This window comes from Macaca fascicularis, chromosome 2 (assembly GCF_037993035.2).
Source record: "Macaca fascicularis isolate 582-1 chromosome 2, T2T-MFA8v1.1".
Lineage (NCBI taxonomy): Eukaryota > Metazoa > Chordata > Mammalia > Primates > Cercopithecidae > Macaca > Macaca fascicularis.
In genome coordinates, this window is record NC_088376.1 from 160,519,120 (window position 1) to 161,095,835 (window position 576,716).

The following is a 576,716-nucleotide window of genomic DNA, read 5'->3' on the forward strand; positions in this document are numbered from 1 at the left end:
TTAAATATTTGAATGAGTGAATAATAAAAATGAGACCTTATTGACAATACCTCATCAAGTACATTGGGACAGAGAATGTGGCCAAAGATAAGGTAGCTGTTATTTTTGGTATATTCCTATTGCAGAAATAGACATCATTTACTACAGATATTTTACTTTTTATGCTTGCTACTCCTTTGACCACTTTTTCAAACTGCAGATAGTGACCTATTATAAAATCGTTGTAGCAGGTGAGACCAGCGTTTTTTGTTTTTTTGTTCTGTTTTGGTTTTTTGTTTTGAGGTGGAGTGTCGCTCTGTCGCCCATGCAACAGTGCAGTGGCCCGATCTCCGCTCACTGCAACCTCTGCCACCCGGGTTCAAGCGATTCTCTCAGCCTCCTGAGTAGCTGGAATTACAGGTGCACACCACCATGCCCAGCTAATTTTTGTATTTTTTTTTTAGTAGAGACGGGGTTTCACCATATTGGCCATGCTGGTCTCGAACTCCTGACCACGTGATCTGCCTGCCTCAGCCTCCCAAAGTTCTGGGATTACAGAGACCAGCGTTTTTTGTTTTCTGTTTTTAAATGGAATAAATAATTTCACTGAATTGGAATACTCTATTATTTCAGGAAACCTTTCATGAAAAATATTTCAGGGTAAGTATATCTCATAAAACTTTTCAGTTACATCTGTGTATGTATTGGGCCTGATATAAAATGTATTTTTTAGTGTAGGTTGGGGTCAGGAAAGTTTACAAGGCATTTTGAGACAAAACATTTAATTCAATTAGAGTTAAATATTTGAGATGCTGAGACCTGGGAGAAGAGTTAACACATTGTTGTGCATGGATTTCTATGGTATGAAACAGATTATGGGGGATAATTTCCTGATTTCATAGAGACCGTAAGGCAGCAAGAGGTTCTGACTATCTGCAGAGAATGATGTGAGAAAAGAGAGTGAAAGGGGGGCTGTCAGCCACCATGGTAGCTGTGTCCCTTTTCATCCTGCATTTCACAGGTAAGCTGACTGAGCAAGTGAAATCATTGATTAAAGAGAACCTCAGCTGGGTGCCGTGGCTTACACATGTAATCCCAGCACTTTGGAAGGCCAAGGCGGGCAGATCACCTGAGGTCAGGAGTTTGAGACCAGCCTGGCCAACATGGTGAAACCCCGTCTCTACTAAAAATGCAAAATTAGCCAGGTGTGGTGGCACACGCCTGCAGTACCAGCTACTCGGGAGGCTGAGGCAGAAGAATCGCTTGAGGCATAGCTGGAATTACAGTTGCACACCACCATGCCCAGCTAATTTTTTTTTTTTTTTTTTTTTTTTTTTAGTAGAGACGGTGTTTCACCATATTGGCCATGCTGGTCTCAAACTCCTGACCACGTGATCTGCCTGCCTCAGCCTCCCCAGTAGGCGGAGGTTGCGCTGAGCCGAGATCACACCATTGAACTCCAGCCTGGGCGCCAAAGAATACAAACCCAGCCGAATGTGCCTGTAATCCCAGCTGAGCCAGGGAGATTGCTTGAGCCCAACTCATGCAACATAGTAAAACCTCTATCCTTAAAAGAATAAAAAATAAATAAAAGCTCAGCCTTCCCCCTAATGTCACAGAATCAAGGGAGCAGCAGCAGGCTGCCTTATCCATTAGGTGCAGTAGACAATGGCTAGGGCCCACGAATCTTTTAGGAGGCCACAAAGATTTTTAGTTTCTTTTAAAATCAGGAACAAAATATATAATCCAGGCTCGACTTCATTTGTGTTCATGTCAATGCAGTTACAAATTATATTTAATTTTTTTATGCAATAAAGGGCCCACAATGGCAAAAGTGCCTGAGGTCCATGAACATTTTATAGTGGCTCTGGGTGTCAGAGATACCAGAATTATTTGAGGTGCTTGCCCAAAATGCAGATTCCTGGGAACCACTCTAGTGCTAGAGAATCTGACTCCTTTGGGACGAGGCCAGAGCTTGGAGGTTCAGCAAACACCTCAGGTGATCCAAATACCAAAAAAGAGAATTTCTGACCCTAGAGTAAACAACCAAGACCTATCACAGGTGCAAAGTGGACTTGTTTCAGCCGGGGCTACTTGCTGGGGTCAATAAGCCCTTCAGATTCACTGAACTATGGCTGTATCATGCCCCTTCCTGTAATTTTCAGCCAAATATTAATACACTGAGCATCCCTTCATGCTGTCATACTTAATTGTGGTTTTAAATTATTATTATTATCAGCAGTGGTCTGTGTTTATCATTAAGCCCCCCCATATTTGCCCTTTAAGATAAAAATGTTTACCATTAAATGACAGTTTTCCAGTATTTTATTTGAAAAGGAGGAAAATGACAGTTAACATGTTTAGATTGAGGATAACTATAACATTACTGAATGGATTGTTATTCTTCGGTGCGATATACCCTGATACTCAGCCTTACCCTGAGTTAACCAAACCATTGGAGAACAAAAGCAAATAACAGCGGGTCTCTCTTTTTTATTCCAATTTCTTACATTTATTGTCAATGATGAATTCAGATGCCAGTGGCCTGCCTAGAAAGCCACTCTTAAGCAATAAGGAGTCTGCCAATCCACTTAAAAAACAAACCACAAGAGAAAAAAATCCAAAACCTCTATGTTAATGAAGCAGCAACTGTGGCCGCCTAACCTCCTCCACTTCAAGTACAGGTGTTCCTAGCAGATTAAATCCCTTAATCCTCCCAGTGACCCCTAGCATCTGATGTGCTATCTGCACTGGCTCCGTGTCGGTATCAGCTCTGGCCTTGGCCTACAGAGTTTCAAATAAAGAGACTATAATAGAAGAAGCCAGAAGGAAAAAAACAACAAGGGAAGATGGGGGTATTTCAAGACTGTTGGAGATGTTCCTGAATCAGTGGCATTAATCTAGAGGCCATGTTCTGCAGTGGGAAGAGCAGTGGACTTGACATCACAGGGACCAAGATTCAGTTGCTGGCTCTGAGGGTTCCTGCTTAGGTGATCTCAGGCAAGGAAGCTTCTTGCACTCTGAGCATGTTTCCTCAAGTTTCAAATGCAGAGAGAATTCTTACCTCACAGGATTGTTTGAGGAATTGAGACAATGTGTGTGAAAGCCCCTATTTTACTACCTGGCACACAATCTACGTGCTCAATAGATGGTGTTTGAATCTTAAACTTACCTGGGGAAACTTTTAAAACTTTATCATTCAATAGATATGAGTTAGCAGATTAGCAATATGACTGCTCACTTCCTTTGGTTTATTTATACATAAGACATCAAAAGTTAGGCTATCAAGGAAAATATACTATTTAATAATCTTAGAGTTTGTTTAATCTCAGCACAGGAGAAGGGTTTCACAGTGAAGTTGTGTAGCAGGCGTTATCCCATTGTTATCACTGGCAGAACAAAGACCAATGAGTAGACACTATAAGAAGGCACACTGGCCGGCCGCGGTGGCTCACACCTGTAATCCCAGCAGTTTGGGAGGCTGAGGCGGGCGGATTACCTGAGGTTGGGAGTTCAAGACCAGCCTGGCCAACATGGAGAAACCTCATCTCTACTAAAAATACAAAATTAGCCAGGTGTGTTGGCACATGCCTGTAATCCCAGCTACTTGGGAGGCTGAGACAGGAGAATCGCTTGAACCTGGGAGGCAGAGGCTGCAGTGAGCCGAGATCGCGCCATTGCACTCCAGCCTGGGCAACAAGAGTGAAACTCTGTCTCAAAAAAAAGAAGGCACATTTTGGTTCAACATTAAAAAGAGCCTTCTGGCAACTGGAGCCAGGGTTGTGCGGCGCAACTCCATGGGGCAGGATTCCCCTAGACCACAGCCACATCACAGCTCCTGGACCATGCAGGGAAAGTACACTGCAGTCCCAGAGCCCTGGCCAGAGCTGTCCCACATGTCACTGGCTAGTTTGGGGAGAATGAAGTTCCCATCATGGAATCTGTTCAATTTGAGGTAAAGTGACAGTAAGTCAAGAATGTTAGAATGTTAAAGAGATAGTTCCGACTTTGGATAGGAGCCTGACTAGGCTTTTTTTCGTTCTTCATTGGTTTATCAAACATTTATGGAGTATCCATTGTACATCAGGCACAGACCTCATCCCAAGGAAAACAATATGACTAAGATACCATCCCTGCTCCCAGAGAAGACAGAAGCCCTACCCACTTGGTAATACTGTGCTCCCCACAGCACTATGGCATCCTGACGTGGGGCCGGCTGTCTCCCGCAGTGGCAGCTGTGCTTAGCTGTGCCCTCTGTCTGTAAGATTGTTATTCTCTCCTTCCTGAAAATACAAACCTGTTCTTTTCCCACAGATTTGATGTCCATACTTGTGGACACACAGTTGCAACTGCATTATCTCATTTAAATTCTCCAAGTTATTAGGTCTCAAGATAAGTTCATTTCCATTACGAACGAGAAGCTGAAGAAAGACTGACTTCAGTGACAAAGAATGATCCTTGGATATTAGGAAAAATCTGTTAAGAGGAATAAAAAAACCTAAAACTTTTTTTACAACTAGATATGTACAAATGGATAATATTTTGTGAGAAGGATACCAAAACATTATCTTCTAAAAGTAATAAGGTACTCTGGGTATGCTTGGTAGTCATAAAATACCACAAATAAATTTGGATGTTGCACATTATCTGTGACAGTGTCATACAGGTCAGTAGGATTTTGAGGGTTCTTTGAAGGAGGCACAATTAATGATTGATTTCCGTGTGTATAGATTCCAGTAAGCACTCGCACATAATACATATGCTTTCTCCCATTTGCATCTGGTCTGGAGTACGTATCATTGGCAGAATAATTGGCATTGACAGCAAAATAGGTCCCCTTTCCATATGCCACAGCTGTGAAAAGAAAAACCATTTTTAAGGATTTCAATTTAATGTAAAATTTGATATGTTGGCCCAATCTGTTAAATAATGTTATTTCTAAAGCCTCTCTTAAAATTTTTTTTTCTGTGCTTTTCACTTTTAATCATCAATTTTTCTACCTAGAAGGGCCAGTCAGTCCCCTTTGGGATGAAATATAGTGAGTCCTACCCTGAAACTCGGGCTGCAACATGGCCATCAATGATGGGGGACCGCAATGAATCCACATGGTCCCAGCCAACTCAGGCTCTCATGGCTGATGCCTCATTCCAAGCAGCCAGATCACTCGCTTCCTTACCATTCTTTCCAGCATAGCTGCGATTAAAGCCATTTCGATTGACGTATGGCACGGAGCCGGCATCTGTCCCATGGAAGAGCTGCTTCTCGTTCATTGTCTGGCCGTTCTTGGCATCCATGGTTTTTTTCTTTGCCTGGTAGCTATTCCAGAGATCTGGATTCTGGATCCTCTCAATCTGCAAATTAATAAAGAAAAATATTCTGCCAGTTCCAAGAACACTTGCCAATATACAGCAAATGAAACATGATCACTATGTTTCATATATACAGCAAATGAAACATGATCACTATGTTTCATAAATAAAAGCACACTAAACAGAAAATCCAATGCCAGATGGCAGCTTTCTGCATTCCGAAATCTTTTTAGATCCAGTGTTTCATAAAACCAGGCAATGGGAAGAATGTTGGTTTAATTTTTAACATCTTCTATGTACCGCATGAGCGCAAACAAGATTTAGGATTTTAAGTACTCATGACATGAATTCTGCTGGCCCAACTTCTGCAACTCCTGCTTTTTACATGTACTCTAATGACTGCTCCTGTTGCCGTGTCCACCTTGCTTTGCACTCTGCCTCTCACCACCTTAGTCCTTCTGGGATACTGGTTGACCTAGCTGTGTACTTACAGTAAGAGAAGCAACAGAGTATCTAGGCAAGAATGAAATTAACTAATGAAAATCTCTGGTCCAGTTGGAAGAGTGGAGCCTGAATCTTGAATGTTGTAGACCAAAGTGGCCATGCTTTCACCATCTCTTTAGGCAGTGGCCTCCAGGGCGGTGCTGGAAACTGCTTGGGTCCTGGGTTGCAGTTCTACTTCTAAACTCCCCTAATCACCAAGTAGTAGCAGTTTCATAAAGCTGTCCTGGGAAGACTGAAGGGTGGATAAAGGTGGCCAAAGTCCCTCATGGAAAGGCACAAGGTAAAGGTTCCATATTGCCCATGTTGTCAGAATGTTTTCCATTTTGGAGAACTCTCAGGCTTAACACTATTACCTGCCATCATCTGGTTTTTTTGTTTGTTTGTTTGTTTGTTTTCCAGTTTTGGGTTTTCTCTTTTTAATTAAGATACAATTTTTGCACTCTAATTCAAAGTCTCAGCATTAGCATATATTTTGTTGATCTGGTTTATGATTTTAAAATTATTTTTCCTTTGTATTCTTTATCTACGGCTAAATTTCTAATCTTCAAAATGCCTACATTCATTTTATTTCATTTACCTTAAATTTTATCTCACTCATTTTTAAAGCCTTCAATATTTTTTGAGTTTTGAAATAATTCTCAATTTCTTAGTCTGTTAATCCTTAAATTTAAAAAGGTTGTTTCTTACCCTTTAAAAACTTTTAAAATAATTATGTCAAGTAATTTTTTTTACCTGATTCTATATTTTTTATGGGATAAATTCTAAGGTAAAAAAAAATTACAAATAAATCTTAAACTTTATTTAGTAAGTTTATTATTAGCAGCAGATGTCTAGCCAGGGTAGATTACTTTTATCAGACCAACCTCTCACCAACAACTACTAGAAGAGCTAGAGAAGGAGAAAAGTCTATCTGAAGGCATCAAAGATTTGATGAGCTAAGACTGTAGAGAGAAGGGAAGTACGATGAAACAGTAACATAGAAGACAATAATTTCTTCGAAGTGCTGAAAGAAAATAATTGCCATCTAAAATTCTATGCCCAGTAAAAATATCCTTCAAAGAATGAAAGAGAAATAAAGATATTTTCAGATAAATAAAAACTGAGAGAATTCATCACTACCAGATCTGCATTGGAAGAAATACTACATCTAGATGAAAAATTATCCCAGATGGAAGCGTGGAAATATAGGAAGAATTGAAGGACTCTGGAAATAAATGATAAATATGTTGGTACATGTAAATAAATATAGACAAAAATGTTTCATTGGGTTTCAAATATAAATAGAATTAAAATGCATGTTAAAAGCCATACAAAAAGCAAAAGAGAGATAAATAAGGTTTAAAGTATTCAAAGGTCTTTCCATTGTCTGGGAAATGATGGATGTACTAATTTACATTACAGTTCAGTAAGTCAAGGATGCATGTTATAGTCTCTAGGATAAGCAATGAAAGAATTAGAATGTATAACCAACAACATAATAGGGGTGAAAATGAAATAGAAATAATACAAAAGAAACCAGGAAAAGATAAAAAAGAACAAAGAATAGATATTACAAATAGAAAACAAAGATTAATATGGTACATTTAAACCCAAACATATCAGTAAGTACAGTAAGTAAGATTAAGTACTCCAGTTAAAGATAAAGATTGTCAGACTGGATGATGAAAAAGCAAAACTCAAGTATATGTTGCTACCAAGAGATACATCTTAAATATACAGTTATTAAAAGATTAAAAGAAAAAGAATGTGAAAAGATATACCATAACATGCTAACAATAACCAAAAGAAAGCTGGCATAGCTATTTTAATATTGATAATAATTTTGGTATGATAATTTTGAAACAATTTTATGTATTCTATAGGATGAAACAAGAATGTACTATTATTAAAAGCCAAAATTTCTATTATACACAAAATGACATAAAATATTAAGATATTAAGAAAAAATGTTTCAACATTAAATTTCAATTGAAAACATGAATATGGCTGGGTGCTGTGGCTCACACTTGTAATCCTGGCACTTTGAGAGACTGAGGTGGGTGAATCCCAGCACTTTTGAAGTCAAAAGTTTGAAACCAGCCTGGATAACACAGACTTCATCTCCACACACACACAAAAAAAGGTGTGGTGGCATGTGCCTGTAGCCCCAGCTACTCTAGAGTCTGGGTGGTGGGGATTGCTTGAGCCCAGGAGTTGGAAGCTGCAGTAAGCTGTGATCACGCCGATGCACTCTAGCTGGAATGACAGAGCACACCTTTGCCTCAAAAAAAAAAAAAAGAAAAGAAAACATAAACACGAGTTCACGATTTTCTTAGCTCTAGCCACAAAAGACCCTGGAAGCAACAACACCTCAATAGCAGTGAACACACACAACACACAACTCTTGGTTTCTCACTACCATTCCCCACTAAAAGGTAACAGGGCTTCTTAGAAAAATGTCTGATTCCAGGCACGAGACAAGGAAAGTACAGGGTGAGCAAGACAAATCTCATGGCAAAAAGTAAAGAAATGCTCAAAGATAAATGGGGTCATTAAAAGACATGGGAGTCAACTTCCTGCCAGCCAAATGTAGGATAATTTGTACATCTAACAGAATAATCACTGTAATTAAATATAACATACTGATTTTTTTTTAAAATCAGGAAAAAAAAGAACATTTATTCTTTAAAAAAAATGCCAAATAACCTATATAGAAGGAATGACAGAATTAGAAAATCACCATCCTGCAACCTCCAGTGTAATGATGGATTCAGGCAAGGATCATCAATGGAAGTGAAAATCAATCAGTACAAGGTTGTTGGGGAACAGGATACTCATATGCTGACGAAGTTTCATCCTACAGATAATCTACTGATTCCAGTGGAGAGATATGGTGGTCACCAACTTGACTAGCGATCAAACTTAGCATCATTAATAGTGGGATGGCCTTACCATCTGAGGTTCCTGATGTGATGTATCACCTATGAAGTATTCTTGCAAAAAATATTTATCTGAATTTATTCAAATCTTTCAACCTAACTCAGCTTACCAGAAATAAAGAGGATAGAGAAATAAATGATATTACCAAGAATCAGATAAGTCTAGAATCTATAAAACTGGCATGGATTCTTCCACAAAAATCAAGGCATGACAGATCCAGAATGTGATACATTCTACAACACAATTGGCTTAAACTCTAAAAAATTCAGTGTCATGAAAAATACTTTTTTAAATGCAAGAGTACTATTCTATATTAGAAGACACAAAGGAGACATAATGTCCAAACAGTGTGTGAACTCAGACTGGGGTGGGGGAGGGGGAGTTATAAGAGATTTTTTTGAACAATTGGAAAAATTAGAATATGGACTGGGGCCAGACGTGGTGGCTCACGCCGGTAATCCCAACACTTTGGGAGGCCGAGGCGGAGGGATCACTTGAGGTGAGGAGTTTGAGACCAGCCTGGCCAACATGGTGAAACCCTATCTCTACTAAAAACACACACAAAAAATTAGCCAGGTGTGGTGGTGGGCCCCTGTAATCTCAGCTACTCAGGAGGCTGAGGCAGGAGAATCGCTTGCGACCAGGAGGCAGAGGTTGCAGTGAGCCAAGATCACGTCACTGCACTCCAGCCTGGGCGAAAGAGCAAGACTCTGTCTCGGGTGGGGAGGGGGAAAGAATATGGACTGTATATTGGATATTACTGAATTAATGTTAAGTTTTTAATTGGGATAATGGCATTGTCATAATTTAGGAGAATGTCTTTAATTGGGAGATACTTGCTAAAATAGGAGTATCATGATGTCTGCAACTTACCTTCAAATGCTTCAGCAAAAACAGACAGGCAGAGAAAGCAAAAGTGGCAAAATTGTTGAATCTAAGTGGAAGGCTTATGGATATTAAAAACCTTAATCATAAGACTTAATAGTCATAGAGGATGAAAGACCACCCATTTTTCATGTTATTTTCACAATTCTAGGGACCTCCCTGGAGGTGCCTTAAGTACTACTGACACCCCTGCTTTTATCTGGTTCACACACTGGGATTTCACATAAGATTTTATTGAAAAAAAAAAAAAAGGTTTCACTGTAAAAAAGTGTTGAAATCAATTCTCTGGCCAAGGTCTGCCAATATGCAGCAGGCATCCATAGGGCCCACTATAGATATTGCTCGTCAACCAGAACATTCATTCTTGCTCAATCTAAACTTAGCATCTCATCACAATGTGCCAGTCAGCCACTACCAGTTAGCAGTAATTGATACTTGGAGTGAGACTTGCTTGTTATCTCAGAAATAGACCATGATAGAGCTGTGTACTTGAATCACATTGTCTTGGTGCCTCATAGAATTGTTTTCATTCAATCAGGCATCGATTTTGTTCAACCAGTTTTACATTATAAAAGACAGTGGTGTAAAAGCTGATGCTGAATTTATTGTGAGGATGATGTTGAGGATATTCTCTAGTACTTGATTCACAAGAGAAACCTCTCAGGAGTCAGTCTCAGTATTGTGAGGAGCTGTGAACCTCCTTATCAAATGGTTTTCTTTTTCATTTATGGACATTATGAGTCTTGTAGCTGAATGTTTACTTCTTGCTTAGTCTGCTAGGAAACTCAGAGACAAATTGGTAACCTCATGTTATGTATTTTTGAGAACTAGTAGTACCTCTGTATTATCTTATTTTCCCTGCCATTCTTTTCTCTTTATCCATTTTCTTTGTCTATTTACTTTATCTGAAGGTATAGTCTACATCTTTGCAGAGCACTTTAAATCTTTTTGAATTATTATGTGCTTAACTACATGAATAAACAGTGTTGGCAGTTCAAATAGAGAGTAAGAAAAATTTGCAAAGAAAGAAAATGCAGGTCTTCCTGGCAGACTTGTTATGGCGGATCAAAGATCTCTGGCTTTACTCAGAAAGTGGCAGAACCAAAAACAGAAAAGAGGAAGGAAAGGGAAAGAGAATTACATACCTATGATGCATTAGATTTTAGAGAAGTTGATTTTGCAGTTAGATATTCAAGTGGAGATTTTTTTTTTCTTTTTGAGATGGAGTCACTCTGTCGACCAGGCTAGAGTGCAGTGGCATGATTTCGGCTCACTGCGATCTCTACCACCCATGTTCAAGCGATTCTCCTGCCTCAGCCTCCCGAGTAGGTGGGATTACGGGCGCCTGCCAACGTGCCCAGCTAATTTTTGTAGTTTTAGTAGAGACGCAGTTTCACCATCTTCGCCAGGGTGGTCTTGAACCCCTGACCTCGTGATCCACCGGCCTCGGCCTCCCAAAGTGCTGGGATTACTGGCGTGAGCCACTGCACCCGGCCTCAAGTGGAGATTTTTTAGGCCACTGGGAGTATGTCCTAGAATTTGAGTCAAAGACCCAGGTTGGTAATGTTGATTTGGGAGCTATCGACATTGAACTAATAGTTGAATCCAAGAAGGGTAAAAATATTCCCTGGTGAGGTACAGAGACAAAAGACCCTTTAAGCATAAGTAGCATGAATAAAGCTAGAATTAGGGGTTTGGAAGAGAAACAGTACCTGCGATAATGAAAAGAAAATTGGTCAAGGAAAAGAAAACTCATAATAATATTGCTAGAGAAAGTCAAGGAAAAATATAATTTCAAAGAGCAGTATCAATAATGTTTAAAAATGGAAGAAGATGCCAAAATAATCGGTTGTTTTTATTTGAGAGCAGGATTGCGCTATGTTACCCAGACTGGCCTCAAACTCCTGGGCTTGTGCCATCCTTCCACCTCAGCCTCCCAACAGCTGGGACTACAGGCACGAATCATCACACTCACCTGCCCAAAACAATGATGATAAACAAGGAAAGGGCTGCTGGCTTTATCAAGGAAGCACTGTTGACCTGTGAATAGTGGGGCAGAGTAACATGGTCCTGATCTGAGGAGGAGCCTCTACATGGCTCTCTGTGGAATTTGCTAGTTATCAAATCCAATTTTAAAGCCATATCTTTGCATTTGTATTAGCTTGCTTCACAAAGTAAATCTATGTCTTTAGTGTTCTATCATATTACAACTGAATATTACACTGACACAAGAATCTTAATGCCTCAGTAATTATAGTCACATGAGTAGAATCTAGAATCTACTAATTACCATAAAAATTCTAATTCTGGGTTAAAAAATGTGATAGGAAGTGAATGAAAATACATTTTATATAGGACCATGACAGAACTTATTTCCACCATTCAGAAACCACATTTCAGCAGAAGGCTTACCTTCTCTATTCTGAAGTGTGCGCAAGTCTGATTAAACTTGCTTGCCACTGTGTTGTACTCAGGATCACGAGGCTGCAGCTCCACCACACAGAAATTCTGCTGCTTCATATCACTCCAGTGTGCAGGGATGTCAACTGCAAAGGAGACATTTGAGGATGCCCTCGTACATCCCCGGTACACTCTGGAAAATTTAGTATCTGTGTTCTTGTGTTACTATCTTCCAATCCTACGCATTCAAAAAGTTCCTTATCTTTCTAGGAGAACGCTTTTCAAAGCATGAACGACAGACAACCTACATGAGAACCAACTGGAATGCTTGTTAAACCAAAATAAAAGGAAAGCTACAGATCAACCGAATCAGCATCTCTGAGGAGCAGAGCCTGTGTGTCTGCCTCCTAAGTTTGGATCATACTACGATTTGAGAACTGTTGGTGCAGTATAACTCATCTGTGTTTTCGGTTCAATCTCTAATAGTCACAATCTAACAATAAATTATTTCCCTACAGTGTTCTAAGTAGTTGCCGTTTTGTTTATGCATGGATTTTTGCCAGAACGCCTCACCATCACCACCACAGGCACTCCACATCTATTTTTTCATTATTCTTCATAGCATCTTTAAGAGGCAGTTGGGTGGCAGATTTTGCTATGTGATAGGCTGTGGTGACAGCTCTGTCTCCTCCGCTGCTAAGCAGAATACTATATGTGATTTATTATTTTCCAAGGGTTGCTCAGAGTGTTAGGAATCTGTTCACACTGATCTCACAAGAGATAAATATGGTGTAATGGAAGCTAATTTACCTGTTTTCAAGGGGGACTTAATCTGGTTCGAAGGTGGGAATGGCTGCCTACACAAGACAGGCATTCCCTTCTTGGAGAGTAGATCTGTTCAGAGAATCTGAAGCCTGCTTCCTGTCATGTGCGTCAAGGAACCTTTTGCTCTCGGTAGAGGTGACTTCTGGGAGAAGTTCCTACAGGCTCCCGATCCTCCCTGGATTATCAGTCAGACACAGAGAGGGTCCACCCTCTGACCAGGCTTTCCTTTCTGTTTTTCCCTTTGCCCTTTTGTTCTAGAAAACCTTGGGCCATCACTTTTCCTTTAAGCCTATGGTTTTCCTTCCCCTAATTGATGCAGCTATTACCTCCTCAGCACAACTGGCTTTCGGAAGCTTATAAACTGTAAAGATGGGAACAAAGGTGAGATTTGACTATTGTTACCAAGAAGATAGTCATCTTCAGGCTTTTGGGTACATCCGTTCTGGGTTTTCCTGGCCATAACGTAAGCACTTCAAGCTCAGAGGCCATATTTTCTAGTTTATTTCATTAGTGTTACATGAATTTTTTCCTATTTGAAATTCTGATGTATGTACAAAATAGTGTTATGCCCAAAGTAGGTGTGAAATAGTAGATGACAAGTATGAATGTTTAACTCACCTTCGGATTTCACAAGGCGCTGAACAGATAAACTGAGGCCCTTTGCATCTGTGGCAGTGTATGTGTTCAAGTTCACTGTGTAGTGCTGATGATTAATTTTGACATCAATAGCTTTTTTCTTTTCTCTTCTTGCATCCTCTAATTTCAGATTGGTTATTTTGTCAAAACGATAAAAAGTGTTATTGTCATTATACCGCCATTCTATAAACTCACTGATACAGTCTGCCCGGGATTCCTGTTCTTTGGCCAGTCGAACTCTCTTGATCATTGCCTCAATTTCATCTCTAGCCTGCATCACATCTCTGCTAATTCCCAAAACCTTAATCAAAGGTCTCTTATTGTCCAGGAAAATGTTAATATTTAACTTCTCCTGCAGCTCTTTCAACTTCTGATACTCCTTTTCATCAAAGTATTTGATGTACTCATCTTCACTGGTATAAGGACACTGTTCTTTTTCAATCAGGTCTTGCAGCCAGGAGATAGTTTGTTCCACACACATGACATTTTCACCACACACCCGAAAAGTTGCTGATTCTGTTTTCTTTTCCAAAACCAAATGATTCTCTTTTTTGGGAGGTTGCTTTGAAATGCGCAAAAATGCTAAAAAGAAAAGGAAGATTATGTATTTCTCATGTGACATCAACGTTAGGAACATGCATTTCATAAAAGCAAACAACTCACATGCAAGTTTAGACATCATAGACTGTTGGGAAGAAACCTGAGTCCCTTCTCTTTTCTTCATGATGGCATAAAACACATCCAGTACTTGAGGCAGAAAGATAACAACTTTAACTTTTTTCACAGACTTGGCTGATCCTTTCTGGACAAAGTCTTCAATGGCATCAATTATGGCTTCAGCAACCTTTTCTGGGTCTTGTTTGGCATTTCCTGGAAGAGCAAATAATAAAATTGCTGAAGGACAAAAGGACCTAAGTGGAAGGCTAAGGAATACATTAGGGTTTCCAATGCTCAGAGAATAAATGCCCACTCCTCAATTCTTTCATCATTGTGGAATTTTCTAACAAAGCATCAGCAAACACTTTTGAAGTCCTAGATGCAATGAGGGTTTTGGTTCTAGGATGTCAGGAAGCCCACAGCCTGGCAATGAACAAAGGACCCAGAAGTCTGACTTTTGGTGTCTGACAATCATATCTACTCTATTCAGCTGATCCCAGCTCATTGTGTTCCTCATCTCCTATTACAGAGCACAAGCAGCTTTTCTTCTTAGCTCACTAGTGTCCTCAAAATTTCATGAAAAGCAGATGCTAATATATGTTGACATAAAATACTTTCTAAAGATGAAAACCTTTTTTTGGATCAGTCATCACTTGATTTTATGTATGTATCCTTATTCTCCCAGACATCTCTGGGAACCTAATTTAAGCTAAGCAAAATTTAGTAAGACACCCAGTGCTATAGGCTATTTGTTATAATCTATAATTTTTCAGACACAAGTTATCTATAAGCCTTCAAGAAGGCTTTCCCTCCACACTCAGTGAGATTTTAGCTGACCACCAGGATTCAAGGTAGCTACCTGGAGCAGAGTGTTCCCTATTTTCAGCATACACCATATCCTCCTTCTCAAGCCATGAAAGTGACAGCCTAGGTAAGATCATGAAAAGTCCCTTTCCAGCCGTGGGAACAGTCCCATGTGAATAACAGTTGGCAAAGTCACATGATGGGCAATGTAAAAGTTCCTTGGCCAAGCTGATGTGACAGACTAAGAGCCCACCTGGCTAATTGTTGTTGATGGTGCCCACACTATTGCAGAACAAGAGTAGGCTTCTTTGACTTGGTTATGCTGACAATTGTGGGAATGTAGACAAACCTCACATAAAATTAACCAAGGGGGGTTGTTCAAATCTTTTTAAATCAGATGATCAGAGAAAGAGGGAAATTCTCTTTTGCAAAGCTGTAATTTTCCCATGGTATTTGAAAGAGTTTATATGGACAAGTTCAGTTACATTCATTCACTTTCAAGAAACATGTGCCATATCCTATCACTGGCTAGGTACTCACTAGGCACTTACTAAAACACAGATGATGTGATATGTGGGGATGAGCAGGTGATCAGTAGGTGAAATATGGAAAATTGAGGGACAGGCTATGCCAGATAGAACTATGTAATGGGTGTATGTTCGACCTGGCATGTATGCAGAACAGACCTAGTTTTAAGGAAGATAAGTCTGGAGGGGTGTGGAGGAAGCATGGAGTGGGGAGTCTAGGTCTAGTTAGGAGGCTGTATTAAAAGCTTAGTCAAAAGACAAGAGCTGAACAAAAAGAGGAGGCCAGAATGAAGAGTAGGGATTGAGGAGCTATTTTGGAAGTAAAGTCAGGAGGACATAGGGACCAGCTGGGTTTGTCCTTAACCTTTCCCTCTCCCTCTTTTGCCATACACATACCTTCACTATATCATGGTTCATGTTGCATTGCAGTTGTTTGTTTGCATGCCTGTCTCTCACACTGGGCTCAGTGCTCTTTGTGAACTGGATCCTTTTCTTAGTTATCTTTCTATCTCCAGTGCCTAAACATGGTGCCTCGCAGATGCGGGCACTCGGTAAACATTCAATCAAATAATTCCTAAGCTAATGAAGATTACAGTGATGAAGAGGGTAGAGTCAAGGACTCTATATGGAAAGTGATGTTTTTCACATGATTGGAGATATAAGAGGAAGGGCAGGTTTGGGGAGATGACAAGGAATGGGAGTTTGGAGTCTGTGCTCAGCTTGAGGTGATCACAGGTGTTGCTGACCACCTAGTCTCTCCTCTTATGCAGGGGTCTCTAAGGAATAGGGAGGAGGCTCCTTTAACTGCCAGAGGCTGTCTTGATCACAGTCTTAACTGAACTCATATACACCACTAAAAGAGAAAGCTTCCACATCTATCAGTCTCAGGACCAGCTCAGGTGGTGAAAAAGACAGGTAAAGAGGACGTGCAAGGATAACCCACTAACCCTGATTTATTTGTGCAGACCAGCAATGCAACTAGGTCAGTGGAAGAAATGACAGGATTGCAGCAGCCCAGAAATGCTCAAATGTGTACATATTTATACAAAATGAAAACTACCTTCTGTCTTTGTTTCTTCTTTTGACTCTACCAGGGACTCCTTTGGGAAGGTCTGTGGCACCCCTAAGCTGCCTGCTTTCTCGGTCTAAATCACTTGAAGGTGGAAACCCAAGACTAGAGCTCAGAGAAAAAAGCAGATGGAGACAAGAGACTGAGGAGTCATTGGCGGGTGTCCTTAAAAGATAAGTAAGTAAGGCCGGGCGCGGTGGCTCACGCCTGTAATCCCAGCACTTTGGGAGGCCGAGGCGGGCGGATCACAAGGTCAGGAGATCGAGACCACGGTGAAACCCCGTCTCTACTAAAAATACAAAAAATTAGCCAGGCGCGGTTGCGGGCGCCTGTAGTCCCAGCTACTCGGGAGGCTGAGGCAGGAGAATGGCGTGAACCCGGGAGGCGGAGCTTGCAGTGAGCTGAGATCGCGCCACTGCACTCCAGCCTGGGTGACAGAGCGAGACTCCGTCTCAAAAAAAAAAAAAAAAAAAAAAAGATAAGTAAGTAGAGAAATGATAGATAGATAGATACATACATAGATAGATGGATAGATAGATAGATAGATAGATAGATAGATAGATAGATAGATAGATAGATAGATAGACAGATGACTGATAGAGAGAGATAGGAGAAATGTTGGCTAATCTGCTAGGAATAGATGATACTCTAAGGGGAATGAAAACAAAGGGATCAAAAATTATACTTTTAGAAATAGAAAAGTTGTAAAATAGATATAGAATTCCATCTCAGAACATTATAAGGAATGGTACAGAATTACAGATATGGGTCAGAGGGTTAGAAGAAGGCCCAGAAATTGACAAGGAAGATTAAGTTTCTTGAGGCTAACCTTCTGGAAAACCTAGAATGCCAGCATAAGAGATTCAAACTTAGATTCCTGAGCAATAGAATGACAGATCTGATGCTGACTATTCTCGCACTGGAACCAGGCAGCTCCGTTCACTTCAAGCCTAAAAAGGCATGCCTCCCCTGACCAGCTCTCTGAAGGAGACCAAGCAGGAATTCCTGAAGAGCTCAAAGAACACCTATGTAACAAAACTGCACATTCTGCACATGGACCCCAGAACTTAAAGTATAATAATAATAATAATAAAGCCCACCTAACTAATGATAAATCCAGAGTGCCATCCTTATATACGAAAAATCACGCTGTCATTACATAGTTTTAGGAAAAGAAGAAAATCAAAGAAGCACGTAGGCTGAAAAGAGGAAAGTGGGGAGTTGAGTTTCTGACCCACTAGGTTCTGGTGACTGAGAAGCTTCTACACAGAAATGCCCTGGGGCCAAGTGACACAGCTGACTGTTGAGCTGAAGCCTGGAAGTGTTCCTCTGGGAATCAGCTAGAGTGAGGTGGAAGTTGTTGTACTAAGATTGTCCATGGAGAGGGGAAAGAGGAGGAAGCTAAGGGCTGCATAATGGAGACTATGTAGGGAATGGAAAAAGGTGAAGTAACTGAGGAAAGAGAACGAGGGATGGCCTTTCCATTCTCTCCCTTCTCTTCCCCACCTTACTTCCCCTTCCCTTCTTTCTATCTCTCTAACATTCTAACACTCTCTTCAGTTTCCTGCGTTTTGTTCCTCTTTTACTCAAACTATCCACAGGCTTTGTCATTCCCTTGGGAGTTGCCTTATGGGGAGGAAGCTGTCCACTCCTAGCTTAATGGTTGCTGCCCTGGGTCAGACTCAGCACTGATCACATTCACACTCAGCTCCAAATGGAAGGGAAAGTAGACGCCTTGGGATTTAGCCTTGACAGCCAGAGGCCACAAACCTGTCCCAATGGCTGGGAGGCAAATTGATGAGTAGTTTTGTTTTTCACACTCCTGCAAAACAGAGGAAACCGAACTCTTGACATCATTTCCACCAATTACATGAATGATATTCTTGCACTTCAAAAATCCACCTCCGGTGATTATATAATCATTTTTGTGCTGCTGAGCTGGGAAACACAAACAAAAAGATGCAAAATTAGTAGATGTTGAACCCATCATTTGTTTAGAAAGCAAAATGTGTAACTTGGCAAATAAGCATTTTGTGAATAAAAAACTCCTGAAATACTATCTTTGATGGAATGGTATGACTTTACTTTTTAACTGTGAGATTACTTTTCACTTCTAAGTCTCTGTGATTGAAATTGTTTAGTAAAATGTATCATTTTAAAATTAGAGTGTTGTCTCCCCAACCCCAAGTCTTTCCTCAGCCTCTCCACAGCCTCCCATACAATTACAACTCCGGACCAAAAAATAGAAGGTGCCTTACCTTGCTGAGAACACTCCATTTCTACATTTTGTCCAGCACATTCTAAAATTGCTTTGGAGACCCCTACATGAGAAAATCAAGATGATTACAAACATGAGTAAAAAACCACTGTGGTATATTTGGATCAGAAAGATTATCTAAATGCATTCTCCATTATCTGAGGAATACTCTAATTGGGTATTGCTGATGACAAAGAAGAAAACTTCATAAAATAAACATTATTAATTATGGAAAACCCTGTCAACATAATTTAGAAGTTATTAATTAACAAGCAAAAGTTATAAAAACCAGTTTGGCTACAGAAACCCTCCTTCATGGCATCTACCATTAACTATTGAACTCATCAAAATTGTACAAGTACCTGCTTTGAGATTAAATGACTTTGATGTGGAATTTACAATGACATCTGCCTCTTCTTTAGTGATATCTCCAGAAGCCACCTGGAAGATGATGGAGCCAATCTTCATTTCATGCACACCTAAATCAGGGCTAGAAACAGTCCCATAAAAACCTGAAAAGAAAAGAAGTAAAGTCAATAACCAAGTCAGCCACAGCAAGAATGACTTGGGTATCCTGCTCACATGTGGCCGTCTTGTATGTCTTCCCTCTCTCTCTCTTTCTGTGACCTCTAGTCTTTAACCTGGCCCTGCCCCTCAGCCTCAGTGATGATCTGTTTAAGAAAAAAGAATTAGAAAATAGAATCCATATCAAACATGAACTCTGGTGCTGGCCAAGGTGAAGTTAGTCTGCTATAGCCTATCTCTCCCATTGATTACAACTAAAAACAGAACAAATACAAAAAGCCACTACCCAAGAGCTCTGAAAAGTTACAATAACAGCAGACAGATTGAAGAAAGGAGCCAAAACTCGCAGAAGCAATCTGCTAAGGGGGATAGTTTTCCATTTTGTTCTGTTTTAGCATTTTTCCTCTTTTCTCTCCCAGCTTTGACCCAAGGGTGGCCCTAGTCTCACAACATAATATTTAAAATGCCCAGTCTATATTCCAAAACTGCTTGTCATATAAAGAACCAGGAAAATTTGATCAACCCTTAAGAATGTCAATCCAGCCAGGCACGATGGCTCACGCCTGTAATCCCAGCACTTTGGGAGGCCAAGGTGGGTGGATCACTTGAGTCCAGGAGTTCAAGATCAGTCTGAACAACATGGTGAGACCCCATCTCCACAAATAATGCAAGTATTAGCTGGGCATGGTGTTGTGCACCACAACTGTAGTCCCAGCTGCTTGGGAGGCTGAGGTAGGAGGATCACTTGAGCCCCCAGAGTTTGAGGCTGCAGTGAGCTGAGATCATGCCACTACACTCCAGCCTAAGTGACAGAGTGAGACCCTGTCTCAAAAAAAAAAAAAAAAAAAAGATGTCAATCCCGGCCAAGCCTATAATCCCAGCACTTTGGGAAGCCAAGGCAGGTGGATCACTTGAGGTCAGGAGTTCAAGACCAGTCTGGCCAACATGGTAAAACCCTGCCTCTACTAAAAGAAAAATACAAAAATTAGCTAGGCATGGTGGCACATGCCTGTAATCCCAGCTACTTGGGAGGCTGAGGCAAGGGAATTGCTTGAACCCAGGAGGTAGAGGTTGCAGTGAGCCAAGATTGCACCACTGCACTCCAGCCTGGGCAACAGAGCAAGACTCCATTAAAAAAAAAAATGTCAATCCCAAAGTGACCCAGATGGTGGAATTATAGAAGACTTTAAAGCATCTACTATAACTATGATCCATGAGGTCAAAGTAAACACATTTGAATGGATGGAAATGATATGGAATGAATGGAAAAATAGGATGTCTCTGCAGAGAAATAGAAACTATTTTAAAAAGACCTCAAGGAACTGGAGAAACAAGAACAAACTAAACCCAAACTCAGTAGAAGAAATAACAAAGATCAGAGCAGAACTAAATGAAATTGAAACAAACAAACGAACACAAAAAGATAAAAAATGAAACAAAAAGCTGGCTCTTTGAAAAGATAAAGAAAATTGATAGACCGTTAGTGAGATTAACCAAGAAAAAGAAGAAAGAAGTTCCAAATAAGCTCAATTAGAAATGAAACTGGAGACATTACAACCAATACCACAGAAATACAAAAGATCATTCAAGGCTGCTATGAATACCTTTACGTGCACAAACTAGAAACTCTAGAAGAAATGGATAAATTCCGGAAATGTACAACCCTCCTAGGTTAAATCAGAAAGAAACAGAAACCCTGAACAGACCAATAACAAGCAGCAAGATTGAATTAGTAATTTAAAAAATTGCCAACAACAAAAAAGTCCCAGACCAGATGGATTCACAGCTGAATTCTACCAGACATTCAAAGAATTGGTACCAATCCTACTGAAACTATTCCAAAAGATAGAGAAAGAAGGAATCCTCCCTAAATCAGTCTAAAAGCCGGTATTAAACTAATAATAAACCCAAGAAAGGATACAACAAAAAAAGAAAACTATGGACCAATATCTCTGATGAACACAGATGCAAAAATCTTTGACAAAATATGTGCTAACGAAATCCAACAGCACATCAAAAAGATAATACATTATGAACAAGTGTATTTCATCCCAGGGATGCAGGGATGGTTTAACATATATAAGTCAGTAAATACGATACATCACATAAACTGAATTAAGAACAAAAACCATATAATCATCTCAATCGATGAGAAAAAGCATCTGATAAAATCAGGCACCGTTTTATTATAAGAACCCTCAACAAAATAGGCATAGAGGGGACATATCTTGAAGTAGTAAAAGCCATATATGACAAACCCACAGCCAACATCATATTGAATGGGGGAAAGTTGACAGCATTACCCCCGGGAACTGGAACAAGACAAGGATGCCCACTTTCACCACTTCTATTCAGCATAGTACTGGAAGTCCCTGCCAGAGCAATCAGACAAGACAAAGAAATAAAGGCCATCCAAACTGGAAAAGAGGAAGTCAAACTGTTGCTGTTTGCGGGTAATATGATTGTATACTAGAAAATCCTAACGACTCCTCCAAAAAACTCCTAGATCTGATAAACAATTTCAGTAAAGTCTCAGGTTAAAAAAACCGATGTACACAAATTAGTAGCCCAGCTACACACCAACAACGACCAAGCTGAGAATCAAATAAAAACTCAATCCCTTATACAATAGCTGCAAAAATAAATAAATAAATAAAATACCTAGGAATATACTTAACCAAGGAGGTGAAAGATCTCTCTACAAGGAAAACTACAAAACACTGGTCAAAGAAATGACACAAGCAAATGGAAACACATTCCATGCTCATGGATGGGAATAATCAATATTGTGGAAATGACCATTCTGCCCAAAGCAGTCTACAGATTCAATGAATTCTCATCCAAATACCGGTATCATTCTTCACAGAACTAGAAAAATAATTCCTAAAATTCATATGGAACCAAAAAAGAGCCCATATAATCAAACAAGTCTAAGCAAAAAGAACAAATCTGGAGGCATCATGCTACCCAACTTCAAATTATACTACAAGGCTATAGTTACCAAAACAGCATGGTACTGGTATAAAAATAAGCATGTAGACCAATGGAATAGAATAGAGGGCCCAGAAATAAAGTCAAATACTTAAAGCCAATTGATCTTCAACAAAGCATACAGAAACATACATTGGGGAAATGATACCCTATTCAACAAACGGTGCTGGGAAAACTGGTAAGCCACATGTAGAAGATGAAACTGGATCCCTATCTCTCACCTCATATAAAAATCAACTCAAAATGGATCAAAGACTTACATCTAAGACCTGAAACCATAAAAATTCTAAAAGATAACATTGGAAAAACTCTTCTGGACATTGACTTAGGCAAAGAATTCATGACTAAGACCCCAAAAGCAAATGCAACCAAACCAAAAATTAAAAATGGGACCTAATTAAACTAAAAAGCTTCTGCACAGCAAAGTAATCAGGAGAGTAAACAGACAATCCACAGAATGGGAGAAAATATTCGAAGATTATGCATCCGACAAAGGACCAGTATCCAGAATCTACAAGAAACTCAAACAAATCAGCAAGAAAAAACAAACAAACAAACAAACAAAAAACAAATAATCCCATCAAAAAGTCAGCAAAGGATATGAGCAGACATTTCTCAAAAGAAGGTATACAAACAGCCAACAAACATAAGAAAAAATGCTCAACATCACTAATCATCAGGAAAATGCAAATTAAAACCACAATGAGATGCTTAAAACCACAATGAGATGCCTCCTTACTCCTGCAAGAATGGCCATAACTTAAAAGTCAAAAAACAATAGCTGTTGGCATGGATGTGGTAAAAAGGGAACACTTTTACATTGCTGATGGGAATGCAAATTATTACAACCACTACAGAAAACAGTATGGAGATTCCTGAAAGAACTAAAAGTAAAACTACCATTCAATCCAGCAATCCCACTACTGGGTATCTACCCAAAGCAAAATAAGTCATTATATGAAAAGACATACACATACATGTTTATAGCAGCACAATTTGCAGTTGCAAAGATATGGAACCAACCTAAGTGCCCATCAGCCAGCAAGTGGATAAATAAAATGTGCTATATATACACCATGGAATACTCTTCAACCATAAAAAGGAATGAAATAATGTCTTTTGAAGCAACTTGGATGGAGCTGGAGGCTATTATTCTAAGTGAAGTAGCTTAGGAATGCAAAACCAAATATCCTATGTTCTCACTTATAAGTGAAAGCTAAGCTATGAGGATGCAAAAGCATAAGAGTGATATCATGGACATTGGGGACTCCAAGGGGTAGGTTGAGAGAGGGGTGAGGGATAAAAGACTACATAACGGGTACAGTATATGCTGCTCAGGTGACAGATGCACTAAAATCTCAGAAATCACTACTGAAGAATTTATCCATGTAATCAAAAACCACCTGTATCCCCAAAACTATTGAAATAATAATAATAATAAATTGCAAAGGAAAATAAAGTTCAAACTTTAAAGAATTTAAAAATTTTAAAAAGAACCAAATAGACATTTTAGAACTTACATATATATATATCTAAAATAAAACATTCACTGGATGGGCTCAATAGCATAGTGGGCAGAGAAAAGACTCAGTGAACTTGAAGGTAGGTCAAGATAAATTATCCAATCTGAAGAACAAGAGAGAAAAGAGACGTGCAGGGTTGCAGGGGGGTGGTAGGCATGGGGAGAACAGCTCTGCAGAGACCTTGGAACACTGTCAAAAGGCTTAGCACCACAGTATTGGAAAACAGAAGGAGATATGAAATAGATCAGTGCACAAAAAAGCACTTAAAGAGATAACTTAAAATTTTCCAAATTTGGTGAAAGACATACATTTTTCTATTAAAGAAGCCTCGGTGAAATTCAAACAGGATCAACTCAAATATGGCAACAACAAATTTGACAGAGGTGAAACATTTGGTTAGCGTTGTCTCTCTAATTTGTCTATTTTGGAAAATACATGTCACATTCTCCTCAGGAAATGGTAGTCTTGTCATTACTTAAAACCCATTGTACAGATTATATAACTTGGCCTGCCTTCCCTTCTGCTTCAGATGATGTAAACATGACCAGTGTCTTACACGCTCAGGCATATGAAACATAACTTAGTATCATTTGTCACTCATTGTTTTTTCTTTCATAAAAATTATCACTACAATCTTTTACCTGTCAATGAACAGTTACTTAGCAACTACAAATCACTTTTCAATTTAGAAGCTTTACTGAACCTTGTGTATCTTCAGCCTTGGAAATTTTGTCACTGATGAGATTTCCATTAGCCCTTCTGGCAAATTCATCTGAAAATGCCTGAAATATAAATATAGCGTTGATCATTACACTCCTCTGTAGACGAATAAATTGGAATCATCAGGGTGTTTGGTCCTGCATGCATACATACATATGTGGGAGATAACCATTATCAAACAGTATTATTTAATTTCATTGCAGATCTTGAAAGTTATGAAAACAACACATGATTCTGTTTCTATAAATGTGTCTAATGAAAATAAAGATGTGGACAAAGATATAAATACAAGGATATTCACTACAGTGCTATTCATAATAGAGAAAAAACAGTTAAAAATTCAACAGGGAAAAAGTTAAATAAACGTTGCTGTATCCATGTGTTGGATTATTTAGCAGCCATTAAAAATTGATTTTTGAAGAATTTTTTATTTTTTAATAAATGAGATCTCGCTGTGATACCCAGGTTGGAGTGTCACCCAGGCTGAAGTGCTAGAGGCATTCATTGCAGCCTCGACCTCCTGGGCTTAAGTAGTTCTCCCACCTCAGCCTCCCAAGTAGTTGGGACTATAAGCATATGGCACCACACCCAGCTAAGTTTTTTTTGGTTGTTTGTTTTGTTTTGTTTTGTTTTGTAGAAACAGGATCTCCCTATGTTGCTCAAGCTCATCTTGAACTTCTGGCCTCAAGTGATCCTCCTGCCTTGGCCTCCCAAAGTGCAGGGATTAAAGGTGTGAGCCACTGTGCCCAGCCTCAAAGATTTAATGAAACAGAAAATAAAAGTGAAGGATATTAAATAAAATAATATATAATCACAATCTTTTAATTATTTATTTAATTATTTATTTATTTATTTAAGATGGAGTCTCATTCTGTCACCCAGGCTGGAGTGTAGTGGCACAATCTTGGCTCATTGCAACCTCTGCCTCCCAGGTTCAAGTGATTCTCCTGCCTCAGCCTACTTGGGAGGCCACCACACCCAGCTAATTTTTGTATTTTTAGTAGAGACAGGGTTTCACCATGTTAGGCAGGCTGGTGTCCTGACCTCAGGTGATCTGCCTGCCTTGGCCTCCCAAGGTGCTAGGATTACAGGCATGAGCTACCGCTCCCAGCCAATCCCACTTTTAAAAGTACATATGTAAAAAAGCAGGCTGGAATAAAATCCAACTAAAGAATTTATGCATTTTTGCATTGTTCAAAGTTTCTACAATGAACATGAATTACCATAATAGTCAGTCAAAGCAAATAACTTGCCTATTGTAAGAACTACAATGTTAAGAGAATGACCATCACAAGGTCCCAAACACTTCCATTTTTAATTTCCTGTTTATACCAAAAGAGGAGGGGCTGGGGAGTCATGATTTTTGGAGCAAGTAGCTGGTGTATGTATTCTAGTGTTAATAAACCTGTGAATTTCTTTCTTTTTTTTTTTTTTTTTTTTTTGCCTGTTGGTGACCCTCCAAAATCATCATTTTCTTCCTCCTTGTAAACAAGCAACAGATAATTTTGTTGGAAAAAAAAATCAAGTAACATCTTGGCTAAAGACAGATGCAATAATGGGAGAAGGTCTCAGAGAGAGGGTAGAACAAAGATCTCAGACTCACAGGCCTCCAGGAGCCAGGTAGGTAAGGCACATGGGTAAAGGTAGACTGATTTGACTGTGGAGAACTAGAGAACACCTGCCACTCAGACATGGAAAACTTCCTGTTCCAAGCAGGAAGCCATGTTTAATGTGCCAGAAGTTTTTAAGTTTTAGGTCATAGTGGATATCTAGAGTTTTATGTGAAATTTTTGATTTTTAAATGTTAGCAACTGATTGAATTTTTTTAAATAATCTAAATAAAGCACATCTGAGGCCATGTTCAAATCACGGGACTGCGGCTTTCTCTGTGACAGTCTCCATCTATAAACATCTCAATAGGCTTTGCTGATTTTTTGTGTGTGTGTGTGCAAATGTAACCAAAGTTTAACTGTCTTTAAGAGTCTAAAGAGAAAAAGTGTAACAGACACACACAGAGAATTTCAGATGGTACTAAAGGTATCTATATAGACTAATTCTTTTTACAGAGTATTTGCAAAATACTCAGTCTTTAGGAAAGAAAATGAATGCTGAGGTTGTATGAAAAAGAGTGGTATTTGAAGGTTCAGGTCTGTGTCACAGGACTCATGCTGTATTCAATCACCTGTTCATTCAAAAACAGCACTTCATGCTTCTCATTTAGTTCATTTTGTGTATATAAATCTTAGCTCTAAAGTAATTGTGATTTATAGGAGGGAAAGTATGTGCCATTCCTACTCGTCTTGTTCCACGATCCACATCACCTTGCACAATGCAAGTCATAGGGAGATTATTTTAAAAGCTTCTGTTGCACAGAAGAGTAACTAATTATACAGGACAAGTAAATGGACCACATATTTTACTCAGGTGGTTGGTTGCCTGATTAGAATTTAGGTTAGATTTACTTGCTTCCAACGAACTTAAAGGTAGTATCTAGCGTCACAGAAAAATTAAGTGTTACCTAAAAATTCAGATGGTCCAATGATCCACAGATATCTCTTGGGTTGCTGATTTTAATCTATTTGATCAATTTTTGTAATATCATGGGAATTTTTCAAACATTGAATGTCATCTATTTTATTTGATTAAGTAAACACTTGGACTGCAGGGATAATGGCTTAAATGCCTGCTGTGCTGCCATAATGCTGAGTCCAATGGCTCTCCCACAGCTGATGCTCAGTAAATGTAGCTGAATGATGAACTCATGACTGATGATGGTTCTGGTGTTTCTGGTCCCAACTCTCCTATCCACATGGGAATGTGCTAATCCATTCTAACCACATCTTCTGACGTCTTCCTAGTGATAAGGCCACACTGTGCTTTTATGCTCTGCATTAAAATTTTTCTATGTCCATATGGAGGGAAATCCTATAGTCAACTCCATTGCAATATGTGGGCCTTATTTGGATTCTGCTTCAAACACAAAGCTGTAAAAACAAAACGCTTATGAGATAGTTGGAAATTTGAGAATTGATTTGATAATTGGTTAAATAAAGGAATTATTGTCCATTTATTTTAGATGTGATGCAGTATTGTGGTTATGTTACTTTTTTAAAAAGAAATGTTATTGTTTAAAATAAATATTGAATTGTTTATGGATAAAATGATATGTCTGGGATTTGCTTCAAAATAATATAGAAGGAAGGGAAATAAATGGAGATACAGATGAAACATACTGGCCATAGGTTGATAACTGTTGAAGTTCAGTGATAGGTACAACGGACTTCATTATACTATTATGTCTACATTTGGATATGTTTGAAATTTTCCTGAATAGGAAGTTAAACTTTTCCTACATCTGTAACTTGTCTTAAAATTTGTCATGCTACAACTACAAGTGTAAACTACTTCCTTACTTTCCTGTATGGGGAAATGAATGCAAAAAGCATCCTGTCAGAACAAAAAGACATTTGAAAAAACATTAGGTCTCAGTTACAAAATAATCAGAAATGAGTGGCACTGTACCTTAATATTTTCATGATCACTTGGGTGCAGCAGAAAGTGAACCTCTTGTAAAGTTTTCAGCTGATTCTTGCTACTAAATTTGAACACCTCTGAAATGATTAATTCAGCAAATATGGTTTTAGGAAATCCCAAGTTTCCTGTTCCTATTGCTGGAAATGCAATTGATTTTAAGGACAAGCTGTCAGTGATCTCCATACATTCTCTGATTATGTCTTCCATGATCTGAAACGCACAAAGCATATCCTTATACATCTTGTCTAGAAATGGGAGTTAGAATAAAAAGGACAAGAATTTAGCAACCTTGTGACCTCGAATACTCCTTTTTGCTTTCAACAGTGATTAAGGGCAATCAGAAGAGGAAAGAAAAATACAGGAGAAAGAAAGGAAAAGGAAAAGAGAATGCGAGAGACTTAAACACATTCACAATGAAGGAAAGAAGCAACGCAACTACTGTTCTTTTCCTTCATTCTCTTCCATTCTTCACACCCTTCTCTGGCTTTCTTCACTAAGCAAGTAATAATATTATGTTCAGTAACCCTTCCCTGAGCTCCAATAATTATTGAGCACAATAATTCATTTATATTATTAACTAGTCATCAGGAAAAGTCAGCTACAGCTGAAAGAAATGGCCACATGATGGAATCTGCCAAAAGCGTGATTATTGTGGAAGAGAAACAGACAAGGCCCAATCTATGTCCAATCAATATGCTACTAAAAGGAGAACCCAAAGGGCTACCCGACTTCCTGGAGAATTCAAAACCAGGGCCAACCTTGAGTGAAGATGTGCTACCATTTCTCCACTCCGGAGCTACCACGTGAAGCACATAGCGACAGTCCAGATTCCAGCTGTTGGTTTTGAGCACTGTGCCCACGCTGACAGTCATCCCTTGTCCAACTGTGTCCAATTCCTCCTGGAGCGCTGGTCCAGCTTTTTCCAAGAGGGCCTTAGAAAGAGGCCCCCTACTAAGCTCAAGATCAGAGGGAACGGAGTTGACAACAACATCCGTCTGAAAGACAAAACCAAAAATTTGTTTCCAATTTTAACAAAAAGCATTCATCAATGATTACTATATTTGAGCCACTGGGCTTGGCACAATGGGAGACAACTAAGATGATTAAGGTTTCAGTGATTTAAATATCAACACAAGACAAAGTGTTACTAAATACTTATTTAAGTGGCACTTAGGAACAAAAGAGAGCAGTCAAAAAGCAATCTATGAATGGTATGGCATCACTGGAGGAGTCCAGAGAAAGCTGTTTCAGTAACTAGTGAAGACACCATGAGCAATGTGGGCTTTGAGAAATGGGAAGAATTTCAGCAGGCAGAGCGAGACAGAGAGCAGCATGAACATAGGCATGGTGGGTTGTGAGCTGTGAACAAATTAATTTGATCTGAGAAAGCTTCTGCAGCAAAATGGTACACTCCAGGCTAGAAATGTTACACTGGGGGTAGACTGGGGGGCCCACCTCGAGTGCCAAGACATCTGGACTGCCTGACAGGCAGGGATCAGCCCTGGAAGCTTTTTCATCAGTGAATGTGAGCAGATTAGAGAGGTCAAGAGAACAGAAAGAGGGAATGTAGCCAAGTGATTTTCAAAGCTGGCCTGCCTGGGTCACTAAGGAGTAATGCAGAGCAGTTATTGCAGTCATGGAAGCTACGCATCTATGGGAGTGAAAGGAAAGCAAAGTATGACTTTTTTTAAGAGAGAAGGTCTTGCTCTGTCACCCAGGCTGGAGGGCAGTGGCATGATCATAGTTCACTGCAGCCTTAAACTCCTAGGGTTCAAGTGATCCTCCCACCTCAGCATTCCAAGTAGTTAGGACTACAGGTATGAGCCACCATGCCTAGTTGGGAAAGAATGTCGTGACATTTGGTGTCAAAAGGGACAAGGAATGAAATTCATTCCCATTACTGATGCTTGGTCAAAAGAGTTGATTTTTAAAAATGAGACACAAAATTATTTTTAACATTTTGAAATAGTGCAATGGTTAAGAGCCTGAACAAATTCCAATCCTGGCTCTACCATTTGCTAGTTGGGGGATGTGGGCAAATTACTTAACCCCTTTAAGCCTCACTCTCTCGTCTGTGAAGTGAGAAGAATAATAGTCCTAGAATCTGCCGCATGGCAGTGAATGAGAAAATGCATGTCAAAAACAGCACAGTGTTGGCTGGGCATGATAGCTTACGCCTCTAATCCCAGCACTTTGGGAGGCCGAGGCAGGCTGATCACCTGAGGTCAGGAGTTAGATATCAGCCTGGCCAACAAGGAGAAACCCCATCCCTACTAAAAATACAAAAATTAGCTGGGTGTGGTGGCGGGCGCCTGTAGTCCCAGCTACTTGGGAGGCTGAGGCAGGAGAGTCACTTGAACCCAGAAGGCAGATGTTGCAGTGAGTTGAGATTGCGCCACTGCACTCCAGCCTAGGTGACACGGCAAGATTCCGTCTCAAAATAAATAAATAAACAAATAAACAAGAACAACAAAAAAAACCATCACAAGGCTTGGCACATAGTAACAACCAATATTAGCTATGGTTTTTGTAGTTATTACTTAAGCTTACTACAAGTAAAAATCTGTTTTAAATCTTCCAGTTCAGCACTTTAAAACAAAAAATATTTTATACAAAGTAACAACTCAAAAAAGAAAGATGGCACATAGAAGAAAGTATTTGAAAATCATATATCTGATAAGGGACTTATATCCAAAATAGAGAAAAAATACTTAATAATAAAAAGACAAATAACCCAAATGAAAAAGAGAAAATATAAGCCAGGTACTTTGGCTCACACCTGTAATCCCAGCACTTCAGGAGGTCAAGGAGGGAGAATCACTTGAGGACAGAAGTTCAATGTTACAGCAAGACATGATCGTGCCACTGTCCTCTAGCTTGGGTGACGGAGCAAGACCCTGTCTCTAAAAATAATTAACTAACTAATTACAAGTGGGCAAAGGATCCACGTGGACATTTCTCTAAGGAAGATACACACATTGTCAAAAAGTACATGAAAAGATGCTCAACATCATTAGTCATTATGGAAATTCAAATCAAAACCATAGTGAGGGTCGGGCGCGGTGGCTCAAGCCTGTAATCCCAGCACTTTGGGAGGCCGAGACGGGCGGATCACAAGGTCAGAAGATCGAGACCATCCTGGCTAGTATGGTGAAACCCTGTCTCTACTAAAAAATGCAAAAAACTAGCCCGGCGAGGTGGCGGGCGCCTGTAGTCCCAGCTACTCGGGAGGCTGAGGCAGGAGAATGGCGTAAGCCCAGGAGGCAGAGCTTGCAGTGAGCTGAGATCTGGCCACTGCACTCCAGCCTGGGTGACAGAGCGAGACTCCGTCTCAAAAAAAAAAAAAAAAAAAAAACCATAGTGAGATGTGACTTCGCACTCACTAGGATGGCTATAATCAGAAAGAAGATACTAACAAGTGTCAACAAGGAGGTGGAGAAACTGGAACTGTCAATGTTGCTGACAGGAATGTAAAATGGTGCAGCTGCTTTGGGAAATGATGTAGCAGTTCCTCAGATGGTCAAACACAGAGTTACCACATGACCCAGCCATTCCACTCCTAGGTATATACCCAAGAGAACTGAAAACATATGTTCATACAAAAACTGGTATACAAATGTTCATAGCAGAATTATTCATGGAAGTCAAACAGTGGAAACAATCCAAATGTTCATCAACTGAAGAATGGATAAATAAAATGTGGTCTATCCATACAATGGAGTATTATTCAGCCATAAAAAGGAAGTAAGTTCTGATACATGGTACAACATCGATGAACCTTGAAAACATTCTGCTAAATGAAAGAAGTCAGTCAGACAACTACAAATTGTATGATTCCATTTATATTAAATTTCCAGAATAAGTGAATCTATAGAAACAGGAAGTAGATTAGCGGCTGCCTAGGGCTGGGGAGGTGGGTGGACGGAATGGGGAGTGACTGCTAATGGGCACAGGGTTTCTTTCTGGAATGATGAGAATGTTCTAAAATTAGGTTGTGGTAATGATTGCATACTTCAGTGAACATACTAAAAACCACTGAATTGCACATTGTAAACAGGTATGGTATGTGAATTATATCTCAACAAAGCTGTTTAAACAAAAAGGAAGGTGATTGAGTGTGACTGTTAATCAATTTTCAGCTTTTCTCAAGACAGTTGTGATGTAGAAATATGCTGAAACAGCAAATACATTCAGGTTAATATAGTTTCAATTGTGTCATCTTTTATCACATTACATTGGACACTGGATGTATGCTTAGATATACTTTTTCTTTTAAACAATTCAAAGCAAAACATTTGGCAAGTTTATTAAATTTTGTTCATTTCACTTAATATCATGTAAAGCACATATTCAACTGTATTTTGTTTAAAGATGATGAAGATAAGTAACACCCAGTGCTAGTAATTTAGGACTTTGGTCTTGGTCTTTGAATAAAACACTCAGACTTGATGAAACTTTCATTGTATTGTGATGTCTGTTTTCTTTTATGTATATTGTGCTAATTGATCTTCCTTTTAAAAAGTGGGGCAAAAAAGAGCCCAGCAGCATTCTTGGGTGGCAGGAAGGGCATTCACCCAGCTCTGGGTCCCAGGGTCCCTCTGGCAGCCCCGAGCACATTCACTCCACGCCAGCAGAGGAAGGTTGAGGCAAATATCCACTGGAAGACACAACTATGGCCATGCCAGTTAAGACAGTAAGGAAAAATGTTTCTGTTGGTTGGGAAATAAGTGCTGCCCGGCATCTGCCCTCACTGCTCCCACCATCTCCACCCTGACTCCCCTGCCAGGACTCCCCCAAATCTTCCAATTAAAGAAGTAGTGCCTGGCACAGTAGGAGGCTTCAGACCCTGGGCAGATGGCTGCTGTTCTGATTAGTTAGACCCTATGTTGCTAAATACGGTGGTTCATGCCTGTAATCCCAGCACTTTGGGAGGTTGAGGCGGGCGGATCACCTGAGGTCAGGAGTTGAAGACCAGCCTGGCCAACATGGTGAAACCCCATCTCTACTAAAAAAAAAAAAAAAAAAAAAAAAAAAATTAGCCGGACATGGTGGCACGTGCCTGTAGTCCCAGCTACTAGGGAGGCTGAGGTGGGAGAATCACTTAAACCCGGGAGGTGGAGGTTGCAGTGAGCCGAGATGGTGCCACTGCACTCCAGTCTGGGTGACAGAGCGAGATCCTGCCTGAAAAAAAATTAAAAATAAAAATAAACATTTTAGTCCCCCCGCCACCGCCATGCCCCTGCAGCCTACAAGAATTGTCCCTACATACTGCCTGGCACCTGTAACTTCCTCAGGTCCACTTTTCACTTCCTCACTGGTGTTGGGTGCTGATGGTCCCTCAGACTCTGGCCCTAAGCTCACTCTTGCTCAGCATCATTGACAAGATTCCTGTCTTCTGCATACCCTATGCTCTGATTGTTCTGTATCTGCTGTCAGTAAATTAGGAAATTAGTCTTAGATTTACCAAAACACGGCAGGCGTAAAGTATAGAGAACTGTCTAAATGTGTGATATTATGGATTTCTATATCTACTGGAAACCTAGAAATCTGACCTCTATACACTTTCAGTTCTCACAAATAATTGGCTGATCTCAATTAGTAAATGATTTGGTAAGGAGCCCAGTTATCTAAGGAAAATTGTTAAAAGGTGGGCGTGGAGGGCATGGGATTCTCTCCCTTGATTCTCCCCTTGGTCCTTATCTTTCTTCAGCCCTGCATGAGAGAGTCGCTGACTAAGTGGAGTCACAGTGCCCTGGTGGTGTTCTGTAAAGGCAACACTCACCTTAGCATTCTGCACGCCTTCTTTCACCAGCAGCATCTGCAGGCCTCCCGGGGACACCAGACTTCCTTGTTTCCATGATGTTTTCCCAGGCCCTGCTGCTGCTGGTAAACTGGGCGGGGCAGCTGTATCTGGCAGGGTGGCTTTAAATACAGTTTTCACAGCTTCTGCAAAGGCCTCAACGGTCTTCTCAGATACATCAACAAGGTAGATTTCTTTCAAGTAGTGTCCATCCTTCTTGCGTTGGAAGTTTTCCTTGATGGCAGAAACAATGGTCTCCACGCATCGGCCTAAGGGAAAGCCAAAGACTCCAGAACTAATAGCTGGGATGGCTATGGATCGGTACTTGTATTTTTCGGCTAGACAGAGACTTAGTTGCACAGCTCTCCTTAATAGGTATACACACCTCGGGGCCTCACATCCGTTCCAGCGGGGCCCCACTGCATGGATCACGTGGTGGTAGGGCAGCTTTCCTGCCTTGGAGATGGTGGCATTGCCCGGTAGAAGTCTGCCCTCTCTCTTCACTATCTGGTCACAGTCGGCCTGGAGCTCAGGGCCAGCTGCTTTTGAGAGCGCAGCAGCCAGGCCACCATAATGCTTAAGGTCCTCATTAGATGCATTTACCACCACATCGACAGGAAGCTGTGCCAAGTCACCCTGCTGCACAATGAGCACGACGCCGGGGGCCAAGGCCGTCCGAGAGAAGCACTTCTGCCCAGAGGGGCTGCCTCCTTCCTTCACTTCTTCATTCTCCTGTAGTTCGATGTAACAACCAAACAACCGTTTGATCTCACGTTGATAAAACCATGCTTTATCCCGGAAGAACATCTTGGCTCCTGGCTTATCAATATGGACACTTTTAACACAGACTGAATCCCGGGCTTGCTTGACGATGTCCATTGCCTTCAGTACTTCGGTCTTTGAGCCAGTTAGTAAAATGCCTTTTTGTTTGTTCTCAGGATTGAAACTTACCTGCACATTTGTCCTCTTTATCTTTGGCAAGTATAGCTTCTTTTCTGTCTTTAAATAGTCAATAACTAAGGAAGGCTTTACTTCAACCAGTCTCTCTATTTTCATGTTTTGTTCAATGAAGTTAAAAAGCAATGCATAGGTTTCATTTACTTTCTTTACACAGCCTGTAATGATGACTTCAGCTGTGGTTTCTGAAGATAACTCATTGATGATTACAGTGTTTGGGGAGAAATTTTGTGTCTTACGCAAATTATGAGTGAGCCCTTTCCAGTTCTTGCCATTAAGAACTTCTTTGTTCTCAACTTCAATGCGTTTATAATCTAAGGCACTGAGCATTTGCTTTTCAGCTTCTAACAGGGCTTCAGAAGAACAGCTGGTTAAGAGAACAGTTGTACCCTCTAGCTCATAAAGTGCAAGAATTTCCTGTGCTATGAAAAGACACTTAGAGAATTCTTTCCAGTTTACCTGTTGCAAAAACTGAAAAATCTCAGGAGAAACCTGAATGTTTTTCTGAGCCATGGTGTACACCTTTTCCTGGATTGCACACTTGACTTTATACACATCTACACTAGGTCCTTTCAAGCACAAGTGCTGAGTGACTCCATCATAACAAATCTCTATCTCTGGGCACTCTGTGTGTAAGTGGTCCAGTAGACTGCTGTGACACAAAAGAAAATACCTGCCTGGAGAAATGACCATTTTTTCCTTCAAACTTTGCTCTTCCCTTTTAATTTTTTGAGTAGTGCTTTCTATTAACTCCTTGACTTGTACCTCAATGCTTTGGACATCCTCTGATTTCCCTGCTAAGATTATCATTTCCTTAAGTGTATCAAACTCAATCAAAATCCTGTCATCTTTCACATCATTTTTTATGGTGTCCCACATTGTTGGATCCACTTTAATTGGGGTGACTTTATATTTAGACCTGATGCTAGAGAGTGCCGTGGAAGTATCTGCCTGCCAGGTCTTGATTCTCGGTCTTCCTTCATTGACTAAGGTGGCTGCTGGTCTGATGGTAACTTTACCACTGAGTTGGGACCACGTGAGCTCACAGTGACAACGCCTCATTTCATCGTTTATCTCCTCAATCAGGTGGTTCTTTTTCTGTAAGAACTTCCATAAGGGAAGATCTAGTGACTCTTCAAATGGTGCTGGAAGCTTGATCAGAGGCTTCTCCTTTCCATACAAGGCTGTGCCCAGTGAGGCATAGTACGGGAACACAGAAAGCGGCATTTTATTGAAGTCGAGTTTTGTGGCCATGATGGTGTCTAACACTTAAAAGGAAAGAAATAAAATAACGTAAGCCCAGGATGATATATGGCAACTAAAAACAAAACAAAATTTTCCTATTTTAGAGAAAAAAAAATCTAATGTTGGTAGAATTGTGATGTTACAGCATATTAAAAAGCAGCACTACTCTCAAAGTGCTCTAATATAAACTGATATGGGTTAGCAGTGCACAGGTGCACAGGTATCCCTTATTGAATGGAATAATTACTTTCTAGCCAAGATCCATCTATGCTGAAATCCTGTTAATTAAATTCCGTTTACTGTTTTCCTGATATTACTGATATATCACCATCATGTTAAGAAATACATGAGTTTGGTCACAAGCGTGAGAGTAATGTTTGCCCTAGTATAAAAAATATTTTGGTGCTCAAAGTGAAGCTCACCTTAGTATTATGCTATTTGGTCTTCCTGTACAGTCCTATAATTTTAGGCTTCAAAATTGAGTTAGATTTACATTAATACCTTGAAAAGGAGGAGCATAATAATAAATTATTATAGCTTAGCATGTGTCACACACTATTCTGAGTGCTTTACATATATTTAATTCATTTCATCCTCACAACAACCATTTGAGGTAGAGACATTATTATTATCATCCCTACTTACAAATGATAAAACTGAGGCTAGGAAAGGTTAGATAACTTGGATAGGGTTACATAGACTGCAGATAACTCAGCTAAGATTCAGTGTTTGTCCAACCCCAAAGCCCATCCTCTTGCCCCTCTACCAAACCCAAGTCATCATCACGGTCCTCTGAGAGCCCAGCCCCACAGACTATGATTCAGTAAGACCCACACCTCCTCCTGGCCCTGCTGCAATCTCCTTTTTCCACTTCACTGGAATACTCCCATGGATGTGTTTGCATGTGTGTGCATGCGCATGCTCTTCTCTTCCAAGCCCCTCCTCATTTTGTGTAAGTTATTAGGCAGAGCATCTACAGAAAGGGAATCAGAATGTGCTCCAATAACAACTTGGGTTAAAAGAGCAACCTTTGTGGAACGCTGTTAAAGTAACTTCACCTTGTGTGTGATGGGGTCCTAGAGCTGGTATCGAGCATGATGGAAAGACAGTGGCCTTCAGAGGCCCAAACATACAGCTTCAACTTCCCAACGTGGCCCTGTGGCAGCCCTAAGCCTAGGCAGTATTTATGATTACCAACATACTGAGCACTGTCAGGCACCAAGCACTTTGCTGGTATTATTTCATTTCAACCTCACAGCACTCCTCTAAGGTAAGCAGTAATGTGAGTCCCATTTTACAGATAAGAGCACAGAGGCTTAGGTGGGTTAAAGTAACTTGGCCAAGATTACAAAGCTAGTAAGCACCAAAGCCAGGAATCAAATTCAGGTCTGTTTGACCCAAGAACCATGGCAGATGTCATCTTAATATGCCTTCAAGTCTCCATCCTGTTTTGCCTGTAAGGACAAAGTTTATCTAACCGTGCAGATTATTAATGGGATTGTGAGATACTGTAGCAGAAAAAACAGCCAAAGATCTTACAGACATAGGTGTTCAATGAAAATTCTCTTCCTTAAAAATTAAATCAGATTTTGTGAAGTTGAACCAAATAATTTTAGAGTAAAATGCCTAATTTTTTCCTCTCAAGAAATCTACATAAAACACAATATTGTGCAACAAATTCTCTTTTAAACCAAGCTCTATCTACCATCTGCCTCATTATTGGCAACCCATTGTGAATGGTGAACTATCCTATAAGAAAAATTAACGTTATAGGTGAACAGGAGATTTGGAAAAAGGAGAGAAGTTAGGGTATATGTTATGGGATCAGAATACCCAAGTTCAAATCCTGACTGTGTCACTTATAGCTGCGTAATCTTGGGCAAGTTATTGGACCTTTCTGTGCTTCAGTTTCCTCATGTGTAAAACAGGGATTATAACAATCAAGATGCCCATAAGACAGACTGTCTGAGTGCACTTGGTAACACCCTGCGAAGCTATGCAAATGTAAGTTATAATTAAAAGAATGAGAAGCTAAGCTGGATGCAGTGACTCACGCCTATAATCTCAGCAATTTAGGAGGCAAAGGAGGGAGTATTGCTTGAGCCCAGGAGTTCAAGACCAGCCTGGGAAACATGGTGAAATCCAATCTCTGCTAAAAATACAATATATTAGCTGGATATGGTAGCATGCACCTGTAGTCCCAGCTACTCTGGAGGCTGAGGTGGAAGGATCACCTGAGCCTCGGGAGGTTGAGGCTGCAGTGAGCCATGATCATGCCACTGTACTCCAGCCTGAGCGACAGTGAGACCTTGTCTCAAAATAAATAAATAATAAAATGAAAATTAAAAAATAATAAGAAGGAGAAGCTAGAGAACAAAAAAGAAAGTCAGTATATCACAGATTGTGGAGGACAGAGAATGAGTGGGTTTGGAGGAGGAGGTGTGGTCAAAAAAGTTAGATGGTACAAAGGGATCAGGGAGGAAGGGAACCTTTGAGAGGGCCCCCTAGAGTTTACATGAATAGCTCTGGGAGAAAATAAACCTTCATTAAATAGTACTTAACATTAGTTGTGTATGTGCAGAATAGCCCTTCTGAGGACAAACCCAACAGCCCCATGCCCTCAAGATGTTTGAAAACCCTGAAACTGTCAACTCTCACCACAAACTGGGAAGTTAATTTCTAGGGCAGAGGATTTTATGTACCCCTCTCTCTCTCCGGGCCCAAGACCAGGCAGAGGGAGATTTGAATATGTGACAGAAGCTCCTCTTTGTCCCTTTGCCCAAGGAATAGTAGGTCTTTCATTCCATTTTAATTCAAACCATACTTTTACCCAGTTTTCCCAGCTCATAAAAATTGAGTTGGGAAAAGGGAGGTTCCTTCAAGTACCCTGTTGGAACAATTTCTCTCAAGTGAGTGGCATACCACATTATCCTATGTCATGCCCCACCCTTATTAATCCCAGGCACAATTTTCCTTCTTTTCCTAAGAAGCCTGGCCCCCTAACTCCTTCTGCTCAGCCTTGACCTCTGAACACAAGTAGAACCTCCAAGCTGACCTTGTATATGCCTCAGAGAACTGGCAGTCTTCGTCACAAAACACTCACAAGTGTTTCTCTAAGGTTCAGCTGGACATGGTTTTCACAGGGTCACTCCAAACAATATTCCAGCAGGCATCCACTGGTCATGTGAAACCACTCCTGTCCATTTTTGAATGACGGTACAATAGGTGAAAGTAGTAGTGGTACTGTACAGGAACTCTATGAGTTGCTGAGTATTTCTTTACCTAACCTTGTTGTAATTAATTTGAGAGTTTCTATCAAGTGTGTGGCTAAAACACAGATCATCTCCTTTTTAATATAGTATTTCAAAGATCCCAAGAATGTATTTTTCAGTCCATCATAGGTAGAGACTCATGAAAGAATCTCCTTAAATCTTTCAAAAACTTGATGTTCCTTCTCTAAAGTCTGAATCACTGGCCTTATTAAGCATCATATCCCAGATGAACAGGATTATTTATTCAATTCCCAAAGAAATGCATAAATAAACAAATAAAACACATCAGAACTAAATTGATAACTGTTAAGCTCAGCTAAAACTGGCCTAGATTATGCCATGTATGACAGGTTAACAAATATTACCTTTTCTGTCAAAAAATTCAATCAGAGCTGAACTCTCTTCAGGAAAATATTCAACGTTGGCAACTCTTCCCCCTCCACTATACGGATTTTCAAAGAAAAGTTTTAAACTGTAGTCATCAACACCAGGTGGCAGGTTTTCAACCCTGATTGTTTTTGTCACTTCCAGAAGTCTTGGAGAAAGCTGAAGTTGTTTAATTGAATGGTGCCTGGTACAATCATCAACAAATCTTACAGTATCTACAAACCAAAAAAAAAAAAAGAAAGAAAATCAGTAAATTTTGATTGTATCTTTATGTTGTATAGAAGAAAATGTCTGGCTACTAATTGAGTTAAAAGGGAGAGCTAAGCACTCCATTTTTAGACACAAGATCTTAACACCTACATGAGAATTTACATACCTAAAACTCCCAGTCTCTGAGCGACACACATGCGAATGTCTTACCTCGATTGCTGCCACTGAGCTATGTCCCCACTTCCTGCCCCAGCCGTCACCAACCCTCCTGAGGGCTTTCCCTACAAATCTCATTTCACCCCTTTCTCAAGCCCTTCAATGGCTCCCCATTACCTGCAGGTATGAGTGTTGACACTCCTCAGCCAGGTGTACAATGCCCTTAGCGATGTGACTCGAAACTAATTTCCAAGCATCACCTTTGGTTATTCCCTGCCATTCATTTTATTTTCCATGTTGCCACAAAGACTAGTCATTATTTTTGTAAACCCCCTTCTCCTTTAAAGGGTCTTTGGGTATACAATTTCCTGCATTTGGAATGCTCTTCTCCAATTTTTTATCTTGATCCTATTCATCTTTCAGGACTCAACTGTCTCTTTGATAATAAGTATTGGCCGGGCGTGGTGGCTCATGCCTGTAATCTAAGCACTCCGGGAAGCCAAGGCAGGCGGATCACCTGAGATCAGGAGTTCGAGAAAAGCCTGGTCAACATAGTGAAACTCCGTGTCTACTAAAAATAAGAAAATTAGCTGGGCATGGTTGTGCATGCCTGTAGTCCCAGCTACTCGGGAAGTTGAGGCAGGAGAATCACTTGAACCCGGGAGGCAGAGGCTGTAGTGAGCTGAGATCATGCTACTGCACTGCATTCCAGCATGGGCGACAGAGCGAGACTGTCTTAAAATAATAATAATAATAATAATAAGAAGAAGAAGAAGAAGAAGAAGTATCGATGGTGGGCCCACGATGTGCCAGGCACTGTGCTAGGATCTGAGGATACAAAAATAAACATAACAAGTCTCTGCCAGTGCATCATCCATGAGGGAGCAAGTCTTGAGAGCAAATAAATTGCCTATTGTGGGATCAAATGAGGTGGGAAGACTAATACTGGGAATCAGACAATGATTCCCAGAGTAAGTGGCTCTGATCTGGGTTTTGAACAATGAAGAGGGGTTTACCAGATGGATAGGGAAACAGCTATGTCAAGCAGATGGAATATATTCTGGACATTATCAAATGGTACTACTGGAGTATAAACTTCACAGAAGCAAGACCAGGCCACCTTGTTTGAAAGGGGGTCCCTTTCCTCCCATTTCCCACAGCTTTTTGTTCACAGCTTAGAGAGACAGCTTCTTCTCTTGGACCTTCCTTATTTGTTTACATATGGGCTTCCTCCCTGACCCCAGGCTGTGAGTTTCTCAAGGGCAGGAACCTGATTATTCATCTCTGCCCACAGCACCTAGACCAGTGCCTAGCACATATTAGGCATTCAAGATTCTGATCAATGTACAAAAGCAAGTCCATTTAGTTTTCCCTTTGTAAGAAATAGTAATAAATTTGAAATAAGAATAGCTCCCTTTGAGTCCTTACTACGTCTCAGGTACTACGTTAAGTTGTTAGGTACTTTTATTTTCTTTTTCTTTTTTTTTTTTTCTTTTTTTTCAGACGCGGGCTCTCACTCTGTCACCCAGGCTGGAGTGCAATGGCATGATCTTGGCTCACTGCAACCTCTGCCTCTCAGGCTCAAGTGATTCTCCCACCTCAGCCTCCTGAGTAGTTGGGAGTACAGGTGCGCACCACCATGCCTGGCTAATTTTTGTATTTTTGTAGAGATGGAGTTTCACCATGTTGCCCAGGCTGCTCTCAAACTCCTGGACTCAGGCTATCATCCACCTTGGCCCCCCAAAGTGTTGGAACTACAGGCCGTGAGCCACTACACCTGGCCCTATGTTAAGAACTTTTCAAACATTATCTCATTCAATCTTTACAAAAACTATATTAGGTAGGTATTATTGTGACATTTTATAAATGAGAAAAGTGAGGCACAGACAGGATAATAACTTGGTCAACCTCATATAACTAGTTAAATGGCAGAGCTGGACTCCATGACCTGTGCTCTTAACCACTCCACTGCCATGGCCATGGAAGAGTGAAGGCTTGGAATTGGAAAATGTACTTGTTTTGGGTGGTGACAGCTCTCTTCCCAATCTCAGAGATTGTCTACAGAATCCTGACAATTACTTTAAAGAGCACCCATTTTCTGCATTACATGCACTTACTCGTACCTACATATGTGAACGACCGTAAAAGTGCTAAGGAAATATCTGGTAAAGTGGTAAGAGGACAGGTGTAGAGGTAGGTTGCCTGGGTTCAAACCCAGTTCATCCATGCATTCGCACCTTTGTGTTTTGTCTCCCCAGCTGTAACATGGAGATCAATAATAATAATCTCATAAGGTTTTAGAAAGGATAAACAAATTAATACATGTAAAGAGGCTGGCATAGCACCTGGCTTATAGTCAGCACTCTATGAGTATGTGTTATCATTACCTTCCACGAAGTCCAGTTTGGTAATACAAATACTTACTTCACCCACTGAGATAACACATGTGAAAAAGCCGACTCCTTTACTTGGAATCACTTGGATTTTAGATGTCTATTTTGCTGTGTTCACACGCTCTCTTACTCTCTCTGCCTGTCTCTCTCTTTCTCAGTCACACATACACACTTGGGTACTCCTGCAATAAAGTTAATTCTACTAAAAACACCAGAATTTGGTTTCAATATGAATATGCTTCTTTTTCAAAATTAAAAAAAAAAAACTATATTAACTTGGAAACCTCTCTTAGTAGCTACTAGAAAGAGTCAAACTTTCAGAGATGTCCCACTAAGAGGTATCTCAAGTCCCATGATGTGGTGCAAAGAAGATAGACAGAGGAAGCGTCACTTCATCTTACCTATGTGCTTTTGAAAGGTAACAACAGCGACATCAAAATCTCTTATTACTTCCAGTTGAAAGTCATCACTGGACAGGCCACTGATGTTCTCCACTAACAAGGTAAGGATTATGTCAGTCACATTTGCCTTGAGGTTTTCAAATGCCACCAAAGAGGAAATATTTTCACATTCCTCTGGGATATCTTCAATGTTGTCTGATCCATCATCAAGAGGGAGTTTTGCTTCCAATTCTTCTGACACATCTGATTTTAGGAAGACAAAAGAGGTACAAGATGTTATAGTTATCTACTATGGTCTTAGCAAAGTAAGTTATCACAAGGCACTGCCCTCTTTCCTTGCCAATCTCTTGGCTAACTCACAGAAAAACAGACCTTGGATGGCTTTTTGCTTTATTTAAATAAAAGCAACATGTAACATGTAATTGCCTATTACTAAAGTTCATATTTTTAAATTTTCATGTCAAAAAATACATCTGCATTTTCAAGATTATAGGCATTATAGAGAATAAAAAGATTTTTATTTATTGCTGGTGGGTACACATATTAACCTCCGGAAATGAATTTTAAAAATTAGTATGCAATTATTAGTAATAAGAAAAAATATTCACACTACTTAGCTAAGTAAATAGTCATTTATAGAACAATTTACATTATAGGACTATTTTTATATGTGAATTTTATATTAAAATTATACATAATTGAGGTTTAATTTTATTATACCCTTTTCTGCCTGGCCTTTTTGAGGAAACTGCCTTATCCTTCCTAGCACTTAATATCTATTTCTAGCACAGCACCATACTAAAATTATTGAGCTAAGCTTCTCAAAAGCAAGATGCATGTTTATTCATCCTTGTATTGCTGGCATATGGTATATAACTGAGGCTCAGTAAATGTTTGCTGAATTGGAGATTTACTGCTTGGGTCACTGGAGGAAAGCAAGACTATCTGATGGTGCCCAAACATGGGTATCACCTAACACATTATACTCCGAAAAACAGTTAAGTTCCCATCACTGAAGAGAAAAAAGGATCCCTATAGCAAATGATTAAGGAATACACACAGAAGGTGAAATGGCCAAGGGCTGCTGCATACAAAGCCCGCTGAATGGCAATCACCTAGCTGACTCATTCCTCTCCACTGTTGACCATAAGAGTGAGTTACACATACACACAAGGTCAGTCTCACTGTATGCTTGTCCACTGAAGCATGGTGTGTACGATCTGATCTTTAGACATTCTGTGGACAATTATTCAATGGGGACTCTTATTGTGTTCAAGACCCTGGATATAAGGAGAGGAAAGAATATAAAAACATTGGATAAGACATTTACAGATTTTCTAATGGAGGTATACGAGAAAAATGACATGTGTAAACCTTCGCAGTGGCAGCATAAAATGCTCTGGGTGCACCAAATCCATTTTGCTTACTTCCTGGACAATATTTCTCAAGTTTCCTGCAGTTCAGTTTCAACAGTAGTGTCCCTGCAGTTAATGGAATATGGGTGGAAGTGAATTCCACCTTCAGGCCTGGCCAATATAAAGCTCCTTAATATGAAACCGCATTCTCCCTTGCAGTGACCTTGGACATCACATTTAGAGATAATGGTGTCAAAGGGTGGAAGGAGCCTGGGTCCCTGAATGACCACGTGAAGTGGTTGACACTCCCACCACCACCCCAGCTGCCAACTACACTGAACTCTGATGAGAAGAACAAATAAACTTGTGTTGTGGCCAGGCACAGTGGCTCATGCCTGTAATCCCAACACCTTGGGAGAATGAGGCAGGCGGACCACTTGAGGTCAGGAGTTCGAGACCAGCCTGGCCAACATGGTGAAACGCTGTCTCTACCAAAAATACAAAAATTAGCTGAGCATGGTGACACACGCCTCTAATCCCAGTTACTCGGGAGGCTGAGGCAGGAGAATCGCTTGAAGCTGGGAGGCGAAGCTTGCAGTAAGCCTAGATTGTACCACTGCACTCCAGCCTGGGCAATTCCATCTCAGAAAAATAAACAAACAAACAAACAAACAAACTTGTGTTGTGTTAGGTTACTGATTTGGGAGGTTGTTTGTTACAACAGTTAGACCACTCTGTTGTGTGCTGGCTATCATGCCATGAACACACTCATGCTAAGTTTAAAAAAAAAAATAGCTTAAGGATAGAGCAACTACATGAATTAGCACTAAGTGAGACAGGTATAACAAATCAGAATGACTGCTGGGCTAGGGAGGAGGCTGTATGTGTTTAATCCCTGCTGCCACTCTTTAGCCATGTGACCTTGGGCATGTCTCTTAATCGTAAAATGAGGGTATAGGACTAAGTGAATTGGATTGAAAGAATCTTTCCAGCAACATAGTTTTATAACCCCATCAATATTAGACGCTTCACCACAAGAAAGGCTTAATTGACCAAAAAAGAGCATTAACAATCAAGCCAAGAGTCCCAGAAAGAGATAAAAGGGCTGGGCTGGCATGGAAAGACTTGAGAGAAGAGGAGGAAGTTCAGCAGGTCTTGAAGGGTATGTGGAACTGGGTAGAGAAAAGTGGGATAGAGGTAATTGTGAGCAACAGAAGCACAGGGAGAGTGCTGCAATTGCATCAGACAATTTAGAAAACAGCGATTAGACTGATGTGGCTCAAAAGGAGCACATTTGTGCAGAATGAAGAAAATGAGGCCAGAAAAGCAGACTAGAACCAAAAGGTGGTCTGGACTTTATCTCCCAGTTTGTGGTGAGGGTGAGTCATGGAAGGCTTCCATGAAAAGGATGGCAGGCTATTTAGCAATAGTGCAAAGGGCTGGTCAGGTTTAAGGAGAAGGGTGGCAGACACAGATAGAGCAAGCAGGGAGCTCCTGCCATGCTGAACTTGTGAGGTAAAAAGGAAGGGCCTGTGGTGAGAGAAGGATGGAAAAGGAAAACTTTAAAAGAAAATGAGGCTGGGTGCAGTGGCTCATGCCTGTAATCTCAGCACTCTGGGAGGCCAAGGCGGGAGGGTCACTTGGGGCCAGGAGTTCAAGACCAGCCTGGGTAACATAGTGAGACCATGTCTCCACAAAAAATGTTAAAAATTGGCTGGGCATGGCAGTGCATGCTATGATAGCCCCAGCTACTTAGGAGGTTGTGGTAGGAGGATTGCTTGAGCCAGGGAGGTTGAGGCTGCAGTGAGCCAAGATAGCCTGAGCAACAGAGTGAAACCTTCTCTCCAAAAAAAAAAAAAAAGGTCTCTATAATCAGCAGATGTGAAAGGCGTGATGCGTGAAATGTCTAGTAGGTGACGAGCAGACTGATTGTGTACTTCAAGAGAAATGAGGCGGCCAGAAAGGCCCCTGCTTGGGGAGGAAGATGACACATGCGGCTTCGGGCATGTTGGCTCTAATATACTTCCCAAAAGAAGGTCAGACAGAAATTCTGGAATTGAGAGAGGAGTCCAGTCTGGGGATATGGATTTGAAAACATCAGAATTTCCGACCACAGGTAAGCAGTATTTCTCTGCTCTTGCCCTTTTCTCTTCTCCAAGACCTTCCAAGTGCTGGTTTCTACCTTTCAGATCCAGCCCAACTAAGCTTATCCTGGAACAGGACAGTAGCTCAGTGCTGACATCACCTGACATTGGTGTGTGTGCCTTTCCCTGCCCTGTCACCTCCTGCTGATGCCTCAGTTTCAAACTTTTCGCATGAGGTTTCGGGCATGCCTAGTGCATTCATGGTGCAGTGTCTTCTGCTATCCCCATCCCTGAGAAACAGAATCCAGTTAGTACCTACTCTCCACACACACTTTGCTCAGTTCTGAAACTGTCTACCCCGTTCCAATTAATTTCAAGAGTCCCAGCCTTAGGGCCATTGTCAGGGATCAGTGTGGAGTAACTATTCAGCAAAGAATCTCTGCTTCCCTTAAAGGAGTCAACTTAAGTATCTTGTGTAGACCACCCAAATTTCTAGCTGACTACTATCCTTAGAGTCCAGGTCAGGTAAAAACAGGTTAGAAAACGGGCCTAAAATCCCCAGGACAATGAAAAGTCTATTGGTGGAGGGGGACTGGGGCTTTCGCTGGGAACACATTTGGGAGTTTTAAGCAAATTTAAAACAGTGCTAACATGTCAGTTAAGACAGAGTTAAGGTAAAAATCTACGACGTCATAAGAACCACAGATGTGATTAAATTTTAGATCTAGGGCTATGGAGCAAGAATAAATATGCACATATAAAACCACTTCCTGGTCTGAAGTTGAGCTTGAGAGTATAGCACTTTGGCATCTTCCAAGAAAAAGATAAGGATTTAGGAGATCCCAACAACAAACACTGGGAGCTTGGGGAGCCAGTTCCACAAGTGAGGAATGGAAAGCAGGAATTACTCTAAAGAGACAAAAAATTCCTATTTCATGAAACTCCTGAGCTGCCTAAGAAAGCCATGCATGCTAAATTCTACAGTTTTAACAGGACATCCATATTAGATAAAAATAAGCCATATATCCCTATCCAATCTTTTTGCCAAATAAAGGCAGCTCTCACTCCAGTGCCATTTTCCAAAAGAGAAAGTTGCAGAAAACTACATGTTCTCAAGATAATTTCAATATTAGAGGACAATGATTATATATTGTTCCTTTTCCTTAAGGTTTAGATACATGTATCACTTTATCTCTCTGGTTCGGTTCATTCAGAGTGGTTCACTTCCTACCCTTTATAATAGCATGCTTAGCTATGAAAACTAGTTGCTTCTTTAGTAAATGTCAGGTGGCATGACAGCTCAATGCCCAGATGCTAGTTGAGCATTGGAGTCCACAACAGCTAATTGGTCGCTAGCTGTTTCCTACAGCAGACGAGATAAGAAGAACTGCTGTCTTTTAGAGGACTGCAATCCTCCAATCCAATCCTGCACCAGTGCTCAAAAGCCTGTGTTCACAGAGGAGTCACAACTTCCTGTTTTGGCTTCAGAGCACAGCACCCTCACACCCAGTGCTCAGGAAGCAGTGCTAAGCCACATGCGACTCCCTTGGACATATCATGTCCTTGCTTCTCAGCGGCTGGCTCAGCACAAGTGGAAAGTAAAGATCAGCTCATCACCACCTCTCTGGCACTTCTTTGCCCTCCCCTCTATTGCAACGTGTCTCCCAGGCCCCAGAGAGAGCAGTTCCAATCGTTATGACCTGAGCCCTAAAAGCCACCCTCTGCACAGCTGGCTCAGAATATGAAGAGGATGCAGTCCAAGGCAGCTCCCAGCGGAGCACATCCTGCATTGTGGAAGTCAAGAAGAGAGGGCTGACCCCCTCAAGTGCTGCCTTTAATAACTGCTTGGTGAATGTCAGAGTCATCTCAACTGAGATTTTACCTGGTTCTTTAACATCTTCTTTGGTCTTGGATTCCTGAAACGCAAACAATAAAGTAGCATTAATACATTATTAACAATTTCTTTACATAAGAAAATGTCCCTGGGACCAGCCTGGAGATGGAGGATAAACAGAAACAATAATGAAAAGGTCTGATAATGGTGCTCTTGAATACATCTGGGGCCATACATAGTGGCATATTCACTTTCAAGTCACAAAAAGTACCAATGAAGATGAGACACAAATAACAGAAACCCCAATTAACACCAAGTGTTTGGGAATATGAGGTACATCCTACATCAGAGAAACATCTTAGCTCATAATTTTTCCCTTGTTTAATATTTATTGAGGCTGAACTTGGTGACTCACACCTGTAATTTCAGCATTTGGGAGGCCAACGTGGGAGGATCGCTTGAGGCCAGGAGTTCAAAGCCAGCCTGGGCAACATGGTAAGACCCCATCTCTAAAAAAAAAAATTTAGGAAAAAAAAATTGGCCAGGCATGGCGATGCATGCCTGTAGTCCCAACTACTTGGGAGGCTGAGGCAGGAGGATCACTTGAGCCCAGGAGTTCAAGGTTACAGTGAGCTATGATGGTGCCACTGCACTCCAGCCTGGGAGACAGATCAAGGCACTGTCTCTAAAAAAGATAACAATTAAATTAAGGCCAGGTGCAGTGGCTCACACCTGTAATGCCAGCACTTTGGGAGGCCAAGGCAAGTGGATCACGTGAGCCCAGGAGTTCGAGACCAGCCTAGGCAACATGATAAAACCCTGACTCTACAAAAAATACAAAAAATTAGCCAGGTGTGGTGGCATGCGCCTGCAGTCCCAGTTACTGGGGAGGCTGAGGTGGGGGATCACCTAAGCCCAGGAGGTCAAGGAGGCAGTGAGCCATGATCATGCCACTGCACTTCAGCCTGGGCAACAGAGTGAGACCCTGTCTCTGAAAAAGAATACTAAAACAAATAAAAATAAAACATTTACTGAGTGTTTATTATATATAACAAGAACTGTGCCATGTGCTTTATACAGATCATCTTGTTTAACCCTCACAATAATCCTACAATCTGTTGTTGAATCATTATTGTTACTATTCCATTTTACAATTGGGGTGATACTTAATACATGTGGTATGGATTGCTGTCTCTTCAAAATGACACACAAAATAAAACAAATATAACAGGTTCCAGGTTATAAAGAACTCAGGAGACACAGACCCCAAATTTTACATCCCAAACCACCATTATTATAACCCCCAAGTCTTGACTTTTCCAAATGTGTTTAAAATCACAAAAAGTACCCCCAGCCAGGTGTGGTGGCTTACGCCTATAATCCCAGCACTTTGGGAGGCCTAGGTGTGTGGATCACGAGGTCAGGAGTTCGATACCAGCCTGGCCAATATGGTGAAACCCCGTCTCTACTAAAAATACAAAAATTATCTGGGCATAGTGGCGTATGCCTGTAGTCCCAGATACTCGGGAGGCTAAGGCAGAAGAATCGCCAGGAGGCGGAGGTTGCAGTGAGCCGAGATCACACCACTGCACTCCAGCCTGGGTGACAGAGCAAGACTGCATTAAAAAAAAAAAAAAAAAAAAAAGAAGTACCCCCTCTTACTTTATCCCATACTACCCTACCCTACCACTGCCCTCACTCCCCCTACATTTGTAATCTGCTTTCCTCACTGCAGTTTGCTTCATACATTTCTTTCCACTGTATTTTCCTCATTGTGATTCTCATTTCACACACCTTGGAAGACCTAAATCCCTTTTATTCATGCCTAAAGTTTACTTGCCTGTGTTAGAAGTTCCTCCTCAAAGACATGATGGATTTCATCTGCGGTTTCAGGTAACTGGACAGTTAATTTGAATGTTCCTTTTCCTTGCAATACTAACTCATGATTTTTTCTCTCCAGAACCTTCTGCCGAACTGAAATGTCCAAAAGGGGGAAAAACGGCCAAATGACAAGCAATCTTTATTTACAAAATTATTCTATGATTTCTATGGGCTGCGTTACCATCCATCAATGGCTTCGTCGGTTTCTCAAGAGAGGCTACGTGAAGTAAAAGAGGAAAAGTTTAGCAAGCAGACATGGATTTGAATTGCATCCTTAAACTGACTTTTAATATTGACCATGTTTCCTAATAAGCCGTACTTACAAAGCCTTAGTTTTCTTGTCTATTTGTAAGGTTAATGGAGATATGTTGGTAATGTATGATAAAATAGACACATCTGAAACAGGGTTTAAAATGTTATGTCAATTTACACCAACTTTTCAGAAATCCTGTGAACTGTATAAAAGTGAGATACAGCTTCCCATTCATTTCTATTTGCTATACACGAATAAATATAGACAAGTGCTGGTGGGCTCATTCTTATTATCTGCCTATTAGGTTTATATGAATCAAATCAGGTTATGCTATGGGCCCGTACCTGTTGAGGCCATTTCCTGGCATGGAGGGTGGAAAGTGGAGAATATCCTCTGCAGAAGAAGAATGCACTTCGGGGACTTCAAGGGTAGGTCATTCATTGTCAGCAAATTCCTGACCCTTGTTACTGAGAAAGTGGTTCCTCAAGTAGGAAACTGAAACTGACTAGGGATTTTCCACCCCCAAGAACTTTGACCATATTAGGTTTTGAGTTTGTTTTTGTTTTGTTTTGTTTTGTTTTTTGTTTTGCTTTGTTTTGTTTTGCTTTTTTTTTGAGATGGAGTCTTTCTCTGTCGCCATGCTGGAGTGCAGTGGTGCGATCTCTCCTCACTGCAACCTCCACCTCCCTGGTTCAAGAGATTCCCCTGCCTCAGCCTCCCAAGTAGCTGGGACTACAGGCGCACACCACCACGCTCGGCTAATTTTTTTGTGTGTTTTAGTAGGGATGGGGTTTCATCATGTTGGCCAGGATGGTCTTGATCTCCTGACCTTGTGATCCGCCCGTCTCGGCCTCCCAAAGTGCTGGGATTGCAGGCATGAGCCACCGCGCCTGGCCGGTTGTGAGTTTTAATAAGTTTTGGGTCATCTGTGCTGGGGAGTAAGACAAGAGGGGCCACTGGAGCAGCCTGGGGGTGGAGGAAGAGGAGTTGTGGGCTGGGGCTGGTCAAGGATGATAGCCCAGAAGTAAGACTAAAATCTTTTCTGCTTGGAGGGCTAGAATTGAGTTATTTTATCATCACAAAATTATATTTTGTGATATTTGTATTTTTATTCATTTGGGGTTGTCAGCAAACTACAGAAATTCTGAAACTTTAACACACCAAGGTCACCTGGGATGCCGGTGAAACACATACTTACCACCCACCCCACATTCACTGAACCTGAATCTCTAAAACAGAGCTGGGAAGGTGCCTGGTTAACCTGCTCTCCAGGTGATTCAGATGGGTAAGACCTACTTCTAAGGATAATGGAATCTAAAGAAGAAAGAAGCATCCTTAAGGGCCAGATCGATGGTGATGTTGACTTCTGAAGTCAAAGTGGGGAAAACTCTCAAGGGAAAGTGACACCCTAAAGGGAAAAGATCACATAGTTGCCCTTCTGAGCACTCCTTGGTGAAATTAATCCTAGGAAAACATGGTATTTTGTTTTCATAAGGGCCATGAGCCAATCATGTCTCCTGTCCCCCTCCTTCCTTCCTTCCTTCTGTGCACCTTTCTTTTTCTGTTTCATTTTTCCTTTTTAGATCCCTTCTGGGGCCCTCTAATTGCACGGCCTCAGCCTCAGCCTCCCTGCTTCTCCTCTGGCCCAAACGCTTCTCCAAATCCAGAGACAAGAAAGCGGAATTAGGGGTTGACTAGATCCCAGTGGGTCACCATCCATAAGATGCCAGTGGAAAAGGCGCCCATTCTGGGAGCTGCAGGTCACAGGCTTCCCATTGCAGACCAGGGAGGCCCTTGAGCCAGCAGATCATCGGTGGGCTCTTGACCCACCAAGTAGTGGGGAGTAGGGGAGTGGGGAGTAGTGGGGAAGAAGGGAAAAAGCCCCTTAATGGCCTGTAAGGAGGGAACTTTGCCGACTTTCCTCCTCCAAAGCTCAAATCTCCCAACCCACTGTCACTTCAGAATATCGTCCTTGCTCCCAATCTGAGCACTAGAGACTCAGGGAAGAGGCCCCGGCAGGCCGTCGACAATGTGGCTGCTGTGACGGCTCTACGTTGACATTCAGGCCGTGTGATTTTAGGCAGCGCCTCTGCCCCTCTCCCAAGTGACCCCAGGACCTCTGGAAATCTCCAAGCCCCACGAGGAATCTCTGTGACTTGTCACGTTTCTTAAAGAAAAGGAAAAGACAGAAAAGGATGACAAGAGGATAGACTCACTTCACAACAACAACAAACAATAACACCACCACAACAGGGAAAGACAGAAAATGATCGAGGGATAAAGAGTCACTTGCGCTGTTCCGCCGCCACCTCCGGGCCGCGCCGTTAAGCGCCTGGAAACGCAGGGCGCCGGGGAACCGCAGCGCCCCGGGAGCGCTCGGAGTCCATTCTGTCGCCCCCGCCCCCGCCCCCGGCTCGGCCACCTCCGCTACAGCACCCGCCGGAGCCGGGCGGGTCCCCCTCCGGTGTGCGCCCCGCCGCCATCTCCCTGGAGGGAGGGCAGAGGCGCCCCCTCCTCACCCCACCCCTCGCGCCCCTCACCGTCCTCCGGGTAGAAGAGCACCAGGAAGCGGGACGGGCTCCTGGGATCCTGGTGGACCTCACACTCGCCGCCTCCCGACTTCTTCCGGCTCTGGAAGTACATCTGCAATTTGGTGCTCAAGTTCTTCGGGGGGTCGGGGCCCCAAGAGCCCTCGACCAGCAGCGGGAAGGAGCCCGGCACAGCCATCCTCAGCACCGCTCTCCGCCGGACTGCAGGGGCCGCGCCAACTCCGGGCCGCTAACTTTGACTCTTTCGCTTTCGTTTCCTGGAAAACTCCCAGGCCTTGGTTTCCTTTTGCCTTCAGCCTAAGACAGCGGACCCAGGAATGGCCGAGTCATCCCCCGCCCACCTCCCCACCTTCGCATTCGGCCCACAGCCAAGGCCAAAGTAACCCTTTGGGGCTGGCCAGCGGCGCCCCGGGAAGGCGGCCTCCGTTCACCTGTGCTCCGCGGGCTCCCACACCCCCTCCTAACTCCGGCCCCACTGCCTGCCGCTCACCCCAACTGCAGATCAAGTCGGCAGCTTTGGGGCACCAGACCTTGGCCAAACACAAAGATCATTTAATTTTTGCCGCAGGCCGACCCTTTACAAAAGAATAAAATGACTCGCAAACTGTGGCCCTTTTAGAATGTTTGCTGCCTATTTGGGGGCTTTTTCAGCAATCAATGTGATTATCAGAATTTTACGTTGCTTTCCCTGTTTGGCTTTCTGTTCCTTAATCTGTTAGTATTACACGTCTAGAAATGTGGGAGAAACAATTACACTCACAGGTTTTTTTGTGGAATATTTACTAGGCGCCATGAACTCACTCACTGAGCTCTCACTGAGATCACGGAGCTATGGTGAACACAGCGGGGAATAGGTGCTCTGGGAAATAATGTACATGTGTTCCTGGAACAGATGAGGAGTGGCTCCTAGCCCAGCTATGGTGGCTCAGGGAGGGTTTATGGGGCCGTGACATGTAACCTGATAACCCCAAGGATATGGAGGGGGAGGGAGCTTGGAGGGTTAGGAAGCGGAGTTCCACGGTGTGATTCACGCGTACAGGATCACTCCGGCTGCTACGTGGTGGCTAGAGTGGAGGCAGAGAGGTCAGCCAAGTGGCTACCATAGTGTCCCAGGTGAGAGACAAGGGTGGCTGAGACTGGGATGCTGGCAGAGAAGAACTAAAAGGAGGATCTCAATTAATAGTGAAAGCAGGACTTGCTGAAGAATGTGAGCCTTGAGAGAAGGAAAAGCTCAAGGATGACTCCATGGTCAGCCATAGATAGCCCGTGCAAGTGGCTGGATAATAGTGGCATCTGCAAGAGGGGAGGCCAAGTGGTGGGAGAGAAGCTGGGGCTGTGTGTTTCCTTGACCCCAAATAAAGCAGTGTTGCAAGTCGAGTTGGGAGGGGATTATCATTCCAGTGCTACCGATACTTCAGGTCAGAGAAGTGTCTGCTGGACTGCTGGGGACCCGCACGCATCGTCTCCTGGAGAGGAGGGAGTAGAGGGAGATGGCAGCTTCTGAGGACTGAAAGGGAGGGAAGGAAGTGGAAGCAGCGAGCGTAACAGGCTCTTTGCAGAAATGTGACCGTGAAGGGGAAAAAGGAGCCAGGCAGCAAGTTGTGGGGTTACAGGATCGGGCTGAATTTCAGAATGAAGAGAACCAGAGATGGGCCAAATGGTTTACCTGGCTTTTATTTCGGCTCTATAATAATTCTAAACAGTATACAGGTATTTTTCTCCTGCCTCCAGCTTGCTACCTGCAGATGGCGCTCATCATCTGATCCAAACTGCTCTGGACCCCTGCATGCGGAGGAGGGGAGGACAAGCGCCCTCAGCCAAACTTGGTGACCGTTTCTCCCCAGGGCCTTTCCATCTGATCCCAAACCACAAGTAAAATCAGCATTCCTCCTCTCCCACTCTCCCCTGAGTTTGGGGTTCCAGAACTCAGCAAAAAGTTTCTCTTTTTCCTCACATAATTATTGTATAAGAAATAAAGTCAGAGGCATTTCTGGATTACTTTCGAGGGTTTATTTAATTATCAACAACGTGTCTTACCACCTGAGGTCTGCTTATCACGCCTGGGTGGACTGGGAAGGAGCTATCAGAGGATCAGGATGGCAGGTCTTCAAAGCCAAGGAAGGGAAGTTCTAGAAGGGGCAAATTGTTGAACAGCATTAGCTCCTGCAGTACTTTGTTTCCTGTAAGTTATTTTCTCCCTGTTCACTTGAAGAATGCTTATCCTCTCACAATTCTCTGTCTCCTGTGGGTATCTGCCTTCTGACCCCTTCTTCCTGGGAAGCACGTGTCTTCTCAGGGCCTGGGGCTGGGGTGGCCTTCTGCTGTAGAAGTGGCCGTGTTCATATCACTGTTCCTTGGTTCTCCTTCCACCTCACAGCCACAGCTCATCTTAACATAACAGCCCATGTCTGCATTTTTGGGCTGAACTTCCCTTTCCCTACTTCATCTAATTTCCCCTTTTTGGTTTCTCTACAAACTGCTGTAGCCTAGCATCGTGCTCCTTTGAACTTCTCTACCAACCAGCATCAGCCTCCCCATTTCTCCCATTGAGGCATAAAGGAGGGAAAGGGCTGCTTTCCCTTCTGTCCTGAATCAGTGAGTTGTAGGTACCTCACACTCACCACTCCACCTCATTTTGCTCCTGAAACTCCTGGCCCAGTCACCCCAAAATAAGACATGGTCATAAATCAAGGGAAAAGTACTCCAAGAAGTTCTGCCCTCAGAGGGAGCCCCCTGATGGACACATCACAGTCCTTGGCCTCACTCCCTATGCTCAGGTACCTTTTGGGAGCTTTTATCTTCAAACCTCCATAGGGACAGTCTCCATACCCCTCAATTGACCAGGACAGTAATTACTAATGATGCATTTTCCCAAACAGAAGTAATTTTGTTTCACCAATACTACGGTTGAGTGGGAGGTGGAGGTGGCATCTCCAAAAGAGTCCAGAGTAGACTTGATCTTTCCATGTTTGTGTAAAGACCTTTCCTCATCATGCAATTAGGTAACCATTGAATTGAACACACATGTGTATGTCTCAAGACAAACATTCATTCTCAGTATAATCTAGATCACATTTTTAAAAATAGAAACACACAGTATTTTATTACCATACTATATCATGCACGATACCTACCAGTAATGGCTGTTAAATATTGAGCAACCAGATTTTTGAAACAAAGTTTCCATGTGTGTTATGTTTATTATAAATTTTACTGACATAATGGTTGGATAACACATAATTTACAAATAATAACAGAATGTGTAATACTTCATTGTAATTTCTAAATAGCTGATTGATTCTCAAACAATGTTTCAAAGATTTTTCCCACACTTCTATCTATACTAATCATTCTGGATTTTGTTTCTTTGAATTATTGGGCAGGGAAGATACTTAAGTATGGAAGATTATTGCTCTAATTTGAGTGAAATAAAAGTTTATTAGTGCAAGACAAACATAACTCATTTAATGATAAAGTTTGTGTTGGAGATATATATCTATATCTATATCTATATTTTAAAAAGCCATAGCCAACCTATGGTTGCCATTGAGGAATGAGTATAGTTTTGACATAAATGTAAGTTGACACTTTTGTTTACATTAACAAGTGAAATGAAAGTGAAGCAATGCAGATATATGTCAGAACCCTTATTTGTCAATGACATAATTCCTTCTTTACTAAACTGGATAAAAATTTTCAAATACTGGAAGAATATTTCCTCAATTGTTTGTGCTTTTTACAATGTAATAGCTATAGATGTGACCCACTTTTAAATAATCTGCCCTGTTAGCATATTCTCCATCACTTTAAGTCCAGATAACCAACAAAGCAATAACTCAGGCCCTGATTTGTAGTGTTTGTCAATTCCACGATGTAAATATTCTCACTACAGCTGATGAAGTTCCTAGTGTGATTTCACTGAATGCTGAGTTGGAAAGAGATGAACAGTGGCACACCTTTACAAATATCACAGATATTTATTATCTAAAAGCTCCAAATCCTAGATCCATCAAAGCCTGAGGCAGGACGTTTTTATTGGATTATGGACTGCCTGGAAATGTAGCGACGGAGTCAATGTGGTAATCAAATTTAAAGAAAAACAACAAAAACTGTCAGAATTCAACTTGAAAATTAAAAGAACTCATTGAGTTCTGGGCTCACTTCCAGAACTGTCTGTGTCAGTCTGTGTCACCCAGACACATCTCCACTAAATTCTTGAATAATAAAGACAGAAAGATGTTTCCAGAAGTTTTACTCAAACATCTAATCTCACCTTTCTTCTTGGTTGCTACAATGACCTCAGATCATGCAGCTCAAGGAATAATTTGTTTATATTACTATTATACTAGAAGACAAAAGTATTTCCTTTGAAGCCTAAAAAAATGCTTTCACAAGGGAAAAATATAAAATGAAGACTGTGCAGAAATAAATAGTATAAGCCTAACTCTTCAGTTCAGTTTTGTGGACAGGTTAGGAAATAGCTTTAATTTCAGTCAGTCACCACAGGTTCTTTCTCTCCTACCATTTCATATTTGAATGATTCTTATGATCTTCTTCTCATATGATTCTCTTGTATGAACCTTATCTCAAAGTATGAACTTTGTTTCCCAAGAACATTAATATATTTACTTATTTTCTCAATCCTTCAGTACACACAACATAGTTTGGTATTGGAACTCTGTTACAAGCTGAATGCTTGTATCCCCCCAAATTCGTATGTTAAATCCTAACTCCTAATGTGATGGGTATTAGGAAGTGACACCTTTAGGAAGTGATTAGGTCATAAGGGTGGTGCCCTCATAAGTCAGATTAGTGCCCTTATAAAAGAGAACCCAGAGGGCTCCTCTCTGCCTTTTGCCATGGGAAGGCATGGCAAGAATATGACCATCTGTAAATCAGCAATTTGGGCCCTCTGTAGACATGAAATCTGCTGGCACCTTGATCTTAGACTTCCCAGACTCCAGAACTATGAGAAACACATTTCTGTTATTTATTAGCTAGCCAGTCTATGGTACTTTGTTATAGCAAAACTGAATAGACTAAGACAAACACCAATACAATTATCAACAACAAATCTACTAAATAAACTGTAAGATTTCTCTGTAGTTCTTTTTATCCACTGAATAGAAACTATCGAGGGTGTATAGTAAGATTACTAGGCTCAAAAGTTATTTGGAATACTTTTTTCCTGAGTATAGTTTTGTTATAAGACACATAATCAGGGTCATCATTTCTGTTTGGATTCAATTTTAGGGTTTTTCCTCATACTTGTTGACTTTCTTTTTGGAAATGATAAAATTTTGACACTCAGAAATCAAAACCATATAAAGATATTCAGAGAAGTCCCCTAATCCTCTCACTCCATCTCTACTATATCTGTAAGTAACCAGGTAAGCATATCATCAGTTTCTGGAATATAGTTTCCCTGTTTTCTTTTGGCAAAAATGTGTGTTTTGTGTATGACTTTTTCTTCTTTTCATACAATAGGTAACATGCTATAAATAAGTAATCTATATCTCTATCTATACACAGTTATACTTTGACTTTTACATTTAATATATGCTCTAAGTTATTCCATATCAGATCACAGAGATCTTCCTCATTATTTTTTACAGCTGCCCAGTTCACTGAAGTATGGATATATAGAGTTTATTTAACTCATCTCTTAGGCCTGACATTTAGGGCATCTCTAATATCTTGCAATTACAAATAATGTCACGTTGAGTAACCTTGGACATGTTTGTCTGGTTATTTGTTTGTTTTTTGGGGGAGTATATTTTCAGTGTAAATCCCTAGATGTGGGAATGACAGGTTAAAGAGTAAATGCACATACACTTTCCTTATATATTGCAAATTTCTTTCTATAGGTGTTTCAGTTATCTGGTTAGATAACAAACCATTCCAAAATATAATGGCTTAAAACACAACCATTTTATATTTACCACAACTCTGTGAGTTGGCTGGGCAGGAATCAGCCAAGATGGTTCATCTCTGCTATCTGAGGTGCCGGTTAAGCTTGCTTATATGGCTGCTATGTGGTCTAGAAGATCTAAGATGGCCTCACTCATACCTGGCCCCTCAGCTAGGATGGTTAGAATACAGGGCCTTCCTTTGATGTGGTCTCTCAGGCAGGGTAGCCTAGACTTTATATGGCCCTGGCTTCACAGTGAGCAAAAATTTAAACTGCAAGTCTTCTTAAGGCATGGGCTTTGAGGTCACATAACATTGCTTCCCCATTTGATGGGTAAAAGCAAGTCACAGGGCTAGTTCATATTCATTCACATGGAAGGAGACTGATATGGTTTGGATTTGTGTCCCTGCCCAAGTCTCAGGTCAAATTGTAATCTCCAGTATTGGAGGAGGGGCCTGGTGGGAGGTGACTGGATCATGGGGGCTGATTTCTCCTTTGCTGTTTTTGTGATAGTGAATGAGTTTTCATGAAATCTGATTGCTTAAAAGTGTGTAGCACCTTCCCCTTCTCTCTATTCCTCCTGCGCTGACCATGTGAAGGCATGTCTGCTTGCTTACCCTTTGCCTTCCACCATGATTGTAAGTTTCCTGAGACTTCTGCAGACATTCTTCCTGTACAGCTTGCAGAACTGTAAGCCAATTAAACCACTTTTCTTTGTAAATTACCCAGTCTCAGGGATTTCTTTATAGCAATGTGAGAATGGACTAATAGAGAGACTACACTGGGTATGAATACAGGAAAGTAGAAGTCATGGGGGCAGCATTTTGTAACAGTCTACCGCAATAGCAACTGTACCATTTTACACTGCCACCAGCAATGTATGAGAGTACCTGTTTCCCTATAGCTTGCCAATAGAAAATCTTATCATAAAAGTATTGATTATATTATATTTCATGAAAAAAACAGACTGAAATTCACAAATTGATTTTACAACCCATTATTACAGTAGGATCTACAGTTCACAAAACAGTATAGTAACTCATTTAATTCTCACAACAAACTTATAAGACAATTAATATTATTTCCACTTTACTATGAGGAAACTGGTTAACAAGAGACATGCCTAACCTAACTGGTTAACAAGAGACTTACCTAACTAAAGACATAGAAAATATCTTGGTTATCAAGAAAATATCAAGGTTAAATATCTTGCCCAAGGCCACACAGCTAGAGAATGGTCAAGCTAGGATACAAACCCAGGCTGTCTTGCTGTAGAGTTCAATATTATGCTATACTTTCATACTGCATACTGCAATGCTCTCTGCTTGGATCCCTTCTTCAGGGTTATAAACCCATTCCCCAGCTGCTGGAAATATTGGCTGCTGACAACTCATAGCAGCATCTCTCATTGATCTTGCCTTTGCCTTACCTCTCCCACCTTCAGCAGAGATTACTGTTGACTCTTATGTTTGAATCCAGGTCTACCTCAAGGCCAAGTTAACCATATCATATTTATATGGCCTGAATAACAAAGCTCTGGTAGTGATTGTATGGGAAAATAGAGACTTTCATACCTGGTAGATGATTTGTTAATTTTTCCTTGTGATATTGCCACTTTCTGCTTATCTTCTTTTGATTTTGCTTAATTTGAGGCTATAGTTTCAAGGTTTTTATCTTTTGTTTTAAGAGACAGGGTCTCACTATGTTGCCCAGGCATGTCTTGAACTTCTGGGCTCAAGTGATCCTCCCACCTCAGCCTCCTAAAGTGCTGAGATTACAGGCATGAGCCGCCACACCCAGCCTCCAGTTTCAAAATTTTTATATCTTCCCAGTGAATTGTTCCTTTTTGTCATTAGTGAGTGTCATTCTTTCTGCTGTATTCTCATTGCCCTAATGTCCATTTTGTCTTATATTAACATTTCTATGACCACTTGCCAAGTGCGGCAGATACTTCAAATAGATTGATTACTTACTCTAACATACTCTTTTTTTCCTTGCTAGGCGAATTTCAATTTTGTTTAGATACTAAGTAGCAAAGTGTTTAGGTAAAATAGATGTCCTTTAGACCCACACCTGATTGATGCTTGGACTAAGCCAGTTTTAGTAATCTAATTCCCTTCTAGTGGGATTGGTTTAGGGATGACCATGTGACCCAGTTCTAGGAAGAGATATAAAGGGAAGTCCATTGTCTGCTCCTGGGAAACACTTTCTTCCCCAATAAATACAGACATTTGAGAAGAAATCCTTTTTCTCCTTCTTTTTTTTTTTTTTTTTTTTTTTTTTTTTTTAATGTTATCAGGTAGGATGTGACCAGCCATTTTGTAACCTTGAAGGCTAATCTCTCAGAAATTTACAAAGTGCCTGGATATTTGATGGCACCATTGAGCTTTAGAGCTTTAGAACCAACCTTAGAACCACCTACCTCAAGATTTCTTGCAACATGAGTCAACATACGGCCTTGTTATTTAAGCCTGTTTTAGTTAGGTATTCCATTGCCTATTGCCAAAAGCATTCTATCTGATACACCTGAAAAACTTTCATCCCTTTTCTGTCAAATTTTCTATGTCTTTAGTTTAGGTAAGTCTCTTGCTAACAGAATATGGCTGGATTATTTTAAATCCAATCTGTCTTTTAATTGGCAAACATAAATTTCTGGATATTATAAATGACTGATATAGTTAGACTTATTCCCACCATTTTATTTGTGGGTTTTTAAATAAACTATCTTCTTCCTTGTTTATTTTTCTTCATTTCTTGTCACATATTAGATTGATAGTTTTTCTTTATTCCCTTTTTCGTTCTCTATTTTGATTGAATTTCTGTACCTATTCTTTTGCAGATTTTAGACTAAACAAAGTTTAAAGCTACTCAATACACCTTCTCAAATGACACAAAGACCTGAGAAAAACTTGCCCCCTATTTTGCTATCCTTTTGCTATTGTTAACTGTTTTTTAACACTCCAAAATTAGTCTTTTCAGAATTAGTCAATATTTATTTAGCAATATGTTTAACAATTAACAATTGTTCCAAAGCACTGTTTTTTCTTCCTCATTCAATCTTGTTTTTCCTAAAGTAGATACTTATTCTTTGCAGTTCTTTCTGTAAGAGCACATGAATGGTGAGCTTTCTTAATCTGTTGGTCTGAAAATGTCTTTAATTTTAATGATAATTTTTATTTTGAAATAATTTTGACCTCACAGAAAAGTTGCAAGACTAATATAGAGAGTTTTTTATTTCCTGAACAATTTGAAAGTCAATAGCTGACATAATACCCCATCACCCTGAGTATGTTAGAATAGGGCATGGCAAAATACGGCATGCTGCGTCAGAACGGCTATAAGAAGTAAAAAAAATAACAGATACTGGAGAGGTTACAGAGAAAAGGGAACACTTATACACTATTGGTGGGAGTGTAAATTAGTTCAACCATTGTGGAAAGCAGTGTGGTGATTCCTCAAAGAGTCAACAGAACTACCATTTAACCCAGCAATCCCATTATTGGGGTATATCCCCAAAGGAATAGAAATCATTCCACCATAAAGACATATGCACGTATATGTTCATTGCAGCACTATTCACAATAGCAAAGATATGGAATTAACCTAAACGTCCATCAATGACAGATTGGATAAGGAAAATGTGGTACATATACACTATGGAATACTATGCAGCCATAAAAAGAGCAAGATCATGTCCTTTGCAGGAACATGGATGGAGCTGGAGGCCATTATCCTTAGCAAACTAATGCAGGAACAGAAAAGCAAATGCCGCATGTTCTCACTTAAAAGTGGAAGCTAAATGATGAGAACACATGGACACAAAGAGGGGAACAACAGACACTTGGGGCCTACTTGAGGGTGGAGGGTGGGAGGAGGGAGAGGATCAGAAAAAATATCTACTGGGTACTAGGCTTAGTACCTGGGTGACAAAATAGTCTGTACAAAAAATCTCTGTGACACGAGTTTGCCTACATAACAAACCTACACATGTATCCCTGAACCTAAAATAAAAGCAAAAAATATATATATGTATGTATATATATGTGTGTGTGTGTATATATATGTATGTGTGTATATATGTGTATATATATATGGCATGCTGGCGAAATCCAGCATACTACTTGTTTGTGTAAATAAAGTTTCATTACTTCCCTGCCTTGAGCCTGGAATCACTCATTATTCCAAAGAGTGCTGTGTTCATCTATTTTAAAGTGTTACTGTCTCAGGCTTTCTCAGTGGACAGTGCTAGGGAATACATGTGTACACACACAACTGCATTTTTTATTTTTCTCTCTCTCTTTACATCAATATATCTATATACATATAAAAATGATGAGTTTATACTGATACCTCCAGTTCCAAGCCAACACCACAAAGTTCATTCTTTTTTTTTTTCCTTTGCATATTTGTAACTCCTTTCTCCAATAGCGAGAAATCTGCCTTCCATTATCCTCAATATATTTACTTATTGGGTCAATCTCTTCTATATAACTGTGTTAGATTCTATATAACTGTGCAATATCCTGTGTTGGCTACATACCAATCTCCTGTTGCTACCACCATATCCCCATGCAGCCACCCTCCTCACATTGCTCAGGCATTCCTGGAATTAACCCAACTTGATCATAATATTATATATAAATAATATTATATTATAGATAAATAATATATATTATATTATAGATAAATAATATATTGTATGTAATATATTAATATATATTATATATATAAATATGTAATAAACATCATGTTTATGAATAAACATACACAGGGAATAAATATTCCATGGGGAAGGCTGACATTTTAAAACATCTTTTAATGCCACTGAATGGAAGCCTGGTCCTTGGCTGGGAATAAGTGCCATCTGCTCAATCCATGTGTTTTCCACAGCCTAACCATTAGCACCTTGAAGAAAGCCGTAGCGTCCTTCCTCCTTGCAGTCTCAAATTCAGACTATTTGGATGTTCCATCTATCATCCGTCAAAAAGTACAATCTTGTGAGCCATTCCACATACAATCAGATAGTAGATATCTCAAAGCCCTTACATACAAAAAAAATTTGCTCTGAGGAAGAGATTTGGAAAATCTTTTCTGTTTCTAAAAGTCAGTCATAAGCCTGAATTAAAATAAACGAAATCCCTATCCTACGTATCAACTTCTTCCCTAAATCCCATAATTTGTTAGTCATTTAAAGGCATGAGCATGAAAGAAATTTCAGTATAAATGACTCCCTTTTTACAGTAGGCAATGTAGCTAACTTAAAACAATTTTTTTAAGTACAGCAGGAGGTAAGAACATTATTCCAGTTGTCTTTTCCTGCTTAATAATCCTCCCCCAAATTTAGTGGTATTATCCCTCAAGATTCTGGGGGTTTACTGGGCTAAACTAGGCAATTCTTTCTCAAGAAATGAGAAATTTGTAATCAGACTGTGGCTGAGGCTGGAGGCCTCTCAAAGGCTACTTACTCACACATCAGGTACCCAGCCTAGGATAACTCAAAAAACTGGGAGCTGGAACCTCTGGAGCTCCTCTGGTATCTCTTTCAATACGTGGGATCACCACATGGTTTCTCTAGCATGGTTTCTTCAGAGTAGGTGAACTTTCAACTTGGTGACTCAGCTCCTAAGACATGTTGAGAGAGAGCAAGAGAGAGACCAAAGCTTTATTACTTTTTATGACTTAGCCCTTAGAAATTATAGTTTCACTTCTCAAGCATTCTATTGATTAGAAGTGAGTCACAGCCTGAACAACATAGCTAGACACTGCCTAACAAAAATTATTTTTTAAATTAACTGAGCATGGTGGCATGCACCTGTAGTCCTAGCTACTCAAGAGGCTGAGGCAGGAGGATCACTTGAGCCCAGGAGTTCAAGGCTGCAGTGAGCTATGATCGTGCCATGGCACTCCAGAGAGAGACCTCTTCTCTTAAAAAAAGAAGTGAGTCACTAAGGCAAGTTCATAGTCAGGGAGAAGAGAAACAGATTCTATTTCCTCATTGGAGGGGTGTTTAAGAATTTGCATACATTTGTCTCTCGGTTCCAAGAAGATCAAATAGGAACAGCTCTGGTCTGCAGCTCCCAGCATGATCAACGCAGAAGATGGTGATTTCTGCATTTCCAACCCAGGTATCTGGTTCATCTCATTGGGACTGGTTGGACAGTGCGTGCAGCCCATGGAGGGTGAGCCAAAGCAGGGCAGGGCATTGTCTCACCCAGGAAGCACAAGGGGCCAGAGGATTTCCCTTTCCTAGGCAAGGGAAGCCATGACAGACTATACCTGAAAAATCAGGACACTTGCACCCAAATACTGTGCATTTCCAATGGTCTTAGCAAACGAAACACCAGGAGATTATATCCCACACCTGGCTCGGCGGGTCCCATGCCCATGGAGCCTTACTCACTACTAGTACAGCAGTCTGAGATCGATCCTCAAGGCAGCAGCCTGGCAGGGGGAGGGACGTCCACCATTGCTGAGGCTTGAGTTGGTAAACAAAGTGGCTGGGAAGCTCAAACTGGGCAGAGCCCATTGCAGCTCAACAAGGCCTGCTGCCTCTGTAGACCCCACCTCTGGGGCCAAGGCAAGGCTGAAAAAAGGCAGCAAAAACTTTTGCAGACTTAAACGTCCCTGTCTGACAGCTCTGAAGAGAGCAGTGGTTCTCTCAGCACACTGTTTGAGCTCTGAGAATGGACAGACTGCCTCCTCAAGTGGGCCCCTGACTCCCATGTAGCCTAACTGAGAGACATCTCCCAGTAGGGGCCGACTGACACCTCATATAGGTGGATGCCCCTCTGGGACAAAGCTTCCAGAGGAAGGATCAGGCAGCAATATTTGCTATTCTGCAGTATTTGCTATTGTGCAATATTTGCTGTTTTGCAGTCTCTGCTGGTGATACCCAGGCAAACAGGGTCTGGAGTGGACCTCCAGCAAACTCCCACAGACCTGCAGCTGAGGGACATGACTGTTAGAAGGAAACCTAGCAAACAAAAAGGAATACCATCAACATCAACAAAAAGGACATCTACACCAAAACCCCATCTGTAGGTCACCAACATCAAAGAACAAAGGTAGATAAAACCACAAAGATGGGGAGAAACCAGAGCAGAAAAGCTGAAAATTCTAAAAATCAGAGCACCTGTTCTCCTAAAAAGGATTGCAGCTCCTCACCAGTAATGGAATAAAGCTGGATGGAGAATGACTTTGATGATTTGATAGAAGTAGGCTACAGAAGTTCGTAATAAAAAAACTTTTCTGAGCTAAAGGAGCATGTTCTAATCCAGCGTAAGGAAGCTAAAAACCTTGAAAAAAGTTTAAATGGATGGCTAACTAGAAGATCTTAAATGACCTGATGGAGCTGAAAAATATGGCACAAGAACTTCATGACCCATGCACAAACTTTAATAGCTGATTCGATCAAGTGGAAGAAAGGGCATCAGTGATTGAAGATCAAATTAATGAAATAAAGTGAGAAGACAAGATTAGAGAAAAAACGAGTAAAAAGAAAGAAAGAAATCCTCCAAGAAATATGGGACTATGTGAAAAGACTAAATCTACATTTTATTGGTGTACTTGAAAGTGATGGGGAGAATGGAACTAAGTTGGAAAACACTCTGCAGGATATTATCCAGGAGAACTTCTCCAACCTCGCAAGACAGGCCAGCATTCAATTCAAGAAACACAGAGAACGCCACAAAGATGCTCCTTGAGAAGAGCAATCCCAAGACACATAATTGTCAGATTCACCAAGGTTGAAATGAAGGAAAAAATGTTAAGGGCAGCCAGAGACAAAGGTCGGGTTACCCACAAAGGGAAGCCCATCAGACTAACAGCGGATCTCTGCAGAAACTCTACAAGTCAGAAGAGAGTGGGGGCCAATATTCAACATTCTTAAAGAAGAGAATTTTCAACACAGAATTTCATATCCAGCCAAACTAAGCTTCATAAGTGAAGGAGAAATAAAATCCTTTACAGACAAGCAAATGCTGAGATTTTGTCACCACCAGACCTGCCTTACAAGAGCTCCTGAAGGAAGCACTAAACATGGAAAGAAACAACCAGTACCAGCCACTGCAAAAACATGCCAAATTGTAAAGACCATCGATGCTAGGAAGAAACTGCATCAATTAACGGGCAAAATAACCAGCTGACATTGTAATGACAGGATCAAATTCACACATAACCTTAATCGTAAATGGGCTAAATACCACAATTAAAAGACATAGACTGGCAAATCGGATAAAGAGTCAAGACCCATCAGTGTGCTGTATTCAGGAGACCCGACCCATCTCATGTGCAGAGACACACATAGGCTCAAAATAAAAGGATGGAGAAAGATTTACCAAGCAAAGGGAAAGCAAAAAAAGGCAGGAGTTGCAATCCTAGTCTCTGATAAAACAGACCTTAAACCAACAAAGATCAAAAGAGACAAAGAAGGTCATTACACAAAGCTAAAGGGATCAATTCAACAAGAAGAGCTAACTATCCTAAATATATATGCACCCAATACAGGAGCACCCAGATCCATAAAGCAAGTCCTTAGAGACCTACAAAGAGACTTAGACTCCCACACAATAATAATGGGAGAATTTAACACCCCACTGTCAATATTAGACAGATCAATGAGACAGAAGGTTAACAAGGATAGCCAAGACTTGAACTCAGCTCTGCACCAAGTGGACCTAATAGACATCTACAGAACTCTCCACCCCAAATCAACAGAATATACATTCTTCTCAGCACCACATCGCACTGATTCCAAAATTGACCACATAATTGGAAGTAAAGCACTCCTCAGCAAAGGTAAAACAACAGAAATCACAGCAAGCTGTCTCTCAGACCACAGTGCAATCAAATTAGAACTCAGGATTAAGAAACTCACTCAAAACTGCACAACTACATGGAAACTGAACAATCTGCTCCTGAATGACTACTGGGTAAATAATGAAATGAAGGCAGAAATAAAGATGTTCTTTGAAACCAATAAGAACAAAGACACAATGTACCAGAATCTTTGGGACACATTTAAAGTAGTGTGTAGTGGGAAATTTATAGCACTAAATGCCCACAAGAGAAAGCAAGAAAGATCTAAAATTGACACCCTAACATCACAATTAAAAGAACTAGAGAAGTAAGAGCAAACAAATTCAAAAGCTAGCAGAAGGCAAGAAGTAACTAAGATCAGAGCAGAACTAAAAGAGATAGAGACAAAAAAAAGCTTCAATACATCAATGAATTCAGGAGCTGGTTTTTTTAAATGATCAACAAAATTGATAGACCACTAGCAAGACTAATAAAGAAGAAAAGAGAGAAGAATCAAATACACACACTACAAAATGATAAATGGGATTATCACCACTGATCCCACAGAAATACAAGCTACCATCAAGGAACACTATAAACACCTCCACGCAGGCTGGGTACAGTGGCTCGTGCCTGTAATCCCAGCACTTTGGGAGTCCAAGGCGGGCAGATCACGAGGTCAGGAGATCAAGACCATCCTGGCTAACACGGTGAAACCATGTCTGTACTAAAACTACAAAAAATTAGCCGGGCTTGGTGGCATGAGCCTGTAGTGCCAGCTACTCGGGAGGCTGAGGGAGGAGAATTGCTTCAACCTGGGAGGCAGAGGTTGCAGTGAGCCGAGATTGTACCACTGCACTCCAGCCTGGGAGACAGAGCAAGATTCTGTCTCAAAAACAAACAAACAAACAAAACACCTCTACACAAATAAACTAGGAAATCTAGAAGAAATGGATAAATTCCTGGACACATACACCCTCCCAAGACTAAACCAGGAAGAAGTTGAATCTCTGAGTAGACCAATAACAGGCTCTGAAATTGAGGCAATAATCAATAGTCTAGCAACCAAAAAAAGTCCAGGACCAGATGGATTCACAGCCGAATTCTACCAGAGGTATAAAGAGGAGCTGGTACCATTCCTTCGGAAACTATTCCAATCAAAAGAAAAAGAGGGAATCTTCCCTATCTCATTTTATGAGGCCAGCATCATCCTGATACCAAAGCCTGGCAGAGACACAACAGAAAAAAAGGAATTTTAGACCAATATCCCTGATGAACATCGATGCGAAAATCCTCAATAAAATACTGGCAAATCGAATCCAGCAGCACATCAAACAGCGTACCTACCACGATCAAGTGGGCTTCATCCTAGGATGCAAGGCTGGTTCAACATATGCAAATCAACAAACATAATCCATCACGTAAATAGAACCAATGACAAAAACCACATGATTATCTCAATGGATGCAGAAAAGGCCTTGACAAAATTCAACAGTGCTTTCATTCTAAAACCTCTCAATAAACTAGGTATTGATGGACCATATCTAAATATTATAAGAGCTGTATATGAAAAACCCACAGCCAATATCATACTGAATGGGCAAAACTAGAAACATTCCCTTTGAAAACTGGCATAAGACAGGGATGCCCTCTCTCACCACTCTTATTCAATGTAGTTTGGAAGTTCTGGCCAGGGCAATCAGGCAAGAGAAAGAAATAAGGAGTATTGAATTAGGAAAAGAGGAAGTCAAATTGTCCCTGTTTGCAGATGACATGATTGTATATTTAGAAAACCCCATCGTCTCAGCCCAAAATCTCCTTAAGCTGGTAAGCAACTTCAGCCAAGTCTCAGGATACAAAATCAGTGTGCAAAAATCACAAGTATTCCTATACACCAATAACAGACAAACAGAGAGCCAAATCATGAGTGAACTCCCACTCTCAATTGCTACAAAGAGAATAAAATACCTCAGAATCCACTGTACAAGGAATGTGAAGGACCTCTTCAAGGAGAACTACAAACCACTGCTCAATGAAATAAAAGAGGACACAAAGAAATGGAAGAATATTCCATGCTCATGGATAGGAGGAATCAATATCATAAAAATGGCCATACTGTCCAAGGTAAATTGTAGATTCAATGCCATTCCCATTAAGCTACCAATGACTTTCTTCACAGAAATGGAAAAAACTACTTTAAAGTTCATATGGAACCAAAAAAGAGCCCACATTGCCAAGACAATCCTAATCAAAAAGAACAAAGCTGGAGGCATCATGCTACATGACTTCAAACTGTACTACAAGGCTACAGTAATCAAAACAGCATGGTGCTGGTACCAAAACAGATATATAGACCAATGGAAAAGAACAGAGGCCTCAGAAATAACAGCACACATCTACAACTATCTGATCTTTGACAAACCTGACAAAAACAAGAAATGGGGAAAGGATTCCCCATTTAATAAATGGTGCTGGGAAAACTGGCTAGCTGTATGTGGAAAGCTAAAACTGGATCCCTTCCTTACACTTTATACAAAAATTAATTCAAGATGGATTAAAGACTTAAATGTTAGACCTAAAACCATAAAAACTTTAGAAGAAAACCTAGACAATACCATTCAGGACATAGGCATGGGCAAGAACTTCATGACTAAAACACCAAAAGTAATGGCAACAAAAGCCAAAATAGATAAATGAGATCTAATTAAACTAAAGAGCTTCTGCACAGCAAGAGAAACTACCATCAGAGTGAACAGGCAACCTACAGAATGGGAGAAATTTTTGCAATCTACCCATCTGACAAAGGGCTAATATCCAGAATCTACAAAGAACTTAAACAAATTTACTAGAAAAAAAAATCAACTCCATCAAAAAGTGGGCAAAGGATATGAACAGACACTTCTCAAAAAATGACATTTATGCAGCCAACAGACACATGAAAAAATGCTCATTATCACTGGCCATCAGAGAAATACAAATCAAAACCACAATGATATACCATCTCACACCAGTTAGAATGGCAATCATTAAAAAGGCAAGAAACAACAGATGCTGGAGAGGATGTGGAGAAATAGGAATGCTTTTACACTGTTGGTGGGAGTGTAAATTAGTTCAACCACTGTGGAAGACAGTGTGGCAATTCCTCAAGGATCTAGGACTAGAAATACCATTTGATCCAGTGATCCCATTACTGGGCATATACACAAAGCATTAAAAATCATGCTAGTATAAAGATACATGCACACAGATGTTTGTTGTGGCACTATTCAGAATAGCAAAAACTTGGAACCAACCAAAATGTCCATCAATGACAGACTGGATTAAGAAAATGTGGCACATATATACCATGGAATACTATGTGGCCATAAAAAAGGATGAGTTCATGTCCTTTGCAGGGACATGGGTGAAGTTGGAAACTGGGCAGACTGTCACAAGGACAGAAAACGAAACACCGCATGTTCTCACTCATAGGTGGGAATTGAACAATGACAACACTTGGACACAAGGTGGGGAACATCACACATGGGGGCCTGTCGTGGGGTGGGGGGCAGGGGGAGGGATAGCATTAGGAGAAATACCTAATGTAAACGATGAGTTAATGGGTTCAGCAAACCAACATGGCACATGTATACATATGTAACAAACCTGCATGTTGTGCACATGTATCTTAGAACTTAAAGTATAATAATAATAATAATTTGTAGACATTTTTCTTTTCTTTTCATTTTTTATTTTTTTGAGACAGGGTCTCACTTTCTTACCCAGGCTGGAGTGCAGTGACTCAATCATGGCTCACTGCAGCCGCTACCTCCTGTGCCCAAGTAATCCTCCCATCTCAGCAACCTGAGTAGCTGAGACTATAGGCACATGCCAGCACACTTAGTTAATTTTTAAATTTTTTATAGAGATGGAGTCTTGCTGTGTTGCCAGGCTGGTCTTGAACTCCTGGGCTCAAGTGATCCTCCTGCTTCAGTGCAGACATATTTTAAACCACACATACTCCAATCTTTTCCTTTGGATTTGAAAAGTGATTGAGCTTCCTTTGTTTCTGGGCAGGTGTTGCATCCTGGCCAAGTGATCTGGGTTTCCATACATATTCTAGAAAACAGTAGTTAATTACAAGAGCTAACATTTACGGAGGGTTTGCTAAATGTCAATCATTATTCTAAGTCCCTAAGTTCTCTATCCTCTTTGAACTGTATTTCACTTGATATCTGAATAAAACGTCCGAAATCCCCATTCAGTGCACTGTGGAAAGGCCCAGAGCTCTCTGCAGTATCTGTTTTCAGGGGCCTCCATTTTTCCAGAGAAAGTCCACAACTAAATATTCTCTGTGACTCCTGCCTCTGTGGTCCTGTTTTCAAGCTGCTTCTACTCTAGAAATACTACCCCATTTCTTACCCCAAATCCTCACTAACATACTTAGTGAAGATTAATTACATCTCAATGTAGAAATCAACTCCCAGGTCAAAGTTCACACATAATTATTTCTAGGAATTAATTTATCAAGCAATTCCTGCCCAAACCATTTAACAGTTAACATGGAGAGGTCCTCCCTGACTCCCCAACTTGAGATCAGAAGTCACAAGTTGGTGACCACCAAACAAACCTGCCCTGAGACCTGCTTTTGAAAAATTCAAATTAGATGCTAACATTTTAAAAATGTGAGTCTTCATATAAAACCTCAGATTTACAGCTTATTTGCGGAAAAACAAACAAACAAAAAGTCAGATGATTTGCCATCAGCTGCAACCAAGGGTCTGGGCTCCATCCAGTTCACTAAAATTTCCATTTGGCTCACTTTGCTCATTGGCATCGCAGCCCCTCTAGACATTTGGGTTTGCAACCCCTTGCCCTAAGATCCACCTCTTCTGATCACCCCCTTCCCCATGTTCCCAGGCCCCTACTGCTTCTCTTTAAGCCACCTATACAAACTCAAAATCCCTCACTTTATTATACTAAATAATTTAACTTTCTTTAATTATCTTGCATACACATCTAGTTATCTAGCCCAGGTTTGACTGCAAACTTTTCCTTTAAAGAGCTAGAGAGTAAATAGTTTAGGTTATGTAGGCCATATGGTCTCTGTTGCAACTACTCAATTCCGCCATCCTAGACCAGAAGCAGCTGTTACGGAAATATAATTAAAAACTAAATCTCCTGCTGACCCGGAAAACCTCTCCACAAGGCAGAAGAGAAAAAAAAAATAGTTATCAAATAAGCATTAAACCAGAATGTGATGCTTATCACAGGCAGTCCACTAAAAAGATTTCAAAGATAGAAAGAAATCTCACCTTTTTACATAGTCCAGTAGATACACACATGTTCTCAATTGATAACTAGCTTCAAGTGAGAGGACTTGACAATACCATTTGTCACACATAGGTCATCCTAAACTACCCAGTAATTGAGATGGCCATCTGTGTTAGTTAATTGTCTTCATCTGAAGAAATAATAAAATTTCTCGTATTTCTATGACAAGTAGGTAGTTATGATTTGGAGCCAGATGCCAGCTGAAGTCAGGCTACTGCCCTCCTGTGGAAACTGGGAGATGGGGCACCATCTTCCTTGATGATTACATTTCAATGAGATGGCTCCCAGGTCTTTGAGAAAACATTCCTGGGTTGTAAAACTGGCAAGAGGCTAAAAAAAAAAAAAAAAAAAAAAAAAAGCCTTCAAAAGAGATTCTGATACATCTCAAAAGGGCAGAGAGAAAATTAACAATGACAAATTTTCAAAAATAAAAATGGGAGGAGAGTTTCCTTTCCTCTTGTGCACCTGAGAGAATTAGATTTTTAATTTTTGATTCATAGTCACCCATATGCAGCCATAGAATGTACATAAACAAGTGAGTATGGCTATATTTCAGTACAACTCTGTTATGGACACAGAAATTAAATTTCTTTTTCTTTTCTTTTCTTTTTCTTTTCTTTCCTTTTTTTTTTTTGAGACAGAGTCTCAGTCTGTCACCCAGGCTGGAGTGCAGTGGCACCATCTCTGCTCACTGCAACCTCCGCCTCCCGGGTTCAAGCAATTCTCCTGTCTCAGCCTCCCAAGTAGCTGGGATCACAAGCTCATGCTACCACAACCAGCTAATTTTTACATTTTAAATAGAGATGGGGTTTTTGCCATGTTGGCCAGGCTGGTCTCATACTCCTGAATTCAGGTGATTTGCCTGCCTCAGCCTCCCAAAGTGCTGGGATTACAGGCGTGAGCCACCACACCCGGCCTGGCCTTTTATCTTTCTATCAAAATATAGATTCAACGAAGTTCCTGTAACTAAATAGAAACACTGTCATCTGTCCATCTGTGCAGTTTAGGAAGGCAGCAAAAAACTGTTTTTATAAGCCAATTCAATGTCCTGCAAAGACAATCTCATCATAGCAATATTAAAGTTTTTTAAAAATCTAATTTTTTTTAAGATCAGATTTTTTTGGAGAAAACAAAAAACTCACAACCCAAAGGATGGGATTTTACATCTCTGGACATCTCCCATATAATAAGTCTAAGATTACAAATCATTTTCAAATTTTACATGTATTCAGGAGCGGGACATTAATCAATCCCCATTTCTATTTTAACAGGGGGGCAAGGTAGGGGAGAGGGAAAAACAGTTTGGTATCTATTTGGAGGGAGAGTAGACATGAAGGGGGCAAACCCTAGCTTCTCATTATCTACAATCAATGGGTTTTTTTTCTTAAAAAAAAAAAACTTCCAATCTTCAGTATCTCTTTAAAAGCTCACTTCGAAGCTACTAGCCAGTCCACCCTAATTATTTAAATTCATTTGGTACATACCTTTGTCCACCGAGTAAATTATATTCATTATGCCCGCTGCTGCAGCACGTATAAACCAACACCCCTGCATGGCTGAACAGGGCCTAATCTAGGACTGATAGGAGAAGTGCTTGCAAACCAAGATCAAGCTGTTATTTCTCTGTTAATATTGTCTACCAGGCTGATCCCTACAAAAATGCACATAAAAGCAGGCAAATTTAGCTACTGTGTTGCAAGAGAAACCAGGACCTTGTTAAATAGTTCTCTCCATTACCATTTATTCTCTCAAGGAGAGCTTAAAAAAAAAGGAAAAGAAAAAGAAAAAACAACCCATTGGTCTGGCCACCTCATAAATCCAACAAGCATGGGTGTGGCATTTGAGTGGAGAAGGAAACTTGGAGGAAAACAAAACCATCAAGGTTGTAAGAAAGGCTCCCAATTTAACTGTCCCTGTCCCAATTTATCCACCTTTATTCACCACCCAAGACCATCCATTACCCTAGAGCACTCTGATCTATGAAAGGGGTCAAAGCATCAGGAGCAGGCAAGGTGTGAGAACCAAAAGGCATCAAGAAACCGATTTGCTTGAGAAAAGCAGCAGTTCTTCCTTTCACAGCTCTCCATGGCTGAGAGAGAAAATGCCCAAGAGATCATCTGTGTGACTTAGAGACTGCTTTTTGGAGGTTAAGAGCAGCATGAAGAGCTTAAGATGACAAGAGTCTAAATTTTTAAAGTTTCAACGTTTCAACAGAATGTGGATATAGTCGAACTTTCAAAAAGGACAGTGTTTAGAAAGGGTAAAACCAGGACACACAAAACATTGGGAATTATCATGACCCCCAAGTGCTTCCGGCTCCAGGAAATAACCATTCTTTTGTTTGCTGGAGGTCACACAATTTTCCCCTATTACCTGATGCAAAATGACTCATTACCTTCCAAAAGCTTCTTTTCAAACCACGATTTTCCCATTTATTTTGGTCCAATGCAGTCCTATTCTTTATGGCCTATAGACTCACTCCCAACTACCCCCCTGGGAGGTAAAAAAAAATGAAAGCATTCCCCCTAGACTGGCCCCCAAAACTCAGAATTAAATAACAGGAGGGGTTGGCAGCCTCCTGAAGACTAAAACAACTTGAGGCTAAACCTACCTTTCCAAGAGTGAAAAATTTATTCAGATAATGTTTGAGAATTCATATATGCCACAATAGGATAAAACTAAAAAGCAGAAATCTCACACTTTTCCTTATACCTCCTTCCCCTACCAACCAGATTCCAGACCTTATATCACTGTCATTACCATTTCTGCTAAATGGAGGCCCCTAGGCACTAATCACACTAGCAACTGCATGGTGACATAACGCACCACAACTTTTCCACTAAAAAGCTGTAGTCTCTTTCTCTCTGGCTATATTGGCGATTCTCCAGTTACTTCAATACTTTAAAGGCTGCAGCAGCATGCAAAATAATTTCATTAAAAAAAAAAAAAGGTAAGAAAAGTCTCCAGGAGATGGTGAGTTTTATTTTATCTTGTTTGGATAGAGGTTTGATTTGCTCTCGAATGTTCCAGGGTGGAGAGAAACTAGGAGAAAGCACAGGATGTCAAGGTCTACTGGGCGTAATCTTCTCCTTTGTTTTCATCTTCACCAGAAACAGAGACAGCAGCATACTTGGCTGCAGAACTGAACTTGGAAGCTGGATTTTCCTCAGGTTTCTTTGGCTCAGGTGTAGATCTGGAGTCTTGATCCTTTTTGCCATCTTTCCCATCTGACTCCTTCCAGTGGTCTTTGTTCCCTCCATTTCCTGGACTACAGTTAGAGTTCCCAGTTTGGCCTTTTGGGACATTCATCCCATCCACTTTACTTTCATCTTTCCTTGCTGGTCCTTCCTCAGATTATTGAGCTGGAGCTACTTTCCCCCACCACTTGTAGGGGATTGCTGCCCTGTGTCTGAGCTCTGAAATGGAGCAGGAGGGTTAGAACTTTGCTTCACCGAAGCATTCTCCTTTGGTGGAGGGCTGGCATTACCTTTGGGTCAGGTAGGATCAGGTTTGGGAGGTTTAGAAGTTGGAGAGTGACAATCTTCCTTCTTATTGAGTGTTGCGTTTTCTAGAGACTTCTCACTCTCTCTCCTTCGTGCATTTCTGCTGGGTGTGGCGGAAGTCCCTGTCTGCGATGACTCACTTCCTGTCCGCGACCATTCCCGTTCCTGAGTTTCTTCACTTCACCAGCTTGGGTGTCTCTCCCGAGGCCATCGTTCTAGTTATGGCTCATCCAGTTGACGCTGCAACTTCTCTTGTTTCTTCTGTAGCAGTTCTTCTACTTCTTTCTCTAGCAGCTGTGTCAACGGGCTTTCCCCCTCCAAAGGTAGAAGCAGCTCGACTGGACTGGGAGGTACTAGCAGAGGAATCATCTTCCTTAGGAGTACTCCGAAGCTTTAGATTCAGTTTGGGTCTTTGGGAGGGACCTCTATCATCACTCATATAATCATCCTGAGAGTAATCATCTCTGGGGCTCCACAACCGATCATCGCATCTGTTGCATCGGTCTTCAGAGCGGTCCCTGCCTCCTCTGTAGTCGTTATCCCTGCGGTACCCACTGCCAAACGCTCTTCTGCCAGTGCCTATCTGGGAATCATAGCCTCTATCAAAGTCTCTGCTGCCTGGGTCATCATAGCGATCCTGGCCGCCATATCGATCTCATATCCCAGTGTGGGTCATCCTGATACCCGTCCCGATACCCATCGCGATACCGGTCTGAATCATACCGATCTCGATACTTGTCTCCAAAGCAATCATCACCTCTTCTGGGCGAGTAGTCATCAAAGCTGTCTGTAGCAAGACCAGCCCACCAGTCTCTATCTGTTTTGTCAAAATTCCGATTTCTCTCATGGCCAAAAGAAAGATCGTCCCTGTCTTTATTCTGTGCTTGATCAGCAACGTCCACTTGAAATCTCCTGTTACCTAGAGATTCTTTATTGAGACTCAGGGCACTGAACAGGGAATCCCGGTCCTCAAATTCAGCATAACCAAAACCTTTCAACCTCTCTGGATTGCTGGGTTCACGTGGTAAACGCACTGCACTGGTATTTAATCCTTTAAAGAATTCCTTAATTGACTCTTCTGTCACGTCATAGGGTAGGTTCCCTAGAAAAGCAGTGTAGGTTGGCGATTTGGGAAGACGGCTCCGGTCGATAATGGGTTCCCGAGCAGCCCATGGAGCAGTGGGAAGGATGGAACGGTCAGTTGGGGGCGCTCTATACACATCGTCATCATTACTGTGCCAAGTTGTTGAAACATTTCCTTCCAGGTCACCCGTTTCATTAGCCCAGCTGACTGGTTTGGAAACAGCTCCTTCCTCCACCAGTCCCCCATCCTCAGTCAGAAAGTCTGTTAGGGAGATAGTCTTCCCCTTCTTATTCTTCTTTTTTGCTGAGGCCGCCATGTTGGGAAAAGGAAAGAGAAGGCAAAGGGAAATCTAATGTTTTAACAACTTGACAGAAATAATTCACTACAATAGTCTGTTGATCTTAACCCAGCTAGAAACATTTCCTAGGTGTGTCATTTTCTCACTTTGCTCATGTATATTCATGGTTCTGTTATAGTCATAATGGGTGTATATGTTCAATTTGGTATTCTTCCTTTTATGTAACATGATTTATCCAAATATTTTCTATTTCCTATAGCATATTCATCGTTTTCAATATATTACTAGAGTATGTCATTTTGATATGCCATAGTGAGTTTCTTTCTATATATCTGTATTGTTGGGCTCTTAGCTTTAGTCCAATGTTTTATCATCATAAAATAAACATTATATATACATATACTTTTTATTAAACATTATTTCCTCAGGATAAATTCTATTACTTGGTCAGGGGTTAGGCATATTTATGATTCTTTCAATAAAGTACCATTTTGCCCTTCAGGAAGATTGAATCAATTTATACCGCTATCATTAATGCATGAGCATATCTGCTTCCCGAAGCTTTGCAGGCTTTGGCTTTTATAACTTTTTAAAAGTTTTTCTAAATTTTTTAAAGGCACAAAATGAAACTTCACAGTAGGTTTAATTTGCAGTTATTTTACCAACAAGGTTGAATAGTTTTGAAATTATGTTTTACCGACAGTGTTTCTTGTTGTATGAACTGTTTTTTAATCATTTGTTTCATAGACAGTTGGTATTTTACCTATTTATATGCACTCTTCATACTTTTTAGTTATTGAACTTTTGTCTTCATGTGCAAATCTTTTCTCCAGCCTTCTGAATTTTTAAATTTCAGCTTTATTGGTATTCATTCCATCAAAGATAAAGCTATCTAAGTAATGAACCTGTCCATCTTTTTTTTCATTCATATTCCATCAACAGTCAAAAAGTGATTTCCCCTAGTACTAGTCTTTTATATGTGTGTATTTGTTTTTATTTTAAAATTGTTTAACTCCCAATCTACTTGGATTTTTTTTTTTTTTTTTTTTTTTTTTTTTTTTTTTTTTTTTTTTTTTTTTGCAGAGTGTAGTGGAAAGTGTGGGTCTTTTAAATATTCTCATTATTGATATTCCTGTATACCAAGTGTTTCAAATTTGTTACCAGAACGTTAAATGTCTGCTAGGACAAATTCTTCTTATCACTCTTTTTGAATCTGAAATACTTTTTGATGTTCTTGCTCATTTATTTTTTTCCACATACAATAAAAATTATATTAATTTTATAAAGCATCTTGTTTCTAATTGGTGACTGGTCACCTGAATCCTCTATGCACTGTGGTGAGTTGAGGCTGAGTTGCATCCTTGGTAAGGTTCAGCCTGCATTAATTTTACTCCTGCTTCTTCAAGATTTTCAGCAGAAATCCTGGTGCATTCTCCATGCTCTTCCACCTGGTGGGTCCAGAATTCTAATCTTTGTCTTCACAAGACTGCTGAAGGCTCTGTTCTGCTTCAGAGGTTTTCTGTCTCTTTTTAGACTCCAGCCTCGTGCATCCCTGTAATTTCACAGATGTTCTGTGGAGACATTCTAAATCTCCTCCCATATCCCTCCTGGCCTCTGCCTCCCAGCAGTGGTCTTCCATGGGTGCAAGGCCTGGAGTTATCAGTCTCCTGACCAAGCGCAGAATCAGCAAATGACCCCTGGGCAGTGGCTGCAGAACTCAGCTCTCCCTAGCTGTGATTCTCCCTCTCTGGAGTTTTAGCTCCTTCAGTTCTTGCTAACTCAGAAGCCCTTTTCTGCCTTAAAATAGATGGCTCCTCTATTTTGTTCTAATTTTCTGCTTATTTTATATGGGAACACACTCTGTCGCTAGCTAATTCATCGCACTTGGAAACATAGGTTTATTTCACCTTAAACATTTTTCTCATACCTTCTTATATTTTAAAACAAAAAAATCTTATTTCTGTTTGACATATTCCTCAGGAAAGCCTATCCTGACTTCTCAGGCTCAGTTAAGTAGTACATTTTATAGCACTCTCTACTTCTTTTTAAACATTTATTGCAATTTTAATTACTTAATTCTGTAATTTATTTTTTAATTATTTTATTTTATTTTATTTCTTTTATTTTATTTGACGGAGTCTTGCTCTGTCACCCAGGCTGGAGTGTAGTGATGTGATCTCGGTTCATTGCAACCTCCGCCTCCCAGGTTCAAGCAATTCTCATGCCTCAGCCTCCTGAGTAGCTGAGATTACAGGCATCCACCACCACGCCTGGGAATTTTTTGTGTTTTTCATAGAGATGGGGTTTCACCATGTTGACCAGGCTGGTCTCGAACTCCTGACCTCAAGTGATCCGCCCACCTCAGCCTCTCAAAGTGTTGGGATTACAGGCATAAACCACTGCACCTGGCCTGTAATTTATTTATTTATTTTTAGAGACGTTGTCTCACTCTATTGCCCAGGCTGGAGTGCAGTGGTGCAATCGCGGCTCACTGCAGCCTTGCTCAACCTCCTGAGCTCAAGGAATCCTCCCACCTCAGCCTCCTAAGTAGCTGGGACTACAGGCATGTGCCACCAAGCCCAGGTAATTTTTGTATTTTTTGTAGAGACAGTGTTCCGCCACGTTGCCTAGGCTGGTCTCGAACTCCTGGGCTCAAGTGATCCACCTGCCTCACTCTTTCTAAAGTGCTGGGATTACAGGTGTGAACCCCTATGCCCAGCCTGTAATTTATTTATATAATATCAACACATCCTGTTGATTCTGTTTCTCTAGAGAACCCTGACCAATAACATTATTTAGTATCAGGCCAAGTTAAAGGGTTTTTTTGTTTTGTTTTAAATTTTATTATACTTTAAGTTCTAGGGTACATGTGCACAGCGTGCAGGTTTGATATATAGGTATACATGTTCCATGTTGGTTTGCTGCACCCATCAACTCATCATTTACATTAGGTATTTCTCCTAATGCTATCTCTTCCCCAGCCTCCCACCACCTGACAGGCCCTGGTGTGTGATGTTCCCCACCCTGTGTCCAAGTGTTCTCATTGTTCAATTGCCACCTATGAGTGGGAACATACTGTATTTGGTTTTCTGTCCTTGTGATAGTTTGCTCAGAATGATGGTTTCCAGTTTCATCCATGTCCCTGCAAAGAACATGAACTCATCCTTCTTATGGCTGCATAGTACTCCATGGTGTATATGTGCCACATTTTCTTAATCCAGTCTATCACTGAGGGACATTTCGGTTGGTTCCAAGTCTTTGCTATTGTGAATAGTGCCACAATAAACATACATGTGCATGTATCCTTAGAGTAGCATGATTTATAATCCTCTGGGTACATACCCAGTAAAGGGATCACTGGGTCAAATGGTATTTCTAGTTCTAGATCCTTGAGGAATCGCCATACTGTCTTCCACAAAGGTTGAACTAATTTACACTCCCACCAACAGTGTGAAAGCATTCCTGTTTCTCCACATCCTCTCCAGCATCTGTTGTTTCCTGCCTTTTTAATAACCACTATTCTAACTGGCATGAGATGGTATCTCGTTTTGGTTTTTATTTGTATTTCTCTGATGACCAGTGATGATCAGCATTATTTCATGTGTCTGTTGGCTGCATAAACGTCTTCTTTTGAGAAGTGTCTGTTCATATCCTTTGCCCACTTTTTGATGTTTTTTTATTTTTATTTTTCTGGTAAATTTGTTTGTAGATTTTGGATATTAGCCCTTTGTCAGATGGGTAGATTGCAAAAATTTTCTCCCATTCTGGAAGTTGCCTGTTCACTCTGATGTTAGTTTCTTTTGCTGTGCAGAAGCTCTTTAGTTTAATTAGACCCCATTTATCTATTTTGGCTTTTGTTGCCATTACTTTTGGTGTTTTAGACATGAAGTCCTTGCCCATGCCTATGACCTAAATGGTGTGCCTAGGTTTTCTTCTAGGGTTTTTATGGTTTTAGGTCTAACATTTAAGTATTTAAACCATCTCGAATTAATTTTTGTATAAGGTGTAAGGAAGGGATCCAGTTTCAGCTTTCTACATATGGCTAGACAGTTTTCCCAGCACCATTTATTAAGTAGGGAATCCTTTCCCCATTCCTTGTTTTTATCGGGTTTGTCAAAGATCAGATAGTTGTAGATGTGTGGTGTTATTTCTGAGGCCTCTGTTCTGTTCCATTGGTCTATATATCTGTTTTGATACCAGTACCATGCTGTTTTGGTTACTGTAGCCTTGTAGTATAGTTTGAAGTCAGGTAGTGTGATGCCTCCAGCTTTGTTCTTTTTGATTAGGATTGTCTTGGCAATGTGGGCTCTTTTTTGGGTCCATATGAACTTTAAAGTAGCTTTTTGAATTCTGTGAAGAAAGTCATTGGTAGCTTAATGGGGATGGCATTGAATCTATAACTTACCTTGGACAGTATGGTCATTTTTATGACATTGATTCCTCCTATCCATGAGCATGGAATATTCTTCCATTTCTTTGTGTCCTCTTTTATTTCGTTGAGCAGTGGTTTGTAGTTCTCCTTGAAGAGGTCCTTCACATTCCTTGTACAGTGGATTCTGAGGTATTTTATTCTCTTTGCAGCAATTGAGAGTGGGAGTTCACTCATGATTTGACTCTTTGTCTGTTATTGGTATATAGGAATGCTTGTGATTTTTGCACACTGATTTTGTATCCTGAGACTTAGCTCAAGTTGCTTACCAGCTTAAGAAGATTTTGGGCTGAGACGATGGGGTTCCCTAAATATACAATCATGTCATCTGCAAACAGGGACGATTTGACTTCCTCTTTTCCTAATTGAATACCCTTTATTTCTTTCTCTTGTCTGATTGCCCTGGCCAGAACTTCCAACACTATGTTGAATAGGAGTGGTGAGAGAGGGCATCCCTGTCTTATGCCAGTTTTCAAAGGGAATGTTTCCAGTTTTTGCCCATTCAGTATGATATTGGCTGTGGATTTTTCATATACAGGTCTTACAATATTTAGATATGTTCCATCATATCTAAACATAGTTTGTTCAGAGGTTATAGCATGAAGCGTGGTTGAATTTTGTCAAGGCCTTTTCTGCATCTATTGAGATAATCACGTGGTTTTTGTCATTGGTTCTGTTTATGTGATGGATTATGTTTATTGATTTGCATGTGTTGAACCAGCCTTGCATCCCAGGGATGAAGCCCACTTGATCGTGGTAGATATGCTGTTTGATGTGCTGCTGGATTCGGTTTGCCAGTATTTTATTGAGGATTTTCGCATCGATGTTCATCAGGGATATTGGTCTAAAATTCCTTTTTTTCTGTTGTGTCTCTGCCAGGCTTTGGTATCAGGATGATGCTGGCCTCATAAAATGAGTTAGGGAGGATTCCCTCTTTTTCTTTTGACTGGAATAGTTTCAGAAGGAATGGTACCAGCTCCTCTTTGTACCTCTGGTAGAATTGGGCTGTGAATCCATCTGGTCCTGTCTTTTTTGGTTGCTAGGCTATTGATTATTGCCTCAATTTCAGAGCCTGTTATTGGTCTACTCAGAGATTCAACTTCTTCCTGGTTTAGTCTTGGGAGGGTGTATGTGTCCAGGAATTTATCCATTTCTTCTAGATTTCCTAGTTTATTTGTGTAGAGGTGTTTTGTTTGTTTGTTTGTTTGTTTTTGAGACAGAGTCTTGCTCTGTCTCCCAGGCTGGAGTGCAGTGGTACAATCTCGGCTCACTGCAACCTCTGCCTCCCAGGTTGAAGCAATTCTCCTCCCTCAGCCTCCCGAGTAGCTGGCACTACAGGCTCATGCCACCAAACCCGGCTAATTTTTTGTATTTTTAGTACTGACCTGGCTTCACCATGTTAGCCAGGATGGTTTTGATCTCCTGACTTTGTGATCCGCCTGCCTCCGACTTCCAAAGTGCTGGGATTACAGGCATAAGCCACCATACCTGGCCTGCATAGAGGTGTTTATAGTGTTCTCTGATGGTGGTTTGTATTTCTGTGGGATCAGTGGTGATAATCCCCTTATCATTTTGTATTGTGTGTATTTGATTCTTCTCTCTTTTCTTCTTTATTAGTCTTGCTAGTGGTCTATCAATTTTGTTGATCATTTAAAAAACCAGCTCCTGGATTCATTGATGTGTTGAAGCGTTTTTTGTATCTCTATCTCTTTCAGTTCTGCTCTGATCTTAGTTATTTCTTGCCTTCTGCTAGCTTTTGAATTTGTTTGCTCTTGCTTCTCTAGTTCTTTTAATTGTGATGTTAGGGTGTCAATTTTAGATCTTTCTTGCTTTCTCTTGTGGGCATTTAGTGCTATAAATTTCCCACTACACACTACTTTAAATGTGTCCCAGAGATTCTGGTACATTGTGTCTTTGTTCTCATTGGTTTCAAAGAACATCTTTATTTCTGCCTTCATTTCATTATTTACCCAGTAGTCATTTAGGAGCAGATTGTTCAGTTTCCATGTAGTTGTGCAGTTTTGAGTGAGTTTCTTAATCCTGAGTTCTAATTTGATTGCACTGTGGTCTGAGAGACAGCTTGCTGTGATTTCTGTTGTTTTACCTTTGCTGAGGAGTGCTTTACTTCCAATTATGTGGTCAATTTTGGAATCAGTGCGATGTGGTGCTGAGAAGAATGTATATTCTATTGATTTGGGGTGGAGAGTTCTGTAGATGTCTATTAGGTCCACTTGGTGCAGAGCTGAGTTCAAGTCTTGGCTATCCTTGTTAACCTTCTGTCTCATTGATCTGTCTAATATTGACAATGGGGTGTTAATTCTCTCATTATTATTGTGTGGGAGTCTAAGTCTCTTTATAGGTCTCTAAGGTCTTGCTTTATGGATCTGGGTGCTCCTGTATTGGGTGCATATATATTTAGGATATTTAGGATAAATATTTAGGATATATATTTAGCTCTTCTTGTTGAATTGATCCCTTTAGCATTGTGTAATGACCTTCTTTGTCTCTTTTGATCTTTGTTGGTTTAAGGTCTGTTTTATCAGAGACTAGGATTGCAACCCTTGCCTTTTTTTGCTTTCCCTTTGCTTGGTAAATCTTTCTCCATCCTTTTATTTTGAGCCTATGTGTGTCTCTGCACATGAGATGGGTCTCCTGAATACAGCACACTGATGGGTCTTGACTCTTTATCCGATTTGCCAGTCTATTTCTTTTAATTGTGGTATTTAGCCCATTTACATTTAATATTGTTATGTGTGAATTTGATCCTGTCATTATGATGTTAGCTGATTATTTTGCCTGTTAATTGATGCAGTTTCTTCCTAGCATCAATGGTCTTTACAATTTGGCATGTTTTTGCAGTGGCTGGTACCAGTCGTTCCTTTCCATGTTTAATGCTTCCTTCAGGAGCTCTTGTAAGGCAGGTCTGGTGGTGACAAAATCTCAGCATTTGCTTGTCTGTAAAGGATTTTATTTCTCCTTCACTTATGAAGCTTAGTTTGGCTGGATATGAAATTCTGTGTTGAAAATTCTCTTCTTTAAGAATGTTGAATATTGGCCCCTGCTCTCTTCTGACTTGTAGAGGTTCTGCCGAGAGATCTGCTATTAGTCTGATGGGCTTCCCTTTGTGGGCAACCCGACCTTTGTCTCTGGCTGCCCTTAACATTTTTTCCTTCATTTCAACCTTGGTGAATCTGACAATTAGTGTCTTGGGGTTGCTCTTCTCAAGGAGCGTCTTTGTGGTGTTCTCTGTATTTCCTGAACTTGAATGTTGGCCTGTCTTGCTAGGTTGGAGAAGTTCTCCTGGATAATATCCTGCAGAGTGTTTTCCAACTTAGTTCCATTCTCCCCATCACTTTCAAGTACACCAATAAAATGTAGATTTAGTTTTTTCACATAGTCCCATATTTCTTGGAGGATTTGTTTGTTTCTTTTTACTCTTTTTTCTCAAATCTTGTCTTCTCGCTTTATTTCATTAATTTGATCTTCAATCACTGATGCCCTTTCTTCCACTTGATTGAATCAGCTATTGAAGCTTGTGCATGGGTCACAAAGTTCTTGTGCCATATTTTTCAGCTCCATCAGGTCATTTAAGGTCTTCCAGTTAGCCATCCGTCTAACCTTTTTTCAAGGTTTCTAGCTTCCTTGTGATGGGTTAGAACATGCTCCTTTAGCTCAGAGAAGTTTTTTATTATGACCTTCTGAAGCCTACTTCTGTCAACTCATCAAAGTCATTCTCCATCCAGCTTTATTCCATTACTGGTGAGGAGCTGTGATTCTTTTTAGGAGAAGAGGTGCTCTGGATTTTAGAATTTTCAGCTTTTCTGCTCTGGTTTCTCCCCATCTTTGTGGTTTTATCTACCTTTGGTGTTTGATGTTGGTGACCTACAGATGGGGTTTTGGTGTAGATGTCCTTTTTATTGATGTTGATGCTATTCCTTTCTGTTTGCTAGGCTTCCTTCTAATAGTCATGTCCCTCAGCTGCAGGTCTATTGGAGTTTGCTGCAGGTCCACTCCAGACCCTGTTTGCCTGGGTATCACCAGCAGAGCCTGCAAAACAGCAAATATTGCACAACAGCAAATACTGCAGAATAGCAAATATTGCTGCCTGATCCTTCCTCTGGAAGCTTTATCCCAGAGGGGCATCCACCTATATGAGGTGTCAGTTGGCCCCTACTGGGAGGTGTCTCCCAGTTAGGCTACATGGGAGTCAGGGACCCACTTGAGGAGGCAATCTGTCAGTTCTCAGAGTTCAAACACCATGCTGGGAGAACCACTGCTCTCTTTAAAGGTGCCAGACAGGGACATTTAAGTATTCAGAAGTTGTCTGCTGCCTTTTGTTCAGCTATGCCCTGCCCACAGAGGTAGAGTCTATAGAGGCAGTAGGCCTTGCTGAGCTGTGGTAGGTTCTGCCCAGTTTGAGCTTCCTGGCTGCTTTGTTTATCTACTCAAGCCTCAGCAATGGCAGACGCCCCTCCCCTAGCCAGGCTGCTCCCTTACAGTTTGATCTCAGGCTGCTGCCCTAGCAGTGAGCAAGGCTCCATTGGCATGGGACCCACTGAGCCAGGCACAAGAGAGAATCTCCTTGTCTGCTTGTTGCTAAGACCTTGGGAAAAGCACAGTATTTGGGCAGGAGTGTCCCATTTTCCCAGGTACAGTCTGTCACAGCTTCCCTTGACTAGGAAATGGAAATCCCCCAACCCCTCGCACTTCCCGGGTGAGGTGATACCCCGCCCTGCTTCTGCTCACCCTCCATTGGCTGCACCTACTGTCCAACCAGTTCCAATGAGATGAACCAGGTACCCCATTTGGAAATGCAGAAATCGCCTGCATCAATCACACTGGGAGCTGTAGACTGGAGCTGTTCCTATTCAGCCATCTTGGAACAGAGCTCAAGAGTGTAAAGGATTTTAAAAACATTCTTTGAAAGCTAGAAATGACCCAGAAGGGTTTTTTAAAGCAAAATATGTATTAAAATTATAGTAGATATGAAACTCATATATAATGAAAGATTAACATCTGGATTTTAAATTTTTATTGTTCTTTAAAAAATACATCAGAGAAATGGAAGGAAGGAAGGAAGGAAAGAAGAAAGGAAAGAAGGGAGAGAGCGAGGGAGGGAAGGTAGGTATTGTCTTCTATAGGACAAAAATACCTTCATGTTCTCTTCCTTTCCTCCATCTCCAGGATTCAGCCTCCAGGTCTTTCCATTCAGTAGCATGGAAGGACTGGGAAGTTAAGGCTATGACTTTCAACTGATACTGTAGGTTACAAAGATTTTGTAGATACTAGAGGAAACATGGGCCTTGCGGAGGAAAGGATTAATATGGTTTGGCTTCTGTCCTCACCCAAAATCTCATCTTGAATTGTAGTTCCTGTAATCCCCGTAATCCCCACATGTCAAGGGAGAGACCAGGAGGGGGTAATTGAATCATGGGGGCAATTTCCCTCATACTGTTCTCACGAGATCTGATGGTTTTATAAATATTTGGTAGTTCCTCCTTCATTCATTCTCCTTCCTGCTGCCTGGTAGAGAAGGTGCCTGCTTCTCCTTTGCCTTCTGCCATGATTATAAGTTTCCTGGGACTTCCCAGCCATGCTGAACTGTGAGTTAATTAAACCTCTTTCCATTATAAATTACCCAGTTTCGAGCAGTTCTTTATAGCATTGTGAAAATGGACTAATACCAAGGTTGTAGTCTGGAAAAGAAAGGAAGGCTCAAAGTTGGGAGAAGAAGTTAAAATAACATGGGAGAAAGGAGAACGCTGTAGCAGAAGGAAGGGAGGAGTGTTCTGTATCCCACTAGCTTCACCTGGTTAAGGCCTGGATGAGAAGACTGCCCATAGGGATGAGTTCCAGTAGAGACATGAGGTCTCCTTGTTCCCCCTTACATTATGGCTACTTCCTTGGGATACTCAGAGCAAAGAGCACATGGGGTGTCTGTTGCTGTTGCATGGTTGTGTGCTCACACCACAGAGAGAGGAGAATAAAACAAAGTCCCTCACCCCAGTCAGTGACAGACACCTGAGTCACCTTCAATGTGGATGAAAAACTGGACAGCCCCTCTTGGAGCTGACTGTCAGATAGAGAGTTAGGTTGAATTACCTAAACAGCCTCCATCTTTCTCCGTGGGTGGAATCCCAGTTGAGACTTTCTCTTCTTTTATTTGGGAATTAGTTTGCTTACAGTTATAAAATGTACAATCCATACCATCTTTCCTTTTACTTTTTGTTTGGTGTGTTTTAAATGATGCCTTATCTATAATGCATCTAAAAACCCTGACTTGCTCTCCAAAGTGATTAATTAGTACTTCCACCAGCTATACAAGAGCTCCTGTTCCACAGTCTCAACACTTGATATTGTCAGACATTTAAATTTTCCCAAGCTGATATATATGAAATAATATCTTATAGTTTTAATAAAGTTGAATAGTTAAGAAATCTATTTATTGATCATTCAATTTTCCTCTTTTGTGAATTGCATCTTCATGGTCTTGCCATATATTTGCGAGGAGTCTTGCTTTTTCTCTTGATTCATAGGAGTTCTTTAGTATTATTTAGATACTAGTCCTTTACTGGTTATATGCACTATAAATCCTTGTTTCAACATGTGACTTGTCTCTTTCACCTTATTTATTGCTTTTTAAAATTTTTTAAAGAAGTTGTAAAAATTTAAGGGATAGTGTTTGTTTTTTTGTTTTGTAAAATAGGTAAGACACTGATATCTTGAATTCCCACCTGTTGTGGGAGGGACTTGGTGGGAGGTAATTGAATCATGGGGGCAGGTATTTCCCATGGTATTCTTGTGATAGTGAGTAAGTCTCACGAGATCTGATGGCTTTATAAGGCGGAGTTTTCCTGAATATGCTCTCCCTCTCTTTGCCTGCTGCCATCCATGTAGACATGATTTGCTCTTCCTTGTCTTCCACCGTAATTGTGAGGCCTCCCCAGTCACGTGGAACTGTAAGTCCATTAAACCTTTTTTCCTGTATAAATTACCCAGTCTCAGGTATGCCTTTATCAGCAATATGAAAGTGGACTAATACAGACATTCATGAGATTCAAAATTCAAAGGTACAAAAGTACCCAGTGAAAAATCTCCCTCAGGCTGGTCATAATGACTCATGCCTGTAATCCCAGCACTTTGGGAGGCGGAGGCGGGTGGATCCATTGAGGTCAGGAGTTCGAGACCAGCCTGGCCAACATGGTGTAATCCTATCTCTAATAAAAATATAAATATTAACCAGGTGTGGTGGCAGGTGCTTGTAATCCCAGCTACTCAGGAGGCTGAGGCACAAGAATCACTTGAACCTGGGAGGAGGAGGTTGCAGTGAGCCGAGATTGTGCCACCACACTCCAGCCTGGGCAACAGAGTGAGACTCTGTCTCAAAAACAAACAAACAAAAACCTCCCTCCTATTCCATCTAGCCTTTTAGTTTCCTTTCTTGCAAGGAAAACAACGCAAAAAAAAAAAAAAAAAAAAAAAAAGCTATGATGCTACAATAAATAACCTTGTACAAATAATAATTCCTCACTTTTATCTGTATGACAAATTCCTAGCAATGGAATTGCTGGGTCAAGGATATGTGCACTTGTAATGTTGATAGTTATTGCCAAATTGCCCTCTATAGAAATTGAGCCCATTACCTCCCACCAAGTGAGCCCCACTTCCCTGCGCCTTCACTGGCACAGTGTGTTACAGAACTGATCTTTGCAAATCTAATAGGTTAAAAAGAGGGATATCTCAATGTAGCTCTTAAAATAAAATGTATTTTATTTTATTTATTTTTCAAATAGGTGATATATGCACATAGTATAAAATTTAAAGGAAACAAAAAGGTAAGCAGTAACAATTAAGTCTCCTTTACACCTTTTTTCCATAGCACCCAGTTCTGTCTAGAGGGAACACAGTTACTAGCTTCTAGTATATCCTTCTAGAGATATTCTATGCACATCCGAACACATATTTAAATATGGGAGGATTTCTCTTATTTGGACAGACTTGTGTTTTCTTTTGCATTGCAGTCTACAGTTATCAAAAGGCTCTTGCCATCGTTGTAGTTAGAAATATCTTCTTGTTGGATTTTTTTTTTAATTTTTGAGACAGGGTTTTACTCTGTTGCCCAGGCTGGAGTGCCGTGGCACCATCAATGCAGCCTTGACCTCCCAGGCTCAAGCGACCCCCAATCCTGCATCAGCCTTCCCAGTAGCGGGGACTACAGGCATGCACCACCACACCTGGCTAATTTTAAAAATCTTTGTAGACATAAGGTCTCACTCTGTTGCCCAGGCTGGTGTCAAACTCCTGGGCTGGAATCAAGTGATGCTCCTGCCTCAGCCTCCCAAAGTGCTGAGATTACAGCTGTGAGCCACAGTGCCTGGCCTCTGCTGGAATTTTGAAAGCATTGCTTTGTTGTCTTTAAGCTTCGTGTTGGTGCTAAGAAATCTGAAACCATTCTGATTATTGATCCTCTGTAGATAACCTGTTCTCTTTTCTTCGCTCTAGAAGTTTTTCCTTTGTGTTTCTGAAATTTCCCCACGGTATACTTTGGGGTTGGTCTGCATTTTTTTTTTTTTCCGTTGTGCTGAGCACTAGCTACAAACTTTTAATCTGAAAACTTGTGTTCTTTAGTTTGGAGGTGTTTTCTTGAATTATTTATTTAATTTTTGTTTTTCTCTCTGTTTTCTGATCTCTCTTTCTGATGTTGGACCACTTGGCCTGGTCCTCTAATTTTATATTTTGTTTTCTATTTTCCATTTCATTGCTTTTTCACTCTACTTTCTGAGAGTTCTGCAACTTTATCTTCCAATACTTTTTTTTTTTTTCATTTCTGTTATTATGTCTAAGGCCTCTTACTTGTTTCCTAAATGTTCCCTTTTTATGGCATTTTCTTTCTGATTATAGTTTTTGTTTTTTTTTAAAGTAGCTTTATATTCTGAGTTAGAGATTTTCCTGCAACGTCTGTTAAATCTTGGTTGTCTGTTTCACAAGAGTTGAAAAAAGTAGTGAGAATTCTGAGCTAGTGAGTGGGGCTCATCATCTTTGAGTTTCACTCTACAGGATTTGGTGGCCTGTGTGTTGATGAATTTCTAACATCAGTCTCTTTAGGTAAAATTTCCACGTGTATAGAAATTTTCAATCTCTTGCTTGGTGAGTAAACTTCCGGCTGCTGCTGTTCTGGGAGCCAAATGGTGGAAGGCAGTTTGGGGAGGGCCGTCATTTCAGGATTAAGTATTTAGTATGCTTTTGGCTTCTGATTCCCCTATTTTTGGTATAGTACCCAACACCTTGTCTGTGCCTGATATCCTGCTCAGAGACCCTTCATTTTACTTTTTATAGGGAATAGCCTCCAGATTTCTCCTGGAGTAGGAGAAGGGCAGTTATTCTGGGCAAGGAAGGGGCAGAGAGATCTAGGGATGTAACTATTTCTTCAATGGCTCTCATCCTGTCTTTCTTATTTTAGTACCTGCCTAGCTTTGCTGCTTTACTCTTAGCTCCAGAGAGACACTCTTGTTCTCAGTTCTGAGACTTTTAAAGGTAAATCGAGTGGTTTCTCAGCTTTCCCTCCACTTGCCAACTTAGGGTTGAGCTGTTGTAAGTCTGCAGTCATTATCACAGATCCATCTGCCTTTAGCTTCTAATATGTCATAGCTACATCTCCTCTTCTGTCTCCCTGTTCTGGAGGGTATATGTGTCCTTTAAAATCCCATTAATGTGGTTTTCCTAGGTTAGAGAAAGCAAAGTTAGATGCATCTTAATCCTGAACCTCAATTTTTAAAATATTAATGCAATCAAACGTATTTATGGTTGTCTCTATGATGTGTGCGATTCATGACTTCCCTTCCAAATTTTTAGTTTAAAATAATAATATGTTTTTTTCATTATCATTTTGGTGTAATCTTTAGCCCTGGAAGTTATTATTTGAATTTATTTATTTATTTATTTATTTTGAAACAGAGTCTTGCTCTGTTGCCCAGACTGGAGTGCAGTGGCGTGATCTTGGCTCAGTGCAACCTCTGTCTCCTGGGTTCAAGCGATTCTCCTGCCTTAGCCTCCCGAGTAGCTGGGACTACAGGCACGTGCCACCACACCCGGCTAATTTTTGTATTGTTAGTAGAGACGGAGTTTCACCATGTTGGCCAGGCTGGTCTTGAACTCTTGACCTCAAGTGATCCTCCTGCCTCGACCTCCGAAAGTGCTGGGATTGCAGGCATGAGCCAGCTCTCCTGGTCTATTATTTCAATTTAAATATGAGGAATTGAGGCTGAGTGTAAGTGGCTTGCCCAAGTTTACCCAGTTAGCACATTATATTAGTTCTAAGGTCAGGACTGACCCCTCCAAGTTTGCTAATGCTAAGCCAGGTCTACATGGTGCCAACTCTTGATATTCTGAAATGAATTTTCTTTCCTTCTCTTTTTTTAATTTCTAAATTTTGTCTGTACTTAATCTCTTGAATTTTTAATCTGTTAGGGACTGAATTGCGTTACCCCAAAATTCGTATATTGAAGACCTAACCTTCAATGTAACTGTATGTGGAGATAGAACCTTTGAAAAGGTACTTAAGGTTAAATGTGGGCACAAAGGTGGGGCCTAATTTGATAGAACAAGTATCCTTAGAAGGAAACGGAGAGACACCAGGAATGTGAGCACCGAGGAAAGGCCACATGAGGACACAGTAAGAAGGGTCATCTGCAAGCTAAGGAGAGAAGTCTCAGGAGAACCAAACCCTGATGACATTTTGATCTTGCACTTCCAGCCTTCAGAACTATGAGAAAAATAGATTTCCCTTGTTTAAGCCATGCAGTCTGAGATGTTTCACTATGGCAGCCCTAGCAGATTAATACACTGTCTCTTGATCTGCTTTGCACACCAACCTCTTTTGTTAGTTCATTGGATTAATATTTATTACCTATGGAAAGACAATGATGACCCCCAAATCCCTGGATTGTCTGGCAGCAAATAACAATCTCAGCAAATGGGTTGTCCTCCGTTCTGTTTCTTGGTTGTGTGGCTTCCTGAACCGCAGGCCCCTTGCGTGCCTAGTTTGTTCTCTAGGTCTTCATATGATGTAGGAAGGGTCAACATGGTGAAAAGATGAATCCAAAGAAGAGAGTGTTTTTCCCTGAAACCAAGAGCCCAAATGGCCAAGTCTCACACCCCAAGCCTCCTTTCCCCTGGATCTCACCCTGGCCCCATTAGCCAGCCTTCCTTCCTTCCTTCCTTCCTTCCTTCCTTCCTTCCTTCCTTCCTTCCTTCCTTCCTTCCTTCGACAGAGTCTTGCCCTGTCATCCATGCTGGAGTGCAGTGGTGCTGATCTTGGCTCACTGCAGCCTCCACCTCCCAGGTTCAAGCGATTCTCCTGCCTCAGCCTCCCAAGTAGCTGAGAGGCAGGGTTTCATCATGTTGGCCAGGTGGTCTCCAACTCCTGACCTCAAATGATCCACTGACCTCGGCCTCCCAAAGTGCTGGGATTACAGGTGTGAGCCACCACGGCCGGCCCCCATGAGCCTTTCAAAGTGAGAAGGCTTCTCCGGGGAAGAGCCAGCTCCATGCTCTTCCCATCTCCAGTTCCTTCTTACTGCCCCACTTCCCTTGTATGAGAGAGGGAGAAAAAAGAACTGGGAAAGGAGAGTAAAAAGGGTCAATCCAACAGAAACACATGCCTGAGTATCTTGTCTCAATTACTAAGAGATATCCCTGAGAAAAGCATTCTCCCTTGACTCACCCTGGAGTACTTTTCCTTTGCAGGTAGACACACAAGGAAACCATTTAGTTTGCAGCTAAAGCATACATCACTTAACTTTAGTTAAAAGCTTACTGGCAGGGCTCAGTGGCTCACGCCTGTAATCCCAGCACTTTAGGAGGCCGAGGCAGGCGGATCACTTGAGGTCAGGAGTTCAAGACCAGCCTGGCCAACATGGTGAAACCCTATTTCTACTAAAAATAAAAATAAAAAAATTTGCTGGGTGTGGTGGTTGGCCCATGTAATCCCAGCTAGGAGGAAGGAGAATCCCTTGAACCCAGGAGGCAAGGTTGCAGTGAGCAGAGATAGCACCTCTGCACTCCAGCCTGGGTGACAGAGTGAGACTCCGTCTCAAAAAACAAACCAACAAAGAAACAAACAAAACTTACTTTAGGCCAGGCACAGTGACTCATGCCTGTAATCCCAGCACTTTAGGAGGCCAAGGCAGGTGGATCACTTGCAGTCAGGAGTTTGAGACCAGCCTGGTCCCTGTCTCTACTGAAAATACAAAAATTAGCCAGTGCCTGTAATCCCAGCTACTCAGGAGGCTGAAACAGGAGAATTGCTTGAACCCAAGAGTTGGAGGTTGCAGTAAGCCGAGATTGTGATCATACCACTTGCACACCAGCCTGGGCAACAGATTGAGACCGTCTCAAAGAAAAAAAAAATTATTTTTAAGTATATTTTAAAACTTGGGGGCTCCTGGTGAATAATCTAAGGTAACAAGATGAAAGTTATTCTAATGCATGTGATTATTATGTAATCTCCCTTAATTGAATGAAGTGTCCTTTTTCCCCCAAAGCTATATTCTTTTTTCAATTCCAGGAAATTTTCTTTCATATTCTTGACTTGTGGTTTTTCAAGCTGCCTTTTGGTTGTGTTTACTCAGAAACCCCTTTGATTAGGACTTTGAATTTGCGTACCCTGTTTTCTGAGTTAATTAAGCCTTCTTGACTTCTTGTGATAGGACTATTTAGTGCTCTTTCATTTTTCAGTTTTTTGTTGTGATTTTTTTTTCTTTTTTTTTTGAGACGGAGTATTGCTCTGTCGCCCAGGCTGGAGTGCAGTGGCGCAATCTCAGCTCACTGCAGCCTCTGCTTCCCAGGTTCAAGTAATTCTCCTGCCTCAGACTCACGAGTAGCTGGGATTATAGGCACGCGCCACCATTCCTGGCTAGTTTTTGTACTTTTAGGAGAGACAGGGTTTTACCATGTTGGCCAGGCTGGTCTCAAACTCCTGACCTTGTGATCCACCAGCCTCAGCCTCCCAAAGTGCTGGCATTACAGGCGTGAGCCACTGTGCCCAGCCATTTTTCATTTTATTTGTTGGCTTACCATTTTTTAAGTCAGTATACTGTTTTCTGCTTTCATTCATGCAATGTGGAGTCTATCAACAACTCTGATCTTTCTCAGAGATTTGACACCCAGTCCCAGCACTGCCACTTACTAGCTGAATGAGAGAGGCATGTTCAGCTGATCCCTTTGAGGATCAGCATCCTCCATCAAAGGGGCCCTTCCTCGGAGGACTGCTACAGAGAGAAGTGAGATACTGTATATATTAAAATGCTCTGTTGGCTGGGTGCGGTGGCTCATGTCTGTAATCCCAGCACTTTGGGAGGCCAAGTGGAAGGATCACTGGAGCCAAGGAGTTTGACACTACTCTGGGCAACATAGCGAGATCTTTTCTCTACTGAAAAAAAAAAATTATTCCAGTGTGGTGGCACGTGCCTGTGATCCTAGCTACTTGGGAGGCTGAGATGGGAGGATTGCTTGAGGCTAAGATGGGAGGATCACTTGAGCCTGTGAAATCAAGGCTGCAGTGAGCCATGAGTGCACCACTGCACTCTGGTGTGGGTGACAAAGTGAGACCCTGTTTCAAAAGAAAAAAACAAGGCCTGGCACAGTGGCTCAAGCCTGTAATCCCAGCACTTTGGGAGGCCAAGGCAGGCAGATCACCTGAGATCAGGAGTTCGAGACCAGCCTGAAACATGTGGCAAAACCCCGTCTCTACTAATAATATAAAAATTAGCCAGGTGTGGTGGCACATGCCTGTAGTCCCAGCTAGTTGGAAGGCTGAGGCACAAAAATCACTTGAACTTGGGAGACAGAGGTTGCAGTGAGCCAAGATCATACCGCTATACTACAGCCTGGGCAACAGAGACTTTGTCTCAAAAAAAAAAAAAAAAAAAAGAGCAAACAAACTTCTGTTAACAATAGAACATTTGGCCAGATGTGGTGGCTCACACCTGCAATCCCAGCACTTTGGGAGGCTGAGGCGGGCAGATCACCTGAGGTCAGGAGTTCAAGACCAGACTGGCCACCATGGTGAAACCCTGAGTCTGCTAAAAATAAAAAAATTAGCCAGGCGTGGTGGTGAACACCTGTAATCCCAGCTACTTGGGAGGCTGAGGCAAGAGGATCACTAGAACCCGGGAGGTGGAGGTTGCAGTGAGCCAAGATGGCACCATTGCACTCCAGCTTGGGCAACAGAGTGAGACTCCATCTCAAAACAAAAAACAAAACAAAAAACAATAGAAGTGAGTTATTGCTCTATGATGTTTATCATTATATGTTCTAGATTCCAATACTCCTACTTTTACTTTCTGGGTTCTTGTTTTTATCCCCCCATCCCGTATTTACACTGAATTTGTTTTTGTTGTTGATCCCAGATTTGTTAATTTTATGTTGTTCTTTTTGTATTGGTACTTCCCTTATCTTGGGCACTTTAATTGGAATTTTAGTGGAGTTAATATGAAAAAAAGAGCTCCATCTAGCACCATAAACTACAAAGACCTAAAGAGAAGCATTTTCATTATTTTTTTTCTGTTTAGGTGGAGGGTTGATCTTGCATTGTACTAATTGAGTAAATTGAATGTGAAAAAGGTGTTGAGAGTTGAGCGGTCTAGGAGTGAAGAGACAAGAATACATTAAGCACATGAAAAGAAAGGCTCAGATTGAAGAGGTGGTTGGATTTTGTGGAAGCCACAATCACTCCTCTGATAGGTCTTAGTTATAGAGTGATAATTTTAGGAACAAGAAACTTAGGGGAATTAAATACTGTGTAGAAAATGCCCTTCTCAGTGAAATAAAGAAAAGAAGATTGAGAATATTTATATCCTAGTTACCACAAAAATAGTGTAAACAAAGAGAAATGGGCCAAAGGTCTTTTAAGTTATTCATACTCTGAATTTAGTTGTAAGATTCCCTTCCTATGTTTACTAATGTGGTGAAGACCAAAGCTAGGATATGGAATAATTTAATCAATTAAGCTTGTAAAACATATTTACTATAAAGCTTGTTTACTAAAAGAAACTGTATTTGTTCTAGTCAAGTACTCAGAAGAAATTGAATTTGATCATACTAGCTATGAAAGATCTCACCAGTCCTGTGATAACCCGCCACACTGTAAATGAATTTGTAAACCTTGTGTTCAATTAATACATTACCATATATACTATGTGGAATTTGAGTGGCTATCTAATATTGGTGCAGAAAAAAATGAAAATATTTCCTGATTCATCCAAGCAGAGTATGTGTCCTTTTTTTCCACAAGTGAGAGAAAGAATTAAAAAAAAAAAAAAGGAACAAGAAGGAGAAGAATGGTAAGAAAAGCAATGAGAAGCTATTTGAGACCATAAAGGCTTCTGTGAAAGAAGGCTGCCAGTCCGGAATTAGAGCTCATGGTCTCTGGTCTTGGATCGATCAGGTACCATTTACCTGAACTCTGAAGATACAGAGAACAGAGATGGATTTCTTCAGTAATTAGCAGTTTGACAAGACTTCTAATTTTGATACTAAGCTAGATAACAGTTAGTTCTTAGGATAGAAGTAGAGACCATTCTAGTCATATAGAGAGGAAAAATCAAGCCAAGTGGGAAGGAGATGGACTTAAAGGATGGAAAGATACAATTTAGCTTTAGACTGACGGAAGGTAGAATTTCTAAACAACTATAATTATTGATTAGTTCATTGTTCTTCAAGAAAGCATCACAACTTTAATAACATGGGTATACTGTACTCCAGACTTCTGTGTCTTACTCCTGACATAAGGGTACAGCAAAATAAACTGGGGAACAACATCCCTGAGTAACAATATTAGAGGAGGCAACAAGTCAGCAGTGGACATTGTAAATAAGAGTCCACCTAACCTAAGTAAAAGGGTTTTTTTGTTTTTTGTTTTTTGTTTTTTTGAGATAGGGTTTTGCTCTGTGACCCAGGCTGGAGTGCAGTGGCAGGATTATAGCTCACTGCAGCCTTGACCTCCTGGGTCCAAGCAATCCTCCCACCTCAGCCTCCTGAGTAGCTGGGACCACAGGCATGTGCCACCATGCTGGGCTAATTTTTTTTGTATTTTTGTAGAGATAGGGTCTCCCTATTTGCCCAGGCTAGGAGTCCTTTCTTGTTCTAACATGGCTCACGAGAATTCTGCAATGGTATTGAGAGACAAGTCCCAGGCAGTAATTGCATTACTTAACCTTACTTTGTTCTCTGGGACTATATTTCCTTCAGGTATGTTACAAATTGCAGCAACAGAGCATTTTGACTGTCTTGTTGAAGGTAGATTAGGATCTTTGCATCTCATATTCTAACCTCATATTTATCAAGAAATATAGGTACCTTATTTTGACACGACATGTAGGTAGAAACAGGCAATGAAATACTATGCAACCATTAAAAATAATATGTAAAATATTTAATGACATGAGGAAAACGATACACTGCAAAATAAAACTGATTATTAAACTATAAATGATGATTACATTTTTAAAAATTTTATAATTCTATATACATAAAAATAGGGAAAAGATATAAAGCAGAATAACTCTGCCATTAAAATTATGTGTACAGAAAAAATAACAACACAGGAAAACAACTTGTAATGTTAAATGAAAAATGGTAGAAACAATATCATATGATTCGTGACTGAACAAAATGTGATTTTGACTTTGTTGAATTTGGACTAGAGAAGAAACTGGAAGGGAGAACATGAGAAATTGGCAGTGGTTTTCCCTTAGTGCTGGAATTATGAATGAGTTTGGTGAGATATTTTTCTTTATACTCCTCTGTCCTCTTTAAATGCACATGTAATTTATTTATGATAATGTAAATACTTCTTAAATGTCTAACTTTTCAAAAGTGATGCTTCAGGATAAATAAACTGCTAGGCATTTTAAGAATTTACATCACTCTAATATACTGGAGGGAAGGGATGGATCTGAAAGGCTACCATCGGTAAGAGGAATAAAACTTGTCCTGTGTCCTCCAGAAGTCTGGACAGTGATCAGCAGGTAATAGACATAGAGGAACTGATTTCAACTTTTGAAAAAAAGAGTTTTCCACTAATTAACACTGTCCCACAGTGGAATAGGTTCCCTCAAGATGTTGAGTGCTGAAAGTGATCAAGCAGAGGCTAGAGGGCTTCTTGCCTGGGAGCAGGGGAGGGTTGGGGGAGAAAGACAAGAGGACAGTGGGGTAGGTGACCTCTAGCATCATTTTGGCTGCTAACGTTCTATCTGTACATTCATTTGCTCATTCACACAGCTTCCAAGCTGGCCCCCAGTGATCCTTGCCAATGTGTATTCATGTTCTTGTGCAATTCCCTCCCAGGTTGAACAAGATGATCCAAATAATCAATAGGATATTGCGGAAAAGATGGTGTATGACTTCAATCATAAAGACTTGGTAGCTTCTGCCTTGCTCTCTCTTGAGTTGCTCACTCTGGAGTAAGCCAGCTCTTGTGTCATGAGGACACTCAAGCAGCCTGTGGAGAGGCCCGTGAGGAGAGGAACTGAGGACTGCCAATACCTGTGATTCACCTTGGAAATAGACCTCCAGCCCAGACAAGACTTCAAACGACCACATCCCCTGACATCTTGTCTGTAACTTCAGAGAGACCCTAGCAGAATGACCAGGTAGGCCATACCTGAACTCCGCACCAACAAAGACTGTGTGGGATTAAGTCACTAAAATTGGGGATAATATTTTTACACATTTTTACCTGAAATGTAAACGGGTAAAATCTGTTATGATTTGTTCCATAACAGAGTTAATATTCTGTGATCCAGTCATTTCAGCTGAACTATCGACAGGTTTTTCTTAATAAGGTAAAATCCCCAGCTGTTACAGATGCATAACAGTAGCCTCTCCACTTAAGTAGTACAGTTTAACCCGCCACCATTCGATGTCTTAATATGTTCCAAGTAGAACAGTGTCATCTGGGCTTTAAGGTGATGTATCTTGTTTTTTTTTTTCTGATGGAAAAAGAATAATGTGCTTTTTATTCTCCTACAGATTTGGTGTCTGTGAATAGCTGTAGCTCTAACTGTGACATTTACCATACATTTCTTAGCTTCCACCCATCAATTTGCTGAGAAAAAAAGGTATGCTACAAATTGCAGCAATAGAGCATTTTAAAAAGGTAATTTTCAGCATTTTAGCACCTGAAAGGGAAACTTTTGTCTGCTTAAACAGGCCAAATGCAAAGACGAAGATTGCATGTTGTTCTCACAGATGATTTAAATAATCTCTTTGATGATAAAAATATTTTTAAAGCCTGAAAGTTATGAGATATTCTGGGTAAGCCTGATTATCAAAGAATATCACAAATAGCTTTGGAGATTGTGTATTGTCTGTCACCGAGTCAAAGAGATCTGTGGGATTGTGAGGATTCTTGGGTGGAGGGGTAACTAATCCTGCATGTCCCTTTGTGAAGATTCCAGTAAGTACTCGCACAATGTACATGTGCTTTCTCCCATTGCTGTCCGGCTTGGAGTAGGTGTCGTTGGCAGAATAACTGGCATCCACAGCAAAATAGGTTCCTTTTCCATAGAATACAGCTGGAAAGAGAAAGACAAAAACCTTCCTAAGAGTATAAAATTACACAATATGTAGAACCATGCCTAATCTGACAACAAATTGTTTTTTAAATGCAGTTCTAGCCAGGTGTGTTGGCTCATGCCTGTAATCCCAACACTTTAGGAGGCTGAGACAGGAGGATTGCTTAAGGCCAGGAGTTCGAGACCAGCCTGGCTAACATTATGAGATCCCTTCTCTACAAAAATAAAACAAAATTATTAGCCAGGCATAGTGGTGTATGCCTGTAATCCCAGCTACTCAGGGGACTGAGGTGGGGGCATCATTTGAGCTCAAGAGATCAAGGCTGCAGTGAGCCATGATCTTGCCACTGCACTCCAGTTTGGGTGACAGAATGAGACTGTCTAAAAAGAAAAAAAAGCCTCCCCCCAAAAAAAACCTGCACATTAAAGTTACTTTTCTTCATTTCTAAAATTTGCTCAAGCTTCCCTCAGAAGGTTGCCAGTCTCCTTTATAGTGAAACACAGCGAGCTCTATTCTGACAGTGATAATATGGCTGCCAACCATGGTTCCACACTGCTTGGGTATGAAAAGTCTGAAACTATCATTTGCCTCGTTCTGATCAGCCAGATTACTCGCTTCCTTACCATTCTTCCCAGCATAACTTCGATTAAAGCCATGCTGATTGACATATGTCACTGAGTCTGCATCTGTCCCATGGAAGAGGAGTCTCTCATTATTCGTATCGTCATTCTTGATATCCATTTGCCTTTTCTTTACCTGGTAGCTCTGCCAGAGAAATGCATTCTGTATCCTCTCAATCTGCAAGTGACAAAAGACAAAATATTTCAGAAATGACCTTGGGGCTCAGTGTATTGCACTTGTTGTGGATTTAAAACAAGCAATATGAAAAAGAAGGAAGAGAAAGAGGAGTTGGTGAAGGAAAAGGAGAAGAGAATACAAGTAGACAGCACATTCAGAGAGTAGGCAGTTTTCTGCCTTTAGAGAAAGATGGGCTAAAAGTATCTATTAGTATCTATGCTTTGTAATAGTGCTTGTTAGTATATATTTTAAATAACATAATTTATAGTTTATATCAAAATGATTACCAATATATATTCCCTGGAATTCCTGGAGATTCACTGACATTCAAACACCTACTCAAAAATGTGTAGTTATTCAATAGCCATGTCCTTAACTCCTTCTCATCTTCCAACTCATTCCATGTGGCTTCTCCTCATAACAGTTCTTTCTCTTAATGCTCCAATTATGGTCACAAATCACCTTATAATTGCCTAATCTTATGACTATTTTTTTCTAGACCTCTGAATAGCATTTCAAACCATGAACCATCCCCTCCTTAAAACTCTGTTCTTCTTTCACTTCTTTTCAAAATATCACTCTCTACTGGCTCTCCTTCCTCCTAGGAAACGGAGTTAACATCCATTCAGCCATCACCTACTGAACATCTCTATGAATCAAGCTTGTGTTGGATCTCTGCCTTCATGAAACAGTCAGTCTAATGGCACAGGGGCAGGGGCAAGGCAAGAAAACTAACCACTACCCCACAGAGTGATAAGGGATGGTCAGGAGAACACACCTGGAGCTATGAAGTTATAAGAACGGGCTCCAGATAACCTGTGTCTGGGAAAGGAGGAGGAAATCTGAAAGGATGATGTTCTGGAAACAGAGGAAGAAGAGAGGTTCAAGAAGAATGGAGTGGGTACCTGGGCAGCTGTTGAGGAGAATCCAAGCCATAAAAGGTAGGAAAGATGTTCTGCTGAAAGTAGCGGAGGCCTCCGGGAGAGAAATGAAGGTTTGCAATGGGGAATGTGTGAGGGGGTGACTGGAGGAAGCAATGAAGGATTCCAGGCAGCCCGGAGGGTCCAGCTGAGGCTGGGGATCATGAATTAGTAAGGATTTCATCTAGGAGCAGCAGGAGAGAAGGTAGGTTATGGAATTAATCCAAAGTTGGGGGTTTTCAAAAGAAGTATGAGCCAAGAAAGTTGCAGATACTGAGTAAACACAATTGAAATGAGTTTCTTGCACATCTTGTACAGTCATCCTTCAATCTCCATGAAGGATTGGTTCCAGGACCACTGCAGATACCAAAATCTGAGGATGCTCAAGTCCCTGATATAAAATGACATAGTACTGTATTTGTATTAATATATAATCTACACAATCCTTCCATATACTTTCAGTCATCTCTAGATTTCTTATATTGCTTCATACAATGTATTAACAAATGCTATGTAAATAGTTGTTACATTGTTTAGGGAATAATGACAAGAAGAAAAAGTCTGAAAAAAAAAAAAAGAAAAAGTCTGTACACATTCCGTACACTCAACCATCATAGGCCTCACCACACTTTCCATCCGAGGTTGGTTGAAATCATGGATGCAGAACCCATGGATTCAGAGGTCTAGGACTGTACTTCCAACAGCTTTTAACACGACGAGGCATCTCCTCCTTTAAATTCTGTCCTTTCTGTAGGATGTCTCTATCTCCTGGTTCCCCTTTCTCAGGAATTAAGCTCATTCATTCAATCAAGTTTACTCAATACATATTGTGTCCTACTATGTGCTAGACAGCTTCCTAGGTACTGAGAATGAAGAAATGAACAAGATGCAACTCCTACCTTAAGCAGCTCACTGTCTAGTCAGGGAGCCAGGCATGTGAAAGTTATCAAAGTACCTTATAAGTGCTGTAATGTAAGTGCATAGTTACAAAGTACCACTTTATAAGTGCTCCAAGAGGTAAGTACACAGTTCTATGGAAGCGCCAACAAGATTTTAAATTACTAGGATGCCCCACCCTGTTCTGATACACATGGTATGATAATGCCCTCCTATAGTTTACTGACTAATGTTTTTACGCAGCATAGTGGACATTGTGGTAATCTTCTAAACATACATTCTACCTCATCAGCAACTTCTGGTTTGAGTGGGATTGGCCCTACTTATAGTTCTAGGATGGCGTCTAATTGAGTTAAACTAATCAGGATTTCAATATGGATCACACATTGATGGCATCTGATAGCTCAGGCCCAAGCCAACCAGAACAGGGTATTCCCTAGACATGGAGAGAGTTGCAGTGGTTGGGATTCTTGTCCAGTAACTGCAGGAGAGGACAGGACGGAGTTGTCTTCTATGGGCTGTGAATGAGAAAGCAGAGATCCTCTAATTGCTGCCAGCAGCCACCCAACAACCACAAAGAGAGTCCAGCCTTAACACAAAGCTGACACTGAGGACAGCAAAGCTGGAGCAACTGGATCCAGGACACCATCAAGCCGCTGGATCAGACTTCTCCAAAGCCCATCCTACTTCGGGACTTTCCATTAATTTCCGACACAGTTCTCCTTGTTTAATCAGTTTGAGTGAGTTGGTTTGTGACTTGCAGCTGAAAGCATCCTAACATACACATGTGACTTGGAATCTCCTTCATTACTGCTAATGAGTAAACCGTGAGATTTGAACTCTGTGGAGCTTGAGTAAGTCTAATTCCAGTTAAAATAAACATAGTAAGGTACAAAGGAAGGAAAGGTGTCATTTAAAAAGAGATAGCTTTTATGTTAATTCATCAACATTTTTAAACCGTAAATTTTAACACAGTATTACCTTCTCTATTGTGTAGGAAGAACAAGTTTGGGTGAACTTGTCCTTTATGGTATTATATTCTGGTTGTCCTGGGTCTAGCTGGACCATGCGAAACAGCTGATGATTCATGTCAGTCCAGTGTTCAGGAAGATTATCTGGAAAGTCAGCATTTGGTCAAAATACAACATTCATTTCCAAAGACCTCTGAAAATCAGGGTACCTCCTATGCTCTTGTCTCTTGTCATCCAAACCTGGTCTTTAAACTAGAAGTTACACGTTTCACAGTTGCTTCTTCTATTATCCTCAGTTGAGTAAACCCAGATGAAGTGAATGGTCTGACATCAATATGACACACAATATATTCATTAATGCTCTAGCTAAAATATTTAGATAAACTTAGATCCACTGTAGCTTGAAATTGTAATTTTCCCAGAGAGTTCTATGGAATTAATTTTGTAAGAAACTAATATGTAAACATGAATGTTAATTTCTAGGTGCTTTTGCTTTTATCAGTATTATTTAATGCAGTTCTCTTCTATTGTTTTGAAAATGATTACCCTGCTAAAGATATTTAAAGTACATTGTTCTGTACCCCATCTTATACACCAAGCAGAGAAAGCAGCATGTAAAGAAAATAGCAGATGTGCTAAGAGAATGCTTTCCCATAAGGTGATCATGCCCGGGTTTCCTTTGCTTTTCAATGGCTTCCTGGAACTTCTAAAACACCAAGGCTAGACATCAACTTGCTAAGATAGCAGGACTAGTGTGAACATGGACACCCTGCATTAGAGACACACCACCATAGGTAAAAACCAAAGGATTTCTTCCTTACAAACAAAGCCACAATTTACTCCTTTTTAGTGAAAGATATACCCAGCCTGAGAGAGGGATCCAGGGCACTGTCTTCCTGTTGAGCAAGTCCATCTGGGGTAAGTTCTTGTGACACAGGGAGGCATCTAACCCTAATCAGTAAGCTCTTTTCAAACTCTATTTTTAAAGTCGTTCTGGCAGTTTCCCACCAATAAGGTGTGTGGTTTCTGAAAGCTACATTCCTTCCTTTCCCCCACTGTCCATCTCCTTCAGGATCTTTCTGCCTAATCATTTCTAACCCAAGGCCTTACAGTCCTTTTGGATCTGCTGCTTCCTTTCCCCCGAATACAGCAGGCAAACCTGGGAAGTAAGGAGGTGAAGGTTTTTTGGGGGCTCTCTATTCCTTTCATGCCCTGAGGTTGGAGAGCAGGAAGCTATCAGGACTTGGAATCAGAAGACCAGATCAGCCTCAGCCTGTGACCAGCCGTATGACATTGAACACATATAACACCACTTCTGGGTGAGTTTTTATTTTCTCATCTGTGTAATGGGAATTGTAAGATGGATCCCATGAGCTCTATCTACCACCTCACAGGATTGTTGCAAAGTTAAAATATAGTAAGGAGTCTGAAAGTGCTTTAGGGAATGCCAAGTCCTTTGTAAACATAGGGTTATTATTCTTAAAAACCAATTAAGCTTGATTTTTTTACATCCCAGAGGTATTTGCATATTATTATTAATTATTATTATTATTTTGAGATAGAGTCTCACTCTGTTATCCAGTCTTTTTTTTTTTTTTTTTTTTTTTTGAGACGGAGTCTCACGCTGTTGCCCAGGCTGGAGTGCAGTGGCGCGATCTCGGCTCACTGCAAGCTCCGCCTCCCGGGTTCCCGCCATTCTCCTGCCTCAGCCTCCTGAGTAGCTGGGACTACAGGCGCCCGCCACCGCGCCCGGCTAATTTTTTGTATTTTTAGTAGAGACGGGGTTTCACTGTGGTCTCGATCTCCTGACCTTGTGATCCGCCCGCCTCGGCCTCCCAAAGTGCTGGGATTACAGGCTTGAGCCACTGCGCCCGGCCTGTTATCCAGTCTTAAGTGCAGTGGCACAATCATGGATCACTGCAGCCTTGACCTCCTAGGCTCAGGCAATCCTCCTGCCTCAGCCTCTCTAGTAGGTGCGACTACAGGCACATGCCTCGCTATTTTTTTTTTTTTTTTTTTTTTTGTAGAGATGAGGTTCTGCCATGTTGCCCAGGCTGGTCCCACTCCTGGGCTGAAGCAATCCTCCTGCCTTGGCCTTCTGAAGTGTTGGGATTACAGGCATGAGCCACAGTGCCCAGCTGGTATTTGTATATTAACAGGGAATAAAGCATAAAGCCAAAGGTATTTTCTTGGAGGAAAAACATTTAAATCATACCCTTAAGCCACACCAACCTACTCTGTCTTCTATGTACAAAAGATGACTTTGGCTAGACAATTTAGAGGAGAGAAAACAGAGTCCCAGGAATACTCACCCAGCATCACATGGAAGGTCATTACCAAAGTAAGGAGCACTGTTGACTTGCAGCCCAGGGCTTCACAGAAATATCATGGTAACTACCCTTTTAAAAGTGTTTCCATGTGCTAGGATTTTCCTGAGCCCTCTTCCCATACAGCTCTTTGAAAAGATTAGTGTTTTTTAAAACAGGGGTCCCCAAATCCCAGGCCACAGATTAGCACTGGTCTGTAACCTGTTAGGAAGCAGGCTGCATGCAGGAGGTGAGCCGCAGGCAAGAGAGCAAAGTTTCATCTGTGTTTATAGCTGCTCCCTGTCATTCACATTACCGCCGTCTTCTGTCAGATCAGCGGCAGCATTAGATTCTCATAGGAGCTCAAACCCTGTTGTGAACTGTGCATGCAAGGGATCTAGATTGTGCACTCCTAGTGAGAATCTAATGCCTGATGATCTGTCACTGTCTCCCATCACCCCCAGATGGGACTGTCCAGTTGTAGGAAAACAAGCTCAGGGCTCCCACTGATTCTACATTGTGGTAAGTTTTATAATTATTTCATCATACATTACAATATAATAATAATAAAAATAAAGTGGACAATAAATGTAACGCACTTGGATCATCCTGAAACCATCCCCCTTCATAATCCAGTCCGTGGAAAACTTGTCTTACGTGAAACTGGTTCCTGGGGCCAAAAAGTTTGGGGACCACTGTTTTAAAAGATAAGCTCTACTTTCGAATTCCTGGTGGTTCAGGATAAATGCCCTCAGCTGTGGGGATGGGATTAAAAACCAAGATCCCAACCGAGCACGTTGGCTCATGCCTGTAATGTCAGCACATTGGGAGGCCGACAGGTGGATCACTTGAGATTGGTAGTTCGAGACCAGCCTGGCCAACATGGTGAAACCCCATCTCTACTAAAATGCCTGTAATCCTAGCTACTCAGGAGGCTGAGGCAAGAGAATTGCTTGAACCTGGGAGGCAGAGGTTGCAGTGAGCCAAGATTATACCACTGCACTCCAGCCTGGGCAACATAGTGAGATTCAGTCTCAAAAACAAACGAACAAACAAACCAGATCCCTGGCTCTGCCCCCAGTCTTCCTCTCCTCACTGTTTATTCTCATGGATAAGCCAAACACACTTAAGGGCTTCAATCCCACCTACTCACGTGACTTCCCAAATCTATATTTCTAATATCTGATATACAGTTGGTGCTCAATAAATAACCTCTGGACTCAATAAATAGCTTTAACATACATTTGAAAAGTAATTGTGTATCATCTGCACAAATGAATCTCAAAGCTATCCTCTTTAAGTTCTTTTTGAAAAAGGGCTATATGTTAAATCCTTACTAAAATTCCAGTTTATCTGAGCCAACAAACTTCCTTTTATCTGATATTTCATCTGTATTATTCCTTTTCTCTAACAACAAAGATGACGTAATGCAGTTTTATTGTGGTTTGTTTTTGCCTCGGGTGCCAGAAGTTCAGGTTGAAATCAGTCTTTCACTGCATTGACAACCCTGCTGTCTCAGAGGGTCAGTTGTCTGCTCATTTTAGTCAGTTTTTTGTTTGCTTCTCTCTTCAACTTCACTGTTTTGTTTTTTAAATTTGTAAGTCTGTTTAAAATCTTGATGAAAGCAAAGAGTGATGAACCAGTTAAACTTTATCTTTTACTTTACTGATAATGACTTATTTACTGTTCTTAAATTTAAATAAAAATTTTCATCTACAAGGACCAAAGGGAAGAAGTGTTAGTTTATATATCCCTAGATACTGTAGTAGGTACATACTATTTTTAAATGCCCAGTATCCTTTTCTCATCTTCTGGTAAAAGCTTTCTGAATTTCCTCTGGGGAACAGCTATTCCCCCATTGCTTCGAATGGTGACCCCATCTAGCTGAAGTGTGGAGTATGTGACTCTGGTTTGGCCAATCAGTGTAATTCTGGTTCCCTGCCTGCAACGATAACCTAAAATGGTCCAATCAGAAAGACTCTCAGCGCTTAAAAGACCTCTGTTCCCTGGCATCATGTTCCTGGATAAGTGTATATCTCCACTGGATATACTCTTTCCTCTTGAAACTGACTGTGAAAGGATGTGGACCTAAAGCTGCTAGCAGCCATCTTTCACCATATGAAGCCCAAGGAAAAAGACAACACAGCTGAGAAGAGAATGAGAGATGAAGAAATTCAGGGTCTAGATGATATTATTATATGAGCACCTGGACCAAACTGTACCTGAAGCCAGGAAGGTGTGGGTTTTATAATAACATGAGTTATTGAATTCTGCTTTTTGCTTAAGCCAGTGTAAGTTGGATTTTCTGTTATTTGCTACTGCAAGAACCTTTACAGATCCAACTATTATTTTCATGTTTTTATTGTGTGTGTCCTACATGTATTGTGTGTTGTAGCATGCTGAGGAGAATACTTGTCAGGAAATAAATGTAGAGAGAACTGACATTCCTCCTGACAGCAGCAGATAATAATTCTCAGTTTAGGGAGGCTGCTGATGGCACATGTGCCTTATCACTAGCAAAACCCACAGCGCTTTAAAGGTGAGTGCTCCAAATGGGTGAAAATAGTGATTTCAAGAGGAGGCTGCAGTCCTAGTTATTTTAATAGCAGTACAAATGCCACAAAATAGGGGAAAACGAAATCAGAGGAAGAGGTTGGTGCAAATACTTAAAAGTATAAACACACCTTACAGAGTAGCAACTGGGTATCTGGGAACTGTCTGGCTGCTTGTGATGTAGTACAACCAGCTGACCCTAGCCACTTCCTTCTTACATCTGATTTTATTCCAGGCTAACATGTCTATAGGTGGATGATTAGCAGACCAATATTAATCAGCTAGTTCACAGCTCCAAGAGGCAATGAGGGTCAATACCAACCAATCAATGAATATTGGCTAGACCATTGGCTAGAATTTGCAAAGCTTCCTCCCTCTTTCTGCTTCCTCACTTCCATTCTCTTCCTGTTTATTTGCCATTCCTATTTCCCAGGCATGATTTTGTCTCTCAGGAAAATAATCAGTTGACAGGAGGTTGCGTTCTCTAATTTTTGTACTTTTCCCATGGGTCATAAAAACTTATCTGAAAAGTCCTAAAACAAATAGAAAACTATAAACTCAGTGTACATTCACACCTAAACATTTTCTAAGTGATTATCAGAGCCAGCTAGGTGATTTTTAAAAAGTAAACATCTTACATGTAGTCATGGAGAATGTGGATTGAAAGTTCGGTGATGCGGAGAGGTCTCTTTTCATGCTGTCGTAGAATACATTTAGCAGCTTAGGTTGAAAGATGACAACTTTAACGGTTTTTAATGATGGGGTGGAACGCTGCAATGAGAAGTCTACAATAGCATCGATTATGTTATCAGCAACTGTGGTTGGATTTTTTCCGGCATTTCCTGAAAAAAATTTAATGACAAAGAAGAAATTTCAGCTGATGTTGGTAATATGATGAAATTTGGCACATGCAGTTCTCAGTGCTGAGAAACAGGAAAACCCTTGACAGCCAGGAACTGATCTGACACTCACAGCTAGTTGATGTTCTTTAGCTGAATACAAACAATTTCATAGTATATCATCCATGTAACCACTCTGACCATGATGAATTAACACAAAAACAAGACTACTCCATAATTATGTCTTATCATAGACAAAAACATGAACCCTGTCCAAATCACAGAGATGGCCAAACATCCCCCATCTTGACTAATAAGAGTGACAGCTGCTAGGCCAGCCGTGGTGGCTCACGTCTGTAATCCCAGCACTTTGGGAGGCTGAGGTGGGCGGATCACAAGGTCAGGAGATTGAAACCATCCTGGCTAACATGGTGAAACCCCGTCTCTACTAAAAATACAAAAAATTAGCCAGGTGTGGTGGCGGGCGCCTGTAGTCCCAACTACTGGGGAGGCTGAGGCAGGAGAATGGTGTAAACCCGGGAGGCGGAGCTTGCAGTGAGCCAAGATTGTGCCACTGCATTCCAGCCTGGGCGACAGAACAAGACTCCGTCTCAAAAATAAAAATAAAAAAAGAGTGACAGCTGCTGCATTACCAATCATACATTTAGCCAGAGTGCATCCTCCTTCCTTCTAGATAAGACAATCATAGAATTATGTCTGTTTCCTCAAAGTCTCTGATCCAGAGAAAAGCCCCACTTACTTGAGACTGCCACAAAATCACCTAAAACAAGCCCAAATCCATTACGTTTTCTAACACTCTCCTACTGAGATGCTGCAGAGCTCCCCATAGTGTGTGTTCCTGGTGATCTTTTGCTGATGGGCATTGGCAGTGCAGAAATAAGAACATGTGATCTGGATGCAGAAGAGCTGAGTTTATGTCCTGGCTCCACTACTTACTAGTTGTCTGATCTTCAGTAAGTCATTTGATCCCTCTTGAAGTTAGCTAGGGCTGCGGTATAAAAAGCCATGGACTGGTGGCTTAAGCAACAGAAACTGATGTTCTCATAATCCTGGAGGCTAGAAGACTGAGGCCAAGGTATCAGCAAGGTTGACCTGTAGATGGCTGTCTTCTCTCTGTGTCTTCACATGTTCTTCCTTCCATACCTGGCAGTATCCTAATGTCCTCTTCTTATAAGGACATTAGTCATATTGGTTTAGGGTCCACCTTAATGGCCTCATTTTAACTTAATTAGCTCTTTAAAGACCCTATCTCCAGACTAGGTGCTCACGCCTGTAATCCCAGCACTTTGGGAGGCCAAGGCCAGTAGATCAATTCAGGTCAGGAATTCGAGACCGGACTTGCCAATATGGTGAAATTCTGTCGCTACTAAAAATACAAAAATTAGCTGGGCATGGTGGCGGGCACCTGTAATCCCAGATACTCAGGAGGCTGAGGTAGGAGAATCACTTGAACTGGGGAGGTGGAGGTTGCAGTGAGCCAAGATAGTGCCCCTGAACTCCAGCCTGGGTGACAGAGCGAGACTCTGTCTCAAAAAACAATAATAAACAAACAAATAAAAAACAAAAAACAAACAAAAAAAACCCTACCTCTAAATCTGAGGTACCAGGGTTAGGACTTCAACATATGAATTTTGGAGAGACACACTCAACCTATAGCATCTGTATACTTCAGTTTGCTCAGCTAGAAATTGGGGGTAATAATAGAAGGTAATAGGTAACAGAGATAAGAATATGGTAGCTAAGAATACAGTAGGTAAGAATATAATGGTAAAAAAAAAAAAACATGTAATAGTAAAAAGCGAACAAGCAAGCAAACAAAAAACAAAACAAAAAAATGTAATGGTAAAAATTGTGCAGGATTTGGGACCAGGCGGCATGGCTTTGAACCTAGCTCTGTTGCTAGGTTGAACCTACCTCAAGTTCCTCATCTACAAAATGGGGACACAGAGTTTAGGATGGATCCAGGTTTTGAAATTTATATATCTCAGAAAAAGAATAAGTATGTAATTATGTATAACAGTGAATATTTAGAATCAGAAAAGAAATCACAACAAAGTATATCTTTTAAAATGCTGAAAATTGTATTCCTAAGGCAACTTTCCTTAGCTATATCGTGTAAATGTTTATAGCCACCCCAACATCACCCAGTGCAAGGGGAAGTATGAGACGTCAAAGTGGGGAGAAATAGTGGTCTTAATTCATGATGGTTAAAATATCCTACTTTTTAAATTTTACTAAGTCATATAACCAGGTGAAGACATTATTAGGGCTTCTCTCAGGGTCTGTTAAAAATCCTGTGCAAGTGAAGTCCAATAACTTAAGCTTCATTATCTTCACAATAAACTTGTCTTTGCTAATAGTTTCCATGTCATAGGTACCAAGACCAACCTTCCCAGTTTCCCCAGAGCAGAGAGGCTGCCTGCAACATGGGACTTTCAGTGTTAAAACCAGGAAAGTCCTGGAAAAACTCAAAAGAATTGATCACCCTATATAAGGTTACTGTAACGAATACATGAGCTTTGACATATAAAACACCTAGAACATGTAGTAAGGACTCAATAAATCTTAGCAATTATTAATATTACTACTAAAATTAATGTAGCTATTCCAGCTACTTCATGGGAGTTTAGTGGTACTCAAAATAGATTGCGCCTGGCAAACATTTCTTTTTTCTGTCCATCTTTTTGTTTTCGAGATGGAGTCTCACTTTGTTACCCATGCTGGAGTGCAGTGGTGCAATTTCAGCTCACTGCAACCTCTGCTTCCTAGTTCAAGCAATTCTCCTGCCTCAGCATCCTGAGTAGCTGGGACTACAGTTGCCTGCCACCACGCCTGGCTAATTTTTCTATTTTTAGTAGAGACAGGATTTCACCATGTTGGCCAGGCTGGTCTCAAACTCCTGACCTCAAGCAATCAAGTGATCCACCCTCCTCAGCCTCCCAAAGTGCTAGGATTACAGGTGTGAGCCCCTGCACCAGGCCTGAGAAACATTTCAAAAATGTTCGTTGAAATCAATGGGGAAGAGAAAATCCATGAGCACGTCTGGAGGCATCATCAAAATCACCTGTTATTCATTCCGCCATTCAACAAAATTTAAAGGGCAATGATTCTTCACTCAACAGGGCAGAGAAGAGATAAAGATCTGGTCCTTCCCTTTTGAGGATCTCACAATGTATTCACAGTCGAAGAGGCCTGGCACAAGCATTTCATGGCCTCCCACTTCCTCCTCTGGGGTTTTGCACTTATCCTCCTCCAACACTTAGGATTACTGGTTGGTTCTTTTGCTGATTTTTCTGCCCTTTCCCCACCACAATCTACCTGTGGGCATTTTCCACTGTTCTGGTTTCAGCCCTCTTCTCTTTCTGTATGCAGTCCCTTGACAGGTTCATTCCACCTGCCTAGTTGCAAACCTTCCCATTATGTGGCCGATCACACCATGTGATCTCTGCATTGGGTATCATTCTCGGTTACTATGTCCTGCATCTGTTCCAAAATCACGAACTCCTGGAGGGGCCAGAGCTTACTCCATTCTGTTTGCCCAGTGCCAAGTAGCAGAGTGCTTGCCCTGGGTGATGGCAACAAAACAATTTGGGTTTGTGAGAGCTGTAATTAGCCAGATGGTGTGGGAGAGGCTCCAGATGGGGAGAAATGAATGAACAAAAGGAACAAAAAGTGGTAACAAAATGCTTGCAGCACGTTCCCCCTGGCTTCCCTATTGCCCTCATTACCACTGATAACAAAAGGTTATAACTAGAGGTTATAGGTGTTAATAAGGGCAGTGGGGAAGCCAGGAAGAATGTACTGCAAACTTTGGAGGGTGTCCTGGGGGTTATACGAGAGGGGCCTGGAATACCTGCAGGAGCATTCTGTTTTAATCTGGGAAGAAGGAAGTCTACAGAGTTGAGCTAAAATGATGGTGGTGGCTCTAAGATCAAAAATTTAATTGCTGAAAAACTCTCTTAGATTAATGGTAATCTGTGGCTACATACTATTAATACTTCCCAAGGAAGAAGCCCTCATTTGCATGAGAGTGACAGGGGACATGGATGTGAATGAATCAGGAAGTGAGTGACCAGTAGCACTGTCAACTAAGAAGAGCAAATGACTGAATGATACGATAGAGATGAGGAAAGCATTCCTAGACACTGTGAGCAGGACAAACCTGAGCTTGTTGCTCCTGGGGAGTGACTGCATCTTACTCATGATTTTCTCCCCAGTGCCTTGCACAGAGCCTGGGTAACGGCATTTCAATTCAACGAACGCATGAATGAGGAGCCGACTGGGAGACATTGAAGTAAACCAGATGGGGGAGGTCTGAAGGGTTTGGAAACGAAAAGAAAGGCTGGAACTCAATAACTCTCTGGAAGAAGATTCAGCAGGACTTGCTGACTCTGGGGGTCTGGGGACACAACAAAGCAAGGATGGCAGGCCAGGGTAGCTGGGAGCATCATGGCACCACTGAAGAAGGAAACGAAAAAGCCTGAGAGCTCAAGAGGAGTGTCTGTTTTCAAGGGAGGATCATGAGTTTGGATTCTGATGTAATGAAGTTTTTAGTAACAGAAAACTTCCCCAGAGGAGATCCTGGAGAGAATGAGAAATGCTGATTTGAGAGTCAGTGCAGAAATGTTACCAGATATGAGAGCAAATGAATCCCCCAAGGGGAAAAAATGAAGAGTGAGAAAACTATGAAGTTAAGGACCAAACTTGGAAAGATACTTAGGGAACATAAACAAGAAAGGGGTGGGCTCAGCGGCCCATGCCTGTAATCTCAGCACTTAGGGAGGCTGAGGCAGGCGGATTGCTTGAGCCTAGGAGTTTGAGACCAGCCTGGGCAACATGGGGAAACCCTGTCTCTATAAAAAAATACAAATATTTGCCAGGTGTGGTGGTGCACACCTGTGGTCCTAGCTACTTGGGAGGCTGAAGTGGGAGGATTGCATGAGCCTGGGAGGAGGAGGTTGCAGTGAGCTGAGATCATGCCACTGCACTCCAGCCTGGGCAACAGAGTGAGACTCTGTCTTGAAAAAATAAAGAAAGAAAGAAGAAAGATGGAGGAAAGAGGCTTGGGCCCAGTAGCTGGTGGCGCCCTCCGGATCTAAAAGATGGCCCCCTCTCTGATTTACATCATTGTTGCCACCTTCAGATGGACTCAGCATTGATCTGCTTAAGAGTGAGACTAAATCTAAAGGAATTTGTATCATTCAAATTTTATTATAGAGTGATAAGCTGCAAACCTGTTCCGATGGCTGGAAGGGAAACTGATGTGTACTTCCTCTGTTCACACTCTTCTAGAACACTGGTGACTGTTTTCCTGACATCATTTTCCCCAACAACATGAATTATTATTTTGCACTTTAAGCATCCACCTTGTGTAATTATAAAATCTCCGTGTGGCTGTGCAGCTGAAAAAAAGGGAAGAAAAACAAACATGCAGCCCATTAGTTACTGGAGGCAACACTTTGGTTTTTGAGAAATGAACATAGCTGACATCAGTGAAGGCTGTGAAACCCAGCCTCCCTCAAGCCTGTTGGTTTCATTCACTGGACTGTGACAGCCACATTTTCTTTACAATCAGAATTCTCGAGCTCAACAAATACACTGTTGAGTATTTGGGGTGCTGTTCAAAAGCACTTTATCTGCATTAATCTGCTCAATCCTCAAAACAAGCCAGTGAAGCAGGTACTGTTTTCCCATTCACACATGAAACAGCCACAGAGAGAGGTAAGGTCAGTAGCCAAAGATTGCCTGGGACTTGAACCCAAGCAGCCAGTCTCCAGAGCTCTAAACCCCCACTCTGCTGTCCCAGAAGAGCAAAAAATAACGTGGCTCATTCAGCCACGTTAATTTTTGAAGGAGGTAAAAGCAACGAACTCTGTGGCACGGAGGTGTAAAAGGATGAAAACTTCTCCTTCGCTCAGGACTCTAGAGCTCTTGAGCACAAGGAAATGACCAGGGCCATTTTAAGGCATTGCTTCTTTGGTTCAGACTGCTCTGAGTAAGGCTGGGGCCGGCAAAAGGAAGGAGGAGAAGAGTGGATCCCTGCCCATCCCATCCTGCCCTCCTGAGGAGCACCCATGCCCAGGCACTCCCTAGGGCCCCTCGGGCGTCCTTCTCACCTCCCTCCCAGGCAGCCTCGTCAGGCTTTTCCAGGTTGTGCAGCCCACTTTCATCCTCTGCTCCTGCCTCCCAGGCACAGCGAGCTCTCCCAGTGCTCCAACTCCTGCTAACTCCTCATGTTAGTGATCAAATATTATCTTCCTCTGCTCTCACTCCAGAGCTTTATTCACTCCAGAGAAATTTCTTAATCAGAGGAGAGCTACTAAGATAGGAGTTTCAGGCACTGTAGCAGGTCAGTTGCGGGAATACATTGTCAAACATGGTGCACTATGACTTCTTGAAAGCACATTCACAGCTGACTGTCTACCCTACTCTGCAAGGGGTATTTTAAAGGACAAATAGTTTATAATCACTACCTTAGGTTCCCCACTCAAAGTCCACACTCATTCATAAAAGGATTAGAAGTTGGTTATATGCAGTTGTGTTGGAAGAAGTAGAACAAGGTTGGGGAAAGTTTGTACAGCACTTTACAGTTTACAGAACTTTTCACATTAATTGTTCCTTCTGATCCTCAAAACCACCTGTGGCACAGCTTTCCCACACTACTTATTAGTAGAACTTTCCTACTGATGAGAGAAGCAAAGCTCTTAGCAGTTAGATGACGCGCCTAGGATCGCTCAGTAAATGGCAGAGCCTGGATTATTAGGACCCAGGCCTGGGTTCTTTTTACTACTCAGGAAGTAAGAGGCAGATGAGATGGTGGGATAAAGAACCTCTCCCCCATAGCCTCCAAGTCCCACCACCTGTGCCTGCTCTTCCAGTGAACCAACCTTCTTTCAAAGTTTTGCTCGCTACTTACTCCACCCCCAGTCCTCCTGTACATCCTCTCATTGTAATCTCAGCCCTCTGATTTTCAAGTTTGTAGTCAAAAGTAACATGTGCCCATACCTAGTACAGCACATTCATTTTCCACAGCTTGTCCAGCACCTTCTAAAATAGCTTTTGACACACCTAAATAAGACATGTTAATGGTAAAAGGCATCAGTTAGAATTCAATAAGTGGTTATAGCTTTTGTACATTAGACTTCTGCTCAACTCACCCTTTTGTGCATAATCCACTGACCACCCCCATGCCCAACCAACTGCTGTTTCTATAGCAACCTCCATCCAGTGGCTGATGAACAGTCTGATCTCAGTGCCATGGAAGTGCCCAGGATCTGAAAGACTGGCATCTGCAACTTTACCTTCTCTATTTATACAGGACTCTTTTTGCAGTTATTTGAAATTTTTTGCATTCGACCCTTATTATGTTGTAAAAATGAATGAAAATATAAAAATAAAAGTTCTGATACTAATGAGAAGCATGGATCTCAAAACTGTAATAAAATCAAGCACTTTACTAAGTTATTTGATTCCCTGCCCCATTCAGTTAGACAGATGGTTTCAGTCCAGTGAATCTTCCAGTCAAGGTTGTAGCTTCACCACTTTGGTCAAGTCTAATGACAGCTGGGTTCAGTGGTTAAAAACATGGACTTTGCATTTTGATAAATTGGGTTGAAGTTGACTCCAGGATTTACTAGCTTGTATGTGACTAATAAGTTCCTCATCTGTTACACAGAGGCTAATATGGCACTTCCCTCACAGGGTTATTTGTACATTAAAAGAGGTAATGGATGAAAAATGCTTAGCACAGAACCTGGCGTGCAGAAAATATTGAATGAATGTTAGTTGTTTTATCATTATGAAGATATCTATATATCCTTGATTATGTGTGTGTGTTATAAAATGTGTCTTTTTAAAAAAATCTTTTTTCAACTTGTTTGTTCTGGTCTCTGTCTTTGCTGTGAAGACTTTTTTCAAATGTCAAGTGATTTTCGCCAGTCCATTCCTATTTAAGAGTGAGCTTAGAAGTTCTACTCAAGAAGGCGTGTTGACCAGTGGGCTTCAGTATAAGGCAAGCAGGCAGCACCTGCTGTCTGCTGCTCTGGGATCCACGCAGGGAGAGGGGCTGGGCACTCAATGTTTGGTACACAGATGTTCTCTTAAACAGTTTTCAGTCTAGCTCCTCATCTCACCTATGCCTGGTGCCCTAAGTCCAAAATCCCTCTGGTTCTGTTTCTCTAGAGAATAAACCTCCCATCTCTGGCCAGGGAAGAGCAAGGAAAGTTACTGCTGTATAGGATGGGGGATCCAATCAAGTAGTCTAATTGCTACTGATCTTGAATTTCATTCAACCTTGTTTTTATCTCTGTACTTGCCCCCTGCCTTCCCAGATACCAGCAGCCTCCAATTCCTGTATCTCTGGGGCTACTCTTCTCTCCTGCAGGTACTAAATTTTCTCTACTCCATGGCAGTTACCACTCTTGGCTAGCAGCTCCCCATCATCTAAAAATTTGTTATCTTCTGTTCATAGTTGTTTTCCTTCCAATGTTCTTTTTTCTTGTGTGTTTATATCCTTTTCATTCCTTTACAGTTGTATTAATGGAATCCAAAAGGGGACGGGGATAAATGCATAGGTTCAATTTAGCGTGTTTCAAATAACCAAATGTTATTTATGTCTACATTTTAAATGACTGAAAAATGGAATGACCAATGAATTAAATGGATATTCTACAGATTCACTTCTGCATGGTAAGTTCCATAATATTTTTCAACTTGGAAAATATTTAAATTCTATTTCTATTTATGTTTTATCTTACCCTTTTAACTTAAAAGTCAACGTTTTATAATATACAAAAATTTAAGAGGGCTAGGTACGGTGGCTCATGCCTGTAATCCCAGCACTTTGGGAGGCCAAGGCAGGCAGATCACCTGAGGTCAGGAGTTCGAGACCAGCCTGGCCAACATAGTGAAACCCCATCTCTAACAACAACAACAACAAAAATTAGGTGGTGGCGCATGCCTGTAGTCCCAGCTACTCAGGAGGCTAAGGCATGAGAATCACTTGAACTCCGGAGGCAGAGGTGGCAGTGAGCCAAGATCACACCACTTCATTCCAGCCTAGGCGACAGAATCAGACTCCACCTCAAAAAACCCAAAAAGGTTAAGAGTGTATGTGTATACGTTATAAATTAATAGACATATGAGGGGAGGGCATGCCTGAATGTGTTACTATGATGGGAGTGGTCAGACATTTCAGGGAAAATAAAGAAAAAGGTTTGCGTTTCATTTCTGGGTCAGTGTAATGTAGAGAAGAGAAGAACTATGGGAGGTGAGTTGTGAATGCCAACTGGGTTGCATAAAAAGGAAAATAAAAATAGAGGAACTTAGAGGTACTAAACTATAGATGTGGAAATTCAACAGTCCAGAGCTGACACTAAGTACCATGCGTCAGTTACACTCCACCTTTATATCAGTTGACACCCCATCTCATCCTCTCCTGGGAAATAGGCATTTGACAGGCAAAGAAACTGACACTCAGAGAGGTTAAGTGACTTGTCCACAGCTATACATTGGTAAGTGACGTAGCTGGGATTCAACCCACATCTTCCTGAGTTCAGGGACTACATATTTTCTACAACACTCTCTGTCTACTCAGGGCAAATATTTGCCACAATTTCCCTTCCAGAAATTAGTCATACTAATAATTACAATGTATTGCTTAAATAAAGTACCTGATTTCAGATTAAATGTCCTTGTTGTTGAGTTTACAATAACATCTACCTGTTCAGTGGTTATATCTCCAGTAGCAACCTGAAAAGTAATTGCACCAATTTTCATTTCATATGCTGTGAAATAAGGCTTAGAGACAGTCCCAACCACACCTGAAAAGAAAGGAAATAGGTAAAGAATGGGCTGGCTCAGCTTCCGGAGGAAGAGCACTCATCTTGGGGCCCTATTCTCTTCCCAGCCCGGCCCTCTTTCTTTTCCGCCAACATAAACCCAAATATTACCGTATCTCCTGGCCTCTTAAACAGCTAGGTTTTCTTTTTAAAGGAAATTAGAAAATAATGCTTTGTGACAGTAAGCATATCTACATTTTCTGAGTTACATAGGATGAGGCAGAAATATCTGATTGTGCCAGTCTGTCTACTGGCAAGAGCTGCTGTGGTGTCAAGAGAGAGGAGTGAGGAAAAAAAGGCAGTGTGAAAAGGGCACTGTCCTTTCTTGCAGACAACACTCCTAGGAGGGTCTTTTATTACCACAGGTGTAGCAATATAAAGGTTACTCTGAAATCCCAGCACTTTGGGAAGCTGAGGTGTGAGGATCACTTGAGGTCAGGAGTTCGAGACCAGCCTGGCCAATGTGGTGAAACTGTGTGTCTATTAAAAATACAGAAAAATTAACTGGGTGTGGTGGTGCACACCTGTCATCCCAGCTACTCGGGAGACTGAAGCAAGAGGATGGCTTGAACCGAGGAGGCAGAGGTTGTAGTGAGCAGAGATCGCGCCACTGCACTCCATCCTGGGTGACAGAGCAAGACTCCATCTCAAAAAAAAAAAAAAAAAAAAAGACTGCTCAGAGGAAGTTATGTTTAACCTGTTGACATATTACTCTCCACTCCACACTCTGAGGCTTACAACTTAGATATGCCACTTCAGCTCATCCCTTAAACCCTTTAGATCTACCTTTTGACATTTATAGAGTGGCAACAGAACCACCTGCCATGGGGCCATTGTACATGTTAAATAATATACTATATAAGACAGGAATCAGTAAAGTATAGTGTGCCAGGCACAGTTTCGTTATTTTTTATTACCATTTCTTAGAAACTGGTTTCATTACCATTGATTTGGTTCATGTTAATATGCGATTGTTTCTTTGTGTGCCCAGACAATGGGACATGCTGTAATACCTCCTCTATCACAGATTTGTTCTTCATGTGAATTAGCTTTGCCTCCTTCTATTGGACTTCAACTACCACTGAAGAGTTGCTCAGCAAAAGGAAATATTTCCTTAGCAGAATGACTTTACCAGACCTTGGGTATCTCCAGCTGTGGGAATCTTGGCCTTGTCGGGATTTATTCTTGACCATTTAGTGAATTCATCTAAAAATGCCTGGAAATAGAAATAGTTACCACAACAATGTTGTGTAAAAATATTAATCCAATTCTTTGGAGCATTGATCATCCAATATCAAAGAGTTGATGACAATAGTTCTCAAAAGATTTCCTCTTCCTTCAGAGACTTCTTAAAGGACTGCAGCTCAACCTAGGAATTTTCTCAGCAAATAGCAGTGCTGATTTACTTTACCCTGGGAGTAATCTAACACTGTCCAGGCAAGTATGTCAGCAGGGGTGCTGACTCTGGCTCTGCAGGAAGTCACATGCCTTTTTTGTGACCACTATCAGTTATCCCTCCTCTTTTGAAACTCCATAATTCTAATCTCCTACATCCAATGTGCTGAGGGCAGTGTAGAGCATTTGTAGGTGAGCAGGGTCAGGGCAACAACGTTCCTTGGCATCTCTGGCTGTTAGGTACATTCTGGGGGTGATTAACAACAAACACATACAGTATGCTTCATCTCTTATGTCCAGCCAAAGCCTTCTGAATGAAAACATGAAAATTCACAGTAGAAAACCTCAGACATTGAAGTTTTGTTTAGAAATGAAAAAACAAAAAGGCATTTGGGTCGTGTGAGTGATAAAACTGAGCAATGGGTGACGGAGTAGAGTTATAAAGTTTCACTGGGGTTGTATTCATCCATTTTCTTTCTTTTCAGGTATCTTTGGGACTCTTTCTACTTTTTTTCTCTTTCTTTCTCTTTTCTTTCTTTCTTTCTTTTCTTTTTCTTTCTCTCTCTCTGTCTCTCTCTCTCTCTCTTTCTTTCTTTCTCTTTTCTTTTTCTTTTTGGACAGGGTCTCATTCTGTTGCCCAGGCTGGACTACAGTGGCATGATCTTGGCTCACTGCAGCCTCAACTCCCTGGACTCAACTGATCCTCCCACCTCAGCCTCCCAAGTAGCTAGGACTACAGATGTGCACCACCATGCCTGGCTAATGTTTTGTATTTTTGGCAGAGATGAGGTTTTGCCATGTTGCCCAGGCTGGTTTTGAACTCCTGGGCTCAAGCAATCCCCCTGCCTCAGCCTCCCAAAGTGCTGGCACGGGACTACAGGCGTGAGCCTGTACCAGTCCATGTTTCTAATTCTTGGTTAACAATGAAATTTGGGGCAGTTACTTTCCAGATTGCTACTGGAGATGTCACCCCAGTAAAGGGCAGATGTTATTATGAACTCAACAAGGACACATATATCATGAATATTTTGCTAATAATAATTTACCCCAGTTTATCTTTGAGCAAGAAAATATGTCTCTGGATATTTTATATTTACTGGGGGAAAGAAAACTAAGAACCTTTGGGGCTAAATGTTATTTTTTAAACTGTTATTATTATTTCCGATGGATAAATTTACTTACAAACTACATCATGCAATACTTTGGAGTGTTTCTGGGGAATTTTGGGAAACATCTCTGGAAAGACCACACTTCCATCCAGAATGGGTAAGAATAACTAAGAACTTAAAAAACAAAATTATCTTTGATCCTGTTTAAGTGGTGATGTTAGTAAGTTGTAGCAATTTCCTGTCAGTCCTTAAAGTCAGGTAATGACTACAACCAGTTTTGGGGGTTTTCTATGTGCTAGATATCATGCAAAACACTTCAAATACACCCCTTTTAATAGTTAGAACAACTCCGAAAGGTGTTATTATCACACTCTCTTACACTTGATAAAACTGAGATTCAGGCTGGGCGCGGTGGCTCACGCCTGTAATCCCAGCACTTCAGGAGGCCAAGGTGGGTGGATCACCTGAGGTCAGGACCAGCGGCCAACATGGAGAAACTCCGTCTCTACTAATAATACAAAAATTAGCCAAGCGTGGTAGCACATGCCTGTAATCCCAGCTACGAGGGAGGCTGAGATGGGAGGATTGCTTGAGTCCAGGAGGCGGAGGCTGCAGTGAGCCGAGATGGTGCCACTGCACTCCAGCCTCGGTAACAGAGCAAGGCTCTGTCTGGAAAAAAAAAAAAAAAAAAAGCTGAGATTCAGAGAGGTATGTCACCCAACTTTTAAATGGCAAAACTGAGATTAAACCTAGGTATACCATTCTTCTAATGTCAGTGGGAACTACTTAGTGTGCTTTGACTGCTTCTCCACTGCTGAATATGGTGCTGCTATTTCTAGTTCGTAGACACTCACAGACTTGTATAGACTGGTCTATTCTATCCAAATAACTAAATCTTTGAGGCTTCTCTTATTCTGCCCTTTCCCCATAGATAAAGCCATGACTTAGCTTTCATATAGTCAGTGTTAAAATGTCAAGGCCGTTTTTATGCCAATAACTTTCCACTTCTTTCTAAGAATGTATTTATTATCGATTAGCTTGTCTGTTGATGAACTGTCTAGGAACATGAGTTATCAGTGTTGGCTCATAGTTAAGTCATATGGCAACCTCCCATTAGCAACTATCACTTATGGGCACAGGAGTAGAAAACACAGTTATTCCTAGATCTATAAAAACATCTGAATGCTCTTGGGTTCACTTGCCAGAATTAAGCAGATAGGATATGTAAACATACCTGACGGCCTTCATCGTCATTTGTATATACCAGAAAGTGGACTTCTTGTAAAGGTTTAGTTATCGGCCTTGCGCTGCTACTGTATTCGAACACTTCTGAAAGGATTAGTTTAGCAAAAACAGCTTTGGGAAACCGCAAATTTCCTGTTCCAATCATGGGAAATGTGATTGATGAGAAAGATAGCACTTCTACAGTTGTCAAACATTTCTTGACTATATTTGCCATGATCTGAAATGTGCAAAGTACATTTACATAAGTTAGGGCTTAAGTTGGTGGAAAACAAAGAGTTGTGGTCCCAGTAAGTCTGACAAGGACCTCTCTGCTATTGTTGGCTTAATCAGGGCCTGAGAAGTCAGAAAGAGGAAACAAAAACAGGGCAGAGTACTTTCCAGAGAGAGTCACACTCATTCAGGAGAGGCGGGTCCACAGTGTGGGAATGGCTGCATAAAAATGGTACCTCAATGCAACTAAAAGTGGTGTTTATGAAGAATCTTTAACAACATGCAGTATTTATGTTAAGTTTTTTAAAAAAAAAAAAAAACCAAAAACTGTATTGGCCGGGTGCGGTGGCGGGCGCAGTGACTCCCAGCACTTTGGGAGGCTGAGGCAGGCAGATCACGAGGTCAGGAGATCGAGACCATCCTCGCTAACATGGTGAAACCCCATCTCTACTAAAAATACAAAAACAAAATTAGCCAGGCTTGGTGGCATGTGCCTGTAGTCCCAGTTACTTGGGAGGCTGAGGCAGGAGAATGGCGTGAACCTGGCAGGCAGAGCTGGCAGTGAGCCAAGATCATGCCACTGTACTCCAGCTCCAGCCTGGGTGACAGAGCAAGACTCCGTCTCAAAAACAAAAACAAAAAACGGTATTTAAAAATGTTTAAAGAGAATATTGGGCCAAAAGAAGAAGAAGAAAAAAAAGATAATATTGGGCCTAACACGGTGGTTCACACCTATAATCCCAACACTTTGGGGGGCTGTGGTGGGCAGATAGCTTGAGCCCTTGAGTTCAAGACCAGCCTGGGCAACATGGTGAAACCCCATCTTTACAAAAACACAAAAATTAGCCAGGGATGGTGATGTGTGCCTGTTGTCCCAGCTACTGGGGAGGCTGAGGTAGGAGGATCACCTGAGCCCAGGAGGCAGAGGTTGCAGTGAGGTAAGATTGCGCCACTGCACTCCAGCCTGGGCGACAGAGTGAGACCCTGTTTCAATTAAAAAACAAAAAAAGAGAGAGAGAGAGAATCTCAACTAAGAAATAAATATGCTGTCCAGTTGCAGTGGCTCACGCCTGTAATCCCAACACTTTGGGAGGATGAAGCAGGCAGATCACCTGAGGTCAGGAGTTCAAGACCAGCCTGACCAACATGGAGAAACCCCATCTCTACTACAAATACAAAATTAGCCAGGTGTAGGGGCGCATGCCTATAATCCTAGCTACTTGGGAGGCTGAGGCAGGAGAATTGCAAGAACCCGGGAGGCAGAGGCTGCAGTGAACCAAGATCGTGCCATTGCACTCCAGCCTGGGCAACAAGAGCAAAACTCCATCTCAAAAAATAAATAAATAAATATGCATGAAGTCATAAAGTTGACTTGAAGGAAATATAGTAAAATGTTAACTAAAGTTACCTCTTAAGGCCAGGCACAGTAGAAGCTCATGCCTGTAATCCTGGCACTTTGGGAGGTCGAGGCGGGTGGATCACTTGAGGTCAGGAGTTTGAGACCAGCCTGGCTAACATGGTGAAACCCCGTCTCTACTAAAAATACAAAAATTAGCTAGGCCTGGTGGTGGGTGCCTGTAATCCCAGCTACTCAGGAGGCTGAAGCAGGAGAATCACTTGAACCCAGGAGGCAGAGCGGAAGTTGCAATGAGCTGAGATGGCGCCACTGCACTCCAGCCTGGGTGACAGAGCAAAACTCTGTCTCAAAAAGAAGAAGAAAACAGTTATCTCTTGATGGTTGGATTATTATTTTTATTGTCTTTTTGTACTTTTCTATATTTTCCACAATGTAATTGTATTACTTTTTTATATTCTGAAAAAAAGTTGGGAAATTAAAGTGGGAGTGGAGGTGGGAATGATGTTATCGAAAGGGCACTGACTCTTTTATTCTTCACCACAGTGCTGGGCACACCTCTTTGCTATACTGAAAGATTATTACATTACATCTTAGACACCCCTCCTGTAGAATCCCAGTGACTGTTGCTACTTCCAAGGGTCAATTACTCGGAAATAACTGGTAGTTGTGATGGATTCTCCATGGAATGTAATAAAGATTGCAATAGACAGACAGGGTTCAATCAATACAGGGTTTCACAGCCTAGGGCAGACACTTCATTGTTGTGGGGACTGGTGTGTGCATCATAGGATATTTGGCAGCATCCCTCGCTTCTACTCACTAGATGCCAGTAGCAGTTGTAACAACCCAACTGTCCTCTGTAGGGCAAAATTGCCTCCCTTCAGCACAGATCTACACCACACCAGAAGAAGATTCCCAAAGCTACCAAGTGAGGTGGAGAATTAAGAGCGTTCCCTACCTGCCAAGAAGTCCCCGCTCCATTATTCCAATCTGGAGCCACGGCATGGAGCACAGCTTTGCAGTCCAGATTGCAGCCACTTGTCATGAATACGTTACCCACTTTTTCCTCTGTTTCCCGCCTGCTGTCATCTAACTCTTTCTGGAGCATGGGACCAGCTTTCTGCAAAAATGCCCGAGATAGTGGTCCTCCTCCAAGCTGAAGATTCATGGGAACAGTGTTGACAATGACATCAGCCTTAACGAAAAAAGCAACAGTTAAGAGATTGAGTCAATAATACATAATGACTGAGCACCTGTAAATTTACTGAGTATTATGGGCTAATGCACGGATATGTTTTGCCTGTCATACTAACATGTCATCCCCACCCTCGAGGAGCTTACAGTCTATTGTTAGCACTGAAACACCATGATGAGGTCATTTCTAAAACTTAGACATTAAGGAAATATATTTACCACTGCTGTGAAATCAAACATAATGAGTCAGAGTAGAGCTATGAAAATGAGTCAGAGACCAGAGGCAGAGAGTCAAAGACTGAGAGAGAGAAATGGAGAAAGAAGAAAAGTGAAAGTGAAAAACAGAGACAGAGACAGAGAGAAACAAAAACACAGAAAGATTGAGACAGAGAGACGGGAAGGGAGAAAGAATTGCTCTTAGGCTGGCAGGAACTGAGAATATTTATTTTGAATTTAACAATATACCAAAAGAAAGACTAGGTCGATGTGAAGGAGGATATGGTCGACCCTGAAGGCCTTGGCAAAGGAAAATCACTAAGGTGAGGGTAGGCAGTATCCATTCTAGCCTGTCCAGGGATATCGAGTTCTCCAATGTCAATGCTAAGGCTGTTCATTTGGTGAAATGAGGGTCATAGCCTAATGCCATGAGATGTTACATATTCAGCCCGTAACTCCTATTAGTCAGATTTTGTGTTCACCAGAAACCTTCTGATTCCCTGGTAATTTGGGAGTAGGAGGAGACAAACACCCTCATGATGTGGCTTTTTTTTAATTTTAATTTTTATTTATTTATTTACTTTTTTGAGACACAGTTTCGATCTGTTCCCCAGGCTGGAGTGCAGTGGCATAATCTTGGCTCACTGCAGCCTCTACCTCCCAGGTTCAAGCAATTCTCGTGCCTCAGCCTCCCAAGTAGTGGGGATTACAGGCATGTGCCAGCATGCCTGGCTGATATTTGTATTATTAGTAGAGATGGGGTTTCGCCATGTTGGCCAGGCTGGTCTTGAACTCCTGACCTCAAGTGACCTGCCCACCTTGGCCTCCCAAAGCGTTGGGATTCCTGGAGTGAGCCCAGCCTGATCATGTGGATTTTGGTTGTCCTGGTTCTTTGGGGACTCTTCTTCATGGTAAATTAAAAGATGTCTATGTCTCTGCGACATATAATAGGTTATATTTCTCAACTTAATAATTAGCTTTCTTGGGTCCACTCATATAATGTTAGTTAGCATATGCGCTATTATATGAAGTTAGCATAAACCAATGTCAAGATCCGAGAAGCCCCCTGCAGAGACAAGAATGAGCAAGCCATCCAAGAAACACAACAAAACAAAACAAAATTGATCTAGCCCATGCTCTCCTCACTCCCACTTGCAGTTTCACTCTCTGTTTACTGATTCCTACACAGTTTGGGGAAGCAATATATTAACATGTAAAAAAATAGGCCAGGCGTAGTGGTTGACGCCTGTAATCCCAGCATTTTGGGAGGACGAGGCAGGAGGATTGCTTGAACCCAGGAGGTCAAGACCAGCCTGAGCAACACAGTGAGACCTTGTCTCTACAATTAAAAAAAGAGGAAAATTAGCTAGTGGCCTGTATTCCCAGCTACTTGGAAAACTGAGGTGGGAGGATTGCTTGAGCCTAGGACATTGAGACTGCAGTGAACCGTGACTGCGCCACTGCACTCCAGCCTAGGTGACAAGGCCAGACTCTATCTGGAAAAAACGAACAATGGAAAAAGTAACCTTGTCATAACGTTTAAATCAATTCAAAATAATCAAAAGACATGGTTAAATATACAAATATTAGTTGGTATAGAATTTCAAAAAAGATAGGAAAATATTTAGATTGGAATAGTGAGTGAAGACCTTTTAAAGGGGATAAGAATTTGAGATAGGCCTTGAAGAATGGCTGTAATTGGGTCAGGTAGAAAGAAGGCAGCAAGGCATTCAAGGTGTGTGGAATAGGATTGTGACCGGGTGTGGTGGCTCACACCTGTCATCCCAGCACTTTGGGAGGCCAAGGCAGGCAGATCACATGAAGTCAGGAGTTCGAGACCAGTCTGGCCAACATGGCAAAACCTGGTCTCCACTAAAAATACACAAATTAGCTGGGCGTGGTGGTGGGTGCCTGTAATCCCAGCTGCTTGGGAGGCTGAGGCAGGAGAATCACTTGAACCCAGGAGGCGGAGGTTTTAGTGAGCCGAGATCACACCACTGTACTCCAGCCTGGGCGACAGAGCGAGACTCAGTCTCAAAAAAAAAAAAAAAAAAAAAAAAAAGAACAGAAAAGAAAAGAAAAAGAAAAAAAGAAAGCATAGGATTGTGAAAGATCAGAAAGTAGTTCAAATTTAGCTGAAGCAGAGGTTCAATAGTGAGAAGAGGGGCTGGGAAGAGATTTAGGGCCAGACGATGGAATACTTGGAAAGTCACACTTTTTTGGACTTTGCCCTATAGGTAGAAGGAAGACACCAAAGATGTATGTGCAGAGAAGTACCTGCTAAAATCATGTTTTTAGAATATATATCAAACAGCAATGTGGAGGACAGATTAAAGAGTGACAAGGAGGTCAGGGTAGTACTGAGGCGTGATTGGGGGTTGGGAATGGTGTGTACTGAAATGTGTATTGTAGTCAATAGCAATGAAAAGGAAAGGCATGTACATGAGATATTTTGAAAGAGGGCTTATTAGGGTTTGGAAACTAACTGGATAGGAGAAAGAATTCAGAGAAGAAAGATAAAGTGAATTCCAAAGTTTATACAGCACCACCCAATGGTAAGAATGGTAAATCCCAATATGAGTTGACATGAAATTTATAATCAACTCGGAGGACTGCATAGTGAAAAGACCTTGGTTTCTTTATCTATAAAATGTGGGCAAGTCATATATATCTTAATTAGGTTGTAGTACTAATTGAGTAAGGTAAAGTATAAAGTGGACCATCATAAGGGGATAATGATAATAGCTATCATTTTTTTGAGTCCTTTCTATGTGCAAGGCAGGGGATAAGTGCTTTATATGAGTTATTTCATTTTAAGCCTCATAACAACCTCATATCATCATCATCCATATTTATAGATAAGAACTCTGAGACATAAGATGGATATTGACCAAAATCAGTGGCTGTTGAGTGGTGGAGCAGTATTTGAACCCTGCCAGAACGGACTTTAGAGTTCGTCTACTTACTCACCACACTATGCCTACGCCTAGAGTGAAAAATAAATTTACTGTACTTTTATATCATCCAGTTCTTCTGGTCATATTACTCACCAATCACTCTCATAATACTCAGTTGCACAGCTCACTATTACCAGTAGCCATGGCAATTATCTTTCTCATTGCAAACAAAATAATTACAATTCCAGTTTTATAAGTAAGTCTCTTGAGTTTGATTAGTGCGAGTCAGATCAATTCTGTGTAAAATGGTAAGATGCAACTTCTAAACGTGCTGATTTGAGGACAAAGTCCTGAACCCACGTGACAGAGGACTCCAAAAACTCTAGAGAACATGAAGAAAGCAGCTGGTTGCCTCCCCTCTGCCATCCCATTAACTACAGTAAATGCAAAGAATATTTCCAGTGGCTCCTAATCCAGAAGAGTCTCCCAGTTTCTCAGCAGAGTTCTCTTTCTGTTAGTCCTGCATGTCTGCCATCTGAGGTAAACATCAGGTGTCCAAATGGTGGGGCTATAGAATTCTAAGAAGCATCTGGACCAGTGATTCTCAGCCCTAGCTGCATAAGATAATCACTTGGAATGCTTTCAAAAACTATTGTCACCTACACCACATCCCTGACCAATTAAAGTCAGGATCTCTAGGGGTGAGGCCTGGGAGTCTGTATTTTTAAAAGGTCCCCCAGATGATTATGATCTGCAGCCAGGATTGAGCATGATGACTGTCAACTATAGGAGGATTATAGGGCCTGAATCTTCTGTTAATTGGTGATTCCAAGGAAGAGGAAGCAGTAGGAGAGGAGGGATAGGCAGCAGCCAGGGTGAGGATTTAGCACCTCTTCTGGTAACCTTTATCCCTCCTCGTTCTTCCTGTGCTTCTGCAAAGTGCTCAGGCAGAAGCAAAGGTGTGTTTGTGAAGGGTGATTCTATACTGTGGTGTACACATATCTTCCTCAATAATGCTGACTGGCGCAGGAGAGAAAAATAGAACTGGGTTGAGAGTAAGTCAAGATCAGTTACAGAGAAATAAGAGATGGATCTGCAAACTCTTGTTTGTGGTTGAACTTGAACCCCTCCACATGAGTACATGTGGAAGAATATAGGGGATGGTAAGTGTATTTCTGCATAAACTTTAAGTGGGTTTAACTTCTCAAATTTATCTTTGATATCTTTAATCTTTGATTAAGACAAAGAACAAGTTAAATCATGGAACAAGTCACAGAACAAGTTAATTAGATCCCATTGTTCCTTGGTAGATTTATTAAATGGCATCACCTACCCAGATATATAGAACATCTCCACTTATCAACTTGAGATTCAGACCTTCTTTGGTTTGGATTGAAGCTACAACATTCCTGATTGAAAGGCAATCTTTCTTGCTGAACTCGTCTCTGGACTGTGGAGAAAACAGTAAAGCATTACCAGCAATGCCAATTTCAAGACTTCCCTTAGGCCAGGTGCAGTGGCTCAGGTCTGTAATCCCAGCACTTTGGAAGACTAGGTGGGAGAATCACTTGAGCCCAGGGGTTCAAGAACAGCCTGGGCAACATATTGAGACCCTATCTCTACAAAAAATAAATTTAAAAAATTAGCCAGGCTCAGTGGCATGTGCCTGTAGTCCCCACTACTCAGGAGGCTGAGATAGGAGGATTGCTTGAGCCCAGGAGATCAAGGTGGCGGTAAGCCATTATGGCACCACTGCATTCCAGCCTGGGTAATAAAGTGAGGACCTGTCTCAAAAAAATGAAAAATAAATAAATAAACTTTCCTTATAGGTGTTCGTACGGAAAATAACTATTACATTTCACAGAATTCTCTAAACTCATAACTCGGCTCTGGGATTTAAAAGCAGATAGTTTATTATTATAATGTTTGAACATCAATTGTATTTAATATCCCAAATGCCAGTGAGCTTTTTTACTTATCCCCCTAAGAATCCTAGCATAGCCAACCCTGTCTGTATTCCCCAGCCTTTACTGTTTAAATGCACCCTGGATATATTTCCAACTGTATTTCTTGCCTGGGGACTTTCTTTAGTGACAGACCTCATTTGGCTTGCTGGTGTAGCAGAGAGGAAGTGCAGGTATATTGAACCCCCCTCCACAATCCCCCACCACCAGCCCTCATCCAGTGGTGGACAGGAGCTGGTATAAATATATAGCAGCAACCTTGCCTCCCAGAGAGATTCACTGTGAGTTTCCCTAGTGGGATTAAGTGGGAGCTGATTTGATGATGTGCCCCATCGGTTTCCTTTACTTTCTTTCTTTTTTTGTTCTGAGACGGAGTGTTGTTCTGTCACCCAGGCTGGAGTACAGTGGCGTGATCTAGGCTCACTGCAACCTCCGCCTCCCAGGTTCAAGTGATTCTCCTGCCTCAGCCTCCCAAGTAACTGGGATTACAGGCATGCACCACCACACCCTGCTAATTTCTGTATTTTTTTTTTTTCTTTTCTTTTTGAAACAGAGTCTTGCACTGTCACCCAGGCTGGAGTACAGTGGCACGATCTCAGCTCACTGCAACCTCCGCCTCCCGGGTTCAAGCGATTCTCCTGCCTCAGCCTTCCAAGTAACTGGGATTACAGGCATGCACCACTACACCCAGATAATTTCTGTATTTTTTTTTTCTTTTTGAAACAAGAGTCTCGCACTATCACCCAGGCTGGAGTGCAATGGCGCGATTTCGGCTCACTGCAACCTCTGCTCCCGGGTTCAAGCGATTCTCCTGCCTCAACCTCCCGAGTAGCTGGGATTACAGGCACCTGCCACCACACCCGGCTAATTTTTGTATCTTTGCAAAGATACAAAAAATTATCTTTTTAATTGTTGGCCAGGCTGGTCTTGAACTCCTGACCTCATGATCTGCCCTCCTCAGCCTCCCAAAGTACTGGGATTACAGGTGTGAGTCACCACACCCAGCCCTAATTTCTGTATGTTTGTATCTTTAGTAGAGACAGAGTTTCACCATGTTGACCAGGCTGGTCTCAAACTCCTGACCTCAAGTGATCCACCCACCTCCACCTCCCAAAGTGCTGGGATTACAGGCATGAGCCACTGCGTCCAGCCTATTTCCTTTACTTTCTTAGTCAAATAAGTTGCACTTGAATCCTGTCTTAGGGTCCTCTTCAGGAGGCACTCAAACTAAGACATATCCCTGAGTACTCCATAATAATGCATTTGGAGTTTGACTATTAATCGATCATAGAATTTTAAAATTTAAAGGGTCATGACAGACCATCGAGGATAGAAACTTCATTGGCCTGAAAAGGAAACCAGTGTGCAGATGGCTGAAATCATTTGATCAAAATCAAACTACTAGCTAATGGAGGACACAGTACTTGAATCTGGTCTCTTGACACCCAGTTCAGTTCTACTCTTCATGGAATCTGAGCTTATCCACCTCATGGTATTTCTCACAAAAATGGCAAAAATATAGTACATGTTACCCCTCTTGCACCTGTGACAGACATTACTAATCCATATCAGCATTCTTTTTCAATCAACCCAGATCTAGTCTCAATCTTCCTCAACAGAGCTCCAGGCAACAATTATCATTTGGTCAGAGGTAATCCATGAAACAAAACCTATTTTCCATGCCTGATCTCACTCAAAAAGGATATCAATTTTCTTTGTTTAAAATTGTTTTTGATTATTTTTCACTCTCTGCTTTGGCAGTGGGTTTCTGGGCAATACCTTCACTTGCTCAAGAATTTAATGATTTGTTACTCTTCTGCATGCATGCTGGCATGTTTGATGAAAGTTTTATCAGTGATCTCCCACCCTAAGAATTCTTTGGGTGAGAGTCTTTTAAAGCATCGATGTGAAGACTAGAAAATCTCCCAAAAGAACTAGCTACATTCTCAGTCACATTTTGGTTTTCCTTTTTGTTTTGGTTGGTGCTTTTTCTTATTGTCTTTAATTGTGTTACAACTCTTCACATCCTCCAGACAACCAATTATTATGACCATTTTCTTGAACATATCAAAATCAAAATCCTATCATCCTCTACACTGTTTTTTATGTCTTCCCGTACTGCTGGCTTCACATTGAATCTGATGACTTGATATTTAGACACAATGCAAGAGAATTTTTTAGAAACATGTTCTCTTCGGGTCTTGATGACATTGATTTTTTTCAGTCTTCCTTGAGTGAGCTGGGTGGTTGCAGACCTGTGTGTTACCTCCAACCCCTTGCGGCTGCCTTGGGGTCATGCTACCTCACAGTGACAACTTTTCATCTTGTGATTTGTCATTCTGATCAGGTGATGCATTTTAGGCAATAACTTCCATATGTGAGGATCCAGGGCCACCAGGAGTGCTGCTGGCAACTTTCTCAGAGACTTTTCCCCTTGATACAAGGCTGTGCCCAAAGACATAACACTGTGACACAGAAATGGGCCTTTCATTGAAGACCCAGGCTTTTTGCCCAAGTAGGTGTCCAGCACCAAAAATAAAAATAAAGGGTAGGCATCATTCAGACAAAACCAAATGGTAATTTTTAAAGAGTAAAAGGTACCTCTTGCACATAAATCCTGACACCATGAGACTGAAATAGAATGTCTTCCTAAAATGGCACGACTGTCAACAGCTCAGTGAGGGATGTGACATTTGTAAATGCAATGGAGGTAATCCTCATCTAATAGAACGGATCGATTCCATGCATGTTTACTTAGCCATAAAGTTTTATCATTTTGATCTGATTTTCCCATTGACATTTGTCATAATATTGAAAAGGTAATTCTTTTCCTGAAAAAGTGTTGCCCTTAGAGATTCAATAAATACAAGCAACAATGCATAAGCAATTCAAAATAACCTATTTGAAGTAGGGTCATTAGTACTTTTGAAAAGAATGGTTATAACAGTCAAAAATATTAGAAACAGTTGTGTGCTATAATCGAAAGAAGTCATAAAATTAGGTCAGATTCCCTAGCAACAGAGCCTGAGTTTGGGATTCATGTGCAAGTAATCTACAATTGCATAAGGTTGTGCCCTCAGGAGAAACCTGTAGGAAGTGAGAGATGAAGATAGAGAAGGGGAAGAAGCTAAGCTAGAATATGTTTTTAGGTGTACCCTGGTGTCTGCCTGATCTCCCAGGGAGCTCTGGAATATATAACTTCCATAACAGCATTTGTCCCTCCTAGGGGCAAGGGAGCTCAGTTCCTCTACCTCCATACCAGTCAGTTATTGTCTACAGACCATCTGATCAGGAGATGAATGTCAATTCCCAGGCACCTCCGGGAGAGGCACCCTTCAGTCTCCCAAAGGCAATCCCCTGGGGAAAGAATCTAAGTGTGAGTCCTTAACAGTAATACAGTCAATAAGCAGTTGGCTTATGAATGCACCTGATAAGTAAAAGAGACCAAGCCCAGGGCATCTGGAGAGGCACAAAAGAAAAGAAAGACCACTAAGGAAAGTCCAAAGAATAACTGCACAAGTTTGAGAGAAAGAGAACGTGACTCAGCAGCTAAGTCATATAAAAATGTCTAAGGGATCCTGATGGGCAGTAAACTCAGTACGAATTAACAGTAATGTAGCTCTGTTTAAGAAAGAAAAAAAACAGGCTGCCAAATGCTGGCAAGGATGTGGAGCAGTGGGAACGCTCATTCATTGCTGGTGGGAATGCAAAATGCTACAGCCACTTTGGAAGACAGGCAGTTTTTTACAAAACTAAACATACTCTTCCCATATGATTCAGCAATTGCATTACTTGGTATTTACCCAAATAAACTGAAAACTTTTGTTCACACAAAACCTGCACATGAATGTTTCTGGAAGCAATATAACTTTATTCATAACTACCAAAACCAAGATGTCCTTCTGTAAGTGAGTGGATAAATGAACTATGGTCCTTCCATATGATAGAATATTATTTAGCACTAAAAAGAAAAAGAACTGAGATATCAGGCCACAAAAAGACATGGAAGAAACTTAAATGCAGATTCCTAGGTGAAAGAAGTCAGTCTGAAAAGGCTACATACTGTATTGTTTAACTATATGACATTCTGGAAAAGGCAAAACTCTAGAGACAGTAAACAGATGAGTGGTTGCCAGAGATTTGGGAGAAGGAAGGAGAGATGAATTGGTGGAGCACATGGAATTTTCAAGGAAGTGAAACTATTCTGTATGATATTGTAATGGTGGACACATGACATTACGCATTTGTCAAAAACAATGGAACAGGCCAGGGCAGTGGCTCACACCTGTAATCCCAACACTTTGAGAGGCTGAGGCAAGTGGGTCACCTGAGGTCAGGAGTTCGAGACCAGCCTGGCCAATATAGTGAAACTCCATCTCTACTAAAAATATAAAAGTTACCTGGGCGTGGTGGCAAGCACCTGTAGTTACGGCCACTCGGGAGGCTTGACCCAGTAGGTGGAGGCTATAGTGAGCTGAGATCACACCACTGCACTCCAGCCTGGGTAACAGAGCAAGGCTCTGTCTCAAACAAAAAACAAAAAACAAAAAACAAAAAAAAACACACACACACACAAAAGACAAACAAAATCCAATGGAACTATACAACACAAAAAGTGAACTCTAAACTATGGATGTTAGTTAATAACAATGCATTGGTTCATCAATTGCAACAAATGTATCACACTAGTGCAAGATGTTAATAATAGGGAAAACTAGGGGAGAGGGAGTATTTGAGAATTTTCTGTTTTCTGTTAAATTTTTTTCTGTGTACCTAAAACTCTAAAAACAAAGTCCATTCATTAAAAAAAAAGGTAAAATGAATTTGGGAGCAATACTAATAGAAACACACTAATGAGAATGTGCACGAATAATAACTTTATTCTACTTTTCACTGTTAAAAACAGGCAACACCTGTGGCATGTGCTTACTTCAAAGTGCCAAATGTTGCAAAGGGATTATGAAAGCTAGATATGTTCAGAATAGAAAAACCGACACCCTGAAAGGATGCAAAACCATGTCACATGAGGATATGCAGAAGGGAATGAGAATCTTTGACTTGCAGGAGTAGAGTTAATGAGTGGGGTGGAATGCAAGAGCAGTGGTCTTTAGACATTCGAAGGGCTGCCTTATGAAGGAATGATTTCTACAACTCTACACTGGTATGTAGAGCTATAGTAAAACATATTTGGGCTTAACATAAAGCTACATTTTTAAATAATTAGAACTGCCCTAAGATGGAATGGGTCAACATGGGAAACAATAACCTCCCAGGCAAGCAGAAGATAGACCATCACTTAGTGGTCTGGTTTTACATCTAAGTGAACTCTTTTGCCTTTTTTCTCCCATATTTTTCTTAATTGGACTCCCTAGCCTATTTTAAATACATTTTCCTAGTAAAAACAGTTTTATTTAGTACTCATATCAGAGGTGATAGCAATGAAGGACAGTGAAAATGAAAGAGTGAAATATTTAAATAACATTTAATAATGGCATTTTGTGCTTATATCTGCTAAGAATTACAGCTATCCAAAACACAACTCATACCTGTTATTTCTCACCAAATTAGTAACTTGTGTTTCCCATTTGTTCTTAATTTGATAATTGTAACAGCTTTATTTATTGGGTACCTGTTATGTGTCAGATATTTTGTAAATATTGTCTCAATTTAATCTTCACAATGAACCTGTGAGACAGATTTTACCTATACTTTCTGAATGAGTAAACAGGCCTGGTGCAGTGGCTCACACCTGTAATCCCAGCACTTTGGGACACCAAGGTGGATGGATCACTTGAGGCCAGGAGTTTAAGACAAGCCTGGCCAACGTGGTGAAACCCCATCTCTATTAAAAATGCAAAAAAATTAGCCGGGCATGGTGGCAGGCTTCTGTAATCCTAGCTACTTGGGAGGCTGAAGCAGGACAATAGCTTGAACCTGGGAGGCAGGGGTTGCAGTGAGCTGAGATTACACCACTGCACTCCAGCCTAGGTGACAGAGGGAGACTCTGTCTCAAAAATATGGATGGATGGATAGATAGATAGATTTTTTTTTTTTTTTTTTTGAGACGGAGTCTTGCTCTGTCCCCCAGGCTGGAGTGCAATGGCGCAATCTCGGCTCACTGCAAGCTCCGCCTCCTGGGTTTACGCCATTCTCCTGCCTCAGCCTCCCGAGTAGCTGGGACTACAGGCGCCCACCACCTCGCCCGGTTAGTTTTTTGTGTTTTTAGTAGAGATGGGGTTTCACCGTGTTAGCCAGGATGGTCTCGATCTCCTGACCTTGTGATCCGCCCGCCTCGGCCTCCCAAAGTGCTGGGATTACAGGCTTGAGCCACCGCGCCCGGCCTGATAGATAGATTTTATCTTCTAGTCTATATATATATATATATATATATACACACACACACATATGTATGTTCAAGGTGACTAGAAGATAAAATGATTTACAAAAATGGAGTAGCAGAGCTCACTCCTGGTATAGCGGATAAGGGCACACACATTGGAGTCAGAGAGATTTGATTTTGAATTCTGGCTGTAACATTAAAAAGGCCATTTACTGTAAGGCTTAAAAACAAGGGTTGCCTGGGATTTGAATCCCAGCTGCACCATTACTGAATGTGTGACTTTGGGCAAGTCATTTATGTTCTCTATGCCTTAGTTTCCTCACCCAGAAAGTGAGGATAATGATACTACTTGCCTCACAAGGAGATTAAGAGAGTTAACATTAGTTTAATGGTTAGAACAGTGCTATGTGCATGCTTGACTTTCCTCTCTTTCTTTGCCTTGTCTGGTTTTCGTTTTTATTTTTATTTTTATTTTAAGTTCTGTGGTACATGTGCAGGATGTGCAGGTTTGTTACATAGGTAAATGTTTGTCATGGTGGTTTGCTGCACCTAAATACCCATCACCTTGGTATGAAGCCCAGCATGCATTAGCTTTTTTCTCTAATGTTCTCCTTTCCCCCACCTCACCCCTCAACAGGCCCCAGTGTGTGCTGTTCCCCTCCCTGTTTTCATGTGTTCTCACTGTTCAGCTCCTGCTTATAAGTGAGAACATGTAGTGTTCAGTTTTCTGTTCCTGTGTTAGTTTGCTGAGGATAATGGCTTCCAGCTCCATCCATGTCCCTGCAAAAGACATGATCTCATCCTTTTTATGACTGCATAGTATTCCATGGTATATATGTACCATATTTTCTTTATTCAGTCTATCATCAATGGGCATTGGGGTTGATTCCATGTCTTTGCTATTGTAAACAGTGCCATAATGAACATATGCATGCATGTATCTTTGTAACAGAATGAATTATGTTCCTTTGGCTATATACCCAGTAATGGGATTGCTGGGTCAAATGGTATTTCTGGTTCTAGATCTTTGAGGAATCACCACACCATCTTCCACAATGGTTGAACTAATTTACATTCCCACCAACAGTGTAAAAGCATTCTTCTTTCTCTGCAACCTCGCCAGCATCTATTGTTTCTTGATTTTTTAATAATCACCATTCTGATTGGCATGAGATGGTATCTCATTCTTTTAATGAAGGCCCATTGTGGGATGTCTGGAATCTCAAAGTAGTGTGCAACCATAGTTTGCAAATGAAATGTAAAAGCTGTCGTCTGTCTTACCAATTTTTTTTTTTTTTTTCTGAGACAGAGTCTTGCTCTGTCACCAGGCTGGAGTACAGTGGCGCGATCTTGGCTCGGCTCACTGCAATAACCGCCTCCCTGGTTCAAGCAATTCTCCTGCCTCAGCCTCCTGAGTAGCTGGGATTACAGGCATGCACCACCACGCCCAGATAATTTTTGTATTTTTAGTAAAGACGCAGTTTCACCATGTTGGCCAGGATGGTCTTGATCTCCTCATCCCATGATCTGCCTGCCTCGGCCTGCCAAAGTGCTGGGATTACAGGCATGAGCCACTGCGCCTGGCCCCAATATTTTTAAGAAAAGTGACAACTTTAATGTTGGGTGTTACTCCCACCCTGAAATCACCATTGGCTTCTGGCAGGTCACTAAAAGACTCCATGAGCAAGGTTAGCATGTTCTGAGTCATGATGTCTTGGACATTGTGAAGTGCAACCAAAAGAGAGACTTGTAAAGGATCTCTTTTGCAAATTCATCTATTTCATCCATTTCCACTTCTTCCATTTTCTCCACTCTTCTGGAAAGTATTACTTTTGTACCTGAATGTTCCAACTTACTGATTTTTAAGGAGACAGAAACACTCACGATATTTTTATGTCTGATTTGAGATTTGAAAGGATTTGGCTTTTATATTACTTTCTATTTTTAAATACTTTGGAAGAAAATAGATTTGATTCATTGCCTTATTCTTTTAATAACAAAGCAAATAGTAACTCATTGGCTAAAATATTGCACAAAGTTAAACATTATATTTTGTAAAGTCAGATTTACTTACCAAATCATGGGGGAAAAAAGTAAGAAACATGATAGTAAATGATGGCGATCATCCACTGATTTAAATTAATAGAACTACAACATTTTACCGCAAAGAAAGAAGTTTCTGTTACTGCATAACAAAAGGACAGTCTACAGATGTAACCAAGACACAGAAGTGTTGCATATTCAAAAAGAAGACTGGGTTTGAGTAGACCTTTATCACAAAGGAAGGGGACAATAGAGACTCTGACTTCCATTTTTCATTGTTTTTTATCTTTGAAAGAGAAATAAAGGAGCTTTCCCTTAGCATAATAGAGAGTCAAAGTCAACAGTATTCACAGTGAAGAAGAAAAGTCACTCTCCTTAGAAGTAGCAAAAATCAAAATAAAACAAAAATCAGATATGTGTTCTGTCACTACTTTGCTTCAATATATTATTTGGAACTCTTCTTGGTCATCAAAATAAGGTGAGGAAAAGAAAGAGGGTAAGTATAGAAATGAAAATGATAAAAAGTTATGCTTTACAGGCTGGGTGCGGTGGCCCACGCCTATAGTCCCAGCACTTTGGGAGGCCGAGGCAGGCGGATCATGAGGTCAGGAGATCGAGACCATCCTGGCTAACACAGTGAAACCCCGTCTCTACTAAAAATACAAAAAAAATTAGCCGGGCATGGTGGAGGGCACCTATAGTCCCAACTACTCAGGAGGCTGAGGCAGGAGAATGGTGTGAACCTGGGAGGCGGAGCTTGCAGTGAGCCGAGATCGTGCCACTGCACTCCAGTGACAGAGTGAGACTCCATCTCAAAAAAAAAAAAAAGTTATGCTTTACAAATAATACAACGTATTGTGAAAATAAAAAATAATAACATGATTGAGAAAGTGAAGACAACTCACAGAATGGGAGAAAATATTTTCAAATCATATAGCCGATAAGACTTGTACCTAGAATATATAAAGATCTCTCACAAGTCAACAATTTTAAAAAATCCAATTTAAAAAACGACAAAGGATTTGAATAGACATTTCTTAAAGGAAGATATACAAATAGCCAATAAAGACATTAAAAAGATGCACATCATTAGCCATTAAGAAAGTGGAAATCAAAATCACAATGAGATGCCACTTCACCCCACTAGGATGATTAAAATGAAAAAGACACATTGCTGGTGGGAATATAAAATAAGGCAACCATTTAGGAAAACAATGTATCAGTTCCTTAAAAAGTTAGTTCACTTCAAGGTATATACCCAACAGGCATGAAAACATACATCCACACAGTAACCTCTACAAAAATGCTATGGACTGAATGTTTGTGTTCCTCTCTAAATTCTTAAGTTGAAGTCCTAATTCCCACTGTGATTGTATTTGGAGCTGGGGCTCTTGGGAGACAATTACGTTTAGATGAGGTCATGAGGGTGGACCCCATGATGGGATTAATACAAGAAGATGAAGGGACAAGCCCATGTGAGGAAACAGCAAGTAGGGGCCATTGACAAACCAGGAGGAGGGCCCTTACTAAGAACTCTACCATGCTGGGACCCTGATCGCAAACCTCCAGCCTCCAACTTATGAGAAAAAAAGTTCATTTTTGAAGTCATCCAGTCTGTGATATTTGATACAGCAGCCCAAGCTGACTGAGACAACAAATGTTCACAGCAGCATTATTCACAATCGCCAAAAAGTAGAAACAGGCCAGGCGCAGTGGCTTACACCTGCAATCCCAGCACTTTGGGAGGCCGAGACGGGCAGATCACGAGGTCAGGAGATCGAGACCATCCTGGCTAACATAGTGAAAATCTCTCTACTAAAAATACAAAAAAATTAGCCAGGCGTGGTGGCAGGCACCTGTAGTCCCAGCTACTTGGGAGGTTGAGGCAGGAGAATGGCCTGAACCTGGGAGGTGGAGCTTGCAGTGAGTCAAGATGGTGCCACTGCACTCCAGCCTGGGCAACAGAGTGAGACTCCATCTCAAAAAAAAAAAAAAAAAAGTAGAAACAACCCAAACGTCCATCATTCGAATGGATAAATAAAAGGTAATATATTCGTACAATGGAATATTATTTGGTTAAAAGAAGAAAAAGTAATGAAGTTCCTATACATTCGACAACATACCTTGAAAACATGCTAAGTGAAAGAAGCCAGTCACAAAAGGCCACATATTGTATGATTCCATTTATATGAAATGTCCAGAATATATAAATCCATGAAGACAGAAAGTATAGTAGTGGTTACCAGGATTTGGGGGAGAGGGAGGAGGAAATAAGGGGTAACTGCTAATGCATACGGAGTTTCTTTTGTCGTGATGAAAATTTCTTTATTTATTTTTATTTTTTAGAGACAGTCTTGCTCTGTCACCCAGGCTTGAGTGCAACGGCACAATCATGGTTCACTGCAGCCTCAATCTCCCTGGCTCAAGTGATACTCCCACCTCAGCTTCTGAAGTAGCAGGGATTACAGGTATGAGCCACCACACCTTGCTGAAAATTTCTAAAAGCAGATAGCAGTGGACTCCGTAAACATACTAACAACCACTAAATTGCACACTTTTAAAGAGTGAATTTTATGGCATGTAAATTATATCTTAATAAAGCTGGCATCAAAAAACAAGAATCAATAAGCCAAAAAAAATCAATAAACCAATTCCTAGAAAATATATAGATATATGAGATCATATTAACAGAATAACTTAATTTTAATGGCAAAAATAAGCCTCAACAGATAGTCTCTGCTCATGTGTAAATATAGTACAAATAATAATAGTCTCCAAGCTAAATTATAGATAAAATAAAACTTTTAATTCAATCTCAAGATATTAACACGATAAACTATAAAATTTGATAAAATAAAAGCAAAATGTATATATTTTTAAAAAGATAATAAAGGAAATGATTAGGAACTTGGCTTGCTACACTTTAAAATGCATCTTTCCACAGACTGGGAGAAAATTTTTGCAGAAGACATATCTGATGAAGTGTTATCTCAAATATACAAAGAACTCTTAAAAGTCAACAATTTTTTTTAAAAAACACCAAATTTTAAAATGAGCAAAAGATGTGAACAGACACTTCACCAAGGAAGATATACAGACAGCAAATAAGCATATGAAAAGATGCACAACATCATGTTAGTGAGTTGCAAATTCAAACAACAATGAAGCCGGGTGAAGTGGCTAACACCAGCGTGTAATCCTAGTACTTTAGGAGACTGAGAAGGGAGGATTTCTTGAGTCCAGAACTTCAAGACCTGGACAATATAGTGAGACCTCATCTCTACAAAAAAATAAACAAAATAAGCCAGGTGTGGTGGCTTATAGTCCCAGCTACCAGAGAGGCTGAGGTGGAAGGATCACTTGAGCCCAGGAGGTTGTGGCTGCAGTGAGTGATTGCACCACTGCACTCTAGCCTGGGGGATAGAGTGAGACTCCAGCTCAAAAATAAGTAAATAAAAATTAAAAACAAAACAACAATGAGCTACTCTATACGCCTGTTAGAATGGTGAAAATCCAGAACACTGACACCACCAAATGCTGGCAAGGATGTGGAACAACAGGAACACTCATTTGTTGTTGATGGGAATGCAAAATGGTACAGCTACTTTGAAGACAGTCTTGCAGTTTCTTACAAATCTAAACTTACTCTTCTCATATAATTCAACAGTCGTGCTCATTGGTATTTATCCAACTGACTCGACAACTTTTCCCCATGCAAAAGTCTGCATATACATATTTATAGCAGCTTTAGTCATAATTGCCAAAGCTTGGAAGCAACCAAGATGTCCTGCAGTAGGTGAATGGATACATAATCTACAGTACATTCAGACAAGGGAATATTATTTAGTGCTAAAAAGAAATGAGTTATCAAGACACCACACACACACACACACACACAACCATAGAGCAAACTTAAGGCATATTACTAAGTAAAAAAAGTCCATCTGAAAAGGCAAAATACAGTATGATTCCAACTATATGACATTCTGGAAAAGGCAGAATTATGGAGGCAGTAAAAAGATCAGCTGTTGCCAAGAAGGAAGATGAATAGCAGAGCACAGAGAGTTTTTAGGGCAGTGAAATTATTCTGTATGATACTATAATGGTATATACATATTATTAAACATTGTCAAAATCCACAGAATGTACAGCACCAAGAGTGAACCCAAATATAAACTAAGGGCTTTGGGTGATAATGATGGGTCAATGTAGGTTTATAAATTGTGACAAATGTACCACTCTGGCGTTGGATGTTGATAGTTGGGGGGATTGTGTGGGGGTGGGGTGTGAGGGATATATAGGAACTCTGTACTTTCTGCTAAATTGTGCTGGGAACCTAAAACTACTCTAAAAATTGAAGGCTATTTTTAAAAAACGCATCCTTAAAGAACAATTATAAAACTAAATAGTTCTAAGTTAAGAATGGATAATATAAGAACCACAATAGCAATTCTAGAAATAAGCCTTAATCTCTCAAAAAGTTTAACATATGGGCATGTTGGGCATGTTGGCTCATGCCTGTAATCCCACTACTTTAGGAAGCTGAGGTGGGAGGATTACTTCAGGCCAGGAATCTGAGACCAGTCTAGGCAACACAGAAGTCCTCATCTATACAAAAACTTCAAAAAATTAGCTGGGCATGGTGGTGTGTTCCTGTAGTCCTAGCTACTTAGGAGGCTGAGGTGGGAGGATCACTTAAGCCCAGGAGTTCCAGGTTAGAGTGAGCCATGATTAGGCCACTGCCCTCCAACAGAGGTGATAGGAAAAAAAAAAAAAAAAAGTTTAATATATGAAATATTAAGGAGAGTGGAGAGATGAATCATAATTTAATAAATATTGTTGGAAAAGTTGGGTTTTATTATGAAGAAAATTAAACATCAATTCATACCTCACAATCAACACCTAATCACAGTAAAACTAACCCTTTTTTAGTAAAACTAAACCTTTTAGTTTTACAATTAGTAAAACTAATTGTAACTAACAGGGTTACAATTTTTAACTTTTAACACCCCAAAAGTAGTAGAATAAAAGTTCTGTATTTATTTAATTAATTGAAAATGTTTCAACTGATGAAGCAAATAGAAGATCTACCAATGGCAATTGAAATGGATTCATATAAAATACTAAAACATTAATTTTAAAGACATTTGCAAAACAACAGTTACTCAAGAAACGTAGGTTGATAAACTAACACAATGGAACACAAGGCTCTGTCCTCAACCAAGGTGGTAAACTGTCTAAAGTTCCAGAAATGGAATAGGGGATGGCAGTTTATGGAGTCCATGTGATAAATCAAAATCGTCTTCTATCAGATGATTCATGAGAGGGTGAATTCAGTATGCAAAAATGTAAATGCACCAGACCAATGGGGTTCAGCTTTTATGTAACGAAGTTGCAAGTTGTTTTTCAGTTGCCATAGACCCCCAGGTTGAAGGTCACGTAACTGAACACCCAAATGTGCAACCACGGGCAGAACCTAAGTGCTCAGCAGCAAGGAACAGGAACTGTATTAAGTGGTGGACACTACATGGCAGGATCCAGGATCCAATCAGATCAAACCCTGATGTCACTCCATAACAGGATCCAGTCATATCATGTCTCCTAGCATTACCTCATTGCAAGATCCAATCAGATCATACCCCATTTTTCTGTGGCTATAAAATCTGACCCAGTCTCCAGCTTGGAGAGACAGATTTAAACAAGGTCTCCCTCTGTCACCCAGGCCAGAGTACAGAAGTACAAACACTACTCTCTGCAGCTTTCACCTCCTGGGCTTAAGTGATCCTCCCACCTCAGCCTCCTGAGTAGCTGGGTAGATGTAAGCACTTCCTCCTGTCTTTGTGTCAGCTCACTCAGAATAAATCTTTCTCACTGCAAAAACCTGGTACTTTAGTATTTGGCTTTCCACTGCCCAAGCAAATAGACCCAGTTTAGTTCAGTGACAAAAGGGCACTTCATAGATATCAATGTGTAAAGCACTAGAATATGAGTTACATAAAAGTCAAGCAAATCAAGAATGGGTCAATTTTCAAAAATCTATTACTATAATTCACCATATTAATAGGTTTAAGGAAAAAAAAATATGATTATTTCCAAAAATACTGAAAAAGCTTAGACCAAATTTAACACCAATTCCTAACAAAATCTCTTGAAAACTGGAAATGGGCCCAGTATGGTAGCTCATGCCTGTAATCCCAGCACTTTGGGAAGCCAGGGTGGGTGGATCACCTGAGGTCAGGAGTTCAAGACCAGCCTGACCAACATGGTGAAACCCCGTCTCTACTAAAAACGCAAAAATTAGCCAGGCATGGTCACACACACCTGTAATCCCAGATACTCGGGAGTCTGAAGCAGGAGAATCGCCTGAATCCAGGATATGGAGGTTGTAGTGAGTCAAGATTGTGCCATTGTATTCCAGCTTGCACAACAAGAGTGAAACTCGATCTCGGAAAAAAAAAAAAAAGAAAGAAATGGATGAATATTTCCTTAACATAATAAAAACAGATGTACTTTAATCCTAAAGGAGCATTCTACTTAGGAAAACTCTGTAGGTATTTTTTCATTAACGTCAGGAACAAGGTAAGTATGGTAACTGATTTAACATTGCTCTGTAGCAACTAACTAATGCAATTATATTTGTCAAAATGTAAGATCATAGAATAGAAAAAGGTGAAATAAAACTGTTTTCACTTGAAGGTGACATGATTTATACCTGGAAGACCCTAAATTAAATGAAAAAATAAATAATAAAAAAAAAAACTCAGCTGGCAGCAAGATATAAAATGAGCATGCAAACATCAAAAGCTTCAGGACTTCTACTTAGGAAAATATGAATAACAGACTTCCCATCCCACTTTAAACAATTAGAAATTTGGTCAAAAGATATCTCAAATATTTTTTGAGATATTTGATAACAGGCAATATGGGACAGTGATTCCTTGGAGAGAAGAAACAGGGTGAACTCTACAATTGCTCCCTTCTAGGCTTACCACATGGAGAGCGGTGCAAGCCACAAAGCAGGAAAAAGAAACTCAGGAGAAGCCTGGAAGCCTCACTGAGTGAGGAGACAGACAAACTTGGGACTTAAAGGAGGCGAAAGTGACTAGAAATTACAGGTCAGAGTACTGGAGAGGAGAGAGTTGCACAAAGAGCTCCAGAAGTCTACAGAGTATCCCCCTTGAGTCTCAAATGACAAAAGGGCTAGGAATAGTGCCTGTTCTTAATAGCCACAGTAGAAAAATCTCATAATGCTTATGGTATAAGGTAGAGCATTCAGAAGGGTTTTGCCTCCATGGTGTAAAAATTAACTATAGATTAAAGGTCACTCTGCTCCTGCCTAACAAAGCTTAAAAACAAGCCTCAAAAGGGTGAAACAGTTCTCAAGTAACTTAACTGTAACCCAGATACAATCTCAAGAATATTTGTTAAAGTGCAAAAATATCCAGGACTCAACAAGGTGAAATTCATATAATGTCTGGCATCCAATCAAAAATTACTAGGCATGAAAAAAGTAGCAATATATAATGCATAATGAAGAGAAAAATAAATCAATTGAAATTAATTTAAAAATGATACAGGCTGGGCATGGTGACTCACACCTGTAATCCCAGCACTTTGGGAGGCCAAGGTGGGTGGATCACCTAAGGTCAGGAGTTTGAGACCAGCCTGACCAACACAGTGAAACCTTGTCTCTACTAAAAATTCAAAAAACAACTAGCCAGGCATGGTGGCAGGCACCTGTAATCCCAGCTATTTGGGAGGCTGAGGAAGGAGAATTGCTTGAACCTGGGAAACAGAGGTTGCAGTGAGCTGAGATCACGCCATTGCACTCCAGCTTGGGCAACAAGAGCAATAATCGATCTCAAAAAAAGAAAAAAAGATACAGATGATAGAATTAGTAGACAAAGATATTAAAACAATTATTATAATGATATTTCATACTTCCAAGAAGGTAGAGGAAAACACGGGCATACTTAGCAGACACTTACTATAAAGGAGAACCAAATCAAACTCCTAGAGAGAAAAAATACAATGTCTGAGGTAAACAAACAAACAAACAAAAAACATTGTATGGGATTAACAGCATAATTATATACAGCAGAAAGAAAAGACAAGTGAAATTTAAATCACAGCAATGGAAAACAAGCAAAATGAAAGACACAGAAGATAATGAATAAAGTATTAGTAAGGTATGGCAAAAGTTAAGTGGACTAATATGAAAGAGAGACAGGATGGTACAGAAGAAAATACTTGAAGAAATTATGCCCCCCAAAATTTAAAATTTGATGAAAACTATAAACCAAGAAACACAATAAACATGAAGAAGAACTACACCTAGACACATCATACTTGCTTAAAACCAGTGATAAGGAGAAAATCTGAAAAGCAGTCAAAGGAAAAAGAATTACACACAGAAGGATAAAAATAAGAATGACAGCAGACTTCTAGTTAGAAACAATGTAACCCAGAAAACAGTAGAGCAATATCTTTAACTGTCAACTTAGAAAATGTCATTAATGCTGGGTGCAGTGGCTCCTACATTTAATCTCAACACTTTGAGAGGCTGAGGTGAGAGAACTGCTTGAGCCTGGGGGTTGAAGACCAGCCTGGGCAATATAGTGAGACTCCATTTCTACAACAAATGTTTAAAAACCAGCTGAGTGCCAAGGTGGTGCATGCCTGTGGTCCCAGCTACTCAGGAGGTTGAGGTGAGAGGATCGCTTGAGCCCAGGAAGTCAAGGCTGCAGTGAGCAGTGTTTGCACCACTGCCCTCCAGCCTGGATGACAGAGGGAGACCTTGATTCAAAAAAAAAAAAAAAAAGGAAATATCAATCACAATAAATGTGAAATAAAAACCTTTCAGACATGCAAAAGCTGAAAGAACTCATCATCAGTGGACCAGTGCTATAAGAAATGTTGAAATGTTAAAAGAAGGTCTTCAGAGAGAACAAAAATAATGCTAGATGAAAAATGGTAAAATGTAAGTAAATATAAAAGACTGGTTCTCTTATTTTTTAAATCACTTTTAATCTCCAAATAACCAAAACTATCTGAAGAACGAACAACTAAGCTGGTGGTCTTTCACTTCCTGATTTCAAAACATATTACAAAGCTATGGTAATCAAAACAGTACAGTACAGGCATAAAGAAGACATATAGAACAACGGACCAAAAAAGAAAAGTTTCATGGCATTGAATTTGGCAATGATTTTTTGGATATGACACCAAAAATACAGGCAATAAAAGTAAGAATAAACAAATGGACTACGTGAAGCAAAAAACTGCATTGCAAAGGAAACAATCAACAGAATAAAAAGGTGACCTACAGAACAGGAGAAAATATTTGCAAATCATATATTTGTGAAGAGGTTAATATTCAGAACATACAAAGAACTCCTGCAACTTAACTTCAACAAAAACCTGATTTAAAAATGGGCCAAGGACTTGAATAGACATTTCTCCAAAGAAGATACACAAATGGACGACAAGAATATAAAAAGATGCTCAACACTGCTAATCATGAGGGAAACAAAAATCAAAACCACGGTGGAATATCACCTCACACCCATTAGAATGGGTGTTGTAAAAGAAAAGGAAAGCAAAGGAAGACAGGAAGGAAGAAAGAAAATAAATAATAAGTATTGTCAAGGATGTGAAGAAATTGGAATCCTTGTGTACTGTTGGTGGGAATGTAAAAGTGATTTGGTTGCTATGGAAAACAGCATGGCAGTCCTAAAAAAAATTAAAAATAGGATTACCATATGATCCAGCAATCCCAGTTCTGGATATAAATACAAAAGAATTGAAAACAGGATCTTGAAGAGATACAGTAATTTGTCACTTAATGATGGGGATACAGTCTGATAAATGTGTTATTAGGCAATTCTGTCATTGTGTGAACATCATAGAGTGTACTTACACAAACCTAGATGGTATAGCCTACTATACACCTAGGCTACATGGTATAGCTCCTAGGCTACAAATCTATACAGCATGTTACCGTACTGAATACTACAGGCAATTGTAACACAATGATATTTGTGTATGAAACATACCTAAATATAGAAAAGGTACAGTAAAAACACAGTATTATAATCTTCCAGGACCAGCATTGTTTACATGGTCGATCACTGACTGAAACTTCATTATGCAGAGCATGACTATATTTGTACACCCAAGTTCATTATTATTAGTCACAATAGCCAAAAGGTGGAAGCGACCCAAATCCATTAATAGGTGAATGTATAAACAAAATATGTTTATATATACATAATAAAATATTATTCAGCCTTAAATAGGAGGGAAATTCTAACACATGCTATCACATGGATGAACCCTGAAGACATTATGCTAAGTGAAATGTCAGTCCCCCCCAAAAAAAAAATACATACTGTTTCAGTTTTGCAAGATGAAAAAGTTCTGAAGATTGCCTATGCAACAGTGTAAACACACTTAACACTACTGAACTATATACTTAAAAATGGTTAAGATGGTAAATCTGATGTTATATGTATTTTATCATTATTTTTAAAAATAAAAGAAAAAGAAACTTGGTAGATTTCAGTGCAAATATTATCAAGGGTAAAAATGGCATTTCATAATGACAAATGAATCAATTCATCAGGAGGAAATAATCCTAAACATTTTATTCCTAATAACAGAGCTTCAAAATATATGAAACCAAAACTGATAGAACTCTGAGGAGAAAAGAAACAAATCCACAATTATAGTTGGAGATTTCATCATCCTCCCTTAATAATTGATAGAACAAGTAGACATAAAATCAGTAAGGACATGAGGACTTGAACAACAACCAACTCTACCTAATTCACATTTATAGAACACTCTACCCAGTGAGAGAATGTACTTTGTTTTCAAGTGTGCTTGGGAATTTACCAAGATAGATCATATTCTGTCCATAAGACAAACGTCTCTCTCTCTCCCTCTCTCTCTCCCTCTCTCTCTCTCCCTCTGTCTCTCTCTCTCTCTCTCTGTGTGTGTGTGTGTGTAGTTGTTGTTGAGTCAGAGTCTTGCTCTGTCACCCAGGCTGGAGTGCAATGGCACGATCTCAGCTCACTGCAACCTCTGCCTCCCAGGTTCGAGCAATTCTCCTGCCTCAGCCTCTCGAGTAGGTGGAACTACAGGCGTGTGCCACCAGGCCTGGATAACTTTTGTATTTTTAGTAGAGACGAGGTTTCACCATGTTCGCCAGGCTGATCTTGAACTCCTGACCTCAAGTGATCCACCCACCTCGGCCTCCCAAAGTGCTGGGATTACAAGTGTGAGCCACCGGCCCTCAACACATAGGTTTTAAAGAATTCAAATAATGAAAAATATGTTTTCTGATCACAATGGAATTTAACTATTAATAGAAAGCAGTAGCAAACTGGTGATACCTAAGGCTCCAAAGACTCTCTGCTGGATGATTTTATTTACATGACTTTCTGGAACTTTAGGGACCAAAATATGACCCCTAGTGATTGCCAGGAGCTCATCTTGAGTGAAGAGGTTGAAGACAAAGAAACTGGTAGAAAACTCTTTTTTATCTTCATTGTACTGGTAAACATTTGTCAAAACTCACAGAACTATACACTAAAAAGTATGAATTTTCTAAATATAGAAAAGCTGTCTGTAAATTACACCTTAATTTTTTAAAATGAAAGAAAACATCAAAGTATACATACACGTAAATAGACAATACAGTGAATGAGAAAACCTCATATATAATATTGAGAAAAAATTAAACAAGAAATGTTTTATGTGAAGATAACTATAAACCTTCTTTAACCATCCTGGCTAACACGGTGAAACCCCGTCTCTACTAAAAAAATACAAAAAACTAGCCGGGCAAGGTGGCGGGCGCCTGTAGTCCCAGCTACTCGGGAGGCTGAGGCAGGAGAATGGCGTGAACCCGGGAGGCGGAGCTTGCAGTGAGCTGAGATCCGGCCACTGCACTCCAGCCTGGGCGACAGAGCCTCAAAAACAAAACAAAACAAAACAAAAAGACACAAAAGTCAACTTAAACAATGAAAGTGCGTCCTTTGTTTTGTTTCCTTTTCTACGTGCTTCAAAACATTCTTTCATAATGGAGATTTCACTGGTTGTGTTCAGGATCAGTACACAGATATTTCAATTTGTACACAATTCTTAACATACACACACAAAAAAAATTTACAAAGTCATGTATTGTAATTCTTTTTAAAAGTTATTTTAGTGACTTTCCAGCTTAAAATTTGGAGGCAAATTTTCCTTAAGAGGATATGAAGTACCAGTATCTACAACTGTTGATAAGCTGTTACCTATGTCCCACCAATTCACAATTTAATATCATATACATTACATACTCAAATTCTCAGTCTTTCACAGCACATTAGGTTAGACCATGTCAACACCACCTAAAGATATCAGCTCTCTATAATTTATTAATTTAATGCAATCCCAATAAAAATTCCAAAGAGTTTTTCTTTTCTTCTTTTTTAACTGATCATACATCAGAAAAGTTCATAAGGAAAAATAAACAACAAGAATAGCTAGGAAAATAGTGACAAGGAAGCACTATCTAGGAAAAACATACAGCAAAGTCTCTCTAAAACAGATGAATGAACAGGTCAATGGACGAAAATAGAAGGTCCAGAAATACCCAAACTACATATGAAAGTCTAGTACATGATAAAGCTGGTATCTCAAGTTACTGGGACAGGGATAACCTTTATAATAAATGGTGTTGGGACAGCTTGACACCCATTTGAAAAAGAAGTAATTAGATTCACTCCTCAAATCACACACAATAACACACTCCAAATGTATTATAGATCTAAATGTAAAAAATAAATCAGTTCAAGTACTAGAAGTAAGCATAAGTGAATTCTTCTATAATTTGGGTGTAGGGAAGAGTATGACTAAAAGTCATATATTAAAATATGACTAAAAGTCTAGACGTCATAAAATAAAAGACTGGTAAGTCTGGCTACACAAAATTTAAAATATTTGCATGGCAAAGAAAAAAAAGCCACCATAAGCAAACTCAAAAAACAAAAAATAAATTGGGAAGACATACTCATAACACATATCACAAATAAAGGACTCATATCCCTTCAAACTTTATAAAGAACTTTTAAATTTTAAGCAGGGCACGGGGGGAGGGGTGGAGACCAGAAATCCTAAGGAAAAACAAGCAGCACGCTCCCCCCTCTTCCGGAACAGGGAAGTAACTCACTGTAGTCGGCGCCCCCTGGAAGAGAGGGTTCTGCGTGGCGTGGGGTCTCTGCGCCCGCCCGGGCTGCTGGGTCTCGCGGGCCCCGGGCTCAGCCCTGCTGTCCCCTTCCCGCACCCGTCCCCCGCGCTCCTCACCATCCTCCCGAAGAAAGAGCGCCGGAAGGCCTGACACGCCCCAGGGTTCCCGGCCAGCCGCACGCTCTCCGCCTCCGGATCTCGTCCGGCTCTGGAAGTACACGTGTAACTCGGTTCGCAAGTTCTTCGGAGGTCGGAGCCCCTGGACTCAGAGCAGCTGCAGGAAGGGGCCTGGGGCAACCATCCTCGGCTCGCCCAGACTGCAGGTGCGTCCCACCCAACAGACTTGTGCCTCGAACTTCTTTCGCTTTCTTTTCTCTGAAAACCGCTGCTGCCAAACATTGAGGCCTCGAGTCCACAAACAGCTGCCTCAGGATTTTGTCGCCCTTTGAGACATTGCTGCTAGACAAATCCTGGGTCAAAGTCCTGGGCTCTGCAGTTTTATTAGTTGTGTAGCCTTAGTCGATAGCATCTGTACAATGGGCACAGCCATAGCTATTTTATGTTATTGTCATGAAGATTAAATGAGATAAAGTCTGTAGAATGCCTGACACATTAAAACACAAAAATCGGTTTTCCTTTCCTTTTCTGCTGGGCATCCCATTCCTTGCCCCCCAAATCTCCCTACACACCCATCTTTAGAAAAATACACTGGGTTCTTTCCTGTGCTCCCTAAGCCAGAGCTGGAGTCAGGTTCCCCTCTGGCCCAACAAGGCATTATTTAACAATCAACGCGTATTGAAGGCCTTTGATATGCCTGGCACTGTGTTAAGATTATAAAGATGAATTAGACAGATCCCTTCTCTTTGGAGTGAGGGGGGAAGTAAGGAGATGGAGAAATAAAACATAGATTAATACAGTTACCTGGTGTATTACAAAAAGTCCTGGCAGTATACTGGTGGTATACTCAAAATTAATCATTGAGGATAATTTAATAAAGAAATTATTTACACAGGTGTGGGCAAAGGATTAAGGAAACCAGTGAGAGATGGTGAAGCAGCCTCCTCTCCTTACCATCTAGGCTGAAGGGGCAAGGGAGGGGGCATCTCCTGAACTTGGTAAGAGCTATACCCATAGGAAAGTGCCAGCAGGTAGGACCCATGACTGCTTTCGGGAGACAGCCAGGGGAGTATAAGCATCTCAAGTACTCTGTCCCTCTGCCTTCCAGTCTCGTGCTGGTATCTCCCACTGCAGAACCCAATGAGTAATCAGAGAATGGAGCTGATGTGGTACTCAGAGGTCAGCCCTGGGTACCACCTCCAAGGCAGAGAGCAAGGCAATGGATTTTGGTATCATATTTGCATTGAGACACATATAAAGTATTAGGATAACAGAAATCAGTGGTTTGTTGTAATTTAGAGACAAGATTGGAGAAAAGTTTCTATAGTAGTGGCATTTCAGTAAGACCTTGGATGATGAGTAGGGGATTTTCTAAGAGGAAAATGAGGTGAAGAATGAGAATGAGGCGTGTCTCTCTCTCCCTCTCTCTCTTCAGAGTTCCTTCTTTCATCATCTGTCATGCAGAGAGCAGGAGTAGGGGGTGGATTACACCGAACAAAGATCACACGCATGAAAGTATAGACTGTGCTTTGGAAAATCTTGTAGTCTGGTGTGACTGAACCCTAGGGACTTGGTGGTGAGGAAGGAACACAAAGTATGCAAAGTGGCATGAGAAATCTCTAATGGCCATGCTGCTGAGTTTAAACTCTATTTTCTAGGCCAGTGGATCTCTAAACGTAATTCCCAGACCAGCAGCATCAGGCTCATTGTGAAGCAGGAACCAGGGTGATAACTCCTAGCACTGCATTGCATTACATCTTACTTTGCCTCACTTCTCTTTTTGTTTCTCCTTGGGCTTGGACCTCCAAAATTATTAATATGTTAATCTTTGCATCGAGCTCTGTGTTTTAGATCTGATCAATAAAAATGACCCAATCGATAAAAAAGGAAATAGTACCTAACTTCTGTATGGAAATCAAACCAAAAACAGTACTAAACTTTTTTTTTTTTTTTTGAGACGGAGTCTCGCTGTGTTGCCCAGGCTGGAGTGCAGTGGCATAATCCCAGCCTACTGCAACCTCTGCCTCCTGGGTTCAAGCGATTCTCATGCCTCAGCTTCCCAAGTAGCTGGGATTACAGATGTGCACCACCATGCCTGACTAATTTTTGTAAACACTAAACTATTACAGTAAGTGTAAGGAAGTCCAATAAAGATCTTATTTTTCTCCTAATGACTACTTTGATGCTATTTTCAGGGAGGCATCAAATACGTCAGTATTATTCTTTTTTTTTTTTTTTTTTTTTTGAGACGGAGTCTCGCTCTGTAGCCCAGGCTAGAGTGCAGTGGCCGGATCTCAGCTCACTGCAAGCTCCGCCTCCCGGGTTCACGCCATTCTCCGGCCTCAGCCTCCCGAGTAGCTGGGACTACAGGCGCCCGCCACCTCGCCCGGCTAGTTTTTTGTATTTCTTAGTAGAGACGGGGTTTCACCGTGTTAGCCAGGATGGTCTCGATCTCCTGACCTCGTGATCCACCCGTCTCGGCCTCCCAAAGTGCTGGGATTACAGGCTTGAGCCACCGCGCCCGGCCAGTATTATTCTTTTATTTTTTCTTTGGAGAGAAGGGTGCCCCTGATCTAATAGTGCTCAGTGAGTTGTCTGGGTAATTCAGCACCAATGTTGGAGAGGTGAAACAGAAGCAAGGTATTGCATATGCTTTCTCTAGCAGAGAAGAGATGAAATCTGCAGCCTACTTTTATCTTTATAACCTATGTGTTATAAGGAAAAAATATTGAGAAATGTGATTTTTACAGCCAAAAGTAACAGCAGTGAAGTCAAGAGTAGTTAAGTTGTACTGTGATAATTTAGGAAGCAGCTACACACCAAATCAACTAAAGACCTCCATGCACATGTTTTACAACTGTATCCTGTGTGTGTTGTAGGAAACACCCAGAATCTCAACCGAAAGGGAAAAAAAAGAAGGGAGAGAACACAATTTGTTCTAAATCTTTAACTTTATTTAAAGCAGATACAGATAACACCTTCCAAAGAGTAAAAGCAGTAACCCAAATGCTCTCCAGTCACCCATACCATGAAACTTGCACATCACACACAGTGCAATCTCCCATCCAGAACTTAGTAGAAACCAAACTTTTCCTTCTTTGGAACAAATTTAGCTAAAAGATGAATAGCTAGAAAATAACTATAATGGTAAAGAATTTAATGAATCACCAAAAACTAAATTTATAATCTGATTTTTTAAAAAATCATGTATCATTTAGCTTAAGCTTCCTCAACTCTCTGGACAAAGAAAAAGATTCTGAGTTTTTAAGTTCTTCAAATAGGATTTCCTCTGGGGAAATTTGCTTTGAGTACTGTGTGGGAATCCATTTCTGAGAGAAGCCCAGAATAAAGGGTTCGCCTCAGCCTGCTCCATGGAGAAGTACCCTCATGGGAGACAGTACAGATCTCAGGGGCAGAACTATGGGGGCAGACTACCTGGTTCATGTCCCAGCATTTCCACTTATTAACTGTGTGACCTTTGGCAAGTTACTTATCCTCTCTGTGCACCAGTTTTCTCAGTTATAAAATGGGAAAATGAATTGTATCAATCACACGTATGTAAATCTGTTGAAAGGGGACAAAATAAGGTAAGTACTCATTAAATATTAGCTATTATTATCTGATAAAAAATTTGTACGTGTGTATGTGTATCTTTGGGAAAAGAAGAAGGCATCTTGTTTACCATTTTTTTGGAGAGGGGCTGGGAAATGGATAATCACATAATTTGCTATTATTAATCTGACTTGAAGAACTGTTTAAAAATAAAATTTGGCATGTCATATATTCCTTATAGTAGGCTTATTTCACCTTTCTTCTGTCCAGAGAGAGTATCAGCGAGAAGGAATTTAAAGGTGAAAACATGAATTGGTGGGAGTTAAGGGTTGAAAAACTACTACAATGTGGGCTACGGTTATTATAATGATGGAGATGGAAACTAGAGTAAGTTCGTCTGTTAAACCTGGAAGTGAGCTAGGCATGGTCGCTCACGCCTGTAATCCCAACACTTTGGGAGCCCAAGGCAGGAGTATACCTTGAGCCCAGGAGTTTGAGACCAGCCTGGGCAACACAGGGACACCCCATCTCTACAAAAAAAAAAAAAAAAAAAAAAAGCCAGGCATAGTGGTGCATGCCTGTGGTCCCAGCCACTTGAGAGGCTGAGGTGGGAGGATCACCTGGCCCCAGAAGGTTGACACTGCAGTGAGCCGTGATTGTGCCACTGCACTCCAGCCACTGCACTCCAGCCTGGGGGACACAGTGAGACCCTGTCTCAAAACAACAACAACAAAAACAAAACAAAACAAAAAAACACTTGGAAGTGGGGTATACTCAAAAGTACAAAATTATCTAGAGAAAAACAATGCTCAGAAATATGTAGCATTACTGTGGCAGGGCAAGTGCACCCAATATGGCAGTTTACAAGGAACAGAAAGCAAAGGCTCAAGTGGGGGGCCTGGTCAGAGTTCAGGCTGCAAGTGTTCTAGAATAAGAAACTTAAGTCAGGCACAGTGGCACGTGCCTATAATCCCATCTACTCGAGAGGCCAAGGTTGGGGGATGGCTTGAGCCCAGGAGTTCAAGTCCAGTCTTGATGTTTTCCCTTAAGAGACAGGGCAATATAGTAAGGCCTTGTCTCTTAAGGCAAAAAACAATGAAAGAAAGAAGCTCAGTTTTCCAAATTAGTAGCCAGGACTCTAGAAATGGCTTCCTTACTCCTGCCTGTGCCAAAGATTTTGGAGGCAAATATCCCTCTGCTGGCTTACTAGCAACCTAAGTCAGGCAACACAATTTTATGAAACACTGCTCTAGTTTGGTTTGTTTGACCTCCTCCAAATCTCATGTTGAAATTTGATCCTCAGTGTTGGAGGTGAAGCCTAATGGGAGGGGGCTGGGTCATGGGGGCAGATCCCCCATGAATGGCTTGGTGCTGTTCTCATGGGAGTGACTCACTATCAGTTCCTGAAGAACTGCTTGTTAAAAAGAGCTTGGCACCTCCCCCACACCTCTCTCTCACTTCCTGTCTGTCATATGATTTCTGGCTACACTTGGCTATGAATGGAAGCAGCCTGAGGCTTTCACCCGATGCCCTACCTTCTGGCCAGCAAAACTGTGAGCCAAACAAACCTTTTTTCTTTATAAATGACGCAGTCTCAGGTGTTCTTTTATAGCAACACAAACAGACTGACAGGCACCAACTATATACTAGGCTCTTGGCCATTAAAAATGATAGTCTTGGGTAGATGTGGTGGCTCATGCCTGTAATCCCAGCACTTTGGGAGGCCAAGGCAGGAGGATCATTTGAGCTCAGGAGTTTGAAACCAGCCTGGCCAACATGGCAAAACCCCATCTCTACTAAAAATACAAAAAATTAGCCGGGTGTGGGTGCACACACCTGTAACCCCAGCTACTGGGGAGGCTGAGGCAGGAGAATTGCTTGAACCCGGGAAGTGGAGGTTGCAGTGAGCCAATATCACACCGCTGCACTCCAGCCTGGGAGACAGAGCGAGACTCCATCTCTAATAATAATAATAATAATTAGTCTTATTCCATTTATTACCAATGCTTGCCCAATCTCTACTCATGGCCACTTTTCTTGCCATGAGTAAGAAAGCGGAATATGGGTCTTTAATTTTCCACAACCAACCCTTTTTCCTCCCATTTACAATAGAATTTCACTTTCACAGGTAGAGATTAAGGGGAAAACACACAAAAAAATGAAGAACCACCCCAGAGATGGCAATGAAAAGGATCAATTGGCAGCTGATAGTTCAACTGAAGGACATAGAAGATGATTTCAGACCCACCTCTAACCCCAGTGATGACACAAGAGGCATGACACCCTTGCAGCAGATTTTACACAGATTTGGGGGACTTTTGTCTTCCATAAAAAGTATCACTCCAGGGCCAGGTGCAGTGGCTCATGCCTATAATCCCAACACTTTGGAAGGCTGAGGCGGGCAGATCACGAGGTCAGGAGATCGAGACCATCCTGGCTAACACGGTGAAACCCCGTCTCTACTAAAAATACAAAAACAAAAATAAGCCGAGCGTGGTGGTGGGCACCTGTAGTCCCAGCTGCTCAGGAGACTGAGGCGGGGAGAATGGTGTCAACCTGGGAGGCGCAGCTTGCAGTGAGCTGAGATCGCACCACTGCACTCCAGCCTGGGCGACAGAGCGAGACTCCGTCTCAAAAAAAAATATCACTCCAGAAATGACAGACTAGCAGATTCTTATTCTTATACAAACCATTTCTTAAGAAGAAAAATTTCAAAGTCCTTTCTACGTAAGGATTTAGATTGGCATAAAATCAGCCTCCTAAAATATACTTTTTTGAAAGTTTGATTTAAGACATCTTCCAGCAGTTTTCTTACTCAATTCCTTTCGCTTTCAGCTCCTCTTTGACACGTTTCAGGTACGAAGGATCAGGGTAGCCATACCTGGAGAAAGAAAAATTCCTTTAGTGTCACCACAAATTTTTCCGATATGTGCAATAGATATCCAGCATTTAAGGATTTAATATCCAGTGTTGCAAACATTCACAAGTAATCCTGAAGGTGGATGATGTATCATGACTTTTACGTTTGCAGATGCAAGTCATTTAACTAGTGAGTGAGCCTAGCTGTCTGGCCAACATCTGCCTTTCAACCTGGCTTCTACCCTGCCAACTCCAAAGTATTAACATGATGTAGTTATTACATTTTGCATCAAAGGGCAGGGGGTTTGAGAATCCAAGATGAATGGTAAGTACGTTGATTTAATTTGAGGCTTCATGTCTATGTTAATTCTTAAAATTTTTCAGTTTATAGTAAGCAGTGACTCTCATAAAAATATAATAATATACTGTGTTTTACTGGGGCGTTGTAATCACATGCTAGTAGGATTTTCAAATTTCAGGTTTTGAAAATGTCTCAGGGTATATATTTTTTCTTTAGTACCAAGGGTCTGAGGAATCCTATTGGGGTTTCATAAAGAACAATTGGATTTCCTATAATGCAGTTTCCACCAATAGTCTCCTCACAACTTAGACTTTCTCTAGAATATTATTGGTCAAGTGATTTCAGGTTCTCTGTGGACTGGTGGGGGAAGAGGGGAAAAAGAAAGGTGACCTTAAAAGAAAGCAAAGTAAGTGACTTTCCTAGCATCTAGCCTTCAAATAGACACCAAGCCTCAAATTAAATCAGCTTATATAGTATTCATCCTGGATTCAAAACCCCCCTGCCCTTTGGTGCAAAATTGAAATAACTCCATAGTACTTTATAGCTGGCAGGGTAGAAGTTGATGGGGACCAATCTTGCTGTCTTTGAGATTATCATCCCTGACTAGTATCTCTCAAAATACTTGACTATACCCAATACCACTGCTATAGATTCTTCTTATATCCACATCCAGAAATTGCCGTAGTTCATAATCTCTATAATTTGTTGAGTAGCCATTACATCCCAAAAGGCTCTCACTTTTCTGGTCCTCCAAACTTGGATGTTTTGTGGTGAATATCATTCCAAGTGATGACATCTGAGGTTCCTGATACGCAAGAGTACCCCACTGTAAAAATCAGCTTTTGGTCAAAGGCCCTACGAAGCAGTTCCAAAACCTTCCTTCCTTCCTTATTATCAGGCAAGTATGCAGTTCGCTGTGTTCCAGAGTATCTCTTTCCTGGGTTTGGGTGTTCTCCCTGTGTGAGGACAAGAAAATGTCATGTGAAAACAGTGCCCTGTCAAAATTTTATTATAGGTATAGATGTGTTCATTTGTAGATAAAGCAAATCAAAAGCAAGAAAAGTATTGAAGTTATGCTGATATTCCCAATAACCCATATTTCTCCTCTTTCCTTGAATTCATGCTGGAAACACTGTCCACCTTCCTGATAACCCCCATCTCAAGATATAATCTCCACCTACCCTTTCTCTGTCTTAAGAAATAGACACAAAAGATATTTGAATTATCAGCAAACATTGTGACCTTTACCACTATTTCAATCCCTTGCACATGACCCTGGAGATAATTCCTTGGGAAATCTACTGTCTAATAGGCAATAGGACAGTCTCTTTTGCCCTGGTAATCATAGCATAGTGGCAAGAAACCCATGGACTTCAGAAATACTTACTGTTTGTATGCCTCCTTTCATAGAATAATTAATCACAATGGTGCCACAGGACTCATAACCTGGAAGTGAGTCTCTTGCAACAGTGACAATCATGCTTCCCTCTGGCTGATTTCCTTTGTAAACACCATAGGAAGTCTGGCATGTGGGACAGATTGGCTTATATGACAGGGCTTTGTTGATACAAGGGCCGCAGAATTCATGCTTGCACTTTGGCAGCACTTTTTTGTTACTAATGGTGTCCATACAGATGACACAGATGCCCTCTTCCTTCTTGTCCAGTTCTGAGGCCTCAGAGCTCACAGGGCCCTTGAGTGGCGGAGAGGCTGCTTTGGAATCATCACTATCAATGTCCATCGGTGTTTGATGATCCTCCTTCAGTTTCTCTCCAGCCAATGAAGACTTTCCTCCTCCTTTTAGAACATACTGCTTCGCCTTTGCAAGGTGATTTGGCAAACCAGTCAAAATCATTAACTCTTGATTTAGCACAAAGTGTACATTTGGATGTCTTTTTCTAAAGTCATCTGCAAACTTGGTCTGATATAAATGCTTTCTCTCCTTGCCCAAAGATTTCAGTAAAAGAACTTCTCTCATCAAGTGACAGGAGACATGTTGAAAGGCATCGATGAAACTTGCATAAGCATGCACAGATAGATCTACCTGCTTGTCCTTGGGTTCAAACAGAACGCAGGTTTTCTGACCTTTCTCAGAAACCTTGCTGCAAGTGTCATACCTTTTTTCAATCTCTGATATCTCCTGTAGTAATTCAGTTTCTAAAAGTGTATAGCGGGCACTATCAACCTCAATTCCATTCATCATGTAATTGCCAGTGAGTAGTTTCACGGGTGTCTTGACAAGAGCTTCAGAGATTTTTTGTTTAGCAGCTGAAATGTCATCTTGGGTTCCAAGGAGAGTTAATTCTCCTCCTTTCTCTTTTATAAGGAGTTTTGTAAACTGTTGATTCAATTCCTGTTTGAATTTATTTGCCTGCTTACTGTCTGCTAAAGAGACACATTCCTGCTTCAGAGGTTCCGTGTTCTTCTGAAATTCACTAGCAAAAGACTCACGAGCTGCTTCCAGGTCACCTGATTGACTTGAGGTGAAATCTAAACAGACCATATTTGGAGAACTGTCCTGGATTTCAATGTTTATACCAAATCTTTTCTCTATTGAGTCGATTTTATCAGGACAGATATATTTAAAGTATTCAAAGTAAGGCAAGGAAACTTCAAAACAGTTGCTTTTTTCTTCTGTCTTGGTTTCTGGTTCAGAAGGAGAAATGTAGCTGTCCCTCTCCTGCTGACTGAGTGGCTTCCTCTCTGTCATTGAAGGGGAAAATTCTTGTTTCCGCTCACTTTCCAGGAACTGCTCACTCAAAAATTGATGTATTTTTTCAATGTCTTGGAAGTCACCACACACCTTCTCAATTCCATCGTGACCTTCCATTTTTCTGATACTAGGGCACAGTGTGGTTATGTATGCCCTCTGCTCTTTGGAGAACAGGTTACAGTTCAGGTCAGCTGTTACAGTAAGAAAGATCTGAAATTTTAAAAGGAACAGGAACAAATAAAACCTCTCAGCATGCAGACCTACCATCTTCTCTTCAGGAGAATGCATAGAGACTAGAGAAACAACCACTACATCTACATCTTCCCCAAGCAGGGGGCAACTTCTTTCATATCCTATTTATTTATTTATTTATTTATTTATTTAGAGATGGAGTTTCGCTCTTGTTACCCAGGCTGAAGTGCAATGGCATGATCTCGGCTCACCGCAACCTCCGCCTCCTGGGTTCAAGAGATTCTCCTGCCTCAGCCTCCCGAGTAGCTGGGATTACAGGCATGCGCCGCCATGCCTGGCTAATTTTGTATTTTTAGAAGAGACAAGGTTTCTCCATGTTGGTCAGGCTGGCCTGGAACTCCCAACCTCAGGTGATCCGCCTGCCTCGGCCTCCCAAAGTGCTGGGATTACAGGCGAGAGCCACTGTGCCCGGCCTCAAATCCTTTTTAGAGGATACAGCATGCTACATCCCAGAGGTTCTCAACCCTGTCTGCATATAAGACTCACCTGGCAAGTTCAGGGAAAAATAAACCAGCCAAAGCCCAAGCACATCCCCAGAGATTCTAATGTTAACTAGTCTGCAGTGGAGCCTGGGCATGAGCATTTCTGAAAGCTCCATGGCCAAGAGATCTGTGTTCTACAACTGCCACTATCTGTTTGATCTTGGGAACAGCAGTCAAGGGAAGGCACTGTGCTCTCTGGGCGAGTTGTCATGGCCCTCACAAATGTCTGTGAACTTGGAAGGGAGCCATAAAGCTGAGGAAAATGGCTTTCCTATGACTGTTTTTTCTCTTCTTCACTCCTCCTCCTTTTTTCTTTTTAACACCTGACTGCATGCGAAGTTGTCGGTCCCTTCTAAACCCTGGCCTTTAGAAGCTCAAATATAAGACGTGCCAGGTTAAGATAAAAAGGACAGAGGCCAATTAAATGTAATATAAAAGCAAAATTTCTAATGTTTTGTTCCTTCTCAAGGACTTTGCATGTAAATCCTTCCTCCAGATCTTCAAAATGTTTCCTGAATCCAGCCATTTTTCACACCTCCATCAAGGCCACCCAAAGTCCATGCCATTCTCATCTTTCACCTGGCGCATTGCAACCCCTCCTAACTGGGTTCTAATTCTCCATTCTAGCCCCTTCCTATGTTCAGTTTTCCAACAGCAGCCAGAGTGACCGTTTAGAAATATAAACCAGATCGTCTCTCCCCTGGCTCAAAACTATCTGATGAATTCCCTAACATTTTAAGTTAAAAATCCAAAATCCTTATCTTCAGCCCCAAAGGCCTGTCTTCTGTGTACCTTCCCGAGTTCCTAGCACCTCTCTCCCTTGCTCACTGCCCTCCCACCACACTGGCTTCCTTCAAGCTTCTGGGCCTCAGAATGTCAGCTCTTGGGGCCTTTGTACCTATGCTTCCCTCTAGGACATTTTCCCCCCAGAAATCCACTTGGCTAGAGATGTCATCTCACTTGAGGTTTTTCCAGACATCCTATTTTAAATGGTGGTTCTGTCATTGTCTGTCACGTATTCTTCTTATTCTTCTTTCTAGCAGGTATGACTGGCAGACATTTTATTATATATCTATTTGTTTATTAATATTGTCTGTTTCTCTCACTAGAAGGTGCCATCCCCAGAAGCAGAGTCTGCCATGTTCCTGGCTGCCTCCCCAGCTCCTATAACAGTGCCTGGAACACATTAAGCAGTGGATATCTATTGTTGAATGAATCTTGTCATCATTCAAGTTGCAGGCCAAACGTCACCTCCTCAGTCAAGTTGTCTCTGATTTCTGGTTAGAAGTAGAACCAGGCTAGGCGCAGTAATTCATGACTGTAATCCCAGCACTTTGGGAGGCCAAGGCGGGCAGATCGCTTGAGCCCAGGAGTTTGAGAACAGCCTGGGCAACATAGTGAGACTCCGTTTCTACCAAAAAAAAAAAAAAAAATTGGCTGGGTGTAGTGGCGCCTGTAGTCCTAGCTACTCAGGAGGCTGAGGTGAGAGGATCGCTCGAGCCCAGGAGGTCAACGCTGCAGTGAGCCATGATTATGCCACTGTACTCCAGCCTAGGTGATAAAGTGAGACTCTGTCTTGTTGGGGGAAAAAAGAAATAACACCACCCCCATCTTCCCTTTGCTCGCCCTAGCCCTGTTTCTCTCCAAATAAATAAAATGGTTCTAATTATTTCACTTGCCTACTGTCTTTCTGTGCATGCCCTGGGCCCCAATATGAGCCGCCTGAGAGCAGGGACCTTGTCTGTTGTGTTCGTCTCTGTGTCCAGTGCCTAAAACAGTGCCTGGCTCCCATGTATGTGCCCAGCACATGGGTGTTGGATCAATAATACATGAGGCTGGTGACTGGAGAGGAGGCGCAGGTACAGCCAGCTCCTTCTTTCAATACTCACCTTTTCGAGACAGGAATCCACAGCATTAGGAATATGTCCTTCATGTTGATGCGTATCACTAGACGGTGTTTCTGCTTGTGACTGTGTCAGTGAAGAAATTTGAGGTCTCATGTTCTTCTTTATTGAATTTTCAGTGGGTACCAGGAAAATGGGCACAGGTTCGTTGTCAACAAGCATTTGGTGTTCTCCTTTTTTCAACACTCTCTCCTTAGCTTCAGCAGAAACATTAAACACACACATATACATACATAAAAATGGGAGAGATTTCAAGTAATCCTGTCATTCCTGTGTCTGTACCCTGCCCCAGCACCTCCCAGTAAGGCTGCTCACTGCACCCCGGAATGGTGGGTTGGCGATGGAGGAAATTGGGGAGCTATTAAGAGTTCTGAAGTGTGCGGATTAAGTTTTACTACAGAAGTGAAAGCTTAACGACAATGGAACATTGTCCACTCATTAAACGTCATGTTTCTGAAACTGTCTCCAGTCTCCCCTTTCTTCCTTCCTTCTTTATTTCCCTCCCTCCCTTTTTGTTTTTTTGTTTTGTTTTGTTTTTTGAGACGGAGTCTCACTCTGTCACCCAGGCTGGAGTGCAATGGTGCGACCTCGTCCCACTGCAACTCTCTGCCTCCCGAGTTCAAGCGATTCTCCTGCCTCAGCCTCCGGAGTAGCTTGGATTACAGGTGCGCACCACCACGCTCAGGTATTTTTGTATTCTTAGTAGAGACGGAATTTCGCCATGTTGGCCAGCCTGGTCTTGAACTCCTGGCCTCAAGTGATCCACCAACCTCGGCCTCCAAAGTGCTAGGATTATAGGCGTGAGCCACCACACCCATCCTGGTCTCCCATTTCAATACTCATTATACAGGTAAGTTACAGCAGCAAGTATCAAAAGTGCAGACTCCGAATTGTGTAAATACACGTGTGTTTGCTGGCATTCGTAAAAAAGGGCAGGAAGAAAATACACCAAATGGACACATTGTTTATCTCCAGGTTGTTTTCTTTTTTACTCTTTTCTCTTATTTCTATAGTGAGCATATATCACTTTTGTAATCCTCAAAAATACAAAATGGAACATCCTTTTGTTAATGGATGGAACAATGGAACCATTATTTAAAACATAAAAGTGGAATCCCTGAATGACAAGGACGGCAGCTGACAGGCATCTGGAGGATGGAAGATGACAGCTGAGAAATTAAGTTAGAATGAGGATATGGAAAACATCCACACTAAGGCGGGGTTAGCCGGATCCGCACCGGGCACATGTGAGGCCCTATCCTCCACCGAGTGTTCCCTGTCTCAGTGAGTCTCTTGGCAGCAGGGCCCCGTCCCTGTCCGCCACCGCACAGTGGCATACTTTCTTCCGCCCTCTCCCCTAGGTCAGCTGGAACTGGGTCCGCCTGGAAACCCGGGAGTCGGGGCCCCAGAGACGGCTTTCGGCTTTCGCAGCCCGACCGCCCGAAGCTCACCTGCCCTTTCACTGAACTCCACCCGGAAGGTGCCCGGGGCTTCGTGTTCCTGGGGCCTGACCGTGCACTCTCCGCCGCCCGAGGACTTAGAGCTCTGGAAGTAGCTCTCCAGCTTCCGTTGTACCCGGAGGCCGGACCCGGACACCCGCACGAGGAGCGGGGACGGCGGGCGCAGGTCGGAGGCCATGGCTCTGCGCGTCGGGAGGGCGCGGGGGCTCCGGGACGCCGCTGGGCCGGGACTGGGGTAAAGGCGCGGCCCGCCCCGCCGACTAGGCGCAAAGTTTCAGTTTCGCTTCCCCGGAGGTCCCTCCCTGTTCCCAGCAGAGCTGCTTCCCCCTCTTCCCTGTGCTGTCTGCACCGAGGCGAGTGGTCTGCCGGGTGGGTAGGTCCGGTGCCCCTGGGCCCTCGGGGTCCCCTTTCCTGCAGGCTCGGGGTACGGGGGGGGCGGAGAGTGGGGGCGGGCGCGGACCAGGATCCCAGGGCCAGGCCTCCCTTATGAGTAGACTATGCAAAGAAAGTAAGTTTCTCCTGTGTTTCTTATTCTTTGTAACTCTTACTGCTGTTATCACTATTATTTGATGCTAAAAAGTAATTCACATCTGAATCCATGTTAAACTTACCCATTTTTGAAAATTTGAATGTGTTCATCTGGTAATTGTGACCTGTTACCCCTTCCCTCCCTCCAACTCTACCCTTTAGACAGGCTCCTGGGGGCTTTTCTCCTCCATTGCTTGATTTAACCAACAGCACTGAATTGTTTCTTGCTGCCCAAAGAGCAGAGCAAGGCCCTGATGTCAAGGGCTGGTGAGGGGAGGCGGACCTGTGAACCAGGGAGCAAAACTTCTTCAAGGCCTCCAAGGAGAAGTTTCAAGCAGCATCTTAATAAACTGAGTGTGGCGACGAGATGGGGAGGACAGGGTTGGGGGGAAAAGCACCTAAGGCTTAGGGACCACTATGGTCTGAAGCACAGAGTGGGCCTGGGGCCTGGGAGGAGAGGAGATGGGTGAGGGGATGAGGGAGGGAGGGCCTACCTAGATGGGCACTGTCCAACAGAGATACAATGTGAGCCAGTATGTTCATTCTAAAATTTTTGCAGCCATATTTTTTAAAGGATAAAGAAACGGATGAAATTAATTGTAATGATGTTATTTAACTTGACATATCCAAAACTTAATCATTTCAGCACATAATGAGCTTTTTACATTCTTTTTATCATACTGCATCTTTGCAACCCAGTGTTTTTCTTACACTTACATCACATCTCGATTCAGACTGGCCACATGTAGCCTCAGTAGCTACGTGAGGCTGATAGTCCACCCTGGACAGCACATATTTAGATGGTGAAAAGCTTTGAAGAGCAGTAAATATGACTTGAAGGGTTGTAAGCAGGGAAAGCAAGAAAATGACTTGCCAGATATGCATTTTAGAAATATGGTGCTGACAATGGTGTGGAAGACACATTTACAAGCAGGGATGACTGGCGGCAGAGAGGACAGAGATAAGGTTTTTGCACATGGCTGGTAAGACTGGAAATGGGTCAGTCTTCACTGTGAGCAATTTGGCAGTACTGTCAGAATTACAACAGCATATGCTTTTTGATTCTGGAGTTCCATTTCTAGGGATTTGTCCCATTGCTATATTAGCCCCTGTGTGAAGTGACCTGTGTACAAAGATGTTCTTTACAGCCTTGTTTACAATGGCAAAAGATAGGTAACTCTTTAATGTCCATAAATAGGGGGACCAGCAGTTTAATAATAATAATATATCTATACAATGGAATACAATGGGCAGTGGGAAAAATGAAGAAGCTCTCTATGTGCTAATATGATAAGATCTCTAGGATACATTACGTGAGAAACATAAGATGCAGAAGGGTGTATATAAGCTACTACCTTTTGTGTAAAAAATGCCACTGGAAGAATACAGGAGAAGCACTCTGGACAGGGAATTTAGTAGGGGAGATAGGAGGAAACCTTTTACATTTTCTTATACATCGTAAATGTAATACCTATTCAAACAATAAAATGTCAAATCAGGTACATTTAAATCTTTGAAAAGAGTATATTGCTGGCTGGGCGTGGAGGCTCATGCCTGTAATCCCAGCACTTTGGGAGGCTGAGGCAGGTGGATCACGAGGTCAGGAGATCGAGACCATCCTGACTAACACAGTGAAACCCCAGCTCTACTAAAAAAATACAAAAAAAAAAAAAAAATTAGCTGGACGTGGTGGGGGGCACCTGTAGTCCCAGCTACTCAGGAGACTGAGGCAGGAGAATGGCATGAACCCGGGAGGTGGAGCTTGCAGTGAGCCAAGATCACGCCACAGCCTGGGCCACAAAGTGAGACTCTGTCTTAAAAAAAAAAAAAAAAAAAAAAAAGAAAAGAAAAGAAAAAGAAAGAAACAAAAAGAAAGGAAAGGAAAGGAAAGAAAAGAAAAGAAAAGAAAAGAGTATATTGCCACAGCTCAGGCAAAAGGTGCTGAGACCCTGAGGTGAAGCAGTGTCAGTGGGTGAGGAAGGTAGGGGCATATTTGAAAGTGATTTAGGTTGTCAGGTCCCAGATATGAGACAAAAAAGACTGAGGGAAAGTTGCTAGATTTCTGATTTGAGTGCATAAATGGTATTATCATTTACTGAGCTGCAGAATCCAGGAGATAAAGTATGGATTTGGTGGGGGTGGGATGGAGGATTGGAGACCAGGAGATATGCAGAGGCTTATTTGAGGGGACTGTGAGACCTCCAGGTGGAGTTGAAAAATGGGGCTCAGGAGAGCCATGGCCTAGAACTGCAGATATTAGAGTCATATTTGCAGTTGGTGAGTTGACGCCGCGGGAGTGGATGAGTTCACTCCTGCAGAGCATGTAGAATGAGATGAAAAATGCCTTAGACAGAATCCTGGAGCAAACAATTAAGAGGGGTATGGTGGAAGTGAACGCAGGGAAAAGGCCTGTAAAGGTAAAGTGAAGGGTAATAAAAGAACCAAGGGAAGATGGCATAGGAGAAGCCAAGAAAGCAGGATTTCAGGAATGAAAGAGTGAAATACTATAGAAAGTGGTCCAGTAAAGATGGATAGAAGATAATCCATTGGCATTAACCACATGGGGGATTCTGATGAGCAGTTTCTCTCCTTTTTTCTTTGAGACAGGGTCTCATTCCTGTTGCCCAGGTTGGAGTGCAGTGGCATGATCACAGCTCACTGCAGCCTTAGCTTCCCACCAAGTGATCCTCCCATCTCAGCCTCCCAAGTAGCTGGGACTATAGGCATGTGCCAACATGTGCAGCTAACTTTTTGTGTTTTTAGTAGAGATGAGGTCTTGCCATGTTGCCCAGGTTAGTCTTGAACTCCTGAGCTCAAGCAATCCGCCTGCCTCTGCCTCCCAAAGTGCTGGGATCACAAGTGTGAGCCGCCGTGCCTGGCCACTGGCAGTTTCTAAAGGGTGCTGGGAATGAGACAGGGAGCCAGGTTATAGTAGGCTGAGTGGGCAGGTGGACAGGAGAGTCCATTACTCATTCCAGAAGTTTAACTGCTTATGAAGAGAAGGAAACACAGTAGGAACCAGTGATGGAAAGTTAGGAAGGCTTTTGTGGTTATGCTGTTTTTAATATGGAAGAGGTGGAATGCTTAGAGCACTATGCTCCTTGTTTGGCTATCCATAGGCCTGTAAAACCTGGCCTGAAGACAGAAACAGGTGCAACATTTAAAGCAAAAGCTCATGGTCAAAGCAGATGAAGTCATCCTTCTTTTTTGAAAACAGCAGTGCCCTCTGGAGGCAAAAAAAATGCATCTTGTCTTTGCATTTTAGGATGCAAAGGATTGTACTAGACCTGCTACTTTCCCTTGATGAGTAAAGATCGGGATCTGATGCTGTAGATGGTTGTACAAAATTTTTCTATTGCAAAGACGTTAGAATTATTTAGCGGCCTAAATATAGCAACAAGTGTGGGCAACTGTATCTTTAAGCATTTTCATCATCACTCTTCTAAAAATTCATAATCTTTAATTCCTACCTATTAGATGGAAAATCATTACAAAGTATTTTTTTCTGAGATTTTCTGACTTTTAACCAGATATGCCCCTATCATTAGGTCAAGGATATGCATCACAAATTCAGTGATACACACCCCTCACAGGCAAAAATGGCATTTCCTCTTTCTTCAGACACTCTCCAGGGGGCTTCATTCACTCATAAGCTCGGTCTTCCTTACTGTTCTTTGAATGTTGTTCTCAGTCTCACCACTTTGTTATCATCCTCTTCTTCTAAATATGTAAAATCCTCCTGCATTCTTCATTGCCAGGCTGTAGTCTCACCTCCTCCATAAAGCTGTCCCTGTTCCAGGCCGTAGAGCATTTTCCCTTCTCTGAACTGGCATTATGATTTCCATTGGAACCCTTCTTGGAAAAGGTAGAAGGTAAACAGTAACAACAACAGCAAAACAATGTGTACATCGTTATCAAGGAAATTAAGAACTGTTCAAAATCAGAAATCATGTTTGGTCCTCCTACAGTATATTCTTACTGAGTTTCCTAAGATTCTGGCTAATGTTTATTGCATCTTTTCTAATTCATTCCTAGAAGTGGACCACTGTATCTGGAAACTACAGTCTATGCTTTGAAGCACAAAAGAGAATAAACATTTAAAGACTCCCCCGGGGACCTGGAGGATGGACTTTTCCATGGTAAAAAGCATAAATGTGTATATGACATGAACCTTGATCAGCACATGAATACTTCTTTCTATAACAGCAAGAAATCTGGGGTGTTCACTAATACCCGACATCCTCATCTGCTTTTAATAGCCCAGTAAAGTTTTCTCCTGTCTCCCTTCTTGGGAAATGGAGAATCAGTAATATGCTAATCTAATCAATAGTGTCAACTTGAAGCTGGATGATTTTTCAGAATATTTTTAATTCTCTTAGCTCATTTAGTGATTCTGCTTTTTCGGGTTGGGGTAAGGAGAGTAATAGAGGATGAATGAAAAGAAGGGAATAGAGAATAGAGAAAGATCAGATTAGAAGTCACTTACTAAACTTGAAAAGTTCACATTAAGGCTTGTGCCATGACAAAAGCAATTGAAAGTGGATCCTTGCTGGTGGATGAGAGACAGAGCTGATGAGGCTCACGTCCCCAGGTCTTCTGTCTAGAGAAACCCCATGAGCCTTTGGAGATTGGAGTCTATGTGAGAGTTTGGGGTCATTTTGGTCTGTGACTTTTGGGCCTTTTAAAGTGTTAATCTCTAACCCTCATCTCATTCTCAATTAGAATGAGATGCACTGAGATGCATTGGCAGTGGCTAGCGCCTATAATCCCAGTTACTATAGAGGCTGAGGCCAGGAGGATCACTTGAAGCCAGTAGTTCGAGACCAGCCTGGGCAACATAGCAAGACTCTGCTCATCTCTAAAAAACGTAAAAACAATTAGCTGGGCATGGTAGCGCATGCCTGTAGTCCCAGCTATTCAGGAGACTGAGATGGGAGGATTGCTTGAGCCCAGGAGTTCAAGGCTGCAGTGAACTGTGATTGCACCACTGCACTCCAGCCTGGGTGACAGAGTGAAACCTTGTCTCAAAAAACAATAAAACTAAATTTAAAAAAAGAAATGCATTGGCCCCTAGGGAAATGGCATAGGGCAATGTTTGCTGGCACATTTAGTATTTTAAGTGTTTCGGACATGCAGATTTTTAAAAACACATGCTCCCCTCCCTCCCAAACGCAGTGCTTTGAGCAGGATTTCCATTGCATTGTGTTCACTAGGGTGTATTTGTTATCAGTAAGCTGTAGTCATTGTACTTCCATTTTTTAAGAAAGCCATTCTCATTTTTCACAGGTTGCCGGAGCAGCAGCTTACAGTGAAAAATCAGGTAGGATTACCTCGCTCTCACACTTGTTTCAGAAAGTCTTTGCTCAGATCTTTCTTCAGTGGAGAAAGGGGAATACATAAGGACAGTGTTTCCCCTACAGGTGCTCAGGTGCGTGACTGCAGATCCTTGTGGGGACCCCCGCACATGCTTCAGAGTTGGTGTGGCATCAGCAGGCATGATCTCTTAGGGCCCCCACCATTCCTCTCCTTTGCCCATAAATGTGAGACTCTTTTAACGAGAGCCTACAGCTGAAATTGGCCAGATGGGGTGGCCAACTGATTGTCTCCTTGCTCAACGAGTGCTATACAAGCTAAATAGTTCTTGCCTAATTCCAGGGGTGCCCCATTAAAGATTTTCAACCAAAGCTCAGGCCAATAGGGCCTTACTACTCAATTCCGGCTTTGTTTGGGTAATTGAGTCCACAAGAGGTCTTCTAGGAGACTCAGATTAGAAATGGGAGTTGACGCAAAATAAAAGTAATTATCACATTTTATCTATTTTAGCCTGCACATTTTTTTTCACATTTTAACATTACTGAAATAAGGTAGTATACATTTTATCAATTGATGGTATGCCCCAGTTTAGTTGGCATTTTTTTTTCCCTTTCTCAGAGGCATTGTAACAACAATGTCTTAGACACCATGAAATACGGTGTCCCAAGCTGGGTCCTCTGGGAAGCAGAATTTGAGATGGAATTAGGAGTGCAAAAAATTCACTGTGAAAGGTAAAGAGAGGAAGCTGGACTGAGCAGACTAGCCATCAGACTGTAATAAGAACCTGACAGTTGGCCGGGCGCGGTGGCTCAAGCCTGTAATCCCAGCACTTTGGGAGGCCGAGACGGGCGGATCACGAGGTCAGGAGATCGAGACCATCCTGGCTAACACGGTGAAACCCCGTCTCTACTAAAAATACAAAAAAAAAAAAACTAGCCGGGCGAGGTGGCGGGCGCCTGTAGTCCCAGCTACTCCGGAGGCTGAGGCAGGAGAATGGCGCAAACCCGGGAGGCGGAGCTTGCAGTGAGCTGAGATCCGGCCACTGCACTCCAGCCCGGGCTACAGAGCAAGACTCCGTCTCAAAAAAAAAAAAAAAAAAAAAAAAAAAAAAGAACCTGACAGTCTCTGCAAGCCTGAGATTGACTGTTAGAGGTGTCCCACGTTGGGCATAAATGGCCTTGCTCAGCTACTGATGGAGGCTACCCTGAGAATAGCATGACCTTGGCTGAAAGCTGAGATGAACCCTGAGGGGCTAGCAGCTGGAGGCTGTCAGCTAACTGTATTTCCCACTTCCTAGCCAATTGCAGGGAGATCTGAGTAGCATATCTTCTTGTCTGCCACATACAGTAAATAATTTTTAGTCAATTAGTTTTGATTTCACCAAAATTGTGCCAGACTAGACTATCATAAAGAATTATTTACTGAACTGAAGCAGACATTATCAATGCTCCACTCATTGGTTGGTCCAATGTCTTCCCCTACTCCTACTCACCAGGGAACTGCCTCAATCAATGACCAGTAGAAGTCGGGTAGGCCAGGCATGGTTGCCTTTTTGGAGTCACCCAGGTGGGGTGGGCAGATTGCTTGAGTCTTTTGGAGCACTTTTGTAGGCCCAGGTGGGCAGATTGCTTGAAATCAGGAGTTTGAGACCAGCCTAGGCAATACGGCGAAACCCCCTCTCTACAAAAAAAAAAAATATGGAAATTAGCTGGACACGATGGTGTGGGATGCTGTGAGCCTGTAGTCCCAGCTATTCAGGAGGCTGAGGTGGGAGGATGGCTTGAGCATAGGAGGCAGAGGTTGCAGTGAGCCAAGATTGCATCACTACACTGCAGCCTGAGCAACACAGTGAGACCCTGTCTCAAAAAAAAAAAAAAAAAAAGAGGTTGAATAAATATCCCAGCTCCTGTGGTTACTACCCCACCAGTGATATAACCCTGAGGCACAAGATCTACACTATTTCCCAGTGGAGTTAAGTTCCATCTGCCTAGTTACACGTGCTTTGTTCATTTGTCTTACTTTCACACCCTGCCCTCCCCACCCCAAGGCCCTAGTATTTCCTAGGATCACCTCCCAAATAAACTACTTACATTCAAATCTTTGTCTCAGGGTCTGCTCTTAAGAAAACACAAACTTAGATGCTGACAAAAGCAAAAAAGTTATAAAACCTCCACCTATTTTGGCTCATAATTAAGTCCCTTCTAATACCTGTGCCCTAAGCATGGGTCTTTCTAAGCTCTCCACTTTTATATATATTTTTAAAAATTCATGGCCCCCATATACATAGTTTTCCTACCATCATCACTGCATCGTAGTAGCTACCACTTATGGAGTACTTAATCTATGTCAGACACAAGAGTATGCACTTTATGGGTGACCCATTGAAAACTCTTAGATGTCCTTGGTCTGATTATATGTCTAGTTGAGAAGAAGAATCACAAAGGACAATAGATGAAGTTCATCTCTCTTTTGCACATAGGAAACACAGTCTCCTGGTATGAAGTGGGATTACAACCTTTCAAACTGTGATTTTTTTTTCTTTCTTTCTTTTTTTTTTTTTTTTAATCTTCTCTTCTTTTCCAGGAACTGATGCTGTTGGAGACAAGTATAGTTGGCGAATTCCCATTAACCACAATGACTTCAAAATTTTTAAAAATAATGAGCGTCAGCTGTGTGAAGTTCTCCAGAATAAGTTTGGCTGTATCTCTACCGTGGTCTCTCCAGTTCAGGAAGGCAACAGCAAATCTCTGCAAGTGTTCAGAAAAATGCTGACTCCTAGGGTAGAGTTATCAGTCTGGAAAGATGACCTCACCACACATGCTGTTGATGCTGTGGTGAATGCAGCCAATGAAGATCTTCTACATGGAGGAGGCCTGGCCCTGGCCCTGGTGAAAGCTGGTGGATTTGAAATCCAAGAAGAAAGCAAACAGTGGGTTGCCAGATTTGGTAAAGTATTAGCTGGTGAGATAGCTGTCACGGGAGCTGGGAGGCTTCCCTGCAAACAGATCATCCATGCTGTTGGGCCTCGGTGGATGGAATGGGATACACAGGGATGTATTAGAAAGTTGGAGAAGGCCATTGTAAGTATTCTGGATTATGTCTTCTATATAAATACTCACATTAAGACAGTAGCAATTCCAGCCTTGAGCTCTGGGATTTTTCAGTTCCCTCTGATTTTGTGTACAGAGACTATTGTAAACACTATCCGGGTTCATTTGCAAAGGAAGCCAGTGATGAGTAATTTGAAAGAAATTCACCTGGTGAGCAATGAGGACCCTACTGTTGCTGCCTTTAAAGCTGCTTCAGAATTAATCCTAGGGAAGAGTGAGCTGAGACAAGAAACCACCCCTTCTTTCAATGCAATGGTCGTAAACAACCTGACTCTCCAGATTGTCCAGGGCCACATTGAACGACAGACAGTAAGTCTTTGTTTCTATTCTCTCAAACTGGCACAGGTGATCCTTGAAAGTTAAATAATTTTTAAGTGTACACTACGCAACACTACGGAGAAATCATCTTGTTTGGATTAAGAATATGAGCCAGATGCAGTGGTACATGCCTGTAACTCAGCCACTTGAGAGCCTGAGGTTGGAGGACCATTTGAGCCCAGGAGTTGGAGGCCAGCCTAGGAAACAGCCAGACCCCATCTCTTTAAAAATTTTTATTTTAAGTTTTTTTACAATAGGCTGGTCATGGTGACTCATGCCTGTAATCCCAGCACTTTGGGAGGTCGAGACGGGAGGATCACTTGAGCCCAGGTGTTCAAGACCAGCCTGAGGAACGTAGCAAGACCCTGTCTCTCAAAAAAAAAAAAAAAATTATCAGGGCATGTTGATGCACATCTATAGTCCCAACTACTTTGGGAGGCTAAGGCAGGAGGCTCACCTGAGCCCATGAGTTCAAGGCTATAGTGATTCCTGCCAGGGCAACAGAGCAGACTTTGACTTTGTCTCTAAAAATAATAATAATAATAATAATAATATAGCATTCAGGGCCAGGCCATCTGGATTTGAATACCAGCTTTGCTATTTTTTTAACTGGGTAACCCAAAGCAAGTTACTTTATCTTTAGTTCTTCAGTTTCCTCATTTGTACAATGAGGATAATAATAGCATTTGTATCTTAGAGCTGGGATCAATACACATAAAATGCTTAGAGTAGTGCTTGATATGTAAGAAGTATTTATCATTATTATTGCTGTTGCTATTATCTTAGGCACCCTGAGGAATTAGAATAACCTTTGATCCCAAGGAACCTAAAGTCAATTATATTCTTCACTGTAAAAATATTCTTTATTTGAAAAATCTCTCTGGGGAGAAAAACCATCTCAACATTTCTGAAGCAACCTATCAATAGTAAACAAAAATAATACTTAAGAGTATGTAAATTTGTGACAAGAGTGGAGTATAGTGGGCCAAGAAAGATTGCTTCAGAAGGTATGAGTTTTGAATCTGATCTCAAGTTTCAGTGGTTATGATTGGCAGGAGGGGAAGCTTTCTGGGTGGTCAGAGTGACTTGATCAGAGAGATGCAGAGGAATTGACAGAAAATAATGGGCTTGACTAGAGTCAGGAGACACGGGAGGAGCTCTAAGTCATAGTCTGTGTGTTTATACACAGAATGTAACTCTGCCAGGGGCTGTGGAGAATACAAGGTGCAACTAAGCATGTAGCTGGGAGTCACTGGGCACAAAGGCGAGGACGCTAACAGGGAGAGGGAAGGAGTCAAGGTAGTGGTGAACCTAGGTATTTCTGAGTTAGTGCAGCTCCCCTGCTAGACGGAGAGCACCTTAAAGATGGAGATCTTGGCCTCTTCATCCCTATAGCCCCAAGGCCTGGTCTGGGCATGCATCTAAGGGTTCAGCAAATTAATGATAAATAAGTGGAGGGAGTAGGAGGGAGAAGGCACCACAACAGAGGGTGAGAATGAATATAAGGCTGTATTCTTTTTTTACTTCTGAATCAGTGATGTCACACTTAAGACTCCCATGACCACAATCAAACAGACTTAGACATTGGTAAAACAAACAAAAAAACAAACAGACAAACAAAAAACACTTATTGCCTATAAGACAATTAGAGAGAAGACTAGGGGAGTTCATGAAATGAAATATTTGAGAAGTCATTAACACACAAATTTAAAATTAAAATGGAAGCATTCTAGTTGACTAACTTATCCCTTTAACTGAATTTTTTAATGTGTATTTATTGCCAGCAACATTAGGAACATTACAATTTTTAAAGGGTGTTGGTGCCCCCAAATTGCAAATTCTAATTGTGCTTTCAAAGTGATGCATTCATTAACATCAGTGAAGAAGTACCTGAGTTACCCTGAAAGGGAGCCAAAGTCAATAGAATGATTAGGGGAATTTGGGCATGGGGGAAGGAAGGACACTATCATTTTTAGCACAGCTCTGAGGGTTAACTAGGAGATGATATTGTCTAAAGTACAGCTCATGTATATGTACAGTCTATTTCTGAAGAGAGAGATGAAGAACTTGGTTACACGTAAGATGGGTGGGTGAGTAGGAGGTCTGGGGACCTGACCAAGAAGAGGGCCTACTTTTCATTGAATACCTTTTTGTCCCATTTGGAGTTTCTTCAACATGTTAAGTTCGTTATATTTTAAACCATAAAAACATTAGGAGATGGAAATTTCCCAAGAAATTTTATTTCCTATTTAAAATGAGACAAAACAAAAACCCATGATGAAATAGCAAAAAGTCATGGTGGTCAGGCAGAGATGAAACCATTTATTCACAGAGCTTAAAACAAATCACAGGGAATACTCGGAATCTAGCCATCTGGGAAGTGTAATCCAGCAAGGGGCAAACAGATGTTTGCAATGAAAATTACATCAGCCGGGCTGGGTGCGGTGACTCACACCTGTAATCCCAGCACTTTGGGAGGCCAAGGCGGGTGGATCACGAGGTCAGGAGATCGAGAACATCCTGGCTAATATAGTGAACCCCTGTCTCTACTAAAAACACAAAAAATTAGCCAGGCATGGTGGCGGGCGCCTGTAGTCCCAGCTACTCAGGGCTGAGGCAGGAGAATGGCGTGAACCCGGGGGAGGTGGAGCTTGCAGTGAGCCGAGACCGCGCCACTGCACTCCAGCCTGGGTGACAGAGCGAGACTCCATCTCAAAAAAAAAAATTAAAAATTAAAAAAAAGAAAAAAAGAAAATTATATCATCCATACATTTTCGTAATTTCTGAGTTACGTAATTCAGCTTCAATCATGGCAATCAAATGATCGCTCTTTGGAAATATGAGTTTCTATATATTAATAATGAAATTTTTTAGAAATTAGGGTCTTCAGCCTGGGCGACAAAGCGAGACTCCGTCTCAAAAAAAAAAAAAAAAAAGAAATTAGGGTCTTCAAAGAGTATTTTTCAAAGCTCTTCAGGGAAGTAAAGATTTAAATTATTCATTTAAGAAGAAGGAATTTAACAATGAATCCTACCCTTTCTTCCCTTTTCAGGCAGATGTAATTGTTAATTCTGTAGACCCACGTGATATTACAGTTGGACCTGTGGCAAAGTCAATTCTACAACAAGCAGGAGTTGAAATGCAATCGGAATTTCTTGCCACAAAGGCTAAACAGTTTCAACCGTCCCAGTTAGTACTGGTCACAAGAGGATTTAATTTGTCCTGCCAATATATATACCATGTACTGTGGCATTCAGAATTTCCTAAACCTCAGGTAAGTTTAAAATAAATGTGTCTTTATTTAGCTCCATAGTCTATATAGTCTTTTTTTTTTTTTTTTTAACAAATTTCCATCATTTCATTACATTCATGAAATATTTTGTCAAGTGGTATAGTCTTCATTTTTTAGCACACCTGTGAATACCAGAAATACTGAACAGGTACAGTTGCCGTAAGTTATCTTAAGAAGTTTGATTTAGGTCTGGTGCAGTGCCTTATGCCTGTGAATCCAGTGCTTTGGGAGACCAAAGTGGGAGGATCACTTGAGCCTAGGAGTTTGAGACCAGCCTGAGCAACATAGCAAGACCCCCATCTCTACCAAAAAAAAAAAAAAAAATCAGCCAGGTGTGGTGGTGCACACCTGTAGTCCCAGCTACTCAGGAGGCTGAGGTAGGAGGATCACTTGAGCCCAGGAGATTGAGGCTGCAGTGAGCTGTGATCACACTGCTGCACTCTAGCCTGGGTGACAGAGACTGTCTCAAAAAACAAACAAACTAAACAACAAAGAAGCTTAAAATGTTGCCTAACCCATGTCTAAATTTAATAGGCATACTGCAGATAGACACTGAAACTAGTACTCCCTCAGTCTGAACACTGGTTCACCCCAACATACCCAGTGACCTCGTCCGCCTTTTCCTAAGTAGGCAAGGGATTCAGTCTCTCATGTCCCTCCATGTGTTATATTCCTGGAGCAGCTGGGGTTCCCCCTCCAGCATCATTCCAGTCAAATCTATTACCTGAGGTCTCTTCCACCCGTGGCTGTCTAGCCCACTCTCCACTGAGGCACATAAAATACAAGCATTAATGAACTCAGGAGGCAGAGGTCGCAGTGAGCCGAGATCGCAGCACTGCACTCTAGCCTGGATGACAGAGTGAGACTCTGTCTCAAAAATAAAATAAAATAATAAAATAAAATAAAATAGTCATTAAAGAATAGGAGGAACCCACTCAGATGGTGAAAAGAGGGAAACTTAATCCCCTTCTCTGCCTTTGTCTATCTTTCTTCTTCACCATTTCTGGTTCCCTCTTGAGAGCTCTCTAATCCCAAATTGGTCCTCTAGTCTCCCTCTATCCCTCAGTTTTCCAAAGTCCTTCCATGGGCAACATTCCTGTATTATTTTGATGTTAACAGTTGGTAGAAGTTTAAATCTGCCAAAAATATTAGCATTTCTCCAAGAGGAATGACATAATAGATCTTAATGACATTGAGTAAGTGCTGCTTTCTTATTTTAATCTCGATATCCTTTATGAAAATTCAGTCCTCTTTACCTTGACCTGGAAGGGGTAGGTGAATGGGGTAAACTGATGGTTGGCTCTCTGACCTGGGGGGATGGGCAAGGCTACATAAACCGGGAGAAATTCTAGTGCCCACATGTCCTGAATAGCACAAGATGGCCACTCTATTGCTTCAGTTTCTCACCACCTAACCTTATAGCCATAGTGGGTTCCCTCTGGAGTGGGACCTTTCCTGTCATGTGAGGAGGCAGGGACACGAACCCTGAGGGAGAGTGGAGGTGGACATTGTAAAATAGGGGCAGGATCAAGGGGTAAGTGGAGTCTTGTTCTTGACTCAAATGCGCATCTTAAAATTGTGTTTTCCTACAGACATTAAAACATGCAGTGAAGGAGTGTTTGGAAAAATGCATTAAGCAAAATATAACTTCCATTTCCTTTCCTGCCCTTGGGACTGGAAACATGGATATAAAGAAGGAAACAGCAGCAGAGATTTTGTTTGATGAAGTTTTAACATTTGCCAAAGACCATGTAAAACACCAGTTAACTGTAAAGTTTGTGATCTTTCCCACAGATTTGGAGATACATAAGGTAAGTTAATATCTTAGATATGTCCTACAGTTCATTCATTTATTCATTCATTCAACAACATCTGTTTAGTATCTACAATGTAAGACGCAGGGCTAGGTGCTGTATAATGTAGTGGTGTTCTAACTTGGTGAAGTTTAATATTTACAGATTGTCTACCTCTGAACTAGTAAAACATGTCATTATAGACGGCTGGGCATGGTGGCTCACACCTGTAATCCCAGCACTCTGGGAGGCTGAGACGGGTGGATTACCTGAGGTCGGGAGTTCGAGACTAGCCTGACCAACATGGAGAAACACTGTCTGTACTAAAAATACAAAATTAGCTGGGTTTGGTGGTGCATGCCTGTAATCCCAGCTACTAGGGAGACTGAGGCAGGAGAATCACTTGAACCTAGGAGGCGGAGGCTGCGGTGAGCCGAGATCACACCATTACACTCCAACCTGGGCAACAAGAGTGAAACTATCTCAAAAAAAAAAAAAGAAAAGAAACATGTTTACCCCACTACCTAGCTTTGGTGTTTCCTTTTATTGGCACTTATTCTTCCCTCTGCTCCTTAAAGGTAAGCAACCCTCTAGTTTCAGTCTGGGGTCCTTGCTGCTCTCTCACCTCTTTCCCTTCAAGAACACAACTGTTCTTACAACTTCTGTGAAGTCCTATCTTCTTAGCCAATCCTCTCTCATTTCCACTTGGATCTCTGACCGTCATCTCAAATGCAGTGTATTTAAGGCAAATTCTTTGTCTTATCTCTCTCTGTCTCTTTTTTTTTTAAACAGATGAGGTCTTGCTCTGTTGCCCAGGCTGGAGTGCAGTGGCACAATCATAGCTCACTGTAGCCTTGAACTCCTGGGCTCATATGATCCTCCCACTCCAGCCTCTTGATTAGCAGGCACTACAGGCACGTGCTACCATGCCTGGCTAATTTTTAAATTTTTTGTAGAAAAGTGGTCTTACTATGTCACCCAATCTGGTCTTGAGCTCCTGGGCTCAAGTGATCTTCCCATCTCAGCCTCCCAAAGCTCTGGAATTATAGGTGTGAGCCACTATGCCTGGCCTGTCTTCTCCTCCTCAATCAGTTTTCCCTCTAAAATCCCCATCAGTCTCAGCTTTGTCTCTTACTGGCTATATAACCTTGGGCAAGTTAGTTTACCTATCTGTGCCTCAGTTTCCTCATCCTTAAAAGAGGGATACTAATTACCATCTTATGGAGCTGTTGTGAATATAAAATGCGTTAATACAGTCAGGTGAGGTGGCTCATGCCTGTAATCCCAGCACTTTGGGAGGCTGAGGCAGGCAGATCATCTGAGGTCAGGAGTTTGAGATCAGCCTAGCTAACACAATGAAACCCCATTTCTACTAAAAATATAAAAAATTAGCCAGGCGTGGTGGCACACACCTGTAATCCCAGCTACTCGGGAGGCTGAGGCAGGAGAATCGCTTGAACCCGAGAGGCGGAGGTTGCAGTGAGCCGAGATCACACCATTGAACCCCGGCTTGGACAACAAGAGTGAAACTCCATCTCAAAAAAAAAAAAAAAGAGTTAATATCTGTGAAACACGTAGAATAGTACCTAGCACAGAGTAGAAGGTAGCTGTTATTATATCAACTGTGATGAGCTGTAGTTCACTGAGTGCTGAATTGTTACTAAATTCAGTGAATTGTTTATCTTTTCTTTCCAGTTTCTTTAACAGCAGCGGTATGCCTGGCTAGTTTTGCCATGTCTCCAGTACTGCCCTCAAATTCAACCCATTCTTTTTTAGCTCATCTGTAGGTGACGTCAGAAGGAAATCAGCCATGGTCTAATATGTCTGGGGTCCCTGTGTTGGAGGGGAGCTTGTCTTATGGGTCTGAGTGCACTTCATCTCAGCTTTTTGTTTGGGTGGACAGATCAAGCTGAGTTCCTAACATGTGAATAAACCGTGTTATATTCAGCGTAATTACTACATATTGCAGTGCTGTTCTGCCTTTAAAGTACTGACCATCTCTGCTTTATTCTCACTTAGCTGGCATTTTCGAGAAAGACTTTAATGATGTTAGGGAAGAATAAAAAGGAGAGGAAATAAGATACAGCAACCTAAAATAGGTTTTCGAGATACAGGTTTCTGTTTCTGCCAACAGCAACATCTGAGTTTTAGTGAGACTTCTCAGCACGTGTCTGGATTTTGGATATAGAGGGCCTTGCCTGGCAGAAAGTGGCTGCAAACATTAGTTCTCTGACTGCTCATATTCCCACCTCTTGGCCTGCTCTATGTGCATGGTTGCCATTTTATCTCTGCCTATAAGGAAATGAATTTATACTTGTTCCAGCTTGGTCTTTCTTGGAACAAGTATAAAAGTCCTTATTCCTTCTGCTGCCCAATTAGACACAGAGAGATTTGTAGCATTTGCTGATTTCCGTGGCTGCTTTCAAGCTGTTGATATGACGTCACTGAAAGCAGAGCTGGAAGAGATGGTCACAGCAGGCTCTCTTGAGTCACTGTCTGCCAGCTCCAGTATCCCACTGCACCTCACCCACAGCTGACTGGTGAGATGGTGGTGCATGACCCGAGGAAGTAGCTCACCTTCTGATAAAATGAATAATCCTGTCCTTCAGATGAAGTTCATTAGTTTTCCCATGCAGAGGATTATCTCTAAGCCCAGATAGGTGCCCTGATCACATCCCTGAACTCCTGAACTATTTCTTTTTTTAATTTCCTTTTTTTTTTTTTTTTTTTTTTTTGAGACAGGATGTTGCTCTGTTGCCTGGGCTGGAGTGCAGTGGTGTGATCATAAATCCCTGCATCCTCAACCTCCCAGGCTCAAGCAATCCTCCCATCTCAGCCTCCTGAGTAGCTGGGACTATAGGCATGCATCACCATGCCTGGCTAATACTTTCATTTTTGTGGAAGTGGGATCTCACTATGTTGCCCAGGCCAATCTCAAACTCCTGGACTCAAGCAATCCTCCCACCTCAGCCTCCCAAAGTTCTGGGATTACAGACGTGAGCCACCATGCCCAGCCCCTGAACTGTTTATGAAGCACCATTTTCATACAAGAAGAATTAACCACATCTAGAAAAGAAGGTTCATTCTCTCCAACATACAAACAAAAATGTGCATGACAGTTTAAGAAAAATGGAAAGATCAACCACAGTCTGAGTGCTCCCCCAGGGACTAATAATAAAAATAGTGTCATAGGGGGCTGGGCTCGGTGGCTCATGCCTGTAATCCCAGCAATTTGGGAGGCTGAGCTGGGTGGATCACCTGAGGTCAGGAGTTGGAAACCAGCCTGGCCAACATGGTGAAACCCGAGCTCCACTGAAAATATAAAACTTAGCAGGGTGTGGTGGTACCTGCCTGTAATCCCAGCTACTCAGGAGGCTGAGGTAGGAAAATCACTTGAATCTGGGAGACAGAGGTTGCAGTGACCCGAGATTGCACCATTGCACTCCAGCCAGGGCCGTCTCAAAAAAAAAAAAAAAGTATATAGTGCCATGTATTGTGTCTGTCAGGCACTGCGCTAAGAAGGTGTCTCATTTCCTTCTCCCCTTAATATTTTGATGAAGCTACTGTTGTCGTCTCCATTTCACAAATCCAAAACATAACCCAGAGGTTAATATGCACACAGCTAGTCACATGGCCAAACCAAGATCAACCTTGGTGTCTGTCTGCGCTCAAAACTTTGTTCTGAACCATTAAACACAAACACAGAGAATTATACATCTTTCAGTTTTGTAACTCAAACAAGAGGATTATCTTACACAGCAATTTACATTAAAAGTGAATGTTGACCATTCCTTCAGGCTCTTTTCAGCATTAACACTACTTTATATCCACATGGAGGTATGATGTGTGTGCAGATATAATGTATACATCTTCTAATAAGCCTTCTAATAAGCACATATTTTCTTCCTAAATAAGTTGCGGTGAGATAAATGCATTTAATACACTTAACCTACCAAACATTATAGCTTAGCTTATCCTACCTTAAACATGTTCAGAACACTTACATTTGTCTATAGTTGGGCAAAATCATCTAACACAAGCCTATTTTGTAATAAAGTGTTGCATATCTCATGTAACTTACTGAATACAGTGTTTACTGTGGCTGACTGGGAGCTTGGCTTGTGCCCAGTATCACGAAAGAGCATCTTACTACATGTCACCAGCCTGGGAAAACCTCAAGATACAGTTTCCACTGAATGCATATCACTTTTGCACCATCAATAAAGCCAAAAAGTCCTTAATCAAACCATTGTAAGTCAGGACTATCTGTATTGCCAATTGTATCTACTTTGGACAAGGAAGACAGTGAATACCATGGCTCCAAAAGCTAAGTGAGATGTGTTATTTCTAATAGACATTATGTTAATGGATCTGTGTTGCAATATGCACAAATCTTTGTCTATAGACTTTCATATAATAACAATTACAATAGCTACCATGTACTGAATGTTTACTACACGCCAGGAGCAATTTCAAGCACTCTATAGGAATTAACTTACATAAAACAGATTATTTTATTATTCAATTTACAGACCAAGTTTGGTGTGTATACCATTTTTTAAATGATTTTGTGTTTTATTAGTTACCTATAGTTTTCTTCTTCAGTGACATATCCACAGCTTTGGTTTAGTGCAAGCAGGGCATTAAAATCTGTTGAATGAATGCATGGTTATATTTTGTCTTGGAATGCATAGTCTTCTTTATTTATACCAGATTTTGATTTCATCTTCATTTTTCCTATGCTTGTTCCTTCTGTGTTCTAATAGATGGTGGTCCTCTTCTCTGGGACTTTCCTAAAGGCTGCTTTAGATTTGTGGTAGTAGGAATGGGACTGACAGAGTGGATGAAGTCAAGTGCTGTGTGTGCAGAGAGGGAGACTTTGATGACAATGGCTATCAGCCCTGCTTATGACTCTCTGCTCTGTTTTGCTTCTTGTAGGTTTTCAGTGCTGAAATGGCAAAGAGGTCCAAGATGCTGGGTTTGAACAATTACAGTGGTGAGTAAGAAATTCACAGGCCAATAAGTAGTGTCGCCCACCATTGGCTCATTCTATTCTTGATCATCTGAACTAATGGAGGGGAGAAGAAGAATAAATAAGCCACATGTATTGCATTGTGGTCCTGCTTGGATACCTGCCTACTCTATGCCCTGATCATGAGTCTATTCTTGCTTGGTCCAGTTTCATGATATGAACAGAGGAGGTTTGAGTTGCAGTGGATAATCCAAGGTGTGGGTGGTTGATTCATAAATAGATATCTATAATTTTTTCCCAAGAAAAAGTTCTGGCTTCCATAAACTGGCATTCAGCCACTCTTTCTGCTCTGAACGTCTAAAGAGGGTTACTTATTGTAATTACAGAAAACACATCTCAATAATAACAGATAAATGGGTTAACTCAATGCTACTCAAACCCGAGTAATCACTGGGATCACGATGGAAACTTTAAAAAACAAACAAACAAAAAACTCCCAAAATATGTATTTGTCCCAGCTCTACAGATGCTGATTTAGGGACTCTGGGTCTGGGCCAACAATATCTATTGTGAATGCTCCCTAGTCAATTTTGATGCCGAGCATTTTTTTTTTCTTTTCTTTTTGAGACAAGGTCTGGCTCTGTCACTCTGGCTGGAGTGCAGTGGTGTGATGTCAACTCACTGCAACCTCTGCTTCACAGGCTCAAGCCATCCTCCCACATGAGTCTCCCAAGTAGCTTGGACTATAGGCACATGCCACCATGCCCAGTTAATTTATTTTATTATTTTTAAATTTTTTTTTTGTTTTTTGGTAGAGACAGGGTTTCACCATGTTGCCCAGGCTGGTCTGAAACTCCTAGGCTCAAGTGATCTGCCTGCCTCTGCCTCCCAAAATGCTGGGATTACAGGTATATAACGTCATTCTTTTAGTGAAGTTTGGGTGGACTGAGATGGAATGTTCAGTGGCCTGGCAGTGCTGGAAGTAAGGAAGGAGAGCATTAACATTTCTGGCCTGGAACTGTGCCTTTTATGATCCTCTTTATTTATCTGTATAGTGATGATAATAACAGACTGTTGTGAGGATAATACATTATGTATGCAAAAATGTTCTATAAATTGAAAGCATTAAACAAATGCCAGACAATAAATAATGACTGAGAAGATGGACAAACTCCCCAGGTAGGTAAGAGGAGAAAGAGATTCCTTTTGACTGGTAAAGATGAAGAATGGCTTCATGAATGAGATAGTTCTAAGCTGGGCTGTAAGCATGGCAAGATTTCCAATGTCCAGAGAGGGTAGGATGGGGCATCCAAGGTAGAGAAAACCCACAGGAGCAAAGAAATCCAGTGCATGTTTGGGGAACCACAGGGAATCCATTATGGGTACATAAGAGGAGTTTTAGGTGAGAAAAACATAGAAAAGGAACATCAAAAGGTCTGTATGTCATTAATCTGAATAATGGTGGCAAATGTCACCATTTAATTCAGTAATTCTTGCGGACAACTGTAAAGGAATTATATAGCACAGGACAATAATTGACATAAAAATGATTAATGATGGAACATGGTGGCTCAAGCCTGTAATCCCAGCACTTTGGGAGGCCAAGGCAGGCAATCACTTGAGGACAGGAATTCGAGACCAGCCTGGGCAACATGGTGAAACCCATCTCTACAAAAAATACAAAAATTAGCCAGGCATGGTGGTGCGTGCCTGTAGTCTCAGCTACTTGGGAGGATCACCTGAGCCCGGGGAGGTCAAGGCTGCAGTGAGCCATGATTGTGCCACTGCACTCCAGCCTGGGTGACAAATAAACAAAATGATTAATGATGATGATCTCAGATTATCAAGGAAAGGTTAAACTGTTTAGGAAGGGCCGGGCACGGTGGCTCATGCCTGTAATCCCAGTACTTTGGGAGGCTGATGTGGGCAGATCACCTAAGGTCGGGAGTTCAAGACCAGCCTAACATGGAGAAACCCCATCTCTACTAAAAATACAAAATTAGCCAGGTGTGGTGGTGCATGTCTGTAATCCCAGCTACTCAGAAGGCTGAGGCAGGAGAATCGCTTGAACGTGGGAGGTGGAGGTTGTGGTGAGTCAAGATCACGCCATTGCACTCTAGCCTGAGCAACAAGAGGGAAACTCCATCTCAAAAAAAACAAAAACAAAAACAAAAAAGCAAACAAACAAAAAAAACTATTTAAGAAGGCAGAGAGGTGGTATGTTATCATTAGAAATATTTAATTCAGCTGGGCACGGTGGCTCATGCCTGTAATCCCAGCACTTTGGGAGGCCGAGGCAAGCGGATCACCTGAGGTCAGGAGTTCGAGACCAGTTTGGTCAACAAGGCGAAACCTCGTCTCTACTAAAAATACAAAAGAGAATTAGCCAGGCATGGGGGCGTGTGCCTGTAATCCCAACTACTCGGGAAGCTGAGGCAGGAGAATCACTTGAACCCAGGTGGCGGAGGTTGCAGTGAGCCGAGATTGTGCCACTGCACTCCAGCTTGGGCAACAGAGGGAGACTTGGTCTCAAAAAAAAAAAATAAATAGATAACTCATAGTTAAAATTCAGTGCATTTTGGTGCCAGAAGAGTTATCCTTTAGTGATCCGAACAATTTACTTATCTAGAAGAATAGTGCTCACTTTGCCAACACATATACTAAAGTTAGAATAATAATTATTGGCCAGGTGCGGTGGCTCACGCCTGTAATCCCAGCACTTTGGGAGGCTGAGGTGAGCAGATCACGAGGTCAGGAGTTCGAGACCAGCCTGGCCAACATGGTGAAACCCCATCTCTACTAAAAGTACAAGAATTAGCTGGGCGTGGTGGCAGGCGCCTGTAATCCCAGCTACTCGGGAGGCTAAGGTTGCAGTGAGCAGAGATCGCGCCACTCTACTTCAGCCTGGGCGACAGGGTGAGACTCTATCTCAAAAATAAATAAATAAATTATTATTATTATTATTATTATTATTATTATTGGCCAGGCATGCTGACTCATGCTCATAGTCCCAGTGCTTTGGGAGGACAAGGTGGGTGTATTGCTTGAGGCCAGGAGGTCAAGACCAGCCTTGGCAGCATAGTGACACCCCATCTCTAAAAAAATAGGAGGAGGAGGAGGAGAAGTGGGGGAGGGGGAGAGAGAGGAGAGAGGTAGAAGAAGAGGAAGAGGAAAAAGGAGAAGAAGGAGAAGAATTTTCTCTTGATAATAATGGCTAAATGAAATATCACTATGCATTGTTTTTATTTTCTCCTAAAAAATAATATAATCTCCCAGACAGAACAAGGGTTTAAACAAAAGTATGCCTCCAATATAAAACCTGGGTTACTTCTTACTGCTGTCTAAAACCTTGACTTTTGTATTTTTTATCTTTACTCAGAGGAAGACTGTCCTCCCTGTGTTACTTCTGGGTCTGTCCTTATACTTCTTTTGTAGCTCCTGTACCACACAACTGAGATCTCAGGAGAAAGATGCTAATTTCCACTGCTGTTCAGATATTACTCACTGGAAGGCATATGCGGGAGCACTGGAGTCAGATGCCCATACCTACTAGCTTCATGGCCACCGCTAACTAGTCCTGTAGCCATGGGCAAGTTACTTAATGACTCTGTGAATCAATTTCCTTGTTGGTAAGATGGGACAACTACTAGTATCTGTCTCATAAGGTTGTGAGGAATCCTGAGTAGTGGAATTACAGGTATTTCTTCCTTCCATTATATGTTGATAATTTTCCAATTTTTAAATAATAAACATGTATTATTCTTAAAATCAGAGATTCATTTTTTAAAAAATAATTTTGACTCTTCAAGCTCTGTGTCTTTCAGAGATGTTTGATTTTAAAACTAGTAGCAAGAGGTTAAGGAAAATCCTATTCAGCAGGAAATAATACTTAACATCCAGGGTGAGATCTCAAGGTGAACTCATCTGTGAACTGATAAATGCAACATAGCAGAGGCAAGAGATGATAAAGCTAATCCATTACAAGCTAAACTCTGTGTTCCAAAGGAGGCTGTAAACAATACAGGTAGATTTCCTTCATACCCAATGCAGCTTTCAGAGATAGGTACTTAATTGAAGCTGCTACTGCTGACAGTGGTGACAATATCACAGGGGTAAAACGCTGGCCATGGTGTTTTGTTCTGTACTGTTTTATTTTTTTTTAATTTTTTTTATTATACTTTAAGTTCTAGGGTACATGTGCACAACGTGCAGGTTTGTTATATATGTATACATGTGCCATGTTGGTGTGCTGCACCCATTAACTTGTCATTTACATTAGGTATATCTCCTAATGCTATCCCTCCCCTCTACCCCCTCCCCACAATAAGACCCAGTGTGTGATGCTCCCCTTCCTGTGTCCAAGTGATCTCATTGTTCAATTCCCACCTATGAGTGAGAACATGCGGTATTTGGTTTTCTGTTCTTGCGACAGTTTGCTGCGAATGATGGTTTCCAGCTGCATCCGTGTCCCTACAAAGGACACAAACTCATCCTTTTTTATGGCTGCATAGTATTCCATGGTGTATATGTGCCACATTTTCTTAATCCAGTCTGTCACTGATGGACATTTGGGTTGATTCCAAGTCTTTTCTATTGTGAATAGTGCCACAGTAAACATATGTGTGCATGTGTCTTTATAGCAACATGACTTATAATCCTATCTAGAACTAGAAATACCATTTGACCCAGCCATCCCATTTCTGCACTGTTTTAAAACCCACTGGTCAGCCGGGCACATTGGCTCACGCCTGTAATCTTGGCACTTTGGGAGGCTGAGGCGGGCAGATCACGAGGTCAGGATATCGAGACCATCCTGGCTAACATGGTGATACCCCATCTCCACGAAAAATATAAAAAATTAGCTGGGTGTGCTGGCAGACGCCTGTAGTCCCAGCTACTCGGGAGACTGAGGCAGGAGAACGGCGTGAACCTGGGAGGCAGAGCTTGCAGTGAGCCAAGATCACACCACTGCACTCCAGGCTGGGCGACAGAGTGAGACTCCGTCTCAAAAAAAAAAAAAAAAAAAAAAAAAAAAACCGCTAGTCTTCCATGATTGCTTATTATAGTCATTTCAGTCCCCCAGTCAACCAGAGAGGAGAAAAGAGAAAATGGGCTTGAAGCTAGATTTCCTGCCATCAATCTGATGGGATTCAACATGGAAAAAATGTGGGAGGCCCATGCATGGATCCAAAGAATATTGAGTCTCCAGAACCATCACATCATTGAGAATAATCATATTCTGTACCTTGGGAGAAAGGAACATGACATTTTATCTCAGCTTCAGAAAACTTCAAGTGTCTCCATCACAGAAATTATCAAACCAGGAAGGACAGAGTTAGAGATTAAAGGAGCCCAGGCTGACCTCATTGAGGTGGTTATGAACATTGAAGATATGCTTTGTAAAGTACAGGAGGAAATGGCAAGGAAAAAGGAGCAAGGACTTTGGAGCTTGTTAGGTGAGTAACTTTCTATTAAGTTAGAAAGTAAATTCTCCCCATTGTTCCTTCTTTTGGGTGTGAGCATGTATGTATGGATGTGGGTGAGAGACAGAGAGAGGAGGGAGCAAACATTCTGATTCTTTGTTAGATCATAAACCTTCGTGAGTTATTTTTTGCTCTCTTTTGACAATCAGGATTATTTGTGAACACACACACAAACACAATTTTATTTACTTGTAATAACCCTGATTGTCTAAGAGGCAATTACATGGAATTTTGGCAGTGGTAAAACCCAAGCCATGGGGAAAAGTATACATTTCTAATTCTTCAGATGCAGCGCTCAAATGTAGACACATTCTATCAGATTATCTTATTTCTTTTATCAAGTTTTATTGTATTTATTTGTTACTGACAGCATTAGGAACCCTAAAATTACTTACCTTGAGCCCTCTCGCCAATGAAATTATACATTGGTACTGTGAGGTACACTCAAGTATCTCCCATTCAGTGGGGCTAAACTCATCAGGATACATGTGGGAATTTGGATCTGGAGAGATCCTTTCAACAGAGCCCTAGAGCTAACTAGGAAATTATACTATTGAAAATGCCATCTCAGGGCCGGGCGTGGTGGCTCACGCCTGTAATCCCAGGACTTTGGGCAGATCACCTGAGGTCGGGAGTTCAAGAGCAGCCTGACCAACATGGAGAAACCTTGTCTCTACTAAAAATACAAAAAAAAAAAAAAAAAAAAAAATTAGCCAGGCATGGTGGCCCATGCTTGTAATCCCAGCTACTCTGGAGGCTGAGGCAGGAGAATTGCTTGAACCCAGGAGGCAAAGGTTGCAGTGAACTGAGATCAAGCCATTGCACTCCAGCCTGGGCCACAAAAGTGAAACTCTGTCTCAAAAAAAAAAAAAAAAAAAAAAGAAAGAAAAAAAGAAATGCCATCTCGGGAGATAGAGATAGATATAGATTTCATTCAACTAATGCATATTGCACCCATGATGTGCCAAGCACTGTGCTAGGTGCAAGGACTACAGCAGTAAACAAGATGGACATTGTTCCTGCTCAAAGTCTAATGGGGAACCTTGATGAGCACACAGGTTAGTGATGATAGAGGAGAGCGAAAGCACTGCGGAGAGGCACCTAACCCAGACTTGGGAAGTCATGGGAGGGCTTATCACAGGTGTCATAAATGGAGAGCTGGATAATAGGTAGAAGTTAGTTAGGCAAAGAAAGAAAACATCAAGAAATAAGATTGTTGCAAGGCCTGGATTATGTAAGACCTTATAAATCACGTGAAAGAGTTCAGAGAATTTCTTGAAACAAATAGGGAACCTTAAAGAATTTTAAGCAAAGTTAAGATCAGACTTGTGTTTTTAGAAAGATCACTGGTTATAATGTGGAGAATGGATTTAGTAAGAGGTGCAAAAATTCAGACGCAAAATTTCAAAGGACACCTTATTTTTACCACGTGTTTGTAAAAATAATGCAGGAATAAATGGTTAAGTGAGTGAGAGTTCCCCATAAATGTTGTATCCACATTCCACAGAAAACACAGTGGCAAAAAAAAAAATGGATAAAAAGAATACACAAGCATAAGAACCAAGATTATGATTTTCACTTAGTTTTTGAAACATAGTGAATGTAGGTATTGAAACTGACACCAGTGTCAGCTTAGGGGAACAGGATACAAAGAAACATGAATCTCCTATAAAACTTGTGGCATTATTTTGTTTGTGTGTGTGTGTGTGTGTGTGTGTGTGTGTGTGTGTGGGTGTGTGTGTGTGTGGCATTGCTTTAAATTAACTGAAGTCATAAGGTGGGCTAATTCTCCCAGCTATTGACAATTTTGAGTCATGTAAGTCCCTTGTTCTGCCGCAAGATGGCACTTTTGGTAGTTGATGACTAAATATATTATTCCACAGAAGCCTTAGAGGTTCAGGAAAACCTACCCTGTCTTAATCAGATTAAGATGTTAATTAACAAAATGGATAATTTTGAGATGAGTTATCATTATAAGGAATATCAAATATCCATCAGAACACTAATTTTATTTTTTAAATCAAAGGCATCACCTCTCTTTTATGCCACTCTTTTAATCCTTCCTGGTAGGTGTTTCCAATGGCAGAAGTTTGTGATTTTTGGGTCCCCAGTGCCCAGTCCAGTGCCTGGCATATAGAAGGAGCTTGGCAAATGTTTGTTGAACTCAAGGAAACTGAACTCTAATATTACACCTTATAAATATGAGCTATTGCTCTCCAAAGTTAATTTACAGTCTTCTGTTGAAGTTTCTGGTCTTTGCAGTTCCTCTCCTATGGAGTTTTGTCCCTCCCACTTTCTCAGATTTACAACTTGGCTCTCTAGTGAGTTTCCCTCAATTCGTCACCTGCTTTTTGTGGTTAAATTGAGCCCATTCAATTAGATAATGAACCGGGGATTAGGTCATTTTAGTATACTTGGTCTTAAGTCAAACTAAAAATAAACCAAGAGAAAACAAGTCTTTTTTGGTTTTCATTTGTCCACCTGTATATTTAGTCCAGTAAGGAGCTCCTTTGGACAAAAACAGGTTGCCTCTTGAAAAAAAGGATGGGAGGAAAAAAAGGAAGGAGGAAGGAAGGAAGGAAGGAAGAGAGGGAGGGAGGGAGGGAGGGAGGGGAGGGAGGGAGGAAAATAGGAGGAGGAGAAAAGAGGAAGGGAGGAAAAACAAGACACCATAGACTCTTAATCTCCAAATTTTGCTCTTCTTCTTTGGGTGGTATATGAGTGATGCATGTTCCAAGTATTTTGCCTTGTCACTTACAAAAAGCATTGGTGAAAGCCAGGTTTGTAATCTTAGCTCTTTACTTACTAGGTGTGTGCTATGGGGCAAGTTACTTATTTGAACTTCAATTTCTTTATTTGTAAAATGGCGTTATTTCATGGTGGTGTTATAATGATCAAATAAGGAAGGAAACTGAAAATTTTGAAGTGTTTTACAAATGTCATGTCATTTCCTATCATTCCATATTTAATATTTTCTAATGCCTGTCTCTTTTTGCTGATAGGCATTGGGGCTAGAAATAAAAACATACCCTATGAGCAACACAATTATTTCTCATTATTACAGCATTGATTGTGGAGAAGCAAGTATACGTTATGCTCCTTTTACTCACATCCCCTTAGCCTCATGGTTCAAATCATCTAAAGACAAATTTATTACCCCTTTATTTTATCCTGACTGCTCATAATATTATAGCTCTCCTTGCATGTCCTAAATGCATGAGGCACACAATTTAAACTGGCTAATCCCTTCCTCTAAATTTCTAGAATTTGTTTCATTAAGTTTCCTTTTTCCTCTCTCAGAGCGTTGAAACAAAGTTTTTGTGTTACTCATTTTTAGGACAGTGGACTAATCAGCAACAAAAAACTCAAGACAAAATGAAAGAAAATATATTTCTGAAATGTCCTGTGCCTCTAACTCAAGAGCTTGAAGATCAAAAGAAACAGTTTGAAAAATGTGGTTTGCAGGTTATAAAGGTATACCTAACAAAGGGGAGGATTTGGCTCATTTTGTTGTTAATTAACTTGCTTCTGTAGCCCAAGGAAAAGCTCACCTACTGATGATTCTAAGCTGGCCGCTCATGGACTTGGAATCCTAGGTCAGTAAGACCGAGAAGAGAGCAAGGCAGGGCAGGCACGAGGGATATAGTTGGAATCGGAAGGTAAAAATGACGTCAGGACACACAGAAGCAGATTCCAGATCCAGGAAGCCCGTCTTTGAGCAAAATAAAAGAAGTGGAATAGCATTTATCACACTGTGTTATAATTGTTTACCTATTTTTCTATCTCACTAAACTATGAGCTTAAGAGGGCAGACATTATGTCTAAGTCAGTGAATTTTTGTTAAAGAAATTTATTAGAGAAGGGGCAGGGAATTTTGAAGAGACAGAATCAAAATAGGAGAGGATTAGAGGGAGGAGAGACTCTTTTGCAACTTTATATGAAAAGCAAATTGCATGCAAAGTAATATTATGCACATAAGCTCTTTTATTTTTGAAGCAATATAATAGGCAATTTAAAGAGCTTTGCAGCTCTTTTTCTAGCCTCTTTTTCAGTCTTTCTTTTCTATGATTCTAGGTGGAGAAGATAGAAAATAAGGTTCTTATGGCTGCCTTTCAAAGAAAGAAGGAAATGATGGAAGGAAAACTGCCCAGGCAATCAGTGAGCCACAGGCTGTTTCAGCAAGTCCCATACCAGTTCTGCAATGTGGTATGCAGAGTTGGCTTTCAAAGAATGTACTCGGTGCCTTGCGGTAGGTGTCAATGCCTCATCATTGGGGCTACTCTGTGGGATTTGGTGAGCTGACATCAGTAGATGCTTCCACTAATAGCATTTGTTGTGGGGAAGGGATCATTTGTGACTGCGATTTAGAGGTCACGAATAATGACCCAGGTCACGAAGTATTCTGGAAAGAGTGATACTTTTTACTTTTCCTTTGTATCTTTTGTTGCTGTTGCATTTTACATTGATGAAAAGTGTGAGCAGTAAGAACTACGGTTCACTGTTTTTCTCCATTATGTGTTTCTGTGTCCTATCTGCAGAGAGCACGTTGAGGCTTTTTTTTTTTTTTTTTGCCTTACTTATCTCAACAAAATTATTACCAACAGCACTGAACCATCCTCATCCCTTAATTAAAAGGGCATTTTCCTAAATTTAAGAAAGTTGGTCTTTTCTCTTTCATCCCTTTATTTCCTATAGCCTGCTGGTGGATGAATTAGGTATCATTTGGCAGGTGAAGTGCATAGCATCTTAAGATCCTCTTTAGTCATAGGAGTTCTATGTGTAACTCCCATGTCTGTTTTCAGATGTACAAAAACATTGCATATATAATTCCTATATTGCCCCCTCTACTCCTCAGTCAGTAATGAAGATTTCTGGCTTTAGGTCTCTCCAAAGGAGGAAAAGAAGTTTAGTAATAATTATGGAGAGGTACTTAGCAGGGTGGCTTGATTTTACTTGGTCCGTTAAATATACGGCTCTTGATCTTTAGCTTTCAAAATACGTGCACTCCATAGCATGATCCTTGCTGAGGAGTCAATTCCAATAGACTTGGTTTCTAGGATGCAAAGGCTCTAGAAATCATCTTTTCTTTGTTCTGGAGAGAACATAGGCAAAACCTGGGGTAAATATTGAACATAGACAATTACTGGGGATAAAAATAGAGAAATGAATCCCCACCAAGAAGCCTTTTGGGGCAACCAGGAAAGTGATGATCAGTATAGTCCCTTCATTAGCAAAGTCTCAAAAAATCTACAACTTCCATTTGCTCCTAAAGCTGGCTTCTCTGCAATCCCCACCCATTACTTCTGCTTAAATTACTTTCATTAAGATCATCGCTGTGCTCCTATTTTCCAAATCTAGTGAGTATTCTCTTTTCAGTCCTGTGGCAGACCCTGCTACTTGTCTGCTCAACATCTATACACATCTTTCTTACCAAAACAAATAAGACACCTACTATCTTCCCAAGGAATATGGTCCCAAGGTCTTAGCCAGACTCATCATCAGTTCAAGTTCAGGCAGTTCTCTCCTTATTTATTTTTCTGAGATAGAGTCTTGCTCTGTCGTTCAGGCTGGAGTGCAGTAGCATGATCTTGGCTCACTGCAGCCTCCGCCTCTGAGATTCAAACGGTTCTCCTGCCTCAGCCTCCCAGGTAGTGGGATTACGGGCGTGTGCCACCACATGCAGTTAATTTTTGTATTTTTTTTTTTAGTAGAGACGAGGTTTCATCATGTTGGCCAGGCTGATCTCGAGCTCCTGACCTCGTGATCCGCCCACCTCAGCCTCCCAAAGTGTTGGGATTACAGGTGTGAGCCACCGTGCCCGGTAGGCAGTTCTGTCTTAAAGCTTAAAGGCAAGATACTGCCCCCAACTGACCCATTATATAGTGATATGAAAAGGAGCAGGAAAACTGCAATGAAAACTCTCATGTTGAAAGGGGAGAAGCAAAACACACAACAGCCACTGGCGCATACCACTTATCTACATGCTGCTGATGAAGTATAGGGAGGACTCTCTATTCCATGTTGTAAAACCTTTATTTTGCACTCTGGGAAAATCTTCCTTATATATTGCAGCCCTTGGCTATTTCCAGGTTCATTGCCTATCAGGGAGCCATGGATTGTCTCACAGGCTGGAATGTGCTCAGACTGTTGTAACCAGGCTTGTGGTTTCTTCAGCAATATAGTTCCTTTAAAAATTAAGTGGGCATGAGGCCTAATTTCTTCTGGTTAAGTTTATGTCTTTATAACCTAACCACAGATCTTGTCTCCACATAGTCTTTCAACTCAAGATTTTGGTCTCTTACCTCAAGATTTGGTCTGTGTGCTCTTCCCTTCTCCCTAACCTTTAGTTTAACAGCCACTGCCTTGAGGCAATTCAGACATGACCCATAATGTGACCTGCACCAATTGACTCATCTCTGTAGGCTGCTGAGAACCCTTAACAGAAGGTGCCAGACAAGCCCAGGAGATACCAGTCTTGCTACCACTGAAGCTGTTATTATATGGAGTACAAAAGCTCTTAGCTTTTTCAGCCCTGCAATGTTCCAAATTATAGGACTCTCAGTCAATGTAGATGGCCACCCACAGGCAAAGGAGAGGGAACTTCTGTTAACAAAGCTTTATTTTCTTTTTTCTGTTTATGTTTGCACTCCAGCCAGTTCTGAATAAATCTCTTGCTTGTAGGACTTGGTTGAGTACAGCAAGAAGGCATCTACACATGCAGTTTCTTATTGGGTTGATTCATTTGTTCCACAGGTATTTATTAAGCACATTCTATGAATCAGGCCCCATGCTAGGGGTACTAGAAATAGTGCATAAATAAAAAACCATAGAGTTCTTGCCCTTACAATTTATAATCTCATGAGTTCATCTGTTGCCCCTTCTTTGTCTTCTCTCTTTTTCTTCTACAATGTCCCCCTTGGTGATGGCACCTATTCCCATGGCCTCAACTGCTACCTTAATGATGATGACTTAGGAATTTCTAACTCTTAACTCCCTACCTCTCTCCTGACCTGCAGGTTCATATATCTGATTCTCTTTTTGACATATTTACCCAGATGTCCCATAGGTATCTCAAATTGATCTCTTTTCTTGGCCATGATTTTCCCTAAGAAATATGCCCCTTGTTTGCTGATTCTCCCTAACCTGGTTAATATCATCACCATCTACCTACCAGGTTTCCTAAGCCTGAAACATTATTATCCTCTATTCCTCCTTTTCCTTCACCCTTATATCCAGGCATTCACCCAGTCCTAGTGATTCAATCTCATGAAGATCTGAGCTCAGTTTCACCTCTCTATTCCTACTGCCTTAGTTCATCTTCCTTTAGTCCTAGACTATTACGAGGTCCTCTCCTTGCCACAAAACACACCCCTGCCTAATCTATCCTTTACCACCAGAATTATCACACTAAAAATTACATTCTTGCTTAATATCTGCATTCCCAGTTGCCTATGAGATAAAAGCCTAAACTCCTTAGCAGAGAATATAAGGCCCTAGCTCCCACATCATTTCAGCAGTCATCACCCACTATGTTCCTCAAGATTCCAGCCATAACTTTTTAGAGTTCCCTAAACATGCTATGTACTTTCATGCCTCTCTCCTGTTGTCTGTGGAATGACTTCCCTCCTTGCCCTTTTCAGTACTACAAACCCCTATTCTTTCTTCAAGACATAGTACAAATGGCATCTCCTTGTTGGCATCTTTCCTGCAGGCCTGCAGGCCTAGTAAGTATCTTCCTCCTCTGTGCTCCTGCATACCTCCATTCCTTTGTTATGACATCTATAACTTTAATTAGTACTAAAATCTATTGTCCTATGAAACTCAGGCATAGAACTCATTTCCTTTATGGCTCTATAATGGAACTTTACCCAACTGTCCTGTTCCCCATGTCCACAGATGTGGAAAATTTGAATCTTGACAGTTCAATGTGAACTCAGTCATTTTCAGAGTTTTCATAGTCCCTTCAAGATTGAAACTCAGTTCCTGCAATGTTTGCCCCTTTTCTCCTCTTTTCTGTATGTGAGGAGGGTTGTCTGGCTTATGGCTCCCATTGTCCTCTGCTTGATAAACCACCTGAGCTTTGGTCATTAGCACTCTCCTGTGCCTTTTACACTCAGTGTCTGCACAGGCCACTCTATGTCTTTTCCATGCTGAAGAAATTCCTTTCCAGGCCATGTCTGTGTTCCTCCTGCCACACAGGAAATTTTTGAGCATGTTCATCCTCCAAGCTGAGTGCAGGGTCTTGGGTAGTGGTCCTCACCTGCTCCAGAGACTTCTCCAACCATTGCTATCTCCACTCAGGTGATGAGGCTGGATGAGGGACTGCACCCACTAGAGTCAGGCCAGGGTCTGTCTGCTCTGCGAGTCCCTCCAGTTGTTCTTATTCTGAGACTTCCATTGTTCGGCCCCCTCTTGACTCCCAGGGCTCTCAAGGGAGTGGGGGTAGTAAAGGGAGCCCTTTCCCAAGCTCCCCCAAGAGCTCTAGTCACGTCACTTCTGATACTTCTCTTCCCACCAGCTGGAAGAAAGAACTTTCATTTGTCTTGAAATGAGAAAAATGTTCTTAGAATATGTTATATTACTGTCTGCTCTATCATTTATGCTAAAAAATCCCATGCTGTGAATCCTTCTGGTTTGTAGCTTTTGGTTCAAAAAGCCCTCTTCCTCTCAGAAAAGCTAACTCTGAAAGCCAGAATTTCAAGACCATACTCTCTTCTGTGAATTAAATATAATTACATATAATATATAAAATATATTACATTATAATATATAATATATATTATAATATAATATATGCAATATATTATATAATATATTATAATATAATATATAATATTATATATTACATTATATATAATATATATTATAAATTATAATATATTATAATATATGTAATATATAATATATGTAATATATACATGTTATATATTATATATAATTTACATATATAAAATTATATATTATATAATTATATAGTACATATAATATTATATAATATATAATATAATATATATTGTATTATAATATTATGTTATAATTATATGGGGTTTCACCATGTTGGCCAGGCTGGTCTCGAACTCCTGACCTCGTGATCTGCCTGCCTCGGCCTCCTGAAGTGCTGGAATTACAGATGTGAGCCACTGCACCCAGCAGGCAGTTCTCAAAAAACTATACATATATTTATATATTGACTTTGTTTTCAACTTTATCTTTTTCATCCTTAATAAGAAGTAGCAAGGACTCAATAGGTGGAAGAACAAAGAGCAAGAAGAAACTCCTGGGAAAGAAAATCTTTGATTTTTATCTCAAAATATTACCTTGCCACATAAATTGTACTATATTTAATCTGTTTACATGCAGAGACTTCCCTTTGTGAAATACTGAGAATAGGGATCATGTCTTACTCACTTTTAAATTTCCAGAGCTGCACTGTTCAATACGGTAGCCACTAGCTACATGTGGCTATTGAGCACTTGAAATGTGTCTGATCTAAATTGAAAGATGCTGTAAGTATAAAATACACACCAGATTTCAAAGACCTACTACAAAAGAATGTAAAATATCTAATACTTTTTAAAATATAGATTACATGTTAAAATAATGTCTTGAATGGCTTAAATAAAAATGTGAATTTCACCCTTTTTTTTTTTACATTTTTAAAATGTGGCTACTAGAGTAGCTGGGACTCCAGGTGAGTGCCACAATACCTGACTAATTTTTTTTATTTTTGGTAGAGATTAGGTCTCACTGTGTTGCCCAGGCTGGTCTCAAACTCCTGACCTCCACCAGTCCTTCTGCCTTGGCCTCCCAAAGTGCTGGGATAACAGACATGAGCCACTCAGCCTGCAAGTTTTAAATGACATGCGTGACTCGTAGTACGTTTCTATTGTTCAGTGCTGCCCTTGAGCCTAAAAGTGTTTGGTTATGTCCCACTTAAAGAAAGAGAGGGAGGAAATGAAAGGAAAAAAGGAAAGGAAGGAAGGATAATACGGCATCAAAGAAGGTAACATTTATTTTCCCTCTAAGTGAGGTCAGAAAGGGCATTGAACAGGGATTCCTTTGAGGTCCAGAATTTGGCCCTCAGCCTCCCGAGTGTTTTTAATACTCCAAAGAAGGTAATACAGATCACAGGCAATGTGTCAGAATGAAGAGTACTCATTTCTAGTGGTCGGAATAGGGCATTTCTTCCTTAATATCACAGTCCCCAGAGTGCCTGATGGGTGGAAAGTTGCCTGGTGAGCATGGACCTAGATAACATGCACTTGGAGATTCTTCATGAGGTATTGTGCCAACCCATGGAGAATACACAGTACCCTCCTGGTGACTAGAATGCCTCTGTCCTTCCAAATTCAGGAGTGCTTTTCCTAAACAATGAAGTATGCACACTAATATTTTATATACTCCACATTCCCCTTGACATATTTTTCTTCTTTTTTTTTTTTTTTTTGACAGGGTCTTGCTTTGTCACCCAGGTTGGAGTGCAGTGGCACAGTCACAGCTCACTGCAGCCTCAACCTCCTAGAGTTCAATCAGTCCTCCCACCTCAGCCTCCTGAGTAGCTACAATTTTAGGTGTGCACCACCATGCCTGGTTACTTTTTGTATTTTTTGTAGAGATGGGGTTTTGCCATGTTGCCCATGCTGGGCTCATGCGATCCACCCACTTTGACCTCCCAAAGTGTTGGGATTACAGGTGTGTGCCACCAGTCCCAGGTGACATATTTTTCTTGTAATGCTGTTCATGAGGTTAGGAGGCACTCTGTCTTCTCTTATTAGATGCTATTTTCAAACCATCTTCTTGAGAGTTCTGCAAATATCCCTATTGTAGCATGTAGAAGTCAGACAATGTTCTAAGGGAAACAGAACCTTCCTTTTGTTATGCTCTGTCAGCTACTTAGTTGATAATACTGACTTGAATCTAAGTTCTTTGAATCTCAGATCTTTGTCTTTTACATGGAGTTACTACCCAAATCATAGATAATTTAATCTAATCAATGTGCAATACTTTGAAAACCATTAACTTCTCTATGAACACTAATGTTTGTTTGTTTGTTTTGTTTTTGTTTTTGAGACAGAGTTTCACTCTTATTGCCCAGGCTGGAGTGCAGTGGTGCGATCTTGGCTCACTGCAACCTCTGACTCCTGGGTTCAAGTGATTCTCCTGCCTCAGCCTCCTGAACAGCTGGGATTACAGGTGCCTGCCACCACACCCAGCTCAATTTTTGTGTTTTTATTAGGGACAGGGTAACATCATGTTGGCCAGGCTTCTGACCTCAGGTGATCCACCCGCCTCAGCCTCCCAAAGTACAGGGATTACAGGAGTGAGCCACCGCACCCGGCCCTAATGGCATATTTGGATGCAAGTTATTATTATGTTGATGGTGTCAGTGATAATTTGTTTCAAGGAACAATTTTTAGTGCCTTTGCTATAGACACAGGAACTCAGAACCAGGAGGAAGTGATTATTTGGAAGACTAGAGAGAGAATAGATATTAGTACCCAAATCGGCAATATCATTTACCAGATTATAATATCTTTTTATTATTATTTTTTCCTTTATCAGAGCCAAAATACGGAGCTGGCATATACTTCACCAAGAACCTCAAAAACCTGGCAGAGAAGGCCAAGAAAATCTCTGCTGCAGATAAGCTGATCTATGTGTTCGAGGCTGAAGTACTCACAGGCTCCTTTTGCCAGGGACATCCGTTAAATATTGTTCCCCCACCACTGAGTCCTGGAGCTGTATATGGTCATGACAGTGTGGTTGACAATGTCTCCAGCCCTGAAACCTTTGTTATTTTTAGTGGTATGCAGGCTATACCTCAGTATTTGTGGATATGCACCCAGGATTATGTACAGTCACAAGATGACTCATTAGGACCAATGAGACCCTTTGCACAGCATCCCTGGAGGGGATTAACAAGTGGCAGCCCCGTTGATTAATCTCTATATCGTTTTAACAGCTGGTATGCCCTTACCTTGGGTGAACTAACCAAATAATGACCATCGATGGCTCAGAGAGTGGCTTGAATATATCCCATGGATTATCTGTATGGACTGACTGGGTTATTGAAAGGCCTAGCCACATACTAGCATCTTAGTGCCTTTATCTGTCTTTATGTCTTGGGGTTGGGGTAGGTAGATACCAAATGAAAAACTTTCAGGACCTTCCTTCCTCTTGCAGTTTTTCTTTATTCTCCTTTACTAGAGGAGATAAATATTTTGCATACAATGAAGAAACTTTTCTAGTATATAACCCAGGCCTTTTATTTTCTAAAATGATGACAGTATAAAAATATTAGGAAAACAGCATGATTTTAGATTTTCCAGAGAATATTATAAAGTGTTTTAGATACGAAAATAAATCATCTTTGTCTGATTCACTGGCTCTGAAAAATTATGTGTAAAATGAAACAATTTGAAGTGGAAGGACATAAAAAAGCTGATATTCTGTTTGGATTCAGCTATATCAAGTAATGCCACTCAAACACCGTGAGGACATATTATCAATGCACCAAATATATATTGACCACCAGATGCATTTCAGCCACTTTGTGGGTCCTGGGATATGATGTCGGACAAGACAAATGTCTTCACAAACCTTTTAGCCTGAATAATCAAAAAGGCAACCATGGACAACTTAACAAGTGTGATTAGATATAACAAAAAGAGAAGTATAGACTCTGTGGAAAAATTTAAAAGGGAGAGGGATAGATTAATCAGGGACTTGGGGCAAGGCCTAAAGCAAGTGAAATTCAAGCTGAGAACATAAGGGATGTAGCAAATCAGGAGCAGTCAGAAGAGTTGTTTAAGTAGAGAGAATAGCCCTTATAAAGGCTGAATCTGCTGTAACTATGCCCAAAGTTGACTACAGAGTTCTACTTGCAATGTAGAGGCCAGCTAATTTCACCATGCATCTCTTGCCTACTTTTAAATCCACATTTCTGTGTACTTCCAAACTTTCCTGACCTCACATCCTCAACCCCTGGCACAGAACACTTCCTCCTCTTCCTTGCCTTACCTTACTAGCATTCTCCCTGTTGAAAGAAGTGTGCTTGTTGTCTCATATGGCATTGCCCTTGGATCTGAGTAACAGGGGATCTGCCTTTCCCCCTGGATTGAGAGGCCCCCTGCCTTAGGCTCCTTACTTAAGAGGGTCTCATTCTAGCCCTCCTCCGGTTGTGCCCATGCTCACAAGGTGAGGACTCCACAGGGCCAAGAGATTGGATTCATCTGGACCCTGCACTTTTCATTCCTAAATCACCCACTAGGAAAGCAGAGCCCCAAAATTTCCTGCCCTAACAGCTCTGAGTCTACTTCCAGGGCTTGATCGGGTCTCTTTCTTGCATCCCTCCTCCTGAGTGTGGGCTGTACCAGAGTCTGCATCAAGAATAGCCAATGGATGATCATTTGTATGTATGAGGCTTGGACATGGGTGCTGAAGTGTCCACACACGCTTGAGGCCTGTGGTGCACAGCTGAGCTGAGAGTGAGAGGATAGATATGAAAGACCTCGCTGGCCAGGTGCTGTGGCTCACTCCTGTAATCCCAACACTTTGGGAGGCCAAAGTGAGAGGATCACTTGAGGCCAGGAGTTTGAGACCAGCCTGGGCAACATAGTGAGACCCCCATCTACACACACACACACACACACACACACACACACACACACACAGACAGACACACACATAGACACACACACACACACAAATTACCTGAAGGATTGCTTGAGTCCAAGCATTTGAGGCTGCAGTGAGTCATGATGGAGCAACTGCACTACAGCCTGGGTGACAAAGCAAGACCCTGTTAAGAAAAGAAAGAGAGAAAGAGTGAAGAAAGATCTAGTTTGGGCTTAATAGGAATTTTAAAAGAGAATGGAAGAGAGTCAGTATTCACAAGGGTAAATAAGAAGAAATACATACAAAGAAACAGCCAGATCTTAAAAGCAGCTGAAGAGAACAGCCAAATCATCTACAAAGGAAAGACAGTTAGACTGACAGCCCATTTCTTTGTTTGGCAGAATAATGTCCTTCCCACACAGGTGGGCCCAATCTAATCACGAAAGTCTTTAAAAGTAGAGAATGCTTACTAGGTGGGTCAAAGAGATGGCAGCATGGGAAGAATTTGATCCTGAGATGTAGGAGGCTATGTGCAAGGATCAGAGAGGAGCTTCTAAGAGTAAAGGGTAGCTCCCAGTTGACAACCAGTGAGGAAACATACCTCAGTCCTTTACCTGCATGTAACTGAATTCTTCCAACACCTGCATGAGCAAGGAAACAAACTCAAGAACCTTCAGAAAGGAATAAAGCCAGCTGACCAACACCTTGATTTTAGCCCAGTGAGATCCATTCCTGACTTTTGACCTGCAGAACTTTGAAACAATGAATTTGTGCTCTTTCAATCCAGTAAAGTCATGGTAATTTGTGACAGCCATAAAAAAATGAATACACTTTTCAATAGCAACAATGAAAGTCTGAAGACGTTAGTATATTTCCAAAGGGCTGAGAGAAGTTAACTGTTAGACTAGAATTCTACAATTAGCTGAACTTTCATTTTGCCATAATTTTTGAATAAAGACACTAACAGATTGTGTTAGTCCATTCTCACACTGCTATAAATAATTACTACCTGAGACTAGGTAATTTATAAAGAAAAGAGGTTTAATTGACTCACAGTTCCACGGGCTATACAGGAGGCATGGCCAGGGAGGCCTCAGGCAACTTACAATCATGGTGGAAGGGTGAAGGGGAAGCAAGCACATCTTCACGTAGCAGCAGGAGAGAGAGAGGGAGAGAGTGAAGCGGCTGGTACTACACACCTTCCCTCCCCCAGCATTGGGGATTACAATTCAACATGAGATTTGGGTGCAAATACAGAGCCATACTGTATCACAGATCATCAAAAACCGAGTTTACCAACAATGGGCTCTCACTTATAGAACTTAAAATTTAAAGGATATATTAATACTTCAGGATGAGGGGAGAAATCAAAGAAAACTTTAAGCTGCAAGAAGGCATTTTGAGCAAAGAAATGGTAAATATGGACACATCATGATGACCATTGTCTTTATAAAGCAACATATAGAAATGTCTAATTTTGGCAATAAGACTGAAATAAAATACTGGAAAATGAACTATGTAATATGGTAGAGTGGTGACTACAGTTAAAATGTTTAATAGTCCTCACACTGGGCCAGGTGCTATGGTAGGCACTTGTAGTCCCAGCTACTCTGGAGGCTGTGGCAAGAGGATCCCCTGAGATCAGGAGTTCAAGACTGTAGTGTGCTGTAATTGCACCTGTGAATAGCCACTGCACTTCAGCCTGGACAACATGGCAAGACTTCATCTCTAAAGAAATAAGTAAGTCCTTGCAAGAGGAGATTGGAGATATTAAGTTTATTAAGCACATTGACAATTAACAGAGCCACTAAAAGAAGAGAAATAAAGCATGTAACTTCCAAATAGTAGGCAAAAAAAATTGAATTTAAAAAGTCAGGGCTGGGCGTGGTAGTGTGTGGCTGTAGTCCCAGCTACCCAGCAGATGAAGGCGGGAGGATTGCATGAACCCATGAGTTTGAGGCTGCAGTGAGCCATGATTGTACTACTTCACTCCAGCCTGGGTGACAGAGACCCCAACTCAGGAAACCAAAAAAAAAAAAAAAAAAAAGAAGAAGAAAGAAAATATCAGGGAAAGTAGGGAAGGAGGAAAAATAAAGCAAAAAGAAAGAAAGATTAAACAACATGAAATGGTAGAAATAATTCCAAATGTATATGTGATCACAATATGTGTAATTTGGATTAAACTTGCTAGGTAAATCACAGATTAAGAGATTGTATTTTTAAAAACTACATATTGTTTGTAGGAGACATAACAAAAATCATTAAACTACAGCAAGATCAAAAATTAAAAAATGGAAAAAATGTAATTAGCAAACACTAACCAAAAGAAAGCTGGTACAGCTATATTAAAATTGGACAAAATAGGCTGGGGTGCAGTGGCTCACGCCTGTAATCCTAGCACTTTGGGAGGCCAAGGAGGGCGGATCACTTGAGCCCAGGAGTTCAAGACCAGCCTGGGCAATATAGTGAGTCCTGCTCTCTACAAAAAATACAAAAATTAGCCAGGCATGGTGACACGTGCCTGTAGTCCCAGCCACTTGGGAGGCTGAGGCAGGAGGAATACTTGAGCCCAAGAGGTGGAGGCTGCAGTGAGCCGAAATCACACCACTTCAGCCTGGGCAACAAATTGAGGTCCTGTTTCCAAAAAATAAAATAAAATAAAATAAAATCAGGCAAAATAGATGTTAAGTTGAAAAGGATTATTAAGGATAAAAATAGCTACCTGATAATAACAAAAGGTTTAATTCATCAGAAATAGACATAAAACTAAGCCCATATGCATTTAATAGCATAGACTCAAACTATTTAAAGCAAAACCTGACAGAATTATAGGCAAAGTGGACAAATCCACTATCATAATGATTTAACAGCTCTCTCAGTAACTTGTAGATGACCCAGTAAAAAAAAAATTAGTGAGAATATAGAATTGAGTTACACAGTTTTTATTTAATTTATATGTATAGAAATCCTCACACAATGAGAGAATACATTAAATACGCTGAATACTCTTAAATACACTGAGCAGTTATGTATATTGACCATATTCCAAATTTAACCATTTTCTTTTTATTTATTTACTTTTTGCCAAAGACCCTAGACAAGAAATAACTAAATTCAACAGTTTTAAAGACATTCTCAGTGGGTCTATATTGTCTGGCCATCATCCATTATGCAATTAACATATAATTCAATTTTAAAAATAGCTTAAAATAAATCTGTTTGGAAATTAGATATAATCTTCAAAATAATATCCCGTGGGTCATGAAAACATAACAAAATAGAAAATATTTAGAACTGAATGATAATGAAAATAATACTACCACAGCTTGTGACATAAAGCTAAAATAGTGCTTAAATTCTTTCTAAGCTTAAAGGTTATATTAAGAAAAATAAAGGAATAATGAGCTAGGCAGACATCTAACTTAAGGTAAGAAAAGAAAATCAGAACAAACTTGAAGAAAGAAAATATAAACAGAAAATAGTGAAATAGAAACAATATCCAGTGCAGAGAACAATAAAATGAATAGCTGTTTTTTGGTAAAGATTAAAGACACAGACAAACCTTTGGTAAGACTGATCAAGAAAATATAAGAAAAGGTACAAATAAAGATTGTTAATAATGGAAGAATGTAACCAAGACACACTAGAGATCTAAAAGTAGTAACTAGAAACAGTTTTGTGCTAATAAATTCAAAATTTGGACAAAATATAGACTTTCTTAGAAAAATATAATTTACCGAAATTGATTGAAGAACTAGAAATCCTGAATTTTCTAATATCTATTAAATAAATTGAATTGGCATTTAAAAATTTACCTACCAAGCAAACAGGTAAATACAGCAGGCTAAGATGATTTTGACTTTATTAGTGAATTCTACAACATATTCAAAGAACAGATTATTCTAATCTTAAATAAAATCTTCTAGAGAATAGAAATAGAGGGAACACTCCCCGACAATTTTTTTAGGGCAAGTATAACCTTGACACCAAAAAATAGAAAACAGTATAAGATAAAAAAAATTATAGATGAATTAAATTATGTAAGTAGATGTACAAATTCTAAATAAAATATTAGCAATTATAATTTGGCTCTGTGTAAATAAGTAAATCATAGTCAACTTGGGTTTACCTCAGAAATGCAAGGATAATTTAACTTTCAAAAATCAATTAGTGTAACTCACCATATAAATATGTTAAAGGTTGTACTCATTTCAATATATAGAAAAAATCACCTGATAGACAATTCATTAAAGGATAGCTACCAAAACAAGTATTTCATGATTAAACATTAGAATGATTCCCCATGAAATAATGAGACGATAAATGCTTCCTGTTACTACTCATCAGCAATCAGAGTTCCTGTCCAACATAATAAGAAAGAAAAGAGGGCCGGGTGCGGTGGCTCATGCCTGTAATCCCAGCACTTTGGGAGGCCAAGGCGAACGAGTCTATCACTTGAGGCCAGGAGTTTGAGACCAGCCTGGCCAACATAGCAAAACCCTGTTCCTACTAAAAATACGAAAAAAATCAGCCAGTTGTGGTGGTACACACCTGTAGTCCCAGCTACTCGGGAGGCTGAGTCAGGAGAATCACTTGAATCTGGGAGGTGGAGGCGCAGTAAGCTGAGATCATGCCACTGCACTCCAGCCTCAGTGACAGAGCAAGACTCGGTCTCAAAAAAAAAAAAAAAAGAAAAAAAAAATGTGTTCCCTCTAGCTCTTAGGTGACTTGACTTGAAAACTGGAGTTTCAAATTGTCATCTTGATGTCTATTAAGATTTTCACAAAATCACAGAAACATAAAACGAAGAGTATCATATCTTGGCCAAACACAAACTAGACTTGGCTCATTTATCTGCTTTTGATGTAAATGATAATTTTGATGAATTCTATTCAGTCAAAATAACTTGGTAACTTCTTACCAAATAAAATGAAAGGATCTCATCTGCTAAACAATGCTAAAAGAGAGCTGTGATTTGCTTACCTGAGATATGGAGGCTTTGATAATGAAAGTTTTTGGTCATTTCAATTTCCTCAAAATGTACAGAAGCACTTAATAAAATTTTTGACTTTATAGAAATGGAAGGAGATAGATTGCTTAAACACGTGCCTATAAGGTGGCTATCACTGAAGCTGGCCACGGAAAAGATGTTAAAATGTTGGCTTGCCATAAAATATCTTTAAGTGTGGAACAAAACAGCATGGACTGTTTCAATTTGGAAATACATTGAAGATGAGAATGGAGAGAACGTTTATGATAAAACAGAAATAAACCTGCTGGTTCTCCGAAACTGTCTGATAATCCTCGAAGAGGCCATAGGTAATAACTGTTTCATTAGTTCTATTGTATACATTCTTTAAAAAATTCTTACACTTATTTTTCTCAAGAATATAATATAGCCTACAAAATTCAAATATGCAATAGAGCTAAATTGGTATACTAGAGGAAAGAAAGAAATCTTATGAATTTGTTGTATTTTTCTCACAGATATTATTTGCTCAGTTAGTCCCTCTATTTATTACTACTAGTTGCTTTTTTTTTTTTTTTTAAAGAGACAACGTCTTGTTCTGTCACCACACTGAAGTGCAGTGGTGTGCTCAAACTCCTGGTGTCAAGTGATCCTCCCACCTCAGCCTCCTGAATAGCTGGGACTACAGGTGCGACTTACCATGGCTGACTAATTTTTTTGTGTGTTGAGACGGGGTCTTGTTATGTTGCCCAGGCTGGTCTGGAACTCCTGGGTTCAAGTGATCCTCCTGCCTCAGCCTCCAAAAGTGCTGGGATTACAGGCATGAGCCACTGTTCCCAGCCTGCTATTTTATTTAATTGCATTTATGCAACAGAAAAGAAATACAACAGAATACACAATTCTAAGTAAATATCTATTTTTCATGTTTTTATGTTCAAGTAATTTATATGTTAGATTGGCAAAAATGTAAAAAGCCAGACATTTCTAACTGTTAGCAAGTGAAGAGTATCTTATATACCGTTTATAGAGTACAAATGGGTACAATTACTTTATGAAATAATCCAGCAATGTCTAGTGTATTAGTTTTCTATTGTATAATAAATTACCATAAATATAGTATGTGAAGACACATTTATTATCTCACAGTTTCTGTGGACCAGGAGTCCAGGCACAGTTTAGCTGTTTCCTTTGCTCGGGATCTCACAAAACTGCTATCAAGGTGTAAGTCAGGCTGTCTTCTCATCTGGAGGCTGACCTCTCTCAGGGTGTTGGCAGAATTCATTTCCTTGTAGTTGTATGACTGAGGGCCCTGGCTTCTTACTGGTTGTCAGCTCGAGGCTGCACTCAAGTTCTAGAAGCCATCTGCAGTTCCCTGGCATGTGGTCTTCTCCATAGGCAGTTCACAACATGACAGCTTGCTTCTTCAAGGCCAGCAGCAAATCTCTAGCTCCAGTTTGGAAAGACAGTCTTATATAATGAAAAGGAATCATGGAAGTGACATCCTATCATCTTTGCCATATTCTGTTGGCTAGAAGTAAGTCAAAGGTCCCACCTACACTCAAGGGGTGGAGATTATATAGGCAACACCAGGGACCAGAGATTATAGGGGCCATCTTAGATTTCTATCTAATATATACAGTAAGGTTAAAGATGCAATGTCCTAGGATCTAGCAGTTTCCCTATACACAGTAGAGATGTACAAGAATGTTCATAGCAGCATTGTTTGTGATAACAAAAAATACTGTTCTATAATTTCAAATTTCTCAAAATATAAAATGATATTGTCAGAGAGACATTAGCTTATAAAACATCATGTACTGTAAGATAACACTTTTGTAAAAGTAACATACATAGTACTTCAACTTCCAGCAATGGCCTACTGTTGTTTTCAATCAACCTTTCCACTACAGAGAACAACTGGACAAAATATAAAAACGTTAATGTACTGAAGAGCTACCAAGGAAGTGAGAATTTGTGAGTGCAAGATCTGGAAGAAAAAGGAAGCCACCAGAGGTGAGCCTGATATTTGTCATCATTTTTCCAAAGCTAAGGTGATTGCTGACTCTGAAAGCAGTGGCTGAAAAAGTGAGCAGAGCCTATGGTTGTCTCATGGGCCTTAGAAGGCCCATCAAAGAGAAGAGGCCCGAGTAAATAGCCCAGACTTTTGGATGGGACCATCAAGGACTAGCTAGGATTAAGGGTGAACTGGAAATAAATTAGCTTTCCCGAAGACTGAAGACCAGCTCTGAATAATCAATCTTACCTCCTTATTGGAATAAGGTGATCTGTCTTCAGTCTAGCTGGGGTCAGGCAAACTTGCCCTCAAGTCTCTCCTGGTGAACACACCTTCCCTTTCCCCAGCCACATTGCTCAAACTCAACTCTGATCTTAGTAAACACATCGCGGGAGAATGCTGATGCAGCAGAGTGAAGTCCAGGACAAATGAACATTGCATAACCTAGGATTCAGGTAGAGTGGTCCTCTGTCTTCTCCTCTTCCCTGGGACATTTATAAATGTACTAATCTACCTCATCTCTTTTACCTTGCTTCTTGGCATATGTTTTAAATCTATCTACTATTCTGTGACCCCTGCTAGGCTGGCTTCAGTTTTTCTTTTGAAGCCACTACTCCATTTGCTCCCCCAAAGAATTCCATCAAATTTAACATTAACAATCATTTGCTCCAAGTTTTCGTTTGAGAGCACTTGAGAGTAAAACGAGTATTTGTGTTTCATGTAGTTTCTTAATTATTATTATTATTATTATTATTATTGAGGCAGGGTCTCACTCCGGTTGCCCAGGCTGGAGTGTAGTGGTGCGATCTCGGCTCACTGCAGCCTCATCGTCAACTCCGGGCTCAGGTGATTCTCCCACCTCAGCCTCCCCAGTAGCTGGAACTTCAGGCGCCCGTCACCACCCCCGGCTAATTTTTGTATTTTTAGTAGAGACGGGGTTTCGCGATGTTGCCCAGGCTAGTCTCAAACTCCTGGTCTCAAGTATTCCACCGGCCTAGGCCTCCCAAGGTGCTGGGATTACAGGTGTGAGCCACTGCACCCGGCACTTAATTATTTTTGATACTACTCATACATTATCAAGCAAAGGGGATGGGACATAACTAAAAAAGGAATGTCCAGAAGCTTCTTGCATTCATGCTGCACGTGAGCCCTTTAGACACGAGGCGCTGACCTACTAATTTTGTAATACTCCCTCAGTCTTCAATCATTCCATCATTCATTCCATCAACGCGTATTAGTTACCTACTTTGTTAGAAGCTATACAGAGGTGAACATCGATCCGCCCTGGAAGAGCTTAGCAAAGACAGGTTTGCACATATAACTTTCTCCAACCTTTGTTATGGTCTGCAAACCTCCTTCTTAGCGAGACCCTCTCCTCTCCCCGATCCCCGACTCTTCGCAGGCTGGGCGAGAATCGCTAGGAACGTGCGGCGAGAGAGCGTTACAAGACTACGTCTCCCGGCAGCCTCTGCGGCAAGCGCCGGAGGGGCGCGCGTAGGCGCTCGGGCCGGCCCCCGCACGCAGGCGCACTGCGAACGCCGGCAGAGCTGAGTCTTGCTGCTAGGTGCGCGGCGGCGGAGAGCGAGGCCTGCTGAGCACCGCCGAGGCGCGGGCCAGCTCTTCGAGGTTGTGCGCGGGGAGCGGCACGGCGGGCGGGCGAGCGAGGGCTCACTTCAGCGGTGGCACCGGGATCGGTTGCCTTGAGCCTGGTGAGTGCGGGGGCTTTGCGGCCTCGGCCCCTCCCCCTCCCGCCGGCAGATCCGGGCAGTCCGGGAGGGACTCGGGGGAGGCCCTGGGGCGAGGGCGGGCGCCGGCCGGGCCTCGAGCCGCGGTGCCTGGGCCCGGACGCTCGGCCCGCGTCCGTGCGTCACGGGCCCTGCTGTCCTAACGGCCGCGCGGCCGGCGGAGGAGAGGGTGGGGGTGGGGAGCCCTGGTGTGATCGCCATCGGGAACGCCGGTCGAGGCGGGGCGGGGCGGCGTGGCGCGGCGGCAGGGCTGTAAGCGGCGCCGGGGACTGCGGAGTGCCGAGGCAGCGGGCGGAGAGGAGGCGAGCGCGGAGCCTGCGCCGTGGCTGGGCGGCGGGCGGGAGGCGGGGGTGGGCCGTGCAGAGCGCTCTGACAGAGGCAGGAAGGAGCAGGGGTGGCGTGTAAAATTTCTAACCCTGGCAAGAAGGGACCGTCTTGGGAATTCACAAGTTACAGCCCGGGTCGGAGCCGGCGGCCCGGAGGGAGGTAGGGGAAGCGGGGCGGGGGCGCGGGGAGGTGGAGACGACCGGCTGCAGTTTACAGATGTCATAACAACAGGGGCCTGTAGCGGCTGATTGGGGGTGTGGTAATTACAGGAATGACAGAACTTGGTCTGCACACCGCGTGTTAAAGTGGCGATGCGAGGGAAACAGCTAGGTATCAGATTAAGCTCACAACTGGAGGATAAAACTGAAGGATGACTGGAGTCAAGGGAGTCGTCATGAAGTAATGTTTTTGGGATTGGGTCATGTTCCACTTTTAAGTGAAAGCGTTCAAAATATTTCGTTTTTAAGGTTTCAACTCGGAACAAACGATTGCCGAATTTTTGTGTTTTAAAGAGATGGGGTCTCGCTATATTGCCCAGGCTGTACTCCCAACTCCTGAGCTCAAACTGGCCTCCTGCCTTGGCCTCCCAAGTAGCTGGGACTAGTCTCGGGCAACCACACCCAGCAATGCAGAGTATTTTTTTTTTCTGAAACGGGTACTCTCAAGTAATATTAACTTGAATTTCACCGTTTTTTCTTAAATAAACGGTTGCTTAAAAATCTCTATTAGTAGATAAGGTGATTTCCCCCCTCCTGTTTTTTTTTTCTTAAGAGATGGAGTCTAGCTTTGTTTCCCTGGCTGATCTGGAACTCCTGGCCTCAAGGCATCCCCCCCATTACCTGGAACTACAGGCGGGTGCCACCAACAAGGCTCATTCTCGACACTGTTTTTTTCTTAACTAGCTTTTGCATTTGTAATATTTTGAAAGCAGTCCACAAGTTATTTTTCCCTCCTTTTTAAAGATTAAAGAGATGAAAATTTAATTTTTCAAAGGAAAGTAAGAATGATTACTGTTGTATTTTTACTGAAATAATATATTCCTGGAAGGCACTGTTTTATGGATAGATGAGATGTAAGAGAAAGTAAAGGAATTAACATTTATTGAGTTCTTTTTCAGGTATTGTGTTAAATGCTTTATATATATATTAAAAACATTTAAATCTGAAATATCTGTTAATTTTTCTATTTTACAGATGAAAGCATTGACAATCAAATGTTAAGTAACTTACCTGAGGTCTTCTAGCTCTTATTGAGAACAACCTTAGAACCCAAAGTTACTGCCATTTAAATTATTTCTCTCCTTTCATACTTTTTCGTTGTGTTTTCTTTATTTAATCCGTTCAATCAGCGAATACTTATAGAGTGATCTTCTAGATTTGGAGGGATATAGTCGCGATCAAAACTCACTGTCACTGTTCTCATGGAATTTATAGTGTAGCGGGGAAAGCTAATATTACAAATATTGACTGCATAACATTTTATCAGTTATAGTTGAGTAGCAACTGTAAAGCACTCTACTAAATAGTAAAGGCAGTTGAAATGGAAGCAGACAACATAAGCCTTGAGGAATTTACAGTCCTGTAGGGCAACAAAACATACATTTATAAAAACCTAGAATAAACTAAATGGGAAAGGTATCACCTGAAATCACTGTTCTTGCATTATGTTATTTTTTATTTTATTATTTTTTGGGGGGGGGTGTGGAGGACTTGCTCTGTTGCCCAGGCTGGAGTGCAGTGATGAGATCTGGGCTCCCTGCAGGCTCCCTGCAATCTCCGCCTCCTTGGTTCAAGCAGTTCTCCTGCCTGAGACTGCTGGGACTACAGGCGCATACGGCCACACCCGGCTAATTTTTTGTATTTTAGTATAGATGGGGTTTCACCGTCTTGCCCAGGCTGGTCTCGAACGCCTGAGCTCACGCGGTCCGCCCTCCTCGGCCTTCTGAAGTGCTAGGATTACAGGCATGAGCCACTGCGCCCAGCTGCATTATGTTACTTTATAAAGTGGTTCTCATAGAAGTTTCTTCACAGAACTATGATTTAATATACATCTTATCTAGAACTGATACATACCAAAAGGGGCCATGAAAAACATTTTCTTCATTTATATCTAATGAAGAAATTTCTAATTTATTTATTGGTTCCTATAAAATACAGACCTTGGAGACAAATTCTTCCTAAGACCCCAGTATTAAGCTTTTTTTTTTTTAAACAGATGACTGGTTTTATTAGATTGTTTTGTAAGCCATCCTGTTTCTCCATACTTTTGACTGTCAGGAGGCTCAGAGCTGTGTTCAATTTTTATAATTTTCTTTAGTCTCAACTATGTTAAAAATTATTTTATACGTAATCTGGAATTGCTGTCAGTTGTTTCCTGGATTATTTTCTTTATTCTCTGTTGCTCTCGATGGTCCTTTTCCCTTTACATTTGAGAATAGGATTATATCCTATTGTTTTCATCTTCAGTGTTTTAGCAGTGTTTGTTGAATTAATGATAAAATAGAGTTTTAATGATTTATGAAGTCTGTGCTTTTAAGTCTGCCAGATTGTTTTTAGATGTATGAATACTGTGTATAAAATCAATTAAGACCTTTGATTGGTCTTGCAAGTAAAGATGACTGACCTAGTGATAAAAGATAACGCCTTGTTTTGTTTTAAGGTATCTTTGTACTTTGCATGGTGTTATGAATTTAGCCATAATACGGAAGAAAACATTGGAAGTGGTGAATAGTTAATTAGCTGATTTGGGCTGATTTCTCTCTTTTGCTGTGGTAAGCAGGAGATGGCCTCAGGCCAACTGGAGACCAGATAGGGCCAGCATTAGAAAATTTTGGAAATTTTGGAAACATTGGAAGAGTAGGGATGAAGACTATGGGAATGTATGTTTCTTTCTTTTTTTTTAAGATGTTACAAATCTACAAAACAGAACATGAAAAAATGGTTCTGTCCAAGTGCTGTAGACTAATTCGGACAGTTCTTGAAAGCAGGCAGTAATCCAGAATGTGGATAATGGGGATAATCTCCTTCATATAACAACAGTAATGCTGCCCTTCATATACAAAGATAAGTCTGCTTACTCATCATGATTGATTTTCTAGTGTGAGGAGGGATATGTGCTGAGTTGTCCATGAGTCCCTATATAGTCTGTGAGCAGCGAGGCAGCTTGGGGTCAGAATAGGCGTTTGCAGCTGAGGAACAGAAAGACCTGCCGAAAATACTATCTGTTGATGGGTCGGGTTCTGCATCAGTTGCTTTCACTTAATTGTTCTTGCAAAACCATTTTGAGGTGGTGATTACGTGTGCAAGGTGATTGGGTAACTTGCCTTACTTCACAAAGTAGTGAAGTTGGGATTCAAGTAGGGCTGTTTGTACTGTGTTCACATTGATCGTTAAAGATTGGTTTTAGCCGTTCAGTCTCTTTGGCAAAACAAACTAGATGTAGTTTGTTTAACACCATGAAATAATACTGAAAATATAACCATCGTGAGATTGTTCAAGTTCCTTGTTTTGTCAACATTAAAAAAATAAAAATTTAAAATTAGAATACCTGAAAAAGCAGCTGTTCCTTGTCTCAGCCTCTGCACTTGAGAAGCTACCATTTTCTTTCTCCTGTTTCTTATGTTTGCTTTCATATTTACAAATACAGTGACTTGCTTTTACTGCTATTTCATGATACAGCAATTATAGATATTATTGGCTTTCTTCTAAGTAAGATGATCCTTAGTGTTTCACATATATATTCACCTCACCTGTCACATGCACACACTGACTCTGCCATCCTCCAAATATAGTTACAGGTGTTTATTAAACCAATATTTAGTGTTTACAATATTACAACTATATAAATGTTCACAGCTGACCCATGTAGAGTACTATGATATCATTTCTTCTCTTGATAAATTTTTGTTTTTCTAGAAGTTAGTATTTTTTGTTGTTGTTTGCTTCATTTTGTGAGACAGCTAACCTAGAACCTCTTAATGCAATTAGGACTAGTTACTTTCTAGTCCTATTTCATAGTTGTTTTCCTGGGACTTCTCTTTTCATCATCCTTAAAATTATTTGCCCTCTCTAGTACTGGTTCCCGTTTACTGTTTCCTGTATTTTCTTTTTTGGTTTACTTACTTCCTTGGAGTACGTTTTTTAGTAGCTTTCTGAGAAAGGATACATGGAAAACAAAAACTTTTCTGACATCTTACATGACTGAAAAAAATTTTTATTCTGACTTCGCATTTGATCAATAATTTGGGTATAAAATTCTGAGCTGAAGGTAACTTTTACTTCAAGTTTGCAAGTCGTAGTTCTGTTGTTTTCTTTCTTCCAGGGTTACTGTTGAAATCCAAAGCCAATCTGATTCTTCATTTGTATGTGATCTTCCCTTACTGACCCCCAGTCTCTACAAGTTTTTAGGATATTTTTAACCCTTGAAATTCCGTGATGATATGTCTAGGTATGGGTCTTTTTTTGTTTAAGGGCATTCCATGGACCTTTATAAGCTGGGAGTTCTTGTCCTTTAGTTCTGGGAAGTTTTCATTATTATTTTGGACGTTAGGTAAAAACAATTTTAGAATGAATTATGCTTCTCAGTTCTTGTCACACATCAGGTCATACAGGTCCTTTAAATTTTTCTCTTAAACTTCTGAGCCTTACCTCTGAGTTACCTCTTCCTATGACATTGTGGTTGGTAGATTCCTTGATTGTATATGAAACTGATAGGTGACAAAGTGCTAACAACCCTCACTCTCAGCGCCTCCTCCGCCTCAGCGTCCACTTTGGCGGTGCTTGAGGGGCCCTTCAGCCTGCCGCGGCACCGTGGGAGCCCCTCTCTGGGCTGGCTGAGGCCGGAGCCTCCTCCCTCTGCTTGGGGATAGGTGTGGAGGGAGAGGCGCCGGCGGGAACCCGGGCTGCGCGGGCGGGAACCGGTCCTGCGCGCTGCGCTGGCGGGCCAGTGTGAGTTCCGGCGGGCGCGGGCTCGGCGGGCCCCGCACACGGAGCGGCCGGCCGGCATCGCCGGCCCAGGGCAGTAAGGGGCTTAGCACCCGGGCCAGCAGCTGCAGTGGTTGTGCCGGGTCCCCCAGCAGTGCCGGCCTGCCGGCGCTGCACTCAAATTCTCGCCAGGTTTGGCTGTTTCCCGGCGACGCAGGGCTCGGGAACTGCAGTCCCCCCGTGTCTGAGCTCCTCCCACTGCGGTGGGCTCCCGCGCGGGCTGAGCCTCCCGGACGTGTGCCGTCCCCTGCTCCGTGGCGCCGGGTCCCATCGACAGCCCAAGGGCTGAAGAGTGCAGGCGTGGCTGGGGACTGGCGGGCAGCTCCGCCTGCAGCCCTGATGCAGGATCCACTGGGTGAAGCCAGCTGGGCTCCTGAACTGGACGGGGACTTGGAGAACTTTTATATCTAGCCGGAGGATCGTATGTGCAGCAATCGGCACAGGGTTCTAGCTCAGGGTTCGTGAATACACCAATTGGTACTCTGTATCTAGCTAACCTAGTGGAGACTTGGAGGACTAGTGCTCTGTGACGCTGTCTAGCTCAAGGATTATAAATGCACCAATCAGCACTCTGTGTCTAGCTCAAGGTTTGTAAACGCACCAATTGGTACTCTGTATCTAGCTAACTAGCACTCTGTGACTCTGTGTCTAGCTCAAGGATTGTAAACGTACCAATCAGCACTCTGTCAAAACGGACCAATCAGCTCTCTGTAAAGTGGATCAATCAAGAGGAAGTGGGTGGGGCCAGATAAGGGAATAAAAGCAGGCTGCCCGAGGCAGGCAGTGGCAACCCCCTTGGGTCACCTTCCATTTTGTGGAAGTTTTGTTCTTTGGTTTTTTGTGGTAAGTTTTACTGCTGCTTACTATTTGGGTCCACGCTGCCGTTATGAGCTGTAACACTCGCTGCGAAGGTCTGCGGCTTCACTCCTGAAGCTAGCGAGACCACGAACCCACCGGGAAGAACCAACAACTCCAGACGCGCGCTGGCTTTGAGAGCTGTAACAGTTACCACGAAGGTCTGCAGCTGCGCTCGTGACAGGGAGACCAAGAACCCACCAGAAGGAAGAAGCTCCAGACATATCTGATCGTCTGAAGGAACAAACTCCGGACATACCATCTTTAAGAACTTTAACACTCACTGCGAGGGTCTGCGGCTTCATTTTTGAAGTCAGTGAGACCAAGAACCCACCAGTTCCGGACACAAAACATTGTGAAATATGTAGTCGAGGTTTGTGTGTTTAGGTATTGTGATATAGACTTGCAAAGGTCTTTTTCTTAGTGCTTGAGAGTTCTTTTTTGCCCACATCTTTGCCGTTATTTGGTTTTATCTTTCTTTCTTTTTTTTTTTGGATACAGAGTCTTGCTCAGTCGCCCAGGTGGGATGGTATGGTGTGATCTTGGCTCACCACAACCTTCTCCTGGGCTTAAGCCATTCTCCTGACTCAGCCTCACGAGTAGCTGGGATTACAGGGGCCCGCTACCTTGCCTGGCTAATTTTTGTATTTTTAGTAGAGATGGGGTTTCACCAGTTTGCCAGGCTGGTCTTGAACTCCTGACCTCAGGCGATTTGCCCGCCTTGGCTTCCCAAAGTGCTGGGATTCTAAGCATGAGCTACTGTGTCCCGCTGCTTTCTATTTTTTGTCAGTCTGATGGGTATAAAGTGGAATCTCAGCTGGGCACCATGGTGTGTGCCTGTAATCTCAGTTACTAAGACTGACATGGGAGGATCCCTTAAGTTGGAGGGGCAGGGGAAATAGTATCCTTTTGTTTCAGTTTACATTTTCTGATTACTGTTGAATTTGAGCATCTCTTGGATCCATTTTGATTGTTATTTTTGATAATTGTTTCGTTGTTTGTTTTTACTTTGCGTTTCCTTTTTGATTTGCAGAAGTTCCTTGTGGAGATTAGATTTGAATAGTCTGTTGATATCACACTTGGAAAATATCTTCTCTAAGTCTGTCCTCCTTCCTGTTAATTTTGTCCGTAGTGACTCTCATTGAACAGAGTCAAAATTTTGATGCTTTGTTTCTTTGATAGTCTTATCCTTATCAACTTTGTGTTCTTTTTTTGGAATTGGTGTTTTTTGAATATTGGAACTCTTAGGTTCTAATTTTCTCTCCCCTGCCCCCTATTTTCCATCCCTTAGTCTTTTTTGTTCTGTTTTTTTGAGAGATTTCCTCAGTATTATCTTCTAAGCCTTCTGTTGAATTTCAACTTCCATCCATATTTTAAATTTCATAGATCTCATTATAATTTTTTTTTTTTTGAGATGGAGTCTCATTTTGTCCCCCAGGCTGGAGTGCAGTGGCGTGATCTCGGCTCACTGCAACCTCTGCCTCCCCAGTTCAAGTGATCTCCTGCCTCAGCCTCCTGAGTAGCTGGGGTTACAGGTACCCACCAACACATCTGGCTAGTTTTTGTATTTTTAGTAGAGAGGGGGTTTCACCATGTTGACCTGGCTGGTCTTGAACTCCTGACCTCAAGTGATCCACCCTCCTCGGCCTCCCAAAGTGCGTCCAGCCTCTCATTCTTATTTTATAGTGTATTATGTGGTGTTTCATAGATGCTGTACTCTTTGGTGATATTAATGATAGTTTTAAAAATTTTGTTACCATTTTTGTCTTTTGCTACCAATTTTGAGACTTTCCCCAGATATCTGGTAGTCTTGTGGCTGTCCATTCATATTTAAGAATGAAGGGCCAAAAACTAAATTGGAAGCTCTAAAAGTATGGCTTCTTGAAGGATGGAGAGAGTAGGCCTTTTTTTGTGTATGTGTGGGGGGGGTGGAGGGCTTATATACTCATAGGTTTGTTTCTCTTGGGCTAGTCAGTTTCCCTGAGAGTCTCCAGTCTCTTGCCAGGAGAATGTGTATCTGGCTGCCATGTTTTGAGAAGTCATTTTAGAAAAGGAGCTTGGGTTTTTACTGTTGTGCTCATGTAATTCTGTTTTCAATAAGGCACCTCACCCCCACCCTCACCTCTCACCTGCATTGGAGCATCCATTTTAAGGGATTACTGAAGGATGGTTGTCTGGTTGTGAAGAGTGGAGGAGGAAATCTGGGCATGTGATGACTGTTTTGTAGACTTTCAATGAACCTTCTGATTTTGAGCCCAACTCCTCACTACCTTAAGGAGGAATAGTACCTGGGTGATCTGTTTGAAGCCTCCTGTTTGTGGGTAGATAGTGTGAATCAGCTTGTTTCTTATTGACTTCTTTGTCTGCAGGTTAGGCTTCAGAGTTTTCCACTTTGCTAGTGACCTATAATTTGTCTATTTTATGGCTTCTTTTAGGTTTTGACATCATCTCTGATTCTGTCCTTACGTATTCTCTGTATGCTGTGGTTCTGGTTTATTTATTTGAAAAATATGTTTCTTTATAATTTTAGTATTCTACCATGTCCACCATTTTATTTCTTTACATAAACTCTTTGCTTTCTGACCTGTTCATTCTTTCCATAGCATTTGAATGACCACCGTGTGCCCATCATTGATGATTCAAATTGAATTTCTGGCTTTCAGTTGTTAATATGATTTGGGAAGAAAAGCGCATTCTATATGTGCTAATTCCTAATTTGAAATTTGAAAGCCCTCATAAGTGTCCGCAAAATAGATACATTACAGTGGTTATTAAATTCAGTAATGGATATGAATTGAATGAAGGCAAGTTTTTGCAATTAAATTTTTTACAACTGAGAGAATGAGCCCTTTATTTCATCTTCTGGAAAGATTTGTCTTTTTTTTTTAACCCCCCCCCAAAAAAATCATTCAACTTTTAGATAAGAGATAATTTTTCTCCTTCATAAAGACCTTAAAAATCAGAACTTCTGATGAAATAACAGCATACTGAGTTGAGAAAATACTAGCGAAAAGTACAGAAATTGTGTTTTAGGTAGGTTGATGACCTTTATCATAGTAAAAATATGCTTTCAGCTCTACTTTTTGAAAGTTTATTGTATAATTAGTATATTGCTTAGCATAGAAAATTTAGAAGATAAAATATTTCCATATACAAATTTTATATGCTGATATCTTTTTTTCTTTTCTTTTCTTTTCTTTTTCTTTTTTTCTTTTTTGAGATGGAGTCTTGCTCTGTCACCCAGGCTGGAGTACAATGGGGCATGGGCCATCTCAGCTCATTGCAAACTCCACCTTCTGGGTTCAAGTGATTCTCCTGCCTCAACCTCCTGAGTAGCTGGAATTGCAAACGCCTGCCACCATGCCTGGCTAATTTTTGTATTTTTAGTAGAGATGGAGTTCTGCCATGTTGGCCAGGCTGGTCTTGAACTCCTGGACCTCATGTGATCTGCCTGTCTTGGCCTCCCAAAGTGCTGGGATTACAGGCATGAGCCACTGTGCCCAGCTATATTTTGATTTCTTAAGTCATGAAATACTTTTCGAAAGTATAGAGAATAATGTAGGTTGGGTTTTTGTTCCCAGCATTCAGATTTTTCATGTTAGTGTTCTGTTTTCTCAATGTATTGTGAACGTTTCCTTTAACCAGGCCCTCATACTGGAACTTTTAGGTTGTTTACAATCTTTCACTAGAATAATCACACTGCAGTGAACAGTCTTGCTCGTTTTATTTCCTTTATGTACATACCAGAAGTGGAATTACTGAATTCAGGGTTTGAGTTCTCCAAGTCCTTGACAAATATTTTCCTTTAAGTGTTTTGATATTGAGAATGTCTTTGGAGAACTTCCCAGCTTGGGAATCTATAGATTCTGGGAGTTGGGGGTTCAGAATTTGGGTCAAAGGTTATGATAAACCTCTCAAAGGAAAACATTTGAAACTGGGCTGTGAAAAAAAATACCTATTGCCGTTGGATTATTGGTTAGAGCTATAAGATGAGGCCAGAAATGAACACCTATGAATCATATGTCTGCCACATTGACTTCTCACAGGAAAGGCTTTATTGCAGGGTTTTTCAAACTTTCCTTTCATTGAACATTGAAATGCTATTAATAAAAATAAAGCTACTCCTTAATTATCTTGTAGGAAAAGAATGGGTAGGATATTTCAAATTTTAATTTTCTTCTCTAATTTCTATTGAAATCTTAAACAGAACTACTACCGTTTGACTAGAAGCTGTTAACGTGAATAATTTATATTTTCAAATGAACTGAACACTTTATACTTACACTCACACTTATTTAAATTCATAACTTTTTTGTAGTCATACTTTCTTGTAGTTTTGGTTTTTAATAATAAATGCATATCATATACTTTCTAGTAAAATTATGCCTGATTTATATGGTAGAATTAAGTGTATTAGCATTTCAAGTTGTTCCACAAGAGTATTAAGGATTTTAAATATTCAGAACATTTAGAATGTGTTTGAGATTTACTGATTAGGTGAGCTGACTCAGTGCACTGAATATATAACATCTTGAATATAATGAAAATATAAACTCACTGTTTTGGATTTAGATTGGTGGAGAATGGCATTGAATGAATCCAGACAAAAGGATCTTGCAGGACCAAGAAGTTTAGACTTCATTTAAGAAGTGGTTAAAAACACTGTAGTTCCTTATCCATTGAAGTAATACAGTGAAAAGGGTATTGAGATTAATCTGAGGGCTGGGCCGGGCGCGGTGGCTCAAGCCTGTAATCCCAGCACTTTGGGAGGCCGAGACGGGCGGATCACGAGGTCAGGAGATTGAGACCATCCTGGCTAACACGGTGAAACCCCGTCTCTACTAAAAAATACAAAAAAAAAAAACTAGCTGGGCGAAGTGGCGGGCGCCTGTAGTCCCAGCTACTTGGGAGGCTGAGGCAGGAGAATGGCGTGAACCCGGGAGGCGGAGCTTGCAGTGAGCCGAGATCCGGCCACTGCACTGCAGCCTGGGCGACAGAGCATGACTCCGTCTCAAAAAAAAAAAAAAAAAAAAAAAAAATCTGAGGGCTGTGTGAAGGATGAATTGAGAAGCAAAGAGTCTGAGGTTAAGAATGCTGGTTTAGAGCTGTTGTAGTTACCTAGGTGTCAGTTGACACAGACTTGAGCCAGGCTGGTGGCAGTGGGAATAGATAGGATCAGATAAAATCAAAGACTTTGGATAGAATAAGCAAAGTTTGATAATTGAGTAAGTGAACATGAAGGAGAAAGTGGGAGATCTCTTTTTGAAAGAATAGAGTGTGTTTCTATTTCACCACCAGTATTGCATCTTGTTTTTAAGTTTATTGCTTCTTTTGCTTTATTTCTCTAGAAAACAAGAGGAAGTTTAGGTGTAATGGCTTTAATTTTGAAGGCTTCTGATTCCTGAGAGGGTACTTTGAAAAGTAATTGACGGTAACTTACAGTTTTTAATTAGTAGCTTAGGTGATAACACCTAAAAATACTTGCTTAGGATAAACTAATTTTCTCAGACAATTACTTTGTTATTCCTCTTACCACAGACATAGAAATTTATTTCCTTTTTTTCCTGTCAAAGCTGTCTTCAGTCCAACTTCAGCCTTCATTTTCAACTGTGTTTTACATTGTTTTAAAAATAAAACTTGTGCTCTACTATAGTGATTTTCAACTGCTGATGCAAATCAGAATTCGCTGGTTTTTTTTTTTTTTTGCTGTTCTTTTTTTTTTTTTTTTTTGAGACATGCGGTGGTACAATCCTGGCTCACTGCAACTTCTGCCTCCCAGGTTCAAGGCATACTCGTGCCTCAGCCTCCCAAGTAGTTGGAATCACAGGTGCATACCACCACACTGGCTAATTTTTGTATTTTTCGTAGAGGCCGGGTTTCACCATGTTGGCCATGCTGGTCTCAAATCCTGACCTCAAGCCTGCCCCTTGGCCTCCCAAAGTGATGTTATTACTAGTGTGAGCCACTGTGCCCGGCCCACTTGGGGATCCTAAAAGGAAGAATAACCCAGAGGTGTCTGCTTCAGACACATTGATTAGACTCTTTAAGAGGGACATTTGAGGTGTGTGTTTAAAAAATTCTCGGCCGGGCACGGTGGCTTGTGCCTGTAATCCCAGAACTTTGGGAGGCCGAGGCGGGCGAATCACGAGGTCAGGAGATCGAGACCATCCTGGCTAACACGGTGAAACCCTGTCTCTACTAAAAATACAAAAAATTAGCCGGGCGTGGTGGCGGGCGCTTGTAGTCCCAGCTACTCAGGAGGCTGAGGCAGGAGAATGGCATGAACCCGGGAGGCAGAGCTTGCAGTGAGCTGAGATTGTGCCACTGCACTCCAGCCTGGGTGACAGAGTGAGACTCCATCTCAAAAAAAAAAAAAAAAAAAATTCTCTGCCAACAGAACAAATGTAATCCCCTCTCCATCCTAAGAGGGGACAACCAGTCTCATTTATGGATACTGGTGAGGAGATATTTATGTTTTAAAAATATCTCTCTCTCTCACCCAAAGTCTAAATACATCCATTGAAGTAATACAGTGAAAGGAGTGAAACTTAAAAATCTCCTCACCAGTATTCATAAATGAGATTGGTTGTCCCCCTTAGGGTGGGGAATCTAAATACACACATACAGGCGCACGCGCGTGTGCAAACACACACACAATTTCTTAGAGCGGTTTTGGGTTCATAGCAAAATTGAATGGAAAGTACAGGGTTTCTGTCAACCCCTTGCCCCACGTGAATGTAGACTCCCCCACCATCAGCATTGCACAAGCTCCAGAATGGCTCATTTGTTACAAGTAATGCTGTAGACTGAATGTTTATGTCCCCTCACAATTAATATGTTGAACCCAGTCTCCAGTATGGTAGTGTTTGAAGATGAGGCCTTTGGGTGATGATAATGGAGCCCTCATGAATGTAATTAGCGCCCTTTCACGAGGTCCCAGAGAGTTCCTTAGTCCCTTCTGCTATGTGAATACACAGTGGAAAAAATGGTCATCTATGAACCAAGAGGTGGGCCCTCACTGGATACTGAATCAGCCAGGATCTTGATTTGGACTTTCCAGCCTCCAGAACTATGAGGAATAAATTTCTATTGTTTATAAGACACCCAGTTGTTGGTGTTTTGTTAGCAACCTGAACAGGCTAAAACAATTGATGAACCAACATTGGCACATCATCCTCACCCTAAGTTCATGGTTTACATTATGGTTCATTCTTAATGTTGTACATTCTTTGGGTTTTGACAAATGTGTAATAGCCTGCATTAGCTACTATTGTATCCTATGGAATAGTTTTCCTGCCCTAAAATTCTTCTGTGTTCCACCTATTCATCCTGCCTTCCCCCAAACACCGGGCAGCCACTGGATTTTTTGTTTGTTTGTTTCTGGTTTTACCTCTTCCAGAATGTCATATAATTGGAATCATAGCCGTGTTTTTTTTCAAACAGCTCTCAATGTGGCAAATACAAAAAATAGAATTGGAAAAGGGTAATATACACCATCACCAAGTGTGTTTATCCAAAGAAACAGGATCATTTGGTATTAGGAGGTCTATTAATATAATTCACCATGTTTAATAGTTCAAAAGAGAAAAATAATGACCATTTTAATAACTCCCAAGTATAAACTATACAAGGGCTACACAGTGGGAAGTATGCTTTTACATGTTGTTCTTCACCTTATGAGGTATCATTATCTCCATTGTACTGATGAGGAAACAGGCTCACAGAAGTCTACTATCTTCTGTATGTCATTGTTCTGCGAAGCAAATTTGAACACGGGACTTGTGGAAGGCTAGGCTTCGTTCAACTTGCTGCCTATGACATTTTAATAAAAAAGCAGATGAATATTTAATTTTTGTGTAACATTTGTTTCCTTTTAGATTTTTGAAAAAGGTTGAAATCATTTCAAAGTACAAAAACGTTTTAGAAGTGCACGAGACTTTCTTACGCCTTCATTGACATTTCTCAGTTGTTCGTTTCATCTTTTGCCTTATTTATCATTTATTCTATATATATATATATATATGCATGCTTCCAACGCTGGCTTTAATTGCTTACCCTTACAGCTCCACATTGAATACAGACTTCTAAGTTACTTCCTTAAGACTAATTTTAGGTTTTTGGTCTTGTTAGACTTTTACTGTTGGCTTTTTCCTTTATTTGACCTGAAACTGAAACTTATGAATCTTTTTTTTTTTGTTTTGAGATGGGATTTTGCCCAGTGGTGTGATCTTGGCTCACTGCAGCCTTGGCCTCCCAGGCTCAAGTGATACTCCCACCTCAGCCTCCCAAGTAGCTGGGACCACAGGTGCCTGCCACCATGCTTAATTTTTTTGTATTTTTTGTGGAGACAGGGTCACTACAAAACTACTCCGCTCAAGTGATCCTCCCACCTTGGCCTCCCAAAGTGCTGGGAATACAGGTGGGAGCTACCATGTCCCACCCGAATTTTGAATTTGAGTCATCATTGCAACACTGCTATTATTGTGCCATATTGTGATATTTCATAGCTAAAATGCTGCGTGCTTCAGGAAACCAGCATTCTTTATATCATTTTTCAGCAGCTTTAAATATGATTCCCTTGGAATTATTCACAATTTCTCATTTGTATTACACCCACCTTTTAGTCTGATAAAGTTTCTGCCAAATTTCCATTGGGTAGATATATTAGTCTGTTCAGGCCACCATAACAAAATACTGCAGACTGGGTGGCTTAAGCAGAAATTTATTTTCTCACAGTTCTGAAGGCTAGAATTCAAGATCAAGGTGCCAAAAGAGTTGATTTCTGGGGACTCTCTTGCTTGTAGACAGCTGCATTCTTGTCTGCTTGTACAGTCTTTCTCTGTATCTCCCAGAGAAGTCTCTAGTGTCTCATTCTCTTATAACGATACCAGTCTTATCAGGGTAGGACTCTCATGACCTCCTTTAACTCTGCCTCCTAAAAAGTGCTATAACTAAATACAAGTCACACTGGTGGTTAGGGTGTCAACATAAGAGTTTTGGGGGGACGACACAATTCAGTCCATGTCAGTAGATCACTGGGTGTGTAATGAGACCTGCGTTCATATCCTAGCTCTATCTTTATTAAGTGTGTAACCCCGGCCAAGTCACTCTGAGCCTTCTGATTGCTTACCTGTAAAAGGTGAGAATGATAATTTTTGCCATAAAGGTTTGTTAAGAGATCCAAGTAAAATAGAAGATGTGATAGCATGTTATGAATTAGTGATTCTCAACCCAGGTTTGCATCAAAATCATCATCATGTAAGTAAGTATGTAGCTTTTAGCATAATAAAGAGCACTGCTGACCCACTACCCGGTAAACTCAGGGTAAAGTGTTTCAAAAACAACCATGGAAAGCCTCTGGAAATGGTCCTAGGACATACGCAGTAAATGAATGAGAGAAGCAAAAACTGACAGAAACAGAGAGAATTCAATAATAAGAGTTGGAGACTTTAGTACCCCACTTTCAATAGAGGACAGAACAACTTGGTGGAAGGTCAAGAAGGAATCAGTACAATAAACCCACTAGACCTAACAGACATGTATGGACCACACTACCAGCCAGCAAGTCAAAAATATGTGTTTTCAAATGGAAATATGTATATCTTGGAAATAATGTATTTTCCAGGATAGGAAGTGTTACGTGTGCATTTTGCGTTTTACTGGGCTACAAAACAAGCTAGATAAATGTAAAAGGATTAAATTGATACAAATCATGTTCTTTGATCACAATGGAAAGAAATTAGAAATCAGTAACAGTGGCCGGGCGCGGTGGCTCACGCCTGTAATCCCAGCACTTTGGGAGGCCGAGGCGGGCGGATCACAAGGTCAGGAGATCGAGACCATGGTGAAACCCTGTCTCTACTAAAAATAGAAAAAATTAGCCGGGCGCAGTGGCGGGCTCCTGTAGTCCCAGCTACTCGGGAGGCTGAGGCAGGAGAATGGCGTGAACCCGGGAGGCGGAGCTTGCAGTGAGCCGAGATTGCGCCACTGCACTCCAGCCTGGGCAACAGAGCAAGACTCCGTCTCAAAAAAAAAAAAAAAAAAAAAGAAATCAGTAACAGTAAGGAATTTGAGAAACTCACAAATATGTGTAAGTTAAAGAACATACTCCTAAATAACTGGTGGGTCCCTGGAGAAATCAAAAAGGAAATCAGAAAACACTTTGGGATAAATGAAAATGAAGACATCATGTAGGAATACTTAGGGATACAGCTAAAGCAGTGCTTAAAAGGAAACTTAGTCGTGAATGCCCTTATTAAAAAGAAAGGAGGCTGGGTGTGGTGGCTCACACCTGTAATCCCAGCACTTCGGGAGGCGGAGGTGAGTGGATTACTTGAGGTCAGGAGTTTGAGACCAGCCTGGCCAACATCGTGAAACCTCATCTCTACTAAAAATACAAAAATTAGCTGGGTGTGGTGGCAGGTGCCTGTAGTCCTAGCTACTTGGAAGGCTGAGGCAGGAGAATCACTTGAACCTGGGAGGCAGAGGTTGCAGTGAGCCAAGATCGTGCCACTGCCCTCCAGCCTGGGCAATAGAGTGAGACTCTGTCTCAAAAAAAAAAAAAAAGAAAGATCTCAAATCAGTAACTTAACTTTCCACTTTAAGTGACTGAGGTAAGAAGAACAGAGCAAGCAGGAAGAAGCAAATAAAGAGTAGAGTGAAAATTAATGACACAGAGAATAGGAAAACAATAGAGAGCATTAAAGATGAATAAAATTGACAAATTTTAGCTAGATTGAGAAAAAACTCAACATTTTTCAGATTACCTAGGCACAGTGGCACATGCTTGTAATCCCAGCACTTTGGGAGACCGAGACAGGAGGATCACTTGAGCTCAGGAGTTTGAGACCAGTTTCCCACGTGCTGAGACCCCATCTCTATCCCCCCAACACCCCCCTCCCCCCCAGTAAATAATAATAATTTGGGCAAGTGCCTGTAGTCCCAGATACTTGGGAGGCTGAGGTGGGAGGATTGCTTGAGTCAGGAAGTTGACGCTACGGTGAGCCATGATTGTGCCACTGCACTCTCCAGCCTGGGCAACAGAGTGAGAGAGTGTCTGGGGGGGAAAAAACTAGAAATGAAAGAGGGGACATCACTAGTGACCTTATAAAAATTAATAAGATTATAAAGAAATACTATTAACAGTTGTGGCCGGGCATGGTAGCTCATGCTTATAATCCCAGGACTTTGGGAGGCTGAGGCGGGTGGGTCTTCTGAGGTCAGGAGTTTGAGTCCAGCCTGGCCAACATGGTAAAACCCTGTCTCTATTAAAAATTCAAAAATTAGCCAGGCGTGGTGGTACATGCCTGTAATCCTAGCTACTCTGAGGCTGAGGCAGGAGAATGGCTTGAACCTGAGGTACAGAGGTTGCAGTGAGCCGAGATGGCGCCACTGTATTCCAGCCTGGGCAACAGAGTGAGACTCTGTCTCAAAAAAACAGTTGTATCCAAGTAAATTAAATGGCTTAGATGAAGTGCACACATTTTTGGAAAGACAAAAACTACCAAAACTGACTCAATAAGGAACAGACCATGTGAATAGACCTGTAACATGTGAAGACATTGAATTAGTAGTCACAGAACTGCCTGCAAAGAAAAAGCCTACGCCCATATGGCTTTACTGCTGAATTTTACCAAATATTTAAAGAAATAAAGAATATAATTCTTCACAAAATCTTCCTGGGGAATACTTTCCAACTCATTTTATGAAGCCAGTATCACTCTGATATCAAAGCCAGACAAATATATCACAAGAAAATATAAACCCATCTTTTTTTTTTTTTTTTTTTTTTTAAGAGACAGGGTTTCACTATCACCCAGGATGGAGTACAGTGGTGTGATCATGACTCACTGCAGCCTGGAACTCCTGGGCTCAAGCCATCCTGCTGCCTCAGCCTCCTGAGTACCTGGGACTACAGGTGCACACCACCAGCCTGTCTGATTTTTGTTTTTTAATTTTTTTGTAGAGATGGAGTCCATGTTCCCCAATCTGGTCTTGAACTCCTGGTTTCAAGTGATACTTCTGCCTTGACCTCCCAAAATGCTAGAATTATAGACATGAGCCACTGTACCTGGCCCTTGTGTGTTTAAAAAAAAAACAACAACAAAAAAAAACACATTTTAATTTCAGTAGGCACAGAAAAAGCATTTGACAAAATCTGACACTCTTTATTGATAAAACAGTCAACTGAGAATAAGAGGGAACTTCTCAGCCCGATAAAAGTGCATTCACAGAAAATCCAAAGGTAACATCATACTTAATGTAAAAGACTGCTTTCATTCTAAGGTCTAGCATAAGACAGGGATGTCTGCTCTATTTCTATTCAACATTGTATTGGAGACTCTAGCCAGGGTAGTTAGACAAGAAAAAGAAATAAAAGACATCAAAATTGGAAAGGGAGAAGTAAAGCTATCTGTTTGTAGATGACATGATGTGTATCAGATAAAGCATTAGCAACAATTAAATAAGCAGGATTGTAGAATACAAGATCAATATACAAAAATCAATCGTATTTTTCTAGATTTGTGATGAACAATCTGAGAATTAAAACAATTTCATTTCCATTGGCATAAAATTAAATACTTAGGAATGAATTTAACAAAAGTATAAAACATATTCTGAAAGCTACATTATAGACAGAAATTAAGATCTAAATAGAACTCCTATCTTAAATAAGTGGAAGATTTAACATTAAGGTGCTGGTATTTCCCAAATTGATCTACAGATTCAGTGCAGTCTCCTATCAGAATCATAGCTGACTTCTTCATAGAAATTGACAAACTGATTCTAAAGTTCATATGGAATTGCAAGGGATCAATAATAGCCAAAACAATCTTGAAAAAAGAACCAAAAAAGTAAGAAGACTCACATTTTTCAAGTTCAAAACTTACTTTGAAGCAATGGTAACCAAGACAGTGTGGGGCTGGCACAGGGATACACATAGAGATCAGTGGAATAGAATTGAATGTCAAGAAATTAAACCACATATATGTATATAGTCAGCTGGTTGTCAACAAGGTACTGTCATGGTCTGTTTGGGTTGCTGTAATGAAATACCGGAGACTAGGTGGCTAACAGACAATAGAAATTTATTTCTCACAGTTCTGGAGGCTGGGAAGTCCAAGATCAAGGCACTGGCAGATTCAGTGTCTGATGAGAGCCTGCTTCCTGGTTTACAGATGTCTTTCTTTTCTCTGTGTCCTCACATGGCTGAAGGAGCACGTGAACTCTTTGGGGGTCTCTTTTTAAGGGCTTTAATCCTATTTATATGGACTCTACCACTAAGGGCTAATCATCTCCCAAAGGCTTTACCTTCAACCTCTATCACATTGGGAGTTAGGATTTAACATAAGAATTTTGGGTGAGACACACATTCAGTCTGTAGCAGGTGCCAAGACCATTCTGTGGAGAAAGAGGAGTCTTTTCAACAAGTAGTGTTGGGATAACTGGATAGACACAAGCAGAAATGCAGTTGGACTCTCATATCATGCTACAAACAAAAATTAACTCAAAATGGATCACAGATTTAAATGTAACAGGTAAAACTCTTGGAAAGAAGTTCAAGGTTAAGGATTCTTGGATATGACACCAAAAGCATGTACAACAACAACAAAAAACAGATTAATTTGGACTTTATCAAAATTAAAACTTTTGTGTTTCAAAGGACACCAAGAAAGTGAAAAGACTATCTATGGAATATATTTGAAAAGCATATCTGATAAGTGACGCTTATCTAGAATGTAAAAAGAACTCTTACAACTCAATAATAAAAGGACAGCCTAATTTAAAAATGGGCGAAGGCTCTGAATATACTTTATTTTAATGGGAGATACACAGTTAACACATATATATGTGAAAAGATGCGCTATCTCATTTGTCATCAGGGGATTGCAAACCAAACCTACAATGAGATGCCACTCACACCCGCTAGGATGATTTCAATGAAAGTTTTAATAGTAAAGTGCTGGCAAGGATGTGGAGATACTGCAAGCCTCGTATGCTGCTGATGGGAATATAAAATGGTACAGCCACTTAGGAAAAACAGTTGAGCAGTTTCTTAAGCAATTAAACATAGTTACCATATGACCTAGCGATTCTAGGTATGTAACCCAGAGAAATTAAAACGTGTAAAACTTGACCACAAATGTTTGTAGAAGTGTTATTCATAATAGCTGAAAGGTGGAAACATTCCAAATGTCCATTTGGAATTCAGCCTAAAAAGAAATGAAGTACTGATATATGCTACAACATGGATGAACCTTGAAGACATGCTAAGTGAAAGAAGCCAGTCACAGAATATTACATATTACATGATTCTGTTCTGTTCATGTGAAATGTCCATAATAGGGACAATAGCTTAAACAATACAGGATTTCTTTTTGAGGTGATTAAAATGTCCCAAAATTCACTGTGATGAAGGTTGTACAAGCTGTAAATACACTAAAAGCTGTTGAATAGCACATTTTAATAAAACTGTTAAAGTAACCTGGCCAGGTGTAGTGGCTCACGCCTGAAATCCCAGCACTTTGGGAGGCCAAGGTGGGAGGATCACTTGAAGCTAGGGGTTCAAGACCAGCCTGGGCAACATGATCAGACCCTGTCTCTACAAATAATAAAAAAATTTGCTGGGCGTGGTGGCATGCACCTGTGGTCCCAGATACTCAGGAACCTGAAGCAGGAGGATTGCTTGAACCCAGGAGTTTGAGGCTGCAGTGAGCTATGATTGCACCACTGTACTCTAGTCTGGGTGGACAGAGCAAGACCTTGTCTCAAAAAAGGCAGGAGTTGGGGAGGGGAAGTAGGCATTTCTGATGTCCCTTTGGGATATCTGCATGTAAAAGACTGAGCTCCTAGAATAACAGAGCTCTTCACAGTAAACTCATTTGTTCTCTCCCCACTTTTATTGTAGAAATCATGACCACCCCAGGAAAAGAGAACTTTCGCCTAAAAAGTTATAAGAACAAATCTCTGAATCCAGATGAGATGCGCAGGAGGAGGGAGGAAGAAGGACTACAGTTACGAAAGCAGAAAAGAGAAGAACAGGTAAATCCTTTACCTTTATTCATTTCTTTTAAAGAATTTAATGTTCCATTTTAAGCCTGAAACTACCTTCTTTTATTTTAACAATGTTGTGTGTGTGTGTGTGTGTGTGTGTGTGTGCGCGCGCGCACGCGTGTGTTCCCGTTCTCCCCTGTAAAATTACTTTTTTGGAGTGGGGATGAGGAGGTCCTGAAAAATGGTATACAAGAATGGGGAAATCTGTCACATTCTCATTTTCTCAGCATAACTACACTGTTCAATATTTTCGCCTATTTGTTTTTAGTGTATTTTAGTTTTCTAAAGGTGCAACTTTCTTCTTTAAGATTTTTTTGGTGTATGTTTGTTAAAGAATTCACAAGTGACCAATAAAGTGTTGCTGTTCATTGTAAACTTAAAATTGGAAATGTAAAAATATATACAAAAAGAAAGGAGAAACCTCATAAACCAGTCCTTTGAATTCAGTAATTGTCAACAATTTGCTACACTTGTTTCATGTTTGTCTTTACATTTATTTGTTACCTAACATTTTAAAGTAAAATTTCATTCACAGAATATGTCTTTTTATTCCAGATTAATTATTAATCATAAAGACATTTAGAACTTTTTTTTTTTTTTTTTTAGCCTTCCTTTGAAAATGCTGTTGACAAATGGTCTATTACTTTTGGCAAAGAAATGAAAAGACATAAGGCTTAAGTGCCTTTTTTTTTTTTTTTTTTTTTGCTAAGGAGGGACTTTGGAGCCTGAAGAAGCATTTGATCCTCACTATAGAAATTCCATAAAGTCAGATGAATTAGAACCCTCATGCTTGAGAAATAAGATATTCTATTATAAATATTTTGCAGTCATAGTGAAATATTCTCAAAACAGATTTTATGAAAAACTGCATTAGATAATCCAGTTAGGTGAAGTCCAACAGTACATTACAACCTCAGTATTTTATTTGTTAGGGTTGTAGATATATGAATCAAGCACTTTATTATTGGCAAAGATACTTTGTAATATTGTAATAGACTTTATATTGAGTGTAGCAAATTATGAGTTCTTGACCTTCTGCTTTATCATCTTTGAATGTATTCCCTTAATTTTCTCTTATTTATATATTTATTTATTTTTGAACTGGAAATGGATCCTTTTCTTTCAGTGAGCTTTTATATTAGCTTGTATTTTTTGGGTGAATTTCCTTTTCTTTCTTTTTTTGTTTTTTGTGTGTGTGTGTGTGGTTTTTTTGAGACAGGGTCTTGCTCTGTAACCAGGCTGGAGTATGGTGGCGTGATCTTGGCTTGCTGCAACCTCCACCTCCCAGGTTCAAGCGATTCTCCTGCCTCAACCTTCTGAGTAGCTGGGACTACAGGCGCATGCCACCACACCCAGCTAATTTTTGTATTTTTAGTAGAGACAGGGTTTCACCATCCTGGCCAGGATGGTCTCGATCTCTTGTCCTCATGATCCGCCTGCCTCAGCCTCCCAAAATGCTGAGATTACAGTAATTTCCTTTCCTTTTATTCTCAGAAATCATAACAGCATGGTTATATATTTATATTCATATATTTAAATGGAATACATGTATGATACATGTGAACCCAGGTATAGGTCTGAATATAACCACCAGTGTATGGATCGTATTTGGCATAACACCATTTGAAGGTGTAGCAGTGGCACGCTTTGATTAACGCAGTGTTCATTTTATTCTGTTTCTTCTTGGTGACTACTGATTTCATGTAATTAAACTTCATTATAAAATTTGTGTACTACTAAAAGCAATCTACAGATTCAGTGCAATTTCTCTCCAATTACCAATGTCATTCTTCACAGAATAAGGGAAAACAATCCTGGGATTCATACGGAACCAAAAAAGAACCCCCATCGCCAAAGCCATCGTAAGCAAAATATAAAGCTGGAGGTATCACATTAGCTGATGTCAAATTATACTACAAGGCTGTAGTAATTGAAAACAACGCAGTACTGGTATAAAAGTAGACATATAAGTCAATGGAATGGAATAGAGAATCCAGAAATAAAGCCCCATACTGTCAACCAACTGATCTTGGACAAAGTTGGCAAAAGTATATACGGGGGAAAGGATACACTATTCAATGAATAGTGCTGGGAAAATTGGAGAGCGGTATGCAAAAGAATGAAAGTGTACCCCTGCCATATACAAAAATTAACTCAAGATGGATTCAATAATTAAAAATATAACCTGAAACTTTAAAAATCCTAGAAGAAAACCTGGGAAAAACTCTTCTGGACATTGATCTAAGCAAAGAATTTATGATTAAGTCCTCAAAAGGAAACATACAAAAACCAAAAATAGGTAAATGGGGCTTAAACTAAAAGGCTTCTGCACAGCAAATGCAATAATGTATTTAACAGACAACCTACAGTATGGGAGAAAATATTTGTTAACACTATCTGACAAAGTTCTAATGTTCAGAATCTACAAGGAACTCAAACAACAAGAAAAAACTCCATTAAAACGTGGGCAAAGGACATGAAAAGATACTTCTCAAAAGAAGACATACAAGTGACCATGAAAAAATGGTCAGCATCACTAATTATCAAATAAATGAAAGTTAAAACTATAATGAGGCTGAGTGGGGTGGCTCATGCCTGTAATCCCAGCACTTTGGGAGGCCAGGGTGGGCAGATCACCTGAGATCAGGAGTTCGTGACCGTCCTGGCCAACGTGGTGAAATCCTGTCTCTACTAAAAATACAAAATTTAGCTGGTGTGGTGATGGGGTAAAGGAGGATACTTTCAGTATAAGACTATGTTCTTGGGAATTTTCCTGTGTTAATTCATTGAGAAGCTCCTTCCTTCCTCATATCCTGTAAGTCAAATGTTGGACTTACTAGGCTGGTTTTCTTAATTTTCTCTTTTTCAAACTGTGCCCTTGTTTCAGTCCGCTACCTCACTACAGCTTTCCGTTATACCTCAATTAAGAAAAATTTCTGAGGCTTTCCAAGGCTCTGTGTGGTTTGTGGGCTTGCTTCTCAACAGTATATTCCTCCATAGGCTCTTAGGTTTGATCTTCCTCCACTCTAACTTGTATGTCCTTTCTCAGTCTGTTTTTCCATTGTCGTAGATATGACTGGGAGCTACACATACTGTTTTTGTTTCTTGTCCCTTTTGTCATTGTGGGGTAGTATTTCTGAGACTAAAAGGATGGGAAGGCCTGATTGTACTATTTTTGATATGTATGTCTCATTGTATAAGGTAGATTATTATGCTGATTAGTTTACAACTGGCATGAAAATTTTATTGACCTTGGGAAGAAAAGCTATAATATGTTTTAATCCTGTCGTGAATAGAGCTGGACAGTTCTAGGATAGTGTAGTGGATTAATGATGAAGTATTGATGATAACAGTTAACTGTTGAGTGTTTGCTATTCTAAGCACTTAATGAATTAACTTCTCTAATCATCTCAACCAAACTCTGAGGTAGGTTATTATTTTCTGATATATTACAGTTACACAATAATTGTGAATGTCTTTAAGTGTCTGATTATGGACAAGATAAAGCATATGTATGTAAAAACACTGAAATGGATAGAAAATAAATTCATAGCATTACTGGTCTTTTATCTGAAACTCAGCTAAGTGGTTACAGCAGTTCAGTGTAAGTGACCATTGCCATAAAGAATAATAGTCTTTTTCACTGGAAAGAACCTTTGCAATAATCTAGACCAGCAGTGTTAAAATTTTTATGTTCCGTGGAGCTTTGAGGCTCAGTTGAGTCTCATGCTGCTTCTGTTTCCCCATGAAAAGTTTGAAAATGGTTGAGCTATGCTGTCCAATATGACAGCATACAGTTAGCTATTGAGCATTTAATATGTGGCTAATTCAAACTGATATATGTAAGTGTAAAATTTACATTGGATTTTGAAGATTTCGTATGAAAAAATAAGTATCTCAATTTTTATACTGAAATAATATTCTAAACATGGGTTAAATAAAATATTAAAATTAATTTTATTTCCTTTTTTAAATGTGGCTACTAGAAATTTTTAAAATTTCATTTGTGGCTTTCATTATATTTCTGTAGAGCAGTGCAGGTACAAACCATGTTTCTATTTTATACCAGAATTTTGAGTTTGAATGATTTGGCCAAGATTACGTAGCAGATAAGTAGAACCAAGATCTTTTCATATCTGAATTAGTGTTCTTTCCACAGGCTCATGCAGCATTAGGTCCACCTGATAAAAGTTGTACTGGCATGCTGTGACACAAATCTTGTGATTGTTTTGCAGGGCAGGATTGGAAAGAAAGCATAATTAAAATGTGATGGTCACAACATTGCTTTGCATGCTTAGCCCACCTCTTATAACTACTAACGATTAAATGATATTGATTATAGCTATTTGGATACCGTGGTACATCTCTTAATCTGTATGACCTCTGTTACCCTTTTGGGATTATTTCATTTAATGCCATTTTAAAGATTTTCACAGTTGTCTATCATGCTGAGACATTTTTGCTTGAGTAATTGCATAACTTGCATGTTTTCCAACCTTTTACTGCATTATAAATGGTCTTTGACAAATTTAATATGTTAATCAATCTCGTTCTTCCACTTTTATCAAACCAGTTTTTGTTAGTGCTTCTTTTGGCTAGTAGTGTTAGTTGCATGTTGGTCAGTTTGCCCTTTGATTTCACCTGCTGTTTAACCAACAGCCGCTACAGTTTTTATCACTGCATTAATAACACTTAACGTGTCTTGAAAGTGGTTGTACATTTTTAAAATATTTTCTGTTGCTGATTTTTTTTCTAGCAGTTTTGAATACTGTTGACATAGCTTTGCTGTTCAGAGTTAAATATCGCACGAGCGATTGTTTTTTTCATGACCTATAGTACTTAAAAGATTATTAAGGGTACCAAACTGCCTGTGCATGTAAACTGCATGTCCAATAGATGTAATGTTCGTGACTAGGTATGGTTTTGGAATCATGTAAATGTTTTAAATAACTGTAAAACAAAATTAAATCAAAATGAGAGAAGAAATCTTCAAATTAAAAAGCAGGAAACAAGTGACTTGGTTTGTCATGCTTATGGCTAAGCCACACAGAGAAGAATTAATTTAATATACCGTTAAACTATGGTAATTTGACTAATTTCCTCTGCTAGTTTATATCTTAACGACAAAAGAGAAGTATAAATGAATCTTCACTTGCTTTTGGTAACCATATAAAACTGGTAGTTATTACGAAACTATATATATTTGTATATGAATAAAGGAAATTCATATTTATATTAATATTAGAAATCTGATACTTTTACTTTAAGAAAATAAGTAAATAAGAAAATTAAAGAAGTTAAGTAAGTTTGAATTGGTAGTATCACTGGGAATTTATGATATATTTTCTTTAATAAAACAAAACACCAGCCCTGTCCTGAGAGGGCCTAGAAATAGTAAATTACCTTGTTGCAGTGAGCACTGGCATTCTGAGGTATTTAGAATTTTTCTTTCAAAGGAACCAGGTTCCTTGCAAAAATAACTGGTTCTTGGTTAAAGATAGGGAATATTTTATAAAGCAAAGAAGTTACCTGAGACCACTGAAGTTTTGTTGAAAAGACTCAGAGCTAACTTGAACTAGCTCCCATTGGGTAAAAATGGGGTATTTTGAGTATCAGGAAAGTTATAAAGACGTCTGCTTCTGGCCAAAATGGAGTATTAGGACCAGGATTTACCCTCCTACCTGAAGGAACCAGGAATAAACAGATACAATACATGAAAACAGCGGTTCAAGACACTAGGCATTAGGCAGTGGAAGATAGTGATCTCTAAAGATGGGAAACAAATGAGATAAATCCTGTGATTATCTCAGCTTACTGTTTTGAGTTTCTAGTTGTAAACATAGAAAAAGGCGCTAAGGCAGAGCCCACAGCCTTGCTGCGTTGAGGCAGCTGAGAGTCTGTGAATACCAGGCAAATAGAGTTCATAGGATGGAATATCAAAGAAGAGAGACCTGTATATTGAGTGAAGCCTGAAAATCTTCAAAGGCTTTCCACAGATATTCAGCAGAATGCTGATTAGCACGTGTTTGAGGAAACTACCCAAGGTTAGAGAAAATATCATTTTAAAGGATTAGAGGGAACAGTGCCTGGTACCTATACAGGGCTGGAAATAGTGCCTATCCCACTAGCTAGATTGGAGAAACTCATAATTCATGAGGGATTAGGTAGAGTATTTAGGAGAGCCTTGCCTCAGTAGTTAAGATTAATGAGCTGTATACTTAGTGCTGCTCCAGACTTAACCTGACAAATGAAAGCAAGGTCCAGAAGGATCAAAAAGTTTCCATATAACTTAGCTGTATACCAAAATGGAGCTCAGGAATGTTTATAGGAATACAAAAATACCTAGCACATGAGGTAAAATTGACATTGTCTGGCATCCAAAGATTGTGACATATGCAAAAAAGCAGGAAAACACAACACAATGGGGAGAATGATCAGTTGAAACTGACTCACCTGATAAAGATAAGTTAGAGTTAGCAGGTAATAAAATTTAAATGGTTATTATAACCATACCATATTCCATATGTTCAAAAAGTTAGAGATATGGAAGATAAAGACTCTGCCAGGCATGGTGGTTCATGCCTATAATCCCAGTGCTTTGGGAGGCTGAGATGGGAGGATCGCTTGAGCCCAGGAGCAACATAACGAGACCCGGTCTCTACCAGAAAGTAAATAAATAAGTTAAAAACTTGTGCCGCACACTATGGTCCTAAATCCCAAGGTTGAGGTGAGAGGGTGGCTTGAGCCCAGGAATTTGAGGCTTATTCCTATGACTGTGCCACTGTGCTCCAGCCTGAGTGACAGAGTGAGACTCTCTTTTTAAAAAAACAAACAAACAAAAAAAACTAATAAAGTAAAAAGGTATGAAAAGAGTCAATTTGAACTCCTGGAGATAAAAACTGTGATGTCCAAGATGAGAAATTCACAAATGGGATTAATTGCAATTAGAAATTGCAAAAGAAAAGATTAGTGAACTTCTGGGCATAGGAATAGAAACTATCAAGAATGAAAAAGAGGTGATACCCCCCTTTCCCCACACCCTGACACACACACACACACACACACACACACACACACACACGAGGGCAAAAAAAACCACAAGTGAGTTATGGGACAACTTCAAGAAACCTGAATACAGACAATTGGAGTCCCCAAAGGAAAAGAGAGCGTGGAAGAGAAAAAATACTTAAAGAAATAATGTCTGAAAACCTTTTATAATGAAGAACTGTAAATCCACTGATTGAAGGAACTAAGTGAATCCCCAACACAAGAAAGATGAAGAAAACTATATCATGGCACATCATAGCCAAACTGCTCAAACCTAATCTTAAAAAGAAACCCTTTAAAAACACCCAGAGTAAAGACATGTTACATGCAGAGGAACAGAGATAAGGATGACATCAGAGTTCTCATTGTAAACAATACAAGCCAGAAGACAGTGGAGAAGCATCTTTAAAGAAGGAAGCTGTCAACCAAAGAATTCTTCACCACCAGACATTGCACTGAGACAGAAGTAAAATAGTGTCCTAGATTACTTGAGCAATTCCCAGCTATCAAATTATTTTATCTGTAAATACTTCAGTATGTATCTCTACAGAATAAAGATTCTTTTTTTCTTTTTTGGAGACAGTCTCATTCTGTTGCCCATGCTGGCTGGAGTGTAGTGGTGTCATTACAACTCACTATAGACTCAATCTCCCAGGCTCAAAGTGATCCACTTCAGCCTCCCTAGTAGCTGGGACTGCAGGCACACACCACTATGCCTGGCTGATTCAAAACTTTTCTTGTAGAGATGGGGTCTCACTATGTTGCCCAGGCTGGTCTCAAACTCTTGGCCTCAAGCAGTCCTCCTGCTTTGGATTCCCAAAGTGCTGACATTACAGGAGTGAGCCACGGTGCCCAGCCCTGGATAAAGATTTTTAAACTTAAAAATCATCAAAGAGCCCTGTCAGCTTTTCACCTCAAGTTTTAGCAGTCTTTGATGGTCCCTTCCTAGTTCCATTACTTTTATAGGAGTTACGGTGATCATTTCTTCTGCTTTTATTTGCTGGAAGGTCATTCAGAATAGTGTTATCATACTTTAAAGAGTTAGTTTCTTAATATTAAGCATCTAGTCAACATTCAGATTTTCTGCATTGTCACAAAATCTTATGTTTGTTTCTTAGAGTCAGAAACTAAGTCATACGTTGTATTTGATACTGTCTCTTAACCGTTTTAAAAAATTTTTATTAATGGTGAAAACAAAATTCTTCCTCTTACCCATTTTTAGGTGTGCAGTTCAGTAGTGTTAACAATATTCACATTGTTATATAACATATATCTAGAACCATCTTGCAGAATTGAAATTCTATACCACATTAAACAAGTATTCCTCATTTCTCCTTTCCCAGCTTCTGACAACTGACATTCTACTTTCTGTTTCCATGATTTTGATTTCTCTAGATAACTCGTATAAGTAGACTCATACAATATTTGTCCTCTTGTAACTGACTTATTTCACTCAGCATAATGACTTCAAGGTTCATCTATGTTGTAGCTTATGACAGGATCCCTTTTTCTTTAAGGCTGAATAATACTCCATTGTATGTATTACCACATTTTCTTTATTCATCTGTTGGTGGACATTTGGGCTGCTTCCACCTCCTTGGCCCATGTGAATAACGCTGCAATGAGCATAAGTGTGCAAATATCTCTTTTGATATTCTGTTTTGAATTCTTTTGGACATACACATAAGTGGGATGTCTAGATCATATGATGATTTCATTTTAAATATTTTCAATAGCCTCCCTACTGTTTTTCATAGTGGCTACACATTTTATGGTAGTTTTGATTTCCATTTGTCTAACGATAAGTGATGTTGAGCATCTTTTCATATGCTTGTTGGCATTTGTATGTCTTTGGAGAAATGTCTATTTGGTTGTTTTGCCTATTTTTTAATTCATTACTTGGCTAATCCTTACATTCCGGTTTTGTCAGCCTGATCTGTCATTATAAAGAGCCCCGACAGCTTTTTACCTCAAGTTTTGGCAGTGTTTGATGGTCCCTGCCTAGATCCATTACTTTTGTAGAGGTTACAGTGATCATTCCTTCTGCTTTTATTAGCTGGAAGGTCACTCAAAAGAAGACCTTTCCCTTAGCTACAGTTGACATAGGACAGAGAAATGCTTGATTCTCTTCCTATATATTTTTTCATAATAATGAGTTGGTTTCTTAGCATCCTCCAAAGGGATGAAATAATGTGTGCTTTAATATCATTAAGAATGCACAGAATTTAACATGGAATCTTTTAAAAATAGGTTTATGACAGTCTGGTTGACAGTCTGTGAAAACCATCACCATAATTAAGTTGTGAACATATTCATCTCACCCAGAGGTTTCCTAGTATACTTTTTTAGTACATTTTTCTCTACCCCTTTCCTCTGATCTATTTTCTGTTACCACTGATTAGTTACCATAAATGGAATTATGCAACGTGTATTCTTTTTCTTTCTCGTTTCACAGAATTTAATCATTTTGGTATTCACTTATTGTTTTATGTATGAATTGTTCATTCCATTTTATGATTGAGTAGTATTCTATTGTATAGGTAAACAACAATTGGTTTATCCATTTACTTGTTGATGGAATTTGGATTATTTCCAGTTTTTGTTGATTACAAATAAAATTGTTAGGAACACTCATGGACAGCTTTTTGTGTGGATATATCTTTTCTTTTCCCTCAGATAAGTATCTAGAAGTGATATGGCTGGGTTGTATTGCTGGTGTATACTTAAGGTGCTGTCAACTGTTTGCCAAAATGGGTTGTACTATTTTACCTTCCCATGAGCAGTGTATGAGAGTTTGAGTTGCTACACATCGTTGTTCACACTTGGTATGGTCAGTCTTTTCTATTTCAGCTATTCTGAGGGATATGTAGAAGTACTCCATGATGGTTTCAGTTTTCATTCACCTAATAAATAAAGTTGTGAGCATCTTTTCTTTTTTAAAAAAGTTTATTTTTAATTGGCAAATAATAATTGTGTATATTTATCATCTTATATACTTCTTTGTGGTGCGAACATTTAATATTCACTCTTTTAGCAATTTTGACTTATGTAATACATTATTATTAACTGTAGTCACCATGCTATACAATAGATCACCAGTGAGCATCTTTTCATGGGCTTATTTGCTGTGTATCTGCTTTAGTGAAGTCTGTTAAAAAAAATTCCTTTCCAGTGAAATTTTTTAATTGAGTCGATTGTCTTCTAGATATGTCTTTTGCTAGGTACATGTTTTACACGTATTTTCTCCCAGTCAGTGGCTTGCCTTTTCATTTACAAAAGTATATTTTAAAGAACAAGCATTTATTTCTGATGTGAGGTACATGTTAAGGGTTCTTTTTTTTAATATGGCTATCCAGTTGTTCAGGTGCCATTTATTGTAAAGATTATTTCTCCCTATTGAATTTCCTTGGAAACACTTACCGTTGACTGTATCTGTATAGGTCTGTTTCTGGACCTCTACTTTGTTCTATTGGTCTATTTATATAGGTTAAATACCATGCTGGCTGATAACTGTAGCCTTAAGATTAGTTTCAAATCAGGTAGTGTTAGAGCACTTTTTCTTTTTCAAAATTGTTTTGGTCTGGGCGCAGTGACTCATGCCTGTAAACCCAGCACTTTGGGAGGCTGAGGCGGGAAGATCGCTTAAGCACAGGAGTTTGAGACCAGCCTGGGTAAGATGGCAAGACACCATCTCTACAAAAAGAACAAAACAACAGCAACAACAACAAAAACCAATTAGCATGCACCTGTAGTCCCAGATACTCAAGAGACTGAGGTGGGAGAATTGCTTGAGCCCAGAATTTTGAGGCAGCAACCTGAGGTATGATTGTGCCCCTGCACTCCAGCCTGGGTGTCAAAGCGGGATCTCATCCCTTAAAAAGTAAAACATTGTTTTGGTTATTATAGGTCCTTCACATTTATATGAACTTTTAGAATCAGCTATTCAGTTTGTACATGAAAGCCTACTGGGAGTTTGATTGGGATTATGTTGAATCTATAAATCAGTTTGGAGAATTGATACTCTTAAGTTAAATCTTGAGTCCTCTGACCCATGAGCACAGTATCTTCATTTATTTATGTCATCTTTCTTTCTTTCTTCTTATTTTATTATTATTTTTTTTGAGATGGAGTCTCACTCTGTCACCCAGGCTGGAGTGCAGTGGCGCAGTCTCAGCTCACTGCAAACTCTGCCTCACTGGTTCAAACAGCTCTCCTGCCTCAGCCTCCCAAGCAGCTAGGATTACAGGCGCCCACCACCATGCCAGCTAATTTTTGTATTTTTAGTAGAGATGAGGTTTCACCATATTGGCCATGCTGGTCTTAGGTGATCTGCCTGCCTCGGCCTCCCAAAGTGCTGGGATCACAGTCGCGTGAACCACTGTGCCCGGCCACATTTATTTTTTATAATTGAGATTTTATTGGTTGTGTTGAGGATCAGTATACAGACATTTCAATTTGTACACAGTTCTTAACATATGTACTGAAAATCTAAAAAGCTGTGTATTGTAATTCTTTTTTAAACAGTTATTCCAGTGAATTTCCAGCTTAAAATCTGGAGGCAAATTTTTAAGAGGCTGTCAGGTACCAGTATCTTAAAATGTTAAGTTACTACGTACATCCCACCAATTCACAGTTTAATAGCATATATACTACATATTCAAATTTTCAATCTTTTGCAGTACATTAACAAGGTTATTAGGAAAACAGCACTACCATGACTGAAGATTTTACAGAGTATGCACATTTCTGATAGGGAGAGCCATGATCAAGGAGTGGTTTTCTTTAGGAAACAATTCTGCTAAAAAACAACATAGGAAGAGAAGTAATTTAAAATATTCAAGACATTAAATGCAGAACTGTGATTCCATATTGCCATTTTGTATGCTTTTTATTGTAGGATATAAAAACTAACCCCTCATATGTGGAATGTCAAAGCCTGCCATAATTCAGTATCCCACACTATTTTGTTTGTACCAAAAAATAACCAGCAAATTATTTCACCTCTTAAAAAAAGCATTTACACCTAAAAAATGGGATGAGTTGGGATTCCCTCCTTCTAAAAACGTTTCTAGAGCTACTAAAAAACTTACATTTACAAAATAGTTTATAAAAATATTCTTCTGGACTGGGCATGGTGGCTCACACCTGTAATCCCAGCACTTTGGGAGGCTGAGGTGAGCGGATCAGCTGAGGTCAGTTCAGGACCAGACTGGCCAATATGTTGAAGCCCCATTTCTGCTAAAAATACAAAAATTAGCCAGTTGTGGTGGGGGGCGCCTGTAATCCCAGCTACTTGGGAGGCTGAGGCAGGAGGATCACTTGAACCCGGGAGGTGGAGGTTGTAGTGAGCCAAGACCATGCCATTGCACTCCAGCCTTGGCAACAAGAGTGAAACTCCAATTAAAAAAAAACAAAACAAAAAAAACTCAGAAAATTCCTGTGGATAGTACAAGGGAGACAGGAATGACTCATGAGACAAGGTATATATTAATCACACTTGGCTTTTTTTTCCTCTGGCTTTCTCAGTTTAGTTTCTCTGTTTTCTGTAGGTAAATGTTTAGTTTCTTGGTTAGCCACTTCGGTGTATTTTCTCTTTGCCTTCCTTTTCACTTTTGTTTTGTCTGAAGATGTATCCTTTCCTGCTGCCTTTTTTGGCTTCCTTTCCACTTTTGTAGGAGCAGGGTTAGCTGAGAACTGTGCTGGATCTCCACCTGGGCTCTTCCTTCCCTATCCCTTCAGCTGAGCTGACCTTCCTTCCTCTTGGATATTTTGGTGGTGGGGAGCGTGAGAGCCTTTGTGAAGCTAGGCTGCCTGGCTGTTGCTGTCCGGTCTTGTCCCATCCCGTCCTCTCCACTCTGCCAGCTACTGAGACCTGCTGCGGGGGTTAGGTCATCTTTAAATTCTCTCGGCAATTTGTAGTTTTTGGTGTGTAGGTCTTACAGATTTTTATCTTTTGTCACATTTTCCCCAAGGATTTCATTTTTATTGATGCTATTGTAATTGTTATTTTTTAGATTTCAGTTGTTCATTGTTAATATGTAGAAATGCAGTTTAATTTTGTATACTGATCTCCTAAAGCTTACTGAACTCACTTGTTAGTTCTAGTCCCTTTGTTATAGATTCCATTGGGTTTTTTACATAGGTAATCATGTCATCTACAGATAAAAGTTTCCTTATTTTCCATTATTTGGATGCCTTTTATTTCTTTAACTTGTTTGGTTGTATTGACTAGAACTTAATGGTGCAGTGTTGAATGAAAATAGTAAAAACAGACCTATCTGTTTTATTCCTGACCTTAGGTGAAAAGTAGTGGGTCTTTCATTACTTATGATGTTAATTACAGGTTTTTCATATACAGTCATGTACTACATAACTATGTTTCCATTAGCTATGGGCCATATATATGATGTGGTCCCATAAGATTATAATTACCATATTTTTACTGTACCTTTTCTATATTTTGATATGCAGATTTTTACCTTTGGGTTAAAAGTACCTCCAGTGTTCAGTACAGTAACATGCTGTACAAGTTTGTAGCCTAGGAGCAATAGGCTGTATCATATCTCCTAGGTGTGTAGTAGGCTTTTCCATCTAGGTTTGTGTAACTACAATCTGTGATGTTCACACAATGATGAAGTCGTCTGATGTATTTCTCAGACTCTTGTTAAGTGATACATGTGTATATTTTATGAGATTAGGGAAGTTATCTCTCTTTTTAAAAAGTTTTTATATCTATGTATGTACTTATACAGTATACTAAAGAAAAACTTTTTTAAAGAGTTTCTTTAAAAACTTAAAATTTCATTGAGCCCAAAATGTCATATGACGTTAAGAAAGTTCTCTTCTGTTCCTAGTTGAATAGATATATAAACGTTTAGGGTTCTTACATCGTCTTGATTGACTGACTCCTTGATCATTATGAAATTACCTACTTTCTGATATATTATTTATCTTAAACCAACTTGTCTGACATTATAATACAGTCACTCCAGCTTTCTGTTAGCTAGCATTGGCTTTGAAACAGTTTCATTGATATTTAATTCACATACTGTACAATTCACCCACTTGAAGTGTATAATTCAGTGGTTTTTAGTATATTCATAGAGTTCCAGAACTTCACCACAACCAATTTTAGAACATTTTGGTCACCCGCTAACAAAACCCTTATGCCCATTAGCAGTCACTCTCCATTCCCTCTGCTTCCCACTTAGCACCCCTCAACCCTCATCTACTTTCTGTCTCTATAGATTTGCCTATTCTGGACATTTCATGTAAGTGGAATCATATAGTATATGTGGTCTTTTGTGATTGGTTTCTTTAACTTAGTAGAGTGTGTTACAGATTGATCCATGTTGTAACATGTATTGGTACCTCATTCCCTTTTCTCACTAAATATTCCATTGTGCAGATATACCACTTTTTGTTTATTGATTCGGTTGTTGGACATTTGGATTAACTTTTTTTACTATTGTAAATAATGCTACTGTGAACACATACAAGTTTTTTTGTGGATGTATGTTTTTATTTCTATGTATGTACTTATACAGTATGCTAAGTACAACTCTTAGTACAGTGTACTGAGAGTGGAATTTCTGGGTTATGTGGTAAATCTACATTTAATATTTTGTGGAACTGCCAACCTGTTTTCTACAAAAGCTGTACCATTTTGCATTTTTATTAGCAATGTATGAAGGTTTCAGTTTCTCCACGTTCTTGGAACACTTGTTATTATCTGTCTTTGTTGAGACAGGATCTCCCTCTGTTGCCCAGGCTGGAGTACAGTGGTGCCATCATGGTTCACTGCAGCTTTGAGCTCCCAGGGTCAAGTGGTCCTTCCACCTCAGCCTCCCAAGTAGCTAGGACTACAGGCACGCGCCACCGTGCCTGGCTAATTTTTTATTATTTTTTGTAGACACAGAGTCTTACTATATTGTCCAGGCTGGTCTCAAACTCCTGACCTCAAGTGATCCTCCTGCTTCAGCCTCCCAAGGCACTAGGATTGCAGGTGTGAGGCACTGTGCCTGGCCTCAATGGTTTCTTTTAAATACTTTTTTTTTCTAATGAGAAAAGTTTAAAAAAATATCGTACCACATTATTACTATTTCTGATGGTCTTTATTCCTTTTTGTAGATCTGTATTTCATCTGGTGTTAGTTTCCTTCTATCTAAGGAACATCCTTTGACATTTTCTTACAGGACTGGCCTGTTGGTGATGAATTCATTCAGTTTGTGTGTGTCTGAAAAAAGTTTATTTCACTATTTTTATAAAGACCTTATTTAATTTTTTTAAAGCAGTTTTTGGTTCCCCTCAAAATTGAACAGATAGTACAGAGATTTCTTATATACTCTCTGCCCCTACACATGCATAGCCTCCGGCATTGTCAGCATCCCCCATGGAGTGGTACCTTTGTTATAATTAGTGAACCTACATTGACACATCATTGTCATTCAAAGTGTATGGTTTATATTAGAGTTTATTCCTAGTATTGTACATTCTGTGCGTTTGATATCACACAGAGTAGATTCCCTGCTCTAAAAATCTGTGCTCTACCTGTTTGTCCCCCTTTCCCCCAACCTCCAACAACTACTGATCTTTTTACTGTCTCTATAGTTTTGCCTTTTCCAGAATGTCATATAGCTGGAATCATGCAATGTGTATGCCTTTTGAGATTGGCCTCTTTCACTTAATAATATGTATTTAATGTTCCTTCATGTCTTTCCATGGCTTCACAGCTCATTTCATTTTAGTGTTGAATAATATTCCATTGTCTGGATGCACCGTAGTTTATCCGTTTACCTGCTGAAAGACATCTTGGTTGCTTCTGAGTTTTGACAGTTAACGGATAAAACTCTGATATACATTTGTGGGCAGGATTTTGTGTAGATAGACACTTCCAGTTTTTGTTGTTGTTGTTGTTTTTTATGAATACCAAGGAATATTGTTGCTGATCTTATGGAAGAGTATGTTTAATTTTTGTTGCTGTTGTTGAGACGGAGTCTTGCTCTGTTGCCTAGGCTGGAGTGCAGTGGCACGATTTTGGTTCACTGCAGCCTCTGCCTCCCAGGTTCAAGTGATTCTCCTGCCTCAGCCTCCTGAGTAGCTGGGATTACAGGCGCCTACCACCACACCTGGCTAATTTTTGTATTTTTAGTAGAGACAGGGTTTCACCATGTTGCTCAGGCTGGTCTTGAATTCCTGACCTCAGGTAATCCACCTGCCTCGGCCTCCCAAAGTGCTGGGATTACAGGCATGACCCACCGCACCTGGCCGAGTATGTTTAATTTTGTAACAAACTGCTAAACTGTCTTCCAAAGTGGCTGTACCATTTTGCCTTTTCTACTGGCAATGAATATGAGTTCCTATTCCACAGCCTTGCCAGCATTTGGTGTTAGCAGTGGTTTTGGATTTTGGCCATTCTGATAGGTAGGTAGTGGTATCTCGTTTAGTTTGCGTTTCCCTGATGACATATAATATGGATTACCTCTTCATATGCTTGTTTGCCATCTACATATCTTCTTTAGTGAAGTGTCTTTAAAGGTCTTTGGCCCATTTTTAGGTGGGTTGTTTGTTTTCTTGTTAAGTTTTAAGTTTTTTATATATTTTGAATACTAGTCTTTCATTAGATATTTTGCAGATATTTCTTCCCAGTCTGTGGCTTGTCTTTTCATTCTCTTGGTAGTGTCTTTCACAGAGCAGAATGTTTTAATTTTAACAAAGTTGAGCTTACCAGTTATTTCATGGATCATGCCTTTGGTGTTGTATCTAAAATATCATTACCAATCCTAGGAACTCCACCGTTTCTCCTGTATTACCTTGTAGGAGTTTTTCAGTTTTTTTTTTTTTTTTTGGGGGGGTGGGGATAGGGTTTTGCTTTTGTTGCCCAGGCTGGAGAGCAATGGCACAATCTTTGGCTCACTGCAACCTCCACCTCCTGGATTCAAGCGATTCTCCTGCCTCAGCCTCCTGAGTAGCTGGGATTACAGATGCCTTCCATCACGCCTGGCTAATTTTTTGTTGTTGTTTGTTTGTTTGGTTGGTTGGTTGGTTGATTGAGATGGAGTCTCGTTCTGTACCCGAGGCTGGAGTGCAGTGGCGCAATCTTGGCTCACTGCAACCTCTGCCTCCTGGGTCCCGGTTCAGGCAATTCTCCTGCCTCAGCCCCCTGAGTAGCTGGGATTACAGACATGTGCCAACATGCCCAGCTAATTTTTGTATTTTTAGTAGAGACGGGGTTTCCCCACGTTGGCCAGGCTGGTCTTGAACTCCTGACCTTGTGATCCACCTGCCTCAGCCTCCCCAAGTGCTGGGATTACAGGTGTGAGCCACTGCCCCGGCCTAATTTTTGTATTAATAGAAATGGAGTTTCACCATGTTGATCAGGTTGGTCTTGAACTCCTGACCTCAGGTGATCCACCCACCTCAGCCTTCCAGAGTGCTGGGATTACAGGCGCGAGCGAGTGCGCCTGACCTAGTTTTTTATTTTATTGCATTTAGGACTGTGATTTGTTTTGGGTTAATTTTTGTGAATGAAAGGTGTAAGACCTGTGGTTTAGATTTATTATTTTTTTTGTCTGTGTGTGTCCAGTTGTTCCAGCACCATTTTCCCCCTTTGCACCTTTCTTCTTCTTCTTCCTCTTTTTTTGAGACAGAGTCTCGCTCTTGTCGCCAGGCTGGAGTGCAGTGGTGCCATCTTGGCTCACTGCAACCTCCGACTCCCTGGTTCAAGTAATTCTTTTGCCTCAGCCTCCTGAGTAGCTGAGATTACAGGCGTGTGCCACCACGCCTAGCTAATTTTTGTATTTTTAGTAGAGACGGGTTTCACCATGTTGGCCAGGATGGTCTCAATCTCCTGACATCGTGATTCCCCCACTTTGGCCACTCAAAGTGCTGGGATTTCAGGCATGAGCCATGACACCCGGCTTGGACCTTTTTTTTTTTTTTTTAAATACGGATATTTCAATTGGCAAATAAAATTGTATATATTTATGGTGTACAGTATGATGTTTTGAAATATGTGTATATTGTGGAATGGCTGAATCAAGCAAATTAATATACAGATCATCTCATATACTCATCATTTTGTGTTAAGCACACTTAAAATCTACAGTCTCAGCAGGATTTCTTTTTTTAAGGCAAGGTCTTACTCTGTCACCCAGGCTGGAGTGCAGTGGTGTGATCGTGGCTCACCGTAGCCTGGAGCTCCCACCTTAGCCTTTCGAGTAGCTGGGACTACAGGCCAGTGCCATGCTGCCCAGCTGATTTTTTGCTTTTTTGTAGAGGCAGGGTCTTGCTATGTTGCCCAGATGAGTCTTGAACTCCTGGTCTCAAATGATCCTCTGTCCTCAGCCTTCCAAAGTGCTGGGATTACAGGTGTGAGCCACCATACCTGGCTAATCTATTGTCTTAACAGTTTTCAAATGTACAATATATTGTTATGAACTATAGTCACCTTGTCGTACAATAGATCTCTTGAACTTACTCTTCCTAACTGAAATTTTGAAGCCCTTCACCAACATCTATCCAGCCTTTCCTGTCCCCAATCCTCCACACTTATTAACAACCATTATATTCTCTACATCTATGAGTTTGACTTTTTTAGATTCCACATAAAAGTGAGATGTTTATGTGGTCTTTCTGTATCTGCCTTATTTCCTTAACATAATGTCCTCCAGGTTCATCCATGTTGTTGCAAATGATAGGATTTCTTTCATTTTTAAGAACATTGATCTGTTTTTAAGAACATTGGTCTGTACCACACTTTTTTGATCCATTCATCTGAGATGGACACTTGGGTTGATTCCATATCTTGGCTATTGTGAATAATGTTACAGTGAACCTGGGAATGCAAATATCTCTTTGACATACCGACTTCCTTTCCTTTGGTTATGTGCCCAGTAGTGGGATTGCTGGATCATATGGTAATTCTTTTAGTTTTTGTGGAGCCTCCATACTATTTTTCATACTGACTATAATAAATTACATTCCCATCAGCAATGTGCAAGGGTTTCCTTTTCTCAGCATCCTCACCAACATGCCATCTTTCATCTTTTTGATGATTGTCATTCCAACAGGTATGAGGTAATACCTTATTATGGCTTCAATTTGTATTTTCCTGGTGATGAGTGATGGTGAGCATTTTTTCATATACCTATTGGCCATTTTATGTTGTCTTTTGAGAAATGTCTCTTTAAGTTCTTTCCCTATTTTAAAATCAGATTGTTTTCTTACTGTTGAGTTATTTTTGAGTTCCTTATATATTTTGGATAGTATCCCCTTATCTGATGTACGGTTTGCAAATATTTTCTTCCATTGCATAAATTCTCTTCACTCTTTCGATTCCTCTGCTGTGCTTTTTAAAAAGTTTGATGTAACCCCATTTGTCTACCTGCTTTTGTTGCCTGTGCTTTTGGGGTCCCATCCAAAAAATCATTGCCTAGACCAGTGTCAGGAAGCTTTTTCCCTATGTTTTACAGTTTCAGGTCTTACGTTTCAGTCTCTAATGCATATTGAATTAATTTTTGTTTATGGTGTGGGATAAGAGTTCAGTTTCTTTCTTGTGGACGTGGATATCTAATTTTTTGAGCCCCATTTATTGAACAGACTGTTCTTCCCCTGTTGTGTGTTCTTGGCACCTTTGTAGAAAAATCAATTAATCATAAATGTGTGGATTTACTTCTGGGCTGTTTATTCTGTTTCATTGCTCTATGTGTTTGTTTTCATGCCGAAGACCTTGCTGTTTTGATTACTATAGTGTGTAGCATACAGTTGACCCTTGAACAAGGTCTTGAACTGCTTGGGTCCACTTAAATGCAGATTTTCCCCTGCCTTTACCACTTCTGAGACAGCAAGACCAACCCTTCCTCTTCCCTCCTCCTCAGCTTACTCAACTTGAAGACGAGAAGATGAAGGCCCTTATGATGATCCACTTCCACTTTATGAATTGTAACTATATTTTCTCTTCCTTACGATTTTCTAAATAACATTTTTTTTGTAGCTTACTTTATTGTAAGAATACAGCATATAATATATATATCATGCAAAATGTATTAATTTAGTGTTTGTGTCATTGCTAAGACTTCCAGTCAATAGTAGCCTATTTGTAGTTAGGCTGTAGGGAAGTTAAAAGTTATATGCAGCTTTTTGACTGCATAGGGGATTGGCTCCCCTGATGCCTGTGTCATTTAAGGGTCAGTTGTATTTTGAAATCAGTCAGTGTGAAGCCTCCTCTGTTCATTTTTGCTCAAGATTGCATTGGCTATTTGGGGTCTTTAGTGGGTCTGTATGAATTTTAGGATTTTAGAAAATTTCTGTGAGAAATATCATTGGAATTTTGATAGAGGTTGCATTGAATCTGTAGATTGCTTTGGTTAGTATGAACATTTTGATACTGTTCTTCTAATTCGTGAACATAAGAATATATTTCCATTCATTTATTTCAGTTTGTTTCATCTGTGTTTTATATAGTTTTTAATGTACAGGTCTTTCACCTCTTTGGCTAAATTAACTCCTAAGTATTTTATTTTATTTTTGTAACCATCGTAAATGGGATTGTTTTCTTAATTTCTTTTTCAGATAGTTTGTTGTTAGTATATGGAAATGCTACACATTTTTGTTTATTGATTTTATATCCTGCAACTTTGCTGAATCCATATATTATTTCTAACAGTTTATTGGCAGAGTCTTTAAGAGAGTTTTTTCTATGTAAAATCATGTGTTCTACAGTCAGGGACAATTTCATTTCTTCCTTTTTAATTTAGATGCCTTTTATTTCTTTCTCTTGCCTAATCACTCTGGCTAGGACTTCCAACACCATGTCGAGTGAAGATGGCAAGAGTGGGCATCCTTGTCTTGTTTCTGATCTTAGAAGAAAAGCTTTCAACTTTTCACTGTTTAGTATGATGCTAGCTATTGGCTTCTCATATATGGCCTTTATTGTGTTGAAGTAAATTCTTTCTATACCTGATTTGTTGAGTTTTTATGAAAGGATGTTGAAATTTGTCTCGTGCTTTTTCTGCATCTATTGAGACAATCATACGTTTTTGTCCTTCGTTCTGTTAACGTGATTCACATTCATAGATTTGTGTATGTTGAACCATCCTTGTATCCCTGAGGTAAATCCTTTATGTTCATATTGAATGATCCTTTTAATGTGCTGTTGAATTTTGTTAATACTTTGTTGAACTCCAGCACTGTTTATTGAAAACAGTACCTTTGCACCGTTGTATTTTATCCATTTCTTTGTCAAAGATCATTGTACTAGATTTATGAGGTCTATTTCTGGGCTCTCTATTCTGTTTCATTGATCTGTATGTCTGTTCTTTTGCCAGTACCACGCTGTCTTGCTTACAATAAAGCTTGAAGTTGGGTAGAGTCAGTCCTCTAACTTTGTTCTTTTCCTTCAGTATTTTGTTGGCTATTTTGGATCTTTTGCCTCTCCATATAAATTTTAGAATCATCTTGGTGATAGAAAATAACTTTCTGGGGTTGTAATTGCATTAAATATATAGGTCTAGTTGGGAAGCACTGACATCTTGCCAATGTTGAGTCTTCCTGTATAGATAGGAATAATACCTCTCCAGTTATTTAGGTCTTTGATTTGTTTCATCAGAGCTTTGTAGTTTTCCTCGTAGAAATCTCATATATATTTTGTTAAATTCATACCTAAGTATTCTGTTTTTTGGGAGTGTAATGTAAATGACACTGTTTTTAATTTAAAATTCCACTTGTTCATTGCTGGTGTATAGGAAAGCAGTTGAATTTTGTATATTAACCTTGTATCATGCAACCTTGCTATAATTGCTTATTAGTTCCAGAGGTTTTTTTTCATTGATTATTTTGAATTCTTCATGTGGACAACTATGTCATCTGAGAAAAACAGATGGTTTTATTTCTTCCGTTCTCATCAGCATGCCTTTTTCCCTTTTCTTGTCTTAATGAATCCATTAGGACTTGCAATACAGTGCTGAAAAGGAGTGGTGAGAGGAAATCTTGTCTCGCTCCTGATCTTAGCAGAAAAGCTTCTAGTTTCATACCATTTAAGTATGATGTTAGCTGTAGGTTTTTTCTGGATATTCCTTGTCAAGTTGAGGAATGAGAATTTTTAAAATCGTGAATGGGTGTGGGATTTTTTTTCATATGCTTTGTCTGCATCTGTTGATATGGTTGTGTGATTTTTCTTCCTTAGTTTGTTGATGTGATGGATTTTATTAATGATTTTCAAACGTTGGACCAATAATTTACATCTGGGATAAATCCCACTTGATCATAGTATGTGATTCTTTTTATACATTGTTGGGTTTGTTTTGCTAATGTTTTGTTGAGGGTTTTGCACCTGTGTTCATAAAACATGTTGGTCTGTAGTTTTCTTATGATGTCTCTGTCGAGTTTTGGAATACTCTGATGTTGGCCTCTACCGAATGACTTGGGAAGGATTCCTTCTGCTTCTATCTTGTGTAGGAGATGATAGAGAATGGGTATAATTTCTTTCCTAAGTGTTTTATAAAATTCACCAGCGAACCCATCTGGTCCTGGTGTTTTCTGTTTTGAAAGGTTATTATTGGTTCAGTTTCTTTTAATACAGGCCTATTTTTATATTGTTTCTTGTGTGAGTTATTGGTAGTTTGTGGCTTTCAGGAAAGTGGTTCATTTTATCTAGGTAATAAAATTTGTAGCATTAGAATTGTTCATAGCATTCTTTTTTTAATTTTATTTTTTTGAGACAGAGCCTTGCTATTACCCAGGCTAGAGTGTAGTGGTGCCATCTTGGCTCACTGCAACCTCTGCCTCCCGGATCCAGGCGATTCTGGTCCCTCAGCCGCCTGAGTTGCTGGGATTACAGGCGCCTGTCACCACACCTGGCTAATTTTTATATTTTTAGTGGAGACGGGGTTTCGCCATGTTGGCCAGGCTGGTCTTGAACTCCTGTCCTCAAGTGACCTGCCTGCCTTGGCCTCCCAAAGTGGTGGGATTACAGATATGAGCCAGTATACTGTGCCTGGCCAGTATTATTTTATTGTCCTTTTAATCTTCATGAGATTTGTAGTGATTTCTTTCTTTGATTTCTGATATTAGGAGTTTGTGTCCTCTTCTCTTTTTGCTAGTCTGCTTGGCTAGAGGTTTATGGTTTAATTGATCTTTTCAAAGAACAAGCTTTTGGTTTTTATCATTGATTTTTCTCTGTTGATTTCCTGTTTTCAGTTACATTGATATCTGCTCTTATTTTTATTCTTCTGCTAACTTTAGATTTAATTCGCTGCTTTTTCTGTTTTTTTAAGGTGATTGATTAGGTGATTTTAGATCTTTTGTCTTTTTTGGTAAATACATTCAATGCTACGAATTTCCCTCTAAGCACTGCTTTCACTTCATCCCACAGATTTTGATAAGTTGTGCCTTTATTTTCATTTAGCTAAAAATATTTTAAAATTTATCTTGAGATCTCTTTTTTGACCTATGTGTTATTAGAAGTGTGTTATTTAATCTCCCAAGTATTTGGGTTTTTTTTTTTTTTTTTTTTCGATTATATTTCTGTTATTGATTTGTAATTTAATTTTATTGTGGCCGGAGAGGAGACATTTTATGACTTGTTCTTTTGAATGTGTTAAGTTTTGTTTTATGGTCCAGAATGTGGTCTATCTTGATGAATATCTGATGTGAGTGTAAAAATGTGTGTTCTGTTATTTCTTCTGTGACATAATCTGTGGATATTCATTATATTCAGTTGATTGATGTTGAGTTCAATTATGTCCTTACTGGTTTTCTCCCTGCTTGATCTGTCCATTTCTGATAGGCGTTGAAGTGTCCAACTGTAATAGTGACTTCATTTATTTCTCCTTGCAATTCTGTCAGTTTTTGCCTACATAGACACTTTGTTGTTAGGCTTATGCACGCTAAGCATTATTATGTCTTTTTATCCTTATTTTTATGACCTTTTTATCCTTATTTTTATCCTTGATAAAAGTTACCCTTGATAACTTGCCTTATCTGCTGTGTCTGAAATTATTACAGATAACTCCACTTTCTTTTTTTGAGACAGAGTCTCGCTCTGTGGCCCAGGCTGGAGCGCAGGGGTGCGGTCTCAGCTCACTGTAACCTCTGTCTACCAGGACATGCACCACCATGCCTGGCTAATTTTTGTGTTTTTAGTAGAGATGGGGTTTCGCTATGTTGGCCAGGCTGGTCTTGAACTCTTGTCCTCATGTGATCTGCCTGCCTTGGCCTCCCAAAGTGCTGGGATTACAGGCATGAGCCACCATGCGTGGCCAACTCTTCTTTCTTTTAATTGGTGTTAATATGATATATATTTCTCCATCTATTTACTTTTAATCTGTGTTTTTATTTAAAGTAGGTTTCTTGTAAACCACATCCAGTTGGTTCTTGTTTTTGTGATCCACTTTGACAATCTCTTTTAGTCTTTATTTTTTGCCAAAATGCTGATTTATTTAGAATATTGAACTGAATATTTCAGTCAATTAAATTAAAATCAGTGAAGGAATACATTGTATAAGCAAAATGATTTGCATTGTGGGACATACTGCGTACTTTCAAGGAATTGTGGGACTAAATGTAAAGGTGTAGAGTGATTATGTTGACAAATATAAAGGTATCTTATAGCTGACCTCTTCTGTTTCCTGCCCTTACCGTCACCCCTGCATTGTATGCAGGCCCAACTTCTACATGTCAGAACCTGTGTTTCTTTACCTGAGGACTTTCTGTGACCACTGAATTCCAATTTTGCATCTGTGTAGCAGGTTGCAGGTACTAGAAAATTAACATTCCCCAACAACCTTGAACCGATGATGGAAGATGATGTATAAATAATACCCCAGTTCCCTCACCCTTGAATAGGATGACTCCAAGATGTATCTGACATTCTCTTTTAATTGATGCACTTAGACTATTGACAAAGAAATTGCGAAGATAGTTGGATTGATACTCACTGTATTCATTACTGATTTCTATTTGTTACCCTTGTTTTTTGTTTCTAGTTATGTCTTTCACTCTTTTTCTGCTTTTGTGGTTTTATTTGAGCATTTTATATGATTTCCATTTTCTCTTTCTTAGCATATCAGTTGTACTTTTTTACTTTGCTTAGTGGTTGTCCTAGAATGTCCTAGATTGTAAATGTATATTTACAACTACCTCAAATCTGCTTTAAAAAACACTATATACCTCTTCACAGGTAGTGTATCTTACTATGAGATAATCCTGTTTCTCCCTTCCATTCCTTGTATCATTGCTGTTACTCATTTAACTTATACAGAAATATATGTAATCTCATATATATTTACATTAGCATACATAATCAAATGCATTGTTGCTATTTTAAACAAAATTTTACCTGCTAAATCAATTTTTAAAATGTTTTAATTTTACATTCACTTATTCATTCTTTAGTGTTCTTCCTTTATGTAGATCCAAGTTTCTGACCTATATAATTTTCCTTTTTGCTAAAGAATTTCATTTAACATTTCTTGGAAAGCAGGTCTCCTGACAATAAATTTCGTTAGTATTCTGAAAAAAATCTTTATTTCATCTCTTCACTTTTGAAGGATGATTTTGCAAGGTTCAGAGTTTCTAGTTTGGTGGTTTTCTCTCTCAACACTTCAAATATTTCACTTCACTTTCTTCTGGCATGTGTGGTTATCATTCTTATCTTTATTCATGTGTAAGTACAGTGTTTTTCCCCCTGTCTTTTAGGATTGTTTTTCCTTTATTTCTGATTTTCTATTGTTTGAAAATGATATCCCTACGTTTAGTGGGATTTTTTTGGCCTTTGTCCAGCTTGGTGGTCTCTGGGCTTCCTGTGGTTTTGTTCCCAGACCAAACTGAGGGTTGGGCTGCTATTTCTCGTGGCCCAATAACGAGATGGCAGATGAACTGGGGAGGAAGAGAATTTTTATTTTTGTAACCGGTTACAGGGAGAAGGCCTAGAAATTATTGCCAGACCAACTCAAAATTACAAAGTTTTCCAGATATTATATACCTTTTAAGCTATATGTCTACATGTAAGTGTGTATTTATCTGAAGACATAAGCGATTAACTTCTTTCAATCTCTAACTAAGGTCCGAGTCTTGAAGATCTTCCTCTGGAGTCTCAGTAAATTTACTTAATCCAGGTGCTGGAGTGATTACCCTTATCTTTTCTCCTGCTCAGGGAGGTTTGGGGCGTTCTTTCAGATCTCCAATAAACTTGTTTGTGGAGGCCTGGGGAGTTTCTTTGTTATGTTTTAAGGCCCAGGCAAAACTCTTGGTGGGCTTTTGTTACATTCCAGCCTTTGTATAAGGGCACTGACTTTTTTCAGCTTTTAATATTTAACTTAACCACTCAGTGCTGCAACAGTTGTTATGGAGCCCTGCATTAGTGAGCCGTGGCCTGCCAGTTTGGTGTCTGATACTAATTTGGGGGAAATTCTCGGTCATTATTGTGTCAAATATTTCTTTTGTTCTTTCCTCTCCTCCTGATACTTCCATTCCATGTTTATTATACCATTTGTAGTTGTTTCAGTTCATAGATACTCTATTCTACTTTTGTCAGTCCTTTTTCTGTTGTTTTTTTTTTTCAGTTTTAAAGATTTTGAATGAGATTTCCTTAAGCTCAGAGATTATTTCCTTAGCTGTGTCTTGTTTACTAAAAAGTCGATCAAAGGCATTCTTCATTTCTGTTGTTTTTGATCTCTTGCATTTTTTTAGTTCTTTTTTTAGAATTTCCATCTCTTTCCTTGCATTGCCTATCTGTTCTTGTATAGTGTCCACTTTATTCATTTAAAGCCCTCGGCATATTAATCGTAGTTTTAAATTCTTGGTCCGATAATCCCCATATCATTGCCGTAGCTGAATCTGGTTCTGATACTTGCTCTGTTGCTTTAAAATGTGTTTTTTATCTTTTAATATGCCTTGTATTTTTTTCTTGATAGCTGGACATGTACTGGGTAAAAGAAACTACTGTTAAATAGGTCTTCAGTAGGTGGTTTTAGTATTACAGTAATGCTGATCTCCTAGAATGAGTTGAGAAGTACTATCTCTGCTTCTGTCTTCTGGAAGAATATGATTATGTGCTGATTAGTATTAAGTTAAATCTCAGAGGGAACTTCCTGTAGATCTTGGGTGTTCTTTCTATGTTGTACTCTGCCTTGCGAACTTTAGGTCTCTTGGCCTTCTCAGCTCTGAACTGTTAATTTCCTCATTCAAGGAGCATCTAAACTCTGTTTGAGTTTACCTTCCCTGCAGTGCAGCCTGGAACTGTCTGCGTAGTAATCTCAGGCAGTAATGGGGCTTATCTTGGGTGTTGCTTTCTGAGAGATCACTGCTCTGTGCTTCTTGTTGTTCAATGGCTGAAACATTATTTTATGTATTTTGTCTGTTTTCAGTTGTTTAGGGTGAGAGAGGGTAAGTTACTGTTACTCCATCATGGCTTGATGAATAAATGTGCTGCCCAGGACTCATAAGAATATAATGGTAATCACCCTAGTTGGCTGACTTTGGAGAGAACTAGTCTCCTTTGCCTATGCAAATTAACGGGGCTGCTTTAAAGGTAGTGCTTAAGCAGTCATCATTTGTTGCCACTGGTTGCTGGATAGGTTGGGAAGGTCAGAAGCCTCAGTCCACCGTCTTTGGAGATTAGGAGGGAAGTATTAAGTCATTTGAACATCGTTTTTATTTTCATTTTCCCTGGTACGTTGTTAGGACTGTCCTGATGTATACTTTACATAAAGGGATGAGGAAAATGTCCAAGCATGACCCAGCTCCTTTTTCCAACCTTTTTTTTTCATGTCATGTAGTATCAGCCCTCTCTTAGTAAGTTTTACCTTATCAAGTGTTGTTTATAACACATTGTGATAGTTAATTGTATTTGATTATAAGACTGTGGAGAAATCTGAAATGGTTACTCATCAGTAAAAGCCGATGACTTTAGAATTTTAAAAATGATTTTCAAAGACTCCACTTTGAATGGGGTGCCTAGTATTTGAATGTTGAACTCCCTTGTGTTAGAATTTACGTTTACCACCAATCTTTTATATTTCAGTTATTCAAGCGGAGAAATGTTGCTACAGCAGAAGAAGAAACAGAAGAAGAAGTTATGTCAGATGGAGGCTTTCATGAGGCCCAGATCAATAACATGGAGATGGCACCAGTAAGATAATGAACTCTTTTTGGTGTTTTTGTGATGAAGATACGAGATGTAGATTTCCTTTTGAGTTTTAAAAAAAGGTTAGATGGCTACAAAAAGTACTTGGCATTTCATTTTTAAAAAGAATATGCTTAATTCCATGGTTCATATTTTGGATAAAGTGCAGTTAAACTGTAAGGATTAATTCTGCTATAAAAACTTATAAAGCTAATTATAAGATAAAATTGTTCTTTAAAAGTTGAATAATAATAGATACCTTATTTATTTATTTATTTTTGAAGAGACAGAGTCTTGCTATGTTGCCCAGGTTGGAGTGCAGTGGTGCAATCATAGGTCACTGCAATCTTGAACTCCTGGGCTTAAGTAATCCTCCTGCCTTGGCCTCCCAAATAGCTGAGACTGCAGGCATCTGCCACCATGACTGGCAAATTTTAAAAATTTTTGTGGAGACGGGATCTCACTGTGTTGCCCAGGTGAACTCTTGGCCTCAAGTGATCCTTTTGCCTTGGCCCCCCAAAGTGCTAGAATTACAGACTTGAGCCGTCAAACCCAGCCATAAGAGATACTTTAAAGAAAATAATGATTTTTTAATTCATTTACAAAATTGACCTGTTTGTATGATTTAAAAACTTGATTCCACATCAGAACTGTTGGATTTTTCTGTTGTGAACCATTTTGTTACTTTTTTGAAGTTAACATGAAGAGATAAAAGTCATGCTTTATTTGTATGGATTAGACCTATCTAGATTTAATTTTTATTTATTCTTTCTGAGAACTTTTGTATATTAAAGTGTTCTCTTCTCCCTCACCTTTTTTTTGGTAAATGGTGGCATACTATTCATGGTATTTTGTCGTTTTTGTTTTTATTTCATTTCATAGATCGCCAGTTTACATGAACCAACTTTTTTTGAGAGTTGGGGGGGTAGTAGTAGTATTTCCTTTGTAATTCATACAGACATAGCCAATGCCATCATTTTGTAATGAAAGTTTCTAGGCCCTTCAGAAAGCTAGTCTTTCCAGTTTTTTAAAAGAGGAACTGTTAAGTGAATATAAAGTGTTTTATGGATTGTATTAGTCAGGGTTCTCCAGAGAAACAGAACTAATGAGAGAAAAAAATTTAGTTTAAGAAAGTAGCTCATGTCTTTGGGAGCTGGCAAGTGTGAAATCTGTAGGGCACACTGGCCCAGTATAAATTCAGGTTAAGGGTTGATGTTGTTGAATCCCTTTTTCTTCAGAAAACCTAGTCTTTGCTCTTAAGGGTTTCAACTGATTGGATGAGGCCAACTTGCATTATGGGGCCGTCTACGTCAAGCATACTGGTTTAAATTTTAATCACATCTAAAAATTAACTCTCACTGCAACATCTGGACTGGTGTTTGATTAGATAACTGGATACCAGGATATCATAATCCAGTCAAGTTGACACATAAAATTAACCATCATAGTCTACCCCTTGCCAGCTGGTATCCATACACATCTCCTTACACCATATACTTTGTCTCAAATAAAGGTAACAGCAAAGCTGTACCTTATCTAAGATTACAACATTTTTTTTTTTTTTGAAACGGGAATCTTGCTCTGTCACCCAGGCTGAAGTGCGGTGGTATGATCTCGGCTCACCGCAACCTCTGCCTCCCGGATTCAAGTGATTCTCCCGCCTCAGCCTGCTGAGTAGCTGGGACTACAGGTGTGCGCCACCACCCCCAGCTAATTTTTTGTGTTTTTAGTAGAGATGGGGTTTCACCATATTGGCCAGGTTGGTCTCGAACTCCTGACCTCATGATCCACCCGCTTTGACCTCCCAAAGTGCTGGGAATACAGGCGTGAACCAGCACATCCAGCCAGATTACAACTTTCTTTTGTGCAACTGAAAATACATAGATGGTTCTTGACTTACGAGGGTTCAAGTCAGGATTTTTCAACTTTACAGTGGTGTGAAAGCCATATGCAATCAGTAGAAACCATATTTGGAATACCCATACAGTCACTCTGTTTCTTATTTTCAGTACAGTGTTAAGTAAATTACATGAGATAGTCAGCACTTTATTATAAAATAGACTTTGTGTTAGATCATTTGTTCAGCTTAGGCTAATGTACATGTTCTGAACATGTTTAAGGTGGGCTAGGCAATGAAGTTTGGTAGGTTGGGTGTATTAAGTGTATTTTTTACTTACGATGTTTTCAACTTATGATGTATTTAGTGGGGCATAACCCCATTCATTGTAAGTTGAGGCACATCTGTAGTTACTCTGCAGAAGAGGATGCAAAATCTTTGGGTGATGTTCACTCCTGTCCTTGATAGCCTGTGACTTAAATATTATAATGTAAAGTTAACAGTACTTAAATAGTGTGATGTAAAGTCAGTACAGCTTGCTATAAGAGGATAAGAGAGGGAAGATAAAGATATTTGCTTAATGTGTATATATATATATGAATGTGTTCATGCAAACATATTCATAACAAATCATATAGAAACCTTTAGGAATGAGTCTTGCAATTTTGAAAATACTTTTCTGATTCTTGAGTAGAATGCTTCATATATTCCCCTATGAGGATTTTTAGATATTGCTTACCAGTCATCCAGCATTTGCAGCTTAGTGCAGCTTTCTTTACAATTCATCTTGTTGACTGTTACCCTTCATGAAATAAGAACTTTGTTTCTTTGTGACAAATAACCCTGAGAAGAAAATTAACTGCTAATACTGGGGATGAGTTATGGTGGGAAATGGAAACATTCTAATAAAGCAAGGAGGTAGTGGGAAACTGGAAAGTTTTAATATAACAAGAAATAAATTTTAAATAAGTTTAAGAGTCAGCTGTTGAATTTGGCAGTGGCTAGATTTATACAGGACCACTCTATATACTCATTCAATAAATATTGCAGAGCATTTGCAGTACACCAGCCCTCAGTGTGATAGAGTGGTAAGACAGACAGAGTCTTGGGCTTACAAGGAGGTTACAGTATACTGGAGGAACACAGAAAAATATCTGGGAGTGTAATAAGGGCTGGGCATACAATTGAAATAGGGTGATGTGATAGAGATAGAGTGGCTACTTTAGGCTTGGAGGTCTTGAAAAGCCATCTTTTAAAACTTAACATTTAATTTTGATAAAGAAGAGCCAACCATGTGATGAACAAGAAGGGGAAGAGCAATAAGCTCCTTGTCTTATTTACTAGTAAGATTACTTTCTACTGTGAGCTTTTTAATGATAGAGAATTTGGCTTCATTATATTATTAATCATCTTACACATTTCTAGATGTAAAGATTGTCCTACCTTTGTATAACTTCTGGGGAAGTATGGTTAACTTAATGACTTGGCCATGATATCTGTTACCTTTGTTTCCTTTGAATTAAGGTTGATAATGTATTATATGTTCTTTTTGTTTGTGATCCCAGGGTGGTGTCATCACTTCTGACATGATTGAAATGATATTTTCCAAAAGCCCAGAGCAACAGCTTTCAGCAACACAGAAATTCAGGAAACTGCTTTCAAAAGGTGAGCTATGAATATGTTGAGTATATTTTTTCATCTCTCTACAAAATTACTTTCCCATAATCTGTTTTTCATACCACAGATAATTTGTTTTGGAGTATATTTATCAATAAAAGGATAAAAGCGTAGACATACATGTAATTGTGAACCATGCCTAAATTTTAAGTTTCCTGTGTATTTGTGGGATCTTACCAGGATCAGAAAGCAAAATTATTTTCATTTTTGGGTTATTTTATAAAAGACCTTATAGAGAATAGTAGTCAGTATCTCATGTTAATTCAAATTGAGAGATTAACTTTTTTTTATAGAGTAACTTTAAAAATATTACTTGAAAGGGCTATGATTGTTGATTTTAATGTCAGCAATTTACCACTGAAAGTTAAGAATGGATTTACTGGTGGGCAGGGTGATTACCTTTTTTTTTTTTTTTTTTTTTAAGACGGCTCTGTCACCAGGCTGGAGCACAGGCTGGGCACAATCTCAGCTCACTGCAATCTCCAACTCCCTGGTTCAAGCAATTCTTTTGCCTCAACCTCCTGAGTAGCTGGGATTACAGTTACATGCCACCACGCCCAGCTAATTTTTGTATTTTTTTTTTTTTGTATTTTTAGTAGAGATAGGTTTTCACCATGTTGGCCAGGATGATCTCGATCTCCTGACATCGTGATCCGTCTGCTTCTGCCTCCCAAAATGCTGGGATTACAGGCATAAGCCACTGCACCCAGCCAGTAGTTACTTTTTTTGGTATAATTAGTGTAGAATGGAATCTGATATTTGTTATCAACCTGGGCAAGTAAAAAGAATTCTGAATCAGATTATAATGTTGGTAGTAAATACTTAAACCCTCCAATATAAAGTTATGGTTGTTTAGGGTCATTGGTGATTAAAAAAAATTTAATATATCCCTTGAGGTTAAGTGGAATAAAAAGCTACCACTATAGACGAAAAAAAAATTGTCTTTTGCAGACTGCGTATTAAAAATATTTGAAGGAAATGTATACTTCCTCACCCCTTTAAAAAAAGTCTTATCTCTTTCAACATGCTAAGCCTAATGGTTTTCTTCTGTAATGTGCTTTTTTTTTTAAGGGCTTTCACCATTCTACTACCTTCCTGCATGTATTCTAGTTTGCCACCATCCCTCTTAAAAATGTGGTAACTAGAATCCAGTATTTCAGATATGTTGTTATTTATTTAGGGTATGGTGAGAGGTTACCTTCTTTGCCCTAAGAGTGTCTATTTTGATAATGTAGTCCAAGGTAGCTAGTTATTTTGATAGTCGTGGCATAGTAATATTTTGTTGAATTTTCAACAAACTAAACTCCCTAGTGCTTTTCTTTTTGAACTGTTGTAGGTTTTGTTTGTAAAGTCATGTAGATTTTTTAAAATTGTTTTAAACAATTTAGATGCTGAACTTTGCTTTATTTCTGTTTTTTTTGTTGTTGTTGTTGTTGTCTATTCTGACTTATTGTTGTTCTTTTTCTATGTTATTTCTGTAACTCAGCATATTAACTAGTTTATTGTAATCATCAAATTTGTTTTTTGTGTTTACCTGAGTGGTTAATAGAAATGTTGAACCAGGTAAATGGCATGTCATTAGAGTCCTCTCCAAATTAACATTGAACCGTTAGTCATCTCTTTCAGTAAGGCCATTGACTTGGGTAAGAGTCTCCCTAGTAGTATTGTGATCTAATTGCCGGTTTTCTGGCATTGCCACATGCATATTATCAGTAACTTTGTCAGTCTCTGACTGAAGTTATTAATCTGATTGTCTATGACATTTCCTTCCTATTTGCCTTACAAGTTTTGATTGAGTGACATCATTTATAGGATACTGTATTATCATGAATGAAAGTGAGATTAAGTTGGCAAGTCAGTCTTCGTAAATTCTTGCTAGCTCCTACAGGTACACAATTAAATTCTACAGGCCTACTGAGAATCTTGTAATGCAATTCCTTAAGACGATTTACAACAGACAAGAGCAGTTAGACTTAAAACCCATGTATAGGAAACAGGCTAGAAGGAAGTATACCAGAACAGTAACAATGGTCTTTTGAGGGTTTTTTTGCCCCCTGGTTTCTAGGTTTTCTAAAAAGTGGATGCAGTAATTTTAATTTTTAAGAATTCTTCCCATCCTTTTTTCCTATATTGAGACTTGTCTTCATTGTGAAACCTTTCAGACTACCCTATCCTCAAAGTGATAAACCCAGTTTGACATTTCATTTGTTTTGGATAGATTTCGAACATGAGAGATGGTAAATGGAGGGAGGGATGTTAAGGAGTTTTGAGTGTCAAGTTCTTGCATTGAAATCAAAGGACTTTTTTTTTTTCTTTTATTTTATGGGGAAACAGAACCTAACCCTCCTATTGATGAAGTTATCAGCACACCAGGAGTAGTGGCAAGATTTGTGGAGTTCCTCAAACGAAAAGAGAATTGTACACTGCAGGTGCGAATAATTTTTGTTTATTGCCTCATAACTTAATTCCCTTTGAAAATTTTTATTTTGTACACAAATTTGTTACTAATTTTTATCTGTATGAAGAATTAAGTTTGTTTATAATGATATTCCTGACAACTGCATTGCAAGCTGCTTTTATAGCTTTGTTAACATGTAGGCCTTCGTTACACTCTTTATAATTCTTGTCATTTTTAATCATTTAAAATGTTTTTTGATTGTGGATAATACTTCTCTAATCAGGAAATGTTTACAGCAGAGGAGCCGTTACAGCTAGGAACTTAAGTGTGGGCTACATAAACTTTGTTTTGAGGGAGTTTTAAATGATACTTGGTGACTTTCTCAGGATGGTGTAACATGGGCTAGATCAGAGTCTCATTAATTCCCAAATCTGTTCCTAATTAATTCTTCCTCCACCCCACAAAAAGCCAATAAGGAGATAACCTTGTCAGGAATCTGTGTCCTTATTGCTGTGTCAGTTTAGGCTTTCAGTACTCTACTATATGAGAGATTCCAAGAGGAAATTTTGTAATCTCGATTCAGAATTTTGGTTTTTTTTTCTTCTTCTTTTTCTTGAGACAGAGTCTTGCTCTGTCGCCGGTGCTGGAGTGCAGTGGCAAGATCTCAGCTCACTGCAAATTCCATCTCCCAGATTCAAGTGATTCTCCTGCCTCAGCCTCCCATGAAGCTGGGATTATAGGCGGCCGCCACCACGTCCGACTGATTTTTGTATTATTAGTAGAGCCGGGATTTTGCCATGTTGGCCAGGCTGATCTCGAACTCCTGACCTCAAGTGATCCACCTGCTTGGCCTCCCAAAGTGCTGGGGTTATAGGCGTGAGCCACTGTGCCCAGCCAGGAATTCAGTAATTTTCATAAGAAAAGAAACCAACAGTCAGCTGACTGTCATCCTGGAAGTTATCTAGAAATTCTAAAATACTATTTCCCCCCCGCCCAGATAAAGTTGGGTTTTTAGTAAACTGATGATTTTTTAGTAAACTTCCCTGGAGTAACCAACTGAGTCAGTGCCTTTATTAGTAACAAATATATGTGATCCCTAAATTCTCACCTGTAGGATCTAATCTCAAAGGCTTAGACCTTGAGACTATGTAACTACAAAAATTGGTTAGATGCCAAGTTGATCACAAAATGGGATTATCTTTCTAAGAAAATATTGGCCAAAAACTAGTTAATCATAGAGATATCCCCCATCCCTTGTGTGCTGTTCTTTACTCAGGCTGGAACCATGTAGACACTGGGGCATTTTTGTAAATGATAGCTCTTGTCCCCAGGTTCCTTACTGTCCACACCATTATAGATTATTCCTACAACTTGATGATTTGCCTTGATGTTTTCTCTTCTTTCCTCCTATCCTTTCTTTCTCTTTGTTTTACACTCTTTGTTGCGGTGATGAGTTCCTTCCAGAGGAAAAACAAGAAATCCAGAAAAGGTAGAGTACTTCAATGTCCCATCAGTTTTTCTTCTCCAGTTTGACATTTACCAGTTCCCATGCTCATTTGAATTAAGGTTCTGTTTTGCTAGCTGCCTCCTGGATTGTAATTCTGGTCCCCATCTAAGGCCACGATCATCAGACACCTGAAAAATAATCACGTTCACCCTGAGAGCAAGGGAAGAGAGAGACTTTTCTCAGGAAAAAAGGAAATCCAGACAAACAACACTGCAGAGAACAGAGCCTGATCCCCTAAGCAACCTGCCAAGAACCAGAGGGACCAAATGAGGAACCTTACTGCAGTTTATCATTTGAAATGATTTGTAGGAAGAGGGAGGTAGGGAAAGTTATTTTGTTCGTGCTGAAAAAAGTGTTTCTATCCTGTCTCTGGGAATGAGAGTAGATGAGAGATACTGAATTTACTCCTTGATCTGGCAGTTTTTATTAGGTGGTTGTGGAAGTCTAGTTCTTTTATGCATTAAACATAGATGGTATATAACCTTTCAGATCTAAAATGAAAAAAGTCGGAGAAATGGATCTTTCCACATCTCTGCATTCCCTTGTACTCCTTAAAAAGTACAAGTATATTCTCAGACAGTGCCCTCTTCTGGCTAAGACATTCTACATCTTTTTTTTAATTCATTACTCTGTAATTGTGGAACTTGTATTTTAACACATCTGAAGATGAAAGCCTTCAGAAATCTCTAATTTGCTTCTACGTAAACTCCCAGATTCCACCCTTGTGCAAACTAATAATTAGGCTGAAATATTGCAGAATGATTCCTCTGGAAGTGATAACCTCATGATTTTATGAGGATAGTCTTAGCTCTCCTAAGACTGAGAAATAACCAACCTGTTTGTTATCTAAGGGCCATCTCTAGCTTTTTTATGTGTACATTTAAGGACACCATGGTGTTCTTTCTCCACTGTGACTAGTGGGGACCTTTGACCACCTAGAAGCAAGAAGGGCAAGTATATTGAGAGAGACCTTAAAGCCAGGAGACTTGTTGCTCTACCATGTTTTCAAATAATTAGACATGCTCTGGGAAGCTTGGAGGTTACTCCTTCCTCTGTGTTCTTGGAGAGCACACAGATGTAAGCTATCCCTGATACTTTTACCTGCTTACTAAAAGTTGAATAGTGCAGCTTTGGAATAGGGCTTTTGTCATTTCTCTTCCAGAAGGAGAGTCATACTGTGTGGTGCCAAGAGGAAATTTGATGGCTCAGCTCACTAATAAATCTTGTGAACAAACTTAATTTCTTCATTCCATAAATAAAGAACTGTGAATCCTAGTGAAGGGTCTTTTTATGTTCTTTCTGGCTTCCCAAGTCAGTAAGGTACCTCAAACCAGGGAGATAAAAGTGCCTGCTTTGAGCATTGCTGCCCAGGTACTGAAGGTGAACATGGGTGGAATCTAGGATTTTGGAAGCAAACAATGCCTTTTAGCTAAGAGCATTCTCAAGCTCCGTGACATCTAGGTCTCAGATAGACTTGAGCCCTTGTCATGAGACTGGTCTGGTTTATGGCATGGTCTGTGAGCCTATTCTGTTGGTTCTTTGAGTCCAGGCCCAGTATCTTTGTACTGTCCTTTGCAATGCTGAGATGTGGCATTCCCAAACTTTCTTATAGAAGCTTATAAAAATAGCTAGAAATAAATATATTGCCTTCTGTTTCCAAATATTAGACAGATAATCCTTGAAAAACTGTAAATTTGAATTACATTGGCTTAGTTTCCCCTTTTCTGCCTTTCTTGTCCCCTCTAAAAGCTTAATGTGATAAACTGCAGTAAGCCTTCATCCTCCTGTGTCTTTTCCCATCTTCATTGATCTCTCTGCCTTTCCTGGAAAGTTGCTCAGATGACTCAGGCAGTGTTCTCTGCAGAGTTTGCAATCTGGGTTTATTTTTCTGATGTGAGCCTTTCTTTTCACTTGCTCTCCAGGTGAGCCTGGCATTTGCTAGGAACCAGAGTGGAACCGGCAAAGTGGCCAGCAACAGAGTCCTGATCCAAATGGAGAAAGGGAACCAGGCGTACCTCAACCTGGAGTGGGAAACTTGATAGGAGGTCAGAAGTACTTCAGCTTTGGATTCTCATTTTCCTTATTTAAGGAACTGAGCGCCAGAAGGTAGAGACTAAGAAAGGGAAGAGAGAAAGCATCAAACCTTCAGTGTGCAGATTTCAGTTGTAGCCTTATTTAGTGAGTTCAGGACAGTGAAAAATAATGAGTGGAATTACAGTTTATAAGTAGTTACAGCTGCATGATAGCTTGTTTCCTTGTATGGTGCCATTCTTGGATATTAAGAATATAATAGTTTAAAACAATAAAAGAAGTGAAAATTTTATTTGGCCACCATTTGTTACTTCAGCAATACCATTTCTTAGATTTTTTTTTTTTCCAGGTTAATGATTTCCTCGTAGTAGGGTTGCTTACTTTAATTAATTTCTTTGGCTGTTTCTATCATCACTTTATGCATATGTATTTGCCATCAATTCTAGGCTTTCCCATTTCACAACTATTTCTTGTTAAATTCTAATCTAGTACCCAAGGCTGAAACATTTAGGAAAAAAAAAAACAAAAATAGATGGCAAATCTCAGTGGAGTACAGCTTTAAAGTATAGACTATGATGAAAGGGAAGTTATGTAGTTTAAAGTACATCTAATTTTTAAAAACGTATACTCAAATACGTTTAACAGTTACTTCTTCTAACATTAATAGAGACAGACCTATACTCAGGGAAATTCTGTTTTTTACTCCCCCCCTCTCATACATATATGGATACATGCATAAACATACATATATATCACACATGTGTAGATGGGTGTAGAAAATTTCACAAATACAGCTTGATTAGCTTTCACAAAGTGAAAACAGCAAAGTAATCAGCACCCTGTGTGTTTTTATTGCCTTTTTAATGCATGAATATGGTTGTATTTTCAGTGGTCCTCTTGTTAGAGTTACCCATTTACTTCTATCCCCAGTAATAGCAAAGATGTTCTTGATTTTCATTCCTGAATTGCATTCAGAGGTTATCATCATTGTATACTACTTAGTGATGAGCATAACTGGCATGTTATTCTTTTGCTAAGATGTAATAATTTCTCTCTCTTTTTACCATCTGTATTCAGGCTGTTATTCACTTATTTTTCATTTTCTTAGTCATTGTCACTTGAATTGTTTTGCTTTTGTATTTTATTAACTTGTGTAGCTTCTGGAATTCTCCCTCATTTCCCCTGAGATCTTTGGTGCTAAACTCAAGCAGTTTGAATGCTGGCACCAATTAGTATTCTAAGTAATTTTTTCTCACCAATAACTCTGTACTATATCCCTATGTACCCAGGTTATAATTATAATTTCTTTGCATCCAAATCTCACTGTAATCTTTTTCTTTTATACAGACGGTATGTATTCTGGTCTTATTTTTTTTCCAGATTACTTTTCCTTACAGTTTCCTTTTATTTGACTTGATGTTTGCAGTATCTGATGACTGTTTATTGAACTTTGAGCCTGCCTTGTGGTGGGACAGTTTGCTTTTATACTTACATCATATGACTCTGGTTTACAAATTAATTTTCCTAGTAAGCAAAAGAAACTACATTTTAGGTGAACTTGTTTTTTATTTTTTAGTATAAATAATCTGACATACTGTTATTTAAAATTTCTTGTACTAGATATCCAAACTACAAGCAATTGAAATATTTCTGGGTCAGCATTATGTTTCAGGAAACTATGACTGGGCTTCATAATGTATTAGATTAGGAGGCTGTAACAGTCCTTGTCTTGGACTGTGTAACATTACTCAAATCATTAGTCAAATTGTTGGATTTTTTTGGATAGTTTCCTCATTTGTACACAAGAAAAGCCAGATACCTTACATCTCTGGGTTATCGTAGGGATCTTCTGCGAGTATGTGAATAGTACTTTGAAAATATAAAGTGGCCGGGATCACACCTGTAATCCTAGCACTTTGGGAGGCCTAGATGGGAGGATGACTTGAGGTCAGGAGTTCAAGACCAGCCTGACCTACATGATGAAACCTTGTCTCTACTAAAAATACAAAAATTAGCCGGGCGTGATGTTACATGCCTGTAATCCCAGCTACTTGGGAGGCGGAGGTTGCAGTGAGCTGAGAATGTGCAATTGCACTCGAGCCTGGGCAACAAGAGCGAGACTCCGTCTCAGAAAAAGAAGATATAAAGTACGGTACAAATGTCAAGTTTTAATTCAGACGTACTGAAAGGGTCGGAGTGTTGTTTTCATTAGTAATTTAATCACAGGGATAAATATGGGAAGAATTTTTATTTCATGGTACCTGGGGTTTAATGTGCAAGTCTCCAGAATTTTTGTTATAACAAAAAGGGACCAGATACGGGCTCCTTAACTGAAGTGCTCCTACTATGGGCCTCCCTGCTGCTGCTAAACCCCCTTACCTCACTCATGTGTGTCACTTTTATAGTTTTCTTTGGAACATCCATTGGTTATGTGTCTTCTGCTATGAATTTTGTATCATTAGCATAGCTTTGAATGTGATTTGATCAGATTGCCCATTTCCTCTGTCTTCCTCTATTCCCAAAGATTAATGAATTTAGTTTTCTACCTGACAGCTACCTTTTAGTTAATCTGGAAGCTTAGAAGAATCACAGGTCATTTGATGATGACTTGTTATTGTCTCTGATTTAAAGGACATACCATGGAATTTTTCTTTTTTTCTGTGTATGTGCTTTATTAAATAGAAGAGAGAATGGAGGAAGAAACAATCTGAAATGTAATTAAGAATTCTTAACTAAATAGAGTACATTATTGGATTTCTCAATATTAGGCTAAAGAGTCAAGTTAGTGTTAGAGATATATTTTAGTGTAGTATGCTCTATTTTTTGTTGGCCATAATTTCCTTTACATCTTCTGTTTATCAGTGCTATAATGCTATATATCAACCTTTAGTCAGTTTACCTTCATTTTTCTCTCCCTATTAAGAATGCCCAAAAAGTCCTGTCTCTGTATTTTGGTTTGGAGCTCTCTTATTTATTGGAAGCTCTTATGCTTTGAAGTTGTCATTTCTTTTCATTATGTGCTGTTAACTCCTTTCACCTACCTAACATTTGATACCTTTTGCCTTTTTCACTGTGCCTATATTTTATGTTTCACACTAACATTCTCTCCCCATTTTACTTTGCCCATTCTACAGAAGTTTGTAAACCTTTTTTTTTTTTTATTAGATAACATACATGGTACAGGTTAAAAGGCACATAAAGCTTTCCAGTGAAAAATGTCTTTTTCATCCTTGTTCCCTAGTTACCAGGACCTTTCCATGCAGGCAACAAGTATTTAGTTTCCTATAACTCCTTCTAGAGATAATCTGTGCAATAAGTAAATTAATGCATGTATTCCTTTTTAATGCTTTTAGAAAATATGGTATAATGCCATATTAATGTACACTGTTTGCATTTTGTTTTCATGTATATCTTGGGAGATCATCCCATATCAGCATATGTAACACTCCCTCATTCTTTTTATGGCGTCATGTTTACTCTTTCTTGAACTGAAATTTTAGACACCCTGAATATTCTTCTAGGTTGAGGTGTCTCTTCTGGATGTTCTTTTAAAATTAATAAAGTACTCAACTGATAGGCTACGTGCAAATAATGATCTCAGAATCTTTTTTTCATGTACAGAAAATGTTACTGTTATAAGTAAATAAGCTTTTACATTCTAAAATGATAATGAAAATTATTTTTATCTTTATAGTTTGAATCAGCTTGGGTACTGACAAATATTGCTTCAGGAAATTCTCTTCAGACCCGGATTGTGATTCAGGCAGGAGCTGTGCCTATCTTCATAGAGTTGCTCAGCTCAGAGTTTGAAGATGTCCAGGAACAGGTAAAAATGAAACAAAAGGAAGCAGCTGAAAGAAATTTTTCGGCTGGGCACGTCGCTCATGCCTGTAATCCCAACATTTTGGGAGGCCGAGGTGGGTGGATCACAAGGAGTTCGAGACCAGCCTAGTCAACATGGTGAAATCCTGTCTCTACTAAAAATACAAAAATTAGCTGGGCGTGGTGGTGTGTGTCTGTAATCCCAGCTACTTGGGAGGCTGAGGCAGGAGAATTACTTGAACCCAAGAGGCGGAGGTTGCAGTGAGCCGAGATCGCGTCATTGCACTGCAGTTTGGGCAACGAGAGCAAGACTCCGTCTCAAAAAAAAAAAAAAAAAAAAAAAAAAGAAACAGTATTTCCCTTCAGTCATAATAAGGGGCTGAGTTTTGCCAGTTGGCTTTGGTAATCTATGGATTGTCACAAAGGAGTGTTCTAGAAATTTAGTCTTAATCAAATAGAAAATGTCTTAGTGACTGTAGGCGGAATTTCTCTTAGACACAAAATAATCTTCCCCTTCCAAACCTGACATTCTTTAAGCCATGTATATGTACTTTTTTAGACCATGTAAGCAGTTACTGATAGAGGTTTTTTCTTGTAGAAATTTCAAGTGTTGAAAGTAGACCAGTTGCTGTGGCTCATGCCTGTAATTCCAGCACTTGGGAGGCTGAGGTGGGCAGATTGCTTGAGCCCAGGAGCTCGAGACCAGCCAGGGCACCATGGTGAAACCCCATCTCTACAGAAAATAAAGTAGGTGGCCATGGTGGCACACGCCTGTTGTCCTAGCTGTTTGATAGGCTGAGGTGGGAGGGTTCACTTGAGCTCCAGGAGGTGGAGGCTGCAGTGAGCCGAGATCACACCACCATACTCCAGCCTCGGTAACAGAGCGAGACCTATCTCAAAAAAAAGAAAGTGGCTAGTCTTTGCTACTTTTGTGCAGAAGGGTACAGAAAACAAACTTCTTTTTGTTCACTGTTTTCTTATGTAAGCAAGAAAATTCTCTTTTTCTTGCTTTCTTGCTTTACTTTGCTTTTCTTTCTTTCTCTCTTTCTCTCTCTCTCTTTCTTTCTTTCTGTCTGTCTTTCTGTCTGTCTGTCTTTCTGTCTTACAATCTCTGTCACCCAGGCTGGAGTGCATTGGCTCAATCTTGGCTCACTGCAACTCTGTCTCTCAGGTTCAAGCAATTCTCATGCCTCAGCCTCTCGAGTAGCTGGGATTACAGGCGCCTACCACCACACCTGACTAATTTTGTATTTTTAGTAGAGATGGGGTTTCACTGTGTTGCACTCCAGACGGGGTGACAGAGTGAGACTCTGCCTCAAAAAACAAAAACAAACAAAAAAGAATTAGTTCTTTCCTTTAATAAACTGAAAACCTCTGTTTATTGTATACTCTTGGATACTACTTATCTTCCCCCCCCAATCCTACAACTATTTCATTTGACTCGCCAATGAACGTGTTATTGTGGTATACTGGCATCTGAAAGAATTATGAGGGAATTAAACTATGTAGCCTTTATTAATGAATGATTCTTTCACAGGCAGTCTGGGCTCTTGGCAACATTGCTGGAGATAGTACCATGTGCAGGGACTATGTCTTAGACTGCAATATCCTTCCCCCTCTTTTGCAGTAAGTTTCTTCTTCCTTCTTCCTTTTTGAGAATAAAAATGTAAGAGATTCCTCAGAAAGCATTACATCTTTGGAAATCATTTTGGATTTTCTAGTGTTATTTTTTATTCCAGATATTTTCTTGTATAGATCATTTCCTCCAGCACCCTATCTTTTTCCGTGCCAAAATTCTGAATTACTTGCATCAGAATTAATGAAGTTTTAATGTTTTGGAGAAAAGCTGTCTGAAGACATCTCTTTATCAAAAGTATTATTTAGTATTTATGTCATCAGATAATCACTGTCTGTTATATAGTTTACCATTGTACCATCGTGCTTGTAGGTTATTTTCAAAGCAAAACCGCCTGACCATGACCCGGAATGCAGTATGGGCTTTGTCTAATCTCTGTAGAGGGAAAAGTCCACCTCCAGAATTTGCAAAGGTAAGGACTATGCTTTTGGGACATTGGCAGAAAAATACAATTAAAAGAATATAGCAACCAATAGTAAGGTGAACAGAAAGATAATTTTTGTTAAAATTTAAAATGTTAGAATTTTATCTGTTTTCAGACAAACAGTGTTGTTTTTGTTGGTTTTCTTTATTATTTAAAAAGCAAATTTAAAGCATAACTTGAAGGTGCACATTTACGAAGGGACTGCAAATAAAGCATAGCATGAAGGAAGAATTTGTAAAGCTTATTGAAATTAGGCTGCATACAATTAGTATACTGTATTAAGAGACTATCCTTTCAGTTCTCTTAAAACAATGGTTCTCAAAATGTGATCTGTGAGTTCTCTGGGAGTCCATGAGATTCTTTTTTTTTTTTCAACAGGTTTTTGGGGAACAGGTGGTGTTTAGGTACATGAGTTACTTGTTGAGTGGTGATTTCTGATATTTTGGTGCACCCATCACCCAGGCAGTATATACTGTATCCAGTGTGTAGTCTTTCATTTCTCACCCACCTCCAGTCCTTTCTCCCTGAGTCCCCAAAGTCCATTGTATCATTCTTACGCTTTTGTGTCCTCATAGCTTAGCTCCCACTTAATGAATGAGAACATCTGATGTTTGGTTTTCCAGTCCTGAGTTACTTTACTTAGAATAATGGTCTCCAGTTCCATCCAGGTTGCTGCAAATGCCATTGTTTCGTTCCTTTTTATGGCTGAGTAGTAGTCTATGGTATATATATCACATTTTCTTTATCTACTTGTTGATTGATGGGCATTTGGGCTGGTTCTGTGCATTTGCAATTGTGAATTGTGCTGCTCTAAACCTGTGTGTACAAGTATCTTTTTCGTATAATGGGTAGATACCCAGGAATAGGATTGGGCATCAAATGGTAGATATACTTTTAGTTCTTTAAGGAATCTCCACACTGTTTTCCATAGTGGTTTTACTGGTTTACACTTCCAGCAACAGTGTAAAAGTGTTCCCTTTTCACCACATTCATGCCAACGTCTATTTTTCTTGTTTGTTTGTTTTTTGGTTTTTTGAGACAGTTTTGCTCTTATTGCCCAGGCTTATAGTGCACTCGTATGGTCTTGGCACACTGCAACCTCCACCTCCTGGGTTCAAGTGATTCTCCTGCCTCAGCTTCCCGAATAGCTGGGATTACAGGCGCACCACCACCACGTCCAGCTAATTTTTGTATTTTTAGTAGAGACGGGGTTTCACCATCTTGGCCAGGTTGGTCTTGAACTCCTGACCTCAGGTGATCCACCCACCTCAGCCTCCCAGAGTGCTGGGATTACAGGCATGAGCCACCGTGCCTGGCTGCATTTTTTAATATGTTTATTGGCTGTTTGTATATCTACTTTTGAGAATTGGCTGTTTGTGTCCTTAGCCCACTTTTTGATGGGATTGTTATTGTTAGATTTGAATTTCTTGATGGGATTGTTTTTGTTAGATTTGAATTTCTTGCAGATTCTGGATATTAAACGGGTTTTTTTGTAGTTGTTTTTAATTTGGAATCATATTTCACTGAATTCATCTTAAAACCTTAGCATTTTTGGTCTATAACAAAGTATCTGAAATACAGAATTTTATAGCTTTCGCATTTGTGAAAGTTCCTTTACCTATTTAGTCCACAAAGAATGTGTTTTGACAGGGAATCTCACTCCAAGAATTGATGTATATAAAACTTTGCTCTCTGAAATTATTTTCCTTGGGCTTTGACTACAGATTAGTGCAAGATCACTGACAACATTGCCAAAGACGGAAATGCCACTTAGGTACTTGCTGCTTCATCTTTAGAAGAGCAAATCACCCTAGAAGTCACCAAGTATATGCCTGGTTGCCTTCTTGAGTATCTCACCTCACTTCTGGCTTTAGGCTATTAAATTTCATAATCATCATTTTCCTTTTACAGGTTTCTCCATGTCTGAATGTGCTTTCCTGGTTGCTGTTTGTCAGTGACACTGATGTACTGGCTGATGCCTGCTGGGCCCTCTCATATCTATCAGATGGACCCAATGATAAAATTCAAGCAGTCATCGATGCGGGAGTATGTAGGAGACTTGTGGAACTGCTGATGTAAGATATCTTTTAGAAAGTGTGTCCACTTTTTTCCCCTTGGTACTAGTTTTCTAGCTGCTAATACTTAAATATTAATTGATTATACATGATAATGATTTATTGTGCTTTGGGCTACTGTTTTTGTTACTTGTTTATGTTGATGTCAGATCCGTTTGTCTTGTTTTATTGAGGTTTATAGAGAACCTCTTACTCCTCTGCTGTTAGCAGACCTTTGGCAGAAACATTGGGAAAACTCCGATATGTGTAGTTGCAGGCTCGTACTGGATGACCTGAGATCAACCACTGGACATCAGAAGGCATACTGCCACTAAAATAGTCATTCCTTATCTGTCTCATTTAGAGCTTATTTTAGACAAGTATCAGAAATTGAATCTTATTTTGCTTTATCATGTCTGTGATGCTTTTGATAACGAAGTGGAAAATTTACTCGTGACAAATAATATGAGACCGTAATAATCAAATTTTTAGATACTGCAGAAGAAAAAAAATGAAAATGATAACATAATGGAGAAATGGTACAGTTACAAGCCATGGGAAATTCAAAGTAGAAAGTAGATGCAAGGAGACATTGTCTCGAACATGACATTTGGAATAGATTAGATAGTTATAATGTATTAATACAAAATACAAAACTCTGGGATTATAGCAGGCTACAGACCGGATGCAGATCAGTAATGTCGTGCTAATGTGAATTAATGGCAGTATGATGCTGCAGGAGTCTGAAGTACATCATTCAAAATCTGGGAAGTAATCCTTTGTATTCTTCAGTCACTAGACTACTATATATTTTAGCCATTTTTTTTTTGACTTTTTAAAAAATACTTTAAGTTCTAGGGTAAATGTGCACAACATGCAGGTTTGTTACATAGGTATACATACGTACCATGTTGATTTGCTGCACCCATTAACTTGTCATTTACGTTAGGTATTTCTCTTAATGCTATGCCTCTGCCTGCTCCCCACTCCACCACAGGCCCTGGTGTGTGATGTTCCCCACCCTGTGTCCAGGTGTTCTCATCATTCAGTTCCCGCCTATGAGTGAGAACATTCAGTGTTTGGTTTTCTGTCCTTGTGATAGTTTAGTCAGAATGATGGTTTCCAGCTTCATCCATGTCCCTGCAAAGGGTATGAACTCATCCTTTTTTATGGCTGTATAGTATTGCATGGTGTATATGTGCCACATTTTCTCAATCCAGTCTATCATTGATGGACATTTGGGTTGGTTCCAAGTCTTTGCTATTGTGAATAGTGCTGCAATAAACATGCATGTGTCTTTGTTGTAGCATGATTTATAATCCTTTGGGTATATACCCAGTAATAGGATCACTGGGTCAAATAGTATTTCTTGTTCTAGATCCTTGAGGAATCGCCACACTGTCTTCCACAATGGTTGAACTAATTTACACTCACCAACAGTGTAAAAGTGTTCCTATTTCTTCACATCCTCTCCAGCATCTCTTGTTTTCTGACTTTTTAATGATTGCCATTCTAACTGACGTGAGATAGTATCTCATTGTGGTTTTGATTTGCATTTTTCTGATGACCAGTGATCATGAGCATTTTTTCATGTGTCTGTTGGCTGCATAAAAGTCTTTTATGAGAAGTGTCTCTTTATATCCTTTGTCCACTTTTTGAGGGGTTGTTTTTTCTCATTGTGGTTTTGATTTGCATTTTTCTGATGACCAGTGATCATGAGCATTTTTTCATGTGTCTGTTGGCTGCATAAAAGTCTTTTATGAGAAGTGTCTCTTTATATCCTTTGCCCACTTTTTGAGGGGTTGTTTTTTCTTGTAAATTAATTTAATTTCTTTGTAGATTCTGGATATTAGCCCTTTGTCATAAGAATGCTTGTGATTTTTGCCCATTGATTTTGTATCCTGAGACTTTGCTGAAGTTGCTTATCAGCTTAAGGAGATTTTGGGCTGAGATGATGGGGTTTTCTAAATATACAATCATGTCATCTGCAACTAGGGACAATTTGACTTCCCCTTTTCCTAACTGAATACTCTATTTCTTTCTCTTGCCTGATTGCCCTGGCCAGAACTTTCAACACTATATTGAATAGGAGTGGTGAGAGAGGGCATCGTTGTCTTGTGCCAGTTTTCCAAGGGAATGCTTCCAGTTTTTGCCCATTCAGTATGATATTGGCTGTGGGTTTGTCATAAATAGCTCTTATTATTTTGAGATATGTTCCATCAATACCTAGTTTATTGAGAGTTTTTAGCATGAAGGGCTGTTGAATTTTGTCAAAGGCCTTTTCTGCATCTATTGAGATAATCATGCGGTTTTTGTCTTTGGTTCTGTTTATATGCTGGATTACGTTTATTGATTTGCGTATGTTGAACCAGCCTTGCATCCCAGGGATGAAGCCCACTTGATCGTGGTGGATAAGCTTTTTGATGTGCTGCTGGATTCGGTTTGCCAGTATTGTATTGAGGATTTTCGCATCAGTGTTCATCAGGGATATTGGTCTAAAATTCTCTTTTTTTGTTGTGTCTCTGCCAGGCTTTGGTATCAGGATGATGCTGGCCTCATAAAATGAGTTAGGGAGGATTCCCTCTTTTTCTGTTGATTGGAATAGTTTCAGAAGGAGCGGTACCAGCTCCTCTGTGTACCTGGTAGAACTTGGCTGTGAATCCATCTGATCCTGGGCTTTTTTTGGTTGGTAGACTATTAATTACTGCCTCAATTTCAGAGCCTGTTATTGGTCTATTCAGGGATTCAACTTCTTGGTTTAGTCTTGGGAAGTGTATATGTCTAGGAATTTATCCATTTCTTTTAGATTTTCTAGTTTATTGGCGTGGAGGTGTTTATAGTATTCTCTGATGGTAGTTTGTATTTCTGTGGGATCGGTGGTGGTATCACCTTTATCCTTTTTTTATTGTGTCTATTTGATTCTTTTCTCTTCTTTATTAGTCTTGTTAGCAGTCTGTCAATTTTATTGATCTTTTCAAAAAACCAGCTCCTGGATTCATTGATTTTTTTGAAGAGTTTTTTGTATCTCTTATCTCTTTCAGTTCTTTTCTGATCTTAGTTACTTCTTGCCTTCTGCTAGCTTTTGAATTTGTTTGCTCCTGCTTCTCTAGTTCTTTTAATGGTGATGTTGGGTGTTGCTTTTAGATCTTTCCTGCTTTCTCTTGTAGGCATTTAGTGCTATAAATTTCCCTTTACACACTACTTTAAATGTGTCCCAGAGATTCTGGTACATTGTGTCTTTGTTCTCACTGGTTTCAAAGAACATCTTTATTTCTGCCTTCATTTTGTTATTTACCCAGTAGTCATTCAGGAGCAGGTTGTTACGTTTCCATATAGTTGTGCAGTTTTGAGTGAGTTTCTTAATCCTGAGTTCTAATTTGATTGCACTCTGGTCTGAGAGAGAGTTTGTTATGATTTCTGTTCTTTTACATTTGCTGAGCGGTGTTTTACTTCCAATTATGTTGTCAGTTTTAGAATAAGTGCAGTGTGGTGCTGAGAAGAGTGTATATTTTGTTGATTTGGGGTGGAGAGTTCTGTAGATGTCTATTAGGTCCACTTGGTGCAAAGCGGAGTTCAAGTCCTGGATATCCTTGTTAACCTTCTGTCTCGTTGATGTGTGTAATATTGACATTGGGGTGTTAAAGTCTCCCATTATTATTGTGTGGGAGTCTAAGTCTCTTTATAGGTCTTTACAGACTTTATGAATCTGGGTGCTCCTGTATTGGGTGCATATATATTTAGGATAGTTAGCTTTTCTTGTTGAATTAATCCCTTTACCATTATGTAATGGCTTTGTCTCTTTTGATCTTTGCTGGTTTAAAGTCTGTTTTATCAGAGACTAGGATTGCAACCCCTGCCTTTTTTTGTTTTCTGTTTGCTTGGTAGATCTTCCACCATCCCTTTATTTTGAGCCTATGTGTGTCTCTGCACGTGAGATGGGTCTCCTGAATACAGCACACTGATGGGTCTTGACTTTTTATCCAATTTGCCAGTCTGTGTCTTTTCATTGGGGGATTTAACCTATTTACAGTTAAGGTTAATATCGTTATGTGTGAATTTCATCCTATCATTATGATGTTAGCTGGTTATTTTGCCCGTTAATTGATGCAATTTCTTCCTAGCATTGATGGTCTTTACAATTTGGCATGTTTTTGCAGTGGCTGATACCGGTTGTTTCTTTCCATGTTTAATGTGTCCTTCAGGAACTCTTGTAAGGCAGGTCTGGTGGTGACAGACTCTCAGCATTTGCTTGTCTGTAAAGGATTTTATTTCTCCTTCACTTATGAAGCTTAGTTTGTCTGGATATGAAATTCTGGGTTGAAAATTCTTTTCTTTAAGAATGTTTAATATTGGCCCCCACTCTCTTCTGGCCAAGAGATCTGCTGTTAGTCTGATGGGCTTGTCTTTGTGGGTAACCTGACCTTTCTCTCTGGCTGCCCTTAACATTTTTTCCTTCATTTCAACCTTGGTGAATCTGACAATTATGTGTCTTGGGGTTGCTCTTCTTGAAGAGTATCTTAGTGGTGTTCTCTGTATTTCCTGAATTTGAATGTTGGCCTGCCTTGCTAGGTTGGGGAAGTTCTCCTGGATAATATCCTGCAGAGTGTTTTCCAACTTGTTTCCATTCTTCCCATCACTTTCAGGTTCACCAGTCAAACATAGATTTGGTCTTTTCACATAGTCCCATTTTTCTTGGAGGCTTTGTTCTTTTCTTTTTACTCTTTTTTCTCTAATCTTGTCTTCACACTTTATTTCATTAATTTGATCTTCAGTCACTGATATCCTTTCTTCCACTTGATCGAATTGGCTACTGAAGCTTGTGCATTCATCACGAAGTTCTTGTGTCATGGTTTTCAGCTCCATCAGGTCATTTAAGGTCTTCTATACACTGTGTATTCTAGTTAGCCATTCATCTAACCTTTGTTCAGGGGTTTTAGCTTCCTTGCGATGGGTTAGAACATGCTTCTTTAGCTCGGAGAAGTTTGTTATTACCGACTGTCTGAAGCCTACTTCTGTCAACTCATCAAAGTTATTCTCCGTCCAGCTTTGTTCCGTTGCTGGCAAGAAGCTGCGATCCTTTGTAGAAGAGGCGCTGTACTTTTTAGAATTTTCAGCTTTTCTTTCTAGTTTCTCCCCATCTTTGTGGTTATATCTACCTTTGGTCTTTGATGTTGGTGACCTACAGGTGAGGTCTTGGTGCGGATGTCCTTTTTGTTGATGTTGATGCTATTCCTTTCTGTTATTAGTTTTCCTTCTAACAGTCAGGTCCCTCAGCTGCAGGTCTGTTGGAGTTTGCTGGAGGTCCACTCCAGACCCTGTTTTCGTGGGTATCACCAGCAGAGGCCACAGAATAGCAAATATTGCAGAACAGCAAATATTTCTGCCTGTTATTTCCTCTGAAAGCTTCATCCCAGAGGGGCACTCGCCTGTATGAAGTGTCTCTCAGTTCCTACTGAGTGGTGTCTCCCAGTTAGGCTACTGTTGCAGGAAATCAGGGACCTGAACGGAGGGACCAGCTGAAGCCACGGCCAAAGGACATAAATTGTGAAGATTTCATGGACATTTATTAGTTCCCCAAATTAATACTTTTATAATTTCTTATGCTTGTCTTTACTGTAGTCTCTGAACATAAATTGTGAAGATTTCATGGACATTTATCACTTCCCCATTTAATACTCTTATAATTTTCTATGCCTGTCTTTAATCTCTTAATCCCGTCATCTTCGTAAGCTGAGTATATATGTCGCCTCAGAACCCTGTGATGATTGCATTATCTATACAAATTGTTTGTGAAATGTGTGTTTGAACAGTATGAAATCTGGGCATCCTAAAAGAACAGGATAACAGCGATTTTCAGGCAACCAGGGAGATAAGCATTAGGTCTGACTGCCTATGGGGCCGGGCAGAACAGAGCCATATTTCTCTTCTTGTGAAAGTGAATAGGAGAAATATCGCTGAATTCTTTTTCTCAGCAATGAACAGCCCTGGGGAAAAAATGCAGTCCCAGGCGGAGGCCTCTAAAATGGTCGCTCTGGGAGTGTCTGTATTATGCAGTTGAAGATAAGGGATAAAATACACCCTGGTCTCCTGCAGCGCCCTCAGGCTTGCTAGGGTTAGGAAATTCCAGCCTGACAAATTCTAGTCAGACCAGTTGTCTGTCTCGAACCCTGTTTCCTGTTAAGATGTTTTTCAATGACAATGTGTGCACAGTGGGATGTGAAACTTCATCCGCAATTCTGATTTCGCCCTGGCCTTGCGATCTTGCTCTGCCCCCATTTTCCCTGTGATATTTTATTGCCTTTTGAAGCATGTGATCTCTGTGACCCACACCCTATTTGTACACTCCCTCCCCTTTGAAAATCGCTAATAAAAACTTGCTTGTTTTGCCGCTTGGGGGCATCACGGAACCTGCCAACATGTGATGTCAGCCCCAGACACCCATCTGTAAAATTTCTCTCTTTTATACTTTCTATTTCTCAGACGGGCCGACTCTTAGGGAAAATAGAACCTACACTGAAATACTGGGGGCTGGTTCCCCCGATAGGCCACATGGGGCCGTCTGTCCATTCTCAGAGCTCAAATACCATGCTGGGAGTACCACTGCTCTCTTCAGAACTGTCAGACAGGGACGTCTGCAGAAGTTGTCTGCTGCCTTTTGTTCAGCCTATGCCCTGCGCCCAGAGGTGGAGTCTAGAGAGATAGTAGGCCTTGCTGTGGTGCAGTGGGCTCCACCCATTTGGAGCTTTCTGGCTGCTTTGTTTACCTACTCAAGCCTCAGCAATGGCAGACGCCTGTACCCCCACCAGGCTGCAGCCTCGCAGGTCGATCTCTGACTGCTGCGCTAGCAGTGAGCAAGGCTGCGTGGGCATGGAACCCGCTGAACCAGACATGGGAGAGCAGTCTCCTTGTCTGCCAGTTGCTAAGACTGGGAAAAGCACAGTATTTGGGCGGATGTGTACTGATTTTCCATGTACAGTCTGTCACAGCTTCCCTTGGCTAGGAAAGGAAAATCCCATGACCCATTGTGCTTCCTGGATGAGGTGATGCCCTGCCGTGCTTCGGCTTGCCCTCTGTGGGCTGCACCCACTGTCCAACCAGTCCCAGTGAGATGAATCAGGTACCTCAGTTGGAGATGCAGAAATCACCCATCTTCTGCGTCAGTCACGCTGCGAGCTGCAGACTGGAGCTGTTCCTATTTGCCCATCTTGGAATGGAACCCAGCCATTTCTTTCTAATCATCACATCTTAAATTTGAAGGAACTGGCACGGTTTTTAGAGAGTGATCAGTCTCATTTAAGTGGAGGGAAAAATAGGACCCTTAAGGAAAATCAAAAGATAGTGACTTACTTAGCTAGAAATAAGGACTTAATATCTGTCTTTAAATATATACATATGGCTTTGTGGAGTGGTTTTTGGACCAGTAAGGCAGTTTAGTAAGTTTAGTTGAAAGACCTTTGTATTTGGAGTGTGACTCCTGACTTGCATTTTCAAGTTAGTTCAGCTGTTGATGTGTCACTTTTACCTCTGTGAAAATTAAGACAATTTATAAAACTTAAAAATGTTACGTACATGTTAACTGTTGCTCTCAATTATCTCAGCAACCATACAAGAGCAAGTAAAGAGGAAATGAAACCTATATTAAAGAAAGAGAGGGAAACTTGAAATCCAGGTGATGGAATAGCTGGGAAAGATTCTTCAGAAAGATTGGTAGTTTTTTCCAAATGTACTAAAATAAGAGGAAAGACAGTTATTCTAGGGAAGACCAGACATTCCATCATCATGATAAATGTTCCCTTAATTAACCCCATGGGTACATTTCTGCTCTAAAATTCTATCACTATTTTTTGTTTTTAAATTTTGATCTTAAAGAAATGAAACTAAGGATAGAACTGTTGGCTATAACATTACTTTTTGTTTTTGCAGGCATAATGATTATAAAGTGGTTTCTCCTGCTTTGCGAGCTGTGGGAAACATTGTCACAGGGGATGATATTCAGACACAGGTATGAAGAAGTGGTAACTGTTTCTTTTTTCCTTTAAAAACAGTACATTGAACTTCATGATCATATTTCTATTACCATATTTTACTCCATATTGTTAGGGAAACTTGATACTGCGTTTCACTAATGTTTAAAAATGTTTGGCCAGGCACAGTCGCTCACCCCCATAATCCCAGCACTTTGGGAGGCCGAAGTGAGCGGATCACCTGAGCTCAGGAGTTCGACACCAGCCTGGGCAACACGGTGAAACCTTATCTCTACTAAAAATACAAAAAATTAGCCGGTCATGGTTGCGCATGCCTGTAGTTCCAGCTACTCGGGAGGCTGAGGTAGGAGAATCGCTTGAACCCGGGAGGTAGAGGTTGCAGTGAGCTGAGATCGTGCCACTGCACTCCAGCCTGGGCAACAGAGCGAGACTGACTCAAAAAAAAAAAAAAAAGTTGGTTTAGGCATCTACTCTCAGTACCTTCAGTATCTCCGACTTGACCTGTTGCCTGTAGTAATTTGGGGTTCTCCTATGATAGTGACTATTTTTTGGTCAGACATTTGTTTTTCTTCACTCCTATTTGAAATAGTTCTGATGAGCATCGGAATCCTCTCGTAGCATCTTTTCTCTGTCTTTGTCATCTCGATATCACCTTCTCTGATAGCTTTCTCCTTTTGTACATGGTAAGTCCCCTGTGTGAGGAAGATTCTTCCCTCCTACTTTCTAATGTCCCCATCTTCTCCATTCAACTTCTGTATCAAGACACACCATTCACAGTGCATTGTTCTAGCTGTATTTCTTCCTGAAATCTCAGCTGTGTTGTGACGTTGAAGTCTTTTGGTTCTTCTGCCTCAGTGACCACTTATTTCTCCCTAGCAAGCTCCTTTTCCTCTTGTCTCCTTTTGTGAACATCATTCACGGGGCAATCTTTCAGCCTCATTCATAGGTCTTTTTTATAATGTCAGTGATCACCCTTGTGTGCATGGATTGAGAATTGGGAATTGAGTTTTAGCCTTAGCATTTTCTTCACCAGTTCTGACTTTCAGCAATACATTTAATGCCTTTTCTAATCTCTAAAATTAAGGAGATTAGATTTGCTCTCTCAGTTGTCTTCTAACTGTAATGTATTTACTTTAAATTTATTGTCTACACAAGGGAACTCATTTTCCCTTGTACTATCTGAACTTCTGCTTATGTTCCCCTGTATCAGTGAATGGCACCAACAGTTCCCCTGAAACCTGGACCAATCAGCTTGATTCTTTCCTCCACCTCCCTCATCAGTTACTAAGTCCTGTTTTTCTGTCTCTGTTCATCCTTTGCAGGGCTTAGTTCAGACACTTCAGAAGAGAACAGTAGAAGAAACTAATACATGTTTGACTATATTTGCATAAAATTTCTCTGGAAGGATATACAGGAAACTGAAAATATTGGTTGTCTTTGAGGGGAACTTGTTGGCTGGGATACAAGAAGGGGAAAGAGACTTTTAACAACTATAGTGTCTTTTATACCCTCTGAATTTTTGAACCCTATCAGTATCTTTCTGTCCCTCACCCACCTCCATATGCTGTATGCTTTTGCCGTATTTGTTCCTTAAATTGGCTGTGGCCACTCTCAGCTCTGAGCTTTAACACATGGTTTATTCCCTCTGCCTGGAACATATGCCTTCACTGCTACCCCTTGCTCTGACTGCCACCTCACACATATCCATATTCTCTACTCCTAATGTTTTCTTGTTCTTGAATTCTTGGTATTATCATTATTTTCTCTGAGAATGCTTGTTTGACCCTAAACTTTTAAGTTAGGTACTTACTCTTTTTTCTTCATCCATCAGAATACTAATCACATTGTATTGTAACTAATTACTAGATTTTAAGATTCTAGAGGTAGATTATGTCAGTGTTTATTTCTGTGCCTCTGTAAATCTAATAATTTCTGGCACAATATATAGGGACCTAAAGAATATTTATTGAATGGAACGAAGTTCTGAATCTATACGTCTAGTTCTGATCTATCTCACGTTTCAGTCCTATATCTGCAGTAGTCTCTTACATATTTCTGCTTGCTTTGCATATCTCACATACGTCTCGCAGTATGTCTTCTTTCCCCCACAAAGCAAGTTCCAAGTTTTTATTTTTCCTATTTCAAGTAATGATATAACTATTCTATTTACCTACACATGAAACTTGGCAGTCACATGTGGTGTCTTCTTCCCTTCTACTTTGTATAGCAAGTTGCCAGGTCTTCTTGATTCTTATTGTTACTAGATCCCCATCAAATTACGTTCTTTTGGTCCTTGTCACACACACAGGTTGTTGCTGTACCCACCCATCCTCCTACTCTCCTAAGCAGTTACTCATCTCAGTTTATTCCCCCTAATAACAACTGAATCTCTCCTGAAATAATGTTATTTACATTATCTTCTTTTAGAAACAATAAGCTGCTTTAGTGCCTGTAAGATAAAGAACCTTGAAAAGATTCAAAGGAATTTCTCCGTAAGATTTTAGTCTCATTCTTCTTTCTAGCCTATTATTTTTGGGGCATAGAACTCTTTCTTAATTAGCCTCATCATGGCCAGGTATGCTGGCTCATGCTTGTATTCCTAGCATTTTGAGAGGCTGAGGTGAGAGAATTGCCTGAGCCCAGGAGTTCCAAACCAGCCTGTGCAATATAGCAAGACCCCATCTCTAAAAACATTTTTTTTTAATTAGCTGAGCATGATGGCATGTAACTGGAGTCCTACCTACTCTACTCAGGAGACTGAGGTAGGAGGATTGCTTGCGCCCAGGAGTTTGAGGTTGCAATGAGCTATGATCATGCCACCACACTCCAGCCTTAGTGATAGAACCATACTGTTTCTTAAAATGAAAATAGCCGCAGTAGTCTGTTCTTATGATACTTTGTAATAGCTTGTCTCTGCATTTTTTCATTTCTTATGTGCAGTGTCAGTCCTCCTTTTTGCTAATGAAATCCTGTTGCCTATTTAATAGGCATAAAAGACTTGATTTTAATTTGCATTTCTTTCATTACTTATGAGATAATTTTCTATTAAAATTTTAGTTTCTCTTTTCAGTTTACACAAGGAAGATAGCAACCCTCTCATTTGTTGCAAATATTTTTCACATTGGATGGTGTACATTTTTAAAATCTTTTATGATTTTTGACAAGAAAACATTTGTTTCATGAAATTTTTGTTTTCTCCTATAATTTATTTTTATGCTCAGTCTTTTACCATCCCCAAATCAGCTATTTTCTAATATTCTGCTTTATGATTACTTTTAAAAATATTTACTCTTAAGTAGCTGCAAGTTTATTTTGGCAACTTAGGGTTTTTATTAGTCTGTTATTTCACTGCTATAAATACCTGGCCGAGTGCAGTGGCTCCCGCCTGTAATCCCAGCACTTTGGGAGGCCGAGGTAGGTGGATCACATGAGGTCAAGAGTTCAAGACCAGCCTTACCAACATGGAGAAACCCCGTCTCTACTGAAAATACAAAATTAGCTGGGCATGGTGGTGCGTGCCTGTAATTCCAGCTACTTAGGAGGCTGAGGCAGGACAATTACTTGAACCTAGGAGGCGGAGGTTGTGGTGAGCAGAGATGATGCCATTGCACTCCAGCCTGGCCAACAAGAGTGAAACTGTCTCAAAAAAAAGAAAAAGAAATACCTAAGATTGAGTAGTTTATAAAGAAAAGAGGTTTAATTGGCTCATGTTTCTGCAGGCCATACATAATGTGTATAGTAGCTTCTGCTTCTGGGGAGGTCTCAGGAAACCTAAAGTCATGGCGGAAGGTGAAGAGAAAGCAGGCATGTCTTACATGACCTGAGCAGGAGCAAGGAGTAGGGAAAGGTGCTCCATACTAGAACAGAACCATGGCTAACCATTCTTGGAGGCTCCACCCCATGATCTAGTCACCTCCCACTAGGCCCCACTCCAACCTTGGGGATTACAATTTGACATGTGATTTGGGTGGGGACACAGATCCAAACCATATCAGTGTTAAGAACTGATTTTGAAAAAATTGTTTTTAATCTATTTAGCTTTTTATTCCAGTTCTGTCAAAGCCACCAGTCATTGGGAGAAAGGGTTAATTTTTATTATAAACTTTATACATAGCTGCATTTGTTTTTAGAATAGATCTCTGTTCTCTTTGTTTAGTGATTAATTCTTAAACCTGCCATATACTATCTTAATCACACTTTTTTTATTTTTGTTTCTAGTAGAGTAAGTCTCCTTCTCCATGTGTATTTGTGTTACCTCCTTCACCTTTATAAACTGATAGCTGAGGTCATATCTTTTTTATCTTTGTATCCTATGAAGCACCTGATATACCTCATTAAGTACGTATTCGTTCATTGACTACCAAGTAGTGTGTTATCAGAGGACCTACAAATCTGAGACTCCTGACTTTTCTGGCCACTTGATATATTTATTTATCCATTCAGAAGACTTACGCTGTTGGGATGGGAAGGTGAATGAGTAATGCTATTGCAGTTACTAAGTACAATTTAGCCGTTGTGAATGTGTACAATGAAACTGGATTGATAATCTTAGAAACTAATTCTTATTAACAGTGAATACTTTTTTTTTTACCTGTATAAAGTTATTTATAAAATTTCAAGGGGAGATGTTATGTCTTTCATAAAATCTGTTCTTTAAGTTAAACATTTATATTTAGAACAATACAATAAGTAAAATTTTCAAACTTTTTCTTTTAGGTAATTCTGAATTGCTCAGCTCTGCAGAGTTTATTGCATTTGCTGAGTAGCCCAAAGGAATCTATCAAAAAGGAAGCATGTTGGACGATATCTAATATTACAGCTGGAAATAGGGCACAGATCCAGGTAACCTCATAGGACCTAACTTTTCTTTCAGTATTTTTATTGAAAAGTAAGGTTTTTTTCTCAGTCACCCTTTAAAACATATATTGTTTTCGGCTGGGTGTAGTGGCTCCTGCCTGTAATCCCAGCACTCTGGGAGGCTGAGGCCCGTGGATCACTTGAGGTCAGGAGTTCGAGACCATACTGGTCAACATGATGAAACCTTGTCTCTACTAAAAATACAAAAAATTAGCCAGTCGTGGTGGCAGGTGCCTGTAGTCCCAGCTACGTGGGAGGCTGGGGAAGGAGAATCACTTGAACCTGGGAGGTAGAGCTGGTAGTGAACCGAGATTGTGCCACTGCACTCCATCCTGGGTGACAGAGCAAGACTCCATCTCAATACAGAATAAAACAAAACGTATATTGTTTTCATAATTGCTTTGAAGACCACTAACTTTCAGTGTTGTTGTCTTACTTCATAGTCAGCTTTTTACTTTATCCTAGCTTATAGATGTTAAGTCTTTTGAAATTAAGCCTTCATTTTTCCTGTTGTCTTTCATATTTGATGTATCACCAAGATCCAAGAAATAGTGTCTTGTATTTTCAAAATGTTTTGATGGGCTTTATGCTGAACACAATTGGCTTTACTCTTTCCAAGTAAGATACTTATTTTTCCAGTGGATCCATGTAGTAGATTGCCTCAAATTTTCATGAATTTTTGGATACCCATTTTTCTTTAAATAGTTACTTGGTTTTTACTTTTTGTCTTTGTATTGGTGGGAGAGTAACTCAAGTGGACAACAAGCAGTGGGCCAAAGTGTTCAGCCTGGGCAGTGATCAAGGATGGGAACAATGGGTAGGAAAAGAGACAACACAGACATAGAAGGCCTTGGAGATGAATGGAAACAGAGAGGTCATCTAATCCAAATTTTTCATTTATCACAATAGTGTGTGTGTGTGTGTTTGTGTGTGTGCATTGAAGCACCCATTACATTGTATCCCAAAAATATATACAATTACTATTTGTCAATAAAAATAAAATTTGAATAAAAAGATGAAACAGCTCATGGAATTAAAATGGTTTGCTCAAGAGCAACTCTAGTAAAATGACAGGACCAGGATTAGGTGTCTTTCCATTCATCAACTTTGTCAAACTTTGTTGAAGTCCTTCACAGGTATAATAAGAGTTTTTGACCAGGAAAGCAGTTTGTCCCCAAAATGCTGAATTAGGAACTGAGATTAATAGCTATAACAATCTGTAACATTCACATGAAGTGATTTCATCTGTATTTGATTGCCTGTCACCACCAGGCTTTTTTATGCAGAACTTCTCAGTTTCTTAACGTAGGAAATGATATAAATCTATGTTAGGTACCAGGGAGAAACCGGGAGAAAGTAATTTTGGGAAGGCTACTTTAGTGTTAGTACATGAATGGGATTGAGTAAAAGTACTCCATCCAACTGTAAGGCTAATTTTTGGTAATCTGGGAGGTAGTGGCTTGGAATAGCATGGCAATGCCAAAGGAAAGGAAAAAGATGGGACTCAGGATTTTAAAAATTGAGAACATAAATTAATAGCCTTTGTGAACTAGAGAGGCTTAAAAGGAAACTTGATATAGCAGGCAGATGATGTGTTTGAGGTGACTGGCAGACCTAATGTAAACTGCTGGCTACCCTGGGCTGATGCTCCAGTGAGAAGTGAGGACTACAGAGTTTTCGCACGCACATGCAAGTTTACATGCTATGTGAGAATGGAATAGCAGAGGAGCAGAAAATTGAACTCTTAAAATTTGTTATTATGGACGGAACAAAAGAGGACAATAAAAGAGAAAAGAACTCAGAGAAAATAGGAGATTATAAGATCACAAACTCCAGGGAAGATGTTTTCAGTGATACCAAGTATAGCATAAAGGTTAGGGATAGGCCGGGCATGGTGGCTCACACCTATAATCCCTGCACTTTGGGAGGCCAAGGTGGGCGGATCACCTGAGGTCAGAAGTTCAAGGCCAGCCTGGCCAACATGGTGAAGACCCTTCTCTACTAAAAATACAATAATTTGCCGGGCTTGGTGTTGTGTGCCTGTAGTCCCAGCTACCCGGGAGGCTGAGGCAGGAGAATCACTTGAACCGAGGAGGTGGAAGCTGCAGTGAGTTGAGAACCACTGCACTCCAGCCTGGGCAACAGAGTGAGACTCTATCTCACACAAAAAAGGGGGGTAGATAATGATGTAACTCTTTCCCATTTATTTCTGACAGGAGAAGGTGTGTTAATAGTCAAACTAGCTTAGAAGTTATAATTAGTATCATGAATATTTTTATAAATCTTACAGGTTTTTCCATTTAAGTTTTTTTTTAATTTTAGACTGTGATAGATGCCAACATTTTCCCAGCCCTCATTAGTATTTTACAAACTGCTGAATTTCGGACAAGAAAAGAAGCAGCTTGGGCCATCACAAATGCAACTTCGGGAGGATCAGCTGAACAGATCAAGTAAGTACCAATCAGGCAGCATATTGTAAGTTAAAGAAAAATTATTGTGTCTTATCACTTTCTAACCTCCCACATATTACCTAGAGTCAAAGATTATCTGCATTTGAGGGGAAAGGTAAGTGAGAGATGATCTTATTAAGAATGTCTAGTTCCAGTCCTTAGGAAATTGTCCTTGGTGTCATAATTAGATGTATATTTAATTCTTTATATCTCTCCCATTTCTTTTTGCTGAAAAGTAATCCTGGGATATAAGAAGTAAGGCATAGTTGAGGCTTGAGGCAATAGAAATCCTTGCTTCAACCTGCTCTGGAGCTACTTGTTAGAAATATCTTGGGTAGTATAGGTTACTTGTAGAACCTAGAGCCCAAGTTTAATAACTTACTCTTGCCCTTATTAGTTTAGATGTCTTAATAGTAGAATTGGATCAGAATTGAAAGAGTGGTATGTCTGAGAATAAAGTGCCAAATTTCGTAGAGGCAGGTATCTTCTAAAGTACTATGGTATTCATTTGTTAAAGGGAGAGAACTGTAGCAGCTCAAGACTTAAATGGGTCCCTTGGTAGCAGCTTAGTGGTTGGTTGATTGATTGAGATGTAATCTCTCTCTGTCGCCCAGGCTGGAGTGCAGTGGCACAATCTCGGCTCACTGCAACCTCCACCTCCCGGGTTCAAGCGATTCTCCTGCCTCAGCCTCCCTAGTAGCTGGGATTACAGGTGTGCACCACCACACCCAGCTAATTTTTGTACTTTTAGTAGAGACAGAGTTTTGCCCTGTTGGCCAGACTTATCTTGAATTCCTGAGTTCAGGCAATCTACCCGTCTTGGCCTCCCAAAGTGCTGGGATTACAGGTGTGAGCCATCATGCCCAGTGAGCAGCTTATAAGCTTAATGAGTGGAAGAAAACATAAATATGGATGGGAATCAGTTCTTCAAAGGAGCATCATATAATTAAATGCAAAATTCAGGACATCTAGTATTTCAGACAGGGAAAAAAGTAATGATGAAGAGAAAAATGGAGCCTAGACCCAGCCTTTCTTAACTTTCTTTATGGGGAATCCAAAATTAGGGAAAGATGGTTTCAAATGAGTGTTAAAGCATTAACTCCTTACTCATATGTAATGTCAGACAAACATAGCTGCTACTTATATTGTTGCTTTGTGGACTGAATGTAGGCATTCATCAGATGCTAGTTTTGAGTATTCTGTTTGGAATTAAAAAATAAAATTAGTCGTAACAAAGTACAGAAATTGATCAGGTAGAGAAAATAAGAAATATGTACCTGAAATAATAAAATTACAAACAAATTAACACATGCAGTAGCTATTTTGGTAAAGTTCATCATGGGCAGGTTATTTCAGGGAGACATAGCGCATTTGTCTTGTAGGTTTTTTCCAACCTCCAAAATTCTGGTTCTAGGGTACCATGATTTTAATTATGCTGTCACCAGATGGCAAAAATAATGAAGTACTATAGTTATTTGAATAAGCTTTATGTTCAAATTCACATTTATAATTATTATCTCTATATTTTATAGTAAATATATTTTCTTAATCAAAATAAATCAGGCTGGGTGCAGTGGCTCATGCCTGTAATCCCACCACTTTGGGAGGCCAAGGCAGGTGGATCACCTGAGGTCAGGAGTTTGAGACCAGCCTGGCCAACATGGTGAAAACCCCGTCTCTACTAAAAGTACAAAAATCAGCCAGGTGTGGTGGCATGCGCCCGTAATCCCAGCTACTTGGGGGGCTGAGACTGGAGAATCTCTTGAATCTGGAAGGCAGAGGTTGCAGTGAGCTGAGATCATGCCACTGCACTCCAGCCTGGGCGACAGAGTGACGTTCCGCTTCAAAAAAAAAAAGAAGAAGAAATAAACCATAAACATATATATTTTATTAGGCCATCTTTCATGAGAAAGTATTCGGGAGTATTTTGCTCTGTTAGAGAAGCATAGAATTGCTACTGTCCCTTTGTAAAATTCAGCATAGCTGTTTATAATAAAATTATCACTCTCCTAGCAGTTTCTTCTTCCCCACAAGAAGAGTTATCTTGAAAGAATGTCACAAAAATATTACAGTCCAAATTACAAAAGCAAACTGACCTTATCACTTATAAAAGACATCTATCTGGCTTCTCCTTACTCTTGTTGCAGATACCAGATTTGGATGCAAGAAACAATTAGAATATTTTAGGAAATATCTTGGCCGGGCGTGGTGGCTCACGTCTGTAATTCCAGCACTTTGGGAGGACAAGGCACTTGAGGTCAGGAGTTAGAGACCTAGGCTAGGTCAGCCTAGCCAACATAGAGAAACCCTGTCTCTACAAAAATTAGCTGGGCGTGTTGGTGTTCTCCTGTAGTTCCAGGTACTTGGGAGGCTGAAATGAGAGGAGGCAGACGTTGGTTGCAGTGAGACAAGATTGTGCCACTGCATTCCACCCTGGGAGACAGAATGACTCTTGTCTCAAAAGAATGTTTTAGGAAATACCTAGAATTTTAGGGTGAATATAATCAAATGTTAATACATATATAACACATGTTCTTAATGAGAGATAAGGATTATTAACTGAAATTAGAGAAAGATTCGTCAAAGAAGTGAAACTTACCATTTGTATAGAGATTTGGCAATTTTGGAGGGGAGAATAGCATGAGGAAAAGTGAGAGAATGCAGTGTTTTTGGAGGTGGCAGGTCAGTCTTGCTATAGGTCATTCTTTCACAAGGATGATGAAGTAATTGATTGGTGAATACTGGGATGAAAGCCTCAGTCTTGGGTATTGGGAAGACTTGGCCTGTCTAACCTCATGAGTAACACACAGTAAGGCCTGTGTCTAGGTTCATTATTTTTCTGTATGGATGTTCAGTTGTTTTAGCACTGTTGAAAAGGTGGAATCCCTTGTCCACTAAATTGCCTTTGCTCTTCTGTTAAAGATCAGTTGACTGTTTTTGTGTGGGTGTGTTTCTGGGCCCTCTATTCTTTTTTTGTGTGTGCGTGCATGAATTTGCAGTTTATCTGAGAAACCAAACACACACACACACACACTCTGCTAGTACAGTATAGGAAGTCCTCACTTAATATCATTGATAGGTTCCAGGAAACTTTAAGAGAAACATTGTATATCAAAACCAATTTTACCATAGGCTAATTAATATAAATCAGTTGAGTTACTACATGATATTTCTGGTCAAGGAAACATCACCAACCTTCAAAATATAGACCCCCAAACCTTCTAATATTAAACATTGAAACAGATGTGAGCTATACATAAATGTAAGAAAGATTAATAAAAACAAGTATAATTATTACCCAACTTTTGGTGAATCCGTGAATGATGGTAGTAGTAGTGGTGGTGGGTTAAATCAAAGAATACATATTTACAAAACAAAAGTTGTTATGAGCATCTCCTACCATCCTACCACCACACAATTTAAGAAGCAATAATAACATACAAAAGGATTCCCAGCACTAAAGAATTTAATGAGTGAAGTAAAAATACAGTTGAGACCTTCAGCAGTGTATTAGATCACGCAGAAGAAAGAATTATTAAACTTAAAGATAGGTCTTTTGAAATAACCCAGTCAGATATACAAGAAAGAAAGAGAGAGAGAGAGAGAAAGAGAAAGAGAGGGAGGGAGGGAGGAAGGAAGGAAAAGAAACAAAAGAAAAGAGAGGAAGGAAGGAGGGAGGGAGGTAGGGAAGAGAAAAGAGAAGAAAAGAAAGCCTAAATGGCATCTAGGATACCATCAGGGGAACAAACATTCAAGTATTGTGAATGTCTGGGCCCTCTTATTTTGTTCCATTGGTTTTTTTGTTTGTCCTTTCACCAATACCACACTGTCTTGATTAGATTATAGTAAGTTGATAATGTCGTTCCTCCAACTTTGTTCTTCAGTATTGTATTGACTATTCTGGGCCTTTTGCCTTCCCATATAAACTTTAGAATCAGTTTGTGGTTATCTATTGTTGGGATTTTTGTCTGGGAGTATCACATTGAATCCGTAGATCAAGTTGGGAAGAATTGCCATCTTAACAATATTGAGTTGTCTTGTCCATGAGCATGGAATATTTCTCCATTTTTTTTTTTTTAGATCATCAATTTTGTAGTTTTCCTCATATATACCCTGTTGTACATATTTTATTAGATTTACACTTTATTGATGCTGATGTAAATGAGATATTGTCTTTTTTTTTTTTTTTTTGGAGACAGAGTTTCGCTCTTTCTCCCAGGCTGGAGTTCAGTGGCACGATCTTGACTCACTGCAACCTCCACCTTCCAGTTTGAAGCGATTCTCCTGCCTCAGCCTACTGAGTAGCTGGGATTACAGACGCCCACCACCATGCCCAGCTAATTTTTTTTTTTTTTGTATTTTTAGTAGAGACAGGGATTCCCCATGTTGGCCAGGCTGGTTTTGAACTCCTGACCTTGAGATCCGCCTGCCTTGGCTTCCCAAAGTACTGGGGTTGAGATACTGTCTTTTTAATTTCAAATTCCAATTGTTAATTACTGGAATATAGGATGGTAATTGAATTGTTACTAACCTTGTATCGTACAACCTTCTAAATAAATTCTTTGGGGCCTTCTACATAATGATGTCATCTGAAAAGAAAGACAGTCTTAATTTCTTCCTTCCTAATCTGTATACTTTTTATTCCCTTTTCTTACTGCATTATGTGGGACTTCCAGTGCACTGTTGAATAGGAGTGGTAGAGAGTACATCCTTGCTTTATTACCAGTCTTTCTCATCATTAAGTATAATGTTAACTGTATGTTCTTTGTTGAGATTCTATCAAAGAATCTCTTAAGGAAGTTCTGTCTCTTTGTTTGCTGGGTTGTTTGCTTGTTTGTTTATTTATTGAGACTGAATTTTGCTTTTGTCGCCCAGGCTGGAGTGCAGTGGTACGATCTCAGCTCACTGCATCCTCTGCCTCCTGGGTTCAAGCGATTCTGCCTCAGCCTCCCAAGTAGCTGGGAATACAGGTGCCCGCCACCATGTCTGGCTGATTTTTGTGTTTTTAGTAGAGATGGGGTTTCATCATGTGGACTAGACTAGTCTTGAACTCCTGACCTCAGGTGATCCACCTGCGTCTGCCTCCCGAAGAGTTGGGATTACAGGCGTGAGCCACCACGCCTGGCCTGTTTGCTGCGTTTTTATCATGAATGGGCATTGGATTTTGTTAAATGCTTTTTTGCATCTGTTGAAGTGATCATAAGTTGATTACATTGATTCATTTTTTTAAAATGACAGATCAGCCTGGCATATTTGGAATAAATCCACTTGGTATATAATTCTTCATACACATTCTTGGATTTGATTTGATAATGTTTTGTTGAGGATTTTTGCATTCATGTTCATGAGACATATTAGTCTGTAATTTTCCTTTCTTATAATGTCTTTATTTAATTTTGGTATTGGGGAAGTGCTGGCCTCATAGATTGAGTTAGGAAGTATCCCCACTGTTTGTTTTCTGGAAGAGATGGTAGAATACTAGTATCGTTTCGTCTTTAAATGTTTGCCAGAATTCACCAGTGAAACTCTCATCCTGGTGTTTTCTATTCTGGGAAGTTATTAATTAATGATTCGATTTATTTAATACATGTAAGCCTGTTCACATCATTCATTTCTCCATGATTGAGTTTTGGTGGTTTGTGTCTTTCAAGAAATTGTTCATTTTATTATGTGAATGATCAAATGTGTCAGCATAGAGTTGTTTGTAGTATTCCTTTATTATCCTTTTACTATCCATGAGATCAAGTGATGATTCTTTTTCATGATATTAGTAATTTTGTCTTTTCTCCTTTTTTTCTTGTTTGGCTAGAGATTTATTTTTATATATTTTTGAATTCTTCCTCCCCCACACAAAAAAGCAGCATGCGAGAGAGAAATAGATTAGCACTAGCAGTAAGTTTCATAATGACCTTACCCATCCACAGAATGCAACTGGATTCATTATCCCTGCCTCTCTGTACTCAACTTGAGAAACCAGAATGATAAAAAATGACATGACTATTTACTGTGAATGTAATCATGTCTCTGCAGTTCAAGTATGATTAATCTTGATTACATATGATTATACATTCTGCTTGAATTAAAGGAAAAATACCAGCTCTAGAGTCCTCTGACGTTTGTTTATTCTTCCCACAACTTACTTTACTAAAATTCGAGTCATGTTTGAAAGATTTGGCCTATCAGGCTTGTGCTGGCTTTTAGCACCAAGAGTGTCATGTTTTGAGAGGTGTGGCTTTCTATGGAAACAAAGATGAAATTACTCAAAATTATACTATTTTGATGAGTTACTCATTTCAAAGTTTTAATAGGTGAGTGTTCCTGTTTTTGGAATGCATAAATTGTGAAGGGAAAAGAATGGAGAAAGGTGCCAGAGAACTGGTTTGGGATAATTTATTTAGAGGGTGTTTTGTTTTTGTGAAAAGGTATAGCTTGTATGGTTGAAAGAGTGCCTTTTTTTTTTTTTTTTTTTTTTAAGTCTTTGCAGTAAGGTTGAGGATGACTTGTTCACTAATTTCATAAGTTTAACAAAATTTAAAGTTTTGTTTGACTACATTATTCTTTGTGTTTAGGTACCTAGTAGAACTAGGTTGTATCAAGCCGCTCTGTGATCTCCTCACGGTCATGGACTCTAAGATTGTACAGGTTGCCCTAAATGGCTTGGAAAATATCCTGAGGCTTGGAGAACAGGAAGCCAAAAGGAATGGCACTGGCATTAACCCTTACTGTGCTTTGATTGAAGAAGCTTATGGTAAGATGCTTTGGTTGAAGAAGTTTATGGCGAAAAATTAATTGGGTCATAGATAGAGTTCAATAAAAACAATACTGCTGCTAGGCACTGGATGAAAAGAGGACTGTTAGGGAAATTGCTGCTTCTGCAGACTGGATGTTGCTTGCATATGTATTTAAGATGTCAGTTTATAATATTAGCTTTCAGATGTAATCCCAGCAGTCATTTCTGTGCTATTATAAAATACCTATGAGATACAAATAATCTTTCTTTACATCAAGAACAGAGATATATGACAAAATATAGTTTGGGAATATATAGTTATGGAATTTCCAATATTTATTGAAGTTTTCAATAGATTTTCCTTTATTCTCCATTTCAGGTCTGGATAAAATTGAGTTCTTACAGAGTCATGAAAACCAGGAGATCTACCAAAAGGCCTTTGATCTTATTGAGCATTACTTCGGGACCGAAGATGAAGACAGCAGCATTGCACCCCAGGTTGACCTTAACCAGCAGCAGTACATCTTCCAACAGTGTGAGGCTCCTATGGAAGGTTTCCAGCTTTGAAGCAATACTCTGCTTTCACGTTCCTGTGTCAGACCAGGCTACCCAGTCGAGTCCTCTTGTGGAGCCCACAGTCCTCATGGAGCTAACTTCTCAAATGTTTTCCATAATACTGTTTGCGCTCATTTGCTTGCCTTGCGCACCTGCTCTCTTACACACATCTGGAAAACCTCCGGCTCTCTGTGGTGGAATACCCTTCTAATAAAAGGGTAACCAGAACGGCCCACTCTCTTATGGAAAAATCCCTAGGCTTTGGAGATCCGCACTTACATTAGAGTTATGGGAATATACACGTATTAATGTGGCTCCCTTTTTCTTGTGGGGGAATAAAAGAGGAGGACTCCTCATTCCCTTTAACATGGGGGAAAAAACTGACATTAAAAGATGAGACTAAATCTTTATCTTGAATTTTACACAACTACTTACGACAAGGGAGAAGTTTAGACCTGTTGTGTATACTTCAGAGTACTTTTCATGAGTTCTTCCACAGTGAACCCTTGGATTACCTGGTGGCTTTTTCTAGCCAGATTTGCATTAATCCTTACTGAGATTGGATGGTTTTCTTTCCTCTATTGGCGCCATTCTTCAGATATTAAAGTTAAACCATCCACTCCCTCACCTTCAGCCTTCAGTGAATGTGCTTTCTAGTTGTCAGGAATGCTGAAGAATTAACACTTTGACTCTTAAATATGATACTGGTTTGCAGATTCCCTTAGAGCAGAAAGGAGAGGGGCACATATTAATTTGTATTGCTTTTGCTTCTCTTTGGTCTTTTGTGTCTTAGGATTTGGAAGTGGTTCATTTCTATTGCTGGTATGAGGATTTCGAATACTTAGTAATCAAAACCATATCCTATAATTTAATTAAAAAAACTAAGGAAGAAAAAACCCTCCAATTTTCCCAAATGCAATCAGTGTAACTAGAGGCTGTGTTTCTGCATTAAAACAAATGTTTCAGGCTTTGTGGTCCTGATCAAGGTCCTCATTAAAAAATTGCAGTTCACCCTAGGTGCTTTTCCCCTCTGTGACTGGCAGATAACACATACTTTTGAAAGTAACTTTGGGATTTTTTTCTTAGGTGCAGCTCGATTCTAATGTTTTCATGCTGCACACGATTCCTCTAATGTAGTGTCCTTATCTGAAAAAAAAAACCATCTTCTCGACATGACCTGCTTAACCCAAATAAGAACAGTGATCTTATAACCTCATTGTTCCCTAATCATTTTATTTCATCTCCTGCTAGTACTGTGCCGCTTCCCCTTCCCCCCCAGAAAAATAAAAACAGTATCTGCCTTCTGGCTCATTTAATGATGACTGCAATCTGTACCTGCAAATGGCGCTTCCAGTACTGTGTTCAGTGATCCACATTTGTGCTTGGACTGGAATGAAAAAAATACGCTTAATTGCCAAGAGAACTGCAAATGAGTTCAATACGACTTCTCGGTGCTAGTTGGCCATCTTGACTCAATGTTGGGATACACTACCAGAGAAGATTTTTTTGTTGATGCGCTGTTCAAGTGAATTCTGAAGGAAAAGGTTGCTCACCTCTGTTTCAGAGCATACCCTTTTAAACCTTTTTAGACTTGTCCTCTTCTAGAATTCATTATAACCCCAAAGTGTAAAAACTATTTGGAAGTTGCCCCTGACAAGCTATTATACATCTCTGGTAAATCCTGCTGAATGTAAGGGATATTCAGAGCTTTCATACCTCATCATGTTATTTAAGCAGCCAACTTATGTGACCTGATTTAAACTTTTAAAAAATCCACTTCAAACTAGAAAGAGTCAAAGACAAAGGACATTTATCAGCCAAGAGTGTGACGCATTCTTCGCATCTAGTCTGTAGTAGTGTCTGTGCTCTGGGATGGATACCGTCTGATGTCTGTTTGTTATTGATGGAGCAGCCACTGCAAAACTAGACAACTCCCATCTATAACTGTTACTTTTTCTAGTGCTGCTTTGTGCTGAGAGAACATTTTAGTTTACTGCACTTGACCTGTAAAAGACTTTGGTTCTTTGTAATTTTAGGGATAAATTAGGTGGTTAATTTAAAGAAGAAATTTCAATGTTGCCTTTACATCACATTAAAATATAACTTCTTTCAGAAGGATAATAGAAGCACTGATTCATAGTAAAAATCTTGTTTTTAGCTTTGACTTTTTTGTGGCTGTTTTTTTAAATTGTAAATTACTAGTAACATGTCATTTCTATAGGATGTTTTAAATTATGTACTTTCCATTGGATAGTTAAAATAATTTCATTTTATACGCCAATTTGAGTGGGAAAAATACAAAGCACACAGTTGTCTCCCCACATTAGGAAGAGTAGTGTGCATTCGGAATTTTTGCTAGCAGTTGCGAGATGTTTCAGTGAATGAATTAAAACAAAGTCTATTTAACTGACGTGATCTATTTTGTGTCTAAAACAGAGGAATTTATCTTGTCCTAGAAGTTCATAAACTATAAGATCTAAGTTTTTTTTTTAAACAATAAAATGATTTTTTCTTAAAGTATCAAAGTTGGAATTGGCTAAAAGTTAAATAGCATAACTCAGATGTGTTGGAACTTGTTGGTACTGAAGCAGCCTTTTTGGTAATAGGAATGACATTGCAAGGGGTAACTGTAAATCCTGTTTTCAGTTCTTTGCCTGTCAGATTCTGTTAACTTAAATTCACTGAATACGCTACCACTAAGGCGTTGCTCATTACAAAAGCATGTTAATTTCAATACAGGAAAACTCTTTTGTAGTTTTATATATGGAATGGGGAAAGTGGCTTTGTTTTACCTTGCCTTTTTATTCCCGCCCATCCTCCAAACTTCCAATCTATATTACTTGTAATGAGAACTTCAGTGGGGGAAAAAAGCATTAAGAGAATTTTGATGTAAAGGCATCTGGTATCTGATGGACCAGCAGGTAGATGTGGTTGGATTGAGAAATTCTGGGTAAGGTAGATGATAGAAGAAAGAGATTTTAGGGGACAGAGTTCTCTGTGGAACACTTTGTTTCATGTTCCTGTAATTGTTCAAGACCCTTTTAAACGCTTATCTTTGTTAGTTCTGCTTTTGAAAACTCTATTGCCCTAGGATTGTTTCTTCCATATGCCAGATGAAGGTTATTGGCTCTGAGTCATTTTCGGCATTATCGTCACAGATAAAAAGATTGGCAATTATCTCATAAAAAATCTGAATTATTCCAGATTGCTGCCGAATTTTGCCTAAGAAACAATATGTAAGTATATTTTATAAACCAGACTTTGTCAACCAAATCTTCTATTGTACGTCTACCCACAGGCAACTTTGAATTTACTTCTCTAGTTCTAAATAAACATTTCAGCGATTTAATCCCCTAGCTTGGGGATGCGTTATGAAAAGGTTTTCCTGGAGTCAAGGGGTTTTTCTTTCTTGCTAGTTTTGTGAAAACTTTTGTATCAATAGGCAAATCATTATAACTTTTTAGGGGTTGATGGTTTTTAAGTATATTGGAAATTGTGGTGTCTAAGGATGATGTTCAGTGAAGAAAAGGGATTCACTTTAAGAAACCGGCATTGTTTGCTTTCACCTTCCATACTGTATGCTAAGTCCTACATTCCAAAATGGTGGCATTTGCAGACAGGTATGCCTATATACATGGAAGTCTCAAATCTGAATTTTTATCCATCTCAATATGACCATTTCTCTGTGTTGTGAGGTGAACAGATTAAATATATATCTGCCAGGATGGGAAATATTTTGGTCTACCTTTTCCTGTCATCAGAAGTTAAAGTAATTTAAAAAAATTATCAAAGGTCAAATGTGACTCCTACAGTAAGTTGGCTGTCATCAAGAATATTCCATAAAATGTTTTATCTATCGTACAAAATTACTGGGTTTATGGCCAGACGTGGTGGCTCATGCCTGTAATCCCAGCACTTTGGGATTACAGGTTATATACAGGTTATAACAACGGATACCAGGACATCAGAACATGTGATAAAGCAAATATTTATATGCTAATTTAAAATATCAAATTGCTACTGGACATAAAATACATCTGGAACTTGGGGTAAGAAGAAAGAAAAGTAGTGTTCCATTCTGTTTTCAACTAAGGGTAAACAAAGTCCTAGAGTGTTTTCCCTATAGGTCAAATTAAGGTAACTTGTCTTTATTTGATCATCTGTTGTACACCAGATACATGGCTAAGGGCCTTCCTTTTTTCTCATGTAATCTTCCAGATGTTCTTTGATAATTATCACTATATTATAGATGACAAAGTGAAGACTTACGAGAAATTACTTTGCCCCAAGTTTACAACACTTAGATGGCTGTCCAAGGGAGGGGAAGAGCCCTGCAAATTCTGTGTCTTGAAGAAAGCAGTGGCCACGCAATAGTTCCGTGCCCAGCAACTCCCAGAACTAGACTTGGCAGCCACAGCTGGGCCAGCCTTTTTTGTTGGACCATTCTTCCTGACTCTTCCTCACCATCAGCACCCTTAAAATGACAAAATCAGACTTAAGTTGGTTTTAGGTTACACAGACTGGAGTTTAGGCCCTCTCAAGCCAAACATCTTTCCTCTTGTGTGGTGCTAAAATTCTGTATGACCAGACAAGTATAGTAACAGGTTTTTTTTGTTTTTGTTTTTGTGCAAATGATTTCGAGTTTAGTAACATAATGGCTAAACAGACGGATCCATTCAAACACACAAATGTGGAAGGTACTGACACAGAAGGAAAGGCTTTGAAGAATTACTGCCTCAGGAAGCAGTGCCATGGATGTGAATTTAATACAGTCTACTTCTTCCTAAAGGAATATCCCAAGGAATGTCAAAAATTAAAATCACCTTTTAATGTACTGGTTGTTGAGTATTTCAGCTTTACCTCAAGTCATTCTGACCACTCTACATCCTGCTTCAAAGTGTTCTGACACTTAGATTTGGAATGGCTCTAATGATTCTTTGTACTTGAATGTGGTCTGTCAGGCCATGGGTGAGTGCCTTGCACATAGTAGACATTCAATAAATACTAAATGAAGGAATTGCATGCATCTTTGTGATGTTAGTAAAGGGTGCTTGACTACAAAAGAAAATTCAAAGGAATTCCTTTATGCTGTTACTTGAAACCAGGATTAACATCTTAAGCAAGTGTCTTAACATGTGTTTTATATACAGTTACTTTTCAGAAGACATGATTTGACCTGAAGTTTACAAAATCAAACATTGTCATAGCAGAGGTCTGGTGTTTAAAAACAAAGTGTTTTAGAAAAGCTGGTGGGTATATTTAACAGTAAAGAAAAAAATTTATTAGTATCCAACCAGTGTGGAAGCTGCTGGTTGCCTTAGGCTATTAAACGGATTTTTCCTTTTTACATCTTGTGTGTATCACATAAGTGACAGATGAGTAGAAACAAAGATGATTTATTTCTTCACTCCATGACTGCTGCTTTCTATTTTGTTGAAGAGATTCCACTGACCAAGTATTTTTTTCTGAAAACAACATTTGAGGCAAAACATAGCCTTAGTTCCTGCAGACTACATTGTTGTATCTATTGTACAAAGTTACTGAGTTTATGGCCGGATGTGGTGGCTTATGCCTGTAATCCCAGCACTTTGGGAAGCCAAGGCAGGCAAATCACTTGAGGTCAGGAGTTCGAGGCCAGCCTGGCCAACATGGCGACACCCCGTCTATACTAGAAATAAAAATTAGCCATCGTGCCACACGCAATCCCAGCTACTCAAGAGGTTGAGGCAGGAGACTCGCTTGAATCTGGGAGGTGGAGGTTGCAGTGAGCCGAGATTGCGCCAGTGCACTCCAGCCTCCAAAAAAAAAAAAAAAACAGTGGGTTTACAAGTTTATTAAAGATAGCTTGAATGATTGTTGCCCCATTTCACTTGCATTTTGAAGGAGTTGTTTTCTCTCAAATTAATATAGTCATTTCTATGATTGCTTTTTGCAGAAAGTAAAATTACTCATTTAATCCTTCATTCATATGCACTTAGCCTGCAGAAGGCCAATGGAGTTCACTGGGAGTCCTCAATAAGGATCACTGCTTTACCCACCACTTGGGCCTGGCATTATTAAGATACAGTGATGGGTAAGGAGAAAACAGAAACCCAGAAGACCATAGTGGGTGGTGAGAGAACGGGACCAGGTTTGAGAGAGACCTGGTCAGGCTGAGGTGTAAACTACCAGAGTGTACAATGTTGTAAGATTAAGTTATGATTATGAAGAGTGTCCTCTTGGGAAGTCAAAAGTAGTAGTTTGCTGGGCAGAACCCCAGAGTTTACATTTGGAGATCAACTAACACCTGTGAATTATTTTACTGCCCCCTTTCACTTTTAAAAATGTCCTAGTTTAGATGATGTTATGTGGCCACTCCATATTTAGCCCAACTAGATTTTCATACATTGGCTAATGGTCTTAAGCAACTAGGTGTATAGATAGTTCTATTAATGCTTGATATTGAGACTGGATTTGGTAGTCAAGAATTGCTATGAAGGAAGTTGAGGCATTCCTTAATGTGGCAATCACTCCCACACCACGGTTTGGTCCAACACACACAAAAAAATTGTTTTTAAATTAAAAAATTGCCCCATTTGTGGCAACACATCTGTTTAGATATTTACAATACTGAGGGGCAAGGGAAACACACCTTTAAACTATATTAAGAGACTTTCATTTCTAAGATGTCTATGGGAAATTTAAAGAAACCTAGTTGATTTCTGTAGTGAGGAAACTTCCAAATCACCTAAATGGTAAAGATTAAGGGCAGCAGAAATAGAAACTATTAATGAGACCATGTAAGAAATTTTGCTTGGCCAACCTGGGCAATGTAGTGAAACTCCGTCTCTGCAAAGTTGGTTGTTTGTTTTTTGTGTTTTTGAGATTAAGTCTCGCTCTTGTTCCTCAGGCTGGAGTGTGATGGCTTAATCTAGGCTCACTGCAACCTCCGCCTCCAGGGTTCAAGCGATTCTCCTGCCTCAGCCCCCGGAGTAGCTGGGATTACAGGCGCCTGCCACCATGTTTTCAATTGGTGCAGTTTCTAAACTTCTCAGCAAAATCACTAATCCAGGCTAATGGGAAGAGAAAAGCAGCAGCAGGGTTTAGTTAGAACTGAACTTTAAGATAATGCTGAAGGAAAAAAAAAGTTCTAAAAGTGTTAACAAGGGGAGGTCCATGGAGACCTTAATAGCTAAAAACAGTTGTAATTTAATGTATAGAAATAAACAATTTGAGTCCTCATTCTGAGGACTTCCTCACTGTGTTTATACAGTTAATATGCACTAGCTAAGACTAAAGTATTTGTCCATTCTTGTTTAAATTTCCCCCTAGACTGGTACAGTCTTAAAGTAATGATGTTTTAACTACAGTCGGTTTATTACAGGTGACCTAAGGGTGCCTGTTCTGCCTTACAAAGGCAAAGACTTTCAATTATCCCTAATAAGTATACAATAGGAGACCCTTTGTTTCCAAGTGCTTTTAAATTCTTGACGCTGACGAGACATTTGCGTCGTGACTGGCCAGCAGGAAAATCTTTTAAGCCACGCTTTTTCTGCTTCTCTTGGGCTTTTTTTTTTTTTTTTTCCTCAGACGGAGTCTCACTCTGTCGCCCAGGCTGGAGTGCATTGGTGGGATCTCAGCTCACTGCAACCTCCACCTCCTGGTTCATGCGATTCTCCCACCTCAGCCTCCTGAGTAGCTGGGACTACAGGCGTGCGCCATCACGACCAGCTAATTTTTGTATTTTTAGTAGAGACGGATGCGCCATGTTGGCCAGGCTGGTCTGGAACACCTGACCTTAAGTGTCCCGCCCGACTGGGCCTCCCAAAGCTGGGATTACAGGCGTGAGTGCTTGGCCTCGGGCACTCTTTATCGAGCAACTACAGGTTGGAGAAACTAGTAGGGCTTCCAGTTTTTTGGTAAACCTATTGTTTAAAAGTGTCTGGTTATCAGATTCCAGTCGTCTTGTTTCCGCCTCAGATGATAAAACTCTAAAATTACGGGATGTGAGATCTGGAAAATGTTTCAAAACACTGAAGGGGTACGGTAATTATGTCTTCTGTTGTAACTTCAATAGCATGTACATTTTATACACTTTCATTATTAATCATCTCCTACTGGGGAAAACTCTCTAAAGCCTCCTTAAGAGTAACCTTACCCATCTATTACCTTATTCCACCAACCTCTTTGTCCTTTTCTGTTTCAAGCAACTTTGAGATCCCGACTTCTCTGTGGAAGCTTAAACCGTACGTGCTAAAACGTCTGCTCGTTACTCCCAGCAGAACACCGGCTTTTAAAGGCCCCCAAAAGACCTGTTTCTTAAGCTTTACGAAACTTTTACAGGGGAAACGTAAACCAGGAATTTTACAATCTGGTATAAATTCTGTCCCCCACCCTGTGACTCCATCGCCACACACGCCACCAGGCTCCACACCACAACAAACAGGAGGGAGCGGAACCCACGCAAAGCAGGAGCTTCCCCCGTTTCCGGCGTTTGGGTGGATCTACGTTAGCTGCCATTTAGGCAGCTTACCCGTCAAGTGTGGGCCTACGCCTGCAGCTAAGGTAGGCATAAGCAAATGTAGTCCTTCTCTGTGACAATTTCCAAAAAGAAACGGTCTTTGAAGTAACGATCCACTGCTCCCCACAGTAGCCAGTCAGGTCTCGCACAAACCATGTCCAGCTAATGCACTCACCCAACAGGGCAGTCGCTTTCGCATTTGAAGGGCGGGGCGAAAAGGACCGGAAATGAACTCTGCAACTTTTTTGCGCAGGCGCAGATGGCCGTCTCCCATTGGTCATCTTGGCGCGGTAGTGGTAGGAGGGACTTCCTTTGCACATGCGCCAGGCTGCTTTTCCGGCTTTGTTGGCTATTGACGCGGCAGTGCGCACCTGCTGGTACGTGCTGGAAAAAGTAGCCGGCGGGTCAGAATTTCCACTTTCGGTGGCTTCGTAGGCTTTTAGCTTCTGAAATCCGCTAAAAGCGGCGGTTCATTCATCTTCAATTACCTAGTCTGACTGGTAGGGTTGCTCAGCATTCTGAAACATTTCGACCTGGGGAGGGGGGCGGTAGTGAAAGAATACTTTCTGTAGAGAGAGCCCCTCGCGTCACCCCTGCTTTGAAGGCTTTACATGTTAACAGAATGCCGAACATTTGTGTCCTACTTGCTGACAGCGCACAGGATCCTTCTAACAGTATTTCTCAAGTACTTAACAAAACGATGAAAAACTGAAGTCCAAGCCGTGCTGCTGATTCCGTATATCTCACAGTTGAAAGACTGTCCAGAAACTTTAAGCTTTCAGAACCGTACTTTTTAAATCCAGTGCGTTTATCTTCATTTTGTTGGACAGAAAGCCAAAGTACTGGACTGCCTTGTTCAGGGCTGGACGTCTAGCACACCTGCTAACTTGGAGCTTCAGAGCCATGGCAACAAAGGAGTCAGGAGACGCCAGAGCACAGTTGGCCCTCTCCTCATCGGCCAGTCAGAGCAAGGAAGTGCCTAAAAACCCAAACTATGCTCTCAGATGTACTCTCGTGGGACACACGGAAGCAGTGTCATCAGTTAAGTTTAGTCCTAATGGAGAATGGCTAGCAAGTTCTTCTGCTGATAGGCTAATCATAATTTGGGGAGCATATGATGGAAAATATGAGAAAACACTCTATGGTCATAATTTGGAAATATCGGATGTTGCCTGGTCATCCGATTCCAGTCGTCTTGTTTCTGCCTCAGATGATAAAACTCTAAAATTATGGGATGTGAGATCTGGAAAATGTTTGAAAACACTGAAGGGGCACAGTAATTATGTATTTTGTTGTAACTTCAATCCGCCATCCAACCTTATAATCTCAGGATCTTTTGATGAGACTGTGAAAATATGGGAGGTGAAAACAGGAAAGTGTCTCAAGACTTTGTCTGCTCATTCTGATCCAGTTTCTGCTGTTCATTTTAATTGTAGTGGGTCCTTGATAGTGTCAGGTAGCTATGATGGCCTCTGTAGAATCTGGGATGCTGCATCAGGTCAGTGTTTAAAAACGCTCGTTGATGATGATAACCCTCCTATCTCTTTTGTAAGATTTTCTCCAAATGGTAAATATATTCTCACTGCAACTTTGGACAACACTCTTAAACTATGGGATTATAGCAGAGGCAGGTGTCTGAAAACATACACCGGTCATAAGAATGAGAAATATTGCATATTTGCCAATTTTTCAGTTACTGGTGGAAAGTGGATTGTGTCTGGTTCCGAGGATAACCTGGTTTACATTTGGAACCTTCAGACTAAAGAGATTGTACAGAAATTACAAGGCCATACAGATGTCGTGATCTCAGCAGCTTGTCATCCTACAGAAAACCTCATCGCATCAGCAGCGTTAGAAAATGACAAAACAATTAAACTGTGGATAAGTAACCACTAATCCTTTTGGAAATCAAGTAGTAGAGCCAAGTTGGCCAAAAAACTTAGATATTTAAAAAGATGGTTTGTTTTAATTTTGGCAGTTTTGTATTTTAAAAATTATCGATTGTTAAATTTTGAGATTCATATACTACATTTACAAAATGAGATAGTTGAAAAAGCACATCTAGAACTCAGAGCTTCTGACTACCAATCTTTTTTGAGAAACGTTTTGTAATCTTTATGGATTTATATCCATGAAACATTTTTTACAGGGATATATTGCATAGTGGTGAAATCTGGGCTTAGTATACCCTCACCCAAATAGTATACATTGTACCCAGTAAATACTTTCCCATCTCTCACTCCCCTCCCACCTTTGAAGGCTCTAGTGTCTTATGATTCTGCTCTCCATGTCCATGTGTACATATTGTTTATCTCCCACTTATGAAAACATGTGATTTTTGACTTTATTATTATTTCACTTAATGGCCTCCAGGTGCGTCCATGTTGTTGCAAAAGACAACATTTCATTCTTTTTTTATGGTTAAGTAGTATTCCGTGGTGTGTATGTGCGTGTGTGTATGTATATAAGTATACACACCACATTTTCTTTATCCAGTCATCTCTTGATGGACACTTAGGGTCGTTCCATAACTTTGCTATTACGAATAGTGCTGCAATAAACCTATGAGTGCCAGTGATTTTTAAATATAATTTCCTTTGGGTAGATACCTACTAATGGGATTGCTGGATCGAATGGTAGTTTTATTTTAGTTGAAAATCTCCATACTGTTTTCTATAGAGGTTGTACAAATGTACATTCCTCCCAAGTGTATAAGCTCTGCCTTTACTCTGCATCCTTGCTGTGACTTTTTGAGACAGAGTCTCACTCTGTTGCCCAGCCTGGAGTGCAGTGGCACAATCTTGGCTCACTGCAACCTCTGCCTCCTGGGTTCAAGCAATTCTCATGTCTCAACCTCCCAAGTAGCTAGGATTAGAGGTGTGCCACCATGCCTGGCTAATGTTTGTATTTTTAGTAGAGACAGGGTTTCACCATGTTCGAGGCTGATCTCGAACTCCTGGCCTCATTTGATGCACCTGCCTCGGCCTCCCAAAGTGCTGGGATTACAGACATGAGCCACTGTACCCAGCCATTTTTTGACTTTTTAATAATAGCCATTCTAACTGGTTTAAGAGAGTATCTTATTGTGGTTATATTTTGCATTCCTCTGATGATTAATGATGTTGAGCATATTTTGTGTGTGTTTGTTGGCCACTTGTATGTCTTCTTTAAAAACTGACTTCTAATCTTGAGGCCTATTATTAATTTCATTTGTCTATCACTGGACAATTTCCCATTCCTCTCAGTGACTATCCTAGAGGATCAGTGTATTTGAGAAATATTTAGAAATTGACAGGACAGGATGATTGATTAAAAGAGGGGAGCAAGGCAATTTGGAATAATTCCAGGGTTTCTGGTTTGGGAGATCAGATGAACAAGTGCATAAGCTTGGGATGGTGGTGGAGGATTGGAAAGACATGCCAGATGCTACCTGCACACTTTTGGTAATATCCTGTGTGATGAGATATGAAATGGTCCATAGAATAAAAACCAGAAAAACACGCCAAGGTTAGGTTCATTCTAAGAGTCTAAAAATTTAGTTTTTTTCAAGAAAAAAACCAGAACAACATTATAAATGGTGTTTCTGAAGGACCTTTCACTACCTTTTTAGATTGTGCTTGTGATTTTCAGGCAAGCTAAACGTCTGATGAAGACTGCTCTTCTTGGTTATGTGTCTGATCTACTAATTCCTGCCCATGCTTCAAACTCAGTTCAGAAATCACTGATGGGGCCGGGCGCGGTGGCTCATGCCTGTAATCCCAGAACTTTGGGAGGCCGAAGTGGGCGGATCACGAGGTCAGGAGATCAAGACCGTCCTGGCTAACACGGTGAAACCCCGTCTCTACTAAAAAATACAAAAAATTAGCCGGGCATGGTTGCAGGTGCCTGTAGTCCCAGCTACTCGGGAGGCTGAGGCAGGAGAACGGCCTGAACCCGGGAGACGGAGCTTGCAGGGAGGCGGAAGTTGCAGTGAGCCGAGATAGCACCATTGCACTTCAACCTGGGCGACAGAGGGAGACTCAAAAAAAGAAAGAAATCACTGATGGACCCATCCACTGCCTGCCTGCCTGTAATCACAGCTGACAGCTGAGTTAGGTTTTCCTGTCCCTATTATTTACCAGTTTGTATTGAAATGCTTTCATGGGCTGTGTTTCCAGATTATGAATTCTGTGGAATCAGGAAGTATGTCTCTGTATTGTATTCTTTGGCTTTTTTGTATAGTAAAGGGACTCAAGTAATGTTTGAATGACAGTGAAGGATACAACTTCATTCCTTGCCTGCTTTAATAAATTTTAGTAATAAATTCCCAAAACTATCGTGATGATTAAAAAGTAACCGTAACCTCATATATTAACTTTATTCAAATAGCACTTACAGGAAATACAAAGTAGAAAAATATTTCTGCCCACTTTACCTATGGAGACATGATAAACATGCAAAAAAAATCTAGAAATTAAGCAAAAAGTAGTACAATAATTTAACTGAAAGCAACAAGGGCAAAACTGTCCTCTTTTGTAGTTTATGGTACCTTATAGTAGTGCTCATTAAATTTTGTTTGCTTGATACATTCTGAGGAATATGAGATATCAGAGTTACTAGTAGGGGATGAGTGCTATAAGGCTGGTATGTGAGGGTATTGGGAGAAGTAGGGTTAGTTAGGGGCAGATCTTGAATTCTGGCCAAGAAACTGGTATATAACCCATAAAGAGATAGTCACTATACATTATCAAATAGGAGAATGACACAAAGGAGAAATGACTGTGTAAATTCCTGATGCATAGTAACAGTTGTGAGCTTTAGTTTAATGAAATATTTGTAATAAGAACGTTTGGCCAGGCACCACGGCTCATGCCTGTAATCCCAGCACTTTGGGAGGCTGAGGGAGGCGGATCACCTGAGGTCTGAGTTTGAGACCAGCCTGGCCAACATGGTGAGATCCCCGTCTCTATGAAAAATACAAAAATTAGCTGGATGCGGTGGTGCACACCTCTAATGCCAGCTACTGAGGAGGCTGAGGCACAAGAATCGCTTGAACCCGAGAGACAGAGGTTGCAATGAGCTGAGATCATGCCCTGCACTCTAGCCTGGGTGACAGAGCAAGACTGTCTCAAAAAAAAAAAAAAAAAAGGGTTTCATTAAACTAAAGCTCATCAATGTTACTACGTTCATAATGTAAATCTCCAAGATACAACACATTTTTGTTGTATTGCTCTAAAAAGAAGAGGATTACTTATTTTTAAAAGAAGTTCCGCATTAAAATTTATCCATATTTAAAACATTGGTGTAGGTGTCTCAAAATAAGAGAAACTAATTTTCTAAAATGTACAAGAAACTATGCTTTTTGATAATAAACTTGCAAGTGATAACTTGATATCTACAAAGAAGCTAAGGCCAAATTAAAATAAAGTATATGGACAGACATCATAAACATCCTCAGATAGATTATCAAGCTATAGGTAGTATGTTACATTTTACTGGGTATTTTTATTTGGGAAAAAAGTGCCCAAACAGCTGCATGTATTTTTAATCTCTCTTATAATTCTCTGAGAACCAGCATGTTGGCATGGCTGTATATAGTAGTCATCCCTTACCCTCTGGGGATATATTCCATACTTTATGAAATGGATCCTCATACCATATCCTTTTTAATACAGGCTCGTTGCAACATAATTCCTGGATTTTCAAAATCCAGCAAACACAGATACCTCTGCTACTCTGTTTTGGCCTTCATAGCTGCTTCCTCTCTCAGACAAGCTTTCTTTTCTAAGTTCAAGCTTGTTAAAGTCTTGGAATATATCCCCAGATGCCTGAAACTGTGGATAGTACCCAACCCTGCATATACTGTTTTTCGTATACATACATACCTATGATACCGTTTATTTTATAAATTCGGCACAGCACAATGCACTTTGAGGCAATTATTAAATAAGAGTTACCTGAACACTAGCACTGATTCCACAATAGCTGATCTGATAACAAGAGACGGCTAGCACATATGGTGTGAATACACCAGACAGAGGGATGATTCACATCGCAGGTGGATGGAATGGATTGGCAAGAGATTTCATCATGCTACACTGAATGGTATGCAATCTAAAACTTATGCATTGTTATAGGAATTTTCCAGTTAATATTTTCAGACCTCAGGTAACTGAAACCACAGAAAGCAAAGCCGTGAATAAGAGGGGACTATTGTAATGACTTGTCATCCATGAATAATTAAGAAGCATGTGAGAATCTATGTTTAAAATAGAAACCTGTATTCATACCTAAATATGAAACAACTCAATATCCCAAGGTCAAACTGTAAATGAGATATACATGAGGTGCAAATACTTCTAACAATGATAATACATGAGATTTTTGTAATTGAGAAATTTAGCTTCTCAGGTGGTAGGAAAACAGCCAGTTGAGAATTCTAAGGCATGAAGCTAAGAGGGTGACTTGTGTTGACCCCAAGCAACTCCATGATGCTGGGATTTCTAAGTCCTTAGAAATTCCTGGCTGGACCTTGTCAGGATGTTTAAAAAACTGTTCTCCTAAAAGCCTCCATTTGGCAGCATGTTCAAAGATTATAGAATGTGGTCTGGCTGCTTCTCAGGGCTTGCTCTATTAGGGAGCAGCCTCCCCACCAAATACACCAAGGCATTTGAGAAGGCTGGCCCTCCAAGCTGCACCTGGGCCATATACTCAACTGGCCTTCCTTATCTCTACAAAATGAGTTCGCCTGTGGAGAGGTTACTTTGGTAATGGGAAGAGAAGTAAGATATGGTACCTGCTTCTCTGAAGAGTTGGTATTCAAGTTGAAATAAATTGTTTCATTTTTGTCCAAAAGGCTGACAGGCTACACTTTACTTGGATCAAAACAATAAAACACAGTCATCATTTAAGAAAATTTATTTCTACTTCTACAGCAGAAATACGGAAATGGTACAGGTTTGGGCACACCATGCTTTATGAAATGGATCCTCATACCACATCCTTTTTAATACAGGCTCGTTGCAACATAATTCCTGGATTTTCAAAATCCAGCCAACACAGATACCTCTGCTATTCTGTTTTGGCGTTCATAGCTGCTTCCTCTCTCAGACGAGCTTTCTTTTCTAAGTTCAAGCGTGTTAAAGTCTGGTTTCTTTGGGCAGCCTAAAGCAAAAGAGATTTGAACAGGTGATTTGTATGCTGGTCAGGGGAGGGTATCTTTACCTTGCATTGACGACAGCAGGTTAACAGGGCAGTAGAGGCATGGAGTCCTCTGCTGTCTGGACACTGGGCGTGGCAGTCTCCTCCATGTGCTTCAACTTCCTCGTACGCTTCCGAGAACAGCAGCTCATCCATTCAAGCATAAGTAAGAAGTGCCACACCTCTCCTTTTTCTTCCCTTCTGGCCCCTTTCTTTCAATCTTTATCCTCTCCTTTTCTCTTATACTTTCTCCTCATTCCACCCCACTTCTCTTTTATACTAAATACCTTCTCATTGCCATTTCTATCCCATTTTTCTTCTTTCACTTTTCTTTGTTGCTATCTTTTCTCCTTCCCCAACTTATCTGCATACTCAGACCCTTCTAGTTCCTTACTTCTCTTTTACCAAAAACATTCAGCTTTGGAGATTCCAGACTTTACCAAAATACTACCATTGATGATTTCCACGAGTATCTGTACTACAATTCCATCCTTTGAGTGGGAGAGGCAACCGTCCTCTTCCCTCGTTTCCCTCCATATAAATGGTCAGATTTCTATGAAGCTTACATACAGGCCAGTTTCAAAACTTTTATACCAAATAAGTGAAACTAGTACCCTAAGCTGATATTTCCTCCTATTTGTGTAATTTCATATGTAAAAGAATTGGGTATATGGAGGGGGAGGAGAAAGGAAAGTTGATGGTGAGAGCAAAATATACAATGGCTAATTTTTCTCTTCCAAATCACATTAAGTTAAAAAGTTCTCCATTCCAGTAGCATTTATGGAAATGGAAATTCCATAAAACTAAAATGTTACAATTTCATGGTAAAGAACAGGAGAAGAACTCTCTGAAGTACACAGCATATAGCCCTGGATGATGCTAGAAGTGATTCCAGGTGAATAATTTGCTTCTGGAGTATTTAAACTCAGCTAGTACAATCGAATATACAAAAGCAATGCAAATTTCTCAGATCCTAGAAGTTTACAGTCCTGTCCATATGTTTCTGCTGGTTTTAACCTGAGAACTACGCATGAGAGGTCAAAGAGGGAGACAAGAAAAAATGAAGTGGGGTAGAACAGAGTTTTCAAGAGAACTTCGCCCAGCTCAGCACATCTGCCCCTTTGTACTCCCATGAGGTCAGCCTAAAATGGTCAGTATTTCCATTTAACTACAAGACTGAAGACAGCCAAAAGTACATTTCCTTTTACTCTGGAATTACTGAGGATAAGAAAGTCAGTTAAGAGTGAGTGTGTAGAACATTTTTAGTATCTTAAAGTAGTTGTAAGACATCTCTTTCCACATGGAAGCTGTGATATACAGAATCATACATGGTATTAAAAGAAGAATTTGACCAAAGCTGCTGAATATAAAAATAACTATAGCTTAATAGCAAGATAGTATAGTATGAGGTTTGGTATCCTGCAAACTTGGGTCTAAATTTTTATCTTGCCACTTGTTAGCTATGTGAGTTTGGGAAAACTATTTACCTGTTAGGGTTATGGGGGTGATTAAGTGAGCTTAACAGTGCCTGTTACATAATAAGCACTCAATAAATGGGAGCAATTTTCCTATTACCTGAATTGGGTCTAGGTTCACATTGTGGCTCATCATTAGGGACATGTGTGGCCTTGGGCAAGTTACTAAGGCTTTCTAAGCTATAGTTTTCCTCATCTACAAATGAGGTCCTAATAATACTTATCTTAGTGTTTTTGTGAGGTTCAGACGAGGTATCAGCTAGAAAAGTACCTGGAATGCAGTGAGTGTTCAATTAGTGATAGCTATTATCATAATCTGTGCTAAAGATTTCCGGACTTGCATTCCTATGTACTGCTTAGGAGCTATGGTCCTTAGACATATGGCCCTGTCTGGCTGAGCTTCAAATAAAGAACCCTGCTAGGAAAGCTCACCATGATGAAGGCAGTTATGGTGAGGGTAAATACACTTGGGTACCAAGAGCACTCTGGAAATATGGAATGGGTTATTAAATATGCCAGTGTCATATTTCTTAATTTACATTATGACATCTGTCATCAGAAACACTTTTTAAATTTACGTTACACAAAATGAATTTAGTCCTCCTTCACTAGGCCAAAGTTAGGATTTGCTATTTATCCCCAAGGATGACATTCCAGGCTGGTTCCCAATATGCCTTATTTTTTTGCTTATCTTTTCTCATGTAATGTAGAAAGTAGCCTCCTCTTCTCAGAGGGTAAATACAAGGGTCAATCCCTTATTTATTCTAGGTTTTTGGTGGAGAACATACACACTGGATAGAGAAAAACCCCTTCTCACCTTCTTGCCGTCGATAATCATGGCGATGCATCCTATCACTGTCAGGGCAATCATGAGATAGCAGATCTTCACGCGCATCTTGTTCTTTGCAGCATCAAGCATCTCCAACCTAGTAATACAATGAGATCATGAGAGAAAGTTATTAACTTTTCCCTTTCAGAAGTTGTGCAGGATAAAAAGCTGTGTATAAATTCAAAGTATAGTAGTGTCTATAAATATATATAGGGAGACCTAGAGATCTCTTTAAAAAGGGCCTAGAGATCTCATAGGACTTTGGGGAGGGTGAGGCATTTTTAATAACTCATTTATATATAAAATACAAGATAGCACACACTTAATTAAGTACAAAAGTAAGAATAAAATGTGAACTCACGAACAAAGCCAAAAAAAAAAAAAAAACATGGGCAAGGCATATTAATCTATACTTGCTATGGTGGACCCCAATTTCAGCTCTCAGGTTTCCAACCAGCCTATAAATGCTAAAAGTGAAACAGGCAGCCATTTCTCCCTGAGGTTCTTAAGAAGATATTATGTGATCTAGTCATCATCTGAAAACATCTTGACAACAGATACTACAATAAGCTTCATATGTTTCAACACAAAGCACAATTCAGAAAGATCAAACATTGGAGAAAGTTAACCAATGTGTTCCATATACCCAGCTTTTTTCTCTCTGTCTTGAACCTGGAATAGATATGAGAATATCTAAAATAGGAGGAAGGTCCTTTAAGCAATGCTCCTTAATATTTATGTTTTTAAACTAATGTTTTGCTAAAATTGAGTGACAGTGAACTTGATATTGTGGTCTTTGGCAAGTGCCAAAGTGCAGCTTTTCTAACCTATCCACTGAATACAAACTCATGTGCCTTAAAAAAAAGTTGATGGTTGGTTCATCATTCTTGTGTGAAACCTAAGAGGCTTAACATAGAAGATTCTAAAGAGAAGGCCAATCTACCTTGGTGATTTTGCAACATGGTTCTATTTTTAATTTACTTTATCTAAAGAGATGGGGTCTCACCATGTTGCCCAGGCTGGACTCACAATCTTAGACTCAAGCGATCCTCCTCCCTCAGCCTCCTGAGCAGCCAGGGCTATAGGCATGCATTGCCACACCTGGTGGTCACGATTCTGTTACCTCGGTGTCTGGCAGAACCTCAAGGCAGGGGATGTGGAGCCCTTATGGGGCCCAAGATTAACTTCTGGCCTTCTCAGTAGATGTGTAAATAGGAAGTGATTATCTCTAGATGATGGGATTGAAGTGCTTTCTTTCCCCTGAGATATTTAATATATATTACTTTTAAAATTGGGGAGAGGATTACTTTAAAAATGCTTGGAAGGAGGCAAAGGATCTGGGATGTTGCAGGTGGAAGGAGGAAGATGAATGCATGTACAATGTGATGTAGGAGCTGGTACCTGTGAAGCAGCATGTGGATGGGGTTCTCCAGGCATTTAAGCTGGGCCTGCAGGCTGGCAGGGACTCAATACAACTGCTAAGGACCGTCAAATTGGTCAGTTAGGAGCACCTGAGATTCCACTAACCACAAACTGACTTCCCATGTTGATGGTATTTTATGGGATTTGAAGTGCCATGATCCTCATGAAAAATAATCCATCCCACACGGAGTAACAGGAATGGGCAAGTTAAGCAGTGCCTGTTCAGAACTACCAGTACAAGGATAAATGGCTGCCTAGGCCCAGAAAAGACCCTTCCAGAGTGATTCATGAGGCAGTATTTTGGGCCTGAGGGGATCTTGGAACCAACTATTAGGCAGACTGAGGAAGGTGTTCTACAACAAAGCCTATACAGCATCTCTTATGGCCATGGGTGAATACCAGCTTATTTTCTGTTGGTATAGGAAGAATGAAGGCATAGGCAAGAACCTGATGTCATGGTTATTTCCAGTATTCTCTTATTACCCAGAAGAATACATGACTTGAGCTAAGAAAAACCAGGGCTTTCCTGCTGAAATAATTCTAGTTAAAGTAATGTGCTATCAATTTGACTGGCGGAAGCAGAAAAGCTCTATTAAAGTTGTTGTAAACAGAAAATAAATACTACATATTTCCCTGGGAAAGAAGTCCTGAATGAGCTCAGATCTTTTTCAGTCATGACTTGAAACCAGAGACCAGAAGATCCAGGAATAGTTTCTTGCTGACAGGGAACTTCCAGGAGCTTTGTCCAAAGTCCCTGTCCCTGAATAGGATGATGCCTCACAGGAGATGACATCTATTTCTCAGAATCTCTTTTTAGCCAAGGTGCCAGCCAGTCAGGGTCTTTAACATGAGGTTAGGGCACTGGTTCTCAACCAGGGGAGATTCCCACCCCCCTGGTGCCCCTTGGACATTTGGCAGTGTCTGGAGACATTTCTGGTTGTCAGCGCTAAGGCAATGCTATGGGCATTGAGAGGGCAGAAGCCAGGGATGCTGCCAAACATCTTCCAACAAATAGGACACCCCCCCACCACAAAGCATCATCAAGCCCCAAATAGCAATAGTACGGAGTTGAGAAACTGGGTTGGAGGAAACTGCACTCATTATCTACAAACTCTGAAAAAGTTCCAAGATCCCAGCCAAGATCCCTTCCCTTAGGTTTAAGGAAGTTGGTGACAGGAAGCACTCTTTCCTGAATTCCAGAGTGTTGCAATTAAATACTTTTATGTCTAAGGTTGAGTACTTAAATGGATTTGGGGGAATATAGTCATTGTCAGTGGTACTTAATTTATATACCTAGATTAAAAACAAACTTTAAAAAAGTCACACTTCTGTAGCCGGGGGATGAAATCAAATAATCAATTGACTTCAGAGTACCTGACAGTTCTTCACTAGTCACTATGTAACATACCAATGATAAGAGACAGGTTTTCTAGCATTGTTTATATTCCAAGCATTTACCAAAGATAAAACATTTGGAAAAGTGAAAACTGTTTACAAATTTGGTTGAAAAGTTTTAAACAGTTGGAACTCAGAGGCATTGTTTTTCCCTTACGTTAGTGAGAAATGAAAGCTGCTTGTAATACTAAATTCAGCACTCACGAGACAGTCTCTGGGATTTCATCTTCCTTTTTGAAGCGACCTGACCATATCAGCATCTTTTTCTGCCAATCCGTAGGTTTGTGTAAAGGCACTCTGTGGCTGTAACTGCCTATGAGAAAAACCAAACAAGAAATCTTACGTGTTTGAGATTATAACTCTCAAATTTAATAACAGAAAAATGGTATTAGTGCTTTTTAACTAGTCACTAAACAGAAACACTGAGAAACTTCAAGTTAATTAGAGCTTTATTTGAATGGAATTTCTTAGGATGCTTCATTTTCCAAATAAGATTATAAAATCCCATGAGGTAAAATAAAAGCATTATTTCCCAATATAAGCCTCATCCACTGAAAACTGAAAGAACATCAAGAACAAAAATATGAAGTAAAGATGAACAAGGAGGGAACAGTGAGGAGCTTGTCTGACTTCAGTAGATTAAGAAAAAGTTTGTAAGGTACAATCAGATTTTACCAGAGCTTGAATGTCAGGCTAAGGGGTTTAGAGTTGATTGGGAACTACTGTACATTTTGAAACACGGAAGAAACTAATGTTTTAGGAAGGCTTACTATCTGTACAATGGATGGAGAGAGAAAAGGGGGACAGGGTAGAGTGGGCAAAAAGTCTAAATGGGAGACTGTAATACAAGGGTGAGGGGATATAGTCTGAACCAGAGTTGCAGCAGTGGGAAGAGAGATGAAGTCAGTCTGAGGATGACTGAAAGCATGTGGAGACTGCTTAAGACAAAGAGGAAGGAGTCACGAGAACATCAAACTTGGATTACTAAGACAAGAGCAGTATTGTAACTAAAAGAAGACAGGAAAAGACCCAGCTGAAGAAACAAAGAGCATGAATACTACTTAAAAGATTTGTTGAGTCTGAAGGGAATACATGCCATCTGAGTCATTTCATTAATAAGTCGGGACTAGAGATAAAAATCAGTGCAAAGGGAGAGCCAGTAAGGGTAATAAGGAGAAGGTCCTACTTATATTTTACCTAACACATAGTATCTTAATTTGGTTCATCTTTGGAGTTCTTTAAAACATAATTTCTGGACTACTATTTACTTTGGTGCATCCATTCTCCTAGAGAAAGCTCCAGTCTGGGCTGGGCACGGTGGCTCAAGCCTGTAATCCCAGCACTTTGGGAGGCCGAGACAGGCGGATCACGAGGTCAGGAGATCGAGACCATCCTGGCTAACACGGTGAAACCCCGTCTCTACTAAAAAATACAAAAAAAAAAAAACTAGCTGGGCGAGGTGGCGGGCGCCTGTAGTCCCAGCTACTCGGGAGGCTGAGGCAGGAGAATGGCGTAAACCCGGGAGGCAGAGCTTGCAGTGAGCCGAGATCCGACCACTGCACTCCAGCCTGGGTGGCAGAGCGAGACTCCGTCTCAAAAAAAAAAAAAAAAAAAAAAAAAAAAAAAAAGAAAAGAGAAAGCTCCAGTCCAACCGTAGAGGCAAGATGAAAATGACAAATGGTGAAAATGAAGAAACCACTGTGCATGTGCCCATGACCAGTAGGAGTACAACACGGGAGGTCTGCTGTAGGAACATGGGCCTACGTGTGAGTAAAACATGAGAAGTGTGATGTAGGACATGAGCCTGCATATGAGTAAAACATGGGAGGTATGATGTAGGAACATGGGCCTCCCTCAGGCCTCCCATGTTGTATGATGTAGGAACATGGACCTCCCTCAGGCCTCCCATACTGTGCTCATATTGGTCATGTGCACATGCACAATGTAAACACAATGTGTTCTCTCTACATGGGAGGGTATGATATGGGAACCTCTCTCTTTTGGGTTCTTTTGATTCCAAGTTTTCCTACTCCTTGGGAGCTATCTACTCCATAAATAGAAAAAATAAAAACTTACGGGATGGAGCTCTGGGACTTTCCTGTGGTTTTATGCAAAATCCATTTATTATCTTCAAATCAGAGCTTCTGGTAAGCCTTAGAGATGAGGAAACATCTCTTTCACATAACCTAAAACAGCTTCCTAAAAAAGAGAGAAAAATGTTTCAAAGAAAGAAAATGTGATGTTTTCTCAAAATAAGAAATACCTGCAAGTTACGTTTCATTTATAAAAATTAGTTCATTTAGGAAATGAATTTACTATATGTAAGACACACATACTATATTTAAAATGCTATGCTTGATGCTCTTTTAAAATATAAATGTTTTATTGATTAGGAAATTAGGAATTTACAACATAAACATGTTACCAGCTGTAAATTTTAAATAAGTACTTCTCACATGTGTCTTATCATAACAATGGCTCTGGTGGCAATATTATGTATTATGGCATCAGGGCTGTTTAGGTGAAGATTAGTAACCTCCCAAAAGTGATAAACTAGGTCACCAAGTTGCCAATACTATGCTGATAAACTGGTTAGGGGGCTGCAGTGGTCAGCAAGAAGTAACTCTAGAAAGCCTTGCTCCTTGTAAGCCACAAGTCCCTAATTAGAAATCAATTTTACATGTAGTTTTGAACTAAATATAACTTTAAAACTACGTATATAAGAATATATGTAGTTTATTTTAAAAATTTAAACTCAAAGCACAGATAGAGAGTACTATTACGAACCCCTATATACTCATCACCCATTTTCAACAATGATTGCTATATGGCTAATAAGTATCATTTAACCTCTATAAAAACCCTGGAAGACAACCTACGCAATACCATTCTGGACATAGGAATGGGCCAAGATTTCATGATGAAGATGCCAAAAGCAACTGCAGCAAAAGCAAAAATGGACAAATGGGATCTAATACATTTAACTTTTACTGTGCAGAAACTAAACAGATTCTGCAGAGCAAAAGAAACTATCAACAGAGTAAACAGACAACTTACAGAATGAGATAAAATTTTTGCAAACTATGCCTCTGACAAAGGTCTAATATCCAGCTCTATGAGAAACTTAAACAAATTTACAGGAAAAAAAACACGAGCCCATTAAAAAGTGGGCAAAGGACATGAGCAAACACTTTTCAAAAGAAGATACACATGCAGCCAACAGGCATATGGAATAAAAAGTAACATCACCGATCACTAGAGAAATGCAAATCAAAACCACAATGCAATGCCATCTCACAACCAGCCACAATGCCTATTATTTATTTAATTTTTAGATATATACTATTTTAATCAGACTACACTTTCAACATTTTACAGATAAAATTATAATCACCTGAGCTTTTAAAAAATAAAAATTAGGCACAAATACACATATTCATAATTGCACTGGCAAACAGTTCTTACGAGATATTTAAATCTTTGTGAAAGGATAGCCCCCTTCTTTTCCCATGTGCCCTCAAGTCAAGCCTGATCTCTCTCCCTGTCACCCATAAAATCTCACTTTATGTTCCATGAACCAGGATCGCATGAACTAACCTGAAAGAAAAGGAGTTCTCTGTCTATATAATAATGTTGGCAAAATAAATCGACATATGTTTAACAAAAGCACACAAAATAAGAGATACAATCAGGTGAATATTATTAAGTCACTCATCATGAACATAAAATTGTAATTCTACTTTTGTAAATTTTATCAACAGATTCTCAAATGCCACACTTGATGTATACATATAAGAAGAATAAGAAAAAATAAATGAAAAATGCATTTTCAGATATAGTAAACAAAATCACTTTTATGAAAAATAAGCAAAGTAGCATTACAGTTATTACTCAACTTTCAAAAGGTCACACAAATATAAGACTCTTGTTGGCAAATATTAGGATAAAACATTTTCATAGAAATATCAAGTATATACAGAAAGCAAAACATATTTAAGATATAAGATGTATTTATGATTTAAAATAATCTCTGCACATCATGAGAATATTCAAGACTCTATTGAATTTCTCCCCAAATGAACATCTCTATATAGTAACTATATTCTCAGTCTTGCTTTTTTTTTTTTGAGATGGAGTTTCCCTCTTGTTGTCCAGGCTGGAGTCTAGTGGCACAATCTTGGCTCACCGCAACCTCTGTCTCCCAGGTTCAAGCGATTCTCCTGCCTCAGCCTCCCAAGTAGCTGGGATTACAGGCACCCGCCACCATGCCCGGCTAATTTTTTCGTATTTTTAGTAGAGGTGGGGTTTCTCCATGTTGGTCAGGCTAGTCGCAAACTCCTGACCTCAGGTGATCCGGCCACCTCAGCCTCCCAAAGTACTGGGATTACAGGCGTAAGCCACCGTGCCTGCCCATTCTCAGTCTTTATTTATTTAGTAAGTTCTGGGATACATGTCCTGAAAGTGCAGGTTTGTTACATAGGTATACACATGCCATAGTGGTTTGCTGCGCCCACCAACTCGTCATCTACATTAGCTATTTCTCTCAATGCTATCCCTCCCCTAATCCCCTACCCCCGACAGGCCCTGGTGTGTGATGTTCCCCTCCCTGTGTCCATGTGTTCTCATTGTTCAGCTCCCACCTATGAGTGAGAACACATGGTGTTTGGTTTTCTGTTCCTGTGTTAGGTTGCTGAGAATGATGGTTTCCAGCTTCATCCATGTCCCTGCAAAGGACATGAACTCATCCTTTTTTATGGCTGCATAGTATTCCATGGTGTATATGTGCCACATTTTCTTTATCCACTCTATCACTGATGGGCATTTGGATTGGCTCCAAGCCTTTGCTATTTTTTTTTTTTTTTTAAATGGAGTTTTGCTCTTGTTGCCCAGGTTGGAGTGCAATGGTGTGGTCTCAGCTCACTGCAACCTCCACCTCCCAGGTTCAAACAATTCTCCTGCTTCAGCCTCCTGAGTAGCTGGGATTACAGACACCTTCCACCATGCCCAGCTAATTTTTGTATTTTTAGTAGAGACGGGGTTTTACCATGTTGGCCAGGCTGGTCTTGAACTCCTGACTTCAGGTGATCCTCCCACCTCAGCCTCCCAAAGTGCTGGGATTACAGGCGTGAGCCACCGCGCCTGGCCAGAATGGCTACTATTAAAAAGTCAAAAAATAAGGGATGCTGTGGAGAGGTTTCAGAGAAAAAGGAACACTTATATGCTGTTGATGGGAGTATAAATTAGTTCAACCATTGTGGAAAGAAGTATGGCGATTCCTCAAAGACCTAAAAACAGAACTACCACTGGACCCAGCAATGCTATTACTGGGTATATCTCCAAAGGAATATAAATGTTCTATCATAAAGACACATGAATGTGTTTGTTGACTGCAGCACTATTCACAACAGTAAAGACATGAATCAACCTAAATGTCCATCAATGGCAGACTGGATAAAGAAAATGTGGTCTTTTCTTTAGGCTGGGCACAGTAGCGCATGCCTGTAATCCCAGCTACTTGGGTGGCTGAGGCATGAGAATTGCTCACTTGAACCTGGGAGTTGAAGGTTGCAGTGAGCCTAGATCATGACAGTGCACTCCAACCTGGGCAAGAGTGAGACTGTCTCAATAAATAAATAAATAAAATAAGAAAATGTGGTACATATACACCACAGAATACTACACAGCCTTAAAAAAAGAATGAGAGCATGTCCTCTGCAGGAACACAGATGGAGCTGGAGGTCATTCATTATCCTTAGCAAACTAACACAGGAACAGAAAACCAAATACTGCATGTTCTCATTTATAAGTGTGAGCTAAATAATGAGAACACATGGACAGACAGAAGGGAACAACAAACACTGGGGCCTACCTGAGGGTTGTGCATGGTAGGGAGGAGAGGATCAGAAAAAATAACAAACGAGTACTAGGCTTAGTACCTGGGTGACAAAATAAACTGTACAGCAAACCTCTGTGACATGAGTTTACCTATGTAACAAACCTGCACATGTACCCCTGAACTTAAAAAATTTTAAAAATATCGTTTCCCCTAAACTCTACCTATTATCTACCCCTTACTGGATTGTTTTAAAGCAAATCCCAAATATTATATTAGTTCATCCATAAATACTTCAGTATGTATTTCAAAATCATATCTGAAATATTAATATAATTTTAAAATGTTCCTTAATATCAGTATATTATGATCAAATCCTATTAAGATGAAATTTCTGATAGGCTTTTTTTTTTTTTTTTACAGTTGGCTTATTCAAAATAGGTGCACAAACTGAATATGGCTAATGCTTCCTGAGTTTCTTTAAATCTATAGGTCTCTCCTCTTACATTTTTAAAAATCATTTGTTAAAGAAACCAGTCATTAGTCCTATAAAGTGTCCCTCAATTTTAGATTTTGCTTATCACACCCCCATGGTGTTATCCAACATATTCTCCAAACTCCTCTATTCCTTGTAAACAGATTTTTGAGGCCTGAAAGATTCAGATTAGATCTTTTAGCAAGAATGTCATAGGTGACAGGTACTGTGTATGTCTTATTATGCCACATCAATAGGCATATGCCAATTTTGTCTTTCATATTAAGATTGATCAGTAGATGCTATCAGTCTGATTCACCTTTCATAAGGTTCCCCATCAACCTTTCATCTAATTTTTCTTTTTTTTTAGCAGACAATCGTGATTATTACCTAGATCCATTTATATCATTAGGGATTGCAAAATGGTGGTATTCTCCCCTTTCACATTAACTATTTGGTTATCTTAAGGCATAAATCAAGCAGAAAATGTGGAATAAATGCTGGATTATTGCCCTTTACCAGTTTTCAAATGAACAAATTGGTTTTCTTGCAACTGCCTTATGTTGCATTTTTACACATGTGACGTGCTCTAGACTATTTCAGTTGTTCCTTTTAATCCCATCTTTAGTTATTAGGAACCCTTCTAAACTGGCTGTTGAGTCCTTTCAACACATCCTTAGTGGTCATTGATAGCTTTCTTTCTGACAAGATATTCTAGACTGATTTTAAATGTTTTCTGCCCCTGAGTTGGAATCACACATTCCTCCCAACGGGCTCTGGTTCTTTTAAAGAAATGTTTTTAGAGACTCCTTAGTGGGGGGCTCGTTTTTTTTCAGTTTGTCACTGTTTTTGCCTTTTCAGTGAATAAAGCTAGGAAATACCTTCATAAAATAAATACATTTAAGAAATTAGTTTTAATTAGGAATTCTTACCTTCAGCTTTAGCATGAATAATTTTAATTAATTAAAATAAGAAGCAGAGACAACCAGAAATAGTTTTGATCAGGTGGGAGAAAAGGCGAGTAATTCTGATCTTGGGACTGTGGTGCAGATGGGGCAAGGTCTGGTATAAGCTCCTGAGATCAGAAGACATCTAAGAGCCCCTGAGTCTCTAGGATATGGAAGAGTGGAACAGAAATGAAAGCTGGAAAGGCACAAGAGATAAATCTAACTAGGGCCTTGCCACTAGTTAGATTTCAAAATAGGTGCACGAACTGAATATATATGATGCTCTAGATGATAGAAATTGAATGCCCAAGACGTGTATTGAATGTAGTAAGAGTGTGCCCTCAGACCTTTGTGGTTAAAAACGAATTTGCTAGTGGATAAAAAGACTGTGCCTTGGAAGTTCCAAACTCCCATTTGGGTGTCTTGCAGCCTCAGAGTCTGGAGCAGTAAGGGGAGGTGAGAGAGGCAGTAGGAGTAAAACATGGTTACAGAGGCAGTTTTCCCAATGATGGTGAAAAGCATCATTTCCTCACTTTTCCCCCTTGCTGTTAAAAAAATATATATATATCTTTTGAACATAGCAAGTTAAAAGATACTACTGTGGACTTCTCATGAAATATGTTCATGTTTAAGATTTTAAAAATAATACTTTTATTGATACATAATTCCCTATCATAAAACTCACTTTTAAAGTGTGAAATTCAGTGGTTTTCATGTATTCACAAAGTTGTGTATTGATCACTACTATCTAATTCCAGAAGACATTCATCACCCCAGAAAGAAATCCTGAATACATTAGCAGTCATTCCCTGTTTCCTCCTTCCCCCAACCCTAGAAAATCACTAATTTGATTTCAGTCTCTATGGATTTGCATATTCTGGACATTTTATATAAATGGAATCATACAACATGTGGTCTTTTATGACTGTCTTCTTTTACTTATATTTTCAAAGTTCATCCATGCTGTAGCATTTGTCAGTACTTGATTCCTTTTTGACTAATTTTATTCCACTATACCAGAGTTTGTTTACACATTAGTCAACTAATGGACATTTGGGTGGTTTCCACTTTTTGGCTATTATGAATAACGTCGTTATAAACATTTGTGTACAAGTTTTTAAGGAACATGTATTTTCGTTTGTGGGGTATATACTAAGGGGTGAAATAACTGGGTGATACAACTCTCCATTTAATAATTTAAGGAATTACAAGACCATTTTCCAAGTGGCTGTAACATTTCACATTTTCATATATGAGGGTTCCAATGTCTTCACATCCATATCCACATTTGTTGTTCTTTTTGATTATAACTGTCCCAGTAGGAATGAAGTGGTATCTCATTGTAGTCTTAAGTTACATTTATCTAAAAGTAATAATGAGGATCTTTTCATGTACTAATTGGCCATTTGCATATCTTCTCCAGAGAAATACCTATATAGTTCCTCTGCCCATTTTTTTTAAGTAGGGTTATGTCTTTTTGAGTTGTAAGAGTTCCTTCCTTATCTGATATATAATTTACAAATATAGTCTCCCATTCCATGAGTATCTTTTCACTATCCTAATGATGTCCTTTGAAGTATAAAAAAATTTAATTTAGGTGAGGTCCAGTTTATCCATCTTTTCTTTTATTGCTTGAGCTTTTGGTGCCATATACAAGGTCACAAATATTTACTCCTATATTCTAGAATTTCAGAGTTTTAGCTCTAATATTTACGTCTGTGATCCATTTTGAGTTATAGTAGTATACTTTATGTGGAAAGGATCCAAATTCATATTTTGGCATGTAAATGCCCAGTTCTCCCAGCACCACTTGTTTAAAAGACTATTCTTTTCCTGAGTTGTTTTAGCGCAATATAGAAAATCAATTGACCGTAAATATGAGAGTATATTTCTGGACTATCAGTTCTATTCCACTGATCTAGATGTCTGTCCTTATGCCAGCACCACACAGTCTTGATTATTACAGCTTTGTAGTTTTTAATCAGGACGTATGAGTCATCCAACTTGGCTTTTCTTTTTAAAGATTAGTTTGCCTACTCAGGGTCCCTTAAATTTCTGTATGAATTTGAGGACAAGCTTGCCAATCTCTGCAAAGGCCCCAGCTGGGATTCTGTTGGGGATTGTGTTCAATCTGTAGATCAATTTGAGGAATACTTTCATCTTAAAAATATTAAGTCTCTCAAACCATGAACATGGGATGTCTTTCCATTTATTTGGGTCTTCTTTAATTTCTTTCAGTAGTGTTTTTGCAATTTCCAGAGTACGTTGTAAACTTCGTTATTCTTTTTGATGCTATTATAAAATTTGGAATTTTCTTCATGTTTGCATCATTTATTGCCCATTTATCTTGCATACTGCAAAACTGTTCAACATTTAGTCTAATAGGGTATGTGTGTGTATGTATTCCTTAGGATTTTCTATATACATGATCATGTTATCTGGGAATATAGTTTTACTTCTTTTGCCACTTACTGTTTTTCCTACCTAAATTCCCTAACGAGAACCTCCAGTACAGTGTTGAATAGAAATGTTGAGAATGGACATCCTTGTCATGTCATGGCAGAAAAGCATTCGGCCTTTCACCATTAAGTCAGATGTTAGTTGCAGGTTTTTCATTTAATGCCCTTTATCAGGTTGAGGAAGTGCCTTTCTATTCATAGTTTCTAAGTGTTTATAGTGAAGAGAAGTTGCATTTCGTCAAATGCTTTCTCTGTGTTTACTGATGTGGTTGTGTGTTTTTTTCCTTCATTCTATTAACATGGTGAATGATGTTGAGTCAGGAGTCCTAACCTTACATTTTTAGCATAAATCCCACTTGATCACAATCTATAATTTTTCATGTCACTGGATTCATTTTGTAGTATTTTCTTGAGGATTTCTGCATCAATATTCATAAGGGATCTATATGGGTCTGTAATTTTCTTGAGATTTTTTTTTTGTGGGGGGGTTTGGTATGAGGATAATGTGGCCTCATCCAATGTATTGGGAAGTGATCCCTCCTCTTTTGTATTTTGGAAGAGTTTGTGAAAGATTAATTCTATCTTTTTCTTTAAATGTTTGGTAGAATGCACAATTGAAGCCATCTGGGCCTGGACTTTTTCTTTGCAGGAAGTTTTAAAATCACTAGTTCAATCTCTTGTTATAGGACTTTTCAGATTTTTTATTTTTTCTTGACTTAGTTTTGGTAATTTTTGTCTTTCTATAAGTGTGTCCATTTCATCTGGTTTATGTCATTTTTGGCATACAGCTGTTACGCACTCCATGTTATGTCAAACAAGTGCTGCTGATTATTTTCAACAAATGCACCAGGGAAAACACTGTTTGCAGTGAATAAACTCCAAGTCAGGTGAAAAAAGACAAGCCCTATGAATGGGGTTTCCAGCGAACTGTCAGACAAGTCAAATAGTAACAATTCTCAAACTGAAAGTTTTGGAGAACTCTAAACCCATTCCACCTTCTTCAGTGCCTGCAAGACTGCTGGTTTTCTTTTTTTTTTTTTTTTTTTTTTTTTTGAGACGGAGTCTTGCTCTGTCACCCAGGCTGGAGTGCAGTGGCCGGATCTCAGCTCACTGCAAGCTCCGCCTCCCGGGTTCATGCCATTCTCCTGCCTTAGCCTCCCGAGTAGCTGGGACTACAGGCACCTGCCACCTCGCCCGGCTAAGTTTTTGTATTTTTAGTAGAGACGGAGTTTCACTGTGTTAGCCAGGATGGTCTCGATCTCGTGACCTCGTGATCCGCCCGTCTCGGCCTCCCAAAGTGCTGGGATTACAGGCTTGAGCCACCGCGCCCAGCCGACTGCTGGTTTTCAAAGCAACTGTGACTTGTGAGGCTGCTGGTTTTCAAGGCTATTATGAAGCTGAGAGAAGACAGGAATAAAGCAAGTTAAAACTCCACAAGACTTGCTGTCCTACCACGATTTCAGTCTTTTTTTTTTTTTTTTTTTGATAAATGCTCCTCAGATTGTTACAAATGCCTGGTAATTTTCCAGAGTTCTGGAAAAGTTGCTTCTGCCAACTTCCGGCAGTGTTATCATTGCTTTTAGGTAAAAATGGATTTTCAGAGGTCCTTACTCTTGACACATCTGAAGTTGGAATCTCTAACTGTGGTTACCTGCCACATGGTCTTTTTCATAAAAGGCCTCATTTATTTCCTTTTTCAGGGCTATAAATCCCAGAACGCTTTGCCTGGGTCTGGTAAGCACAACATCTGTAATACCTAGTGGAAAGGAGATAAATTAATTGCTTTTAGCTTGTTTCCTCATTTAAAATGTGGATAATGCAGTGTTTCTTGTACCAAAGCTGATTTGAGGGTTAAATGGAAAAGCAAATATGGGAGCATCTGGTAAGACACTTGAAACACAGCAGGCTCTGTGTTAAGTTTGTTTTTTAAAAAATATTATGTAAAACATTAACTTCAATAAAATGCTTCTAGAACACTTTTCAATTTTACCCAAATATAGTTAGGATTTCTGATAAAGGTAATTATGCAGTTATGAGGCAATTGGAAAAGTCTATGAAACTCTTCAACAGCTTTTAATAGCACTGAGGATTAAGACACAATTATTAAATCTTGTGATCCTCAAACTTTAGTGTTTTAGTGTGAATCAGAGGAATGCCTTGTTAAAACACAAATCATGAGGCTGCCTACCTCCAGTTTCTGCATCCACAGTTCTGTAATGGAGGCTGTGAATTCGCATTTCTAACAAGTTCCTAGGTGATGCTGCTACTGCTGGTTCTGGACTATACTTTGAGAACCTAGGAGTTTCTCTCCCCTAAGATGTGGTTAAACATACGTAACATAAAATTTACTATTTTAATTATTTTTAAGTGTTCAATTCAGTGGCGTTAAGTACATTTACACTGCTGTGCAACTAATTACTACTATCCATCTCCAGGACTTTTTCATCTCCCCAGAAAACCACTGGTTTAATGTGACCTACAAGGCCCCATCTCACACAATGCTGTCCCATTCCTCCTTTGGCAGGCACTTACAAAAGGAACAAGGTTAACTGGCAGCAAGCTAGGAGGACTCTGCTCTTTAAACAGAAAAAGAATCAATAATTATTTTGTAAGACAGCTGTCCCTCCCCATCTCTCCTAATTAGAACAAAGGCAGTTTAGGAGAACAGAAGACAAACCGCCTCTCAGCTAGCTCAGTTTGAGAAATAATACAGCAAAAAATGCTAACAAGTATACTTACTATCAGTGACACCAATGTATGCTGGAGATATTCATTCAACAAAGTACTTCCTATGTGCCAGGTATTGTTTTAGGAAATATACAAAAAAGATAAAAATCTGTGCCAATAGAACTTGCATTCTACTGGGGAAAAAGTTTTATATATATATATATATGTTAGATACTCAGTGCCAGAGAGAAAAAAAATAAACAATGGGGACATGAAGTATATGTTTGGAATGGGCTGTGTATGAAATTTTATATAGGGTAGTTAGGAAGTCCTCTGTGAGAATGTCACTCTTGAAGGGAAGCAAGGGCTAGCTATGCAGCTATCTGGTGGAAGAATATTCCAAACAGAAAGAATTATAAATGCAAAGACCCTAAAAGATTCTAGAGCCCATAAAGAGGAGGCCAGTATGGCCAGAACAGAATGAATAATGGGAAGACAAGTAGAATTTGATGTCAGAGGTACCTGAGGTAGCCATGGGGTGTAGGAACTTGGAGACATGAGAGGTTCACCTAGATCAGACTATATCTCCCAACTTTTTCTTACTACAACTTCATATTGTATGCTAATAACTTTTACCTCCCTACAGTATAAATGCTGATTAAAACATACGAATATTATCTTATTATAGATATTAGAATAATAGACTAATGTAAAAAATATTTTTTTAAAGACAAGGTCTTGCTCAAAAAATATTTTTAAAAATTTTATCAGTACATAGTGAAACCCTATCTCTACAAAAAATACAAAAATGAGCTGGGCACAGTGGCATGCGCCTGTGGTCCCAGCTACTCAGGAGGCTGAGGCAGGAGGATGGCTTGAGCCCTGGAGGCGGAGCTTGCAGAGAGCTGAGATCATGCCACTGCACTCCAGCCTGGGTGATAGAGCCAGACCTTCTCTCAAAAATAAAATAAAATAAAATTTAAAATGTAGAAAAGTTATCACTAAAAAATGTCTGAAGTATTTGATGTGGTCTTGGTTTTTATTTTGCAATTATAACAACATGACAGTATAAACAAGCTTTAATATCATTACTAAGACCTTCGTTTTCTCTCAAAGAGACAGAATATATTGACCAGATGCCCAAGCCAGACATTTTCCATCCTTTGGTGGATCACGATTAAAAACATACAAACCAAAAGAAAAACAGCCCTTTAACCCTCTGGCTGGACTTGCAGCTTGTCCCTGGCTGACAAGTTCTGTGTCTCCAGGGTCCTAGCAGGAAGTTAAGATGAAGCCTCACAGCTGTCTCTAAGGCTCTGGGTGGCAAATGGCTAATCTTAAGAGTAAAGGTTCTCAAACTTTTTTATCTATCAAAATCAGCTGGGGGACCCGTGAAACAGATTACTGTACCCCACTGATACAGTAAGTATGGACAGAACCTGAGAATGTGCAGTTATAACAATTGCCCAGGTAATGGTGACACTTCTGCTATGGGGGACCCATAATTTGAAAACCAGTGCCTCAGAAATATTATTGCTAGCTGGAGGCTATAGTGGTCAGCCAGGGTGAGGCTGGTTGAAATACCAGCTTTTCTCCTGGTAGTCCCCTCCTTTCCATAAATATCCTTTCTAACCCCATGATAGACAGTGAGGAAAGGTAGGGATGCTTTTTCTTTCTCAGAATCTTTCAAGGTCCTCTTGGAGAGAACCATAGGTGATGTGACTGGAGATATGACAACTCTCTGGGAATCAGAGGATCAATATTACAACCCACTCCCCAGAGTGGCTATTTGAAACTCTCTAGGCCTTAGCTGTTGACCTGGGCTTTGTGACAGAAACAGACTCCCTATATCCGTTTTCTCATCCTTCCCTGCAGGCTTGGAGAAATACCAGTCTTCCTTCATTCTTAAGAAGTAATCCCTCTCCTGAGGGATGTTGTACCAAACTTATCCTTATTTTCCACTGCCTTTTTCCTGCCAAATGTTATTTCCCCCATTTTTAAAATCAAAACTAAAAAACCTAATTTTTTTTTTTTTTTTTTAGAGACAAGGTCTCACTTTGTCACCCAGGGTAAAGTGCAGTGGAGTGATCATAGCTCACTGTAACTTTGAACTCCTGGGCCCAAGCGATCCTCCTGTATCATCTTCTGTAGTAGTTGGGACCACAGGCAGATGCCACCATGTCTGGCTAATTAAAAAAATCTGTTTTGTAGAGATGGGGTCTCGCTATGTAAAAACCTTTGTACCACCAAGTTGTTATACACCATGTTATTATGTGAAAAACTTTTTGTAAAATAAACTTTAAATTATAAAAGTAACACTTGCTCATTAAAGAAAATTTGCAGGTTAAAAAAATATGTGAAGAAAAATAAAAGCACTCATAATAACACCACTTAGGGATAACAACTTGGTGCATTAATATTTCTTTTCAGACCTTTCCTATACTTACATACAACATATACATTTTTCATAATCAGATAATCCTGTATCTTGCTATGTCACAAATACTTTCCAAGATATTAATAATTTTAGTAGCTGTATAACACCCAACACACAGCTATAACCTGAATGTAGTAATTCCCTACAACTTGATTTGTTTCCAATTTTTCACTATTATAAGTGATGTTTCAATGAACAGTTCTCTACATACATCTTTGATGGTACTTCTAATTATTTTCTTAGAACAAAATTCTGGAAGTGAAGGGTAAAAGTGTATGAAACCCTTTAAGGTTCCATCTACATCTCTATCCTATCTATCTATCTATCTATCTATCTATCTATCTATCTATCTATCTATCTATCTATCTATCTATCTATCTATCTATCTATCTTATCTATCTATCTATCTATCTATCTATCTATCTATCTATCTATCTATCTATCTATCTATCTATCTATCTATCTATCTATCTATCTATCTATCTGTCTATCTATCCTACTTTCCAGAAAGGCTGACTACTTCTCCAGTAACTTCTACTAGTAGTTAGTGAAAATTCTGTCTTATTACCCTACAATAACACTGAAGGTCCACTATGTTGGACAAAGCATTCACTTGTTCTCAACAGGTCCTGTTTTTTTTTTTTTTTTTTTTTTTTTTTTTGAGACGGAGTCTCGCTCTATCGCCCAGGCTGGAGTGCAGTGGCGTGATCTCGGCTCACTGCAAGCTCCGCCTCCTGGGTTCACGCCATTCTCCTGCCTCAGCCTCCCGAGCAGCTGGGACTACAGGCGCCCGCCACCTCACTCGGCTAGTTTTTTGTATTTTTTTTTTAGTAGAGACGGGGTTTCACCGTGTTAGCCAGGATGGTCTCCATCTCCTGACCTCATGATCCGCCCGTCTTGGCCTCCCAAAGTGCTGGGATTACAGGCTTGAGCCACTGCGCCTGGCCAGGTCCTATTAATAAAATTCTAATTTCTCTTTTTCATAGCTCAAATGATTGAATAAATGGCATGTATCCACTACTTCACTTCACCACCCACACTTTATTTTGCTACAATGTTTCCTTCTCCAATCATTTTAATAAAATTACTCTACCAACATTAGTAACCTCTTTCTAGTCATACCAATACATTTTTTAGATTCTCATCATTAGCCCTTCTGACTCTATTCTTGCCATTTTTGTGGCCATATGACTCTACTGATCTCATCCTTCTACAAGGATTCAATGCCTTCTTACATTGTACCACCATATTCTCTCACTTCATCTCCAACCTCTATGACCTATCTTCTTTAACGTCTTCTTTCCCAGTTCCTATGTCACACCTCCAAGGCTTAGTCCTTGTTTCTATTCTGTGCTAAAAGCACTCATCCATTCTGTTTTAAAAATCCACTCCAGACTAATTGCTCCCATATCTTTATCTCCATAACTTTACTCTTCCTTTGCCCTCAGGTCTTCAACCTCTCACCACCTATAACTCAATGCCACCTAAACCTACTCAATAATGTGCTATCTTCTCTGCCAAACTAACACAAATCTTTGATGGCATTTCTGATTATTTTTCCAACTTTCTTATTTCTGACAATGAGGCAATGCTTCTGTAGTCCTCAACATTAAAAAACTTGTCTTTAAGTCCTTCCTTACTCAGTATCTCCAAACTCATCCTTTCTTCAAGACACTTCCTGAATATATTCCTTTGTTATTTCCATCATCACCTCACACATCAGTTACTGTAACATCTTCATAGGTAGCAGCAGTTTAACTAGTATGTAGTTACTGTGTTAATTTTCCAGAAATGTTTCTTGTATTACTTCTCCTGCTAAAAGGTTTTTTTGGTTCAAATTCATTTGGTTCAAACTTCTCCAAACACCACACTTTATCTCCTATTACCTCCTGATCAAAATCCAAGGTAATCTTTCCTCTCGTAGCCTTTTTCAGACTCATTACCGCCCCTACATGTGCTCACATCACTCTCAAACCCCTTTGTTTCAATGGAGCCTTCAAGAATCTCAGAATTCTTGAAGCCGATGGTATACTGGAGGGGGCCAGTGGAGACAAGTCCTGATTTGTAGTGTTTGCCAATAACCCTTACCATAGCAGATCTTAAGCTACTAATGTAACATCACCGAATATGAAATTGGGAAGAGACATGCACAAAGTCAGTGGCTCCAGGACACCACAGCAGCACTTATAATCTGGTCTGTAATCTAAAGCTTTATATATATACTGTTTTGTATAGGTTTTTCTGGTGTATTATATGTTTGTTTGTTCACTGCAATAAATCAGCCATAGGAGTGGTGCAGTCCATTCATTTTAGAGCCTTCACAATATACATACAAGGCATTCATTGTGTACTCAATAAATACTTGGTAAGACCTGGAGAGGAGCAATGAGCAAAGCCAAAGGTGGGGGTAGTTAAAATGGGTATGTTCTCATTTAAGGTTGGTTAGCAAGAACAAACAGAACAATAAGGTAGCAGAATGTGATAGAAATAAAATCAGAATGGGAGCCAGGGGATATTGGCTATGTCCCAGGTCTGTACCTGTGTGATCCTTAGCAAGCCGATTCCCTTCTTGGCCCTTAAGTTTCCTCATCTGTAAAAATTAGAGGACTAGATTACCTGAATTCTAAGATATCTCTCTACTCTAATGCTCTGAAATGTCAGTTAAACTAAAAGGAAGGCAGCCCATAGTCCCTTACATTGGTAACAATAATGACGATAATAAATTCATTTTCAAATCTGACCAGTCAACAGAGTTTAGGGCAGCAAAACTTTCTTTCAAGAAGAAACATTCTTGTAAGGTCATTCTATTCCTTTGAACTAATAATCATTCTGTAGAAAGATACAATATCCTAAAAGTTATATCTATTTTATTCTTTCAGGAGAAAAGAGGTGTGAAAACTCACCTTATATTTGCAGCATGTTCCAAGATATGTCCTAGCGTCCTTCGTCCAAAAAATATGCATTGCCTGTCTACTATGAGCTGAACACCAATAAGTGGTAAGGATTGAGTAAAAACAAAACAGATCTAGTGTTTACCCTCATGAAACCCAGCATAGTGTGGGTAAATGGCCATTTAGTTCCTAATCATCTGTATCAGTGCTTTTTAACTTAAAGAGCATGAACTGCTCTGAGTAGCAGATACAAGTTATGGACCCTCTCTCTCAAAAATGGTACACAATCATAAAAATTTGAGAAGTTCACAGGACCTCTCAAACATGGAAGTGTCCAGTACCACAACTTAACAACCCTGATCTGTATCTACAACTACATCTACAAAATAACAAATTCGAGCTCATAAAAGCCTATATTATGTTTGCTATATTGTTTGCTAAGGGAGTATACCAAAGATTGCCAACAGAAACAAAAGTAAAGGTCCGTCATTTATAAGGTTAAGTTTTGATCATCTGAAATTTCACTTATGTAGAGAATCTTATTCCAAATATTCTGGATAAATAAGGGACGCCTAGATTATGCTTTTTTTTTTTTTTTTTCCCAGAGACAGGGTCTCACTCTGTTGCCCAGACTGGAGTGTGGTAGCATGACTGTATTATAGCCCAATGCAGCCTCAAACTTCTGGGCTCAAGTGATCTTCTTGCCTCAGCTTCCTGAGTAGCTGAGACCACGGGTTTGAGCCACCATGCCCAGCTGATTTGTAAAAGCTTTTCGGAGAGACAAGCTCTTGCTAAGTTAGCCAGGTTGGTCTCAAACTCCTGGTCTCAAGCAATCCTCCGGTATCAGCCTCCCAAAGTGCTGGGATGGCAGGCGTGAGCCACCACACTGGGCCTACATTTCTATTTGATCTATCATTCCTTTGGCTAAGGCTGCTTATTAAATCAGTCTTCTTTCTTGAAAAGCCATTTGCACATGAAGATGTACTTGCATTTCAGAACTAAATCTGCATTTCATGACTCTTTCATTTCAGATTGAGACCCAATTAGTCATGACAAATTCATACACGCACAGCCCCTGAATGAACAGTTTGAACAACAGCAAAAAGCACAAAAATTCCAGAATTAGAGGGTACCGACTCCTATCCTGGCTCTAACATTTGCTGGCAAAGTGATCCTGGACAAGTCATCTCTAACCTATGTTTCTTCACTTATAAAGTGTGGGAGGAGTAAGACTCACCTGAGAGGGCTGCTATGAGAAATCCATCCAACAAAATAATGTATATGAAAGTGTTTAGCTGGAAGTGGGTGAAAGGCAGTAGGTTGTTCTGGAGTTGCTCACAAAGCATCAGATATTCGTGGAAGATCATATGGAGAGAGCTGCTCATATAACATCCTTAGTGTGCTATTAAACATTTTATATCTGAAGTAAAATAACTTGTTCTTAAACCACTCAAGGAATTCTGCTTTGGTTAAGTGGTCAATAGTGAAGTTTTCACATATCAGAAGTTTGCAGAGAGGCTTTGGAATTTTCAAGATGCATAAATATACTATCAAAGCAAGAAGGTGAACTACTTACAATACACTCAGTATTAGTTCCAAGATGTCAAAGTTCTTTTCCTGCAGTCCATTTTAACTTTTTTACAGAGCAACGATCCTTTCACTTGCCTTGTTGAAAAGCTTTATAATGGTTAATATGATGTACAGAAGATATTTTAGGTGAATTAGTTCAACAAAACTGACAAAATCAATAAAATCAATCATAGTACTGAGGATTTTAGTGGAGAAAGTGTTTGCTTTTAAAGGAAGCAAATATAATAATACTCCTTAGTTTGAGACATGTTTTCCAGTCCATTCTCCACTGGAACATCAGATAAGCTGTGTAAAGGATAACCTTGGGGTGGGGAGGGTTATATACCAAACTTGTGAAACTATGCAACATTCACTTTTTTTTTTGCATTATTTCATTTACATTTACAATATACATTTATATTATTTGAATAGCCAAGTTTGGGGCTATTTTTTCTTTAAAAATTGAATTAACAACTTTTTAATAATGTAGCGCCATTGAACAAAAGATCTCTGGTACCTAGAAAAGAGGCAAAATGCAAGCCCTCTGATTTCTCAACCCCTACTATGCCAAGGCTCTGCTGGTCCTCCCAAGAGTTTTCATTACCTAAGTCCAAAACAGTCATCACACAAATGTCTACCACCAAAACAAACTGCAGATCCTTCAATTACACACTTTCCTCCAAGAAATTCGAATCAATTAATTCTATAAGTGTTTAAAAGTAATGTATCCTCCATTTTAAGAAAATAATTATTATTAATCTGTAAGACCTAAATCCTTGGCCTAATCAGACATTTAATGAGTGGGGAAACTTCAGACTGGAGGTTTTCTGGGATAAACTCCAGAGAGGAAGGGGCAGGGAAGAGGGAAGACTCAAGTAGAGCAACAGATAGGGGTGGTTAGGGTGGAAAGCTGAATGAATGGGTAAAAGGGAAGTCTAGGGATAGTAGGTGTTTCACAGACTGAGCTCAGGGGAGTCTGAGGACTGGGGTGGGGAGAAGGGTAGGCACGTGGGCAGTTAAATTGGTGGGAGCTGAGTGGATGGAGATGAGGGTAACTCACGGGCAGTCTCCAATGTCTATCAGTAGCTGCTCACCTAGTTCTCTCCCACACTGACACTAAGGAGGCAGGATTCCGAGCAACCGAGCAAGTGCGTCATGGAATGGAGCCACTCTGGGGCCTAGGAAGGCTTCAGGATTCCCCCACCCGCAGCGGCCGGGCCAGCTGCCCTACCTCCCATAGCCCGACCGGCGTCTCACCCGCTGCCAGGAGCAGACCGCGGAGGGTCCCCATGGCCACCTACTACTCCGCCGACCAGCGCAGAACTTCGCCGGGGACGGCGGCGCTAGTGAGCTCAATGTCACCCAGTGCTGGAGAGGGAAGGACGCAGGCGGCGCCGGGGGTGGGGCGTGCGCGACGCTGTGGACCGGCATGCGCCAGTGCGGGGCGTGCAGGACGTGCGCGACGCGCTGGAGACCGGCGGCGCCAGCCTAGTGCCCCTGGCGCCGCGTTCCGAGCCAGTTTTGGAAATGGTCTTGTGGAGTGTGGCGCCGTGGGTTCTTGCCCTAGCGGATATGCATCCATGGAAGGACCTGTGTGAAATAGAAGGGAAAAGTGCAACTTTCGTGAGCTGTAAACGCCCGAAATACACCAGATAAACCAGTATTCCAGTATGCCGCTCTTCCAGTATTTTCAATGAACATACGCTTTTATCAGAAAACACGTATTTAGACTCAGTGCTCAGTGACCTTTTGGCTTTGGAGCATCCCTCAGGCAAATCTGAGAAATTAACGTGTATGTTTTCAATTTGTTTTCTATTTACCTATTTTCTAAAAACATTTGATCATCTCCATCCTAAACACCTTACTCATACCCACCCACTCTGCCAGAAATGCCGTTTTTTCTTTGACGTTTCTTAGTGGTCCCAAATTCTGAACAAAGACCCCTCTGCTCCAGGGTCGAGGGAGGAAGATAGGCACTGGAGTGAGAGGTATTAGGCCTCACTTGCCTAGATTTCTTTCAACGACCTGGTAGGGGAACGACAAGGAAATTGTTTCCCTTTTGTGAAGATGAGATTGGAGTAAACAGCCCCTTCAAGTTCTGACAATCTTTGATCCATGCATCTGGCCCAGTTCCAGGAGGGCATGTTAAAGGGGTTAGGACAGCAGGGTGACAGGTTTCGAGGTGGATGCGGACCACGTAGAAGTCAAGTCTTGCACTCAGCTTTCCTAAGGATTCCCCTCATGCTATATTTTTTGTCAGGCGGCTCCGCGGTCACCTTTGCTCCGCGGTGATTGGCCTGCAGCGGGGTCCTCGTGTTTGTCCAATATGGCGGCGCCCAGTGGCGGTGTGAACTGTGAGGAGTTCGCCGAGTTCCAGGTGATGGGGTTTTCCTCATGTGGCAGGCATGTCCCTCCTTTTGTCCCCAGACCCTATTCCCTGCTTTGCGAGGGAGTATGAACCAGCTTTGGAAAAAGCGGGCAATTCAAAGCTCTTTTGTAGAGCCATTGGAGGTCATGGGGGGCATGGGTTTGGCCTTAGGGAGCAAGGCTGCTCTGTAGGAGGAGGGAGGAGGGGGATCATAGTTCTCTCCGCGGCTCACAGGCCTTGAGTGGTAAGCTCTGGGTAATCCGCGGTGGTAAAGCTCGGGATCCGTGGATAAGAATTGTAACAATCTTGTAGCAGTTCCCTGAACTCAGTTTCCAGCTTCTGCCATTCGTCTCGTACTTTTCTAAGTAGAGTTTTTGTGGGAGAGAAAAAAGTGAAGTAGAGTTATTTAGTTGATAAAACAAACACTTGGTACAATTTACTATTTTTGTGGGACAGAACGTATGGAAGCTTGGAGGGAGGATTAATTCTAGTACCTGCTCTAGTGTCATTACCCATTAGAAAAGATGTTATATTTAAAGGTTCTGCCTTTTTATGTTCAAATATCAGAGATCTAGGGCTAATTATTAACCCGTGAATTAAAGAATAGGGATCTGGTTTTGACCAACTTGCCATTAAAGTTATCTGTTCCAATTCAGTCATAAGTGTGCTTCTGTTTAGTTACAAAGTTGAATTCCAAAATCATGATCTTAAGTATGTATTGCATTAACTAACCCAAGATACTGAAAAATTGACCTATCTGTAGTAAGCTTTGTACTTTGAACGGTTTGAAGGTAGTGGTATTCTTGAATACTGCCTCAGCCTCCCTGTAGCAAGGACTACAGGCACGTGTCACCACGCCCGGGTAATTTTTTAAAAGAAATTTTGTAAGACAGTGTCTCACCAAATAATGTTCCTGCCTCATCCTCCCAAAGTGTTGGGATTACCGGCATGAGGCACCACGCCCGGCCTAAAGTGTTTTAAATTTTTGCAATTCTTATATTTTCATTACAAAAATTAGATTTAGTACATCTGGAAAATATCCTATTTCCAAATTGAAATAAAATCCAGAAAAGAGTGTTTAAAATCGAGTGCCTAGAATCCCATTTTAGCATGCATTCAAGAATTTATTGGATACTGTATTAGTCTGCTAGGGCTGCCATAACAAAATACCACAAACTAGGTGGCTTAAACAGTAGAGATTTATTTTTTCACAGTTCTGGAGACTGGAAGTCCAAGATTAAGCTGCCATCAGTTTCTAGGCTACACAGTTTGATTTAAGGGGGGAAAAGTGCCATCACAATTAGTTATAGTAAGGCCTCTCTTCCTGGCTTGTAAATGGCTGCTTTCTCACCATGTCTTCTCTATGTCACTATCTCTTCTCTGTGCCTGCACATGGAAGGAGAAGGATCTCTGGTATCTCTTCCTCTTCTTTTTTTTTTTTTTTTTTGAGACAGTCTCGCTGTGTGCCCCAGGCTGGAGTGCAGTGGCACGATCTTGGCTCACTCCAACCTCCACCTCCATAGCTGGGATTACAGATGCCCCTCACCACGCCCAGTTAATTTTTGTATTTTTAGTAGAGACGGGGTTTCACCATGTTGACCAGGCTGGTCTCAAACTCCAGACCTCAGGTGATCCACATCCCCCTTGGCCTCCCAAAATGCTGGGATTACAGGTGTGAGCCATGGTGCCCAGCCTATCTCTTCCTCTTCTTATAGGGACATCAGTTCTGTTGGATTAGGGCCCCACCCTTATGACCTCTATTTAACCTTTATCACATACCTCAAGGCCCTATCACCAGATACAGTCATGTTGGGGATTAGGGATTCATGAATTTTGGGGACACACAATTCAACCCATGACAGATACCTACTAGCCTCCTGGCACTTGCGAAAACCCAGTAGATGGAGTATAAAACAAGGAATGTAATCTAAGTAGGGCTGTAAAATGTGGAAAATATTGGGAAAAAAAAGAATAAAATGCTAAAAGAATTTAGAGAGAAACAAATCAAGAGATATAGTTGAGTTGGGCCTTAGGCAGGCAGGGACTAGGGGTATTCTAGGCAGAGGCAATAGGATAATAGACAAAAAGAGTTTTATGTATTTAAGGGAAATAGAAAATCAGTATTGCTAGAACACATTATTTACACAGGGTCACATTGGGGTTACACAAGATTAAAACCAGATTTGTGGAAGACCTTGTGTGTCAAGTGTCAGTTAGGGAGTCCTTTTTGGGCAAAGGGGTGAGATGATCAAAGAGGTGCCTTAGGAAGATTCATCACTACTGCCTGTGGCTTTGTTTAGGCCCCTGTCATTTTTGGAACTAGCTTTGCAACAGGCCTTATTATCTTCTGGCAGTTTTTTCTCTACTGTATTCCCCCTTCAATCTAATCTCCATAATACTGTGGCATATGCTATTATATTCTGAATTTTATAATCTAAGCTATGTTTTTAAGTTTTAGGTTCATATGACTAGATCTAAACATCTTATATGCCATCTTAACATGGCATATAAGACCTTTTAAAATCCAATCCCAAAGTGCCTCTTGTCATGTCTCTTGCCATTGTCCTCATACATGTCTCTTTCTTCCTACCCACCCCCCAGCACTTCAACATGCTTGTTTAAATATTAGTATTTCTATTAGGAACATTCATTGACATAATTGATTTTGAATCACATTGTAATTAGGCACATACTAAATATATTATTTTCTAGCATCAATGATGGTTCCTTTTATACTTATGGGGCTGCTTTCTATTCCTGTCCTTGGGGATGTTAGGTGTTAGAGGACTCTGGCAGTGTTTCTGGTTTGGGGGAAGCACTGTGGGAGCTTTGTTGTAAAAATAGAGTTTGAGGAACCAGATCTGTCTGAAAAGAGCATCATGTAAAAGGGACCTTGATGTCAAGTACCAATGACGTTACTTCTGGGTACTGTCAGTCAAAGGGAGAGGAGAGGAAAGATTAAGGGAGTTCCATGTCATTCTTTGGAGTACACTGTATTTTAGTTATACAATGACCACTTTCCTACTCCTCACCCGTATGTACCCTGAAAAATATGTAGAATTATAAAATAACTTTACCTGAGAATGAATCTTAGGAATAGACTATAGTATAATTGTAGAGGCAATAGAAAGTTTTCTCTACTCCTGCCCACTACTAAATATAGGCACTGCTTCAATACCTAAATTGCCTTCCAAGAGGATGAGATCCTTACCCTACCAATTAGAGAGAAGGCATAAAATGCATTCCAAGAAAAATGCCTGTATAATTTCAGAGTCAGCCTACAATGAGAGATTCATGATAAATCAGATCTCTTGTTTTGAGGAAGATGGAAGAAGAAGCTGGGGGTACTACAGAATTTATAAAGTTATCTTTGGCTATGATTTAACGTTGAGAAGCTCATGAGGGTTCTACACAAGATGCGGCTTTCAGAGAACCATTGAACTGTGTGTGTTTTTGTGTTATTTCTGTGGACAGGTGTTGCAGTTTATTGTGTATGATGTCTGTTCTGTTCAGGGGTGTCTTCTGTATATTTTCTTGGTGAATTTGTGTGGACAGGAGTGTATGCCATTGGGGCTAGGCCTCAGGTAGGTAGTCAGTAATTCCTTATGGTTGATCCAAAGTGATCCAAAAATGCAGCATTTTTGTGCCTGCATTCACCTTCGTTTGCTCATAATCTGTGAGGGCAGCGCAAACTTTTGCCTAGAACCTTTTGGAGTTGCCTTAAGAGCTTTGACACTTTTTTCCCTGTGAAGAAATGTGAGCCTGGTGAGATGGTTTACAGTTCTTTTCCTTCTGCCTTTTCAATTTTGAAAGAAATCACTTCCTGTCTCATTACACCACAAAAACACTGAGGGCCCACTATGTTGGACCACACATTCGCTGTTCTCAACAGGTTCCTATAAATAAAATTCTAATCTCCCTCTTTTCATAACTCAAATGATTGAATAAATGGCATGCATCTACTACTTTATCACCCACACTTTATTTTGCTACAATGTTTCCTTCCCCAATCATTTTACCTCCCTTTTTTTCTTTCTCTTTAGCTTTTCTGGTATCTCTTCTGTGACGTTTAAGAATGGCATACAGGCCGGGCGCGGTGGCTCAAGCCTGTAATCCCAGCACTTTGGGAGGCCGAGACGGGCGGATCACGAGGTCAGGAGATCGAGACCATCCTGGCTAACACGGTGAAACCCCGTCTCTACTAAAAAATACAAAAAACTAGCCGGGCGAGGTGGCGGGCGCCTGTAGTCCCAGCTACTCGGGAGGCTGAGGCAGGAGAATGGTCTAAACCTGGGAGGCGGAGCTTGCAGTGAGTTGAGATCCGGCCACTGCACCCCAGCCTGGGCGACAGAGCAAGACTCTGTCTCAAAAAAAAAAAGAATGGCATACAGTTTTCAGCAATTCCTGAACAAGTACGTTATCAGTTTAGGGATTGTCATTATATTTTCTAGAATACAGCACTGTCCAATAGGACTTTCTGTGATGGTGGAAATGTTCTACATTTATGCTGTCTCCATATGGTGGCCACTAGTAACAGGTGGCTCTCGAACACTTGAAATGTGACTACTGCAATTAAGGAACTAAATTTTAAATTGCATTTAATTTTAATTTACATAATCTCATGTGGCTAGTGTCTGCCAAGTTGAAAGCCAAGCTCTAGATCATATATTGATAATTCTCTGGTACACACAGAAAAATTGATATACAGTCATGCTCCACCTAATGACGTTTCAGTCAGTGACCAACTGCATATACAGATGTGTTCCCATGAGATTATAACACCATATTTTTACTGTATCTTTTCCATGTGTAGATATATTTAGATGTACAAGTATCACTGTGTTACAGTTGCTCACAGTATTCAGTACAGTAACCTGGTGTATAGGTTTGTAGCCTAAAAGCAGTCATCTATACTATATAGCCTAAGTGTGTAGTAAGCTGTAATACCATCTAGGTTTGTGTAAGTACATGCTATGATTCTCACACAACAGAATCACCCAATGACACGTTTCTCAGAATGTTTCCCTGTTATTAAGCAATGCATGACTATTTGATAATCCATATTTGTAGGTTCCATTGGTAAGACAATAAAATTGATGGACTCATTACCTAGTTAATGTGGATAGATTCCCATTGCTATGTGAGAAACTTAGTAGTATATCCAAATTGTTTTATTGGAGATGAATCGGGCTAAAGTGATTAAGGTATAGCCAGTGTTCAAACTTAAAACTGGTTAAAGTTCAGAGTCAATAAAAATCCCAGGAAATGTCAAATGACGTAATCTCACCTGGATTGCTGCAGTGTCTAACTGAGCTTTTGACATCTACTGTAGTTCCTCTCCAGTCCATGTTCCACACTTTAACCTAAGCAGTCATTTTAGAACACAGATCTGATCGTGTAACCTTAATCATGACAAAAAATACATGTTTGGTTCCCTGTGGGTCTCAGAAAAGACTAAAATCCTATCATATGACCTCTAATAATGGACCTCATGTTACACCATGTTTTATCTTTCTCTCTGTACTTAAGCCACATTGCCTTTTCTGTCCATTAAACACTCTGTTTAAATGGCTCTCTTTAAGGTCACCCATGATTTCCATCCTTCCAAGTTTAAAAGTTTAATTTCTGTTCATAGAATCATTTGTTTATTCATTACAATTTTTTTTTTGAGGCATAGTCACCAAGGCTGGAGGGCAGTGCCACATCATAGCTCACTGTAACCTTGAACTCTTGGGCTCAAGTGATCCTTCTGCCCTGGCATCCCAAGTAGCTAGGACTGCAGGCACATGCCACCATACTTGGCTAAATTTTTTACTTTTGTGGAGACAAGAGTCTTACTTTGTTGCTCAGGCTGGTCTTGAACTGCTAGCCACAAGCAGTCCTCCTGCCTCAGCCTCCCAAAGAGCTGGGATTACACATGTGAGCCACCGCACCTGGCCCCATATAATTCTTGAGTTAGTAACATTCAACACAAATGACCATTCCCTCCTTTAAACCTTTCTTCTGACTTCGGTGACATCACAGAATTTTTCCTCTACTTGTAGATGCTAGAATTCCTTAATTCATTGGCCCCCTTCGCTCTGTACGTCTCCTTCAGTGATCTCTTCTAGTTTCATGACTTTAAAGAACATCAGTTTATTGGTATAACTCCACCCCTGATCAGTGTCAGACTGGCATATTCTACTTTCTATTCCACTGTTCTACTCAGATATCTAATAGGCATCAAACGTAACAAGTCCAAAACAAAGCTTTGTTTTTTGTTGTTTTTTTAATTTTTAAAATTTTAGATTTAGGGGTACATATACGGGTTTCTTTTTTGAGATGGAGTCTCACTTTGTCACCCAGGCTGGAGTACAGTGGCGCAATCTCGGCCCACTACAACCTCTGCCTGCTGGGTTCAAGCAATTCTCCTGCCTTAGCCTCCCAAGCAGCTGAGACTACAGGCATGAGCCACTGCACCTGGCACTCATAGCCTTCTAATTTACCCATCACACAAATTGTGAACATTGTACCCAACAGGTAGTTTTTCAACCCTCACCTTCCTCCTTCCCCTTATCCTTTGGAGTCCCCAATGTCTATTCTTTCCATCTTTATGTGTATATGCACCATTGTTTAGCTACCACTTATAAACAAGCACATTTGGTATTTGATTTTCTGTTTTGAGTTATTTCACTTAATGGCCTCCAGTTCCATCCATGTTGCTGCAAAGGACATGATTTCATTCTTTTTCTTCTTTTTTTTTTTTTTTTGGAGACAGACTTTCGTTCCTGTTGCCCAGGTTGCACGATCTGGCTCACTGCAACCTCTGCCTCCCGGGTTCAAGCTATTCTCCTGCCTCAGCCTCCCAAGTAGTTGGGATTACAGGCACCCACAACCACACCCAGCTAATTTTTTGTATTTTTAGTAAAGACAGAGTTTCACCATATTGTCCAAGCTGGTCTCGAACTCCTGACCCCAGGTGATCCACTTGCCTCGGCCTCCCAAAGTGCTAGATTACAGGCATGAGCCACCACGCCTGGATGATTTCATTCTTTTCTGTGGCTGCATGGTATTCCATATATATGTGTGTATACATACACTACATTTTCTTTATCCAGTCAACTGTTGATGGACAGTTAGCTTGCTGCTGTGAATAGTGCTGTAATCAACATATGAGTACAAGTGTCTTTTTTTGTTTTTGTTTGAGATGGAGTCTCACTCTGTTGCCCAGGCTAGAATGCAGTGGCACAATCTCGGCTCACTGCAACTCCACCTCCCTTGTTCAAGAGATTCTCCTGCCTCAGCCTCCCGAGTAGCTGGGATTACAGGTGCGCACCACCATACCCATCTAATTTTTGTATTTTTAGTAGAGATGGAGTTTCACCATGTTGGTCAGACTGATCTCGAACTCCTGACCTCGTGATCCACCTGCCTCGGCCTCCCCAAAGTGCTGGGATTACAGGCATGAGCCACCGTACCCAGCCTCTAGGTGTCTTTTTTTATATAATGATTTCTTTTCCTTTGGGTAAGTACCCAGTAGTGGGACTGCTGGGTGAAATGGTAGTTCTGTTGTTGGTTCTCTGAGAAATCTCCACGTATTCCATAGAGGTTGTACTAATTTACATTTCCATCAATAGTGTATAAGCATTCCCTTTTCTCCGCATGCACGCCAATATCTGTTGCCACAACAGAACTTAAAAAAAAAAAGTTTTATTCTACAAAATTTTAAACATAACACAGAAGGAGAGGCTGTACCACAAACACTCATGTACCCATTCCCCAACTTCAACAACCAATTCATGGCCACTCTTGTTTCATCTGTTCACTACTACCACTTACCCCACCCTAATCTGATTATTTTGAGGTCGTCCCAAATACCATACCATTTTTTCTGTAAAATTTCTGACTTTATCTCCAAGAGATTATGACTTTCTAACACCATACCATTACCACATACAAACAATGAACAGTAATCATCAGGCAGCCTGAGTTAGAATACAATTCTTGATGTTCCCACTCTTTCCAAGTCTCTTCCTTCCCCAGTCTCCCATCACCATAAGTTAATGGCATTTCCATACATTTAGTTGCTTAGGCCTCAAGCTTGAAAGTCATCCTATTTTCTTTTCTCGTCCCTGACCACCAATTCAGCAATTTCTGTTAGCTCTGTCTTCAAAATATACCCAACAGTTGGATATATCTGTCTTCAAAATATATCCAACTACCTCTCCTTCGTTTTTTTGTGTGTTTGCCCAGGCTGAAGTGCAATGGTGCAATCATGGCTCACCACTGCCTCAACCTCCTGAGCTCAAGCAATCCTCCTACTTTGCCTCAGCCTCTCAAATTGTTGGGATTACAGGCATGAGCCACCACCCCCAGCCCAAATGTTCCTATAGTTGGTTCAATCACGTCATTTAGGTTTCAGCTTAAATGCTACATCCTCAGAAAAGCCTTTTTTGATCTCTCTATCTAAAGTAGCCCCCAAGCACCACTCAGTCACTCTTCATCTCGTTACCTTAGTTTGTTTTCTTTTTCATAGTACTTTTTAGTACCGGAGATTATCTTGTTTATAGGATACTTGTTTAATTTCTATCTCCCCCTTCAGGAATTTTGCTGTATAAGAGCAAGGACCTCTTTTATTCATTACTGTGGCCTTGATGTTTTGAATAGTGCCTGACCATTACTAGACATAGGACAATTGGCCCTCCCATATCTATGGGTTTTACATCCATGGATTGAATCAATCGTGGATGGAAAATAGTCGGAAAAAAAGGTTGCATCCATACTGAACATGTACAGACTTTTTCTTATTATTATACCCTACACACTACAGTATAACTAACACCTATTTACATAGCATTTATATTGTATTAGATATAAGTAATCTAGAGTTTATTTAAAGTATATGGAAGGATGTGGATAGGTTTTATACAAATATTTTGCCATTTTATATCAGGGACTTGAGCATCCTTGGATTTTGGTAACCATAGGAGGACCTGGAACCAAACCCCCATGGATACTAAGGAATGACTGTAATTATATTTTGAATGAAGAATGAGTTAATAAATGAATGAAGTCTGTGGTACTCTCTCTTACCGCTGCATTATTTAAAGACAAATATTGCTGAGGGCTTTCATAACCAAGAAAACCTCTATCCAAAAGGCACAGCTTAACCCTTGGCCTCAGAAGATCAGTTAAGTTTAGCAAGTGAAAAGGAAGGTTTTGAAGGAGAGTTTAAAGGACATTTTTTTTTTAATAGGCCAGTCATAGGAGGTAAAGTGGCAAGGTGGGTCCCTGTCTTCTACTTACCTTTTTTTTTTTTTTTTTTTGGACTCCCCAAATAGTACTACCATCATTTGTTTGGAATTTGCCACTTAAGCACAATACATATATCCTCCACTATGTATGGTGGTTGCCCAGTGAATATGTTGAGATTATCCCTTAAGAATTCCAGTTTACAGAGAATACTGTTTAAAAAATAGAAAGATACAGGACGAGAAGATAATGAACTTGGTTTTAGACCTGATATTTGCCAGTGTTTTATTAGTCTGAATTATGAGCCTTCTGGAAGCTGTTTCACTTCTAGATTGAGGTATAGAAAAGGCCATTAAATTCACTAATTAAAAATTAATGGAATGATAGAACAGAATCTAGACTACAGACTTAGATTGAATGGACTAAGTGGTTTGTAATTGGAAACTACCTAAATGTTCGTTAAAGAGAAAGTAACCAAATAAGTTGTAGTGCTTGAACAGGATAGAATACTTATGCAACTATTTAAAATATCTTCAGGGCTGGGTGTAGTGGCTCTTGCCTGTAATCCCAGCACTTTGGGAGACTGAGGCAGGCTGATTGCTTGAGTCCAGGAGTTCGAGATCAGCCTGGGCAATGTGGCAAAACCCTCTCTCTACAAAAATATACAAAAACATCAGCTGGGTGTAGTTGCACATGCCTATGGTCACAGCTATTTGAGGGGCTGAGGTGGGAGGATCACCTGAGCCCAGGAGGCAAAGGCTGCAGTGAGCCAATATCATGCCACTGCACTCCAGCCTAAGCAACAGAGTGAGACCCCGTCCCAAAAAAAAAAAAAAAGAAAAAAAAAATCAAGACGTTTCTAGCAACAAGAACAGAGTGCTCATAATATAATGTCATAAAGCCAGATTTTAAAATGTTACATAGTACCTCAGTTTTATAAAAACATTAATAGGTGTGTGTAGAAAAAAGACCAAAGGAACATATTAAAGTGTTGATAATGGTTAACTATAGATGATTTTTATTTAAAGTGTTTTTCTAACTTTTCTAAAATGAAAGTAATAATTTAATCATAATAAGAATTTTTATTTTAACAAATGGATGAGGAAAGAAAGGAATTGGTTTCAGTCATGGATTTAAGTTTGGCAAAGGTAAGAAGTAGGATAGTATATTGAGGGAGAAAGAATCAAACGTTGCTTTTAGTACATATTAATATTGAATGTTAACTTGGATGTTTTCAATAATAAGTGTATTCCTAGTATTATATAATTCTGTTTTATTTTCTTTCGTTCTTTCTTTTTTTAAGAGACAGGATCTCACTATCGCCCAGGCAGGAGTACAGTGGTGTGATCATAGCTCACTGCAGCCTTGAACTCCTGGGCTCAGTGATCTTCCTGCCTTAGCCTCCCAGGTAGCTAGGATTGTAGGCATGAGTCACCATGCCCGGCTAATTAAAAAAATTTTTTTTTGTAGAGACAGAGTCTCACTATGTCTTTCATTCAGGCTGGTCTCGAATTTCTGGGTTCAAGCTATATTCTTGCCTCAGCCTCCTAAAGTGTTGGGATTACAGGTGTGAGCCACCATGCCTAGCCATTTTCTTGATGCTTTGTAAGTGACTGGGGTTTTTTGTTGTTGTTGTTGTTCTTGTTTGGATATTTTGTAAATCTGAGAAACAAAAAAGAAAGAGAAAGATATACTGCCAGAAACTTCTCCCAGAGTTTAACTGAAGACGAGATGTAGCTGATGTCCAGCCTTTCTCTAGTGACAAGTGAAAAGAAGTACACTGATCACATGTGGGTAGGAGGGCTATGCTATATGGGTAGTTAGTACCAGTCTTTTTAAGTTCCCTGCCCTTTTGATATTATTTTTCTGTTAGGTTTTTTTTTTTTTTTTTTTTTTTTTTTTTGAGAATTGGAGGCTTTCTGAGGGAAGAGGGATCCTTGGAACATATGAGCTAGGGTTACTAAGAAAAATTAAAAACTAGTAGTATACTTTATTGGCTGTATGCTGGAGATGGAAGGAGCATACACTGTTTGCTAAACACCATGCCAGCAAACGGGATTTCAACGTGAGTAAAACAGTCTTAACTCTTAAGACAGTCACATTTGAGCCAAGGAGGCAGAGTTGGTGCCCACTGTTAAAATTACCATTACTTAACCTACCTATCATCCTTGAACATTTTCTTATGGTTACACTGTATTTGGCTTGGTTTCCTCACTCCTGACTTAAAGGATTGTAAAATATCCAAGAGCTTTATTTTTTACTTAAATACTCATTTTTTATCACTAACTTTCCATTCGGATTATATTCTTTTATTTTAAATACATATAGGAATTACTCAAGGTGATGAGGACAATTGATGACAGAATAGTACATGAATTAAACACTACGGTTCCAACAGCTTCCTTTGCAGGGAAAATTGATGCCAGCCAAACCTGTAAACAACTTTATGAGTCTGTAAGTGTATTTTTTGAGTCTTTTGCTTCTTTCATGTCTTTCTTTGCAGACTGAATAAGAAATCAGTTATCTTGTAACTCAGCTGTGACTAAAGGAATGACATCTTCAGGTTTCTTTGCCTATACCTGATGGTGTATATAAGTTTTGATCTGGTTACTACACATTCAAGAAAATGTGTGACCTTATGCTTGTGAAATCTTACCAAACCTGAGAAGAAATGGTTCTAAAGAATGGGAGCAGTTGTTTTGCAGCCTTTACCTCACGGAGACCTTATGTACAAAGGAATGAAAGAGGAGAGTGAAACAGTGAAGTAAGACAGTAACAAGAGCAAGGACTGTGAGTACATCAGTCCTAAAAAGCCAGACAACTGGTATAAAGAAGAATTAAAACCCTTCACACCTTTAAATCTTCTTTTTCTCACTCCTCAGGAAGGGGAATAGAAGCATTTGGCAACTGGGAGAGAAGGAAAACCAATGGATCAATTGTCCTTTCCTGAGGCTTTGGTTTCTCAAGTATATTTTTTTCATTGCCCACCCTTTATTTCTCTTTTTTAATCTCCAAAAGCAGAAGGAAATAATGATGCAGCAAAATCTTTTTCATAGTTTATTTACCTATATTCTTTCATTAATGCAGAAGCTAAAGTTCAAATGACACTTACTATTTTAAGTTCTACCACAAGGTTATTGTTTGGATTCATAGTCATGAAGAAGGCATCCTTAAAACCTAAACTGCCTCTCTCAGATCAGTTTTGGACGAGCTTATCCATGTCAGTTAAATTCAGAGCATCAACTACTGATATTTTTGTTCTGTGTTAAAGTGTGTTATTTTAAATGAGCAGGTAAGTCTTGTGGCTTGAGAAAACCATAAGGTTGTGGACTTAATGAGTGGAATTCAGTGTCCAGAGTCGATAGTATGGGACCTAGTCCTAATTGGCTATGAGGTTGTTAGACAGTTCACTTTCTTTGGGTACCTCTGTCTGAAGAACTAAAATTTATGGTCACTTTGGTGATACTCCCTCTCTCACCTCACTACTCATATAATTTCCATAATCTGTAAAATTGTTTCCATTTACAATCTTCCTGTTAACCTAGATGTTTATAGTATAGTGATTAACAATATGGATTCTAGATCTAGATTATTCACATCTGCTACCTCCTAGCTAGGTGACCTTGAATATGTTACATAACCTCTGCCTCAGGTTTTTTTTTGTTTTTTTTTTGAGACAGTGTCTCACTTTGTCACCCAAACTGGAGTACAGTGGCAGGATCTCAGCTCAGTGCAACCTCCACCTCCTGGGTTCAAACGTTTCTCGCACCTCAGCCTCCCAAGTAGCTGGGACTACAGGCACATGCTCCCACACCTGGCTAAATTTTTTTGTATTTTTTGGTGGAGATGGGGTTTTCACCATGTTGGCCAGTCTGGTCTCGAACTCCTGACTGCAAGTGATCCACCCACCTCGGCCTCCCAAAGTGCTGGGATTACAGGTGTGAGCCAACATGCCCGGCTGTCTGCCTCAGTTTTAATATTTGTAAACTAGTATAATAATAGTACCTAGTTCATACAGTTGTTGGCGCATTGAGTTATAAAGTGCCTACAGTACTCAGTGTTTTGTATATAAATATTGCTGGTCAGGTGCGGCAGCTCACGCCTGTAATCCCAACACTTTGGGAGGCTGAGGTAGGAGGATCGCTTGAGTCCAGGAGTTCAAGACCAGCCTGGGTGACATAGCGAAACTACATCTCCACAAAAAATACAAAAATTAGCTGGGCTTAGTGGCGTGCGCCTACAGTCCCAGACACTTGAGAGGCTAAGGCAGGAGGATTGCTTGAGCCCAGGAGGCAGAGGTTGCAGTGAACCAAGATCACACCACCACAGTCTAGCCTGAGTGACAGAGCAAGACCCTGTCTCAAAAAATGTTTGCTGCTACTGCTATCATTTTTTTTAACAGGCCCTGTGAGAGTCACAAGTTGTTATTTTTTATCTCCTTGTTGAGTCAGGATAAGCTTGCATACTAAATTTAGAACTCTTCTGTTTTGGAAATCCTGTGTGTGTGTTTGAGTTTTTCTCTGTATCTTTATCCTGGAAGGATTCAGCAACATTTATATCAAGTAAAGCTTAATTTTTCAAGTAGCTTTGTGCCAGGGATCAAGCATGCAGCAGAGTGCCCATACCAATAAGTACCACTGAGTTCCCTTAAGTATTATGTCAGTCAAGAAGCAGAACTCTATGAAATGTCCAAGTTGCTCATATTCACCCTGACTTTAATCCCTGACCCAGCTTCCTTCTATAGCTAAAGAAGGGATATTTGCCTTTTCAAATAGCACTTCTTCCTAGGAGATGATCAGTAAAGTTATTATGAAGCACTCGTTTTAGAAATTTCAAATCTCAAAAGTTACTCAAGATAAAACTTATAAACGTCAATGAGATCTTATTAGAGCATATTCCCTTCAATCTGTGACTTTTTTTAGCTTTACATTGTTTATTCCCATGGTAAACATAAACATCAGTACTGAACAATAAAGTCTACGAACTTGAAACAGTGCTTTACAAATGCAGATTTTGGGGTATTATCAAAATGTGGCTGTGATTATGGAAGTATGTTTGAAACACGACCATGATACTTTATGAATCAAGATGGGAAATAAATGAGAACTGTTTTTATTAATTTGTTGCATTAAGATGGAGGTTATCAAAGAGTTGTTCTGTCAGACATCCTTAATTTCAGTCAGCACACACAATTGATGCAACTACTAATCTGTGCTTCATATATAAGTTTTCCTTATCAGTACTTATACTTTATAATCTTGAAAAGGGCTCTGTCTTCCGTAGGTAAATGTAGCATTCTTTGTTATTCTTTATTGTAGTGAAATCTTCTATACATGACTTAGTGTATAATTTCTTTCACTTGTTAACAATGTAAGACAGAAAAAAATATGAAAGGACAAAGAGAGGAAGAATAGCCGTCAGTGGCCAGGCGTGTGCGGGTGGTTGTAGAATAGAGGAACACATGAATGGAATCACAGGAAAAGTCAGTGATGTAAGGTAGACGAAACCGAAATGAAAAGTCCAGTGTGGGGAATGCAGGAAGCCGAGGTCAATACCGGGAGCATATTGAGGAGGAGGACAGCCCCAGACTTCATACCTTCCACCCTCAGAGATGCTGCCGGTTATGTTTTTAGATGAAGTAGCTGATTCAACACAATCTTCTCTTTCATGGTTTCGGTCATCAGAAATTGTTTTAGAAAGTATTAAATTTGTATAGTCTCAAGAACTTTTTTGAAAAGCACTAAAATGTGAAAATTGATGCATTTTTTTTCTCCTTTCATTCCTTTGTTCTTTAGTTGATGGCAGCTCATGCCAGTAGAGACAGAGTCATAAAAAATTGTATAGCCCAGACCTCAGCAGTAGTAAAAAACCTCCGGGAAGAGAGAGAAAAGAATTTGGATGATTTAACGTTATTAAAGCAACTTAGAAAAGAGCAGACAAAGGTAAGTTGAACAGAATTAACATTTCTCAGGCAAAGTTTTTCCAACTGTAGCCTTGAAAGTAAAAATTTTAATATGAAAATTTTGGCATATAATATGGCTATTACTTAAAAAAAATAACCGAGAGACGAGTGCTTCAATTTTAGTGGGCTTTATTTTATTATGTTTAGATATTAATTGGTAAATTAGTGTGCATGTCTTGAACAAATGCAACATAGCAGCTTTGTCTAAAATGAGCACATAGTCATAATTTATTTTCATTTATTTGTTTCTTTCTATTAAAGACAAGGGATCACTACAGGTGAAGTACCACATCAGAAATTCTGGGGAAATCACATCTGTATAGTATCTCCCTTTTGAGACATAACTTGAGAAAAAACATCTCTAATATATTTTGAAAATAGCTCCAGTTTCATTCTGTAGAAATCTGCTGAAATGTAATATAGACTATTTAACTTCAGGATATTACCCTCGTTAGCCATAAAAATATAGTGTGATTTAAATATAACCAGATGCACTTGTACCTCATAATTTATTTCCCTACTGTGTAAAAGTTGCTAGGGATCTTTGGCCTTTTCTTGGACATGCCTTTTTCCCATTTCCTCCCCCATTCCTGCAGTGTTTTTACTTTTAAGAAAACGGCAAGTACCTACCTAGGATGTGTCAGAGGAAGCCTTATTTTCCCAAGTCAACTATAATGTAGATAGGGTGTAGACTTCAGAATACAGTTAATGCAGCAGAACTGTTTCTTTACAGCCCTCGTGTGTGACAAGTCAAGGAAACAATAGAAAAATACATCATATTTTATTATGTGGGATTTATTGCTGTCTTTCTTTTGAGGGGACTCTTAGCGGCAACTTTTTATCTTGTATAATTTCAAACTTACAAAAAAGTTGTAAGAATAGTACAAGGAACTCTCATGTACCCTTTACCTATATTCACTTAATATTTATATGTTGCCCCACCTGCTTTACAGTTTATTCTCTTCACCCTCCCTCTCTCCTTCTCTTCATCCTTCCCTGCCTTCCTCACTCTCCCTGTCTCCCCACACACCTGTGTGCATAAATATATTTTTCCCATGAACCATTTTGAGAGTATGTTGTATACATTGTACCACTTTACCCTTAAACTCATTAGTTATTTCGAAGAACAGGGACTTTTCCTACAGGACCAGTGTACAATTATCAAAATCATGGTTTTTTTTTGTTTGTTTTTGAGATGGGGTCTCACTCTGTCACCTAGGCTGGAGTGCAGTGGTGCAATCTCAATTATTGCAACCTCTGCTTCTGGGGCTCAAGCAATCCTGCCTTAGCCTCCCCAGTAGCTGAGACTATAGGTGCGAACCACCACACCCAGCTCATTTTTTGTATTTTGGGTAGAGATGGGGTCTTCCCATGTCACCCAAGCTTGTCTCAAACTCCTGAGCTCAAAGTGATCCGCCCTCCTCCACCTCCCAAAGTGCTAGGATTATAGGTGTGAGCCACCACACCTGACTTCATGTTTATATTTTAAGATGGCATAATAGGTGACTTATGGATCCTTGTGGGATTGAGTCATGCTTTTCATACTGCACAGTCATGAAGTTTGCCCTTTGTTTAGAAGATGTAGCTAAACTGTAAAAAGGGGACCTCATCATCTATTGAAAGCTATTAGTAGAAAAGAAAAGAAACCTCTTTCCTTGTAGCTGGCTGCACACAAGGTGAGTAGGCCGGGCTGCTGCACTTTCTCGATCATTCCGCCAATTCAGGATGTCTCACTGGATGTAGGACTCAGCCACTGTCTTTGCTGCTCTCTTTGTTCATGACTACTGCATCAGGTCTGTATTCCATACCTGCTCATGCAACAGGCACTGGTGGATCCCTTGGACAGTGACCTAATGCAGTGATGTTGATCTTATTCCCCTTGCTGTTCATGAAGGCGTATAGATTATTTATTTATTTGTGTATTTATTTTTATTTTTTTTGAAATGGAGTCTCGAACTTTCGCCTAGGCTGGAGTGGTGCAATCTTGGCTCACTACAACCTCTACCTCCCAGGTTCAAGAGATTCTCCTGCCTCAGCCTCCTTAGTAGCTGGGATTACAGGTGCCTGCCACCACGCCCAGCTAAAATTTTTTGTTTTTTGTATTTTAGTAGGGACGGGTTTTCACCATGTTGGCCAGGCTGCTCTCGAACTCCTGACCGTGTGATCCCCCCGTCTTGGCGTCCCAAAGTGCTGGGATTACAGGCCTGAGCCACCGTGTCCAGCTGGCATACAGATAATTTATATAAAACTGGAGAAAGTCTAGTAATATTGGAGTTTGTATTTCAATGCTCTTGAAGGTGTTGACAAAGGAAACTGCAGGGCAAAGGCTGTTAAATCAGAAACTGAAAAGTCACTGTTTACAGATCAAGTCAAACAGAATAGAGTGACTAGTTAGTGGAGAGCAAAGTTCAAAACTCTAAACTACTGAGTGTTTGGGAGTGATTGTGACACACAATTTACTCAGCCTCCAGATCTGCCCTTGTGTCTTTAGGGCCCAGATAGAATCACCAGGATGACCACTGCAAGGAGGGGTTGAGAAACCAATCAGTGAGTTGAATGAGGTTTGCTTTCTAGCTCGATAACATATAGGGCTGGGGGTAACCATGGGTTAGTACATAAGCAAATAAGGAAACGTGAATTTTTTTTTTAATTTTCAAGTTTGCTATGAAGATTATGGAATCAGAGAGAGCTCTTGGAGATGGTACAACTCTACCTCTTCATTTTCTATCTGAGGAAAAAGACTCAGAGATACTAACTGACACCCCCAAAGCCACAAGCTAGTAAGTGGTAGAACTGGGACTTTAACCCATCTCTTCTGACCCTGGATTCAGTCAGTTTCTTTAAGTTGTGACTAATAGTCAAATACTTTAGTGAGTATATTTTATTTATAGACAGATGCCCGTCAGAAACTCCCCACTACTTTACCTGAACCTTTCTAACTCAAAAAAAGCACCTTCCTTTCTGGACCTCTGTAACTGCTGTCACATGTTAGTTGCCTTAAGTTTACCTGTTGAAGACCTAGAGACAACTGTCTCAAAGGTGACAGTTTGTTGGTAGCACTGATAAAATTATATTAGAAGTTGGCTGTAATATCTGCAATGTTGTAGAATTTTAAAAAATAATCCAAAGGCAGACAGCTCTAAGGAAATAAATCCCACCTACCTTGGTGGCTTTGTAATCTTGTTCTGAAAATTCTGATTTTGAGTCTGTAAAATGGAGCTGATACCTAATAACTTCTTACTTTTTTTGAGGAGGGGGGTGGGGTGGTGTGGGGAGGATTCAAGGATGTAAGAAAGACCTTGCATATTGGCTGCTACGAAGTAGCAGTTTCTTTCCTTTATGAGTCTCTGGGACTCCATATTTGTTGCATTAATCCTCTTTGTCATATCACCAACCAGTGGTTTCTAGCTTTTGTTTTACTACGGCTTAAGGGCAGGGTGTTGTGGCAGGGGAGGATCCCCTGTCTCAGCGTCAGTGTATTCTCTTTTGGACAGTTCTAATTGTTCCAAGATTTTCATATATATTGTGAAATTCTGCTTCCATAATATATAAGTACTGCTTCTTATTCTTCTCTCTGGAGTTACCCAGGATAATTCTGAACCCTTTTCTGCATAGTATCCCTTTAAATACTTGAGAGCAGTTTTGAAGACTATCTTAGTGACTTTCACACTATTCTTCAACTGAAATTATTTCTTTGGCAGTCAGTCCAGGCTTTGTCAGAGAAGTGGAGCTTTAATGATTTTGGTCTGTATGGCTGATTAAAATGGGAACTTAGGTTGCATTGGTGGGCTTCTTCAGGCTTGTTACTACTGCACAGCACAGGACTAATTGTCAGAATGCAGTTCTTCTCCTTGTTCCACAGTTCTTGCCATGTGTACCAACCTACGCTTTGACACCAGTTCTGCATCTAAGAAGGGAGTTTGCAAGGAGCTATTGGACCTGTACCAAGTTCCATTCTTATCAGTGTTGCCACGAATGTCTCAAACCTCCTGCCTGAACTGCGCTCCTAGTTGGCCAGGGTCTTTGGCCTGGGTGTCAGATTCATGCTTGCCCAGATCTTGTTGAGCTCTCTGGCATTTTATTCCCAAATCTGGTCTGGGTTCTTCACTTTGGCCTGAGGAAGTCATCCTGGTGTTAAACTCTTAGGTGGCATCAACCTATAGTTCATGCTTTTTTCTCCTCATTTTCCTGAATATTTTCAAGCCTTCTGCCTGGAACTAGCCAGCTTTTTCCCCTTCAAGTCCTCTAACAAAATGTTACTGGGAGTATTGTGAGCCCTGCTCTCAGGGCCTGGCAATGGAATTGGCTACTTTTCTCTCGGAGTAATTAGGTTGGCAGTTATAAAGAAAGCTAAAGACTTGGCATTTTTAGCCTGAGACTTCTGACTGTATGGTTAAGGTGTGAGGAAGCGCATGCCTTTCTAGATCACTTCCACCTATATTCTCTTTCCTCCTTGAGGTTTTTTTTTTTCTTAATTCTCTATTCAAATCAGGTTTACACTTCCTTGTCCTTTTTTTCCTCTGTGCTATCTTTGCAAGTCTGTAGTTGTATGATCAATCTCTAGGACTGGAATCATTGGGTTCAAGGACATGAGAATGTACATTTCCTGTGAGTCTTGACAAATTGCCCTTCATAGAAGTTGTAACAATTTATACTCTTACTAAGAATATATAGGAGTATATCTTTTCCCATACCTTCACTAATGTTAGGTTTTATCAGACTTACTCATTTTGTCATATTATGGCTTAATTTGCATTTCTTTATACATTAGTAAGACTGGCATTTTGTATGTCTTCTGTGAACTGACTGGCCTTGGGATTTTTTTTTAAAGCTCTCAAGGTGATTAGAATATGCAGCAAAGTTTGAGATTAGCAATTGATTAGATATGGGGAAAGTTGATTGTGTCAAAGAAGCTTCCAAACTCTGCCATTAACAGACAAAAATACTAGAGCAGCAGCAGGTTTTGTTGGATAAACATGAGTGTGGTTTTAGCTCTTTAAATTTTATAACTTCAATTTTTTTTTTCTTGCAGTTGAAATGGATGCAGTCAGAACTGAATGTTGAAGAAGTGGTAAATGACAGGAGCTGGAAGGTACAAAATAACATTGGTATTTGGAAAGAAGTAGCAGGAAAACTGAACTAACAAAGGGAAACCAAGGGAGGGGAGTAAAGAGTGCCTTGAGGCTGTAAGGAGAGTAGAGATCACTCATTTACATTTACAGTTGAGGGTTGTAACCTTTTGGGGGGTGGGGGAGGGAGAGCAGGATTCAGTTAGCATCTAATTAGCGCCATTTTATAACAATTAGCTTTACTGGGCCAGGCAAGGCGGCTCATGTCTGTAATCCCAACACTTTGGGAGGCCAAGGCGGGTGGATCACCTGAGATCAGGAGTTCAAGACCAGCCTGGCCAACATGGTGAAACCCTGTGTCTACTAAAAATACAAAAATTAGCCAGGCATGGTGGCTCACACCTATAATCCCAGCTACTTGGGAGGCTGAGGCAGGAGAATCACTCAAACCCGGGAGGCAGAGGTTGGAGTGAGCTGAGATCAAGCCATTGCACTCCAGCCTGGGCAACAGAGTGAGACTCCATCTCCAAAAAAAACCCAAAACAAAACAAAATTATCTTTATAAGCATATGATAGAACTAAATGAGCTGCCATCATAACAGCATTAGAGGCATTCTCTATGTCTCCTAACACTAATTACAGGCATAGTTGACATTTAGAGTAACTACTCAGAACCTTCAAGGAGGCTATTTGTTAAAATTAGCTTTTTTGAGCTCAGTTACTTTCCGTAAGTTTTCCTATCATTAGGTAACCTATACAGTTCCTTCTCTTCTAACTTATCTGATCATAAAACTTGTTATTATATGTAGTTTTACTGGTATCTGATAATAAGGCTTTTGATTGCTCATAGATTTACAGCCTCCTTATTATCATTGCATAGTTCTTGTTAGGAACAAGATTAGGGGACCAGATCCCAGAAACTTACATATAGTCAAAATTCATAAAACTCTGACTTTAGTTTTCTGGAAAAGTATATCCATTTACCCCTCTCTAAAACTCTAAAAGATTTACAAAGGGCAAAAATCTATTAAATCTGAGAAAATGTACTGAAAATTCTGTTTTATCATTTGAATTTAACTACTGGAATGTTGTTAAGCTGTATGCTTATAAGAGAGGTTAGCTGAACCAAAACCAGAATGTACCAGCTTGCTGAGACATGAACAAATTGCAAAATACAAATTGACTTTCTTTGCTTTATCACATTTCTCTATCTTATCCTCTTTGCCAAGGTTTCCTATTCCTGCCCTTTCCACCAACATGATAAGGTGTCTGTCACTTGAGAGGATTTGGCAATATTTTCCCGTTTTTACTCTCTGGAGAAATCATATTTACTCTTGGGATTGGATGGGGAAGGGGTACAGTGAAACATCTGGCTTGAAACAACAAGTGCAGAAATTTATGGTGTATGTATAATGTGGTGGGAAGAGTGAACTACTTTGGATTTAATATTAGTTTTAAAGAAAATATGGTCTATCCACTCCACAGAAGATGAGGCCCTTACTTGTTTTAAAAAGAGGAAAATGTAGCCATCGTACTCTGGTGCAATGGGCCAGCAGAAGTGGACAGGAAATCACTTGGGAAAAGGATTTGGAGAGGCTCAGCCAAGTTGTATGTATCACCCCAACCAGTGTGTCCAGGCCACTAAATTGAAGCCTCCCTCTTGTCTGATTGGGAATTTCAGGGAAATATCAGGGCTGGAAATGAGTGAGATGAATCGTAAAAAGGCTAGAAAGAGTCTATATAATTTCTATATATTTTCTTTTAATTGTGAGATGCATATGCCAAAGATATGTGACACGTAGAATTTAATGAATATTAATAAAATGAACATTCATATATCTACCACTCAGCTTAAGAAATTGAATAGTAGGCCAGACGCAGTAGCTCACGCCTGCAATCCAAGCACTTTGGGAGGCCGAGGCAAGTGGATCTTTTGAGTTCAGGAGTTCGAGACCAGCCTAACCAACAGGGTGAAACCCCGTCTCTACTAAAAATACAAAAAATTAGCCGGGTGTAGTGGCAGGTACCTGTAGTCCCAGCTACACGGGAGGCTGAGGTGGGAGAATTTCTTGAACCCAGGAGGTGGAGGTTGCATTGAGCCGAGATCACGCCATTGCACTCCAGCCTGGGCAACAAGAGTGAAACTCCATCTCAAAAATAAATAAATAAAAAGAAATAAAATAATAACAATACCTCACAACCTCTGTGTTTCGATTTTTCTTTTATTTTTGTAATAGTCAATGGCAGCCAACATAGGTAGTTTGTTTTTTCTTTTACCTGAAAAGTGATTTGTTCTTCACATTAATGATGTATGGGGGTACATTCTGAGAAGAAATTCTTTTCAATTTCAGAATTTTTTTTTTTTTTTTTCTTGAGACGGAGTGTCACTGTGTGGCCCAGGCTGGAGTGCAGTGGCCCATCTCGGCTCACTGCAAGCTCCACCTCCCGGGTTCACGCCATTCTCCCGCCTCAGCCTCTGAGTAGCTGGGACTACAGGCGCCCGCCACCACGCCCAACTAGTTTTTTGTATTTTCAGGAGAGACGGGGTTTCACCATGTTAGCCAGGATGGTCTCGATCTCCTGACCTCATGATCCACCCGCCTCGGCCTCCCAAAGTGCAAGGATTACAGGCTTGAGCCACCGCGCCCAGCCTCAGAATTGTTTTAATTGGACACTTAAAAGTTTTGACATGTGATTTAAATTTTTTTAATATTAAAAAATTTTTTTAAATTTTTTAAAATAGTAATATACAGTAAAAATTCTACCTTCTGTCCCTTTCCTTCAGCCACCTCTTTCTTTCCCTTTTCTCTGAAAAATGGTATATGCTTTCAGATACACCTTTTCTGATTTTATGTGTGTGTATTTTTCTACCTTTGTTACACAAGTGAAAGTGTACTATTCACACTTTGTTTTTTTCCCTTAATAATCTTGGAGATCTTTTTAAATCAGAACATAAATTATTTTTAACCTTGTTTGTATTCCATTGAATAACCATACCAAATTTTTATTTAACATAGTTCCATGTGGACATTTAGTTATTGAGCATTCTTTATTTAAACTTATTTTAGATATTTTTGTGTAGTTGTTTAAAAAATGTCCAGAATATGAAGTTGAAATGTTTGCTAGTAACTAAATTACCTGGCTCTTGATGATTTTTTCCCTAAGTAACTTAAATTTTATTAAAATATTAGAATTGTCTTGTAAATACATGTCAAGGCCTTCTGTGCATTCACACCTCGTAAGTCAGTTTGAACTAGTGAGGAAACTCTTCTGTTTCCTAAATCTGTTGACTTAGGACAAAAATGGTAATAACCTTTTGAAGCATACTAAATTGAATTTAGTTCCAGGCCTGATTTATACAGGATAACTCAATGACTTTTATTTCTGTTTCAATATTTTAGGTGTTTAATGAACGCTGCCGAATTCACTTCAAGCCTCCAAAGAATGAATAAAGAGAGATTCTTTTTTTTTTTTTTTTTTTTTTTTAAGGACTGGGTCATCTCATAAGAGCTAAGCATGACAGATATCAACAGGGCGGGCTTCCTAGGATGATTTCTGAGCCAACAGTCCAAGACCTTTTGTTGATTTCAGCCCCACTTAGCCAAGACCTCAAGTATAAATAATTCTGATAATTATGGAGAAATCAACTGCTATTTTATACTGATTCTGTAAAAAAAAAAAGTTTTGTAACTATTAAAATAATTTTCTGACTCAGTGTACATATTTATTTGATTGTTTTCTATGTTGAGACAGTTCTCTTTTTATTTATTTATTGAAATTTTAGTTTTCATTTTTTAGTATCCTGTCAGGTTGTACAACAGTTCTCATAAGAGAATTTGCATGCACTTTCAATATCTAATTTGTATTGTACTTTTTTATTTTTATAAATGTATTGGCATGGATGTGGACCTTTTTGGTTATTGATAAGTTTATTCCTTGATTTATCTTTGTGGGTTGATTATAAAAGGGCAGTATTATAAGCTGGACACTGTCCAAAGAAGTTTTCTTTTAGTACCTTAACTGATCTTGTTTTCAGATGTAAAAACTAATTTTTGGTGGAATTCTTTCCTGGACAGTATTTCCATGGTCATGGAAAAGGAAAGCAGAAATTCAGGAAAGGGAAAAGCAAGGAAGAGCTTGCATGACAGCAAATGAGTTAGTAACAAACCTGCTATAATTGCAGGATTTGGTCCTTGCAAAAAAAACCACTTTCTAGTATGGAATGGTTATGTTATTAGTTTTCTATTGCTGCTTTACAAATTATCACAAACAGTATTTTACAGTTCTGTAGGCCAGATGGGCAGATTTGACTGACCTTTTTTTTGTTTAGGGTCTTAAAGCTGAAATCAAGTTGAGTGCCAGGCTGGGCATTGTTCTGGAGTCTCTAGGGGAAAAGTCTGCTGCTAAGCTCATTGAGTTGCCAGATCGTTGCATCATGGGCCTGAGGTCCCCATTTCCTTGCTGACTGTCAGGTGCCACTCTCAGCTCCAGGAAGCTACCCACATTTCTTGACACATGATTCCTTCCATCTTTAGGCTGGCAATGGTGCATTCAGTTCTTCTCATACTTGGAATCTGTCTGACTTCCCTTTATGCTACAAACCAGATAAAATGATTTTAAAGGGCTTGTGTGATTAGGCCTACCACATCTTTTTGCTTAACTCAAAGTCAACTGATGAGAATCATAATTACATCCGCAAATCTCTTGCCAGGTTTTTTAAAACGACAGACACCAAGTCCCATATTCATGGTCTGAGGGATATCTTGAGCCAATTTAGGACTCTGCCCACCATAGTGATTTAAATAAGCCCCCTGGCTCTGGCCCAGTTAGATTAGCCAGCTAGGTCTCTGGTAGGCCTGTGTACATTGACCACCATCAGATTATGCATTTAGAAATGAGTGATAAAGATATAAAGTGCCCACCATTCTTTGAACAAAACTTTTTGAGCACTTACTGTAGGTCAGACACTTTTTGTGGAGATTTTAGTCTAGTCTCAACAAAAATTTCCTAGAGGTCCGCAGTGAAAAATGGCTTATATAAAGTTGAGTAAGTAATTTTTGGGTAGATAAGTGAGTTGAAAAGATGGATACAAGAACAGAAAGACGAAGGTCTCCCTGATTCTGCTGCTCAGGAGGGAATTCAAATCCTTGGAAAGGATTCATTAACAGTCTTTCCAGAATTTCAGGTCGGCCAAAATACCATCTAGTTAATCCAATTATGTTAGTAGAGTGCCTGAATCATTACAGTGTAACATTTGAAAAATGTGCAATGGTGGCAGTGTGGAGTGATAGTATAAATGAATAGGTTTAGTGTGATAATGGCATTTAAAACCTCAACTAATGAAGGAAGATGGATGACATTGCTTTTGAAAGTTGAGTTGCCTGCTGAAAAAGTGTCCTGTGTGTAATTACTGCCTTAGAACAATTTGTTGATTCGCTTTTGTTGCCTGAAAGATAGGTAGGATTCAGCAACTCACACACACACAAAAGAAGTAGAAGGTTCGAAAGTTCACAGATGAGTTTGGCCCTTCCTTGGCAGAACAGACAGCCATATGAAGAAACACCTATGATGATACATTTGCAAATTCTTTTAACAAATATTTGAATGCCTTCCTAGGCACTATTAACCACTATTGTTACATCACTCAGCAAAACAAAAATACCTGGTTTTAAAGAGCTTTTATTTGGTGAAGGAAGACAGCAGTAAGTTATATGGTATGCTAAAATGTGATAAAGTTCTATGAAAAAAAAATAGAGAAGGAAATCAGGAATGGGGTGGAGAGTGGGTTGCAAATGACTGTTTCCAGCTGCCTGGAAAATATAATGCCCTTGTCTTTGAAAAGTTGCTTTAACTTAAGACTGAAATGTACCAAGGAAGTGCAGTAATAAAAAGGGTGTTTTCTAATATGTCATTCTTTTATAAGTTGTACTCTTTACTAGGTGTGGTGGCTCATGTCTGCAATCCCAGTACTTTGGGAGGCTGAGGCGTGAGGATCAAGAGCCCAGGAGTTCGAGACCAGCCCGGGCAACATGGTGAGACCCAGTCTTTTAAAAAATTTTTTGAAATGGTGCTTGTCTGTATTCTCAGCTGCTCATGAAGCTGAGACGGGAAGATCTCTTGAGCCCAGGAAGTTGAGGCTCCAGTGAACTATGATTGTGCCACTGCCTTCCAGCTATGGTGGCAGAGCAAGATCCTGTTTTAATAATAAGTTGTACACTGAAGATACTAGTTTGGGAAATGTAGTGATAATGTACCCAGTGCTGCTATAGTAGTCCCTGCTAATGTGCCAGTGTCCAGGAGTGATAAACTTGTAATCTTGTAAACTGGGAGATTAATCAAATGTGTGAGCCCTTTTTAAACCAAGAAAAATGAACATTCTATCTAGAGTTAGGTGATCTAATCAAACATATTAGAGATTATTTAGGTTACTCATGATTTCTGTATGTATTTAGCCTTGTAGAATACCCTTGATGAACTTGATTGACCCTTAAAAAAGAATCTTTATTATTGAGCATAAACATTGAAGAATAAAGAAGATAGAAAGTGATGCCTCCTCATTGGGGTAGCATTTCCAGGACAAGCCTAATTTTATCCCATAGAATTACGTTGGGAAGGAAATTCAAAACGTTAACAAGAGGTTTAGACAAACATGGCTTCCAGCTTCTGAAGGCAATGGCCAGCTGGGGGCACCCCTGTCCAAGGGGAGAGGACTTGGCTGAGGTGCATTTGTATATCTCCTGGTGCATTAAGAAGGGATAGGTAATCTACTGGCACTTAAAAATAATTGCTATGATTGAATGATTTTCCCACTCCAGTTTTTAAAACCAGCAAGAAAAATTTCTGCTTAAAAGCCCCCAGTGGCTGGCCAGGCGCAGTGGCTCACACCTGTAATCCCAGCACTTTGGGAAGCCGAGATGGGCGGATCACTTGAGGTCAGGAGTTCAAGACCAGTCTGGCCAACATGGTGAAACCCCATCTCTACTTAAAAAACAAAAATTAGCCAGGCGTGGTGGCAGGCGCCTGTAATCCAAGCTACTCAGGAGGCTGAGGCAGGAGAATCGCTTAAACCCAGAAGGCGGAGGTTGCAGTGAGCGCGCCACTGCACTCTAGCCTGGGTGACAGGTTTTTAACAGATTTGAGACTCTGTCTCAAAAAAAAAAAAAAAAAAAAAAAAATTGTACCCACAGTGGCTTCTCAGTGCCTTGAAGACAGATACAGATTCCTTAAAGTGGCTTAGGAAGTCCATCCTCTGTCTCCTGCTCACCTCCAACCTCACTGCTCGCTATGATGCACTCTGTTCCCCACTAAACTTCTTTGTGCTCCAAGAAAAGACCCAGTCTCACCTCTGAACATCTGTGCATTCTCACACTTCCCTGGCCAACTCCTACCCATGCTTCAGGTCTCAGCTATCATTTCCTTCAGCAAGGCTTTCCTGACCTCTCAAGTACAAGTTACGTGTCCCTTTTATGCACATCCACAATAACACCTCTATCGTAATCTTTATTACACTGTTATAATTTCTCACTTATCTCTTTCCTCCACCTGTTTTTGAGGGCTGGCACTGTGCTTCTCAGTGTCTGAGCTGGATGAGACACTGCTAGTTTCCTACCCTATATCCATTTTTCTCTTCCTTACCAAGAGAATCCTGGTTTTGTTTAGGGTAGCATTGTGCCCAGCTTCCCCTGCAGCTCCAAGTATCAGTCAGACAATCCTGGCCAATGAGATAGGCTAGGGCATTTTTGAGAAACATTTACAGTGCAAAGAGAACTGTCCCTTCCTCCTCTTTTCCTCCTTCTTTCTACCTGAAATGTGGTTAGGGTGGCTAGAAGTGACAAGGATTAGGGCTATTTGCCTATGTGGTGACAGATGAAAGACGACAAAAACCATGTTAAGGACGGCTGAACAGAAAGAAGGAGAAGGAATTGTGTGTTGTCATTCCAGCCCTGGGCTACCTGCCTTTAAACTTGTTATTATATGAAGGTGGTGAGATATTATGTGAGATGTTGTCATCTGTTCATTTGGGGATGTAACAGGGGTGGTTAACCCAAATATAGAGGTTTAACCTATTTGGGTCTATTATATGCAGTCAAATGTAGCCCATAAGTGATACACTGCTCATATATTTGTTAAATTAATGAAGATTATAATAATAATTGCTCATTTGCCAAGTGCTTACCACAAATTAGGCTCCATTCTAAGTACTTTCCATGACTGCCTCATTTGGGAGAAGAACCTTGGCAGATTCTATAGGAAAATTCTGGAGAATACTAAGCCCTACATGAAGAAATAGGCAGAATCGTGTGGAAGAATTTGGGAGAAATCTCTTATTTCTCTAAAATGAAACTTAGCATTAATAGCTAGCCCAGCCAGGACCTGTCCATTACTTGGTTCCTAAGGGTAGGGGTCAGATCTCTAACATATTGCAACATGTTGGCTAGGTGCAGTGGCTCACAACTATAATCCCAACACTTTGGGAGGCCAGTGCAGGCAGGTTGCTTGAGCTCAGGAGTTTAAGACCAGCCTGGGCAACATGGTGAAGCCCCATCTCTACCAACAATACAAAAAAAGCCAGGTGTGGTGGTGTGTGCCTGTGGTCCCAGCTACTCTGGAGGCTGAGGTGGGAGGATCACTTGAGCCCAGGAGGCAGAGGTTGCAGTGAGGCATGATCACACCACTGAACTCTAGCCTGGGCAATAGAGTGAGACCCCCATCTCAAAAATAATAATAATTAAAATAAAATAAAATATTTCAACATGTGAATGCCGTTCCCACCTTGCTCAATTGTTCAACCCACACTAAATCTCTTCCCCTAATCTCTCCCTACTTCTCTAAGGACAAATATGCTGGTCAGTCTATGTATTTCTATCTGGCTGTCTAACTCTATCTATCTGTCTATCTATCCATCTGTCTATCTATCTATTATCTATCTATCTATCTATCTATCTATCTATCTATCTATCTAATCTGCCTTTCTGCTTTTTATCTACCTATCCATCCAGTCATCCATTTGTCATGTGGATTAGATGCCTGCCGCATCAGAGCCCTTTCTAAGACTGACCCACAGCTCCTACTGAAAGAGCACCCCCAGATGACCCATTTTACACTAGGTTGATTAGACTAAGGTTGGGCAGCTCACCCAAGAACTGCTAAACCTTAAGTTGGCCAGTGTCCTGTGACATGTCTTGGGGCAAAAAGAGGATCTGGGCAATCAAATTTTTCACAGCTTTGAACTGAGAAATAGTGAGAGAATTATGTAGTGAGCAGGAAGTGAGGCCTGAAGGAGAGGGGTGATGAGGCACAACAGGGGCCATGGAAGCTCAATGTTCTGAGAAAACAGAAGCTGTAAGGATGTACACCGTGAGGTAGAGAGGAGTTATATAGAGTAGAAGAAAGAACGCCAGTTGAAGCTGGCAGAAAAGTAGACACAAAGAGAAGTACAGACAGCTGCTTGGGGAACAGCTGAGACCCATTAATGATGGAGCCCTAGAACGAAAACCCATTACCACAGCTCCTCAGGTTCTTAGAGCTGCCTGGATTCTGATTCTGACTGTGAGACCCAGTTCTGTGTGGGCCCCTTTCCTCTATGAAGCCTGGCTGTTTGGCATTTTCTAGATTTCTAAGCAAATGCATCTTTATAAAGAATCCCTGTGACATAAAATAAATTCTCTTGAACCAAAAGAGCCTATCTAAAACATTCCCAGTAAGCCAGTATTCAAGCAGTATCTCCCTGTTAAATAATCCACCGACGTTAGCACATTATTTTCCTCATGAAATACTTCTCATATTGTTTAGAGCAGCAGGGATGGGCTTGGATAGCTCCTTGGGTGAAACTCGTCACTGCGTCTGAACTTCAAGTCCAACAAGGTAAGCCTCTGAGCCTCCAGGGCCCAGGATGAGTCTCTGGAACTCTCCAAATGAGAAACTAGACAGATAATGATTGATTCTCTCCCTCAGGTAGGGGAGGAAATCTGTTTCCCAGAAAGAACAGAATAAGCCCTGCCCACAGCCCTGGGCACGGTCATACCCTCTGAATCTTGACTTGGCCCAATACCAGTGGCCACACACTCTGCAAAAACACAGTCTGTGGCAGAAAATTCTAGGAGTGCCTGCTAGAGTAGGGGTTGAGTCTCTCAACTCTGCAAGGCAAGAGTACATTCTCTGTCTCTCCCTTTGGGGTCAGGCAAAATAATATTTGCAATAGAATACAAATTCTTACTTCCAGATTCCATTTCAAATTTGGCGGGGAAGATATTTCGGAGATGTAATTTTTTCCTTTGGTTGCAAGAGTACTGCTGAGGGAAGACCGTTTTTTTTTTTTAGGGGAAACTTGTTCCTTTAACAGCTGTTAATGGCCAAGAAACTTCCAAACACTCTTTCCATCAGCAGTTTATCCAGTTGCAGGTCTATCTTTTTCTCATTTCTCTGAGAATCCCAACAATTCTTGGAGAATAAGGCTAATTCAAACACCACCTCCTAATCCTTTAAAATAAGCTTTTTTTAAAAAAAAAAATCTGCATTAAAGTTGATTTTAAATTATTCCAATTTTTCACTTTTTAACCAATTTGTAATTCATTATGGTATATATGAAATTTGTATCCAAATTGTTGATTATATTCCAAAATAAAATGCAGTATTTCAAGAGCATTTAGTAAATAAAAATATTTTTTCACATTGCTTTTATTCTATCTGGCTTAAACAAATTTGGCTCACATTTTTTTTTTTTTTCCTTTGGGGGAAAAACCTTGCTCTGTCACCCAGGCTGGAGTGCAGTGGCACAATCTTAGCTCACTCCAACCTCTGCCTCCTGGGTTCAGGGGAGGTTCCTGCCTCAGCCTCCTGAGTAGCTGGGATTACAGGCATGTGCCACCACACCCATCTAACTTTTGTACTTTTAGTAGGATGGGGTTTCACCATATCGTCCAGGCTGGTCTCTAACTCCTGACCTCAAGTGATCCGCCCACCTTGGCCTCCCAAAGTGCTGGGATTACAGGTCTGAGCCATCACGCCTGGCCTGGCTCAGTGGAATATTTTGTAATACATTTTATACTTTAAGATATATTTTTAATTCAATTAGAGCTAGTATTTCCATTAAACCTTTTCTCTTTATATCACACTAGCACACAACCCTGGCTGACATCAGAATCACCTGGACTATTTTCCAGAGATTATTTTTTAATCGATCTGCAGTGGTACCCCACCTTGGATATTTTGGTGTTAATTTATAAATTAAGAGACTCTAATATGCAGGCAAGATCCAGAATCACTGCACACGTTACTTGATATTTTTTCCTATTTATTTTTATTTATTGTTATGTTCTCTTTAACATGAAGTATACCTAACCAGCAACAGGATATGTTTATCTATTTGTTCAAGTCTTTTATTTTGGACAGTGAATTATTGTAGAGTCACATGTTACTGAACAATGGGGACACCTTCTGAGAAATATGCCATTAGACAATGTTGTCAGTGTGCAGACATCATAGACTATACTTACACAAACCTAGATTGTACAGCCTACTACATACCTAGTCTGTATGGTATAGCCTGTTGCTCCTAGGCTGCTAACCTGTATAGCATGTTACCATACTGAATACAGGACAGTAGGCAATCATAACACAATGGTGAGTATTTGTGTATCTATGTAAACATAGAACAGGCACTCTGGGATACCAAAGCAGGAGGATCACTTGAGCCCAGGAGTTCAAGACCAACCTGGGCAATATAGCAAGACCCTATCTCTGCAAAAAAAAAGAAAAGAAAAGAAAAAGAAAGAAAGAAGAAAATCTGCCAGGCATGGTGGCATGTGCCTGTAGTCCAAGGTACTCAGAAGGCTGAAGCAGAAGGATCTCTTGCACCCAGGAGTTTGAGGTTGCAGTGAGCTACAATCATGCCACTGCACTCCAGCCTGAGTAATAGAGTGAAACTGTGTCTCCTAAAAAAATAAAAAAAGAAAATAAAAAACATATAGAAAGGTACAGTAAGAATCAGTATGAAAGATTTTTAAATGGTGTGATAAATGGAGCTTGCAGGACTACAAGCTGCTCTGGGTGAGTCAGTGAGTGAGTGGTGAGTGAATGTGAAGGCCTGAGACTCACTGTGCTCTCCTGTAGACTTTATAAACACTGTACACTTAGGCTATACTACATTTATTTTAAAATTTTTCTTTCTTCAACAATAAATTAGCCTCAGCTTACTGTAATATTTTACTTTATAAACTTTTAAATTTAAAAAATTTTTTGACTCTTATAATAACATTTAGCTTAAAACAGAAACATTGCACAGCTGTACAAAAATATTTTTCCTTTATATCCTTATTCTAGAAGCTTTTTTCTATTTTTAATTTTTTTACTTTTTAAGATTTTTATTAAAAATGAAGATACAAACACAGAGATTAGCCTAGGCCTACACAGGGTCAGGATGATCAATATTACTATTTTTTTCTTTTTTCTTTTTTTTTCTTTTTTGAGGCGGAGTTTTGCTCTTGTTGCCCAGGCCGGAGTGCAATGGCACAATCTTGGCTCACCACAACCTCGGCCTCCCAGGTTCAAGCGATTCTCCTGCCTCAGCCTCCTGAGTAGCTGGGATTACAGGCAAGGTCCACCATGCTAAGCTAATTTTTGTATTTTTAGTAGTGACAGGGTTTCTCCATGTTGGTCAGGCTGGCCTCGAACTCCCGACCTCAACTGATCCACCCTCCTCGACCTCCCAAAATGTTAGGATTACAGGCGTGAGCCACCACGCCTGGCTGAATATTACTATTTTCAACCTCCACATCTTATCCCACTGGGAGGTCTTCAGAAACAAAAACACACATAGAGTTATCTCCTATGATAACAATGCCTTCTTCTAGAATACCCCCTGAAGGATTTGCCAGAGCCTGTTTTACAGTTAACTCAAAAAAAAAAGTGCAAGGAGTACATTCTAAAATAATGATAAAAAGTGTAGTACAGTAAATACATAAGCCAATAACATAGTTGTTTATTATCATTATCAAGTGTTATGTACTACACATAATTGTATGCACTATATTTTTATATGACTGGTGGCAAGGTAGGTTTGTTTACACCAGCATCACCAAAAACATGTGAGTAATGCATTGCATTAAATTTTTACTATGGCTACAATGTCACTAGGTGATAGGAATTTTTCAGCTGCATTATAATTTTATGGGACCTCGTTGTATATGTGGTCTGTCATTGACAAAAACATCATTATGGCAGTGCATGAGTGTCATTCTCTTTGCATAGGTTTTGTATGTTGCTTATTAGATTAATTTGTAAATGTGTGATGTATTTAGACTTTCCACCCCAAAATCAGGTTAAAGTAAATCTAATCACCCTAATTATGGAGTTTCATGTATCTTTGATCAACTGCTTTGTGTAAAGAGCTACCAATGTGTGTGTGTCTATGTTTTTGCATTGCTCAGAAAAGAATTCTTATTACTGAGCCAGTAGAGTTGTCTCTAGTTGTTCTTGTTACCTAAGAGCTCCAGAGTACTAATACTAGTCAGCCCGTGGAGATCTTTTAGTTCACTTATTGACTGTTTATGTGCTAGGAGCTGAAGGCAGATGGATAGGATAGCTTCTCCATTCTGAGGCAGTAAGAGTTAGTAATGGCTATTTAAAAACAACCAGTGTTTCAACTCTCCCTTACGTATCTGCTTCAAGGGGTCAGAATAGCTGAGGGAAGGAATTCTGAGCATATGTTAGTAAAGTGTAGGGGTTAAGAAAGAGCATTGGCCCTGGAGGCAAACAGCTTGGATCACATCCTCACTTCTCTACTAACTGGTCATGCGGCCTTGCGCAAGTAACTTCATCTTTCTACACTCAGTCTTCTGTAAAGAGGGGATAGCAATAATATTTACCTCATGAGATTGTTAAAAAAGTTAAATAAGTTTTGTTTATAAAGTCTTTGGAACACTACCTAGACTATGGTGAGCATTAAATATATATTAGCTGTTATTATTATTTGGGACAGAGGATTGTCAAGTGGCACTAATGGGGTGATGGACAGAGTGCAGAGCCCAGAGGGAGACTTTAGAGCAGCGGTGTCCAATCTTTTGGCTTCCCTGGCCACATTGGTAGAAGAATTGTCTTGGGCCGCACATAAAATGCACTAATTCTAATGATGGCTGATGAGAAAAAAAAAAACAACAACAACTCATGTTTTAAGAAAGTTTACGAATTTGTGTTGGGCTGCATTCAAAGCCATCCTGGGTGCCTGTGGGTCCTGTCGTGGGTTGGACAAGCTCGCTTTAGAACATCTTTTTTTTTTTTTTTTTCTTAAGAGACAGGATCTTGCTCTCTCACTCAGGCTGGAGTGCAGTAGTGCAATCATAGCTCACTGCAACCTCGAACTCCTGTGCTCAAGGAATCCTCCTGCCTCAGCCTCCCAAGTAGCTACAGGTGCATGCCACCACCACCCCACTTGAGCAATTTTTTTTTTTTTTTTGAGACGGATTCTCGCTCTGTAGCCAGGCTGGAGTGCAGTGGCACGATCTCGGCTCACTGCAATCTCTGCCTCCTGGGTTCAAGCGATTCTCCTGCCTCAGCCTCCCCAGTAGCTGGGACTACAGGCACACGCTACGATGCCCAGTTAACTTTTGTATTTTTAATAGAGACAGGGTTTTGCCATGTTGGCCATGATGGTCTCTATTTCTTGACCTCGTGATCCACCCACCTAAGCCTCCCAAAGTCCTGGGATTACAGGCGTGAGCCACTGTGCCCAGCCCAACCCAAGCATGTTTAAAACAAGTTTTCTCTTCACTTTGCCTCTCTCATTCTCTCCTTTTCCTTTACTCTCCCCTCCACTCCCTCTTCCTCTCTCCTTCCTTAACAATTCAGCCCCAAATCCATTAAGTAGGGCCAAGAACAGCAGATATTGTTTTGTTTTGTTTTGTTTTGTTTTGTTTGTTTGTTTGTTTGTTTGTTTTGAGACGGAGTCTCGCTCTGTCGCCCAGCTGGAGTGCAGTGGCCGGATCTCAGCTCACTGCAAGCTCCGCCTCCTGGGTTTACGCCATTCTCCTGCCTCAGCCTTCCGAGTAGCTGGGACTACAGGTGCCCGCCACCTCGCCCGGCTGGTTTTTTGTATTTTTTAGTAGAGACGGGGTTTCACCGTGTTAGCCAGGATGGTCTCGATCTCCTGACCTCGTGATCCGCCTGTCTCGGCCTCCCAAAGTGCTGGGATTACAGGCTTGAGCCACCGCGCCCGGCCCAGATATTGGTTTTGGATGGTCGAAACTAGATGTTGGAGTTGGCTTCTCCATGGGTAGGTGCCCACCCACCATGGTGGAGCATAGCTGGCGTGGAGAGGGCAGGTACTTAGGTAAAGGGATAGTGGCAGTGGTCTAGGACAGGATGTAAATGACTGAGCATTGGGGGGCAGGTGATGGGGTGAGGAGGGTGGAGGTGGGAGTCACAAGGATGGGGGACAGGAGCAAGGATGGAAGACTTTACAAATACGTAGAAATTAACATACTCCTAAATAATCAATGGGTCAAAGAAGAAATCAAGAAAGAAATCAAGGAAAAATCAAAAGGAAAATTAGAAAGTATTTTGACATGAATGAAAATAAACAACATACCAAAACTTATGGAATGCAGCTAAAGCAATGCTTAGAGGGAAATTTATAGCTGTCAACACTTATGCCAAAAAAGATAATATCAAATCAATAACCTAACCTTTTACCTTAAGACACAGAAAATAGAAGATCAAAGTCAACCCAAGGCAAGCAAAGGGAAAGAAATAATAAACATTAGAGTAGAAATAAATAAAATAGAGAATAGAAAAACACTACATTGAATCATTGAAACAAAAGTTGTTATTTTGAAAAGATAAACAAAGTTGACAAACCTACAGGTAGACTAAGAGCAAAAAGAGAGAATACTCAAATTACTAGAATCAGAAATGAAAGGGGAGACATTAATACTGACCTTACAGAAATGAAAGGATTATAAAGGAATACTATGAACAATTGTATGCCAATAATAGATAACATAGATAAAATGAACAAATTCCTAGAATAACACATACTCCCAAAACTGACTCAAGAAGAAACAGTCAACCTAAATAGACCTATAATAAGTTTGGATATTGAATTAGTAATTTAAAAAACTACCCACAGAGAAGAGCCCAGGCCCAGATGGCTTTACTGAATGGTACTAAAGATTTAAAGAAGGCTGGACACAGTGGCTCACACCTGTAATACCAGCATTTTGGGGAGCCAAGGCAGGTGGATCACTTGAGGTCAGGAGTTTGAGACCAGACTGGCCAACATGGTGAAACCCTGTCTCTACTGAAAAAATATAAAAGTTAGCCCAGGGTGGTAGTGGGTGCCTGTAATCCCAGCTACTTGAGAGGTTGAGGCAGGAAAATCACTTGAACCCAGGAGACGGAGGTTTCAGTGAGCTGAGATTGGGCACTGCACTCCAGCCTGGGCAACAGAGTGAGACCATTTCTAAAAAAAAAAGGTGTCATAAGAAAACTATAGACAGGCCAGACATGGTGGCAATCCCATGTCTAGTATAGTATAGCCTTTAGCAGTATCAAACTTTTTTTTTTTTTTTGAGACAGGGTTTCATACTTGTTGCCCAGGCTGGAGTGCAATGGCACGATCTCAGCTCACTGCAACCTCTGCCTCCCCGGTTCAAGTGATTCTCCTGCCTCAGCCTCCCAAGTAGCTGGGATTACAGGCATGTGCCACCACTCCTGTCTATTTTTTTTTTTTTTTGTATTTAGTAAAGAGACGGAGTTTCACCATGTTAGTCAGGTTGGTCTCAAACTCCTGACCTCAGGTGATCCACCTCCCTTGGCCTCCCAAAATACTGAGATTACAGACATGTGCCACTGTGCCTGGCCCTGAACTTCGGACTTCTCAGCCTCCATAACTGTAATAAATAAATTCATTTTCTTTGTAAATTACCAGTTTCAGATATTCTGTTATAAGCAACAGAAAATGGACTAAGACAGGTAATTGTAGTTTTTGTTATTATTTTTAAATGACAAAAACTACACTAACTTTTGCACCAACCTAATACAAATGGCTAATCATCTCATGAAAAGATGTTCAACAGCATTAGTTATCAGGGAAATACAAATCAAAACCACAATGAGCTATTATTTCACATCCACCAGGTTGGCTAACCTTAAAAAAGCTCAGATAATAACAAGTGTGGGTGAGGATATGGAGAAAATGGAACTCTCATCCACTGTTGGTGGGAATGTGAAATGCTGTGGCCTCTTCAGAAAACAGTCTGTAAGTTTCTCAAACAATTAAACATAGAGTTAGTTACCATATGAACCAGCAAATTCTACTCCTAGGTATATACCCAAGAGAAATGAAAACATATATACACACAAAACCTTGTACACAAATATTTATAGTAGCAGTGTTCCTGATAGTCAAAAGGTGAAAGCAACTTAAATATCTATCAACTGATTAGTTAACAAACAACGTGTGATATATTGATAAAATGAAATATTTGTGCATAAAAAGAAATAAAATACGGACACATGCTACAACATTGATGAATTTTGAAAACTATGCTAAGTGAAGGAAGCCAGTTACAAAAGACCACATATTATATAATTCCACATATATCAATGTCCAGACCAGGCAAATCTAGACAGAAAGTAAATTAGTTGTTGCTTAGGGGTTGAAGTATGTGTGGAGGAGGCTGGAGAAGTGATAGCTAACAGGTATGAGACTTCTTTTTGAGGTGATGAAAATCTTCTAAAATTGTGTGAGGTTTACATGCATTTGTGAATGTGGTATAAAACTATTCACCTGTACAGTTTAAATGAGTAAGTTGTATGTTTCAATTTATGTCTCAATAAAGGTATTAAATAAGAGGAAAATGGCAATTAAATGGAGCACATGATTTTGGATTGGATCTGTTTTTGGATATGGGGTCTTGCTATGTTGCCCAGCAGTAGCTATTCACAGGCATGATCATTGCACACTATGGCCTTGAACTTCTGGCCTCTAGAGATCCTCCTGCCTCTGCCACCTGAGTAGCTAGGACTACAGGTGCTTGCCACCTCACCTGGCTTGGATCTTTTTGTCATAAATGACATTATTGGGACAAGTGGGGTAATTTGAATGGTGTCTGGGGATTAGATGCTACCAGTGTATCAGTGTTAATTTCCTAATTGCTTAATTTTATTTTTAATTTTTATTTTTTTAGAGACGTGGTCTCTCTCCATCACCCAGGCTGGAGTGCAGTGGCATGAGTATAGCTCACTGTAGCCTCGAGTTCCTGGGTTCAAGCCATCCCCCCACTTCAGCCTCCCAAGTAGCTAGTACTACAGGTATGTACCACCATGCCCAGCTAAATTTTAATTTTTTTTTTTTTTTTTTTTTTTGTAGAGGCATGGTCTCGCTATGTTGCCCAGGTTTGTCTTGAATTCCTGTCCTCAAGCAATCCTGCTGCCTTGGCCTACCAAAGTGCTGGGATTACAGGCATGAGCCACTATGACCTGCCAATTTCCTGATTTTGATGGCTGTATTTCAGTTTTGCAGGAGAAGATCCTCGTTTGGAGGAAATGCACACTGAAGTATTTGTTGGTGATGGGGCATCATGGTAAGTAACTTAAGTCTCAAACGTCCAGGAAAAAGAATTTTTTTTTTTTTTTTTTTTTTTTTTTTTGCAACTTTTCTCTATGTTTAAGTTTGTTTCAGAATAAAAATATAGGCCAGGCATGGTGGCTCACGCCTGTAATCCCAGCACTTTGGGAGGCTGAGGTGGGCAGATCACCTAGGGTCAGGAGTTCGAAACCAGCCTGGCCAACATGGCAAAACCCTGTCTCTACTAAAAATACAAAAATTAGCCAGGTGCGGTGGTGGGCACCTGTAATCCCAGCTACTTGGGAGGCTGAGATGGGAGAATCGCTTGAACCCAGGAGGCAGAGGTTGCAGTGAGCCGAGATTGCACCATTGCACTCCAGCCTGGGTGACAGAATAAGACTCCATCTCAAAAAAAAAAAAAAAAAAAAATATATATATATATATATATATATATATATATTTTATATATATACACGCACACACATACACACACTTTGTAAAATGCTTGATTTAATTTTAAAATATGAGGGTAGAGATGGAATACTGGGTTATCAGCAGCCACAGGGAACAAGGAGGCTGATGAACTGATAGTCCATGATCCGGCCTGCCTATGGTGGGGGTGAGTGTGGTGTACTATCCTTTAGCCAATTGCATTAGGCTTAACTAGTTTTTATAAGATTTCCAAATGCCATCAATTTATATGGAATTTATACTCTAAAGCAGTAGCACTGATTTTGAGAAAGAAAAGGTAATTTCTACTTAATACAATAAATGAGAAATAATTGAAGAAATAATTTCTTTGGAAAAGAATGCTTCTTTATTGATGGTTTTATTTATCAGCAAGGATCATGACTCAGTAGCCAGTGGAAGGAATTAGAACACTTTGGGAACATGCTGCTAAAAACCCGTCAGCTCATCGTCCTTGTTTTTGTCAGCCTGGTATCCAGTAAGTACCAAGTCCTCATTTTGTCCGGGAAGACTTTTGAATACTTTCAAGTGCATATAATGATTATCACCTGCTCGTACCTGAAAAGTATTAAAAAAAAAAGAGAAAACAAAAGGAGATTTATTCAAATGGGTCTACATCAAGTGAGAGAGCTACAGATCTATAAAGACTTCTGTCCAAAAAGCTGCTGAGGAATAGCATTGCTAGACCTAGTCCACCCATTCTTAGACTCTTTGTATTCATAAATCCACCACCTTATTTTAGGAGAGAAAGAGTAGAGTAGGCTGGGCGCCGTGGCTCCCACCTGTAATCCTAGTACTTTGGGAGGCTGAGGCAGGTGGATCACGAGGTCAGGAGTTCGAGACCAGCCTGGCCAGCATGGTGAAACCCCGTCTCTACTAAAAATACAAAAAATTAGCCAGGCATGGTGGTGCATGCCTGTAATCCCAGCTACTCGGGAGACTGAGGCAGGAAAATCACTTGAACCCAGGAGGAGAAGGTTGCAGTGAGCCGAGATTGCGCTGCTGCACTCCAGCCTGAGTGATACAGCAAGATTCTGCCTAAAAAAAAAAAAAAAAAAAAAAAAAATTGTAGACTAATGGCATGGCAAGAGGCATAAGTCCTAGGTTTATTTTGTTATTTTTTTTTAGTATAATCTGGGCACAAAGGACAGCATTTCATTTTCAAAGATGCATGGAGCAAGAAAACCAGTGACAGCCTATATTTTTGGTGATGCTGTTTTCTGACTCCCAACTTGGGACACTTTATTTGCCATACAGTCTGAAAAGGGAAAAGAAAATCAGAATTGCCCTAGAAAATTTGGGATGCAGGGTTCATATACCTATATCAGAACCTACTTTATAAACGCCCACTGGTAAGATTGAGCAGAGCCCAGGGGGCAGACACCCTCCCTTCTAGAGTGAAGGGGTCGGGCACTGTGGCTCACGCCTATAATTCCAGCACTTTGGGAGGCCGAGGCGGGTGGATCACCTGAGGTCAGGAGTTTGAGACAAACCTGGCCAACATGGTGAAAACTAAAAATACAAAATTAGCTGGGCATGGTGGTGCACACCTGTAATCCCAGCTACCTGGGAGGCTGAAGCAGGAGAATCGCTTGAATCTGGGAGATGGAGGTCGCAGAGAGCCGAGATTGTGCCACTGCACTCCAGCCTGAGCGACAGAGTGAAACTCTGTCTCAAAAAAGAAAAAAAAAAAAGCTAAGGGGTTTTGCTAGGAAGTCATTGGTATGAAGGTTGAAGCAGAAGCAGTAGTTTGGACATGAATCTGAGACCTGGAAAATTATGGTAAGAATTTTTACTTTGGTTCTTGCTTGAGACAATAAATGCTTTGTCTTATAAAAATATTTATTGTGCTTCTGATGTCACTTCCTATCCTAATTTTAACAAATGCCATATATCAAATGTTTACTGTTAGCCAGACACTATGATGAACATTTTATATAAATGATTATATTAACTTATATTATAGGCCTGAAGAAAGGTGGAGCAATGAAATTTTACAGATGTGGAAGCAGAGTAAGAGAGATTAAGTGATTTTCCATAAATTTCTCAGCTAATAAGTGGCACAGCCAATATTCAAACCCAGATCTGTTAGGCTCTAGCATCTACATTCTTTTCACTCTACAGTGTAACCTCTTTGGAGGGTACTGATGGGGGAATGAGGCCTCGCTCTGTTGCCTGGGCTGCAGTGCAGTGGTGCGATCTCAGCTCACTGCAATGTCAAACTCCTTGGCTCAAGTGATCCTTCTACCTCATCTTCCCAAGTAGCTAGGACTACTGATGTGCATCACCATGCCTAGGTAATTAAAACATTTTCTTTGTAGAGACAAGGTCTCGCTATGTTGCCCAGGCTGATCTCAAACTCCTGGCTTCAAGCTATACTCCCGCCTTGGTCTCCCATAGTGTTGGGATTACAGACGTGAGCCACCACACCAGGCCAGTGTAACCTTTTAAAAGCTCTTATTTTGTGCTTTATATTAGAGGCAGCACAGCCAGTAGTTAAGCTCAGTCTATCTGGGCTCAAATCCTGACTCAGATCTTATAGTTGTATGACCTTTTTAGTCTCTTCACCACCCTGGAGCTCAATTTTTTCATTGGTAACCCAAGAGAAGTGATTGTACTTATCTCATAGATTTGTTGTGAGGATTAAATGAGATAATACAAGCCCTGTTCTTAGACTAGTGCATGGTGAATTGTAAGTGCTCAATAAATTTCCAGCTTATATATTCCTCACAACACCCTGCGAAGCAGATTATTACCCTCATTGTGCAGATAAGGGAATGAAGGCTCAGAGAGGAGGAGGAGCTTCAAGGGTTCAAACCCAGGACACTCTGACACCTAAGCCTGTGGTCCTTCCATTGTACCACCTGCCTCTTGATAGGTACCTGAAATACATAGAGAAGGTCTCGTCACTGGCAAGACCTTAAATCTAGAGTGGCTCAGAGCAAAGGGATCAACAGCCAGACTACCAGGAAGTAAAAGGGAACTAGGATCAGTGGCTGAGATCCAATAGGAAAAATTCGATAGCAGAAGGAAGAAAAGATGAGAGAGACAGAGAGAGAAAGAGACAGAGACAGAGAGAAGGAGAGAGAGAGAGAGAGACTGATTAAGAGAGGGCAAAAGGGTGGTCAAGAGAAGAAATTTTCAAGATAATTGTCTGATGAACTGTTGAAGAGACATGTGAGCTGGTAATATGCGGTAATATGTGAAATGTAATATGTGGTAACATGTGAAATGTATGCATTTGAATTAATCATAAATTATTAAAATAAATATTCTAATGTTGATGGAATGCTTCCTATCTTTGCACATAATCATTTTTAACGGGAAAACGTTCTTTTCCAGCCATGAAGAAATCAGATTGAAAATGGAGGAAATGGTGCCATTGTTTTCTGAGGATACAGCAGGGTCCTCTGTGACATGTGTCTCCCCGTGACCTGGTCAAAGCTCCCTGTGACATGTGACCTGGTCTTTACTAGGAGCTCACATTTGGCAGAACAGGGCTGATCCATATACATAGCTCGGTACTGAAACTTTCTTATGCTAAGCTGACTAGCTCCACTTACTTATGTTTATTTTTTGCTGAAAACGTCTTTTAAAATGTTTATATTTTAATTGAATTGTTTGTTAAAGAGAAATAAGCCACACTGTGCCCTGGTCGAATGGTTAAGTAAAGATTAAGTAAACATACTTTAATATTTGTTTTTATTTTTAAAATCAGAATTATCATCTTCTTAATACATAAGGACAAAAATGGCTCTTAAATATTCATGGTTGACTTGTTCAGTTGGTTTCATCTTGGTAACTTCAATTAGAACTGGATCAATGCATCGTGTAATTTTCTGACAGAGCTATATAATTAACTTTTAAACTATTTTAACTACTCCACTGCTTTAAACTATACCTAGAGTGCCATAAGTTAAATCTACTAATTTGAATTACAAAATAATATTTACATTATATTAATCAAAATGCTTATTTAAAGGACAAAAAAGGTTTAAATTATTTTCCCAGCTAATGATTTGAGTCGTTACTTTAATTTATTTAATTTAGACATATAGAATCATACAGCTTTGAGGTGGAATCGGCTTCAAGATACCATGTGGTCCAGCCCCACGCCTTCAGGCAGATGAGACGTGATCCTCCCTCCTTACCTAAGAAGCAGCACAGCCACAAATCCAGCATGCCCTGAACTGCTCTGAAATCTTTTTCTATACAATTTCCAGAAATCAAGAATCAATGTAATAAAGCTTTCTGAATTCACAAGAAAAAAAATGGCATCACATCATTTACCAAATTTGAGAGTCTACCACTTGGAAGGAATCATGCTAGGCATCTTAATTTAGGACAACTGTAAGGAAGCAATTATATGGTAGGGAAATCAGGGAACATTTTACATAAAATGAGAAATAGATCTTTTGGCGCTAAAGTAGGTACTGAACTCTAACCTTAATGTAGTAATTTATTCCAGCAACGACTTGAGTTTTATACTCCACAGCTTCCAATTTTTCATAACTCTGATTTGTTTTTTCTTCAAGCTGTGGTTTAACCTAAAGAAAAGAAAAGAGGAAACAAATAATCAAAGCTATATTAGACTCCATCTATGTGACGTACACATCTGGGAACCTCATCCTCCTAAAAGTCTTCAAAGATGGTAATGAAATCTATGAGCTATTTTTATTATTTCAATAGAAAACACCTATTTTAATACAATTACATAGGTTAAAACATCAAATTTTGTTGCTTTAGGCTGAATTCACATAAACTCAGTGTGGTAATGCAATATAGGAGCATTTTGACTGTTAAACTCTAAGAGTTATATATATCTTTGATTAACAAAAATCAGTAGAGCAATAATTACTACTTGATTAAAACATTATTTTAAAATAATTTCAGACTTAAAAGTTGTAAAATTAGTATAATGAATTCTCTTATATCATTTACAGTTCCCCTAATTTTGCCATTTTACATAACATAGTATAATCACCAAAATCAGGAAATTAACATGGTATATCACTATTAAGTAGTCTCTAAACCTTATCAGAATTTTGCCAGTTATCCTGAAAATGTCTCTTTTCTGCTCCAGGATCTCATGCAGGATCCTGCATTGCATTTAGTTGTCATTTCTACTCAGTCTCGTACAATCTGGGTTCATTCCTTTGTTGTTCACAACCTTGATGTTTTTGAAGAATACTGGCCTGTTAAATGGTAGAATGTCCCTCAGTTTAGGTTTGTGTGATCTCCTCTTATGTTAGTATTACACATTTTTGTAAGGATAGCACAAAAGTGATGTTGTGCTTAAGTGCATCCTATCAGGAGCTACATTTCGTTACTGGTGATGTTAATTTTGATCACTTAGGATGTCTGCCAGGTTTCTCCACTGTAAAGTTACCATTTTTTTCCCTTTGTAATTAGTTAGTGTCTTGTGAGGAGTCTTGTTTCTCGCTGTACTTGCATTCATGAATTTTAGCATCCATTGACGGTTCTTGCCCACAACAATGATTAATTGTGGTATTGGCCAAATGGTAATTTAAAAAGTAATTTCTTGTACATTTATTATTTGCAATTCTACTGTAAGGAAGAGCTGTTCTCTTCTCTTCATGTAGTCAATTACTTATTTTATGTTAATATGACTCATGGATATTTATTTTACTCTGTGGATTACAATTCATTACTCTTTATTTTGTTACTCAAATGTCCTAGATTTGGCCATTGGGAGCTCCTTCACCTGATGCCCGTGTCCTTTCAACACACCTCTATCATTTTATAAGCACTTCCTAACTTTCTGACTCTACACAAGTAGAGTCAGATGTTCCAGGTTTATCTTGAAGTTTCCTTGCCTCCTCGCTGGAATCAACTATTTCTCCAAGGAGTCCCCACTCCTTTTATTGGAGAATGGTATTTAAGACCCAAGATTTGGGTGCTGTGTCTCTTGTTACTAGATGTCATTGCTTCTAGGCCCACTCAATGGAAAGGGCTACAAAATAATATGTGTACTCACACACGTGCACACATCTTTACTCATTTGTATGTGTGTGCATATACACACATTTATGTGTGTGTCATTTTATATGTGTGTGTATGGGTATGTGTGTGTATGTGCATGTGTGTATATATATATGTGTGTATGTGTGTGTGTGTGTGTGTGTGTATGTATATGTATATACACACACACACACATATATATATTTTTTCCTCTGATTAAAATCAAATACCACGGCCGGGCGTGGTGGCTCATGCCTGTAATCCCAGCTCTTTGGGAGGCCGAGGTGGGTGGATCACTTGAGGTCAGGAGTTTGAGACCAGCCTGACCAACATGATAAAATCCCTTCTCTACTAAAAATACAAAAATGAGCCGGGCACAGTGTTGGGTGTCTATAATTCCAGCTACTCAGGAGGCTGAAGCAGGAGAATCGCTTGAACCTGGGAGGCAGAGGTTGCAGTGAGATGAGATCACACCATTGCACTCCTGCCTGGGCAACAAGAGTGAAACTCCGCCTCAAAAAATAAATAAATAAATAAAATAAAATAAAATAAATAAATAAATAAATAAAATTTTAAAAATCAAATACCACAGGACTTATTTAGCTTTTCCCGTTTCCTTATTATAACTCCTTTCTCAAACGCTGAGGAAGAATCCTGGTTCTTATTATTTGCAATGTATTTGCCTATTTGTTCAGTTCTAGCGTATACATAAAATAATTTCAGAATTGCTGACCTATACCCCTGTGGAAAACAATATACTAATTAGAGTGCAGTATTTGGGTATAATTCTAATAAAGACCCTGTGGTTGCATGGGCTTACCTGGATAATCCAGGATAACCTCTCCATCTCAAGAGCCTTAATTTAATCACACCTGCAAAGTCTCTTTTGCTGTGTAAAGGAACCTAGTCACAGGTTCCAGGGATTAGGACATGGACATCTTTGGAGGGCCATCATTCTGTCTACCATGGAGGGATATGGGTTGGGTTTAAATGTCAGCATTCCCGAACCAAACATGAGAAGGGAGACAGAGTCCCAAATTTAATATGTAAATTTTTACTGAACCCATCAGCTTTCTGTACAGTACTTCATTCCCACTCTCAGCTGGGCCTGATATGCAAGAGTCTACTATGAGCTCTTGACTCAGTTCCTGCTAAGTGTAAAGCTCCTCTTCTGCCAGGGTGGAGGACAGTGAGGGAGAAGGAACTCGGGGAGGTCTCACTGTCCCTCATACAGATCAGTCCTCTTGCTTTTGGTCCCAGGCCTCACTCCTGGCTACGAGTTTTTGGTGGTGTTCATGCCTGCGCCTTTGTGACGTTCTGCAGGTAAATCTGCTTGCTTCTGGCTTAGACTTTCCCCTCTGTGGGCTTAGCTTCTGTTTAGACTGCTCAGCATTTTCCATTGTTCATCTGTTTTCCAACTTCCAAAATTTTATTGCTATTTCTGAGGTGGTACTTGCCTATCTCCTGTTGTCTTTATATATGTGGCTTTGTCCTTCAACCTCAATTATTTTCTATCCTTTGGAGGAAAAAAGATATAACTCTGTGTATTGAATATACCTTGTTTATTGAGAACTTGCCTTTATGCCCTTCATGAAAGCATTTCATGTCCATACAACTTCAATCAGGCCTCCAATGCATCTAGAATTTTCCCAAGGCAGTCCTTCATCTTTCCCATCAGTGGGCAGTTGTTTTTTGGTTTTTGTTTTTAAATTTAAGAGACAGGATCTCCCCCTCACCCGGGCTGGAGTGCAGTGGCATGATCATAGTTCACCACAGCCTCGAACTCCTGGACTCAAACAATCCTCCCTGGGCAGATGTTTTGAATCCCTTACTACTGATGCCTCAGTTTGAGTACCAGAACTGTTTTCAAAGATGTAGACATATGCAAACTGTGAGCTGTCAGACCACTTCTGAAAGGCCAAACACTCCACTCAGTTCTCCTGTAACCTTGAGAATAGATGGGAAAAATGTGACTGCTCTGTTGAGATGGAAACGAAATTTCAAAGTGGAGAAAGGGAGAAGACAAATAGTGAGAACAAACCAGAAGTGGGAAGAGCTAGGGGCAGGAGAGCGGAGAAACGGTGCACGGAGAAGCAGAGTAAGGAAACGGGTTACTGTCTTAGGGTCCCTTTCCAAAGCCTTTCGAGATTCCAAAGGAGGGGTGGCCAGCATTGGACACCAGTCAAATTAGGAGCTGAGTTTGAAAGGGCTAATCTCTACACTAACCGCCAAAGTGTCCATTTAAACCTCATTTTATAAATGAGGAATCTGAGGCCATGAGTTGAGCATGACTGCTTAAAGTTGAAAAAATATTAATCATAGTTATTTTAAAGTCCTTGCCTGATAACTTATATATCTGATTTGTGTTCCTTCTGCTTTTCAGTCATGTTTTTTTTAAAGCACAAATCCTAAGCCAGCCAGTCTTTCTTCTCTTTTCTTTTTTCTTTTCTCTTCTTTTCTTTTCTCTTCTCTTCTTTTCTTTTCTCTTTTCTTTTCTTTTCCTTTTCTTTTCTTTTCTTTTCTTTTCTTTTCTTTTCTTTCTTTCTTTCTTTCTTTCTTTCTTTCTTTCTTTCTTTCTTTCTTTCTTTCTTTCTTTCTCTCTCTCTTTCTTTCTTTTCTTTCCTTTCTTTTCCTTCCTTCCTCCCTCCCTCTCTCCCTCCCTTACTTCATTCCTTCCTTCCCTGCTTCCTTCCTTCCTTCCTCACTCCCTCTCTTTCTCTTTCTATTTCTTTCTCTTTCTCTCTTTCTTTCTTTCTTTCTTTCTTTCTTTCTTTCTTTCTTTCTTTCTTTCTTTCTTTCTTTCTTTCTTTCCTTTCTTTCTCTCTCTCTCTCTCTCTCTCTCTCTCTCTCTCTCTCTCTCTCTCTCTCTTTCATGGAGTCTTGCTCTGTCACCTAGGCTGGAGTGTAGTGGCATGATCTTGACTCACTACAACCTCTCCCTCCTGGGTTTAAGCAGTTCTCCTGCCTCAGCCTCCTGAATAGCTGGGACTACAGGTGTCTGCCACCATTCCCAGCTAATTTTTTATATTTTTGGAGAGACCGAATTTCATCATGTTTGCCAGGCTGGTCTCGAACTCCTGGTCTCAGGTGATCCACTCGCCTTGGCCTCCCAAAGTGCTGCAATTACAGGGGTGAGCCACCATGCCTGGCCCCAAGTATTCATTTCTATCTGTCCTAGAAATATATCTAAATCTTTAACCTTTCCATCATATCTGTATAATCCACAAATGCAGAATTTTCCATGAGAGGGGGGATTTAAAAGATCTGGTTTGTTTCTTGAAGTGCTCTGGCACATGTCAGACTGTGGACCTTGATTTCTGGTTCACTCTACTTGTAACCTGCAGCCTCCCTCCCTCTTCCCAGTAAAACAGATTTGCATGGTTTAATGTTAGATGACGACATGGACCTGAGTGATGAGATTTGAGCAGAGGAGCAGGGAAAGGGGCAGAGTAGGGGAGCTTGTCAGTGAAACCTTAAGTCTCAGAAGGTAGCCTGACACTGAAAGACTCCCCAGGATGGGCACTAGGAGGATGCAGGCCAGCTGGGAACGGTGGTAGGAGACTGGTGGTGAATGGACACATCTCCTGCTGAATGCAGTTGGCCTTCACCTTTCTCAGTCTGCCATGCGTGATGGTGACGGGAGCTGAAGGAATACAGAGGAGGTTTGTCACTTGGTCTCCAGCCAGGGCAGGAGGCTACCAGGGAGGAGCACCTGGTAGGATGCATTTACCCCAGAGTTCTTCAAGCATTTCTCATTGTTACCGAGCATGAATCTTAGTGAGGTGTTTATTCTCTGAGATCTGAGGATTTTAGCCATGAGGCACCCGACACCCAGGACTTTCCCCTAATCTGTAGTCATTCTACAGAAACAATAGGACTGTGCCTAATTTTAGAGAAAATGGATAGAAAAATATTGGTGGCAAAGTTTATGAATTACATTTGGGGGAGTTTTACAGAGTAAGGAAGGAGAGTTTGAATAGTAACATGAAAGGACAATAGGGCCAGTAAGATGTGACTTGTGGACATTTGTTGTCTAAGTATGTTTTGAAGGAAGAAGAAAGTATGGGACAAGGCATTGAGGATGCAAGAAATGAAGTCACCTGGCTAAGAGAGGAAGGGCTGGCTGAAGAGAGGAGAACAGAGTCTAGGGAGGAATGAGATCCAGCAAGAGATAGGGTCAGCTGGGGCGTTTTCTTACCAGAGGCCTGCAATCTCCTAAGACAGGAGTCCCCAACCCCTGGGCTGCAGACCGGTACCCATCCACGGCCTGTTAGGAATCGGGCTGCACAGCAGGAGGGGAGCAGTGGGCCAGTGAGGATTATGGCCTGAGCTCCGCCTCCTGTCAGATTAGCAGGCAGCATTAGATTTTCACAGGAGTGGGAACCCTATTGTGAACTGCATGCAAGGGATCAAGGTTGCGTGCTCCTTATGAGAATATAATGCCTGATGATCTGAGGTGGAAGAGCTTCATCCCAAAACTATCCCCTCCACCACATCTGTGGAAAAATTGCCTTCCACAAAGGTGCCAAAAAGGCTGGGGACGGCTGGTGTAAGAAGAGTAGGAACTGAGACATCCTGCTGGAGGGAACATGGTGGTGGGAGGGATTGAGGAACTGAAGAGAGATTTACATTTGTGGGGTTTCTAGAAAAAGACCAACAAATATGACTGAAAGTATGTTCTGGCATTCCTGGGTCCTGTCCAGGTTGTTCAGCATTAATCCACAGGTTTGTAATGGGTGAGTTTTCTGTGGTTCTGCACCTCGCTTTGGCAAAGTTCTTTGATTCTGGAACAGTAGTAGCTGCATAGAAAGTGGTGGCAGTGGGCGTGACCTTTAATTGAGAATTAGAAAGCTAGGAGCTCCCAGGGTCAAGGAAATCATCATGAGTGGAGGAGTATCTGAAGCTATCCTCCTGTCATGGGGTCCAGGCTGGATGAGAGACTGAGTGGGCCTGGGTGTGTTATCATGAAGATGGGAAGGTAGGTGCCTGAAGGATTCTGGTGTGGCTGAATGGCAGGTTCTTTGGGTGTGGGACAGTGGGAGAGGCGACTAATGAGGAGGCTGTGGTCAGAGAGGGGAATGCAAATTTGTGGATGGGGTTAGAGCCATGACATACTAAGTTCCAGGGTGTGCCCAGGATGGTATGCAGATGAGGTGTTTGTGTGGTGTCCTGACCAACAAAAATCATGCTCTGTGTGTTAGCCAGGAATAGTATTTAGCAATTAGGTTTATGACTAAGGGGAGTGTGTGTGTGTGTGTGTGTGTGTGTGTGTGTGTGTGTGTGTTCATTGTGTGCATGCACATTGCATGTATAACCCTTCTAAAAATAATTAAATAACATTTCTTTCCTTCTCATAAACATGCTCAGAATTCTCATCAAACGCTCATTAACATATTATATAGATAATGAATCAGCAATAATGATCTGGAGGCTTTTGCTGTTGGGCCATTCATTTATTTGGTTCTTCATTATACAGATTGTGGCTTTTCATGAATGGGATTATGTATGGCTCTGTCTTTCTGGGATGTGTCCCTCTTAGATCCATTCTATTTTATAAATTTCCACAAGGGCAGGCACTATTTTATGTCCCTGCTATCCCCATAGCAGTTCACACAGTTCTGTCTACCTAACCAATGTTTTCTGAATGAAAAGACCACAGTTGTTTTCCATCCTGACAACTTGTCTTCCCAAATAGGAAAGATGAGTATAGCAATGACCTCAGCTAATACAGAGAATCTTGGAAGAGGGTTTTCTTCCAAGTGTACTTTAGTACATGATGCTACAATGACATGTTCAGTCTCTGTTATTTTCAGAATGGGAAAACTCATTTCTCCTGCCTTCGAAAACTTTCAAGTTTTCTCAATTGCCATCCCCTTTGTTTGCCTTTCTTTTCTTTCTGCCCTCATCCAATATTCCTCTTTCACTGTGATATCAAATTCCTTGACCATGCAGTTAACATTTGTCTTTGATACTCTTCCCTTCTCTATGTGATGTCTTTTTCTTCTTTCTCTCCTTCTAATGGGGTTCTTCAGTTGGCCTTCCACTAAGAAGCTCTCTGAGAAGGCCAAGGAAAGCTGATAAACTTCAGCTCCTCTGAGAATACTTGCACTTTAACAGGTGATTTTAAAAAACACAAATACAGGGCCAGGCGCGGTGGCTCACGCCTGTAATCCCAGCACTTTGGGAGGCCAAGACAGGCGGATCACGAGGTCAGGAGATCGAGACCATCCTGGCTAACACGGTGAAACCCCGTCTCTACTAAAAAATACAAAAAAAAAAACAAAAAAACAAAAAAAAACTAGCCGGGCGAGGTGGTGGGCGCCTGTAGTCCCAGCTACTCGGGAGGCTGAGGCAGGAGAATGGCGTGAACCCGGGAGGCGGAGCTTGCAGTGAGCTGAGATCCAGCCACTGCACTCCAGCCTGGGCGACAGAGCGAGACTCCGTCTCAAAAAAAAGAAAAAAACAGAAATACATTCAAAAATCAAAAAGTAAAACTAGCAAGTAAGTGACAGGTAGTGGAGATTGTCCCTGAATTGCCAGCACCTACCCATTTTCCCTGTTCCTGCATGGGGACCTACTGTAATTTTGGAGAAGGAATTGACTCAAGTTTCTCACCTATAAAGTGGTTGTAATAACACTTGCCTCTTGGGGCTGTTTGTAGGGGCATAAATGATATAAATGATGTGAAAGTGCTTCCTAAACTACAACGAGTTTTCCAACTCTTCCTCTACCTTCTAACACTGAACTGGAAATTGTGCCCTAAGGCTCACTCCTGCAAGAGAGGGCAGATAAGTGATAATCCGGGCTTTAACACGGGAGTAGCTGAACTGCCTCACAGTAATTATTTACCTGAAAGGAAGGAGGTTTGACCAGCAATCTCTAACATCTTTTCTGGTCCAAAACCTATGATTATGAAAAAGTACTTAATTGGATATTGTTTTATATACTGTTCCAGATATCTCGATTTTTCCCAACTACCGTATAAACTGCTAGAGGCCAGGGGCCATATTTTACAGCCCTTATGTAGCTTCTATAATAATTAGCATAACGCTAGACACTTAGGAGATATACAAGAAATGCACCAACCATGAAATGATTCACTGATATTCATTTCCTATATTTATTTATTTATTTATGTATTTTTTTTAGACAAAGTCTCACTTTGTTGGCCAGGCTGGAGTGCGGTGGCGTGATCATGGCTCACTGCATCCTCAACTTCCTGGGTGCAAGTGATCGTCTCACCTAAGCCTCCCAAGTAGCTGGGACTACAGGTGTGTACCACCTGGCTATTTTTTTTTTTTTTTTTGTATTTTCGAGGAGGTAGAGACAGAGTTTTGTCATGATGCCCTTGAATCCCCCAGATCAAGCAATCTGCCCGCCTCTGCCTCCTAAAGTGCTGGGATTATAGCCGTGAGCCACCGCACCTGTCCCTCTAATGATTAAAAAAAAATTTTTTTTAACTTTTAAATTTTAAGATTTTTTTACTTTTTGAGATGGAGTCTCGTTCTGTCATCCAGGCTGGAGTGCAGTGGCACGATCTCGGCTCACTCCAACCTCCGCCTCCTGGGTTCAAGCGATTCTCCTGCCTCAGCCTCCTGAGTAGCGGGGACTACAGGCGCCCATCACCATGCCCAGCTAATTTTTGTATTTTTAGTAGAGACGGGTTTCGCTATGTTGACCGGGCTGGTCTTGAGCTCCTGACCTCAGGTGATCCGCCTGCCTTGGCCTCCTATATTGACTTAAATTTGAGGCTGGTGCTTCCACTGAGAAGACAAACTTAACACACTCTCTCCACTCAGTGTATTTCCCTTTCCTAACAAAGCTCCTCTGTGTTCTGCCACTGTGTGGTGGAGAGTGCAGGCAGTCAGACACTGGGGGTGAGCTAACTTCTTAACTAGGTGACTCTTTTTTTTTTTTTTTTGAGACGGGAGTCTCGTTCTGTGGCCCAGGCTGGAGTACAATGTTGCGATGTTGGGTCACTGCAGCCTCCGCCTCCCAGGTTCAAGTGATTCTCCTGCCTCAGCCTCTGGGTAGCTGGGATTACAGGCACCTGCCACCACGCCGCCTAATTTTTGTATTTTCAATAGGGATAGAGTTTCGCCATGTTGGCCAGGCTGGTCTTGAACTCCTGACCTCAGGTGATCCGCCCGCCTCAGCCTCCCAAAGTGCTGGGATTACAGGTTTGAGCCACCTTGCCCAGCTTAACTAAGTGACTCTTAATCTCTTTAAGTCTTGGTTTCATCATCTGTAAGATAGACACAATACCTTCCCTGCCTGCCCCAGGGGTTATGAAGATGAAATCAGAGTTTGAATGGAGGTCAAGCTTTTTAAAACTGCAAAGCTCCTTTCTGGGGTGAGGTAGCTGTTCTTAATGTTTATCTCTCATTCTACCTCTCTGATGACATTTGAGCCAAAGGGAAGCAGCTTCCTCTCTGCCACACACACACTTTCAAATCAATTTTATAATTTAAAATGGGACTCACAGATAGGTGTTATTAACAATGCAAGGCCCTCTGGTAGCTTCTTATTTTAAAAATTAATAATTATTGCTAATCAAGTGATAGATTTTTAAAAAAATCATTAAAATTTTCTGTACTGTCTCTATTTCAAATTTATTTTTCCCTGTCTTTCTACAGCTCTGGTCCTTAGAGAGTCTCAGGGGGATTTTTTAGGATCAGGGATGCTTTCAGCCACAAATTTGAAGCAAACAATTGTGATGCTTCACCTATGCACATTTGTTTTTCATTTTCAAGTTATTTTTATGCACATTTTCTCACTTAGTCCTTACAGCTCTGACATCGGTAGGGCAAGAGGTGTTACCTTCATTTTTCAAATGAAATAGACAAATTTTATTTTGGCACCCTGACTTTCTTTTTTGAGGTAGGGTCTTGCTTTGTTGCCCAGACTGGAGTGCAGTGGCACTATCTCAGCTCACTGCAACCTCTGCATCCCAGGCTTGAGTAATTCTCCTGCCTTAGCCTCCTGAGTAGCTGGGATTACAGGCACCTGCCACCACTCCCAGCTACTTTTTGTAGTTTTAGTACAGACGGGGTTTCACCATGTTGGCTAGGCTGGTCTCGAACTCCTGACCTCGTGATCCAACCGCCTCAGCCTCCCAAAGTGCTGGGATTATAGGCATGAACCACCACACCCAGCCTGCACCCTGGCTTTTAAAGCGCCATCTCCCCCTGGCCTTGTAGGATGCCATACATCTCTGATTCTGCAGGCAAGTGAGGCCATGGGTGGCAGCAGCAGCAGCACTTGGGAGTCTGGTAGAAATGCAGAACCTCAGACCTCCCCCAGGCCACCTGAATCAGAATCTAAGGTTTATCAAGACCTGCAGGTGATTCATGTGCACATTCAAGTTTGAGAACATGGATCTGATCTGCGGATTCACATGAAGAAATTACTGACTTAATATCATCTCCCAGAAAAAAAGCTCCAAGATATTTATTTTTAAAAAGAACGCTTGAAAGAGAAATAATTAGTCCCCAAGAATGAGTGATGGGATTCTAGGCATCTGGCCCCTTAGAGAGCTTTCTAGTTCCCTGAATATACAGGATCCCAACTCTTATAATCACACAAAAGCTGATCTTGTGTTCCACACTGTCATGGAATGATGTTTCAGAGAGAAAAAACAAGAAGGAATAATACAAGAAAATAAGGTAACAAACTAAAAACCTAAAATGGTAATTTGTACATGTTTTCCTTCATAAAATATGCAACTAAATGTTTACTGCATAGCTAGATGATAGCTAATCACACAACACTTAGAAAAATATATCAGGGCCGGGTGTGGTAGCTCACACCTGTAACCCCAATACTTTGGGAAGCCTAGGTGAGTAGATGGCTTGAGCCCAAGAATTCAAGACCTGTCTGGCAACAGAATGAAACTCCATCTCTAAAAACAAAATAAAACCCCCAAAATCAGCCAGGCATGGTGGCATGAGTCTGTAACCCCAGCTACTCAGGAGGCTGAGTGGGGAGGATCGCCTGAGCTGGAGAAGTTGAGGCTACAGTGAGCCATGATCACACCATTGCACTCCAGCCTGGGTGACAGAATGAGACCCCATCTCTTAAAAACAAAACAAAAAAGAAAAAGAGAAAAACATATCAATCCGCTAATAACATTGAGTTCTATTTTTCCGTATATAATTTGGCAGCCTCTGACATTTTGGAGTCACTTTAGACTATCACTTCTCTTCTCCATTAGCTGAATCACCCTTTAACTCTGAAAAGACTAAAACACTGTATATTTGGGCATAAGTGTATGAAATTTGTAAATAGATTGCCTTTACAATATTATTCTTCATTCAATCTATTTTTTAAAAATTTCCCTGCAGTACATTCCAAGACTACTTCATCAAACTGTTAATAACCTTACACTTCAATTACATGTTGGCTTCACTTGGTGAGATTAGAAAAGTTGTATCAGAAACTGAATTAGTAATGCTAGAATCATATCTAGGATTGAGCTTTAGAGATGATACAATACAAATTCTTCTTTTACACATGGAGAAAATGAAGTTCAGAGAAGAAATGTGATTCACTCAAGGTCACACTCACAGTTTGGGGATTATTCGAGGTTTCATCTGAAAACCTCTTATTTCATCTTAGTTGTAAAGAAACCTGAACAAAGTCACACACATCCTAAACTTCTAGTTTTCATGTTCAGCCACATCCTTTCCACCAGGACAACTTATGAATCAAGATTTTGGCTCAGACTTTTTCCTGAATGGCATCAACTCACCTTATCAACAATCTCCTGGATTTCTGGAGTGGCGGGTTTGGCCTCAGATAAGCCTCCAGGTATCATTTTGGCTGATTGCTTCTTTGCTGGACAGGATGCTGGAACCAAAGTGAATAGGGAAGTGTGGAGACTCGTGTGTTAAAAGAGGCATTCACTAGCTCCGCCTATAGAATGCTTTATTTTCCAGAAATAGCAAAGAGGCATGGGGAAAATGAGTATGCCTCCAAGCAAGTCTTCTTGCTTCCTGGACAGAATATGCTACATGGAATTTGGAAGAAAGAGGGGTTGGAGGATGAACAAACAGGCAAGTATAGGAGTCATGTCCTAACAAGCATCAAACATCCCCGCATTCTCTTTGACAATGGTTCCATCCTGTTGCATCATCTGAATTATGAAATCTGAAACTACAACTAGAATTTCCAAATGTTTTAAAACTTCTAACACAAAATTTTATTTTTTTTAAAGCAAAACTTACTAATAATGTCAAGGTTAATTTAGAATTTACTTGACTTTAGAAAGAAAGCAAACCGATCTATCTGGAGGACCTGGGCTGGATGTGTCTTCTTTACTCTTATTTAAATATCTGGAGATGTTTAACATACAGAAAAAACACAAAGAATAAAATAACAAACATCTATATTTCTATCACTCAGAGTTAAAATTTTTAACCTTTTTGTCATGTTTGCTTGCTATCTTTTATTTTGGTAGTTATTTTTAAGAAATAAAATATTACAGATATGGAGGAAGCCCCACACTCCACATAACCTTGCTGTCCAGAAGCAAAGTACATTGTGAATTGATATCCTTCCAGGTCATTTTTATACGTTTACTTGGTGTGTTTTTAAAATTTCACTTAAATTGTATGCTAAATATATTCTATGTTATGCTCCTTTTTCTCTTCAACATGTTTTTGAGCCTTTCCATGTTGATATACACATAGATCAATCCACAGATGGATCAATCCTGTTCATTTCCTTTAACCGCGATATGCTACTTTATGCTAGACCTATCTATTTAGTCTACCTATCTAACTGCTATATACTAGTTCATATTTTATATACTCATTTCCCTACTGATGATGATTTTGGTTGTTTCTAGTGTTTCATTCTTACAAACAATGTTGCATTTTTTCCCCTTTTGTACGTAAGTGAGTGCTTCTGCAGGCAACTTATCTAGAAGCAAAATGACCACGTTGTCTGAATATTTATGTATATTATATTATTCAATTTTGGGAATATATAATACATACACAAGATAAAAATGTTTGAAAGGAACCAGGCTGTACAATATAAGGAATTATTCACTCACTTAATGAGTGAATACTTTCCAGAGACAACTATTGGCACCAACTTCTTCTGTATCCTTCAGAGACATTCTATACACATACAAATATAAAAATAATTGGAGGCTGGGCACGGTGGCTCACGCCTGTAATCCCAGCACTTTGGGAGGCCGAGGCAGGTGGATCACAAGGTCAAGAGATTGAGACCATCCTGGCCAACATGGTGAAACTCCATCTCTACCAAAAATACAAAAATTAGCTGGGCATGGTGGCATGAACCTGTAGTCCCAGCTGCTCGGGAGGCTGAGGCAGAAGAACTGCTTGAACCTGGGAGGCAGAGGTTGCAGTAAGCCAAGATTGTGCCGCTGCACTCCAGCCTGGCAACAGAGCAATAGTGTGTCTCAAAAAAAAAAAAAAATAATAATAATAATAATAATTGGCTACACACACATGCACATACACATAGATAAATATACATCTATATAGGTTTTCTTTTATAAAAATGGTATTCTATATAAATGATTACACTTTTTGTTTTATTCCTAACAATATATTTTGGAGATTGTTCTATATCACAATACAGGGAGGTGCTTGTTTCTTTATAATCATGTTTGGTAGGTGCTTGGCAAATTCTTGGAGCTAGGTGAGTGTCTTATGGGCTAAACTAAGGGGCGCTACACAGGTAATCTCTCCACAGAATGCCTTTACCCTGTGGATTAAGAAGAACAGCGAATGTGGATGACAAGGTTCTCCCTCAAGAGGCCACAGGTCATCTGAAGATTTTGGCTCAGCTTTCATAGGCCACTGGTTCTACTCATCTTCATGTGACCTCCCCAAGTCAAGTCCTTTCATATTTAGGCCCCTGACATTTTTCCAAGCCTGCAGCCCATTTTTAGTTGTTCACTTACATCCTAGTCCAGGCCATCCTTATTGAATCTCCCCAGTGGTAAGGGATATGATAAAAAGCAAGTCTACTCTTCTCTTTTTGGGGTCTATGCCCTGTACTTTCAGCTCTTTCCTATTGATTCTCAATAATTTATTGTAGAAGTAAAAACTTCCCCAAAGCAAATATTGCTTTTGTCTTTTGTATTCCTCCTGTAACTGTGGGGAAAAGAAAAAGAGATCAGACTGTTACTGTGTCTATATAGAAAGAAGTAGACATAAGAGACTCCATTTTGTTCTGTATTTGAGATGCTGTTAATCTGTGACCCTACCCCCAACCTTGTCCTTGCAAGAGACATGTGCTGTGGTGACTCAAGGTTTAACGGATTTTGGGCTGTGCAGGTTGGGCTTTGGTAAACAAGTACCTGAAGGCAGTATGCTTGTGAAAAGTCATCACCATTCTCTTAATCTCAAGTACCCAGGGACACCTACACTGCCAAAGGTCCATAAGAGGAAAGAAGGTCTCTTGACAGTTGAGATAGAGAAAAGCATCTGTCTCCTGCCCATCCCTGGGCAATGGAACATCTTGGTGTAAAACCGGATTGTATGTTCTGTTTACTGAGAAAGGAGAAAACCACTTTAGGGCTGAAGGTGGGACGTGCTAGCCGCAATGTTGCTCTTTATGCACTAAAAAGTTTTATGGAGATGTTTGCATATGCATACCAAGGAACAGCACTTTTCCTTAAACTTATTCATGTCACAGAGATCTTTATTCATATGTCTTACTGTTGACCTTCTCCCTACGATGATCCTATTATCCTGCCACTTCCCTTTTTCTAAGATGGTAAAGGTAATGATCAATAAATACTGAGGGAACTCAGAGACTGGTGCCCGCGTGGGTCCTCTGTATGCTGAGTGCCAGTCCCCTGGGCCCACTTTTTCTTTCTCTATACTTTGTCTCTGTGTCTCATTTCTTTTCTTAAGTCTCTCATTCCACCTAACGAGAAACGCCCACAGGTGTGGAGGGGCAGGCCACCCCTTCATCTGGTGCCCGACATGGGTGCTTTTCTCTAAGGTGAAGGTACGCTGGAGCGTGGTCATTGAGGACAAGTCAACGACAGACTCCCGAGTATGTCTACAGTCAGCCTTGCGGTAAGCTGGTGTGCTCGGAAGAACCTAGGGTAACAATGGGGCAAACTAAAAGTAAATATGCCTCTTATCGCAGCTTTATTAAAATTCTCTTAAAAAGAGGGGGAGTTAAAGTCTCTTACCAATAATCTAATTATGCTATTTCAAACAATAGAACAGTTTTGCCCATGGTTTCTGGAACAGGGAACTTTAGATCTAAAAGACTGGGAAAAAATTGGCAAATAATTAAAACAAGCAAGTAGGGAAGGTAAGATCATCCCACTTACAGTATGGAATGATTGGGTCATTATTAAAGTAGCTTTAGAACTGTTTCAAACAGAAGAAGATAGCGTTTCAATTTCTAATGGCCCTGAAAGCTGTGCAGTAGATTGTGAAAAAGAGGCAGGGATAGAATCCAGGAAAGGAACAGAAAGTTCACATTGTAAATGTGTAGCAAAGCCGGTAATGGCTCGGTCAATGCAAAATGTTGGCGATAATCAATTACAGGAGGTGATAGATCCTGAAACATTAAAATTAGAAGAAAAAGGTCCAGAATTAGCAGAGCCATCAGAGTCTAACCACGATGGCCAACTCCTCTTACAGCAGCTCAGATGCCTGTAACTTTACAACCTCAAATGCAGGTTAAACAAGTACAAACTCCAAAAGAAGATCAAATAGAAAAAGATAGAGTCTCTGCCATGGCAATGCCAATCCAAATACAGTGTCCACGATATCAGCCGGTAGAAAATAAGACCCAGCCGCCAGTAGCCTATCAATACTGGCCACCAGCCAAACTTCAGTATCGGCTGCCCCCAGAAAATCCATATGGACAGCCAGGAATGTTTCCAGCGCCACAGGGCAGGGCGCTAAATCCTCAGCTGCCCACCATGGGATGTAATTCTACAGCACTGCCTAGTGGACAGAGTGGTGCATTACATAAAATTATTGATGAGGCAAGAAAACAAGGAGCTATTGAAGCGTAGCAATTCCCACTAATATCAGAATCAAGACCACCTGGAGAAGGGGCCCAAGAGGGAGAGCCTCCCATAGCTGAAGCCAGATATGAGTCCTTTTCTATAAAAATGCTAAAAGAAATGAAAGAGGGAGTAAAACAGTATGGACCCAACTGTCCTTACATGAGAACATTATTAGATTCCATTGCTCGTGAACATAGACTCATTCCTTATGATTGGGAGATTCTGGCAAAATCATCACTCTCACCCTCTCAATTTTTACAATTTAAGACTTGGTGGATTGATGGGGCACAAGAACAGGTCCTAAGAAATAGGACTGCCAATCCTCCAATTAACATAGACGTAGATCAACTATTAGGAATAGGTCAAAATTGGAGCACTGCTAGTCAACAAATAATAATGCCAAATGAGGCCATTGAGCAAATTAGGGCTATCTGCCTTAGGGCCTGGGAGAAAATCCAAGACCCAGGAACCACCTGCCCCTCCTTCAATACAATAAGACAAGGCTCTAAAGAGCCTTACCCTGATTTTGTAGCAAGGCTTCAAGATCTGCTCAAAAGTCAGTTACTGATGAGAATGCCCATACAGTCATAATGGAATTGATGGCATATGAAAACGCCAATCCTGATTGTCAATCAGCCATTAAGCCATTAAAAGGAAGGGTCCCGGCAGGATCAGACGTAATATCAGAGTACATTAAAGCCTGTGATGGAATTGGAGGAGCTATGCATAAAGCTATGCTTATGGCTCAAGCAATCACAGGAGTTGCTTTAGGAGGACAAGTTAGAATATTTGGGGGAAAATGTTATAATTGTGGTCAAATAGGTCATCTAAAAAACAATTGCCTAGTCTCAAATAAACAAAATGTAACTACTCAAGCTACTACAACAGATGAAGAGCCACGTGGCCTATGTACAAGATGTAAAAAGGGAAAACATTGGGGTAATCAATGTCATTCTAAATTTGATAAAAATGGGCAACCACTGTCGGGAAACAGAGGAGGGGCCAGCCTCAGGCCCCGCAACAAACTGGGGCATTCCCAATTCAGCCTTTTGTTCCTCAGGGTTTTCAGGAACAACAACCCTCACTGTCACAAGTGCCTCAGGGAATAAGCCAGTTATCACAATACGGCAATTATCCCCCCCACACATGTGGCAGTGCAGCAGTAGATTTATGTACTATACAAGCAGTCTCTCTGCTTCCAGGGGAGCCTCCACGAAAAATCTCCACAGGGGTATACGGCCCATTGCCTGAGGGGACTGTAGGACTAATCTTAGGAAGATCAAGTTTAAATCTAAAGGGAGTTCAAATTCGTACTGGTGTGGTTGATTCAGACTATAAAGGCGAAATTCAATTGGTTATTAGTTCCTTATTTCCTTGGAGTGCCAGTCCAGGAGACAGGATTGCTCAATTATTACTCCTACCTTATATTAAAGTTGGAAACAGTGAGATAAAAAGAACAGGAGGGTTTGGAAGCACTGATCCGGTAGGAAAGGCTGCATATTGGGCAAGTCAGGTCTCTGAGAGCAGACCTGTGTGTAAGGCCATTATTCAAGGAAAACAGTTTGAAGGGTTAGTAGACACTGGAGCAGATGTCTCTGTCATTGCTTTAAATCAGTGGCCAAAAAATTGGCCTAAACAAAAGGCTGTTACAAGATTTGTCGGCGTAGGCACAGCTTCAGAAGTGTCTCAAAGTACAATGATTTTACATTGTTTAGGGCCAGATAATCAAGAAAGTACTGTCCAGCCAACGATTACTTCAATTCCTGTTAGTCTATTGGGTTTGTTTCAACAAACCGAGATTTGTTACAACAGTGGGGTGCAGAAATCATTATGCCCGCTCCATTATACAGCCCCACGAGTCAAAAGATCATGACTAAGATGGGATATATACCAGGAAAGGGATTGGGAAAAAATGAAAATGGCATTAAAGTCCCAATTGAGACAGAGGAAAATCAACAAAGAAAAGGAATAGGGTATCCTTTTTAGGGGCGGCCACTGTAGAGCCTCCTAAACCCATTCCATTAACTTGGAAAACAGAAAAACCGGTATGGGTAAATCAGTGGCCGCTACCGAAACAAAAACTGGAGGCTTTACATTTATTAGCAAAGGAACAATTAGAAAAGGGACACATTGAGCCTTTAGTCTTGCCCTGGAATTCTCCTGTATTTGTAATTCAGAAAAAATCAGGCAAATGGTGTGTGTCAATGGACTTAAGAGCCATAAATGCTGTAATTCAACCCATGGGGCCTCTCCAACCCAAGTTGCCCTCCCCGGCCATGATTCCAAAAGACTGGCCTTTAATTATAATTGATCTAAAGGATTGCTTTTTTACCATTCCTCTGGCAGAGCAGGATTGTGAAAACTTTGCCTTTACTATACCAGCCGTAAATAATAAAGAACCAGCCACCAGGTTTCAGTGGAAAGTGTTACCTCAGGGAATGCTTCACAGTCCAACTATCTGTCAGACTTTTGTAGGTCAAGTCCTTCAAACAGTTAGAGACAAATTTTCAGATTGTTATATCATTCACTATATTGATGATATTTTATGTGCTACAGAAACAAGAGACAAATGAATTGACTGTTACACTTTTCTGCAAGCAGAGGTTGCCAACGCAGGACTAACAATAGCATCTGATAAGATTCAAACCTCTACTCCTTTTCATTATTTAAGGATGCAGATATAAAATAGAAAAATTAAACCACAAAAAATACAAGTAAGAAAAGACACATTAAAAACATTAAATGACTTTCAGAAATTGTTAGGCGATATTAATTAGATTTGGCCAACTCTAGGCATTCCTACTTATGCCATGTCAAATTTATTCTCTATCCTAAGAGGAGACCCAGACTTAAATAGTAAAATAATATTAACCTCAGAGGCAACAAAATAAATTAAATTAGTGGAAGAAAAAATTCAGTCAGCACAAATAAGTAGAATAGATCCCTTAGCCCCACTCCAACTTTTGATTTTTGCTACTGCACATTCTCCAACAGGCATCATTGTTCAAAATACTGATCTTGTGGAGTGATCATTCCTTCCTCACAGTACAATTAAGACTTTTACATTGTACTTGGATCAAATAGCTACATTAATTGGTCAGGCAAGATTACGAATAATAAAATTGTGTGGTAATGACCCAGACAAAATAGTTGTTCCTTTAACCAAGGAATAAGTTAGACAAGCCTTTATCAATTCTGGTGCATGGCAGATTGGTCTTGCTGATTTTATGGGAATTATTGATAATCATTACCCAAAAACAAAAATCTTCCAGTTTTTAAAATTGACTACTTGGATTTTACCTAAAATTACCAGACATGAACCTTTAGAAAATGCTCTGACAGTATTTACTGATGGTTCCAGCAATGGAAAAGCGGCTTACACAGGGCCAAAAGAGCGAGTAATCAAAACTCAATATCAATCGGCTCAAAGGGCAGAGTTGGTTGCAGTCATTACAGTGTTACAAGATTTTAATCAACCTGTTAATATTGTATCAGATTCTGCATATGTAGTACAGGCTACAAGGGATGTTGAGACAGCTCTAATTAAATATAGCATGGATGCTCAGTTAAACCAGCTGTTCAATTTATTACAACAAACTATAAGAAAAAGGAATTTCACATTTTATATTACTCATATTCGAGCATACACTAATTTACCAGGACCTTTAACTAAAGCAAATGAACAAGCTGACTTATTGGTATCCTCTGCATTCATAAAAGCACAAGAACTTCATGCTTTGACTCATGTAAATGCAGCAAGGTTAAAAAATTTGATATCACACGGAAACAGGCAAAAGATATTGTACAACATTGCACCCAGTGTCAAGTACTACACCTGCCCACTCAAGAGGCAGAAGTTAATCCCAGAGGTCTGTGTCCTAACGCATTATGGCAAATGGATGTTACACATGTACCTTCATTTGGAAAATTGTCATATGTTCATGTAACAGTTGATACTTATTCACATTTCATATGGGCAATCTGCCAGACAGGAGAAAGTACTTCCCATGTTAAAAAACATGTATTATCTTGTTTTGCTGTAACGGGAATTCCAGAAAAAATTAAAACTGACAATGGACCAGGATATTGTAGTAAAGCATTCCAAAAATTCTTAAATCAGTGGAAAATTACACAAACAGGAATTCCTTATAATTCCCAAGGACAGGCCATAGTTGAAAGAACTAATAGAACACTCAAAACTCAGTTAGTTGAACAAAAAGAAGGGGGAGACAGTAAGGAGTGTACCACTCCTCAGATGCAACTTAATCTAGCACTCTATACTTTAAATTTTTTATTTTTTATTTTATTTTATTTATTTTTATTTTTTATTTTTTGAGACGGAGTCTGGCTCTGTAACCCAGGCTGGAGTGCAGTGGTCGGATCTCAGCTCACTGCAAGCTTCGCCTCCCGGGTTCACGCCATTCTCCTGCCTCAGCCTCCCAAGTAGCTGGGACTACAGGCGCCCGCCACCTCGCCCGGCTAGTTTTTTTGTATTTTTTAGTAGAAACGGGGTTTCACCGCGTTAGCCAGGATGGTCTCGATCTCCTGACCTCGTGATCTGCCCGTCTCGGCTTCCCAAAGTGCTGGGATTACAGGCTTGAGCCACCGCGCCCGGCCTAAATTTTTTAAACATTTATAGAAATCAAACTACTACTTCTGCAGAACAACATCTTACTGGTAAAAAGAACAGTCCACATGAAGGAAAACTGATTTGGTGGAAAGACAACAAAAATAAGACATGGGAAATAGGGAAGGTGATAACCTGGGGAAGAGGTTTTGCTTGTGTTTCACCAGGAGAAAATCAGCTTCCTGTTTGGATACCCACTAGACATTTGAAGTTCTACAATGAACCCATTGGAGATGCAAAGAAAAGCACCTCCAAGGAGACGAAAACACTGCAATCGAGCACCATTGTCTCACAAGATGAACCAAAGTGGTGATATCAGAAGAACAGATGAAGTTGCCATGCACCAAGAAGGCAGAGCTGCCAACCTGGGCAGAAACTAAAATAACTTGCTATACAATTAGTCACAAATACACTCCTTGAGTTTTTTTTTTTTGCCCATGTACATGAGTATTGTCTAAAATATGCCTTCTTTTTAGCAGCTACGCCCTGCCACCACTATGTTTGGCTAAGTTCACAAATCTATTGTAACATGTAAGCTCCCTGTCACTTCTCTGGCTCTCCTCTCCTGCTAAGCTTTGTTTCCTGGCAGGATTTTAAATCTTCTGCCATTGCCATAGCTACTGCTCTTGCTGGAACTGCCATAGCCACCTTGGTTATGTGGTTTGGCAAAGTATTCGTCTCCACCACCATAGGGGCCAGAGATTCTGCCTCCAAAGTTTCCTCCCTTCATGAGTACAAATTTTAAGATTGATTGTTATTTTTTCAGAAATCACTGTAGCTTCCATGCCCTCCCAAATTGCTTTCACTCTCACCACCAAAGTCACGTACGCCTCCTCCATTGTTATAGCTGTCACGGCTGCCACCCCCACCATAGCCACTGCCCTGGTTTCCAGAATCCTGTCCACTACTTCCATAGCCTCTGCTTCCTCCAGAGTAACCAGGGCTGCCTCCTTCATAACCACTATCATTACCAAATCCATTATAGCCATCCTAATTGCCGCCATATCCACCATCACCACAGCTGCCACCAAAGGCACCACAAGCACTGAAGTTTCCTCTGTGACCAAAGTGGTCATTCCCACCAAAACCACCTCCACGACCACCACCAAAGTTTCCAGAACCACTGCAGCCTCGTTGGCTAGATGAAAAACTGGCCATCTCTTGCTACTACAGGGCTTTCTTTACTTCACAGTGGTGGCCATTCCCAGTATGGTATTTCTGAATGACAATCTTATCTACGGAGCCATGGTTACAAAAACAAAAGCCCCTCCTTTTGCCAAAGGTTACAAAAGCAACGCCCCTCTTTTTGCCACTGTCTCGGTCAGTCATGATTTCAATCACTTCAATTCTTCCCGTACTCTTCAAAATAATCTCTTAGGGGATGTTATTCAGTCTTCTTTAATGCCACCAACAAATATCTTTTTCAGAGTTAAGTGGGCACCTAGTCTCTGAGAATCTTCTCTTGAGACAGCTCTCTTCGGTTCCACAACTCTTCCATCCTCCTTGTGTGGCCTTGCATTCATGGCTGCATCCACCTCCTCCACAAGGGCATATGTGACATACCCAAAGCCCCTGGAGTGCTTGGTGTTGGGATCTCTCATTACCACACAGTTGGTGAGCGTTCCCCATTGCTCAGAACGGCTCTTCAGAGTCTCGTCGATTGTTTCAAAGCTCAACTCTCAGATGAAGAGCGTCTGCAGCTGTTTGGGTTCTTTAGGAGACTCTGACTTAGACATGACAGCAGTGGGAAGAAAGACTTTATGCTTCCTCGGCGGTGTCTATTGGCATAAAAGAGTTAGCTAATGGATGAATCTGTGTATATAATTCTTCTGTTGGTAAAGGCATTAAGTTCCAGGCTTAATGAATTTATGGATTGCTGAAGCCAAAACCATCAGGCTTTCAGATTTCTATCCTTCCACCAATCCCCGTAGATGTATCTGTCCTCTTCTACTTTTCCTCTGTCATCTATTAAAATGGACTCTTACTGAGTCTAAAGGATATGACAAAAAAAAAAAAAAATAGAATGAACTCTTAGAAAAGACTCTGCAAATCTTTTGCAAAACAGTACATGTAAAAAAATCTTATGGGTATCTACATTTTGACTGAGTAAGTGCTTTAAGATGAAGAAATAGAATGGTGAAATTTTATGCATGAGGTGAGCAAATACACTCTGGGAAGTAAGGTGGTTTATAAGCATCCATGCATCACATCAATTAGGTGATCACCTCTCAACTTACGTGTAAAGCCGGCGGCGTTTCTTTGATTTAAAAACTTGTTCTGATTTGTTAAACCACAAGAGTCTATTCTACTTCCATTCTTGTCTAGGAACCTGCCTATATCCATTTCAACAGCCTAAAGTTGGCAAGGATGACAGTTCAAAAGTTGCTGCACAAGGCAGGAGGAAGTTTTATAATATTGGAAAAATAATGTTGGATTAAATAATTCTAGAGAAATGTTGAGAACTCAACAAAAATGTATCTAAACATATAGCTATTTATATTTACTTACGTTTTCTCTAGATTATAAACTCTTTTTAAATATACAGTTCATCCTCAAACAGGGGCTCATACCTATAATCCCAGCACTTTAGGGGGCCAGGGTGGCAGGGTTGCTTGAGGGCAGGAGTTTGAGACCAGCCTGGGCAACTCAGTGAGACCTTGTCTCTACAAAAAACAAACAAACAAACAAACAAACAAAAAATGTAAACCAGTCATGGTGGTGCATACCTGTAAGTCCCAGCTCCCTGGGAGGCTGAGGCGGGAGGATCATTTGGGCCCAAGTGCTCAAGGTTACAGTGAGCTATGATCACACCACTGCACTGCAGCCTGGGCAACAGAGTGAGACCCTGTCTCAAATACATATACACAGTTTGCATTAAATTTTCTTTAATGATTATCTTTAATTGAGCTGATAGTTATTTCTCAAAAGGTATAATGTACATATGAATTTACATCTCTTAGCTAACCATATTGGGGTCATGGTATTCTAGCCACTTGGAGTTTCTTTGCTATCCTTGACTTCTCAGGCTATAGAAAATTCCTAAAAGTACAGGAAAAACTTTTTTATTGTAAAAAGTAAAAATAATTGTAGCCAAGACAAGGCAAATTAAAAAAAAATCATTCTGGCCACAGAGGGCTCTGGCTTTCCACTGGGGCTGGTTGTCAGTAACAACCAGGGAGTGAGGCCATAAGGAGATCCCCAAAAGGTGAGTTCTGAGCCTCCGTGAGTTAGAGGTTAGTACTTTGCAGTGAGTTAGGGATGGAGATGCTTTAGGGGAAAGAAAGGCTGGGATTGGAATGTGAGGGGATTGTTTAACCCATATCTGCTTCTGTGGTCCCGGACTTGGCTAACTTCAATGAGGCTTACGCAGATGCACTGAGAATGAAGATGGAAGATGGGATGAACATAACTAAAGCCAACAAGGCTGGGGGAGTGCCTGCCCTAGGGCTCCTCTCTGGGTGCCAGGACACAGAGGGTGAGGGGTGGGAGTGAAACGGGAAAAGTTCCCTTGTCCCCCTCACAGGGTGTGTGACAGGGGGAGTGGCTCACTTCTTCAGTGCCCAGCTGCTCAAACCTCTAAGGGGAGCTTGCAGACGGGTAGGCTGTGGGGCTCCGACCCCACGGTAGCATCTAGGGGTGAATGCTGACAGCTCCTGAAGCCCCAGTGGGTGTGTGTTACAAAGAGCTCTTTTAGCTTTGCTGTCTGTAGGTAGCTTGTGTCAATCAGCTCTATTAGACCCTTTGCCTCATCATCAGGACAGAGGGCGTCCTGTATCCCCAGGTTTTTGCCTTGGTATACCAGAAGAATCCGATCACATGTGGGCTTGGAGAATGAGTGCAAGGATTTTTATTGAGTGGTAGCTCTCAGCGAGGTAGATGGTAAGGCCAGAAGGGGGCTGGAGTGGGACGGTGGTTTTCCCCTGCAGTTGGGCTTCCCAGCAGCTGGGCTTTTCTCTGACCAGCCCAGCCAAACTCTGCATTGTTCCACCAGTCGATGGCCTGCCGAAGTCTGTCAGTGCCTGTGGGTGTGCTCTTATGCTGGTGTGTTCCTCTCCGGCATCTGCCGGTCCCTGTCTGCTCTTACGCTGGTGTGTTCCTCTCAACTTCCAGTTGCTTGTGTCCTCAGCCATTGGTGTGTTCCTCTTGATGTCCAGCTGCTTGTGTGTGTGCCCGCCAGGATCTTGGAGTTTTTATAAGCACAGGATAGGAGCATGGCAGCCCAGGGTGGTCTTGGGAAATGCAATATTTGGGCATGAAAACAAATGCCTGTCCTCACCTAGGTCTGTGGGCACAGGTCTGGGGCTGGAGCCCCAGCCGGGGACTACGCCTTTCCCTTCCCAGCACTTCTCTGCCCCGCTTGCCGCACTCTGTATCAGGAGCATAGTTTGCAGGGCTGTAGAAACAACGAGCTACCTAACATCTTTCCAGAGTAAAATTTTCAGCCACCCACAACTTTTCTCACTTCAAAGTGAGTGTAGCAGCAATCATTTCTCTCCCTCTTCTCTTCAGGACAAAGGAACCAGTGGTCTCAACAACACCAGTGGCTTTTGGGTCCTCTCAGAACAATGTAGAGAAGCTTGTATGGGCTCAGGGGTCATTCAAACCTTTGCTCAGTAGCCTGGATTGTGAGTTGAGTTGCATTTTTGCCCTTTAGGGGAGAAAGAAGTTATCGTAGAGGCCTTCCCACCCTGTATACTCATCAAATGAACCAGCAATACTGGAGTTGCCTCAGTTTTTATGACTAATAGTAAATTCCAGGGTGGAGTAACGTTATACAATCAATGTTGCTGTGCCTGTCCCTATAGAGAAAATTATGCCCTGCCAGAAATATACACTGGGATCATAGGCTCTCCCAGTGTGACTTTGTTTACACCCTAGGAAAAATGAGCCCTAAGACTCATACATCATCATAGAACCATGCTCTCAAAGACTTCTTGATAAATGTTCATTTATGAGTTTGGCTTTAGCATGGATTAATTATGCTGCTAGGTTCAACTTTGCAGTGCTCTGGTAAGTTGGGCTGGGAACCACCGACACCAGAGTCAGCTGGGATGCCTGTTCACTACAGATTCCTGAGTCCCATTCTTTGATTAATTAAATTACAATCTCTTGAGGGTGGGCCCTAGAATCTGCATTTCTTTTTTTTTTTTTTTTTTTTTTTTTTTGAGACGGAGTCTCGCTCTGCCGCCCAGGCTGGAGTGCAGTGGCCGGATCTCAGCTCACTGCAAGCTCCGCCTCCCGGGTTCACGCCATTCTCCTGCCTCAGCCTCCCAAGTAGCTGGGACTACAGGCGCCCGCCACCTCACCCGGCTAGTTTTTTGTATTTTTTAGTAGAGACGGGGTTTCACTGTGTTAGCCAGGATGGTCTCGATCTCCTGACCTCGTGATCCGCCCGTCTCGGCCTCCCAAAGTGCTGGGATTACAGGCTTGAGCCACCGCGCCCGGCCTAGAATCTGCATTTCAAAAAGAGCTCCCTAGGTGATTCTCATATGTATTAAATTTAGAAGCCTAGTAACTTACAATGTTGGTGTCCTAAGTTTATAGAGGCAGGAGGGAGGTGAAAAGGTGGGAATCTGGAAAAGTAGTCCACTGCTAGGTGGAAGCCATTTTTACAAAGAGAAAACACATGAAAACAGCTGAAGGAAAGAGCCAAAGCAGATGTTGGCAACACGTGCTACTCATATTGAGGTGGGTGCAGGTGGATTCTGGGTTCCTATTGCAGCACTTCTAGTATATACTACACGGGGGCCTGTAATGTGTCAGTCCTGCAAAGTTTTGTCCTAGCCCAATGGCCTACCCCCAATCCTAGTTGAGGATGCTGTGCCTAGGCAGGTGGAGCTCTTTAATCAACAGGGACAGGTGGTGGTTATAGCTTCACCACTTCATGGGATTATCATTATCTTCTATGTCATTTCCACTTGGATCCTTCTAGGGTTCCTTTTTGCCTGCACTGACACAGCCACCTAGGAGAGAAGAGAAGGGAGAGTTAAACTTTAAACTTCTAATTTTTTTGTATCCATTGATATTTAGAAAAACTGGATTCTTACAGAGGACACTTTAAGGACTGAAATAGCGTATTAGTAACCCAAACCTTACATTACACTAAACAAATGAGGTCTTGGCGTAATACTTCTAAGATGTTGGCAATTTACAACTTAAAAGCTCATTGCGTAGAAACTGAGGGGGAATATTGCCAGGAATTATGCAAACGTACTGGCAGTGATGACTCTGCAAAGTCTTTCAATTTCACCCTTCCTTGCTGTTTTCACAGCTATCACTCCCTTAAAGCTTTCATCAACCTCTTATTGGCTTATTGTTGACACTCCCTGGTTGGATCCTACCCTTCTAGTTTCTCCTGAAAACCAAGCTCTTTCTCATACACTGAAAAAATATTGCTTCCTAACTTGGGTACTTCCTGTCATCTATCAAATTCATTTACAATTTTAAGAATAGCCTCCAAGTACTCACAGGTCTTCCTGAACCAGATTCTCTCTCAGAGTTTCTCTCCAGCTGGGTCTTCTTAGATCCTCTTGCACTTCTTTCTCATTCTCATTCTTGCTCCTGTCTCCTTGTTCATACAATGACCCTTGACAAGGATGTGATTCCTTCTGTTCTCTGTTAATCTACGTGCAATACTGCTTTCAAAAACCACACCACCCAGAGCCTTCTGTGGTTTCCTGTAGTTCTCAGTTTGTACGACATATTCCTGTTATCTCAGTTATTACACATATTTTTCTGTTTATCTTCTTGCTGATCTGATTATAATCTCTTCCATGGCAGAAACTGTTGTCTTGACCATTAGCCATCACATCTCCTAGATTATGAAACACAGCAGCTGCCCAGTAAATATGTGAACAAATTCATAGATCTCACCACTTTCTCATTGGGAGAAGAAGGCAACCAGCTAACATGGACTTCTGGAGTCCTTAAAGGTCATTGGAAAAACATGTCTTGGTCAAGTTTTCCATTTTGCAGCTGAGGAAACTAAGGATCAGTTTGGGTTACAGTGTTTGTTAATCAGAGGACTGAGACTAGACTTTGTTGCCAGTTTAAATGGTCTTCCTTTAAGAATCCAAAGTAGGCCAGGTGCAGTGGCTCACGCCTGTAATCCCAGCACTTTGGGAGACTGAGGCGGGTGGATCACGAGGTCAGGAGTTCAAGACCTGCCTGGCCAATATAGTGAAATCCCATCTCTACTAAAAATACAAAAATTAGCCAGGCATGGTGGCACCTGCCTGTAGTCTCAGCTACTCAGGAGGCTGAGGCAGGAGAATCACTTGAACCTGGGCGGTAGAGGTTGTAGTGAGCTGAGATCACGCCACTGTACTCCAGCTTGGGCAACAGAGTAAGACTCTGTCTAAAAAAAAAAAAAAAAAAAAATCCAAAGTAAAGAAAACACAACAGGACAGCCAGGAGTTCAAGGTTATATTCCCTGATGATCACAGGGCTCCAATTTCTCCGCATTGCTGGCCAAGGGATGGCCCAGATGCTTGGACAGTTTGATCAGAAACTTATCAAGTCTGTTCGTGTAAGTGAGTTGGCTGGCAGTCTCTATACATGGCCTGAATTAAGCCTGAGGCCTGGTAGCTTGATCCCAGCCAGCACAGTTATGGACCTGCTGGATTGCACAGTTCCAGGAGCATTATTCCTACTGTATTCTAAAATGGAGCTCAAGTTCATTGGACGTTTTTACTAATAATACTTTATTATTTTTTAGTAAAAAGAGGTATGAAAAAAAGAAGGCTTTTGTGGAATGGCTTTAACTTCATCCCAATTCTTGAAGGAGGGCTTGCTGGAGGTAGAGTAGCACAGCAGTTAATAGCATGGACTTTGGAGTGAGGGACAGCTGAGGTCAATAATCTGCATAGCTCTGTAAACCTGGGCAGGTGACTTCACCTTTCTGAGCATCTGTTTCCTTGTCTGTAAAATGGAGGTAATTAACTACCTCACAGGATTGTGAGAATTAAATGGAAAATGTATGTAGAAAATTTAACTCTGTGTCTGGTATATGTGTAGTTAGTGTTCCTAAATGGAAACATCATATTTTTGTTTCCAAATATCTTATAAACTATAGCAATCATCCTTATATTTTGTGTCCTCAGCTGCATTGTGAAGGGTCTAGAAATATAAAGGGAGATGAAGAAAGTAAAACAGGATAGAAGGATGCATTTGGATTTTTGGGTTAATTTTTCAATATTTGAAATAGAAGAGATAAAAGTCTCATAACCAAAACCAAGCCAGGTTGGATACCTAAGTAGTTTTTCTTCTTTCCTTTCATAATGTAAAATGTGGCACTTAGTAGAGATGTTGGGTGGATAATATTGGGTGGTCTCTTGGTTACAGGGTCTACTTCCGACTGACCCCTTCACCTTCTCCTGTACGTTCTCATCCTTTCACAGTCCATGGCTTGTTCTTCTCATTTCCCAAGTTAGAAAGATGGGTGTTATCCTCCACTCTTCCTTGATGCTCAGCCCTCTCATCCAGGAATTTCCAGAGCTTGTCAGTTACATCGACTCCCTTCACTTCCATCCATCTGGCCTGTACTACCCTGGCTCAGGCCGTGGTTATTTCACCACTGAAGAATAGCAATAGCTTCCCCTGGCCTCCTCCTTCAATCATGTTCCTCTTTCTTCACACAATATCCAAATATTTCTTCTAGAAAGCAAAGCCAATTATATTGTTTCCTTAATGGAAGCCCTTCAATAGTTATCCATTATCCTTAGAGTGTACTTCTCACTCTTTAGCACAGCCTTCTCTGACCTGGCTCCTGTCAAGTTCTCCTAAGGTGCCTTATTCCTCTTGCCTCTTTGCTGAGGTTGGAAACACTTCCTTTTGCTTCCATTTGTCAGGCTGATTTCTATTGATCCTTTATGCCTGTTATGGGTTGAACTCTGTCCCCACCTAAATTCATATGTTGAAGTCCTAACCTGCAGTACCTCACAGTGTGACTGTATTTGAATATAGTGTCATTAAAGAGGTAATTAGGTTCACCTGAGGTCATTAGGGTGGTCTGTAGTTCAATATGACTGGTATCCTCATAAGAGGAGAAAATTAGGCCACAAAAGCACAGAGGGAATAGCATGTGAAGACACAGGGAGCAGATGGGATGATGAGCCAGGGAGTGCGGCCTCAGCAGAAATAAACCCTGCCACACCTTGATCTCAAACATCTAGCCTCTAGAGTGAGAAAATAGATTTGTGTTGTTTAAGCCACCCAGTCCGGGGTACTTTGTAATGCAGATCTAGCAGATTAACACAAGGACTCAGCTGAGGTGTCTCTTCCCCGGGACACATCCTCCTACCCGCCGCATCCTTGTGCCTGTGCTGTATACTCCTGTTGCACATTGTCATTAGCGCTCTTACCACAATCTACTGGGATTCCTGCTTTGTTTTTTTGGAGTGTTCTTTTTGTTTTTGTTTTGGCTTGTACCTCTGTCTAAGCCATAAACTTCATAGGCAGGGACTATGTCTGTTTTGTTCACCATTGTATCCCCAGTGCCTAGCAGAGTGTCGCACACATTTCAGACATTCAATAGTTGAATGAATGAACACATTGGAGATAGTTAAAATCCTGGAGGTTAAACTAGTGTTAACCTCAAGTCTGCTAGGCCTAGAGATCCAGGGTAAAGTTTGGAGGCTTTCCCTGCAGAGTGAATGTCAGAGATCAGGATTAAAAGAATATTAATCAGTTACAGTGCTCAGCCCAAATCACAGAAACATCCCTCTTCTGCTACTGGGGTTACACAGCCCCCCCCAAACCAGAGGACAGAAGGGGCATGGCATCGTGGATTGATGCAAACCACTTTAAGACTCCAGGCTGGGCACGGTGGCTCATGGCTGTAATCCCAGCACTTTGGGAGGCGGAGGTGGGCAGATCACGAGGTCAAGAGATCGAGACCATCTTGGCCAACATGGTGAAACCCATCTCTACTAAAAATACAAAAAAATTAGCTGGACGTGGTGGCAGATATCTGTAGTCCCAGTTACTCAGGAGGCTGAGACAGGAGAATCACTTGAACCCAGGAGGCGGAGGTTGCAGTGAGCCGAAATTGCACCACTGCACTCCAGCCTGGCGACAGAGTGAGACTCCATCTCAAAAAATAAAAAATAAAAATAAAAAAGACTCCAAGTGGAGGTAAAGATAACTGAGTCAGACATAAGAAAAGTAAAGTAATTATAAGAGAAGTCAGGCCCAGATTTGGCAGTGACAGGGGAGCTCTTCTTACTCACATTCATAATTTTTCACTAGTGATGGCCTAAGACCAGTGCTGTTCCTACTTCTGATACCATTCCTCTACCTTATCTGACCTGCAAGCCTATGTGAGAAGGTGAGGCTGTCAGATTTCTCCTGAAACAAATGAGACACAGCAGAACCTGGAGAGAGAGGGTGGGGCCAGCAGTTACAAAGTCTAGGACAGGTAGTTAGACCAGATTTACCCAACAGGTTCTTCATGACTCAACCAGCGAGCCAGGACATTCATCATCTATATGACATATCAAGGTTACTTCCTGGTTCTGTAGTCATTGGTGGGGAGACAGTACATTTGTAGTACAGTCTTCTCTTTGGATCAGTTATTAGTATACGTATGATTTGAAAAATGTTTTTATTAAGCACATTAATAGCTGAGAATTAAAAAAAATAAGAGAGTACATTTTCCATGGGACAGACAGGAAATTTAACTAGTATAAACAATGTCCTTGGTGAGCAAGAAAAGCCCAACCAGAGACTGAGATAATCTCAGGGAAGGTTTCTTTTCTTTATTATTCTCGTCATTGGAGATCCCTGCTCTTGTATTTTTAAAACCATTTTTTGAAGTACAGCATATACATAGTGTACAAATCATACTTCAATAAATGCTTTAGTTTTAAAAATAGTATTTCTCTGATTATAAAAATAGCACATGTGCATTGTAGAAATGTAACTGCCCAATGGGTTCGCCTTGTCCGCTGTCCAGACAGAGCCCTATCAAGACGGGGAATTGTAATGGAGAAAGAGTAATTCACGTAGAGTCGGCTGTGTGGGAGACCAGAGTTTCATTGTTACTCAAACCAGTCTCCCTGAGCATTTGGGGATCAGAGGTTGGTTTTTTTTTAGACGGAGTTTCGCTCTTATTGCCCAGGCTGGGGTGCAATGGCACGCTCTCGGCTCACCACAACTTCTGCCTCCCAGGTTCAAGCGATTCTCCTGCTTCAGCCTCCAGCATGTGCCACCATGCCCGGCTAATTTTTCTATTTTCAGTAGAGATGGGGTTTCTCCACGTTGATCAGGTTGGTCTCGAACTCCCGACCTCAGGTGATCCGCCCGCTTCGGCCTCCCAAAGTACTGGTATTACAGGCATGAACCACCGCACCCTGCAATAAAGTTTCCCCAGGTGAGTCCTACACACATTAAACTTGGATAAGTATTGTCTTTTATTTATTTATTTATTTATTTATTTATTTATTTATTTATTTAGAGACGGAGTCTTGCTCGGTTGCCAGGCTGGAGTGCAGTGGCATGATATCCGCTCACTGCAACCTCTGCCTCCCGGATTCAAACAATTCTCCTGCCTCAGCCTCCTGAGTAGCTGGGACTACTGGCCCATGCCACCATGCTTGGCTAATTTTTGTATTTTTAGTAGAGACGGGGTTTCAACATGTTGGCCAGGATGGTCTTGATCTCTTGACCTTGTGATCTGCCTGTCTCGGCCTTCCAAAGTGCTGAGATTACATGTGTGAGCCACCGCGCCTGGCCAAGATCAGAGTTTTTAAAGATAATTTGGTGGGTAGAGGCTTGGGAAGTGGGGAGTGCTGATTGGTCAGGATGGAGACGGAATCATAGGGAGTTGAAGTGAATTTTTCTTGCCGTTTTCTGTTCCTGGGTGGGATGGCAGCACTGGTTGAGCCAGATTGCCGGTCTGGTTAGTCTCACCTGATCCATCGAGTGCAGGGTCTCCAAAATATCTCAAGCACTCATCTTAGGTTTTACAATAATGATATTATCCCTAGGAACAATTTGGGGAGGTTCAGACTCAGAGCCAGCAACTACATGACCCTTAAACTGTAATTTCTAATCTTGTAGTTACTTTGTTAGTCCTACACAGACAGACTGGCCCCCAGACAGGAGAAGGTCTTTTCAGAAAGAGCTATTATCAATTTTGTTTCAGAGTCAAACCATGAACTGAATTCTTTCCGAAAGTTAACTTGGCCTATGCTTAAGAATGAACAAGGACAACTTAAAGGTTAGAAGCGAGGTAGAGTCGGTTAGGTCTGATTTCTTTCACTGTCATAATTTTCTCAGTTATAATTTTGTAAAGGCAGTTTCAGAAATATTTGAACATATGAAAAGAAAATCATTATTACCAATAATCCCACTTATAATTTCACCACTGAGAGATATCTTTTAAAATTCTGGTGAGGAATTTTGCAACCTTTTTCTAAAGGCTATATTTAAGTATAGACATTATAAAATTGTGATTTTATCGTTCCTACTACCTTTATTATTTTTATTGTGAATATTATCACATATTCTTCCTCAATGTGACATTTAACAGCTGCATAAAATTTTGTCAAGTGATCTTACTCTACTATGGAAATATAGGGCCAGAGTAGAGAGAAGCACTTAGTTGAGGAAAATGGGGTTAGAAGTAGAAAGTGTATTTGCCAATTAATTTCAGTAGATGGGGTGATGATTATAGATATTAAATTGTGCAAGCAAGTCATCTAAGAACCTGTATAAGTACTGAAAAGTAAACATGTGGCTGGATAATATTTCAGGTATTTACCTGCATTTTTATTCTTCTTGAACTTCTCCCTGGCCTTTCCCCCATTAAAGCTAGTGGTCAGTCTGTCCTCATTGTCACAAGAGGGAGATGTTGCATGTTAGAAAGCAGAAGTCTACAAGACTTTCTGCTTTCTGTTTGTAAGACATGAAATTCTAGAATGGAGAGAGTGTAGACAAGATGTCTGCTTGAAATGGAAGTAAAACTTGAGAATATTGTCCCAGTTAAGTGGAAGGAAATAAATGCACAGAGAACTCTGAGGCCTGGAGCAAAGGAGGGTGGTAGTAAAACTCCAATTTGAAGTAGCTTCCAGCTGTGTCCAGGCAGATGATTCCTCAGCTGTCCTAAAGGTGTTAAAAGTCCCCACTGACTTCATAATAGGAGAGATGCTGTGACCAAATGCTGCATGGTTCCTGGCTTACTGAGGGCACTCAATGTGCATCCCCCCAGGGCTTCTCCTCTTTAGCAAAGAAGCTCCCTAACCTTGAAAGACTTATTCATGGAGATGGGGCATTTTATAACCTGTCTCCTTCTAGAAGTAGCTTTAAGGCTGCCTGTCACCAGGTATGGGTCTAAAAGCAGCTAGCTTCTTTCTCTTCTCTACCATTTACAGGAATTTTTGCACAGACTGACCATAAGTGTAAATTTCCAACATTTTATTCTTGTAGCTATTAGAACCAGTTACGTGACCATCCAACTGATCAGATCTTGGTGGAAAGATGGGCGTTCTCACGGGTGAACAGGGGAGAAGAACGAATGCATGGATTCCTGTTTCGGCTCATACTTCAGATTCTGACCGTGTGGAAGAAAGGACGAACAGAAGGTCAAGTAGAGCTCTTACCTGGAACTCGCTGTTCCATGAAGTAAGTCTAAGTTAGCCATTCTCATTTACAGCAGACTTAGTGGAAAACTATTTTTTTTTTCAGTAGAAAAGAGAAGTGAGGTTTTTTAGGGGCTTTCCAGTTGGGAATTTTCAAGTCTAAACAACCATAAGGCAGTGATTCTTAGACACATGAGGATAATTCTGGGATTCTGTGGTGAAGACAGGCAGGAAGAAGGACATGTAAAATTTGGAAACCCACATACATATTTGAAAGAACAAAGATAACTACTTTTCAAATAATATGAGCTGTATAAAAGATGTGACATCTTTTAAATTCTTGTTTAATGGGGATATAAGTAAATCAAGTTTGAGAAACTGCTTTAGGCTGTAGAAAAACGTGCAAGATAGTGTAAAATACATATAAACCTAGTGTTAGCTAAATAAGGAATCAATACCAGTTTAATCAACAAAGACACAAAGCTGGAGTTTAGAGAACATCTAGCCCAATGGTTCGCAAACTACAGCTCCGTGAGTCAAATCTAGTCTAGCTGCTTGTTTTGTTTTGTTTTAAATAGCCGTCAAACAATAGTTTTTATATTTTTAAGCGGTTGAAAAGAAATCGAAAGAGTTGTATTTCATAATGTGTGAAAACTATGTATAATTCAAATTTCAGTGGCCACCAATGAAGTTTTGTTGGAACACAGCCATGTATTGTTAATTGCTGCTTTCATGCTACAATGACAGTTGAGAAGTTGCAACAAACAGCATATGGCCTGCAAAGTTTTTTTCATTTAAAAATGTTCTTTTCAGAGACAGTCTCATTCTGTTGCCCAGGCTGGAGTGGAGTGGCACAATCATACCTCGCTGCAGGCTCCAACTCCTGGACTCAAGCAGGCCTGCCACCTCAGCTTGCTGAGTAGCTGGGATTACAGTGCCAGCCACTGCACCCTGCTGGCCTGCAAGGTTTTACCTGGTGCTTTATGGAAAACATTTGCTGACCTCTGAGCTAGCTCACAGTTCAGGCAAGGAAATTGAAGTCCTGAAAGTTTAACTGATTTGTTCCAGCTCAGATGACTACACAGTGGTAGGTTCTTAATATTATTAATGAAATCTCTTTACTGTCTATGTGTTTTTTGGTTATTGCTCCTATGTCAGCAGTTTTACTTTCCTTTTGAACCTTTTCTAGCTCCAAAGATATTTCCTAAGAGAATTTTCTAGAGTGTAACCACAAATATTTTTGGCAAACACAAGGTATGTTTTGCTTTGCTTCTAATGCACCTTTAAAGGATATTAAGCATTTAGCTGATCTTTCCAACTAAGGCACCTTGTAAACTGCCTGAGATGTCTTTATAAATTAGCTTCCAAGTCTGTTAGCATGCTGTTTATTACCATTTAAGAACTTTACATGCAATTAGGATGTATTGCCACCAAGTGGCCAATGGCACCTCTGTTATGCTTTCTCCACTGGGCTATCACAGAATTATCATAGTCTCACAGGATCTAGTGGTTGGAAGGAACCTTAACTCCAGCCGCTTAACAAGGAATCGTTGCTTAAAGAGATCATTATGCTGTCTGATCAAGTGTTAGAAACAGAAAGAGCTGTTTTTTCAAAGTTAAGCATACATTCTTACTTAGTTACTTTTAAAGCCAGATAGAAGCTCGCAAATACGATTTGGTGTTATCCTAAGACTTCAATTGTTATTAATCATTGATAAAACTAACCCTCTTGTCAGGCTATGTAGCAGCTTCCTAACTCAGTCTGTTATTTCCAGTTAAGTATCCCTCAGATGTGTCTTAAAACAATCTGACATAAAAGCCCTTGCAGCTTGATTATTTCTCTTTTTATTAAAAGAGAGATGGTGCTAACTTTGCTTATAACCTATCAGGACAGGAGCCTGCTCACCTCCACAGCCTTTTTCTTAACTTCATGTAATGGTGTGTTCATGTCTTTTGCCCATTTTTATATTGGGTTTTGGGGTATCGCCCATCATCTATGATAGATGTTGCAAATATTTTTCTCTTAGTGATTTGTCATTTAACTTTGCCTTGGTGCTCTTTTTTGTGATGTGACAATTTTTTATTTTTATGTAGTCAAATTTATCAATAAGTATTTTCTTTTACTGAATCTGGATTTGGAGTCACAGAAAGTTAATAATTCACTGTTGATTTCTTCTAGTATTTATATGGTTTAGCTTCTTCTTTTCTTTTTTTTTTTTGAGGCAGAGTCTTGCTCTGTTGCCCAGGCCAGAGTGCAGCGGCGTGGTCTCCGCTCACTGCAACCTCCGCCTCCCGGGTTCAAGTGATTCTCCAGCCTCAGCCTCCTGAGTAGCTGGGACTACAGGCACGCGCCACCACGCCTGACTAATTTTTGTATTTGTGGTAGAGATGGGGTTTCAACATATTGGCCAGGCTGGTTTTGAACTCCTGACCTCGTGATCTGCCCGCCCCGGCCTCCCAAAGTGCTGGGATTACAGGCGTGAGCCACCGTGCCTGGCCAGCGTCATCTTTTATATTTAGATCTCTGATCTATTGTGAGGTTCTTCTTCTCCTTCTCCTTCTCCTTCTCCTTCTCCTTCTCCTTCTCCTTCTCCTTCTCCTTCTCCTTCTCCTTCTCCTTCTCCTTCTCCTTCTCCTTCTCCTTCTTCTTCTTCTTCTTCTTCTTCTTCTTCTTCTTCTTCTTCTTCTTCTTCTTCTTCTTCTTCTTCTTATTATTATTTTTGAGATGGGGTCTCTCTCTGTTGTCCAGGCTGGAGTGCAGTGGAGCAATGTCAGCTCACTGCAACCTCCGTCTCCCAGGCTCAAGCAATCCTCCCACTTCAGCCTCCCGAATAACTGGGAGTACAAGGTGTGTGCTATCACACCTGAGTAATTTTTGTATTTTTGTAGAGAGCGGGGGTCTCATTATGTTGCCCAGGCTGGTCTGGAACTCCCGAGCTAAAAAGATCAGTCCACCTTGGCCTCCCAAAGTGCTGGGATTACAGGCGTGAGTGACCAAGCCCAGTAGAATTTATTCTTATGTATAGTTTGAGGTGTGGATTCAATTTTATCTTTCTCAAAATGGCTGTCACGTTGTCTTCCCACCATGCATTAAATAGTCATATTTGCCCCAGTGATTTTTTTAGATGCCATATGATTTTTTTCTACCATATTTTAAATTTCTATTTATACTTAGGTTTAATTCTGGACTTTGAATTCATTTACACAGATCTGTCTATGTGTGTGCCAATATCAAACTTTCATTATGGAGCTTTTCATTTTATTTTTAATTTAATTTAATTAATTAATTTATTTTTGAGACAGTCTTGCTCTGTTGCCCAGACTGGAGTGCAATGGCACTCACTGCAACCTCCACCTCCTAGGTTCAAGCAATTCTCCTGCTTCAGCCTCCCGAGTAGCTGGGACTACAGGTGCCCCTCACTATGCCCAGCTAATTTTTTGTATTTTTAGTGGAGACAGGGTTTCACCATGTTGGCTAGGCTGGTCTCGAACTCCTGACCTCAGGTGATCCACCCGCCTCGGCCTCCCAAAGTGCTGGGATTACAGGTGTGAGCCCTCGCACCTGGCTGTAGATTTTAAAATGTGTTTTAATGTCTGGTAGTGCTACCTTTCCTTTATAGTTCTTCTTCTTCTTTTTTTTTTCCTACCCACCCGAACACTGTCCTTCTAGTTCTTTTTCAGTTTTTCTTTTTTTAAAGCTGTTCTTGCACTTATTTTTTCACATGAACTTTAGTATCAACTTATCTAGTTTCAAAAAATCTTCTGGGTATATTTAGTTGTGAATTGACTTGGGAAGAACAGACATCTTTTGGATGTGATCCTCTTCAAGAACATCTTTCCATTCATTCAAGTCTAGTTTTTGGTATTTTAGGAGTGTTTCAAAATTTTCTTCATACTGATTTTGCACATTTCTTGTTAAATTTATCCCTTAGAGTTCATTTTTTTTGTTGTTATTGTCAATAGGACTTTCTCCTCTATTTTATTTTCTGACTGGTTACTGTTAGTGTATCTAAAGGCTGTTGATTTCTGTTATGTTAGTTTTATATCCTGCTAACTTTAGAATTTTTTAATTGCTTGGTTAGTTTTACTTTGTTTCTGTAAGATTTTACAGATACATTATTATGTCATCTGTAAATTTCTAGCTTTAGGACTGAGGTGTATATATTTTATTACATTAATACAAAAATACATTAATTCCTACATTCCTGAGTGCTTTTTTGACAGCAGAAATAGGCTTTGAGTTGTGTCAAAATTTTTTCAGCATTTATGGTGATCATCATACGGGTTTTCTACTTAGATCTATTAATATGGACAATTACAGTAATTGATTTTCTAATAATGGACCATTTTTGTGTTCCTGGACTACATCCCATTGGACATGGTGTATTATTTTCTGAATGTGGCATTGGATCCTGTTTATTAATATTTTAGTTTAGGATTTTTACCTAAGGTACATACGTGATATTGTTCTGTCATTTTCTTTGTGTCACGTTTGTCAGATTTAGGAATCAGTGTTATGAATTTGGATGTTTTCTCTTCTCTAGAACAATTTATATTGGATTGAGATGATCTGGTCTTGGAAGATATGATAGAATTTTCCTTTGCAACTGATTGTGGTGCTTTTTTGTGAGTAGCTCATTGATCATTTCTTACATGGATATTGCTCTGTTTAAGATCTTTAAGTAAATTTTGATAAACTGTATTTTAGTAGGAATTTGTCCATTTAATCTAACTTTTCAAATATATTTGCATAAACATGTATGAAGTAGTCAGTTAAGATTTTAAAAAATATCTTCTCTGTTTCAACGGTTATTTTCCTTTTGTCATTTATTATTTTGTTTGATTTGTTGCTTTGTTGATTTTTCGGAGACCAAGGATTTTGATTAATTAGTTCTTTTTTGTTCTTTTTAAAAATGTTCTACCTCATTAATTTTGGCTTTTAGATTTATTAGTTCCTTTCTTATCTTTTCTTTTGGTTACTTTCATTCCCCCTAACTTTCTGAGTTGTGACTTCAATTCACCTATTTTCATTCTTTAACTTTTAGTTGCTATAAGTGTTTAAGACTGTGAATTCTCCTCAGATCACTTTTAAATGGATCCCGTGTATTCAAATATTTAGGTTTATAGTCTCAACATTTTCTGCAAATTCTCTCAAAATTTTTTGCAAATTCAATAATCTCAGGGAAAATGATATATATTTTTCCTTTCATCCAAAAGTAGTTTAATAAAACGTTTCTTACTTTCAAGGTGGAATGGCCTTTGGGTTTTTGATTTGGCCATTAATGACTAATTTTTATTGTTTTATGATTATCTTAAATCTCTTATAATACCTACACCCTCCTACTTTTGTTTCCCATATTGATTTTTTGCAGAAACCAAGTTGCTTATTTTATATGATATTCCATATCCTGAATTTGGCAGGAATGAATGATGTCATTTAACTTTTTAAATAAAATAATCCATGTTTCTGTAAATTGCTATTTATACTTCCAGGCTTGATTAAATTTAGGTTTATTGTTTTAGGCAATAATACTTCATGGGCATGCTATATACTTCCCACTGCAATATGTATTAAAACATGTAATGTTGCACTTGAGTGATGTAGATATTATTCAGGGCTTTAGGTGGGTCGGCCTGATCCTCCCTTATAAAGTTCACCTTCACCCTTTATGAAATGGTTTTGGCATCAGTGTTGTAACCTTAACCCATTGCTTTATTAGGTGTAGTGGAATGGTGATTTTTCTAGTCCTGTCATTACTTTGGCTATTTGTGTTTGTTGTTATATTTATTTTTTGACAGTTTTATTGTGGTATAATCGATGTACAATACACATATTTAAAACATACAATTTAATTAGTTTTGACATACTTATATAGCCAGATAGGTTATTATGTAGTCTGTTACTAAATTCTGTATGTTAATAACTGAATTCTTATATAAAGAAGAATTTTCCATCATCAATGATTTGATTACCCTGAAATACAGTTCAAATAGCGAAAGGAAGGCTAAATGCTTACTTTTTTCTCTTAATTTATCAATGAACAAATAATAAGTTATTGTCCTGAAACTTCCAATTGTGAGAATTAAGGTTTTTTTAAATTTCTTTTTTTCGGAGGGTGGGGTTTAGGAGAGTTCATTAGTATTAATGAACTAATGCATTTTTATATATTTAAAGTGTTTCAGGCAACCTACAGAATGGGAGAAAATTTTTGCAAACTATACATCTGACAAAGGTCTTATATCTAGCATCTATAAGGAACTTAAACAAATCTATGAGAAAAAACAAATAATCTCATTAAAAAGTGGGCAAAGGACATGAACAGGCACTTTTCAAGAGACATACCTGTGGTCAACAAGCATATGAAAAAAAAGCTCAACATCACTGATCATTAGAGAAATGCAAATCAAAACCACAGTGAGATACCATCTCACACCAGTAAGAATGGCTATTACTAAAAAGTCAAAAAAAAAAACAAGTACAGTCATGGTTGTGGAGAAAAAGGAATGCTTATACACTGTTGATGGGAGTGTAAATTAGTTCAGCTGTTGTGGAAAACAGTGTGGTAATTCCTCAAAGACCTAAAAACAGAACTACCATTTGACCCAGAAATTCCATTTCTGGGTATATCCTGAAAGGAATAGAAATCATGTTGTCATAAAGACACTTGCATGTGTATGTTTGTTGCAGCACTCTTCACAACAGCAGACACATGGAATCAACCTAAATGCTCATCAATGGTAGACTGGATAAAGAAAATATGGTACATATACCCTATGGAATACTGTGCAGCCATAAAAAGAACAAGATCATGTCCTTTGCGAGAACATGGATGGAGCCGGAGGCCATTATCTTTAGCAAAGTCATGCAGGAACAGAAAACCAAATACCACATGTTCTTACTTATAAGTGGGAGCTAAATAATGAGAACACATGGATACATAGAGGGGAATAATAGAAACTGAGGCCTATTGAAGGGTGGAGGGTGGAAGGAGGAAGAGGATCAGGAAAAATAACTAATGGGTACTAGGCTTAGTACCTGGGTGATGAAATAAATGGAACAACAAACCCCTGTGACATGCGTTTACCTACATAACAAACCTGCACATGTACTCCTGAACTTAAAAGTTAGAAAAGTTTTCAATCAATTACAATCATGGTCTTTTACTGATGCTCATATTGTTCCATCTTAGGCTTATAGAAGCCCCTCAAGTTGGCTCTTATGTCTTTTTGATATAATTACAGTGGACTTTGATAGCTTCTTTGTTTGTTGGCACAATAACATATCATAGATTCAGCTTGTATATTTCCTACCACAGCCATGCAATCAATCATTTCTTGAGGAAGTCCTGGTTCCTTTTAATAGGGAATGGCATATAGAACTATGGGCTATTTTTATATTCTCAAAAAAAACTTTCTAAAATTTTGTTGGTTCAGTTACTAATGATGTACATTAATGACATACATTATTGGGATAATGCTTTTAAAATAAATTGTCTAAGTTAATAGTGTTTAGTTTTGTCTTTTTTATATCAGAGCCAAATAATTGATTTCAAGTAACATTATTCTATTTTGCCTATTATCTTTACTCATATGATCTATATTTACTTACCACAAAAACTGTTAAGAAAGGGAACTGGGACCAACTAACAAGGAGGCCTGAGGACTCGGGCTCACTCTTTAGATGGCCAGAAACTTGAGCAAACAACCAGGTCTTTCTTTGTTTCTGACTCTTTGTGTACATAGGCAGGGGTAAAGCCAACGACCTGTCTTTGTGAACAGTTGGCTGCTGTGTATGTTACTTGGTCATTTGATGTTAGCAACCTGTCAGTCTTAGCCAGAGAAGCAAAGGCAGCCAAGAGAGGACTATAAAAGGGGCCACACAAATTAGAGACACATCCATCTTTCAGACTCAGAAAAAGGAAGTGAGTATGAGTGAAAAAACAGACCCTGGCCATTTCTCACTTAAGTCTCTTAAGACAAAGTTTTCTTGATGGGGTGATGGGGAGGATAAAATGTGAGCCTTAAATTGGATTAGAAACTCAAGTTTTGGTTGGGCATCGTGGCTCACACCTTGTAATCCCAGCACATTGGGAGACAAAGGCAGACGGGGGGCGGGGAGGATTGCTTGAGTCCAGAAGTTTGAGACCAACCTAGGAAACATGGCAAAAACTCATCTCTACTAAAAAAAAAAAAAAAAGAAAAAAGAAAAAGAAAAATTAGCGGGTAGTGGGGTGTCGTGGCACACCCCTGTAATCCCAGCTATTTGGGAGGTTGAATTACTTGAACTCTGGAGGCAGAGGTTGCTGTGAGCCAAGATCATGCAACTGCACTGCAGCCTGGGTGACAGAGCGAGACTCAGTCTCAAAAGCTCAAGTTTTAAACTAGACAAGACTTTTTAATAAGTGAAAATTACTAGAAAGATGTAGAGTCTACCCAAAATTCTGGTAAGGGATGGGAAGAAAGATTTGGCAAAGCCTGGTCAAAGGCAGTAACTGGAGGAAAGTAAAACTATATGAGTTTGTAGCCCACAGTGTTCAATAAACTGGATATATTTGGTAACCATAATGGAAGAAGTCAAATTTTGTGCATCAATATAAGAAATAGAAGTTCTGGAATGAAGACTTAGGTGGGATTTTTATTTATTTATTTTTGAGATGGAATCTCACTCTGTCGCCCAGGCTAGAGTGCAGTGGTGCAATCTCGGCTCACTGCAACCTCCGCCTCCCAGGTTCAAGCAATTCTCCTGCCTCAGCTTCCTGAGTAGCTGGGATTACAAGCACCTGCCACCACGTGCGGCTAATTTTTTTGATTTTTTTTTTTTTTTTTTTTTTTTAAGTAGAAACGGGGTTTCACCATGTTGGCCAGGTGGGTCTCGAACTCCTGGTGATCTGCCCAAGTCAGCCTCCCAAAGTGTTGAGATTACAGGCATGAGCCACTGCACCTGGCCTAGGTGGGATTTATTTTATTTATTTATTTTTTGAGAGGGAGTCTCGCTCTGTAGTCCAGGCTGGAGTGCAGTGGCTGGATCTCAGCTCACTGCAAGCTCCGCCTACCGGGTTTAAGCCATTCTCCTGCCTCAGCGTCTTGAGTAGCTGGAACTACAGGCAAGCTCCGCCTCCCGGATTTACGCCATTCTTCTGCCTCAGGCGCCTGAGTAGCTGGGACTACAGGCGCCTGCCACCTCGCCCGGCAAGTTTTTTGTGTTTTTTAGTAGCGACGGCGTAGCCAGGATGGTCTTGATCTCCTGACCTCGTGATCCGCTCGTCTCGGCCTCCCAACCTGGGATTACAGGCTGGAGCCACCGCGCCTGGTGCGCCCGGCCGGTGGAAGTTCTTTTTTTTTTTTTTAAATTTATTTATTATTATTATACTTTAAGTTAAACTAGATGTTGACAATCTCTCCTACCCTCTCACCTCAGGCTTTTACTGCAATTCAGTTATATTCCACCAGGTGGTAGCAGATATCTTGGCTCTGTCATCCACAATATGATCAAATTATAATTTTCTGTATGAATTCCATTGTAGATTTAAACTATATATTTTCAAATAAAAATTAAAAACATTAACTATTTTAATAAAAACTTTTAATTATTAAGTATTATTTTAATACTTAATATCTAATGTATTTATATTACTTATTTTAATACTTAATATCTAATATATTACTATTAAGTATTATTTTAATATAAATAGAAATCAGTATTGACTAGTCATATTTTCCAAAGTCAAAAAGGCAAAGTATATAAAAGTAGTTTTCATTCTATCTCTAGCTAATCCTGTTCTTTTCTCTGGGTTTACTAGAATGATACTGTTTAATTTTTTCTCTGTTCTCTTGTATGTCAGTAGGAAATGACTGGCACAGCTCTGGGACCTTAGTCAGACTTAGAAGCACAAATTTCTTGCAGTCTCCTTCTGCTACTGGTTGTAGGATGCTGGTGTTTAGGGAATAATTTTTGTGCCTGCCTTCTTTTACTTGGCAATAATTTCCTATTTATAATATTCAGAGTTTCACTTTTATCCCTTCTGTTGGCAAAATCAAGAAATGAAAATCTCTGACCTGCTCAGACTAAAAATCCCCATTCCACTAAGTGAGTCTTTCTTCAATGAGAGGGCAGTAATTTCCCACTGATTCATAGAAGAACATCACTTTTTTTCCCATGAGCTTTTTGACTGGAAACTTATCTAAACTATTTTACATAAGGTGGTAGTTATCCTGCCACAAATCTGAGTTGCTACAAATAGTTTTAGAAAGTTCTGTACAAAGGGAGCATCTTGAAGCCAAAATGTAAAGTTTCTGAGCAAAAGTTTACCAAACATTCGTAAACAGGTTTTAAAAACAAATCCCCCAACTTTTTATTACAAAATTTCTAAACATTCAGAAACAGTGTAGCAAACACCTCTGTATCACCACTCAGATTAAATAACTATGAGCATCTTGCCATATATTTTAACATGTATCTGTGTCTATTTTTTTGTATAAAACATTTAAAATTGAGTTGCAGATATTGTGACCAGTTACCTCAAAACTGTTTGGCATTCATCCCCTAAATATAAGGACATTTTGTTACATAACCACATTATCACCCCTAGGAAAACTAACAATACTTCCTCAACTTTATCTAAAAATCTGTTCAAATTCACATTTCCCAAATTTGTCTTTAATTCAAATGTTATAATTACATTTGGTTGCTATATCTCTTTAGACTTGTATATTAGAAATGCCATATATATGTATATGTGTGTGTGTGTATATATATGTGTAGACATAGATATAGATATTGACCTTTTGATGAGACCAGAACAGTTGCCCTATAGAATTTCAGTATTTTGGATTTGTCTGATTTTTCTCTGTAGTGTCATTTAATCCTAAAATCATATTGTCAAATTAATTTTATGACAACCAATTCCTATTACCATGTGAAAGTTTTCAGAAGTTGCAGTGGTTTGAACCCACAAAATCTTTGTGGTCTGAGAAAGAACTGATTCTTTCATGGTTCAGCAAGACTCGCAATCATAGAATGTCAGAGCGGAACCACCCCTGCCTCCCCCAGTGGACACATTAGAAAACTGAGGCCCAGAAAGGGCAAGTGTGATGGTGTTTGTTCTGTTGCTGTTGTAACAGATTACTGCCAATTAGTGGCTTAAAACAACACAACTTTGTTACCTTATAGTTCTGGAGGTTGGAAGTCCAGAACAGATCTCACTGGGTTAAAGGTACTGGCTTTCTTTCTGGAAAGTCTAAGGGAAAATCTGCTCCTTGCTTTTTCTAGCTTTCAGAGGCCACCTGTGTTCCTTGGCTTCTCGTCACTTCCACCATCTTCAAATCTCTCTCTGACTCTGACCGTGACTCTCCTGCCTCCCTCTTCCACTTATAAGGACCCTTGTGATCCAGCCCACCTGAATACTTTTCCTATCTCAAGGTCATCTGATTAGTGATCATAATTCCATGTGCAACCTAATTCCCCTTTGCCACAGAACATATTTACAGGTTCCAGGCATTAGGACATAGACATATTTGGGGGCCATTATTCTGCCTACCACAGTAAGCGACCTGAAAAAGATTTTACTGTGAGTTAATAGCAAGAATCCTTTAGTACACTGCCACCTGAGATGTTTGTTTGTTATGCACTGGAATTTGGTAAAAGGTGATCCTATATTGAATCCTGTTCAAGAGAGTTTAATAAAAGAGGCATTAACAGGATTTTGTTATAAAATGGCATTCCTTTTTTTTTTGAGATGGAGTCTTGCTCTGTCGCCCAGGCTGGAGTGCAGTGGCGCAATCTCGGCTCACTGCAAGCTCCGCCTTCCAGGTTCACGCCATTCTCCTGCCTCAGCCTCTCAAGTAGCTGGGACTACGGGTACCCGCCACCACGCCCGGCTAACTTTTTTTTAATGTGGAGATGGGGCTTCACATTGTTAGCCAGGATGGTCTTGATCTTCTGACCTTGTGATCTGCCCACCTCAGCCTCCCAAAGTGCTGGGATTTAGAATGAGATTCTTATAATCAGGTGGATGCACAGTTTGGTTCTGGAGGATAGTGCTAATTTGTGTATCTGATATATCGGAAGTCAGATCGTTTTACTTGCTACTTTTATTGGGGAAACTGAGTGTTTTCTTTGACTATAATTAGAGAATCCAAATCACTTGAATCTTACTATTAACTTCAGCTTGATATCCTAAATTCTACTTGCCTTCTTTTATCACTTCAAGGTACAGTGAAAGAATCCAAAAACTTAGGAGAGGCATACACACCTTTTGTGGATTATCTGCTCAAATCAAATCCAGGAGGATCATGCATCAATGTCCAAACTCATGTGGTGTCAAGACTTAATGCTTTACTAAAAGGTGAGTCTCTGCTGTGGTCTTAGATCCTTTCAAAGCCCACAAGGCTCTGTGGGGTTGACTCTTGTTATGATAATTTCTATAACTGCCAGTGTTGCAAAGAAATTTTTGTTTCTGGCTCAAATAAATATTTTCTCCAGATCAAAATTTTTGTTTCTGGCTTAAATAAGTATTTTCTCCAGATCACACTCATTGATGTCTCATTAAATGCAATAGAATGTGTCTCATTAATGTTGGTGGGGTTTTTCTGAAGTGGCAAATGAAAATCATTGAATATTGTTGATCAAGTAGGAAAGTCTAGTTTATTGGGAAAGGTGAACTATGAGGTTTTAGTTAACAGAAGTGAAATGTTTTAAGTTAGTGGTTTTAGATGACTTACTGGGGGGAGTCATATAAGATAGGAAGGAAGAAACTACAGAATCTTGAATATATAACAGAACAGGGAGTTGAGCCAAGAAAATAGCTAAAGTCAATACCAAATGTGTCGAGGGATTCAGTTGAGCTTTGAAATCTCTACTCTTGGGTGTCCTGATTACGTGGCCAACTCCTTAAGGATATTATAGTGAAAAAAGCCACAGCTCCCACCTTAGGAGAATGTCTGGAAGGAGTTTGGGAGGGGGCTTGGGAGCAAGGAAGTGATCTTGAGGTCATGATTTTGAATTTGAAATAACAGTTGTTAAAAAAAAATATTACCCAAGCACTAGTTAAGATGGTCAGGCAGGTTTTACTGGGGATCAGGCAATAGGTGTAGGGACCACTGCAACAGGTCTTGCCAATCAGACTTAACTCTGACCCCAACCAGGACAAGTGGGGGTTTGTAGCCGAGGAGCAGGGTGATGACAGTGGGTGGAAAATGACTAAGAGGAAACATCAGGGATAAGGGGTGTCCGGCTAAACTAACTTGATAGGATTCTTGCTGCAGGCAGGCCGGGGTGATACGATATTGAGGGTGGTCAGATCCCTAGAGTAGGGGATTTCCTAACCTGACTTAACAGGATTCTTGCTCACATTAGATTCAATAAGGACAGAAAGGGAAGCCCAAGGTTGGGCCTCGTTAAGAGGAACACTCAGAGGAGCTTGACTAAAGTTTTAGTCAAAGGAAAGAGTCTTTGTACCTGTTATTATTCACACCTGTGAACTCAAGAACATTTTTGGGCATTTCAGCTGTGTTGAATCTTCCATGGAAGTGGCTGTCGGGGGAAGTAAATGGAGTATTTCTGTGTATCTGCATTGTGTCATTTATTCTGTCTGGTGGCCCTTGCTTCCTGGAAAAGAACCCCAGGGCAATAGGATTTTAGAGTTTATTCTTCTACATGTTCTTAGGTCCCGGTCAAGAGGGATACCTGGAGGGACAAACAGAAACTAGACATATCAGAGGATGCTTCCGGGTGTGGAGAGTGTATCACCCCCATTAAGGAACCTGGAGGAGACAGGTCTCCAGCAATGGAAGAAGGCTCCGAAGAACACATGAGAGTACCCACAAGCAAAAAAGTCAGCTGTAACTTACTTTCCTTCCTCCCTGTGCCCCGGTTTCGGAGGGGTTAACCATGTGTGCACAGAGGAAAGGGCACGGCACAAATGGGGTGAAGGGGGAAATGGCTAACGACACCCTCTTCTCTGACTACAGGTTTGTTCATCTGCAGGAGGCCTGAGCTGAGGAAGGGGAGGAGGCCCAAATGAAACTGTGTTCGGAGTTTTGACTATCACATGAAATTGTACAAAAATGAAGTTACTTTAGGATTCTATCCCAAGAGCTTTGCTTGCTGAATAAGATTGTGACAGTTGTGATGGTCCAGGCTGGAGATGTCTGGGGCCTTCATTAGCATGGCGGGAGCTGGAGGAGGATGATGAGGCACAGAAAGAGGAGACACTGAGCAATGCTAATAACGTTTTGTCTGTTTTGTATTTGGTTGCAAAACAAAGTGATGTTAAAAAATTATTCTTTGAATGTTTTGTCTTCCACCTTATCACAGGTCACCTAATATTGATCACAGTGTGGGAAATGAATTAGCACTCTCCATAGCCTATCCAATCAATAATTCTGCTGGATTTACCTCAAGAGCCCAAAACTGACTTCCTCTAATCTCCTGTCTCCTAGAATCTTGGCTTTATTAGCCCTTAAATCACAGTTAAAATATATATCTCAGATCTCATATAAGGCTTTCTTCCATCCTCCCTTCTTTTCTTCCCTCCTTCCCTCTCTCCTTCTTTTTTACAGCAAAGTTATGTAACTTTACAAAAGAAAAGCAAATGAACAATAAACTCAATCTCCTCCATCCTATTCCCTCATTTTGCTTTCCAGTGAAATTGTATTCATGTTATCCCGTGTGGACATCCTATTCTGTGTCCCATTCTTCCCTAAGCATTATTTCTAGAACTTGATTGTGTTTTGACATAGTCCACATGTTTGCATAGCTAATGTCTATGGGTTCCCTGACATGGAATTATAGCATAATTTCCTTAGCCTGGGTGTTGGGGGCTGGATCCTCTCCTATTTTTCTCACAGGACCTCAGCACTTGCCAGTGCTCCCCTCAAAGCAGGCCTCCCCTCAATACGGCCCAGACAGGTTCTCTTTTAGCCTGAACATGTTGGTAACTAATTAATTTTGCTACCTGTTGGATTATTTACTTGGGACTGTACATAAAAGAGAAATTTCTGGCACAAAGGCTAAGAAGGATCTGTTAAGAAATTTTTAACATTTTGCCAGAAGACAATAAAAAATGTGAACCAGTCAAGAGTTGGTTCATCTAAGGACAAGATCATAAATGGATGAAATGTTAGAAGATCCAGGGGACTTGTTTTTCATCAAGCTCCAGGAAGGCCTTTCTGATATAGTCCTAAAAATTACTTTTTAACCTTGTTGTGAAAGTCTTAATTTGATTTTAAATTTTTTGCTTTTCAATGACAATTTTAGCTGCCTGGCAGACTTTCAGGTTCTCTTTTTTGTGAGTGTTTGACAAACTTTTCTTACAACTAATTGAACCAGTCAAATCAGTGAAATTCTTTTGTGTCATTTTTTTTTTTTTTGACTAATAGTATTTTTTATCCTTCCACTGCTTTTTAACATTTTTTATTATGGAAAAAAATTAAAACTAAAAAAAAAAAAATAGAAAAATGAGCATTCCCTTACCTGTCACCCAGCTTCAATGACCATAATTTTCTGCTCTTCCTGTCTTATCTTTCTCCCTTATTCCTTTTTTCCTCCCCATTCCAGTATTTTAAGGTAAATCCCAGACATCATATGATTTCATCCATAAATACTTCATGTGCATCATATTTTATTAAATGACCATGGCACAAAGGACAAAGCAAATGGGTTAAAATGTAAACGGTAAGTGAATCTGGGTAGTGGGGATTCAAGTGTTCTTTGTACTACTTTTACTTTGGCAAATTTTCTGTAAATTTGAAATTATGTCCAAATAAAAACTTAAACAAATGAACAAACCAAAAACATATCCATAATATTGTCCTATCTGAGAACCCAAGTGACAGATTTTTCTTGTTTTATGATACATTATGCTCATGGAAGGAAATTAAGGAAAAAAAGCCCAGAAAAATATTACAAAGAAAATACAAATCACTAATAATTCTAACACCCGACATAATCACTTTTAAATGATTATGCATTTTCTCCAGGCTATTAAATAGACACTTCTTGTACTGGACCCGGATTAACTGCAGTAGGGATGGCACCAGGTTCAAGAGGCTGAAGAAGAGACTTGGAGTCAGCAAAGGAGGCGTAGGGTTTACTGAAGGGGACTTAAATACAGGGCAGTCCAGTGGTGGTGGACTGGATGGGAGAACCTCAACCTCTTGTAAAAAGCATGCCGTTGGCCGGGCGCGGTGGCTCAAGCCTGTAATCCCAGCACTTTGGGAGGCCGAGACGGGCGGATCATGAGGTCAGGAGATCGAGACCATCCTGGCTGACACGGTGAAACCCCGTCTCTACTAAAAAATACAAAAAACTAGCCGGGCGAGGTGGCGGGTGCCTGTAGTCCCAGCTACTCGGGAGGCTGAGGCAGGAGAATGGCGTGAACCTGGGATGTGGAGCTTGCAGTGAGCCGAGATCTGGCCACTGCACTCCAGCCTGGGCAGCAGAGTGAGACTCCGTCTCAAAAAAAAAAAAAAAAAAAAAAAAGCATGCCGTTCACATAGCATTTTCACTTAGCACTCTGCCCCCAGCAACCTCCATCTGGGAACCCTCATTTCTTATTAACTTATTGCTATCAGGTGAGGTTACCATACAACACACACACAAAGACACACATACAAACATATGCATGTTATTTAAAAAGACAAGTAGTACTAATCTCCTGCAGTGCATGTTCCTGCTCTCTCTCCATCTCCTCTGCCAGCAGGTTCTCCCTCATGGTAAAATGCCAGGTGTAGTTCAGTCTCCAGCACAGCATCTTGTGGATCTACCACAGCTGTGGAGATGAAAATAAATCATATTTTGCTTATATTTTTCTTAAGAGTGTGTGTTTTTCATGTTGTGTTTGATCTTAAAAATCTTTGTTTTGGGGTGGTAGACACTGTGGACGGGCTTGTTCAGTAGCCACTCTGACCTTCTTCTAGCAGGTCTTCCTCCACTATAGAGGCTGGGAAGCAAATGCTACATTTCCAGACTCCCTGACAGCCAGGGCTCTGCATGTGGCTGATGTGAGACTTGGAAAGTTCTTATGAGTGGGGCCAAGCACAGGCAGAGGGATTTGGTTCCTCCAGCTGCAGTGAAGGTTCCAGTGTCTAGTTCTGTGTGTCTTGGTGCTAAGTGGAAGGCAGGGGAGGTTATGAAGCTTTTTCCAGAACACCCTCATAGAGGGATTAGGCATTTCTCCTAGGTGAATTGATCCTGATTGTATAGCAACTAAATTTGGATCACTGAGCCTCCCAAAATGTTATAAGCTTCCTAATACCATATAACAAGTACCTTTCTGCTTGAACTAGTTAGAGTGAATTCTATTGCCTCCAACTAAGAAAGCTGACAGAAGAAATGATTACATTCCATGGCACTTCCCAAGATTTCAAAAGCAAACCCGCTAAACTTCAGTCACCCATGGTTTTAATAATTATTTATATTTTGCCTATATTCCTGAAGTCCCTTTCAAATCACTTGTTTTATTTGGCAAACAACCGTAGTTGGTAATTATGGCAGGTAATAGTCTATCTACTTTTCTTTTTTTGAGACAAGGTCTGACTCTGTTGCCCAGGCTGGAGTGCAGTGGCTCTATCTTGCTTCATTGCAGCCTCTGCCTCCTGGACTCAAGGAAGCCTTCCACCTCAGCCTCCCAAGTAGCTGGGATTACAGGTGCACGCCTCCATGCCCAGCTAATTTTTTTGTATTTTTTGTAGAGATGAGGTTTCACCGTGTTGCCCAGGCTTGTCTCAAACTCTTGACCTCAAATGATCCACCCGCCTTGGCCTCCTAAAGTGCTGGGATTAGAGGTGTGAGCTACCATGCCTGGCCTATGTACTTTTCATAGTGGAAACTGAGACAAAGAAAGCTTAACTGCCTCATCTAAAGACGTGTAACTTATCTGTCGTACTGCCTAGAATCTCACTCCTTTCCACTATTCTATGTCCTCAGCCTGTTCACAAATTTAAAAGTCCCATGAAAGTCTTGGGAGCTAATTAGAGCTCTAGAAAAATTTGTAGGAGGGGTGACTAACCCAATATGGTGATTCCTATCTAATATGATATACTTATTTGTTTAAAATTTGGTTACATGTTTATTTTAAATTCTTTATTTTCCTTTTATAATTTTGTGCTTAATGTACAAAACTTGGGAAAAATTTAGAAAATCCTAAAGAAGCAGAAACAATCATCCATTAGTCCACTACCAAGCAATCTTCATTTATAATGAGTGTATGTTTATAATTCATACGTTTCTCATTTATAATGAGAGGTCAGATAGAAACAAAACATTTAAAGAAAATCAGGATATTTTGAACAATAACCACATCTTTGGGTTGATATCAAGGAAGACAATCACATTCTTCCAAAAACATTTCCTGACGCCTTTGTGAGGGATCAAATCCTGTAATGACTCCAGGGGTTATTCTTGGGCTTTGATATCTTACCTATTTTCACTAAACTTGAAAATATTTGCCATCCATGTGCTGAAACTTCAGTCGCAGGGTTTGCTGCTTTTATTTGCTCTAACTTCCTGTGCTATCTAGTTACCCAGGTGCCCACATTTTAGAGGCAGGGAGCTGGTGCTGTATCTCTATTATTCCCCCACCTCACCTCTCTCTTCCAATAAAGCTCTTTTTCTTTTCTTTTCTTTTCTTTTTTTCCTTTTTTTTTTTTTTTTTGACAGGGTCTTACTCTGTCACCCAGGCTGGAGTGCAGTGGTGCAATCACAGCTCTCTGCAGCCTTCACCTCCTGGGCTCAAGCAGATCCTCCCACCTCAGCCTCCTGAGTATCTGCCACTATAGGCGCATGCCACCATGTCCAGCTGTTTTTTTTTTTTTTTAATTGTTTGTAGAGATGGGGTTTTGCTGTGTTGCCCAGGCTGGTCTTCAACTCTTGGGGCTCAAGTGATCCTCCCACCTCAGGCTCCCAAAATGCTGGGATTGCAGGCATGAGCCTCTGCATCTGGCCTCAGCTGTTGATTTAAACGGGTACCCTTGCTTGTGTCCACTCCAAGTGTCCTCCACTCTTGTCCGGGGGTCAGGGGAGGGGACGGATGTGGTGGTTATTCCCAACAGAGGAGAAGGTTCCCCTAGCCCCACTTGGTGCTAGAGTCACAGTTGTCCCTCCAGTTCCCAGATGCACCTTCGTGCTGGTTCTGCCCAGCTTCCTGCCCTGTTGGCCTTCACCTAGCGGTTCTCCATTTCTCATACCACTTGCTGAGTTTTTCCTCTCAAGGCTAAGACTCTTCTTTGGATCCTTGGAATGCATCTTTATTCCTGTGACAGGTTCTACCCTGTGCTTGTTGTTTCCCTGACCCCTGCCTCACTCTTTGCATAATAGCAAAGTCACTCAAAGTTGTCATCCAAGTCTTGATGTTTTTTCCATGATCTTGGCCAGGAAAACCAGCATCTCCCAGAGGCTGTGATCTCACTATGGCAACTTCCTCCCACCTACCCCAATTCCACCCACCTCTGGGAGGGTTCTTGTCTCCAGTGGACTCCTAAAATGACCACTCAGCCTCAGACAAATGAGGACCACCTCCTCCGGTGATTAGCCAGCAGCCCTTATTGATGTTCCATTGTTTTTCTAGCAATAATGATTTCAAATGCAGCAGATGAGCAAAGGGAAGCTCCGGCTGGGCAGAGCCAGCCCATAGCTATGCGATTTCAACTAGAGCAAAACGACAGACAACATTGCCTTGAAATGTGACTTCTGGAGACAGAGGTAGGGTAGCCCCAACTTCCCCCAAATCAAAATTAATGCAATTAGACAATGTGTGACGATCATAGGGACTTTCAGGGTATTGATGTTATATGTTGATCGTCACCTCTAAAGTTCCAACCTTGATTCTTAAAATCTTCTAGGACACTTTCATTTGAGTGAAAATCTCTTTATAATTCATTTTAATTTTCAAAAGAAATGTAATCAGTTGCCCACTGTTAACAAAAGCTAAGAAATATTTTTAAAAGTAATTAAAAGGTGAGCATATATTTACCTCCTGACTTCCTTTTTTCAAGAGAAAAGCAAACACTAGTTTGTTGAAGCTACCATTTTCAGGTTTCTGCTACTTACAGATAATGGAATGAGACAACATGGCTGTGTATTTTCTATAGCCAAAGCCAGGAAAGACTTAGAATATGAGGTTTATACTTTCCCAAGCAGATGTGGAGGAATAGAATATTAGAGGAGAACGAGTGAGCTAGGTGGGGGGAAGAGGACCACAGTGAGAACAGGAATAGATCCTTGGCTGCTAAAACTCAGGGAAGGAGAAGACAATACAAATGTATTTGTTTTCTGTTGCTGCTGAAACAAATTACTGCAAACTTCATGGCTTAAAACAACACAAATGTATTATCTTACAGATCTGGAGGTCAAAAGTCCTACAAGGGTGTCACTGGGCTAAAATCAAGGTGTTGGCAGGGCTGCATTCCTTTCTGGACGTTTTAGGGGAGAATCAGTTTTCTGGCATTTGCCAGCTTCTAGAAGCAGCCTGCTTTCCTCAGCTCATGCCCACTTCCCTACGCAAAGGCAGCACTGGCCGGTGGTGTTTTTCTCATACTGTATCGCTCGCACACTGACTCTTCTGCTTCATCCACATTTAAGGGCCCTTGGGATTCCACTGGGCCCACCTGGATAATTTGGGACCCTCTTCCTATCTCAAGGTCAGCTGACTAGCAATCTTAATTCCACTGTACTTTAATTCACCCTTGCTATGTAACAACACAGGCATAGGTTCTAGAGATTAGGACGTGGGCATCTTCAGGTGACCATTATTCTGCCTACTACGAAATCTATTCAGGTTTGGAGACATGTACCCTGTTTCTTCTCTGGTACCCTGGAGTCTTTGTTAGCCTCCATAAGCTCTGTGTACTGTCATGGGGAGACAGCAGTCAAGTAGATGTGGAAGTGAGGCTGCCAGTGATTTCTGGGCCCCAGGGATGAGCATGGAGGTAGCTGCAAGAGCTGGCAGGCCCCACAGGGACCGACTGGTTAGGACAGTGAGGCATGCGTGAAAACCACCATGAATCCCGTGATGGGACCAGATGAGGATACGATGCCTCAGAGCACGCCAGCAAAGGCCACATAAGATTGCTCTCAGCAATGTCATGAGGGAGCTGCCGATGACTGAGGAGGCCCACCCAACATTACAAAAACCCTCCTGGAAGGGAGAAGGAACAACCTCCGAATTGATCCCCAAACATCTAAATTGACTCAGAAAACACTGAAGTTACTGTGAAAACCCCGATTTGACTAAGATGAAGTTTCTGTCACTAGGCTGGATGGGAATTTGAGATAGAAATTAAGTTGTTTTAGAAAAATAATGAAGGTTCGTATTTCACACCCCTGATTTTGGCTGAGTTGCACCTGCTGCGTATAAATTGGCACAGTGTTGCTGTATCTGCCTTTCTGACAATACTATTGGGAGAGACTCCTTTATTTGCAAGCACTTGGTGAAATGAAAGCTCACTGTAAACCTATGTTTTCCTCCTTAAGCTCCTTAGGTGAGGTGGACATTGAAGTCAAACCCCGGAGGGAGAAGTATGTGACATTCTGTTGAGGCTGTTCCTTCATAGCTATTCTGAAACCATCATATTTTCAGCATTTTTTTTAAGACCAAGTAAAATGTTAAATATAAAACCCCACTCAGCTCTGTTAGAGGCATGACTGCAGCGGGGGCGCAGGCTGGGTGGGGGGCGGTGCCTTTCCTGGGTAGGGAGCAGGTACCTCACTCGGGTCGTCCTGAGTCACCACCTTCTGCTCACAGTTGTGCTCCCACATGGTGCCCTCTAATGGTTTCTCATCATAATCTTAACAAATATCAAATCAACTAATTTGCCCTACAAATCACTAAAAGGAGCCCCTTTGGAAGGAAGTGGTTAGGGGAAGAAGTCACCAAGAGCTGTACGATTTGAGGCTTCAGGTGATTTAATTGCAATGGTCTGACTTCAGCTTAAGAGTAGCATTGAGAGTGATCTGAGAACTTCCTCCTAGACAGGTGATGGTCTTCCCTGGATGCTGGAGGTCCAGGCCCTGACACTGCAGAGACAGGGCATCAGGCCGCCTGAGGGGCTGACCAGCTTTCTGGCTTCCTCACCATAAGCCAGTGTTACTAGGGTTGACCCCATGTGTTGGGCCCCAGAGCTCTTGGGCTTATTGTAGAGAGAGTGATTGTGATCAGTGGGCTAGCTGGTACAATCTGAATGGTTAATATGTATGTTTCATTTTGTATTTGAAGGGAAAATTATTATTATAGTATCAGTAATAATAATATTAACTAATATTTATTGAATGCTTATTGTGTGCTAGGCACCAGGCTAAAGTACTTTACATACATTATCTCATTTAATCCACATCAGAGCTCTGAGGGGAAAGAATGATTACTGTCCTCATTTTAGAGATGAAGAAGCTGGGGCTTAGAGAGGTTAAGGTTCCCTGCCTACAGTCACCCAGCTTGCAAATAACCAAGACAGAGCTTTAACCCTGGTCTGTCTCTCTGGCTCCAGAGCCTGGGTGACCAGCAGTATTAACACCACTGCTGGAGGGAACATAGCTCTGACATTTGAGGGTGGATCTTTCTTGGAACCAGGCTTTCCTACCCTGGCAGCTATTAGCAGGCCAATAGTTGGGAGCTTACTCTGCACAGGGACAGGGTGGATCTGGCTTCATGAATTCTTTAGGGTAGGAAAGGGAGGGACTTCTGGACCCTTGAGTCCCTGAAGGGGCTCACATAAGGCTCAGCTCATGGGAGTGAGGATGGTGGGGTGGGGAAATAGAGCTCAATAATACTGCCTTATAGAAACCAGACTGACATTTTCCAGTTTATATTGTCCATGGACTATTACAACAGAAGCATTTTCCTAAGGATAAAACTACATACAGGAATATTAATTACAGATACAGCTCATTGGTTTATGCAGTCCCTTCCTAACAATTTGAGGTGATTCTTGTGATCCTGGAATCTAAACATGGCATCACTGTCATGGCCTGGACAGAACCAGACATATGGTATAGGAGGGGTGCAAACCTTCTGGATGTTACACAATAGCAGCAGCAGGTAGGAGAGCAAATATCATATGGTTTTCATAAATAGGAGGAGATACATTCTCCTTATGTTGTGAACATTTAAAGTTCAGTCGGTTGTCAAGGCATTGGGCAGGACTGGTGTCATTCTGTCTTTCAGACTCTCAGCTCTGGTGGTGGCAGAAATTTGATGTCCCATCAGTCTGCACACTCTGGAGGGTAGTTTAAAGCCGTAGTTTCATCTCTGAGCTGTTGGATGGGACAGAATGGAGGAAGAGACATTAGATGTGGGCAAACAGCAAATCTGACCGTGGAGATCTCAATGATTTGAAATGCAACCACAGAAACACAAAGTTCTTCTTTCTTTAATTTTAAAGGGAACATTGGTCAATTCACTGTCATTTAAACTGGTGTGACTAAATTTGGGGCATCTGATGTGTCTATTATCCCTTCTTCCTCAGAGGAAAGGGGTCTGGGGCAATTCCTCATCCCTGGGACCCCAAGAAACCTCTCTGCATTCTCCCTAGACCAGTCTTCTCCATTTTATGAATGCAGTACATTTTCTGTAACAGTGCTTCCTCCACCGCTGATGACAAAGCTCTGTGAACTGGACACTACAAGTGCTGGGGACAACTCTTCAGGGACCTCCACCTCTGGCCGGTGGTCTCCACCCACTGGTCCTTGCAGACCTGTTTCTTGGACGCTCAGATCTGAGTCCGCTTCCCCGCACTGCAGCGGGAGTAATGCCTGGTGTCGGGCCAGCGTATCGCTGCTTTTCTGGGCCTCCAGGGAGTTCTGGTGTGTAGAATTCCTGTGGGCCATGGCGTTCTTCTGAGGCTCATCGAAGCTCAGTGAGAAGGTGACCGTGCCACTGCCGAAGATGACCTTCTGCTTGCATCTTGGCTGCTGCTGCGATTGTTGCTGCTGTGGGAGGGTCAGGGGCTGCTGCTGCTGCTCTTGTTGGGTTAGGGCCAGCGGCTGCTGCTGCTTCTGCCTCTCGGGCTGTGGGAATGGGTCTTCGCTGTTGCTCTTGCTGCTGATGGAGGAGGAGGGGGTGGATCCAGTGGAGCCCCCAAGGCTGCTGGACCGCTTGCGGGAGACGTTGCTGCGGCGCAGCGTGGCCCGGGCAGCCACCTTGAAAGCGTGAGCTGCGGTGCTGCAACGCACCTCCTCGATGGTGTTGCGGGATGGCTTGAAGAGAATGATGTAGATCTTGTTGAAGAAGATGCACGCCAGCAAGCCAAAGCTGGCTGCCAGGATGGCAATCACCTCCACGGCAGAGACAAACTTGCCGTAGGTGCTGGCATAGGCTGGAATGAAGGAGATCCAGACAATGAAGAAGATGAGCATGCTGAAGGTGATGAACTTGGCTTCATTGAAGTTCTCTGGCAGCTTCCGGGACTTGAAGGCAAAGAAGAAGCAGATGGCAGCCAGCAGGCAGGTGTAGCCGATCAGGAAGCCCAGGGCCATGAGTGAGCCCTCGTGGCACGTGATGAAGATGATCTCATCCTCCAGCTCGTGGTTGCGGTAGCTTGAGGGGGGCGCGGTGTAGAGCCAGATCACACAGATGACAATCTGCATGAAGGTGCAGAGGAAAACCAGCAGAAACTGCAGGTTGAGCCCCCACCACTTGCGGTGGAAGCTGGTGGGGATCTTGGCCTCAAACACCAGGAGGACACGGTTGGTTTTCACCAGGATGCACGAGATGCAGAGCACGAAGCTGATGCCAAAGGCCGGTTGGCGCAGGCGGCAAGTCCAGTCCTGGGGCTCCCCAATGAAGAACAGGGAGCTGGAGAAGCAGCAGAGCAGGGAGAAGAGGAGAAGGTAGGAGAGCTCTCGGTTCGTGGCCTTGACGATGGGCGTGTTGCGGAACTTGATAAACACACCCAGCACAAAGGCTGTCAGGAAAATGCCCAGCACGGCAAAGAGGGTGAGTGCAATCCCAAAGGGCTCTGTCCACGACAGAAACTCGATCTCCTTGGCAATGCAGGAGGTGTGGTTCTCATTGGACCAGAAGTCATCTGGGCACTTGTTACAGGCACTGGCATCTGTAAAATGTCCCGGTGAAGAGTGAGTTACTGTGTGGCACAGACTAAAACGTGTGAGTGTACATGTGGTGGTGGGAATACATAGTTTTTTGAATGTGGTCACTACATATTTTCTTCATTTTGATGAAAACATTCTGATTTTTACAGTATCAAAAAATATGCTGAACCCCAACATGTTTAATAACATGGTTAATTTCATGTAACTCTGATGGTTCTATTGTTAGTTTGTTTTCCCTTTGCACATGACATGGGTGGGGCCCTTGCTTCATTTAACACTACCTGCTGATGGTTTATATCAGGGAATGATCAACCTTGCTGGACAGGTGGCTGCCCTGCACACCAGAGGTCTAGCATGGTCCATCAACGCTTCACAGAATGATTGAAGCTTAACCTGATTTATTTATTTAAATATTATTGGATAATATTTGAGGTTTACAACATGATGTTGTGGGATACATATGGGCAGTAAACTGGCTATTCTAGTGAAGCAAATGAACATATCTGACATCTCATATGGAGACTGATTTATTTTGGATATATGGATGGGCTTTGTAGACACACCAGAGCAGACTTCCTTTAGATCAAGGCAGAGTATCCCACGCACATGACCTATGCTTTCCTCACTCCATATCCACAGCTTTTCGATGAGGGAGGCTGCAGACTCATTCAATTGACAACTGTTTACTAAGTCTCTGCTAACTCCCAGGCAGTGTGCAGTTTTGGGCAGTGAAAGGAGCAGGGTGTTTGGAGTTAGAGATCTGGATGGAATCCTGGCCATACTACTTACTGGTGATGTGACTTTGGTCAAGTTTCTTAACCTCTCAGAGCCTTAGTTTCCTAATTTGTAAAATGGGAGCAGCAATAATGCCATTATTGGGGTGAGGATAACATGAGATAATAATATCAACTATAGTTAATATTTATAGAGTACTTCTAAAATGCCAAAGTTTTGTTTAACAAATATTTATCTAGAGCTTACCATGTGCATTACCAATATTAATCGTTTAATTCTCAAAACTCTATAGGATAGTTTTAATTATTATTCCCACCTAAAAGTAACCTGAGAAACAGGAAAAGCACAAGTAAGATAGCAAATTCAGTGCCAGGCACCCAGCAGGCAATTCTATCATGGCCTATTAACTCTGGAGTCTGGAGCAGACAGAACTTTGTCCATTCAGGGCCACTAAACTCTAACAAAAGGGAAATATATTGGCCAGCAGTATAAAGTAAGAGAAAGATGTGTAATAGGTGTTGTTAGCTTTCATGGTATTAAAAGAACATTTAACTTTCTTTTTCTGTTCCACCTCCATGACCAACATTTTGTGATGCTCAGACATACCCTTGTTAAATGAGAAACTGTGCAAAGCACCATCTCAACCCAGCCCTTCCATGGGCTTCACTGACCCCAGGCCTCCAAAGTGGACCAAGCCCTGCACAGTGCCCAAGAGGGGTTCCCTTACCTGTCTCATCGCTGTACTCCCCATCAGGACACTCCACACACTCAAAGCAGCAGGTGGGCTCCCCCTCAATGATCCCTTTCCTGGTCCCTGCCAGACAGTCTCGGCTGCAGTTGGAGAAGGGCACCTGGAGGACAGACAGCACAAAGGTGAGTGTCTGTAGCTGTAGGATCCGGGGCCAACCCTACAGTCTCTTCAAAACATGTAAGAGGGAGGAGTTTGGGCACAAGAATCAGTGTGACAGATGCTGGGCCCATTCCAGGCAAAAGGAGGTCCAGAGGTCCTTGGTTCTGATATCTGTGAAAGGGACAGATGCCTGTGGGCAAGTGGGTATACATGCACACACACACATGTGCATGCACACATACACACACACACGCATGGGATTCTATGATGATCTGGGAAAAGCGCCACTACTTTCTACTACTTGAAAACAGATGAAAAATACTAAAACACTAGACAACATACTCAAAGGACCTAAGAAAGAAAATGTATCATGACCATGTTGGGTTTATGCTCAGGAGTGCAAAAAAGTCTAATGTTAGACAAATCTGTAAGTATTATTCACTGTATTAACAAATTAATGGAGAAAAAAATCATATGATCGCCAACAGATAAATAAAAAGCATTTGATGAAATTCAACACAAACCATTGATAAAAGCTTAGTAAAAAAGGAGTGGGAAGAAATATCTTTAGCTTGAAAAAGGGTACCAAAAAACCTCTTAGAGTAAACATCATTCATATAGAGAAAATATTAAAAGTATTTCCATTTAAAACAAGGATGTCCACTATCACCACTACTCTTTAACTTTGCACTGGAGGTCCTAGCTAATGGAATCAGACAAGAAAAATAAGTGCATACATTTTGAAAAGGATGGGGAGGGGAGGGGAGGGGAGGGGAGGGAATAGGACAACTCACATAATCATCTTCAACTATGGTGACAAGGTATCCTCAGAGATGTGCTCTCAGTCCTTAAGTTGCCAACCCATTCAATCACTGAATGAAAGCTAAAGGCCCTGTTTTCCAAACCCACACTAGGAATGCTTCTAAATTTTCCCCATTAAAGAATGATGGTTGCGTCCTTTCTTCCTATTTGAATATGCTTTACTTCTTTTTCTTGCCTGATTGCCCTGGCCAGAACTTCCAATACTACGTTGAATAAGAGTGGTGAGAGAGGGCATCCTTGTCTTGTGCCAGTTTTCAAGGGGAATGCTTTCAGCTTTTGCCTATTCTGTATAATATTGTCTGTAGGTTTGTCATAAATGGCTCTTATTATTTTGAGGTATGTTCCTTCAACACCTAGTTTATTTAGTTCTTAACATGAAGGGATGTTGAATTTTATCAAAGGCCTTTTCTGTGTCTATTGAGATAATCATGTGCTTTTTGTCTTTAGTTCTGTTTATGTGATGAATTACGTTTTGCAGGAACAGAAAACCAAACACCCCATGTTCCCACTTATAAGTGTGAGCTGAACAACGGGAACACTGGACACAGGGTGGAGAACAACACTGGGGCCTGTCCGGAAAGGGTGGGGGGAGTGGAGAGCATTAGGGAAAAGAGCTCGTGCATGCTAGGCTTAATACCCAGGCGATAGGTTGACAGGTACAGCAAACCACCATGGCACACATTTGCCTATGTAATAAACCTGCACATCCTGCACATGTACTCCAGAACTTAAAAGAAATAAAATGAAAAAAGAATGATGGTTGCTGTATCTTTTACCAAGGTAAAGTGAGGTTCTCTTCTATTCCTAGATTAATGAAATTTTTGTTTTTAACCTGAGAGGGTATTGAATGTTAATGGATACTTTTTCTGTGTCTGCTGACATTGTAGAACTTTTATCTTTTATTCTGCTAATGTAATAAGCTACATTTATGAACTTTGTAAGTTTGGCTATCATTACATTCCCGTACATTCACTGCTAACTCTACTAGGAGATGATGTTTATTTTATACATTGCTGGTCTATGTTTGGTGATATTTTATTTAGGATTTGAGCATCTACATATATAAAGAATATTGTCCTATAATTGTCTTTGCTTGTATTGTTCTATCTGTTTTTGGTATCAAGATTATATTATCATCACAAAATAAATTTAGTAGCTTTCCTTCTTGGTTTCTGCTAGGCTGTGAGTGCCAACAATTTCAAAATAATAACTCCAACAAGACAACTGTATTTCTGTCTCATATAAATGTCTAGGGATGTGGTCTAGAGTGATATAGCACTCCACAATGTTGGACACCTAGACTCTTTCTACCTGGTGGTTCTGACATGTTTGTCTTTGCCTCATAGTCCTTGATAGTGGCATTTGGTTTCCAGGAGGCAAGATAGAGGAAGGGATGAAGAAGAGAGCAAAGGATACCTGCAAGCACTTTCTTAAAGAAGGTTCCCAGAATCATCCCACAACACTGCCACTTACATCCCATTCTCCAGGATTTAATCACATGGCCACACTTAGTAGAAATGAAGGCTGAAAAATGTCATCTTGAATCTGGGTAGTCATATGTCCAGCTAAAATGGAGTTCTATTTTTAAAGAAAAAGAGGAGTATAAATAATGAGGGCTGATAGCAATGTCTGCCATGCCTCTTTTTCTCTTCTTGTTAATGGTTAAGGAACAAGCTGAAGGTCACACAATGGCTTGAGACTGGAGAGCTGAGATTCGCGATGAGGTCGGTCTTCAAAGTCTACACTTTTCACTACACCAGACTCTGCTTTGTACCAGTCAAGGCTTAGAAGAATGTCTCCATCTGGGTCCTCTTACTGCATCCTTCAGCAACCATCAGCTAAAGAGAAATCCTATCACCACAGGAGTGGGCTGAGGTAGCCATCAGAAAGATCCATTTTTCCAAAAAGCAGTCAAGTATCTCCAAGGCTCCTCAACAGTCTTGTTAAAGATGCCTGTCCAATTCTGGCCAAGGAAGCTCATCTGAATTCCAAGCCCCTAATTAAGGTGTCTCTTTTACTTCTTATTTGTTGCAGCAAAACAAGGAAAGAATTATTGGTAGTGTAGTGTAGGGAATGGAGCACTGAGGTCTAAGTTAGGGTCCTTGGAGTCTAGTCTCAGCTTTTTTTTTTTCATTTATTTTTTATTTTTTTTTATTATTATTATACTTTAAGTTCTAGGGTACATGTGCATAACGTGCAGGTTTGTTACATATGTATACTTGTGCCATGTTGGTGTGCTGCACCTGTCAACTCGTCAGCACCCATCAACTCATCATTTACATCAGGTATAACTCCCAATGCAATCCCTTCCCCCTCCCCCCTCCCCATGATAGGCCCCGGTGTGTGATGTTCCCCTTCCCGAGTCCAAGTGATCTCATTGGATCTCATTGTTCAGTTCCCACCTATGAGTGAGAACATGCGGTGTTTGGTTTTCTGTTCTTGCGATAGTTTGCTGAGAATGATGGTTTCCAGCTGCATCCATGTCCCTACAAAGGACACAAACTCATCCTTTTTTATGGCTACATATATATTCCATGGTGTATATGTGCCACATTTTCTTAATCCAGTCTGTCACTGATGGACATTTGGGTTGATTCCAAGTCTTTGCTATTGTGAATAGTGCCGCAATAAATATACGTGTGCCTGTGTCTTTATAGCAGCATGATTTATAATCCTTTGGGTATATCCCCAGTAATGGGATGGCTGGGTCATATGGTACTTCTAGTTCTAGATCCTTGAGGAATCGCCATACTGTTTTCCATAATGGTTGAACTAGTTTACAATCCCACCAACAGTGTAAAAGTGTTCCTATTGCTCCACATTCTCTCCAGCACCTGTTGTTTCCTGACTTTTTAATGATTGCCATTCTAACTGGTGTGAGATGGTATCTCATTGTGGTTTTGATTTGCATTTCTCTGATGGCCAGTGATGATGAGCATTTTTTCATGTGTCTGTTGGCTGTATGAATGTCTTCTTTTGAGAAATGTCTGTTCATATCCTTTGTTCACTTTTTGATGGGGTTGTTTTTTTCTTGTAAATTTGTTTGAGTTCTTTGTAGGTTCTGGATATTAGCCCTTTGTCAGATGAGTAGATTGCAAAAATTTTCTCCCATTCTGTAGGTTGCCTGTTCACTCTGATGGTAGTTTCTTTTGCTGTGCAGAAGCTCTTTAGTTTAATGAGATCCCATTTGTCAATTTTGGCTTTTGTTGCCGTTACTTTTGGTGTTTTAGACATGAAGTCCTTGCCCATGCCTATGTCCTGAATGGTATTACCTAGGTTTTCTTCTAGGGTTTTTATGGTATTAGGTCTAACATTTAAGTCTCTAATCCATCTTGAATTAATTTTCATATAAGGAGTAAGGAAAGGATCCAGTTTCAGCTTTCTACTTATGGCTAGCCAATTTTCCCAGCACCATTTATTAAATAGGGAATCCTTTCCCCATTTCTTGTTTTTCTCAGGTTTGTCAAAGATCAGATGGCTGTAGATGTGTGGTATTATTTCTGAGGACTCGGTTCTGTTCCATTGGTCTATATCTCTGTTTCGGTACCAGTACCATGCTGTTTTGGTTACTGTAGCCTTGTAGTATAGTCTGAAGTCAGGTAGCATGATGCCTCCAGCTTTGTTCTTTTGACTTAGGATTGTCTTGGCAATGTGGCTCTTTTTTGGTTCCATATGGACTTTAAAGCAGTTTTTTCCAATTCTGTGAAGAAACTCATTGGTAGCTTGATGGGGATGGCATTGAATCTATAAATTACCTTGGGCAGTATGGCCATTTTCATGATACTGATTCTTCCTATCCATGAGCATGGGCTTCATCCCTGGGATGCAAGTCTGGTTCAACATATGCAAATCAATAAACGTAATCCAGCATATAAACAGAACCAAAGACAAAAACCACATGATTATCTCAATAGATGCAGAAAAGGCCTTTGACAAAATTCAACAGCCCTTCATGCTAAAAACGCTCAATAAATTCAGTATTGATGGAACATATCTCAAAATAATAAGAGCTATTTATGACAAACCCACAGCCAATATCATACTGAATGGGAAAAAACTGGAAAAATTCCCTTTGGAAACTGGCACAAGACAGGGATGCCCTCTCTCACCACTCCTATTCAACATAGTGTTGGAAGTTCTGGCTAGGGCAATCAGGCAAGAGAAGGAAATAAAGGGTATTCAGTTAGGAAAAGAAGAAGTCAGATTGTCCCTGTTTGCAGATGACATGATTGTATATTTAGAAAACCCCAGTGTCTCAGCCAAAAATCTCCTTAAGCTGATAAGAAACTTCAGCAAAGTCTCAGGATACAAAATAAATGTGCAAAAATCACAAGCATTCTTATACACCAGTAACAGACAAACGGAGAGCCAAATCATGAATGAACTTCCATTCACAATTGCTTCAAAAAGAATAAAATACCTAGGAATCCAACTTACAAGGGATGTAAAGGACCTCTTCAAGGAGAACTACAAACCACTGCTCAGTGAAATCAAAGAGGACACAAACAAATGGAAGAACATAGTCTCAGCTTTTATACTGACCATCTGTTTGGCCTGACAAGTCACCTTTGCATCCCAAAACCTCAGTGGCATCAACTTCAAATTGGAAGCTTGAATATAAGGATCTTTAAAGATCTATCTAGCTCTAAATTTAGTGCTACATTTGTAAGAAAATTGAGAACATCAGTTAAGTATAATGCCATATTAATAATACTTTGCATTTATATATTAATAGTATGATTCAGTTTATCATACACTTTTCATCCTTGATCTCATTTGATCTCAATAACAACTTTGTGAAACATGTAGGGAAGTCATTAATATATAATTTATAGTTAAATATAGATGATATTTTTGTGGTCATTTCCACAAACAGTACAGAAAATAATAGAGTAGATCCTAAGATTTGTTGAGTATCCACTGTGTGCTAGGTTTGAGGTAATGTTTCTATGGAAAAATTAGATTTAACTTGTAACTGTGTCAACTATTCCAAGAACATAAGTGACAGAATTTATGAGAGTTCCCTGTTATTCATTTATCAGTGTTTAAGCCAATGATGTACATAGCCTGGGAGAGGACATTAGGGCTATGGAGAACTGTACAGGAGATAGTTCCCTGCTGCAGTGGAGAGGAGACATGTGCCATTAGATAATTCAATTCTATGCATTAATGGGGGTGAAAGATAACCTGGATGATCCAACAGGGATAAACAGGTGGCAGTATAGCTGATCAATTTAGACTCCAGTCAGTGAAAATGCGTGATAAATTAGACAATGGTACAATTAGTGGACAGAGGAATACAACATCTGGAACCCCCAAATCTCCATCTGGAAAAGGTCATGACATGCTTATAATTGAGAACCCACCCTCTGAGGTGGAAGCTATTAAAAATGGCACACTGTGGATGAGATTCACTGTCTATAGGAGACCTTCCCAGGGGTAACCCATCTACATACTGGGTAACAGTGAAATTGTAGCATCTCATCAGGAACCTGTCCAACCTAAGAAGCATTTGATAAGAAGATGAAGTGAGTCTTTGGTTATGTTATAAAAAGTGGTCCAAGATGGTTGGGCGTGGTGGCTCACGTCTGTCACCAGAGCACTTTGGGAGGCTAAAGAGAGTGGATCACCTGAGGTCAGGAGTTCGAGACCAGCCTGGCCAACATGGTGAAACCCCGTCTCTACTAAAAATACAAAAATTAGCTGGGCGTGGTGGTGCGCCTGTAATCCCAGCTACTCAGGAGGATGAGGTGGGAAAATTGCTTGAACCTTGGAGGCAGAGGCTGCAGTGAGCCGAGATTGTGCCACTGCACTCCAGCCTAGGCAAGAGAGCCTGACCTCATCTAAAAAATAAAAATAAAAAATAAAAAAGAAGTGGTCAAGATGCTCAAAGGTGATAATAAGAAGTCAAATGCAAATAGAAATGTGGTGGGTCTTTTCCAGGCTTCCTGGGAGAGTTAAGAGGATGCCCTGTCTAGGATCTGTGTTCTTACAGAGGACCTGGGTTCTCAGCAGCCTGCTATATTCTAGGACACAAACATCACAGAATGGTCATCATTCCAGTGTATCACGTTTCTCTCCCTTAAGTGCAAATTGACTGAGGGGTGGGCTTCTGGTTATTAACAGGCTTCCAGATGCAGTGATACTCAGGAACACAAGCATCCTCCTCTTTGTTACAGGTCTCCTGGAGTAGGAGAATAAATTGTCCTTTTGGTTTACAGTTCAGCAGTGGATGACAGTGAACTACCTCTGTGTGAACTGTCCAGGCTGTGAGGGTGGTGACAACACTGAATGACTCAGTTGAAAACATCCAGCTCCATTTTGGACTCCAGTGTCTTTCAATGGCTGTTACTGGTCATTGAGGTGGGGACAATTCTTTGTCATGTAAGATTGTCCCACGCAGGCTGGACACTTAGTATCCCTGGACCCCAAGCGCTGAAGGCCATTAATACTTCCTGGTCATTGTGACAACCCCAAAGCAGTCCCCTCCACTCTAAAACTTGTCTCCCCTGCCCTCGGCCCAGCTGAGAGCCACTGACTTGACCGATGTTTACATTTGCTTAAATAGTTTGCTCTGGTTAGGGAAAGTTTTAGCCAAGGAAACTTTATGACTAGCTAGGGAGTCATATTCGTGAAAAATGAAACTGTTTCAATACAGTAGGAAGGCACTGGGCTCAGGTTCTGGAGATTCTTCTCTTTACACTAAACACTACGGATTTCACAGGGAGCCCCAAGATTGCAGTGGCCAGAGAGTTCAGGGAAGTGGACTCTTTATTTTGGAAGTCCAGTGGTGAAACCAAAGGCCCTCCCAAAGCCCAGCACGGTTTCCTGCCCCTGGTGGAGACATCTGGTTTTCTGATGGACAGCACCTACCTCCCTGGAGAACCCACTCCACAGGATTTTCTCCTCGTTGATGAAGAGTCTTTCTCCCTTCTTGGCATAGACGTTGTAATACCCGACTTCCTTAAACACGATGGAGCCATCCTCTGGGGAGAGGTGCCAGTTGATGATGGAATAGTTCCCCACCAGGTCACCACACTCATCAAAGGTCACCTGCTCCCCCATATTGTTGGTAAAGTTTAGGTGCCGTAGGTGCTTCAGGACCTAAAGAGGAGCAGAGAATGAATACAAGCCACATGGCTGCCACATAGAACCAATTAGGTAGGCTGTGCCCTGTACAACGACGGTAAACTATCTTGTTCCAACAAAGTGGGAGGAATGTGACTTAAGGAAGAGGCAGCTTTTTCTAATTCACACCAAAGTACTTGCCTGTGTTAGCAGCAGCCCTGGTAAGCCATGGGCTTTAATTATTATTCAAATTATAATTAGGGTAAGAAACACTTTTTTGGAGATGGGGAAAGGAAAGGGAGACATCTCACCTGGCAACTGGCCAGGTCAAAGGTCCTACAGGTGTGCCATCACCTGGAAGTGCCCCAGGACGGGCAGGATTTATAAGCCAGAGCCCATCCCTGGCATCTTCTGAGCTGGGCATTGGGGAAGGAGAGGAGAAATGGCTGAGTGCACTTATTCTCCGCACTTTCTTTCCCTGTGATCCTGCTGCTGTGGAAGTGCTTTGCTGCCAAAATTCACAGAGTGGGGTGGAAGGAAGAAATAGATGAGGCTGTGGGTGAAGCCCTGGCCATTATTGCTGTCAGTCATGGCAAATCCTTGAATTTTTATAAGGTTTTCTATGTCACAAAGTCTTTGCACAAAAAAGTCATCATAATAATTACTAACACATATCACATGTTAGTCATGTAAACATTTTAGATATCAGTCATTTTTACTACCATTGAGGCACGACCCTAAGTACTTTATATCCATTATCTAATCGAATCCTCACAACAAATAGTATTAAGCTGATCTTATTGCTGGGGAAACTGAGGCACTGAAAACTTTAAGTATCTCACCCAGGGTCCCAAGCCTGCACTGTTAATTGCTATACTCTACTGCAGCATCGCTGGACTCCTGGCTCTGCTTCCTCACATGTTCCTGACATCAGTCAAGAGGAGGCAGTGGGCACTCAGCCTCTTATCTTTCACGTGAGGCCAGCCTTGTGTCACTGTGACACCACATGAGAGTAAGGCAGGGTCCAGCCTGTGAGTGTAGGGCACAGCTTCCAGTGCACCTCCTGAGTCTCCAGCAGTCTTCCATTCTGAGCTGGTTTTTTTTTGGTTTTGTAGAGACAGGGTCTCACTATGTTGCCTGCACTGGTCTCGAACTCCTGGGCTCAAGTGACCATCCTGCCTCAGCCTCCCAAAGTGCTGGAGTTACAGGCATGAGCCACTGCGCCCAGCCATTTATCATTGTTTTTAAGGTACCTAAAATCCGATGTCTAATCTCACACTGAGACAACGTTTGGGCTGGGCCCATCTAGTGAATGGCCTTAATAGGCCTTTCTGAGGCGTACATTATTCTGATATGCATGACAAACACGCGGAATGAGCCAGCACCTCTCCTGTCCCACTCCACTCCAGAGATGGCACTGCTTCTTAACAATTGATATCTGTATTGACTTTATTTTTAAACAAACATTGATTTATAGTAAGGAAGATTAAATACAGAAGAGGAGTCACTTGGATTTATCCATAAGTAGCTCCAAGATATGCCTGGGGAAGGAGTCTATGATAGACTGTGTGTGCTCACAGGCATAGCACCCTGGGCGCCTCCCCTAACCTGCAGTCTGTGACCACTGCTCCACTGGCAGGCCCTGGCTGCCCTGACTTTCCACTCAGGTCTATGAAGGAGAGGGACCCCTCACTCCCTGCTAGCTGGCTCTGCAACCAACTGCTGAGCCATCCTCAAAAAAGATGGAGAATGCCTCTTACTAAGGGTTTGTGTCTTCTCCTGTGACTTCTCACCTTCTCTGATGGTTGACAACCTTGTTTGCCTTCATTTTTACTGAGGCCTTAAGGCAGTCAGTGGAGAGGAGGTGTTCTAGACATGCTCCTTTCTTTTACCTCCACTTCCACTTCCTATCCCTCCTCACTGTTGGGGTGACCTGACTTCCTCCTACCCAGAGTGGTGTACATCCTTTTGTCTCTACCCCAACACATCCCTGTCCTGACACATCCTTCTTGCCCTCAGAGGAACATGCAGTTCTTCTGCTCTTTAATACTGCCCCTCCTCCTGCATTGCTCGAAACCTTGCTCTTAGCAGCTCGGGGGCCTTTCTGACATGGCCAGCTCATCCTTCTCCATGCCGTAATCATGCCCCTCCCACTTCCTGCTGGGGACCTACCATGACTCAGATAAAATGTGCTTCAAACTTCTCCAGGTAGCTTCCAAAGCCCTCTATACTTTGAGCTCATGTACCTACCATGACTTGTCAGTGCAAATGTTTCATCCTAATCATAGAGTTTCCACTATCTTGTCCACATGCCATGTATCTGTACATGTGGAAAAGGAGATGAGAAAAGTGAAGACGTAGGAAACTACCTCTTATTTGTACTTCCTATGTGCCAGTCACTCTTCTAATACTTAATACGCACTATGTCATTTAATCCTCACAACACCTCTATGGATTAGAATTATTAGTATCTTCATTTTCTAGATGATGAAACAGAGGCAGAGAAAGGTCAAGACATTTGCAAAAGTCATACAGCCACTAAGTGCTGGAGCTGGGGGTTGAATATGGCTTTTCTACAACACCATCCTACACCTCTAATATAAATTGCTTACAGTGTCCGTGGCAAATATTTGTCAGAGGTCAGTAACACATCCTTATTGAAATGCATATATAGTGGTAAAGCTGTAGTAGTTAGCATACATTTCTTCCTCCTATTTAGGTTTCAGTTCCTTGGTTCTTAACATGCCAGGCAACAAGCTGCTTCTCTCCTTTGTCCACTAGTTCTCTGCAGTGGAACTCTCCTGGCATCAAGGTAGAAGTGGGGAGGGGAACTGAACAAGATCCTTCCATAATTAGCTGGTCATCTTTCACACTGGTCAGACTGGACAGACAAGTGACTTAAAGCTCATCCCTGGCTACAAGTCTTCTGCATTATTGGTGGCATGGGCTGGAGATTTCCACCATAATCCTAACTTCAAAGGAGAAACAATCAAAAATCATTTTCTTAAAGTTTCTAAGTATTCATTAAAAAACTCACAAGACTGGATTTTTATACTATTGGAATAAATCAACTAGGAAATATTTACAAAATATTCACTGTGTGTTCTGAACTGGGCTGCAGAACTACAAGACATGGTTATCCCATCCTCATAGAGTTTTCATATGGATTAGGGGATAAAATACAAGACATAAATATTCAATGAAGCAGTAAACAGTACAAGATAAAATACAGGTAACTGCTAACTGATGGGGTATCATCTCTAAGTACAGAGAAACTCAGAGGAGATAGAAATTAAAAAGGGCTGAAATGATCAATGCAGGCTTGAGGCATAGTAAATATTTTGGCTGGGAAAGGACAGAGGGAGGGAAGGTGTTAAAAACCGTGGAACAGCATGGGCAAAGATACCACATTAGGAATAAACATGATGTGTTATGGGGCCAGTAAAGAGATCAATTTCTCAAGAATCATGTATGTCTAGAGAACAAGGGGAAATGCAGAAGATAAGTAAAGAGGAGCCAAGGCAAAAAAAGAGGCTAGATTTCATATCAAAAAGGTATGGGATTAGATAAGAAACAGGGCTGATCAAAATGTAGAGAACTTGGGATCTTCCATAGACTGCTGGTGGGGATGTAAACTGGTGCAGCCACACTGGAAAAAATGTTTGGCAGTTCCTTAAAAAGTTAAACATAGAGTTATCATTTGACCCAACAAATCTACTCGTGTGTGTATGTGTGTGTGTGTGTGTGTGTGTACATACCTAGGAAAAATAAAAATATATGTCCACACAAACATTTGTACATAAATGTTCATAGCAACATTACTCATAACAACCAAAGGTGAGAACAACCCAAATGTTCATCAGTTGGGTAAATGTATAAATAAAATGTGGTATATCCACACAGTGGGATACTATTTTGCTGTAAAAAGGAATGAAGTACTGATACATGTTATAATATGGAAGAAGCAGCCAGTCACAAAAGATCATATGTTTTATGATTTTATTTATGTGAAACATCCAGGAAAGTCCAAATGTACAGAAGCAGAAAGTAGATCAGTGTTTGTCTAAGACTGGGGCTTTGGGGGCCTAGGGAGTGACAGTTAAAGGGTATGCAGTTGCTTTTTGATGTGGTGAAAATGTTCTAAAATTGATTGTGGTTATGGTTGCATAACTGTGAATATATTAAAAACCACTTAATTGTATACTTTAAATGACTGAATTGTGTGACATGTGAATTACATCTTATAAAGCTGTTACAAAAAGGAAGGCATGGAAAAAGACTTTAAAAATCCAAATATGACTTAATTATTGAAACTGACATTTGTAATTGGCAGGAACCTTGATAACAAGGTAGCCTCTAGGATACTTGGTGTAGCGAGTTGAGTAATGAGACATGGCAAGTCCAACTTTGGATGTGGCAGGGAGATAAAGGGTAGGCAGGAGGGAAGACATGGCAATGTAAACATCTTATCTGGAGAAGAAAGCACCCCAGAATCTTTGTGGCTAGGAATTTTGTACCTACACTTCATTAGACCAAAATTCTCTAAAGCAGGAACTGTGTTATTTCTTTCCGTATCTCCAGTGGTTTGTAGAGGGCCTAGATTTTAGTGGATACTCAAACTATGTCTTTTGAGTGCATGATTAATAGAATAGATATTAAACCTGTAGGTATCCAGCATGACTATGTGGACAAGTGGTGCCCATGAGGAGGTTTTTATCAGTCTGAGGATAAATGAGAAAAATAAGGTCAATAAGGCATCTGTATTAGCTGAAAGAAGTAGGCAGAAAATCAATAAAAATATGAGACTTAAAAGACTTGGACAGTACTATCAACCAACTTGATCTAATTGATAATTACAGAACAGTCATCCCAACAACAGAATATACATTCTTTTCAAGAACACAAAATATTTATCAAGATAAATCATATTCGGGATTATAAAGCGAGTTTTAATAAATTTAAAAATATTAATATTAAACAGAGTATGTTGACTCCAATGGAATTAAATTAAAAACAAATCACAGAAAAATGTTTGGAAAAATCACCGGAAACTTGGAAACCAAATAACACACTTCTAAACCTGAGGGCCAAAGAAGAAATCAAAAGGAAAGTTGGAAGGTATTTTAAACTGAATTAAAATGAAAACACAGCATATCAAAATTTGAGGGATGCAGCTAATACAATATTTACAGTGAAATTTATAGCACTAAATGTCTATATTATAAGAAAGGTTTTTAAATCAATGACTCCAGTTTCCAAATGAGTAACTAGAAAAAGGAGAGCAAATTAAACTAGAATAAATCAGAAGAAAGGAAATGACAGAGATCAGAGTAGAAATAAATGAAATAGACAACAAAAATATAGAGAAAAATCACTAAAGTCAAAAGCTGATTCTTTGAGAAGATTAATAAAGTTGATGAATCTCTAGTCAGACTGATCTGAAAAAAGAGAGAAGATGCATATTTACAGTATGATAAATTAGAGAAGTGACATCACTATAGATGCTGCAGGCATTATAATGATAGTCTGAGAACATCATAAACAATATTACAAATAAAGTTACGCCAATAAATTTGACGATGTGGACAAAGTCTTTGAAAGACAAACTATCAAAGCTGACTCATATATACATAAATAGCATTCTATCCATTAAATAAATTGAATTTGCAGTTCAAAATTTTCCCACAGGCCATGCACAGTGGCTCATGCCTGTAATCCCAGCACTTTGGGAGGCCGAGGTGGGTGGATCACTTGAGGCCAGGAGTTAGAGACCAGCCTGGTCAACATGGTGAAACCTCATCTCTACTAAACATGCAAAAATTAGCTGGTGGTGGTGGCTCATGCCTGTAATCCCAGCTACTCGGGAGGCTGAGGCAGAAGCATCTCTTGAACCTGGGAGGCAGAGGTTGCAGTGAGCCAAGATCACGCCACTTTACTCCATCCTGGGTGACAGAGTGAGACTCCATCTCAAAACAAAACAAAACAAAACAATCCCACAAAGAAAACCAACTAAAGGTGGCTTCACTGATGAGTTCTGCCAAAGATTTAAGGAAGAATTCATACAAATTCTACAAAAGTCTTATAGAATATCAAAAAAGGAGTCAATATTGCCAAACTCATTCTGAGGTCATCATTACTCAGACACCAAAACCAGGCAAAGATATTACAAGAAAATAAAACTATAGACCAATAGTCCTCATGAACACAGAAGCAAAATTTCTTAACCAAATTTTAGTAAATTAAACACACAAATACATGTACAAAAAGGAATATACATTATGACCAAGTAGGATTAATCCCAGGAACGAAAGATTGGTTTGACATTCAACTACATTAATATACTACAAAAGAAAAACCACATGCTTTTCTGAATAGATACAGAAAAAGTACTGATAACATCCAACTTCCATTCCTGATAAAAGCTCTCGGCAATATAGGAATAAAAGGGAACTTCCTCAACTCTGTAAAGGGCATATATGAATGTTAGCATCATACTTAGTGGTGAAAGACTGAACGCTTTCCCCCTGAGATCAGATGCAGACAGCAATGTCTGTTTTCACTGTATCTATACAAGATTATACTGGAAGTTCTAACCAGTTCAGTTGGACTGAATCAGGCTAAGTAAGACTGAAAATATGATCTAAATTCTAAACCCAAACAAACAAAAACAAGCAACCAAATAAAAAGGCCAAAATAATTTTTTTGAAGTTGCTTCTTTTCTTCTTTTAGGCATATTTATTGGTACAAATTAGGCTAATAAATTGTTCCTGATAAAGATTCTTAGGGGGCCTACATCAGTTAAAAATATAAGAATAATTTAAAATTTAATGGTTTCTGGATCTTTGTACCTCAAAAACCCTGTTTATAGTCTTAAAATCCTTACCAAAACATGTTTTCTTTCATGTAATTTACTTTGTTGATAATGCAGAGCTAAGTTTCAGCCCCAGTTTATGAAGTCAGCATTACTGTGGTTTGTTGTGTAAGAGTTTTCTGACCACTTCTCTGAGATCACTGATCTCCCTTATCTGTGCCTATATCTAGGTACTGTGTCACTGTCCTCTCAGGAGTTATTTTTGTCCCATTTTCTTTCTTTATTCATTTGTTTATTCAACAAGTATTTATTGAGGAACCACTACTGGCCAAGCAGGCACTGTTTTAGAAAGAAGAAATGCAATAATATTCATGATGGACAAAGAGATGTTTAATAGACTCCGACCTGATTGGTTGTATCCACTCCCAATTATTTGCACACTATACTTTCTCTTTGTGTAAGGACCGAGGTGTCAGGACAATTGGTGAACACCCAGGGTTCAAGGTAGTGGACCAGTGTCTTCACTTGGAGACCACTGGCTGATCTGGCAGCCTCTCAGGAGCTAGAAGGCATGTGGTGCTCAGAAGGCAAAACTGGTTCTTTTAGCAACTCCTGTGGCCTCTTTGGGGAACAGATCACCTGGAGCAGATGTGGCTTTCTTACTAGCTAGATATATTACTTTAGGAAAATCATTCCGACTTCTCTGGGTCTTACCTTCCTCACCTATGAAAGAATAATACTCAAGAATATTTACTGAACATAGTATACAGGCACTACCCTAAGCACTCTGTGCATATTAACTAACATTATCCTCATAATAAACTTATAAGTTTCATGATCTCTATTTCTCAGGTGAGAGAGAAAAGTGAGGCACAAGGACACTAAGTGACTGCCTGAGGTCATAAAGCAATTAGGTGGCCATTAAAATTTAAACCAACTCAGTCTGGCTTGAGATTCCAAACAGTTAACCATTACACTATACTACCTACTCACATGCAGGAGTGAAATTAGACATCTATTAAGTTGTCTATCTCTAGTTACAACAGGTTAACTGGTACAAATGTAGGTTGAGAAAACGGACATATTTTAAAAATGAAATGGTAGAGATGTGTAACGCTTATGGCAACATGAGGGGCCATGATTGGGAAAATGGTCTAACCTGAATGACATCCTGATCTCCATGCATAGCCAGGATTTCCCTATCTGCGGACTTTCCATTATTTTTTTCATCAACTTTTTTGAGGTATAATTTATATACACTCATTTTAAGTGTGTAGTTCTGAGTTTGGGCAAATGTATATGCTTGGTAACTACCACTGCCACCATCCCAAAAGGTTCTGTGGTGTCCCTTAAAGTCAGCCTCTACCCACTTGCAGCCTTAGGCCACCAATGATCTGCTTTCTTTCTGTCAGTAGAGACAGAATGTCGCATAAATGAAATAATACACTATGTACTATTTTTTTGTCTGTATTCTTTTGCTTAGCAGGACATTTTGTGACTCTTCCTCCAAGGAGTACAGTAGATCCTTCTCCATATCCACAAATCCTATCTACTCTTCAAGACTCATCTCCAATGATTTTTTTTTCCTTACTTCAAATCCTAACCTGAATTGTATTGTAGTATGTCCTCACAGCAGGTATATAAATAAAATCACATAAATGTGGAATATTTTCTACTCAAAATTTGTATGTCATCCACTTATAATCAATCAATTATTATGCTTACCAAGTCATATCTCTAAGTCACCTCTTTAAACATCTTTAATATTTCTTTTGGCAGGTTGACTTGCAATTTTTGCATTTGGGCATTTTATTTTCTGCATAGTATCTTGCCTTTAATTCACATAACAGGGAAGATGGAGATGAAAACCATTTCACTCTTAAGAGTAATGACAGGGAATCTTTAAATTGATAATCATTGATCCACAAAAAAGCAACATAAGTTAAAAGATAATTTAGATATCTGCCCGAGAGAGAACACTCTTTTTCTTATTTATTTATTTATTTATTTATTTAGAGACGGAGTCTTGCTCTGTTGCTCAGGCTGGAGTGCAGTGGTGTGATCTTGGCTCACTGCAACCTCTGCCTCCTAGGTTCAAGTGATTCTCCTGCTTCAGCTTCCCAAGCAGCTGGGACTACAGGTGCATGCCACCACACTCAGCTAATTTTTTGTAGTTTTAGTAGAGACGGGATTTCACCATGTTACCCAGGCTGGTCTTGAACTCCTGACCTTGTGATCCAACCACCTTGGCCTCCCAAAGTGTTGAGACTGTAGGTGTGAGCCACCGCGCCTGGCCTCTTTTGCTTTTAAAAATGTTTTAAAAAGGAACTGACAGTTCCTTTTAAAATGAAATATAAAATTTTACTTGAGATTATTATCCAATATAATATATTTCCAAATTATTTATTTTATTTGGGGAGTAATATGAGGGAAAAGAATAAATGAAGGGGAAGAGAAATTTAAAAAGCTAATAGAAAGATCTGAACATAGGAGAACTGCTTGAACCTGGGAGATGGAGGTTGCAGTGAGCCGAGATCTTGCCACTTCACTCCAGCCTGGGCGACAGAGCAAGACTCTGCCTCAAAAAAGCAAACAACCAAAGAAAAAGATCTGAACATAGAACATAGCATACAGACACAATGAGACTTACAGGTTCACAAAGAAAACACCACCCAGAAAGACACATAGATCTCACAGAGGGGCAAATACAGTACACGCATGCACTTCGAAGCTAACATATTTTTTATGCCATAATATTCCCATCTTGTGGTATTTTAGGGTATTTCCCCTAAAAGATTTTAAAGTCAAATGGTTGCTCATTATCAGCATAAATGGGAATCACCTCTTGGCACACATTCTTAGTTGCGTCAATTGAATTAAGCTGAACGCTAGAGATTAGAAACTCCCCGCCGGTCTAGGACTTCCAGCTCTTACACAGATAATGAGGGCCAGGTCACACAGATAATGAACTTGATGCTTCTTGCCCAATTCCTGTGGTAAGAGCATGGGGGAAGATGCAGGCCCAATTCCCTTCTCTAATCCCAGCCATGTTTTTTTTATCTCCCTTCCATCTTCTCTGGCTGTCCCCACAATTTATCCCCCATTCCCCAACTTCCAGCAGTACCAGCAATTCCTAGAAAGATCAGCTCCATCTGACTTCCATCCTCACCATGGCTGCATGCCTGTTTTTTGACTAGTGAGTATTGGTGTGAGGTGCAGGAGAGTATGAAGCACACCTTGTGCATGATCATCCTGAGAGAAGAAAGAAGGTGATTTCGTACTTACATGATGTTCCATTCAAACTTGATGGTGGGGATGTGACTAAAGCTTGTCCAAACAGAGCCTAGAATACTTTGGCCACGGTGATTGATTCAAGAACGGGTTGTTGGCTCAAACAGTTCCCTTCAAAGGCCTCTAGGTAGTGCTGACAGGTCAAATCAACTAGACTGCTATTCACTCCTTCATTCATTCTATGAATATTCCAGCATCAGGCATTCTGCACATACAGATGAACAATACAGGCATGGTTCCTGATCTTATGAAGCTTAGAGTACAGCAAAGGAGTAGTGAAGAGAGAGCTGAGAAGGGATGTGAGGAGGGCTTGAGGGTCTCCAAGAAGAGGTCAGAAGGCAATTGTGGGTTGTATGCTCATAAATCACCTGCTAGTGCTACTTTGGAGGCATATGAGTTGATTGATATATATTTTTTTGAGGAGAGAGAAATGAAAAAATTTGCGATTGACCCTTATAACCAGAATTTTAACTAATAAGTGTCTACTACAGTCAACTGAAGAGATGTGGAAGCTTAAGGTGGGTATATAAACATCAAAAATGAGGAAGCAAGAATGATCAGAAAGTGTGTTGTGGGAATATGATTTGAAAAGACTTCCAGGGGAAAGTAGATTTGGAAAACAATTTAAATGTTCATGGTGGAAAATGACAGGAGAGATAAAAATTGATGGCCCTTCTGGTGTGGGCTATGGCCTATGCAAAGATACTGTGCCAAAAACTAATGAGTGATTTGTGAGGAGGTGTCACGCAGGTTGGCTTACAGGGGAAGAACTGAGAGAAGGCAGACATGGAGTTCTAGCTGGAGACTTGGATTAGATTATAGGTGATAAATTTCCATATAGGCCTTAATATTGAGAATGAATAATTGCTAGTTGATTTCCTGATGAAGATATAGGTCTTAATAATGAGAATTAATAATTGCTAGTTCATCCCCTGGCCAAGATCTCAAATTCTGGAATGCCCGCCCAACAACCTAGGTTCCTGAGGCTCAAAGGAGATCCACACCAAGCACTCAGGACATTTTGGCCAATATCCCATGTTATTCCTCCCTAGAGTTCTGATCCCATTTTCCCATCTGTGCTCTCTCCTGGGGGGATTTTGCCAGACCATGTAAGAGTCAGGAGAACATATCTTTACCTGGGCCATGGTTGGGTGAAGTGTCTGTGTAGTGGACATTTTGAATGTTGGCTGCTTTGCTTCTATTTCTTCCTCCTTTTGATAATGGCATCCTGACTTCTCACTGGAGATTCACTCCCCCCTTACTCTAAGTCTATGTAGTCTGGAGGACTGCTAGCATTAGGGATGGATCCATTACCTAGGAATGGTCAATAAATGTGGTTTCTGGAACTTTTACAGGATATCTTGGGAAGTAAGGAGATCCTAGCTTCAAGCTGCTACAGAGGCTGAAAATTGCTAACCCTGGGGAATGAAGAACAGAAAGATGAGATGAAAATACCTAGCTGTACCTGGAACACTTCTGAGATTTTTAGTAACATGACCCACTACATTTCCTCTTTTTTTGTTTATGCCAATTTGGTTAGGGCTTTCTATTACACAACTAAAAGTCCCAGTTGTGACTGTTGCCTGTCATGGCTTTTTTTTTCTCTCACAGGTCCAAGCTGTGGTCTTGACCATCTGAATTTTATTTCCTTATCTGGAAGAGGAGCCATTGAAGGGTAGAACTGCCAAGTTTCCCCCTTGAAACCTGTTTTTCCTTCAACCCTACCCTTGTCTTGAAGTTTTTTCGAGTTGGGGTCCTCCTTGCACTGGACATGAAAGGTAAGAAAGAAAAGATGATAGTATCAACCACCTAAAAGATTGTCCCCTTACTCCTCCTACTTAAAACCCTACACCTTAGCATCATCACTCCTGAAGACTTTAGAGTTTCTGACCTTTATTACAGCACCTCTATCTTGACAGGGTAGGGGTTCCATGTGAAGAAGGAAGCTCTGAGTACCCCACAGAAGTTAGAAATTTTAGCCAACAGTGATGGTTGGGTGAGAGGTTCCCATAAAAGAAGGGCTGAGAACTTGTAGATTCTGACTCATTCGACCAACTTAGACAGTCACTCCTTGTCTTTCATGAGAATCTCTACAGTGACTGATACAAGTTGTATGCTTTTTGCTTCTTGTTATCCTTCCCAAAGGGTTTGTGGTGGTTGGGTTCTGTACACAAAGCTGTTCTAGTTATCATTTTTATCTCAATGATGGATAAATTAGAGGTGTACTGAAATTCTACTATAATAATCATACATCTGTTTAGAGTTTGAAAGTTTACAAATTGCTTTTACATATATCATGTCATTTAATGTCACGAACCTAAGTCAAAAGAACCTTGAGTGGAAAGTAAGCTAGACATTAAGTCTGTGTCACAGATGGAGACACTGTGACTTACAACCATGGTTTGCCTAAGATCACACAGCTAGGAAATGGGGGCACTGGAGGCTGGGACATTCCATTCAAATTCAGGAGTCCCCGCCCTCTCCACTGTCATGCAGTCTCTCTGATAGGTCAGTTTGGAACTAAGGAAAATACAAAAGGAGTGTAAAACATGGTCTGATTGAAAAAATAAGGCACATATGCAAGACCCAAACAGCTATTTAGGATATAAGCTCTTGAAATGAAAAAGATTATGATGTCTGTCCTGTGTGTAATTCAAAAATACAAAACAAGGCTAAACAAGTGTGGGAACTCCTCTGAAGTTCTGATTTTTCCTACGATAACGACTTCAGTACTTCTTTTTGAAACATTCAATATCAAATCTTTTTACAAAGAGTTTTTGTTTTCTGTGCCTTTGATTTGCTTTTGTCCTAAGTCGCACTTAGCTGACCTGCTGGGTGGCTTGGTATAGGCTGTCGTAATGTAATGGCAAAAGTGGTGACTGAACACAATAATACTAGCTTTATGCCACTTAGTATATGGAACATAATAGGTACTCAAAAGATACTTTACTCACAAGGGAACAATATTGATAATTTAGACATTAGAAAAATACCCCACTCATTACTAAATCTGTTCTGGGATATTTGAAAACTTTTGGGGACCATACTTTAGTTATTCTGAACCACTGGACTAAAGAACAGTTGACTCAAGGCTTTAAATAGATAATCAAATTACTATCAATTTTGCTCAAGTCAGTTGCTCAAGATTTAAAAAAAGTACTTTGAATCCAACACTCCATTTAGTGGCCTCATTTAAATATTGCCCTTTTCGGCCGGGCGCGGTGGCTCAAGCCTGTAATCCCAGCACTTTGGGAGGCCGAGTCGGGCGGATCACGAGGTCAGGAGATCGAGACCATGCTGGTTAACACGGTGAAACCCCGTCTCTACTAAAAAATACAAAAAATTAGCCGGGTGAGGTGGCGGGCGCCTGTAGTCCCAGCTACTCGGGAGGCTGAGGCAGGAGAATGGCGTGAATCCGGGAGGCGGAGCTTGCAGTGAGCTGAGATCCGGCCACTGCACTCCAGCCTGGGTGACAGCGCGAGACTCCGTTTCAAAAAAAAAAAAAAAAAAAAATAAATAAATAAATATTGCCCTTTTCAAGTAACCACTATTTTTCTTGCCTGGAGTAGAAGCCCAACTCTGCTTTATTATACAGCAAATTGCTATATAAGTGAAGGACGCACCTGCCACGCCTCAACTTTCTTGATGTCTGCACAGGAGCCGTTGGTGAAGAGCCCTCTCCCAGGTAAGCAGGTATATATATCTTGCAAGGCATGGGCAATGGAGTAGACTGCTAAGTACACATTGTAGGATATCCGTAAATGTGTGTAATCTATGTAAGGGGTCTCAACACTGCTGATGTTCTCATCCCCTGTACAGAGGGGTCGGAAGGCTGTCGAACTGTTGCTAAACCTGCCTCCACTTTCTTCGTGACCTCTCAGAAAGGTGTCCACAGGTAAAGGTCCTTTGGCACCTTCTTGGAGGTGGCAGTTAAATGTTTCTTCCCAAAACTCCTTGGCAAAACCATTGTGGACAGACTTCCTGGGATGGACCTTCTTCAGGAATTCCCGAAAGCCTGGGATCTGCCCAGCCTTCAGAGCAAATCCAATGGTGCCTCCAACCACGTGGAAGTACTCGGGCATGGCGATCAGGGAGGAGCTGGCCCAGGCCTCACTGGCCAGCCAGATCTTGCCTGTGATATTGCGCCGGACAATCTCCTTGATGAGGGGCTCAAGGTCTGGGCCACTGGAGAAAACCACGATTACTTTGGCCGTGGAATTTTGAATCACCTCCACCACATGCTGGATCTCTTCCTCATCAGAGTACTGGGAGATGAGTTCACTGAAGTCAATGCAGATGTCCCTTTCCTCAGCTTCCTCTCGGAACTTCTCAATCCCTGGCCGCCCATAGTCATCATCAGCTGCAATTGTGCCCACCCAGTTCCAGCGGAAATACTCAATGATGTCTGCCATGGCAGTGGCCTGGTGCTCATCATTGGGGATGGTTCGGAGGAAGGACTTGAATTGATTCTTGTTGCTAAGGAGTCTGCTGGAGGAGGCGTAACTGACCTGGAGAGAACCAAGAACATGGTGAATGAGTGAGTGAGTGAGTGAGGAGGTGCTGAGTGAGCCTCCAGGCTGTTGTGGAGGTGGCTTTCTGAGCATGCCTTGGTCTCATTTATCAACTATGCTGTTCACTGTGTACAGGATGAAAGAAAGTGTAAGGAAAAGCAGCATCTGTTCCACTCCAGCGTGAGCACTTAAGCACCTTTCAGTCTATGAGGGAGCATCCCAATTCCCAATCGATGGCTCTTCACAATGCTACCTTCAAAACTGGGTCTGGCCATAAAATCAACCCAACAATAGTGGGATGTGCTTAGCCTTTCAAGAAGAGTCTTTATGCACCATTTCATGTTTCCTCTAACCTCCTCTGTGCTGCCTCATTGGTTATAGTATATCCACGTACACAACTTTGGCCTGTTGTGCTCAGCTTCTGATCTGAACAGTTTAACTTCCCTTTACGGCAATAAACACTTTGTCCATAATCTGCCTCTGGAAGGAATCAGGTTCCCCATGGATTATAAACTTAAGGCTTTTCAGAGGAGTCCCCGGGAATTCCCTTTTCTTATTCTACCTAATTTCTCTCTTCCCATCCTCTGGTTATTCCTCCTCCTCCCTCTCCTCCCCGCACCCCAGTACTTTAGAAAAAAGTAACCTTAATTGCAGTCATTTCTGAGAACTGTTTCTTTTAGGCTCAATTAGACCATTAGGCTCAATCCCCCTGCATCACAATAACAATGACGTGTGTAATTAAATATCATCAGAAAAACCTCCCTTCCTCTCCATCCCTCTATTGTTGGATTGATTTTATGACCAGACCCACTTTTGAAGGTAGCATTGTGAAGAATCTTCCATTGGGAAGCACCTTCCAGAGCCCTTTCCTTTATTCATTTATAGGTGATGGCCAAGCCTGCTTGACAGGCTTTTGATGTGGGTCTCGAAAATCTTAGAGGCTAAACAGGAACCCTGGATAAGCTGTCTTGACATGTTTGCACTCTCTAAGACATAGCCACTTCTGCATCTGAGCAAGGGTGTGGACTACCAGGGGAAGAAAGTCTTGCCCTTGACGTTAAGAGATCGTTGCTTGAAGAAGTAGCCAAATACCATGTAAAGCATTAGTTAGTGCAGAGCTTTCCCACTTCTTTTCACATTATGGCAACACAAGGAGCAAATGGAAGAAGCTGATCAACCCTGGTGGGAGTGCTCTGACCACTCAGGCCCCACCTGGCCACCCCAAAGCTTGAGGGGATCCACATCTTTGATGAGGCTGGCTTCAGCTCATTTGCAGCACTCTGTGTCATCAAGGCTCACCACTTAGGAAGTTCCAAGTTATGGGAACATTTTTTCTGAAGAACGAAACATTTTAACACAAATAGAATTTCTTCTAGGAAATGAAGTAGCTTAATACCTTGTGTTCTCTAGTTTTTCCAGAGAGATTTTGAACTTCTTAAGAAAACAAGTCAAAGGTATTTGGGTGAATGCCTTTTTAATATCTCTCACCAATTAAAACAATTAATTTTCCATGTCCAATATTTTTAAATAAAATTTTCCAAAGCGTTTCTTCTTATCAATGGATAGTTTCTACATTAGAAACATAAAAGGTGTTGGTCTGTGAAAAAATGAGGCCAACTTGACTAAAAAGCAAGTATGATTGTTTTCTGACAAGTGCTTTTATTTTAGAAGGTATAGTATAAAATTGATTATTTTTTCCTTTATCAGAATAAGGTATTCTCAAAATACAACAGAACTTCATGAGGCAGGTGGTTAAATTAAATAATTTGTTTAGATGTTACTGTTTTCAGAGAATTCTGTTAGCAGACCCAAACGATAGGCCTCTGAATCAGATTTTTGCAAACACAAAACCTACCGTTTAAAAAAATCCATCCATTATTGCTTGCTTCTTGAGTTTTTGAAAAACAGGTCAAAAGGGCTTTAATGGAATAAAAAAATTAAAACCAATAATATTCCTCATGGATATGTTCTCTTAAGGGATATATTTATAATGTTTCCCAAGTTTTTAAAAGCAACTCTAAAGTGGGGTAAATACCATTTTGTGTCCCAACCCCCCAAAAAAACCCTCAGAAACACACAAAACTTTTTTTATTGTAAGAGGGGAGAATTTCATGAATGATTCAGAAAACTGTTCCAACCGCAATTTGTCTAGCTGGTCTGCCTGTTCCATCCACTTGGTGGCGTGGCTGGCATACAAAATACCCCTGGGTTCATGACCCCACCCGGCAGGGCAGTGGCTCCCAGCCCAGCTGCACATTAGAATCACTTCTGGAGTGTTAAAACCTCCTGACACCTAGGCTGCATCTCAGCTCAATTAAAGCTTGTTCTTTGGGGAGTGGGACTTAGGCACCAGTATGTTTAAAGCTCCCTAAGTAATTCCAATAGGTAGCCATGGCAGACATGGCAGAGAACCCCTACTGTAGATAGACTTATGTTGGTTTGATTGATAATCAAAGCACTTTTATAATTCAAATTCAACTTAACCTTATCTTTCATCCAAACCACAAAGAATTAACACTCCTCCCGCCCCCTGCCACCTTTCATGTTCTTTCTTTACTTGACATCTTAGCCTGTTGGCTATGGTGTAACAATAACTTACTTTAACTGTGTATCTAAATTTGAATATACGCAGCACGTTTACTGATACAGGCTTTGTCAGATCACTTTGGCACAAAAGTTACAAAGCCAGGGCTTCCCCATGGGAAATACCTTTAATTCCCTGGAGTAAGGATTCCGTAAATAATGACAAAACTATCTCTTGTCTCATGTATATAAAGAGATAATGGCAATCACCAAAAAAAAAACACCAAAAACCAAAAAAAACCATGGAGCCCTCCCAACATAGAAATGTAAATTTATCAAAGGTACTCTTACAAATTTTAAATATTAAGCATTCAAAAAAATAAATTTAAGGTGTAGTTTATAATTTAATTTCAAACTTAGTGTAAGGATGCATCACAATTGAGCTAATTCTCCCACCCACAGACATTTAGGTTGTTTCCATTTTTTCACTATTATAAAATGATGTCATAGATTCATAAATATTAAACTGAAAAATGCTTTGCTCTATAATGTTAAGAAGGAAAATGCCAGGATATAAAATGGCATTTCACATTCGTTATCTTTTTTTGGTGAAAAAATATACCATTGAATGTTTATTAAAGCACTTGCTTCAATAAACTGTTAGTATATGAAAATGCAGCCATCTCTCCACCTAGGCTGAGTTCCTGCTAAGTGGAGACTGCTTATACATATATACTGAATAAATATTTGTTGAATGAAATAGAATTTTCTCCATTTCTGGAATATGCAACACAATGATTAAGTTCCTGTATTGTGAGAAAATATGCTCTGCTTCCCTCTGAGTTAAAGTTTCAACCAGACAGTAGAGAAGCAGAGACTTTTCAGGAAATGGAATTAGGGACAGATATTTTGAATTTGAGAGGTGGGATTTACCTCATATGCTCTGATTCCTTTTAGTAAAAGCAGAAGGGAAAAAAGCATTTACTAAAGGAATAGAGTGGGAAATAAATAATTGAATGCCTCTTTTTAAAAAAAGACACAGTTTTATGCAAGATACATTTAAAAGAATTTTGGAAGAGTAGTGAAGGAATCATTGACACTGTGGACACTGGAGTTTCAGAAATCCCAAATGGTCATGATACAGCATATCAACTAAATCATAGGTCTTTTGTGCCAGAGATAAGAAAACAGCAAACTGTATGGATATTGGGCATGGCACCCCCAAGTCTGCTTCTTCTGATCCTGCTCCCAGTGCCCCATCTGAGAAGGCGTGAGTACCTGGGGAATGTAGAAGAGCCCCAGCAGATTTGCCACTGCCGTGGAGACGCCTGAGCCAGTTGCTCCCACCACAGCAATCGTAGAGGGAATGTGCTCTGAGCAGTTGCAGAACTCATCAAGGTTCAAAGAATCAATTTTGTTTTGAGCAACAAAACTCAGGGTGGCTTCCAAGGCCTTAGAAACGGTGTTGCAAGTGTCAAATATCCTGTATCCCAGCGTCAAGTTGGGAAGAAGGGCTGGGCTGCTGTTTATCTCCTCTATGGCAAATATCATAGCCTGTAACCAGCGAAACCCACGGAAATTATACCTGGAAGAAAGAAGAAGTGGAAGAAAATGGGAAGCTTTCTAGTCAATGACTTAAAGACCGGGCAAAGCTGGGTTTGAATCATGGAACTGTTACTACTCTCTGGCTTCATGGCATGCTCTGTACAGAGCCCTCTCTGTTAAAATGGGGATGACATGGCCGGGCGTGGTGGCTCACGCCTGTAATTCCGGCACTTCGGGAGGCCGAGGCAGGTGGATCACTTGAGGTCAGGAGTTCAAAACCAGCCTGGCCAACATGGCAAAACCCTGTCTCCATTAAAAATACAAAAATTAGCCAGGCGTGGTGGTGGGTGCCTGTAATCCCAGCTACATGGGAGGCTGAGGCAGGAGAATCACTTGAATCTGGGAGATGGAGGTTGCAGTGAGCTGAGACTGTGCCACTGCACTCCAGCCTGGGTGACAGCATGAGACTTCACCTCAAAAATAAATAAATAGATAAATAAATAAAAATAAAAGGAGGATAACACTTGCCTTACAGGGTGACTGTAAAGATGATGACATAAGATAATTATGCAAAATCTTCAGCACGGTGCCTCACACAGAGACAGAGAGCAATAATGACAATAATAAAAAGAAAAATAAAAATAAAAGATTGCTATTTGTAGTTCATTGAATAATTTGTATCTGTCTTCTCCAGTAATGAATTTGAAGTAGCTAATGTGAGACACTTAAATAAAAGCAATATGCAGATGTACAAGAAAAAGACGAGGGTAAACATAAATAGATTAGGATATTAATATGTGGGTGCCTAAAAATAATCTCAGATCAGATTTGCAGAGTCGTAAGTTTAGACTATGACATTCCTGAAGGTCAAGGGGAAAGAGACATGAATGATCTCATTTTTGCAAACAAATAACAAACCTATGAAAGCCATACACAGACAGTGGTTATTCTGGGGTGTACAACAGTGGTCATGTCTGGGTGGTGGAATGCTTAGTTTTAAAATTACGTGCTTTTGGCTTATTTATACTTTATGTCTAAAAAATGAACATGCATTGCTTTTCAAAGAAGAACATTTTAAATAAAAATCAAACAAGTTAACAAGAGAAATAGGGTCAGAGACATAGTTTTCACTTCCCCAGCACTTTGCTCAGCATGAGGGCTCAGGAAATGTGCTGAATCAGTGTATTTGTGTCTAGAGGAAAAAACTCGCCAGGTTCTTTCTTTATATTGTGAGGTTCACTACTTGAACTCAGTGACAGTGACAGGAGGTGAGATATACTATCTTTTGTACTGCATTGTATTGTTAGGTTCCCTAAGCTCTTGGTCTAACTTTTAATGTGATGTTTTCTGTTTACCATTTTCTTTATGTTTCCTTCATGTATTTCCTTTTTTTTTTGAGACGGAGTCTCGCTCTGTCACCCAGGCTGGAGTGCAGTGGCCGGATCTCAGCTCACTGCAAGCTCCGCCTCTGGGTTTACGCCATTCTCCTGCCTCAGACTCCCGAGTAGCTGGGACTACAGGCGCCCACCACCTCGCCCGGCTAGTTTTTTGTATTTTTTTTTAGGAGAGACGGGGTTTCACTGTGTTAGCCAGGATGGTCTCGATCTCCTGACCTCGTGATCCACCCGTCTTGGCCTCCCAAAGTGCTAGGATTACAGGCTTGAGCCACCGTGCCCAGCCCATGTATTTCTTTAACTATTTGTTTTAAACCTACAAAGTTATTATGAAATATTACAGATTTTTTTTTACATTAAACAACTATGCTGCTAAGCTAATTTTATTATCTTTAACATAATTTGAAAATATATATTATTTTAGGGCAAGCCTTTTGCTTGATCTTAGGTCTGTATACACACGGCACATGTACAGCTCTGTGCAGCGGGGTGCAACAGAATATTTGTCCACATGGGTTATGTGAAGGATGCCATCAGCATCAGTGCAATTCTGCACTTAGATTTCCTGCATTCATAAGAAAAATATGAAAATATTATCAATGTACTAGCTCTCATTAGAACATGAACAGAAATCTAGTTTTCTTGGAACAATTCTAGTTTTCATTTTCATTTTCCAGCTATTGGGAAGAGCAAGGAAAAGTGTTGGATCCCTTCGGGAAGTTGCAAGTCTCTCTAGAAGATGGGTCCAGATTTGGAGCACAGTCATAGTCTCCAGTGTAGATCAGGGGAGGTGACATACAGTCCACTGTATTCTGCAGAAGTCAGATCCTATTTTAAAGAGATGTGCTTCACCCTGGAGACTATATTCTAAAAGGGTCACAGTAAATTAGGGGGCATCAGATGGAGGACAAGCAGGATGATGATGGATCTGGAAAGCATATCATGGAGAAAATGACCATAAAACAGACTGTGGCTTGGAGAAGAAAATATTTGATGAGACATTAGCTCTCTTCAAGCAGCTGCAGAGAGAATCCATTGAGAGAGTTAGATGCATTCTGTCTTGGTGCGGTGGGATGAGGGGTGGGGAGGGTGGCAACCTTCCTATGCAAAAGACTTTCTAATGGCCGTAGTTCCAAAATGCTATGGACTACATTTTACAGTTTGAAGATGCCTGGGTCATGCTGACTACTGTGGTTTCTTTCAATTTAAATGCCTAAAAAAAAAAAAAAAAAAAAGAAAGGAAAAGAAAGAAAGAAAGGAAAAGAGTGAGGCAGCCAGCACTCAGGTATTATTATCCACTGGAGCATGTAAGGTCAATGGGGGATTTTACTACTCAGGTTTGCAAGACCTGCAATAAATTTCCTTCTAGGTACTTAGTCTTCCATTAAGCAACACTGCTGTCAGGTGAATGATGATAATTTGGTCACCAAATGACCACCAGGTGCTTTAACAGGCCATGCATGGATTTTCTACTTAACATAATTAACATTTTATTTAAAAAGAAGTCTTCAAGAAAAAAAAAAAGGCAGGTTGTGGGGGCAATAAGCTTCAGCATGATTACCAATCAATCACTATCCTTGAAAAGATAGGACAAAGTTTGAAAAAAATATTTTGGGTTTGGTGCAGCTTTTCTCCAACCACTCAGAAGAGAAGAGACTGGCAGATTAGGCCCCTCTTCTTACCTGATGCATTCCACAGACTCCGGCCTTGATTTGAGATCTTGATCTTTAGCTGCTACTCCAAAATGAATAGGAAAGAGCCCGCCAAGTATAATGTCCCCTTTCTTTTGGGCTCGCTGGTCGGGCCCATAGGCAGAGGTGTGCCAGGTGAGTGCCAAGAGGACCCAGAAGCAGCAATAAAATGCCATGGTTCTGCCTTCTCTCCAGGGCGAGGGACAAGACAGCTAGGAGTTTGGAGGCTCCCAGAAGTTTTCTCCCTTGGAGCAGTTCACTCCCTGCAGTGGGGACACATGTCTACAGAGTGATTAATAAAAGAATAGAAGAAGTGGTGTTTGAATCTCCATTTCTGCCTTCTTCATTGCAGACTTGTAAGGTGGGTGGTCCTTGAGTCTTTGGAAGCCACATCATGTAGAGGCCTCCTGTGATGCCTTCTAAAAGAAAAGAAAGACAAAATGGATTCAGCTAAACCTAAATCCCATCTTGTTACGACTACTGCAACCGAGGTGGCTCAGAATTTCCATTTAGAGGGGTCTAGGGATGGCAGATTGAAAAGGCCTGGCTTGGAGTCACATTTTTATAGCACTTATGTAAAATACAGGAAACTTCAATTGCCCATATTGGGGAAGAACTGTGTTAGGTTATGAAAGGTCAAATTTTAAAGAGGCCTTTGATAACCTAAGACCTCCGCTGGTGCTGATGCTGGATTTTAATCCATTCATTTTCCTGTGTGAATGAGGCATAAATTTGGCCTATTAGTAGCAGCAGCCCCTTTTGTTATAATAACATTAGTGATATTTTATTCAGCACGTAAGTTCTTTTAGAAAATATAGGATGAAGCCGAGTGCAATGGCTCATGCTTATAATCCCAGCACTTTGGGAAGCTGAGGCAGGTGGATAACCTGAGGTCAGGAGTTCAAGACCAGCTTAACCAACACCCTATCTCACTCACCCTGTGAGTCAATTACCAATTACAGGTTGATGGGGCTAAATATCCAGCCTGCCTTGAGGTTCAGGGCCAAGCACTGGACTGCCAACTGGACACTGCCACATGAATGTTCCACAGATTCTTTGAATTTAACAGGTCCTAAACTCACCTCCCTACCGAACTTGTTTCTCCTTCACTGTTTTCTATTTTAGAAGATTACACGCCATCCACAGAGACACAAAATAAGGAGCCATCTTTTCTTCTTTCTGTTCTCATAATTGTCCTTCATTTTTAAACAACCCCCAAGCCCTATAGATTCTACTTCCTAAACCTCTCTGGAATCCATTTACTCCTCACCATTTCCAAGACTATTTTCAGTCTACCATCATTTTTTTTTTCTTTTTCTTTTTCCCTCTCCTCTCCTCTCCTCCCTTCCCTCCTTCCCTCCCTCCCTCGCTCGCTCCCTTCCTTCTTCCCTCCCTCCCTCCCTCCCTCCCTTCCTTCCTTCCTTCCTTCCTTCCTTCCTTCCTTCCTTCCTTCCTTCCTTCCTTCCTTCCTTCCTTCCTTCCTTCCTTCCTTCCTTCCCCTTCTGTCTTTCAGAATCTGGCTCTGTCACCCATGATGGAATGCAGTGGCGCCATCACAGCTCACTACAACCTCAACCTCCCTGACTCAAGCAGTCCTCTCACCTCTGCCTCTTAAGTGGCTGGGACTACAAACACATGCTACCCACACCTGGCTGATTTTTAATTTTTTCTTTTGTAGAGATGGGGTCTCACTCTGTTGCCCACAGCTGGCCTTGAACTCCTGGGCTCAAGTGATCCTCCCACCTTGGCCTCTCAAAATGCTAGGGTTGCAGGTGTGAACCACCATGCCTAGCCCTACTATCATTTTTAACCAGATTTCTGCAACTATTTCTTAACTGGCATTCCCATCTCCAGTTTTGCTCTTTTGCAATTTGCAAATCTTTGGATGCCACAGGACAAGTGCTTTGGAGCACAGGCTCTGGAGTTAAACCTGGCTTTGAATCATAGTTCCACTACTTTCTAATATGACTTTGGGCAAGTCACTTAATGTCTGTGATCTAAACAAAATAATGCATGGAGAGCCAGCCATTAGCACAATGTAACTAGTAAACTCATAGAAAATACTGGCTTTAATGAATACCCTTCCACTCTTGTCAGTTTTCTCTTTGAATGTCACACTTCAACCTTGCTGAACTTCTTTCAGTTCCTCAAGGACATCAGGCTTTTAAAATGCTCAGACCTCACACTTGCTGTTCCCCTCCTTGGTCCCTCTGGCCTAAACTTGGCCTGGAAAACATCTACTTATCTTTCAGCTTTCAGATGTCCATAATTGTGGGGTGTGTCTGGGTGAACTGTAGGCCTTCAGGTGAATGAGGAAAAGAGCTCCTTCTGGGGCGCACACAGCTTTGAGTCAAGGTGCACAGCTTTAGTGGAACACAGGTTGGATTTCAGCCCACATTAACCCCTCAGTTGTGCAGTGAGCAATTTGCAAGGCTCTTGAAGGAGGCCTTCCCTGAACCCTTAGGTGAGGGAGGTCCACCTATAAGAACATAGTCTCTTATATAAATCTTGGATCTTGAGCTTCCCTCTTGGAAGGTTCATCACACTTTATTATAGTTATGTTCATAAATGTCTGATTCCAGAGCCCAATCTCTTAATCGTTGTCATATGGTGCCTCTTGGTCCTTAGGAATTCCACCTTCTCCTCCAACAGCATTCCTAGCAGAGTGTGCTGGGCCTCAGGTGGAAGGACCACCCCAGCAGACACTCAGTTTTCATGGAATCTCCTCCTGTAATGTCTGAACATCCATGACCACCCCAGTTTTCTGACGCTAGTCCTGCTTTTAGATTTTTGGCTTCATTACTTGGACCCTGGACATATGTTCACTCATACATTTAATAAGTACCTGTACTGGGAATATAAAGGTGACAAACACATGCATGTTTACATTGTTAGGAGCTCCCAGTCCAGGGGGTAGGCATGCTGGTCTAAATGATCAGAATTTACCTTAACACTCAGAAGTGAAAAAAAGTAACTTTTTTTCTAAATTTAACTTTGCCCTCCAGCACTTAGTACAGTGTCTAAAATAGGAAATGCTGAATAAATGTTTGTCAAATAAAAGCATTAAAAAAGAAAGTACTTTGGAAAGAGAAACTAGCATTTATTGATCCAGGCATTGTACCAGGTCCCTTAAACATTCTAGGTATTTTAAACTTCACAACAATTTTGTAATGAGGGTAATACCAAGTCCACCTTCTAGATGGGGAAATAGATTCTTTGTATATTCAGCTTACTCAAGTGAGCAGTTTTGGCACTTGACTTAAGAATGCCTTAAGAACTCAGAATTTTAAGGAGTCCCGTGGACTGAATTAGGTAGGAGAGGGAACATTATAACTGGCTAGGGTTAGTCACTGAGACCTGTTAAATTTTTCCTGTGAAATATTAACTACTTGGAGAAATTTATTAACTTAATTAGTTCATTCAACAGAAAATTCATGGCAAGAAGGAATAAAGGAAGGAGAGATTTGGGGTCAATTTGCAGCAGTTAACTCTCTCAGTCTAATGTATTCTTCAAACCACCCTTTTGAGTCCAGTTGCCAGGGTTGAATTTACTTTCAAAGCTAAGGGTCATTCTAGATCCACCATCTCCCTCTCCTCCAACATCCAGTCTCCTGGTCCTGTGATTCTGCCATTGCTTCCCTCTCTGCCTTCTCCTACACACTCCTGTGGCCAGTGCCTTTGTTCAGGCTCCCACCACCTTCCACCTTCCATGTTGTAAAAGCTTTATCTTCTTTGTACTTGACTCCTGGTTGCCCCTCATCCCTTCTCCCCACTTCCTCTGTTCTGCTGCACGGAGGTGGATATGACAGCTGGAGACCATCTTGAACAAGGAGCTACCACCTAGGGAATGATGGTGCCATGAACTAAGCATTTCATAGCGCAGAACCTTAGTATTGAACTATTCCTGGACTTTTGCCTGACAGAGAAAAAAGGCTTCTGACTGGTTTAAACCACTGTTATTATATATATATTTTTTCTTACTGTAGTTATCTCCAACAGTATCTAGCAAAGAATCACAAATAAACTCATTTGTTCTCCTTACTATACATTTATTCCATTTAAATCATATATAATCATGCTTGCTTTCCTGCAAATGAGTATTGCAAAGCTGAAGCTAATATTTGTTCTTTCTCTCAATGGCAGATACATCTTGGAAGAAGAAATGACCCGTGCACCAGGTGGTTTTATGCTTAAAAGGTTCTTGACATCAGGAGGAGTGTTTCAGTATGGACAGATAATGGCTTACTAGGCTCTTCAGCCAAGGATCGGAGATGGAAGATGAGGGCAGACTGGTCAATGTGTTCCATGGGTTCATGAAGTTACAAATTCATGCAATGATTTACTCATTCAAAAACCATTTATTGAGCTCTCTATGTGCTAGATACTAGGGAGTGCAAGACACTAGGGAAAGAAAGTTGAAATTTTTGCCTTCAAGGTGCTCATGGTTTAAAAAGAGACAGAAAGGTGTATTATAAGGACGGTGATCTAAATGCTATAAAGAGGCATGGATTAAGTATTGAGGGAGCACAGAGCAAAGAATGATATTCTCTGTCTGGTGTTTGCTGGGAAAGAGAATTAAGTCAAGACAGGGACCAGAAACTTCATGAGGCCAAGGCCTGTCTCTTTTCTTCACCATTGCTGCCTAGCACCCAGCACAGCACCTGGCACAAATGATTCACAAATATTTGTTGAATAAATGTATGAAGTGTGCCCAGTAAAGAAGAGAGGCTGGTTGGGCAATTCCTGGACAGGACAGGGAAGGGGTCACCCCACAAGACTGACGGTTCCTGTAGGCAGAGGCTTCTCCATGATCACAGCTGCATCCTCAGCATCAAACAAAGAACCTGGTACTAAACGGATGCTCTAAAAATGTCTGTTGAACTTGCTGTTCCAAGAGTAGGTATGTGGCTAATCCAAGTTCCGCAGTCAAGACAAGTTAACAGAGGATAGCAAAACAACGTTAGGAGTGAACACTACCACGTTTCAATTTTCTTCCAAATAAAAACCACCCCTACTCTCACCTCTTGGCCTTAACATTTCTGGAAATTGTGAATCTCTAGAGCAGAATGATTTTGCTCCCATTTCAAATAGAGAAAACGCAGGCGCTGACCTTTTGAACATAAAATCACTCAGTAAATTAAAGGCACAGTAAGCTCAAAGGCTACTACTTCTGAATTCCTAGATTGCAAAAAAAAATTCTAGGTTGCCTAGGAAAAAGATAGTTATAAGACTAAATTTGATTTCCAATAGAATTTATCTTCGTAAGGTGAGTACACTGCTATGTCTCTGGTTTATTGTACTGTAATCTTTGTCATCTTTCATCACAATGATCATAAAGATACTAACAGTAAGGTTTGAAGCCACTATTGCAGAAAGGTGAAATGTGTATGTTTTAATGAGGGTGAACAGGAAAAATAAACCTGAAAAAGTTTAATCAATAATCACCAAACTCATGTGCCTGGCTGTGGTTGCAGCTTCCTTTACCTCTTGCTGAAGAGACCCACAAGATGGGTTTCTATACATAGCTGGTGCACATTTGCCAAAGAATTAGGGACATCTTACCTGCCATCACTAATACGGCCATCCCTAGTTCTATATCAGACTTCATTCCTTCTGTACCAAAGCAAGGCACATCTTGTTTTAAAATGAGGGCCCTCTTTCAGTGCTGGGGGAAACACAAATTGCCCGGTCACCCTTGGCTGCCTCCCGCAAGCCCAAGCCCGGCTTCTGCTGTCTGCCTGCCAGCTGTACACAGTCTTGCCCTCCATCTCCCTGACAACAGGTGTGACTTTTGGGGAGTCCATGCCTCATTTAGTTCTGGTAATGGCTTAATTGAGTTGGAAAAATGCAAAGACAGGAGCATAATGAACAGCAGCTGAGCTGGGTTCTTGTGAGTCATTGGAAAAAGCTATCAGGGAAGGGAGGGAAAAGGATGAACAAGAGTGGTGAGGAGCAGCACAGGGCACAGAGCAAAGTGGGGAGGCAGAAGCCTAGACAAAGCAAAGAAAGGCTGTAAATAGAGGAAGCTGACATTCATTAACGCTGTATCCTGAGCTCCTTGAAGACAGGGCCAGGTCTGTCCCATCCACGGCCTGGCACATGGAGGGGCTCCATGATGATGGTTGAGTGGATGTATACTTGTGTGTACTGCGTGCAACATAACAAACTCTGTGTCCATCATAGGACTGAGTGAGTTGCTGAGGACACAGCCCACAGGAAATTAAGAAACTTCTTGTCATGAATTGTTTCCTTCATGCCTTAAGTCAGCTCTGCTGATGGATATATGAACACCAACAGAGTTAATGAAGTGGTTCATTTGAAAAGCGAAGATATGCAACTCATGTTTTTATAAACAAAAATGCTGGAGCCTCAAGTCCTACATAAAAGAAATATTTCTGTGGAATAACATCCTGGGATTGCCTCTCCAAATCATAAGGAACCCTGACTACCCAGTCTGATGTCCCAAGATGTGTCACTAGGAAGTGTTCTGAGGTAAAACAAGTTTGGGAACTAATGTACACTCTGCCACAGGGGCACATATGCTTCCTTAAAGGCTCTGAGAAGTCCCACAATAAAGATTATTGCTTATTTTGGTATGGGACATTTTTTCTCTTCCCTGAAGGACACTTTTCATGATGCTGTGAAACACGGGCTTGGAAGTGCTGACTGAGTGGAAAGCATAAAGTTTGTAACCTGAGATTCTCCCATTTGTTTAGGTGTATCTTTGAATGGGGAGATATGTCTGCCCCTCAATGGGCATAGCAATTTTTGTAATCCCAGGTATGAAATTCCAAAGGGTATTATTGGAAAGAAGGACTCAGGTGGGGTGGGTGACTGCTGATGTAACTTTGAAATCATTCGCTGGTCTCGGGCATATGTTTCTGTTCTCTTCTACTCCGGAGGGATGGGTTTCTATCGTACATAGAAAGTTGTACACTGAGCCTTTCCCCAACCACTTGCAACTCTCCTGACCTCATACAGTGTCTCTGTCTGAGGACCACCGGGGACATGTGGTGGTGTGCTGGCAAACTGGCTTCTAAAAGAAAAACAAGTCCTGACTTGCAGTGTTTGCTAAATATTCCCACTATGGTCAATTTCAAGCTATCAATGGTTTAACAACATATTTGTAAAAATTCTAGATATTTAACCATTGACTCTCAAGAGCTGATAGAAGCTGTTCTAACACATCATGGGGACATCTTTCTAAGCACACAGAAATTCTCGTTTTCTTTGGAAAACCTGACCAAAATTATTTTATAGGCATTACAAATCTTCTCTCTTCTCCTGTTTTCCTCTTTGTCTTGAGTGTTAGGAAGCTGTAAGCCAAATCTGTGCCTCCACTGTAGCTAAAATAGAAACCAAAAGCATGCATTTTAGTGTTCTAACATTATGTGTGCATTATTTTATATTCTTGCACATATTTTACCATGATTTACTCACCACATTAAACCTTTCATTTTTATTAAGAGCAACAGGGATATAAACACAAAAACAAACCAATAAATCTGAATTTTTGCTGTGAGCAATAAGAACTGTCCCCAGTTGAAACTCTCTGTGTAATTAACAGGAAAGGGTCTGGAAAAGTCATTCTTGCTTTATTAATTGAGTGGGTAGACACACCAGGTCATTAATCTAAAATACAGAATTTTAGAGGTAGAAGGGACCTGGGAAGTTTATCTGGTTTACACTGAAACCTTCTGACGCATGAATGTTTGAATCATTATGGCCAATTTTATCATGAACAGGAGCTGGAATTCACAACTCATTGTAAAACTATGTGAGGTTTAGTAATCAAAGGGCAAGCTTCTTCTTACTGAAAAGGGAAGTAATTTTTCCCCCTTGATTTGTCAGTGCACAGTTTGTCTTTAAAATGTCAGTTTAGGACTTCAGAGGACTAAACTTACTTTCAATTACAGCACAGAATCTATTTATTATGAGAATTCTTTTAGTTTTAATTGGACCACAGGCACACAAAATTGGATTGATCATAATCCCTGGTTGGTGACACATCCTCATTCTTGGTCGAGACCTGGCCCACTTTTATTTCCCAGGTTATTTTTAATAATTAATCTACCACCTACAACAAAAAACATCCATAGTAACCTACCAGTGGGTTCCTGTATTACATCCTGTTCTTGTGACTCTTTTTTTTTAAAATTATTATACTTTAAGTTCTAGGGTACATGTGCACAATGTGCAGGTTTATTACATATGTATACATGTGACATGTTGGCACCAAAGAAGCCATTATCCTCAACCACATGCTGATTATTCCCTGCTTCCCTTCCCACCCCATCCTTTTAAAAACTTCACAAATCATAAGACAGAAAGACTGGTAGGATACACACCAAAATGTTAAGGATGATTAGATCTCAGTGATGGAATTCTGGTTTCTTCCCTGTTTTATTTTTTGTTTTTGAAATTTAATAAAATAAACATGTACACTTGGTCCTCCGCATATGTGGGTTCTGCAGCCATGGATTCAGTCAACTGCAGATTGAAAATATTTGGAAAAAATGAATGGCTGTATCCGTACTGAACATGTACAGACTTTTTTTCTTGTCATTAGTCCTTAGATAATAGAGTATAACAACTATTTATGGAGCATTCACATTGTATTAGATATTGTAAGTAATCTAGAGATAATTTAAAATATACAGGAGGATGTAGATAGGTTATAGGCAAATACTATGCCATTTTATATAAGAGACTTGAGCATCTGCAGATTTTGGTATCTGAGGGGGTCCCAAACCAATCTTCCATGGATACAGACAGACAACTACATTACTTTTAACTGGAAAATATATGGTAGAATGTTATTAAAACAATGGCTATATGAATAGACATAAACGTTAAACATGAAAAACACTGCAAAAAAGATTTTACTTAGATTTTACTACCTATTCATACTGTATATCCTTTGAAATATATTTTGAAAACTATGCTTATTGATATGTCGTATCTTCCATCCTTTTTGTTATTTTTATCTATTTTTACTCCCTTCTCTTTATCTCTCTTCTTTCTCTCACTCTTAAAATAAATTTTTACTTGAAGTATAATAAACATCAGATATGCACAAATCATACATGAATTTCCACAGTGGAAACATTCACGTAACCAGCATCCACATCAAAAAACAGAACCAGAACTCCGAAGCCCCCACTCATGCCTCCTTAGAGCCATTACCTTCCCCAAGGATGACCAGTACTCTGACTTCTACCATCAGAGATGGGATTTTCCTGTTTTTGAACTTTATATAAGTGGAATTATGTAGTATCTGGCTTTTTTTGTCCAATGTATTTGCAAGATTATCTATATTGTATGTAACTATAGTTTGTTTTTTCTCATTATTGTATAGTATTTTCCTATGATTCTACCACACTTTACCTATCCAGTCTCCTGTTAATGAATGCTTTGGGGTTTTAATGAACAGTGCTGCTATGAACTTTCTTTTTCTAATTTTTAATTTTTGTGGGTACACAGCAGGTATATATATTTCTGGGGTACCAGAGATATTTTGATACATCATAGTAAATGGGGTATCCATCCCCCTCAAGCATTTATCTTTTGTGTCACAAACAATCCAATTATATTCTTTTAGTTATTTAAAAATGTATAATTAAATTATTATTGACTATAGTCGTCCCATTGTACTATCAAATACTAGGTCTTATTCATTCTTTCTAACTACATTTTGTACCCATTAACCACCCCTGCTTCCTCCCCACTCCCCGACTACCCTCTCCAGCCTCTGGTAACCATCTTCCTACTTTCTATGTTCATGAGTTCAATTGTTTTAATTTTTAGCTTTCACAATTAAATTAGAGCATGCAAAGTCTTTCTTTCTGTGCCTGGCTTATTTCACTTAACATAATGACCTCCAGTTCCATTCATGTTGCTGCAAATGACAGGATCTCATTCTTTTTTATGGATGAATAGTACTCCATTGTGTTTACGTAACACATTTTTTGTATCCATTCATCTTCCGATGGACACTTAGGTTGCTTCCAAATCTTGACTTTTGTGAACACTACTGCAACAAACATGGAAGTGCAGATATCCCTGTGATATACTGATTTCCTTTCTTTTGGATATATATACCTAGCAGTGGGATTACTGGATTGTATGGTAGTTCTATTTTTAGTTTTTTGAGGGACCTCCAAAATGTTCTCCATAGTGGTTGTAGTGATTTTCATTCCCACCAACAGTGTATGAGAGTTCCCTTTTCTTCACATCCTTGCCAGCATTCATTATTGCCTGTCTTTTGGATAAAAGCCATTTTAACTGGGGTGAGGTGATATCTCATTGTAGTTTTGATTTGCATTTCTTTGATGATCATGATATTGAGCACCTTTTCATATACCTGTTTGCCATTTGTATGTCTTCTTTTGAGAAAGGTCTATTCAGATCTTTTGCTCATTTTAAATTGGATTATTAGATTTTTTTCCTATAGAGTTGTTAGAGCTCCTAATATTCTGGTTATTAATCCCTTGTCAGATGGCTAGTTTACAAATATTTTCTCCAGTTCTGTGGGTTGTCTCTTCACTTTGTTGATTGTTTCTTTTGATGTGCAGAAGGTTTTTAACTGGATGTGATCCCATTTATCCAGTTTTGCTTTGGCTGCCTGTGCTTCTGGAGTGTTACTCAAGAATTTTTTTGCCCACTCCAATGTTCTGGAGAGTTTCTCCAATGTTTTTGCTTAGTAATTTCATAGTTCGAGGTCTTATATTTGAGTCTTTAGTCCATTTTGACTTGATTTTTATATATGGTGAGAGACAGAGGTCTAGTTTCATTCTTCTGCATTTGGATATCCAATTTTCTCAGCACCATTTATTGAAGAGACACTCTTTTCTCCAATGCGTGTTCTTGGCACTTTTGTCAAAAATGAGTTCACTGTAGGTGTATGGATTTGTTTCTGGGTTCTCCATTCTGTTCCACTGAGCTGTTGTTATTCCAGCACCATGCTGTTTTGGTTACCATACTTCTGCAGCATAATTTGAAGGTCGGTAATGTGATTCCTCTGGTTTATTCTTTTTGCTCAGCATAGCTTTGGTTATTCTGGGTCTTTTGTGGTTCCATATAAATTTTAGGATTGTTTTTTCTATTTCTGTGAAGAATGCTATTAGTATTTTGATAGGGGTTGCCTTAAATCTTTTATTGCTTTGGGCAGTATGAACATTTTAACAATACTGATTCTTCCAATCCATGAACATGGAATATATTTCCTTTTTTTGTGTCCTCTGCAATTTCTTTCATCAGTGTTTTATAGTTTTCATTGTAGAGATCTTTCACTTCTTTGATTAATTCCTAGGTATTTAATTTTACTTGTGACTATTGTAAGTGGGATTACTTTTTTAAATTTATTTTTTAAGTTGTTCAATTTTTTGAATGCCTTAAGACTTGTTTTGTGACCCAACATACGGTTTATACTTGAGAATGATCCATGTGCTGAGGAGAAGAATGTGTATTCTGCAGCTGTTAGATGAAATGTTCTGTAAGTATTTATTAGGCCCATTTGTTTCATACTGCAGATTAAGTCTGATGTTTCTTTGCTGACTTTCTGTCTGGAAGATCAGTCCCATGCTGAAAGTGGGGTGTCGAAGTCTCTAGCTATTATTGTATTGTGGTCTCTTTATTTAGCTCTAATGATATTTGATTTGTATATCTGGGTGCTCCAGTGTTGGCTCCATATATATTTAAAATTGTTATACCCTCTTTCTGAATTGATCCCTTTATCATTATATAATGGCCTTCTTCATCTCTTCTTACAATTTTTGTCTTGAAATCTATTTTGTGTGATATAAGTATAGCTAGTCCTGCTCTTTTTTGGTTTCCATTGGCATGGAATATCTTTTTCATCCCTTTATTTTCAGCCTGTGTGTATCTTTATAGGTGAAGTGTGTTTCTTATAGGCAACAGATCACTGGGTCTTGTTTCTTCAGCACTTTAAACATGTCATGGCACTCTCTCCTGGCTTATAAGGTTTCCACTGAAAAGTCTGCTGCCAGACATACTGGAACTCTGTTGTATGTTATGTGTTTCTTTCCTGTTGCTCTTTTAGTATCCTTTTTTATCCTTGACTTTTGGGAGTTTGATTATTAAATGCCTTGAGGTAGTCTTCTTTGGGTTAAATTTGCTTGATTTAACCACTACCTGGCTACCATCTATGTTCTACCTCAATGTCCTAGGGCTCTGCCATCAGCAGGTGAAGAAGCCAACTAGGCTTGTGTTCTTCCCTTAAAGGCAGTGAGTTCCCCCAGGCCTTGGGTGGGTCCAGAGACACAATTGGGAGCCAGGATTTGAGTCAACAACCTTAGAAATCTACCTGGCATTCTATTCTACTGCATCTAAGCTGGCCCTTAAACCACAAGACAAAGTCCTTCTCACTGTTCCCTCACCTTTCCACAGGCAGAGGAGCCCCTCCTGGTGGCCACCACCACTACTGGCTCAGGGGGAGTTCTGCCTGGCTACCGCATATGTTCACTTAAAGCCCAGGGGCACCTCAGTTAGCTTGTGGTGAGCGCTGCCAGGCTTGGGACTCACCCTTCAAGGCAATGGGCTCCCCTCTGGCCCATGACAGGAGCAGAAATGCTGTCTAGGAGACTACACCTGGACTCGGGGACCCAAGAGCCCACTTGGTGCTCCATAACCTTGTGGCTGAACTGGTACCTAAGGTAGCAGCAAGTAAACATACCCTTTACTTTTCTCAAGCAGAAGGAATCTTTTGCCATAGCCACCATAGCTGGGAAGGTAGTAAGTCACACCTGAAACCAGCACGTCTCAGAGTCTCACCCAAAGCCCATGGCACACTACTTGGGTATTACTGTTGGTTATTCAGGGCCCAAGGACTCTTTAGTCAGCAGGCGATAAATTCTGTCAGGACTAACTCATTCCTTTCAAGGCAGTGAGTTCCCTTCCGGCCCAGGGCATGTCTAGAAATGTTGTCAAGGAACTAGGGCCTGGAATGGAGGCCTTATGACTCTGCCTGGTGCCCTATCCTACATTGGCTGAGCTTGTATCCAAGGTGCAAGATCAAGTCTTCTTTACTCTTTGCTCTTCTCTCCTCAAGCAGAAGGAAGGAGTCACTTTAGTTGCTGTGAGCTGTGTTACCCGGGGTTGGGAGATGGGTGGAACAAGCACTTCCTTAGCCACCCTGGATGGTGTCTCTCTAGGTCACCTGCTGCCCTAGTTCACTGCTCTAGTGTTAAGCCTAGCCCAGCACTAGGACTTGCTTAGGAATTGCAGTCCTTTTGTCCTAGACTGCCTGTCAAGCTTACATAAGACCCCAGAACACTTTAACACATGGTGGTGAGGCTTGCAGAAACTCGAGTTCCAACTGCTTAAGTGGGTGATTCCCCTCTGGCTAGGGCTGGTCCAAATGCTCCCTCCACCTCAGCGAATGCCAGCTGAGCCCAGCACAGTTTTTCTCTCTGCTGGGACAGCTCAGCACTGAGTTCAATGCCAAGTGGCCCAGTCGCTATGCTCTCCCTCCCCCAAGTGCACAGATTTTCTCTTGCACCACACAGCCACTGCTGGGGGAATAGGGGAGGGGTGTGTCAGCAATTCAAGGCTGTTTTTCCTACTCTCCTCAGTGCCTCTTTGAGCAATAAGAAATTAACACCAGGTGCTGTGATTGTTCACCTGAGTTTTGCTTCTTTTGATGGTGCTTTTTTGTGTGTAGTTAGTTGTTAAAATATGGTGTTCCTGCAAGGGGGAACCATCAGTGGAGGCTTCTACTCTGATATCTTGCTCCACCCTCAGCTATGAGCTTTCTTGAACATGTCTTTTTGTGAACATATGTTGAATATAGACCTAGAAGTGGAGTTGCTAGATCATAGAGTTTTTGTATCTTTAGTTTTAGTAGATACTATCAAAACGTTTTCTGAAGTGTTGTACCAATTTATCTTTCCACTGCACTCTATGAGAGTTTCTATCACTCCATGTCCTTGTCCACCCTTGGTACTGTCAGTCTTTTTCATTGTGGTCATTGCTTGTCTTCTCTTTTATATGATTATATTGTATCTACCTATATTCCTAAAATGTATTTAAAATTTTTAGTTGTTTTAAGCATTATAAAAGGGTATCATACTGTATGTAATCTTCTGAGCTTCTTTCACTTAATATTATATTAATAAAATTCACCTATATTGTTGTATTTTATGATAATCCATGATTTTAACTGCTGTATAATATTCTACTGTGTGAATACATCACAGTTTATTCATTCATTTTCCTGTTGGTGGGCATTTGGACTTTTTCTTTTTTCTTTTTTTTTTTTTTTGAGATGGAGTCCCGCTCTGTCGCCCAGGCTGGAGTGCGGTGGCCGGATCTCTGCTCACTGCAAGCTCCGCCTCCCGGGTTTACGCCATTCTCCTGCCTCAGCCTCCCGAGTAGCTGGGACTACAGGCGCTCGCCACCTCGCCCGGCTAGTTTTTTGTACTTTTTAGTAGAGACGGGGTTTCACCGTATTAGCCAGGATGGTCTCGATCTCCTGACCTCGTGATCCGCCCGTCTCGGCCTCCCAAAGTGCTGGGATTACAGGCTTGAGCCACCGCGCCCGGCTGGACTTTTTCAATATTGTGGAAATTCCTTTCTTCAATTGGCTTTGAGATTGTGCAGGAACCAAGGAAGAGCTCTATGGAACTTTAAAGACACTTAAACTGCGTAAGTACAGCCAGGTGTGGGGGGGCTCATGTCTGTAATCCCAAGGTGGGAGGCTGAGGTGGGCGGATCACGAGGTCAGGAGATTGAGACCATCCTGGCCAACAGGGTGAAACTCTGTCTCTACTAAAAATACAAAAATTAGCTGGGCGTGGTGGTGCACTCCCGTAATCCCAGCTACTCGGGAGGCTGAGGCAGAAGAATCGCTTGAACCTGGGAGGTGGAGGTTGCAGTGAGCCGAGATCACACCCCTGCACTCCAGTTTGGTGACAGAGCAAGACTCTGCCAAAAAAAAAGAAAAAAAAAAAAAAAAAAAGCGTAAGTACTGTTAGCTACAATTAGCATCTCTACAAATTTCCAGGCTCAAAATAACAAGCCTCCAGTGTTTCATTACTCCATTTTAAAGAAGATTTTACTTCACAGCTAACTAAAATTACATCTATTTTAAAATTAAGGCCATTTATTCTTGCCTAATTTATCACTGCAATGAAAGGCCAGAGACAAAAATTTTCATTAATTTAAAGGTAGAATCATCTTCACTTTTTTTCAGGCTTAACTATCCAAATTTCTTTCAAACTTTTCTGCTTAGGACTACTTCATATTTTTCTAGAGATAGTTGTTAATATGCCAAGAAACTATTCTAAGTTCTTCATGTCATTTTTTAGAGCATGTTAACAGAAATTGGTACCATGCTTTGGGGCTGACCTGAGGTTAAAAGAATTTGTGTCCCAGCCCTTATGTGACAGGTTTCAGGACGTGTTTGTTAGCTTTTGTCCATAACTCCACAATTTGGCTGACTCATGTCCACATTCTGGCCTTCTTGGGCTTCCTTGATTTCCTAATATACATTTGCTTGAGTAGTCCCCTCAGAACCGATATCTGTATTTTTTTATCCCCAAATATCTCAGATTGAAATTGTTCAAACTGAATTTTATCTCCCCTCTAAATTCATTTTGAATTTTGTTCCCATTGTTTGAAGGAACATGTCTCCCTGTCAGGAAATGTCAGGAAATATGTGTTGATTTATTAGCTGGCCTCTTCAGCTTTGCTAAGAAGAATCATGAACCCCCATTTAAAGAATGAATTTTAGAGCATACCACATTCAGTTGCCTCTGTCAGAAAATTCTCCATTGCTAAGGACACCTGAAGCTGTTCTAGAGGAAGACTGTCTGGAATAAACTTTCCCCAAATAAGCCCATTTATGTTTCTAACCCTGACTTTGATGCTGGGTCAGCCAATATAGCCTGACACATGGTGGAAACCCATCCAATTGATTTCTAGTAATGTGGTAACCCTCAGACAGAAACTTCTTGTTACTGTAAAAAGAGCCTCCTATCTGTTGGGAATAGAGCCAGGTGCAGGACAGTGAGTCTTAAAGTGTGGTCCTTGGACCAGCATCAGCACCATCACTTGGGAACTTGTTAGAAACACAAATCCCATTCCAACCTACTGAATCAGAAACTCTGGGTGTGGGGCCCAGCAACCTGTGTTTTAACAAGTTTGAAAGCCATTGCTAGACCATCTTTTATATGCATCTGTCTAGGTTCATATTCTGTTCTGAGCTCTAAAAAATGTGTCTCCTAAGAATGATTGTTTAAATTTAATTTTATTTATGTATTATTATTTTTAGAGACATGGTGTCACTATGTTGCCCAGGTTGGAGTGCAGTGCCATGATCATAGCTCACCGCAGTCTCGAACTCCTGGGTTCGTGATCCTCCTGCCTCAGATTCCTAGGATAACACAGCTAAACAAAAATGCATTTTGAATGGATACACAACAGTTTCCTGTCAATGTCAATTCATTCTTCAGTTTCCCTGAAACCTTTCTCCTGCAAAATAACTGCTAACATCTTTTGAAACTCGTATTCCAGGAAAGCACAGTTCAGAAGTCATTGCTGTAAAGCTAGGGTAACTTTCTGAATCTATAATCAATATGCATGGTCTGTGAACTAGAGAAAATGGCCATTAACTGTAGATAGACTACTTCTCACCCTCTCTTCCCAGCCACAAGCAGGGGATTTACCTATGTGGTTATCATTTATATCTACCTTTCCGAGCAGAGTCTTGGGTGCTCTACTTTACACTTAAGTCTTCCATTATTAATTCCCTTTTTAGATTTGTGGAATGAGTATACATTCTTCACAACCAGTCCATCAGTCCCAGATGGGAAGGTCTGGGACCCTGTTTACCTGCAACTGTTAGAAGTCACAATACCTGTGACTGTTAGAAGTGTGCAGCACTCCCTGGTCCTTCTCTCCTCCCCTGGGAGCCCTTTCTATGAGCTCTTCAGGGGCTCTTTCTTCAGGAACTGAAATGGTCCTAAACATTCCACAATCTGTGCTGATGCAGTACAGTCTCAGTGTCTCTCTGCCTTCTTCAGCTTTGCCCAGAAGAATCAGGAACTAGCATTTAAAAAATAAATCCTGGAACATGCTACATTCAGTTGTCTCTATGAGAAGATTCTCCATTGCTAATGACACCTGAAACTGGTCCGGAGGAAGACTGTCTCAAATAAACTTTCCCCAAAGAAGCCCACATACGTTTCTATAAACCTGACCTTGAAGTCAGATTAGTCCACATAGCTTGAGCCTCAGTGAGTCACTGAGCCTCAGTGAGTGACTCCTGACCAGCTGGTCAGGGTAAGAGATGACTAGGGTCGGCCTGCTATGCAGAGGCCTTACAAAGAACCCTTTCCACTCTGATTCTTCCATTACTCATTTGAAATAAATACAATTCCATCCTCTCATGTTTGCTTTCTTCTCTCTTCTCTCCCTCTTTTTCTTCATCCTCCATCAGTTTCCAAACTGATTTTAAATCTCTCAATCATCTGTCTAATGAGAAGTAAGCCCTTTAGAGAGTAATGGGCAAAGGTTATTATTCCTCTTCTTATTCAGCTGTGCTCACGTGTTGGTTACATTACACCAGGGGCCAGCCAACTATAATCCTTGGGCCAAATCTGACCTGCTTGTTTTTATAAATAAAGTTTTGTTGAAATGCAGTCATGCCTAATCACTTGCACTATATCTATGGTTGCTTTTGTGCTGCAAGGGTAGATTTGTGTAGTTATGGCAAAAATTGGCCCACAAAGCCTAAAATAGTTACTATTTGGCCTTTTACTGAAAAAGTTGATTGAACTCTTCATGAAACTGAACACAAATAAAACCCTACTTTTGCCATGAACTGGACATTTCTATGGCTTTGGAAACAGTTATGTGCCTGATGTGAGCAACAGCTTCTCCAAGCTGAAAGGAGCTGACTTCACCAGCTTTCTCAATCAGAGGAGTAAGGGTCCTGTAGTTGGTTTTGTGTCCAGAGAAAGGGGTCACTTCTTTCCCTCGGTTATTATCTGACTCAGGAAGCACCAGGAGTCTGGTTTGTTTACCACTGGCTCACATGAACAGAATAGAGTAGGCTGTGTGGTGGGGACTCCCCCCAGTGAAAAACTTTTAGCTAAGGGTGGGAAGTCCAAGCTGTGAATCTGAATCAGCAGCAGCAGCAATTTTTGTTCCCCTTAGATACTGTCAAATGGGTCAGTTCCACTGGGAGCTGGTTACCTTCCTGTGAAGATGACTTTAAGGGGAGGTGGTGGTGTGTGGTTGGGAAACAGGAATACCACAACCTCCCAAGTAGCCCATGCGTAATCTGGGTGGGGCATAGACATAAAAGGAGGAAGCCCAGACTTCAAGTGAGAGAAGAAACATTCTCTCTGGAGACAGTTTTAATTCTGTTCCCACATCATCAGGTGGACAAAATTCCCCTGAGAAGTTGCCCTCTTGCATTTCTCTTCCTCATTTTCTCCTCCTCTACTTCCCAGCTTTACTCCCCAACACCCTGAGGCCCAGAGCAGGGTACGTGTGGTGAGATTAGGGAAGAGCAGGGGAGGGGACTGATGTCAACTTCCTCCAGCCAAAGACCCCCAGGACTGGGCTGGAACTGGTGAGACAAGAGAGGCACCCGGAGAGCAAAGTGTAGGGTGGCATTACTTCTCACGGCCAGCCCTGCACTTGCATGAGGAATGCCCCGTGCTTGGACAAGTTGGGTTTATTACCCATAGCAGAGAAGGAGAACTGTGGGCTGCCTCACCGACAAGGTGCTAGAAAGGACTTACAGGCCTGGGGTTTGTGGTAGGCGATTTCAGGGAGGGTTTAAGGAAGCGGGGCTTTGCATGCTGTCAGAAGCAGGGGTAAATTCTATGATTCCATATCTTAATAAATCTTGTCTAGAAGGGAGGAAGACTAAGTGAGAGTGAAGCTGTAAGGGTAAAGGAGCAGCAGTCACTCCTCTGAGCCAGAATAGGGAAATGTTTGGTCAGTTCCACGGTTTGGACAATGTTAATGTTTTTGGTCTGTGTTCAGACATGATTGTGGAGTGGTCTTATATTTGTCTTTATCATGGTCACAGAGACACCTTGCTTGCTGGTGATGTTCTGTGAAGTTGTTTATGTTTAACAGGAGAATGCCAAGGCCTAGCTTATAGAACCACCCAGATCCAGGTTGTCAGGGGCCACTTTTCTCTTTCTCAGCAATCATTTCACTTTCTTTGAAGTCACAATATCACAGGATAGTAGAGTCAGAAAGAGATTTTGAGATCATCTAATTCAAGACTCTCACCTTTAAGATAAGGAAATGGAACATGTGAGCTCTTACCTGCCTTGCCAACAGCCCACAGCCAGTTAGCATCCCAGCTGGCGATTCCTGGGCCCTGCATACACTGGCCCTGCCTCCTCTCCGGCTGCATCTCCCACACCACTCTCCCTCTCTCAGCACTTAGCCTGCCCTCCTTTCAGTTCCTCCAGTGGACCAAGTTCTTTATTGCCTTGGGCCCTTCCCATTCCTCTCAGAATGCTCTTCCACCCCTCTGATCTGCGCCTTTTGCTTAATTCATTTCTCTTCATCCATCAGGGATGAGTCATTCTTCAGGGATCCTTCTGTGGCTCAAACACCACTTCTCAAGGAAGCCCCTCCTGGTTCTCCAGGCCTCACTCTCGTGCTCTGTGCATCTGCCTGGCACTTCCCTGCCACAGTCCCTCTTGTTCTTTATGCAGCCAGGGACCTGGTCTGTCTTGTTCATTGCTAGCATACTCAGGACACAGCAGATGCTTAATGAATGGCTGCTTTACTTCAAGCCCTATGGAGGTTCTATCACTATAATTCTTTTTATAGCACAATAAAAAAAAGGGATTGTGAATCTTTTCTTGAGCTTGCAATATAAACTTGGAGTCCAGTTGCAAGTAAATAATACAACAAGCTGAATTAAAAATGCTGAGGTGTTGCAAGCAGGTGGAGGGTGAATCTGATGATCCCATCTCCATGTCATCCTTCCTGCGATGGCTATCTGGACATGCGGGTGTGCTGGAAAAGCCAGCGCGCAGCCTGGAGCCCTTCACACCCCTGAATCACAGAGTTCTTTGGCTCAGTGGTGACTGTAATCTGAATCTGCCTATCAGTACTGCTCAAGCCCATCGGTACTTACAATGTTAGAAGACAATGTAAGGTAGATTGTTTAGTGTGAAAAAGGCTATAAGATGAGATAGTCCCAAGAGTTCTTTGGTTTGTGTGTGTGTGTGTGTGTGTGTGTGTGTGTGTGTGTGTGTGTGTGTGTGAGTGGGAGGGGGGTAATGGGTGTCTTTGAGATGCTGATGAAAATTGTGGCTGCTCTTTCCAGAAAAATGCACATATGCATATAATTTCATCCAATTCAGATGTTTCATGTACCAGAAAGCAAGGTTAAGTGACTTGCCTGAGATTACAGAGAGCTAGAACAAGAATGGAAGCTGAGTTTCCTTATTCCCCATTTAGTAACCTTTTCCTTATGTGCCTCCTTCTCCTCATTGTCCACACAGGAATAACAATAGTATCGTTGCTGTAAGGATTATATTAAAACAATACTTGTAAGAATTTAGCATAAAGCCTACCACATAGTAAATGCTCAAAAACATTAGCTCTTCATATGATGCTGATAGTGACCCCTCTCTCTTCCCAAACAGTGCCTTTACTAATTGAATTGATCAACATGGTGACTTGCCACCTCCTGACTAGTCCTAGAATGCCTAGTTTAGCCCACTCATGGGATGGCCACCTTCAAACAGCAAGTGTATGATGCTGAGACAGGACTGGGGCAGAAACCCAGGTAAGCCACCCAACAGCTGGGCCAGAGGAAAGGTGTCCTCTGAGACTGGTTAGCATCCTGTCTGCATGGTGGATGGGATTAGCTGCAGGACACACTTCTCACCTCTACAAGGGGATCATGATCAGGACACTTCCTGATGTCTCTAAGGTGATTGCAGATGGATGATGACCCTCAAAAAGCTGCAAAAATTCTGAGTGGATGGTAAGCAGAACACACAAGAAGGTCCTTGGGGGTAGAGATGAGTTTCAGGTGTCAAATGCACAAATCCTTGATTCTTTTTTTTTTTTTTTGAGTCAGAGTCTGGCTCTGTCGCCCAGGCTGGAGTGCAGTGGCCGGATCTCAACTCACTGCAAGCTCCGTCTCCCGAGTTTACGCCATTCTCCTGCCTCAGCCTACCGAGTAGCTGGGACTACAGGCGCCCGCCACCTCGCCCGGCTAGTTTTTTGTATTTTTTAGTAGAGACAGGATTTCATGTTAGCCAGGATGGTCTTGATCTCCTGATCTCGTGATCCGCCCATCTCGGCCTCCCAAAGTGCTGGGATTACAGGCTTGAGCCACCGCTCCCGGCCAAATCCTTGATTCTTTAAGTATCAATCTGATAGGTCAATGCAAATATTTGGAAGTAGATTTGCAAAGAAACTAAAAGGAGAGAAACCCCCTTTGGCTGAAGAAGTCTAGCGGAGGGGACAGGGAACTAGAAGGGGCCAGGAGATGGTGGTTCAAGTTCCCACCCAGCTGCTCCTCCTTGGGACAGCTGCTTCCTTCTCTCGACTTTGGTGTCTTCTCTTGTAAGATGACCAAGTGGCATCAGGGGCTTGGTGGGTCCCAGGAAGCCCCTTCTATGCAGGTGGAACCTCAGTGGAAGAGGCCGAGTTTGGAAATGGGCTCTCTTCCTGTCTCCTTTCCAAGTCCTGCTCAAGCGAGAGGGTCTTCCTCCTCCCTCCCACCCCACCTCCCACCTACAGAGATGGGCTCAGCCACTGCCCTGTTGCAGGGGGTGGGGGATGGTGGCGCAGAGAGGGGAAGCCCCTCAGGGAAGGAGGTTGCTTTCTCCACGGTCAGCAGCACCCCCGCCCCCAGCCGCTCCTGCGTCCCCCTCACGCCCGCATCCACTGCACGGCAGGCTGTGCTGGAGCAGAAAGATCTAGGCTCGATTTGCAGCCCGGATGCGGCGGCAGCGTCAGCAAGGAGGAGAGGTTGTTTTGCAACGTGTGGCGCTAAAGGAGCGTTTTCCCTGGACTTGGGCTCTGGCCCTCACCGCGAGGCGTCGCTGCCTTTGCTTTACTGGTCCATGCGAGTGACTCCTTCAAACAGCCGCGAGTGAGCCTGGGCTGGGCCTGCAGGATCTAGTCCCAATGTCCCGGACTCTACCAGGGGTTATTGATAACTTAAGACCAGAAACATTTCTGAGCAGAATGAATACATGATCAGAATCCAATACTGTAATGCCGGGGCCAAGAAGGCATCTCAGAATATGTTTAGTATAAATCTTCCATTTTACAAATAGGTAAACTGTGGCTCAGAAACAGGAAGCAGTTTGCCATGTCACAGCGCCAGACACCAGCAGTGTTAGGAGTAGAACGGAAATGTACAATCTCTCAACATTTCATAGTTCACTTGGTTAGGAATGAGAGGCTTCCTTATTTATTTATTTATTTATTTTAAACAGAGACTCACTCTGTCGCCCAGGCTGGAATGCAGTGGCACAATCTTGGCTCACTGTGGCTTCCACCTCCCAGGTTCAAGCAATTCTCCTGCCTCACCCTCCGGAGTAGCTGAGATTACAGGTATGTGCCACCTGTAATTTTTGTATTTTTAGTAGAGGCGGTGTTTCACCATGTTGGCCAGGCTCGTCTCGAATTTCTGGCCTCATGTGATCCACCTGCCTCGGCCTCTCAAAGTGCTGGGATTGCAGGTGTGAGCCACCGTGCTCAGCTGAGGCTTCTAACTTCTAATTTTTAGTGTGCAAACTTTTAACACAGTAAAGTAAACCACAATGGAAAGATGCATTTTATTGGAACATTAAGATATGGCCAAATTATGCAGAATTTTAAATTTGGAAACGATATTAGAAGTCGTCTAACTCCCTCCATTTGTTTGTGACTGCTTAGAGGCAGGGAAGGGTATAGACTCCTGTGGGCTCTGCCCACTGCCATGGGTGTTATGAAATAAGCTGACCTAAATAGAAATGCAAATGAATGCTACACACTCTGGTAGGAAAGCAGAGAATTTTGCTACAAGGGTGGCCTGATTTTGAGGGTGGGTGGAGGTGGGTGGGAAGAGTACAGAGGTTGGTAAACAGTGTTTAGCAGATTTAAACAATGTATATGTTTTATTTAAGATGTTTATAATAACATATATACTTAGTCCAGAGTATTCATGTTGTCAGATTACCACATTTTAAGTTTAATCAGGGAGTTTTCCATCTTGAAGTGACTTAACTGCACATAGGCAAGGCTATGTAAATCAACTGTTGTAACCCTAAGAATCTGAGCATTAGATCATTTATAATAAGATGGTAAATACATGATTGAGAAGTCCTGAAAGGATAAATCAGTGAATATCTGAGGGATGCGTTTGAGAAGAGTGGGGCAGTGAGGTGGTAGGTGTGCCCAGGCAAAGGAGAGGGTCAGGTGTCATAGTGTGGAGGAGAGGATGGTGGAGTCTCAGGGGTGGTGGCACAGCAGTGGTTCTGGGCCCTTCTCAGTTTCCCCTTTCAACATGGTAGCTGTGAGCATGGATTCAGTTCAGCTCTTATAGCAAATGTAATGGAGTATAAGCCTTACCTCACAGGGTCGTTGTACTAACACATGTAAGTATGTGGCATGTCAGTACTCAATAAACAAATGCACCTCCTGTCCTGTTCAGCCCCTTCTACTCTTAAGTGATCAGTCCTTCAGCCCCTTCTCTTTTTAGGCTCCTAATTCCAGCCAGAGACAGACGGGTCTATGTAGCTGAAACACATGAGGTGTAATCTCAATTGAAGAAGTCCAGATTAATTCCTTTTGTCTGCACCTGGTTAACACTATTTTTAATAGGAAATAAAGGCATTTCCATGTTCCACAAGTGAGGGTTGGTGTGCAAAGATGGTATAGTCTCATAAGAGAAAACAATGCAATCTTTAAGAACATGTCATAAAACTACCTAAAGACATAGGAAAATGCTCATGATATGCTGATAATTTAAATACATTAAAAAACAAACTTATGAAATAGCACGTACAGTGAAACCAATTTGTTTTCAAAATATGACTAGACCTAGGAAGAAAAGATGGAGCACTATTAGACCAAGACGAGATTACTAGTGTTAGCCCCATGATGCTTAAACAACAACAGCAATAAAACCACCTGAGAGTCAGGGGATTATGTGACTTGTCCAATACTAAACAACTGGTAACTGGCAAAGCTTCAGCTGGAACTAGTTCTCAGATTCCCAATTCAATGTTCTTCCACTGGACCATTCGAATCTGCTCTTCCCTCAGACTGCTGGTGTTCTTCACAGGCATATACATCTCAGGAAGGACATATTATTTTGAAGTAGCCATACTGACATGACCACAGTCATTAGAAAATAGGGATTTATTTATTTATTTATTTTTAAATAGTTTTTATTATCTTGGCTTTCATTTTAGGTTCAGGGAGTATACATACAGGTTTGTTACACGGGTAAATTGCCTGATACTGAGGTTTGGTGTACGAATGATGTTGTCACCCAGGTAGTGAGCATAGTATACTATAGGCAGCTTTCAACCCGTGCTCCTACCCCCCATCTTCCCCCTTAATGTAGGCCCAAGTGGCTTTTGTTCCCATCCTTGTGTCCATGTGAATTCATTGTTTAGCTCCTGCTTATAAGTGAGAACATGAAGTATTTGGTTTTCTGTTTCTGCATTAGTTTGCTTAGGATAAAGGCCTCTAGCTGTATCCATGTTGCTGCAAAGGGTATGATTTTGTCCCTTTTTATGGCTGCATAGTGTTCCGTAGCATGTATGTACCACATTTTCTTTATCCAGTCCACCACTGATGGGCATCGTGGTTGACTCCATGTCTTTGTTCCTGTGAATACTGCTGCAAAGAACATATAAGAACATATGTCCTTTTGGTAGAATGATTTGTTTTCCTTTGGGTGTATACCCAGTAGTGGGTTTGCTGGGTCAAATGATAGTTCCATTTTAAGTTGTTTGAGGAAACTCCACACCACTTTCCACGGTGGCTAAATTAATTTACATTCCCACCAATGGTGCGTAAGTGTTCCCTTTTCTCTGCAAACTCCCCAACATCTGTTTCTTTTTCTTTTTCTTTTTTTTTTTTTGGACTTTTTAGTAATAGCCATTCTGATTGGTGTGAGATGGTATCTTATTGTGGTTTTGATTTGCATTTCCCTAATGATTAGTGGTGATGAACATTTTTCCATATATTTGGCCACATGTATGTCTTCTTTAGAGAAGCGTCTGTTCATGTCCTTTCTAAATGTTTTTTTTTTTTTTTCTTTTCAATTGTTTAAGTTCCTTACAAATTCTGGATATTAGACCTTTGTTGGATGGGTAGTTTGTGAATATTTTGTCCTATTCTGTAGGTTGTCTGTTTACTTTGTTGATAGTTTTGTTTGCTGTGCAGAAAGCAGCTCTTTCCCTTAATTAGATCTCTCTCTCATCAATTTTTGTTTTTGTTGCAATTGCTTTTGGGGACTTAGTCATAAATTCTTTCCCAAGGCTGATGTCCAGAATGGTATTTTCTAGGTTTTCTACTAACATTTTTTATGGTTTTAGGTCTTATATTTAAGTCTTTAATCCAACTTGGGATAATTTTTGTATATGGTGAAAGGAAGGGATCCAGTTCCAATCTTCTGCCTATGCTAGCCAGTTAACCCAGCACCATTTACTGAAGAGTAAATGATTCTGAGATGATTACATGGGGAGTCCTTTCCCCACTGCTTGGTATTATTGATTTTGTCAAAGATCAGGTGGTTGGAGGTGTGTGGCTCTATCCTGTTCCATTGGTCTATGTGTCTGTTTTTGTACCAGCTCAATGATGTTTTGGTTACTGTAGCCTTTAATATAGTTTGAAGTCAGGGAGTGTGTTGCCTCCAGCTTTGTTCTTTTTGCTTAGGATTATTTTGGCTATTCAGGGTCTTTTTTGGTTCTACATGAATTTTAGAATAGTCTTCTGATTCTGTGAAAAATGATGTTGGTGGTTTGATAGGAATAGCATTACTTCTGTAAATTGCTTTGAGCAGTGTGGACATTTTAATGATATTGATGCTTCCTATCCATGAGCGTGGAATGTTTTTCCATTTGTTTGTGTCTTCTCTGATTTCTTTCAGCAGTGTTTTGTAATTTTTGTTGTTGAGAACTTTTACCTACTTGGTTAGCTGTATTCCTAGGCATTTTCTTCTTTTTGCGGCTATTGTATGTGGACTTATATTCTTCATTTGGCTCTCAGTTTAAATGTTATTGGTTTATAGTAATGCAACTGAATTTTGTACATTGATTTTGTATCCTAAAACTTTACTAAAGTTGTTTATTAGTTCTCTGAGCCTTTTCGCAGAGTCTATGGGGGTTTCCAGGTATAGAATCATATTGTTTGTGAAGAGAGAAACCTTGACTTCCTTTCTTTCTATTTAGATGCCTTTTATTTCTTTCTCTTGCCTGACTGCACTGGCTGGGATTTCCAGTACTATGCTGAATAGGAGTGGTGAGAGTGGACATCCTTGTCTTGTTCCAGCTCTCAAGAGAAAATGCTTCCAGCTTTTGCCCATTCTGTATGATGTTGGCTGTGGGTTTGTCACAGATGGCTCTTATTTTGAAGTATGTTCCTTTGATGTCTAATTTGATGAGGGTTTTTAATATGAAGAAATGTTGAATTTTATCAAAAGTCTTTTCTGCATTTATTGAGATAATTATGCAGTTTTCATTTTTAATTCTGTTTATGTGGGAAATTGCATTTATTGATTTGCATAAGTTGAACCAACTTTGCATTCCAGGAATAAAGCCTACTTGATTGTGGTGGATTAACTTTAATGTGCTACTGGATTAGGTTTGTTAGTATTTTGTTGAAGATTTTTGCATCAACGTTCATCAGGAATATTGTCTGAAGTTTTCTTTTTTGGTTGTGTCTTTGCCAGGTTGTGGTGTCAGAATGATGTTGGGTTCATAGAATGAGTTAGGGTGGAGTCTCCTCCCCCTCAATTTTTTGGAATAATTTCAGTAGGATTGGAATAATTTTATCTCTGGTAGAATTTGGCTGTGAATCCATCTGGCTCTGGGCTTTTATTGGTTGGTTGGCTTTTTATTACTGATTCAGTTTTGGAGCTCATTATTGGTCTGTTCAAGGTTTCAAGTTTTCCTGTTTCAATGTTGGGGGACTTGGATTTCCAGGATTTTATCCATTTCTTCTAGGTTTTCTAGTTTGTGTATATAGAGGTGTTGATAATATTCACTGAGGATTTTTTGTATGTCTGTGGGGTTGGTTGTAATGTCACTTTTGTCATTTCTGATTGTGTTTATTTGGATCTTCTCTCTCTTTTCTTTATTAATCTAGCTAGTGGCCTATCCATCTTGCTTAATTTTTTGAAGAACTAGCTTTTGTCTGGATTTTCACATCTCAGTTTCATCAAGTTCAGCTATGACTTTGGTTACTTCTTTCTTCTGCTAGCTTTGGGGTTGGTTTCCTATTGTTTTTCTAGTTCTTCTTGGTGTGATGTTAGGTTGTTAATTTAAGATATTTCTAACTTCTTGATGTAGGCATTCAGCACTCTAAACTTTCCTCTTAACACTGCTTTAGTTGTGTCCCAAAGATTCTGGTATGCTGTATATCTGGTCTTATTAGTTTCAAAGAATTTTTTGATGTCTGCCTTAATTTCATTGTTTACCCAAAAGTCATTCAGGAGCAGGTTGTTTACCATGTAATTGTATGGTTTTGACAGATCTTCTTGGTTTTGATTTCTATTTTTATTGCTCTGTGGTCAGATAGTGTGGTTAGCATGATTTCTATTTTTTTTTTAAATTTGTTGAGACTTGCTTTATGGCCAAGCATGTGGTTGATTTAGAGTATGTGTCATGTGCAGATGAGAAGAATGTATATTCTGTTGTTTTTGGGTGTAGTGTTCTGTAGATGTCTATTAGGTCCAATTGGTCAAGTGTTGAGTTTAAGTCCAGAATATCTTTGTTAGATGCTGCCTTGATGATCTGTCTAATCCTGTCAGTGGGGTGTTGGAGTCTCCCACTATTATTGTGTGGTTATCCAAATCTCTTCATAGATCTCTAAGAACTCGTTTTATGAATCTGGGTGCTCCATTAAGACTTCTTGTTGAATTGAATCCTTTACTATTACTACTACTAATAAAGGATAATTATTATTATTGACATTTTTGATTGTTGTTAAAGTCTGTTGTATGTGATATAAGACTAGTAACCCCCAAATAGGATTTTTTTTTTTTCTCTAAGAAATGATGCAGTAGTATGCCCAACGGATATCCTCCATCTTCCTGAATCTTTCATGAATGAGGTATAGGCAAGCTGCTAGGCACCCTATGTGTACACCCAGAGTACACAGGCTATTAAAACTGGCAGATATCTCCGGACTTATTTAGAAGATGAGAAGACCAAAAGTCAGAGATAATTACCTTTACCCCTAGCTAGGAATGGACCCTCCCAAGGGCAAAGGGTCTCTTCCAGTCCCCTTTATCTTGCTTTGTAGAATCTATGAAAAAATAATGCTATTGTCTTTTAGAGGCTATTCCAGAAAAAGATCAACCTACTCCAATATTGGCAGAAAGCTGTCAGCCAGTTCTCTCTTCTGGGTAGAATTATAGTCAGTATGCTAGGGCAGGGAGGAAGGCTTTGAATAGACGTAGATTCAGGTGTTTTAAGGGAGACTGTGCTGGCTTAATGGATAGAAAAAGAAATGGGAGAGGATGGGAGTTAGATGGAGAAATAAGAGGGAGGTGAGCAATGGGTAAAAGGTATTATATATTTGCCATAGTTGTTCATTAAATCTTCCCAGTAATCTCCACAGATACTATCGCTACTCACAAGATGAACTTTGTGAGACTCAGAGAGGTGAAGCAACTTGTCCAAGTCATGCCATAATAAATGACGGGAGAATTATTTAAACCTAATTTATTAGGTTTAAATAATAAACCTAATATTATTATTAGGTGTACTGTTAACTATTATTAGGTGTATTATTATTAGGTGCATTATTCCCAGGTGTACTGGGATTTCATTGTTCACTGGTGTCCTAGAGATTTGTGTTGTTGTTGTTACTATCTTTCTAGTGGCAACAGATCAGTAAAGATTCTATACCTTTAGGAACCAAAGATTCACTGAGTTTGGGGTTCAATTCTCAAGGTGGCTTACTAAAAATCGCAAAAGTAGAGCCTCTTCCATTCCATCAGTTTTCATTTTTTCATATTTGTTGAGTGAAGAATTAATTAATTCAGAACTTCCTCTGAACCTCTGTAAATTCCCACTGTGCTACACCATGAGCCATCTAGGTGAAGGTGTGCTATGGGCAGGGGTATCCTAGAGCTGGGGTAGATGGGCTTGGGCTGAGACAAGAGAGACTTTAGCACTAAGATGGCAGCTGGAACAGTGAGCATTGATGGTACTTCAAGGAGAGGGGTGAGGGGAAAAGAAAATGAATGGTAATCTTAAAGTAGCATTTCTCAAAGTGTTCTTGGTCAAAAATATATGGAAAAATTCAGTTAAATAAAACTCAATGTCTCTTTCTACACTCTGTGTCACACTAGATTCCCAATATTTGGAAATAATTAGTACTATCAGACATATCACTGGTTCCTGGCTTATCGTTGGGATAAACTGCCAACTTTTAGGTGTTGTTGGGTAGAAATTAGCACTGGCTGGGAATTGAGAGAGGAGGAAGGGCAGGATGAAGTGGTCAGACACAAACAAACATTTATCAAAGTCGTTTTTCTTTGAGGTGGAGTTTTCTCTGTCTCCCAGGCTGGAGTGCAGTGGCATGATCTTGGCTCACTGCAACCTCTGCTTCCTGGGTTCAAGTGATTCTCCTGCCTCAGCCTCTCGAGTAGCTGGGATTACATGTGCCTGCCACCACATCCAGCTAATTTTTGTATTTTTAGTAGAGACGGGATTTCACCATGTTGGCCAGGCTGGTCTTGAACTCCTGACCTCATGTGATCCATCTGGCTCGGCCTCACAAAGTGTTGGAATTACAGGGATGAGCCACCACACCCACCACAAAGTCTTTAATACCTTAATGTGCATTGTTGAATCACCAAGAAGAGGACCCAGTAACCAAAGCAGAGAGTTTAGAAGACAAAAATAATATCGTTCTTACTTTTCTTAATCTGTCTTCTCTTCATCTGGATATCAAGCTCAAAAAGCTGTAAATCCTTGGTCTTCTATGATTTATTTAATGCATTGTGGTTAACTGTTATCAAGGATGCTGGTAAATGACATACAGCAACAGAGATGTTGCTCTGTATTTCTTCAGAAATTTTCAGTCTATGTAACGCTGGATTCCCAATATTTGGAAATAATTAGTACTATCAGACGTATCACTGGCTCTTTGCTTATTGTTGGGATAAACTGCTAAATTCTTCCAGGTGTTGTTGGGTAGAAATTAGTATTGGCTGGGGATTGAGACTGGAGGAAGGGCAGGATGAAGTGGTCAGACACAAACAAGTTTCAGGAAAAGGCATGCTGCTATTTTTTGTATCTGACACCAGAATGGATCATCCTTCTTTGTTGTCTCTATCTTGGGATCAGGTGTCTCTTCTCTTTCTCTCTCTTTTTTAAAAATGGAGATGCTTGTGGCCCTGCAAGTTAACATGTCCTGATGTACCATTTCTCACACTCCAGCTGCCACACATGCTCATCACGGTAGGCACAACATGTGCTTACACATATGTGCGTGCAGGCATACCCACACAGCAGCAACTGAGCTGAAACTTGTCACAGAATCCTGAATATTTTACCTCATGTGGAAAAAATGTTGAAATAGCAGAGAAATAGACAACACGATCAAGAAGGCAAGTATTTTACTGGCAAGGCTACCAAAAAGCCTCACACTCTAGATCAAACTAAGTCTGCAAGGCAGGGATCCCTTTTGTCTAAATCACAAGGAGCTAGAGAACACTGAGATTGCACTGCTTGCTATTCCACAAATAAATCTCCAATGTCTGACTCATCCACCAAATGTCTCATCCAACTGGTGTCATAGGTGGCATATCTCCATCCCTGTAACCTTGAACTGACAGCTTTGCCACTTTAACTTCCACTGTTGACCCAGCCCTACCCTCACCCAGGTTCTGAATTGCTTACCACTTCTGGCCCCAGACAGGCAGCACTGATAGAAACCCAGCTCAACAGATTCCTTCCTTTACTGTGAGCTGCTACAGACCCTGATGTGACTTTGGTGACCCCAGTCTTGAGGACCCCTGGCTCTGAGCCCAGCTACTCTGGTGCTGGATTTGAGTCCCTGAATCCTGATCTGGGCTGGGTCTGATGAGATGAATCATAGGTAGGCTACACCAGGCTGTCAACTTCTGCAACAGAATCATGCCACCACTTCTTTAGGGGTCATTTGGATCTTTAGTGAGGCCAGTTGGTTAAAATCCCTCTGATATCTGTTTCCCTCTCCCTGATCCACCACCACAGCCCTAGTGCAAGTTATCATCTTCTATCACTTGAATGACTGGCTTCTAACTGGTCTCCCTGCTTTTACTCTTGGTGTGAAATAATTAATTTTTCCCCATTTTTCAAACAGCAGAGTAATCTTTTAAACATCAATCAGGTTATTCTAGCTGCTATATTAAAAAAAATCCAAAATCTTCAGTATGACCTACAAATGACCTACCACCCCATTTTGTACAATTCCTTTTTGCTCACTATTTCCGGCCACCCTAATTTCCCACCTGTTCCAGGAATACATCAAGCTCTTTGAACTTACTGTTTCCTCTACCTGGAATGCTCTTTCACTGGCTCTTTTGGCTGTCTCTTTTGCATCCTTCAGGTCTTACCTTAAGTGTCACCTCCTCCTGAGTTACTCTCTCTGACATGCCCCTTAGTTTTTTGTTGTAGCACTTACCTGTAATCACCCACACTGTAATATGTAATTATAATTTGCAATGCAAACACATCATTATTTGTTTACTTACATATTGTCAACTCTTCAGTTCCAGTCCCCTCCAAACTGTAACCTATTGAGGGCAGAGACTTGTCTGTTTTGTTCAGAGTTGAATTCTTAGTACCTAGCAGAGCATCTGGAATTTAGTAGGGGCTCAGTAAATACTTGCTGAATGAATAAACGGATTCTCCTCACCTTCTCTTACTCCTTCATCCAGTTCACCACCAGATCTTGTAGATTTTACCTTGTAAATAACTTTCTTTTTTTTTTTTGAAACGGAGTCTCGCTCTGTCGCCAGGCTGGAGTGCAGTGGCACGATCTCGGCTCACTGCAACCTCTGCCTCCGGGTTCAAGCGATTCTCCTGCCTCAGCCTTCCGAGTAGCTGGGACTACAGGCACCCACCACAACGCCTGGCTAATTTTTTGTATTTTAGTAGAGACGGTGTTTCACCATGTTGGCCAGGCTGGTCTTGATCTCTTGACCTCATGATCCACTCGCCTCGACCTCCCAAAGTGCTGGGATTACAGGCTTGAGCTACCGTGCCTGGCCTGTAAATAATTTTTAGTTCTTTTCAGCTCTACCACTATGGCTCTGTGTTAAGCTACCGTCAACCCTTCCACAGCCTGCTGTGACAGCCTCCTACACTTAACTACCTGCATCCACTGGGGCCCCCTTCCAATCCATTATTCTCCTTGCAGTGGCATGATCTTTGAATACAGAAATCTGTTCACCTTGTTTGAATCACTTCAATGGACTCCCTTTGCTGTTAGAGTCAAGAGCACAATTCTTAACAGGGTATGTGATGAGACCATGCCTGCCTTGTTTAGTCTCCTACAACCCCTAACCTCATTTTCTGCTCCACACCCTCTCACTCTGCTTAGATATGACTATGCCTATGCCAATGTCTTTCTTTCTTTCTTTCTTTTTTTGAGACGGAGTCTTGCTCTGTCGCCCAGGCTGGAGTGCAGTGGTGCCATCTCGGCTCACTGCAAGCTCTGCCTCCCGGGTTCATGACATTCTCCTGCCCCAGCCTCCCGAGTAACTGGGACTACAGGCGCCTGCCACCACACCCAGCTGATTTTTTGTATTTTTAGTAGAGACAAGGTTTCACCGTGTTAGCCAGGATGGTCTCGATCTCCTGACCTCATGATCTGCCTGGCTTGGTCTCCCAAAGTGCTAGGATTACAGGTGTGAGCCACTGCACCTGGCTGCCAATATCTTTCTAACTTACAGAGCCTAGAAGTTCTAGTCCTTGTATTAATCATAATAACATCAAAAATAATAGCTAACATTTATTGAATTTTTTATGTGCCAGGTTATGCTAAGTACCTGAAACTTTGTCCTTTCAACCACTATTGAAATGGTATAGTTATTACTTTCATTTGTGCAGATAACTATTGTTTTTAGTCCTTCTTCCCTTTTTATGCAGCATGAGAACTTCTGAGAAACCTTCCAGATCTCAGATTTCTCTGTTCGGTGTAAGATGAGTTAAGTTGAATGTCAAAATCCAGCCTCAAGGCCTTTGCACATATTCCTTCTCTCAGGAATCTGCTTCTTCTCACTCACTGTTACTTTAGTCCTACTCATTCTTTGGATTTCAACTCACATGTCAATTACTTTAGGGAACCTTCCTGAATCTTCCTTGCCCCTTTGCCATCCATCGCACAAGACTGGGTACCATCAACTACATGAACTCACAGAATTGTATTTTCCCGGCCAGGTGTGGTGGATCACACCAGTAATCCCAGCACCTTGGGAGGCCGTGGTAGGCAGATTGCTTGAACTCAAGAGTTTGAACCAGCCTGGGCAACAAAGCAAGACCCTGTCCTACAAAAAACTACAAAAAATTAACTGGACATGGTGTGGCATGTGCCTGTAGTCCCAGCTACTCAGTAGTGGGAAGATGGCTTGAGCCCGGGAGGTGGAGGTTGCAGTGAGCCAGGATCATGTCGCTGCACTCCTGCATGGGTGACAGAGCCAGACCCTGTCTCAAAAAAAACAAAACAAAACAAAACAAAAAAAACAAAAAATTGTACTCCCCCTTCACTGCACCCAAAACAAGTTCTAGTCAGATATTCATTCCTATAATTATTTGTTTACTGTTTGTCTCCTTTGTTAGACAATCAGCTCCATGTGGATAAGGTCTGCATAGCTCACCATTGTATGTTCAATGCACAGCACAATGCCTGGCATATAGTAAGCACTCAATAAGTATATGTTGAATGAATGGATACAAATCAAAAAGTAGACATTCCAAAAGGTAAAATTTCTTTTGTAAATTATGCATAACAGTATCTCATTGTTGATGAGACACTCTTTCATGTGTCAAAAGTCACTGATGACATATAAGCTAATATCTTTCTAATTTACAGAGCCTAGAAGTCCTTGTATTAGTAACACCCAAAATAATAGCTAACATTTAATGAGCATTTTTTATGTGCCAGGCTATACTAAGTACCTGAAATTTAGTCCTTTCAACCACTATTAGAATCATATAGTTATTACTCTCGTTTGTACAGATAACTATAGTTTTCAGTTCTTATTCCCTATTTATGCAGCATGAGAACTTCTGAGAAACCTTCCAGGTCTCAGATTCCTCTGTTTGGTGAAAGATGAGTTCATAAGTTAAATATCAAAAGAACTTCCAGGTAACTAAGGAAACTGACCAGATCCTTCTAAAATTCCATAGACACCGCAGACTGAAGTCATTTGCCACACAGGTTGCAGGAAGTTAGAAACAATGGTGGTAGTGATTCAAACTGTTTCCTGCCTGCCTTCTATGATTTCCCTTGCCCATGCTCAAGTACTGGAAAAGTCAGGTAAAATGGACATCACATCAAGGACAAGGTAGCCCTGAAGGGACAAACCTGCAGCCCAAGGAGAGTACAAGGGGAAAGAACAGCCCCACCCCGGTAGGATTTGATGATGTGGCTGTCTGTGAACTGACTGTCTGTAGGAGGTGCACCCATCAAGAAACAAGATTAATTTGACAAATATACTTAAGCAATAATGCCTAACATTTGTATAGGGCTTAATCATTTGCAAAAGAGCTTTCATGTCCCTGACCTAATTTGAGTCTCATAACAGCTTGTGAAAAGTGGACGTTATGAACACCCTATTAAAGATGAGCAAACACAGGCACAATGAGGGTAAGGACCTAACTGAGGTCCACAGATCTCAAGAGACACAGCCTTGGCTCAGTTTCAGTGGTTATGATCCCCAACGCTTCTGGAACCTCATGTACCTGTCCTTCAGATACAGCCTCTCTGAGGGCAGGTCTCGTTGGTCACTTCTGATATAGTTGCCTCTCATGGCAATACCTGAGCTGTCCAAGAAAACCAATTATACCTGACTTGGCACCAAAATCTTGATACATGGCTTAATCATTACCTTACTCACTGGACTTCAATGGCTCCTGGCAACTCTGACCTATTTTGAAAAATCAGATCCTTTTTCCAAGGTGGAAACGTTGACAAAACTGATGATACTCCATAAAATGGGATATATAGAAAAATATCCTGAAAAATGTTCACCAAATATTAATGATGAACTTTCAGGTGTTTTTTAAAAAAACCTTTAAATTTGTGTTCTTTTCTGCACTATTTGAGATCTCTGTAATAATCTGTGCTTCACTTGAATAAGAAACAATAGAAAGAGATTTCTTAAATAAAGAAAAATGTTGGAAGCAAATAGGCCAAAATATTTACAGTAGCTAATTATGAGTTGTGGATATAGATAGATGGCTCTCATCTTTTTTTGTGCATTCCTTTACTCAACTCCCTAAGAATCTCTTGAGCAACGTGGAAGCATCATGGGATAAGCAGAAAGCTTTTCAAGGGGCTTTACTTAAAAGGGGACCACATTCATTTGGTCGTGCACATACCAGCATGATGGTTTAAAATAAATCAGCAGATTGTTTGCCTCATACATAGCCCAGCTGTCCAGCTGTGCCCTTAGTTCACCCACGGAGGCAGAGGGCCGTAATCACGGTATGGTCCAGCTTTCTCAAGTGCATAGGCAAAGACTTTCTCCATCTCTCATTCAAGGTGCTAGAGGCAGTAATGTTTGAAATGGCAGTAATGTTTGAAATGGCAGCAAAAGCAAGGATAGACCTACCTCTTTCCTTCTTTCACCTGCTTCCTTAGCAGTCTAGAAAACTCCGCTTTATGTCCCTTGAATGTGTGGCATGGATTAGTCTCTCAGTGATGCATTCCACACTTCTGTGGTTAATGACTGAAGAAAAGCAAGTCATTTATCATGGGCTTTCGTGTGACCCTTCATCCAGTCAATGAAAAAATACTGTGCTATGGATGCTTTCAAACAAGGAATTTGCCTTACTACCCTGCTGCCACGTGTCCAGTTAGGGGACATGGTCTTTTTTTAGTCACTTTCATTCCAAGGACTCCTTAGCAGCCAGGAGAGATTTTATTTGGCTAAATTCTAGCCATTAGAGTCTAGGTTGTAAAGTGTACCTATACAGTTTATGTACAAAATGAACGACAATTGAGTTTACCTGAATAGTAGTACATCTTTCCTGTTGGATCAGAGTTGAGACTTAGATATGTTCAGAATGTGGAATTAAATGATCTCAGTTATCTGCCCACTTCTGTATCCATCCCAGCTCCTCACTGAGGTTTATGCCTTCTAAACTAAGAGAACAGCAATGTCATCCCTTCATTATCCTGTCTGAGCCGTAGAAGTGATAGTCTGCACAGAGTTAGTTCAATGGCTCTGGACTGCGGATTAGGAGGACTGGGTCCTCTTCAGCTCTGCAATTGTTTGTCTATGCTGCCCCCCCTGCCACCTTGAGATACTATAAAGCCACTATGGTACGTTTTAAAAGAAGTTCTGAAGAATGCCCTTTGTTTTTCCTTTAGAAGACAGCACAAATTAAAGTCTCTAATGAGAAAAATGGATATACTCCATTAAAGAATCTTCAAACGGATATGTATGCAGAAAAAAAGAAATCAGGGCCATAAAGTAGAATCAACAAACCTAAAAGAGCCAATGACAAGATCTGGCACAGAGATTAGCAGGACAAGAGACAAAGAGATAGTAAGCAACAACAACAAAAACTAGACACTTTCAGCAGTCACCTCGGAGTTTTCAAGAAGAGAACATGACACAGGGTCAAGTGTTGAAGAGCTAAACGTGGGCAGACAAGACGCTGATATGGGTCCAGAACAACGGCAGCTCCTGGTTAGAAGAGACAATCATGTGGAAGAAATGAGAAACCTATTCTCAGGTGGAGGGCTGTCCCTCTCAGCAACCACTGCTGCAATAGTCAGGATCCGGTATGAGCAAGTCATCTCAGATCATCCTTGCCTTCTCTTTGCCGTGGTCACTGAAATGAGTGTTGATTTCAGTAATTCAGCTAGGTTTTTTGACACTGGCTTAGTAATTGTACCCAAATAGTAAGCAAAACTATAGAAGAGTCTGGATTATACATAGGCAATATATGAGCCACAGGGTCCAGGTAACTACTAAAGGGCGTTATTAACAAGAACCGGGAGGACCAAGAGACATATACTTAGCCTTGGCCCAGAATTCATATGGGGTATGGTGCCAAGTATGCATAGTTCAGTCTTAGAGACAGGACCCAAACGAGCTGGTGTTTATCCAAGCTGGACAATGAAAGCTTGGTAATGAAGCCATAAAGAGGAAACAATTATGGGAACGAACGCTGAGAGTTTGCCTGGAGAACTCTAGTCAGGACATGATTGGGGTCTGCAGGATGCTGAGAGAGGTCTCAGTGTTTTCCTAGGTGGGTATGGACAATAGGGCTGCAGGCACAAGTTGAAGGGAGACAGATTTTGATGCGATGTAAGGAACAATTTTCTAACCATGAGACCTGTAGAGTAAAGCACTAGGTTTTCAAAAGAGCATGAGAAAAATGTCCTTATTCCAACAATGGGGACTATGCAACAATGGAAATACATGTGATGGTGTAAAAGCATTCTAAAAGAGGCTGAATGATCATATCTGAGGGAGGCCGAGAGAGCATCTGGCCCTGGGTATGTGTGCACATGAGATCTGCATGTCCCACTAGAAGAATCTGCAGTTCTAAGAACTATCTTGAACTATATTGTACATTTCTTTCTGGGCGCTTAGGTAATTTTACCTTGAGTCTCACAGAGTAAATGCATCCAAGAACAATGAAGCAACTTGCTTAAAAATTGTAGAAAATCGGCCAGGCATGGTGGCTCATGCCTGTAATCCCAGTACTTTGGGAGGCCGAGGCAAGCAGATCACCTGAGGTCAGGAGTTCGAGACCAGCCTGACCAACATGGAGAAACCGCTTCTCTACTAAAAATACAAAAATTAGTTGGGCATGGTGATGCATGCCTGTAATCCCAACTACTTAGGAAGCTGAGGCAGGAGAATTGCTTGAACTTGGGAGGCAGAGGTTGTGGTGAGCCAAGATTGCACCATTACACTCCAGCCTGGGCAACAAGAAGGAAACTCTGTCTTGGGAAAAAAAAAAATCGTAGAAAATCTGGAATCAAAACTCCTCCTAGGGATATAATTCTCATTGATTTCTTTTTTTGAAAAATTATTTAATTTTATTTTAAGTTCCAGGATACATGTGCAGGACATGCAGGTTTGTTACACAGGTAAATATGTGCCATGGTGGCTTGCGGCATCTATCAACCCATCACCTAGGTATTAAGCCCAGCATGCATTAGTTATTTGTCCTGATGTGCTCCCTGACCCCAACTTCCACAGGCCCCAGTGTGTGTTGTTCCCCTCCCTGTGTCCATGTGTTCTCATCGTTCAGCTCCCATTTCTAAGTGAGAACACATGGTATTTGGGTTTCTGTTCCTACGTTAGTTTGCTCAGGATAATGGCTTCCAGCTCCATCCATGTCCCTGCAAAGGACATGATCTGTTTTTTTTTATGGGTGCATAATATTCCATGGTGTATATGTACCACATTTTCTTTATCCAGTCTATCATTGATGGGCATTTGGGTTGATTCTATGTCTTTGTTATTGTGCATAGTGCTGCAATGAACATATGTGTGCATGTATCTTTATAACAGAATGATTTATATTCCTTTGGGTATATACTTAGTAATGGGATTGCTGGGTCAAATGGTATTTATTGTTCTAGATCTTTGAGGGATTGCCACACTGTTTTCCACAATGGTTGAACTAATTTGCATTATCACCAACAATGTAAAAGCGTTCCTATTTCTCCACAGCCTCATCAGCATCTGTTGTTTCTTTACTTTTTAATAATCACAGTTCTTACTGGCATGAGACAATATCTCATTGTGGTTTTGATTCACAGTTCTCTAATGATCAGTGACATTGAACTTTTTTTCATGTTTATTGGCCGCATAAATGTTTTCTTTTGAGAAGTGTCTGTTCATGCCTTTTGCCCCCCCTTTTTTTTTTTTTTTTTTTGGTGACGGGACAAAGCCTCACTCTGTTACCTAGGCTGGAGTAAAGTGGCGTGATCTAGGCTCACTGCAACCTCCACCTCCCAGGCTCAAGCGATTCTTGTGTCTCAGCCTCCAGAGCAGCTGGGACTACAGAGGTGTGCCACCATGCCCAGCTAGTTTTTGTAGTTTTAGTAGAGACAAGGTTTTGCCATTCTGGCCAGACTGGTACTGAACTCTTGGCCTCAAGTGATCCACCTGCCTTGGCCTCCCAACATGCTGGGATTACAGGTGTGAGCCACTGTGCCTGGCCCCTTTGGCCACTTTTTAATGATTTGTTTTTTTTCTTGTAAATTTAAGTTCCTTGTAGATTCTGGATATCAGACCTTTGTGAGATGGATAGATTGCAAAAGTTTTCTCCCATTCTGTAGGTTGTCTGTTCACTCTGATGATAGTTTCTTTTGCTGTGCAGAAGCTCTTTAGTTTGATTAGATTCCATTTGTCAGTTTTTGCTTTTGCTACAATTGCTTTTGACATTTTTGTCATGAAATCTTTGCCGTGCCTATGTCCTGAATGGTATTGCCTAGATTGTCTTCTAGGGCTTTGATAGTTTTAGGTTTTAAATTTAAGTATTTAATCCATCTTGAGTTAATTTTTGTATAAGGTGTAAGGAAAGGATCCAGTTTGAACTTTCTGCATATAGCTAGCCCATTCTCCCAACACCATTTATTAAACACAGAATCCTTTCTCCATTGCTTGTTCTTGTCACATTTGTCAAAGATCAGATGGGCATAGATGTGCAGTCTTATTTCTGAGTTCTCTGTTCTGTTCCATTGGTCTATGTGTCTGTTTTTGTACCAATACCCTGCTGTTCTGGTTACTGTAGCATTGTACTATATATAGTTTGAAGCTCAGTAGCATGATGCCTCCACCTTTGTTCTTTTTGCTTAGGATTATCTTGGCTATACGGGCTCTTTTTTGACTCCATATAAATTTTAAAGTAATTTTTTCTAATTCTGTGAAGGATGTCAATAGCTTAATGGGAATAGCATTGAATCTACAAATTACTTTGGGCAGTAAGGCCATTTTAATGATATTGATTCTTCCTATTCATAAGCATGGAATGTTTTTACATTTGTTTGTGTCCTCTCTGATTTCCTTGAGCAGTGGTTTGTAGTTCTCCTTGAAGAGGTCCTTCACTTCCCTTGTTAGCTATATTCCTAGGTATTTTATTCTGTTTGTAGCAATTGTTAATGGGAATTTGTTTATGATTTGGTTCTCTGCTTGTCTATTGCTGGTGTATAGGAATACCTGTGATTTTTACACATTGATTTTTGTATTTGAGGCTTTGCTGAAGTTGCTTATCAGCTTAAGAAGCTTTTGGGCTGAGACAATGGGGTTTTCTAGATATAGGATCATGTCATCTGCAGACAGAGACAGTATGACTTCCTCTCTTCCTATTTGGATGATTTTATTTCTTTCTCTTGCCTGATTGCCCTGGCCAGAACTTCCAATGCTATGTTAAATAGGAGTGATGAGAAACGGCATCCTTGTCTTGTGCCAGTTTTCAAGGGGAATGTTTCCAAATTCTGCCCATTCAGTATGATATTGGCTGTGGGTTTGTCATAAACAGCTCTTATTCTTTTGATGTATGTCCCATCAATACCTAGTTTATTGAGAGTTTTTAACATGAAGGGATATTTAATTTTATCAAAGGCCTTTTTCTGTGTCTATTGAGATAATCATGTGGTTTTTGTCTTTAGTTCTGTTTATGTGATGAATTACATTGATTGATTTGCATAATTTGAACCAGCCTTGCATCCTGGGGATGAAGCCAACTTGATCGTGATGGATAAGCTTTTTGATGTGCTGCTGGATTTGGTTTGCCAGTATTTTATTGGGGATTTTTGTATTGATGTTCATCAGTGATATTGGACTGAAGTTTTCTTTTTTTATTGTATCTTTGCCAGGTTTTGGTATCAGGATGATGTTGGCCTCATAAAATGAGTTAGGGAGAAGTCCCTTGATATGGTTTGGCTCTGTGTCCCCACCCAAATCTTATCTTGAATTGTACTTCCATAGTTCCCACGTGTTGTGGGAGGGACTTTGTGGGAGATAATTTAATCACTGGGGCAGGTCTTTCCCATGCTGTTCTTGTGACAGTGAATAAGTCTCATGAGATCTTATGGGTTCATAAGGCGGAATTTTCCTGCACAAGCTCTCTTTGTCTGACACCATCCATATAAGATGTGACCTGCTCCTCCTTGCCTTCTGCCATGGTTGTGAGGCTTCCTTAGCCACAGGGAACTGTAAGTCCAGTTAAACCTCTTTCTTTTGTAAATTGCCCAGTCCCGGGTATGTCTTTATCAGCAATGTGAAAACGGACTAATACATCCCTCCTTTTCAATTGTCTGGAATAGTTTCAGAAAAAATGGTACCAGCTCTTCTTTGGACTTCTGGTAGAATTCAGCTGTAAATCCATCTGGTCCTGGGTTTTTTTTTTTTTTGGTGTGAGGATGTTTCAGGGAGACTGCTTTAGGGCAGTGTTCTTCAAATTGTGGACTCCAGGACCAGCAGTATCAGCATCAACTAGAAACTTCTTAGAAATGCAAATTTTCAGACCTACTGAGTCACATAAACTCTGGGGTAGAACCCAACAATGTGTGACTTTGATACACACTTGAGTTTGAGAACTACTGCATTAGGAGTTGGTTTTTGGCTGGGGACTGAGAAATCCTACCCTCAAGGTTTCAGGGGAAATGGCATATACTGAGAATATTAGCTGAGACCCTCAAACCCCAATGTTAAACTCTAGTGACTGAGAGAGAACTACACAAAAGATCTTTTTCCTCCACTATGTTAGCCTAAATAATCTACATCTAAGGCATGCACTCTTTCCTTTTTCTCCAAGGCTAAACTTCAGGTTCACTCTTTGTAATCAATATGAGGAAGGCATGTTCCAAAATACGTAATCATTCAGTGCTGGAGGGAAAGAAGCCTAACATGCTCTCCACAAATTCCAGGTCTCCACAGGCCGACTCAGTAGTCTCAGATGTCTGCTCCCATGGGGAGAAAGATAAAATTGATAAAATTCAACATCCTTTCATGGGAAGACCTTAGCAAGCTGGGAGTTGAAGGAAGTATCATTAATGTAATAAACAGTGATTATTAAAAAAATCTATGCCCAATACCACATTTACTCACAAAAGGCTTAAAAGTCTTCCCTTTAAAAATCAAGAACAAGACAAGGATGCCCCATCATCACTTCTCTTTATCATTTTCCCAGAGATTTCACCCAGCTTAGTAATATAACAAAAATATATCAAGTATGCAAGGTTTAGAAAAAAAAGATCATTAATTACAGAAAACATGACAATCTTAACATCTACATACAAATAATTAGAATTAATAAGAAAATTTAGGCTGGGTGTAGTGACTGTATTCCTAGCTGCTCAAGAGGCCAAGGTGGGAGAATCACTTGAGCCCAGCTTGAGTAGCATGGTGAGACTCATCTAAAGAAAAAACAAAGAGAGAATTTAGCAAAGTTGCTTGATATGAAGTACAAAAGAATCATTTGTATTTCCATTAATAACTGATAAGTGAAATATACACTTTGTAAGTAGATACTACTTAAAAAGTTTCTAAAAAATAAAACGAACTATTAAAGTTTTTCCACTTTTTTGAGATATTCATTTATTGCTATGAACTCCCTTCCTAGTACTACTTTTGCTATAATAATAACACATTTTGTTATTATTAGACCTAAAGGGAGAGAGAGACTGCAATACAGCAATAGTAGGGGACTTTCACACCCACTCTCAGTAATGGACCGATCATTCACACAGAAAATCAACAGGGAAACATCAGAGTTAATGCTATGAACTTCCTTTTCAGGAGGGAGTTTATTTATTTCCTTCTCAAGAAAGAAGTTTATTCTTAGGAAGGAAGTTTATCATAAGTAGTTGCTACTTATAACAATAACAAAAAGTAATTTTCTCAAAAATAAAATGAACCGTTGAAGTGTTTCTACTTTTTTGACATAAGCATATTTATTGCTATGAACCTCCTTCTTAGTACTGCTTTTGTTGTATCCCATAAATTTTAGTACGTTGTATTTCCATTTTCATTCACTTCAAGACATTTTAATATGTCCTTCTTAATTTCTTCATTGACTCATTGGTTGTTCAGAAACATAGTGTTTAATTTCCACATGTTTGTGAAGTTTCTGAAGTTCCTCTTGTTACTGACTTCTAGTTTTATTTCATAGTAGTCAGAAAAGATATTTGATATAACTTCTATTTTTTAAAAAATGTGTTTGGACTTGTTTTGTGGCCTAAGATATGGTCTATTTGGAGAATGTTTCATGTGCTGATGAAAATAATGTGTATTCTACAGCAGTTGGGTGAAATGTTCTATAAATGTTAGTTAGGCCTATTAGATGTGTTGTGTAGTTTAACTCTGATGTTTCCTTGTTGATTTTCTGTCTGATCTGTCCATTACTGAGCGTGAGGTGTTAAAGTCCTCTACTTGTTGTAAGGGACTTTGCAATACAATACTATTGTACTGCAGTCTATCTCTCCATTTAGATCTATTAATATTTGCTAATATGCACCTCAGGGAACTACAAAAGCAAGAACAAACCAAACCCCAAATTAATGGAAAGAAATAATAAAATCAGAGCAGACATAAATGAAATTGAGACTAAAAAATATGGGTCGACAAAATGAAAAGTTGGTTTTTTGAATAGATAAACAAAATTCACAAACTTTTGCCTAGAGTAAATAAGAAAAAAAGAGAAGACCCAACTAAATACTATCAGAAGCAAAAAAAAGAAACATAACAATTGAGACTAAAGAATTACAAAGAATCATTACAGACTATTATGACTATTATGCCAACAAACTGGAAAACCTAGAAGACATGGATAAATTCCTGGACACGTACAAACTACGAAGGTTGAAACATGAGGAAATCCAAAACCTCAATAAACCAATATTGAGTAATGAAACAGAAGCCATAAAAAAGTCTCCCATCAAAGAAAAGCCCAGGACCTGATGGCTTCACTGCTGAATTCCATCAAACATTTAAAGAAGAATTAATACCAACTTTACCCAAACATTTCAAAAAAAGTAAAGAAAAGAGAATACTTACAAACTCATTATTTGAGGCCAGCATTATCCTGATACCAAAACCAGATGAGGACACAGCAAAAAAAGAAAACTTACAGGCCACTATTCCTGATGGACATAGATGTAAAAATTCTCAACAAAATACTAGCACAATAAATTTAACAACACATTAAAAAAAATCATTCACCACGATTAAGTAGGATTCATCCCAAGGATGCAAGGATAGTTCCCCTTACTCAAATCAATAACCGTGATACATCACATTAACAGAACCAAGAAAAAAAACTATATTACTTTAATAGATATTTAAAGGGCATTTGATAAAATTCAACATTCCTTTATGATTAAAAAAAACCCTCATCAAACTGGGCATAGAAGGAACATACCTCTAAAACAATAAAGACCATATATGACAAAGCCACAGCTAATGTCATACTGAATGGGGAAAAATTAAAGGACTTTCCTTTACAATATGAAAGAAAACAAGGATGACTATTTATACCACCTTTATTTAGTGCAGTACTGAAAGTCCTTGGTCAGAGCAATTAGGCAAAAGAAAGAAATAAAAACATCCAAATAGGAAAAGAAGAAGTCAAATTAGCCTTGTCTGCAGACTACATGATCTTATAATGAGAAAAACCTAAATACTCTACCAAAAAACTGTCAGCACTGACAAATGAATTCGTAAAGCTGCAGGATACAAAAATCAACACTCAGAAATCAGTAACATTTATATACACCACCAGTGAACAATCTGAAAAAGAAATAATAAAAACAATCCTATTTATAACAGCTACAAAGAATATAAAATATATAGGAATAAATTTAATCAAAGAAGTGAAAAGTCTATATAAGGAAAGCTATAAAACACTGATAAAAGAAATTGAAGAGGACACACACAAAAAATGAAAAGCTATTCCATGCTCATGGATTAGAAGAATTGTTATTATTAAGGTGACAATAGTACCCAAAGCAATTTATAGATTCAGTGCAATCCCTATTAGAGGACCAATGACATTCTTCACAGAAATAGAAAATAAAATCCTAAAATTTACAAGGAACTACTAAAGACCCTGAATAGCCAAAGAGCAAAGAACAAAGCTGGAGGCATCACACTCCCTGACTTTAAAATTTACTACAAAGCTATAGTAACAAAATCAGCATAATGACATAAAAAAGAACAGACATGTAGAACAATGGAACAGAAGAGAGAACGCAGATATAAATACATGCATTTACAGCCAACTGAGCTTAGATAAAGGTGCCACGAACATACAATGGGGAAATCATAGTCTCTTCAATAAGTGGTGCTGGGAAAACTGGTGACTTCCCATATGCAGAAGTATGAAACTAGACTCTGTCTCTCACCATACACCAAAATCAAATCAAAATTGATTAAAAAATATAAGACCCAAAACTATGAAACTAATAGAAGAAAGCACTCGGGACATTGGTCTGGGCAAGGATTTTTTTGGGTAAGACTTCATAAGCACAAATAACAAAAAGGAAAAATAGAAAAATGGGATTATATCAAGCTAAAAAAATTCTTTACAGCAAAATAAACAATCAACAAAGTGGAGAGACAACCCACAGAATGGGAGAAAATATATACAAACTATCCATCTGACAAGGGATTAATAACCAGAATACATAAGGAACTCAAAAAACTCAATAGCAGAAAAACAAATAATGTAATTAAAAAATGGGCAAAAGATCTGAATAGACATTTCTCAAAAGAAGACATACAAATGATTGACAAATATATGACAAAATGCTCAACATCATGTATCATCAGAGACATGCAAATCAGGACTACAACGTGATATTATCTCACCCTAGTTAAATCGGCTTTTATAAAAAAGACAGGCAATAACAAATGCTGGTGAGAATGTGGAGAAAGGGGAACCTTCATACACTGTTGGTGAGGATGTAAATTAGTGCAGCCACTATGGAGAATGGCTTGGAGGTTCTTCAAAAAATGAAAAATAGAACTACCATATGATATAACAGTTCCACTACTGGATAGATATCTAAAAAAGTCAATATATCAAGAAGATATCTGCACTCTTATGTTCACTCCTTTGTTTATTGCAGCACTGTTCACTTAGCTAAAATATGGAATCAACCTGAAGTGCCCATCAATGGGTGAATAAATTAAGAAAATATGGTACCTGTACACAATGGAATATTATTCAACCATAATAAAGAATGAAGTCCTGTCATTTACTGTAACATGGATGGAAGTAGAGGTCATTATAGTAAGTGAAATAAGCCAAGCATAGGAAGACAAATATCGCATGTTCTCATTTATATGTGGGAGCTAAAAGGTGGATTTCATGAAAATAGAGAGGAGACTACTGGCTACCAGAGGCTTAAGGGATGAAGAGAAGTTGATTAATGGGTTCGAATGAAAGATTTGATAAAATAAATAAGACAGTGTTAGACAGATCAGCAGGGTGACTTTAGTTTACAATAATCTATTGTATATTTCAACATAGCTAGAAGAGAAGAATTGGAATGGTAATGGCATAAAGAAAAGACAAGTATTTAAGGTGATGGATATCCCAAGTACACTGATTTGATCTTTACAAAATACATGAATGTATTAAATTATCACAGGTATCCACAAACTATGTATGTCTATTATTCATCTATTAAAAATGAAAAGATGGAAAATAACAAAAAATGTACAAGAACTTTATGGAGAAAAATTCAAATACTGAAAAACATTAAAGAAAATCTAAATACAGTCATATACTACAAACTGCATATACCATGGTGGTCCTGTAAAATTATCATGGAGCTGAAAATTTCCTATCACATAGTGACATCTTAGCTGTCCCAACATCATAGTACAGTTACTCTATTTTTAAAGATAAATTTAGTGTAGCCTAAGTGTACAGTGTTTATAAAGCCTACAGTAGTGCACAGTGAGTTCTAGGCCTTCATATTCACTCATCATTCGCTCACTGATTCGCCCAGAGCAATTTCCAGTCCTGCAGGTTCCATTCATGGTAAGTACCTTATTATACAGGTGTACCATTTTTTTTGGTCTTTTATACTGTGTTTTACTGTACCTTTTCTATGTTTATATATGTTTAGATACACAAATAGTTACTACTGTGTTACAATTGCCAACAAGAATTCAGTACAGTCACATGCTGTACAAATTTGTAGCCTAGGAGCAACTGGCTATACCATACAGCTAGGTACAAGTAGGCTATACCATCTAGGTTTGTGTAAGTGTACTCTATGATGTTCGAACAAAAATGAAATCACCTAACAATGCATTTTTCAGAACATATTCCCATTGTAAAGCAACCCATGACTGCCTCTTCTGTGTTCATACAGACAGGAAGGCTCAATATTGTTGGAATGTCAGCTCTGTCCAAATTCACTGCAGTTCTAATAAAAAATCTCAACAGGTGTATGTGTGCGTCGCAAATGCACAACTTGGCTAGTTGATTCTTACAAGTTATGTGGACAAGCAAAGAGCTGAAAACAGTCAATACTTCAGAAGAAAAAGAACACAGAAGGGAGGCTCACCCCACCTGCTACCAAAGTTTAATATTTGGCTGGAATAATTGAGATAGTTGATAATGGCAGGAAAGACAAACAGTACAGAACAGAACTCAGAAGCAGACTCATGCATACATGGGAACTTGATAATTGACAGATAGTACTGTGTACTGGGGGGAGAAAGGGCAGAGAATTTTGTAACACTATTGAGGCAATTGGTTATCCATGTTGAAAAAATTAATTTGGATCTATACTCAGATCATACACAAAAATCAATTGCAAATGGCTTGAAGATTTAAATGTGATAGGAAAAACTTTTAAGAATTTAGAAGAAATTATAAGAGAATGTCTTTATAACTGTTTCTTAAGAAGATTTCTTAAACAACAAAAAAAGCCATAAAAGGTGAAAGAAAAAATGATAAATTCAATTACATTAAATTAAGAACTACTGTTCATAAAAAGAACCTAAAGTGAAAAGATAAGCCACAAATTGGAAGATGGTAGTTACAGCAATGTAAATGGAAAAGACTAGTATCCAGAATATACAGCATTCCTATTGAAAGAAAAATAGAAACCTCCCACTTGAAAAACAATGGGCAAAAGATATTCACAAGCATTACATGGAGAAAAAAATATGAATGGACAAAGAGAAGAAGCACATATTCATTGGTAATCAAATTGAAAACACAACAATTTGGCAATGGTTCAACTGTTGGCAAGGATGTGCTCTCTCTTACACCAATGAACAAGTGTAAATGGGTAAAATCACTTTGGAAATCCATTTAGGATTGTCTAATAAACATAAGTGTTTTTTACTCCTAAGTATAATTCCCTAAAGACTTTTGTACAGGTGCCAAACATTTTTACAACAGCAGGAAACTGCAAATATCAACTGCTCCACTGACAGAAGAACAGATAAATAAATTTTGGCACACCCATACATTGACATTCTATACAGCAGTAAAAAGGAATAAACTACAGTGATAGTCATTAGCATGGATTACACTCACAAATATAATACATTTTTTTAAAAAACTGAAAAAATGTAAAGAACATGACTCCATTTGTACAAAACTCAAAACAATGCAACATTAAACAATATATTGTTTAGGGATACAGCTGTTTCTGGTATAATGTAATATATGTATGTGTGTATTTATTTTGCTTTTATTATGATTTTTGACACACAATTATACATTTTATGGGGTACTGTGTGATATTTCAATACACGTATAAAATGTGTAATGATCAAATCAGGGTAATTAGCATATCCATCACCTCAATACTTTATCATTTCTTTGTGGTGGGAGCTTTCAATATCTGCTCTTCAGCCAGGTGCAGTGGCTCATGCCTGTAATCCCAGCACTTTGGGAGGCCAAGGTGGCTGGATAACCTGAGGTCAGGAGTTTGAGACCAGCCTGACCAACATGATGAAACCCCATCTCTACTAAATACAAAAAATTAGCCAGGTGTGTTGGTTCATGCCTGTAATCACAGCTACTTTGGAGGCTGAAGCAGGAGAATTGCTTGAACTCGGGAGGCAGAGGTTGCAGTGAGCCAAGATTGCGCCATTGCACTCCAGCCTGGGCAACGAGAGCGAAACTCTGTCTCAAAAAAACAAACAAACAAAAAACAAAAAACTGCTCTTCTAGCTATTTGAAAATATACAATAAATTGTTGTTAGTTATAGTCATGGATAGTCCTGTAGAGCACTTGAACTTGCTCTTCCTATCTAGTAATTTTGTATACCTTAACCACTTGACCAACTTCTGGTTATCACCTCCCACCCCCGCATGCTTCCTACCCTCTAGTAACCACTATTCTACTTTTTACTTCTATGAAATCAGCCTTTTCTTTCTGATAATATATGTATTTTTTTAAACCCTCATATTCTGCAAACCTAAGGATTAAAAGTAACAGTTTATGGACTATTTTTATACAGAAAAACAGGAAAAAAAATTTCTCTATAATTTTGTGACCAGAATTTAATAAAACAATAAAAATCCTAATAAAACATTGGGAAAATTGTAAGACAAATTACATTCTTAATCAATAAATACTACTTTCTCCATTTACATTAAATAAATACCACTGCGAATACAATAATTCAGCTTATAGAAAAAAGGAAGATAATTTGTTAGGAGAAGGTTTAAGGAAGGGTTGAAGAAGCTACCTTAGGATAAAATGCCCAAAGATCAGGAAGAACTATGTGATAAGCACTTCTCAGATTGAATAGGAAGCCAAAGCAACCCAAGAGGAAGAACTTGCAGTGGATGAGTTCCATGTCAGAAATTCACAGCTTGCTGCATTCAGCTGTGTTAGTGTACTCTGCAGGCAGCTGCAGTTCCTTGGTGGTCACAGATCATTTATGTATCGGGAAAGATGTTGTATAAGCAATGTGACTTTCATGCATATTGACACAATTCCCTTATTTACTTATTGTTTATGAACTAATGTGCATTACAGCAACACAAGTAGTAGCATAATGAACTGAATATGTAAATGTCATAAAACTATAAAAAGAGGGAATGTGAAATACAAATTTGGGAATGATTACTTCTTTGGAGGAAAGAGCGCGAAAGATTTGATTAGGAATACAAAGAGGTTTCAAAGAACTAATTTTCTTAAGCTGAATTTGGGAATAGAGGTGTCCATTTTATATTATTCTTTATTCCCCATATATATATATCCTCTTATATATATAACGTATTACCTCTAGTATGAATGACAATTTTATAATAAAAAGTCAGACAAAATTTTTTTGAGTAATTTCATAGTAAAATGTTAGGAAAATATAAAATGAACAATCAAAAAATGAAGTTAGCTATGTAATTCACTCAGAAACTGGTAGTTGTTTTATCTGTCTGAAAAACAACATTTCTTAACTGTAAAATATATGAACGATGTAGAAAAGTAGAAAGAAGAAACAAAAAGAAACAAAAAATAAAAAATCCCTCAAAAAGTTCATCACCAAGAGACCTCATTTCAGTGATTATATATGCACATACATATATAATTTTTACAGAAATGGGATCATATTATACATTCTGGTCTGCAACTTTTTATTCAAAAATATATATTTATTATCATAAATACATAATAATATTTAATGACTCCTAGTGATTCACAGTACGCATGAGTCAAAATTTACATAGCCAATCATCTACTCTTGGATGTTTAAGATATTTCTGAAGTTTTTACTACTACAAATAACATTGCAATTACTTATTTTCAAGTACATATTTAACATTTGTCTGATTATCTCCTCAGCATTTCTTCTGAGAGGTAGGAATTCTGTGTCATAAATCCTGTTCTCTGAGTTGGCTACAGATAATTTGCTCTTTATTATGACTTGCTTTTTTTTCTAATCTTTTTTTAATAGAAGGAATGCTAATTGATGTCTTGTTTCAGTATTTTATCTTCTTTTTTTTTTTTTGAGACGGAGTCTGGCTCTGTCACCCAGGCTGGAGTGCAGTGGCGCGATCTCGGCTCACTGCAAGCTCCGCCTCCCGGGTTTACGCCATTCTCCTGCCTCAGCCTCCCGAGTAGCTGGGACTACAGGCGCCCACCACCTCGCCCGGCTAGTTTTTTGTATTTTTTAGTAGAGACGGGGTTTCACCGTGTTAGCCAGGATGGTCTCGATCTCCTGACCTCGTGATCCGCCCGTCTCGGCCTCCCAAAGTGCTGGGATTACAGGCTTGAGCCACCGCGCCCGGCCCAGTATTTTATCTTCTGAGGCTAATTATTCCTTCTATGATAGATTATGCCCTAAAGAAAAAGGCATGAGTCAGAAAGCTTTGCAGAGCTCTGAGGAGTCAGAGTGATGAGACATTTTTTAAAAGATCTGAAAAAACGCTTCAGGGAAGGCCCAAACCAAAGGCTTAAATGATTAGACTCAGGACTAGCAGTTGAAACAGTCAATGAAGAATAAAAATAGATGAGGGACTGATAGGTGGACTTTATAGGTGAGGAATGAAAGGGGATCAATGAAGGAAGCTAAAGCTGGCAGACATATGATCAAAGTGATGACAGCAGAAAGAAAAGCTGAAGAAGGAATGGGGCACTCTGCAAAGACATCTTGAAGCCTGAAAGAAGGGGAGGCGATGTGATAAGTTTAGGAGATCGATCTGAATCAACAGCATAAGGCAGTTGGGAAGTGGCCTGCTCCTAACACTGGATCAAATGAAACACCCTGGGTCAAAAGAGAAGAAAAACAAATGAAAACCCAAATTAAGAAAAAAAAGAGTTATTAAAGAAACTGAGTAGACAGAACTTCGTGTCTACAGAAATGCTTATTTGGTTATGGGGGAAATTGTAAATATAAAATGGGAACACTGGTAAATATGAACATTGGTCAAAGGTCTTGTAATTTTTTAAAAAGCATAGAATTTTCTTCACAATGTGAGTGAGGGTTAAGAAAGATAGCTACTAAACTCTAGAGGAAAAAATAAGGGCTGCTGGGGTTCACAAAACTAGCAGAGGGAAGCGGAAAGGACATTTAGTTAGTTAGCTTGTTTTGATCAAACAAGTTATGAATTTCCCACTGGAGCCATACAAGGATACACAGCACCAGACAAAAGCTCAGTTTTGTGCCAATATTTCCAGACCAAATGGTTAGCTCCCAAGTTCAACCCACCAGGTTAGTGGGCAAAAAATTGACCAAGGAGTTAGCATAAAAACACCAACAGAGGAAATGCCCAAGATGGAAGTCCAAAGAGATGCTGGTCAAAGGGTACGCACTTTCAGCTATAAGATGAATAAATTCTGGAGCTGTAATGTACAGCATCTTGGTTGTAGTTAATAATACTGTATTGTACACTTGAAATTGGCAAAGAGAGTAGATCTTTAATGTTGTGACCACATATACAAAAAAAGGTAACTGAGGTGAAGTGATAGATATGTTAACTAACTTGATTGTAGTAATCATTTCACAATATTTACATATGTCATATCATCACATTATACACCTTAAACATATACAATTTTATCTGTCAATTATACCTCAGTAAAACCGGGGGTAGCAAAGGGGACAACATGCAGACATTTTTTCAATTAAAAAAATAACCACCATCCTGGGCAACCTGGTGAAATCCCATCACTACAAAACATACAAAAATTAGCTGGGCTTGGTGGGGCATGCCTGTAGTCCCAGCTACTTGGGAGGCTGAGGTGGGAGGATCACCTGAGCCTGGGGAGGTCAAGGCTGCAGTGAGCTGTGATTTCACCACTGCACTCCAGCCTGGATGACAGAGTGAGACCCTGCCTCAAAAACAAAACAAAAGAAAAACAAACCCCAAAAACCAAAACCAAAAAGTTAAAAAAAGGTAAATGTCAACTAAAAATTAATTATTACATAGTAAAAAAGATAAAAGAAGAAATGAAAATTAGTCTTAATTTCAGCACCTTACTTCAACTCACAGCTTTTCACATTTTTAAATATATGCAAATATTCATGTCCTAGTTTGATATCATTTCCCTTTGAGTTTATTTTGTAGTACCTATTTGTTAAAAAATGATTTAATCTGAAATCCTATGGTATGTTATTTAGCATACCATATGTTGTATACGTTATTTACCATACTATATGTTTATGTTATTTACCATACCATACCATGTGTTTATATCATAAACACACTTCTATGTCACTACATAGTCTTTTCCCACATGATTTATAATTACTACTTGGTATTTAATTGATTATGTATCATGTTTTATTTAGCCAATTATCTTCTATTGGACATAGAACCTGTTTCAAATTTTTCATATTATGAATATGGCTGTCCTGAATTTCCTTAGGGTAAAATCTTTGAACATATTAATGATTATTTCCTTAGCATAAAGTCAGGCATGGGAATTGTTAGATTAAAGGATAAGAATATTTTAAAAAGCTTTTTATATGTAGTGCTAAATTGCCCTCCAGAAAGAGTGTATTCATTTATACTCCCACAGCAGGGTATGAGGCAGCTATTGAAAAACTCATTACATTTTTAAAAGGTGAGTTAAAAGATCCCATAAACTACATTTTTGACTATGGGCTTTGGAATGATATGAACTGATTTTGAATCTAGTGTGTTCCACTTACTGGCCATGAGACCTCAGACAAATTAATCTGACTAAACTTCAGTCTCCCCATGTACACTGGGATAATAACTACCTAAAATTTTTGATAGGTAAACTAAGCAATGTATAAAATCTTTAGCATAATGCCTAACGCATTGTCAACACTAAATAAATAGTAAATGATATTCCTCAGGATAATTTTTTCCCCTAGTATTCCAGTATGACAACTACCAAGAATAGCACGTGGAATGAGGCACAAAGAGAAGAAATTCAGATTACAGAGCACACCAAAGGAAAGCAACAAGAACACCACAAAGCTGGTTCATAAATATGGGTCAGAAAAAACCCGTTTGAACAAAAAATTAATTCAATCTGAAATTATGCAATAGTGGTGTCAGTGTAGCAGTGTAGCTACATGAGCCTGTAACACAAACACAACCAGCACTTTTGTACTAAACGGATGAGGAGGAAATGAAAGCACCACAGGAAATCTCACCCTTTTGCTGGGAGGCCCAGCTGCTCTGTAGCCCTGTTACAAGGAAATAATGACAAGTTGTGGGAAAATTACAAAATGGAGATCACAAGCTCTGGGATGTGTAAGTTGAGTGTTGAGTGCTGTCATAGTGGGTTGATAACACTGCCCAACTAATAATAGAAGTAATAACCTCAGGAAGACGGAGAAGGGAGGGATGGAGGGAAGTGAAGAAAGAGATGGAGGAGGAAAAAGGAGAAGGAGGAGGAGCAGGAAGTAGTGGGAGGAGGAGGAGGAAAGAGTAAGAAGAAGAAAGGAGGAGGAAGAGGAAGGGAGGGGGCAGGGAAGAATATAATCAAAGTGTACGGACCAAATGAATGTGTTGGCCATGCTGGCCCCAGCAGATCTCACTGCAGAAAGTAGCTCCATAGATGTATAAGCTGCCAATGGGTAGGCAAGGACTCTTGAAATATACTTGGATGATAACATGGGTGTTGGGTGAAACTGGGAAGTACAATAATGAAAATGGAATTTGAATAAACATGGAAGGAGGGAAGGGAGTTCTGGAAACCCTCAAGAGAGCCAAGAGAGCCAAGGGTTATAAGACATGGCTAGTACCTCTCTGCCAAGTAGAGGAAAAGTTCCTTCTCATAACATTCATGAGAAAAGTTCCTTCTCATAAAAAAACTTCCCTCTCATGACATTGTGGAACCACAAGGCAAACACTAACAAACCACACACAGGGAAGGAGATTAGGAAGGGTGAAACCTGGCCTATTTTTTTGCCTTCTTGTTAGTGTGGTTTGATTTCACCAAGATAGGAAGGGACAAGTGGTGAGTGGGGGGACAGGAAAGAAGAAGAGTAGAAAGTGGCAGGGGGGTGAAGGAGGCAATCAGTCCTCACCATGGTTGTTCCAAGGGGAACACAGAGATGCATGAGACGGGCCCTGTTTTCAAGGAGCTCTAAATCTAGTTAGGAAGACAAAAATCCCTTGGTGTTAAAAAACAAATGCATATATGATAAATGGCCAACTAGGAACAACAGATGCAGCTAAGTGTGGGCTGTGCAAGTAAATTTGGGGACACTTCATGTTATAGAAGGCCTAGATTGGTACCTGAATAGGTGATAAGGAGATAGGGGTTTCCAAGCTGGGGACTCTGCAGGAATTAAGTAGTGGAGGCAGGAATGAGAAGGCAGGTAGACTGGAGAGCAGGGGATGTGTACCACCATGTGAAATGGGCAGGACAGTGAAATGAAAAGAGCTTAGGTTTTGGGGCCAAGATGACCTAGTTTCTACCACCTACAAACCCTCAGGCCTAGGACTTCAGTCTTCTCATCACTTAAATGAGGGTTATCGGGAGGGTTTTTATCCCTTCCCGGATAAAAAGGATAAAGTATAAAAACCCTTCCAATAACCCTCCTTTCAGGGTTGTCGGAAGTATAAAAAAATAAAGTAACTGTAGTAACTGTGTTACTTTACTGTGACTAGATTTGGCAGATATAATCAATGTTAATCCTTTCCATAGTTTTACCTTTCTTGCAGAATCTCCAAGATTCTCTTTATGAATTAATAACAATCTTACACATTTGAAAAGACTAATTTTGAAGTCAGAGCTGACTAGAGAGCAGGTATATGTATTTCGAACTAATCTCTTGGCCAAGAAACTTTCCACTTTTAACTGTGTTACTGGCACATGGTAAGTACTCAGAAACTGATAAATAATTTTATTACATTACTATTCCTAGAAATAAAAGCACACCATAGACATGAGAGGATAGGGCCGGGGCACGGTGGCTCATGCCTGTAATCCCAGCACTTTGGGAGGCCAAGACAGGTGGATCACTTGAGGTCAGGTGTTTGAGACCAGCCTGGCCAACACAGTGAAATCCTGTCTCCATCAAAAGTACAAAAATCAGCTGGGCATGGTGGTGCATGCCTGTAATCTCAGCTACTTGGGAGGCTGAGGCAGGAGAATTGCTTGAACCCAGGAGGTGGAGGTTGCAGTGAGCTGAGATTGCCCCACTGCACTATAGACTGGGTGACAGAGTGAGTGAGACTCTGTAAAAAACAAACAAATAAGCAAACAGAAATGAGAGAATAGGAGAATGATAATATGAAAAAAAAAATCAAAGATTTTCAGAAATGAAAAGGTTCAAACAAAAAGGTACAATGTGAGGGGTGATGAAAATTAAAGAAGGAGTGGATTAGAGTGGGGCTACCTGCTCCCCTCTCCAAAAGTTAAAAACTTTCCAAACTTCAAGTTGTAACTTTAAATTTTAACTTGACTGAGCATATTGATAGTAAGAAGTTCACTTCTTCAGAAAGCTAAATAAGCTATGTGTGTTCATTTTTGCTGGTGGACAGGAGTTCCATGAAATCTCTGTAAGCTGGAGAGGCAGCTGGATCGTGAGAAGAGCAGAGAGAAGAGATGTCCATGGATCAGCCTCACCATCATTGCTTGGGAGCTTGCAGGAACTACATACATTTGGCCCCCACTCCAGACCCACTTAATCAGATTTTCTAGGGGATGGACATCCTGCAATCTATGTGTTAAGAATATTCCCCACCTTAAAGTTTGAGAGCCCTGGGATGGAGGATTTGGGAAAGTTTCTTGGCCAAGAGATTAGTTCAAAATACATATACCTGCCCTCTAGTTAGCTTTGACTTCAAAATTAGTCTTTTCAAATGTGTAAGATTGTTATTAATTCATAAAGAAAATCGTGGAGATTCTGCAAGAAAGGTAAAACTATGGAAAAGGATTAACATTGATTATATCTGCCAAATCCAGTCACAGTAAATGGAATAAAGTAGATTTGTGTCAGTTCATTGATGTTTTGCTGCTAACTAAGTTACATAAAACCTTTAGGTGTTTAGAGCTTTGAGGATTTTGGAAGTGTAGACCTGTATGAACCCATTTAAGCCACATAACAGCCTTATATGTTAGATACTCTTATCGTCCCCATTGTATAGATGAAAAAATAGGGCCTGGAGAGGTTCCAAAGTTACAGGGCTAACACATGACAGAGCCAGAATTTGAATCCAGGTGGTAAGACTCAAAATCCCTGCTTTCAGCTGCTAGCCTATGCTGCTTCCTATCCATCACACTATATTTAACTATTCCCTTATTATTGGACTCAGGCTTGAATAAGGGAAATGCTTCCCTTATTCAAGAAGAGTTAAAATATTTGTATGTTTCGCCATCCATGTGATTGTCTTCATTTGAAAACCATTACATCCTTTGACTACTTTTTTGAAACCACGGTCTTAATATTCTTCTTGTTAAATTCTATGAACTCTTTATATTTACAAATTTGAACCTTTTGGCATATTTGTTGCACAATTTTTTGAGTTTATTTTCATTTTAATGTAATTATAACTTTTTATACACAAGTATTTTAAATGTTGGCCAGGCATGGTGACTCATGCCTGTAATCCCAGCACTTTGGGAGGCTGAGGCAGGTGGATCACCTGAGGTCAGGAGTTCATGACCAGCCTGGGCAACATGGTAAAACTCTATCTCTACTAAAAATACAAAAATTAACCAGACACGGTGGTGTGTGCCTGTAATCCCATCTACTTGGGAGGCTGATGCAGGAGAATTGCTTGAACCCAGGAGGCGGAGGTTGCAGTGAGCTAAGATCACACCGTTGCACTCCAGCCAGGGTGACAGAGTGAGGCTCCATCTCAAAAAAACAAAACAAAACAAAACAAAAAAACCAAAAAAACTCCAAGTGTTTTAAATGTTTATGTAATGAAATCTACCAATATTTTCCTTCATGATTCTCTGCTACTTTCATACTTAGAAAGAACTTCCTCATTCTTACAAAATATCCACTGCTCCCCTCTCCAAAAAATAAAAACATTGCAAACTTCAAGTTGTAACTTTAAGTTTTAACTTGACCGCGTGTATTTACAGTAAGAAGCTAATTTCTTCAGAAAGCTAAATAAGCTATGTGTGTTCATTTTTGCTGGTGGACATCCTTTGAGTTCTGTGAAATCTGTATAGGGTGGAGAGGCAGCCGAATCTTGAGAAGAGCAGACAGCTAGGAGTAAGTAGAATCAGCAACGTTAACCAGGTCTTTTATTTATAGTTGTGCTTTCTTTGGCAAGCCAACCTTTCAGTACCCTGTTTTCCTAATTTGTGAAATGGAGATAATACCTTCCCTGCCCCGCTGCCTTATTTATCTCCTGACATGTTCTGGGAATCAAACGAATTAACATTAAGAGGGTGCTTTGTCAACTGCTGACTGTTATAGCAGTCTACATATTGAGATTTGTTCATTCACAAAGTCACTCATTCATTTGTTCATTCATTCATTCATTCAGCTCCTCCAATGTACCAGGCACTATGATGGATTCTGGAGTTTCAGTGTTGAATAAGACACGCTGTCTACGCTTGAAGAGCTTGAACAAAGAGGCAAGTAGTGTTAATAACTCCAGTTTACAGATAAGGAAAATGGGGCATAGAGAGGTTGAACAACCTGCCCAAGGTCACAAAGCTAGTGAGCTGTCAAACTGGGATACAAGCTCAGGTAGTCTAATCCCTGGCCCCAGGCTATTACCACTGTAGTGTACTGCCTCTCAAAAGATGAGGATGAATGGAAATTGGTTGATAATTGCAGGGAGTATAAATTTTACTTGTACTATTTTCATTTTTAAGAGTGTGGGGCAGGCGCGGTGGTTCACGCCTGTAATCCCAGCACTTTGGGAAGCTGAGGCGGGTGGATCACGAGGTCAGGAGATCAAGACCATCCTGGCGAACATGGTGAAACCCCGTCTCTACTGAAAATACAAAAAAAAAATTAGCCGGGTGTGGTGGCTGGCGCCTGTAGTCCAAGCTTCTGGGGAGGCTGAGGAAGGAGAATGGCGTTAACCTGGGAGGCGGCAGAGCTTGCAGTGAGTGGAGATTGCGCCACTGCACTCCAGCCTGGGCGACAGAGCGAGACTCCGTCTCACAAAAAAAAAAAAAAAAAAAAATGTGAAAAGAGGTCACCTACCCTCCTCACTACCTTTCCCCGAATCTCTTGATCGACAAGCACTTAGCACATAAAGGCTCTAATGGGCAGGGGCTTGGGGCATAGGGATGAGTAGACCCAGATCTTGACCCAAAGGAGCGCATGATTGGATGGACTGGAAGCCTGAAGCTGTGGTAGAGAGCCTCAGCCTGAGTGTCCCCCTCCAACCTCCCCATCAGCTGTTTAAGATCAGCTTGCACTCTCCACCCCACTTCTCTTCCTACCCAGTCTCTCCCACAAGGGCTACCAGACTGGAGATCTGGGCACCACAGCTGCTGTCTCTGAGTACACAGTGCCAGCTCAACATCTGACATGCATTTGGGGCCCAACTGGTGAACAAAACTAAACTAAAAGCTTATGTCAAATTATAGAATATTTAGAAAAAGTATATGAAAAATATAGTTCTTTCAACTGTCAACTTCTGTTAAGAGGAGAAAAGTAAAGCTTCATTCCTAAGGACAAACAATTATCGAGGGGTACAACTACAATTTCTTTGAACCTGCTTCTTTGTACCTACATGAAAAACAAAAGATAAACAAAAAATATGCTTAATAGGAACTCTACCAACAGAAAATATGGGAGGAAGAAGTCAAATTACTCAATTTTTCTATTTGTTAGTAATTTTACTTGCATGTGTGTGACAGATTTGTTGAAGGAAGAATGGCTAAAATTAGTTTCCTCTCTGCAGGTATCATACTACCTTTGCCCCCATCATCACTGATAAGCATTCACCGAGGGTGGAGGAAAACAGGTTTCCACCCTGGTTTCCAGGGAAAAAAAAATCAATCATAGATGAAAAACTCATTAAAACAAATTAATTCAGGTTACTTAACCCAAGAAATCTGCATGCTTCCTGTTTTTTCAACGTGAGGAAAGACCTGGGGATTAACTGAGCCAAAGGATATGAGCTAGTTAAGCACCTATCATACGCCACACATTGTATTTAGCACATTTAACTCATTTAAATGTCACAAGACAGATCTCAAAGAAATGTCCACCACTAAAAACTGAGGCTCAGCTGGGTTAATGTCATGCTGAAGGTCAGAGATAGAAAGCCCACTTTCCACCAAACTAGACTGTCCATGGCAGAGGCAGACCTTGTTTTCCTCATTTCATACTGGACCATCTCGCTCATTTGGCTCTGCCTAATTATAATGCTCATTTCTGTGGCTTCGAGTAATAATACAGTTGTTTGAGCAACTGAATCCAAAAGCACACCCTTAATCAGCACTTCCACCTTTGGTGGAAACAGTAATAAAGCTCTCAAAAGCTTTTCAACAAACACTATCACACATGTCTGTATTGTTTCCTGCCTTATGAATGGATACTGTGGTTACCAAGACTGCATTGCATTATGAAATAGGAACTACCTGAATCCTCTAATTCTCATGGACTTTAATAAAGTCCATGTGGGCACCTCAATTAGTGCTTATTGTATATGAGAAGACATGAGAAAAAGGAGAAAAAAGTGAATCAGGCTGGTGTCAGGCAAAAATTGAACCAACAGTACCAGGCATGAGTGAGGGTTACATGTGTCACTTCAAGGCAGTGACAAATAGGTGAAGTCTAATGTCTATCCCCTTTGAACTGAAAGTCTCCCAGAAATAGAGAGAGAGAAAGAGAGAGAGAGAAGATGGATATTATATTTGGTATGGATTAACTGATCCTATTTTATGTTCAGACACAGAAATGGTCAAGGGCTCTTCTGAATCAGAGATAGCATTTTTTGGTACCAATCATGAAGTTCTCTGTATACAAGCACTTCCCAGATTCCTGATCCCCAGTCCTGGTTGATACTCACTTCTTTTTTTCTATCCCAAGATCACTTGATTGACAGAATCAAAGGATAACAGACCAGAATCTCAGGCTTCACCTCCTCAAATCCTCTCCCTCACTGACCACATCTAATGAATAACTTAGTTCTGTACTGGAGTCTACTTTGGCGATATCTCAAGCATTTAGCTCGTTTTCTTCTTGGTTACTGCCATGACCACGGTGGTTCAGGCCATCATTACCATTATCTAAATGGTTATAATGTCTTTAAGTGGTTACTTTGTTCCAAATGACCCCCCTCCAACCCAGCATCCATATGCAGCCAGAGTGATTGCAAAAATGCTCAGGACTCATTCCTCTATGTAAAACCCTCCAGCAGCTTCCTTTGTCCTAGAATAAATAATGAATAGCCAACAATTCCTGAGTACATAATCTGTGCATATCTTATCTGAATCTTTGCAGCAATCCTATGAGGGAAGTACTACCTTCATTATCATTAATTACTGTGGCTATATTACTTAAATACGGTGGCTAAATTACTTAACTGAGATCCCACAGATAGAAAGTGGCAGAACCACGACTCAAACCTTTGTTTCTGTGACCCCATTGTGCATACTTTAGCCACCTTGCTAGCCTCCCTACCTCTTGGCTCCGTATGCTCAGCTCCTTTGAACCACTTGCAGGTCCTAGAACTTGACATGATGTTTCATGCCTCTGGTTCAGTTGTTGTTGGTTGCTTGTTTTTGCACATGAATCTCTCTCCCATTATACTTTCTTCTTTTGTCTACCTGGTGTAACTCCTCATCTTTCAAGATTCAACTCAAGCATTACCTCCTCCAAGAACCTTTCCCTGACCCTTCCTCTTTTGGTAGAATTGACCACTCCCTTCCCTTATACATCAACATACCCTGATTATGCTTTCATTGTAATGAACACAATACTACCTGCACATGGATGAGCATGACTACCTCTCTTAGACTTCTATGAACTCCTTACATGTTGGGACTCTGTCCTAGTAATCAATTTTAATTATAGTATCTAGCACAGTTCTGGGCACATAAAAGGTTTACTGTAAACACTGTTGAATGAATAAAAATATTTGTTTGAATGTTAAATATGTTGCTTGGTTACAGCACCCCAGGAATTACCTTGTGAGATTTATATTTACAGCATCAGTGCAATTGGTGATTTTTTTTCTTTACTGAAGAGCTGTATGTGAATCTTTGAAAAGGATCACGAAGCTTTAGAATAATCGAAAAATTCTGGCATCCTCCCAATTAGAGCAGTGGCTAGGGATGGAGGGAAGATATTTCAGTCCACCTGCCACACCTATTTTCACCTGTTAAAAAATCTATTTAGTGATAACATTGAACAGTCAGTGTATAAACCATATTTGGTATCAGGGTTATATATATTTACCTTATTAATGGGAATATGGATGATTCACAATTGAACTGCAATACATACATTTTGTTGTACACAGTATAATAAACGGATAAGAATAATGTTAATCGAAACATTTAATTATAAAGCAAGAATACAGCAATGATAAACCATGACCAACTGAAGACAATGCAACTGATACTCTGATACTGTGATAAAGAAGCATTCTTTCCCAAAGTGCCAAAAATGCCAAGTTGGCATATGTGCTCATGTAGTACAGCAAATGTCACATGGCAGTCAGTCTTCTTAATGACTAGCAGCCAAACACTATTCTTAATGGATACATCCTGGTCCTATGTCAACAACAAATATATCCTCAATCTTCCTCTCCATCTTTGAATCTTGGCTCAAGGGAGATCTCCTTGAGAAAGCCTTCCCTGGTCTCACAGTTCAGTTTGTATAAACCCTCAAAGAACTTTGTTTCTTTCCTTTAGACAGTTTATCTTAGTTTGTAATAACATATAGTCAATATTTATTTTTCTAACAGCTGCCACCTCAAAGCATCTGTAAGCTCCAGGAGAGCAGGGACCTCACCTGGTTTTATATACCTTTTAGTTCCCAGTGAATGGTACATAGCCAGGCACTCTATAAACATTTTGAATGATGAATGATGAACAATTTTGTTTACTTCTTACTCATTCCCCTGTTACCTTAAGAATTATATGCGACTCCTCACCAGTCTCAAACTTGTAGTCAACTTCTTCCTCTTCATTATACACCTACCCTATCACAAGGATCAGTCATTATTTTCTCATCCTCTCCTCCCCACTCTCTCCCACCAAAAAGTCTTAGAAGCGGCAGCTTCTAATCAGCCTGAACTTTCTGACATGGTTGGGATCCAGTTCAAGGTTATGCAATATGAAAAGATAAACAAAATAAAGGAAAAATGTGGAGACTGGAGTACCTATTAGGTGATTTTAAACAATGGACACAGCTCCTAAAGAACCCGCTAATTCAGTAAAAAAATTTTTTAAATTAATTTAGTTTCAACCACTCTGTTTTATCATAGAGACAAAAACTGGTTGATTTGCTGATTGTTTTCACTTACTATGTTTTGGCCTAACATAGAAGTCTTGAAACAGAGCTGACTGTACTGATTGTTGGCAGGAAGTAACCTGCATGTGTGGTCTCTTAGCAAATTATATGGGGACTGTTCCTAAATGACAGGGCTCTGTGCTTGAGGAGTCTTCTGCACTCAAGGGTCTTGGCCTGCTTCTTCCTTTCTACTTCCCCTCCAACTTCCCCTACATCTTCCCCTCCCACCTTGTCCACCACAAAGCTTTGTCCCTCAGGCCCTTCATGGAACACCTCCCAGGCAGGTATAAAGCACCCGGTGTCCCAGGTTCCTACAGAGGAAAAAATCCTAGGCAGACCAGTTAGGGGATCCTGGAGTGGAGACGGGAAAAGCAACAGCAAGGTGTGACTGATGAAGTTCTGTTTTAAGGAATAGGAACTGCTGTGGTGTTAAGTTCTGGAAATCCAGAGCATTTCAGAAAACAGCCTGCATTATTTCCTCTCAATAACAGACTACCTAAACTGCACTTGGAAGATCCAGTTTAAGGGGAAAGATAGGTGTGTTTAGAACTTGTCATGGACTGTTCCCCAATGTGCCTTTTCTTCAGATCTCTGGGATAGTTGAAGCAAGTAAATGAAATGTCTTCTCGTTAGTGGGCTCCCTACCCTGAGGAACACCTTGTGAAAAACATTTGAGGACAAGATAGGCGTTGCGAGAAGGAACACTGGAGATTAAAGGATGTGGGCAGTGGTGGTGACATCATTTTCTGGCTAAAGAATCAAAAGACGGCGACAGAACATGTAGAGTGTGAAAGGCTATGAGTATAGAAAGGAGATAGCAATAGACACATGCTAGTGCAGGCAGTGCCTCTAGAAGATAAATGTTTGTATTATTTGACTTAAAAAATAAATATATGCATGTTATCTATTGAAAGCTATAATGTTAAAATAATGATAAGACTCCATCAGTCTGGTATGCTTTTTCTCCCCAGGAAATACATACGGAGGCTGGTGATCAGGCCCCGGGAACTGACAGTCTAATTTGATGCCACTGAAGCAAAGTCCCCAAGGAATTCTGGCGGCTTGGACCAGGAATTCTGCAGGGACACTGACGGCCCCTGGGGCCAGAGCTGACGCCGTGGCCCTCCCCTCCATATTCATACACTCTGTGAAGCTACCTGTCCCCTTGTTAACACATGGAGAGCGAGTCCTTTCTGACTACATCACAGGCAGAAGCAAGGCAGAGGCACAAGAAACTACCGACAGCAGGCGTTTTGGTGTGCACTCCCGTTCATTGGCGTAGGTGACCCGCTGCCCCTTCTAGGGGACACTGAACAGTCCAGTTCTGAGCCGGGGAAAGCCTTGATCCTATAATGTGGTCCCTACTTTCCCCCACGTTCACGCCCAATGCTCCCAGGCTGGAGCTGCTCCGGCGTGTGCCCCTCGTTCGGCCCCGAGCCCTTGGCCCCCAGACCCCGCCACGGCCCCTCCCCCACTGGGGGCGCTTTCCGCCCGCCCTCCTCGGGTTCCCTGGTCCTACCAGCGCCTTGGCCAGGGCTCCCTCGCACAGAGGCAGCTCCAGCCCCTCGGCCGTGGGTCTTCACGAGGCTGGGCTTGTGTCTGATCTCAGGACGGCGCGCGGACCCTGCTCCCTATGCGAAGGTCACGGTCTCGGAGAGGTGCGCATGGCTCACTGCACTCCCTGCGCCCGCCTTCGGGACCGGCCGCAGCAGCCCCCGCAGACCCTCTGGGCAGCCGCGGCGGCCCTGGCCCCGGAGCTCCGCCCCTCTCGTGCTCCCCGCCCGCTTGCCCCCTCGGGGTCCCGGACTGCTGAGCCCAGCTCCCCTTGGAGCCCACTCGCGAGCTGCCCTCTAACCCCCACCCCAGTTAGTCCCCGTTCCCTCACCGTCTCCTTAGCCCGCAGATAGCTTAGCTGACTCTTCAGGGTCGCTGAGGGCGCGTCTTCCGTTCCCCGAGGGCCACACGCCGGCTCGGGTCCCCAGCAGACGGTGAGCCCCGCGCTCAGGTCCTCTCCTGCCCTCTTCCGTGCCGAGCCAGGGGTTCCCGGCTCCCAAATCCTGTTCCTGCTGCCTGCTGTCGGGGAGGTCCTCTTCCCGGACCCCTACTCCTTGGCGATGGAAAGAGACTTAGAGGGCTTACGACGCCACCAACGTTCTCTGTGCCGAGGGTGGCACAATTTTTTTTTTTTTTTTCTGATATAAGGCCAGAGATTCACAATAAAATAAATACAAATCGCGTGCCCAAACTCTTACTTATTGTGCAAGACTCAGGTCAAGCGTTACCTCGGTGCTGACAAACAGCTCCCTGCTTCCACTCTCCTGCGCGAAAGGGCGCGCGATCCTCCCTGGCTGCAGCCAGGCGCCTGTTCTACCCGACTCCACAGCTCGCTGCTTGGAGGCCCCGACCTGGCCTTGCTTATCCTTGTCCCTAGCCCCTGGCAAGGTGCCTGCCACCCATCACAGCACTAGAATATTTTATGAATAAGTGGAAAATTAATTTCTTTTGTAGAAAACCATTTGCGTGTGTGTGTGTGTGTGTTTGGCTTTTTACCCTCAAATAAAGCATACTCCTTTGGGTGGGCAATTTGCTAGTCTCTATAAAGAAACACCAAAAATATCCCCTTTAATGCAGTATTCCATGCTTGGGGAAATTTCCAGAACAAAATAACATTCATGCGGAGATGTTTTTTAGGAGGATCATTTACTACAGAAAAAAAATTTGAAAACCACAAAAAGTAAACAGAGCCAAACTGTCAACAGTAGGAAACTGGTTGAGTAAATTAGGGTGACTTAATGGGATATTATACAACCGTTAAAATGATAAACATCAAGACAGAAGTGCTTCAAATTCTTTTTAGAATAAGGAGGGAGTATGTATTTATTTATAAAGAAAAAAAGGGAAACATGAAGTAACATGATAAAATGTTTGCAAATTATTGTTAAGCAAAAAGCAGAAAATTGGGTCATTTACCCATGTTTAATAACTTCAAATAAAAATGCAGATTTCTTCTCTGCAAATCGGCCATAACATCTACCTCAAGGGGTCCTTGGAGTGTTCAATGAAATAGTCAAGGAAAGTGCCTAGTACAGAATGGATACTCAACAAAGTTTCCATTTCTTTTCTTCAATGGAACACAGACTCAAATCCAGCATGTCAAACACATCCTCATTATGGCCCAATTCTACCCATTTGGCTTCCTTTCCCTCAAATACAGCGTAGGAGAAGGAGCTGAGCAAATGCCAAAGAACCAGGGAAGGAGGAAAATCTAGTTAATAGGAATAAACGTGAAGTCCTCCCTCAGGCCGAAACACCTAGCAATACAAGTTGGTAATGGGGGATGTGGCTCAGTAGTGCTCTACATCAAAATACCTTAGATTTTATTTTAGTTGGCTACAAGCACAACCTTGTGAACACCCAAAGGCTGAATGAGTTCAGTTCAAAACCTGAATGAGGCTGCAATCTTAGGCTGAACTTATCCTCTTCAATGGTCAGGTTACACCTGGGCATAATGTCCAAATCTGGGCACTATCTTTAAGAAAGCATTACTCTGAAGATCTATTATTGCTTCCATTGTAAAGATGAAGAAACTATGCATACAGTTTCCAGTATTTAGGGTTGGGCTGCTAGGAGTTGGCAGAGCCAAGAGCTGAACCAAATCAGCTTGACTTACAGTCCTGGTGCTTGATCACTTTACCAGTGTGTCCCAGTGTGTACATCTTCCAGTAGAGATTGGAAGCATGGTGTTGGGTGGTACACAGACAATAAAATTAGATAACAGTGGATCACAAGGTGAAAAAAGATATGCCCTTCTCACTTCTTTTGTTCCTATGGATTATGTCAAGGAAGGAGTATCATTTTTGTGGTATTTGTCTTTGCACCCCTGTATAATACTTGGTAATCTCCTGTTTTAACAAAGAGAGAGCTTGCCTCTCGTTCAGAACCTTTGCTAGGCAACAACTCCTAAGTAGAATTTAATATCATCACTTTCTCTTCCATCCCCTTATGCAGTTAGGTTCCAATAGACATAGTTTTCCACTTACAAAGTGATGTGGTTTCCATTTAAGGTAAATTTTCTTATGTGAGAAAAATGAGCAACTTGAATGAAAGATATAAAAGAACTAATAGGACCAGTGATATTTAAATTTCATACTCTATTATGACCAGTGGATAGAAGGAATGACAGGCAGGTTTCTGTCCACAGTGAATTAGGGCTGCCTGGGAAGATGCTGAAGGACTGCCTTGGGAGCTCAAACACTATGGCTAGAAGCTTTAAAGTTCCTGCCAACCAGGAGAATCTGGGATTCTTGACAGCAGGGCTTCCCAGGAATCTGACCTCTAGAAACACAGATTTTAGTGTAAGTTACATTCACTGCTTTTGGACAGCTCCCAAAGAAGAGTTCCAAGTAAGCTGAGAACAATAGCAGCACCTCTGTGACCATGTATAATTAACAGAGCACTAGTGAGAGGTGACAACGTGCTAGCAGCCCTCACTCTCAGCGCCTCCTCGGCTTCCGCGTCCACTCTGGCGGCGCTTGAGGAGCCCTTCAGCCCGCCACGGCACCATGGGAGCCCCTCTCTGGGTTGCCTGAGGCCAGAGCCGCCTCCCTCTGCTTGAGGGGAGGTGTGGAGGGAAAGGCGCAGGCAGGCGGGAACCCGGGCTCCGCGCTGCGCTTGAGGCCCAGTGCGAGTTCCGGCGGGCGCGGGCTCGGCGGGACCCGCACACAGAGCTGCCGGCCGACCCGGCCGGCCCAGGGCAGTAAGGGGCTTAGCACCCGGGCCAGCAGCTGCGGAGGTTGTGCCGGGTCCCCCAGCAGTGCCGGCCCGCCGGCGTTGCACTCAAATTCTCGCCCGGCCTCGCGAGGCAGGGCTCGAGACCTGCAGCCCACCATGTCTGAGCTCCCCCACCTGAGTTAGGCTCCCGCCGAGCCTCCCCGACGGGCGCTGCCCCCTGCTCCGTGGCGCTCGGTCCCATCGACAGCCCAAGGGCTGAGGAGTGCAGGCGTGGCTCGGGACTGGCGGGCAGCTCTGCCTGTAGCCCCGGTGCAGGATCCACCAGGTGAAGCCCGCTGGGGTCCTGAGCCGGATGGGGACTTGGAGAACTATTATGTCTAGCTCAGGGTTTGTAAATACACCAATCAGCACTCTGTGTCTAGCTCAAGGTTTGTAAATACACCAATTGGTACTCTGTATCTAGCTAACTCTGTGTCTAGCTAACCTAGTGGGGACTTGGAGAACTTTTCTGTCTAGCACTCTGTGTCTAGCTCAAGGATTGTAAACGCACCAATCAGCACTCTGTGTCTAGCTCAGGGTTTGTAAATATACCAATTGGTACTCTGTATCTAGCTAACTTAGTGGGGACTTGGAGAACTTTTATGTCTAGCTAGAGGATTGTAAATACACCAATCAGCACCCTGTCAAAACGGTCCAGTCAGCTCTCTGTAAAGTGGACCAATCAGCTCTCAGTAAAATGGACCAATCAGCAGGATGCGGGTGGGGCCAAATAAGGCAATAAAAGCAGGCTACCTAAACCAGCCAGCTGCAAGCTCGTCGGGAGTTCTTCCGCAGCGTGGAAGGTTTGTTCTTTTGCTGTTTGCAGTAACTTGCTGCTGCTCGGTCTTTGGGTTCATGTTGCCTGTATGAGCTGTAACAGTCACCACGCGAAGGTCTGCAGCTTCACTCCTGAAGCCAATGAGACCACAAACCCACCGGGAAAAACGAACAACTCCAGATGCGCTGCTTTTAACAGCTGTAACACTCACCACGAAGGTCTGCAGCTTCACTCCTGACAGAGAGACCACGAACCCAGAAAGAAGAAGCTCCAAACACATATGAAAGTCTGAAGGAAAAAATTCGGTACGCACCATCTTTAAGAACTGTAACACTCACCGCGAGGGACTGCGGCTTCATTCTTGAAGTAAGTGAGATCAAGAACCCACCAATTCCAGACACACTAGTAGATTCTCTCTAAAGTAACTTTTGAAAGAGACAACATTTGGGATGTTTGTTTACACGTCAATCATTTACTCCCTTACACCTTCTTCTGGTGTTCCCTCTATTCGTAACATCCCGAGGGCCAAGATGATGGGGCTGTTCTTCCTTCCTTTCGTGTTCCGGCATTTCTCATCCCCAAATTCCATATCTTGTGGCCTCTGTTTCCGCTAAGGCAGCTCCCCTTGCTATTTATTTTTAACCCTTTGGACCAGTATTAAAATGGATGTGCGGGGAAAAATGGGTACATAGGGTCACCAGCAGTTAAAAAGTATTTTTGGTATAGGAAATTTATTTTGAAACCATGAAGTCTGAAAATTCATAATGTACAAAACCGTAATCTGATTGCCTTATGGTTCAAGAATATTTGGTGTGTAGACATCACCTGGGCCCGTGATTGCTAAGAACAGAAAGCCACTTGGGAACCTATTTGGAAGATAAGCTGGAGGGAAAAGATCATTCAGACAGTCTAGTGGAAGGACTAAATGCTTCCACTGGAGGAGCTGCATCAGGGGAAGCTTGTTCGACTGGATTAGGAAGCTTTTTCCTGAGACACCTCTGATGCCTTTTCTTTCCTCACGCACCATCTCCAACCAGCCACAAGTGCTGACGGCCTGACTTTCAAAATACATCAAGACTCAACCTCTTTTTCCTACCTCCACCACTACCAGCCCTATCCAAGCTGGCCTCATCTCTCTCTTAGAAGACCACCTATCTGGTGGTTCTTCCCAAAGCAACTGCAATGATACGTTTAAAAATAAACTTGGGTTCGATCATTTCTCTGCTGAAAACCATATCTGTAATGGATTCCTGTCTCAGAGTGAAATTCAGTAAAATTCATGGTCCATTAAAGCCAGCATCATGTGGGTCCTGGCTATGTCTCTGATCTTCTCCCTACCATCTTCCTTGGCTTCACACACACTGGTTTCCTTGCTGGTCTTTGGATGTGCCCAGCATACCCTGTGTTGGACCTTTGCATTTCGTTCTCTCTCAGTCTGGGGCATTCTTCTCCCTTCTTTATTTTTGTTTTTTTTTTGAAACTGAGTTTTGTTCTGTCACCCACGCTGGAGTGCAGTGGCACCATCTCGGCTCACTGCAACCTGCACCCCCCGGGTTCAAGTGATTCTCCTGCCTCAGCCTGGTGAGTAGCTGGGATTACAGGCACGCACCACCATGCCTGGCTAGTTTTTGTGTTTTTAGTAGAGATGGTGTTTCACCATGTTGACCAGGCTGGTCTTGAAGTCCTGACCTCAAGTGATCCACCCACCTTGGCCTCCCACAAAGCTGGGATTACAGTCATAATAGAACACAGTTTTAAAGTGAACATTAAATACTCTGTTCTTTAAAAACATTTAGGCAATCCTAATACTGTGAATTTCTCATTGACTGTCTTTCCTTCTGGATTCCCAGTCTCCTGTCTCATTAGTGTAGCATTTTCTCAATCTCTCACCCACAGCCCTAACTCCTCTTGGATTACTCTAAGAAACTCAGTTGCCAGCCTATTTTTTTGTTTTGTTTTAATTTACTTATTTTATTGAAATATAGCACACATGTATAAATCTGTACAACTTGAATAGCACTATAGAAACCCTCCATACCCTTTTTCATTCTGTAAAACCCACAGAGTAACCACTAACCTGATATATAACACTATAAGTCATTTATATTTGTATTAATATAACTATTTAGTAAATACTTCTTTGGTCTAGCTTCTTTCAACAACATTTGTGAGATTCAACCATATTTTGCAGTAGCTTTTTTTCCCTTTTCATTGCTATATAATATTCTGTTGTATGACTGTATCACAATTTATCGAACGATTTTACTCTTGATGGACATTCAAGTTTGCTTCCAGTTTTAAGCTATTATGAATAATGCTGCTATCAACATTCATGTAGCTACTTCTTGGTGTGCCTGTGCTTGCATTTCTGTTGAGCAATATATGGCAGTAGAATTACAGGGTCAAAAGGTATGTATGTTTAGCTTTAGAAGATATTACCAAAGAATTTTTCGAAGTGGTCATACTCATTTACATTTCCACCAGTGGCAAATGAGAGTTCTTACGTATCCTTTTCCTTACCAACACTTGGTATAATCTTTTAAAAAATGATTATTTGTGGCTGGGCGTGGTGGCTCCCGCCTGTAATCCCAGCAGTTTGGGAGGCCGAGGCGGGCAGATCACTTGAGGTCGGGAGTTCAAGGCTAGTCTGACCAACATGGAGAAACCCCGTCTCTACTAAAAATACAAAAAAATCAGCCTAGTGTAGTGGTGCATGCCTGTAATCACAGCTACTCGGGGGGCTGAGGCGGGAGAATCACTTGAACCCAGGAGATGGAGGTTGTGGTGAGCCAAGATTGTGCCATTGCAATCCAGCCTGGGCAACACGAGTGAAACTCCATCTCAGAAAAAAAAAAAAAAAGATTATTTATTACTCTGGCTGGTGTAAAGTGGTATCTCATTGCAGTTTTAATTTGTGTTTCCCTGATGACTAGTGAAGCTAAATACCTTTTTAAATGTTTATTGACTATTTGGATAGTCTCTTCAATGAAAAGCCTGTCTTTCCTTCTCTCCTTCCTTTAAAAAAATTGGGTTATTTCTCTTTTAAAAAACTAATATGTAAGTGTTCCTTTTATATTTTAGGTGTAGGTTATTTGTCAAATATAGATTTTTAATTGTAAATTGCCAATTTATAATTATGTAAATTTACGGGGTACAAAGTGATTTTATAATTTGCTAACACAATGTGTATAATTAAGTCAAGCTAGTTAACATATTCATCATCTCAGATACTTAACATTTTTTGTGGTGAAAACATTTAAAATTTACTCTTTAATTATTAAGACTATAGATACTGCAAATATCATTTCCATTTCTGTGATTTGCCTTTTTTCTCTCTTAATAGTGCCTTTTTATGAATAGAAGTTCTTAGTGTAGTCCAATTTATTAATCTTTTTCTTGATGGTTAGTGTGTTTTGGTCCTGCTTCAGAAAACTTTGCCTACATCAAGTCACGAATATATTCTCCAATGTTATCTTTTAAAAGCCTTATTATTTTGCCTTTTACGTTAAGATCTAAAACCCACCTGGAATTGATTTTTGTATGGGTGAAATTTCATTTATTTTGCAGTGAATATCCAATTGACTCGGCACCATTTATTGAAAATATCCACCTTCCTCTAGTGCTCTGTGTCATCGTTGTCATAAATAAAGTATCAGTATACGTGTGGGTCTGTTTCTTTACTCTTTATTGTATCGCATCAGCCTGTCTGTCTGTTCTTTTGCTAAAATATCAGACTGTCTTATTTATTGTGGCTTTATAATGAGTCTTGAAATCTGGTACAATAAGTTCTTTAACTTTATTTTTCTTTAAGTTCACCTTGCCTCTCTGTGAGCATTTACTTTCATATACATTTTTAGAATCATCTGATCAACACACACACACACACACACACACACACACCCCTTAATTTTGAGGGAATTACATTGAATCTATAGGTCGATTTTGGAAAAGATGGACATCCTGATAATATTTAGAGTTCCAATCTGCAAACACAGTATAGCCTTCTATTTATTTAAGTATTCTTTAATTTCTCTTACTAATGCTTCCTACAGTTTTCTGTGTAGAAGTCTTGCACATATTTTGCTGGATTTATTCTTAGATGTTTGATGCTTTTTGATGCAATTTGCTTTGGCATCTTTAAAAAATTTTATTCTCAATTGACTGTTGCTGGTAGTTTGCTGTATTTTTCTTCTTAGTGTATATCACCTCAACATTTGACATATTACATATTTATGTATTGTTATTTATCTCTCTTGCATTAATGTAAACTCGATGAGAGGAGAATTTTTGTCCATTTTGGTCACTGCTTTATCTCCAGTGCCAGAAAATATTTCTGGCAAATACTAGACACCAAAAATATTTATTGAATTGAATTGACTTACATTGGGTTGAAATCGGCTGCTTGCAACTCTCACTCTTTCTTTCTCTGGAACAATAAGAGTAAGTCTTCTTTTTTTTTTTCCTTCAACTTTTATTTTAAGTTCAGAGGTACATGTGAAGGATGTGCACGTTTGTTACATAGGTAAACGTGTGCCATGGTGGTTCACTGCACAGATCATCCTATCACCTAGGTATAAAGCCCAGCATCCATTAGCTGTTCTTCTCGATGCTCCCCCTCCTCCCACCCAACCCTGTTGTTCCCGCCGCCGCATGTGTCCATGTGCTTTCATCATTCAGCTCCCACTTACAAGTGAGAACATTCGGTGTTTGGGTTTCTGTTCCTGCATTAGTTTGCTGAGGATACTGGCTTCCAACTCCATCCAGGTTCCTGCGAAGGAGATGATCCTTTTTATGGCTGCATAACATTCCATGGTGTATATGTGCCATATTTTCTCTATCCAGTCTATCGTTGATGGGCATTTAGGTTGATGACTTGTCTTTGCTATTGTAAATAATGCTGCAGTGAACATACATGTGCATGTATCTTTATGACAGAATAATTTATATTTCTTTGGGTATATACCCAGTAATTGGATTGCTGGGCGGTCAAATGGTATTTCTGCCTATCGATCTTTGAGGAATCGCCACATGGTCTTCCGCAGTGGTTGAACGAATGGGTACACTCCCACCAGCAGTGTAAAAGTGTTCCTTTTCCTCTGCAACCTCTCCAGCATCTGTTGTCTTTTGACTTTTAACAAGCGCCATTCTTGCTGGTGTGAGATGGTATCTCGTCGTGGTTTTGATTTGCATTTCTCTAATGATCAGTGATGCTGAGCTTTTTTTACATGTATTTTTTTGGCAGCATGTATGTCTTCTTTTGTGAAGTGTCTGTTCACATCCTTTGCCCACTTTTTAATGTTTTTTTCCCTGTAAATTTGTTTAAGTTCCTTGTAGATTCTGTATATCAGACCTTTGTCAGATGGATAGATTGCAAAAGTTTTCTCCCATTTTGTAGGTTGTCTGTTCACTCTGATGATAATTTCTTTCGCTGTGCAGAAGCTTTTTAGTTTAATTAGATCTCATTTGTCAATTTTTGCTTTGTCACAATTTCTTTTGGTGTTTTCGTCATGAAATCTTTGCCTGTGCCTATGTCCTGAATGGTACTGCCTAGATTTTCTTCTAGGGTTTTGATACTTTGGGGTTTTACATTTAAGTCTTTAATACATCTTGAGTTAATTTTTGTATAAGCCATAAGGAAGGGGCCCAGTTTCAATTTTCTGCATTTGTCTAGCCAGTTCTCCCAGCACCATTTATTAAATAGGGAATCCTTTCCCCATTGTTTTTGTCAGATTTGTCAAAGTTCAGATGGTTGTAGGTATGTGGTCTTATTTCTGAGTTCTCTATTCTGTTCCATTGGTCTATGTGTCTGTTTTGTACCAGTATCATACAGTGTGGTTACTGTAACCTTGTAATATAGTTTGAAGTGGCACACAACTGCTCATCAGCAATCTCCCAGCAGTGTTTACTTCTCAAAACCAAACACTTCAGTTCTTTCAGTAGTCCTTTCCTCATATGGCAAGAATCTCTCTTTCGTCACATTGTCTGCTTCCCTTAGTATGACTCTGCTTTGCCGATGTTTCTTTTTCAATTTGAACTCCCAGAAGTGATTTGACTAGTGCATGTGGTAAAGTTAGAATACCCCTTGCCTAAGCTGGCCCATTTTTATTTACTGTCATAATATTAATGCACAGGAAGATTGTGAATGAAGAAAATTCCCCTGATTTTTTTTTAACACAAGTGTCTCAAAGTCAGGCTCTCTTCATCGTGTATTTTAAAAATAAAATTTAATTATTTTAACATAAATGTAGAATTTTCACCAGAGGTAGTTATACTCTGAAGCTAATAAAGGGCTAAATAAATCTTAAGCTTTGGGGTCTTTCATTTGTATGGCCTCTGTGAATGCTGAGAGATTATGGGACTTGTAGAGTGTTCTAGGTGGGGAATAAAAACTAGATTATAATCAAGAAATATTTTAAAGTAAGCTTCTCTGAATAATGGGACATAACTCCAAGACTGGTGATTTCTTTCCCATGCTAATAAATATTCACTTTTGTACTTGATTTTTGTTTTGTTATTCATAATGTTGTATTTTTTTGTTGTTGTTAAAGAGGGGATTTCAAATTCTATAGACTTCAGGCCCTATACAATTTGAATCAGTTCCTGCTAAATTTTGTGGGATTTTTGTTTGTTTTAGAGATAGGGTCTTGCTAAGTTGTCCTGGCTGGAGTGCAGTGTCTTTTCCTAGGTGTGATTGTTGTGCAAACTCCTTGGCTCCAGCGGTCATCCTGCCTCAACCTCCGCAGTAGCTGCAACTATAGGCAGGCATCACTGTACCCAGCTTGAATCTGCTGGTATCTTAGCTGGATATCCTGGCATTCCAGTTCACTGAAATCATTTTGAGTCCTGACCACTGTGATTCACTTTATTGAGCATGTGCTTGCTTCATGTCTTTATATCACATTTTGGCAATTATCACAGTATTTCAAACTTTTTCATTATTATTATATCTGTTACACTAATCTGTGATCAGTGGTCTTTGATGTTATGATTGTAAATTTTGGGAAGTACCATAAATCTTGCCCATATAAGATGGCAAACTTAACTGATAAATGTTTTGTGTGTTCTGACTGCTCCTCCAACCGGTTCTTTCCCTGTCTCTCTACCTGTCCTTCTTATTCCCTGAGAAACAAAAATTTTGAAATTAAACCAAATAATAAATCTGCTATGGCCTCCAAGTGCTCAAATGAAGGGAAAAGCCACACATCTCTCAATTGAAATCAAAAGCTAGAAATGATGAAGCTTAGTGAAGGAGGCATGTCAAAAGCCAAGACAATCTGGAAGCTAGGGCTCTTGCACCCATTAGCTAAACTGGGAATGCAAAGGAAAAGTTCTTGAAGGAAATTAAAAGTGCTACTCCGGTAAACACATGAATGATAAGAAAGTGAAACAGTCTTATTGCTGATATGGAGAAAGTTTTACTAGTCTGGATAAATCAAACCAACCACAACATTACCTCAAGCCAAAACCTAATCCAGAGCAAGGCCCTAACTCTCTTTAATTCTATGAAGGCTGAGAAAGGTAAGTAAGCTGCAGGAGAAAAATTTGAAGCTCGGAGCTTGGTTCATGAGTTTTAAGTAAAGAAGCCATCTTCATAATAGAAAAGTGCAACCAGGAAGTGGTGATATAGAAGCTGCAACAAATTATCCAGCTAAGATAATTGATAAGGTGGCCACACTAAATAGATTTTCAGTGCAGATGAAATAGTCATATGTTGGAAGAATATTTCATCTGGGACTCTCATAACTAGATAGAAGTCAGTGTCTAGCTTCAAAGCTGTGAAGGACAAGACTGACTCTCTTTTTAGGGGCTAATGCAACTGGTAACTTTAAGTGGAAACTCAAGCTCATTTACCATTCAAAAATCCTAGGGCCCTTAAGAATTATGTTATATCTATGCTACCTGTGCCCTATAAATGGAACAAGAAAGCCTGGATGACAGTACATTTTTTCACAGCATGGATCACTAAATATTTTAAGTCCACTGTTGAGATTTACTGCTCAGAAAAAAGGATTCCTTTCAAAATATTACTGCTCATTGACAATGCACCTAGTCACCCAAGAGCTCTGATGGAGATGTTCAAGGACATGAATATTGTTTTCATGCCCACTAACACAACATCCATTCTGCATTTCAAGGATCAAAAGTAATTTTAACTTCCAAGTCTTATTATTTAAAAAACGCATTTTGTAAGGCTATAACTGCTATTGATAGTGGTTTCTCTGACGGATGTGGGCAAAGTAAATTGAAAACTTTCTGGAAAAGATTCACCATTCTAGGTGTCATGGGAGGAGGTCAAAATACCAATAATAATAGTTTGGTAGAAGTTGATCCAACCCTCATAGATGACTTTGAGGCCTTCAAGACCTCAATAGAGGGAGTATCTGCAGATGTGGTAGATATAACAAGAAAGCTAGAATTAGAAGTGGAGCCTGAACATGTGACGGAATTGCTGAAATCTCATAATAAAACTTGAACAGATGAGATGTTGCTTTTTATGGATGAGCAAAGAAAGTGGTTTCTTGAGATGAAATCTACTTCTAGCAAAGATACTGTGAAGATTGTTGAAATGACAGCAAATGACTTAGAATATTATATGAATTTAGTTGAAAAAACAGCAGCTGGGTTTGAGAGTATTGATTCCAGTTCTGACGTAAGTTCTACTGTGGGTAAAATGCTATCAAATAGCATCACATGTTACAGAGAAGTCTTTTGTGAAAGATCCAATCTATATGATAAACTTCATTGCTGTCTTACTTTAAGAAATTGTCACAACCACTTCAACCTTCAGCAACAACCTCATTGATCAGTCAGCAACCATTAACAGCAGGCAAGACTCTCCACCAGCAAAAAGAGAACGACTCACTGAAGGCTCAGGTGATCATCAGATTTTTTTAGCAATAAAGTATTTTAAAATTAAGGTATGTGTATGTTTTAGGTGTAATATATTGCACACAAAATATATTACTGTTTAATGCAAACATAACTTTTTTATGTGTTGGGAAACAAAAAAATTCATGTGACTCACTTTACGGAGATTCACTTTATTGGGGTGGTCTGGAACTAAACCTGCACTATCTCCAAAGTATACCTACATTTAGTCTGAGATAGTAAAAACTAGCTATTAAAACATCATAATTCTTGCAAATGTATTAATAGCTTAGGGACTGTAATACATCATAAGTTAGGTCTGTGAAATGCAGGCATGTACCACTCAAAAGCATTCAACTCTAATATTGAATTTTATTTTCTTCTGTTTCCTTTTCTATAGCAGTTTTCCTCCCTTGAGGCATGAAAGGTCCAAGGTCTGGTTTGAATGGAGGAAGAAAAACTGGGAAAGAAGACATTACCAAGAGCAAAAAGCACATAGATAATATACCAAAAATTATCTTGAAACATAGAAAATTTATTGGAAGAACAAAGATAATTATCAGATTAACATTCATAAAAGGGGAATTAAGACATCTTTTTAAAGAAATTAAAAGACTGGGTAGATAAAAAATGAATAAGACAGAGTACACAAACAACACAATTAAGACTGATTAAACATACACACATATGTACAACACTGTATTCAACATAGAATAGTTCTGTCAGGCCTCTGAGCCCAAGCTAAGCCATTGTATCCCCTGTGACCTGCACATATACATCCAGATGACCTGAAGCAACTGAAGAATCACAAAAGAAGTGAAAATGGCGTTTTCTGTCTTAACTGATGACATTACTTTGTGAAATTCCTTCTCCTGGCTCAGAAACTCCCCCGCTGAACACCTTGTGACCCCCGCTCCTGCCTGCAAGAGAACAACCCCTTTGACTGTAATTTTCCATTACCTACCCAAATCCTATAAAACTGCGCCACCTCATCTCCCTTCGCTGACTTTCTTTTTGGACTCAGCCTACCTGCACCCAGGTGATTAAAAAGCTTTATTGCCACACAAAGCCTGTTTGGTGGTCTCTTCACACGGATGTGCATGGCAAGTTCTTTTTTGATCACCTCTAGAATGTATTTTTTAAATTGTCCATGTATTAGACTACATAGAAAACAACATTCTCCAAAGTAGACCTCATAAAAGCCACATTTTAAAAATTATTTAATTATTCTAATTATAATAACTAATTATAAGTGTGTGCACACCACAATTTAAAATCTCTACACTTGAATGTTAACAAAAAGTATTCTAAATCCTATGTTAAAGAAGAAGAAATCAAATTGACATTATAAATGATCTAGCAATAAGCACGTATAAAAACCTGTTGAATTTAAAGTATTATTCAAATAAAAATTTGTAGTCTTAAATTTACTCCTTGGAAAAAAATAAGTACCACATAAAGTAAATATTTAAGTCAAAAAAGGAACAATACATGAGCCTAAAAACATAGAAGACAGAAATCAATAGAAGTTAAAGACTGAAATTAATAAAATAAAAACACACACAAAATCCAGTGCTTCAATAAACAACTAGTATTCTTCCAAGAAAACAATAAAATGGAAAAATTTTGCCAAGTCAAAAAACACAAAAAGAGATGTCACAAATGTCATTAGAAACAAAAAAGTACACATAATAATAGAAGAAACAAAATTCATTTTGTTAATATATTTGGCAATGTAAAGTGGAAAAATCAGTAGAAAAATATAAATAATCAAAATTTAACCAAGAACTTGACTTCTGGGGAGGAGGAGCAAAATGGCAAAATGGAAGCCCCCACTGATCATCCTCCCTGCAAGAACACTCAATTTAACTGTTGCAGGCTGAAGGAGTGAGGTTCGTGATCAACTCAGTATAGCACTGGAGGCTATATGAGTAAACAGCAAACTGTTCTCATGAAAGCAGGATGTTGGAAAACTGACAAACTGCGTCTGCCACCTGGAAGAAATGCTGAGGGCAGTCATGACCCAGGCACAAGTGTTTCTTGAGATTAGGCACATCTGAAGCCTGTTAGCAATACTGTGAACCTGTGATCAATTAAGCACCTGATCAATCATTATCTCCTCTTTCTATCCAGTAAATATGAAGGGCTGTAGAAGTTCTGGGCTGCTGCTGCCTTTGCTACTAGAAGCAGGGAGCCCTCTTCTTCTTCCCTGGTTATGCTTCCTTTACAATAGCTACTTGTGTCTTAAGTTTTCATTTCTGTTTGTCCCCCTCCTTCATTCAGTCTCGTAATGATGATCTCAAGTAGTAACAGTAGTAACTGTCATAATGATGGTCCCAAGTAGTAACTGTGGCAGTCAGACACAAGTGGCACCTGAACAGGGACTATCAGGGACAAACAGAGACCTGAAGGGACCTGAGGAGGCCTGCAGGGACAAAGAGATAAGTAAGGATAAATAGAAATAAATAGAGGCAAATAGAGATAGGTAGGGAAGGACAGGGACTTGCAGGAACTAACAGGGACCATAGGGACAGATAGGGATAGATAAATATGTACAAAGAATGGGAAGTTTTTGAATCAGGGTAACATGGGGAAGGATTTGGTTATTTTCTCTTTTTTATTTGGAGTTGGAGTTTGGTACATACCATCTTTTTGTTATTATTTCAGGGTTTGAGAGAGGTTTTTTTTTTTTTCCCCCACCTACAGCACCTATCAAAAGCGGTGAACAGGAGACGGAGGATGAAAATTGGCTTGTACCGTCTTCTTTTGTGGCTGCAGAAATGCTAAATGTTATAAGTGTAGAAAAACAGGATACATGGAATTGGTTTTGGGTAAAAGTCATCTTAACTTACAGGGCATTACTGTAGTCACAGGAGTTGTTGACTCAGATTATGAAGGAGAAATTTAAGTGGTGGTAATGTCACAAGATCTTTGGGTTTTTGAACCAGGGAGAATATATTGCTCAACTGTTCCTTATTCCCTGTAAATTGCACCCTTCTCCACCAAAGGAGAAATGAGGAAATCAGGGATTTGGAAGTGCAACTACATGGGAAATTTATCTTTCACAACCCATAGCATCTAATAGAACCACCTATACAGTGCAAATTGAAGGCTAAAGGATTGCTTTTTTGCTATACTGTTGCACATTTTGCAATTGCCTTTCTCAATTCAAAAACAGAGAGATGTTGCAGGCCAAAAGAGTAAGGGTTGTGATCATCTCAGTATGCCACTGGAGGCTATACGAGTAAACAGCAAACTGTTCTCATGAACACAGGATGTTGGAAAACTGACAAACTGTCTGTCACCCAGAAGGAATGCTGAGGGCAGTCACAACCCAGGCACAAGTATTTCTTGTGATTAGGCACATCTGAAGCCTGTTAGCAATAATGTGAACCTCAGTTAAGCAGCTGATCAATCATTATCTCCTCCTCCCTACTCTTTGTACCCAATAAATACAAAGGGCTGTAGAGGCTCAGGTGGTTGCCTTTGCTCACTAGAAGCAGGGAGTCCACTTCTCTCTTCTTCCACATGTTACCTTTCCTTTAAAATAGTTACTTTTGTCTTAAGTTTTCATTTCTGCATACCTCCCCCTTCGTTCAGTCTTGGAATGATGGTCTCACGTAGTAACAGTAGTAGCTCTTGTAATGACAATCTTAAGTAGTAACAGTAGTAGCTGTCATAGTGATGGTTCCAAGTAGTAACCATGGCAGTCAGCCACATTCAACATCTACCTACACTAAAAACCACCGTCATAAGAACTAAAAATCATGTGAACAATCACAGTACCCGTTTTTAACTTCATATCACTGAAAGAGGCACTGAGGAGAGTAGGATAGACAGTCTTGAATTGTGATGTCACCCTTGTGCTATCCTCACAGTGGCTGTGTGCCATGAAGACACTGTGCACTTGGAGGAGGGAAAGTGCAGCAATCATGGGGCTTTGCATTGGAACTCAGTACCACCCTGCCACAGTGGAAAGCAACACAGGGCAGAACTCAGCTGATGTCTATGGAGGGAGCATTTAAACCAGTCCTAGCCAGATGGGAGCCACTCATCCAAGTGGTTGGAACTTGAGTTCCAGCAAGCCTCACCACTCTGGGCTAAAGTGCTCTGGGGTTCTAAATAAACTTGAAAGGCAGTTCAGGCCACAGGGACTGCAACTCCTAGGCAAGTCTTAATGCTGTGTTAGGCTCAGAGCCAGTGGACTTTGGGGACACAGGACCTAGTCAAACACCAGTCAGGGTGGCTAAGGAAGTGCTTGTGCTACCCCTCCCCAAACCCCAGGTAGTGCAGCTCACAGCACTGAAAGACTCCTTCCTTCCACATGAGGAGAGTGAGGGGTAAATAAAACTTTGTTTTGCATCTTGGTTACCAGCTCAGCCACAGTAGGCCAGGGCACTGGGCAGAGTTGTAAGTCTCCTATTCTTGGCCCTAACACCTGGACAACACTTCTGGACACACTCTTGGCCAAAGAGATCCTGCTGCCATGAAGAAAAGGACCTAGTCTTGCCAAGATTCATCATGTACTGACTAAAGAGCCCTTATGCCCTGAATAATCAGGGACAGTAGCCAGGTAGCACATGCCATGGTGCTTGGGTGAGTCGCTGAGATGTGCTGGCTTCAAGTATGACCTACTACATTCCAACATGGCTATGAGGAGAGACTCCTTCCGCTTGAGAAAAGCAGGGGTAAGAGTAAAGGGATTACTTTGCCTGTAATCCCAGCACTTTGGGAGGCCAAGGTGGGTGGATCACCTGAGGTCAGGCGTTTGAGACCAGCCTGGCCAACATGGTGAAACCCCATCTCCACTAAAAATATGGAAATTAGCCAGACGTGGTGGTAGGTGCTTGTAGTCTTAGCTACTTGGGAGGCTGAGGCAGGAGAATTGCTGGAACCCGGGAGGCAGAGGTTGCAGTGAACTGAGATCATGCCATTGTGCTCCAGCCAAGTGGACAAAAGCAAGACTCCTATAAAAATTAAAAAAAAAAAAAAGAATAAAGGGGACTTTGTCTTGTGCTTCAGGTACCAGCTCAGCCACAGTGGGGTGGAGAACCAAGCAGGCTCTTGGGGGTCCCCAATTCCAGGCCTTGCCTCTTGGATGCCATTTCCGAGCCTGCCCTGGCAATCTACAAAAATAACACTTCACCTACATAGATACACATAGACTGAAAGTGAATCTACCCCAGGAGGAGACCAGTGCCTTGAAGGGTGAGTCCCAGACCATTCACCACAAGCTGACTAAGGAGCCTTGGGCTTTAAGTGAACATTGGCAGTGGCCTGGCAGAAGTCCCACTGGACCAGTGGAGGTGGTGGTAGCCACTGGGAGAGACTCCTCTGACTGTGGTAAGATGAGGGTGCAAGGGGAAGGACCTTGTCTTGTGGTTTGAGGGACAGCTTAGATGCAGTAGAATAGAACACCAGATGGATTTCTAAAGTTTTTGATTCAAATCCTGGGCTCCCAACTGCATTTCTAGATCTGCTCAGGGCCTGGGGGAATTCGCTGCTCTTAAGGGAAGAACACAAGCCTCGTTGGCTTCTTCACCTGCTGATTGTAGAGCCCTAGGGCATTGAGTAAACATAGACAGTAACCAGGTACTGGTTACATCAGGCCTTGGGCAAGACAAAGTGCTGTGCTGGCTTCAGGTCTGACCCAGCACAGTCCCAATGGTGGTGGGCACAAGGGTGCTTGTGTCATCCCTTCCTGAGCTCCAGGCAGCTCAGCCAAGAGAAAGACTGCATCTGTTTGGGAGGAAGTAAGAGACAAGAACAGGGTCTCTGCCAGGTAATTCAGATAATAATTCTGGATCTTAAGACCACCAAGACTGTACCTCTACAGGTCTCCAAGAGCACTACTGAGTTCTGGGTGCTCCCTAATGCGGATATGGCTGTAGTGACACAAAAACATAGATCACAACACCCAGGTCCCTGCAAATACTTGGGAAATCTTCCCAAGAAGGATGGGTACAAACAAGCACAGACTACAGAGACTACAATAAATACCTAACTCTTCAATGCCCAGACACTGACAAACGTCCACAAGCATTAAGACCATCCAGTAAAATATGACCTTACTAAATGAACTAAATAAGGCACCAAGGACCAATCCTGGAGACACAGGAAAATGTGACCTTTCAGAGAGAGAATTCAAAATACTTGAGTTGAGGAAACTCAATGAAATTTAAGACACACATAGAAGGAAATTAGAATTTTATCAGATAAATTCAGCAAAGAGATTGAAATTAAAAAGAATCAGGCAGAAATTCTGTAGTTGAAAAATGCAATTGACATACTGAAGAAAGCAACAGAGTTTCTTAACAGCAAAATTGATCAAGTGGAAGAAAGACTTAGTGAGCTTGAAGATAGACTATTTTAAAATACATGGTCAAAAGAGACCCAAGAAAAAAGAATAAAAAGGAATGAAGTACATCTATAATATCTAGAAAATAGCCCCAAATGGGCAAATCTCAGAGTTACGGCCTTACAGAAGAGATAGAGAGAGAGACAGGAGTAGAAAGTTTATTCAAAGGGACAATAACAGAGAACATCCTAATCCTAGAGAAAGATATCAGTATCAAAGTATAAGAATGTGATAGAACACCAAGCAGATTTAATCCAAAGAAGACTACTTCAAGGCATTTGATAATCAAACTCCCAAAAGTCAAGGATAAAGAAAGAATCCTAAAAGCAGTAACAGAAAAGAAACAAATGATGGCTTACTTTGGGAGGCTGAGGCACATGGATCACTTGAGGTCAGGTGTTTGAGACCAGCCTGGCCAACGTGGTGAAACCCCATCTCTAGTAAAAATACAAAAATTGACCAGAAGTGGTGGTGTACTCTTGTAGTCCCAGCTACTTGGGAGTCTGAGACAGGGGAATTGCTTGAACCCAGGAGGTGGAGGTTGCAGTGATCTGAGATTACACCACTGCACTCCAGCCTGGGTGACAAAGAAGACTCCGTCTCAAAACGAAAACACACACACAAAAAATCATACAATGGAGCTTCAATATGTCTGGCAGCAGACTTATCAGTGGAAACCTTATAAGCCAGGGGAGAGTGGGATATTTAAAGTGCTAAAGGGGCCAGGTGCAGTGGCTCACGCCTGTAATACCAGCACTTTGGGGGCAGAAGTGGGTGGATCACTTGAGACCAGGAGTTCAAGACCAGACTGGGCAACATGGGAAACCCCATCCCTACTAAAAATACAAAAATTAGCCATGGGTGGTGGTGTGTGCCTGTGGTCCCACCTACTTGGGAGGCTGAGGCACAAGAATCACTGGAACCCAGGAGGTGGAGGTTGCAATGAGGCAAGATCACGCCACTGCACTCCAGCCTGGGCAACAGAGTGACACTCTGTCTCAAACATAAATACATAAATAAACAAATAAAATAAACAAATAGTGCTAAAGGAAGATTTTTTTTATCCTAGAATAGAATACCTGATGAAAATATCCTTTAAGCATGAAGGATAAATACTTTCCAGACACACAAAAGCTGTGGGATTTAATCAACACCAGAACAAGAAATGCTAAAGGGAGGTTTAAGTCTGAAAGAAATTGATGTTAATGAGCAAAAAGAAATCATCTGAAAGTACAAAACTCACTGGTAATAGTAAGTACTCAGGGGAACACAGAATATTATAACGCCATAATTGTGGTGCATAACCTACTCATATCTTGAGTAGAAAGATTGAAAGATGAACTGATCGAAAATAATTAGTCCAACAACTTTTCAAGACACGGATAGTACAGCAAGATATAAATAGAAACAATGAAAATTTAAAAAGCAGGGGGATAAAGTTAAAGTGTAGAGTTTTTCATTAGTTTTATCTTTGCTTGTTTGTTAGCTACTGTGTTTGTTTATGCGATTAGTGTTGTCATCAGTTTAAAATAATAGATTATAAGATATTATTTTAAACCTCACAATAACCTGAAATCAAAAAGCATACAATGAATGCAGAAAACATAAAAAACAATAAATTAAAGCATACCACCAGAGAAAATTGCCTTTGTTTAAAGGAAGGTAAGAACAAAAGGAAGAAGGAAGTGAAGACCACAACCAGAAAACAAATAAGAAAATGGCAGGAGTAAGTTTTTATTTTCAATAATAACATTGAATGTAGTTGGACTAAACTCACCAATCAAAGATATAAAATGACTGAATGGATAAAAAACAAGACTGAACAATCTACAAAAACAACTCGTTATCTATACAGACACAAATAGACTGAAAATAAAGCAATGGAAAAATATGCTAGTGGAAATCAAAAAAGAGTAGGAGTGGCTATGCTTATATAAGATAAAATAGATTTCAAGACAAAAACTATAAAAAGGGCAGAGGAAGTCATTATATAATGATTAATGGGTCAATTCAGAAAGAGGATATAACAATTTTAAATATCTACGCACTCAACTGCGGAGCACTCAGATGTATAAAGCAAATATTGTTAGAGCTAGAGAGAGAGATAGACCCCAATACAATAATAGCTGGAGACCGCAATATTCCACTTTCGGCATTGAATAGATCTTCCAGACAGAAAATCAACAAAGAAAAATCAGACTTACTCTGCACTACTGACCAAATGAACCTGGTAGATATTTGTAGAATATTTCACCCAATGGTTGCAGAATACACATTTTTCTCTGCAGCACATGAATCATTCTCAAGGATAAACCACATATTAGGCCACAAAATAGTCTTAAAACATTCAGAAAAATTGAAATAATATCAAGCATCTTCTCTGACCACAATGAAATAAAACTAGAAATCAAAAATGGGGGGAATTTTGGAAACTATACTAACATATAAAAATTAACAATATGCTCCTGAATGACCAGAAGGTCAATAAAGAAATTAAAAAGGGAATTTAAAAATTTTGTAAAACAAATGATAGTGGAAACACAACATACCAAAACCTACAGGATACAGAGAAAGCACTACTGAGAGGGAAGTTTATGGAAATATGCGTCTAGATCAAAAAAGTAGAATACTTCAAATAAACAAAAATGCATCTTAAAGAACTAGAAGAGCAAGAGCTAATCAAACCCAAAATTAGTAGAAGAAAATGAATAATAAAGATTGAGCAGAAATAAGGGAAACTGAGATACAGAAAACAATTTTAAAAATCAGTGAAATGAAAAGTTGGTTTTTTGAAACGATAAACTGAATTGACAAACTGAAGCTTTAGCCAGACTAAGAAAAAAAAAAGAGAAAAACTCAAATAGATAAAATCAGAGATGAAAAAAGAGATATTACAACAACTATAACAGTAATACAAAGGATATTAATGGCTACAGTGAGCAACTATATGCCAATAAGTTGGAAAACATAGAAGAAGTCAGTAAATTCTGAGATACATACAACCTACCAGGATTGAACCAGGAAGAAATTCAAAATCTGAACAGGTCAGTAACAAGTAATGAGGTCAAAGTCATAATAAAAAGTCTTCCAGCAAAGCCAAGGTCAGGACCTGATAGCTTTGCTACTGAATTTTACCAAACATATAAAGAACTAATGCCGTTTCTACTGTAACTATTCCAAAAAATAGAGGAGAAGGGAACACTTCTGAATTCATTCTACAAGGCCAGTGGTACCCTGATACCAAAACCAGACAAAGACACATCAAAAAAAGAAAACTACAGGCCAATATCCATGATAAATATTGATGCAAAAACCCTCAACAAAATACTAGCAAACTGAATTCAACAACACATTAAAAAGATCATTCATCATGACCAAGTGTGATTTATCCCAGGGATGCAACAATGGTTCAACATATGCAAATCAATTGATATGATATATCATATCAACAAAACGAAGGACAAAAACCATATGATCATTTCAACTGATGATGAAAAAGAATCTGATAAAATTCAACATCCCTTCATGATAAAAATCTCTCAAAAAACTGGATATAAAAGAAATATAACTTAACATAATAAAAGCCACATGTGACAGACCCACAGCTGCATAATACTGAATGGGAAAAATCTGAAAGTTTTTCCTCTAAGTTATGCAACACAACACAGATGCCCACTTTCACCACTATTATTCAACATACTACTGGAAGTCCTAGCTAAAGCAATCAAATAAGAGAAAGAAATAATGGGCATCCAAATTGGAAAGGAAGAAGTTAAAGTATCCTTGTTTGCAGATGATATGATATTATATTTGGAAAAACCTAAAAAGTCTGCCAACAAGCTATTATAACAGATAAATAAGTTCAATAAAATTGTAGGATGCAAAATCAACATACAAAAATCAGTAGCATTTCTATATGCCAACAGTAAATAATCTGAAAAGGAAACAACAAAGTAATCCTATTTACAGTAGCAACAAATTAAATAAAATACCTTGGAATTAACCAAAGAAGTATAAGATCTGTACACTGAAAACTATAAAACACTGATGAAAGTAATTGAAGAGGACACACAAAAAATAGAAAGATACTCTATGTTCATGGATTGGAAGAATCAATATTGTTAAAATGTTTATACTTCCCAAAGCAATCTACAGATTCAACACAATCCCTATCAAAATCCCAATGACATTCTTCACAGAAATAGAAAAAAAAAAACCACTAAAATTTATATGGAACCACAAAAGACTCAGAATAGCCAAAGCTACCCTGAGCAAAAAGAACAAAACTGGAGGAATTACATTACCTGGCTTCAAATTACACTACAGAACTATAGTAACCAAAACAGCATGATACTGGAATAAAAAACGGACACATAGACCAATGGAATAGAATAAAGAGCCCAGAAACAAATCCATATACCTATAGTGAATTCATTTTCCACAAAGGTGCTAAGAACATACTTTGGGGAAAGGGCAGTCTGTTCAATAAGTGGTGCTGGGAAAACTGGATATCCATATTCAGAAGAATGAAACTAGATCCCTATCTCTCACTGTGTAAAAAATCAAATCAAAATGGATTAAAGACTTAAATCTAGGACCTCAAACTATGAAACTACTAAACAACAACATTGAGGAGCCTCTCTAGGATATTGGACTGGAAAAAGATTTCTTGAGCATATGCGCCAGAGGCATAGGCAACCAAAACAAAAATAGATAAATGGGGTCACATCAAATTAAAAAGCTTCTGTACAGGAAAGGATACATCAATAAAGTGAGGAGACAACCCACTGAATGGGAGAAAATATCTGCAAACTCTTCATCTGACTAGGGACTAATAAGCAGAATATAGAAAGAACTCCAACAACCTTGGCCAGGCACGGTGACCCACACCTGTAATCCCAGCACTTTGGGAGGCCGAGGTGGGTGGATTACTTGAGGTAAGGAGTTTGAGACCAGCCTGGCCAGCATGGTGAAACCCTGTCTCTACTAAAAATACAAAAAGTAGCCAAGCATGGTGGTGTGCACTTGTAATTCCAGCTACTAGGGAGGCTGAGGCGTGAGAATCGCTTCAACCCAGGAGGCAGAGGTTGCAGTGAGCCGAGATCATACCACTGTACTCCAGCCTGGGCAACAGAGCGAGACTCCGTCTCAAAAAAAAAAAAAAAAAAAACTCCAACAACTCTATAGGAAAAATCTAAAATTTGGTCAAAATATGGGCAAAATATCTGAATAGACCTTTCTCAAAAGAAGACGTGCAAATGGAAAATAGGTATATGAAAAGGTTCTCAACACCACTGAGTATCAGAGAAATGCAAACCAAAACTACAGCGAGATATCATCTCACCCTCATTAAAATGACTTTTATCCAAAAGACAACCAATAGCAAATGCAGGTGAGAATGTGCAGAAAAAGTGGCCCTTGTATAGTTTTGATGGGAATGTAAATTAGTACAACCACTATGGAGAACAGTTTGGAGGCTCATCAAAAAACTAAAATTAGAGCTGTCATGTGATCCAGTAATCCTACTGCTAGGTATATACCCCAAAGAAAGGAAATAAAATCAGTGTATCAAAGAAATGTCTGCACTCCCATGTTTATTTCAGCACTATTCACAACAGCCAAGATTTGGAAACAAGCTAAGGGTCCATCAGCAAACGAATGGACCAAAAAAAGTGTACATATACACACTAGAGTATTGTTCAGTGATAAAAATGAATGAAATTCTGTCATTTGCCACAACGTGGGTGGAACTGGAGGTCATTATGTTATGTGAAATAAGCCAGGCACAGAAAGACATATTTCACATCTTTTGACAATTACAAAACTAAGAATTAAAGCAACTGAAATCATGGAGATAGAGAGTAGAAGGATGGTTACCAGATACTGGAAAGGATAGTGGGGGTGCATTGTGGGGAAGTGGGAATTGTTAATGGTGACTAAAAATAGTGAGAATGAGCAAGATATAGTATTTGATAGGAGAACAGGGTGACTATAGTCAATAATAATTTAATGGTACATTTCAAAATAGCTAAAAGTACATAATTGGATTGTTTGTAACACAAAGAATAAATGTTGAGGTGATGGATACTCCATTTACCCTGATGTGATTATTATGCATTGTATACCTGTATCCAAGTATCTCATGTACCCCATAAATATTGCACCTTCTATGTTCCTACAAAAACTAAAAATTTTAAAAAGTTCACAACTTAAAAGAAAAACTCGACTTCTGGAATGCTATAGTAAGGAATTCTGCAATAAAAGTAGTTCTTCTCTTCTAAAAAAGCAATTTGAATGCTGGCAAAAAGTCTGTTGGCTGGGAGCAGTGGCTCATGCTTGTAATCCCAGCACTTTGGAAGGCTGAGGCAGGCAGATCACCTGAGGTCAGGAATTCGAGGCAAGGCTGGCCAACGTGGTGCAACCCCGTCTCTTCTAAAAATACAAAAAGTAGCCGGGCATGGTGGTGGGTGCCTGTAATCCCAGCTACTTGGGAGGCTGAGGCAGGAGAATCACTTGAATCCGGGAGGCGGAGGTTGCAGTCAGGTGAGATCGTGTCATTGCACTCCAGCCTGGGAGACAAGAATGAAACTCCATCTCAAAAACAGCTGAGATTGTGTCGTTGCACTCCAGCCTGGGAGACAAGAATGAAACTCCATCTTAAAAACAAACAAACAGTCAAAACCAAGTCTTTTAATACTCTGGAAATTTGAGTTTCGTAACAATCAGAAAAGTGTTTATTCAAGAAAACTGGCTGAAGCTCAGTAGAAACTGCAGGCCTTGTGGCATTTCGACTTGCTTTAATTCTATTATAACTTTCCTTTCCCAGTTCTGGGTAAACCTGGAAAGCCAAGAGTCATGCAGTTATGGTCATTATGAAAACTGGCAGCCTTAGAAATCACTGGAGGAAGCAGAAGGACTTTGGAGTTCCCCAAAGTTTCATCTTTAGAGAATAATTACTGTTTTATTTCCCAAAACACATTATCAAAACTCCATTCTCATGGTTTGTCTTATTTCACCTGACTCATAGCTCACCTTGAACAACTATACACTAACAAACTGGATACATTTCTGGAGACATACAAGCTACCAAGATTGAATCAGGAAGAAGTAGAAAACCTGAATAGACCAATAATGAGTAATGAAATCAAATCAGTAATAAGAAGCCTCCCAAAAAAGAATGTCCAGGACCATATGGCTTCACTGCCAAATTTTACCAAACATTCAAAGAATTAACACCAATTCTAATCAAGCTCTTCCAAAAATTGAAGAAAAGAGAATTATTTCTAGCTCATTATTTGAAGCCAACATTACCCTGATACCAAAACAAGACAAGGATACAAGAAAGAAAGAAAACTACAGACCAATATCCCTGATGAACATTATGCAAAAATTATCAGTAAAATACTAGCAACAGCTTATCAAAAATAATAAGAATACACCGCAATCAAGTGGGATTTATTCCAGGGATGTGAGTATCGTTCAACATATGCAAGTTGGTAAATGTGATACATCACAATAGAATGAAGGACAAAAAATCATATGATCACCTCATAGATGCAGAAAAAAACATTGGATAAAAGTCAACATCTCTTCATGATAAAAACACTAGGCCAGGCGTGGTGGCTCACACCTATAATCCCAGCACTTTTGGAGGCTGAGGTGGGTGGATCACTTGAACTGAGGAGTTCAAGACCTGCCTGGGCAACATAGCAAAACTCTGTCTCTACAAAAAATACAAAAATTAGCCGGGTACAGTGGTTTGCATCTGCAGTTCCAGCTACCTGGGAGATTGAGGCAGGAGAATTGCTTCAGCCTGGGAGGCAGAGGTTGCAAGATCATGCCACTACACTCCAGCCTGGGCAATGGGAGTGATACTTTGTCTCAAAAACAAAAATGAAAACGAAAACAAAAGAACTCTCAACAAACTAGGCATAGAAGAAACACACCTTACGTGGTAGTCCATTTCCATTGCTATTAAAAAAAATATCTGAGCCTTGGTAACTTAAAAAGAAAAGAAGTTTATTTTGCTGCTGGTTCTGCAGATTATACATGAAGCATGATGAGGGCCTCAGGAAGCTTACGACCATGGCAGAAGATGAAGGGGAGCCAGCATATCACATGGTGAGAGAGGGGGATTGTATGGTAGCTCTAATTTTAGTTTTTTTATGAGCCTCCAAACTGTTCTCCATAGAGATTGTATTAATTTATATTCCAGTTTTCCAGTTTGTTAGGGTATAGTTGTTCATAATATTCTCTGATATATTGTATTATTGTATTGGAATCTATTTCTCCCTTTGTATCTAATAATATTTGCTTTATATATCTAGGTGCTCTGGTATTGGGTACATATATGTTTAGAATAGTTATATCATCTTGCTGAATTGATTCCATTATTATATAATGACCTTCTTTGTCTCTTTTTAAGGTCTTTGACTTAAAAAGTTTATTTTATCTAATATGATCATAGCTACTGATGCTTGCTTTGGTTTTCATTTACTTGAAATATCTTTTTCAATCCCTTTACTTTCAGTTATATGTGTCTTTATAGGTGAGATGAATTTCTTATGGGCAGCATATAGTTGGGTTATAATTTTTTATCTATTTGGCCAGCCTCTATCTTTTATATTATATATGTGAGGGCTTATTCCCATAATTTTAGTAACTGATTTCTAATTGTTCTTTTCTCTTTTATTGTTTATCATTGGGGTTTGGCAGTATTCTGTGGTGGTAACATTTGAATTTTTCCTTGCTTATGTATTAGCTCTTCCAGTGTTTTTTATGTTTGTGTGTGTTTTTGTGATGTTACATATCATTCTTTCACTTCTGGGTGTAGGTCTCACTTAAACATTTCTTGTAGGTCTGGTCTAGTAGTGATGCATTCCCTCAGCTTTTGCTTGTCTGGCAAAGACTTTATTTTTTCTTTATTCATGAAGGATAACTTTGCTGGGTATAATATTTATGCCAGCAGTTTTTTCTTTCTTTCTTTCAGTAGTTTGGATATATTATTCCATTCTCTCCTGACCTGTAGGATTTCTGCTGAGAAATCTGCTATTATTCTCATGAGAATTCCTTTACAAATGCCCAGATACTTTTCTCTTGCTGTTTTTAGAATTCTCTTTTTGTCTTTAGCTTTTGACAGTTTGACTATAATGTGCTGAGGAGAAGACCTTCTTGAATTGTATCTATTTGAGGACCTCTTAACCTCCTATATCTGGGTGTCTATATCTCTTGCTAGACTTGCAAAGTTTTCATCTATTATTTTATTAAATCGGTTTTCTATTCTTTTGTTTTTTTCTTTGCTTGCTAGGACACAAAAAATCCAAATATTTGGTCACTTTTTGGTGTCCTATATGTCACATAGGCTTTGCTAATTTTTTTTAATTCTTTTTCATTTATTTTTATCTGACTGAGTTATTTCAAAACATCTATCTTCAATTGCTAAGATTCTTTCTCCTGCTTGATTTAGTTGTTCTGCTTGATCGATTGTTGAAGCTTTCATATGTATTTTGTATTTCATTCAATAAATTCTTCATTTCCAGAATTTCTATGTGGTTCTTTTTTATTATATCTATCTCTTTGGTAAATTTTCCATTCATATCCTGAATTGTTTTCCTGATTCCATTGTATTTTTCTCCCTTGTCTGTCACTGGATTTCTTTGAAATCAATATTTTGAATTTTGGAGGGGGATTTCATAAATTCATAAATTTCTTTTTGATTGAGATCTGTTGCTGGTTCTCCATTATAATTCTTATGCTGTTCCTTTGGGGATTTCGTATTTCCCTGCTTTTTCATGTTTCTTATGTCCTTACATTGATATCTGCACATCTGGTAACAGTCTCCAGATAGCTCCCTGTGTAACAGTTGCTTCTTCCAGTTTTGTGAGTTTGCTTTCACAGGGGAGGACATTTTTCTAAAGATGTATCTATAGTGTTTGTTGGGTAGGGTGCTTCGGCTTTGATTGTGGGTGCATGTGGTAGTGTAGCCTCTATGTGATTTTTTCAGCTGTTAACAAGGTCAGTGTTATCTGTAATTTCCTGTTTGGCTTAGGGTGTGGTTCTTAGTGGAGGTTGTGATGAAGTTTTGCTGGGGACTGGAATGCCATGGCCAGTCCTTTGGCCCCATTGTTGGCAGCAGCAGTCTGAGCATGCCTGTCTTTGGGCCCCAGAGCAGCATTTACTCACACTAGTGTTGGTAAATCCAGACAGGTTGATTCTTGGACCTCCAGGTGCCTTGCTTGGGTGCCAGGAGTGGCAGCAGTAGTCTGGGTGGTTAGGTAGGTTCTTGGGGCCCCTGGGCAGCAGGAAGTGTGGGTTATGACAGTAGCAATGGTAGGACAACCCTCTGGGATGCAAGTGTTCTTGGTCCATGTTAAGGTGTGACTGGATAAGTGGGCCAGTCCCCAGGCCTGCAGGTGGCACATGGTGGTAGGTGTCAGCTGTGGTTGTTGCAGCAGTTTGGGTAGGCCTAACTTAAGAACCTAGGAGGAGTGCTCAAGTACCAATGGTAGTGGACTGGGCTGAGCAATTCCCAGGCACCTGAATGGCATGCTTGAGTATTTGGGGGATGAAGCTGGGCTGGGCAGACCTGTCCTGAGGCCTCCCACTGGTGCATGCAGGAGCTTGCTCTACTATGAATATAGCAGGGTGATCTTCTAGCCACCAGTGGAATGGTTAGGTTGTGGCAGCAGTAGCTATGCTGCAGCCCTGCTACAAGGGAGTATGGGATTGCTTTCAATGAGAACAGCTGTAGGCAGGCAGCTGGGGGGCACACACTTTACTTACACTTCAGCCCCACAGCAGCCCGCAGCTGCAGAAACTGTGGATTGTGGGATCTGTCCTTCGAGAATGTGAAGATGCTTGGCCACCCCTTTCCTGGGGGTGTGGGGTTGCTGCCAGTGGCTTCTTACTCAACCTTGGCAGTAGTGGCTACAGATAGAAAATGTCAACTGGGCACCAAAGATGTGGAGACGCAAGGGCTGTTGGTCCTCAGGGCAGGAAGCATTCTAATAGATATTGGACTCCAAAAATGATGCCATGCTGCAGTTGCTTAGTACTCAGGGGATTGTAGGCCTCAGCATGAGCTCTCTCTCTGGAGCAATGCCATTGCACAGTCTCCAGACAGCTCCCTGTGTTAGTCTCAGGTCCTGTATGGGTTGAGGCGCTGTCTTGTGGTTAGAATTGTTGGAGTTCGTGGTGGGAGTTTGAGCCACTAGGGGTCTCTTACTGACCCTTCATCTGCATTAGGAAGCCTCTCCAGGCTTCCAGTTGATCCCAGCTGAGCAGGCTGCCACACTTTCCTCTTCTTCTTTCCATTTGGTGCTTCCCATCAATTCTCTGTTGAATTCCAGTGCTCTCTCCTAGACAACGTATTCAAAGTGTGATTACTCACCATTTTTGTTTTTCTCCGTGGAAGAGGTAAGTAACAGATGCATCTAGTCAGCCATCATGAAGCCCCTTCCTTCTGCACTAACCACTCCTATCAACATTATTCTGGAGGTTCTAGCAAGGGCAGTTAGGCAAGAAAGAGAGATAAAAAGCATTCTGATTGGAAAGTAAAAATAAAACAATCTCCATGGCATGATCTTATATATAGAAAATCCTAATAAATACAAAAAAATTAGAACAAATAAATTAGTTTATCAGGGTTGCAGAATACACAATCAATATACAAAAACCAAGTGACTTATGTACACAAAAAACAATCTGAAAATGAAGAAAAATTTTGATTTACGATAG

The 576,716-nt window shown here is 40.3% G+C and overlaps 10 protein-coding genes, 3 long non-coding RNA genes and 2 pseudogenes across 61 annotated transcripts; 6 read left to right on the forward strand and 9 right to left on the reverse strand.

Annotated features, from left to right (window-relative positions):
• Window positions 1-2,286: 2,286 nt before the first annotated feature.
• On the reverse strand, window positions 2,287-53,046 carry PARP14 (poly(ADP-ribose) polymerase family member 14). 2 transcript variants are annotated; one of them, XM_005547975.4, is made up of 17 exons: window positions 52,833-53,046; window positions 49,999-50,132; window positions 48,207-48,240; window positions 42,886-43,128; window positions 39,704-39,940; window positions 33,847-36,089; window positions 28,823-29,059; window positions 28,053-28,274; window positions 24,514-24,592; window positions 19,134-19,283; window positions 18,773-18,835; window positions 18,285-18,452; window positions 14,121-14,327; window positions 13,440-14,039; window positions 12,009-12,142; window positions 5,156-5,330; window positions 2,287-4,833 (listed from the first exon to the last, which is right to left on the reverse strand). In XM_005547975.4, exons 1-17 carry the CDS (start codon window positions 53,017-53,019, stop codon window positions 4,544-4,546), a joined length of 5,403 nt encoding a protein of 1,800 aa, XP_005548032.3. In that variant the 5' UTR covers window positions 53,020-53,046; the 3' UTR covers window positions 2,287-4,543. The 2 variants fall into 2 exon arrangements, with proteins under 2 accessions (XP_005548032.3, XP_073889401.1); XM_074033300.1 differs by lacking the exons at window positions 2,287-4,833; window positions 5,156-5,330; window positions 12,009-12,142; ... (4 more) ...; window positions 19,134-19,283; window positions 24,514-24,592 and adding an exon at window positions 25,943-27,514.
• A 21,439-nt stretch (window positions 53,047-74,485) lies between these two features.
• LOC102139315 (eukaryotic translation initiation factor 4B pseudogene) lies at window positions 74,486-77,767 on the reverse strand (annotated as a pseudogene).
• A 20,821-nt stretch (window positions 77,768-98,588) lies between these two features.
• Window positions 98,589-153,518, reverse strand: PARP15 (poly(ADP-ribose) polymerase family member 15). 10 transcript variants are annotated; one of them, XM_005547983.5, is made up of 12 exons: window positions 153,216-153,518; window positions 130,852-130,968; window positions 126,170-126,406; window positions 123,634-123,861; window positions 121,033-121,111; window positions 119,728-119,877; window positions 117,062-117,124; window positions 115,291-115,458; window positions 109,835-110,038; window positions 104,348-104,481; window positions 101,375-101,549; window positions 98,589-100,750 (listed from the first exon to the last, which is right to left on the reverse strand). In XM_005547983.5, the coding sequence occupies exons 1-12, from the start codon at window positions 153,495-153,497 to the stop codon at window positions 100,461-100,463; spliced, it is 2,127 nt and encodes a 708-aa protein (XP_005548040.4). In that variant the 5' UTR covers window positions 153,498-153,518; the 3' UTR covers window positions 98,589-100,460. The 10 variants fall into 10 exon arrangements, with proteins under 10 accessions (XP_005548040.4, XP_073889419.1, XP_073889414.1 ...); XM_074033318.1 differs by having other exon boundaries at window positions 119,728-119,806; window positions 120,839-121,111; window positions 153,216-153,417; XM_074033313.1 differs by having other exon boundaries at window positions 153,082-153,285.
• LOC141409723 (uncharacterized) lies at window positions 153,284-159,399 on the forward strand. The gene is made up of 2 exons (XR_012431649.1): window positions 153,284-153,421; window positions 158,896-159,399. It is a non-coding gene; the product is annotated as an uncharacterized lncRNA (long non-coding RNA).
• DTX3L (deltex E3 ubiquitin ligase 3L) lies at window positions 156,148-166,970 on the reverse strand. The gene is made up of 5 exons (XM_005547980.4): window positions 166,730-166,970; window positions 165,264-165,475; window positions 161,315-162,850; window positions 160,666-160,883; window positions 156,148-159,648 (listed from the first exon to the last, which is right to left on the reverse strand). The coding sequence occupies exons 1-5, from the start codon at window positions 166,914-166,916 to the stop codon at window positions 159,579-159,581; spliced, it is 2,223 nt and encodes a 740-aa protein (XP_005548037.3). The 5' UTR covers window positions 166,917-166,970; the 3' UTR covers window positions 156,148-159,578.
• Window positions 166,550-203,927, forward strand: PARP9 (poly(ADP-ribose) polymerase family member 9). 19 transcript variants are annotated; one of them, XR_012431642.1, is made up of 12 exons: window positions 166,550-166,904; window positions 171,302-171,405; window positions 172,553-172,586; window positions 175,163-175,998; window positions 179,060-179,281; window positions 180,892-181,110; window positions 186,031-186,088; window positions 191,140-191,520; window positions 194,885-195,021; window positions 195,622-195,796; window positions 201,282-201,550; window positions 203,110-203,927. XR_012431642.1 is itself a non-coding variant. In XM_074033309.1 (12 exons), the coding sequence occupies exons 2-11, from the start codon at window positions 171,391-171,393 to the stop codon at window positions 201,401-201,403; spliced, it is 2,199 nt and encodes a 732-aa protein (XP_073889410.1). In that variant the 5' UTR covers window positions 166,550-166,904; window positions 171,302-171,390; the 3' UTR covers window positions 201,404-201,422; window positions 203,110-203,927. The 19 variants fall into 19 exon arrangements, 11 of the variants coding, with proteins under 11 accessions (XP_073889410.1, XP_005548034.3, XP_073889412.1 ...); XM_074033309.1 differs by having other exon boundaries at window positions 201,282-201,422; XR_006696004.3 differs by lacking the exon at window positions 166,550-166,904 and adding an exon at window positions 167,052-167,111.
• Window positions 172,610-174,483, reverse strand: LOC141409724 (uncharacterized). The gene is made up of 2 exons (XR_012431650.1): window positions 173,695-174,483; window positions 172,610-173,363 (listed from the first exon to the last, which is right to left on the reverse strand). It is a non-coding gene; the product is annotated as an uncharacterized lncRNA (long non-coding RNA).
• Window positions 203,928-213,690: 9,763 nt separating the features above from the next.
• On the forward strand, window positions 213,691-306,626 carry KPNA1 (karyopherin subunit alpha 1). 4 transcript variants are annotated; one of them, XM_074033320.1, is made up of 15 exons: window positions 213,691-213,856; window positions 234,965-235,098; window positions 255,036-255,099; window positions 263,180-263,287; window positions 266,684-266,783; window positions 269,130-269,224; window positions 276,426-276,557; window positions 278,091-278,179; window positions 278,502-278,601; window positions 280,525-280,688; window positions 288,591-288,669; window positions 293,369-293,494; window positions 295,832-295,959; window positions 302,529-302,707; window positions 303,069-306,626. In XM_074033320.1, exons 4-15 carry the CDS (start codon window positions 263,234-263,236, stop codon window positions 303,254-303,256), a joined length of 1,434 nt encoding a protein of 477 aa, XP_073889421.1. In that variant the 5' UTR covers window positions 213,691-213,856; window positions 234,965-235,098; window positions 255,036-255,099; window positions 263,180-263,233; the 3' UTR covers window positions 303,257-306,626. The 4 variants fall into 4 exon arrangements, with proteins under 4 accessions (XP_073889421.1, XP_005548044.1, XP_073889422.1 ...); XM_005547987.5 differs by lacking the exon at window positions 255,036-255,099; XM_074033321.1 differs by lacking the exons at window positions 213,691-213,856; window positions 234,965-235,098; window positions 255,036-255,099; ... (1 more) ...; window positions 266,684-266,783; window positions 269,130-269,224 and adding exons at window positions 270,493-270,682; window positions 272,623-272,745.
• A 5,456-nt stretch (window positions 306,627-312,082) lies between these two features.
• On the forward strand, window positions 312,083-316,056 carry WDR5B (WD repeat domain 5B). Its single transcript, XM_005547986.4, has one exon. It carries the CDS (start codon window positions 312,648-312,650, stop codon window positions 313,638-313,640), a length of 993 nt encoding a protein of 330 aa, XP_005548043.3. The 5' UTR covers window positions 312,083-312,647; the 3' UTR covers window positions 313,641-316,056.
• A 31-nt stretch (window positions 316,057-316,087) lies between these two features.
• On the reverse strand, window positions 316,088-344,763 carry FAM162A (family with sequence similarity 162 member A). Of its 5 annotated transcripts, XM_065539145.2 has the most exons (7): window positions 342,991-343,879; window positions 341,766-341,842; window positions 341,401-341,452; window positions 326,121-326,243; window positions 324,249-324,357; window positions 321,216-321,324; window positions 316,088-318,887 (listed from the first exon to the last, which is right to left on the reverse strand). In XM_065539145.2, exons 1-7 carry the CDS (start codon window positions 343,136-343,138, stop codon window positions 318,795-318,797), a joined length of 711 nt encoding a protein of 236 aa, XP_065395217.1. In that variant the 5' UTR covers window positions 343,139-343,879; the 3' UTR covers window positions 316,088-318,794. The 5 variants fall into 5 exon arrangements, with proteins under 5 accessions (XP_065395217.1, XP_015301842.2, XP_005548049.2 ...); XM_015446356.4 differs by lacking the exons at window positions 341,766-341,842; window positions 342,991-343,879 and adding an exon at window positions 344,580-344,763; XM_005547992.5 differs by lacking the exons at window positions 341,401-341,452; window positions 341,766-341,842; window positions 342,991-343,879 and adding an exon at window positions 344,580-344,718.
• Window positions 344,764-344,772: 9 nt separating this feature from the next.
• On the forward strand, window positions 344,773-369,671 carry MIX23 (mitochondrial matrix import factor 23). Of its 11 annotated transcripts, none has more exons than XM_065539148.1 (6): window positions 344,773-345,114; window positions 357,250-357,375; window positions 360,717-360,863; window positions 365,916-365,975; window positions 367,438-367,560; window positions 369,354-369,671. In XM_065539148.1, the coding sequence occupies exons 2-6, from the start codon at window positions 357,265-357,267 to the stop codon at window positions 369,402-369,404; spliced, it is 492 nt and encodes a 163-aa protein (XP_065395220.1). In that variant the 5' UTR covers window positions 344,773-345,114; window positions 357,250-357,264; the 3' UTR covers window positions 369,405-369,671. The 11 variants fall into 11 exon arrangements, with proteins under 11 accessions (XP_065395220.1, XP_073889426.1, XP_065395219.1 ...); XM_065539147.1 differs by lacking the exon at window positions 344,773-345,114 and adding an exon at window positions 345,642-345,725; XM_065539146.1 differs by lacking the exon at window positions 344,773-345,114 and adding an exon at window positions 345,642-345,699.
• A 15,640-nt stretch (window positions 369,672-385,311) lies between these two features.
• CSTA (cystatin A) lies at window positions 385,312-401,832 on the reverse strand. Its single transcript, XM_005547994.4, has 3 exons — window positions 401,718-401,832; window positions 389,431-389,532; window positions 385,312-385,543 (listed from the first exon to the last, which is right to left on the reverse strand). Exons 1-3 carry the CDS (start codon window positions 401,781-401,783, stop codon window positions 385,415-385,417), a joined length of 297 nt encoding a protein of 98 aa, XP_005548051.1. The 5' UTR covers window positions 401,784-401,832; the 3' UTR covers window positions 385,312-385,414.
• An 8,807-nt stretch (window positions 401,833-410,639) lies between these two features.
• On the reverse strand, window positions 410,640-412,551 carry LOC102145880 (heterogeneous nuclear ribonucleoprotein A1-like 2; annotated as a pseudogene).
• Window positions 412,552-425,016: 12,465 nt separating this feature from the next.
• Window positions 425,017-439,986, forward strand: LOC102146990 (uncharacterized). Its single transcript, XR_001488906.4, has 4 exons — window positions 425,017-425,280; window positions 428,738-428,819; window positions 436,403-436,537; window positions 437,858-439,986. It is a non-coding gene; the product is annotated as an uncharacterized lncRNA (long non-coding RNA).
• A 6,448-nt stretch (window positions 439,987-446,434) lies between these two features.
• CASR (calcium sensing receptor) lies at window positions 446,435-546,575 on the reverse strand. 4 transcript variants are annotated; one of them, XM_015446364.4, is made up of 7 exons: window positions 546,092-546,575; window positions 480,468-480,895; window positions 477,125-477,431; window positions 472,436-473,320; window positions 458,516-458,746; window positions 450,698-450,821; window positions 446,435-449,237 (listed from the first exon to the last, which is right to left on the reverse strand). In XM_015446364.4, the coding sequence occupies exons 2-7, from the start codon at window positions 480,650-480,652 to the stop codon at window positions 447,733-447,735; spliced, it is 3,237 nt and encodes a 1,078-aa protein (XP_015301850.3). In that variant the 5' UTR covers window positions 480,653-480,895; window positions 546,092-546,575; the 3' UTR covers window positions 446,435-447,732. The 4 variants fall into 4 exon arrangements, with proteins under 4 accessions (XP_015301850.3, XP_073889430.1, XP_005548053.3 ...); XM_074033329.1 differs by lacking the exon at window positions 546,092-546,575 and adding an exon at window positions 545,726-545,934 and having other exon boundaries at window positions 446,435-447,438; XM_005547996.5 differs by lacking the exon at window positions 546,092-546,575 and adding an exon at window positions 545,726-545,934.
• Between the last annotated feature and the right edge of the window lie 30,141 nt (window positions 546,576-576,716).

Bases quoted from the DNA above. Each gene is read 5' to 3' on its own strand.
- PARP15 (XM_005547983.5), bottom strand. From the start codon at position 153,497: ATGTTTGGCAGCAGCGGTTTTCAGAGAAAAGAAAGCGAAAGAAGTTCG. The intron at 123,862-126,169 runs GTAGGGAACGCT...TGCACATTTCAG, and splicing joins GAGCGGGGACTTCTTGGCAG to ATCATGGCAAATATAGTCAA. The intron at 115,459-117,061 runs GTATGGGCACAT...CCTTTTTTTCAG, and splicing joins AAATGAATGTGCTGTACTAG to CTGCACAGCCACACGGAGAT.
- PARP14 (XM_005547975.4), bottom strand. From the start codon at position 53,019: ATGGCTGTGCCGGGCTCCTTCCCGCTGCTGGTCGAGGGCTCTTGGGGC. The intron at 29,060-33,846 runs GTGAGTGTTGCC...TTTGTCTTTCAG, and splicing joins AAGGCGTGCAGAATGCTAAG to ACGGATGTTGTTGTCAACTC. The intron at 12,143-13,439 runs GTGAGTTAAACA...TCTCCTTTGCAG, and splicing joins GCGCCTTGTGAAATCCGAAG to TTGACATCCCTGCACACTGG.
- CSTA (XM_005547994.4), bottom strand. From the start codon at position 401,783: ATGATACCTGGAGGCTTATCTGAGGCCAAACCCGCCACTCCAGAAATC. The intron at 389,533-401,717 runs GTGAGTTGATGC...TCTTTTCTTTAG, and splicing joins TCCAGGAGATTGTTGATAAG to GTTAAACCACAGCTTGAAGA. The intron at 385,544-389,430 runs GTTAGAGTTCAG...AATACTTTTCAG, and splicing joins GAATAAATTACTACATTAAG to GTACGAGCAGGTGATAATCA.
- DTX3L (XM_005547980.4), bottom strand. From the start codon at position 166,916: ATGGCCTCCGACCTGCGCCCGCCGTCCCCGCTCCTCGTGCGGGTGTCC. The intron at 162,851-165,263 runs GTGAGTATTGAA...TTAAAATTTCAG, and splicing joins TGGATTCCTGTCTCGAAAAG to ATCTTTCTTACTGTAACAGC. The intron at 160,884-161,314 runs GTAAGTATTTCT...GTCCTCACACAG, and splicing joins TGAAAGGAGGCATACAAACA to GGAGAACACCCAAACCCAGG.
- CASR (XM_015446364.4), bottom strand. From the start codon at position 480,652: ATGGCATTTTATTGCTGCTTCTGGGTCCTCTTGGCACTCACCTGGCAC. The intron at 458,747-472,435 runs GTGCGTCCTTCA...GCTCCTCTTTAG, and splicing joins AGAAAGTTGAGGCGTGGCAG to GTCCTGAAGCACCTACGGCA. The intron at 449,238-450,697 runs GTAAGGGAACCC...GACATTTTACAG, and splicing joins GGAGTACAGCGATGAGACAG to ATGCCAGTGCCTGTAACAAG.
- FAM162A (XM_065539145.2), bottom strand. From the start codon at position 343,138: ATGAGCAGCTCTCTCCATATGATCTTCCACGAATATCTGATGCTTTGT. The intron at 341,843-342,990 runs GTGAGTCTTACT...ATTGGTGTTCAG, and splicing joins TCTCATAGCAGCCCTCTCAG to CTCATAGTAGACAGGCAATG. The intron at 318,888-321,215 runs GTGAGAAGGGGT...CTTTTGCTTTAG, and splicing joins TGATTATCGACGGCAAGAAG to GCTGCCCAAAGAAACCAGAC.
- WDR5B (XM_005547986.4), top strand. From the start codon at position 312,648: ATGGCAACAAAGGAGTCAGGAGACGCCAGAGCACAGTTGGCCCTCTCC.
- PARP9 (XM_005547977.4), top strand. The intron at 175,999-179,059 runs GTAAGTCTTTGT...TTCCCTTTTCAG, and splicing joins GCCACATTGAACGACAGACA to GCAGATGTAATTGTTAATTC. The intron at 191,521-194,884 runs GTGAGTAACTTT...ACTCATTTTTAG, and splicing joins AGGACTTTGGAGCTTGTTAG to GACAGTGGACTAATCAGCAA.
- KPNA1 (XM_005547987.5), top strand. From the start codon at position 234,970: ATGACCACCCCAGGAAAAGAGAACTTTCGCCTAAAAAGTTATAAGAAC. The intron at 276,558-278,090 runs GTAAAAATGAAA...ATTCTTTCACAG, and splicing joins TTGAAGATGTCCAGGAACAG to GCAGTCTGGGCTCTTGGCAA. The intron at 302,708-303,068 runs GTAAGATGCTTT...TCTCCATTTCAG, and splicing joins TTTGATTGAAGAAGCTTATG to GTCTGGATAAAATTGAGTTC.
- MIX23 (XM_065539146.1), top strand. From the start codon at position 345,649: ATGGCGGCGCCCAGTGGCGGTGTGAACTGTGAGGAGTTCGCCGAGTTC. The intron at 345,700-357,249 runs GTGATGGGGTTT...AAATACATATAG, and splicing joins AGGAGTTCGCCGAGTTCCAG to GAATTACTCAAGGTGATGAG. The intron at 365,976-367,437 runs GTACAAAATAAC...TCCACTCCACAG, and splicing joins TAAATGACAGGAGCTGGAAG to AAGATGAGGCCCTTACTTGT.